This window comes from Castor canadensis, chromosome X, assembly GCF_047511655.1.
Source record: "Castor canadensis chromosome X, mCasCan1.hap1v2, whole genome shotgun sequence".
Classification (NCBI taxonomy): domain Eukaryota; kingdom Metazoa; phylum Chordata; class Mammalia; order Rodentia; family Castoridae; genus Castor; species Castor canadensis.
The window spans coordinates 122,176,265-122,686,719 of NC_133405.1; the positions used below are offsets into that span (position 1 = coordinate 122,176,265).

Below are 510,455 nucleotides of genomic sequence, written 5' to 3' on the forward strand. Positions count from 1 at the left end.
GGAAACCCAAAACTTGAAAGTGTTTGACATCCCCACTGCAGAGGAGCTAATACAGTAACTTTAAAGCGACAGAGGTCAATATGGGAAAGTGACCAGGAAGTAGTGAAGAGGTCAGGTAGGGATGAATCAACTTTGGTTGTAATACATTTGTGCATGGTAGCAATGCTGGGAATCTCTCTGTATAGTTATCCTTATCGCAACTAGCAAAAACGGTTTGTCTTTCTTATTATTGCTTATGTCTTCTCCTCAACAAAACTGGAGAAGAAGGCAGAACGGGTTCTGCCTGGAAGTGAGGGGGGTGGAGGGGAGGGGGGCGGAGGTGGGAGAAATGACCCAAGGAATGTATGTACATATGAATATATGAATAAAGAGAAAAAAATTTTTTGTCTTCCTTCTCATACTATATTCTTTGTAAGGGAGTCACTATACAGCCCAGACATAAGAAGAGGAGATTATGCTTTACTTCCTCAATGGCTAAAAATTGTATATATCATTTGATATCCCTCTGTATGATAGGTGTTTCTTTGCCTGCATTTATGTATCATGACAATATAGACCAGTGGATCTCATACTTTGGATTAAAATCCAATTCTACTCTACTTATTACTGATTTTGTTTCTCAAATTGTTTTGGATCTGGGAAGGGGACCTTTTCCAATTCACTTACTTGTTTCTTTAACATAACCCTATCATTGTGCATTTTTTGGCAATTCCTTCTTTTGACTCAATAGTATTTATGGAACACCATGAATCATTGTGTTGGTTGTATAGAGGATTAAAAATTAAATGACATAGTTCATAACCTCTAGAATTTGTGATATAAAAGTGGATTTAAATATAGAAATCCTCAAATTTCTTTGCAGTTTCTTTCTCTTAGATTTTAATTGGTGTACTAACTGAAACAAAGGAAATGATGTTATGGTAACATAGATTCAGAGATGACACATCATCGACTATTTAGTCTTAGCAGTATTAAGTGATCCACTGAATAAAAAATATCCTTAGTCCCACAGTGCTCAAACATTAAAAGTCATTTTATCTCATGTTCCTTTCCAATTTCTATCTATATTCATACGTATTGTAACAGATGGCAATCAGAGCATAGAGACAATTTTAAGTTCTGCTTTAAATAATTATCACTGTACTATGTACAAAGATTTTTAAAACAATCTTTATAATTATTGCGAACAACTTCATAGTATTGCAATGAGCCAATATGTCAGAAATTACAAAATATTTTTCATATTTTGGAACATTTAGATTGTTTAAACATTTTATCATTGTATATAATACTTAAATGAATAACTGCTGATCTTTGTTTTCTTATTAAAATACTTCCTTTTTATAGATTTTCAGAAGCAGGACTACTAGCCCCAAAGAGACTAAATATTTTTGTAGCTCTTCTTGTGTCTGATACTTATGTTTTTTACAGTACCTACAGCTGAGAGATCTGTTTAAATCTAAATGTTGGAGAAGGTGGAGAGGTGAAGAAAACATCAGGTGCTCCTTAAAAATGTTTATTCCAATAACACGGATTAATGATCATGTTGTCAGTCACCAAGAGTCTGGTCACAGCAAGACGATGCTCTGGATGTGGAAGCAAGAGTCCCAGTGCATGTGGTGGTGAGATGTATAGAGTGCTGCAAATAGCATGAGGCAGACAGATGGGAAAACTGTTGGCAGGTTTTGACTAAGGCTGCTCTTGGATGCTTACACCTGGACGACTTACTCAGGCCAGAGGAACTCTTAACAGCTGCTAACATGACTAGAGTTGGGGTGTGATTTCAACGTGTAACCACCTGCTCCACTGTTCCCAACTCACCTGTCATTGTGCTGGTCACTGATCAAAATGAGAAATTTTGGGTTCTCCTTGCCTACTGGGCCCCAGCTGGGGACTGTGGCCTGCTGTAGGAAATCTCTTGTGCCCCAATCTCTATGATTTTTACCCAACAATGCACAGGACAAATAATACCAGATGGTTCTATATACCTATTAGATTAATTCATAAATTATTTAAGCCATTATTAAATATCATAAGCATTTTTCTGAGGGTTTACCATGCACTAGTCACTACTTTAGATGCCAGAAATACAAAGATCAAAGGACTTGGTACCAGTCCTTGGGGGAGTGGTCTGTGATTTGGTACTATACTGTTAACTACCATATGAATCCAGAGCAAGAGGAATGGGAAGTCAAAACTCCAAAAAGTTTTGTAGTCTATACTCCCGCAAGGTCCAAAAATGATTTAAGGATCATACTTCAGGCCATGTCATAACTAGCACTTTTATACACAAGCTATCTCTCCCATTTGAAAGCATTTATTTAATAGCCTCACACTCCCCACCCCATCCTCACTCTAACTTGTATGATCTTTCTTCAAAACTTGACTCAAAATTAAGCTACCCTGAGATTTCTTAGTTACACCTTGTCTGACTGTGATTCTTACAAATTTCTATGTGTAGGATTCTTATTGCTATATATAGGATTCCTTGGTATTTATGGCAGGCTGTAAGTTTATAATGAATGTATTTTTAACATAAATTTTATTAAAATATGCATATGGAAGAGGTCAAATATTATAAGTATACCATTCAATTAATTTTCACAAAATGGACATAGCAATGTAACCAGTACTCAGATTAAGAAACAGACCATTTCCAGCACCACAGGAGCCCCGTTATGTTCCCTTCCAGTCATTACTCCCTTAAGGGTAATCACTAACCTGATCTCACATATCATAGATTAGTTTTGAACTTTATAAATGGAATCCTCTTTTATTTATGGATTATTCTTTTTCTCATCATTTCATGTTATTATTGTATTTTCAGTTTGTTCATTTTCATAATTGTGTACCTTTTCCTTAATTGAATATATCACAATAACCTTTTCAGTTTACTATAGACAGCCATTTGGGTTCTTTTCAGTTTTGAGTTAGTATGAATAGTACTGCTATTAACATTCTCATAAATATCTTTGGAGGAACATATGTATTTATACATTATTGTTGATACCTACATAGAATTGGAATTCCTGGACCATACATTATGATTAGCTCCAGTAAATACTTCCAGTGGTTTTCCAGAGTGGTTGTACCAATTTAGACTCCCACACAGCAGTATATGAGACTTGCTCCAAATCCTTACAAACATTTATTACTTTTTTTTTTTTTACTATTGTTGTGCTGGGGGTACATTGTGATGTTCACGAACGTTCTTACAATATATCATAGTTGAATTCACCCCCTCCATCACTCTCCTTTATTTCCTCTCCCCCAATTCCTGGAATAGTTTCAACAGGTCTCATATTTCCATTTACATATATGTGTACAAATATTTCCATCATATTTGCCCTCAACACCCTTTCCTTATATCCTCTCCCATCCCACTGGTACCAACCCCCTAGACAGAACCTGTTCTGCCTTTTTCATTAAGCATTTTGTGAAGATACACACATGTACACACAAACATATTTGTGAATACACATATATTTATATTTGAAAATCACATTATGAATAGGATGTCTGTATTTTCAGTCCATCTGTGAACTCTCTGAGGTCAGGGTCTGTTTTTTCTGGTTGTTTTGCACCTTCTGATTCTCTAGAACAATGTGCTAACAAATTGAATAATTAAGGCTATTATTGAGAACTGACTATATAAACCTGAAAGATAAAGAATTAAGTTATTGAAATAAATATGGATTATCCCCTGTGATTTTTATAGCTTTTAATTTCAGAAATGCTTAAGGTCCTATAAACTTAAGAAAATTTGACATATTTAAAGATAAACAATGAGGAAAGACTTATTTGTTCAAAGGGCAAGACAGAATATTTCTAACACGTTAAATGGGACTGTTTCTTGGTAAATTTGTGAAAGCAGATATGTTGGTTGATATTGTTTTCAGGTTCCCTCTAGGTTTTTTTTTTTTGTGGAACTGGGGTTTGAACTCAGGGCTTTGCCCTTGAAAAGTAGGTGCTCTACTGCTTGATCTATGCTCCACCCCAGGTTTCCCCTACTTTTGTTAACTACCTCCTTTTCTTCTCTCTCATGTTCTCGAATTCCCAGTGCAAGTCCTTTGATTTGCACTTCTGAACTTCAGGTCCTACTCCAATAAAAAGATCTGGTATACCTTAGTAATGTACTTCAAAGGTTAATAACTTTTACACTGTCATAGAATGTTAATATTGGCAGTATCTTGGAATTCATGTAACGTGGGAGTTGTTGACCTAAACTCCACAAATGCCCTTTAAGGGTGTACATAAATCATTTGAAATTGAATGCAAATTTCTTAAGACAACTCACTCAATTAATGGAAGAGCCTGGGCTAGAACCCAGAACCCATTTATAAATGATTGCTCTTTTTACAAAGTCTAGTTAGTATTTACTCTGGCCTGGACAAAAGCTAAACCTTTCTTATTTTCCTAGGTTAAATGCTTAGACTATGAAAAGCTTTCCAATTCCTTTCAGATGTTTGGCTGGAGGGACATTTCTGTCCATTGCTTTTCTGGGTAGGTACCATGGTACATTGAAGGCTGCCACCTTTCTAAGCTCCGATGAGCCAGGTTCCTAATCACGGAGACACTCATACCAAAAGACACCACTGATTAGAATGAGGTAAAAGTCCTAAATTTGATCACCAAAATGTGTCAAAGATGATAATCTACTTGCCACTTTGCAAAAATGAGCTTGATAGTAAACAAAATATGTAATAGAAATGTAAATTTCAAATATAACACATTCAACTGATAAGGTCTGAAAAGTAAAGCATGGGTTTCGGTGCAAGCTCTGCTTGACTTTGTTTTTTTATTAACATGTTAATTGTACAAAATAATGAGCTTTATTTTGATATTTTCATACATGTATACAATGTACTTTGATCATATCCACCATTTATCACCCTCTCTTGTTCCCCCTCTCCCCTCCCACTGGTCCACAACCCTCCCAAATAGCTCCTTTCTACTTTCATATTTTTTTAAAAAACAATCTAAATTCTGCGTATAAGAGAAAACATGCAACATTTGTCTTTCTAACTCTGGTTTATTTCTCTTAACCTGATGATCTCCAGTTCCATCCATTTTCCTACAAATGCCATAATTTTGTTCTTTATAGCTGAGTAGTACTCCATTATTTGTCTATCTATCTATCTGTATCACATTTTCTTTGTCCATTCATGTGTTGATGAGCACCTAGACTGATTCCATGATTTGGCTATTGTGAATAGTGTCACAGTAAACAATACTGCAGGTATTGTTATTGTATGCTGCCTTTGATTCCTTTAGGATATACCCTAGCATTTTTATGCTTGTTGTGATATAGCAGTTAGGAATGGGATTTATGAACGCATTTTATATGTCTGGTAATCGCTAGGGGAGGTTATCATTCAAGCAGATAAAAAAAACTGTGTTGATTTGAATCTTCAAAAAAAGAGCACTTTTAATTTTTAAGTTTAATTATAAGTTTGATTTAGTTTATGCCATCGCCTCTATTTCAATGTTGAAACTATTGTTTATTTATAGCTCTGAGTATACTTTTTCTAAAGGAGCAAAAAAGCTTTGTTTTGTAAGATTGTTTTCAAACTGGAAAAGCCTCACTATACTCTTTTTTTACTAATTATGGCAAGATTAAGAGATCTGTTGATTGTCTTACGGAGGCTCCCTATTTTCCTAGCATTTGGCAGGAAATGAAAACTATTAGTCACGTTGAACTTGGCTAGAATGTTAGAGGAGAATTTTAGAAAGAGTGACTTAATAGAGGGAGGGGAATATTAATGAGGGAGACACTCAGGACAGCCAACATTTTCCTTTGTCACCATTGGGACCAAGTGATCTGGCCTCCTTTTTTCTTTATCTTCCCACTCTTCTGCTGGTCTTTTTGGGATAATTTTGCCTTAACTCCTTTATGGGTGTCTATCCAGTATTTCTCTAATGTTCTCTTTGCTCACCTGAAGTTTTAATACTTGTATGGAAGGCATTGCATGACGTTGAAACTGAAGGGGAAAGAAATGTGAAAAATATCTAGAGTGGTCTATTATAGACCAATTCTGAAGTAACAGTTCCCTTGTCTCCTTTGCTGTGAGTAGTCAATTAAAAATAAGTCTGGTTACACACAGTTCTATGTACCTTTCAGATAACTTTCAATTTTAAATAAAAATTTGGCTACAGTGTATTTTTTAAAGCATCCTAGGAACATTATGGTTCTTTCTTTTGGGGGGCACTATTTGGGGTTGAAATCAGGTCCTTGAGCTTGTTAGGCAGACACTGTTATACTTGAGTCATGCCACCAGTCCTTTTGTTTTAGTTATTTTTCAAATAGGTTCTCATGTTTATGCCTGGACCATCCTGGACTATGATCCTCCTATTATGCCTCAAATCTAGCTGGGATGACAGGTGTACACCCCCACATCCAGCTTTTTTGCTGAGATGGTGGTCTTGCTAACTTTTTTTACTGTGCTGGACCTGAACTGGGATCCTCCTTATCTCCACCTCCCAACTAGCTAGGATTACAGACATGAGCCCACCACACCCAGCTCAGGAGCATTATAGTTTTGAAGCTAAATATAGCATCTAGTATAGTTCTTTTTCCTTGTCTCAATTGTTTATCAAAGTGTTCAGAGGTAAAGATAGAAATTGAGTCACAATCATGCAATGTATCAATTGGTGGCAGATACATTAGGCCTTTAAGACAAAAGTGGCCTGAGAACAATTAACTTAAAGCAATTAAATATGAGTTTTTCCTACTCATAAAAGTTAGAGATTTCCAAATGGCAAAATACTTTTTTTCTTAAAGACAATAATTTGAAATGTAATGCACTAAATTCAGGAGTACAGCTAAATTGTTTTGTATCATTAGTGACAATTCCTTTTTTGGTGCCAAAATTCAACTTTTATTTTTTTGGGAAAACATAACCTTCTCTTAGATTGTTTTCTAACCTCATTTTCGGCAGAATGGAGCTCAATCTCAAGATTCATATATATTGTACTTCACTTGCAGGCATAGCTGAGAGGGTGTCCTTCTGCTCTGTGTTAAATGTGAACTCATGATAGAAAGCATCATCAACAGCTGGACTATTCAGTGCTTCACACTGGCTTTGCATGTTACACTCAACTCAGAAAGCAATTACTGCTTTCTCTTGCAATTTATGGATCCTTTCAAAATCTTTATCCCTGGTGATAAAAACATCAAAAGGAAGACAAGTTCCTGAAAAGAAAGTGACAGGGGAACAATCATGTACATAGATTGTTCTGGGATTTTTGGAATGTTATTTGCTTATCTGAATGATATTTGCCACAGATTCCTTGGGCTCTCACTGACCAGGCAGCAGCTGCTGCTCTGTTAATATAGGGAACATCTGTGAGAGATTCTGAGTAGTGAGTGGAAAGATTTCACCAGTGACAATTCTGAAAAGGTTATTCACCCAATATTAATTTGTAAGACAAATAAATGCCTCACTATTTATTCTGGGATGATATGGACTTACAGTTAAGAGTGTAGGCACTGAACTCAAGTTTCCTAGATTTGAATGCACACTATGTAAATAAATGTTCTTTAACACAAGGAAGTTTTCAGGTTTACTAGAGTGGGCCACTACTATAAAGCTTTGTAGAATCTTAGGAATTGGATCACTGAATATATATCTCTATAAATCTCTTGTTGAATTCAAATAAAATATCAATTTCAGGGTGTTTTATTTGGGCCCTTCCATCTTTGGACTCTTAAGACTTTTGAGTGTTTATTGGGCATAGTTAAAACCATTGCTTGATTGTGTTTAATGGCATATATTTAACATAACACTAATGAGAAAATGCTCAGTATATGATGAAGGAGGCATTAGCTTCACAGAACCATATGAAACATGCTCTCCAACAGGTAGTTATTACTAGAAGAAGGTATAGGGAAAGCATGCTAGGAAGGCAACAATTTTAGCTATCACAGATCCCTGCAGATATATTCAGGTAGAAGAAGCTGGGGGAGACCTTTGAGAACTAAACAAATGGGTCAAAATCCTAGTAACACATAAGAATTGGTAGGGTAGCATTAAGAATAGTTCTTGCTTGAGATATACCCCAGAGAGTTTTTTCAAGGGTAGGGCAAAGGCTTTTCGGGAATTCCAAGACAGAGCCAGGATTGAAGACCACTGATATAAATCAACTATACCTTTTCTGAAATGCAGCAATGTTAAAACAGCTCATTATGGCTTTGTAGCTAATATGAAGTGGAGCTGCCTCCAGACTGTGTGCTTTGCCTATTATCCCATGCTTCCTGCTTCATCAACTTGGCAAATTTTCTTTCCACCTTCCCCACATGCAGTCCTACATTTTGGCAGTACAAAACATACAGTCTTCGGAGAGTGAAATGGTGTGATTTGGTCCAAGAGGTAAATTACTTCCTATGGACAAACATTTTTCCTCCAAGGGGAGTATATTTTATTTACCATACTTCACAGCACCATGGGGGTTCCACAGATAGATGTTAAGCAGCAGGAATACTTTGGGGTATAAAGAAGGCATTGTATTAAAAGGGCATGACAGCTCTTTGGAAATACAAAGGGAAAACAAGTTTAGGTGTCTTCTGTATCTCGTACATTTTAGTTTGGAAATGACATCTGAGGCCTCGGGGTTTTTCTAGAGCATGTCACTTATTTCTAAGATAAAGGTCTTTTTAAAAAGTCTACTTTGCAGGACATGTAGGCCTCTGGTGAGTTTTTAAGGAGCAGTATTACAGAAATATTTGTGAGCACTGGTAAGGTTCATATGAGGAAGGTATAAAATTTTCTTTCTAATAAATCTTTTTCCCCCTTTAAAATTAAACAATATTTCAAACAGAAAAATAGAGAGAAGCATGATAGATATGTATCTACCTCTAACTTTTACAAATCATAACCTTTTAAAAATTTATTATTCATTTATTCACATGTGCATACATTGTTTGGGTCATTTCTCCCCCCTGCTCCCCTCCCCCACACTCTCTCCCCCTCACTTCCAGGCAGAACCTGTTCTGCCCTTCTCTCTAATTTTGTTGAAGAGAAGACATAAGCAATAATAAGAAAGACAAAGCATTTTTGCTAGTTAAGGATAGTTATACAGAAATATTCCTAGCATAACCTTTTAATATACTGCTGTTTATTAAAACTTACTTAAGCCACACCCCCAGCCCTTTTCCTTTGAATTATTTTTCAGATAAGGTCTTGTGGTTTTGCCCAGGGCTGACCTTAGGTTGTGATCCTCTTGCCTCTGCCTCCCATGTAGCTGGGATTACAGGCTTGCTCTGCCACAACTGGCTTGTTCTTTGAGATAGGGTCTCAGTCTTCTACAGGTGGATATCCAGTTTTCCTAGCATCATTTGTTGAAAGGGCTATCTTTTCTCAAACACATGTTTTGGTCTCCTTGGTCAAAAATCAAATGACCATTCCTGTGTGGGTTGTGTCTGAGCCTTCTATTCTGTTCTATTGGTCTTCATGTCTATTTTTGTGCCGGTACCATGCTGTTTTTAATACTGTGGCCCTGTAGTATAGTTTGAAGTCTGGTATTGCGATACCTCCAGTGTTGCTCTTTATGCCTTGGATTGCTTTGTGCTTCCATATGAATTTTAAGATTGATTTTGCTTTGTTTGTGAAGAATGCCATTGGAATTTTGCATTGAACATAGATTACTTTCAGTAGGATAGCCTCTTTCACATTATTGATTCTGCTGATCATGAGCATGGGATGTCTTTCTGTCATCTAATGTCCAAATTCTTTTTTCTTCAGTGATTTGTAGTTTATGTTGTATAGGTCTTTCACTTCTTTCATTAAATTTATTCCTAGGAATTTAAATTTTTTGATGCAATTGTGAATGATATTATTTTCCTGATTTCTTTTTCAGACTGTTCATTGTTTGTGTATAGAAGGGCTACTGATTTTTGTATATTGATTTTGTATCCTGCTACTTTGCTGAATGTGTTTATGAGATGTAAGAGTTTTTAGGGTCTTTCAGGTATAAACTCATATCATCTGCAAACACAGATAATTTGACTTCTTCCTTTCCTGTTTGAATCCCTTTTATTTCTTTTTCCCATCTCATTGCTCTGGCTAGGAATTCCAGTACTATATTGAGTAAGACTGGGGAGAGTAGACACCCTTGTCTCATTACTGATTGTAGAGGAAATGGTTTCAGTTTCTCCCCATTTAGTATGATGTTGGCTATAGGTTTTCAAATATAGCCTTTATATTGTTGAGTAATGTTCCTTTTATTCCTAGTTCCTCAGAGCTTTTATCATGATAGGATATTGAATTTTGTTGAGGGCTTTTTCTGCATTTGTTGAGAAGATGTGGTTTTTGTTCTTGGTTCTGTTTATGTGTTATATTATGTTTATTGATTTGCATATGTTATACCATCTTTGCATCCCTGGGATGACCTACTTCATCATGATGTATGATCTTTTTAATGTGTTGTTAGACTCTGTTAGCAAGTATTTTATTGAGGATTTTTGCATCTATATTCATCAGGGATATTGGCCTATGACTTTCTCTTTTTTTGTTGTGTCTTATCTGGCTTTAGTATCCGGGCAATACTGGCTTCATAGAGTGAGGTAGTATTCCTTTTTTATGGGATACTTGGAGGAGCATTGGTGTTAGTTCTTCTTTAAAGGTCTGGTAGAATTTAGCAGTGAATCCATCTGGCCTTTTCTTTGCTATTTCTTTATAATTGTCTCAGTCTCATTTGTTATAGATCTGCTTAAGCTATTAATGTCCACTTGGTTCAATTTTTGTTGGGTCATATGTGTCAAGAATTTTATTCTTGATTTTCCAATTTGCTGAAGTATAGGTTTTCAAAATATTCCTGTATGATCTTCTTAATTACATTGGTGTCTGTTGTAATGTCTCCTTTTTCACCTCTGATTTTATTAATTTGAGCCTCTTCTTTCTTCCTTTTGTTAATTTGGCTTAAGGTTTGTTAATCGTGTTTTTTTCAATGAACCAACTTTTTGTTTTATTGATTCATTGTATCATTCTTTTGGTTTCTAATTCTTTGATTTATGCCCTAATTTTTATAATTTCTTTCTGTCTACTACTTTTGGGACTGGTTTATTCTTGTTTATCTAGAACTTTGAGGTACATCATCAGATTGTTTACTTGAAATTTCTCTAATTTTTTGATGTGGGCATTCATGGTTATGAACTTCCCTTGTAAGACTGCCTTTGCTGTGTCTCACAGGTTCTGGTAAGTTGTGTTATCATTTTCATTTGAATCTAGGAATTTCTTAATTTCTTTCCTAGTTTCTTCAATGGTCTATTGATTATTCAAAAGTGTATTATTTCATCTCCATGGTTTTGAATGGTTTTTGTAGTTTTCCTTGCCATTTATTTCTAATTTTATTCCATTATGGTGGTTTAGGATACAGGGGACTTTTTTTTTGTATATGTTGAGATTTACTTTATGACCTAGGATGTAATCTATTTTGGAGATAGTTCAATGAGCTAAAAAATATGTAATCTGTTGCTAAAGGACAGAATACTCTATAAATTTCTGTTAAGTATTGTTTAGTTCTAGGATATCTTTGTTAATGTTTTTTTCTGGATGTTCTATTGATGAGGGTGGGGTGTTGAGATCTCTCACTATTATTGTATCTGGACTTAACTGTTCCATTATGGTCAGAAGTGTTTGTTTTATGAACTTGGGGGGCACCAATGTTCAGTACAAATATATTTAGAATTGTTACATCTTCTTGCTGGACTGTTCCCTTTATTAGTATGTAGTAACCTTCTCTTCTGACTGATTTTTGCTTAAAATATGCCTTGTCTGATATGAGAATAGCTAATCCTGCTTGGTTTTGATATTTGCATGCCTGGTGTATCTTTTTCCAACCTTTTACATTTGGTTTGTGTGTCTTTGGTTGTGAGGTGTGTTTCTTGTAGACAACAGACTGTTGGAGCTTGCTTTGTGACCCAATCAGACAATCTGTTTTTTTTTTTTATTATGGGAGAGTTAAGTCCGTATACATTTAGATTTATAATTGAGGATTATTTCCTCATTCCCATGCTTCCTTTTTTTTTTCTTGTTGGGTTTAGTGTTGATGGCTCTTCGCTTTTGCCATTGTTCATCTTTGTGTTTTGCTGGTTTACTGAGTTGAACCTGCTTAATACTTTCCTAGCTCTCATGAGTTCTTCAATTCCCCTTTTTGAGTTTTAGTCTTTCCCAGCCTCTCATGTTTGTGATTGTTTTTCTTCCTCTTCAAGTGTGAATTATTCCCTTGAGTATCTTTTGTAATATTGGCTTGGTGGACATGAACTGCTTTAGCTTATTCTTATTGCAGGAGGTCCTTATTTCTCAATTTCATTGAGATTGAGGGACAGCTTTGCTGGATATAGTATTCTTAGTTGGCAGTTATTCTCTCTCAGAGCTTGAGTTATATTTCTCTATGCTTTCTTAACTTTTAGGGTTTGTGCTGAGAAGTCTGAGGTGATTTTTATTTATTAACTTTTGTACATAAGCTGGCATTTTTCTCTTGCAGCTTTCGGTATCCTTTCTTTGCTGTCTAGTTTTGGCATTTTAATTATGCTATGACCTTGGGTTTTTCTTTTATAATCATGTTCTATTTGGAATTTGAAATGCCTCCTGTACAAGAGTATCTACATAGTTATATAGACTTGGGAAATTTTCTGCTATGATTTCATTGAAGGTTTTCCATGCCTTTGTATTTTAGCTCCTTCTTCTACTCTGAGAATTCTTAGGTTTGGTCTTTTGATCATCCCAGTGTTCTTGTATGCTGCAATAATATGTTTTCATTTTTTTCTTTGTGATGGTCTGTGTACAAGATCTCTTTGATGTTGTCCTCCATCTCTAATATTCTTTTTTTCTGTTTGATCTTGTCTGCTGCTAATGCTATCCACCATGGCTTTTATTCTATTTATTGAGGTTTTCATTTTTTTTTTTCATTTTTCTTTTATTATTCATATGTGCATACAAGGCTTGGTTTATTTCTCCCCCCTGCCCCCACCCCCTCCCTTACCACCCACTCCACCCTCTCCCGCTCCCCCCCTCAATACCCAGCAGAAACTATTTTGCCCTTATCTCTAATTTTGTTGTAGAGAGAGTATAAGCAATAATAGGAAGGAACAAGGGGTTTTGCTGGTTGAGATAAGGATAGCTATACAGGGCATTGACTCACATTGATTTCCTGTGCATGGGTGTTACCTTCTAGGTTAATTCTTTTTAATCTAACCTTTTCTCTAGTTCCTGGTCCCCTTTTCCTATTGGCCTCAGTTGCTTTAAGGTATCTGCTTTAGTTTCTCTGCATTAAGGGCAACAAATGCTAGCTAGTTTTTTAGGTGTCTTACCTATCCTCACCCCTCCCTTGTGTGCTCTCGCTTTTATCATGTGCTCATAGTCCAATCCCCTTGTTGTGTTTGCCCTTGATCTAATGTCCACATATGAGGGAGAACATACGATTTTTGGTCTTTTGAGCCAGGCTAACCTCACTCAGAATGATGTTCTCCAATTCCATCCATTTACCAGCGAATGATAACATTTCGTTCTTCTTCATGGCTGCATAAAATTCCATTGTGTATAGATACCACATTTTCTTAATCCATTCGTCAGTGCTGGGGCATCTTGGCTGTTTCCATAACTTGGCTATTGTGAATAGTGCCGCAATAAACATGGATGTGCAGGTGCCTCTGGAGTAACAGTCTTTTGGGTATATCCCCAAGAGTGGTATTTCTGGATCAAATGGTAGATCGATGTCCAGCTTTTTAAGTAGCCTCCAAATTTTTTTCCAGAGTGGTTGTACTAGTCTACATTCCCACCAACAGTGTAAGAGGGTTCCTTTTTCCCCGCATCCTCGCCAACACCTGTTGTTGGTGGTGTTGCTGATGATGGCTATTCTAACAGGGGTGAGGTGGAATCTTAGTGTGGTTTTAATTTGCATTTCCTTTATTGCTAGAGATGGTGAGCATTTTTTCATGTGTTTTCTGGCCATTTGAATTTCTTCTTTTGAGAAAGTTCTGTTTAGTTCACATGCCCATTTCTTTATTGGTTCATTAGTTTTGGGAGAATTTAGTTTTTTAAGTTCCCTGTATATTCTGGTTATCAGTCCTTTGTCTGATGTATAATTGGCAAATATTTTCTCCCACTCTGTGGGTGTTCTCTTCAGTTTAGAGACCATTTCTTTTGATGAACAGAAGCTTTTTAGTTTTATGAGGTCCCATTTATCTATGCTATCTCTTAGTTGCTGTGCTGCTGGGGTTTCATTGAGAAAGTTCTTACCTATACCTACTAACTCCAGAGTATTTCCTACTCTTTCTTGTATCAACTTAAGAGTTTGGGGTCTGATATTAAGATCCTTGATCCATTTTGAGTTAATCTTGGTATAGGGTGATATACATGGATCTAGTTTCAGTTTTTTGCAGACTGCTAACCAGTTTTCCCAGCAGTTTTTGTTGAAGAGGCTGCTATTTCTCCATCGTATATTTTTAGCTCCTTTGTCAAAGATAAGTTGCTTATAGTTGTGTGGCTTCATATCTGGATCCTCTATTCTGTTCCACTGGTCTTCATGTCTGTTTTTGTGCCAGTACCATGCTGTTTTTATTATTATTGCTTTGTAATATAGTTTGAAGTCAGGTATTGTGATACCTCCTGCATTGTTCTTTTGACTGAGTATTGCCTTGGCTATTCGTGGCCTCTTGTGTTTCCATATAAATTTAACAGTAGATTTTTCAATCTCTTTGATGAATGTCATTGGAATTTTGATGGGAATTGCATTAAACATGTAGATTACTTTTGGGAGTATAGACATGAGGTTTTCATTTCTAACATTTTTACTTGGTTTCAATTTCTACACTGTGATTCATGCATCTGTTGGGCTAAGTTTCTCTTTTACTTTCATAAGTGGAGAACCTACTTCAGTAACAAGATTTACAATTCAGCAATAAATCAAGTATTTGAATGAGTAAGAAACAATTGGAACTCTTACCTGTCTCCCCACTAAGGTTATATGGGACTAAAACTCTGGTTTCTGGGAGCATCATCTGGGTGCTTAACACTGGTCAATAGGTAATAAGGTAGGAAATTACATAATATAGGGAATAGGTGTGGTGTGGGGAAGGGAGAGGAGTGGGAAGAAAGAACCACCATTCTCCAGATATCAGCCTCCTACATAGCTTGGGATGACAGATGTGTACCACTGTACCTAACTGTTGGTTGAGATGGGTTATCACTAACATTTTGCCCTGGTTGGCCTAGAACTGATATCCTCCTGATCTCAGTCACCCTGAGTCACTGGTACCCAGCTTGTTTAGGTTTTTAATATGTTTTGAATTATTTGTTTTTGTATGGTGTAAGATAAGAATAAAACTTCTTTTGCATGTGTATATCTACTTTTCCTAGCACCACTTATCGGAAAGACTCTCTTTTCCCCATTTGGTCTTCTTGGTGTCCTTGTCAAAAATTAGTTGATCATATATGCTTGACTTTATTTCTGTATTTTCTATCCTGTTCCATTTATCTATGTGTCTGTTTTTGTGTCAGTACCATATTGTTTTGATTATTATAGCTTTATAATATAACTTGAAATCAGAAAGTATGATTTGTTTTCCTTTCTTGAAATTATTTTGGCTATTTGATATCTTTTGTGGTTATGTACAAATTTTAGAATAGATTTTTTTGTATTTCTGTGAAAAATATCATTGGAATTTTTTGGCAGTACTGGAGTTTGAACTCAGGGCCATTAGAGCCATGCTTGTAGCCCTCATTGGAATTTTGGTAGAAATTATACTGCAGATCACTTTGAATGTATGGACTTTTTTAACAGTTAACTTTTCTAATCCATGAGCACAGGATAAGATCATGTCATCTGCAAACAGGGATAAATTTACTTCTTTCTTTCTGATTTGGATATCTTTTGTTTCTTTTTTGTTGTTTGATTGCCCTTGCTAGTACTTCCACTACTATGTTGAAATTGGCAGAGATTTCTTTAATGACAAAAGTTAAAAGCAAACAAACATGCAAAACCAAAGCAAAACAACCACATACACAAATGACAAAGATCTCTCTTAGCCTTTGCACATTGGCTCTATTTCAGGGATCTCCTACACTCAACCTTGCTTACAGTGTGCCTAGAGTTCAGCCCAAAGTAAAAACTTAGGGTCTTCTCAGATTTTTTTCTGGTTATGCATTTTGTCCTGGGCATGTGTGTTGCTTAATCTACTAATTTTCTAAAGAAGTTCTTCCCAATTTTCACCACACACCTTAGGCAGTCTGCTGTATGTTTCAATGTTAATGGGTTTCCAATGTTTTTGAGTAATGCCTCCTGCTTTTGCAGGCTTACTCTATGTTAGACAAAATAGAGATTAAGTGACTGCATCCTTAGCCTGTCCCAGACAGGTTGAATGAATATAAACAATTATTTCCAAATAGTGGTTGTTCCATGCTGTGATTATGGGCTAAGATTCTTGTGTCAGACAAGGGTTGAGATAAGGTCAGGTAAAATTGTCACAAAGATTTCCTACCGTTTGAAGTTGCTTTTTTTCTTGATTTCTGTAAATCTTTGGTTGTTTTCCAAAACTCTCAGACAGATGGTTTTGACAGTTTCTGCTTATTTTTATATTATTTTGGAGGAAATGAGAACTTAGAGCTGCCTTCTCTGCCATTTTTCTATAACTGTGTCCTGAAGTTCCATTTAGGAGAAACTTCCCATTCATTACATTCCCATTCATTAACAACCATTCCCCAGATTTTCTTTGGCTCCCAATGTTTTTCCTGATCCAGCCTGTTTATCTTCACATTGAACCCAATTCTCAGGGCTCTTTGTGTGATTTCTTATTTCTCACAACCAATGGATCTCAGAACCTGGCATCATCTTCAGAGGCCTCTATTAACTGCTCAGGTTTTTGGGAAATGTGAGTCACTTCACTTTCCTAACATACCTTATATTTCTCTTATAAGGCCTCCAACATTAATAATGAAAAAGAAAACATCAGGGAAAACGTCTCCACCAAAGCTAACTCATGGGAAAAATAGTTCAAGACACTAGATGTGACTGGGTTAATTTATCCTTACAATATAAGCAATTGACCTCTGTGGTTTTTGTTTGGCCACATAGTACATATTTTTAAATTATGTAAATTCTTCTCTTCTTTACATTAGAATGTCACAGTGGGAAGGCTGTGCATAAAAAGACAGTAGCTACATCTTAGGCTTTCTCCAAGAAGAGTTAAAACTGTTTCCTCAATGGAGAATTAGAAGCATATATGAAGGAAGACAACTACCTCCTAGTATAGTAGCAGAGACAGAAGCAAAACAGGCACTAAGTTACGCAATCATTCTATGTTTGTTTTTATGAGTAGAAGAGGGAAATGTGCTCAGAGCAGCTGTATGACTGACGGTGAGTCATTAAACTGACTTACAAAGCCTCTGGTATTGCTCTTATAAGAAGATTCTAAAATGGATGAGACACCAGAATCAGTCTGCCTGCTTACATGTTGAGTTAAAAAAGTAGAAATCTCTTAGGGCGATATCAGCACTTGATTGGTTCTGACAGAAGTTCTGCTGATTGAAAAATGGTAGGTGGCATGTTCTCATAGGGATAAATGCTTTTTTGAGTTTATTGGCAGGCACTTTAGGGGCCCACATTTGAATCAAGCTGAAGGGGCATAAGAAATATTTTTTGTCTTGCCTTATTATCAGAAATACAAATTTAGAGAAGTGACATAGAGTGGTATTTCTTAATCTTTTTCAACTCATTTCCTTTTTAACAAGTATAAAAATTTCATGATTTCCTTTAATGTTATTTGAAATTCTAATTTAAAGTGAGATTTAAAATAAATCAATAAAATACGGACAAAGAACTACTTTATTTTCAAAGTAAGCACTTATCTTTAAAATCATTAAACAATGTAATAAATTTATCAAGTTTCAGGTTGAAATTTAAAGTCAAAGTTATCAAGTTACTAGTTTTTGAATGATGTAAGCATATTCAGTAGCCTTCATATTTATTTCTTGAAATGTTTCTCTCTGTTTCATTTCTCTCTTTCTGTATGTAACAATATATAAATATATTTCTCATCAGTGTTGATTTAGACACTGTAACCAGTTACAAAAGAGCACAAAACATCTAAATTAGCAAACGTTATGATTTTGTGTTGACTCAGAAAGAAGAAACTGTAAATATCTGACAAAAGGTGTATATTAGTCAGTGTTTTCTAGAGAAAAGGAACTAATAGGATTTACTGATTTATTTAGAAGAATTGGCTTAATCTGATTATGAAGGCTGAGAAGTTTCAGGATCTGCCATCTGCAAGCTACAGATTCAGGAAAGCCAATGATGTAATTCATTCCTAGGCTGAAAGCCTGAGAACCAGAGGAGCCAAATGATAAAATCCACATGTGAGGGCAGAAGATGAGATAAAATATCCCAGCTTATTCGGTGAGGAAGAAGAGAGGGGTCAATTATTCCTTTCTCTGCCTTCTGTTCTCTCCATGCCCTCGATGAATTAAAAAATGCCCAAATGCTAATCTCTTGCAGAAACACCCAGGCCATCATGTCTGCCCTAAAAGTATTTTGTTTTTAATGCTATTAGATATGAGACTGTTTTTCTAATTTTCTTTTCTGATAATTTGTTACTGGTATATGGAAATACAACTGATTTTATATGTTGATCTTGTATCCTGAAACTTTACTCTTATTAGTTAGAACTAATCTACTCGAATAGATTTTTTTATGTTACATATTAATTTAAGACATATATAAAATGGACATGACAAATAATCGTACATGTAAAGGTATGTACCTCACAGAGGTTTAAAAATGTAAATAATTTTTGAAAACAGCTTATATTGACCAGAAGAGAAATAATCAGAATATGACAATATATTGATGCATCTGGAAGATATTTGAATAGATTTTTTTATGGTTACTAGAGTTTTCTATATAAAAGATGATGTTGTCTTCAAACAGGAGCAATTTTGATTTACAAAATATGTAAGGAATTTCTACAATTCAATAGAAAGACCAAACAAGCTGTAGATAACTAATAACTCAATTAAAAAATGGATGAAGGACTTGAATTAACATTTTTCCAAAGAAGACATGCAGAGGGCTAAAGGTATGTGAAAAGTTGCTCAAAGTCACCAATCATCAGGGAAGCGCAAGTCAAAATCACAATGATATATCACCTCACAGCTGTTAGAATGCTGTTATTGGAAAAAAAACCAAACAACTCATGCTAGTAAGGCTGTGAAGAAATTGGAACCCTTGTACACTGTTGGTGGGAATAAAAAATGGTGCAATCTCTATGAAAAATGGCATAGAAATTCTTCAAAATATTAGAAAATAAAATATACAATCTAGCCATCTCACTCTTGAATATTTAACCAACTGAATCAAAATTGGGATCTTAAAGTGATATTAGCACTTCTATCTCCTATGTTCATTGCAGTAGCATTTATAGTAGCCAAACATGGAAGCCACCTAAATGTCCATTGATGAATAATAGATTGGATAAAAAATGTGGTATATACATTCAGTGAGCTATTATTCAGCCTTGAAAAAAAATCCTGAATGTATGACAACAACAGGGATAAAGCTTAAGTACATTATGCTTGGTGAAATAAGCCATTCATGAAAAGATAATTAATGCATGATTCCAGTTGTATGAGGCATCTAAAATTGTCAAACTCATAAGAAGCAGAGAATAGATTGGTGGTTACCAGGGTTGAAGGGAAAGGGACAATGGGAAGTTGCTAATTGATAGGTGTAAATTTCATTTATGCAAGATGAATAAATTTTAGAGACTTGATACATAACATTATGCCTGTATTTTATATACTTAAAAATCTGTTGAGGGTAGATCTCGTGAGATGTGTTCTTGTTACAATACAATTTTAAAAAGAAGAGAGTAGATAGATATGGAGAGGAAAATGAGGTAGTGTATTATCTTGTAGGATACCATGTTTTTTTTCAGAGTTTGCCTTGATTCTGAAGAGCCTATGCTGAATGATTTCTAACCCCAAGATTAAGCCTCCAAAACTGTATTGTAAAACTCTCTTTTAAATGTCAATTAGTAGTGTTGAAATTTCACAAGAGGACACTTAATTGTTTCGGAAAGGCCAAAACACAGCCAGTAAGATGTTGAAAAGACTGTGAAGAGACTGGATGCAAACTTGATGCATGGTTAGTATTGCTTTAAAGAGGAAAAAATTCTCTAGGAAAAATAGTAACTCCTCTGTGACTGAACTTCATTAAGTAGTCTAGGTTGACCTTTAACAGCTATGTGGAATTCTTGTCCTACTATTACATTTGCAACCTATACTATGTTCCTCCTAAGATGGTTTGTAGTATCTTTGTCTCACTAAGATATTAGGTCCTTCATATGATGGATAATTTAAAAAATCTCAAATAGCTTTTTATACATAATCATTGTTTAATATGTCAAGAAAAACCAACAAGCTGTCTCAATTCAGTGGATAAAACTTGGTGAGAAGCAGACAGATTTAAGGACTATTTTAGATTGAGTCTTTAATCAAGAACTAAAATAGAACAAGAAAAGAAAGAACTATTACTAAGGCTAAATCCTGGCTCTCAGAACAAGCTTCTTTTAGTGTGCCTGTCAGTTACTCTGCCTTCTTCCTGCACTGCCTGGTTTTTATTTTCTTCACCTGTTCTGCCTTCAGAACAGAGACTGGAGTGTTTTGAAAGCTCACTATTTGCCCTGAGGCTCTTTTCTCTGAAAATAGCTCAGTTCTGACCACTTACTATTCCTCCTTTCTAGTGTTCTCTTGAGCTGAATCAAGTCTACAGGTCTGTTTGGGCTACATTTCAACCCATTACTCTGTAGGCATATTATTTAGCCTCTTTTCAATTTAGGGGGTTCTACACTTTCAGGAACAAAAGGCCCCTTCAGATGTTTCTTTTCTACTTTCAGTTGTCTTCAATTCAATTTTGGCTGCAGACCAAAGCATTCAAGCATCAGTGTTGGCCTTCTCCATTGCTCTCTTTCTTGTTTCAAGTCTAGTCTTGAGACCCCACAGAGTTACCTCTTTCCACGTCAATCCTTGTGTAGAGCATTCCAAGTGTCTTATCAGGGGCATTGAAAGAAAACCAAGGCTTCAAACTTGGAACACTAAAACCTTTTTATGGCTTCTCAATAGCAACAGGATAAACATATTCCTTGACATGGTGAGTGGGTCATTAGTATGTGATCCTGGTGTTCTTTTTACGATAGTGTGGTGGGAAACCGTCTATATAGTATACAGTTGTCCCTCAATATTCATGGGACATTGGTTCCAGGACTCCTTGCAGTACTAAAATCTTCAGATTCTGAAGTTTCATATATAAAAATGATGTAGAATTTGTGCATTACCTATGCATATCCTCTTCTATAAATAATCTCTAGGTTACTTGTAATACCTAATACAATGTAAATCCTATGTAAATAGTTGTTATACTACATTAGTTAGGGAATAACAACAAGAAAAATAAGTCTGAATGTATTCAGTACAGATGTAATTTTTTTCCTGAATATTTCCTGAATCCATGGATACAGAACCCATAGATATGGAAGGCCAACTGTATATATTTCTATACTACCAGCTCTTTGCTCATACCTAACCTCTGCTTTGAAACCATTTCCTCACTTAATCTTACTCAGCTTTCAACAACCAACTCAATATGTCACATCCTCTATTTCTCCAATATGTATAGCACCCCCAAATCAATTTTTTCTTAACAACTGTTTTAGTCAGGATATACCAGGTTATACTAAAGTAAAAAAAATGATTTCAAAATCTCAGCTACTTAAGTTTATTTCATTTAAACTATTTCATGATTTGGTTTGAAGTGTCCCCCCTAAAAGGCTCATGTGTGGGAGACTTAGTCTATATCTGGAGAGATGTCTCCATCATGAGGGCTGTGACTTAATTAGTGGATGAATCCCCTTATGAATTCATAATATGATGGCATTTTTGTGAGGTGGGGCCTGGTTGGAGGATGTAGGTCACTGGAGATTCCCTAGAAAGATATACCTTGTTCCCAGCTCATTCGTGTCTCTCTCTGCTTCCCAGTCACCATGAGGTGAGCATCTTTGCTTTACTGTGCCCACAATGCCATGCTGCTCTGCTTTACCACAGGCCTAGGAACACAGAGCCAAGCAACCATGGACTGAAACCTTTGAAACTGTAAGCCAAGTTAAATCTTTTCTCCCTTACCTTGTAGATGTCAGGTACTTTATCACAATGAAGAAAGTTTAACATAGAAAATTGGTACTGAGAAGTGGGGTGATTGCTGTGACAAAATATGACCATGTGGATCAGAAGCCTTTAGGACTGGTTTGTGGAAGGAGTTTGGAAAGGTTTCGAGAAGCCAACTAGAAAAAGCTTAGAATGCTATAAACAAAGCTTAGTAGGCAATTCTGGTGGGAGGGAGCATAGAAAACCAAAATGCCTATAGGAATGCAGACAGTAAAGGCTGTGCTCATGAGGTTTCAGTTGGGAATAAGGATTCTGTTGGAAATTGGACTAGAGGCCATGAATGTTCTATTTTGGCAAAGAACTTGTCTACATTTTGTCCACGCTCTGAGGCTTTATGGGAGGCTGAGCTAATTAATCTGGTAGAGGAAATCAAGGAAACCCAGCATTCAGGCTGTGGCATGAGTTTTGCAGGCTACTTTTTGCTAGAAGTGTGGTGATAATTGGGGCTAAGGAAAGTGTGATTGTTAAAGAGATTTAGCACCATCAAAAAAGAAGGCAAGTACTTTGCATTGGGACAATAGGAAAGATGCCTTGAGGACACCTCAGGAGTCAGCAAGCTCCATGCATTATAGGGTCAAGGGTATAAAAGTGTAAACTCATTTGAAAGACCTTCCCTTGAAAATAGAGCACTGCTGCTGCTAGGGCACCCTACTTGTACAGGGCCACTTGGGGAAGTATTTCTCCAGGTTCAGCTACCCAGGTACTCAGAGGTTGCTGCAGCCCTGGTTCACAGGGAACTGGATACTGCTTGAGCTGGAAGCAGGTCCTGCCATCATCCGTGTGTTGCTGATTTTGCAGGCATGCAAAATACCAGAGTTAAAGAGTCATGGAAGCTTCCACACAGACTTTAAAGGAAAACTTGCAAGGCCAGGCAATTTGGAGCAGAATCAGTCCTTGCAGACCCCGAGAAGGAGATACATAAGCCTAAGCTTCAATGAAGGAACCTAAGTTGCAACCTAAGGAAGTCAGAGATGCCAGGAATGTGGATTGTCTGCTGAGGAAAGCCACAGGCAGGGAGCAGAGCCAGCCCAAGAGAGAGGCCATGTGGCCTACAGCTGACAAGGCCCTAGGGGTGGGACTGATTAAGCCCTTTGGAAATCACATCATGCTACTGTGTGTTCCAGATGCTGGACACGGAGGTATAAGATTTAATGTTTGTTCTGGTGGGTTTTGGTCTTGCTTTGGTCCCATTCTATGGAATGTGTGTGTTTGCTTTGTACCATTGTATCTTGGATATATGTAAATTGTTTTTGATTCTACAGGGTTTCTTAGCTAAAAGTTTTTCTTGGGTCTCAGAGGAAAGTTTAGACTTGGAATTTTGAGCAATGCTGGAACTATTAAGAATTTAGGGACTCTTGGAGACTGTCTACATGCATTTTGTGTTTTGAGGTGGACATGAGCCTTTGGGGGGCAGGGGCAGAATGTTGTGGTTTGAATCTGAGATTTTCTGGAAGGCTCATGTGTTGGGGACTTGGTTGCCAGGTCATAGGCTTTTTAGAAATTATTGGATTCTGATGGATATGACCTAATTAATTGATTAATCCTGTGGTGGATTTATAATATCATGGTATTACTGGGAAGTTGTAGAAAGTAGGAGTTGGGGCCTAGTTGGAGGAAATAGATCACTGGGGCATGCCCTGGAAAGAAGTGTCTTGTTACCTACCTCTTCTTGCTCTTTGCTTCTTTGCTTTTTGCTTTCTGGTTACCATGAGGTGAACATCTTTCCTCTACCATTTCCTTCCTCCATGATGTTTCTGCTTTGCCATAAGCCTAAAAGCAATAGAGCCAGTTGATGATGGACTGAAACCTCTGAAACTATAAGCTCAAATAAATCTTTCCTACTTTAAATTGTTTCTTTCAGATATTTGTCATGGCAATGACACTAACACATATTAGGTGTCCATTTCAGGTTTGCTGTGTCTCTCCTGTGAATTAGCTTTACTCTGGGTCCCATGCTGGCAAAGCAGCCTTTATCTGGGCTGATCTTCACTCAGAAATGTTGTGTGTTAATTCTCATATTTCATTGTCCCTAAGAAATCAGATATTAGTCAATGGAATGAGGAAGTATGATACTTGCCCAGAGAAGACCAGCTGGCATTTTGAATGCTGTTAGTGTAAACTGCCCAACAGTTACCTATTACACTTTTGTCTATGTCACTATTGTATTTGCTATATTCTTCTTTTGATTATGTCTTGTCCCTCTGAGTTATGAATTCCTTTAGGTCAGGGAATGCATTTTACTTACCTGTTTATCTCTACAGTTTATATTACCCCATCAAGGCACACAGACTATTTAATAATTATTTGTTTACTAACTGATAGAAAAATGGATATATTTTTTGACTTCCATCTAGTTGTGACATTTGTAAAACAAAAATCCTAGCCTATTTAAAGTGGTTCAGTACCTTGGGAAAAAATGGTCTCTTTTGAACCTTACGTCTTGGATTATTTTCACAAAATAGAAACTCTTGAGAGACAGTTGACATTGGTCATTGGAAACTGCCCATTTGACAGCAGCAAAAGCACAAGCTTACCACATTTTTCAAAAGGAAAGTGGATCCAATGGAGGTATAATGGTTGGAATGTGCTGTCTTTTGCATAAATGAGCTCACTGGCACATAAATAAGGAGAAGTAGTGTGGTAGAATAGAAAGACCACAGTGTCTGAAGTCAAGTAAACTTGGGTTCAAATTCTAGATCAGCCATTTGTGGATAGATATATGATCGACTGAAATTTACTGAACCTTTCCTTATCTCAATTTTCTCAGCTGCATAAAAAGTGATAATGGTATTTATTGATTATTATGACAATGACAAATGCAAAGATTCTGGCATATAGAAGTCTCTTAGTAATTATGGATATTAGTATTAGCTGGGATTTTTGTAAAGAATGTTCTTATGTCATCTGAGGGCAGGATAATTAGGTTGGTTAACGTCTAAGCCCCTCTAAACACTAAGATTTGATTCTAAAATTATAGCTACTATTTAAATAGCAACTCAGAGATGTTACCAAAAAAGGTAGAGTAGGGAAATCCAAGGCTTTGTCTCTCCACAAAAACAATATATTAGATGGCATAAGTGGTCAAAATCAATGTTCACAGATCTCACAAATTAGAAATGAAAGCAACCAGAGAAATCTTTAGGAAGAAAAAGCTACTACACTGTAAGATTGCACTGTGACATTTTATTTCCCACTTACCATCTCCCACCCCTATATTACCTGTGACCATGAAGATGGCAGCCTGTAATCCTGGTACAGAGGGAGCTATATGGACCTTTTCTCAAAGAATTGTGACTGTGAGTTTTGAGCTATTTGGTGGGCTGGGGCAATGACTAGTCCTTTTTTGTCAGATACAGATAACTCCCAAGGCTGGGGTGGCTTAACATATGTCGTTTGTCAATAGCACTTAAAGGAAAAAGTACCAAATTAAGCTACCTAAGGTAAGGGATAACAGTTAAATTTTAAAAACTAGAAAACACAATATTCTGTCATATGCTGAGGAATAGCGAAGGCCATGCCTATGCTCACAGCTAGATGCATACTTAGAGAAGACCTAAAAATACCCTACACTTTCAACTATGCCTAACTTTTGAGCTCTGTGGAAGTGACTGGTTAAGTCTGACTAAGTGTTAAAGGAATGGATTAATTCTGAATTGATCCACAATGTCTTGAAGAATTTCTTTTCTTTTTTCCTCTCTTTTTTGTTTTGGCTGTAGACACTGGGGGACTCACTTCAAAAACAAAAGCTAAGCACTAAAATATAGAACACAGACTTCAATGGCTGCATACAACAAAGAATAGAGAATGTATTAAAAAAAGTTTAGAAAAGTCACTAATCAAACAAGTCACAATAGAAAAATAATGAATGTTATGGAGGGAGGAGAATCTGATTTCAAGAGAAGACATTAAAACTTTCAATCTAGAAATACATCCTAGAAAGGCAAAGAAATCCAAACAGGATAACTCATAGATACAATCTGAGACACATTACCATCAAACTGTTGAAAAATAGAATCTTGAGATTCCAAGATGGTGACTAGAGGGAGGAAGCTGAAAGCGTGCTTCCTAAAGTAAAATCTTGGAGAGATGCTGGAGATACACTTTGCAGGAAAAACCACCAAGCAGAGGCAAAACTCCAACTCCTCCATACCCCCACCCCACACATAGCATCCCCACTTTATGTTAAATGGAGAAACCAGGAGGGCTCCTGCACCGCCAGACACCAGCTCCCAGACTGCTTGGGAAGACGCAGACCACCAGGTGAGCTAAGTGGCACAGGGTATTCCCACAGACAACCCTGGGCCAGATCAGCATAGCCCCCTGGACAGACTGACCCCCACCCAGGGGGAAAAAAAAGAGAAAAAACGAAACTGAAATGGACAGTTTTCTAGATACATATGATCATCCAAAACTGAACCAAGAGGACATTAATCACCTGAATAGATCAATAACACAAAATGAAATTGAAGCAGCAATTAAGACTCTCCCAAAAAAGAAAAGTCCAGGACCTGATGGATTCTCTGCTGAGTTCTAGCAGACCTTTAAAGAAGAACTAATACTACCCCTCCTTAAACTGTTCCACAAAATAGAAAGGGAAGAAAAACTGCCTAACACATTTTATGAGGCCAGTATTGCACTTATACCAAAACCAGGCAAAGACACCTCCAAAAAGGAGAACTATAAGCCAATCTCCTTAATGAACATCGATGCAAAAATCCTCAATAAAATAATGGCAAAATGAATTCAACAACACATCAAAAAGATCATTCACCACGACCAAGTAGGCTTCATCCCAGGAATGCAGGGGTGGTTCAACATGCGAAAATCAATAAATGAAATAAACCACATTAACAGAAGCAAAGATAAAAACCACTTGATCATCTCAATAGATGCAGAAAAAGCCTTTGATAAGATCCAACACCATTTCATGATAAAAGCTCTAAGAAAACTAGGAATAGAAGGAAAGAACCTCAACATTATAAAAGCTATATATGACAAACGTACAGCCAGCATTATACTTAATGATGAAAAACTGAAACCATTCCCTCTAAAATCAGGAATGAGACAAGGATGCCCACTATCTCCACTCCTATTCAACATAGTACTGGAATTCCAAGCCAAAGCAATTAGGCAAGAAGAAGGAATAAAAGGAATACAAATAGGTAAAGAAACTGTCAAAATATCTCTATTTGCAGCTGATATGATCCTATACCTTAAAGACCCAAAAAACTCTACTCAAAAGCTCATAGACACCATCAACAGCTATAGCAAGGTAGCAGGATATAAAATCAACATAGAAAAATCATTAGCATTTCTATACTCTAATAATGAACAAACTGAGAAAGAATATATGAAAACAATACCATTTATAATAGCCTCAAAAAAAATCAAATACCTAGTAGTAAATTTAACAAAGGATGTGAATGACCTCTACAAGGAAAACTATAAACTTCTGAAGAAAGAGACTGAGGAAGACTACGGAAAGTGGAGAGATCGCCCATGCTCATGGATTGGTAGAATCAACATAGTAAAAATGTCTATACTCCCAAAAGCAATCTAAATGTTTAATGCAATTCCCATCAAAATCCCAGTGACATTCATCAAAGAGATTGAAAAATCTACCATTAAATTTATATGGAAACACGGCCACGAATAGCCAAGGCAATACTCAGTCAAAAGAACAATGCTGGAGGTATCATAATATCCAACTTCAAACTATATTAAAAAGCAATAGCTATAAAAACAGCATGGTACTGACACAAAAACAGACATGAAGACCAGTGGAACAGAATAGAGGACCCGGATATGAAGCCACACAACTATAACCAACTTATCTTTGACAAAGGTGCTAAAAATATACAATGGAGAAAAGACAGCCTCTTCAACAAAAACTGCTGGGAAAACTTGTTAGCAGTCTGCAAAAAACTGAAACTAGATCCGTGTTTATCACCCTATACCAATATTAACTCAAAATGGATGAAGGATCTTAATATCAGATCCCAAACTCTAAAGTTGTTATAGGAAAGAGTAGGAAATAATTTGGAACTAACAGGTATAGGGAAAGACTTTCTCAATGAAACCCCAGCAGCTCAGCAACTAAGAGATAGCATATATAAATGGGACTTCATAAAATTAAAAAGCTTCTGCTCAACAAAAGAAATAGTCTCTAAACTGAAGAAACTACCCACAGAGTGGGAGAAAATATTTGCCAGCTACACATCAGACAAAGGGCTGATAACCAGAATATATAGGGAACTCAAAAAACTGAATTCTCCCAAAATTAACAAACCAATAAAGAAATGGGCAAGAGAATTAAACAGAACTTTCTCAAAAGAAGAAATTCAAATGGCCAAAAGACACATGAAAAAATGCTCACCATCTCTAGCAATAAAGGAAATGCAAATTAAAACCACACTAAGATTCCACCTCACCCCTGTTAGAATATCCATCATTAGCACCACCACTAACAGGTGTTGGCGAGGATGTGGGGAAAAAGGAACCCTCTTACACTGTTGGTGGGAATGCAAACTAGTACAACCAGTCTGGAAAAAAATTTGGAGGCTTCTTAAAAATCTAAACATAGATCTACCATATGATCCAGCAATACCACTCTTGGGGATATGCCCAAAAGAATGTGACACAGGTTACTCCAGAGGCACCTGCACACCCATGTTTATTGCAGCACTATTCACAATAGCCAAGTTATGGAAACAGCCAAGATGCCCCACTACTGATGAATGGATTAAGAAAATGTGGTATTTATACACAATGGAATTTTATGCAGCCATGAAGAAGAACGAAATGTTATCATTCGCTGGTAAATGGATGGAATTGGAGAACATCATTCTGAGTGAGGCTAGCCTGGCTCAAAAGACCAAAAATCGTATTTTCTCCCTCATATGTGGACATTAGATCAAGGGCAAACACAACAAGGGGATTGGACTTTGATCACATGATAAAGCAAGAGCACACAAGGGAGGTATGAGGATAGGTAAGACACCCAAAAAACTAGATAGCATTTGTTGCCCTCAATGCAGAGAAACTAATGCAGATACTTTCAAGTGACAGAGGCCAATAGGAGAAGGGAACCATGAAATGGAGAAAAGGTTAGTTTGAAAAGAATTAATTTTGAAGGTAACACACATGTACAGGAAATCAAACGCATGTCAACTCCCTGTATAGCTATCCTTATCTCACCTAGCAAAAACCCTTGGTCCTTCCTATTGCTGCTTATACTCTCTCTTCAACAAAACTAGAGATAAGGGAAAATAGTTTCTGCCTGGTAGTGAGGGGATGGGGAGGAGAGGGAGGGGAAGGGGGGGAAGGGAAGGCATGGGGGGAAGGGGGGAGGAATGACCCAAACTTTGTATGCATATATGAATAAAAGAAAAAAAAATAGAATCTTGAAAGCAGCTAGAGCAAAGCAACTTTTCATGTACAAAAGATCCTCAATAACATTAAAAGCTAATTTCTCATCATACCAATGAAGGCCAAAGGCAATGGGATGATATATTAATGTGCTGAAAGAAAAAAATGTCAATGAAGGAGTTCTATCTGGCAATCATCCTTCTGTAATGAAAGACAAATTAAGTTATTTCCAGATAAACAAAATCTAACAGAGTTTGTCACTAGTAGACCTGCTCTACAATAAATGCTAATAAAATTAATTCAGGCTGAAATAAAAATACTAGATGGAACTCAAGACATTAGAAAGAACAATGATAAAAGTAGCTATTTATGTAAATTTATTTTTTTATTTTTATTTTTTCAAGATCATAAGGAAAAAAATGCTCATTATCACTAATCAAAACTGCATTGAGATATCTCCTCACCTGAGTAAAAGTAAGTACTAAAATTGCTAAAGATTAGAGGTAGTGATGAGGATGTGGAGAAAAGAGGACCCTTACACATAGTTGGAGAGACTGGAAATGAGTATAGCCATTTGTGTAAATCAGTTTGGAGGTTCCTCCATGTGAGAGCTACAATGTGAGCCAGAAATCCCAGAATTGGGTACATATCTAAAGGGAATGAAATAAATTTGTTGAAGAGATAATTATACTTCCACGTTCATTGCAGCACTATTTCAGAAATGTAAAGAACCTAAGTTAGTCTCATAGAATTTGAGGGTATGAGGGTGGTAACCAGAGTCTGGAGAAATTAAGAGGGAGTGTGAGAGGGGAGCACTAAATTATTGTTAGATAGGAGCTAGAAGTTCTGGTGTTTTATTCTATACTAGGGTATTATAGATGCTAACAATTTATATTGTACTTTCCAAAATCTATAAGATAGAGTCTTCAAATGATTATTATTAGTGGTATTTTTAGGATTCATTGATAGTACAATGGGGCTCCAGTAGTCTTCTTTTTTTCTTTTTGTGGTACAATGGTTTGAATTCAGGGCCTCATTCTTGGTAGGGAAGTGCTCTACCACTTGAGCCACATCCCCACCCCTTTTTAATTTCAGCAATTTTTCACATAGTATCTTGTACTTTTGCCCAGGGCTTATCTTGGACATTTATTCTCCTGCCCCTGCTTTACATGCATTCCCAGCTTATTCTTTGAGGTTGGGTCTTACTAACTTTTTGCCTGGGCTGGCCTTGAGCTGTGATCTTCCTATCTCTGCCTCTCAAGTTGCTGAGATTATAAATGTGAGCCATCATACCTAAAAGCCGGTAATCTTGATTTTAGTTTGTAACTCCTCTTTTTTTCTCCTGTATGGTTTAAAGTATTAGTGCCCAAAACTATAATTATAGGTTTATGTTAATGAACATACAATATATAAATATACAATTAGGGAGTGTTTTATAAGAACCAATTTTTGAATAGTCTTGAAATCAAGTTGGCATCAATTCAAACTTGAGTATTATAAAGTTACTAATTAAATCCCCCAGGGTAACCACTAAACACCTTTAGTGTTTAGCTGATGGAGTGGCTCAGTGGTAGAACATGTGCCTAACAAGTGTGAGACTCTGAGTTCAAATCCCAGTACTGCCAAAAAAGAGTATACAGGAAGAAAATGAATAGGGAATCAAAGAAAATGAAAAAAGAATCAAAATTCTATGGTAGGAAAATTAAACAAAAGAGATCAGTGATTTAGGGACTGAGGAACAAAATAATTGTAAGACATATTGGAAACAAATAGGTAAATAGCAGAAGTCATTCCTCTTCATTAGTTCCTTTCAATGTAGATAGATTAAAATCTCCAATTAAAAGGTAGAGATTGGCACAATGGACTAGAAGCATGATCTAATTATATGCTGTCCTCAAGATACTCATATCCAAAGACCAAAAAGAAATTGAAAGAGAAGGGATGGAAAAAGATATTGTGTGCAAATAGTAATCACAAGTCATCTGGGGTGACAATACGACTATCATATAGAATAAGCTTTAACATAAGAAGTGTTATAAGGGACAAAAGAGAATATTATATATTTTAAAAGGTGCCTGCCATCAAGAATGTTGTGTTATCTAGTTTTCCATTATTGTAACTAATACCTGAGACAATCAACTTATAAAATCAAAAGGTTTATTTTGGCTCACAGTTTTGAAGGTTCTAGTCCATGATCAGTTGGTCCCAATACTTTGGATCTGTAACAAGGCAATCATCTTGATGGGGAGCCTGTAGCAGAGCAAACCTATTTATCTCATGGAAAGAAATCAAAAAAGAGGGAAGAGTGGGTCCCGGTCCTATAGTCACTTTTGAGGACATACCCCTAGTGACCTAAAGACCTTGCATTAGGCTTCATTTCTTAAAGCTTCTACAACCTCCCAAATAATGCCATACTGGAGACCAAACTTTTAACATATGCACCTTTGGGGGATTTTCAAGATCCAAACTACAGCAGATACATAGCAGTTATAAATACATGTGCAGCAGACAGCAGAACTCCAAAACTATATAAAGCAAAAAACAACATAAATGAAGTAAAAAATAAACAACTCTACAATAGTTGGAAACATCAACACAGCACTTTCAATAGTGGATAGAACAGCTAAACAAAAGATCATTTAGGAAATAGAGGACTTGAACAATAACAACAAACTATCCAAAAGTAAAACTAAGAAAACAATCCTATTTACAATGCAATAGAAGTTTCTTAGGAATAAATTTAACCGAGAATGTACAAGACTAATGCACTGAAAATTACAAAACATTGCTGAGAGACATTAAAGGATGAAATAAATGTAAAGACATCCCATGTTCATAGAATGGAATAGTTAACTTTATTAAGATGAAAAAACTTACCAAAGCAACCTATAGATTCAGTGAAATCCTTATCAAAATCCCAAAGGACTGGTATTTTTTTTAGCAATGAAAAGGCTGAATTTCCTAAATCATATGGAATTAAAAGGGATCCGCAAATAACCAAAACAATCTTGAAAAGTTGGAGGACTCTTACTGATTTCAGAATTTACTACTAAACTACAGTAATAAAAACAGTGTAGAACTTGCATAAGGATTGACATACTGACCAATGGGATAGAAATGACCTCTTACATGCTAAGTTGAATTTTGACAAGGATGCCAAGACCAATAGGGAAAGAATGGTGCTTGGATAACTGGAAATCCATGTAAAAGAATGAAAATGGATGCCTTCTCTCATGTTATACATGAAAATTAACGCAAAGTAGAGCAAAGACCTAAATATAACAGCTAAAAATCTTCATGTCCGTAGAATTGGCTTTGATGTCTTAGATCTGAAACCAAAACCAAGCAACCAAAGAAAAAAATAAATTGGACTTCAAAAAAAGTGATAAATTTTAAGTGCACTTCAAGACACTATGAAGAAATTTAAGAAAAAACTTTCTACAGAGTGGGAGAAATTATTTGCATGTCATGTGTTTGATAAGGACCTTCTACCTAGAACATATCACAGCTCATCAACTAAAGGACAAAGAACCTAATTAATAAACAAGTTATTTTTTTCTCTTTTTAAAAAATCATTGTGCTTGGTGGGGGTACACTGTGGCATTTACAAAGGTTCTTAAAATGTATCATACTTGAATTCACCTTTCCATCATTCTCCTTTATTTTCCCCCTCCCACCATTCCTGGAATAGTTTCAACAGGTATCATGTTCCATTTGCATACAGGAGCACACAGTATTTACACTATGTATACCTCCCATGCCCTTTCCCTACTTCCTCCCCCCTTTCACTGGTACCACCTCCCCCCAGGCAGGGCCTGTACTGTCTTCCTGTTTGCAGATTTTGTAAATGAAAAAAATGACATTTTTGTTTAAGATAGCTACAGAGGGAATTTCCTTGTGACAGTTTTATATATATATATATATATATATATATATATATATATATATATATCCCAAATGGGTTAATTTCTTCTATTTTCCTTCTTTGTTTCTTCTTTCTACCTTAGTCCCCTTTTCATGGTAGCTTCAGCAGATTTAAAAATTCTATATTCATTCTTGTATAGAGAATATATTCATCTTCTTAATTCCCTTCTTTTATATTCCTCCTCTTGTATATGACTTCCCCCTAGAGTGACCAGGTTTTTAGAATACTGCTGTATTTGTATTAGGTTTATAATCCATATATGAGAGAAAACATGTGGCGTGTGGCCTTCTGAACCTGGCTAACTTCACTTAAGATGATGTTCTCCAGTTCCATCCATTTACCTGCAAATGACAAATTTCATTCTTTGTGGCCTTCTAGAATTCTGTTGTATATAAATACCACATTCTCTTAATCCATTCATCAGTAGTGGGGCATCTTGGCTGTTTCCATAGCTTAGCTATTGTGAATAATGCTGCAATAAACATGGGTGTGTAGGTGTCTTTGTTGTAACCTTACTCACATTCCTTCAGGTATATCCCTAGGAGTGCCATTGCTGTATCATATGGCAGTTCTATTTTTAGATTTTTGAGGAGCCTCCATACTGTTTTCCATAGTGGTTGTACTAATTTATATTCCCACCAGCAGTGTATGATGGTTCCTTTTCCCCCACATCCATGGCAACATTTGTTGTTGTTTGTGTTCTTGATGGGAGCCATTCTAACAGGAGTAAGGTGGAATCTTAAGGTAGCTTTGATTTGCATTTCCTTTATGGCCAGGGATGTATATGTGTTTTTCATCCATTTGGACTTCTTCCTTTGCAAAAGCTCTGTTCAGTTCATTTGCCCATTTCTTCATTGGGTCATTAATTTTTGGGGGAGTTTAGTTTTTTGAGCTCCCTGTATATTCTAGCTATTAATCCCTTGTCAGATGTATAGCTGGCAAAGATTTTCTCCCATTCTGTGGGCTGCCTTTTCAATTTAGAGACCATCTCTTTTGTTGTGTGGAAGATTTTTAATTTCATGTAATCCCATTTGTCAATCCTTTCTCTTAGTTGCTGAGCCATTTGAGTTCTATTTAGGAAGTCATTGCCTATGCTGATTGCTTGTAGTGTATTCCCTGCTCTTTCCTGCACCAGCTTCAAAGTTTCAGGTCTTGTATTAAGGTCCTTAATGTACTTTGGGTTGATACTTGTACAGGGTGAAAGACATGGATCTAATTTCAGTTTTCTGCATGCAGATAACCAGTTTTGCCGGCAACGTTTGTTGAAGAGGCTGTCTTTTCTCCATCATATGCTTTTGGTGCCTTTTCAAAAATCAGGTGGGCATAGCTGCATGGATTCATATCTGGGTCTTTTTTCTGTTCCACTGGTCTTCCTATCTGTTTTTGTGCCAGTGCCATGCTGTTTTTATTACTATGGCTCTGTAGTTTAGTTTTATGTCAGGTATTGTGATAACTCTGGCACTGTTCTTTTTGCTCAATATTGTCTTGGTTATTCATGGTTTTTGTGCTTCCAGATGGATGAACTTGAGGGTTGATTTTTCAATCTCTGTGATGAACGTCATTGGGGTTTTGATGGGAATTCCATTGAACATGTAGATTGCTTTCGGTAGTATAGCCATTTTCACACTATTGATTCTACCAATCCATGAGCATGGGAGATCTTTCCATCTTCTGTAGTCTTCTTCAATTTCTTTCTTCAGTGGTTTATAGTTTTCCTTGTAGAGGTTTTTCACATCCTTGGTTAAATTTATTCCTAGGTATTTTTTAGAGGCTATTGTAAATGGAATTATTTTCCTATATGTTTTCTTAGTCTATTCATTCAAAGTTCTTGAATAAGTATTTCTCCAAAGAAGATATATGAATGTCCATCAAGTACATAGAAAGGTGGTCAATATTATCAAATGAAAATCTAGGCAAACATGACACATTATGTTACATTAACTAGGATGTCAACCATCATCATCTTCATCTTGATAATAACAACAAAATAACAAGACTTGGTGAGAATTTTCAACCCTCATGCATTTCTGATCAGAACATAGAATTGTGAAACCACAACGAAAACCAATTTGGAGTTTCCTCAAAAAGTTAAATATAGAAATTACCATATGATTCAGCAATTCTACTTCTAGAATATCCACAATAGGCAAATCCAAACTTTCATTGGGAAGGTGATTAGTAGTTGCCAAGGATTAGAGGAGGGGGGATGGAGAATAACTGCTTATGGATATGGATATGGAGTTCCCTTTTGAAGTGACAAAGAGGTTTTGGAAGTAGAGAAAGGTGATGTTGTAAAAAAACTGTGAATATACTAAATATAACAAATTTATACACTTTAAAATGGGTAATTTTAATGTCACATGAGTTTTACCTCAACTAAAAAACAAAAACAAAAAGACTTGAGCACATTCCCTCAGAATGGTATATCTGTCAAACAAATGTTCACTAAGTGGCTATGAGTGTTTAGTCTGGTGCTAAATACTGCTATAGGAAATGTTTCTCTCAATGAGCTTTTAATCAAATAGAATTTATAATGAGACCACTTTTATTATGTGGATATAAATGTGGCAATTATAAAAGCTTTCAGGGGACAGAGCAGAGCCTGAGGGGACTGCTTTGTATGCTTCTCTGCAAATGAGAGTGACCACCAGGACTGTGTAGATCCGTGTCTTTTCTGATTGCCACTTTCACTACTTAAGTGTAGCTGACCTAAACTTGGAGAAGAGGTAGATGAGGTAGGGATAGGAGCAGGAAAGGAAACATTGTTTAATAACCCTTCAACATCTTGTTGAAATCAACAGATACAGCAGCTCCTATTTAGAAGTAAGTATATGTAGTAGATTAAAGATGGCTGTGAATTCTTTCACTCTTCCCTCATTAAAAGTTGGAATCTATGACCCCCTCCGTCTCTTGCATCTGGGGAGTTTCAGTGACTGACAATAGAATAAGGTGGAAGTGACACCACCAGTGTCAGTCTTAGGCCTTAGGAGCCCAGAAATTTCCACTTTCTGCCTCTTGGGACACTGGGAGCTCTGAGCTACTATATGTGAAACCTAACTACCCAGAGACCACCATGCAGGAAGGACTGCATGGAGGTACTCTGGGTGACAGTTTCATGTGAACTCATCCTTAAAGGCAGATGACAATGTGCCAGATATGGGAGTGAAGGCATCTTTGACCTTCTAGACCAGCCCATTTGCCGTCTGAATCCTACCAAGTGTACAAGGTGATGCTTTGATACATGTTACACAGTGTAGAATGATTAAATAAAGCTAACTTGCATATCTGTCACTTCGCATACTTATCACTTTGGTAATGAGAACATTTAAAATTGTTGCTCTTTGTACTTTCCAGTGTATTATATATTACTATTTATGGTAAAGAGTAGTTTTTAAAGTAAACTTTTAATTGGTGATTTCAAATTAAAAAAAACTTAATCTGTTAATTGAGAACAGACTTAATCCCCAAAGCTACTGCAATTTCACAATTACTTTCAAGTGAGTATTTTATTAACCAAATAACATCTACACACATCTGAAAAATAGTAGTACCTATATGTATAAGGCATATGAAATGGTAAGCTTTGTGAAGCCTCACATTTATTCCATAGAATTCCAAAGAATTGTGGTCTCAGAGACCAAACTAACTTTACTTGTGTTAGTACCTACAAAGAAAGTAGATATGATTGAGGTGCTAGTGGAACCAGCACACTGAAGCTTATTGATGATTTATCTTTGGAAGGTGGTTGACATGAGTTTATGAATTGATTGTGAGAATATTGATATTTAGGCACTGGGTAAAAAATTGCATATATTTAATCTCAACATATGCACATATTTCTTGGTGTTCAAAAATTAGTGCTGTGATTATTTTCATCTTTATGTATTTCTAGGAACTGTTTTCTGAATACAATAGTTGACCAATAAATAAATCATAGGTCATTAATACTCATATAATATTGACATTTGATATTTATTTTAGTAAAATCTTTTTTATTCTTTAGAACATTTTTCTTAGCATATATTAACTGTACAGGGGGTTTTCACTGTGACATTTCCATAGATGTTTACAATGTACCTTGCTTAGAGTCACCCCTTGGTCAAATCTTGCTTTACGATGTCCCATTGGAGAATGAAAAGCCTTCTCTGGACAGTTAAGTAAAGGAAAATTTTAGGGGTTTTTCCTTAAAGATAGAATGTCTGATTTTCAGCTAGTTGAACATTGTAGTTGCTTCCAATATCAATGTAATATCTTTTTCATTACTTTGTCTTTTGTGTCTGGTATAGTTTCAAAGTAGTCTGAAAAGCAATTGAGAAGACTATGTGAGTATTCTTTCTATTGAGCATTACCTGGTACAAATGGATTATATAATAAGACTATCTACCTCTGTGGAATATAGTGTGTAATGGATAAATCTACTAAATTTACTCCATAACTCCAAAAAGCTAGAAAAAAAAGCAATATCAAAAACTAAATATACTAATGCTGAACACTTACATACAAAATGTGTAAACACATGAAATTATCTGAAAGTAAAAGGAAGGTAGCTTACAAAATAGTGTTAGGGTACTTGGCTGTTCTTTTGGAAAGAAAAACACTCGTTTTTCCTTTATTAATTTAATTTCTGTCAGAAAAATGACTGTAAAATTATGAGTTTGAAACTAGTTACTAGTCAGTTTTTTACTTATGTAAGCAACATTCTTAAACGCAATTTTAAATAACATTTGGTTGTTAAAAATTACAGCTGTTCCATTAGAGGAGGGGAAGGCATACTTCATTTGGTTTGATTTCATCCCTGCCCCATCTTACAGGATTTTTCTCTTTCCTGGGGCATAACCCTCCCTGGTTGGCCCTTTCATAAATGAGATTAAGTCTTGAAAAAGAATAGCAAAGTTTGGTTTCTTCCTCATAGCATTAACAAAAATAATGTGAAAAATAGCATCAAGTAATCACTAGAGGAAAAACAGGAAGATAGTTTTGAATTTTTGGAGAAGGTGAGAGATCAATTTGACCATGAAGAAATAATAATAATAATGATATATTAATAAAATTGACATGATAGCACTGAAAACAAGGTTTTAAAAGCATATAACAAAGATGGCACAAGGTTAGGATCATATCCTATTATGTAAAGATACTTTCCCAGATTAAATAAGGCTCAGAAAGATAAAGGTAGCATGTTTTCTCTCAAATGTGGAAGATAGATCCAAAAGATAAACATAGACACTAAAAAACATGATAATACACAAGCTCATATGTAGAACATGTTTGTAATAGTGGAACTACTCTATGGAACTTGGGGAAGGAAGAAAAGGAAAAGAGAACTATAGAGCATCAACAATATTGTAAAACATAACATCTGTGAAGGTAGAGGATATAACGATATGTATTCAAAGCTGTTGAATAATGGGGAGTGGGAGGTAAAAAATAATGTAGAGTAATGGAAAGGTTGAACTGATCAATGTAAAGTATACTCACAGCACAGATACACTGAGGAACCCCTTTGAACATTGACTTAGATATTAATAACAAAAGACTTGACTGTAAAATAGGTTACAGTGTGTGTGTGGGTACTTGTGGGAGGGGGAAGGAATGAAGATTAAGGTGAAGGAACATGGTTGATGAACTGCATATACATAAATGAAATAGAAAAAGAAATCTCTTGCAATAGTTTTAAGTGGGGCAAGGAGGGGGTCGAGAGGGAGAGACAGTGGGGGCAATCTAACCAATGTACAATAAAAGCCTATATGGAATTGCCATAATGAATCCCCTTTGTAGAGCAAACTTATCCTAATAAAGAAAAATTAATGGAAAATTAAATAAAATTTTAAAAATGGAAAAAAATAAACACTGAAATTTTAACATAAGCAAAGGACTTAGGGAATTTTCAAAAGAAGAAATTCATGTAAAAGCTAATAAAGAGAAAATATTTAACTTTACAGTAATTACAGAAGCACACATTAAAGTGACAATATATTGGTATTCTTTTTCAACTGTCATACTTTCAAATATTAAAAAGATTGTTAATGAAGTTGTAAGGAAACAGAAACCTCCTACCCCATGGAGGCAGTCTACCTAAGCTGGTTAACTTTCTTGAAGCTTATATTAAAATGTGATCACTATTTTTGCCCCCAAGAATTTACTTCTAGGTAATTAGTCTAAGGAGAAAATCATATATATATCCAAGGGGTGCTTGTTTCAGTGTTGTATACAATGGTAAAACCTGCACAAACTCAAATGTCCATGCATACAACGAAAAATGGTTGTTTATTTCTAAGGAGAGGCTATATTTATAGGCATTAACATAGGAATATACTACAAAGTACTGAGTGATTCTTAAGAGGCTAAAGAAGAAGATGCATGGCATAATCACATGTAGTTTATATACTTATAAAGCTTTTTTTTGTGGTACTGGGGCTTGAGTTCAGGGCCTTCACATTGAGCAACTCCACCAGCCCTTTTTGTGATGGGTATTTTTGAGATAGGGTTTCTCTATTTGCCCCAGGCTGGCTTCTAACCACAATCTTCCTGATCTCTGCCTCCTGAGTAGCTAGGATTACTGTTGTGAGCCACAGGATCCTGGCTATTCTTATAAAACTTTTCAAGAGTAGCGCCAGATGGATAGCAGAGTGGTTTTTCTTGGGGATGGATGGAGTTGTGCTGTCTTTTTATTTTTTCACTTTTATGTTGTTCAACTTTTTTTTCAATGAATTCATATTACTTTGACCTGTGAAAAGACACTGAAGGTTTGCCATTTAATAAAATTGAAAGCTCAGGGTAATTGTTTTTCATGAAGTGCCAGAAATTTACAGTCATTCAAGGATCCCTTGAGCTTTGCTTTAATTACTGTAAATAGCTAGGGGAGATAAGAAATCCCTGCCCTGAAGAATTTCACAAAGAAAAAAATGGGGAGAATAAAAACCTGTCCTATTTTATCTCTTATGAAAGACATTCATAGCTTTGTCCAGATCAGATTGGAGTTTTATTATTATTATTATTATTATTATGCTGGGTGTGGGTACATTGTAGCATATACAAAAGTTCTTACAATGTATCAAATGTATTATACTTCAATTCCCCACCTCCACTGCTCTCCCCCATCCCCCCTCCCTGAATTCCTGGAACAGTTTCAATAGGTATCATTTTTTGCATTTACATACATGTGTATACATTGTTTGCACCATATTCATCCAACTACCCCTTTCCCCCCAACCTCCCTCCCACACTGGTGCCAACTGCCCCCTCCCCTCACCTGCAGAACCTGTTCTACCCTCCTGTTCTCTGATTTTGTAGAAGAAAAAACATAAAAGGTAAAATGAGAAACATGGTCTTTTTGCTAGTTTGAGATAAAGATAGCTACACAGGGAGTTTCCTTGTGTTGTTTCCATGCATACACCTCTTCCAGTCCTCTTCACTCCTCATTAGTCTACTTCCCATGGTGGCCCAGGTCAATTTAAGATTTCTATATTCATTCCTATACCATGAGGACATCAACCTCATTCAAGTTTTTAGTTTCCCTCCCTTGACCTATTGCTCCCTTGCAAGCCCTCTGCTTAGTGTGACCCATGTCCCATAATATTACTGCATTTGTAAGTCTACAATTTGCATATGAGGGAAAGTATGCAGCTTTAGGCCTTTTGAGCCTGGTTAACTTCATTTAAGATGAAGTTCTCCATTTCCATCCATTTGCCTACGAATGTAAAAATTTCATTCTTTGTTGCTGAGTAAAATCCCATTCTGTATAAATACCACATTTTGTTAATCCATTCATCAGTGGTGGGGCATCTTGGCTGTTTCCAAAGCTTAGCTATTGTGAATAGTGCAGCAATAAACAGGGGCGGGCAGGTACTTTTGTTGTAACCTGAGTAGCATTCCTTCAGGTATATCCCTAGGAGTGGTATTGCTGGATCATATGGTAGATCTATGTTTAGTTTTTTAAGAAGCCTCCATATTGTTTTCCAAAGTGGTTGTACTAGCTTACATTCCCACCAGCAGTATATGAGGGTTCCTTTTTCCCTGCATCCTTCCCAACATTTGTTGTTGTGTTCTTTTTAAAATTTTTTTATTTTATCATTTATACATTTACTCACATGGGTGTACATTGTTTGGTCCATCTCCCCCCGCCCCCTGTCCCCGCTTCTGGGTAGAACCTGTTCCACCCTCTTGTTCTCCAATTGTGTTGAAGAGAAAACATGAGAGATAATAAGAAAGACATAGCATTTTTGCTAGTTTGAGATGAAGATAGCTATACAGAGATTCCTAGTGTTGCTTCCATGCACATGTGTATTGCAACCCACATTGGTTCATCTCTACCAGACCTCTCCACTACTTCCTGGTCCCCTTCCCATAGTGGCCTCTGCCAGTTTAAGATTACTATATTAGCTCCTCTTCAGTGGGCACATCAACTACATTCAAGTTTTAGGTTTCCATCCCTTTCCCTGTTCATCAGGTGTGCAGTTCTCCTTAGTGTGTAACCCATGTCCAGCAATATTACTGCATTTGTTTTAGATCTGTAATCCACATATGAGGGAGAACATGTGATTTTTGGCCTTCTGGGCCCAGCTAAATTTCCTTAAGATTATGTTCTCCAGTTCCATCCATTTAATTGCAAATGACAAAATTTCATTCTTCTTTGTGGCTGAATAAAATTCCATTGTGTATAAATACCACATTTTCTTAATCCATTCATCAGTAGTGGGGCATCTTGGCTGTTTCCATAGCTTGGCTATTGTAAATAGTGCTGCAATAAACATGGGGATGCAGGTACCTTTCTAATAACCGAGTCGCATTCCTTCGGGTATATCCCTAGGAGTGGTATTGCTGGATCATGTGGCAGATCTATGATTAGTTTTTAAAGAAGCCTCCATATTGTTTTCCATAATGGTTGTACTAGCTTATATTCCCACCAGCAGTGTATGAGGGTTCCTTTTTCCCTGCATCCTCACCAACATTTGTTGTTGGTAGTATTGTTGATGATAGATAGCTATTCTAGCAGGAGTAAGATGGAATCTTGGTGTGGTTTTGATTTGCATATCCTTTATGGCCAGGGATGGTGAACATTTTTTCATGTGTTTTTGGCCATTTGGACTTCTTCCTTTGAAAAAGTTCTGTTTAGTTCAGTTGCCCACTTTTTTATTGGTTCATTGATTTGGGGTGAATTTAATTTTTTGAGCTCCCTGTATACTCTGATTATTAGTTCCGTGTCTGATGTATAGCTAGCAAATATTTTCTCCCATTCTGTGGGTGGCCTCTTCAATTTAGAAACCATTTCTTTTGTTGTACAGAAGCTATTTAATTTCATGTAGTCCATTTGTTGATCCTTTCTTTTAGTTGCTGAGCCACTTGTGTTCTATTGAGGAAGTCCTTGCCTATGCCTATTGCTTCCAGTGTATTCCCTGCTGTTTCCTTTACTGGCTTCAAGGTTTCTGGTCTGATATTAAGGTCCTTAATTCCTTTTGTGTTGATACTAGTACAGGATGACAGGCATGGATCTAGTTTCAGTTTTCTGCAGGCAGATAACCACTTTTCCCAGCAACATTTGTTGAAGAGGCTGTCTTTTCTCCATTGTGTGTTTTGGCACGTTTGTCAAAAATTTGGTGGGCAGAGCTGTGTGGATTCATATCCAGGTCCTCTATTCTGTTCCACTGGTCTTCATATGTTTTTGTGCCAGTACCATGCTGTTTTTATTGCTATGGCTCTGTAGTATAGTTTGAATGTTCTTCTTGCTCAGTTTTACCTTGGCTATTTGCAGTCTTTTGTGTTGCCAATGAACTTTAGGGTTGATTTTTCAATCTCTGTGATGAATATTATTGGGATTTTGATGGGAATTACATTGAACATGTAGATTGCTTTTAGTAGTAGCCATTTTTACTCTGTTGATTCTGCCAATCAATGAGCATGGCAGATCTTTCCATCTTCTGCAATTTTCTTTGGTTATTTCCTTCAGTGGTTTGCAGTTTTCCTTGTAGAGGTCATTTACATCCTTTGTTGAGGTTCTTCCTAGGTATTTGATTTTTTTTTTGAGGCTGTTGTAAGTGGAATTGTTTTCCTATATTCTTTTTCAATTTGTTCATTGTTGGTGTATAGAAAGGCTACTGATTTTTGTAAGTTGATTTTGTATCTTGCTACTTCACTGAAGGTGTTTATGGTATCTAGGAGTTTTTGAATCTTTTAGGTATAAGATTATGTCGTCTGCAAATAGGGATAGTTTGACTTCTTCTTTACCTATTTGTATTCCTTTCATTTCTTCTTCCTGCCTTATTGCTCTGGCTAGAAATTCCAGGACTATGTTGAATAGAAGTGGAGAGAATGGGCACCCTTGTCTTGTTTCTGACCTTAGGGGAAATGGTTTCAGTTTTTCCCCATTTAGTATGATACTGGCTATAGGTTTGTCAAATACCTTTATTATGTTGAGGTATTCCTAGTTTCATCAGAGCTTTTGTCATGAAATTGTGTTGAATTTTATCGAAGGCTTTTTCTCCATATACTGAGATGATCAGGTGGCTTTACCTTTGCTTCTGTTAATATGCTGTATTACATTTAATGCTTTGCATATGTTGAACCATCCCTGCATCTCTGGGGTGAAGCTAACTTGGTCATGGTGAATGATCTTTCTGATTTGTTGTTGTATTCGGTTTGTCATTATTTTATTGAGGATTTTTACATCAATATTCATTAAGGAGAATGTCCTGTAGTTCTCTTTTTTGGATGTGTCCTTGTCCTGTTTTGGGATGAATACAATACTGGCTTCATAGAATGGGTTAGGCAGTATTCCTTCCCTTTTTATTTCATGGAAAGCTTAAGGAGTGTTAGTTCTTCTTTAAAGGTCTGGTAGAACTCAGGAGAATCCATCAAGTCCTGGATTTTTCTTTTTGGGGAGACTCTATTGCTGCTTCAATTTCATTGTGTGTTATAGATCTGTGTAGGTGATTAACATCCTCTTGGTTCAGTTTTGGATGTATCTAGAAATTTGTACATTTCTTCTAGATTTTCCAATTTATTTGAATATAGGTTTGCAAAGTAGTCTCTGATGATTCCCTGAGTTTTCTTGGTGTTTATTGCTATCTCCCCTTTTTTGTTTCTGATTTTATTAATTTTCCAAGATCCAGCTTTTTGTTTTGTTGATTCTTTGTATTTTTTTGGTCTTTATTTTGGCCCTTATTTTTATTATTTCTCTCCTGCTTGTTTTGGGTTTAGCTTATTCCTGTTTTTCTAGGAGTTTGATATGTAGCATTAGGTTGTTTATTTGAGATTTTTCTGTGTTTTTAATATATGCAGTCATGGCTATAAACTTCCTCTTAGGACTACCTTTGCTGTGTCCCATATGTTCTGATAGGTTGTGCTTTCATTTTCAATAAATTTCAGGAACTGTTTGATTTCCTCCCTTATTTCTTCTATGACCCACTGATCGTTGAGCAACGTATTATTCAACCTCCAGTTGTTTGTGTATTTTCTGGTGCTGGTTTTGCTGTTGAGTTCTAGTTTTTTTTGTCTGGATGACATCTATTCTTGATAGACGGGTATTAAAGTCTCCTACTACCACTGTGTTTGGGTCTGTATGTGGTTTTAATTCCTTTAGTGTATGTTTAATGATGTTGGTACACTGACATTGGATGCATATAAGTTGATAATTGTTATTTCCTCTTGATATATTGCTCCTTTTGTTAGTATGAAGTGACCTTCTTTATCTCTTTTGACTAATTTAAGTTTGAAGTCCACGGTATCTGATAAAAGTATTGCTATGGCTGCCTATTTTCAGGGGCATTAGCTTGGTAAATCATCTTCCAGCCTTTTACCCTAATCCAGTGTTTGTTTCTGTAAAGAGGTGGGTCTCTGGGAAACAACAGATTGTCAGGTCTTCCTTTTTAATCCAGTTTGCCAAATCGTGTCTTTTGATGGAGTTAAGTCCATTACATTCAATGTTAGTATTGAGACATGTGGGGATTCCTGCAATTTAGTTGTTTTTTTGTTTAAGGATTTGAGTGTGTGCAGCTGAATCAATGCTATTCTCTGAGTACTTGTCCATTCTTCCTATGAGGTTTAATACTTCCCATCCTTTCATGTTATGTTTGTTTTTGTCTTTTGTGTGTAGGATTCCTTTTGGAATCTTCTGTAGTAGTGGCTTGGTGGTCACATATTGTTTTAGTTTCTGTTTATCATGGAAGACTTTTATTCCTCCATCTATTTTGAATAATAGTTTTGCTGGGTAGAGTATCATAGCACTGAAATTATTTTCTTTCAGTGCTTGAAATACCTCACTCCATGTCCTTCTTGCTTTTAAGGTTTCTGTTGAGAAGTCTGCTGTTATTTTCATAGGCTTACCTTTATATGTTGTTTGTTTTTTTCTCTCTTACAGCCTTCAATATTCTTTCTCTTTTCTCTGTGCTAGTTGTTTTAACAATAATTGCTGTGGAGAGGTTTTATTTTGGTCAAGTCTATTTGGTGTCCTGGAGGCTTCCTATACCTGAATGGCGAACTCTTTATTGAGATTTAGGAAATTTTCTACTTTTATTTTGTTGCATATATTATGTATCCCTTTGGCTTGCATCGCTTCTCCTTCTTTGATGCCCATGATTGGCATGTTTGGTTTTTTGATGGAATTGCTGAGTTTTTGCATATTCCTTTTGAAGCTTTTGAGTCTTTTGTCTAAGAGTTCTTCTGTTTTTTCTTTTTTCTTTTTTTTTTTATTCATATGTGCATATAAGGCTTGGGTCCTTTTTCCCCCCTACCCCCACCCCCTCCCTTACCACCCACTCTGCCCCCTCCCTCTCCCCCCACCCCCTCAATACCCAGCAGAAACTATTTTGCCCTTATTTCTAATTTTGTTGTAGAGAGAGTATAAGTAATAATAGGAAGGAACAAGGGTTTTTGCTGGTTGAGATAAGGATAGCTATACAGGGCATTGACTCACATTGATTTCCTGTGCGTGGGTGTTACCTTCTAGGTTAATTCTTTTTGATCTAACCTTTTCTCTAGTTCCTGGTCCCCTTTTCCTATTGGCCTCAGTTGCTTTTAAGGTATCTGCTTTAGTTTCTCTGCGTCAAGGACAACAAATGCTAGCTAATTTTTTAGGTGTCTTACCTATCCTCACCCCTCCCTTGTGTGCTCTCGCTTTTATCATGTGCTCAAAGTCCAATCCCATTGTTGTGTTTGCCCTTGATCTAATGTCCACATATGAGGGAGAAAATACGATTTTTGGTCTTTTGGGCCAGGCTAGCCTCACTCAGAATGATGTTCTCCAATTCCATCCATTTACCAGCGAATGATAACATTTCGTTCTTCTTCATGGCTGCATAGAATTCCATTGTGTATAGATACCACATTTTCTTAATCCATTCGTCAGTGGTGGGGCATCTTGGCTGTTTCCATAACTTGGCTATTGTGAATAGTGCTGCAATAAACATGGGTGTGCAGGTGCCTCTGGAGTAACCTGTGTCACAGTCTTTTGGGTATATCCCCAAGAGTGGTATTGCTGGATCAAATGGTAGATCAATGTCTAGCTTTTTGAGTAGCCTCCAAATTTTTTTCCAGAGTGGTTGTACTAGTTTACATTCCCACCAACAGTGTATGAGGGTTCCTTTTTCCCCGCATCCTCGCCAACACCTGTTGTTGGTGGTGTTGCTGATGATGGCTATTCTAACAGGGGTGAGGTGGAATCTTAGTGTGGTTTTAATTTGCACTTCCTTTATTGCTAGAGATGGTGAGCATTTTGTTTTTTCTTTAATATTTATTTTGTCTTCATTCCCTGAGATTCTGTCTTCTACTTGTTCTAGTCTGCTGCATTGGCTTTCCTTTGTGTTTTTTATTTATTTGATTTTAAGGAACTTAAAAGGGTTTCTGTTTGATTCTTTTTTCTGAGGTTTTCCTTATCTTTGTTAAATTCCTCTTTCATATCTTTTGTTGTCTTCTTTATTTCATATATCTCTTTTTTGTAGTCTCCTTTGTTTCACTTTGGAGTTTGTTGAAGTCCTCTCTGAGTTCATTTACTTGTTTTTGTGTCTTCTCAAGTTTTTTTATTTGTGGTGTCTTGATATTGTTTGAGTTCATCTTGTACTTTCTGTTTAACCATGTCTTGTAGCTTTTCCAAGACTATCTCAGTGATCTCATTCATAATTTCCTCTTTGAGAGATTTTTCATGGACATCATTTTGCTTATTGGTCATAATTAGCATTGTTCTGTTGGGGACTGGTATTCATTTTCTTCATTTCCTACTTAATTCTCTATTGAATTGTTGGTCTTTTGGCAGGTGGAATTTCCTGGGGTTCTTCTTCTCACCATGCTTCTATGATGTGGTATGTGCCTATGTTGTTGAGTGGCCATTTGGGGATTTTAATCACCTCTTATCTTCCCATTGGCTCAATTACTGTGCTAACTAGCTTAGTTGTTAACTAAGTTGATGTGCTATTTCTGTTTCCTGACTAGGCAGTAAAAATTAGCAATAATAAATTCACTTATTCAATGCTTGACCAGTTATATACAAAATATGTAGGGAGCCCCTTGGTGATATTATCTATAAGCCATGGAGATTGGGGGATAACAGTTTTTTTTGGATAGAGGTAGATACTTAGGTATTGAAAGAGCTGACATTAGAGGAATGGGAAGAAAGTGGAGATGGGGTGAGGGTCCCCCTCCCCACCATGTGAGGCATGGGGATTCTAGGGTACTAAATCCCTAAGTGTGTGTTGAGGTGTAGTTCAGTTGTTGTGGAAAAGGGTGCTATTGTCAGGGATTGCTGAGGGATAGGAAGGATGGGGTAATTCAGTGGGTGGAGCATATTGAGTAGGTCAAGGTATTAGGGGTAGAGGGAGGGGGAGGAGAGGAAGGTGAGGAAGAGAAAGGAAGAGGGAGAAGATGGAAAGAGAGAGGAAAGAAAAAATTGAGGGAAATAAAGGAAAGTGGGGCAATAGGGTGCTGGTGGGTTAGCAGGTTTACTTGGTTGAAAATGGTCAGCTACAGGGCAGTGCAGGTAGCAGCAGACAGAGGTTTTGTGTTCACTTTTGTTTGGCAGTCCTGGTCTTCCCAGATGCTTACAACTCTCTTTATGTGGTTCTCTGCATTGTGTTGTTGGAGAGGTTACAGACATACTAAGGCAGAGAGATATTTGCACAGGCAGGTAGCATTTGGAGTTTCTGTGACTGCATGTATTATGGCAGGTCTAGGTATTCCCAGATGCTTACCGTTCTGTGTTGCATTTTAGCTTTACTGACCCAGGCAGGAGGGAATAAATAGAGAGAAACAAAAGAGAAAAAAAGCAGGGGATCACTGGGGCTATGTAACCCTGCTCCCAGCTGTTCCCAGCTGGTTGGCAGCCAGGTGGGCTGGCAGCAGTTGCCTCACCCTGCGCTGGGCTGTTATGTGCTTTAAAAAGTTAGTTTAAGGATTGGTCAATGAATATTATGTGTCCCCTATGTGTTGGTAATATCTTGTTTGACAGAAAAAGCAGGATTTCCCAATCCTTGCTGCCATGAAAATCTTGAGTATTTGTTTGGAATCATGCAGGTCAAAGTCCTAGGGCCCGGAAGCTATCTGCCATCTTGATTTTCCCCCAGATTGGAGTGTTGTACATACACCTGTATTATGGCTTCTTTGGGGCAGCAGGAGGAGTAATTTAACTGTTATTTCCACACTGCTTCCTTACTTTTCCACTTCTGTCTTTGTACTCTGTTAGACAGAAACATTATAACAAGCACAGATACTTGAGATTTTCCTCCAAAGGATCTCCAAACAACGCCTTGTTTTGCAAATACAGGAGACCAAAATAAATAAATAATCCACAGCAACTTCAGTTTAAGGAACCTGGAATGATATCAAGTCACACCTGAAATATGGGTGGACAGAACCCTTAGCAGATAAGCTTCTGCTTCAGGGAAGTTTTGTGAATAGCTGCTGTTAGAGAAAGGAGGTCAATAGGAAGGGTGGCTTTGCTATATTGCATTTGGCATCCCTGCCTTTTTCTTAGAGGCATAAAGTCTATGCAGTGGTTTTCAGTCAGGAATATATATATATATATATATATATATATATATATATATATATATTCTGATATATATATATATATATCAGAAATTTAGGGAGTTTCTTTTTCTTAGAGGCAGCCTTTTTCTTAGAGGCATAAAGTCTATGCAGTGGTTTTCAGTCAGGAATATATATATATATATATATATATATATATATATATATATATTCTGATATATATATATATATCAGAAATTTAGGGAGTTTCCTTTTTTTTTGAAAGAAATAAAGGTGCATGGGACATATCTCTAAGAAATCTGACTCTTTCATCAGGATCTATCTCATTTAAAAAACTCCTTAGATGATTCTCCTGATCAGCAAGCACAGGCAAGCCATTGGAAGCCATAGTAGATAACTTGAAATATCTTTCAGGATTCATTGTCTGTATAATTCATCTTTAAAAATTATGTTTTAGGTCTTCCCTCCAATAATCAGTGGGGTATCCTTTCTCTGAATGCTTTCCTTACAATAATTCTTGTGAAAACTACCTTACTGACATCGTACTTCTTATAAAAGTATTCTCTGGTTCTGCATTCTGTCAAACATAGTATGTCCCCTAGGTGTTTTGTCCAACATGCCCATCTTATCTTTATTCCATGCATGTGTATTATATAATGTTTTCATTCTTTGTTCTGCCTTATTGAATTTTCTGCTCCAATCACTTGGTACTATGGTAGTCAAGTCTCCAGCTTCCTGAAGTTGGACATAATAGCTGAGAGGATTCAAGTATTGCAGGTGAAGAGAGAAAGTAATTGCCCAGTGAGGACTGGAATGAAATTAAAGATCATATTTCTGAGATGTAAGCTGGGAACAATGGAGAAGAATGACTTAGGGAAATTAGAAATCGTTGTTCCTTAACAGTTAAGGTCCAGGTCCCAAAGATAAGGTAGTGATGCCTGATTGTCTTTCTGATAAATTGCTTTGAGGTTTTGAACATTTAGTGTGAATTTGCTTCAGTTGAATAATAGCATATAGCATTATTCTTAACATAGGCAGACCAATCTAAGTTGCCCTTAAGGAAAAGAGTTTTAAAAGACAAGTTGAATAGTGCCTTTCCCAAAAAACTATTGTTTGCATTGAAAAGTTACTTTATAATATATGAACTGATTAGGCTACTTCTCATTGGAATGGTGGCAAATGTTTTGCTTTTTAGGACAGTTGGTAGTCTTAAAATATCTCCTCAGATGCTACAATAATGTACTCAAGTTCATTTCATATTTCTGATGAAGCTGAGGTTTTTCACAGTTTTGTCTTACTTCTTTAAATGATTCCTCACCTTCTTACTATTTCTCCAAATATAATGTACTCTGCTTTTGGGCCTTGCCCCATCCCATTGTGTCCTTCAATTCTCTTACAACGACAATGGTCAATGACCATGGCCTCTTCAAAAAGTCGTCCAAGATTAACCCTCTCTCTCTTCCTTCATTGCCAAACGCAGCGTCCTCTTATGCCTCAAAATTTTAGTTGATGGTATATTGTTGATAACTATGTCTTTGCTGTGTGACTTTGGGCAAATTACTTAAATTCTCAGCACCTCAGTTTTCTCATCTGTAAGATGAGAATAATATTAGTGCCTATCTTATAGGGCTGTGAGCAATAAAAAGCAATACTTGGGAAACATTCAGTAAGAGTCAGTTATTAATAGTAAGAAAAGCTGCAGAGGCAGGAGTAGTATGTGTAGAGGAAATAGCATCATTTTATTGAAGACCAGATCTGCAACTTTGTAGCATAGTGATATTAACTATCAATTATATTTATATATATTTTTTATTATTGTGCTGGGTAGGGGTATATTGTGTCTATTTATATTTGATTGTTGCAATTAGAGAAGTTCAGTGATTTAGTTTTTAGTTGCCATATATCTTTTTTTTTTGATGATACTGGGGTTTGAACTCAAGGCCTCACGCTTGCTAGGTGGGTGTTCTTACTGCTTGAGCCATTTTGCCAGCCCACATAGTGACCTTGGCATGTAACTGAAGCTTTCTGAGCCTTAGTTTCCTTATATGCAAATGAGAAAATAATATAACGACTTTTGGGCTGAATTGCTTATGGAATGAATAAATGGCTGGTACTTGGAGGTGCTAACAAACAGGTTTTGTCCCTTCCTCCCTGATTTGTCAATTAAACCAACTATTGCTTATTTTAATCAAGTTAATTTTTTTGACTCATCACCTCACCACCCCAACAAATCATTTAATTCAATAAAATTTTGGTAAAGGAAAAAAAAACCAGTTTGTACAGTCAGTATATTGGAGAGTGAATCCCTATTTACATTGCTTGCATTATTGTCTAGATTTATTTACTTCTTCCTAGGGACCATCTACATTCTCTGGAAATAGTCTTGTGTCCACAGAATTTTCCATCCTAAACTAAGGAAAAGATATTTGTGAATTGGAGGCAACAAAGTGAGTAGTCACAATCCATCAGAATCAAATGGTCAATTGCTCCCTGAGGCTGTGGCATTAACCTAAATTACTGATTCTGGAACCTGATTTTGGTTTTGTCATTGTTTCTACATCCTATGTGGATGTAGACATTGTCTCTAGATGCATCCCTATAGCTTTCATGACAATGATGAAAATGAGGTCAAATATTGAGATTGAGTTTTTAGCCTTTGTATTACCACATAATGTAGACCTCAGGTTTGTGAAGAATTTCTTATGATCTGTGGTCTGGAAGCATCAACTGGGAGCCTGTTTGGGATAAAAGTTTTGAGTTCCATCCCAGACCTACTTAATTAGAATCTCTGGAGATGAGGTCTCTCTGTGTTTTAACAAACCCTAAAGGTGATTCTTGTGCCAAAGCCTGAGAAGCCTAGCTTTCCAGAATGTTGCCAAATCCTGGGTGACCTGTAATAAAATGCTTTTAAAAAGAGGCAAACTCTATACTATTAGGCATATAAAGTTAAAGAATATCATGAATCACTTATTCTTCACTTCAGATTTTATTATAATCTTGGTATCTTTCGGCAATCTTAAAGGATGTTACAGAAGTCTAAAAAAATCCCTCAAAACAAAATTTTAATGTAGTTAAAAACTATATAAAACTATTAAAAACTCCCATTCTGGGGCAGAATATGGAGCTATCGGAAACTAAACAAACAAAAGAATGCTCTAACTTTGTAATTCTAAAATTCACTGACTTTGACATTGGCCAGATGAATTTTATTATCTTGTCACTGATTGTAAACATAGACATGACTTGTACTATTGTCTTCTCTTTAATTTTTTTTTTGGCGTTATTGGGGTTTGAACCTAGGGTATTGCCTTCCTAGACAAGTGCTTTATCATTTGAGCCAGGCCCCCAGACTGTTGTCTTCTCTTTAAACCCACATTCAATTGAAATCTGTGTAATTATAGTTCTTAATATAAAAATGTTTCCTCATATACCAGAAAGCAACAAATAAGTCTCAGAGGGACCATATAAATATGCAGCATACAGGATATCTATGGGCAGATTCTTCTTGAATTAGCTTTTACTCCTTTGCTGGACTATGTAATGCCATGGCAGCCTGTTATAATGCAGCAAAACAAAAACAAGCCATCATCTGCCAAGCATACCTCTGTTGCAGAAGTGAATCATTTTGGCAGATTTCAGCATTTAATGAAGCCTGTTGTTCCCTATAAATTAATTTAATGCTATTAAGTTTTGCTGATGGCAAATAATTATTCTGACCATGAGCCACCCATTTGTCCAACTTGAGAGGAAAGTGAGGATCTGAAGTGTGGTACAAAAAGCATATAGAAATAAATACCCTAAAGGAAGTAATCTTTTGTGGCCTTGCAACATTATGGCCTCCATGTAGAGAGATAACTCTTAAGTAGTCTTTCCAGTGCTAGGGCATAGAATTGCAGGCATAAACTGTGGCTTGGGCTTGCACATTCACTACTAGCTGACTTAACTCCTTTTAGTGGAAGGTATGTCAGAAGCAAATCCTTATATGTATATGGGCACTAGAGAGATGAGAGTAAGGGGCAAAACCCATAAGAGGGGGCTTACTTCACATTTCTTGCTAATAAGATATTCCTATAATTTGTTTTACAGACTTTTGCTCCTCAGTCCCTTCATGTCCAGATCAGATGAACCACCTGTATGTCCTTCAGTTTTTGCTTGAGAAGTAATTGCAAGAATGAAAATGTCTCAAGTGGTGCCATGCTTCATGAGAGAGGAGAGAGCAGTGAATCTCAACATATACATCTGCTGTGTTGATTTGGGCTCTTAACCTCCCTGCTGCTAGGAGATGAAGCCCAAGGAACAGAAAGAGGTAGAGATGGCAAAGGAGGTAGAGAACAGATGATGGCCACACATGGAAGTAGTGGTTTCCAGATAAGCAGTGCATTTGGGGAGTTATTTTTCAGGGGTGCTTTCCTCTATCTTTGGCTATGGTATAGAACAGTCAGTCCTGTGAAAGTCCCTGAGTACCTTCACAGCCATTCTACTGGGCAGTTCTCTTCTTATGTGTTCATATTCCCCAAATTGCCAGTGTGTAAAATTGTCTGGTATTCTGAGTATCTCAATCATAATCCTGTGTCCATAGTTCCAGCTAAGTGATACTGTCTAGCTTATGGCTCACTATTGGCTAAATTTATCTAGCTTTAAAAAGTGGCTCAGTTTTGAAAAGGAGAGAAATATTTCTGAGCTTATGACTTTATATGGCATGCCCTCACCTGTTCTCTTTCAAAACACAAAACTCCCTTGAAGCTTATGGTGGCAGGAGAGCAATGAGGAAGGATGGAGTATGGATAGCGACTTCCTCTTGTAGAGAAATGTTGCTCTTCTGTGTCTTCCTTCTTCAGCTCAGCCTAGTAACCAAAGGTATATTTCTGTATAGATTTTTCTACACCTTGAGAGTTTTGGTCCCATTCCCCATGTTTTTTGCGGGGGAGGGGAATAACGCCATCTATCCCTCTAAAATTGAGAGCTATCACTTAGGCATGAGCTTCTCTGGTCAATCCCATTTCTTGTACATGGATACTGGTTTAGAGATAGATTTATAACACAATATTAGAAACTCCTGGGAAAGAGACTTCCTGAGTCTTTAGAGGGATTGACTCTCTGTCCTTTGAAGAGTATGTAACTCTGGGAGTTTCTGGAACTATATTGGCAGCAGAAAGTCAAAACATTTTGAAGATAAAGTTATCACATAGAGAAAGAATCTGTGATTTCAATGTTGAACTGGTGAATCAAAACTACCCTAAAACTTGCATGGCCAAGCCTTATACTTTCAATTATGTAAGCCTTTCATTGTTTAAGTTGAGTTCTTTTGTTATTTGCAACAAAATTTATCCTAATAATTAGTGAATTGGAAGTGGGATTTGACAAATTTCCATGTTTCCAAGTTAGTAGATGAGATCTTTTAGAGGTGGTGGGATTCAGAGGTAGGTAGATGACATTGCAGGCATGAGGGAATCATTTGGTGCTATTAGTGATGTGCTTAACTTTTTTATTGTCTGTCTACAGGGTCCACAGTAAGCTGAGTTTCTGCTGTGGTCACCTAATATTGAGCAGGTACTTTGTCATATACGATTAAATGCAACCAATGTACATGTACATTGTACATGTACATTGTACACCTCTGTCATTTGCTTCTTGATTAATTTAGTAGTGTCATGACGAGGACATATTTCCACAGTCCATCATGTCTTGAATCATTGGGCTTTTTAGTGAAGAGTGAATCTTTGGGATTATGCGTGATGACCTTTTGTAGGACACTGGAAACAGATAGTGCTACAGAGCAGAGAAAGGGCAGGTGGCACAAACTAATACTTATTTTTGTTTCAGTTGCCTCTACAATGTTTTGATACTTTCTTGCCCTCTTTAGTGTCTTTCTAAGCTGCATTGAACTCTGTATCTTTCAGTGTCACTTGTGTTATATACTTATTATTCCAGAATGAGTGTATGTCAAGAACTTCCACCTTCTTTTAAACTGGTCAAGAACAAAGAGCACATTGTTCACTGCTGTAGGAAGTTGACAGCACATACTTGCTACCAGTAAGATTACTGGGATGTAATTTTCTTGAGGTAGGGATCCCATATTATCTTTTATGTGCTCTCGGCCCCACCATGGGTCCTGGTCATAATTCATGCCCACTACAATGTAAGGTAAACAGTTGATTTGAAATAAAAAATCTACTTAGTATCTGTTTCTAAAACAGACTCTACAGTAGGCCTCCCAGTTAATACCATGAATGTAATCTATTTTATGAACCATAAAATGATATTAAGCAGCAATTTTAAGATGTTTTTTTCAATATATAAGGTATCCATAAAAATCTCTGTGAGGTTTGAAGTTTTAATAAATTTACTTGTATATAAGATAAACCACTGCAAAATGCAACAAAGAAAATATGAACACAAGATTTAAATAAAATTCTTAATGATTTGTTAGTTTTAACTTATTTATTTTGATTTCTGATGTTATACTCAATAGTCATGTACAAATGTGCCCAAAATTCCAGATATGGTAGCTCATGCCTGAAATCTCAGCTGCTCAGGAAACAGAGATTGGAAGGATTGTGGTTTGAAGCCAGCTTAGGCAAAAAATTAGTGAGACCCCCATCTCAACAAATAAGCCAGGAGTGATGGCATGTGCTTATCATTCCAACTATATAAGGGGCCTTAGGTAGGAGGATTGCAGTCTGAGGCTAGCCCCAGACACAAATTGTGAGACCCTGCCTAAAAATAGCTAAAAGCAAAAAAAAAAGGGTTGGAGGTGTGGCTCGAGTGGTAAAACATCTGCTTAGTAAGTACAAGGCATGGAGTTCATACCCTAGTTCTGCCAAAAAAAAAAGTATACCCAAAATGATGACAGACATGAACTATAACATTACTCTAATTAAATGAGCTAAAACTGGAGTCATTTTCAAGTAGTGGTAAGAATTTACAAATATCCTTTCCATGAGACATAAAAATGTCTTTGACTTCAGAGAATTGTTTCCCATTTTTCATCACCCAAAGGAATTTCTTATCTTGGTAGTGAATTAGAAGCTACTACGGAAACAAAAAAAGCCACTATGGGCAGGAGAAATATTTAAATCCTATTCAATTTCCTACCATTTTCTTTACCTTTTTTGATAAATTCTGAGTTTATTCTGTTTTCTTTGATAGGTAACTTAAAGCAAAGTTAGGTGACTTTTGTATAAGAGGTTGGCTTATTTTCTAGGTGAATGGATGCAAGGAGTTGAAGAGGATTTGATAATGGATAATAATAGGACATTGTGATTTGTGTATAACAGTTAATAATCAAGTTCATTCCTTATAGAGGACTACTGTGCAAGAAATGCCATTTTTCACATGGATCAATTCAATATATAAATTTTGTATCAGGTCAACAAAGTGGGTTTTTTTTTACTTTCTGCCAGTTCAGGAAATAACCTTGCACATTGAACCTCTCTTTCTCACTGAAATCTGTTGTAATACCATTTAAATACTTTGAAATTGCAGTTTCTCTGGTACATTAAGGAATTTATTGGGTAATTGTTAGTTAAAAGCATAGTGGAAATTGATTGGAAATTTAAAAAAAATTTTTCTGGGATGATAATATAAATCAATAATCTTTCAACAGAAAAATCCATCTTTTTATAATATGAGTTTTAAAGAAAAAGGTATACTTCAGCATTGACAAATTCTTGAATAGCTAGAAATGGCAGCTTCAAGCTACTAAGCACCTTTTAACACCTTATAAGAAAAAAATATTGTGTTAAGAAAATGAAGTTTACTTACATATAGATTAGATACTCCACTCTTTTCCTTTCCATCCCTAACCTCTATATTATTTTATAGGTACCCAAATCCTATGATAATGATTGAATGGCAAGCTGCAACTTAGAATGAAGAGTGTATATCTGGGAAAAAGACATCAGGTAGCATTCCTAATTGTTCAGTGGCCAGTTTTCTTATCTGACCATTTCTGCAGCTAATGAGAAGCAGTATATGACAGAAATATAGGATGTGCTCTTAGAAAATGAAATATTGTATAGATCACAGTTTCACTAAAGGAAAATCTGTCAGGAAATAGTAAAGAAATGCTTTCATTTTAATATCTCTTGAACTACATTGAAAGGCTCTTGTTATTCATACTATTATTTTCTGCTGCCAGTCTCCAGATGAGAGCATAAAATTACATAAAGGAGTTTAAAATCATAGACTTGATCTGAGCCAAAGGGCAGCTGTTATGAAGAGAAACCCTAGAAAGACAGTGAATTGTAAGCCACTGGATAGTTTTTTATTTGAAGGCCTTCCTTGAGATGCCTTCTGAATACTAGAACTTCCAGGACAAATAATTGGAACCTTATATCCTTTTTACTTTAATTTTCCAATTGACATAATTAAGAAGTTCTTTGTAATAAGACATGGACACAAAAGAACTTAACTCAGATTTGCCACCTTACCAACAAAGAGGGCAGCAAAGTATGAGGAAAATTTACTGAGTTCACTTTAGTAAGAATTCTGAAGAGTACACGACACATGACTTAGTAAGTTTAAGTTTATGTAAGATCAAAGAAAGACAGGGAAAGAAGGATATTTACTTTGAAAATGGCTCTATCTTTCTTGGTATACATGGAGAAAAGAACTAAGAGATCAGAACACAAGCCATCATGAATCTGGAATAGAACTTAAGTGGTTATCAGGAAGGTTATAAACATGTAGCAATTAATAGTTAAAACAACACTGGTTTTAGGTGATATAAGTCACACGGGCAACAATAATAATTTTAAAATATGAAGGTAATGGTAAATGAATTCATGTTCTGTACTAGTTTAAGCCATTGCTTACTGAAACAGGGTGGCTTCTTATAACTATTGGTTGACAATGACCTCTGTTAGTATTTGATGGGGGAGATACAAGAATTTCTGAACTCTGGGTATGGAGGAAGTCAGAGGTGTGAACTGAATGTGCTTCTCTGCTGAATTACATGTACAATATTGGGACAGATTAATCTGCATTAAATACAATATCTGGAATTTAGTATAAAACTGTGGCACAACAAGTGTTTGTTAACTTAAGTATTCATGACAGTTCCAGGTTTTTTTGATCTTGGGTATGACAGTAGTTTAATTTTTCTTATAAATACATGGAGCAAATGTTATGGGATAGGCCACTAGACTAGACATGGAATGGGATAGACACATTATCAATGTCATTGTGGAGTTGAAGGTAAACAACTGCCAAAATCTGACCCAGAGGCACTTCTGCCAGAATTGTAATTCCAGAGTCAAGGCACTTAAAAGGCTTTGAGAAAGACAACAATGAATCAAAAGGTATAAAGAGGTCAGCCTCCCCTGAATTGAGTCTCAAGACTCAAATCAAATGTGTCATCCACCACACAGGAACTGAGGTAGTTGTAGGCATAACTGCTAGCATCAGGAACTAGATATACTTTAATGATTAGTCATTATCCCTCCAAACTGTACATAGCTCAAAGAATATCCTTATTTATAGTAGACATGCTGGTGATGTGGTCCATGCCCTTTGGCATGTACCATTTTAGTATGTGCCAACAGCACCTACTTCCATCACCTGAAGTTTTCTCCTCTATGGATCTTCTTCAGATCATGGATTGGAAAGTATGGAGGTGCACGTGAATTCATGAGGAGTTCAAAACAGCGAGTTAATAAGGAGTTTTCATTCAGTGTCTGATAGTGGTTGTAGTTAAATATCCTAGCTTCCTTATTCCTCTGGTGAAACAACTCTGAAACATAAGTCAAAACCATTTCCAAGAACTTGTCAGTGGGATTGGGCCTATAGAAGTACCTCTTCATTAACACATCCCTTATTGTCTTCCTTCCCTTCACTATATCACATTCTCTCTGCTCTGAAGGTACTTCTGATATCACTTTCTAAATAAAACACTTGCACACACATCTTGTCTCTGAGACTGATTCTGGGAAAGACTCATCCTAAAACACTTATTGCCTTCATTATTATGTCAATAACATACTGAAAGGCATCTATGAACCAAATTCTGAAAAATTCTTGAGAAGATTCAAGAAGATTCTTGGCTGACAGATCACACATTTGTAAATGTTCAACTTAGAATATGCTTTATTTTTAATCTATGATGGCCCAACATTTTGCCGTGCTGTGGTTTGTTGTATTTTCCCTTTATCATGATCAGAATAATGCAGAAAGGACACACATGTACTTGTTTTTAGTTGTGTGGTTTATTTTTAAATCTGTATAAGTAAATGCAAAATGACAGAAGTGTCTATTAACTAAACATTGCATTTGATTGTGTGGCATTACACAGTGTGTCATAATATTTTAGCTTGTTGCTGTGTCCTTTAGCTATTGGTACATAATTCTATAACTTTTAGGATAATATTCATCTGGAAGATGTATTTAATAGCTACCCATTAGTGGAACCCAGGAATTCTTTCAATTACAAAGGTTTGTGTGGGGAGCATTTGAGCCATATTGCTGAAATCTAGAGACTTTTTTGCATCCGAAAAAGTAAAAGAATAAGGGAAGGAAAGGGGCATTTCTAGAAATAGGAAAAAATATACAGCATTAATACAGTGATAAACTATTTTCACTTGTAAAGATTATCTGTTCCTTTGATAGTAGAAAAGAAATTCCCAGACCCTAAAAGGATCAAAAATAAAGATGTATTATGAATTTATATTTCATAATGTTGCTGAATTTCCAGATTTTCTTTTCACATTCATAAAAAATGCTGGAGTACAACTATCAGAGTACTATAACTATAGTTATTTCAAGTTTAAACACTGGATTTGGTATATATATATGTGTGTGTGTGTATATATATGTGTATGTATATATACATATATATACATACATGTATATGTACAGAAATTATTTGGCAGCACTGGATATCTCTGCAATTCACTTTTTAGTCACAGAACATCAGTTATCAACACCTGTTAACTGCATTCAGTACTACTTCCAGGTTTTGAGTTTTCTTAGGATCACTTTTCTGTAATTTTCCTATAATGTAAGGCCAAGTGCAAAATTAAATGGGCCCTTTGCTAACAACTCTGTATTTCTTAATTTGTAACAATTCAAACAAATATAACAGTCTGTGATCCTTTATTTGATTGCCTATATTTCATAGCAGTCAGCTATTCTTACAGATTCAACATTTGTATTCCTGACTAAGCTATAATGATAGGTGCTTATTGCAGTTCTTTTAGGGCTCCCCCCTCAATGAATGTTTTTGAAATTGGCTGTTTAAGTGCTATGACTAAAGGGACTTTTGTGTTTTATATTTTTGTGGGTCAGTGATGCTCACTGTAGAAATGAAGATTTTCCTGTAGATAAGGAGTCATCTTGGTCCCCTAGTGGCAGCAGGGATCAGGGAGTACCACTTCTGCCAAGTGGGTAGGGCCTGGCATCTTGGTCCATGCCTTAATATGAGAATTTTAGTTTTCTCACCCTTCACTCTTGATTATTTTTCTTAATTATTTCTTTAATCCTAAGAAATGACTCTTCCACTTTACCAAGTAAAATTATTGCCTCCTCATGTATGTGGCTTTAAATACAGAATTGTTCCTTTTTAATTTTTGAATTCTAAGTGATTTTTCCATTAAAATATAACTATTGGTCCCCTCTCCCAGTTTTGAATACATACTCTTAGCACCTCATCCATTTATAAAACTACCCATTTAAGTATGAAGCCCAAATGAAAATATCCTGTAGTGAGGCTTTAAAATGCTTGTTTAAACATTTTTAATGCTTTATGTTTAGGATGAAGCCCTGTTGTCTTATTGATTTTTTTTGCCAGCTGAAGCATACAACTCTTCATATTGGTTTGGGTTCTAGAAAAAGCTAAAGACTTCATGAGTTACAACAGTCACAAACTTTGCAGAGGGGTATAATACAAAGAAACTTATTCAAGACCAAAATCATCATCTATACTTCATTTTAAAGTGAAAAAGTCTTTAAAAAGAAAACCCATTTTATCTCTTCTCATGGAAAGAAAGGATAGGAATGGAAAATAAAATGTTACCCATTATCAATGTATAATAGGCATTTAGGTTGCCTGATAGTCTCATTGGATGTATATGAAAAGGAACAGTATTGATTTTCTTTCAATCTTATTTTAGTTTTTATCAGTGCCTTTTTTTTAGGCCATAACTTGAGTATTGGCCTGTTTTCAAGGGAGATATAGACTAAGATAGAATCAAATATTATAAAATATCTCAATAAATTTGGAATATGCACATATTATTTTGGGATTAGCATGGAAACTTAACCAAGTGTATGATGAAATTTCAAAATAAATTCATTCACTTTGTCTTTTCCCTTGTTCCTTATTTTCTGGCTATTAAGGGAAATATTGGTGTTTCAGAGTAAAGCAAATTAGGCAATAATCCAAAAGATTAAATTTAGTTTCTGTGGATATCTTCTCACCATAAAATATTTCCAAGATAACTCCATTAATTGAACATGCACTTAGAAAATGGATGGCTTCTGAAAAAGAAAGTCAGCTTGGATTTCCCTTTCATCCATTTGTTGGAGAGTTATCACTGAAGAGAGTGTCCATGCCAAAATTATCCTATGGATGCTTACACACACACACAGCTCCAAACTCTAGGTAGTTTTTCGTGTGTGTGTGTGTATATGTGTGTGTGTGTGTGTGTGTGTGTGTGTGTGTGTATAAGAAAGAGATAGAGATAGTGGGAGGGGGGAGGGAGAAAAGAAAGGGGAGAGGGAGGAAGGGAGAGAGAGAGAGATCTAATTTCAGTTTCCATGGAAATAGGCTAAATAAGGACTTTAACAGACAGGACTTTGAGTGCAACTTCTCCTTTGCAATTCCCAGCTGCTAAGTTGTAGTTCCGTACTATTGAGACAAAAATCTGAAATCATCCCGATCCTTTATATTATGAGATCAATGTTGTAATTTGGTACCTGCAACACATAATTTTGGATTTAAACTTTCTTGGTGATAGTGATAATCACTTATCCATTCAGTTAGCCCTGTGAAATGAACTAAAAAATAATACCCACCCACCAGCTCTCCACAATTGCTTTGACACCCCATGCATATCTATTGCTTTGTCACTTCTTTTCTAGGTTTTCCTCCTCCTTTCCCATATAGGTTTTGACCTATATACTAATACACCCAACATTTCCTCTTCTCATACCCTAAATTCTTATGAAAAACCAGAATTCTACAGAAAATAGAGGCCAAATTTTTTCATTTTCCTTCCTTCCTTCCTTTCTTCCTTCCTTCCTTCCTTCCTTCTTTCCTTCCTTCCTTCCTTCCTTCCTTCCCTCCCTCCCTCCCTCCCTCCCTCCCTGTCTTCAGGTGATTGAACACAGGATCTTGTGCTTTCTAGGCAGGCATTCTACCACTCGAGCCATGCCCTTAGTCTTTTTTTGCTTTTGTTTTTAGTTTGTTTTTCAAATAGAGTCTTGAGCTAATTTTTGCCTGGTTTGATCTTGAACCTTCATCCTAGTCCTCCTATTTTTGCCTCCTGAGCAGCTGAGATCATAGACATGTACCATCATGACTAGCTCATACTTTTTCTTAGGCCTCTATTGACTTTGTTTTAGGAAGCACATAGTGGGTTCCTGCTATAATTTTATTGCCCCATTTGTGATCACATATTAAACTAAGACCAGGAAATAGATTTTTCTTTCTCCAGAGACAGATAGGTTTGTGACCATTAAGCTAAAGAAGGGATAATATGTAAGGATTTTATAAAAAGACATGTGCTAAACAAAAAACCCAAACCTCAATCTGTAGGATGTTGAGTCATATACATTTTTGATTGCTCATATGGAAAGCACAAAAGAATGACAAAAACATTTACTAATTACTATTAAAGACTATTGAACTATCTGGACACAAAGAAAGAATGTAAAGAAAGAATTCAACTGGAGATATTCCCCTGGCTTATTGCCATTTCACTTTCTGGTGTGCATCTATAAGAAGATTTAAAACATATATGAAAGAGTGAATGCAAAAAACAGGATAAGTATGTGAGGTGATACATATGCAAATTACTTTGATTTAATCATTCCATTATGCATACATATATCAAAGCATCACATTGTATTCCACAAATATATACAATTTTAGTGTGTCAATTAAAATAAGTAGATATAATGAAAAGGTGAAACCAGAAAGTTTGAAATCTTTACACTTGAAATTTGACACCAAGATTGAAAACAGGATGGCTTACTGGAAGATGGGATTTAATAGGAAAAGATAGTCAGTGAACACTCACTGTATTTGGCATGAGCCATTTCCCAGGTTTAGTGGCTTGGAGGCTTCTAAAGTCTATAAACTCCATGTGCAAACATAAAATATTGCCCTCTGGTGAAAGCTAGTCAGATGGAGAGGAACTGTGAGATTGCCAATCATCAGTGGGATGGTTTTTCCTGCTGATTTTGTTTCTGTGTAGGTGTGGAATGATGTAAACACATATTTTTGGCATCAAAGAAACTCAAGTAGTACAAAATATGGTGCAATTTTTTTCTGAAAGAGTTGGCCATTTTTTATTACATTGATTTTTTTTCTCAAACACCTTTAAAGGGGAAAAATACTGTAGAAGTCGGCCTCAAATGTAACCAGGTTTTATCTTAATTGCTATTAAGAAGTGGGGTCTAGGGCAGCATACACAGCTTCTTCAGAGCAACTATTTCTGTTTAAATCTGTGAATCATTGACCTGTAGATACTGCAAATCAACAATATAAATATCTAGGCTTGTTAATGTTACAGAAGCTCCTTGCCATGATGAACTAGAGGGTACCAAAAATGGTATGTGTGTGTGTGTGTGTGTGTGTGTGTATCTTGACTGTAGGCAAAAATTATGATTTATGAATGCTCCTTGATAGAAAGTGTTTCAGCTTTTTGTGGGAAATTGTTTTGGGTAAGTTTCCATTAAATTCCACCTGAGCACGTTCTGCTTGCCATGTATAAAAGTGATGTGACTCATACTTTGTCAAGCTCAGGGTGTACTGCATTATTTTTTCCAGTAGGGTTTTATGCTTATCTGTCTCAAAACTGACCATGCTGAACAAATTATGTGCTCTAGCATTGGATACCTTTTCCTAGTTTAAAAATAATTTATTATTAACAGAATCACCTATTTGCCTAGTGTGAAGAAACCCAACTAAAATATTGGGAAAGATAGCATAACTATAGGGTATTTTTAGGAGAAATAGATAACTTTTCTGAATGCTGCAAGATGTGGTCTTATGATCTAATGCCATAGTTACAACTTAAAAGCTGTGATTTAGTTCAAGACATTACAAAATAATATGTAATTTCAGGAACTTCTTTCATAAGTAATGAAAATGTGAGAAGAGCCATATTTTAATATTTAAGTTTATGGCTATGTCTTTTCCGGCATTACTACAAATTTGGTATAAACTCTCTTCCTTTTTTTTGTTTCCTCACCTATTAAAATTGTACTACTAAAGGAACATTTAACTGTTATGCCTGTTTTGCTAACAATTATCGGCAGAGATTATCTTTGATGTTAAAAAACTAAATGCATTGGACACTTTTTATAGCTTTGAAACATTTGCACATTTAGATGAACAAGAGAAACTTAACCAAGGAATTGCTGATATTTTCCTTGTTTGGGCCTAGCATTCAATAATTCTGGTCATAGGTTTTAAGCTGGAGTATAAATCCACAACAAATTAGTGGGTAGTTAAATTATGGGATCATAAATAATAAGAAGAGAACTGAGTATGTCCTAACCACATTACTGAGGAGGAATTATGAGTCAATAAATAATTCAAAGAAAATATTGTATCCTTTTAGTTTATTCAAAAAAGCGCAGATTCAGGCTTTATATCTTTATCTATAGTGACTCTTGAAAAACTCCATTCTTAGCTCATCTATTAAGTCATTTCCTACAGATCTGACTGGTTTCAGCTTCCCAATAAACATTTTTCCTGTCATACTCTATGCTTAATATTTTTGGAAATTAGCCAGGCATGATGGTACATGTCTGTAATCTCAACACTTGGGAGATTAAGGCAGGAGAATTGTGAATTCCATGCCACCTTGGGCTACTTAGCCAGTCTCTGTGTCAACAAAACAAAAAAATGAAGTTGGGGGTGGGGGGCACTGCACTAGGCCTCCTCTTAATGTCCACTTCCACAACTTTGTGTGTATGTTGTGTATGTTAATTATAAATTTCTGGTCTTGAATAGTTCTGTCGTGTGTGCGACTTTTCTCCTAAAACGGATGTTTTATCACCAGACTTCCCTGGATGGCATCTCCTTTCCTTGAGGTGGATGAAATTCACTGATTCTTCACACCAAACTGATGCTAGGGATAAATGGAAAATGCACATTCATTTCTAAGACTGACAGTTGGCAAGATGGAATGATCATGTTGAGTGTCCTTCTTCCTTCTTTCCCTCCTACTCTTTTTCCCCTTTGCTGGGTCGCCAAATAAAGATTCTGGGTAGATTTCCACAGTTCTAGACCTTGGAAGAGATCTTCGTGATTTGGCATCTCTTCTATTAATCACTTATGAATTGGAAAATTCCATCAAATACAGTTTTTTCCACTATGAAACTATTAGTTTAGCAATTTATAAATTGCAAGCCCCAGTTACTTGTCCTTAAAGTGTATTGTTTGGCTGCTTTCAGATATATTCATGCACAGGAAATACATTGGGGGGGATAATATTTTTAGGGTTTCCGATGTACAACTGAAGCCCTTGACCTACCAACAGTTACAAAAATCATAGGGCTGCACCTGCCAAGACATTTTAATGTGCCTTACATGTGTCAGGTATACTGTAAAAGGTAGTATGCTTATGTGTGTGTACATACATACATGTACACATGTACATATATGCATGTGCTATAGGTGTGTTGCACACATGCATGTAATTGCGTGCATATCTTTGTGTATATGTGCTCATATATATGTATATATGTGTTGTGCATGTTTGTGTATATGTGTGTGTGAAGCAGAGCCAATAAGTCATTACCAATTTTGCCCTGTCATCCACAGTCCTAGTAGGCATCATGACAACTGATTTGGTGATTCTGGGACAATAGGCAAAAGCAATTTTGTCAGAATATTAATTAAAGAAAAAACATCTGAAAGTCTGAGCCAAACATGACCAGGGGTCATCCTGGAAAATCAAGTACATCGTTTGGCAGATAATTTTATGGGTTTTCCCTAAAATGAACCCAGAATGGGAAATGGAAATGGGCTGAGTTTGTGACATTTTGTAGGAGACAGGCAAAGAAAAATTTGTAGATCCTAAAGAATAAAGCCCAACCTCAAATCAGATGCTACAAAGTGGGACTAATATTCCTCCATCCCAGTGTCATGGCAAGGCAGAGGGTGATGTAAGTAGCATTGATAAGTTGTTGGTGACTCCTCTGTGCTTCATGGAATGCCATGCCTTAGGTAAATCCAGGTGGATTCCATTAGGCCTAAAGTTACACTAGAAGAAGAAGAGTCATTTACTCTTCAACTATCTCCATCAACCTATACCATATCTAGCTCTGACTAGTAGTCAACATAAGTAAACTTCTACTTGCATATCGGTTTCTAAGACACATCTTTGAATGTTATCCATATGTCTGTTGCCATGATTTCTTATTTTCCTACTACCAATATTATCAAGATAAATGGATGAATGAGACTATTTTCTCCATGTTTATTGGGGAGTGCAGATACGTCTGGTATAGACACTCTGGAGTAGAGCTCACTTGGGAGAATTCCAAGGACTTGGTACACTGCTGCCAAGAAGCATGTAACTATATAACCTGGAAATAGGCTGCTCTTTCTCTGATTCTTTGACAGGGCACACTTCTACATGGCAGCTTTGTTTTTTGCCCACTCTGTGTATGTGTGGGGGATAGTTATTGTAATCTTGAGGCTATGTATATTTGGCTGCAGCAGCGAGAAATATGGTAGCAGTCTGGTATTCCTCCTGGGAACAAGAGCATAGTGCAGAGGGGGTCTTTTCTTGACTCTGCCTTGGAGGGCATGTTTAGCTGGTGCTGGAATATAAATTGGCACTGAACATGTTTGCAGACTAAACAAATGAATGAGTGAAAGAATGAATGAAGGATAAATGAGCAGAACTATGTAGGCACTGGGATTGGCATGAGGAAGCCACTACTTGGAAGCATTGTGGATGGTTGAAAGGTTCCTGATTGCCCATTAGCCAAAATGACAACAGGATCACACTCCCAATGAGGTCTTTATTAATTTAGGGCAGTGGGTCACAGAGACCTCTTTAGGAATCTGATAACTAGGAACTCACTCTTTAGTAAAATGCACATATTGAACACAATTTTTGCATATAATTTAATTTTAGGGAGTTCAGAGTTCCTCCCTCCCCCAACTCATTCATGACCCTCAGGTTAAGACTACATAACTCAGATATGTAGAATTTGGCAGTAAAGTGGCAGAATGGAGAAAGAACTGAGGCTAGGAACTAGACTTCAATTATATCCCTGTATTTGCTTCTAACTAGCTCTATGAATATCTCACTTTTCCAGGTTTCAGTTTTCTCATGTGAAAAACAAGGGGATAGGGTTAATTCTATCCAAAGATTCATTTGGTGTTAACATTCTGGAGGGAGAAGAAGCCAGAACATTCCACAGGAACATCATAACTTCCACTAAGGTCCCTCTGTAGGTTGCTTCCTTTGTACACCTTGCTTTCTTTGTGCTTTGAAAAGAAGCCTTCTTTCCCCACCAGGTAGTCTCCTCTGAACCCTTGTGATGCTAATTTTAATCTAACTCAAAAATCTTCACAGGCCAGTCCCACCAAAAAATAAAAACCTGCACAGAGGCCACAGCTCTCTGGTCATTTCACTTCTTCCTTGTATGGCACCCTTATAAATATTAAAGGGCAGAAAGATGGTGAGGCAGATGAGAGGCGGCTGGGGAGGACATCCTGACACTGCCCATCAGGTGAACAGATTCTAGATCATTGCACTTTCCTCTTTGCTTTCTCCTGGACTGGCACAAAACAGAAACAGTTGTAACCACCACAGGGAAGAACTCTACAATGTGCTGGCTGTAGCCATTCTCAGCTCTTTGCCAGCTAATCTAGTATAGTACCAGTTTAATGTTTTCCTTTGTGCTATAACTTTGCTATGCTTTAAAAACTTTGGAACTTTTGTCTTCAAATACCTGGTGCTTTTTATTTAGCACAAACTTAAAAGCATATTATCCAAAGGGAATGTTCCTATGTCTTCAGATCAGCCAAGAATAGATAGTAGTCAGCACTGTTCCCTTCCCACCCCCACTAAGTGACCATATCCCATTTTTTAAGGTTCACAGTCCAACCCCAAAACCCAGCACTTACACCTCCTTTATAATTGTCTCACTAAATGGTGATCCAGCCTAATTTTGAATGTCTTAAAAATGACCAGGAATTAACTACCTTCTGTGGCAATGCATTGCATTTTTATATAGCCCTAATCTTGTTCCCAAATCTGTATAGCTTTATATCTTAAACTCTAGTGCTACTGTGTGAGATTGACAAATTAAAAATGTCTTGAGTCTCATCTCTGTGCTAGGCCTTGTCACAGTCACTTTCCAAGCATGATCCCGATCTCCACAGAATACTTGCAATATCACTCAAACACAGACTCTAAGAGGGTAGATTACTTTTTTTATCTGATGTGTTCACTCTTGTGCCTCTTGTCTCTAGAATAGTATATGATCATTATTAAGCACTCAATAAATATTTGCTGAATTTAAGGATATTTAGTGTTGTTATCCTCATTTTATAGATAAAAAAAGAGATTCACAGAGATCAAACATTGCTACAAGCTGCAGGGATACTTTAATAGGATCCAAAGGAATAAAGCCATTATGAAGAGGATGCCATTTGTGTCCAAGAGGCTTTGTTTCACATCACACCCCCAATGCAGCTCTCCATCTCACCTTTCTTGTGAGGGACACAGCCAAGCTCTGTTGCTGGGGCTGGAGAAAAGTAGTGTCATGGTCCCAGAATGCCATTTACAATTAGATGGTGGTCACCTAAAATAAAAGAATTCTCAAGGGCCTTGTTTAGAGCAGTATGTTGTGTAAATAACTGTGGCCATGGAGGATGTGATTATCTTCCATAATCAGAAGTGATTATCTCACTTCTAACTGAAAATGGAGGAGGGTGAAAGTGGTAAGAAGGCAGAAGCAAAACAAGCAAACACTAAAAATAAACACAAACAAAAAGCACGAACTAAACCAAAGCAAATAATTATCAAGGGAGAGGGGGTTGGGGGAAACCAAAGCCTAACAAAAAAAACCTTATGAACTAGAATAATGGAGAGGAATTTTCTCTCTTTTTAAAATTTCTGTTTTTTTTTTGAGACAGTGTCTCTTTATGTAGCCCAGGCTGGCCTTGAACTTTCAATCCTCTTGCCTTATCTTTCTCAGTGTTAGAATTATAGTCGTGTACCATCATGCCCAACTTGGAGAGGAATTTTCATGAGGGTTTGACTTCTGTTTTCTCTGGAACAAACTATACTTCTTTTAACCTGTGGAGTCTTTATGCTACTTGTTGGAACACTGCTATAGTACTAAACAATAGTGTCCTATTTCAAGTATGATTTCCTTTCTTGCAAATCCTAAGTTCCTTGAGAATTTACACATTCTGCTGAATTCCACTAAAAGAGAGAATATCATTACCCTTACCTTGGCCTTTTTATTTTCCCTATGAAGGCCAAGAAACCCATGTATCACAGTTTTTTACTTGACCAGGAGAAATATTTTTGATGAATGGAATATTTTCTTTGGTAAACAAACACCAAACACCAACTCAAAACCAACCAGATAAGTTTCTTTGGTAAAGTGGACATTAATGTCTTGGTTGGAATTAATTAAAAGAAAAAAATTCAAGTGTTTGCTGGGATCATAATTCTCTCTTTGTGGCAATTCAAAAAATAAAAATTCATGGATTAAAGACTTAAATTTTATGGAGGTGTGATTTTGAGATACTTCTAAAGTGTCTTCTCCACAGTGGGGTTAAATGAATGCTGTTAGAGCAATAATCAATAATTAATATTAACAAATAAATAACAATTATCTAACAATAAATAATAAATCTTGGCATGCATAGTACCCCAATAGAAAAATTCATTTCACAGTCAGAATTTCGTAAGCCTTGATTTCAAGTGCTGAAAAGAGAAGTTGATAAGTTTGACAATGCCCTTCATTTAAAAATACAATATCCCAGGATACACAGAAACTCAGTCAAGGTGGAAAACTACTATCTGTCATAAAACAAAGTTCCACAGTAAGTCATTCTGGTTGTCCAAATTGAACAATTAATTCTCAACAAAATCCATTTAATTGGGGTGTGTGTGTGTATGTGTGTGTGTGTGTGTTGTGTTGTGTCAGTTTTGTGGAGTCACATTAAGCCTAGGTGCTCCATGTGGCTGACATTAAATCAATGGCTGATTTAGGACACACTGTTCAGAAAATGATTTAGCAACATATGATTTAAGATTAAAAGCAATCCCCTCTGCAGCTGTGTTTTATAAATGATAGCTTATTTGCAGGCCCCTAGGAGAGAGAGAATTGATTGAAGATCTATTATGCAAACTTGCCCTTTGTGAGGACTATACCTGTCCTCAGATTAAAGCTCATTGTCTTCTTGAGTGAATAGCATGTTGGTATGATCGCTTAGTGTGCCTGCAGGGGAGACTGAACAAGTGTGTAATGCACTAGCTATGATTCCCTGTATATGTATTTAGATCTGTGTGGACAGCAGCACATGAAATAGAAAGCACAGGTGCATTTGTGTGGTTACATCAGAATCATTTGGGGTTTTTGGCTGCTGAGAAAGACAGTGACAAACTTTTAATCTCAGGCATTAAAAACATGTCTGCCCTGTGGCCAATAAAGTCCTATGTTCCTATCTTAAAAGTGTATTTCAGGGAGGGGGAGTAATGACGGTCTCATGAGAACATCTAAAATTGACCTGCCCTATCTTAGGCATGCTAAAATGATGGAACTCTTCTAGCTGTGTGACCTGGGTGAGTTAATTTATTCTTCTAGCTCCTAGTTTCCTCCTCTGTGGAGGATAGGGAAGTTGCACAGTATGTCTACTAAGGTTCAGAAAGGTAAGATGCCTTTGGGAAATGCTTACCACTATAGATGTCTAAAAAAGCTAACATCTCTAAAAAGGAAAAAATGCTGGAGATGTTTGCCTCAAATGTAACCAGGTTTTGGCTTCATTTTTATAGAGTTAAAGAAATATAGGGGTCTGGGGGCAGCATACATATTGTGTTCAGATCAAACCATTCCCATTTAGATCTATGAACCATTTCCCCTGTAGATACTGCAAGTCAACAATATAACTATCTGGGATTTTTAATGTACAGAAGGGCCTTGTAATGAAGTAGAGGTGTGCTGGGGACCAGGAAGGTGAGGTACAGCCAGTTTAGCAGGAAAGTTTGATTTCTGTCATTGATAGATTTGTATTGGTAATTGCTTTTTTTTTCAGTAATTTCCATCTATTTTCTTTTGGCCCTTTGTTTCCCAGCATTTCTACAGTTTCTCAGTGTTAGGACTTAGACTTACCAAAGATCTTTTTAAACTCCTAAGTCTATGAGAAGTCATGTCTCATAGAAAAGACTGGTACTACAAGTTGGAAGCAATAGCAAATAACTATTTTAGTGTTCATTTATTCTTCCTTCATTATGTGTGGGCAGATGTTGTTCCTAGGCATCCATGCAAAAATGTATGTAAGGTCAAACCACAAACAGCTGTACCAGTTGGCTATTTTCTGTTGTTGTTAAAATGGAGATGCTTTCTCTAGGTTCAAGTAGACACCTACTTTTCCCCATCATGCCAGGTATTTTGAGTTTGGCTTATGGTTTTACATCTTCAGAGCCTTCTGCCAAGAGCTGTAACTAATAGAGCAGACTCATTCAGTGACAAGTGATATGATATTCCAAAATAGAATTTCCCCAATTCTGTAATACTGGAGTTGTCATTGGTTTCCAGGTGTATTAACCAAACTATACAAATGCTAAAAGTATATCAGTGGGAGAATATGACCAATTTATTCTAAACAACAAAACTGCCTCACCCAGGTGATTTTAGGGGTGACTCAATTTCAGTCATGGGTGATATCCACTCTACCACATCTGCTTCTGAGGCTCTGGCTTGCTTTTACTGGTCAGAACTTTCAGAAGCATCTCCTTGGGTGTTGAGCTAGGTAAGACAGCCAAGACCTCAAACCTTAGCTAGAGTTACTGCTCTGCAGAAGTTTTGGAAGCCTTGTTGTTTGAACAATACTTAAATCTATTTTTGCTTGGCAGCTGACCTTTCAATCAGTTGCTTTTATAATAATACCAGCAACATCTGCAGTCTGGATAAAATAGGATCCTCCTTGTTAATAAGCTTTCTTCTATTTGATCTTAGCTTAAGAGACTGTAAGTCTCCTAGGGTACATGTGTGTATATAAATTCATTTTTATAACAACTCTTTTGTTTTAAAGATTGAAAAGGTGCCATGCCCACTACTTCCCCCTGTCCTTTACTATTTTTTGCAATGCCTGTTTCATATCCTTTAAAAAAAGGGAACAGCTTTGAACTTAATTGTCTCCATTAACATAATCTCATTGTTCTTGATAAGACCTAGGGTGAAAATATACCAAGCAGACACTATCACACTGTTGTAATTTGGTCAACCACTCGGGTACTATCGAGATCCACCATTTCTACACACTCAATTTCCTCCCGGTTTTCAGGATTTTTCTTCTCTTTCCTTTTTTTCTTAGAGGGTGGCAGGAAAGTCAGTATCACAGGTAAAATGGCAAAGCAGTGAAAGAAGGTGACAAATGCTATTAAAAACAAGCACCTGAACAGTGTACAGGTCAGATTTGAAGGCACAGCTGCAAGAGGAATCAGACCAACAATATAGCAGAGGTAACTCTGTAAAATAGCTACCCCATGCACTTCCAGGGCATTTTTAACCCATTTAGTTCTCGTAAAATCCTTGCCCAGAACAAATGTGGATAACAGTGGAGCACAATTGTCAATTGTGTAGTTAATTCCATAAATTAAGCATAGCACAGAAATGCAGTCCAGTTCTACTTTCCATAATGTCATGAAACCTATAACTCCAAACTCCACGGACACAACTGTTACAGTGATCCAGACATTAATTAGAGAATCTGCCACCAGGAATGCCGAGAAGAAGAGCAGGAACAAAGCACTGATGCAGGAATTGTGCAGGGGAGCTCCCAGAGAGGAGGCATATCGATCCATGTACACAAAAGACGGATTAAAGACGATGAACTTCACCTTGGAGGTGACTGAAAGTCTCCTCAGGGTCTCCAAGAGATCATAGAGTTCTTCTCTGTTTGTTTCCATGGTCTTGGCCACTAAAAACATTCTGGAGGCCACTACATCAACCTCATCATTGTACTTTTTAGAGAAGATGATGTCCTCTTGAAAATGTGAAAATTGGGGAGCTTTCAGGAAGGAATTTCTCAACATGTCTGTGAAATTTTTCTTAGGCAAGCCAGTGGATACATTGAGTTTCCGAAGGTAATTTAAATAGCTTTCAAACCAGGATATCCGCACAAACCCCTTGGTATATTCTAGAACATCTTCTTGGACACTAGTGTTCCAATATTCTATGGACTCATATATGTAAAACCCAATCACAGGACTGTAGTTACTAAAGTACTTTTGCTGGGCAGTAGTGTACTCAATGGTTTGTGTCGCCGTTGCTACGATGTTACTAAGGTCTGATCCTTCACTGACCTGCAGATAGCCCATTAAGGCAAAGGAAATATAAATAAGGTAAAAGAGAACTACAAAAGGCTTGACATAGGTGTTGGTTATCCAGTCACAGTAATAGCGTTTGAGGAAACATACCAATAGGTGACTCTCGTAAGTGTTTGCTTCCTCACCTTCAGCTGTGTCCTCACTGAATCTGGCTGTTAAGAGAAACCTGTACCATGCTGGCTTCTCCTGCAATACTTCAGGCTTTGGAACTTTTCTACAGAAGATACTATGCTGGTAATTGTTTTCTATGTAGCCAGTGAACACCAGGCTGGAACCATAAAACGAAAGTACATAGAGGTAGTTGAAGAAGATTGCAATACAGGAATTGCAGCAGAAAATCCTGGCTGCCTCAATGTTTGTGAAAGGGCTGGCCCCTATGCCAAAGGTGACCAGGTACATGGCAGTGGTGAGAGAAAAGGAGAGCATGGAGTCTGCATACACTGCTGCAGTTCGCTCTTTAACATGTTGGTCTTCTCTAGTTTTCCTCCAGGAGGACAACATTTCAAAAGTCCCATATAATCCATGACCTGAGGGGGCAGAAAAAGACCAGAGCAAAAGTTTAGAGAACTAATCTCTTTTATGATGGAAACCAACTTGATCATGGGGGACTACTGGGAAATACAACCAGTCCTAGTGTTGACAGGTTTGCAAATACCAGTGATCTCTCCTATGGGAAGATAGACCTGTGTTTTGATAAATCATGTTAAGCTAGGATAAGCTAGAGTAGTAAGATCTTCATGCTCCCTTCTGGCTTAAGAAAGCTGGATGAACTTTTGCCTATAGATAGCTGAGTAGACTTGTGCATATGTCTCTTGGGAATTGTATATATCAAGAGTTTAGGGTTGTTGGTGCACCCAGACACTCATCATTTTGTTTTCTAACCCCACAGGTCTGGTTGGGGGTCAACACAGAGGAAGGCAGTAGGCCTTCCTTTCCTTCAAAATTGTTCTCATCCCTTCTTTTAAAATTGGCCAAGTAGAGGGCTTTAGTGAGAAAGAAGCACTGAATTTAGTTTGAGTTGTGACAGGAAACTAAGTTACAGACTTTTTTTTTCTTCTCCAAATATCAGAGCAGGAAGCAATAAACCTGAGAGCTAAAGAAAAGCACAATAAGGAACAAATTTGACTTAAGAGGAAAGAGAGAAGAAAATACAGAAGGAACAAGATTTATATGAACTCTCTCTGCTATTGTTAAAAATGAGAATTGAGGTTGAAGATTTATGACTTGCATTTTGTCTTTAGAGATTTGGTTGACCAATTTTAGTTGTTTTTACATGATGCATCAAGCAGGTAGTGATGCTGCTGATTTCTCTGCACTATTTGCATTGGACTCTGGAAGACAGCCAGGTTGATAACCTCTTTTCTTAACTGCTTTGTGCCTTTGCCTCCCTGGTTAGTATTCCACCAATCCTGGAATAGCAAAAGTACAAGTAGTGCTCATATTCTGACCCCATTATGCTGCCTGGGAGATCTAGTATGACTTCTGCCATCTCTCCTGGTTGGACACACATTTTCCCGCTGTACCTCTCTGGGTTTCCAGGCCACTGCAACATTGGAAAACCTACCAAAGTGACCCATTGTGACTTTTGATAACCCCTGCCTTGGCACTGGGACCAACTGATTTAATTTTCTGCTTCTATGCTTTGGCATATTCAATCCCATTATTGAGTATAATAAAACCCTTACCCTGTGGTACAATAGTCTCATTTTTAAAAAGGAATTTAAAATCTCTAGTCAAGCATAATGTGAGTGAAGTGAGTCACTGTTATCTTGTGTGTGCAATAACAGAGTACATGTCTTCCCTTGTGCCCAGGCTGTTATTTATATCCTTATTGTGAAGTCCTGGCCTCAAACCTGAATGCTTATTTCATACTAATGATAAAGGCCTGTTTCCTCCGATGGATTTGGCATTTATCTTAATTTACTAGGCATCATTTTACAGCCACTTTTCGAGGTCAGGTCAAGACCATCAATTTGATTACTAGCATTGTGGCCCCTATTAAATGGAGGCACCTAAACTCCCTAGACATGAAGTAAAAAGTGACTGGGATTCTATTGTTAATTATGTTTTAGGTAGTTAACATTCAGTCTCAGAAGGGAAAACTATTTATTAAATGTTTCCACTGTGCTCTCAGGATGGGTCAACTGACCTTTGAATAAAAGTAAACCATCCCTTGACAATGAGTAAAGAAAAGATTTAATACCTCTGAGGCATCAGCACCCTGGAGAAATAATACATTGACCATTTTATCTGGGGCCATGTAGAACAAGTAAGCTTTAGAAGGCAAAAGAGACATCAGGAGATTGCTGAAAATGGCAAATAGATTTCTATGGTCTTTACTTCCTGGAAACAAAAAGTATTTTAAAACAAGTCTTTAGCATTGAGTCACTAAATATGGTAATAAAATAAGGATGCATATGGCAGAATTAGAATTAATCATAGTAGAATTTTAATTAAATCTGTTTTCAGTCATTTATAAAATTAGTGTGATGTTTTATGATATAATCTGACCCTGACTCTTGTTGGGAAATATAATAAGAGTCCATTTCTTTCCTTACTGCTGAATAATCTTAGAAGCTAATTGAGAAAAAGAATTTGAATTAACAGAGCCAGTAGGTGACAAGAGTGAGGCTCAAGGATCCAGAATACAAAAAACAAAACTCAAGACAAAAGTAGGCTGTTGTCTCTTGAGTTCTGTTTCTGCATTTTAAATGGCTGTCCTTCTATAGTTTGATCATTTTTTATTGAGTCCTGATTCTTTTTGCATATGTTTTTGGTTCTAGGGACAGTTCCAAAGAGAATTTCAATTTTATTCTTAGGGACATTTGAAAACAATGCCTTTCTTTCATTCCTCTTGCTAGGTGTGTGTGTGTTCAGACCCTACAGAGGCCAGAGGAAGCCCTGAGAAAGAATCTGTGTGATCACTCATCATTTGTTGCCAGTGACCATTGGGCTTGACACCACCATTTCCAACAGGCAGATTCTTCTTTGGCAGATGCCTACACCCTAAACCTTAATTGGAATTATGCAGTGTCTTAGAAGAACCCTTTGGATTTCTGGAGTAATTGATGATGCCATAACTGCCTCCTTCCTGTAGCTCAGTCAAGGGGAGGATGGGTGCTAACAGGCTGCGGGCATCTCTCAGGGATTAACAGCCTGGAGTGCCTAGCTGGCACTAGACCCAGTTCACAGCTGGGTATTTATGCCGAAGAGGTCGATCTATTACCCTAAAGGAAAACCTATTTCCTGGCCCAGAGTCAAGGAGAACTACATTCTAAGAGCCCTAGGATATGAGGAATGCCCTGTCTCTACCCCCAAACACCTGCTCTGTGAATTACAGCTGAGTTCTCTGGTTTGGGTCTTCAAAGATGGCCTTTCAAGTGCAAACTCCTCTGGGACTATAGTCTACTACTGTACAACCTCCCTTAGTTCTCGGAAAGGGAGGCAGAAAATGGGGTTGGGGAAGGAGTGAAGAGGAAATGTCAGGTAAGAGAATTTCACAAAGAATAACTTCTTCATAAATTTTTCTTCAGCCATCCTTGGCCTTATCTTTTATGGCCACACCAAAAACTGAGTCAAGCAAGGAAAGACAGAGAAAAGGGCTTTTGGTAGGTTCTTTTCCTTTCTACTTTCCTCTCTCTGAGAGTAGGCCTTCCTTTAGCATCGCTATTATCCATAGCCCTCTTAACTGTGGAGCTGGAGTCCAGTAGACAGGACTCTGAGGCTAAATCTTACAAATGTAGACAAGCATATTACATGAAGACTGAAGATAATTTTCAGAGGCTTGACTATTGTTTCCACTATTTTAAAAAAGGTTCTTTAAAAGCAAAATTATTGCTGTTTACCTTGTACTCTAGTTTTAAAAGTTCACAATAAAAATAGAAGCTCTATAAGCAAATCAGTTCACAGGAATTGCTGGTAGCAAAGCTCATAGGGGTGGGCATGGGGATGCCACCTAAACACGAAGCTTCAAATTTGACCTTGGTAACCAGGGGCCCAATGATGGTAATGGGAGTCATAGCTCATTATAAAAGAGGTGGGTTAAAGCCTTAGACCTGGAAGTAAAATATTTAATAGTGAGGATACCAGGAACCCATCAACATCTTATGGCTTTCCTTCTTTTAGTTACAGTGTAAGGCTAAAGAGTTGTCAAAGGAAACTGAAACATCTTATGGTTAGTCTATCAAATTTTGAAGACAGAGGCTTTTAAAGCATTTTCTTGTCTTTTAAAAGCACACTCATAGTGTGTGTTTCTGTTTTTGTTTTTTTCTTTATTATATTATATTATTGTACTGAGAGTACATTGTGACATTTACAAAAGTTCTTACAATATATCATAGTGTGTGTCAACACACACACACACATATACACACACACAGAGATCTGCGTTCTAATCATTCATGAGTGATTGCTTTGAGGTAACATGGATTTGTAGTCAGGCTCTTAGCTAAGAACATTAGAGGTCTTCACCAGTGTTCAGACACAATTTATACCAGAAGTGTGCTTTTAAAAAGCATTTTAAAATGCATTTTGCATTTATTAATTTTATTAGCAGTAGACTTTGGGACTATAATGATTTTTCTTCTTTTAGAAAGATTTTGTGTGTGTGTGTATGTGCAGTTAACTTTAAGGCATTGGAGCTAATAAAGAGAAAAAGCAGCACAGATGATAAATAACACTAATGGTGGAAGAAACTCAACTAGCTAATCTTCCAGTCACTTAGAGTGACTCTCAGGCACATTCACTGATTAAATATCACTCTCATCAGACTCTTTTCTGGGGTCTAGCCAAAGTCTTCAGAGTTGTTTATAATCCACTAAGGCAGGAATCCACTAACAAATAGCTTAGAGTTAACCTAACTTTACCCAGTAGATCTGCTTCTGGAAAGTTGTTCATAAAGTGAACCATATTTAAATTTATTTAGTAGTTTTTGCCATCAGAGGCAGTCTAGGTGATTTGTTTTTATTTATTTTGTTGATGAATAATCATAAGTAATGTGATCTACTTTGTATACCTGGATTTTATAAGTCTGATTTTTCTTCAGACCCAGATCTTTTTCCACCTTCCTCAGTCCACACAAATACAGCACAGAGGCGGACTGATGCCTTCTGATGCATCTCACATTTTAATCCCTTCTCCACTAGCAGGATTTCCTCAGCCTGAGTTTCTTAAAATCAGGTATGGCAGAGAAGATGAAGAGGTGTAATGAGATGGCTCTATGATAGATAATCTTTCAGTTTTAGTTTGAAAACATTTAATAACATTAGATAATGAAGCCATTTATAGCATGCCTAGGCAGTGCCAAATTTCATATATGGAAATAAAACGACCACATTCTTCTCAAATCCACAGAATATAATGCATGAGCAAACTCTGCTTAAAACATGTTTTATTCTTAGACAATCTTCACTAAGTAGCTCATGTTTATAAAATGCTTTTCTTTCAATGACATCCACATAAATTCATGGTTTTTGTTCTTTTTGAGAGGAAATTAAAGTATATATATGTTTGGATTGAGTAACATCTATTTTCAGGGAGAAGTTCATTAATTGGGTTACATTTACACTTTGCCAGTTATAAATATTTACTTTATAAGCTGAATTGTTTGGCTTATCCCAGCCTGTTTTGTCTCACAGTTAAGAGTAAGAGTAAAGGTGTACTCTTCTTAAGTAAAGACAGATGCTCACAAAGGGTGGAATAAATGCATCTTAGTCTTTCTACTAGACACTTGACACGTTTTGGTTATTCTAATCATAATATTGGGTTTGAATCTGAGAAATGATTTTCCTTTACTAGATAGCTGCAAATGAGAGTCCAAGAAATAAATTTGCTAATAGCTGTTCCTTGTTTAAAGATAAAGTATTTAGATATTGTGTATATACTATAAAACCAGTTTGTATAAATATAGACCATAATATACGCTATGACCATTGTTTAATACCTTTTCATATAGAAGATATATGTAATATCTGAATACATGTATGCATGGCACATCATATTCAAACATGTTTAAAAGGTTTACATATAAAATGTTTGAATGTATGCCACATAATATATAGGGAAATATGGTATTTGTAGTCAAACAATATATACTGCATAGTAATGTTATCAACACATTGTATAATTGTAAATAAATAACATAAGGTAATTACATATATTACATGATATCAAAAATAGCAAATATGATATATATTATTTATATAGTTACACAGACACACATGAGATAAACTGTAGGCAGATGTGAAATTTATTTTACTGATGAGGCAGAGAAATGTTAGTGCTGCTCTATCAATGCTGAGAAGGGGCCAGCATTCCTCTCTTGGATTCTATCTGTTTATATTTTAGTTCTTGGCTAGTAAAGTAGTAAAGCCTAGATGAAATGCTGGATTTCCCTGGCAATAACTATGAATCTTCTTGGGCTGTGAGCTCCTATATAGACCAATCTAGTCAAGACTGTCCAGCTTTGACTTTCTCAGACGCTCTCTAACCCAAATGTTGACAATAGGTGTTTTTCCTCAAGGTGTATTTTTACCAGCTCGGTGTCCTGACATTGCCTCCTGCTGGTCAACCTTCACAGCATTTGCCACTCACCCACTCCTTGGGCAAGACCAGTGTTCAGACACAATTTATACTAGACTACCAGATGATACCTAAGAGACCTGAGGCAAAGCCCCCCTTGTAATTCTTTGACTAATTGAATTCTGTGTTCTTGGACCTGTAACCCCAGTCCTGGTCTTATCTTAGTTTATGGTGAGGAACAGAACAATAAAACTTATTTTGTTCTATCCCCCAAAAGTATTTTTTCTCCCTTCCCTTCACCATAATATAATTGGTGGAGCATAAGAATAAAATGGTGAAAACTAATCACAAAACTAGATTATACAATCTCTTTGTAAATTAGTCCCATATAACCATGGGCCATTACAAAAAAAAGAAACAAACTGAAAGTATTATATGGAATCACTCATTTTAAAACAAAATATACACAAAATGTGAACAGAACCCTTACACACATTTTTTCTAGAAACTACTGAACCTGTTACTATTTTATGCATATGCCAACTATTTCCACAGCACTTTAATATACTCGACTCTGTCTTGTAGATTATCATGTTGTTGCAAATAATGGATTTCCACAATAATGTATTAAGTTGAGCCATATGAAACTACCATTTTCGTAGCTTGAAAATGCTTAAATATTGGTATTAATTTTCTAGGTAAAAATGGTTAGATATTGGCAATTTCATATGGTTTGAACTTTATTATTATCTGGCTGACTTTTACTTCATGTTTCTCATGACTTTGAGAATATATCAGAATACAAAAATCTTTCAGGTTTGCTTAACTTTAGAGTAAAAATAATTAAGAGTACCAATTTTTCAGTTGGAACTAAATTTCTTGCACAATTTAATATACCTCTTTTTGTGAGCTCCATATTACTGTATCATATTTCAAGTGGCGTCAGATGAGAATAAATTCTTGGAGAACTAAACCTGATTTTCTGATTTTCGCAAAAAAAATGCAGATAATCTTAGAATATGTAGCTGAAAGAAGCCAAACTTCTGTGCTGTTTTTCCCTGCCTAGCACTTAATCTACATCTTTTCTTCCTTTCACATCTTTGAATCTGAGTGACCTGCTTGGATAATTCAGAAGGAAGCAAGCACCCTGGATTTGGCATTTGACTTCCTCAAAATTTACAAATGTTTGAAACAGGCCTTGTAGAATATGTTTCATCTCATCCAATCTCCAGTATTCTTGTATCTTGATAAAGGTAAAGTGGACCTTACAAATTAGATTACCACATAGAAACTAATACTCATACTATCTTTTACCATGACTTCAATTTTCTTGCTTTAGCTGCAAATGATGTACATGAAGCAATAATTTCCCATATGCACAAGGAAGAAAACTTTTGTTCTGTTCTATCTATATTTTCCAATATTCCATTCCTTTATTGATTTATGTCTGATCAGCAAAACTGTGGAAATATTAAGCCCATAAGGAGAGTTTGCACATACAAAACCTATGTCAATATCTTAAATCATACCTAACTGGAGAACAGTGGTGTAAACCCTCATCCTTTACAGGAAATTCCAACAGATTAAAATGATGCTTACAAATGGCAATTCAAGTACCTCACTACCTGATATCAATACAGTTTGTTTTATGTATGATAAGAGGTATAGAATGAAACTATTCCCCAAATTAGAGTAACTAAATATGTCAATGAGCATTTATAATACTGTAGACCTTTTAGGATTTCGGCTCCAAATATACTGTTCTGACTCACTTGTACAGAGGTTTTGGCAGAAGTGGGATTGTCTAATATGCATGACACTGATTAAAAACATTCTAAATCATGATGTATCTATGCTTACATCATTTCCAAAATGATTCATCTGTGTAGGATATATTCTTATTGCCAGAGATGTCATGTATCATCTTGGCTAGAAACACACAATCACATCCCATTATGGTGAGCTCTCAGTTTGTTCAAATTCTTTTCTCTTCTGGAATTTTGTCAGGTTAATACTGCTTGACACATGTGGTCTTAAAATTTTCCATTCTAAATCTATTGCCATTTTGGCATTTGGCTGGATCTGGCCTTATGTAACTGGCATCACACTGAGAATGTTTAGCTTGTTGAATTTTAAATCTATAATGTTCATATTATAGACTTATTGACAGCCAAGGAAATGTCTATACTAAAGACATTTTCTAAGATACTTTTCCTTCAAAATGAGGCTATATATTTTCATTTGATTTTACATTATTTATTTTGATTTGATATTATGTTTATATAACATTAAATCAAGAAGTTTTACCTAAATCTGTGTAGGTTAATCATAACCATTTTGTAGAGATAGGCAAATTTAATTACAGTTAATTGACTTATAGTGAAAAACTCTTAGCACTGCATTTCTTCTTGGTGATTTCAAGTATTTATTGGCATTTTAGGACTGTTCATCAAAAAAAAAAAACCCATAACTAAACACTAGCCTTGAATACAGCTTTTACGAATCTATTCTTGCTTATATTTCATTTTACAATCATACTCTAAGAAAGATTTTATCTGAGAAATCCAGAAGGGCAAGCATCCTGAATCCAGGCACTGTTAGCTTTATGAGCATATTAACCATCCATTATATCGTGCAAAGTATTTATTGCAAATGGGCCTTAGCTTCTAAAATTCATAGCTTCCTTTCATGTTGTGGCTAAGTAATTTGAGAACACTTTGGGCTGAGAATGTACAGAAAGGTTGCACACTGATTGTCAGCAGGGAAAACTGCCATCAAATCAATGCACGTAACATTTCTCACAAATTGCAAACAAGGGAGTATTGGGCACCTGCAGTGCTTGTTCTCTTTCACTGCAAATGCCCGATTTTTCTGAATTGAACTCTGACGTAAAGTTCAGTGATACTGGTTTCTGTGGAGTTGTGGAACTACTTGCTATTTTTGGAATTGTTTTTTAAAGACACTTTCCTGCTAACAGCATCGTTCCATCTGATCATCTCTTACATCCTTCCCTGTGCCAATACTTTCTGCCATATTTTTTGTGTTGAGTTTTTCTTACAACATTTAAAACTTCTTTAAAAAGTACAAAGACAAATTTTAAGAAGTATTAAATATTGTATTTTTATTTAATAAAATTAATGTTAAGAAGTTTGAATATTTTATCTTCATTTTGTCTGGTGAACTTAAAGAGTTTTGAATATTGCTACTTTGTTATACTTAAAATTGATTCTATGAAGCTTTAAATATTATAATTTTATTTTACTTAGTACAATTAATTTTAAGAAGCTTTAAATATTGTAACATGCTTTGACCTCACTGGTGGCACTCTGCAGTGTCATAAAGCCAGCACTGATAGTCCTTTTTTCTAGCTCCTACATTCTTTTTCCCTCACCTTAAGAACCTTACTGCCTCACTTCAGTTTCCCACCCTCTTCATATTCTTGTTTTTCTTTCTCCTGCAAAAGCAACAACAAAAACACTATTTTTAAAGTGAAAAGCTAAAAAAAAAAAAAATCCCCCAAACACTCAAGCATGTGACTAATCATGAGCAAAACATCTTAATTTAAACCTTGACTCAAGTCTCTGTGGAAGCTACTAATACTCAGCCCTATTCACTCATCAAGGAACCACCCTGTATTCCACAATCAATCCACATGGTCGGGGTTATTTTAGAGAAGCAAGTTCTGCTGTCTTCTTAACAGACTGAATTCAGGAAGAAGTACACAGCAGCTTCCTTCACTTTTGTTTTAGGCAGAGACAAGTAAACCAATCTAGCAAATTCTCAGACTGCTTTGTCTCTCCACAGTGCCCCACTTTTCACAAAAGCTACTTGTATATGTTTATTGACTAGGTCTCAATTACCTCGGGCCACAGAGCACTTAGGGCAGAATGTAATTCTATGGTCTTGCAGCCCTACCAGCCCTGCTTATCATTTAATCATAGTGCATGCAGCTCAAATTTCCTGAGGAAATTCTCTTATTTTCTACTACTCTTAAACAGGATATAGGCATACTAATGAATATTTCTCATTCAACAAAACAATGCCACTTCATTTGTAATGTTAGTATCTGACTCCAAATGACATTTTAATTTTGCTAAAGGAATTGAAGAGAAGTTGCTACAAAAGGGGGAAAGTTAACTGCTTGAATCCATGGCTCATAGGAACCAAGTGTGCTGGGCATGTCATCTTTGTTGCTGGGTGGGCAGAGCACTCACTGTGGCTTTGTTTTGACCATTATCTCTGTTAGGGAATTCTGAGCCCCCTACCCCGAGTGAAAACATCATTACCACAACTTTAAAACAGTCTTCTGAGTTCATATCAAGAACAGGAAAAAAGATACTTTCCTATGATATCTCACATGTCACTTTCACAGTTCTTGTACATTTATCATGTTCTTTTGTGTGATGCTCATACTATCCATAAGGTGGGGAAACTGGGGGTAGCAGACACTATCAGTGTCTATCCCAACCGCCCTCCCATTCACCATTCTTGAGCTCATTAATGGCTTCTTACTACAAAGTCACTTGGGGGCTTTCTCTGGCTATGGGGCTGCGCTCAGTCTTCCCTGGAAAGTGATGAGGAATTAATTACCTCAAAAAGCAGCCCCCAGTGAATCACACACAGGGTTTCTGGGTAAATAACCTAGTTTGCTCACCCCTCAGGGAGGACCTCTCTGAAGTGTGTTCTACCAGTTCTTCCAAAAGACTCCAGGTGCCCACAGTAGTAACCCGATCCCAATCATCAATAGATTCTGAACTATCTGCCTTCCTGTTTCACTTCCTCACTCCCATACTGGGCTTTCTCTGTTCACCTCCCAAATAAACTACTTGAATCTGAATCCTTGTCTCAGAATCTGTTTCTGGGCAACCCAACCTAAGATATTGGGGCACAGAGAAGATTATTATCTGCTAAATACTACATAGCTACTTAATGAAAAAGTAGGGCTGGAACCCAAGTCTTTGGATTTCTGGCATATTTACCAGATTAGTTTGCTTCATGCTGATGACCAGCAGTTTACAGAACTGGTCTCAGGATTTTGGGACAAAATGAAGACATTATAAATGAAACAGTTGTTAAATGGCTATTCCTGGCCATTTAGGAACCCAATTACTACCATCAACTGGAAAAAAAATAGAAAAATGAAGGGCAGTAATTACCTAGCATGACGAAAGGGACTCCCAGGAAGGTGGAATTGTATTTGCCACCAGTGAGATTGATGATTCCAGCTGCAGTGAGAGTGGCTAGGCTTATGGTTACCAACCCGAGCAGGCCTAGCCAGGGTTTGCTGCGGACGCAGTCCTGCATAGAGCAGCAGAGGATGGCCATGGTGACCACCAGGATCAGGCTGGTGACCAGGTAACGCTCTGACACACGGCTGGTCTTCTGGAAATCTTCTCTTAGTGACGAAGACGTATAAGGGTACATTTTGACTTTGCTGTTGGATTCCTGGAACAGTCTGACAGTGTCACAGAAGCTGGACTCCCACCTCTCAGCCACCATGTCATTGAGACTGTTGATTGACTGCAGGTAGTAGGTGAGCTGAATGGCCTCTGCAGATTTCACCCGATCCTTGCTGTGTACAGTGACTCCCCCAAGTTGGTGTCCATTGTACACGGCCCTCCCATCCTTTAAGTGAGTGATCGGGTACGTGATAGCAAAATTGGTCCGATTGGTGGCCCGTGCATTCTTTAGTTCTTCCAGGACGTGCACTATGTCATCCACGATGCATGTCTTATCATTATTCAGGATACATATGTGGGCAAACGTGTAATTAAAACCAGGTCTTGGAACCTGGATCTTGGTCACAGCAGTATGCAACTATGGGGAAAAAATGACAATGTTTATTATCAAAAATTAAACATTAATAAGTAACATTATCTTGGGGGCTCAATTGTTTCTTTTTGGGGGGAGGGGAAAATCACTCATTCCATCACTAAGCCAAAGAGTTTAAATGAAACCTTAGGTCAGAAATAGGTAGTGGGGATGCAAAACATCATCTGACCAGTGGTTTTCACACTGTGTGGGCCCTGGACAAGCAGCAACAGCCCAAACTTGAGAGCCTATCAAAAAACGAAACTTCCTAGGCTCTACTCCAGACCTGGCAAATCAGTATTTCTGGGGTAGAGCCTCGGAATTTGGGTTTCCACAAGCTCCAGGCCATTCGAATGTGGCTAAAGTTTGATAAGTGCTGCATTAAAGCACCATCATTGTTTCTATATGATATTTGTTATCAAATTGGTCTATAATGTTTGAAAATATTATATAGTTGCCTTGTTTAGTCTTCATTTAGACAACATGAGGTAAAAAGTACACTAAGATGCAATTTTAAATGCAGAGTCCTTTGCAGGCCAGTTCCTTGCTGCCAATTAGCAGGGCTGCTATTCTCTGGCATTCCTTATCTGCATATATAGAAAGGTTGCTATAATTGTAAGAGCCTGGCTGGAATACATGGGAATCATGTTAAAGGAGTACAATGGGATTTATTCTACATACCTGTCCCGTGTTATATTTGCCATGCCCAGATACTGTATGCCTGCCATCTGAGAATACAAGCACTAATTTAAAAGCTGCTACTTATATGTCAAGCACAGTTCTAGGCCCTTTAGACAGATTAGCTTGCTTAATACTTACAAAAAAGTATTAAGCAAGTCCTCATGCTTCATAAGCTAGTCCTCATGCCTCATCTTACAGACGAGGAAATTGAGATACAGAGAAGCTGAGTTACTTGCCAAAGGTCACAGGCAGAATAAAATGCAGAGCTGAGCTACTAAGGCAGTCTAGCTCCAGAATCTATGTGCTTACCCCATGACTAAACACCTCTAGGTTGGCAACACCAGCAGCTGAATGAGGGTTCTTGCCAGCAACTAATTCTTGGATTTGTGCTTTTAGCACCCTGCCCCTAAAAACACAAGTACTCAAGTTTAGATTTGTAGGAGTATGTGTAATCTACTGTCTAAGATGAGAAAATAAGGCAGTGGGGTGGGGGAAAGTAAGGACTTATATGAACTACTATCATGTGTCAGGGTTTTACACCTTAAATCCTCTCAATAATTCGTTTTATAGCTCAGAAAACTGAGACTTATGGAGGCCATGCAGATATGGGTGGTAGGGCTAATTGCTATCTTTTTAAACGGTCTCATGTTATTATTGCAGATGTAGCTACATGGGTCCCTAATTTAACTATTTCAACTTGCTATCTAATTATCCTCATGATGTCTTTGCCTTATATGTGTAAAATGTGGCCAGTCTGCAAAATGAGGCCAGTTGTAGACACGTTGTTGAGTGTTAAGTAAATAAGTGCATGATTCTGATATATTTTCTCTCAAATCTATTCTAGATGGATTATTTGTTAAGACATTTTGCTATGCATGTGTCTGAGTGAGTGGGATATTATGCTTTTTTGAAAATGTCTGAGGGACACCAGCTGTCAAAGTCTTTTAGTTAGCCCAGAGATTGGGGTGATAATCCTGACTCTCAGTGTCCTTCTCCCACATCTCTTCATGAATGCCAGTCCTCAAGTTCAGAAAACACTTTATTGTATTATATTTGGCTGAAATATTTTGATTTCTTTCATAGATACACACAGTCTCGCAGAGATACTCAGCAGGATATTTTTACAACTGTAACCATATGCTAAATTTTGCTTTGGTGTTTTGGGATTAATGGTCAGCAAAGTGTTGGTCAATGGTTTTAAGCTGTGAAAGTATGTTTTCTTTCATTCTCTAATCATAGCCCAGTAAATGTGGGTTAAAATTATCCCTAACCACCAAAAATTTCAAAATGTTATTTTGGAAGAGAAAGGAATGGAGAGTAATTTAAACATGAGAGAGTTTTGATAAGAGTTAAAAGACAGACTTTGGAGAAAGATTCAGAATAGACTAGAAAAGGAGTGGTATTGAAAGCATGCATATGTGTAATATTTAGTGCATTGTTTGTTCCCATGAGCAGTGTAATAAATCTCCCTTAGAGTGATTACTAAATATGTCAAGCGAAAAAAGATTGCCAAATAAGATGGTGTTAAGCCACAGAGCTGAACCCAATTATAGCAAGGGGATATTTTCCATCCATTCTCTAAGGTGACCATGCCCTTCTGGGTGGGGAGTTATAATCTATTTAGTGATCTGCCAACTCTGCGGATCTACTGCTATAACCCCTGGGACCATACATCGAAGAAAGCAGACACCATGTTAACCCTATACTATCAGAAAATAGGAGGGACTCTTGGGGAAAGAGAGCCTTACTAAAGTTTGAGAGGAAAGTTTTTTTAACTCAGTATCAGAGCTGCTATGATGCAGCTGTCTTGAATTTTTGATGGAGTGGTGGGTAGAACATGTTGTCACTCTTACTTCTGAGTGACAGGGTGATATGGAGTGACAAAGCAGCCAGATGGGGGTAGGGGGTAATGGCTGAGGCTACCCACATGGCAAGGGGAGTCTGTGAGATTTTACCATGGGATAAGAGGTGAGGGGATAAGGCATGGAAAGTGAGAATTGAGATGTCTTTCTATGACTTCTGAAATAACTCAGTTCTGATCTTTGGTTCTCATGACTACATATCAAGTACAAACACAATTCACTTGTGGACATCCACATAGCTATGGTACAGACACTGTACCATAATACCTGGACTTCTATCTGTACATGGTTTAAGAATGCCCTGATTTACTTTCCTAACAGAGGAAGGAGGGAGAAAAAGATTTTCTAAATGGTAGTACCAGGTATATTCACAGGGGAAAAAGGAAGCCAGAGATCAAAGTTATACTTTAGCAAATTAACCAAATGTACAACAGCAGTCCACACAAGTTAATTATTAAATGAGGTAAGAGACTCAGAAAAAGAAAAGGAAGGGAACACAAAACAAAGTAATAGTCCTGAACCTTCACATAGTCTGAATCTATTATGTGAATCAACATATAATCTATATTTATATAATATGTATAGATTCTAGATTATTCACTCAACACACATTCAACAAGTACTCACCAATATCTACTGTACTGTCAATAATAGAATAATTTCCCTGAATTTAATGTGCTTGTACTCGTGCATGGAAAAATCACATGAGATACAATGTACAAAACAGTAGGAATATTCTAACAGTAGACAACATTAAGTTCTTTGTATTAATAAAATCCAATCCAGTGTCAGTCCTGATTATGATATTTTACTCTTATTGTATTTGTTGACAAAGAGACTAGAATTGAATGTTAAATTGAGATTCATTCTAAGGCTTTGAACATACTACTGAGGTTGTTAGCATCACTTTTCAAGTTAAGAATGATAATAGTAACAGCAACTAGTCTGCTAAGTACTTTTTTAACAGTTTAAAAACTTATTCAATATGAAGACTCTATGGAAAATGATTAAATTATTACCCCCACTTTATGGTTGGAGCAGTTGAGGCTTGAAAAATTTTAATAACTCATCTAGGATGACTCAGTAAGTAAAGGGCAGATGCAGGATTATAAATCAGGCCTAACTCTACAGCAGCCCTAGACCAACACAAATTCAGCAGTGAGAAATTTTGGAAGAAGGAAGGCTTGTCAGGTCACTTGGTTCAAATGACTGGCAGTGAAATGCTTAAGCTGTGGGATAGCCATACTTGGAGATCTGGGGTCCAATAAAAAAAACCAAAAATAACTCAAGCAGCCAAATCTCGTCTTCAAAGAGCAACATTACATGGTAATATTAACAGGTAATGAAGGGGATGCATTTTGAGTTTACTGACTTTTTTATTCTCCCTTAAGCCTCTGGAGTTGCCAAATAAAACTTTTCAAAGACAGGCTTACTTAAGAAAAAGGACCACGGGGCACAACGGAATGCAGTAGTAAGAAATTTTGGCTTCCAATATGGCTTCTGCTGCTTACCTTAAGCAGAAGACTATGAATGTCATTCTATTCCTTCAGGTCTGAGACTTCAGGTCTCAGATTTATCAGTAATAAAAAAGGTGCTGGTCTACTAATCTTTAAGGAAAGACCCTTCTAGTTCCAACACTACATCATTTTAAGATGAGTGTATTCACAAACTATATTATGAGACACCGGGTGAAAGAAAGTTAAATTAACTTTATAAATTTAGATTTGAGATTTATTACAGCTACTTCTGGTATGTTTTTCCAACACATTGTTCTTTTTAGGGCATTGACAGATCTGATAGTAGATGAAACCCAGAAAGAAAACAGGATAAATAAAATAGGCTTACTTAAAAAAAAAAAAAGATTCATTCTCTGAGTGATTTCCCATTCTGAGGAGGCATTGGCTTTTCTAATCCCCTTATGCCAAATCCTGGGACAAAGCCAATATGGGCTGCCGATCACTACAGGCCAAAGTCTAATTTCCTCTCTGCCTCTCCTTGGCACATGCAGATCTTCCTCAGAAGACAGCGGGACACCTTGTAGAGGAGAGTGCAGAAGGCATCTGGAAGGAAGTATCTGCTCCTGAGCAGTGATTAACATAGGAAAAACCTGTGGGTTAGATGATCTTATACAATATAGTCAGCTCTGTTTAGTTTCTTGTTTAAAAAGGGAAAAGAAGGGAGGAGGGCCACTCTGCTCAAGCAAGGTGATTCTAGGCTCTGGGAGCAGCTTCAAGCAGTCACCCAGTAATCTCAACTGTGATGGAAGACTGGGAGAAGGTGTGGGTTCTGTAGGTCCAATGCAGGATGGAGCTCCAGTCACCCCCTATTGGCATGATAGCACCATTTTTTATCAGCTACCTTCCTTCCCTTGCCTCATGTTCCCACCCCACCTTCTGCTACTACTCCCAATTAAGCTGTATATATTTAAAAATGTAAACAGGGAAATTGTTGGTATGCCTTCCTAACCTATATAATTTGTCCGCAAAGAGTACCTTCCAAGTGACACTAAATCAAAGTTGCTTTAAAATGCTTTCAAGGAATATCTCATTTTCACCCCATATCAAATGATTTCTTTACTGATTTCCTCCAGATTCCAGGTCTTGATTTGAGTCTATATTCTGCAACTGTAAATGGATAGGTACTAACTGGCAAGGAATCCTCACCCAAGATATCCACACAAGAAAACACCCCAGGTGTATGGATCTGGTCTCTGCAGTTCATAAATTACGCTAGCTCCCTTGGTGTTATGTTCTCTCTTTGCATGATCTCACTCTCACCCACTCTCTTTCCTCTTCTTTTAATAGAAATGCATTACATCAGAACACCAGAAGTCGCAAGTTGGGGATTGTTACCGTGATTCATTTGTAGTGCAGCCAAAAGCAAGTTAGTCATCCCTTAATAAGTGAACAGAAATAATCATTCTGCCTTTGAAATATTACATTTTCAGAGGACACCAAATTTAAGCTGTGGCTGAAGCCAAGCAAGTGACTATCTAGCCACATGCTTCTTTTGCACATGTGTACCTGGTGTCATGCATGCTAAACTGTTACCTCTGTCAATACTGTAGTGCCAGTACAGGTCTGGGAGAGTGGAGCATTTCTGTTTTGCTTCATACTTTACAGGGGGTAAACACTCATATTGTGGGTGTTGACACTGAAAAGTAGCCAAGACAGCCCCACTTTGTAATTCCCCAAACAAGCTGAGTTTGTCTATGCAGTCTTGGCTAGACAAACAAAACAGCTTTGGATTTGAAGAAAATAAACCTGAGATTATAGATACAGAAAATAGTAATGGTGAAGGAAAAAGTAATTAGAATATCTCATTGTAACTTTTGCCTGATTCTACATTGGTCTGGATGAGAAAGACAATACAGTGAACCATCGATCTCATAATCTTTTTATTTCTATAGTCTTGGAGAAAAATTCAACTGGCTAATTTTTAAAAATCTTGGTATCATTGGGTGGAAGGCAGAGACCAGCCTGGGCAAAAAGTTAGTGAGACTCCCCCCGCCCCAAACTCAACAAATAAGTTGGGCACCATGGTTCACACCTGTTATCCCAGCTATGAGGGAGGTGGAGGTGGGAGGATCACAGTCCAAAGCTGGCCTTTTGCAAAAAACTCAAGGTCCTATCCGAAAGTAACTACAGCAAAAAAAGGGCTGGGGGCATGGTAGAGTGCCTGTGTAGTGAGCACAAGGCCTTGAGTTCAAAAGCCAGTACTGACAAAAATCTACTAATGTGAAGGTTGCTAAAAAAATCTGCAAAGCTAAACTTTCTGATTGAAGAGATTATTTCTTAACTGCCTATGTCCTCAGTTGACTTTCATGGTCAACCTTAAACTCTCGTTGAGTTTTGTTGAATATTTCTAACAGGACCGGATACAGCTACGGGACAATGTTAAAGCTAACTGGCTAAGTGGCAGAGGATCAAGTACATAGGAAAATAGGCAACAGTTGTTTTAAAGATTTGGTCAGAAGACCACAGACAACCATGCAAGGAACAGGAAAATCAGGATGCCAAGGACATTCAGGTCTAGATAACATAACAACCAGGGAGGCATACTGTATCAGGAGTCCAAGGCTTAAATTTTAGGCCTGGTTCTAGGTTTTGCTGGCCACATGACTTAGGGATAAACAAAAACTTAATCTATGAAAACATGCTACTTCCCTGCTTTACATCCTCTAAGCAAAACTTCAACTGCTAACTGTGGGCAACCGATGGGACATTATTCTTAATGACATCTCTAGACTCCTATTTTGCCATGCTTCCTCTTGCTTTTGTTTTCCTGCTCCTCTTGCTTTTGATTCTATGTTGAATGTCCTTCCTCCAGTACCTACAAAACTTGTGTTCTTACTTCCTTTACTTTACTGCTTAAATGAATTATCTTCCCTGACACCCCCGCAACCCCATTTAATAAAACCAGCATCTCTCACCATCACCAATTTTCTGGTTTGAACTTTTTTCACAGCACCAATCATGATATGACATATGTCTCTCTGTTTCTTTATCCTGCTACCCCTATTGGAAGATGAGTTCTGCCACGCTGGAGCATGTGTGTGTTTGGCCCATGTCTATATCTTCATTACATAGAGGAGTGCCTGGAACATATACTCCACAGCTTTGGAGAAAACACATGGATATTAGTCTTGGGAGTGAATGAACTATAGTCTGTCTCATGAACATGATGGGGATCCAATGGGGTGATAGATGTGCATATATTCTGTAAACTTTTAGAGGGCTATACAAATGGTATCCCCTCTGGTTAAGTGGTCTTACAGACATAACCTGGAGTTGATTCCCGATTGTCTTTTCCAATTTGACAGCATCCTGTACTTTACGTGAAGGACATGGTTATGAGGTCAGAATGTCACAAATTCAAATCCTGATTCTGTTAGTACTAGCAGTGGAAATGTAGCAGACATAGCTGGGCTCTGCCACATCTATTACACCCTACTACTTCAGTGCATACCAGTCCTTCTTCCAGCCCAATGTGGAAATAATAGGGCATTAACATACTGTCTCAATCCCAAGCAGCCTGGACCTATGGCTAAAAGATAGTTTGAATATAAACAGCTCCATTCACATATCTCCCTAGGTGGGATAGCCCTGCAGGATGTGTTCTAGCATGTGTTTTCCAGAAGGATTGGGCTCTAGTTGCCCAAAGGGTCCTTATAACTAACTGTTTCCCTTCTCTGCCTCACATTGTGTCTCTCTTTCCAGTGCTTCCTGGGATTGTCTTCTAATCTACTTGCATGGAGTACTTTCTCCCAGAATCTTTAGAAAATGACTTTAGGCATTTAGTTCACTTTCATTATCTATAAAATGGAGACAATCCTTACCTCATAGGGCCATTATGATAACAAATAAAAGGTGTCTGGCCTGGCATTTAGTATTAGGTTAAACCATATGAAATTGCTCTTTGTATATGTTCAAAAGTGTTTAGTAGTGGCATTTTATGTGGTTCACCTAATTGAGCTTCAGCAAGTGTTTGTTCTTTCTCTTCCCCCTACCAAGCCTTGTCAGAACCAGAGCTTCCCTTTGGGGTGTATCAGAGCTTCCCTATGGGGTGTATCTTGGTTTTCAAGAGGCAGTTCGATAGTACCAGGGCAGGATTTTAGGAAAACAACAACAGTTCCAGGCTAGGAAAAATCTTACACGTTATATCCATCCACTTGTTTCCTTTTCCACAAGCAAAAGCAAGGTTGCACATGTTGTGGGCCTGAGCCCCCAAGTGTAATCAGAACTCATGCTTTCAGTAGTTTCTGCCTATGAAGAAGATCAAAACACTATATAACCCACAGCCTTGGTATATTTGAAACTGTAAATAATTAATGATGATATTAAACTTAAAAAATTATGAATAAGTGTTTCTATCAGATGAGCTCTTTAGCATGTTTTTCTCCTTGAAAGAATTTGCTAAGTTTTTCATGGGCAAAGAGCTTCAGAACAATGAAAATTATGGCTGATGAAAGAAATAAAAAGGGAAAAGTTCCACCTAATAACATGAGAATTGCTCTCCTGAATGATGGACCACCAGTCTTACAATAATGAGTCTGTGGTACAGCATTTTACCTGGTGGCATATTTTTCTGTAAATAATTTTTTCTCTGTTCTCAAGGTTCTCATTGTAAGTCTACTGTCCTTAAGCCACTGCTCTCCTTTTCCTGATCTGAAAACATGTCTGACAGAGAAAACGGTAAAGGGTAGTATCATCATGATTCGGTTTTCTAAGGCCTTGACCATTCCAGGAGGGGCTGATATTAATGGCATGGTTCGCCTTTGTGGAGACAGACTGCCTGGGCTCAAATCTCAGCTTTGGCATTAGTACATGTGTAGTTCCATTTCCTCATATGTAAAGTTGGGACAACAGTAGTACCTATCTCATCAGGACTACTGGAGGATAAATATGAAATCAAATGTAAACTTCTCAGTACAGTGTCCGATACACTAGTGCTACCCAGTAAATGTTTCAAAGCAAAACCAAAATGAACGATCAGAATACCCCATTTCTATCTTCTGTTTTGTCGCACTCCTTCCCAATCTTTTTCCTTTGAACAATGGAATTTTCTCAGTTGTTCTAGAAAAGTATATTCAATGAAATGTGAAGGTGAAAAATTTCTGCCAAGAGATTAAGGGGAAAGTGGAATTATTAGCATCCATCAGTATAAATATTTTAAGAGAATAGCTGGATATCACGTGTTTAAAAGTTGGACTCTCTAATTCTGGTATAAACTCTCATCCTGGAAATGATCCCATGTTCTTCAAATGAGCTCCCTAGTTAGACTGCTCTTCATGTTAACTAAAGGACTCCAGACTAGGTAGGCATAGATGGCTAGTGTAAAAGAAGAAATCTAAAAGGTATTAAGTGCCTACTAAATGTTTAACATTGTGCAAAGAATGCTACATCTATTGTCTCGTTTCATTCTCATACCAACTCAGGGAGGTAGATATTAATATCTCCATTTGCATGTGAGGAAATTGAGTTTCAAGGAGCTTAAATAACCTGCCCAAGGTCATGAATTTAGTCAGTTGATCAGCCCAGATTTAAATTTTAGGCTTAGAAGATTGTCCCTAGTGGGAATTCCTTTGGCAAAGTAAAGACTTTATTTCTTAGTCTCTCTACTTTGGACATTTGGATATTGATAAATTTGCTTTTTGATATTAGGCTTAAGTATGGTCACCCATAGCAGGAGTTGGTACTGATATAGTAGAGTCAAGGGGTCAAACATGAAAAAGCAGCCGAGGGTAAGCAGCAGTATTCTAAGTCAGACTGAATGCTGAAGGCCAGGGCATGATAGATATTTACAAGAGAAACCTTGGAGAAGCCACAACCCCATTACCAATGGCAAGCATGCTCAATCAGCTGGAACTAAAGAAAACAGAGATGAAATAAGACTTTCACCAGTCCAAACAGCATACTTTGTGTCATGTACGTAACACACACACACACAACACACACGCATGTGTGTGCAAAAAAAGAACAATTTTGCAGACGTATTGGTTTTTAAAAGGGGGCTGGCAGCTTGGGGACTTGTAAAACATCAGGTTGAAGTTGTAGGTGCTGTAGGACTTTGGTATCATCTTTCTGCAAAGGCAGTTTAACACTAGAATATTTGTGTCCTAGGAGGGCAGGGACTTTGTTTCATTTAGTACTGTATCTCATGCACCTAGAATAGTGTTTGGCACACAGAATAAGCTCAACAAAGATGTGCTGACTAAACCTTTAGTGTTTACCTTCTTGCTGATTTATATTTTCTCTTTTGACATTGAATGATACTTCAGTACCCAAAGGCTACTGTGCTACATGCATATCATTTACATCTTAAATACAGATGACATTGAATTTGGTGCTATTGCTTACATGCTTCAAATGGCTGCTCTCATTAGACAAATAGATATTGTTAGACTATAATCTAAAAAAGTGTAAGAGCAGAGAAAACAGTTTAGGTAGGTGATTCAGGACTGAAATAATTATGTGTAGAGAAAAGGTGAGATCAAAAAGAATTAACCTAGAAGGTAACACACACGCACAGGAAATTAATGTGAGTCAACTCCCTGTATAGCTATCCTTATCTCAACCAGGAAAAACCCTTGTTCCTTCCTATTATGGCTTATACTCTCTCTACAACAAAATTAGAAATAAGGACAAAATAGTTTCTGCTGGGTATTGAGGGGGTGGGGGGGGAGGGAGGGGGCAGAGTGGGTGGTAAGGGAGGGGGTGGGGGCAGGGGGGAGAAATGACCCAAGCCTTGTATGCACATATGAATAATAAAATAAAATTTAAAAAAATTATGTGCTATGCTTAATTATAGGGCAGTTTGAATTTTTCATGTGTATTGGATTTTTTAGAAGAAAAGTTTAAAAAATACAGAAATCTAGAAACTAGCACAAAAATTCCTGTGTAGCTACCATCCAAAGTCATTCTATTTGAAGATTCTGATCCTACTATTAATACTGATGATGGGTAGTACAACAAATAAAATTTATTAAACAAACCAGAACACTTTTGAGAGTACAAAAAAGCACTGTTAATTCCACAGGAACATAAAGCAATGATTGTGCAGTGATTGTGACTTCATCTGTTAATGCATCACAGTGGACCTTAGATGACAGTCCTTTGGTTTACAGCTCCATCACTGCCAACAGAATTTAGAATATTGCAAGAGGCACTATTTTGTCACCATGAAGGCCTCCAGGAAAAGAATTTGGAAAAACTCCTTCCATATCTGACCACTTCCAACCATACCTACCCCTTCACCACTACAAGGCTTTTCCATTACAAAACGCTGATGCTATTATGCAAGATTCAGCTTTCCTGCAGCCCAATTTTGCTCTCTACTGCAGAGGTGGAGTGCATCCATAGAGCTCTCAGGACATTTTGTCTACCTTCCCTAAGCATACCAGCCCTGTTGTAATTGACAAGTAGTTTCCAAAAGATTGCTTCAAAAATGTCACTCTAGGTGATTCTTTATTGTGGACTGATTTGGTTGATGATGTGAAGTCTGTGATGGGTTTCAGACACTGGACAGATGGGAGGGCACAGCCTGTTTGCTTTGTTGAAGATTAGAGGTCATGTAGAGAAAGTCTTCTGCACTTCCTCGCCAATTATAGCAATGATTCATGTTATTCATCATGTATTATGTGCCTATATCATGACTGGCATTATGCAAACCCTGGGGAGATAAAGAACATTAAGACATAATTTTACCCTCAAGAAACTTACAGTCTTGTGGAGAGACTTTCGGCAGATTATCTGAATTGGTTACCATAGGTGGACCACAAAGTGAAGTGTCATATTGCTATGACAGAAGTAGCTAAAGGGTACGGTGGAGTATAGAAAGTTGGTCTAGTATGTCGGTGTGTAGGGTGTGTGTGTGTGTATGTGTTGGTGAGGGTGAGATATAGGTGCATGTGCATAAGCATGTGTGCAGCAGTGGGGGAAGTACAACGTAATATGAAGTTGGAAAGGAAATGTGTCAGATGAGGTAGGATCTTCTCATTTATCCAGTCAACGAAATTTCCTAGTAACTATAAGTAAATCCTAACTCAAGCCATGTGAGCAAGACAGATATGGCTCCTCCCTCACATAACATTCAAATTATGGGAGCTAAAGACTAACAATGGGGCAATTACAAAATCTGTTTTCATTTCTAAGATGAGAGAAGTGCAAGGTATAAAGAGAAGACTTCTTGGAGGAAATGACTTCTAAACTAGGGCCTCAGAATGTGGAGGAGTTAATCACGGGGAGAGGCTTGGACAGGGGTATGGAAAGTGTATCCAGTGGAAGATACAGCATGGGCAAAATCTTGCAGGCACAAAAAGAATGTCAGGGGAAAGGGAAGTAATTCAGGCCAGTGGGAAATCTGAAAGTTAAAGAGGCAAGAAAGGTGAAAAACCATACAAGGCCTTGTATGCTAAACTTGGAAGGCAGATTTTGTCCTTTAGGGAACTGAGAACCAAGGAAAGGTTTTAGACAGGGGATGAGATAATCAGAACTGTGTCTTGGGAAGATCACGCTGCTTGCAATGTGGTAGCTGGAGGGGAAGGATGGAGAGTGGGGATGGGGAGATGGAATAAAACACTAATGGGATGCTTAGTTTGCTTGTAAAATGGTCTGAACCACAGTGGCCACACTGGCTTGAAGGAGACAGAGATATGTCTCTTTTTATAGATTTGAATAGTTTATTCCCCGAAGTAAAAACCAGGTAGTAAAATGGGATGGCAACTCCATGGTACTGATTAAACATTTGATTTGCATTTCCCACAATTGGATGTTAATGTGCTACTGATCAATTATAGATTAGAGATGGGCAGATTTAGCTGATGTTTGGACCTTTTTTTTTAATGTACACTTCCAAAGTGCACTCATAGATCATACACGCAAAGAAATTCTTGGTCAGTTGTTTCAAGTTATTCTGTACCAGATGTGGTTGGCACCTGTTCATATCCTTCTAGCCTTTATCTCTTGAGAGCACACCTGCCTGACTTCAAATGCCAGCACCTTCACTTCTTTGTCAGAGAGCCCATTTTGCCATCTGCTTGGTAGGCCAGAAGTGCTGGGGAATTAACACCCCTTGGGAGCAGCTCACAATAAATGACAGATGGGAGTTGGTGTTTGAAAACCCAGTTCCTTCCCCATGGGTGGGATCACTCTGGGGTGAGTGTGTTTTAAACAGATTCCCCGAGCTTCTCCAATAGGATTGTGCTCCAGTTGCCCACATCTGTGGCCTGCTTAATTCTACACCCTTTTAGACTTTTTCTCCTTTCTCTGTTACTTCCCTGTTCCTCCTTTTCTTGCCTCTAACCTCCCAAATAAACTGCCTTACTTGATTTCTTGTTTCAGGGTTAGCTTCTGGGGGAACCCAAACTAAGACAATGTCCATTAATGCCCAAAGCCCGTGAAATTAGCTCTAGTGTCCTTGAATCATTAAACCATTCTAAAATTAATTCCTGATGTCTTGAGTATTCAAGTGTGATTATGTGGAAATAAAACTCAACCATTAGGGAGTAAAGTTAGATTATGTGAGCTTCTCTTTATAGTCAATATTTTGATAGTGAACATATTTTCCTGATGATGCTCATAGTAGGTATGCAAAAAATATTTCTTCAAGTGGCCCTGTTTAGTTCATGAAAATGTATGGCTGGATGCTATCAACTGCACTCTCCCTCATTTAGGGCATAGTCCAATTTTTCATTAAGGATTAAAGCTGATCACCTGGTAGATCCAGGATATACTGATGATGAGAATGCACTCCTCAGGAAGGGCTTAGACCTGAATCCTGCCAGGAATGGAGAATTGTGATTTTACATGATCTCTTATTTTTCTTCTTGCCAAGGATAAAGGAAGCAGGCATTTCTTAGCTTTTATTTATTTGAAGAAAAAAGCTTAGTGATATAGTTAGAAGGCTTTTTGCATCCTTCTGGAACATCTCAGTAGGTAAGGTCTCAGACTTCAGTGTTCTGTTGACAGCAAATGCTGGCATACTGCCTAAGTTGGACGAGAGTCCCTATCTTTACATTTCTGGATTTCTGCTGTTATGGCAGTAGGTGTGTGGGAGAGACAGCTGATGTGTTCACTGGACTCCTTCCCAGGCAGCGATGTGCCTGTGGAGTATGTGCTGGTGGAGACAAATTCTCTATGTATTGGCACTGCTGCCAGTACAGGTGTTGAAAGTCTCCATCATGGCACTGTGTCGGATGTCAGTAAAACTGAGCTGATTTGAATGCCAAGATTCAGGCTGCCTTTCTTCTTGTTGGTACTCAACATTGTTGGATGCTTAGTACTGCTTAGATGGTAGTTCAACTCTTTCCCTTTACTGTCACTGAATAGTTGTGTGTGTGTGTGTGTGTGTGTGTGTGTGTGTGTTCTTCATTATTGAGGCATAGCATATAAAATATGCAAGTCTTAAGTGTGTAGTTTAATTTTTATATGTGTGCACCCATATAAACATTGCTCAAATCAAGAGATAGAATTAGGATATATGCAGCACCCAGAAGACCCACTCATGTTCTTTCCCAGCTAACCCCTCCTCTACTCCTAGAGGATAACTGTTCTGACTTCTGTCAACACTGATTAGTTTTGGTTGTTCTTGAGCTTCCTATACATAAAATTATGTAATGTTTACTCTTTTGTATCAGTTGTCTTTTACTCAAGCAATGGTCTATAAGATCTATGTTGTGTTTATCAGTAACTTGTTATTTTTATTTGTTTTCATTGTGCAATATTCCATTGTGAGAAGATACTGCAATTTATTTTTCCATTCTCCTGTTGGTGGATCTTTTGGGTTATTTTGAGCTTGCAGTTTTTATAAATGAAACGTCTATGGACATTCTTGGACATAGCCTTTGGAGGATACATGTACTCATTTCTCTCAGGTATATAAAGTGGCATGTTGGTAAATGTTTAACCATCAGTTCTCTAATAAAAACAGCTCTAGTTTGTGTTTGTAAATACCCCTACCATGGCCAATTTCAAGTTACCAAGGGGATGTGACCTAGGTAGACATGTGGCTATTTCAGTTTTAATTTGCATTTCCATGGTGACTGAAGCTAAACACCGTTCCGTTCCACATGCTCATTAGCCCCTTGTCTATCTTCTTTTCCAAATGCCTATTCACGCCTTTTGCCCCTTTGGTTATAGGGTTGATTTGTCTTTTCCTTATCAAGTTGTAGGAGTATATCTAAGCTTGAGACTGGTGAGATTCACTGGAAACACTGAATGAAGACAGGGCTTCAGAGGCAGCCTAGGGTGCTAGGCTGTATGACACTGTGGTCATACAGACTTGTTTTCATTTCCAACTAAATCACTTCCTGGTGAACTTGAACTAATTATCCTTTTGGATCCTTCATGTCCCCATCATCAAAATGGGATTACTATCTTGTAGTGTTGTTGATTCCTGAATGAGACAATATAGATAAAATGCCCATCAGAAAAGCCTACCATATATGCTCAGAACTCTTCTGTGTATAGTTAGCTTGCCTTATTCTTGGGTTTATTGCACATGGTTTTGACCAGACACCATCAAAAGATAAACTGAAGGAAATTTCAAAAACAAAAATTTAAAATTACTATGCACACATTATGCAGTTCAGATGCTACAGAGAAGTCAGTCTCGTGTTACTGTCTTGTTTAAACATTTGTGGGATCTATGTGATTCCTTGCCCTTAATTTTGTGAAAATCTGCCTCCCAAAAAGCAAATGGCACCCAAAAATCATGGTAAAATTTAATGTGTTTAAGTTACAGGATAAAGTGAACCTTATGGAAAGTGGCATGTCTTTAGTGGAAAGTTGAGTGGTATTATAAGAAAAACGAATCAAACATTCACAGTGCAGTATGGACTCTATGCATCCTGAGCATTTGAAATTTGTCCTCAAGCAGTCTCCATGGAACCAGAGATCTGTGGATACCAATGGTCTACTGTACTGAGAAACCTTTCCCTGTCTCAATCAGAAAATGGAGCTGGCATTGTCACCCAGGTGTTGCTATTCATGAGGTACATAAGGGTTTAATTGAATGTCTAGAAATCTCATTCTTCCTGGCTGTCTAGTGGTGTTAACTGTCATAGAGCAACTGCCTCTCTTATGATGAGAGGGTTATATTATTTGTAAGAAGTAGCACTTCTCTTTTCGTGGGAGGTAACTAGCAAAGTTTACTAAACATGATATTCTTCAGTGACTTATTTGATATGAGGCAGGAAGAGTCCATATGGCACTTTTAGAGCTCTGTCCTCTATTTTGGGAGATAAGCTGCTGCAAATCAGCACGAGTAAGAAACTGGGACTGTTTCTGAAAGAGCTGCATAGTGAACTACTAAGTCATAGTCCCCTGTCCTCCCTTCTAGTTTGGGGTAGTGAGGAATGATGGGCTCAGCTTAGACTTCACCTCCTCCAGGAAGCTTGCAGTGAAAATACATAAAGTCCTCCATGGTATCCTGTGTGTGGATACATCTATTTTATCACTTGACATATTACAAATGACATCTTCTTTTAGCTCTTTAGGGAAGGAGCTTAGTCTTATTCTTCATTATATCCCTGCACAGTGCATGTGAGAGATGGCATACATCCTGGACAAGCCAACATACTGTTGTACAGTCTCCTTGGCATCACCAGCATGCATTAAACAGCTTGCCCTTGCATGTCCTGAAACACAGTTAAATATTGAGAAGTGATTAAGTATCAGCTTGTTCTCAAAGCCTTGGGAAAAAAAGCAAAACAAAACAAAACAAAAAGCAAAGAAACAAGCAAGAGGAACCAGAATGTGTGGAAACAGATGACTGTTAAACTGAGTACATGTACTTGTGTGTCTATAAAAGTAAAGATACTCTGGTAACTTTAGGCTGGTAGAAAGGCTCAAGTGGTAAAGCACCTGCCTAGCAAGCATGAGGCCCAGAGTTCAAATACCAGTACTGCAAAAAAAAAAAAAAAAAAAAAAAAAAAGCAAAAGCAAAGAAAAAAGAAATGGATAATGGTTGGGTGTGGTGCACATGCCTATAATCTTAGCTTCTTAGGAGGGAGAGGCAGGAGGAAAGAGGATCATAACCCTGAGGCCAGGGAGGCCTCAGATTATTTTTATTAAGTGGAGACTCATGGCTTTGGCAGATCGCCCTGTAATAGACAGTCTATCAGTCATTGACTGCTGCTTCCCACTTACTGTGTGAGGGCAGGATGGGTGCTCTCAGAAAATCTGTGCAACCTCAGGGTTTCTTAGCAGTGACTGCTGAGGAGGCTTTGCAGGCTGGTTGGGGGCAGGAGCAGCCACAATGCACCTATTACAGTATTTGACTGGATTTCAAAAGAAAGCCACACAGGAGAAAAAACAAGCCCCAAAGGGAAGACTTTCATGGAGGACAATGGGAATAGTAACTGTGTGGACTTTTGGAGAAAAGTTGGGAGGGGCTTTCCAGAATATGCAGAGGTACAAACAGCGGTAAAAACAAAAAAATTCACCACTCACTGTGGTCCAGCCTCCTGGAGATTTCCTTGTATATATACTTCAGGCTTTGATGTTAACTATAAAAAAGGTGTTTTAGTAAGCTAGGGTTATAGTAGGTGGTTTTATTTTTCTTTTAGAAATGTATTTGTTTACATAGACCATAGGAAGACAGCTAGATTACAAGGATTATGGCTTTACACATTTTAACTCAAAGCTTTACAAGTTTTTTCAACATTAAACAAGTGGAAGAGGAAGGGCTGCCTCCTGAACTTTTCCTGGCTATGCCTTTGCTGCCTCCTCCTCCTCCTTTGATGGGTAGGCACTTTGAAACCTGCGAGGCTTAATTTGCACTTCCCACTTCCACTCCTGCAGCCTCTGTTTCAGCACCTCTTAACCCTCCTCATTTGAGACACCTGTGGAATTGCACGAACTCAAATACCTGGGCCCACCCTTACAGCATCAAATCAGAATATCTCAGCAAGGGTTCAAGCTTCTGTATTTTATAAAGCTTCCTAGCAGACTATAACACAGAGATGAGGTTGAGAGCCCTTGAATCCATTATCAAATATCAGTTATGCCTCCCAAATCTCTCAAACTCATCCTTTTCTCCATTTCCATTGCTCCTGATATGGTTCTAGCCCTTCTAATTGATCTAGATGACAGAAACAGCTTCCTGACTCTTTTTGCCTTAACTCTACCCTTTCTACCACCACCAGATTTATTTTTCTGCAACACAACCTATCTTCTCTTTGCCTTAAATCCTCCAATGGCTCCCCTCTCAATGAATGATGATGATGGAGAACTGCTGCATCTCATCCTAGGCAGGATCTCTCTTAGCTTAAAATTTTTTCTTTTTATTTTAAAACAGTTACAGACTTACAAGAAGTCACAAATATAAAGAGTTCCTATGTATTCTTCACCCAGCTTCTCCTAATAGCAACATCTTGCATAACCATAGTACATTACCAAAACAATGAAACTGACTTTGATACAGTACTATCACCTACAGGCCTTATTTGGATTTCACAAGTTTTCTTAGATGTACTTTGTTTGGGGGGGGTTGTAGAATGCTATGAAATTTCATTAGGAGGTGAGCTTAATGACATTTAAAAGTGATCTTTTCTCTCCAACAGTAGGTCTCACGGGTTGCATCTAAGAATCTCCCAGCCAAGCTTCAAAAAAGTGGCCATGTTTGGGTTCCACTCTAGACTGTGCTAGAAAAATGTCCAGCATTTTTCAGACTCTAATATATATAAATCAACTGCGGGTCTTACTAAAATACAGATTCTGATTCTGTAGGTCTGGGTGGAGCCTGAAAGTCTTAGTAAAAAGGTCCCAGGGGATGCACATGCTGCCAGTCTGTGGGATCACATTTAAAATAGGTCACCTTGGTTTTAGGCCAATGGAATGAGAATTAATGGTGTGAGGTCTGGCATGGTATATTTGAATTCCTCTGTTGATTCTAACATGTAGCCACAGTTGAGAACCACTGAGGCATATGATGTAATTTGAAGGTCACACCATTTCAACCTCTATTTAAGCCATTCTAGGTTATTTCAGTCTCTTCTGATGAGCTATTCAGCTACCCAAAACTCTTGGATTTAGGAAATCCTTCCCTCTATATCCTGTGTGAACACTCTCAGCTTGCTTCATGTCCATTTCAAATTCTTCTCTATGCTACTGCTTACCTTGAAACAACTGGGAAGGAGAGACTGTCTCCTGCTTTCATACTCAAATTGCATGAAAGAGTTGCTTCCGCATCACTACCTAGTCTCTTCTCCTTCTCTTGTCAATTGGTCCCCAAGCCCACAGATACTAGAATTTTCCCTTTAGCAATTGACAAGACTCATTTTAAGATGCTGACCTCGTTATCTATCTTGCAGAGAAAATTCAAGCCATCACATAGAAATTACCCTCAATTTGCTGCTACCATATCCATAAAAATACCTACATTTGCCCCCATCCTTCCCATCTATAAAAATCAAAGCCTCTAAGGTCAATTCTTTTCATCAGCTTCCAGATTTCTTTTCCTTCTTACTTAGTATAGCTTATCTTCTTTTCTCCCACATTCTCAAATCTTTCTACTAATCCCTTCCCATGAAGGGATATGCTCATGTCTCTCTCATATTTTAAAAAGGCCTCATTTACTGCATATCCCTTCTGACTTTCACCACATCTCCAATTATTTAAGGAGCCCTTTACATTTGTTGTCTCCAATTACATTTCAAAAAGTAACTCATGCCAGGTGTGGTGGTATGCTTCTGTAATCCCAGCAATAAGGAAGCTGACGCAAGAGGATGTTGAGTTTGAGGCCAGCCTGAACTACTAGTGAGACCTTTTCTCAAAAAATGAACCAAAAAAGTAATGCATGCTTGTTAATTTAAATTCCACACCTCCCACTCACTCATAAACCACTCCAGTCTAGACTCTATCTCAGCATTCAATCAAAACTCAATAATGACTTCTAGGAAGATAAATTCAGTACTTTTCAATCTCCATCTTCATAAACTCTCAGCAGATACACACAGTAAAATCAATAATAAAAGTCAAAAGACTTAATATCTGATATGATTAAGCATATTGAGATTCACATGAGATTCCAGGATGTTCCCTCGAGGCCTGGGCATGCTTTCTTTACTCCTGTACTCCCTACTATGTACCTGGCAAACAAAGGTTTCCGTGACTGAAACCCTCCTTTCTCTCCTATGGTGATTTCTATCATTTAACACTTTCCTCCTATCTCTCCACATAGACTTCTCACTTTCCTTTTAACTGAATGTTCAACATTTGCATATTTATATATTTGGTTCAAAACACTTTCTGGAAATTCTGATCATATAAATTTTCAATGGACAATGAATTCCACTTCAGTGGTTTGATTTCTAACCTTTATGCTGACCAATCTCCAGCTCACAACACCACCTCACCTCTACCAAACTCTAGATCCAAATTTCCATCTGCCTCCTGAAGATTTTCAAATACAAGTTATGGCACTATTTCAACTGGTATATATCCAACAGCTGAATCTTTTCCTCCAAATTTGTTCTTCCACCTGTTTCCTGTTATGGTTAACAGTATTACTCTCTTTCTACTCACCCAGGTGGGAAACTTCTAAGCCCAAAATCACACTTTTCCCTTAGTTTATTCCCAGATCCAGGGATCCTTGAGACTTATTGATCACATCTCTCCATTTTCAGGCTCATATTTTTAGGGTATGTTCTGAAATTCATTAGTTCCCAGAGATGTTTATAGGGTCACCAAAAAAGTAAAAAGTGTCCATATCAAATAATTTTTGATAAATGCTAAGTGGCACAGAGTTAAATAGGTTTCTTTACAGAGGAATTTTATAGAGCCTTCAGTATGATACAGCATATTCAATATGGGGACCCAATATGGGGATACCATGTGTATTGTTTGTGAAAGTTACTTGGCCATAGAGCCTGATTTTATTGTAGCACCAAAGGGAACTTTCTTAGAATATATTTTAGAAAATGGTACTCTAACCTTACTCCTACCATCTCCTTCTACAGCTGCCCTATTCCAAATTTTTTTGTTTACAGACTTACAGCAGCTTCCTGGATGGAGAAAAGGGGGGGGGGTGTCCTTATTGCCAGTGTCTTGATTGTCCAATTTAACCTCTACACTTCTAAAAGGGCTATCTTTATAAAACTCCTCTGATCATGACACTTCCCAGAGTAATAGATATCCTACCCTTACTCTGTCTAAGTCATCTATATCCCTATTTTCTGCCTGCTTATTCTACCAATTGCTGACAGAGGCATATTGAAATATCCAGTTATAATAATGAATGTATCTATTTCTCCTTTTCAGATCTATCAGTTCTTGCCTCATGTATTTTGATGCACTGTTGTTGGGTACATACATGCTTAGAATCTTTGTGTCTTCTTGTAAAATTGATCCCTTAATCATTATGTAATGCCCCCTCTTTATTCCTGATAATGTTCCTAGTTCTGAAGTTAGTTTTATCTGAAAATAATATAGCTAGTTGAACTTTCTTCTGAATAGTATTAACATGGCATATCTTTCTATATCCCTTTACCTTCAACCTGTGTAAGTCTTTACAGTGGGTTTCCTGTGACAACATAAGAGTTGTATTTTTGTTTTCATAATCCACTCTGACAGTCACTGTTTTTATGCCATTCACATTTAACCTGATTATTGATATAGTTATATTTAATATCTACTGTGATTGTTATTGTTCTGTAACATCTTTTCATTCTTTTTCTGCCTTCTCTGGTTTTAATTGAGCATTTTGTCTCCTCTCAGTATGTCAATTATACTTCTCTAAAAATGTTTAGTGGTTGCACTAGCCCTCACAATGCACATTTATACCTAATCTGAGTTTACCTTTAAATAATATACTATATGGCTTCACATGTAGTGCTGATAAAAGAGCCATTTCCTCCCTCACATGCTTTATGACATGACTGCCATTTCATTTCACTTATCCAAGTTATTACCATTCAACACATTATTATTGCTTTAAAGGAACAGTTATCTTTTAGATCCATTCAGAATAAGAAAAATAAAAATTTTAGTTAACCTTCATTTAATCCTTCTCCAATACTCTTCTTTATGTAGATCTAAGTTTCTAACCTATGTCATTTTCCTTCTGCCTGAACAACTTCTTTTAACATTTCTTGCAGGACAGGTCTGCTGGCAATGAATTCTCTGTTTTTGTCTAAGAAAGTCTCTATTATCTCCTTCACTTTGAAGCATGATTCTCAGGATATAGAATTTTAAGTTGTTTTTTTTTTCCTTTCAATCCTTTAAAGATTTTACTCCATTCTCTTCTTGCTCATATTTTTTTCTGATAAATAAGGCTGTCGTTCTTATTCTTGTTTCTCTGTATGTAAGGTGTTCTCCCAAGCTTCTTTCAAGATGTTCTCTTTGTTTTTGGTTTTCTGTAGTATGAATATGATAAGCATGAGTATGGTTTATGGGCACTTATACTTCTTGGTATTCTATGAGCTACCCCAATCAGTGGTTTTATGTATGCATTCATTTGGGAAGGTTTCAGCCATTGTTACTTCAAACATAACTATTGCTTCATTGTCTTCTCTTTTCTGGTATTCCAATTATGTGTATGTTGTACCTCTTGACATTGATATTCTGAGATATTCTGTTTGGGTTTTGTGTTAAAGTTTGTTAAGTCTCTATTGCCATATATTCAAGCTCACTGATTCCCTGGCTGGGTTATGTCTACCAGTTTTCATTTCTGTTATAGTGTTTTTTTATCTTTAGCATTTCCTGGTTTTCTTTCTGGTGGGACTGGGGTTTGAACTTGAGGCCTCATACTTGGAAAGCAGGCACTCTACCATTTGAACCATACCTCTAGCCGTATAGCATTTCCTTTTGATTCATCCTGAGTTTCCATTTCTCTACTTACATTACCCATCTATTCTTGATGTCTACTTTTTCCACTAAAGCCTTTAACATATCATAGTTATTTTATTTTTTTTGTTGTTGTTGATTAACAGTTTTATATAGGTAAAACAGGTGTAAATAATCTCCAGATTGTACATAATAGTATAATGCAGTAAAATAATAAGGGGATGGATCTTGGATATTTATTATCTTTGTTTTTAATATAATTTTAGTCCTTAATTTAATTTTTTTTCCTTTTATTTATTTATTTATTATTCATATGTGCATACAATGCTTGGGTCATTTCTCCTCCCTGCCCCCACCCCCTCCCTTACCACCCACAATCATAGTTATTTTAAACTCTTTGATAATTCTAACCTCCATGTCATAACTGAGTCTGGTTTAGATTATATGTATTTTTTTCCTTTTGGCACGTCTTATAAATTTTTTTCCACATTTGGACATGTATCAGTTAGAAGGAACTGAGATAAATTGGCCTTTGTATTGAGGATTTATGCTAATCTAGGTGTTAGGATGTATTTAATGTTTGTGGTAGCTATAGGTACTAGAAGCTTCAAATTCCTCTACTGTCCTTGATTTTGTCTTTCAACATGTAGTTCCTATTTCTGCCTGCTGTACCTTCTAGTTTGCTTTAAGGGAAGTTTCTGCAAGGGCAGGTGACCAGTGTGGGAAGTCTTTGGAAGAAAGGAAGCTTTGGCAACCATGTCTGTGGTTGGGGGTGTGTGTGGGTGGGGGTGAGGAGTGATTTCTCTTCCTCTAACTCAGAGTGTCCTTTCTTCTACTCAGTCCCTTGACTGAGTGCTAGCACCTTCAGACAGGTAGCAGCACAGCAGACCTCTTTGACATTCCTGCTTTACACTGCAAACTTTAAATATTCCAATTTATATAGCACCTTTTGCACAACAGCTATTACAGTATCATTCAGAATTAACTGCTCAACAAATAACTTTTGCACCCCATTTATATCTGTTGGCCAGCTTCTACAGGGAGAGACTGCCTTTTTGGAATTAATCTGGCAGCTAATTAGTAGGATACTTTATACCATGCTCTCAAAGTGTGGTCCATGGAGCAGCACGGACAAGCATTCCAGGGGCTATTCACTCAAGCTGGACAGGCACTGCTTTAGCTTATGGAGGCAATTAATAGCACTGAGTATGTAGTCAGGACATACAAAGCAAGGTTCCCTGGGTCCAATAATTCACTGGTCTACTTAAAGTTTGGTCCACAGGCCAGCAACATCAACATCGCTGGAGCTTATTAGAAGGGCAGAACTTTAGGCTGGTTGTCCTAAACCTGCTGAATTAGATTTTGCATGTTCATAGATATTCCCAAGGAATTTGAAAGCATATTCAAACTTGAGAAGCACTGCTAACCCTCACACTGAGGCTAGTTTTTTCATTACTAGGGATTGAACCCAGGGCCTTGTGCTTGCTAGGCAGGCACTAAACCACTTGAGCCATGTCCCCAGCCCTTTTGTGCTTTAGTTATTTTTTGGATACAGTCTTGTGTTTTTGCCTAGGGCCAGCCTTGGACCATGATCCCCCTATCACCACTTTTCCCATAGCTGGAATGTCAGGTGAGAACCACCATGCCCAGCATTTGTTGAGATAGGGTCTTGCTAACTTTTTGCCTGGGCTAGCCTCAAATCTAGATCCTCCTGAACTGTGCCTCTCTAGTAGCTGTGATTACAAGTGTGTACCACCACACCCAGCTTTAGTTTTTGACATAGGTCTTTCTAACTTTGCCCTGACTGGCCTCAAACTCTTTTTTCCCCTCAAAGCATTTTTATTAGCATTCATTAGTTGTAAAGGAGGGATTAATTGTGACAATTCTGGATACGCTTACATTGTACATTGGTCAGGTTCATCCTACCACCTCGTTCCCTCATCCCGTCCCCCTACTTAATTGCAAAAGGTTTCATTATTCTATTTCATAAGTTTATATAAAGTACATCAACCATATTCACTCTCCTTTATCCCCTTCATTCACCCTCCTTCCTCCACAAGTATCTACCCCCTCACAGAACCTATTTTACAGTCCGATCCCTCATTTTTAACTCCAAAGTCCGTGTTCAAAGGGGTTTCTCCATAAATTACAGCTGTAAATATACTGTACTTTGTTCAGTTTAACCCCTTTTATTATTCTCCTCCCTACCTCTTATTATAATTGCGCCTTGGATGAATCTCAGTGGCTATGATACTGCCACTGCACAAAGCTGGTCTCAAACTCTTAATCCTCCTGCCTCTACTCCTCAAAAAGCTGGGATTACAGGCATGTACCACCACACCCTGCTGAGGCTAGTTTTGTTTGAAGAAACAAGGTAGGCAGAAGAATCTTCTTTGGTGGATTTGATTTGGAGCCTAATTATTGATTTCTTTTAGAATCCTATAGAAAAGAAATTTTGAAAAGGGGTGAGTGGAGAAGTGCACTGACCTAAATGATCAAAATCCAGAGTCAGCAAAATTTTACAATATTTCAGTTTCAAAGAGCTTTACAATTGTCACTTTTCCTGTTTCAGATCTGTGGCAATTCTGACAACACACTTTCCTTTGAAGTGCTTGCAGATCTACTTATGTGGGCAAGGCTTCCCAGGGAAACCCTGTAGTTATATAAATTAAGTGAGAGGAGAATTATCAACCTTCTCACCTAAATTGCTGGAGAATCCCTTTCTTTGGCATACTGTGCAGAGTGGTGAAGAGAACCTTGAAACCATTGCCCACAGCATCCCAGAGCTTTTAATTCCAAAGGCACCTCACTAGGCAGGAACTGAAGGCTTCCTTTGTATGCAAAGCCCTGTCAAGCATGAACAGGAGGTTCTGAGCCCAGAGAAAACAATCTTGATAAGCTGGAATGCAAAGCAACCAGACCCATCATCAACAGCTCTGCTTTCCTAAGAACTTTCTGCTGGAGGAGCTGTGTGCTCAGCAGTAGGATGAATCCAATCATCCTGTAATGACTCAGATGGAGTCATTAAAGACCAACAAATAGCCAATCTGAGTATTGAGAATGTAGATCAAGCACCCATTATTGCCTGTTGGATCAAAGAAAAAAATGCCTACATGTGTATTTACTCAACAGTCAATAATCACTCTGAAAAAGCTGGCAAGTATGAGGAAATAGCAGTCATTTTCAAAGCAAATAGTAATGATAACACAACCTACAGAAGGCTATGATTATTCAGTACCTCACATACCTTATCTCCTTGTATTCTTACTAAGTGGGTGAAGGAGATGTAATTCCACCCAGTGCAAAGAGGAACCACCTGCTTTTCAAGGAGGTTAGGTGACTTATCCAAAGTCATAGACTTAGGAGAGCTGGGACTTGAACTTGGCTTGCTTGATTCCAAATCCAGCTAAATCTGAGCCTTGGTACTCAAAGGGTGGTCTGCTGATTAGTAGCATCGGTATTATCTGAGAGCTTCTTTGAAATGCAGACTGGTGGGTCCCATCCCAGACCCACTGAACTAGAATCTGTATTTTAGCAAGAAGCCCTGGTGATGTGTGTTCAGGTTAAAAAGTCCAAGTGCAATAAAATAAACTTTACTCAATGTGACTACTTGCCTAGATCCACAGCAAAAACAAAAACAAAAGCCAACACCTCAAACCCCATAAAATTAAGGTACTATATCACAAAGATACAATATCACAAAGATATTTTGATCACTTATATTGATAACTTTATATCAGTGATACATTTTTGTTCTTGAGACAACTGGAAGAAACTGACAAAACCATGGTATTAGTAGCAGCAGGAGAACTTCATGGAAAAGGTAAAAGAATATTCACCTTTGAAGATGAAAATCAATAGTTCTAGTGTTTTCATTAAATTCACAGAGATATGCTGATTTTGTACTGTTATCATTTTTTCAGGTTCACCTCTTAGAACAATACTTTTTGTTACCTTGGGCTTACTCCTAAGAAGAACAGGGCTAAGTATCATTGGGATGGTGATCTTTTGAACACTAATGCTATGGCTGGGAAATCCACCTGTATTTCTTTTTTAAAAGTGTATTTCATGCTTACATTTTAGTATGGGTGTGGCCAGTATTTTTAGATTTTACTTCAAGAAAATAAGGGTATGTGTAGCACAGAGAGTTGACTTCCAGAGTACTCATTGAGAGCTGCAGGGTGCTCCACCTTCTCACAAGCAAATGGACTGCTCAATGGGGACTAAGGTCAAGTCTATGTCTTCATTAACTGTACTTAGACTAGAGGAAGTGGTCAGATGCTTGGTTTTCTAAGACCTTCTCCTTATCTAAAGTAAATGCCAGCAGATCTGGAAGCAGAATGGATGCTTATCAACAACTTTGAAACCAAGATTTGTCAAGGATGAAAAATGAAGTTAGATCTAAAGAAATCACATAGTCATGCTACCAGGCAAAAATAAATTTAACCCAAATAAATCAATAGTGAGGGAGAGCATGTTTCCCATTCTCTAAGCAATCAACCAGCAACAATTTATTAAGCACCTGCTGCATGCTCCACACATTCTAGGAGACATTTTAGCAGTATCAGACATCATTACTGCCCTTGAAGAGAAACTATAACAAGGTCATACAGCAAATCATCTACTGGTCTACAGTTAAGCATTAAAGAATGTGTCTGCAAGTGAAAGCCAAGTAGATTTAAGAGAGAGAAGAAACCATGAATCTGAGAAAACCTCGTAAGTAGGAGGCATGTGAGTCAGACCTTAAAGGGAAGAGAAAGTACATTCTAGGGACAAAAACAACAGTAGATGTGTAAAGATAGGGGCTATGAGATGGAGGCCTATAGATATCTGAATTCATTAATGAGATAGTGGCAAGATATGTGCCACTCAAATGTGGAAGTTCAGCATTTAAAATCACATGTCCTGGTGGTATCTAGGCCCTGTTTGGAATCATCTTTACCAGAATCTAGTGGTTTCCGTCAAAGTCAAGAACAACTAAACAGCTAAGCTGGATCATGACCATAAACTTCATGGGGATGGGGTCACAGCTATCTAGTTGAACAAAGGGATGGATATCTTCTAGGAACTGGGCCCTAAATACCTAAATGTATAACTCTGGTTGGGTGTATAAGACTCTTAGGACAGACACTCTTAGATTCTCCCCCATACCCTCTCAGTGCACACTCACCTCCACATGCCAAGGTCAGTTCCTGCAAACAACTGTAGTGCTCTGAGGCTTAAAAAAATCTGATTATAGGGATAAAATTCAGCATATAGAAATGCCTGTGGTTTATTGTCCCCATCTGCAGACACATTGGCTGGAGTTGGGGAATAAATAACCAGCTTCTTTACACAGTTGAGATTTCTCAGGCACATGTTGTATAGTGTCTCCCAGAGTTCTCCAGTGAAAACGAGCCCTGGTTGCCCACAGTGGCCACTTCCTTGATAATGCTCCCCTAATTGGCGTCCTGCTACTCGCTATTTTAGTTCCCACTCCTCTACCAGCATTTTCTGATATCACCTCCCAGGATAACTGCTTTACACTCAACTAAATCCTCATCTTGACTGTACTCAGAGTCTAAGAGTTAAATCTAAAGTAGAAGATCTAACAAAGAGGATCTTTTAAAATACCAGAAACCATATTCTCAAGAGGATTTCTTAGACAGCAAGAAGATAAAAATAACTTCTCTATTCCCCCATTATCTCCTTTTGTTCAAAATATGAAATCTAAAGTTGAAGGCATGACATATTATGACATATTATTCAGGACTTCCCATATGAAATAACAACTGGTGTTGATTTCCTCTTTTTTTTTTTTTTTTGTCTTTTAAAGGTTAGAGATTACTCACCTCCCCTGCCGGTCATTAAATCAGTCTGGCAGGATTCCTCAGTAGTTCTGTGGCCTTCCGGGTATGTGGCAGAGACACAGGTAGTGCTGCAGACAGGCCTGCTTGCTGTGATGTACTACCAAGCAGGTGACTTCAAAAGTCTACTTTAAGCCTACCTTGAGTATCACTTGGGGCTCACACCGAGCCCCAAAGTTAGGTACCAGATGTCACATCCCACCAAGTCAAAGTTGATCAGCTTACCCACATCTCACATTTCCCTAGATCTTGTGCCAAGGGATGCTACAACCTCTCAGGAAGAAAACAATTTCTGTTAGCTTACTTCTCATAGGAGTTGTTAGTTAAATGCTCAAGGTTTGTAGGTCTGATGAGTCCTGAAGGTTCCATTTTTGTGTCCACTTGAAAAATAATCATCCTTTTCCTAATTCTTTTTTTTTTTTGCAGTACTGGGGCTTGAACTCAGGGCCTACACCTTGAACCACTCTACCAGCCCTTTTTTGTGAAGGGCTTTTTCGAGATAGGTTCTCACGATTTGCTCAGGTTAGGTTCGTACTGCGACCCTCCTAATCTCTGCCTCCTGAGTAGCTAGGATTAGCTTAGCTACTGGCCCCTGGCCTTAATTCTAATATCACATTTATCAAGATCCCATGAGCCATTGAAAATTGAGCTTTTTCTTATGACTTCATATTGAAATTTCAAGTTTAAATAAGCAGAATAACCAAAATTTGTCCAAAATGCTTATGCCTGCACGAGTAGAAGAGTGCTCCTCAAATCTAAATGAGATGAGTGGGGGGGTGGGGGCATATGAGATACAAGTCACACAAATGCGATGTACTTAAAAGTCAGATCGCATTAGGATGGGATTGTATTTAGATTATTTGGATGCCTCCTATGAAATGAAAGGAGAATGGGATGTGACCTAAATCTCATCTTAATTTTCCCCTAGTGCAAAAATAATGTGCAAAAGGCAATTGACTGGCCAGACAAAATGCACGAATGCTGCCCTTTCAAGCCTTGGCTCAATCTTTTCTAAAAGTATCTTTTACCTGGATAACTCACAGAAGGGACTGGACTGCCCAAGACATCACAGCACCTGCCACTAGACAAAGCACCCTGAGATGCCAAGAGCAGATTCTAGCATCAGCATCTGCGGAGATGACCTTCAAGGTGCCTTCAAAACCTAAGGTTCTTTGATTCTATGTTCCTTGGATGCAAGCTCTTCTTTTGTCATTTTATACTCAGAAAAGCAGAGCAGCTGGACTAGGCAACAATCTGCTGCCTCCTGCCTTCTCGATAGGTCACTACTCACAGTGGGGTCTTAAACACTGTCAGAAGCCTGGCCTAAGTGGGCAACCTCTTAGGTGTGCTGATAATGTTTACTTTACGACCTGACAAGTCTCAAAGGCTAGTGTCAGTTCAGCTACTTTGCTATTCAGGCAGTTAAACTGCATTCGGTTTCTTGGGTTCCTCTTTAGCAGGTGCGATTAGACCAAAAGGGACCGAGTTATAGGAGGGAACAAAATAACCACATTAGGGAAGATTACACTGGAAACTTTGGTGTCTGCCCAACTGCATCACCTCAGAGGTTGCAGTATTTGTCTCCAAAGTTCTGTAAGATTTTTGCATGTGAACTGCTGTTTTGGCATTTTTTTCATTTTATATAATTTGTGTAGCTGAAAAAATCCTAATAAAAACAAAAGAAAACACATAAGGGGGAAGGTTTCTCCACCTTGCCACTGTTGGGGCCAGAGGATCCTTTGTTCTGGGGATAATTACAGGATGTTTAACAGCATCTCTGGCCTCTTCTCACTAGAAGCCAGTAGTACAGCCTTGGACCATTATTGTGGCAACCAAAAATGTCTACAGGCATTGCCAAATGTCCCCTGAAGGGCACGATCAGTTTAGAATTATTATCTTACAGGTTATTTTTAGCACTATTAACATCCTAAAATGGTTCCAGTAATGGACTTTTGGAATATGACATAAGAACTTTATATGTAAAGAACCAGATAATAAATATTTTAGGTGCTATGAGCCCCATATAGTTTCTGCTGCGTACACTTTTTTTGTTATGATCTTTTAAAAATGTAAAAGCTCATTCAGGCTCAAAGTTAGGTTGGAATTTGCTAATCCATAGATTAGCAAATAGTGGTAATTTCCATAATGATTTAAAGTGTTGACAGTATTTGGAAAAACTGGGATCTAGCTACTGGGTCTTTGTGAGTGAGCCTAAGACAGCATTTAGGCTACCATTCTTGGAAAGCCTGATTTAAACAAGTCTAAGTTAAATTCTGTTAACCTTGTTGCAGTTTAATTCTGTTTAATGTATTTAAACATAAACAGCTTAAATAAAACAGAAATTCAGTATCTGAACAAAATGAGATTCCTTAGTAAATAGAAAAATGTCTCCTTGGTGAGGATGTATCCTGCCCTTGGTTTGGAATTAAACATCCTATGAGATTCCTCAAGAAGAGGACATTGTATGAAGGAAATGCTCCTACCCATTTTTAAAACCAAAGTATATTTCTATATGACTACAGAGGGTATTAAGGAAGAAAAAATGATGTTTTGGAAATAGAAAATCCCAGAAACTTCCTGTAAAATTATAAAAATTTAAAAAAATGTCATTTTGAAAATACATTTCAAAGTAGCTTCTATAGAATTTTCTTTATTCATCACATAATGTTTTAGTAAACTAGGGAAGGTCTATTCAACAAGTATTTATTAAGTAGCTACTATTTGCCAGGGACTGTATGATGTCCTAGGCTTGAATCCACCTGGACCCCTGCTGATGAACAGCACTTCAGTAGTAAAACAGCTATGTTCAATCATCCAGAGATTGTTTTCCAGTAAAATATTGTATATTGCCAATTACACATATCTAATGCTTTACTTTGTGTGCTTGGAGTTTCTATACGTACATTTTCATGAACACTAGACAAATCTGCCAAGAAAAATGTCCTCATCATCTAATTACCCTGGTTAGGACAGCAGTATTGGATGGGATAGGAGACTTTGGTCAAGTATACTTCACCTGGATAACAAAAAAGTACATTTTAAATCATTCAATTAGTTTATCAAATGAGAGGCAGTAGGTTATAGTAAAAAAAAAAAAAAAAGCACTGGGCTTGGAGTCTAAAACCCTACATGTCCCAGTCCTGGTTCTGTCCTTGTTTTTTTCTCCAGCTAATTTCTAAGGAGTACTTTTTTCTTCATTTGTAAAATAGGATAACAGCACTCTTCCTAGTACATTTAAACATCCTATGTGTTTATAACCTGTGAAGTAGTATAAAGGTGATAACATTATCATAAAGAATCAGCCACACTGATTTTTCATTTTACAGGGATGATTCTGGAATAAATCAAGTACTATCTTGGTCGATTATCAGTGGGAACTTCTTCAAATTCATTTTAGGTGATCATGAAGAAACTAGTCATAATACTTGTGAGGTCCTACTTTGAAATTTGCTAAGATGAACATCATGGATTTTCTGTTAAAAGACACAATGAGTTAAATTTAATTTTTTAGTGAAATAAAGACTTTTGAAGATCAACATTTATTTAAAGAATTTAAAGAAATTAAGGGCTGAACCCTTCCTGCACCATCAGGCTCCTAATTAAAGTTTTGCCTCATAGCCTTCAGAGGAAACCTTTGCTAGGGAGAGTCACACCTCATAATATGGGGTAATCCTACACTACAGGGTCACAGAAGTGTGGTAATAACATCACTTACTCATTTGCACAAATTTGAAAAGCACCTTTGAGTAAGGATCAGTGGCATTTTCAAACATAGATATTTTTCCTGTGATACTCTCAATTATGTTTTTTTTAAAAAGTCACCCTGCTTTTTGTGAGGTTTCTTTTCTTGTCATTACCCCCTCTTAGTCTGTTTTTGGTCAGCAAATAGCTATACTAATATTGGAAGGAGGATCTCCTTCATTGAATAGGTACAACCTCCAAGACATTATGCTTCAGATACCCTACACAGCCTTACAAGTTACCTCCTCCAGTTTGGTAGTCCTGAGAAAGCCTCAAACCTTGCTTATCCTCTGTTTGATTTTACTTCAATGTGATGCCATAAAACAGGCAAAGACTGGTGTTGTGTACAATGTTATCTGTAGGTGCTATCCTTGATACCAGCAATGAAGTATCAGAATAACACTAGTAACAGCAATAACCATGACTCTTTCACTCCTAACACCTTTTGTAAAGGACAAGTCATCTTGTCTTTAAATGGAAAAAAATAAATGTTCACTCCCACACTTTAAATTACCATGACGACTGAAGGTCCATTTTCCTACCCCCTGTACCACACCTACCAAAAATAGGGGTTGGATGTAGAAAGAAAAAATGGGTATATAATTTAAAACCAAAGGAAATTCACTGGGTTTCATAAATATGGGTTTTTATAAGCTTTATGAACTTATTTGAACAGAAAGCCATCAGCTAGAAATGAGTTATGGTCACTATTTAGTTTGGTTTTGATAATACCCTTATACCCAGAACATGAAAAAATATCTCATTTCTTTTAAGCGGTCGACTGACTTGACTACTGTCCTTTAAAACTGCCCTTTAGACATGTAGGCAAAGCCAGCTTCCCTCTCTTCAGTGCAATATTCCTATGTTTTTCTATCATGGACTGATCAAAATCAAATAGGGAAAAAGAATCCAGTTGTTTTTTTTTTTAAAAGATCTGATGTGCCTGTTGATGTCTCATTAACCTTGAGAGTGAATGTAACTGGTGACTGCCCGTCACAGTGGCATGATGATTTGTTGGGGGGGGGGAAGTCAATGGAAACACCTCCTCAGGGGAAAAAAAAAACAAAGAGAAACATCACTTACTAGAGTATCCATCAAAAATGAGACATTTCCAACTGTCAAAACTGGTTAAATTATAGTTTCCTTAAGCCTGTGATGAATCTACTACCTGTTTTCTTGGGGAAGCATTTGGAGCAGTATTTATCTGTGTCAAAATATGCTCAGTGAAGTGTTGAAAAAATACTTTGACGTTGGAAGTATAATCACAAGAAAAAGCATCTCAGGATTAATGTTAATAAGATTCTGCAATAATCGAGTGTGTGTGCTGATTTGTGTGCCATTAAAAATATCATGAGCTACTCAATGTGGGAAGGTCCTAATCCCATGAATCCCCAGCCAGATTTCCCTCTTTACTAATTGTTGATTGATAACATATCAACAAACAGAGCAAGGAGAGAAATAATAGAGGGAAATTAGCTTGTCTCTGAGGATAAAAGGTTATCTGGAGAGGAAAAGAGGACTAACAGGTCCCCCAAGTAGCTGGAGCCCCTTGGGATAAGTAGACCAGAAACCTAAAGGGCTTCTAGTCCCAGATCTGAATCAGAGACCCACACAAAACCAGCACCTTCCATTCCTCAGCACCAGTCTCAACTGGGACTGCTTCCTATCTACCTCCCCAGAAGAGAATCTGAAGTAAACAAACCCGTGGTCCTCACTGAGGATTCAGATGGAACATTCTCACCTATTTTTGCTTTTCTCCCTCATGATCGCCACTGTCCAATCTCTACCTCGCTCCTCTGCTTTTCTTAAGAACTTCTTGAAAGTTATCATCATTAACCTCACTTTTCACATCAAATTCCCACCTCGGGCTGATGGCACAACCAGTTTCTGTGAGTGTCACCCTCTAATCCACTGCTTGGTTTCCTGTGCTCTTCTCAGGGCCACACAGCCCTCTCTGCCTTCACCCTCCTGGTTCTGCCCCTCACCCCTATGCTCAAATGCACCCAAATAAAAGTAGATCGATTGGTTCCCTCTTTTCCCAAAGAAGTTTTTGCATTTCAAAGGACAGGAGCTACTGTGAAAGATCAAGTAACTACGAATTACAAACATCATTTCCTACCCCCAAATACAGATATGGCTACCTTGTTCTGGAACGAAAGGGCAGCAGGGCTGCCCCGTTCTCGCCAGGGACCACACTTTCTTTTCTGGGTGGGTGGGTGGGGGGGCATTTTCCTCCCCATTCCGTCTCACATTCTTCACATCTCTCTCTACCCTCCCAAGCAACCCTTCCCAAAACACTACCGGGAGGAGGTAAAGGAAGGGCGAAAAAATTGGGGACAACGGATCTCTGAATCTCCCCTCCTACACACACACACACACACACACACACACACACAGAGCATAGTATTTTGTTCTCAAGTAGCGGGACTTTCTTGAATGTCTTGTCTGTTCCGCTTGTTCTTGGCCCAGTTACCCCAAAGCCTCCCCGCCCCCAAGCCCACTGCACCCAAAACAAGAGCACCGACCACAGCACTGTGGCCGCCGCCGCCCCAACTGTTGCAGCAGCTGCGGGGTGGCAGCGGCGACAGTGCAGGCTGGGCCCGGCCGGGACCCGGACGCTCCCTGCCCGGGAGGCTGGAAGGCTCAGGGCGGCCGCCTAGGGGCGCGCAGTGCAGGGGAGTCCCTGCAGCAACCGCCCGGGATAGGAGGGGCGGCGCTCTCAGCCGGGACCCCGCGCAGAGCCAGCCCCGCCGCGGTAGCAGCGCCGGAGAAGGCTGCCCGTGCCCGCCCCGCTCTCACCTTTAAGATCAAGTCGGTGTGATGCTGGTCCAGCATATTGGCTTTCTGGAAGGAGGTGACGATGACCCGGCCGTAGCGGCCAGGGGTCTGCAGGTCTGAGTAGAGCCGGTGCTTGGAGCGGTTGACCGGGAAGAGGCTGTTGACGAGGTTGCGCTCGATCTTGGCCAGGCTGTGCTGGGGCGCCAGCAGGTGCTCCACGCTCTCTTCGACCTGGTAGCGGCTGAAGCTGGCGCCGAGCAGGATGGAGATGAGCACCGGCGCCGAGGCGAAGAAGACCGGGTGACTGGCAATGAAGTGGCCAAGCCGGGAGAAACACGTCCTCAAGCCCCTGTGCAGAACCTGCCGCAGCATCCTAGAGCAGAGCGGGCGCGGGAGGAGGGCGAGGCGCACGCTCGGCGCGGGCTCGGGCGGCGACGGCGGCGGCGGCGGCGGCGGCGGTGGCGCCCGCGGCGGCGGCGGCGACGGCGGCGGCGGAGGCAAGACCCTGAGCTCTCCCGGAGCCGCGGCACCACCATCGGGGAGTCCCGCGCCGCGCCTCGGGAGGGTCCCCTCGAGCTGGAGACACGCCCTCCTGCCCGCGGCCGCGCCCGCCCGGAGAGCCCCCCAGCCTGGCGGCCTCCGCGCCGCCCCCACCCCGCCCTACCGGGTGCCCCCTTCCCACCCCCTGATGCCTCCCCGCCCCGGGGGTACCGCGCGGCACCGTCGCGTCCCTTGTCAGCGCGGGCGGGGCCGGGGACAGCCCCCACGGCGCGTCATGACCCCACTCACCCGACCCCCGAGGCCAACGACAGGGTGGCGCGGGGAGCAGCGGCGGCGCTATCGCCAGGAGACTCTGCGCGCCAGCCCAGGAACACCAGGACGGAGAATTCCAGGCTACACCCAGTCCCCTCCCCTTCTTGCGCTCCCCTCCCCAGGCCCGGCCCGCCTTGCTCACCCTCCCCTCCCTTGCCCTCCTCTGGGGAGACCCAGAGATAAAGAAAGAAATGGCCCGGATTTTTCAAACAAAAAGTAAAGAGTTCTCCCCTGCGGGGGTGGGGGGGGGGATAGGGAGGTGGGGGGCGTCGGGCCGACCCGCCTGGAGCGGAGTCTCTCCACAGGCGGAAAGCAGCAAGCTGAAGACTGCTTGCGCCCTGGCTCTCGCCAGGCTCAGGTGGTGGCGCGCACTGGCTGGTGCCGAGAGGGGGTGGGGAGCGAAGACGCTCGAGCGTGGAAATCACGCCTCCTCCCAAGTAAGAGCCATTTAAGATAGCCCCAACACTGCAGCCTAGGTGGGACCATGGGGATACGGGTGTGCGTCTGGAGCACGTCCACCCAAAATGTGTCCGTGAAGAATCTTTTCTACCGCGCCCTAATTTAGGTCGCTCCAGAGTGCAGCGCTGGGCAGTTCTGCTGCAGGACCCCCAACCTCACTACCCAGTCCTCCAATAATAAAAGTGCTGATAATGACGGTCGGTGGAACCGTCTGTCACCAGGGCTCCAAGCTCTCTGCCCTGCCTTCTCCTCCTCCTCTCTCTGTCGTCACCGGCAGGTCTGGGGGACCTGGTACAGCGGAGCTGGCGCGGGCGCCCCTGCGGGTGTAGAGTATTTGAGAAAGCCTGGTCAGGGAGTCAGTAGCGTTAACCCCCTTCTCTCCCTCACTCTATCTTTTCCTCCTCCACACGCGAGTGTGTGAGACTGGGGAAACCTTATCTCAGACCTGGAAAGATACAAGTCTCCCAGCGAGTCGAGCCGCAGGGGGCGCGGGGGAGCCCGGGGGTGCCGACTGCTTGGCAAAGTTGGGCGTGTGCGCGCCAGCCATGCGCTAGCAGGCAGCCACTGTGGTTCCCCTCGCACTCCCCCTCGGGAGATTTCCCCGAGAAGGCGGGCGCCGGCTTCGGCGCGGGATAGACCTGCGGCGGCGGCGGGAACGGCCACGCACAGGTACAATTTAGCGCGTTTCTTTGCGCTCTCCAAGCCCCTGGGTCACTCCACTGCAACGCAAACCGAGCAAGATCTCGGAGTCTCGGTCACTGAGGAGTCCTGTCCAGCCAGGGTGGGGACGGGAACCAGGGGCACGAGGAGGGGTCCTCAGGCTTTGCGCTTCAAGTGCTGGGCCTCCCCATCACTCTTCTCCGGTGGTTCTTGCTCGGCCTCTCAGCGCCAACAATCAAGAGGGAGGCGGCGGCGGCCGGAGGCGCGGTCCCTGGAGTGTGGCCCGCACTACTGAGGATGGACATGCATATTAATCAAAATTGGAGGCAAAGGGAATAAGGAAAGGAGGAGGAGGAAGAGGATGAGAGGGAGAGCTAAGGAGGTTGGAGGGGGAGAGAGAAGAGAGGAGGGGAGACTGGGAGAGGGGAGGGGAAACAAGGGGAGGAGAGTCGAGAGAGGAGAGGGGACATCAGGGGAGGGGAGGGGAGAGGAGAGGAGAAGAAAAGAGGAGAGCAGAGGAGAGAGCTGAGTGGAAGGACGCGACTCAGAGTCATTTTCTTAATGTTCCCATCCCAGAGTCGCTAAAGCCCAGCGGCCCTCCACTTCTCAAACTGAACTTGGGAACTTGCACGTTGGAAGCAGGAAGTCGCGGACTGGGAAATCCTCCTTTTTGATTTTCCCCTCCCTTCCCCCATACCATACCTACTATTCCCTCAGCAACAGCTGCAACCGCTGTGCTGCCCACTCCAGGGGTACACTTGTCCTGCCGGGCCTGCGCTTCTTAGGTTCTTACACCGTTCTCTCTTTTTTTTTCTGCTCACCTTCGCTGTTACCCACCTCACTCTGTTTCCGATAGCTCCCCAGGACGCCTAAATCTAGCAGCTTCCAGCTAACAGCCCCCTCCTGCTCCAAATTGCCATCCCCAGGAAGGACACATCATTGAAAGGGGCTAGAAATTCCCATGCCACACTCCATTTGTGCCCTTCCCTCAGCATCTTAATTTCAATTCGTGGAGACGCCGCTGCTCTGCAGCGCTTTGCTGATTCACGATGATCGCGGAGGGAAAAGCCTCATTGACTTGTGCCCCTGCAAGCGGCAAGGCAAGCTCGAGTGGGTGCGAGGGCACGTGCTTTGGGAAACCACCCACGATTGAGCAGCTGAGGTGCTAAATGGCACGGCGGATACCCTGCATAGCGCTTAGTTTGGGCATACAAAAAGATGGGGGTGGGGTTGGGAGGCTGGGGAAATACTGAGCCCAGCTCTTTTCCACTGAGCCAGCGGCAGCCAGTGGGTGGGCATCTCTGGAGATGCCTTAAATGGGTCTCTGCGCAGAAAATGAACAGGGATGTTTCCTAGTGCCAGCTCAGAGATAAAAGTAAGAGAAGGGAAACCAGCCCATAGGACTACTTGGAAACCTTTAACGTTTTGACAAAGCTCTTTTCATTCTGAAATCTTTGTCCTTCTAAGTGTTTCCCGCCCAACGTTCCCCTAGTCCCTAGAATTTCTGGCCTTTTAATGCCAGTGCTTTCGCAGGCTGAAGAGCAGGAGTGTCCTCTCTCAGTGCCTGGGCTAAATCTTAGAGCAGGAGACACTCAGTATTGCTCAGCTAGCCGTGGTGAGAGTACTGTCCTCCCACAAGGAAAGGGCCTTACCTTTGAGACCAGGACATTAGCTTGTAATCCCCCCCAACTTTATTCCTAACTGTCCTTATTTTGGAGGAACTTCCACCCTGCTTGTTTTGATTCAGACAGAACTACCTGAGAGTGGATCTTTAGCTACTTTTCATTGAGGACATTGCAGTTGGTTAAAAGAAGGGAGGGAGGGAGAGAAGAAGAGAGGGGGGAGGGATGGAGGAAGGGAGGGAAAGAGAGAGAAAGAGACAGAGAGAGAGAGAGAGAGGGGCAGAGAGAGAGAGAGAGAGAGAGAGAGAGAGAGAGAGAGAGACCTCTTCTCCATTTTGTTATCTCCTTTGATCCAGACTTCCAGGGGAGCATTGCTACCACAGAAATCAGTTCCTGACATCCAGGAGCTGGCCTGGTATTATCAGCTGGGCCCTGGTGTTGCTAGTTGCTGGTTGGGCACTCATAGCTAAGCTTTGGTGTTCTTGAACATAGACTGTTTCCCAAAACACTAATGTCAGACAAGGGCATTCTGTAACTGTGATGGATTAAGACAAAATGAGGATCACTTCATAATCATGTCTGAGCACAGACAAAACATGAACCTGTTCAAACCACAAAAATGGCCAAGCAGATCCTCATCCTAGCTAATGTAAGTGCCTATTGTGGTTTTTAAACAAATTATACTTTTAGCCTTGTTCTAAACCTCTCTACCTCTAGATAAAGACTTCTTAAGACACCCAATCATAAAACTATCCCTGCTTGCTAAAAGCCTCCACTCTGGAGCAGGGACCAGTGACTTAAATTTCCAAGTCACTTAATGCAAACCATATCCTTTGTAACAGTCTCTTATTGAAATGCCCCTTAGGTCTTCATGATGTGTGTTCTCCTGCACTGCAGTGAAAAATAAACCCAGCTTGGTCAATTACTGGTGTGAGTGGAAAGTAAACTCAGCCTGGTCAACTCCTGGTATGGTCTTGGCTGGTCTTAGGCACTATTAATGTATATACAATGTTTACACACTTTCTTTTTCTAAAATTGAGGATGATTAAAAAAACATTGTTTGGTCACCACTTTTTCCCATTAAGAACATGAATATTTTCTCATGTCAGTTGATATTGCTATAAAATATTTTGATGGCTATATAGAATTCCATCATACGAACCTTAATTTATTTAACATATTGTTAGAAAAAATTTAAAATTTTCTTTTATATAAAACACTGATCTAAACATCCTGTACATAAATGTCTGACTGCATCTCTGTTTATTGTTTTTTTTTTTTTTTTTTTCCTTTTTTTTTTTTTTTTCCGGTGCTGGGGACCGAACTCAGGGCCTTACACTTGCCAGGCAAGCTCTCTTCCACTGAGCTAAATCTCCAACCCCTCTGTTTATTGTTTTAAGGATCAAATATTCACCACTACATTTTAAGTAGAGTTTTCTGAACAGATACCTTTCTAATTATTGTTAAATTGGAAGAGACAAGGACATTCCTTCACAAGGATTAAATTCTTTAATAAAAGATTGAGTTAATTCCACTTTGCAGATATTTCTCTTATCTGTTATGTTTGCAATCACTCTCTTGGCTCAATCTTGCTCAGAGATGCCAGAGAGATTGATCATAGTGTTGAATGGGGATTCAAAAGAAAAGGTTATTTGCTTTATTAAGGTTAGAAACAAGGCTCTACTCTTGTCTAGCAAATATATCAAGCATTAGCTTTCAATTATACCACCAATTTTTGATTGAGAAACAACAAAAATATTTAAATGCATGTATCTTAAGTGTAAACAGTTCTCCGTCAACCATGAAGTCACTTTGCATAGCAGGATCATGCAAAGGATGTTTGGGAGGCTGCAGTTGAAGGTGGTATTTCCTAGAGCATGTTTGCGTTACTTTATATGATACCAATCTCAATTACACTGATATTTCCAAGTAATATAATGCTATGACTGTCATCCTTAAATATCTAGGAAATTTATTGGAGAGTGAAAATACATGTGGGAAGTCCAAAGTGTCACAAGGATTATCCTTTAAAAGCAGGGAAGCTCCCCTGGCAAACATCACCATTACCTTGAGTGGGGGTTTCATCCTTGTTTTAACCAAAAAGCTGTTTTATGCAGAGCAGCACTGTAGTCCCCCAAATGTTACCCCAAGGAAAACTTCTAAAGATAGTTTAAACTTGCAGTTGAAGAGAGAAAGCATGTGCGGCAAGCCTTAATTGTCTGTTTAAGATGAAGAGACACACTGCTATGTATGATCCCTGCCCAAAGTTGTGCTAATTATACATCTAAGTCTTTTAGGATGTTCTGCCAGCCTAGCAGGCACTTGGTATTAACATGAATCTTTTAGAAGAATAATCCATTATGGCATAAGGAGAAACGTCATAAAAAGAGGGGGCTCTTTCGTGCACTGGTCCAGGGGAGAATATTTTGGCACACATTATATAGGTGTGCTCAGAATGCTATTGGTGGGCTGAGGTGACCAGGTCCAAACTTGGTTTGCTTTTATCTTCTTACAGAAAAGTATGGCCTTCCCTTCTCTTTTCAAAATCTTTCCATCCTTCAAGGTTTTCCCCAAATCCCAGCTCATATATCTAATGAGAATTCTTAGACTTCCACAGCCAGATTAACTTTATTGAGCAATTTTATTTGAATTATTTCAGTGAGCAAATCCCTACTATGGTCGACAATTAGAAGAATTGAGGGAGATTCTGTTCTCTCAACTAATTTGTAGTCAAATGGGGCTCAATAAACATAGGGAATTAAAATAGGAACCTGTAAAAGGTAAATGCTGGAGAAGAGGTCCCATCCCACCAATGTGTGTCAGTTCATAAAAGGCATAGATGGGACTGGGCGGGGGAAGCTCAGTGGTAGAGCACTTGACTAGCATGCGTGAAGCCCTGGGTTTTATTACCAGTACACACATGAGAATCATAGATGATATTTGGTTGGCCATTGGTCTTAGAATACCTTTAGCCTAAAGTTAGCATCTTGCTTGCTGTTCTGGGTTTCTTTCTGATCTAATGTTTCACATATATTATGTATACTCCTATTCTCTTAACAAAATTTTAATTTCCTCGTGGCTAAGAACCTTACCTTGAACTTTTGATTCCACTTTGAGACCCTCAGTGGCAGGAACTGGCACAGACAGGCTTGAGTAAATACATGTTGGTGGCTCATTACAGTGAAATACATAAAGTGCTCAAAGACGATGAGGATGTTGCCACATTCAGACAGTTTTTAAAGCCAATTTGTTGATAGGTGGTTTTTTAAAAAGGAAGCAGGTAACAATTCTGATTCTGGATATGCAAACATCTGTTAATGTACATGAGAAACTTGGACTGTAAATAAAATGGATGGGGGTGCTTATTTAAAAGAAACTATTTAAATTGGCTGAACACATTTTAATATGCAAATGAATGCTGCTAATTGTAAGTGAGCATCTTTTCCCTAAACTGGGCCGAATGAGACACTGGTTAGAAACATTTTACGATGAATAGTTTGAGGCACTGGGAACACTGAAAGCACTAAAGTGTGCATGCATTTAAAAACTGATCTATAATGCAAGTGATTGAGCAGGAAATTGTGTTTCTGTGCACATTAGCTTTTCATCGTCTTTTGGTCCCTGGGCTGAGCTGGTTGAGGTCCCCTTCCTCTCTCTTTTGTGAAGTGGTACTAAATTTTGAACTTGGCCAAAGAGGATGATTATTCCTTACTCTTGGTGTATTTGAGTCATATCACTTTCTTAATAGCAAACAAAGTGTAATTCCTGCTTGTCATTAAGCCAAACTAGTTTTCCCTTCACTTCAGGTAAATGAGGAGAGTTTAGGTACATTATTCACTTTTCAGCACCAGGGACAGATCTGATTAAACCTAACTACCCCTACCTTTTCCAGTCTCTATCACTTGCAAGTTGGTTTTAGAGAAGTTTTAGCACTAAGGAGGTTCTTTAAACTAATATAATCCAGAAGTTGATCATTTTTTTCTTAGCCAGGCCAATTAAAATGGAAATAAATTGAAATTGGTAGGTCACTAAACCAATATGACATTTCAGGTTATGCTCCATACTTTATGCCCATATGATGTGTTTGTCTGGGAGAGGGAAGCATTTAAAGAGAAATGTTAGAAATGACAAAATATAATTTCTTATGTTTTAGGAGTAATTGTGTGGAAAATTTACAGGAATGATAGAAAATGGGGAAGAGAACATTTTATGCATTTTATGTGCCATGTTGAGCCCTAGATACTTTCAAATGTCTTAGCCTATGTAATTTGCAAAATCACTTTGTAGGCTATTAATTATTTTCAAACCCATTTTGAAGAGTGGAAATTGAGGATTCAAGGAATTAATGATCATGTCCGGGGTTACTGTAATGGAAGTATAAATAGAAATTAGGATTATCTGATATCAAAATTCATGTTTTTCTGTTCAACCATTCTGTCTTTAAGCAGAAAATCACTTGACTCCTTTTCTAAAATGCCTTGACTTGATATCATAATGTGTCAAAAACATCTTAATCAGATAACATAATATGCTATGAATATTATAAACAATTTAATACTATTTCTGTATTTGCTAATCATTTTAATAGTAATGTCAAATGACAATATTGTGCCCTATCCATTAATCAGTTTTTCAGTGTTTGGATTCATTTCTGATGTTGACACTCCTTAGAGGAGTTCTGTGGACCAACAAAAATATTGTTATGGAACCCAAAATGTTTGCTGATCTAATTCAACCCACTCTTTTTGCAGATGGCAAAACTTCTGGAGTACTTGTCTGGATTCTACCAAGAAAAATTCCTCAAAATGTTAAAATAGAAAACTGTCAAGTAGTTCCAAAATACATAACTGAAAAAGCAACCAAATAAACTCTGACCTTATGCCTGCTGAAATACTTCCGTTTTTTACTGGTTCACCAGTAGTCACTATAGTGCTAAGGGAAAGCTTCTTTAATTCTCTTTCTTTACTTTACTATGTAAAGTGAACAGACAATTCTAATCACCAGCTCCATTGTCTTGTATTTGAACATAGGGACATAATAAACCAGGGGGTTTCTTGATACAACTCTTAGCTTCAGGGTAATCTTTCTTTGAGGTTTGTATATTTAATCCTTTTAAGAATCGTACTGCAGAGCATAACCTAAGAACAAAGCACTTCATCCCTCTGTTATTAGAATTATGTACTCCTTGCTTTGACTTTTAAAAATGACAAGGCTACAAGGTATTCTGTTCCCCATGGCTGATCATTTCTTTCTAGTCAATGACATTATGTTGGTGAATTAATTAATGGTAAAATCTTATTTACATATTCACAAATATTAGAATTGTAGAAAAGTTAAGTCAGGAGGTACTTCCTAGGAGAGCTAAGTTGAGGAATCAAAAAACCAAAGGTCCCTTTTTGAGACAAAGCACAGGACTTGGCATTTCTAGAGCTGCTGTGTTTCCATCTTTACGCATCTTCTAAATATTGGAACAGGGGTTATTTTGGCTTGCTAAGCAGGTGCTCTTACCATTTGAGTCACTCTACCAGCTTTTTTGTGTGATGGGTTTTCTTCGAGATAGGGTCTCACAAACTATTTGCCCAGGCTGGCTTTGAACAGCCATCCTCCTGATCTCTGCCTCCAGAGTAGCTAGGATTATAGACATGAGCCACCAGTGCCTGGCTTATATACACTTTTGATTGGTTTTTATTTCTCTCCCCTCCCCTCCAAAAAAAAAAAACCCCCTCCATTACATCCGTATCTTTGTTTCAAGATCTTTCTTTGGGGGAACCCAACCAAAACCAGGAGATGACATCCAAATGGAGTCTCGAAGGTTAGCAGTTAGTCAAACCTAGTGAATTTAATGGTATATAAATTATACCTCAGTGAATATTTTTTTAAAAGAATAAGCCATTGTTTGGGGGAAAAATGACAGATTAGAAGCATCTACCATTTTGACTCCATGAATGAGAAGAATTAGGTAGCACAAGTGAGATTATGTTCTGAAGAGAGAGAGGAAGGGTATTAGGAATCATGAAAGGAGTGGCAGGACAGCAGACAAACATGGAGAAACTGAGGCAATAGAGAAAAGCAGCAAATAATTCCAAGCCCTGCCCCTGGCTCCCTAGGAGGGGGAAGGGAAGCCAAAGACACATTCACAAGGTAAGCCAGACAGCCCTGGCAACAGACTGGCAACTGTAGCTGCAGGCTACACCTTCTGCATGCCTTAAACCCAGTGTGGGGATTTGGAGAGACAGTGACTGCTCTAGCATGGAAGGCTAGCTTTGGTAAAGAAAGACATTCAGTAACTTCCCTTATCTCAGAGGGTGATAGCAAGGTGCCATCTTGAAAGTGAGATATGCTGGAGGCTTGGAAACAAGAAATAGTTATGGCTCAGGGAAACTTGGGGCACCCAAACACAGTGTCTGGGTAGAAGACAGCCACTAGAGGTGATCAAGGAGAGAGAGAGGGATTGACATAGTCCCCCAGAAAAACTTAAGCAGCTGGGAGCTCTAGAAGTGATAGGTGTAGTGATCGGAGGCCCCATCCTCCCTGGTAAGGAGTAAGTCCCATTACCTAAGGGTCACAGCAGGGAAAAAAGCACCCAGTCTGTGGCTAGCATAGTATTTGGTCCGCAGGGCCTAACTTCTGGCTGCATGTGTTGGCTGCTAGGTGGGTCAAAGCTTTGTGTTCAGAATCTCTGAGTCATGTGATATCCACAGCTTTCTTATCCCCACCCCCAAAGGGAAGTAAACTGTCATGCAAGTCATGCAAGTATTAAAACTCACTCCCAGGAGCTGAATCCTGGCATGTGTGTGCTGTCAGGGGAATCTGAGCTTAGGCTTCTGAAGTCATATGATTTCTACAATCTCCTCCACCCAAAAGGGAAGTGAATCACTGAGTAGGGTCTGAAAGTACTGAGGCCCACCTCTGGGAATTGTATACTGGTGCACTTTTGCTACCAAGCAAGTCTAAGGGCCCCTCAGCCTTGACTTGCCAAAACATGCGATTTCCTTCAATAGGGAGATGAACTGCTGAGAAGGGTCTGAAAGCACTGAAGCCCACCACCGGGAATTCATCCTAGATGGTGTTAGCTGCTAGGCCAGTCTGAGGGCCCTGAGCCCAGACTCTGCAAATCATGTGACATCCACAGTCTCCTCCCCAACACAGGGATGTGAGCTACTGGGTGGGGCCTGAAAGCACTGAAACCTGCCTCTGGGAACTGCATCCCAGCATGTGCTTGCTGCCAGGCAGGACCGAGTTCCTAAGTGTACAACCTCTGAATCACCAGACTTCTACATTCTCCTCTTCCCCACAGAGAGGTAAACTGCTTGACAATGTCTGTAAACATTGATAGCAGCAGGTGGGGTGACGGGTCCTCAGTTCATCCTAGACAGTGCAGAAGTCAGTGCTCTATTTGCTGCTTCTCACTCTCTGGCACATTGGGTACTTGCTGTCCCTGAGAACACAAGCTATGGAGCTTGTGGAGCAAGTGGGAACCTGCCCAGCTAGGAATCAATAATATGAGAAACTACTCAAAGTTTCCAAATACATGGAGACTGAACAATTCACTCTTGAATGATCATTGGGTCATTGAAGAAATAAGGGGGGAATAAAAAAATTCATAGGCTCAAATGAAAATGAAAGCACAATGTGCTAGAACTTTTGGAACACCGCAGAAGCAGTGCTAAGGCAAAACTTCATAGCTATGAATGCTTACTCTAAAATATCAGAGAAATCCCAAAGAAATAATCTAATGATACACCTCAAGTTCTTAGAAAAACAAGAACAAGCAGAACCCAAAAGCACTAGATGGGAAGAAATAATAAAAAATATTATTTTATTATTAATGAAATGAAGAGTAAACGAACATACAAAGAATCAATGAAACAAAAAGCCGATTTTTTGAAAAAATAAAACAAGATTGGCTAACCCTTAGCCAAACTAGCTAAAAGTCAGAGGGAGAAGACCCAAATTAAAAAAATTAGAGATGAGAAAGGGTGTATCACAACAAACATCAATGAATTATAGGATCATTAGCGAATACCTCAAAAACTTCTATTCTTATAAACTGGAAAGTCTAAAAGAAATGAATACATTTCTAGATGTATATGGCTTACCAAAATTGAACCAGGAGGATATAAATCACCCAAACAGATCTATAACGAGTAATGAGATCGAAGCGGTAGTAGTCTCCCAGGCTGGGCACTTGTGGCTAATGCCTGCAATCCAACTACTTGGAAGGCCAAAATTGGGAAGATCATGGTTCTAGGCCAGACCCTTTTTCAGCCAAAAGAGTCTGAGACTCCATTTCAAACAATAGTTGGGCATGGTGGTGCATCCCTTCATAAAAGCCCTGAGCAAACTATGAATAGAAGGAACATATTACAACATAATAAAGGCTATCTATGATAAACTTACACTCAGTATTGTACTAAATGGGGTAAAACTGAAGACATTTCTTCTAAAGTTAGGAATGAGATGTGTGTGCACTCTCTCCACTCTTACACAATTCGTAGCCACAGCAATAAGTCAAGAGAAAGAAATAAAACGGATACAAATAGGAAAGGGAGAAGTCGAATTATCCCTACTTGCAGATGATATGCTCCTATACTTAAAAGACCCTGAAGACTCCACCAAAAAACTATGTATCTGATAAGCATTTTTGGCAAAGTAGCATGATACAAAATAAAAAATCAGTAGCCCTTCTATATACCAATAATGAATAGGCAGAGAAAGAAATCAGGGAAACAACTGCATTCACAGTAGCCTTAAAAATTAAATACCCAGGAATCAACCTAACAAAGGAGGTGAAAGATCTCTATGATGAAGAAAGAAATTGACATTAGAAGATGGAAAGACCTCCCATGTTCATGGATCAGCAGATTTAATATTGGGAAAATGGCTATACCACTGAAAGCGATCTACAGCGTCAATGCAATCCTCATAAAATTCTAATGTCATTTTTTACAGAAATAGAAAATTTAATCTTAAAAATTCATGTGGAAGCACAAAAGACCCTGAAGAGCCAAAGCAATTCTGAGCAAAAAGAGCAATACTGGAGGAATCACAATACCTGACTTCAAATTAGACTACAGAGCCATGGTAACAAACAGCATGGTACTGGCACAAAACAGAGACATAGACCAATGGAATAGAATAGAAGATCCAGAAATAAGCCCACACAGCTACAGCCATGTGACTTTAAACAAAGGTACCAAAAATATACATTGGAGAAAAGACAGCTTCTTTAACAAATGGTATTGGAAACACTGATATTCACACGTAGAAGACTGAAGCTAGACCTCTATTTCTCATCATGTGCAAAAACTAAATTAAAAATAGATCAAAGATCTAAATGTTAGGTCTAAAACGTTGAAATTACTAGAGGAAAACATAGGGAAGACCTTTGACGATATAGGCATAAGCAATACCTTTCTGAATAGTACTGGAATTGCTCAGGAAATAAGAGCAAGAATTGACAAGTTGGATTGTATCAAGTTAAAAGGCTTCTGCACAAAAAAGGAAACAATTACTAGCATTAAGAGACAATCTACATAATTGTAGAAAATGTTTGCCAGGTATTCATCAGATAAAGGATTAATATCCAGAATAGATGAAGAACTCCAAAAATTAAAAGAACAAACAACAAATAAATTCAAAGAACAAATCAAAAGAACAAACAATCTAATTAACTAATGGGAAAATGAATTGAAAAGACAGTTCTGAAAAGAAGATGTGCACATGGCTAATAAATGCATGAGAAATTGTTCAACATTCATAGCCATAAAGGAAATGCAAATCAAAACAACGCTGGGATTACATCTCACCCCAGTCAGAATGACAATCATCAAGCAAACAAATAACAACAAATATTGTCAAGGATACAGGGGAAAAAAGAACACTAATACACTGTCGGTGGGGATGCAAATTAGTGCAGCACTATGGAAAAAAGCATGGAGGTCCCTTAAAAACTGAAGATAGAACTGCTGTATGATCCTGCTATGCCACTCTTGGGTGTATATCTGAAGTTACATAAGTCTATATACTATAGAGGTACTGCACACCCATGTTTATAGCAACATCATTCACGATAGCCAAACTATCTATGGAATCAGCTCAGGTGCCGAGTGATAAATAGATAAAGAACATGGAGTATTAGTCAGCCACAAAGAAAAATGAAATTATGTCATTTGCAGGAAAATGGATGGAACTGGAAATCATGTTAAGTGAAATAAGCCAGAGCGAGAAAGACGAATTTGTAGGTTCTCTCTCCTATATGGAATCTAGACCTAAAAATAGAAAATGACATGAGTTTAAAACTGGGAGACTGTTCAGTGGTGGGAACCCTTGAGAGGTAGGAGGGTAAAATGAGAGGATGAAGGAGGTGGTGAGTATGATCAAACTACCTCATAGACCTGTATGAAAACAGAATAATGAAACCTGTTAAAACTGCTTTTAAAAGGGGACAATGAGAAAGAGTAATACAGGGAGTGCATTTGATCAAAGTACTTTATACACATGTATCAAAATGTCACAAAGAAGCTCCTTTGTACACTTAGTATATACTAATAAAAAGAGAAAAAGAAGGAAAAAAGTAATTATCCAACCCACTTTGGAGGGAAAGACTATTCTAGGCAGAGGGATTTACATCTGAAATTATAAGGTTGGGATCCAGAGTTTAGCTTGTTTGGAGAACTACCAATGGTTCAAGATGGATAGGCAGTAGTTTGGAAAAGGAGACAGGAATTGGGTTAAAAAGGAACTTACAAGCTGAGAAAATGAAATGGGTGTTTATTCTGATGGTGATGGCCAGGTTTATGTTTGCTATTTTTTACGAATCTGGTGGCCACAGAGAAGGTGGTTAAGGAAGGACAAGACCAGAGGCAAAGAGAGAGAATAGTTAATACAGTTTTGGGGAGATGGAATTTTTAGAACTTGGATGATTGCAAAATGGAGCTATGGTACTCTATCATAATTTCTGGGCATGGTATTATTTCAAACAGCTGTACCAAACCACATCCAACTCCAGAAGTATTGTTTTATTCTTATCAAATTCCACTGAGGAAAAGAGCTTTTTGTTAGGATGAGCAAGGAAGAAAGATAGACTAACCATTAAACTCTAAACTGTGACAGATGGGGACTAAATGGAGAGATTTGGGCATGAGAGCTGTACAGGGGGAGCAGTGACCAGAGGAACCCACAAGGTGGAGGTTACAATCCATTAGACCAAATCCATAATGTGGACATTCATATGGAGTAGTAAATGTCCTTGTTCAACAGGAATTAAATTAGATTTGAGGTCAAGTTGCTTAGATGGAGAAGGAAGAGAAATAAGTAAGGAGGAAGAGAAGAGTAAGAAGGGAGGGTGAGGAAATGTTTGGTTTTCATGGGTGAGATTTTCTGGAAAAAGCTTCTCTTTTTGGTTCATTTCATTTCTCTCTCTCTCTTTTTTTTGGTGATATTGGGATTTGAACTTAGGGCCTTGCACTAGCTAAGCAGGTGTCTACCACTTGACCCACACCCCTAGACCTTTTTTGCTTTAGTTATTTCTTGAATACAATCCCACGATTTTTCTTGGGATTGGCCTCAGACTGCAATCCTCCTATCTATGCTTCCTGTGTAGCTGGGATTCCAGGTGCATACCCTCATGCCCAGCTTATTTATTGAGATGGAGTCTTGCTAACTTTTTGCCTGGGCTGGCCTTGAACCTCAGTCCTCCTGATTTCCATCTCCTGAGTAGCTGAGATTATAAGCGCGAGCCACTGACCCTGGCCATTTTATCTCAGTTATCTTCATCTTGATAATGCTTATCTTGGGATTTTTCTTTTGATGGCATGATAGAACCCATTCCTGAAAGTGAACAAAGATCACACCTCATAGATATAAGGCATCCATTCCCTGATAGAAGTTTATCCTTCTGTAGGAAACACATAGAGGCACTCTTGTGCTTGTTTTTATTTACACAGGAATAACATTGAAGAAAATAAGACCAATATTTTAAAGTATTAGATACTTTTTCTTTCATTGACACTTGTGTGCAGATACTGTAAATACGAAGTCATTTTTTTTGGTGGTACTGAGTTGCACTTACAGTCACACTCTTGCTAGGCAGGAGCTCTTCCAAGATGAATCACTCTACCAGCCCTTTTTGCTTGACTGCTTTTGAGAAACGGTCTCACTTGATGCCCAGGCCTGCCTGGACTGAAGCTGTCCTATTTGTGCATCCTGCACACCTGGGATGACAGGAGTGTGCCACCATGCCCAGTAACTGATGGAGATGGGGGTCTTGTGAACTTTTTTTTGCCCAGACTGGCCTAGAATCACGATTCCTGATCTCTACCTTCCAAGTAGCTGGGATTACAGGCTTGAGCCACCATGCCTGGCTGAGGACATTTTATTCAAGTATCTTTATTCCTATTTTGAATACTATTGCTATGAACATTCTTGCACCAGATTTTGTGCTGATACAAGTTTTCATTTCAGTTGCTGGATCTTGTGGTAACTCCCTGCTTAACATTTTGAGGAACTATCAGTTTCCAAAAGTACTTGAAAAATATTACCACCAGCAATGTTTTTTGTTTATTTTAAATAAAAGTTTATTTTTTTTTTGAGACAGGGTCTTGCTATGTAGCCCAGGCTGGCCTGGAACTTGTGATCCTCCAGCCTCTGCCTTCTAAGTGCCGGGATTACAGGTATGCACCGCCAAACATAACTGTTATTAGTTTCCTAATCATTATATAGTCTAATTTTTTCTACTTATTACTAGATGTTAGTTTCACAAAACCTTTGCCATCCCATTCTTGATTTATCTGTCTTTTAAATTCTCTTTTCTGATGGAAGCCTTTAAAAAATATCTTAAAATGTAACTTGAAAATCCTACAATATAAGAAAAAGTGAGATTACCTAGAAAATTGATTGGATTGGAGCAAAGTATTACTTGAATAGATGTGGAAGGATCTTTGGGGTTCTGAATTTTAGGTTGTGATACCCACACCTTGCTGTGCCACCCCAAACCTTTCATAGAACCTCCAATTTGGAGGGATTCTTTCAGGCCATGAGAGAGCAAAGATGGAATATAGGGACTACTATGATAAAGAGAGGAGGAGGAAGCCAAAAGGAAGTGAAAGACTCAAGAGAGAATTGTGAGAAGGCCACAGAGACATAACGTGACAGTTACAGTTACTTACAGTTTTGATGGTAGCCAGAGAACCAGTGTCTAAGTAACAGTAGTATGAATACCAGTAGTCTGGACAGTAGTGGATTTGGATCCACTCGGAAGCTTGCCCAATGTAATAGCTTGGATGTTGAATGTTCTCCAAAGTTCTGTGTGTTTAAGGCTTGGTCCCAAGTGTAGTGCTGTTGGGAGATGGTGAAACCTTTAGAAGGTAGGGCCAAATGAGAAAGTCATTAGACCATTGGGGGATATGCTATTGGAGGAGGTTGTGGGACCCCAGCCTCTTCCTCACCCTCTTTTGCTTCCTGGCTTTGAGATGAGCAATTTGCTTCACTATATACTCCCTGCCACTGGTGTGTGGCACACCCACCAGAGACCCAAAACGATTTGATCTTGTACTGAAACCTCCACAACTGTGAAGCCAAATAAACATTTTTTCTTATAAGTTAATTGTCTTGGGTATTTCATTGTAGTGACAGCTGTCTAACATACCTGATTCACGCCTTTCTCTTTCTCAAGTTCAAACTACTCTCCCCAACTTCCTCCTTCTAGTTCCTCTCTACATCTCACTATCTACTCTCCATCACTGTGGCCAGTGGGTGGTAAGGAAAATTAGGGGTTAGGGAAAAGAGGAAAATGAGGACATATGTGTTCATTACCCTTTCCCCGCCCTTCTTGGCCTTCTTATTTATTATCAGCTTGGTAAGCCTATTGTTTAGTTTGCCTCACCTGGAGCAATGACACTCTGATCTCTTTAAAGCAGTTAGTATCACCTAAGCCATGATGACAAACTTCCCTATAGAACAATAAAGATGAAATAAGATGGCAACAAAATCCCACAGGAAGAACTATTAACTAATATTATTAAGTGATACTTTTTAAATGAAACATTTCCTCCACTGTAATATTTCATTATTAATAGGCCTTGAGGGTTTAAAGAAAAGAAAGACCTTTTTATTTCTCTGGCTTGGTCTCCTGATATTCATAAAGGAATCTAGGCTATGACTTATGATGCCAAAGTCCAGTGGTCAATCCAGTCAATCTGCTAATAGAACAACAATCAACCATATTATTTGGCATTATGTCAACAAAACAGCTAGTTGTTTAAAGTATTCACATGCAGATCAGTTATTTTGACATCATATGGGCACAATCCAAGTCAATATTTAAATAGTAATAGAAAAGTCATTAATTGGAACCATATTTGTTGATTATCTTATATATACAGGAATATTTCCCATTTAACAGATGGCTTTGTATCAATCTCATCTTAGAAATTCGTAAACACAGATTTTCCTAATTGTAGAACAGAGGTAAACATATAAGAAAGGGCCAAAGGCAGAAGGCAGCTTACAGAAGAAACTCTGAAAACCAAGGCAGTGGTAATTTGTTAGTGGTGGTTAGAAATTCTGTGGAAGAGAAATTCAAACATCAGAGGTCTTTCTTATCAATCTGGTTGTATTAATAACCTAGCACTACCATTACAAAATATCCCAAACCAGGCAGATTAAACAATGTAAGTTCATTGTATCACAGTTCTGGAGGTTAGAGGTCTGAGACCAAGGTATGGGCAAGGTTGATTGGTTCATTCTTAGGGTTGTGAGAGAGCATCTGTTCCATGCTTGTTGCTTAGCTTCTGGTGATTTTGGTAATCTTTGTTTTTCATTTGCTGATAGGTGTATCACTTTGATGTCTGCCTTAATGTTTATATGGTATTCTTCCTGTGTCTGTGTTAGTCCAAATTTCTCCTGTTTATAAAGACATGAGTCATATTGGATTAGGGCCTGCCCTACTCCAGTTTGACTTTATCTTAACTAATTACATCTGCAATGACCTTATTTCCAAATAAGGTCACATTCTGAAATACAGAGGGTTAGGACTTCAACATATGAGTTTTGGGGGCACACAATTCAACCTCCAAAATCTAGTAAGAGATCAATACTACCTTCATAGAGGTACATGAGCTGCAGCAAAAGTAACTTTTGATTGGCTGAAGATACGGGCAAAGTAGAAAGAATGATCCAATTTTGCTAAGAACATATAATCCTACTTTTTCACTTAATGTCCCTTAGATGTACTGTCTCCAAATTTGAGAGGGCTGAAACTAAAATTTGCTTTAAAATCTGGGGTCCAGGAGAAACTTGAATTTTGGTCTTTTTTTTTTTTTTTTGGAGACAGGATTGGGGCTCACTGTGTAGCCCAGGGTGGCCTGCAACTTGAGAGTTCTGGGATTTTGGCTGTGCACCACTAGCCCAGGTGAACTCACATTTTTTTAGGCTGTTTTAGGTTTTTTTCTAGGCTTGAAGAGTAAAATGTGAAAACCGTCCTACTTTGAGTGTTTCATATGTTTTCCCTTCCAGCCTGAAGTTTCATGGTAGAAGATCCATAGGTCTTTTCTTTGGTTGCTTTCTTCATCTTTTTTTTTTTTACTTTTTCTAAAATGACTCTCATAGGTGGTTTGAAACCCTTCAAGGATTTTTTTGGTGATGCTGGGATTTGAACTCAAGGCCTTATGCTTGCTAGGTAGGCACTGTAACACTTGAGCCACACCCCAGCCCTCTTTTGCTTTGGTTATTTTTTGGATAGTGTCTTATCTTGTGGTTTTTCCTGGGGCTGGCCTTGGACTATGATCCTCCTACATATGCCTCTTGAGTAGCTGGGATCACAAGCATGCACTACTGTACTTACCCCACCTCAGGGATTTTCAAATGCCTTTCCAGAATTTTCCCTTCTGTTTTATTTGAAGTATGCACCCTAGTTGCTCAGCTTACCTGCTGCATCCCCTTCCCCAGCCTACACTGTGGTCATGTCTCTCTGCCCCTCTCTCACCTTTACATGAGTTTTTATTAGATTTAGGAGAATCACGTGGTTATTACTTCCCACCCAGAAGAAAGGAAACTGAGGTAATCCTTTTTAGTATCCTCAACACCTAAGTTAGAACCATCATGCCTGAGTGGTTAGTGCTTACTATAAGTGATGGATTGTGCTTTGCAAGCCTATCTCTTTCTTGAGAACATCACTTGTGTCCTGCTGTGCTGTAGACTTTTTTTGAATAATGTCAGAGGATATTTGTATATTTGTTCAACTGGCCTTAGAAGGAATGTTGCCATTACTTGTGATAAGACCTTGCCATTTTGCTCTGCTCAATTTGACAGTTTCTTCATAAGTGTTTACTTTTAATTGTTGATGATTTTTCTTGAAAGTTTTTAGTAGGAAAATAATAGAGGCTATGTCTGCATTATGCAGGAACAGTTGAAAGATTGAGTCAAGCCACCAGGCAATTTGGTGAGAAAAAATTGTAGGCCAAGCTCTCATTTCACACCCTGTAGCATATTTATACTTGGCATATTTCATGATTAGGTATTTATATATGTGCATATACAAAATCGTGTTCTTTAGTTATTGAGTGGAATTTATCAAGGCAAAACATGGTTATTTCTGTATACAAATCATGAATCATATATTTATTATAAACCCACTGTGTGTATCACTTGGCTGTGCAGGGAGGCAAAAGAATCCTGTTCTCTGGGAGGGGGGAGGGGGAAGGAAAGGATATTGAGGGTGAAGAGGATCAAAGTATACTACATATATAAATGAAGACACAATAATGAAACCCACCAAACACTGTTTGAAAAAGGAGGGAGGGTAGAAGGAAGAATGGGATATAATGGAGTGAACTTGTTCAAAGTGCACTGTATACATGTATACATGTATGGAATTATCACAATGAAACCCCCTCAAACTATTAATGTATTCTAATTAAAACGAAATAAGACTTGAAAAAGGATCCTGTTTTTGAGGAGCTTGATATCTTGATGGGGAGACAAGGCTTTAGTCTTCATTCATTCAATAAATATTTATAAAGCAACTAGTATATGTCAGGCCCAGTTTGAGAACTGATCTGTGTGATAAGTAAGCCATCACCCCTGTATCAAGAAAGTTCATTGGAAGATGTTAGAAATTTGACAGCAGGCGGCAAAAGTATAGTGAGAACGGGAGGGGAAGACAGGGCATCGTAAGAGCTTGTATTAAGTATGTTGAACTCAGAAAGCCAGGGAGACTTTCTGGAGGTGGAAGATGACTAAGAGCAGCATATATAAATGCCATAAATGTTCAGCACTGAGTGGTGCAAGCATAAGTGGCATTTAAACCTGGAAGAAGAAGTCACTTCATGCTGGATAATGAGGGGAGAGTTCATGGAGGAGTGAGAGTTGATGTCATAAACTATACAGACCTGGCCACTTTGCACCCATACATCGTGGAAACTTTCTGTAGGAGTTGGAGTGGTAAGACAAGCCTGAAATCCAGCATGGTAAGCAAGAGGAGGCTTGCTTGCCAAATCTTAATCTAAATGCGTTGCCTGAGTTATCACTTTGTAGGTAGCTAATGAATTTCTAAGGAAGGGGTGGGCCTCACAGAAGATGGATGTGAGAAGAAAGTAGTGTGGTTATTTTGAATTGATGGAGAGACACTGAAAGAAGAGGCTATTCTGGTGTATGAGCTATGAATGCTTTTGTCTGCAAGTAATGAACCCCACCCGAGAGTGAACTTAACAAAAAAAACTATTGATTGTTTCTGCATAACCCAAATCTAGTGGTGGCTGCTGGGACATTGGTTCAGTGGCTCAACAATGTCAGAACTGTCATTTTTACCATTCTCCCGGCTTTCCTATCATGTTTGTGATGTTGGGGTCAAAATATAACCATCATTATTTTACAAACCAGGTTGATATTTAATACATGAAGAAGGGAGAACATTACATCTATTCCTTTAGTAAGAAAAGTAATATTTACTCCAGAATCACCCAAGCCAATCTCCTTTCATTTCTTAATGGCCAAACTTGTAGTACATGCCACTCCTAAAATTAAAAGAAGTTGGGAAAGAGATTATCTCTTTTAGCTTCCCAGAAAAAGATGAAGGAGGCTGGAAATGAGTGTTCGGAGAATCAAGATGGAATTAGGGTGTCTATCCATGTGTGTGTCTGGTTGTGTAGGAGTGCTGTGATTTCTTGTGACCTGGGCTGGACACTAGGGCTAGATGCAGTACCAGGAGTAGCCTCAAGGGGAAACCAAAGAGAAGACCACTCAGCTGGACCCTACACAATACTGATTTTATGGCTCTTCAGGCTAGCTTCTCTCACCATCATTTCTTCCTTATCCCTTTCAGTGGATCCATGTCTCTTCCCTGCCCCTCAGAAGTTGGCTTTAGATCGGATGCTGCCATTGGCCCCTTCTTATCTCACTCTGCTCACATCTGGAGAGAATTTAGGAAGTGACATTGGCAGGGCCAGACTCCTGCCAGGCCAGACTCCAGCTGTGCCAACTATGAGCTCCTTCTGGGTAGGGCTTGGAATTGTCAAGTGCCACATCCTAGTCAAAATAACAGGGACTTGAGTGGCCAATGATCAGTGCCAGACCAGCTGTTGTAAAGCCAGATAAACTCATCCTGGGATAAGAAATCTGTTTTCTCAGCCAAGATGCCCCAGCACTGACGAATGGATTAAGAAAATGTGGTATCTATACACAATGGAATTTTATGCAGCCATGAAGAAGAACGAAATGTTATCATTCGCTGGTAAATGGATGGAATTGGAGAACATCATTCTGAGTGAGGTTAGCCTGGCTCAAAAGACCAAAAATCGTATGTTCTCCCTCATATGTGGACATTAGATCAAGGGCAAACACAACAAGGGGATTGGACTATGAGCACATGATAAAAGTGAGAGCACACAAGGGAGGGGTGAGGATAGGTAAGACACCTAAAAAACTAGCTAGCATTTGTTGCCCTTAATGCAGAGAAACTAAAGCAGATACCTTAAAGCAACTGAGGCCAATAGGAAAAGGGGACCAGGAACTAGAGAAAAGGTTAGATTAAAAAGAATTAACCTAGAAGGTAACACCCACGCACAGGAAATCAATGTGAGTCAATGCCCTGTATAGCTATCCTTATCTCAACCAGCAAAACCCCTTGTTCCTTCCTATTATTGCTTATACTCTCTCTACAACAAAATTAGAGATAAGGGCAAAATAGTTTCTGCTGGGTATTGAGGGGGGGAGCGGGAGGGGGTGGAGTGGGTGGTAAGGGAGGGGGTGGGGGCAGGGGGGAGAAATAAACCAAGCCTTGTATGCACATATGAATAATAAAAGAAAAATGAAAAAAAAAAAAAGAAATCTGTTTTCTGAAGACAAGCTTGGTACTGGACTTCTGCACTTCTACGTGGTTTCTGCCTTTCCTTTTAGTGTCTTGGTAAACTTCTTTTCCAGAAACCTCATGGTTGTCATCTCAGAACTGAAAGAAAAAAGGAATTTGCTCACATGACAGCAATGAGACCTTTTTACTTACCTGCCAGACCACAAGTGGAAGAGGCCATTGTGACCAAGCTTGAGATTCTTATAGAAACAGGGTGGTTCATATTCCTGGTGGTAGTGGTAGGATATCAAAAATCGAGGGTAATTTCTACTGTCCTTTCACAGGGGGCATTCATTTAGAAGTGATTCTCAGCTATGGTTGCTGGTGAGATTGAGGAATCAGAATTTCTGGTGAAGTTGACAAATGAGACTTTAATACAAGGAAGTACCTTGCCCTAGAGAGTAGTTTTTATTCTCAATGTTAAATTTATTTCTCATTTCAGAGACCATTAAAGGTGGGTGTGAATGTTTATTAAAGGGTAGTATTGTTCACAAAGGCTGAGAAACATTGCTAGGGGCAGTGACACAGGACAGAGTGGGGCATTGTGTGGAAACAGGTAAGATAAACCTTACCTGCTTTGTAAAGTTGCCTAGGATGGCAACTTCTCAGCTGTACCAGTGAGAAGATTTGACTGCTTTAGGGTGTGGCCTAAGGCAGGAGTGAGGGCAGGTGTTCTGAAACTTTTGGTGTCATAGACATCTTTCAAGCCTGATAAAGCCCGTGAACTCCCTCTCAGAAAATGTTTTTAAATGCATAAAATAAAATATATAGGATAACAGTGGGAATCAATTATATTGAGATTCAGCTATCAATATATATTTATAAAAATCATGTTTGTGATAGAGTAATACAGGTACTTCTTTATTAACAAAACAAGTTCTAGTGACAGGTCTAATAAATGCTGTAATTTTGAAGTAGTGATGAATGTTAACAGAATTTGAGATATCTGCAGCAACTGAAATGTGATATAAAGATAACTGTGAATTTTATTGGTGGCACTGTTGGTACTGTTGCAGTTTGTTGCCCATGTTAAATTGAATGAAATGCCAAATTTTAGCAACCAGAGAAAACAAAGAGGTAAAATTTTATCATCCAAGTTTACAGCCCCTGATTCTACCCAGAAACCTTTACCAAAGAGGAGAAAATAGGGTATTATATTGTGATTAGGGAGAATGAGCAGAAGAGCAGACACTAACCATGGGGCAGCTCTGTCCTTGGCAATATCCATCCTTTCATGGAAGATCTGGAGTAGAAACTACACTTCATTTTCTGGGTCTATTTAATAGATCATGCCAAGCTCAGGAAGTGGTGGTGTTAATTTTTTATTGGCAGAGGACTTGGTTATCTTGCAAGAGATTAATGGGCTTAGAGTCTGGTTCAGCCCATGAAGGTTCTTAAGACAATTTGCTTCCAGTCTTCTTGCCCTGGAGGGTTCTGATGAGCGTTCACAAGGTGTCAGCCAGTGGAATGTTTATTTGTCCCCTCCTGGAATGTGCTAAATGCAAATGAAAAGCCAACATCAAATGCAAAGTAAAAGGTGCAAGGAAAGGATTTGGCTTTGAGTCCTCCCTCTTTCTGAATATGGCACTAGTAACACAATTACTAACCCATGTGGAGCCCTCAGTCAGAAGGTCACCTCAAGACTCATGTTAGTCATTATTCTCATTTTGCAAACAGAGAAATGAGAACTAGCAATGAGTTCAAGGCTGAAGAGCATGTCAAACAGTATGATGAATAGAATTTCCAGGTAAAGAAGCACAATCGTTTTGGCCATAGGTGCAATTAGTTATACTTTTTGAAAAGCATGCCCACCAGTGAACAAATAATTACTGAATCTCTGGCCCAGCAAGATGGAGATGAGGTACCTTTATTATGATGGTTAAGCAAGGCATCTCTAATGAGGTGAAGTTGGAGTTGAGAGATTAAACAAGAAGCAGGTTGCTATGCAAAGATCTGGGTGAAAGCACTCCAGATAGAAGGACTGGAGTGTAGGGACTGGGGGAAGTGAGAGCTTTTTGAAAGAGTCCCTCAATAGCTAATGTTTAATCCATATTTGGTATGTGTCACACAATGTTCTGAGTTCTCTCTGTCTCTGTCTCTCTCCTCTCTCTCTCTCTCTCAATCTCTCTCTCTCTTGTCCTTCTCTCACTCAAGCTTAGCCACATTGACCTTTCTGTTCCTTGACAATCCCCATGTTCCTTGTCTTCTATATGTCTTCTGTGCTCTACTGTATGCTCCACAAAAGCAGTTAGTCATTGAGTCCTCAGTGCTTAGCCAAGCCTGGTCTTGGGTGCTGAATCCAGTCAATTGGTCATTCTTTTGCCACCTCCTGGTCTCTTTGTGCTTTCCTGTTATCTGACATTGGTCAGGAGCACTCAGTGGTTTTAATAATGTTGAACCTCACACAGAAAAGGTTGGAATCTTCAACTACTATTTCTAAGAGGTTCCTCTGCTTCAGCTTAGATTTTTGGCTATGAATTGTTACTTGGGTTGGGGAGCTAGGAGCATTTGTCTAGGCAGTATTACCAATGTCTGTGTTGGGGATAGGAGTCACTCAATTCCACTGGCCCAGTCCCCAACCTACTCAAAGTGTTTCTATCAAAATACTTTACTGGTCTATGGATCAAAAGTGCGTTTTTATTAATAGTAATACAAGAGCAGATCTTGGTACCTGACTATACGTCTGTGGGGGAGTTGGTAGTGTATTTTGACAAAGCTCCAAGGTAATTTTTAGTTTTCTATACCCAAATATGAGAACTTTCATAGTTTAATTTTCTAGGTAGTAAAATCCATGCACATCATTGAAATCATTTGTTGAGTGGTTTGGGGATGGTCTGCCTCATAAGCCAATCTTGAGATAAGATATGGATAAAAGTTGTTTATTTGGGAGGTGATTCCAGGAAGCCCTGGGAAGGGAGGTGGGAAGTGAGATAAGGAAGGGAAGGAAGCTAATATAGGCACAGATTTTGGGGGCAGATTTAAGAAATGTTAAAGATGTCATGAAACCATTGTAAGAAAAATAATGCATCATTACATTTATAATGATAGGGTTATTTTATGGCTGACTGACTCAGTTCAGTTATGGACTTCTGGGATATTGTGTACAATTTTCCTCAGTGTTATCCCACCTAAGGAATATGGAAGCTGGGTGTGAGTCCATCCACTCCCATTCCTCATTGGTTGATAGCCACTCAGGGAGCAGTATCAACTTTGTCCTGGCCCTTCCAGCCTGCTCCACATGTGCATAGGGCATTCTGTGGCTTCCCTAGAAATCCATAGGTGTATAAGAGAATACAAGAGAATGTCAAGAGGATGTGGGCAGGATGCCAACAACATCTGCTATACCAAAGACGTGTGTGTGTGTGTGTGTGCCACAACACTCGGAGTGGTCCCAAAAGGCTAATACTTTGTTGGAGGCTTATAATTCAAATCATGATAATTCAAACAGGTCTACAGGACATATATAATATCCACAACAATGCATCTCTATAAGTACAAAACAAGTAGACAAATTAAGAAGGAGTGAACCCTGTATGCAAACTGGTAAGTTAAATCAGCCAACACTAGCCCCTTTCCTATCCTATATGAAAACTTGAGGATTTGGGGGTCAGATTTAAAAAAGTATTAATGATGTCACCAAGCAATTATGAGATAAATGATGCATCATTACATTTATATGCATTGCATACAATTCTCCCACAATCAGCAGGGCAAATACGAACAGATTTAAAGTAACAAATTTGGACTGGGGATGTAGCTCAGTGATAGAGCACTTGCCTAGAAGGCACAAGGCCCTAAGTTGGATCCCAGAACCACAAAAAGAGGCAAATTTACTGATTTTTCTCCCTCTTTGATATAATGAAGAGCAGTCACACTACATGCAGGTTCCTATCAATTAGGATCTATGATACTTGAAAGGCATATAGGGAAGAATAGTTGAGAAGAATAGTGTTAATGATGGAGCAAATGTGGAAGTAGAGAGCTTTAGATGTGAGAAGGAGATGTGTGCCATGTGTGGTGGAGGATAGGTAGGGTGGCAAGAATAGAATTTAAGATGAGCCAACTGCTAGCCTGAGGAATTGGTAAATAAAAGAGAGCCACTGTGAAACATTTGTCTTATGCTCCATTTCCTTTATATGTTTTCATGTGTTTTTCCCCACTAAAAGGTAAACTAAAGCAGGGGCCATTAGCTCAAAAAAATACTTATCACAGAAAGGCCTTATCCTGTCACACAAATGTCAACTGGAAGTATAAGAAAAAGTATTTACTTTGGCTGGGTTGTATTTCGCTTTAAGTTTGACTAAAAACCATTATTAGCATTTATTCCCAACTTCCCCTGCTGCTCTAAATCACTGAGCCAAAAACTGGCTTCATTTTCTTGAGGTCATATTAGCTCTGGGCAGGAGGGGCTCAGTGATGCCAGAAAGGGGAGCTAAATGCTGTAGTCAATATCTGCCTAAGCTTAGTTTTCAAATGCTCACCTTGATTCATTGCATTAACAATTTTTAGAAGTGATCCTTTTTTAAAACTAAAGTTATTTACTTAGGGAATCATCTTCCTACATTTCTTGAAATATTCGTTGGTTAATATTTAATCAAAATAAAGCACAACCAACACACTAGAGAAATAAAGATACCCCACAGATATAACAACATAATCATGGCATGCATGTGTGGAAGTGAATATGAAAGAGTTTCCAATTTTCTAACTGACTTTTTAACTAAAAAAGTAATTCTAACTGAATTAATTTCTGGTCTATGATCTATGCTGGGGTGGAAGATGTGTATTCCTGATTTCTAAAGTGCAGTTACCAGTGGGGTGGTTAAATATCAAGGGCTGGGAGCCTTTTCCTAAGCCGTGGGTTTAAGTGCTGCTTACTTGTTGACTGTGTTCTCTAGAGTACAGGCATGAGTACATGTGTGGTCTTAAATTTCTGTGAGGGTTAATACTTTGTGGGTTGCCTCCTTTGAGTGGCAGGCGGGGGCAGCCTTTCAAAAGAATGATGAGGGAGTATGGTCGTATTTGATTTAGCACTGTTACAAAATACCACTGTTGACACATGCACAATAGGTTCATTTACCTGTGGGGTTAATGGACAAAGGGACCCCTTGCAGACTCCCATATATCTCTTCCATTGAAGCCACCTTTAGATACACACAGTATGCCTTTGTAAGATGGCTTGGAGAAATTATAGTTGAAGGATAAGAAAGAAAATGGTGGGGAACTACAATATTATCAGAATCACCTCTATTACTTCTAAAAATAACATATTGATCCTTTCCCCAATTTCTCATCAGTAATGGAAAAATACACTCTTCCTTTATCGACAATCACTGCCTTGGTGAATATATCAGTCAGGATTTAATTAAGAAAAGAGAAACTACACTAGGATTTTAAATGGGAGGGATTTAATATAAGAATTAACTACACAGGTGTTGAAAAACTATAGAAGAATAGAGTAAGCTAAGAGAAGTCAGAGATGAAAAATAACTGCAGGAAACAGTTACCACTCCTGGGCTGGGAGAAGAGGGAAGCAGTGGTGTTTTAGGACCCAGGAGCTTGGTGAAGGGCCCTGCTAGGGCTGGTGCTGGGACCTCTGTGGAACAGGTGGAACTTGGATCAAAGAGCGGTTGATGCAGTGGGTGTTCTGACAGCCTAGATGGCATGGCCTAGTGAGTTAGGGAACACAGGTGGCTGGTCCTCCAGCTGTTCCTGGCACCTCTGGGGATGTTGTTAGATGCCAACAGAAACTGGACAAGAAGTAGGAAGTCCCTTGTCACCTCCAACCATGCTCTAATCTCCTCTAGGAGATCCTCCATGTTCAATCACCTGTTGGTAGAGCTAGACAGGAAGCCAACTGGAAAGAAAATCAGAGAAAACTAGTTTTCAGAGTACCAGTTCTAGGATCAGAGGCAGAGTGTGGAAGGGTGGACCTGGAGCTGAGTGCCAATAGGTAAAGGACCATCCCAGTGCCCCTCTATCGTCTTTGGAAGTATTTGTCTTTCACCCTGGTTTCTGTTTTACGTTCCTACTCAGCATGGCCCATCCCTTGCCTGTCCTCCTGGTGGGGAAGAGTATTGCACAAAGTGTGGACGAGAGGGCTTTGACTGTGTTTGCATAGGAAGGGATCAGAGAGGAAATAACTCAGGGTTAGAAGGTAGAATCATAAAATTCCTGATGCCTCTTACCTGGGTCAAAATTTGACATAATGGACCACCCCTGAATTAACTTATACCCAGCCTCTGCACAATAGCCAATCCATTTGGGGAAGGCCACAAAGGGAGGACTTAAGTTTGAGGCCAATCAGTAACCCCACCCTATTGGATAAAACCCCAGGCATGAACAGCTTCCAGGTGCAGTTGGCTCTTATCCAACTGCCCACCTCATGCTATTGAAATGTATTGTCTCCATTTGGGCAGTTGGCTCTCACTCAACTAACTTCCCAACTCACACCTCCAGGTGTACTTATGTGTTGCTAATAAATCACTCTTTACTATCTTTCTACTCTTTGTGAGTCTTATGCTACATCTGGAGCAGTGTCCTAATCTTAGAGGTTGTATCCAAGGACCGAGGACCATATGAAACTCTCAAAAACACAGGTAAAAGTTGTTGCTTAATGTCAGCAATATTTTCTCCACTCCTGCACTTCTGGAGGACCCACTGAAACCTTACATATTAAATCGAATGGAATAATATAATTTTGATTTGACTTTAAAATATGTCATTAATTTGAACAAGGTTTAAGAATATTGAGGTTTGTGAGAGACAAAGAATGAAAGTGAACTCAAGGAGTAGATGAATGTGTCTCCTTCCTAATCCCTTATAAAATACTTTGCTGTTTACAAGTCAAAAGATTCTTATTCTGATTAATTTGAGGGATTTAATAAGGTCTTAAAATCCTCCTGGTTCACTTTTAAATGAACCAGCAAGCTGTAAGATTCCCTTTGATCCACGTATGCAAATTGATCTTTGAGGTTGATGCGAATGACAATGGAATTTTCCAACTGCACAGCAATATATGCTTAATTATACATGATATTGTTAGAGACACCCATTTTTCATGGAATTAGGAGGATTTCATAACTTTGGCAAAGTCATTTAATGAAAGCAGCACTGAGATGGTGGCACTGATATTCTAAGTAACATTTCTAATCTCCAGCGATTGGGCTCATAGGAGTTTTAAATCTGTGATAAATAACTCTTATTATGTCTGAGGGTATGTGCTTTATTAAAAACATTTTATATTTGTCAGTGAAAGTTTTTGATAAGATAAGCTGATTCACTGGCTTATGTCATCATAAACAATTAGCATGCTGTAGGAAATACTTGGAGAAAGAAAGTAGAGGAAGAGAAAAGTTTGTAGGGAGAAGGACAATGGTTTAGGTTGGCTGGGTTTTTAAACAATCATTTGTAAGTGCTAGAGCTGATAAACAAACTCTTGTTTGTGACTAGAATTCATAGACATTGATTTCCTATCAAGGAAGTTAGAACCAATTCCCAGAGAGGGTCACTCCATGTTCCACTTACATTTTTTAGGTTTTATGCACTGGGTCCCCTCCATGTCTGGGCTTTTCAAATATTTTACTCCTCTTTTCTTATTCCCTCAGGCCAGTGTATTTCTTGAGTTTTCTTTTGAATTCTCAAAGACTGTCATTTATCTGCTGGGCTGGCAAGCATTGTGATTTTTTTTCCTTTTAATCATATTTTCTCAGAAAGTGGAAACAGTGATGGCATATGGTTTTGGAATCAGGGTATTCCTCCATCCGCTTCAAATTGTCTCAGCACCACAGATTTCCTTGTAGATAAATTAGGCACTTGTGAAAACAGGATGAGGTCTTTGAGACCTACAGCTATGTTTAATTATAATACCTTATATTTGCATAATGTTTTAAAGAACACTGTCTCCTATAAAGGCACTTACCTCATTATATTTAATTGTATTGTTTATAGGTCTGTCTCTCTTAATAGAATGTGAGTTTCTGGAGGGCCAGAAATATATATTTCTCATCTGGCAGGCATAGTGCTTTAATAACCATTTGTTGAATATGGGTTAAATCTTGTACCTAGTTTTGCTCACAAGATTATCATGAGGATTGGCTGAGTCATTAGATGGAAAATCCCTGATCATTGAGCCTGGTATATAGATGGCTCTCAGCAAATGTCTTTGATGTAATGCAGACAGGATTGTTATCAAGGTGTTTGTAAGGGGTTGCGTAATGCTGTTCAGATCTTTGCTTCTTAAGGTGAGGGTTTTTCTATCTGGTTTACTTATTCTCACACCGACACATAGCCAGAAGAGTGGAGAAGTGCTGTTCCATTCGTTCACTTGGATGACAACTCTATCATACGGTCTTATAAGATCATTTTGTTAATCCAGGACAATAGAAGGGGAGGAGTGTGAAGAGAGTTCGAATGGATAATCCCTCAAAACCCATATGCCTCTCAGAAATGCAAAATATGATGGGGGTAGCAGATTTACCTTCACTGTTAAATTTTGATTGCGATTGTAGCAGGTTGCAGTGGAATTTGTATGGGTGGATGTTTAATCATCAGTTTTTGACTGTAAGCTCTAGGAACTCAGCTTCTGTTAGGATTGGCACTGTTTCCCTAGTACCTGGCATAGAACCTGGAATGTGGTAGATGTTATAGGCTGCATTTGTAGGTCTGATTCTTCACTTTTTTCTTTATGCACATCCTTTGCCACCTGACATTGCAGTTTGTCCCATTAAAGAGGCAGGAATCTATGTTTCTGCCTCTTGTTTTTGACTTCTCTATGTGACTCGCTTTGGTCAATGGAATGTTAGCAGGCCAAAGGCTTAAAAGGAAAGCAGACTAAAAGTTTAGAAAGCACTTGAAAGGAGGAGGTTGTCTTCTGGGGTTTCTGCTGTTGCCATGAGAGGTACAAAACTGGGCTCCTGTTCTAGTTCCAGGAGGAAGATAAGAGAAATGTGGAGCAGAGCTGAACCACCCCTGTCAAACTGGGCCAGATCAGCCCATGTGCAGAGAGATTAGAAGGATTGTTCAGCTGAGCCTATCCTAAATCAGCTGACCCTCATTCAACACAGATGTGTGAAAATATAATGACTGTTTGTTAAAGATATGTGGGCTAGGGTGTTTTTTGCAGTATTTTGTGGCAATAGCTGATTCAGATGCTTACTGAATAGTTGTTGAATGAATCGAGCATAAAGGGTATTGGATAGGCAGTTGTTATGAGGTACCCCTTTCATTCCTAGTATGAGCACCCTCAAAAGAAGCTATCAGGAGTGAAACATGGAAGAAAATGCCTAAGAGTTGTGATTAGGAAATGCAGGTTTTAACAATGGCTCTGTCAACCTTAACAAGAAGCACTGAACAGCACATAAAGTGAGGATAGTTGTATCAACTATGCATCCTGGAAATTTCATAGGAAGTGTGAGAATGAAGAGATGATAAACTATGAAAAAGCCGAATGTCCACTACTACTATTATTGTCAGGCTTTTACAAAAATGACTCATGTATCTGACCTCACTGAGAACAAAATATTTCACACAAGAATGTTTTCCAGAAAATAGAAGTTTGTGTGTGCAAATGACATTACATTTACTTTTATTTTTGTAGCCTTCAGAAGTATAGTATTTGATATCATCATTACTTCTTTTTTTAAATTTTATTCATATGTGCATACAATGTTTGGGTCATTTCTCCCCCCCTTCTCCCTGCCCCTTGCCTTACCCCCCGCCCCCTCCCTTACCTCCCCAACCCCTCGCTACCAGGCAGAAACTATTTTGCCCTTATCTCTAATTTTGTTGATGAGAGAGTATAAGCAGTAATAGGAAGGACCAAGGGTTTTTGCTAGTTGAGATAAAGATAGCTATACAGGGAATTGACTTGCATTGCTTTCCTGTACATATGTGTTACATTCTAAGTTAATTTTTCTTGAACTAACCTCTTCTCTAGTTCCTGGTTCCCTTCTCCTATTGGCCTAAGTCGCTTTAAAGTATCTGCATTAGTTTCTCTGCGCTGAGGGCAACAAATGCCCTCAGCATTTGTTTTGGGTGTCTTACCTATCCTCATACCTCCCTTGTGTGCTCTCACTTTATCATATGATCAGAGTCCAATCCCCTTATTGTGTTTGCCCTTGATCTAATGTCCGCATATGAGGGAGAACATATGATTTTTGGTCTTTTGGGCCAGGCTAATGTCACTCAGAATGATGTTCTCCAATTCCATCCATTTACCAGCGAATGATAACATTTTGTTCTTTTTCATGGCTGCATAAAATTCCATTGTGTATAGATACCACATTTTCTTAATCCATTTGTCAGTAGTGGGGCATCTTGGCTGTTTCCATAACTTGGTTATTGTGAATAGTGCCGCAATAAACATGGGTGTTCAGGTGCCTCTGGAGTAACCTGTTGTCACAGTCTTTTGGGTATATCCCCAGGAGTGGTATTGCTGGATCATATGGTAGCTCTATGTTTAGATTTTTAAGAAGCCTCCAAATTTTTTTCCAGAGTGGTTCATCATTACTTCTTAATGAGTCAAGAATGTAATTCTGAGCAACGATATTTTTTCCTTTCATAAATTTAATTATATAATAAGGAGGGCATTAGGTGAACTTTAATGATTTCCACTATCCTTTCTTTTTCTAATATTTCTCCACTGTCCTGCCACACAGTGATGTCTTTAGGAGCTATTGAAACATGGAGGACTCAGATAGCCCTTTCACGAATCAACTCCTTGGCCAACTGTTCCACTTGAACAATTCTGCCTACTCTGTGGATCCCTTGTTCCTTACCCCTGATAAACTCCCTTCAGCTGTCAGTGTGTTATTGTTTCTACCCTGCTGCTGTTTTTCACAAACAGGGTGATTTAGAGACCAGTGGTCTCTTGTTATATTTCTAATATGATTAAGCTCATAGCTTTTTGGTGCATCTGTGCTGCTCAAAAGTCCTTTAAACTAATCTTGGATTACAACTGGCTCAGGCAGTTGCAAGTTGGACCTCTGGGTAGGTGGAGCTTTCCTGAATTGTTGGCCTTCCACTCAGCTGTGACTTAGTATATTTTCCAATCTGTGCCCAAATCGTTTCACTCCCTTCATTCTACAGTGCTTTGTAAGTGTAGGAGAAACAAATCCAACTTTTCAGATGCCTTGTCTTCATCCCTTTTGCCTATTTCCTATTCTGCCTTCAGATGGAGAGCATTGTTTTATATCACGCCTTATGAGAATAAAACTTGTGAACATGTTGATCATGATGGGGCCGCTTCTGATCTGTGGCCCAGCAAAGGTTTTTCCATATTAGTTGTGTCACATGGTGTGTTGGGAAGAATGCAAATATGGCGTCAGAGACATGGACTCACACATTGGCTTTGCTACCTGTTAGCTATTCTACCTTTCCAGCTGTGTAATGAAAAATCTCTAGGTTTTAGTTTTCTCACCTATAAAATGAGGGTAATCATAATTCCTTGTCTTGTTTTGAACTTTAAGCAAGACATATGTATGGAAATTTATCATAGTATTTGCCAGATATAAGAGCTTTTAATAAATGTTGTCATCATTTACCTTATTGTTTATATATGTGTTTAAATTGTAGACGTTTGTAAAACATAGAATGGTACAAAGAAAAATTTAAAAAACCCCAGAATTCCATTACTTAGGAACTGTTATATAAATATATATAAAATGGTGGAAAGAATAGGCATATATAAGTATATGTATATATACCTGCATGACGGTAGACATCATATATGTGTGTATAATGCCTATATATTATTAGGCATTTTGTATGTTTACTTTGGACCTCTTTTGGGGTTTTCTGGATCTTCTTCAGGAGCAAAATGTTAACACACCTTTAAAAAAATGTTTCTTGAGCTTGCAGAATGGCTCAAGTGGTAGGAGCACTTAGAAAGCACAAGGTCCTGGGTTCAGTCCCCAGTACCACCAAAAATGTTTCTTTCCAAGAGATTATGGGGAGGAGATTTCATAATTAAATTATGTATAGCAATTTAAACCTTTTTTGCTGATTATTTGGCTCAATTCCATGATATTTTCTAAGTATGTGCCTCGTGGATTATACATAGTGGCATCTGTGTATATCTTAGATTTAAAAAGTCAAGAGTGAAAGTGCTCTAAGTTCTGCTTTTTACAGGGCTGTGTATCCAGAGGTCAGAGATTTTCCTGGATAAAATGGCAGGAACTAACTGTACAGAATAGTTACATTTTTTGATAAGGTACTGTTATCATTCCTTTGAACATACCCCACTGATTAGGTAGTGAAATCAAGTTCAATGTTCCAAAATGTCAAAGCTTAAGTTGACAAAGAAATTATTTCAGAATCATGATGTGATGTGCAAAGCAGGCTTTTTCCTGGAATTTGACTAGAAGTCATATCTGAGAACAAAAGGCACTAAGTCCCCAGTGTTTTGAGTTAAGAGAGTTGTCAGTCCCTAGCAACAGCCTCAAGGGGTTGTCTGTAGAGAGGCACCATTTCAGCAGATCAGGTACCAACACCTCTCCCTTCATCAAGTTGAAGTATGGCTATGGGATATAAAGCCATTTTAGTGAAAATTAGAGATTGGTGAAGTGTCAGCATTCCTTCCTTATCCCCTCTCTGTGGAGCATTTAATTTGTCTGTGTCCTATAAGATTAAGGGTAGCAGAACTGCCACAATCCCCTGCCCACAATAAAGGAGTAAAATTACTTCCTGTTTGATAATCCAAGGGGAAAAGTGGCAGATGCAGTAAGCATTCTTACCCTTTGGCATGGCAAGGGTGCAGGAGTCTCTTGTGCCCAAGTAGGCACAACAGAAGGTGGCTAGAGCTGAAATGCTCTTGCTCACTCCCCTAACAGGGATGTCAACCTGGCAAGGGGGTCCTATCAGCAAGTCCTAAAGGGGAGGGTGCTGAGGAGGAGTGGGAATGAGGCTACCTGAAAGTGGATCTTCCATTCTAGGGCACTGTTCAGGGGAGACTTCCCATTGGGTTCTCTGATGAATAAGGTGTGTTTTCTCCCCCAAGAAAGCCAGCATTTTAATGCCTGCCCCATAGAAGGAACCCAAGGCAGGCAGAGTTAGAACGATGGTGACACCAATAGAAAAGGGATAAGTGACCTCACCACGATCACCAATACCATAAAGGGAACTGTAATTATGACCAACAAAGTGGAGGGAAGGCAAGAAAAAATTATTTCTCTTCTCCCTTCCCACTGGAGGAGTCTGGAAAGAGAAGTGGTCAGTGTGTGAGACAGCACCCCCTCATCTTGGTCTGACTCCCAGTCTAGGCCTCTGGAATCACTAGGCAGCCTGGCTTACAGGAAAACCTTGAATCAAATATTAAATTTGAATTTTATAATAGGGAACACTACGTTTTAGACTGTCTTACTATTTAATATTAATTAAATTATGTTAATTAAACATTAAATTATTAAGTAAACATTAACTTAAATATAAAATTACATAAAGTAATAATACAATATATAAACTATAAGCAATATAATGAAATATAACAATGATTCACTTCCTGACTTATAACATTCATCCAGCTTATTTTTTTTGGAAGGACTGAGGTTTGAACTCAGGGCCTCCTGCTTACCCTGAGCCATGCCCCTGTTCCTTTTTGCTTTGGTTATTTTTTGGACAGGGTAGGATCTCCCACTTTTTGCCTGGGGCCAGCTTAGGACTGCGACCTTCTTACCTAAGCCTCCTGAGTAACTGGGACTAAAGGCATGCACCATCATGCCTGCCCTGTTGAGATGGAGTCTCACTAACTTTTTGCCCCAGCTAGCCTGGATCAGTGATCCTCCTGTTCTCCACCTCACAAGCAACTGGGATTACAGGCTTGTGCCACCATGGCTAGCTTTCATACAGCATTTTTAAAAATCAAATCGAACATGTTTATTGTGCTAAGTATTGAGCAAAAATGTTAGGGACTTGAAAATGAATAAAACAGGTATTTGTAGACCACTTATAGCAGAGGTTTCTGACAGTTTACCAATTCTTTTTCCTACGGCACACAGCTTGATTATATTTCCCTTGATTATAACTCCCTTGCAATTGAGTCTGGTCGTATGACTATTTCTTACCAATAGAATGTGAGTGGAAGCTATGTGTCATTTCCTCCCCTAGGCAGTTCCATCATTTTTTCTTTTCTTGTCAGCTCAATGCAGACACCTATAAGGCTCTGAGTATGCCATAGCCACAGGGGAGAAGTTTGGATCCCTGAGTTACCATGTGGTGGAAGAGTCACCCACTGACCAGGAAATGTGCTTTGGATTGTTACACTAGCAACAAGCAAAATTCTACTGTGTTCGAGTCATTATGTTTTTGGGGGCCTATTTATTATGGCAGTTTATCCTACCCTTGTTAACATACCACTGTAATAGGAATTTTTCCCTTACTCATAAGAAGTTTGGTTCTTTTCTGATTTGCAAATAATATTTACTTGCTTTGACTCCCCTTTGTCTTCCAGTCTTTCTTTTTGTGTCTGGGAATAAAATGATTGTGAGATTCTGTAGAGATAGTATAATTGAAAAGGACTGTATTTAAATGAAATTATTAGAATCAGATTTTATTGATCAGTTTTTGCTAAACCAAGCTCTTTCTCAAGATAGTACTTGTGTAGAAGCTCTACGATTAAGAACAGAGAACATCGTAGAACCTGGCCCAACTTTGCATGACTGCCTAATAAGTCCGAGGCCAAAGGACCAGCATCCCTCTCTATTCTGTCCTTCTGTCATAAGAAATCCTCTGAGACCTCAGGAGAAGAAAACCTTGTGGAATAATGTAGGAGCAAAAGTAGAGAAATGTGCTTTACTTCAGAAGGTAGCCTCTAAGCAATGGTGAGATAACCCTAAGAAGTTTGAAGGGAGTTCATTTGTGTTTAAAGAATTTCATCCAGGCCTCCCCGATAATAAAACAAATGCAAACCAGGTGGATAAGAATTTTTACATTGGAGAATTGATAATTTTTTTTAAGCTAGGAACTTTAAAATTTACTCAGCAAATACTGTTGTGTGTATACGTATGTATGTAAAGTTTCTACATTTTGTTTATTATTGCTTGAACTATTATTTAAAAATTCACTCTAGATGCAGCATGAGTCCATATAATATTTTTCAAAACTCAAAAATACATGATAGGAAAATTTGCAGTAGGCTAAAATATATTTTATGAGAGAAGTTCTGAAGATACAATTGCCTGTTAGAGGGAGGGTACTGGTGGGAGGGGGAGGGGGAATGGAGAGGGTGAAGGAGGGTGAATATGGTTAATGTACTTTATATACATATATCAAGATAGAACAATTAAATCTGTCAAAATAATTTTAAGTAGAGGGAGGGGGAAGAGAGAGAATGGAGGTGGAGGGATCAATCTAACCAAGGTACATTGTAAGCATATATGGAAACGTCACAATGAAACCCTCTGTATAACTATTATATGCTAATAAAAATGTTTTAAAAAGAGGCAATTGCAAAAGAAATGAGAATAACAAATGTCTTTAAGGAAATGTCATAAATAGAGGCACTGCAAAATCTTCTCTTATTTGACTTCCTGGTTCTGATTGGCATTTTCCTTTTCTTTACTGCTCTGTCAGTGATTTATTTGAGGCTAAGGGCAGATGCCTGGATGATTTGTGAGGCCTACCTAATGCCACGGTGATAGGGATCAATGGTTTGCTCTAAGAAGTAGTAAAATGCATCATCTCTATTGAATAAACAATATTTCTAAAAATATTTTGCTAAGCATAGAAGTAAAACTTGAGATTTACTGTCAGGAAAGAAACATTAGAAAGTTAATCCATCTGCCTCATGAGATGATTGGCATTTCTCTCAATCAAACTTTATCTGTCAACTCCCTTGAGAAGAAACAGGTGCCTCAAAAAGATGTTCATTTCAAAACAGTCTTCTCTAGAGGAGGAGGACGAATTCTGCTTGACACAGTGCATTTTGCTGTACCACTCCTTCTCAAATGAAGTTGAAGATAAGAGACTATTAAGCCCAAATGAACCAAAACCAGTCCTTAGAAATAATTATATATCAAAAGCTAGGTGACTAAAAGAAGAACTTTACATTTAATTATTATTTTTTTACTTTTTCTACATATAAATTAATTATAGCATCAATGCAAAAATTTGGAAAAGCCAAATGGATATAAATCAGAAAACAAATGTACCAACCAAAGATAATCTTCTCATTTATATTCACTTGACATTTTTCTGTGGTTCTCCTTTATTTAAAATATTTTCAGGCTATGGATTTCATATCAGAGACTGATATGACTGGACAAGCAAATGGGCATATTCAAACTTAGAAATGAAACCAAGGATTTTTAAAAAGAAACTGCAGGACTGTGGTGAGTGTATTTAAAAATATTGCAAATTAATTTGTTAGAAATAACTAATAATTTTGTTTTGGTAAAATGCATCCATATTTTGTGAATAAAATACATTATACTGCATAGTAGCTACTGTACGTAATTAGTATGCAAGGCTATGGTAGTCCAGGAAATATTAGGAAGTTGGGACATTTATAAATGCTACACATGGAATACAGAAAGAAATGGATTACTTAGTGTAGTATCAAGTATTGTAAGTCTTTATAATAGATATGAAAACTTTTGGTTAATTCTAATGTACACTAGAGATATTAGTATTGCCATTAATTATTATTGCTAAATATGTGGAAAGGAAGTCAATGTAGGAAAAAGTGAAAAATGAAAATTGTACAGAAATTTCTCCTGCTTCTTTTGGAAGACATAATGGGCTGAATATAAAGTTTAGCAAGGAATATTTGAAGGGTGGTCATGCAGAAAAGTGATGCACTTTGTGTATATAAATCCCAAGGAGGCACTTTTTAAGGACAAAAAAGATCTTCCTAGGATAAAGACTTTGGGCAGTTTCCTTAATTAAAAATTCCTTTAGAGGCTGGAGGTATGGTCAAACACGCCTGCCTAGTAAAAGCATGAGGCCCTGAGTTCAACCCCCAGTACCACAAAAAAATCACTTTAGAAAAATAAATATTAAATAACTAAATCATATCATAACCTCATGAGAAGTTTTTCCTTAAATCTCAAAATAAATTTAAGTTTTATTTCACTTTGGATGTCCCTCAGTTAAAACCTGGGCAGGGCTTTGGAAGCATATTGAGTTGTTTCCCTTTTTGAAAAACATTTTAGTCTCTTCATGTTGAGCATTTTCCCCAAATCAGCCTGTTAAAATATTTCTTTCATGTTTTAGTTAGAAAGATTTCCAGTACTTGAAAAGCAAATACAGTATGTTTATGTCATCTAAGAAGCCACTAGTTTTTTGCTAGTTTTCTACTGATGTTAAAACTACAAAGTTTGTAACAATCCAAAATGGCTGAGATAGCAGGAAGATGAATTCTTTTCTTTGAAAAATTAACATTATTTTATTATCATGGAGTTTTTATTTTATTCCTCTGTATAGGTCAGGGTAGGGTAAGTGCCATGACAAACAATTCCAAAAATCTCAAAGGCTTAATACAGTGAGAGTATATTTACCATGCATGCCACATTTGAACTCAGGTGGGGGAATAGGTGACTCTACCCCACTGAGTCACTCAGGGATCCCTTCTGTCATGGGATCACTCCCACTCACATTTCATTGGCCAGATTTGATAACATGGCCCCTCCTAACTGTAATCCAGCTATATGCCTAGGAGGGAAAGAAAATTATGTTTTATAAGTTCATAGTAGTCTCTGTGTTATCTCCCATCCCTAAATTGGAATGATCTGCCATCAAAAGTCTGAAATCTTCTAAATTGTTTCTTCAAACTGTAGGACGCTATTAAAATCAGGGGAATGGCTGTGTTGTACACATTTTGGTGTTGAGGTGTCCCTGTGCATCTCAAACTGATGTTAGAAAGACTGAGGGTGGCTAGGCTTCTTGACTCATGAGCATATATTAACATGGTATAATATAGGACAGTGATTTACAACTTTGGGGGCCCTACTCCTGAAAATTCTTTTTTTTTTCTTTTATTATTTATATGTGCATACAAGGCTTGGGTAATTTCTCCCCCCTGCCCCCACCCCCTCCCTTACCACCCACTCCGCCCCCTCCCTCTCCTCTCCTGAAAATTCTTGAAGTTGATCCGTGATTCCACATGTAGAGATATATTTTCTATGTTAGCCACTGAGCCAGTGCAAGTTGACATTACATAATGCCTGAGAGCACCCTGCCATTCTTTGCTAAGGATGTACTTCTAAGAATTGAGTTGTTTCTTGGAGCCTGCTTAAGAGGTCTTCTACTAAACTGAGTGGTGTTCAGAGAAGAGTGATTAAGAGAGTGAGGGCGTTTCAAGCCATATCATTCATTCAACCATACTGAAGGGCTATCCTGTGCCATTCACTGTGGTGTTGGACAGATGGATATAACCATAACCAGGGAAGCAATGCTTCTGCCTACATAGAACTTTATATTGGTAATAATGAAAAAGGAAACAAATAGACTTAACTAATTATGAAGAAAATAGAGAGATGTGCTAGGGAGTATCTAGTAGCAGTGGGACTTCATTGGGTCTTTCTGAGGATGTGGGATATTTTAGTGGAGAAGAATCCTGAAGAAGGATTCAGTCATGTGGGGAAGAACGTTCCAAAGAGAATCCTTAAGGCAGCATTCTGCCTGTTCTGTGGTGAATGGACAAAATTGGAGCTGGGTGACACATTGCCCCAAATGATGGAGTGTGGTGATCCTGCTACTGGAGGTTCTAGCCCACAAAGTTTTAACTACATGGTCCCATAGGAAATATGGGCTCTCCAGTGGTAGTACTGATTTTGGGAGGCTGTGCTATTTGCTTCATTAAAATAGAGAGCTTCCCTTTTTACATGGGCAACACTTCTGCCTCCCACTCTTATTCCTTAGTTTAAAAAAAAAGCAAGCAAGCAAGCAAGCAAACTTACTTAGTCTTGTTATGAGAAGTCCCATTCTGCCTAAACTATACATGTCTTGCCTCTCTGCCAGCTAGGAGTGATCAATGAAATGTAGACAAAACGTGCTGGGTGGGACCTATGAGAAGACTCCATAGGAGGGAGAATTCTCTAAGAATGCAGGTATGATGGCTGGAGATAAAGCAACCATTTGGCCTATAGCAAACTTAAGGATGGAAACCATGAGTTCAGGGGGGTGGAGCAGGTCCGTGATGACATTATGGAGATATCCCACATCCCTGGATTGCTTATGCCACACTTCTTTCATGAAATGAAACAGAAACTTCTATCTTGTTTAAGCCAAATACAATTCCTTCCTCCTGATGAAGCTACTTTTTAAAACAGCATTTCATAACTTCAGTTAGCGATTCTATGGCAAATGGTTTCTTTGGTCAAATGAGTTGGTAAATGCTGCATGCTCCGTCCCCACTTGGGCCTTCTTTGATCATCCTACTTAAAAATGTATGATCAACACTAGCATCATCCAACCTGTACTCATTTTCCTCTCTTCCTGCTTCAGATTTCTCCATGTCACTTATCTTACATAACACAGGACTTATAGATGCTATTTTTGCCTGTCTCTCCACAATTTAAAAGTATGAGGATTTTTATTTGTTTTGTTTACTTCTGTAGCCTCTGATTTTCTGATGCCACCAAACTATTCAGTTTGTAGAGAAATTGTTAAGGAAATTAATCAAGACTTCTTGTGACAGTTACACTTCAACTCTCTCTCTTACATACATACACACACACACACACACACACACACACACACACAAAACACCCCTAGACGTTGGTTTCTACTGTCTTTGGCCTCACTGGATTAAGCCACACCTCAGAAATAAAGGTCAAGGACTAATTGGCAAGGAAGAGAGAGGACAAAGTTCCTGATATTACCCTGTCTCTTGTTAAGATAGAGCACTTTTTGTGATATAAACTTGTTGAGAGATTCCCCCATCTTTCTGCACCAGATACTAATGATGACTTTCTTGGATTGTCCTGGTAGAAGTCAAATGATGAATGGGGAAAAGGCTCCGTCCTGAGTTCTCTATCTGAAGAGAGCTCGCAGCAGGTACTACTGATATGTTGGGCTGAAGTGAACGAGAAAACTTGTAAGGATCTTGCCATTCATACTACCTGTCCCCAACCCCCTGCCTTAGCTGACCTGGATGCATTTTCGGTGCCCAGATTTACTCTCTCGTCTCTGGCACAAATTAAACAAGAATGAAGGTTTGATTGATAATATAAAGGACATTACAGAGATCACAAATGACTCCAGATAGGACACAGTATTTGTGACACCACGAAATGGAAGGCATTCTTCCCTTGTCTGGACAGGATATGTTTGAAGGGTTATAGAGCCCTAGGCAGTCTTGTCACTTCAGAAAAGTCCTTGTTTGTTTGTTAGGCAAATGGTCAGGAGGCAAAGTTCTGGATCTAGTCTGGGATGCAAAGGCTTTTGTTCCGATTTTGTGTTTCTTACTTGCTAGGACTCAATTTTTGCAGTTGTAAAAAGGAGATGAAAAGGCCTGACATCTAGCTGCTTCACAGCAGTTGGGGGAAATGAATGAAGCAAACAAAACAAAACAAAACCCAACCCCTACCCCAATCCCCCTCAAATTATCCCTTTTCAATGGTATATTGCTGCTTAACAAACTGTTCTGAGGCTTAGGGGCTTAAAATAAGGCAATTCGTTATTTCTCATGGTTTAATATCATGTCTGTATAGCTCTGAGTACAGTGCCGGGCACAGAGGTGGCACTCAATAATTGCCTTTACAATGAGGATGATGATCTTGCCCATGAGAATATCTTGAGCCATGTGCTATTATGAAATTGCATATTGGAGCAGCAAAGGAGAACTTTGGAATTACTGGGCAGTAGGGCTGCCCTATGGTGTGCAGAGCCCAGGACAAATATTTTGTGTGGGATCTCTATCTATGTACACAATTCAATTAAAAAGGTATCACAAAAATTCATAGACCAATGAGAGGCAGAGCATTTTATTGATGAAGATTTAGTCAAATGGATTGAGATGCTATATTTACATATTTGTTTATTGTCAAATCAATATGAATGAAGATTATTTGTCATGTTTAGCCTTTATCTCTTCTTGTTCAGGTCTAGGTACCATCTGTTAGTGTTCCTTATTGTCAAATGTGCCATTCATGGATAAAATCACATTGCTCTGGCTTTTCATGAGAAAGAGGTGGCAATGGTGGTAGTACTCATAATGTCATTTACTCTTTGGAAACTGTTTGTATTGAAATCGCGTAGATCTTCTTGTCCTGCAGTAGCTGACTACTTCCTTACTCATGGCACCATATCATCTATCATGTTGCCATGAATACTGACTTCCGATGACTCCATCAGAGGTTGAGTGTGATGCTGGGCAGTCTTATCCAAAGGATGCAGGAAAATATGAATGACAAGTAATTTTTCTGGTCATGTTAAACTTACCATTCAGAATTTCATAACATAAGTGTGCATAGACACATGGTCCACCTATATCATCACTTGAACTCTTGAGGCTGTAATCACTGCATCCCAAGAATACCATCCCTTTCAATACTGTAAGCATTTTGGGTACCAGTGGAGGGGAAATATGCCTACTTCTACTCCTGTGGATCACAGGCAGAATGTGGAGGGGTGACAGGACATAGGTACCCCCACATGTGGGTCATACTTCTTGCTGCCTTACCTATAATTTTCCTATTCTTCTTTAATAGAATTATGGCCAGACAAATGAAGAAGGTTGTGTACTAGTCATAGCAGAGCCCAGGATATTGCTATAGTATAGTGAGGCATTTGAGACTGCAGTTTAGGGAACTTTAGTGAAGAGGGGGTTCTTATTAGCATTTGTCTGTACTAGCTCTTTGAGGAGGATACTGGTTTGGCCAGGGTCTCTGGTGGTAGATTCTTAGGAATGTTTTCTATTTCTGAGCCTACAGGAATAAAATGTTAAAATTCCTATTCATATTTACTTTTGGCTAAAAAAGAAGAAAAATAAAGATGGAAAATTAAATATTAGTAGTGTTTAGAGTTGTCAGATAAAGTACAGGACACTCAGTAAAATTTGAATTTCAGATAAACAATTTTTACCACAAGAATCCCTTTAGGATATACTTATACTAAAATAATGTTCACTTATACAGACATCCATTTATCTTTTTTTTTTTTGCTGTACTAGGGCTTGAACTCAGGGCCTACACCTTGAGCCACTCCACCAGCCCTTTTTTTGTGATGGGTTTGTTCAAAATAGGGTCTTGCGAAGAACTATTTTGCCAGGGCTGTCTTTGAAATATGATCCTCCTGATCTCTGCCTCCTGAGTAGCTTGGATTACAGGCATGAGCCACTGGCGCCCAGCTTAGACATCCATATATCTTATATAACATATAAATATTATCTGTTATACAAATTATTATGTATGCTGGCATTTAGTTATACAGATATTATTAGACTTTTTACATCAGGTATTATTATCAAGTTTTAAAATCACTTCATTTCTTCCACCTGGATCTATATAACTTTGTCAATCTCTGTCTCTCACCCTCGCTCAGATGCCACAGCTTTAAAAACCAAGTATCAGATAAACTGAATTCTTCATAAGACCTTTAAACTAAACAAAGTTGAAAATAAATAAGCAAGTTTGATCATCATTCTCTCATTAAAAATGTCATGTTCTCCAATGAACACAAAAGGGACTTTTGTACCTTTAATAAATGAAGCAAACTTAAACCTAATTTTATTTTCAGTTTTAAGGCTTTTAAGATTTCAATTTTGGGAGCATATTTTATAACATAATAGTATATTAGTATAATAGAACATGCATATACTTTATAAGTAAAGGTAAATATATTTTGGGGGTATGCGAAAATGATTTGTATGGATGGGGTGCATGAACTAAAAATGTTTGGAGATCCCTGACTGAGTTAGAAATCTGAGTGTGTGTGTGTGTGTGTGTGTGTGTGTGTGTGTTCATCTTAATGGTAACAACTATTGGCCTTAAGAATAATATCTTGTTTCTAAGTTGCAATAAGTAACACTCACTTTTCTTTTCTTTTTTGTGGTACTGAGGATGGAACCCAAGGCCTCACATCTGCTAGGCAAGTGCTCCACTAATGAGCTACACACCCAGCCCCAGTAACACTCTTGTTGAACAGATTGCAAAGTTTCAGCAGATTTACACTTAGATGCCCAAAAAAGAAACATTTGGGAAGTCCTTCAATTTCCTATGTAAAACCTCAGTAAGAGTGACCACACTGCTTGGGAGAGTAGCTCAGAACCTTTTGTTACAGAGACTTGGAGGTTTACAAGAAGACCTCATTCCTTATTTCCTGGCTGTCTCCGATTCATAGGGCATTTGCCAAGTACATTGTGCCTCTGTACACCTAAAGATCAGGTGGTGAAGGACAAATGTCATTGGATTGTGAAAATACAGTCCTTTCCCAGAAAGTCTCTCATGGAGTGTTAGCATCCTGGGTGCATAGGTTCTACTTTGGAGTGGGTGGCTCTAGAGGGCATAGCTTAACCTGGCAGCCATGGAAAGAGGTGGTCCCAGCTGCTGGATTTGTTGCTCTACAGATCAGCAGTGGGCATCATGGGAGGGTAAAATGACTGACTCCAGGAACAAGGATGACAGGCAAACACTCATCTTAGCCAGATCTCCTACCACGCTTTGGGGTTGGAGTCATAACTGCAGTGAGACGAGCCTTGCAGCACGGATGGCAGGAGGCTTGACAGCCTCACAGGATGGAAGGCAAACACCTTTCACTTATGCAGTTTGGCAGTGCAATGGTGCATGAAGACAGTAACCTGGGCCTGCTTGGGAAATACTGGCCTCAGAAACAGGCTTCTTAAGGTTGGAATCTCGAGACTGAGACTTAAAACAGTATGGGAAGGGCCATGGCATTTCCAGAAAGCCTTCTCTTTTTCTGGCCAACAGATGGTGGCTCTAAATCTGCAGTGCAGTCAGGTTAGAAAAGAAGAAAGTATTTAGAGCACTAGTAGAACCATTATTTGAATAGTATGGAACATAATGGTTTCTTTGGTAACCAAGCCAGGGAGACACCCACACAAAGTTAGAATGCACTGGGCTCATTTCTGTTCCCCACCCCACTCCCCAATCTAACCTGATTAAAATAGTATGAGGAAAAAAAATGAGATGCAGCTGCATTTCATACAAGAGGGGATTCATTCCCTGTGAGAATATGTTAATGACCTGTCTCTTATGGACAACCAGATATGGCAGGGTTTTTTTAGTTATGAATCTTTGTTTTCATGGCCATTCAGATGGCTTTTCTCTGCCCAGACTTCAGCACGCGAGCGCGCGCGCGCGCGCGCGCGCGCGCACACACACACACACACACACACACACACACACACTATGATCGGACATTGAGGAATATGAGACAGAGAAAAATGAGAAATGTTTAACCCATTCTACACTATATATATTCTTAGTGCTAACTAGGCGCAATCAGCACACAAAAGGCAAACAAGTTTGAAAGGAAACCATTTGTCTTTTAAGAATAAAATAATTTCTCTTCAACTCTATGTGTAATTTTTCTTCTTGCTGATAAAATTCCAAATCCTATTCTGGGTGAGGGTTTAAAAGTGTCAAATAATATGATTCACATGCAAAGAGTGGAAAGAACAAAGATCCTCCTGGATTCATTGCTCCATCCAGATGAATTTTCTGCAATGATGTAAATGTTCTGTATCTCCACTCTCTAGTGAGGAAGCCCCACTCAGTTTTTTGGTTTAAATTAAATAGCCCATGTGGCTAGTGGCTATTGTGTTAGAGAGTGCAGTTAAAAGTTCTGAAAGGATGACTTTCCTTACTGTCAAATCACCAAGTAACAATTTTTGTTCTTAATATTTCACTTTGCTGAAAACCCTTGTTCCTTCCTATTATTGCTTATACTCTCTCTACAACAAAATTAGAGATAAGGGCAAAATAGTTTCTGCTGGGTATTGAGGGGGTGGGGGGGAGAGGGAGGGGGTGGAGTGGGTGGTAAGGGAGGGGGTGGGGGCAGGGGGGAGAAATGAACCAAGCCTTGTATGCACATATGAATAATAAAAGAAAAAAAAATATTTCACTTTGCTGTTTTTTTCTGGTGTCAGCCTCACTTATCTGGAAGTCCTTCCAAGGCTTACCAGGAGCTACATTTTACTTAACCATGCTAGTAACAGTGTTTCTATGGCCCCAAACACTTTACAAACATCATCTCATTAATTCCTCCAAACTCCCAATGAGACAGGTAGAAAGAACAAACAATAGTCTAAAATGTAAATTATTAGCAGCAAAGGGCCTTCTGGAATCCCGCTGTTGTCTTTGGTTTTTGTTGTCCTTTATAACAGGGACTTAGTCTTTTCTTATGTCAGGATAAAACATTTCTCAAACATGTTGACATTAAATGAAAGAACTACCACATCCAGTTATAGACAGAATATTGTTTGATTGACATTAGATTTAAATAGCTAAATATTTATTTCCTTCTAATTCCTACTGTAAGACTTTGGACTGTACTTTCCTCCTGGGAAACCAAGATAATTAGAAATGTGCTACTTGACTAGAGTAGCAAATTATCAGCAACTTTTATTTGCTTTCCTTTATGCCTCTTGCAGGGACATAAGATACTGTTTTTTAAAATATAAATATTTCTTTATCCATAATCCTTACATAAATGACCTGGAAGCATAGGCTAACCAAGGATTCAGGACTGAGGAGATCCTTAAACCCCTTTTGTGTACTATGGGTATTTGTGAAGCACTTACTAGGTGTCAACAAGTGTATCTGGTATTTTGGACACAAGGTCAGCCAAACTAGACAAGATTCCAATCCTTGTGTTTTAGAAGGTGACAATTACTAATCAAATAATCAATATAATACATTTAAAATTGCACAGGTGCCATGGAGGAGGTAATAACTGAGTTTGTGGTAGGGGAGGACTGACATAGTCAGGGAACCCAGAGATAGCATGCCTGAAGTAAGTACCAAGAGCTAAAGGGTGAGTGGGAATCAACCAGCTGAATAGCAGGATGAGAACAACATTTTAGGAAAAAGGAGCAGCATGTACAAAGGCTTTGAGGTAATATAGAACATGGTGAGTATGACAGATTGGGAGAGGGCTCTTTTGGGGGAAAGATGCAGAGAAAAAGTGAGTGAGGTACATGATAGGATTGGAGAGCTTGGCAGAAGGTAAGCCAAGCAACACCTGCAGGCTATTTTAAGAATCTGTATGTTTACCTTATGAATAATGGGTGCCATTAAGACCTTCTTGTTGGAGGGTGTGGCACAGGAAAGATTTACATTTTCAAAAGGCACATTGATTGCTCTTGGAAGGTGGGGAACAGTTTGGATGGTGGTTATACCAGGAGGTGGTAAGGAGCTGGCTTAGATTTGCAAAGACTGTTCATTCTGTTCACCCGAATTTGTTCTGAGCCTATCAGGCAGCCTCGTATTTGTACTTTACCACATTTTTCATGTATTACATGAAGTCTTTTGGCCTAATGTAGTATTCTTACTTTTCTGGTAGAGCTAATCTCAGCAATGGTGAATGGGAAGAGTGGAGCAGTTCTGGAGTGGAGTATTGTACGAATACATTCAGTAACTTGGTGATTTTAGCATCTTAGATCTTTTTTGTGTTTTTTTTTTTGTTGCTAGTTTTCTCCAGAAAAGGTAGACACCATTATTTCTGTTTTCACTTTGATGTCTTAAATCCTTCAACATATGCTGACTTGAAAGTATTGTTTCAAATTCCTGTCCTCCAGGGGTTTTGTCTTACTGTGTTTCAGGCTTTTGAGACTAACTATGAGTGTAATACAAGGGTTTCTGGGCTCATGCTTAAAGTATGATGATTTTAGGTGTTTTATATAATGAAAAAGATTCTGAGGTTCCACTGTGCTTTTTGTGTGTCTCTTACAACACTTATTCATTCTGACTTACATTACATTTATTTACACATGCACTTTCTACACACTCACCCACTTTTGCCCTTGCCTCCTCCTCATCCTTCGGGTATCACATACATCATCATCACCTCTTCAGGGAGGCAATCCTTGACCTAGACTAGGAAGCTTCCCCTCTTATATGCTTTCATGGCCTGTGATCACATGAGTAGCTTCCACTGACTCCTGTGTTGTTTGGCTGGTGTCTGCCTGCTGAATGGGAAGGTCTCTGGGACCTTGGACCTTGCCCTTAACTGCACTCACTGTTGGTTCCACTGCACCAGCACAGCGCCTACTCACTGCTTGCAAATGAATGAATCACAGGAATGTCCTTGAGGTCAGGGCCTTTTATTTTTTTCTCATGTCTGACTTGCTTATTTCTCCCAACAGGTAAAGAATTGATATAAAGCTTGTATTATTGATTTCAGTGATCCCACACGTAATTTTCAGCAGAGATGCCAGTATTCAAGTGGACATAGCTTACCACTTACTATAAATATATTTAACTCTGTTCATTTAAAATAGGGGTAATATCTTAAACAACATAAAATATTTAGGAATATGATGAAAATCATAGACTGTGAAGCCAAAGTGTTAGGATTCAAATCATACTGGGGTTTACTAGCTTCATGGTCAGGTGTAAGTTATTTAAGCTCTGTGCCTCAATTTCCTTACTTGCCAAATGAGGATAATAACACCTACTTGAAATAATTGATGTGAGGATTAAATGGGTTATTTGTGTAAATCACTTGCAACAATACCTGGAATATATGCTAGTTATGATTGTTTTGTAGTTATTATTTAAAAAGACAGGCAACGTCATACTCATAAGGCCTTACAGCAAAAATGCTCTTTAAGTTCCTCCTTGGTTCCTTTTTTCTAAATTGAAAATGAGTTTGTGGTATTCTCAGTTTATGGTACTGCATTGATTTGGTTTTTTTCACTTCCCACATTTTACTATCATGCAGATGGTAATAGAATTAGATGGTTTTCCCACCAAAGTCTACTGCAAACTCTGGAAGGCTAGTGAAAATTAGCTATATTGAGATGAGGTTGATAGCTGCTCGAATAGGCTCCTTGGGGGAGTGTGGCTAACACTGTAGATTACTTTTGCCCATTTTTGTTCTTTATTTATTTAGGATGATAGAGTATATACTCCTTTATACCTGGCTTTTATCTTCAATATTATGTGTGTGGAACGTGGAAGTCTGCTATGTCATTTGGTATAGTTGTATGGCATTCATTCACATGCTACATATTATTCTATTGTGTGAAAATGTATTCTCTATTTTATTCTCGATGATGGCTTGGTAGCTTCCAGTTTGGGGCTACTGGGTGCACTATGTGTGTATGTCTGTTGGGCATATGGCTGAGTGAAATTGCTGGGTTATAAGGCACATGAATGTTCAGCTTTAGTAGATTTTATGTGTACTTTTTAAGTCCTAGAGGTGATTCTGATTTCTAGCTAAGGCTGAGAACCACTGATCTATATTAGCTACCCCAAAGGAAGGTTTAAAGCCACACTATCAAAGCTTGGATGAACTCATTCAAGATGATGTAATATTTAAGAAGATGAGCTATGAGGATCAGCCACACTGCCTCACAGATGACGCCAATATCGGTTGCTTCAGTAGTTAGCTTGCCTTTCCCACAGGGGCTGAGGTGGGCGGGTTAATGCCAGATCCTTGCTCTCTTATTTTCTTTTCTCCCTTGGTTTGACCCTGATTTCTCTCAGGTTCAGCAAAGTGGAATGCAGTCCAAGAACTGGGACTGAGGGAAAGCATTGCCAAGTAGTGTTAATTATTAATGAAATGAATTTGCATCAAACCAGAGGGGATTAAAGTGGCTTAAAATGAATAGCAAGTTCTTGATAAGGCTTTTCTTATTCTCAGGTGACTGGAATGATGCACTGATGTTGGAGCACATTAATTTAATAGAATCATTGCTCCCCCCCACAACCCCAGTGCAGCTCAGAGCTGGATGTAAGCCCAGCCCAGGGACAGCAGGTTCCTAAGAAATTTCTGCTTATGTGGCCATCATGAAATAAGTGACGTGAGCACAACATGCCTGGCTGGAAAGTTCTTTAAATCTACTTCAAAGCAAATATCTTTTCATGACACCACAAGCAGTGGGCAGACTAAAGGACCTTGTTGTACAGTGTTAGACAGACCTCAGTTCAAACCCCAGCTCATCTTTACTGGGTATATACTTTGGACAAGTTACCTAATCTCCCAGGGTCTTTGATTTCTTCCTCTATGAAATGGAATAATCATACACACCTCAGGGGTTATATGTAAGGGCTCACAACAGCATCCAGCAAATAGCAATTATTATTGCATATGGTGCTGTGAGAGAGACTGCTGAGAATATACCCATGTGATAGAAAATAGCAATGGAGAAAAGGTGGTGCTCTAGAAGCTAGCCTTCTGACAGATGGCAGGCCCATATTGAAAATGGAAATGTTCCCTGCTGCGACAGATCCAAAGAAGATCTTTGAGTCTGTAAAATATAAAAAGATTGGCTACCAGAATTTTCTATTAGTTTGCTATACACACATGCACCCACAGGCACACAAATGTGCCAGAGAAGTACGGAAAACTAACTATGCTTGAAGACTGGCAAGGTCAAGGTAGCTGAGTGGGGCCTTATGGATACATGTGTGTCAAAACTAAGAATATCCCTTGAGGAATACTGTTTTCATTAAAAGGAAACATCTAGGTGGCCATGTTCTTCTGTTCCTTGTGATTCCAGTGTTCTTTTACTATAGCTGACTGGATAATGAATGCCTGAGCAAGCTGGGCCCTTTTAGTCCATCTTGCTCATTTCTTCCTTCCTTCCTTCCTTCCTGTTTTCTTTCTTTCTTTCTTTCTCTCCTTTCTTCAGTACTGGTTTTGAATTTAGGGCCTAGCAAGTGCTCTACCACTTCAGTCATTCCCCTAGGCTTTTTGCTTTAGCTATTTTTTCAGAAAGTGTCTTGTGCTTTTTTGCCTAGGCTGGCCTTAGTCCACCATGCCTGGCTTGTTTGTTGAGATGGTGTGTTTTGCTAACTTTTTGCCTGGGCTGGCCTCACACCATGATCCTCTTGATCTCCACCTCCTGAGTAGGTGGGATTATAGATATGCCCTACCATACTTGGCTGCTTGCTCATCTTTTAAGGTCTAGTTCAAGTGTTATCACTTATAGAATGCTTTTCCTAAATTTAAGCCATGAGGAAGAACTGATATTGATTAGGTTGTAATATGGTGGGAAGGAGTTCATAGATAGACTGGTTATTCTATCCATTTCCCAGATGCCAACTGGCATGGAATGAATGACAGCAACATTTATTGAGCATCTATTTTGTTAATGCATAGAGTCCAATACTTCTCATGAATGATCTTCCTTATAACTCATTAAGGAATATATGATTATTTCCCCCATATTAGAGATGAAGAAACTGAAACTAGTTCAGTCAGTGACTTTCCAAACTTGAACTAAGCACAGATCTCATTGTTTCTAAGCTCACGCCCTTAGCCACCCCTGCACCAGCCTCACCCCTGGTGGACAACAATGGCAGAATGGCATGCACTCTGGAAACTGCTCTGTTCAGTAGAAGCCATGTTCAGATTGAATGTGGGACCGCTTTTGTATATGTTCTTTGTATTTGGTGATTTAGACTGAATTATTTCAAGTTGAGAAAATACTACTCTTGTTCAACTGATAGCAAGTAATTTATTTTGTGATTAAAAGGTCATTTTTTTACATTTAAACAACATCTAATTCATTGAAAGAAATTCCTGTAGCAGAATTATTAGGCCCAGGACCACATAATAAGCATTTGAAAAGCACTTGGTATTTTTTTAAGGTAGCCAGGTCATTAATTGCTTAGTTCAAATACCCCTTATGTGGTGAGTGAGTAATAGAATAATGTATGTTTTAGGGAGAAGTTAAGGAAACCCTAGGAGGTTAATATGTACCCAGATTCTCCACTGAGAGAGAGAATGCAGGTTCAGAATTCAGCTTCACTAACTAGTCATCCAGCCAGTTCCTTGGTACCGAAGGGAATAACTCTGACTGCCTCTATTACACATCTGTTTCAATACTGGAAGTATATGTTCCTTAGAATTAGACTTATAGACAACTCAACACTACACTCAACACTTCTATAATTTTAATGCTGGTAAATGCCCATCAATTCATTCATCCAACAAATTTTTAATTTGAAATTATTCTGTGTAGACATTGGTTCCATTCTGAAAATAACTGCCTGGGCCACACAGAGCTTGCACTGGGAGATGTGGACAGGTAATTACCACTATGTAGGGCTGATAAAGCTGTAATGGACAGACACACTGAAGAGGTGGGATATAGCTGAGATGCACAAAGCTTGGATCTGCCTTCAGAACATTCTTGTTGTCTCAGCCTCTTGCCTGTCAGTTCACAGTTTTCAGGAGACCTCAAGAACTGAAGGAACATGAACTCGTAATTCCATAGACCAGTGGTTCTTAAACTTCGGTGAGTATAAGAATTACCCAGGAACTTGGTAAAATACCAAGGCTTAAGCCCTGCCCCACTTTAACAAGACTGGGCCACTGCATTCTTCAAGTCTCCAGGACCTTCTGACTCTTGCCTCAGTTGAGAACCACTGCTGTGAACCAACATTGCAGCATTCCACTGGATAAAACATGGCATGTGTAGCACTTACATTATCTGCTTTGTTTTCTTTCTGGAATGTGAAATAGGATCTGATACCGGCTCTCTGATTTCAGGAGACTTTGGCTCATTTGAAGTTGAGTACTCAAAGTAGGAGAATGTAACTTTTTATTTCTTTTCATCTTGGTTACTTTGCCCCTGACCTATGTTTTTGTTTTTTGGATTTTTTTTTTTTGTTCGTTCACTCATTTTCTTTGAAGTTGTTTTCTGAGCAGCAAATATTTTACTGAAAAGTGTTCTTATGAATTCAAGATGTGGGATTAAGTAGGAAATACCAGCACCAAAACAGAGACAACATAATTGTTGACTGAAGGCAACATTCCTTTGAGGGAGAATCCCCATTTCCTATTTCTTATCTTTCTTTTTCCATTTTCATTGAGTAGAGATAGGGTTCAAGTCTAAGCTTCCCTTCCCAGTGTGTGATTTTGGGGAAATTGCTTAATCTTTTTGTGCCTCAGTTTCCTCATCTGTGCACAGAGTTGTGATGGCTTTCCACATTAACACATGAAAGTACTTGTCTGATACCTACTGCACATAATATATGTTCCTGATATTTTTCCATTATATCTTTTACATGTTTCATTCCTTCTTGTACATCTGCTGCTTCCTTTCTGGATTATGTCTCTTTTTTTGGCAGTACTGGAGTTTGAATTCAGGGCTGCACACTTGCTAAGCAGGTTATCTACTGCTTGAGCCACTCTTCCAGCTCTCCTTTCTGGATTATGTTGAAGCTGAAGACCAGTGTGTTCTACAAAGATTCTAAAAAGCACTAGGGCCTCATAAGGGACCAAAATCAAATTAACCTCAGGTCACTACCAATACTTCGTATAGTCATATGTTTAGACACAGAAGATTAAAGCATAAGAGGAGGACCTGTTGTCAATCAAAGTCACTATGGAACTGAGCTTCTGAAATTGTGAACCAAAGACCACTTATATCAATCCCCTTGGGACATTTGTTTAAAAAAATACATTCCAGGGCCCCATCCCAGAGCTTCTACAGAGACTAGCATTTTTCTGCTGAGATGTGCCTTCCTACTTGTCCCAAACCCACATCTCTTCTCCTTCCTGGATGTGGAAGAGAGGCCACGGTCAGAACCATGTGGAGACTGTACGTGGCGTCAGGGTAAGGGACCTATTCTGAGGTGGAGCTTGATTTTTTTTTCTTTCCTTTTCTTTTCTCTTCTCTCTTTTCTCCCCTCCCCCTCCCCTCCTTCCCTTCCTTATCAATTTATCAATTATATTCCTCCAGGATTTACATTAGATACTGCAAAAATAATCCTTTAAATTATTCTAGCTTTCAGAATGAAACCTGCAGACCATAACCCCTGACAAACACAACCTACATAATCCAATTATAAAAACAATAGGAAGAATCCAGACAGAGGATCTCTAGATTTCTAGTTTCTGGGTTTATTTTACTTTTGTTTTATCTTTGTTATATCCATTGGTGATAATTTTCAGAGCATCAAAAGTGTCCCCAAATTGTCATGAATATAGCAATATTTCTAAAATAAAACGCCTGCCTTTGCTATTTACTCTGTTTACCTTTCAGCTTCGAAGTCTCCTGGCTTTGTCTTCTCTTTTGAACCCACATTTATCCCTTAGCCACGATAATAATGCTCAGTGCCTCTCATTTTCTCTACAGTGTCCCTGGGGACACAGTTCGCACTTCAGTGTTTCTGACCCCAAGATGCATTCACTTCAGCTGCAGAAATCCACCAAGCCTTCACACCTTCTTTGGGGACAGGGAGGCGAGGGTCAGATTCTTCAGAAGGTGTTCTGATGAACATTTCCTTTGCTTGATATTTGAGTTCTCTTCATTATTATATTTTCCCATCACAAAAGTTTAATTGAACCCCAGGTCTTCCTTCCCTTAGCTTCCCTTATTTCTCTTATCTCCTTATTTCTCCTTATTTCTCCACTGCAAAGCCCTCTACTCCTAACTTTGCTACCCACTTTCATTCCTTGTTCACTTTCAACTTTGTTTCCTTCCTTTGAATATATATATATATATATATATTCATCACTACTCACCCCCTTCTAGGAAGAGTGACACATATACATTTTTTTGTACACAGAAATAGAACCACAGCCATAAAGATCTGTGCATGGACAATTTGGGAAATGGGAAGAATTGGTGTGTTGTATATGTTTTTAAAATAATGTGATTTATTTAACTTTATTTGTGTTTAGCCATGTTTATAGAAGATACATTTTGTGTCAGTTTCCTATATTATCATCTTCATTCTTTACACTAACTTTTAAGAGTCTTTCGTATGCTGAGTACCAAATTTAGTATTGTGGAACCCTTACACAGTATTAATTTAACATTATTTTATGAGAAATTTTCCATTTGTTAAAGAAGCAAGACAAAATGTGTTCATAGTATTCATGTACCAATTTAGGCATGTTTTTAAAAAGATTTTTATCTTTGAATAATTCTAGAGTCACAGAAAGTTACAAAAGTAGTACAGTCTTGTGTATCCTTTCTCTAGCCTGTCCCAATGGTGAGCTACAGTGTAATATCAACCTAGGAAATTGATATTGCTCCAACACTTTCACTGGACTATAGATATTGTTTTCATAATTTTGACAGGCATACATTCTTATGTATATTTCTATGTACTTTAATTCCATGTGTAGATTCATATAACCACCAGCTCAATCAAGAACTGCTCCATCACCACAGAGTAACTCCGTCATGTTAACCACTTTTATTTGTATGCTCTGGCAACTGCCAATCTGCTCTCCATCTCTCCGATTTTATCATATTTTGAATATTATATAAATGAACTCATATAGTATGTATCCTTTTGATAGAAACTTTTCATATTGAGCACAAAGCTGTTTAGATCCATTTAGAGTAATGCATGTGTTGAGAGTTTGTAAATTTTTGTTGTTGAGTTCATTCATTGCACAGATGGAACAGAGTTCATTTAACCAATCATCCACTGAAGGACATTGAGTTGCTTCCTGATTTTGCTACTTTGAATAAAGCTGCTATGAAAATTCACATTCAGGTTTTTAGGTAAGCATAGGTTTTCATTTCTCTGGGATAAAAACCCAAAAGTGTGATTGCCAAGCCACGTTAATCACCTTTTTAATTTTATAAGAACCTGTCTAACTGTTTTCCAGAGTGACTGTACCATTTTACATTCCCACCCCATCTATATATTAGAGATACAATTGCTCCACCAGAATTTGGTCTTTTTTTCATATCCTGCTGAACAGGCTATTTTTTTAAAATAAATTTTTATTAGGATATATTCATGATATGGGGGGGGTTTCATAGTGACAATTCTGATTAGAATTATACTGTACGTTTTATTTACATTGCCCCCATCGTCTCTCCCCTCTCAGCCCCCTCTCCACCTCACTTAAAGCAATTGCAAGAGGTTTTCTAGTTCTGTTTCATACAGTATATGAAGTCCATCCACCATATACTGTCACCTCAATCTCCTTAGTTCATCCCTAGAATTTGGTCTTTCATGTAAAAAAAGTTGCCAGTCTTATAGGGATGTAGTGACAGCTCATTGTGTTAAAATTTACAAGTTCTGTTTTTCTAGTTGGATTGCTTAGCTTTCGAACTTTTAAATTTTAATAAAACATATACAACATAAATGTGCAGTTATAAAAAATTACACTTTTTGAAGTATATAATTCTGTGGCAGCAATAATATCTACGATGTTATACGACCATTATCACTATTTCCAAAATCTTTTCAGGACCCCAAAAGAAACTGTAATTATTAACTAACTACTCACTCCCCACGCTTCCTAACCCTTGTTAACTTTGTCTACTTTCTGCTTCTATAAATTTGCCTATTCTAAATAGCTCATAGAAGTGGAATCATAGAGTATTTGTCCTTTTCATCTGGCCAATTTCCCTTAGCATAATGTTTTCAGGGTTCATCTGTATTGCAGCATTTATCACAACTTCATTCCTTTATATGGCTGAGCAATATTTTATTGTATGGGTATAACACATTTTGTTTCTCTACTCATCTGTTCATGTACTTTTTTTTGTGGGACTGGGGTTTGAACTCAGGGTTTTGCATTTGCAAAGCAGGTGCCACAAAGCAGGCACTCTACCCCTTGAGCCACACCTCCAGTCCATTTGCTCTGGTTAATTTGGAGATGGGATATTGTGAACTATTTGCCCAGGCTGGCCTTGTACCATGATCCTTTCAATCTCAGCCTCCCAAGTAGCTAAGATTACAGGTTGGGCCACCAGTGCCCCCCTGTTCATGCACTCTTAACTGTTGGTTTTTGCCTTTTGCCTATCTTTTTTTCATAAATTTTTATTAGGATATAGTCATTATATGGGGGGGGGTTGTAGTGACAACTCCAATTAGTCTTATATTGTATGTTATTTACATTGCTCTCATCATCTCTCCCCCTCAGCCCCCTCCCCACCCCATTTAAAGCAATTGCAAGGCGTTTTTTAGTTCTGTTTCATATAGGTATATGGATTCCATCTACCATACACTTTTCTCAATAGCCTTTTGTCTTTCTTAAATAATACTGCTATGAACATTTTTGGATAAGTAACTGAGTGAGTTTCTGTTTTCAATTCTTTTGAGTACATATCTATTGGTGGTGGAATTTCTAGGCCATATTAATTCCACATTTAAATTTTAGAAGCATCATTTCTTAAATATAGCATTAAAAAGACAAGAAACCAAAGGGAAAATGGGTAAATTGGACTTGATTAAGATAAAAACCTGTGGGGATTCCAAGATGGCGGCTAGAGGGAGGAAGCAGAAAGCGTGCCTCCTACAGTGAAATCTTGGAGAAACGCTGGAGACACACCTGGCAGGCAAGGCCACCGAGAAGAGGCAAAACTTGACCTTTCCACACCTCCAGCTTGCACAGAGAATCTCCACTTCACATTAAATGGAGAAACCAGGAGGGCCCCCGGGCCACCAGATGCCTGCGCCCAGACAGCTTGGGAAGACATGGACAAGGTGAGCTAAGCGGTACATGATACTTCCACAGACAGCCCTGGGCCAGATCAGCATAGCCCCCTGGACAGACTGACCCCCACCCAGGGAAAAAAGAGAAACTGAGTGATAAGCAATAAGAACAATAAAGACATGTAGCAAAGAGGGAGGGGCACCCTGAGCACCAAAGAGGGGGGTCAACCAAACTGTACAGGAGACACTCGAGAAATTCCAAGATGACAAAAATAGAGAATTTGAAAAAGCAAAAGAAGAAATAAGGAAACCATAGATGCATTGTATAAACACCAACGTGAAACAGAGAACACGATTAATAAACAGATAAATGAACTCAGGACAAAAATAGACAATATTAAAGAGGAAATGACCCAGGATATGGAAAACCTCAGAAAAAAGAACGAAACAGAATTGCAAAACAAAACGGAAGGCCAATCCATCAGAACAGAACAAACAGAAGACAGAATCTCAGAACTCAAAGATGAAATGGTAATTAAAGGAAAAACTGAAGAACTATTAATTAAACAACTCAAGACCTGTGAAAAGAAAATACAAGAACTCACCGACTCCATCAAAAGACCAAACTTGAGAATCATGGGCATCGAAGAAGGAGAAGAGGTGCAAGCAAAGGGAATGTGTAATATATTCAACAAAATAATAACAGAAAATTTCCCAAATCTAGAGAAAGATATTCCCATACAGATGCAAGAGGCCTCCGGGACACTAAACAGCCCAGATCAAAATAGAACTATCCCACGACATATCATCATTAAAACAACAAGTTCAGAAACTAGGGAAAGAATATTGAAGGCTGTAAGAGAGAAAAAACAAATAACATACAAAGGTAAACCCATCAAAATCACAGCAGACTTCTCAACAGAAACATTAAAAGCAAGAAGAGCATGGGGTGAGATCTTCCGGGCACTGAGTGAAAATAACTTCAACCCCAGGAAACTCTACCCAGCAAAACTATCATTCAAAATAGATGGAGCAATAAAATTCTTCCATGATAAGCAGAAACTAAAACAATATGTGACCACAAAGCCACTACTACAAAAGATTCTTCAAGGGATTCTGCACACAGAAAGTGAAACCCAACATAACCATGAAAGGACAGACAGCACCAAACTACAGGAAAAGAAAAAACAAGAAAGTAGAGAGTAACCTCAACTTAGGTACACACAATCAAGCCTTCAAACAACTAAGACAACTAAATGACAGGAATCACCACATACCTATCAGTACTAACACTTAATGTTAATGGACTTAATTTACCCATCAAAAGGCACCACTTGATGAAATGGATTAAAAAGGAAGATCCAACAATTTGTTGCTTACAGGAGACCCATCTCACTGACAGAAATAAGCATAGGCTTAGGATGAAAGGCTGGAAGAAGATTTACAAAGCCAATGGTCCCCGAAAACAGGAGTAGCAATACTTATCTCTGACAAAGTAGACGTCAAACCTACATTGATCAAACAAGATAAAGAAGGACATTCCATACTAATAAAAGGGGAACTAGACCAAAAGGAAATAATAATCATCAACCTGTATGCACCCAATGTCAACACACCCAATTTCATCAAACATACCCTGACAGACCTAAAAGCATATATTAACTCCAACACAGTGGTTGTGGGAGACTTTAACACCCCATTATCATCAATAGATAGGTCATCCAAACAAAAAATCAATAAAGAAATCCTAGATCTAAAATATACAATAGATCAAATGGACCTACTTGATGTCTACAGAACATTTCATCCAACTTCTACACAATATACATTCTTCTCAGCAGCCCATGGAACCTTCCCCAAAATAGATCATATCCTAGGACACAAAGCAAGTCTCAGCAAATATAAGAAAATAGAAATTGTACCATGCATACTATCTGATCACAATGCAATAAAACTAGAACTCAACAATAAAAGTAAAGACAAAAAACATGAAAACAGCTGGAAACTAAATAACATTATTAATGAACAATGGGTCATTGATGAAATAAAAGAGGAAATTAAAAAGTTCCTGGAAGTCAATGAAAATGAAAACACAACCTACCAGGACCTATGGGACACAGCAAAGGCAGTCCTGATAGGAAAGTTTATAGTCATAAGTGCATATATTGAAAAGACTGGAAAATCCCAAATGAATGACCTAATGATACATCTCAAACTCCTAGAAAAACAAGAACAAGCAAATCCCAAAACAAATAGAAGGAGAGAAATGATAAAACCAAGAGATGAAATCAATGAAATAAAAACCAAAAAAACCATACAAAGAATTAATGAAACAAAAAGTTGGTTCTTTGAAAAAATAAACAAGATCGACAGACCCCTGGCAAACCTGACAAAAATGAGGAGAGAAAAAACCCAAATTAGTAGAATCAGGAATGCAAAAGGGGAGATAACAACAAACACCACGGAAGTCCAGGAAATCATCTGAGACTACTTCGAGAACCTATATTCAAATAAATTCGAAAATCTTAAAGAAATGGACAGATTTCTAGATACATATGATCATCCAAAACTGAACCAAGAGGAAATTAATCACCTGAATAGATCTATAGCACAAAATGAAATGAAGCAGCAATCAAGAGTCTCCCCAAAAAGAAAAGTCCAGGACCTGATGGATTCTCTGCTGAATTCTATCAGACCTTTAAAGAAGAACTGATACCAACCCTCCTTAAACTGTTCCATGAAATAGAAAGGGAAGGAAAACTGCCAAACACATTTTATGAAGCCAGTATTACACTTATCCCAAAACCAGGCAGAGACACCTCCAAAAAGGAGAACTATAGGCCCATCTCCTTAATGAACATTGATGCAAAAATCCTCAAGAAAATAATGGCAAACCGAATTCAACAACACATCAAAAAGATCATTCACCACGACCAAGTTGGCTTCATCCCAGGGATGCAGGGGTGGTTCAACATATGAAAATCAATAAACGTAATAAACCACATTAACAGAAGCAAAGACAAAAACCACTTGATCATCTCAATAGATGCAGAAAAAGCCTTTGATAAGATCCAACACCATTTCATGACAAAAGCTCTAAGAAAACTAGGAATAGAAGGAAAGTTCCTCAACATTATAAAAGCTATATATGACAAACCTACAGCCGGCATTATACTTAACGGAGAAAAACTGAAACCATTCACTCTAAAATCAGGAACTACACAAGGATGCCCACTATCTCCACTCCTATTCAACATAGTACTGGAATTCCTAGCCAGAGCAATTAGGCAAGAAGAAGGAATAAAAGGAATACAAATAGGTAAAGAAACTGTCAAAATATCCCTATTTGCAGATGACATGATCCTATACCTTAAAGAACCAAAAAACTCTACTCAGAAGCTCCTGGACACCATCAATAGCTACAGCAAGGTAGCAGGATATAAAATCAACCTAAAAAATCATTAGCATTTCTATACACTAATAATGAACCACCTGAAAAAGAATATATGAAAACAATTCCATTTACAATAGCCTCAAAAAACATCAAATACCTAGTAGTAAATTTAACAAAGGATGTGAATGACCTTTATAAGGAAGACTATAACCTTCTGAAGAAAGAGATTGAGGAAGACTATAGAAAGTGGAGAGATCTCCCATTCTCATGGATTGGTAGAATCAACATAGTAAAAATGTCTATACTTCCAAAAGTAATCTACATGTTTGATGCAATTCCCATCAAAATTCCAATGACATTCATTAAAGAGATTGAAAAATCTACCGTTAAATTTATATGGAAACACAAGAGGCCATGAATAGCCAAGGCAATACTCAGTCAAAAGAACAATGCTGGAGGTATCACGATACCTGACTTCAAACTATATTACAAAGCAATAACAATGAAAACAGCATGGTACTGGCACAAAAACAGACATGAAGACCAGTGGAACAGAATAGAGGACCCAGATAGGAAGCCACATAACTATAACCAACTTGTCTTTGACAAAGGCACTAAAAATATATGATGGAGAAATAGCAGCCTCTTCAACAAAAACTGCTGGGAAAACTGGTTAGCAGTCTGCAAAAAACTGAAACTAGATCCATGTATATCACCCTATACCAATATTAACTCAAAATGGATCAAGGACCTTAATATCAGACCCCAAACTCTAAAGTTGGTACAGGAAAGAGTAGGAAATACTCTGGAGTTAGTAGGTATAGGTAAGAACTTTCTCAATGGAACCCCAGCAGCTCAGCAACTAAGAGATAGCATAGATAAATGGAACTTCATAAAACTAAAAGCTTCTGCTCATCAAAAGAAATGGTCTCTAAACTGAAGAGACCACCCACAGAGTGGGAGAAAATATTTGCCAGCTACACATCAGACAAAGGACTGATAACCAGAATATATAGGGAACTTAAAAAACTAAATTCTCCTAAAACAAATGAACCAATAAAGAAATGGGCAAGTGAACTAAACAGAACTTTCTCAAAAGAAGAAATTCAAATGGCCAGAAAACACATGAAAAAATGCTCACCATCTCTAGCAATAAAGGAAATGCAAATTAAAACCACGCTAAGATTCCACCTCACCCCTGTTAGAATAGCCATCATTAGCAACACCACTAACAACAGGTGTTGGCGAGGATGCGGGGAAAAAGGAACTCTCTTACACTGCTGGTGGGAATGTAAACTAGTACAACCACTCTGGAATAAAATTTGGAGGCTACTTAAAAAGCTAAACATTGACCTACCATTTGATCCAGCAATACCACTCTTGGGGATATACCCAAAAGACTGTGACACAGGTTACTCCAGAGGCACCTGCACACCCATGTTTATTGCAGCACTATTCACAATAGCCAAGTTATGGAAACAGCCAAGATGCCCCACCACTGACGAATGGATTAAGAAAATGTGGTATCTATACACAATGGAATTTTATGCAGCCATGAAGAACGAAATGTTATCATTTGCTGGTAAATGGATGGAATTGGAGAACATCATTCTGAGTGAGGTTAGCCTGGCCCAAAGACCAAAAATCATATGTTCTCCCTCATATGCAGACACTAGGTCAAGGGCTAACACAACAAGGGGATTGGACTTTGAGCACATGATAAAAGCAGGAGCACACAAGGGAGGTGTGAAGATAGGTAAGACACCTAAAAAATTAGCTAGCATTTGTTGCTCTTAACGCAGAGAAACTAAAGCAGATACCTTAAAAGCAATTGAGGCCAACAGGAAAAGGGGACCAGGAACTAGAGAAAAGGTTAGATCAAGAAGAATTAACCTAGAAGGTAACACCCACGCACAGGAAATCAATGTGAGTCAATGCCCTGTATAGCTATCCTTATCTCAACCAGCAAAACCCCTTGTTCCTTCCTATTATTGCTTATACTCTCTCTTCAACAAAATTAGAGATAAGGGCAAAATAGTTTCTGCTGGGTATTGAGGGGGTGGGGGGAGAGGGAGGGGGCGGAGTGGGTGGTAAGGGAGGGGGTAGGGGCAGGGGAGGAAATGACTCAAGCATTGTATGCACATATGAATAATAAAACAATAAAAAAAAAGATAAAAACCTGTTCATTAAATGACACCATTAAGAGAATGAAAACATAACCTACAAAATGAGTAGAAAAATTTGCAAATCATTTACATTTATTTTATTTTTTGGTGAAACAGGGGCTTGAACTGAGGGCCTTGCATTTGCTAGGCAGGTGCTCTTGCATTTGAACCTTGCCCCAGATCTTTTTGCTTTAGTTATTTTTTGAATAGGATCTCATGTTTATTTCCTGGCCAGCCTGGACTGTGATCCTCCTGCTTATGCTTCTCATGTAGCTGGGATAACAGGTGTGTGTCACCATGTCCACCTTTTAGTGGTTGTGATGAGGTCTCATGAACTTTTTGCCGTGGCTGGCCTCAAACTGCTATCCTCCAAATCTCTGCCTCCTCTAGAGGTAGGATTGTAGGCATAAGGCACTGTGTCCAGATGCAAATAGAAATCTTATAAGAGTTTATTATCCATAATATATAAAGAACTCCTATAGCTCAACAGAAAAACAATCAATTTAAAAAATGGCCTAAGAAGACATGCAAATGGCCAAAAAACAAATGAAAATATGCTCAGTATTATTAATTAGAGAAAAAGAAATTAAAACTGTTATGATACCACTTCATACCTAGTAGAATGACTGTGAAAATGTAGGCAAGGATGTGAAAAAATTAAGGCCCTTTTATACTTGAGTTTTGAGAGTTCTTTATATATTCTCGATGTTAGATATGTTGCTTACAAATTATTTTCTCCCTGTGATATGGGTTTGAATTTTATAATTATAGAAATATCAGAAAATGCTAAGGAAGATAAAAGTCAGCTGATAACTATGCACACTGATTTTTAAATCAGAGACAATGACTCTTCTCTGATTCTGTAGTCTTTTCTTTTGGCTTTTACTTTCTTATTTTGAATTATTTCAGGCCCTCCCATGTTTTGAACACATCTTTGTTAATCTTTGAGGAGCTGATTGTCTACTATAGCTTCTGCACTTAAGGAAGCTAATATAATTCGGTGCACTGGAAGAAGATTCTAGCATACCAGGCTTACTTATGAAGATTTATATTCTAGTATAATTTCTCAGTTATGAATAGCCATCCTTTTAGCAGGTTTTACATATCATTGAGTCACAGAATGGACAATGTTTTCAATTTTGCCAGCTATTATAAAATATTTACCTTCTACCATAGGTTCATCACTTTACATCTGCTTTTTCCTTTTGTTCTCATGTATGTGTATCTCCTATATATGTGGGATGTTATAACATTTATAACATTGAGTTGTTTGTCTAAATTGTTAATAATACTTTAAATAATTTTAATTTATATCATTAACAATGGAAATTATATTCATTATAGAAGTTTCTGATCATTAAAGAGAATTTAAAAAATCACCTGAAATCCCAGCACTCAGGAAAAACTGCTATTTAATATTTTATTGTAAATCCCTCCATGTACTTTAGAATATTTAAACTCTTGAGTGTCTTCCACATTAAATGATCCTCTAGACCTTATTTTGGTGTTAGTAATCTCCGGGAGCAGAATCAGAGTATCTGAGTCCTGTGTTTGAGGGATTGAGATTTGACCAAGGGAATCAGACACATATGCTCACTCTGCTTTTATGGCCCAAGCCTCAGTGTTGAACAAATGCCCATCATCTTTCCTAATTAGTGAGCGGATTTAGACTTTGCAGGAACCTCAAAAAATGCCTTATATTCTCTCTCTCCTCCTACTTCTCCCTGAGACACAGGGTAGGACCCCAGCCAACATCCTTTTCTAAGAACCCCTCCCTGGCCCTGACTGGCTGCCAAATTGAGGGCAGTTACCCTCTTCCATGCAAAAAGCACCCATAAATTCCATGTGTCTATTCTAATTTCATCAAGGGGAAAGTCTAGCATCAGGAGAAAGAGGAAAGTTATTCCTCATGTAAGCCACTACCTCTGAGCATGGCCTACTAGGGGCTCAAGATGACCTTCCTCAATGTCTTCCAGCTCTTTCCCCCTTGAGGTTAGATTCGGGAAAAGAGAGTTGGTGGTGGCTTGCCTGTCTGCCTTTTCTTACCCTCAGCGATGCACTAAAGCACAGGAGGTAAGATGGCCTGCAGGTGATGTGAACTTGATTCCTACCCTGTGAGGTATATGACTCCTCCCACTTACACACCGAGAGTGCTAGGAGGCAAGAGACACATTTCCATCCTGCCACTGCTGTAGGAGCAAATGTCCATTTCAGAGATGTGCAGCAATTACTGTGGGCTCAACAAGCCCTCTCTCTCACTCCAGAAAGCAGATTGAAATGTAAGATGACACTATTACAGGAATACCCTTAAATCATCTTCAAGTCATGATAATGATGAAATTGATCACAAGCTTCTTGCTAATATTACTAATAAATTGCTAGGGCCCAACCCACAATTGATCCGGGTGCATCAGTGTGTCTCAATTTTGTCACATCACAGGCCTTGCTGTCGATTAGAACTGCATAATTTCTGCATTTCTGAGCTCCATTGTCTTAGCCAGTTATCACCATCTTTTCCTTACTGATCTCACCTGCTTTCTTTTGGTCATCCCTTCAATCCATTCACTATTTGAGTGAGACAGAGTGGTTTTGTAGGAAGGACACATTTGTTCCTGGTTGTCCCTGGCTCACTACTGCTACTAGGATGGCATCCAGGACCAACATGAGCTGGTCTCTGTCCACTAGTTCTAGCTTCATAGCCTCTCCAAGCCTCCAGCATCTCTCAGAGGTATTTCCTGCCTCTACTCCGGCATACACTATTCCCTCTGCTAGAATGTTCTTTCTGATTGTTGTGAGTCAAACTAAGCATTTCTGTCTTTTCAGAAGAGTTTTCGGGAGGATCTCTATGGTTCCACAGCTCCCTGGGTGAGCCTCTAGGACAGCTGTGCCATCTGTTCATTTATGGGCTTCTTCTGAACCCAACCCTGGCACTAGCAAATATGTTGAAAGATTATATCTTACTCTCATATCTTCTGTGTCTGAGTTCATATCTAACACATATTTGCTGAATCAGTAAATATAATTAAAACCCTACACATGATTTTGTCCTACCTTTGTGTTCATATTGAAAATAAAATTTTTTTCTCAATTCTCAATGTATTTGTCAAATGGGTCACATTAGACTATTATGTTTGTCCCCTCTGAGAGGATTATCTTCATAAGTATTGACACCAAGTAGCACTTCTTTAAGGTAAGTCTCTTAAAAGTACAGCATGAGAAGATTTTCAAACACATACTATGAGTTGATTTTCAAACACATACTATGAGTTGACCTCTCTTAAACGCTCGTGAGTTCTCTCATTGTCAAAATCAAAATATGAATGCTATACACATGGTTAGATGATTCTTCCACAGTGATGAAACTCTAACTTTGAATATCATTGCCCAACTTTATCCATCTCTGAGCATGCTTAGTTGCTTTCTCTCTTTTCTTTCTCCCTCCCTTTCCCTCTCTCTCTCCCTCCTTCTCTCCCTCCTTCCCTCCTTTCCTCCCTCCCTTCCTTCCTTCCTTGTACTAGGATTTAAATTCAGGGTCTTGTGCTTGCTTTCTATCACTTGAGCCACTCACTCTCCCACCAGCCCTTTTTGCTTAAATTTGTTTTTTAGATTAGAGTCTCAAACTTTTGCCCAGGGCAGCCTCAAATCTCTATCCTCCTACCTACGTTTCCCAAGTAGCTGAGATTACAGGGTGGCATGAGATTTGGTCTCACTAACTTTTTCCCAGGCTGGCCTCAAACCACCATCCTCCTATTTTTGCCTCCCAGATAGCAGCATTACAGGTTACAGGTTACAGGTGTGCGCCACTAGCATGTTTTCTTAATTATTCCTTCACATTAACTCTGAGTTTTCTTCCCATGTAAACTGGTTTGTCTCTACCAGCTCTTTTTAGTATTTTTATTATTAAAGCTGCTTCTAATGACTTTCCTTTGCCACATCTGTCCTTATCTCCATTTATCCCTTCAACAGATTCTACTGCAGTATTTCTCAAACTTGAGAATGGTGCATCAGAATCCCGTAGAGAGTTTCTGATTTTGATCACTTTTGGATGGAGCTGAGAATTCACATGTCTTAATAAGTTCCCAGGTGATGTCAATACTGCTGTCTTGAGACATACTTTAAGGCTCACTCTTCTACTAGCCTGCCTAGCACGGTTCGCCAATATTCACAGCTGCACCCACTTCAATCACACTTCTTGATTCTAACCCCACACAGACTCTGGGACCAGGCTGTAATGGAAAGGAATATAAGGCCTTAGGTTTGTTCAGGAATGTTTAAATTTGCTACTATTTGGTATGGGTCACAGACTTGGGCCTTTGCTTTGGGGCTTTAAGCTCTCTTACGTTTGCCCATCCTGGATGCCTTGCTGCACACCTTAGTTCCTCTAGAAGTAGGGTGTTTTTGTTTTTCTTGCTCAATTCCTTGTGGAAGCTGAAGACCAGCAGGTAAGTTTACTCCCCAAACCTGAGTATCTGCTTGGTTATCTAGCTCTCCATCTGTGATCCTGTGCTCACTCTGGTATTCTTTGTTTGCCTGGGTGACTTCTTCCTGCTCCTTGTTGTGTCAATACTTTAAGGTTTGCATGCCCTGTGCCAGTGAGTCTTTTTGGTCTTCCAGGTCTGGCTAAGCCTTATCTGGCGTTCTTTAGTGCTAGCTGAATTTGACTTTAGCAAGAATCTTAGGCTACCTTAGTCTCTGTTACTAAAACATTGACTTCTTAATCAACTTTGCTGTTCTATGACTGTTGTTTTTTCATTCCCCTTCTTGATTTTTGTATGTCTCCAGCCTCCTCAACTCCAGCCTCTATCTTCCTTATACCATGAAACTCAATGCTGGTTTGTTTCTTATGTGAATGATTGCTTTCCCCACAAGATTATGCAACTGAGCTGTAAGGTTCTAGTTGTCATCTACTTGCATACTTTGTCAAAATAAATAACAAATTATAGTCTGTCTTTTATAAAAATGCATGTTAGTGTCTACGACCTTGCTACTCAGAGTATAGTTTAAGGATCAGCAGCGTTCATCAGCATGTTAGGGGAGCTTTTAGAAATGCAGAGCCTCAGGGTCCACCTCATACTTATTGGATTAGAATCCACATTCATTTTAATAAGATGCCCAGGTGCCTTGTATGCACATCAGAAAGAACTAATCTATGGCCTGTCTCTTAAATGATAAACTGCTGCCACCTAAGACTAAGTGTGGCTCAAAATCTTAGCAAGTAACTTTTTCCAACTTCCTTATCTGTGATGTCATTGTTGCAAGCCTGTGATAGGTGAGTTCCCTCAATGTGATCTGTGATGAATAACCCATGGTTTCTGCAAGAATCCAGAAGTTCTATGTAGATTTGAGATTTATTTTCCTTAGGAAAACTGTTTGGCAATGTTTTTCCAATGGTGGCACTGTACTACAGGAATGTTTCTTCAGTTTTTTTCCTTGCAATAACCTCATGAGGGCTTGAGTGAGAAGCAGCCTGAAGGTCCAGGGTGGCTGAGCACACTCAACATTATATTCCAGTTGCTTGGTGTAATGCCAGTCCATGGTAGACCATCACTCAAACACTTTTTACTATCATTTATCATGGGGGAAATATTGGAACTTTTTTAGTCTGGGCCTCCATCTTCTCATCAGTAAATAGTTAAACTGAATTAAAAGTCCCTGCAGATTACCAGTAATTAAAGTTCTTCCTACTACAATATGGAATTCAGTGGGAGTTTGATGTATGTTGTTAGATTAATTAGTATAATATTTATGCTTTTGGTTTTTGTAATGTGGGATGAAAATTCAAGTGCAACCCACCCTGTAAGTGTAGATCTTTAGGCAGTCAGTGAGGTGGAGCCATGAAGAAGAAGGGGATGGGTTAAGGCAAAAATTCAGAGGTAAGTTTCATCCCTGAACTTAACCTGAAATTCTAGAATAGGTCCCTGAGATTTCAGTAGCAACTTGATTGAAAAGGAATGTTAATTTATTTTTGAATACAATCCCTACAGGTGAATAATCTGAAGGTAGATTGGGATTGGAAATACTGTGTATTTTATAATCAATTCTTAGAAGTATACCCTCTTTTTCATGAGCAGGCTCTTCTGTATGGGATCTACTTGCTAGTGAATTTCCGAGCATCCTATGTCAAATGGAGAAGACCAAACATCACCAGAGGATCAGGTGTTTTGATGTGGGTGCTATAGAGATGTGTTTAGTGCTTCTCATTCTTGAATTTGTATGTAAGAATCACCTGGAGGGCTTGTTGAACTAGATTCCTGAACTCCACCCTCAGAGTCTGTTAGCCTGGGATAGGTCTGAGAATTTGCATTTTTTAAATTGTGCTGGGGGGTACATTGTAGCATTTACAAAGGTTCTTACCATGTAACAAATATATCATACTTGAATTCACCCCCTCCACTGCTCTCTTTCATTCCCCTTCCCCTGAAAGAATTTGCATTTCTAGTAAGCTCACAGGCAATGAATGTCCTGGTAGTTCTTAGGCACTTTTTGTTTTTTGTTTTTGAGATAGGATTTCATTAGGCAGCTCAAGCTGCCCTGGAACTCCTCCTCCAGGCTTGCAAGTCCTGGAATTACAGGTATGCACTATGTTACCTGACTTCATAAACACAGTTTGAGTAGAGGAGCAGTAGGCTATTTCCAATGTAGCCTTGACTATAGTCAGGTTGTCTTCCTCCTTCTAGTAGAATTTATTTGCTAGTCAAAATCGGACTTCTTTCTTTCCTCACCTCTCTTCCTGAGGCAAGGATAGAAATGGCCAAGGTGACCCTTCTGTCAGCCTGGAAAGGATTTCTCTTCCTCTGAAGGTCCTGTGGCTTGCATAACTTTCTGGCCAGGCAATTTTGATCATGGAAAATAAAATGGTTACTTTATGCTAAAACTTCTGAGTCTCTCCTTTTTAATGTCCTGGAGGCTGGGTGAAAGCATCAATTGAAAACTGGTGAGCAGATGCTAGCTTGATTTGTTGCTTTCTTCTTGAATCTTTTTTTCTTAGAAAATAAAAACAAAAGTAACAAATGTCAAACTTCAGTTTTGCAGATTCTTTCTTCCAGCTGGCTTCTTCACTTTGCTGTCCAGCCGGTTCTACCCAAGTGAGAACTCACTAGCAGGGCAGGACTGAAGTCTACTGAGTACTCCATGGTGAAGCAAATACTGCCTATAAGTCTAAGCAATGAACCATCTGAGCAGTCGCCCTATAGAGATTCCTAATTTATTGTGAAAAACTACTGATTGCCTCTTGGACTTCTTGTGTAGATTCCCAAAGCAAAAAATCTGGGTCCTAGATCTAGCACAACTTTGACTTGTTATGTGATCTTGAAATGGTTTCTTCACTTTTCTGGTTCATTAGCTCTGCACATTCAGGGCCTGATCCTATGCCTAGGAGTTAGACTTCTTGTCCAAACAAGACAGGTAGGAGATGGGATTCAGGGTGCTCTGTTGACTGGCTGTGTTGTAAGTTTCAAGCTAAGGAGTTGTCTGACTTGATTGTCATGGTTGGAAATAAAGCAGAGCTGCTAAGGGCTAAAAGGAAAGGCAGCAAAGCTGAGACTCTGCCTAGGACAGATGCTAACTAATTCAGATACCTACAGTGGCCAGGTAAGTTGTATAAAATAAGGGAAGTGGGCCAGGGTGGTGATAAGGACGAGTAAGAACTGTGTGAATGGGGGAGCATGCGTCATGTCTAAAGAGGACAGCAGTTGAGGAGACCCAGCCAACCTAGTGTCAAGTAAAGTTTTAGCCTAGAGCTGAAAGATCTAGACTTCTGAGTTCAAGAGAATCTAGAGCTCAAGGAGATCCTGCTCCCGCAGTATGAGATAATAAATTCTTGAAAAAGTTGCCAGACATTTAAAATTTCTCTTAAGTTTGAATTTGGCCTGAAAGCCTGAATTTTAACTCTTAGACTATAACAAACTGAGCAAGGAACTAAAAATTAAGCTAACTGGTTATTGATAACCATTCATTGATATGGATTTGTCTTGTTCAGAGGCATTTGATCCAACTCCCTAGCTTGGGTTTCCTTATGTCTTAAGTAACAGATAATGATTGAACAGCAGATATTTTAATCACCAAAATAGAGCTTAGGGCCTCGTTCCAAGCTTGGTAGAGAAATGGATCCGGATGTGTGTATTCTGCATGAGATTCTGTCCTTCTTGCCTGATTTTTTTTCCCTCTAATAATGATCTTAAAACTAATGAATCAAACCCAAACATATAAATGGCATGCTGTTTCAATAGAAATCTATGAAATCTTTAATTTGAGGAAAATAGAGAGTGAACACCACTAGTGAAATGAGTAAATCTAATGAACTGCTGTGAGTCTAAATTTTAGACACTTATTTTTCTCCAGAGAAAATGTTGAATCATTCTTCCAAACACAGAAAAAGGGTAAGAATAAAGCAGAAGACAAACTTTAAACGGATGAAAGAAATATTAAAAAGCAAACAATGCCTTCTCTACCCCCATTCTGCTTTTAGCTGCTGTGGGACTCTGTGGCCTGAAGAGGAAAGAAGATAAACAAGCAGATACACATAAATGTATAAATAACTTAAATAATACAGAAATCTCCAGATTATACAGCAAAATTATATTATATCCAAAAAACTGTTTATAAACTATTACCCCAAGACTTGAAGTCTTCCTTATCTTTAAGAACTCTACCAAAATCAACAAATATCAGCATAAACAGACCAATATCTATTTTAACAACTCTAAATACCTAAAATTTCTAAGTGGAACCCATTCTTGTGACTTGGATTGTATTATTTTTGGAGGGGAGTTGACACACCCAACCTAAAAAATTTAGAAAAGTTTCTAAGCAATAAAAGTCCCACTAAAACATTGAACTGAATACTTCAGAACTCTAGGTTGAGAAGCACTTCAAGTTCTTGTCAGTCGGACAGAATCACCATCTTTCTGGGGCCACCTGGATCTGTATGTTCTGGCTCTGTCCTTATGCCATGTAAACTGGCTGTTAAGGGATTGACTCTATTGCTTAACGAACATTGAAAGACTTCTGGTAACTTTGAGGCTACATCACTAGAAAATACTACGTAACTACATGTGACAACTAAACCCCTCACATAGGCATCCTGAATCAAACCAGAAGGCCTTTAGCAACATTTACTGTCTTCCTTAGACTTCTGAGCATTCTCCAAGCTCAGACATTAAGTAACTGATGATATTTTCTCTAAGATGGTATACTTCTATCCTGTGCTAAGTTCCCATATACTTCTCAGGGCTCATGATTATTGTATTCAATTTATTTTGATTCTAGAGACTTTATTTAAAAAGTATCTTCCAACTAAAATCAGATGTCCCCTTTTATTCCTCAAGGTTTCATACCTTGTCCTTCAAACAAATCCACATCTCCTTGTAACTACATGATAAGATACAATGGTTCAATTAGAGAATAAGCCTACTACTTTTCTACTCAAATACCTGAAGCTTCTTTTATGACCAACTATGGATTTTTTTCATTAGCATTCACTGATGCCCTGCTCCATCAGTGTTTTTATGCCTTTACCTCTCTGAGATCTACAATGTTCATGTTTATCCATAGCCCATCCTCCAGTGGGCAGAACCCAATATAAATGGGCCACCTAGTGGTATATTCTTGAAACTCCAGTACCTAAGCACATAGCATGACCACCTAGCACTCCTTCCATTTTTTTTCTCGGTATCATGCTGGCTGTACTCTAATGCTGTTGATTAGGTGCGTGCTTCCATCTCCTGAAAGTGAGTCCAAAAGTAATTGTTGAAAAGCCATATTAGACATCCACAGAAGTCTATAGGCCATCAGAGGGTGACTAGATGTTTACCTTATCCATGGTCCTTTCCCTCTGCTATTCTGTGAAGATCAAAAACCATCCTGAGGACAGTGGTAAAGAGAAATCAGTTACTTTATACTCTCAAGATATATATTTTTTCCATTGGTTGGAAGAAGTCACTGGTTTGTGGATATGGGGCTTATAAAAGTAGGCTTCCTATCTATGCTCAGTATTAGTGGCAATATAAATTGGTATAATATATGTGGAAAGAAGTTTGACGATGTCCTATGTTATGGTATAACTAAAAGTACCTGTACAAAACTTGATTTTTATTAACGGCTATAATAGTAAGCAGTAGGAAACAACCAGATAGAATGATTTCTTTACAGAATTACCCGATGAAGTATTAGATACTCATTTGAAATCATATTTGGAAAATATTTGAGAAAATAATCAAGTTTTTATAAAGGTATATAAAGTATATTGTTTCTAAAAACATACATAATGTTTAACCATTTCCTCAATTGTTACTGGACTATAGAATTTCATGTTTCCCGTTTTCTGCTGTTCTTTTGTATTTCTTTGAGAGTATGAAGACAATATGAAAAAGCTATTTGAATGATATGCTTCCTTGCTTGAAGCTATTCATTTTTGGGCAGGTGAACATAGTCTAGTATTGTTGCTACTTAAGGACCTGGGAGAGCTGGTTCCATTATGGCTAAAGCCTGATGTTCATGGATTTGACCTAACCTGGTGTCATTATGAAGAATCCTCAGCATGGGACAGTGAGAATACAAATGAGAAATGGCATCAAAGAGTCCAGCAGGAAGGTTCTGGAACTGCTTACTATCTAGAACTGTTTACTATCTGAAGTAGTGATCACAGTTCATCCCTTGTGAAATGTGAAACCCAGGACTTACTTTAGAGTTATTAAATTCCAGTAATTTGCAGTAGGATTATAAGACTTTATCCATTTGAAGATCAAGTTGGTAAGAGCTGAGTGACTTGTTAGCATCCTATTTAAAGCTAGCTGTGGCTCAGGATGAGACTCCACACTCAGAGGATGATTGAACATCTACAGTGAGAGTTAAGGCAGAAGCATGATTACATAAGCAAATTCTTAGGGATCACTTGCTAATGTATCTAAATAGCCTATTCAATCTCACAATCCTTTATTTTAGTTTTATTAATATCCCCCATGTTGCTAAGGGGATATGTAAATTTGGTAGGGTTGCTAGATAAAATATAGGATAACTTCCATTTTAATTGTAGATAAACAACAAATATGCCCCAAATGTTGCATAAGCAACATATATATATATATATATATATATATATATATATATATATACACACACACACACACACACTGGCAAGTTATTCATTGTTTATCTGAAATTTAAACTTAAATGAATGTCCTGTATCTTTATTAGGAAAATTTACCCTAGACTGAGAAACTCTGCAGATGCGGGGCTTGAAGTTAATTTTGATGGAGTTAGAGGCTTGTTTTCTTAAACTTGAATACTGTTGCCCTCTTAATCCAGGCATGTGGATTTGGCCAGTGAGACAAAGGCCAAGGAAAGGCTAACACTGAGCAAGTGAGTGTCCAGCGCTCAGAACAATAATTATTTGGTTTATACAAGTGAGATTACCCTGAATCTAATGAGCTCCTCACTGCTGCATTCAGCATGGTCTATGGGCCTTAGAGGTTGTGTCTACTGCTTAGATTGATGGCTTGAATCTTATTTAGGTTTCTGTATTCTTATTTTGTTATCCATATCCCTAAACAACCTTCTTTTAATTTTATTGAGATACAGCTTACATACCATGAAACTTTACTATTTTAAGTGTACACTCAGTGCTTTTTTTAAAAGTTAAATTAGAGTTGTGCAACCATAACCACAGCCTCACAGGCTGGCAAAAATGTCTCAAATGAATTTCTTCGCATCATGGTTGTGAAAAACCAAGATGGATAAAGTCACATCATGGTTTTACCAGTCTTTGGAAAGCCAGTTTTATTATCCATTGGGTTAGGGGTTTAGGAGGATCAAAGTTGGCAGAAGATGCTGAAGCATTGGATCTGATCTTTTATAGGCCCACACAGCAATTTTAGGAAGTCAGTTTTGGAAAGAAGGACACAGAACATGGACAACATGCTATCAAACTGTAGTAAAAGTGGGTTCAGGAAAGGTAGAAGATCAATGTTTGCTGAAGAATGAATAAACAAAATGCAGTTATATTTATAGATTCACATACTGTTGTACAATAAAAAAGAACAAACTACCAACATATACTGCTCATGGATGAACCTCAAACATTGTTCTAAGTGAAAAAGAAGCCAGACACAAGAGGCTACATGGGATAGTATTCCATTTATTTGAAATGTCCAGAAAAAGTAAATCTATAGACACACAAGGTAACTAGTAGTTGCCTAGGGTTGGGGGTTGGGTGGGAATAAATCTAAATGGGCATGAAGGATCTTACTGAGGGGATGGGAGATACAACACTGGATTGAAGTGATGGTTGCTGATACCTTAGTTATTCCATAAGAGCAGAATATCTCTTAAAATCACAGAGCAAAAGCTTGGCTGCTTAAATACAGATTAGATCTGATTACAATAAAATGCATCTAGTTTTGTGTTAGCAAATTTTAAACTAAGGAGCCAATAGGCTCCTTATTCTGCACGTCTTGTTTGCTACAATCATTCTCATCAAATTGATTTTTTTAAGAGAGCTGGAGTGGAGCGGCAGTTAACATGTGGACCTGGGTAAGACAAGTGAGTCTTGGTTCAGGAACTGACTGGCTGTATTGCTGAACATACCATCTCTTAGACTCAGTTTCCTCCTCAGTAAAACAATACTCACATGCTTTTTGCAAGGAGTAAATCTTGCATATAAGAAAGCACACTGTAGAGAGGTAGACCAAAATGGTGGATAGCTGACAGACCCTGGAACCCTGAGCTCTCACAGTTCTGGAACAATACTTCAGATTCATGGTAGCAAGGATCGAGTAACCTGGCTTTTTTTGCCAATTAAGATACCACCAATACATAGGGTGCACATAATGTACAATGATTGACCCTTAAGTTAGCGTTTTATAGCATATAACAGCCCTGGAAGCCCAGGTGTTGTAGACCAGCAGCTGTCCGTCCCATGGAAAGTTGTTCCACCCCTTGACCTCCCCCACTTTTTTGCTGCTTTTCTCCTCTCTTGGAAGAGCAAAAATGCAACACAGAACTACAGAACAAGTTCTGCAAGCATCTGGAACAACCTGGACTTCCTGTCTGCTGCCTCCTGTGCCATCCTGGGGCTGACTTCCAATACCACCGAGTGAAACTACAACCCCTCCACGTAATTGTGCCACATCATCTGCTCTGGAGGGAACCACATAGTTAAGTTCAGCTGATGGGTAGATTGCATCCATCCTGCACAAAACTGGTGGCCAAATAAACAGAGGGAAAAGTTCACCTTTGCCTGGTGGTGGTGGGGCAGAGGGCTGAGGTGGTCCAGACACACTCTGGGGAAAATGGTACATTCAGTTGCCTTGGAAAAACTGGTGAGCTGAAACTGACAACCTTCCTGGAGAAAAGCAGTCAACCATAAAGCTCAATTATAATTCCTAGGCTTGCCCTGTAGGCAGAAGAGGCTGACCACTGCTTGCATAGGAGCTCCTCTTGGGAGCTTAACAAAACAAGCTGACCCAGATGGCTGATCCTCCCCAGAAGAGCATGGGATCAAACACCCTGAGCAGATCCTCCCCACAAGCTGTCCAATAGGGGGTGCACCACCCATTGCCACAGAGCCCAGCCTACCAACTTTAAAGGGCAGAGACATGGAGAAAGCCACTGTTAGATGGGTCAGCACCTGGATTAGAGATGGAAGGGCCCAGAACATTAATTGAACTGAGAGGAAACCCAGTTATTTCCAGTGTGTGTGTGTGTGTATGTATGTATGACAGTGAAGCTAGTCAGAGAATAGAAATTAAGTCAAGGGAAAGATAACAGGTGGTTAAAACTCCCAACTGATCAACAACACATGAGCAAAACCCAAAATAGAAACATGGAAAAAAAGAAGGCAAGGAAAGGTAACTCCTCAAAAGGCTAACAATAACACAATAGAGGATTTGGTAGAAAGTCAAGGGGGAGGAATCCCCAGTTTCTGACATCAGAATAAGAATGATCAATGAGCTTAAAGAAGAGCTTAAACAAGACATACAAAAACAACTCAATGTGCGGCGTTGGTGGTATAGTGGTGAGCATAGCTGCCTTCCAAAAACAACTCAATGAGTTCTAAGAGAACACAGAAAAAAAAAAACCTCTAGAAGACACAGATACAACTAATGAACTCAGGATTTCAAAAAACTCTGAAACAAAACCAAGGAGATTATAAAAATACAGATGAAATAAGATGGTGCAAGATATGAAAAAGGAGTTTAACAAACATGGAAATTCTCAATCAAACACAAATCCTGGAAATAAAAAGTTCCTTAAGTCAAATAAAAATGGTTGAAAGCTACTCCACCAGAATGGAACAAGTAGAAGACAGAATTTCAGCGCTCAAAGACAAAGTAGATAATTAAAGAAAAAACCCAGAAGAATCCTTAGGCAAAAGACTCAAGAGCTATGAATGGAACCCGCAAGAAGTCTGCAACAACATCAAAAGACCAAACCTGTGAATCATGGGCATCAAAGGAGAAGAGGTGCAAGCCAAAGGTATAATAGAAATTTTCAGCTTAATAGAAAATTTCCCATATCTTGATAAGAGATGCCCATTCAGGTACAGGAAGCCTCCAGGACGCCAAAAAGACATCACTAAAAGAATCTCTCCATAGCATATTGTACTTGAAACATTGGCACGGAGAACAAGGAAAGGTTATTGAAGGCTGTAACAGAAAAATCAAATGACATATAAAGATAAACCCATCAAAATAACATTTTAAACAGAAACCTTAAAAGCAAGAAGGGCATGGAGTGAGGTATTTGGAGCATTGAAAAAAAATAATTTTGGTCCTGGGATATTCTACTCAGCAAAGCTGTCCTTCAAAATTGAATGAGGAGCAACAGCCTTTCATGATGAACAAAAACTAAAACAATACATGGTCGCTAAACCACCATTCCAGAAGATTCTGAAAGGAATTCTACACACAGAAGATGAAAACATGGGAATTATTAAAACTCAAGAGAAGAGCAGACAGAGTAGCATAGAATTAGTTGCACAAACACAAACCCTTGCACAGCATAAACAACTAAGTGGCAGGAATCACCACATACCTCTCAATATTAAAACAATTTTATTGACCTCAACTTTCCATCAAAAGACATCGATTGTCCAGTCTTCCTTTTTAATCCAATTTGTCAATCGGCTGCTTACAAGCAATCCACCTCACAGACAGAAACAAACATTGCCTTAGGGTGAAGGGGTGGAAGATTTACCAAGCCAGTGCCCGCCACCCCAAACCAGGTAAGACTAGCAATACTTAGATAAAGTGGACTTCAAATCTAGTCAGAAGAGACAAAGAAGGTCACTTCATACTAATAGAAGGAGCAATACATCAAGAGGAAATAACAATTGTTAACTTATATGCACCCAGAATCAGTGCACCCAACTTCATTAAACATGCACTACTGAACTTAAAAACACAGACCCCAACACAGTGGTGGTGGGAGACTTCAATACTCTTCTATCACCAATAGAGAGGTTTTCCAGACAAAAAATCAATGAAGAAACTCTAGAATGACACCATAGGTCAGATGGACCAGACAGATGTCTACAGAGTATTCCCTCCTGCAACAGCACACTATATATTCTCAGCAGCCCATGGAATGTTCTCCAAAATAGACCATATTTTAGGTCACAAAGCAAGTCTTAACAGCTATAAGAACATTGAAATAACCCCCTGCATACTGTTTGACCACAACACAATAAAACTAGAACTCAACAACAAAAAACAGCAGAACATACTCAGTCACCTGGAGAATGAGCTACATGTTGCTCCATGATCAGTGGGTCATAGAAGAAATAAGGGAGGAAATCAAAAAGTTCCTGGAACTTAATGATGATGAAAGCACAACCTACCAGAACCCATGGGACACAGCAAAGGCAGTCCTAATGGGAAGGGTTATAGCCATGAATGCATATATTAAAAACACAGAAAGATCTCAAATGACCTAATGCTACATCTCAAACGCCAAGGAAAACCAAGAAGCTAAATCCAAAACTACCAGGAGAGAAATAATGAAAATAAGGGCTCAGGTCAATGAAATGGAGACCAAGAAAACCATATGAAGAATCAACAAAACAAAAAGCTGGTTCTTTGAAAACATAAATAATATTGACAAACCCCTGGCAAATCTGACTAAAATGAGGGGGGAAATGACCCAAGTTAATAAAATTAAAGATGAAAAAGAGGAGATCACAACAAACACCAAGAAAATCTAAGGAATCATTAGGGACTATTTTGACAAACTATATTTAAATAAATTGGAGAATCTAGAAGAAATGGGCAATTTCCTAGACACATATGACCATCCAAAAGTGAGCCAAGAGGATATTAACCACTTAAACAGATCTATAACAAGCAATGAAATTAAAGCACCAATAAAGAGTCTCTCAGAAAAGTCCAGGACCTGACAGATTCACTGCTGAATTTTACCAGATCTTTAAAGAAGAGCTAATACCAATACTTCTCAAACTTTTCCACCAGATAGAAAGGGAAGAAACACTGCCAAACTCACTCTATGAAGCCAGTATTGCACTCATCCATAAACCGGACAAGGACACAACAATAACAAAAAAATTTGCAGCCCAATCTCTTTAATGAGCTTAGATGCAAAAATCCTCAACAAAATATTGGCAGACCGAATTCAACAGCATATCAAAAAGATCATATACCATGATCTAGTTGGTTTCATCCCACGGATGCAGGAATGATTAAACACCTGCAAATCATTATGTGTAGTATAGTATATTAACAGAAGCAAAGACAAAAACTACATGGTCATCTCAATAGATGCAGAAAAATCCTTTAACGAAATTAAACATCCCGTGATGATAAGAGCTCTGATGAAACTAGGAATAGAAGGAATGTACCTCAACATAATAAGGGTTGTATATGACAAGCCTATTGCCAATATCATACTAAATGGGGGAAAGCAAACCATTTTCTCTAAAGTCAGGAATGAGACAAGGGTATTCACTCTCTCCACTCCTATTCAACTTAGTCTTGGAATTCCTATCCAGAACAATAAAATAGGAAGAGATAAAAGGAGTACAAACCAGAAAGGAAGAAGTTAAACTATTGCTATTTGCAGATAACATGATATTATACATAAAAGACTTGAAAAACTCCACCAAAAGAAAAAAACCCCTCCTATACAGCATAAACAGCTTCAGCAAAGTAGCAGGATACAAAATCAATTTACAAAAATCAGTAGCCTTTCTATACACCAACAATGAACAGATTGAGAATATAGGAAAATAATTCCATTTACAATAGCCTTAAAGAAATAAAATACCTAGGAATAAAGTTAACAAAGGATGTGAAAGACCTCTAAAAGGAAAACTATAAATCATTGAGGAAAGAAATTGAAGACTACAGAAGGTGGAAAGATCTCCCATGCTCATGGATTAGTAGAATCAATATTGTGAAAATGGCTGTATTACTCAAAGCAATCTACATATTCAACTCAATTCCCATCAAAATTCCAATGACATTCATCACAGACATTGAAAAATCAACTGTAAAGTTCATCTGGAAGCACAAAAGACCATGAATAGCCAAGGCAATACTGAGCAAAAAGAGCGACGCTGGAGGTATCACAATATCCAACTTCAAACTATACTACAGAGCCATAGTAATAAAAACAGCATGGTACTGGCACAAGAATAGATATAAAGACCAATGGAACAGAAGTCCCAGATATGAATTCACACAGCTATGCCCACTTGATTTTTGACAAAGGGGCCAAAAACATGATGGATAAGTCAGCCTCTTCAACAAATGTTGCTGGGAAAACTGGATATCTGCATGCAGAAAACAAACTATATCCATGCCTTTCACCCTGTACAAGTATAATCTCAAAGTGGATTAAGGACCTTAATACAAGACCTGAACCTTTGAAGCTAGAGCAGGAAAGAGCAGGGAACACACTGGAATCAATAGGCACAGACAATGACTTCCTAAATAGAACTCCAGTGGCTCAGCAACTAAGAGAAAGGATTGACAAATGGGACTACATGAAATTTAAAACCTTCTGCACAACAACAGAAATGGTCACCAAATTGAAGATGCTGTGCACAGAATGGGAGAAAATCTTTGCCAACTCTACATCTGACAAGGGATTAATAACCAGAATATACAGGGACCTCAAAAAAAACCTAAACTCCCCAAAAATCAACAACCCAGTGAAGAAATGGACAAATGAACTGAATAGAGGTTTTTCTAAGGAAGAAGTCCAAATGGCCAAGAACCACATGAAAAACTGCTCTCCATCCCTGGCCATAAAGGAAATGCAAATCAAAACCACCTCACTCCTGTCAGAATGACTAACATCAAGAACACAAACAACAAATAGTAAGGATGTAAGGAAAAAGGAATCTTCACAACTGCTGGTGGGAATGTAAATTAGTACAACCACTATGGAACACAGTATGGAGGCTTCTCAAAAAACTAAAAATAGAACTGCCATATGATCCAGCAATGGCACTCCTAGGGATATACCTGAAGGAATGTGAGTCAGGTTACAACAAAGGCAACTGCACACCTGTGTTTATTGCAACACTATTCACAATAGCTAAGCTATGAAAACAGCCAAGATGCCCCACTACTGATGAATGGATTAAGAAAATATGGTATTTATACACAATGGAATTTTACTCAGCCACAAAGATGAATGATTTTTTCATTTGCAGGTGAATGGATGGAACTGGAGAACATCATCTTAAATGAAATTAGCCAGGCTCAGAAGGCCAAAAGCCATGTGTTCTCTGTCATATGTGGAATATAGACCTAATATAGAATCAGCAATATTATGAAAAACTGGGCACCCTAAGGGGCAGTCACATACAAGAGGGGTAGGGTAAAAGAAAGAAACTAAGAAGATGAATGTAATTGAAGTACTCTCTGTACAAGAGTGAATATAGAATTCTTTTTTTTTTTTTCATTTATTCATATGTGCATACAAGGCTTGGTTCATTTCTCCCCCCTGCCCCCACCCCCTCCCTTACCACCCACTCCACCCCCTCCCGCTCCCCCCCCTCAATACCCAGCAGAAACTATTTTGCCCTTATCTCTAATTTTGTTGTAGAGAGAGTATAAGCAATAATAGGAAGGAACAAGGGGTTTTGCTGGTTGAGATAAGGATAGCTATACAGGGCATTGACTCACATTGATTTCCTGTGCGTGGGTGTTACCTTCTAGGTTAATTCTTTTTGATCTAACCTTTTCTCTAGTTCCTGGTCCCCTTTTCCTGTTGGCCTCAGTTGCTTTAAGGTATCTGCTTTAGTTTCTCTGCATTAAGGGCAACAAATGCTAGCTAGTTTTTTAGGTGTCTTACCTATCCTCACCCCTCCCTTGTGTGCTAAAGCTTTTATCATGTGCTCATAGTCCAATCCCCTTGTTGTGTTTGCCCTTGATCTAATGTCCACATATGAGGGAGAACATACGATTTTTGGTCTTTTGGGCCAGGCTAACCTCACTCAGAATGATGTTCTCCAATTCCATCCATTTACCAGCGAATGATAACATTTTGTTCTTCTTCATGGCTGCATAAAATTCCATTGTGTATAGATACCACATTTTCTTAATCCATTCGTCAGTGCTGGGGCATCTTGGCTGTTTCCATAACTTGGCTATTGTGAATAGTGCCGCAATAAACATGGATGTGCAGGTGCCTCTGGAGTAACAGTCTTTTGGGTATATCCCCAAGAGTGGTATTGCTGGATCAAATGGTAGATCGATGTTCCAGCTTTTTAAGTAGCCTCCAAATTTTTTTCCAGAGTGGTTGTACTAGTCTACATTCCCACCAACAGTGTAAGAGGGTTCCTTTTTCCCCGCATCCTCGCCAACACCTGTTGTTGGTGGTGTTGCTGATGATGGCTATTCTAACAGGGGTGAGGTGGAATCTTAGTGTGGTTTTAATTTGCATTTCCTTTATTGCTAGAGATGGTGAGCATTTTTTCATGTGTTTTCTGGCCATTTGAATTTCTTCTTTTGAGAAAGTTCTGTTTAGTTCACATGCCCATTTCTTTATTGGTTCATTAGTTTTGGGAGAATTTAGTTTTTTAAGTTCCCTGTATATTCTGGTTATCAGTCCTTTGTCTGATGTATAGTTGGCAAATATTTTCTCCCACTCTGTGGGTGTTCTCTTCAGTTTAGAGACCATTTCTTTTGATGAACAGAAGCTTTTTAGTTTTATGAGGTCCCATTTATCTATGCTATCTCTTAGTTGCTGTGCTGCTGGGGTTTCATTGAGAAAGTTCTTACCTATACCTACTAACTCCAGAGTATTTCCTACTCTTTCTTGTATCAACTTAAGAGTTTGGGGTCTGATATTAAGATCCTTGATCCATTTTGAGTTAATCTTGGTATAGGGTGATATACATGGATCTAGTTTCAGTTTTTTGCAGACTGCTAACCAGTTTTCCCAGCAGTTTTTGTTGAAGAGGCTGCTAGTTCTCCATCGTATATTTTTAGCTCCTTTGTCAAAGATAAGTTGCTCATAGTTGTGTGGCTTCATATCTGGATCCTCTATTCTGTTCCACTGGTCTTCATGTCTGTTTTTGTGCCAGTACCATGCTGTTTTTATTGTTATTGCTTTGTAATATAGTTTGAAGTCAGGTATTGTGATACCTCCTGCATTGTTCTTTTGACTGAGTATTGCCTTGGCTATTCGTGGCCTCTTGTGTTTCCATATAAATTTCACAGTAGATTTTTCAATCTCTTTAATGAATGTCATTGGAATTTTGATGGGAATTGCATTAAACATGTAGATTACTTTGGGGAGTATCGACATTTTTACTATGTTGATTCTACCAATCCATGAGCATGGGAGATCTCTCCACTTTCTATAGTCTTCCTCAATCTCTTTCTTCAGAAGTGTATAGTTTTCCTTGTAGAGGTCTTTCACATCTTTTGTTAGGTTTACACCTAGGTATTTGATTTTGTTTGAGGCTATTGTAAATGGAATTGTTTTCATACATTCTTTTTCCGTTTGCTCATTGTTAGTGTATAGAAATGCTAATGATTTTTCTATGTTGATTTTATATCCTGCTACCTTGCTATAGCTATTGATGATGTCTAGAAGCTTCTGAGTAGAGTTTTTTTGGTCTTTAAGGTATAGGATCAATAGAATTCTTAAACCAGCTCAATCCACCATAAGAAGAAAATTAGAGGAGCTGAACCAACTAGGGTTCTAATACATATATACATGGAAATATCACAAGGAAGGTTCATGCATAGCTACCTTTATCTCAACAAGCAAAAATGTCATTTTTTTCTTCTATAAAATAGAACAGGAGGGCAAAACAGGTTCTGTCTCAGGGGTTGGTACAGTGGGAGAGTGTGGAGAAAGGGTGTGGGAGGGTGAATACGGTGCAAATACTATGTAAACATGTATGCAAATGGAAAAATGAGACCTGTTGAAACTATTCCAGGAATGGGGGGGGTGGATAAAGGAGAATGACGGAGGGTGTAAATTTAAATATGATGTATTGTAAGAACGTTTAAATGCCACAATATGCCCCCAGCACAACAATAAAAATTAAAAAATAAACATTGTAAAACTTATTCAAGAGGGTAGTTATCTTAATATGGCCAAAATTCTATTAGAACCATCTGATTTATTAAGAAACCTAAATATGAAATTAAAATATGACTGTTTTCACAATGAGAACTGTTTTAAAGCAATTTATTCCCTCCAAGACTCCTTTTTGTTTTGCTCAGAAGTTAGTCATTGATTTATAGGATTTAACTATATTCAAATTACCATATTTGTGCTAAGTCTTGCTGTTCTTTTAAAGGAAGTATAAGACAAAAAATCACAACACACAATACAACTCTTAAAACTGTTTCCTGAGATGAGTGTTTTTAGGACATGATTTCTTTGACATGGGCCAAATCATAATTCTCATGTTTAAGGAAGTTGTCTTAAAGTTAAGGCTACGTATGATGACAGATTAGGACATACAAAGAAAAGCAGGGGGTGAGGATTTGCAAAATGCAGCTTTCATGGAGCTAATTTGTATTCAAGTAATGACTAATCTTTATATTTTGAGGCATTTACAGATTCATGTTCTTCTATGATTGACAGAGGCAGAGGTGGATTATGTAATGTAAGTTTTGATTTTGAATAATGGAGTATTCTATTCAACAACTGGTTGGGTACTTCCAGAGAACCTTTTAGACTCCCACATGTACGACTGTTTCCTAGTTTGTGCTAGTTGATTAAATCATAAGTGCTCACTTTTTTGAAAATGATTTAAACATGATTTTTCCAGTGTTGGAACTAATTTTATGTGTGGGCCACAAAATCTGAAATTGTGCCAAATGTAAACTCTTAAGTTACCCAAATAGAGGATATTATGGGAAGTTGCATCTTGTATAACTTGCTTAATTAAGGTTGGCAACTGGACAAAATACAGTATAGGTATAAAGATGTGGAGAATAAAGTAGATATATTCTAGGAGAAATTTTTAACTTATATGTAATAGGTTTTTGAAAGGAGAAAGTTGTATACAGAGCGATATTTGAAGAGAAAACTGAAGGACATGATTCTCAGGTAGAAAAACTCAGCAGGATTTAAAAACTATAATTAGCCTAGTGGGAGGGGGAAGGAATGAGATTAAGGTGATGGTATATGGTTGATGGACTTCATATACCTATATGAAACAGTAGTAAGAAACCTCTTGCAATTGGTTTAAGTGGGGTGGGGAGGGAGTTGAGAGGGAGAGACAATGGGGGCAATGTAAATAATGAATAATATAAGTCTAATCAGAATTGTCACTATGAATCCCCCCTGTATAATGAATATATCCTAATAAAAATTTATTAAAAAACTGTACCTCTATCTATTGCAATAAAACTTGAGAACATCACAGGTGATATTTATAGAAACTGGAATGGGGAAAGGCATTATCTGACAAAGAATTGATAATGAATAGCAATACACATTTGAATTCCACTGGAATTTGAAGAAAAAGTATGGTTAAAGTTTCTTGTCTGTGGTAGAGGAGGGAGTAGGTAATGCTTTATTTAATACTTGGTGTCAAAACATAATTCACTTGTGCATGTCAAATATTTAAAAGTAACCCCAAAAGTAAAGAAATAGACCATGGTTTTTAATTAGTAAGGGGAAAAACATAGGAAAAAATATTATCAATACAATTGAAAGTAGGAAAATAAAAAAGAAGGGCAAGTATGATAAATACAAAAGAAATAGGTGACAGATTGAGTTCAATTATTGTAATTGCAAAATGCAAGTGGACTATGATTCTCAGTTAAAAATTTTAGTCTGGAATGTAAAATACAGTTACATGCAGTTTACAAGAAGATGTCTAAAGTATCTCACACACACACACACACAGACACACACACAGGCCTTAGAAGAAGCAAGGTTAAGTAAAAAGTCAATAAAAATATCAAAATGGTGCTTTAAAATAGGTCCTTTCTTCCTCACTCAGAGAATTGTGAGTAAATTTTAGCCAAAACTTAAAGGAACAGACACCCACTTGTATAAAAATTGCCATAGAATATATATATATAGAAGAAAATTCATAAACTTGATTTTCTGTGGGTCTAACTAAAGTTATATCAGGCTAACCGAAAGTCACAGGCCAATATCACTGATGGACATTGCTGTAAAAACAAAAACAAAAAAAAGTTTGGAAAAACAGCATAGCTGTAAAATGAATTGGGAGTTTGTACTAGAAATGTAAAATATTCAAATGCTATAAAAGCTATCATTGGAGTTCATTGTATTCACACATTTAAAGAAAATAGGTACATTTGTCTCAATATATGGCCAAAGAGGAGATATATTACAAAACACATTAGTGGTAAAGTCCCAGCACACAAAGGTTTAGTAAATACAATTCATGCCGACAATTAAGTATTCCCATTGAGACTGGGTGTGAGACATGACCAAGATGCCTCTTCTCCTACTTAATAAGGTACCAAAGGGAAGGTTCTCACAATATCATACAACAGGGAAAAGAAATGCATGGATTTGAGGGGGAAAGAAGGCAAAATTTTATTATTTGCAGAATGTTTTAAAAATTTCCAAGAGGATTAAACTATACTATAAAGCTAAGAAAAGTTCAGTTAGGTCCCTTGTGATGATCTCAGTATAAAATACTAAGTGTGCCCATACAGCAGCAGCAACCAGTTAAATAGGTAAGCAAAAAAGATCCAACTCAGTATAGGGACAAAAGTGAAAACATAGTAAAACTATAAATCTAACCAAATATATGCATAATATTTAAGGAAAAAATTATCAGACTTTATTAGAGGATACAGAAGACATAAATGCAGATGCAAGCTACATAACTCATTTGAAACATTCAATGTTGTTAAAGTTGCCAATTCTCTTCAAATTAAAGTATGAATTCATTGTAATACCAAAATCCCACTGAGATTTTTATGGGACAGGGCAAACACATTTGGAAATCTGTATGAAATTGCAAAATATGCAGAAAACACATGTTTGTAAAAGAAATTTACCAAACATTAAGACCTATTGTGCAGCTCTGATAATTAGCATAGCATGTTGTTAGTGCTGGGAGAGGGAAATAGGTAAGGATCACAATGGAGAACATGGAAACAAGTGGGAAATGTTCATTGTGGGCGGTGACATTAAAAATTAATGAGCATATGATGGGTCATTCAATGAATCATGTTGGCAAAATGATTTTCATATAAAGTAGATTGCTTCCTCATTCTTTTCACAAAATTCCAGATAAAGTGTTTAAGTTTTTAAAAATCTTTAAAATATTCATAAAATTATAGTATATATTTATAACAATGGGAAAAAGGCTTTTAAAAATACAAATCACCAAAAGCACAATATATAAATGGAAAGTGCATTAATGTAGAAACTTTTGCAAGTCAAAGGACAAGTATTACATACAAAACTTAAGGAAAAGCCACAGATGTGGAGAAGATATTTTAAAACATGTGACATAGGATTAGTACACAAAATACATAAAGAACCCCTGTATATGAACAAAGGAGAGACATAAGAAAATGTTCAAGACTGGGTACCAGCAACTCAGAAGAAATACAAACATCTAATACATCATGTGAAAGGGAACTCATCCTTTCTAGTAATTAACAGGTCATGTTAAGGAGAAGGTACTAGTAGGAGGGGGAGGGCAAATGAAGAGGGTAAAGGGTGAATATGGTTGATGTACTCTTTACATTTGTACAAATATGGAACGTTGAAACCTGTTGAAGTCATTTAAAGAAGGTGGAGGAGGAAAGGGAGAACAATGAAGGGGATGAATTAAATTGGGGTATATTATATCCATATGCGGAAATGTCACAATGAACCCCCATTATTATATATTAACTTAAAATATAAGTGAGATCATGTGATACTTTTCTTTCTGTGAGCAGCTTATTTCACATCACACAATGTCCTCCAGTTCCATCCACATTGTTTCAAGTGATGGGATTTCAATCTATTTTATAGCTGAATAGTATTTCGTTGTGCATAAGTACCACATCTTTATCCACTATCTATCGATTGATAGATACTTAGGTTTTTTATTTCCTGGTGATTATGAATAGTACTGCAATGAACATGAAGTGTAGGTGCCTCTTCATACTAATTTTGTTTCCTTTGAATATATGCCCAGTAGTGAGATTACTGGATCATATGGAACTTCTATTATTTTAGGTTTTTGAGGAAACTTCATGCTGCTTTCCATAATGGCTTTAATAATTTATATCCCCATTAACAGAGTGCCAGAGTTCCTTTTTCTCTACATCCTTGCCAGCACCTATTTTCTTTAGTATTTGTGAAAATAGTCACTCTTACTGGGATAAGTTGATATCTCTTTGTGGCTTTGATTTGCATTTTCCTGATGATTAGTAATGTTGAGCATTTTTCATATACCTGTTGGTCATTTGTCTTTTTTTTTTTGAGAAATGTATATTTAGATGTAGTGCCTATTTTAAAAATTAGGTTATGGTTATTTATTTATATAATTTTTTTACTATTTGAGTTTTTGGAGTTCTTTATATATTCTGGATATCAATCTCTTGTCAAATGTATAGTTAGAAGATGTCTTCTCTCATTCTATAGGTTATCCCTTTACTCTGTTGATTTTTTCCCTTTGCTGTGCAGAAGCTTTTTAGTTTGATGTTATCCCATTTGTCTATTTTTGTTTTTTTTTTTCCTATGCTTTTGGTGGTCTTTTTCCAAAATAACCCTGTCCCTTCCAATGTCCTGACATGTTTCCCCTAATATCTTAATAGTTTTGAGTCTTGCATTTAGATTTTTAATCCATTTTGCCTCGATTTTTGTAAAGGGTAAGAGATTGTGGTCTAGTTTCATTCTTCTGCATGTGTATACCCAATTTTCTCAGCATAATTTATTGAAAAGATTGTCCTTTCTCCAATGGATATTCTTATCACCTTTATTGAAAATCAGTTGGCTATATATGTGTGGGTTTTCTTCTAGGCACTCTTCTGTTTCATTTGTTTTCATCTGTTTTTATGCCATTATTGTGCTGCTTTGATTATGATAGCTTTGTATTATGTTTTGAAGTCAGCTTTGTTTTTATTTCCTCAAGATGTTTTAGCTATTTGGGTCTTTTGTAGCTCCATTTAACCTTTAGAATTTGCTATATTTCTAGTTCTGTGAAGAATGTCATTGGTATTTTGATAGATTGCATTGAATCAGTAAATTGCTTTGGGTAGTGTGGGTATTCTAACAAGATTGAGTCTTCTAATCCATGAACATAGGATGTCTTTATATTTTTCGTGTCCTTTTCAATCTTTTTGTCAGTGTTATGTACTTTTCATTGCAGAGTTGTTTAATCTTTTCAATTAAATTTATTTCTATATAGTTTATTTTTTGTAGCTATTGTAAATGAGATTACTATTTCAGTTAATTTGTTATTGGCCTATAGCAACACTACTTATTTTTAATGTTGATTTTGTATCCTGTAACTTTGCTAAATTCATTTATTCTAGTAGTGAATTGGTGGGTATTTTTGGGTTTTCTATATATAAGATAACTTGGCTTCTATTCCATTTGCATACTCTTTCTTTTTTCTTTGCCAATTGCTCTTGTTAGGACTTCCAGAACTATGTTGAATAAAAATAGTGAGAGTGAAAATCTTTGTCTTGTTATAGATCTTATAGAAAAAGTTTTCAGATTTTCGCTATTCAGCATAATGTTATTATAAATGGCATTTATTATGTTGAGGTGTTTGCCTTCTGTTCCTAGTTAGTTCAGCATTTTTATCATGAAGGAATGTTGAATTTTTTGAATGCTTTTATCTAGTGAGATAATCACATGGTTTTTTCCTTCTTTTTGTTGATGTGGTGTATTATGTTTATTGATTTGCATGTATTGAGCCATCCTTGCATCCCAGACTTGTGATTGGTCTGTTCAGGTTTTCTGTTTTTTCATGACTCAGTCTTGGTAAGGTATATGTATCTAGGAATTTGTCCATTTCTTTTAGAGTATCAAATTTGTTTGAATATAGTTTATAGAAATGTCGTTTCCTCATCAGAATGGCAAACATTTAAATTCTGATAATACTGAGAATATGAGGGAACATGTCTTGTCATGTACACTGCTGGTAAGTATGTGAATTGGAGAGTCTTCGACATGTAGCTCGAGTCAAAAGTAGAAAGCACCTGTACCCTAATTATCTAGAAGTTGAACCATGAGGTCCATGTCCTATATGTTCATCAATATACAAGGAGGGAGAAAGATGATCCTCTTAGGCCTACTTATACTAATAAAATATTGGAAACCACTTAAATGCTAGTCAAGAAGAATAAATAAAATATGGCCTATTCACAAAATGAAATAACAAGCTACAGTTCAAGGAAAAAAGTAGATCTGTTTGTGCAATCAATATGGTCAGATGCACAAAAGATAAGCTTTGTGATAAGGCTTTTTACTCTGTGGAAGGGGAAATGATGCTGCATCTGATTGAGGGTATATGTCTAGTGGGATTTTTTTATATCTGAGTGGTTTTTTTTTGTGTGTGTGTGTGTTTTGAGACTCCATATTCCAGACTGGCCTAGAACTCACTATGTAGCCCAGGTTGGACTTGAACTTGCAATCCTCCTGCCTCAGCATCCCAAGTACTGGAATTACAGTTGTATGCCACCACACCAGCCCCTCGGTGTGTGCTTAAGAGGTTATATATGCGTATAATTTTGGCCTAGTGAAAATATTTATGCATAGAAAAAAAGAGAATACAAAATTAAAGCTAGATTGAATTTCCAAACTGGTTTCCCTTGCACTGTGTCATTTGAGCTCTATATTGCCTTAAGATGTAGGCATGAATTATTTCTACGTTCCAGATGAGAAAATGGAAACTAAAGGTGCCATGAGACATGGCTAGGAGGCAGTGGTTCAGAGAAGACTCGAGGGTTTCTTTTCTCTTCCCCCGGGACCCAATCTCCTAAAATTGAGTTGTCAACAGCAGCAGCATTGGGTTTCATCTGTACACGCACCTGGTTTCCATATGACAATTAGACATCTGGGTTAAGGTTGTACTTAGAGGTGGAAACTAAGTTGATTTGCAACATTCTTAAAATTCCTTCTCATACGTAATTTGTCTGCAGTACTATACACTTGAATACATGGAACATCTTTCCACTATTGATGGGGAAAAAGTATATATATACGCTTTCTACTGAGGGTTATCGAGTTCAAATTTAAGAAATACAGAACTTAAGACTTGCTTACGGTAAATGGCTATCCCTAGCTTCTCTTTTCCTAAGCTGCTTTTCCCATCTAGAAATATAACCCACAGCTTCTCCTTCTCTGTATTCTCATTTCTTTGTGAATTGGTTGTAAATTTTCTCTCAAGCGTTTTCTGCTATTAACATATCAAAACTTTTAGGCCCAGGAAAGTATTTTAGGAGAAAATACTGGTATGTGAGCTTCTTATTATAAGTGTCTTAATGAAAGATTTCTCATCCATAACATTTGGCAGGGGGAAGTGACCAGAAAATAAGTTTGAAATGATAGAATAATTTACCAGATGAGTTCAGTTAAGTATAATTTTATTTCAATTTAAATAACTACTTATGCCACATGAAAAAATGATATATAATCTGTAGTATGAGCCAAAGCTTGTCAATGAATAATACATGGCACCTTATAAATTTGAAAGAAGTGTATTTAATAAAAATATAAAATTTTATTTTAGAGTAGAGATAAGTACTATATTAGTATCTTACATAAAGTGATTAAAATTTGCTATCTCATGAATAAAGTAATGGAAAGTGAAAGAAAAATTGAAAGACACTACCTGGAACGATAATTTGTTTGACAATATCAGAAACATTCTGATTTTTCATTTAACTGTTCAAAAACAGGATATGCTGTGGTACATGATATGGATTAGCTGAGAGGGGAAGTTAATATTTGCTGAATAACTCATTTGTTAAGATGCTGTAATTCAATTAACTTTTTAAAACTTTGAGTATCAGCTCTGTTCCCACGAGGAACTCAAAACTAGCAAGAAAAAATTTTATGATACAAATGGTCTAATTCAATGTGATAAATGCAAACCCTATAAATTCCCTACTTAGAAAGCAAAATAAACAAGCAAAGCCTACTTCAAAGCATCCATTTTAATTAAAGCCCTACTTCCTTAGATTGACCTTCCAGGTCCATCTCATCCTTTTCAGAATTTGCCCGCCAGCACCCTACCTCCCCTGCAATGGCCACTCTCTGTTTCTATTCTCTCCTCTTCGACATGCACAGTCCATTTGTGTCACAGTAATTCTCTCATCATTCTCTGAATTTCACCTTTTTATATAGATGACATTTACGTGCCTGTTCTCCTCATTCCCGTCTTCAGTTCCAATGAAGGTTTACAGTTCTTTCAAAACTTTGATCAAATATCACCTCTTCTGTGAAGCCTTCCCTGATTTCTCATCTTTTTTATAGAAGTAGTCTCCTCAAACTGCAGTTTTTGTTTGCATGACTTTCTTTCCCACAGGCTGTGAATCCAGGAGGGCAGGAATTATATCTATTTTCTATCACTGCCTTATGCAGTGTTTAACATAATGCTTGCTGAATGAATAAATGAGTACAATAATGGACTGAGCAGCAGTTAGAATGAATTCAGATTGGCATTTTGCCCAATAGAATGCAGTGGGTATCTACACACCCTAAAGTTCTCTTAGCTGGAGACCAAGATAATGAATGGATTGGGATCCCTCTGTTGGACTAGGAGTCAAGAACTCTGAAGGTTTCTTCTTGCTTGCAATTTGGCAAAGCAGCCTGCTGTATTTTCATGGATACTGGCAGAAGATCTGAGCCTCCTGAGTCAGAAACAAAGGACTTCACTACTCACGGTACAGCTGTTAGTATGAGTTTACTCCAAGTCCCATGGTGGTGACACAGAAGTGGGCCTTAGTGGATGCTACACACACAGTGGATTTACATTCCAGCTTAGAAACCCTGAACACAGGAAATCCCAAACTCTTAAAGACTTTGCCCTGGAGGGGATATTGCCTGTATTATCTGAACAACAAACATATCTGCCCTTTGCTCTATTATTTGCCACATAAATCCAGGTCCAGGTTGAGGCAAATGTGAGGTGTCTGTGGCTCAGCATTTAAGGCGGCAGCCACTTGCGTTTGTATAACTCTTGGAATGTGTGCCTTTTTAAATGTGGACTCATAGGTGTCATGCCGGCCTTGCTCTTGTCTTGGCTCTGTATTATATAAACATCCTTGAAAAGAGTCTGGAACCCAAAGTTTCTATGCCTTTGCATGGAAGACACGAAGAATGTGAGATACAAAGAATTATTTCCCAAGCAGAAGCAGAATGTTTGTCACCACTGTACCTTACAGGACCTCGGATGCTCTGAGGGCCTTTGGGAATGACTGAGAAAGGTTTATCTTTAAAATCCTTTTTCAGTTTTTAAAGATTTTTCAGGTTCCCATATGATCCAGTCATGTTACTCCTGGATATTTACCGAAGAGAAATTAACACACAGATCCATGTAAAGACTTGTACATGAATGTGCATGGCAACTTTAAGTTTTTAATTGGCAAATGATGATTGTATGTGTTTGTGGAGTACAATGTGATGTTACTGGTACACATTTTGAGATGATCTAATCAGGCTAATTAACATATCCATCACTTCAAATATTCATCATCATTTCTTTGTGGTAAGGACATTCAAACTTCTTTTAGGTATTTTGACATATAAAAGATGTGATTTCTAACTATAATTATTATGCTGTGCAATAGATCATAAGAACGTATTCTTTCCATCTAACTGAAACTTTGTACTCTTTGCCACACTCTTTGGTAACCACCCTTCTACATTTTCCTTCTATGAGCTCAAATTTTGTACTTTGTACATACAAGTGAGAACATGTTGTATTTGTCTTTCTGTTCTTTGCCTGTTTCACTTAGCCTAATATTTATGTAGTTTCATATGTGTTGGTACAAATGGCAGGATTTCCTGATTTTTAAAGGCTGAATAATATTCCATTGTGTTTGTATACCACATTTTCATTATCCATTCACCTGTGTATGGGCATGTCTTTTCCATTTCTAGGCTATTGGAAATAATGCTACAATGAATGTGGGGGTACAAATATCTTTTCAACATCCTGAAGATAAACCCAGAAATAGTATGATTTCTAGATTGTGGTAGTTCTATATTTAGTTTTTTTTTTAGGAACTTCTCTGCTGTTTTCCAAAGTGGTTGTACTAAATTATAATATTACCAACAGAATACAACGGTTCCACTTCCACTACATCCTCACCAACACTTGTTAGCATTCATCTTTTTGGCAATAGATAATCTAATATCTGTGAGATTGTGTGTTCTGACAGTACTAGGGTTTAATTTGGATTTCTTTGATTAGAGATATTGAACATTTTTTCATGTACCTGTGGGCATTTATGTGTTGTCTATGTGTTGCCGTTTCAGAAGTGTCTATTTACATATTTTGCCTCTTATTTTTTTCTAGGCAGATGCTCTATCACTTGAGTCACTATGTCAGTCTTTTTTTGCATTAGTTACTTTTGGAATAAGGTCTTGCTTTAAGCCTGGGCTGGCCTGGACTGTGATCCTCCTATTTGTTCTTCCTTGCATAACTGGGATGACAAGTATGAACCATCACCCCAAGCCCTTGGTTGAGATGGGATCTCACAAACTTTTTGCCCAAGCTGGCCTCAAACTGTGATCCTCCCGATTTCTACTCCTGAGTCGGATTATAAACTTGAGCCATTGCACCTGGCCCTTTGCCTATTTTAATAAGGTTATTCTTAGTATTGAGTAGTTTGTGTTCCTTGTATATTTTGGATATTAGTCCCTTATCTGATGAGGGATTCACAAATGTTTTCTCCTAATCAGTCGGTTGTAATTTCACTCTGTTAATTGTTTCCTTTGTTGTGTAGAGCTTTTTAGCTTGATGCAACCCCATTTGTCAATTTTTGCTTTTGTTGCCTGTCCTTTTGGGGTCATAGCTGAAAAATCATTGCCCAGGCCAATGTCAAGAGGCTTGTTCCATATGTTTCTTCCTTAAACTTTGACTCTTTTGGGTATTATATTTAAGCCGTTAGTCCATTTTGAATTGGTTCTTTCTTTTGGTCTCAAAAAACCAAAATAAATGTATAAAGTTATATAAATATAGCCCAGGTTGGCCTTGAACTTGTAATTCTCCTGCTTCAGCCTCCTGAGTCTTGTGATTGTAGTTATGTGTCACCATATTTGGCTTGAGTTGGTTCTTGTATAAGAGATGTGGTAAGAGCCCATTTTTCCTAACATTTATTGATGAATCTGTCCTCCCATTGTGTAGCCTTGGAACTTTTACTAAAAACCTATTTTGGGGATTTCTACCATATTTCATTGGTGTGTTGGTTTTTATGATAGTACCATGCTGTTGTGATTATTATAGGTACTGTTGAATTGAAATATATTTTCTTTTCTTTTTTTTTGTGGTGCTGGGGTTTGAACTCAGGGCCTCAGGCTTGATAGGCAGGTGCTCTACCATTTGAGCCACTCCACCAGCCCAGTATATTTTCAAATCTGTTAGTATAATGTCTCCTGCTTTTCTTTTTCTTTTTTTTGGTCAAGATTGCTTTGGTGGGCTAGAGTATGGCACAGGTGGTATAGCACTTGTCTAGCAAGCATGAGGTTCGGAGTTCAAACTCAAGTACTGCCAAGATTGCTTTGGCTATTTTAGGGGTCTTTCAGGATTGTTTTTATACTTCTGTGAAGTACAACATGTGATTTTGATAGAGATTGCATTAAGTCTATAGACTGGTTTGGGTAGTATAGACATATTAACAATATTTTTCCAACCCGTGAAAAATGGAATCTTGTTCCACTTGTTTGTGTCATCTGTAACGTCCTTTCATCACACAGCAACTTTATTTGTAATAGTCCCAAACTGGTAAAAACCCAAACACCTATTCAGTAAGTGGAAGGGTAAGAGAAATTATAGCATATCTACATGATGGAATACTAGTCTTTTGATACATTCAGAAACATGGTAAATATTATGATGATTAAGAGAATCCAAAACTATATCTATATCCTTCCATCTCCCTACACAGTATGATTCCATTTATATAAAAAACTAGGAAGGCTGGGTGCCAGTGGCTCACGCCTGTAATCCTAGCGACTCAGGAGGCAGAGATCAGGAGGATCATGGTTCAAAGCCAGCTTAGGCAAATAGTTCTCAAGACCCTATCTCGAAAACACCCTTCACAAAAAGGGCTGATAGAGTGGCTCAAGGTGGTATAAGTCCTGAGTTCAAGCCCCAGTACTGCAAAAAAAAAAAAAAAAAAAAAAACAACAAAGCCCTGGAAATGCAAGCTAGACTATAGTGACAGAAAACAAATCAGTGGATCACAAAGAGACACAAGGAAACTTTTAGAGGTGATGGAAAAATTTATTCTCTGAATTGTGTTGTTGCTTTCATGAGTATATACAAATGTCAGGCTTTATCAAATTATACTTTTTGAATATGTGTAGGTTATTGTATGTTAACCATATCTCAACAAAGTTGTTTTAAAAAAGCTTCTTTGGGCTCAACAATGGAGGAAGAAAAGGTGTTTGACTTGCAACTGGGTTCAGAGGAAAGATAACTTACCTACTACCTAATAACTTCTTCCACATTGTGAGCTTTTTAAACTTGTGTTTGGAATGAAATTTTAGACTTGAAAGATTAGTTTACATGAACAAAAAAAAATCCAGGAGCATGTGACACCTTTAGGGGCTCTCAGTGATTCATAGCTGGTGTAAATTAGCATGATCAGATTACTTTTTCTTCAGATGTGTAATTGAGATCACTGTCTGGAAAACCAGGTTCTGTAGTTGTGTGTGTGTGTGTAAATCTCTTTGACAATATGGAATATCCAGGGCAGACAGGAAGTCAAAGCAGAAGTTAGAGTGGCAGATGAATGCTGGTGTCCTGGAAAGTAGTAGGGAAGGGAAATATGTTGACAATAGCTCATCAAACTAAATGCTCTTTGGCATATTTGTTAGATGAATGGAAGAGTGGATGAATATTGACCAAGGCTGGCCTAGGTCAATAAGGAGATGTCTTTTATTGTACATCTTAGGAAATCACATTTCTTGGATTTTCTATGGAAAATACTTCCTAACTTCAAGAAAACTGACTAACCAAAAGTTACCTCAATACCAGCCTATTTGTAAATTACAGACCATGTCTTATTATAATCAAAAACATTTGTTATATTGTGCTAAGACCTGCACTACTTAGAGCCATGAAGGGTCTGTCCATTAGAAATGCTCACAGTCTCTATCAAGGGACAGTAAGTTTTCAAAGCAGTTTTGAGAACATAAAAGCTAAATTGGGTTCATGCTAGAGTAGGGTTGAGAAAACGGAAGACTCTTATCATGGGTTGAACTTCATGGAGACAGTTGGATATGAGCTGGGTGTTTAAGGATGGATTATAATTGGATTAGCAAATGGGAAAAAATATGGTATTCCAGGAACAAAGACATGAAGAAAGCAGTCTTGTTCAAGTTGAGGATGCATGTTTGCAAAGGGTGGGTAGGCAGGTGGGGACTAAGTGAGTAAGAAAACAAAACACCAAGGAGGAAAGTTTAGGTTTCATTCCAGTACAAAATTGAAAGCCTGTGTAGGATACATTCATTTCAAATAATACAAAAGTGACTTTAGCAAACAAAGTTTTATGTTATGTACTTGTTAAGATGCCCAATGAATGTCACCAGGGATCTAGTCCTAAGAATGTTGGCTTTCTGTACTCATGTGTGTCACCTTACAGCCATAAAATGGCATCACTTGTACATTCATACTGTGACAGGGAAAATGGTAATGCCAGTCAGCATTTTTCTCATATTCCACCTTTCTAAAGGGAACAAAGGCTTAAAAGCCTTTGTTAGACTTCTGAATTAGTTTCATTGAACCAAACTGGGGCACATGCTTACTCTTCGGGCAAAGTAGGCGTAGAAAGGAAATTCTGGGTTTTCCTGCCTCTCAAATGGAGGTTTCAAGGGAAAAGAGGAAAAGGACTTTGGTAATGGCTGTTGAGTTATTTAATGAGCATATGCTATAGAGCTATTGTGCGATTCTGGAAACATGGCATGTTGTTGATATCGTATATCCTACCCAAAATTGCTCTTAGAAAAGTCTTAACAAGAGAAAAGGAGAGTTGAGATGACTTAAATTACTATTTAGCAAATATTTTCCCTCCTCCCTGCTACTGTGGGCATATATTCCTCCTCCTCACTAGTGTTAGGCTTGGACAAATGATTTTCTTTGACCAATGTAGGTAGAAATGACAGTGTACCAGGTCTGAACCTAGACCTAAGAAGCCTTCACATTTCTGTTTATCTTTTCTGTGTTTCTGCTGCTTCCTTGAAAACAACTTCTTCCCAGTAGCTCACTGGTCCCTGTAGGATAAGAGATACATGGAGCAGAGTCATCCTAGCTGACCTATAGCTTGGAGTAAAGCTACCCTCGCTGACCTATAGATCCACAAGAATAACAATAAATGGTTATTCTGTTCTACTGAGATTTTTATGGCTTCTTGTTACATAGCAGTAATGATTGATACTGTAGTCTTTACATCAAAGTGATCTCCCTATGGCATTCTGCTGTTGTTCAAAACTCAAGTAATACTGATGCAAGGCATTTGTACTGTGCTCACACAAAAATGACGATACAGTTTTTACTGGTAGGAACGTACAATACATACCATCATCTACATCTTATAGACTAAAGAAATAGAGTACCACAGAGGTAATATGATCAGCTTAAGCTCACTTGGGTAGTATTTGGGACATCACTGCTCTTTTTGGCTCAAAGTCCATTATTTTTCCACTATACCCAATACTCTTGTTAATATAGCCACAAAGGTGTCTGTTTTGGTTTTTAATTTGTTTACAGATCCTAGCATCATGCCTGGCTCATTGTAGGCATTTAATGAATATATTGAATGAATGAATAAGTACTCAAATCTACATGTAGTTAGAAGGTGAAAGCTTTTCTGAGCTTTTCAGCCATACATTGAGTAGATACTTTCCTTGGCCTATCCTTCCTAGTTTTGCTCTGTGTATCAAAAATCCATTTCACTAGGGATAAACCTCAGCAAGCTGGCTTCCATCCATACATTTATCACAGTTTCAGGGAAGGAAAAAGTTAGAGGTTAGTTTTATCACGACATTTAGGAGAAAACAGAGTCATCAGAGGGAAGGAAGGAGGAAGGAAGGGAGAGAGAGAGGGAGAGAGAGAGAGAGAGAGAGCAAGCGCGCCATCCAGCCACATGTACTTGCTATCCTATCCTTTATCATTCATATTGTGTGTGTTAATATAGCATCCAGGTAGACAGGAACAATGGAATGCTTGGTAGTTGTCTCTGGAAGTTTTCTGAATTATATACACAGGCCTGAACACAGCAAGAAATAGTGTGATGAGAAAGGATATGAAGACAGGCAAAGTTAGGTCAGAAAAAAAGAAAGTTAAAAAAAGGCAAAGTTAAATTCCTTTTCTCTGAAGTAGAACCTCAAGAAACAGGGCATATACCATATGAGACATCATTTTGCTCCTACCATCCATTTTAACATGACCCAACACATTTTGTTTGTGCATGTGACTGACTGCTATCTTCCCTGTGTGCTGAAAGCCCTATTAGGTACAGACAACAAGAATGAAATAAACATGGTTGGCACTTACTCCCTGGGGTAACATTGACTTGAGTCATAAGATGCAAATGGCATTGAAGTCACCAAATGCAAAATAAAAGGGACTTGAGTAATTCCCCATTATCTTGGGTCAAGGCGAAACTTTTCATCATGGTTCTCAAGTTCTTTTAGAACCCTATTTTTATACCTATTTTGTTTTATGAACACACACACATGATTCTTTGTGTAGGCTACGAGGCTGAGGACTTGTTTGAGTTCCAAATTGTTTTTCTAGCTTAAGCTGAAGCCATCATTTGCCATTTCTATTTGTTTCTTTCAAGTGGATTGAGAATTCAGACTTGCAAAGAATTCTGAGTAGTTCATCCTTCTAGTTTTAAATAATTGCCCCCTGCAATGTTTTATGTTCTTGCTCACACCCAATTTGACCTATTTATATTAATTATTTAAAGAGGTTTCATTTTCATATGTCCATACATGTATATACTTGCTTTGATTAAATTCACCCCCGCTATTACTTTCTTATTTGCCCTAACCCTTTTTATAATTTTAGCGGGTTTCATTCTAATTTCATACATGCATATAAAGTATTTTAATCATATTCACCCCTCCTCATGCTTTCCCTTCACACTCTCACTGGTTTTCCCCCAAGACAGTCTCTCTTTTATGTTCACATCATGTTTTTAAGGTCTAGATTCTGCATATGAAGGGCAACATGCAGTATTGGTCTTTTCAGACCCCTATTTCTTAATATCCTGATTTCTGAGTAATTTTTTTTACATTCCACACCAACATTCTGACAAACTTTGAAATACTTCATGTTTTTTGTTTGAGACAGGGTCTCTCTGTGTAGCCCAGGCTGTCCTCGAACTCGTAATCTTCCTGCCTCCACCCTACAAGTGCTGGGATTATAGTTGTTCACCACCACAGCCAGCTAATGTTATTTTTGAAACATGACTTTGGTTTAATGTAACTTTGACCTACGAAAACTTCTTATTTTATAGATGGAATTAATTTTTCTAACTCTTCACTCCCTCCTTGTAATACAATTATACATCCATGCACTTGCTGTGTGATTTTATTTCCTCACTCCATTGGTGTAAAGTTCAGCCATGTGTTTTGCTTTGGACAATGCAATATTTGTCAATAGATGAGCAGGTTTACATGTACTCACATGGTTTAGCTTGGTCTCTTCTAATTCTGCCCTCTGGGCCCAGAATGTTGAAGACATACAATATACACTTTAACTTGAAGCCTGGAGTTCAGCTGAGCTTATCCAAGCCTAGTCAAGATTAGTTGAACTGCAGCCTACCCATAAACTCATGGACAAGACAAAATAAAGCTGGATTTTGGACATTACTAAGATGGAAGTTTTCACCCAGCATTACTGTGGTAAGAGTCATTTGATATACCCTAGGTATTATCACTCTCATTTTGTTATGGTGCTATATAATTCTAAACATTAGGAATTTTGCCTAATAGTATAGATCCATGCTTGCCTAAATATAATGAAATTCATATGTAGGTCCTTTTAGAGTAAGAACTCTCAGCAGAAACATATCTACTACATATCCAGTATTGTATTAAATCTAATACCAAACAATGTAGAAGCAGAAGATGGGTTTTTGAGAGGAGTTTAAAATAGAATCTGAGATGCAAAGAAGTATTTTTTTCACTTGACTATTAACCCAAGATTCGTTATTCTTAACTGTGACTTTATACCTAGGCTGCAACAGAAGGTTTATCTTTTAAAAATCACCTTGAATGCTAATTTGATGCCAATGTTTTGGGGCATGAGCTGACCTTAGCTCATAGGTAATTTGTCTTACAAGTTTCATGGTTTTCATTTTTCTTATCTGTTTTGAAGTAGTTGTTCCCCTTTGGCTCAAAGTAGGAGGGAGAAGCAGTATGTTTTTTGTTGTAAGGAAAGACTTGAGATTGGAAAGCTTCTCACTGAATACTGTGTCAATCATGACTTATGTGCTTCAGCAACTTGCTTATGTACTTGGAACTCAGTGTCCCAATCTGTCAAGTGGGAACATTATTAAATGTTATTAAATTCCACCTCATAGAGTAGATGTGAAGATCAAATATTATAATGTATATGAAAGAATTCTGTGAAGTGGGGTCTTTTTGGTGGTAGTGTACTGGGGACTGACTGAACTCATGGCTTGATGCAAGTACCATTCCCCTAACCTTTTTTGCTTTTAATTTGTTTTTGAAGTAGGGTCTTATGCTTTTGTGCTGTCCAGGATTGGACTGCTATTTTCTTACCTCTGCCTCTCAAGTAGCTGGATTTACAGGAGTGAATCACCACACCTGGCATGTTTTTTAAGATAGGGTCTTGCCAATTTTTGCCCAGGCTGGTTTCTAACTGTCATCCTCTTACCTTCACCTCCTGAGTAGCTGGGATTATAGATGTGTACCACCATGTCTGGCCCTTTATAAATTACAATTCTGACCCAAACATTCTTTCCAGGAGAAAGAGGGAAAATTCATTTTGGTTTAATATTTTCTTTCCTTGCTCTGATAGTTGATTGAAAGGAAAGAATGAACTTGTTCTATTTTTTTTCTCTTTGGTATTATTTCCTTCTTTAAACAGTAGTGAATAATAAAATAACCTCCATTTGTGTTTTGTTAGCTTTATCAACCTCCAAGTTCAGCTATCTATGGACTAGTTGCATAAAACATAATGTAACAGAATGTACCACATCAACAGAATGTAGTGTTTTCATAGTCAAATCAAACAGAAAATGGCTTAATCGTAGGTAATGTGGTGAAAAAAGAGTGGTTTTTGAAGTCTTATCGTCCTATGGTCCAGTCTTAGCTATTTCACTTACATCCTTCACCTAAACCTTTCTGAGTCTCGATTTCCTCATTTATAAAATAGTGATAATTCCTATCATAGGGTGCTATTCAAAGGATTAAATGAGATCCATAAGTTGTACCTTCATTTTGAACTTCAAAGCAGAGAAATCCAGTAAACACTATAAATTACCATCTCTGGTCCATAAAACATGGCTTCTTATTTTTTCCTTGGCTTAAATTTGTTTATGCTCCAAAGTAAGTTTTGGAAATGTTTGAAAATGTTGCATTGGCTTCTTTTCAATCGTCAGCCTTGAATTTACTCTCTACAAAGTGAAGAAGCAGAAGTCAGGTGGTAATGACAAAATGTACTTCCCTGGCCCTCTAATGCAATCAATCCATAAATTCAAGGAACTCATTTGAGAAAATGCACTGTGTTTGTTTCCCTTCTCCTTAGCCAGTGGCAAGTTTCCTTGGCCTTTCTTCTCAAGGACAAAAAAAGGAAATAAAGTCTGTTCACATGGGAAAAGCAAAATATTTTGAGTTAAAAGTCTGCCCGATTAGATCTCTTGGTATAACATCCTTGAAGTGGCAATTTTAGTGAACAGAACATGTCTTGTTTTGTTTTCTTTACTAACATATATTTTTTTCAAATTAAAGCATGATCTTATTTTTAGAGAGCAAAACTAAAATCCAAAGTGAATTTCATTGTTTAAGTAGATCCAGAAAGGTTGCCAAATCTATCATTATAAATTTCAGAGATTTCACATAAATTGAAGGAAATATAACCAAGACTTTGGCCTGCTTTTAAACAAACAAGATATCTTGCTTAGCAGTTTCTGGAATTGAATAGATGTTCCACAACCATTCCAAGCCCATGTAATAATTGTAATTATTCATCTAAGCCATTTGGACTTTTGTCTTAATTCACCTGTATCCATAGTACTACACTAAACTAAACTAAACTTGGGATTTTAGATCCTATTAGTGGAGGTTCAAGGACAATATGAGTTTGTTGGTTAGACTGTTGAGATAAGGCCCACTTACTCTGTCCTTGTGATGTGTACTTTTCATCATCTTACTCAGTGTTTCTTATGGACTCTTTAAAAAGGGTCCCAACCTCTTCACCATAAAGCCTCTCCAACTCCTCTCTTCAGGTAGATTTAGTTGCTCCTTCCTCAACACCCCTGTAGCATTTCTACATTTTCCCCTGTGGCACCCCAGTGCTATATTTTAAGGACATATATGCATATCTTTTATGAGACAAACATCTTCTAGGGAGGGCAAAAAGGGACTTTGTTCAGCAGTGTTTCCAGAACACTTAATACATGGTAGGCACAACATTTGAGCTGACTTTTTTGATGGCTAGATGAATGGATGGATGAACACATCTCAAGAGGTTTGATGCTTCATTGTTGTTCATTGGATTCTTCTGACTTTCTCATCTTTGAACTTTCTTGCATCTGGGAACCACTAACTGGTGAAGAAGTAAAAGTTTCAAGGAAGTAGTGAGCTGTCGTCCCACTCCTTGCACAACAATCCTTGTAAACTCAATTATTATCTTCTCCTTACTCGACCAATCCACTCAAGGAAGGTATGAGGAAGCAGAGTTCCAGCTGCTGAGGACCATGGACAAGGATCAGAATACCAAACTAGAAGTCCTTCAGATTTCCCCCATGGCAGTTTTTCCTCCTTTCAAGTTATTGCCAATCAAAAATGTTTTCCAAGGTCATAATAAAACAATTCAAAGATTGTATATGCCACTATTCCCTGATTGCTGCAGTCAATCAAGAATCCATTTTGCTTTCAACACGATGTTACTTGGTTGACTCAGCTGCATAACTAACAGGGTCTTTGATTAAACACATTATTTTGGATTCAGAGAACATTGTCTCATTCACTTAGTACACAGACCTCCCATTGCAAATGACCCTCCAAGCACCTCCCCTGAAGCATTTCTCATTTGAAAGAAAATGTAACTCTGGCTTTATAGGAAAAGAAACATTTCTATCCTAATTGCTTATATTGTCCTCTTTCTAGTAATGTTTTTCTTTATACAGTACAATTTACAGAGGTGAAGGCAGTCCTCTTCCACATAGGTTTTCAAGGTGGTTTTTTTTTGTTGTTGTTTTCAAATGACAATTCATTTGTTATTTTTATGGTAAGCTAGGGAGTGTGGTGTTGATAGCAGCTGTTGCCCTCCATTCTTGCAGTTGGCAGCACAGATTCATCAGGGATCACCTATCCTGTTTACCCTCAAGCCCACAGTTGGAGAAAACTGCTTTTATTATTATAGCCATTCAACTGCAATTAAGAGGGCACCTGAGAATTTGAAAACTCTTTAGTTTGTTAGTTGGTGCAATGGTAGGAATATGGATAAAGGTTGCTTGTGTCCATTTAATTATGTAAATTCAATTTATCCTAAAACAAGGTAGGATGGCTTCTTTCCAAGTTTTCTTTGGTTGTAGAATTTCATCGACCTTAACTTAGAGAATGTCCTGGGTTTTATTTTGGTAGTTAACAGCACCTATTATTTAAAAAATGCATTTGCTATATTTATTTTAGAACTATCTTTTAGTTTTCCTATGGACTTTTGATGCCTATTTATAAGATTTTATAGTAGAAAGCATTAATATAATGGAGTAGAATGAATCTCCTTGATTAACAGAGTATGCATCTATATTGGTTATCTACCGGCACTGTAATGCTGCAAAATAAACCTCCTAAGTGGCTTATAACAGTGTACATTTATTTAGTGGATCCAGGGAGGACTTCCTCCTGTGTCTGCAGTCACCTGTCAGTTGACCAGGAAGCTTTATTGATACTGACTGGCTGGCCCTGGTAGCTTTGGGTATGCTGCCTAGCATCTGATCTAAGATGGTCTTCTTGTGAAGACAGGAGTGCTTCAACTCCATGTCTTTCCATTCTCCAGCAGGCTAACTCAGGAATGTTCTCTCGGCAGTGGTAAAAGGGCAAGAGGAGCAAACAAGTCTACTTGCACAAGCACTTGTCAAGCTTCTGCTCACATCATGTTTGCTAATGTGCTATTGACCAAACCATCACATGACAGTACAAAGTCCCGCGAGGTAGGCACTGCAAAGCAATAGGACAAAAGGCACGGAAGTAAGGAGGGGTAAAGAACTGAAGCCAGTCTTTTCAAGCAGCCAATTATAGAATCTTCTAAGCCTGTATGAAGTTGGGAGCATGGCTCAAGTGGTAAAGCACTTGCCTAACAAGTGCAAGGCCCTGAGTTCAAACCCCAGTAATGCCCAAACCAAAACAAAACACCCTAAGCTTGTATGAAACCTGTCTCTGCTTTCCATGGGTTGTGCACATTTTCCACCTTGCCTCCTTCCTCACAGATTTAAATAACTTGTTCTTTTTTTGATTCTAGGCTCATTTTCCTTACCATTTTCTGTTCTCTTTAGTCTTTTTTCTGCTTTTCTTTTCCTCTGTCCTTTCTTCTTCCTTCTTACAGAGAAACTAAAAACAGATCTAAAATTCTCGTGCACATTGATAATTGTTTGAAAGGAGTATTGTCTTTGCTGCTCTCATTACTGATTAACTCCTCAGAAAAGGAAATGTTGAAACCTCTGTTTCTCCAGAAACTTAACAGTGTGGGTGGTTCTGGTGTGGGCAGGAAGAGAGAGTCAGACTGAAGTTGTCCTGAAAGAAAGAAAGAAAAATCTCTATGAACCAAACACAGAAGCAAAACCTAAATAGATTTCCCAATGTTTTTTTAAGTTTTCTCCTAAATTTACCAACTGGAAATTTGAACTGGGCTTTTCTTTTTAATTAAGGGTTTAGAATAGATGTGGATGCAGGTGGTATTTTCGTTGGTAGTATGTGGTGATAATCATTGTTGCCATAGTTACCCCAAAAGTATTCAACACAATATCACTTCATGTTTGAACTTCAAATAAAGACTGTAAGATTTCTATGCTCCTCATACAGATTTAATTTAAAGGGAAAGGGGGCTTCTAAATTCAGTCTGGGATCTATTTCTTAATCTGTCCCTGAAAATGTGGGCTTAGTGTTCAAAACAGGTCAGTTCTGGGGTAAGTAAATATGTTTAACAGGTTTAAACTGAGTTTGTAATCTGTCCCTGAAAATGTGGGCTTAGTGTTCAAAACAGGTCAGTTCTGGGGTAAGTAAATATGTTTAACAGGTTTAAACTGAGTTTGGCAAGCTCTTTGCACAGACTTGCTTTTTATTACACTACTTGGATATTAACTTTGTGAAATGAGATATATTAAGGTGATTGATTATGGTAAACATTTAATGAGGTTTCGGTTTCTGACTGGTTTCAGAGAAAAGTTCCCTGCCATTATATAAAGCTCATGCAATATGCCAATTCTTGATTCAGAAAAAAATACATTTGTAAAAGCCTCACATATCATAACATGTACTTTAAAAAGGCTCAAAGGCATTTTCTCAACTTCTGCTTCCATTAATCTGCCTTGGGACAGCCTGGGCTGGGTTCCATGTGGTTAATTCAATGTGAAATGGCAATTCTGTTTCTCAAAGTATATTATGTATTGTGTTTAAGACAGTGGAGAGTTTGACATGATTCTCTAACCCTCTGACCCAAACCTCTTTCTCTGCAAATTAGACTTAGATTTCTTTTCTACCTATCTGTCCATTTCAATGGATCATTTTCCTATCAATTAGATCCTCTGAACCTAAATTTCTTCATCTGTAAAAGTGAGGCTATAATACCCACTTCCCAGTGTTGTGAAGATTGAAGGTCAGTATAAATGAAAGTGATTGATAAGATCTGAAGAGCCATACAAGGCTCTAGTCATAAACATAGATGTCATGCTAAGAATTGGGGAAACCCAGATTTCCTCTAGGCAACTTTGGTCTGTAGTATTAATTGTTGATAAGGGCATAATTATTGAACAAAAATTAAAGATAGTAAGATGTAGTAATGCTTTTCATTTCTGTGGTATGGATTTCTAGGGATGCTAAAATAAATGTAGTTTCTAATAAGACTTAATTTTTTACATTTTTAAAGCCAATTTAGGAAGATTTAATGATGCTTGACTAAGAATTTGAGGCTGTACCATCTGAGGGGCTTAAAAATGAGGGATTGAAAAGTGACTCCAAGGTCCTATTGAAATTATGACACCCTCTTAGTTTACTTAATTTGTCATACTACCTTCAAAAGGTGGCAACATGGCATGCATTTATGTACCCTGAAACTCTAGTGAGCTTAAAGTAATTTTGGTTTGAGGAGTTAGAATTTCTGAGATCCCTTGACAGCCCAAGTCATCACCAAACTATTAGTCGAGATAATTTATCTAGAGACTACAATAAGAATTGCTGCTGGGTTAGTGACCAATAGTGTATGGAGTGATTGGCCATGTCTACTAATGAATGACTGGGTCTTTGTGATGCTGCTTCCCAGTCCCTGTTCAAGTGGAGCAGGCAGAGCTGTTCCAACTGATACACATAGATGGTTATGTTATTCCATGGAGAGGTTTTTACCTCCTAGGTTACCAGTAGAAAAAATCTCTTCACTATTTGACCTGACTTTATTTACAATTATATCATTATTTGTATGTTAAAAACCACAAGTCCTTATACAGTTGTGACATCAGATTCATAAGAGAGTTAGGGAAATGGATGCATTTCTATTTTGTTGTTGAGGTGACCTGGCATAGCTGGAGAAATTTAAAAAGGCAACTTCACTATAGACACTTTAAATAATGTTCAAAGTCAATAATACAGAGCTCTATTATTCACTATTGTAGCCAGTAGACATATTTGGTTATTTAAATTTAAAATCACTTAGGACACGGCTGTATTTTAAGTACTTTAGCTATGTATGGCCAGTAGTTAATGAGTTGAAAAGTATAGAATCAAAACATTTCTGCCACCACAAAAAGTTTTGTTAGATAGTGCTTGTATGGAGAAAGATGGGAATATTTTCCTTCATAAACCAAGATGTGAATTGTCCTAGGAAAAATATCATGAGGCTTTACTATTTTGTCATTGGAGAAAAACATAAAATATTCAATTTACCTGCTTCAAAATTAAGAATGAGTCATAAAACTTAATTGAATAGCTACAACAAATTGTAAAATGTGAGTACAATTTCTTATTATAATAGTATGCAGAGGGAAACGACAGTAAGAGAGGCAGACTCAGTCATCCAAATGCCTACGCATATGCACACACAGAGACAGATGGGGAAGGAAAATGATGCATAAGTATTGAGGCCATGGGTCAGAAGGGGACAAAGAAAGGTGGAGGGCAACAAGAAGAAAACAGAAAAGAGGAATCAGAGGCAAATACAAGGAGGATTTCACCTGTTCCAGTGAATGCTCACCTGCTTCAGTGAGTGTTCACTGAAGGTCATAGATCAGAGCTCAGTGTTGGTGAAAGCCAGCATCTTTTATCTTCTTCCATATCACTTATTGATGGATCCATGCTCCCAGCATTTGAAATCCTCTGAAGTGAGCTCCTTGAAGCAAATGAAAAACCTGGCTCACAGGTTCCTGGATGGCTGTTCTCAAGGAGTGGTTACCAGATACAGCAGCATGAGCATCACTGAGAAATGCAAATCCTCAGGTCCCATCTCCCCAGACTAATGGAACTAGAAACTCTGGGGGAGCATCTGCTTTCAGATTCTCAAGTGTTACAGAGTTATAGGTGAAGATGGGAGGGCCTGTAAACTTGTTGAAATGTTATGCAATTTTCATATGTGTCTTTTTCTGTAGAGAGGATTCCTAGCTCTTATCAAGTTCTCAAAAATTATGTCACCCCAACAGTGCTTTCCCCCACTTACATACCCTCTTTTATGTTTTATACTATAATGAGTAAAGCCCTGTGCCAAAGTAACATGTATTCATCTGTGTTTTGCGCTTCAGCCACAGTGATCTGTCCAACGTTACCTGAGAGGCCAGGTAAAATCAAACTGAGAGCCAGCTCAAGTTAGAATATGACCTACTCTCTTGTTTTAGGAATTTGATTCACTTATAATCACTAAAAGATGACTTTAGAGCCCAGTGATTAAAAGGTTCTAGTACAGAATCAAGGTGTGTAGGTGCCCAACTTAGGAATTAGAATAGTGCAAACTTCAAAGAAGCCAAAAACTTCTTTTGCCTCCATACCCTACCTGGAGGAGACACAGAAGTATGTGAGAGATCTGAATCAGAAATTCACTCTTCCCTACCTGGCATATTGCATACCTGCCTTGGGTGGATGGGGATTTCTAGTTGTAATTAGTTACCATCTATTAAGCAGGGTCATTTATTAAGTACTGCACCCTGTGGGACCTTAATACACTGTAATTGATGATGACAGCAGAAGCAGCATCCTTTTCAGTTGGTGCAGTGTCTCTTGGTAAGCTGCTGATCTATTGACTCCATGGTGATATGAAGCTTATGGGAGTTTCTGTGCTTGGGGATATAATGCCAAATAGTGATTTCTCAGAGTTTCCAATTTGGAGAGCCAACTGAGTACACTTGGGTGGTTCAAGCAGCTGTTGTAATGGTGACTTACCCAGTTCCATATTAATCCCAGCCCTGTAGGATTCCAGATCTTTGAAGAAGTACTTAATCAGTATATAAAGTATGTAAGGTGTTAGTTCTGCCTAAATGTGAGGACTGGATTCTGCATGTAACAAAGCATAGAGAAGTGACATTGCTTTATTTTTTCTAATTCATCTAATGTTATAATAGCTAACACACATCTAGAACCTTTTTAGTAGATAATGATCATTCACTGTGTGGCAAGCTGTGTGTTCAGTACTGTACAAACATTTTCTTATTGAATATCATAGCAAAATGCCCACACTAAATACATGGCTCTCGGTTTGCTAATGGATATGACTAGTAACTTTAACCTGACATGCAGTGTGTTTGTTAGTATAGGTCAATAGCTATAACAACCCCAATATATCTGGGATTTAAATTTTTCTTTCTTGATCACATCCAATCACATGCAGGTTAGTGAGAACAGGGTGACGGAGTTCTGATTCATGCAGTTATCTAGGGTAGCTTCCTTTTCTCTTGTGGCTTCATCATCTTTTGGGTCCTCAGAGTCTCTTCTTCATAGGAAGCAGATTGGGAAAGACCATAGATAATTACACACGGAAGATTTGGACAGGCTGGGTCTGCAAATGACACACATTATTTCTTTTCCAGCACTCGGTCACAGAGCCACACAGAGCCACACAGAACCACACAGAATCAGGGTAGAGGCCGAGAAAGGTAGGCCAGCTGTAGTGTTCTGGGAAGAACAGGGGCTAATCAGACTGCTGAGCACCAGCAGTTTGAAGGAAAAGAGCTGGGGGACAAAGTCACATTTACCTAACTCTGAAGCCCTGCTCATTGTGGGAGGAAAACTTACATTTCACCCTGCCTCCCTTAGAATAAGTGTATACATCAGGCTTATTTTTTGCAGCTCAGAAGAAAAACCACTTTGTGCCTTTGATAAACCCAAAATAATATGAGCACTCTATCTAGCTCTCTAGTTCTGATCTCACAATGAATGACGTCTTCCATGTTTCCTGTATGCCTAGACTCATCTGGCTAAACAACTTTAGCCCTGACCTTACCAGTGTTAATGTCTGAAGAAATGGCACAACCTTTATGAATTTGATAATCACATGCAAAAGTTGCTAATTTCTATGATGAACAGGCTAACGGCAATGTTATATTTTTCCCCATTAAATACATACACATGTACACACATATATGCATTTTTCAAACTATTCCTTCTGAAGCCTCAATTCCCTTGTATTTCATTATAAGAATACTTGTTTTCTAAGTGCTTTCATCTTTGAATCTTTCAACATCATGTTAATTTTCATTCTCACTTTTTTCCCCTTGATAAATTTCCCAAGTACTTTACTTCATGTAATAGTTGTTTCTAAAAAGTCCAACACAAAACAGAGGGATTTCAAGTAGAATCCGTTTTCAATGCAGTAGAGGACTTGCTGGTTGAAGAAAAGCTCCTCTTTGTATTTTTCTCAGCTGAGTAAATGACACCAGCACATCAATCAAGTGTATAGTTCCCACATCATTTGTGAGTCATTATAAATAGCAGGAATTTCACATTCAAATGCCTTCATGGACCATTCAGGTACTGAATATGTGAAGTGTTGATCTATTGACTCCATGGTGATATGAAGCTTATGGGAGTTTCATATGTAAAAAACTGTTATAGGGAGCAGTAGGAATGATGGGTGCATGCCCAAATTAAAGGCATACAAAGCCCAAGTTATTAAAGTTACTGTTCTAGTGAGGAGAAAATATGCAGGTGAGCCAATTTGCACCAATATTTGTGTATGTAACTTCTAACCATTTCCAAACGGTGTAACTTCCAACCATTTTCAAATGCCAAATAACATATTTAATAAACATAATAACTAACCTAAACTATCCATAGAATAAAGAAATGATGAGAAATCTACTTATGATTTTAAGTAGTTTATGGCAACTATATTTCCTTTTTAAAAATTGCTCTTTCCAGCACTTTTTTGAAAGAAATATCTAAAGCATTTAAAATTTGGTGATGTGTGCCTGTAATCCCAGCTACTTGTGGGGGATGGAGACTAGGAAGATTGCAGTTTGAGGCCAGCCTGGACAAAAAGTTAGTGAGACCTACCCCCATCTCAACAAACCAACCAGGCATGGTATAATCCCAGCTACATAGGAGGCATAGTAGGAGGTTGGTTGGTAGGAGAACAGCCCAGCCAAAAAGCACAAGGTACTATCTATAAATAACTAAAGCAAAAAAGAAAGGACTGGGAACACGGCACAAGTGGTAGAGTGCCAGCCTACCAAATGCGAGGCCCTGAGTTCAAACCCCAGTATTGACCAAAAAAATTCCAAAAAACAACTTGGGACCAGGACCAAGACCCATCATCTTAAGCCATACTTTTTTTTCAGGAACTTGCTCATTGTAATACATATCTGCATGTTGGCCTCCTATGTTGTGAACATGGTTGAACCATGTGTAACTGACAATATTCACTTTTTTAAATGTACAAAACCAGCAATTTCATGTGGTTTATATAGTAAAGACTCAAATAGTAAGAGAAAACTTTGAAATGCATGTTCTTCTCTCTGCCTGGGAATTAACTGGCTTAAAATTCCTTAATCCAAATTGAAGAAAGATAAACTTGCTGGATTTTAGCAAATATATCTACAAGTTAGAAAGGATGGATTGCTCTTTGGCTCTGGAATTTTGTTAATTGCAGGAACAGGATCATAGTTGAGAACCAGCTCACTCAGACCATAAGGTTATTGGTTTGGCAAGTGCATTTTCTTCATCTCAATAACAAAGGATAGCTAGCCTCACTTTACCTTTAATTGGAAAAGTTTGCAATACACATTTATGGTATTACCAGACAGTTATGAAACTGTCTGGTAATGGCAGAGCATTCTGTAAGACTTGCTGGGCATAATACTAGTCTCCAACAGGTAAGTCCATCTTCACATCAATGAATTCCTAATTACTGGAGAGGTGGACATAATGGCATACACAATGCAGAGAATGGAAAATGAAATGAAAATATTTAATGGCTGACAAGCTATATTACATTCTTTGGAATTCAGTGGATAAGAAGAACACAAAATGTTGCCTATTGGAATAGAATTATGGCTTTAACCTATACCCACTTTAAAAGATGTGATTCTGGATCTTGAGAACACAAATACCTCACTTGGGGGTACTTCTGGCTGTTGTCATTGAGCTATGTTGGAAAGACATGAATGTGCATATGTAGTGGAACAGGTTACTAATCTAGAAAAGAGAATACACATAACCACACAGCATGACTTTGGAGTTCTATATGGCCAACAGTTGTGTACTTGAGCTTGTGACATACTGGGCAAGCACTCTACCATTGAGATACATCCCCAGCAATGGGTTTTGTGATGAAGCCATTAAGAAAATGATAACACCTTGATTTATAGTGGATTTGATGGACTGGGTGAAGCCTGTTAAACCCAGGGATGAATTACTTGGAGAAACTACTATTGGGGCAATGGCTATGGCAAAACCATGAATTGCTAACTAGCAAACTGAACTTAAAATACAGCAAGTTCCTGCACTCCAATATAAGGCCACTCCTTGGGCTCCCAGGAATGTTCCTGTGTTCTTCTTTACCTGAGGGTGCTGGATGATTGGATAGAGAGGGGTCATGACGAGGTTCTGAGTTCAGAATCACATGGTTCTAATATTGAAAAATGAATAGGTATATGATTAGAATGTGTCCTGCATGCCAACAGTTACAACTCAATGTAAAGCATCAGCATGATCTCTTGAGAGGGACAGAATTGGCAGATAAATCACACAGGGCCTATGTGGTTAGCAGTAGGATCTAACCACAGTAGTCATGATGCTTAGGTGAAAAGCTCTAGCTCATATAACTGAAAGCCATAAAGCCCTAGCTATCAACTATGTTCCCATTCTCTTTGCATTCCCCTTGCCCAGCAACATCAGTGCATATTTTTTATCCTGCTCTTTGCCTCAGGGAGGCCAATGTCTTTGAATTATACCTTCTAGCCTCCATTGAGAGCTGGATTCTACAAAAGAAGGCCCCATAGAAGATTGGGAGGGTGGAAAGAACATGAACCAGCCTAGCTTGCTTGCTTCTTTGAAATCTGTGTTGAGAGCACTTGCATTTCTAGTTTTATATTTAGTGAAATACTTCATCTGTTGACAGAGATGTAGGCAGTATTGCTCTGAATGCTTTTTCCTAATGACATCCATGGCATACTGTGATATTAACATAGTAACACTCTTAAGTGAAATGTATCCAGAAACCCTGTGGCTTTTCATATCTACAATGGCACACTACAGGCTGTCCCTCAGGGTTTTATATTTGCCTTGGTATAGTTAACAAGTCTTAGGACTGGTGGTACATGGCTTACAGTTGAGACAATTTTAACATTAATTCAACAAGCACTAGGTTACAGTGCTTAGGTTCAGGCCCTTAGATGGGCAAGACACTGCACTAGGTTACAGTGGGAGAAACTGATGGATAACACAAGTTCTACCCTTGCAAAAGTGATAATTCATTTAGGTAGAGGAGGGGATTTGAGCATGGGAAGAGGACACAGGCTAGATATAATAAGTTAGCACTTTTACATGCCCTGTGATTAGGATAAAGTGGTAAAATTCAGAAAGAAAATTTAAAGGATGATGGGACTTAAGAGGAGAGAGAAATAACCAAATAAAAAGGAGCTGGAAGGAAAGATAATTAGGAAGTTACAGTTTATGGGTACCTTGGAAGGCACATAGGAGTCTAAAAAGATGTATATTAGTATGAGGTAGAGAATGTTCAAGACCTCTGGAAATAGGTGAAGGGGTAGTTTGGAAAACAAAGTGCATTAAGGAAAGGGAAAGAGAGGCAGTATGTTTGTTATAACCAAAAAATTAACCTCATTCTCAACCATGTAAAAATTCCTGGGGAGAAAAATAAGTCAAAACATTGTTACTTTTCATGTGGGGGAATTTAGATTTTATATTCCTTTTATTTTTTGATCTGATTTGAACTTTAGTTTGATACAATTAAGTAGAATAGTGACAAGGAGGACTTTAAATTTAAATTCAACTTTAATAATTTGTGACTTTTACTTTTTTATTCCAAAATTAGAAATGTATTCTATTGACCTTGTTTTAAAGAAAGAAGAGTATTAGTCTAATTTGGCTGTCATGACAAAATACCACAGACTGGGTGTCATAAGCAACACACACACACACACACACACACACACACACACACACACACACATAACAGTTCTGGAGGCCAAAAACTCTGAGATCAGCAAGGGCAGGTTCTAGTGAGGGTTATCTTCTTGGCTTGCAGGTGGTCTTTCTATGTTCTTGTGTGGTGATAAGAGTGTGAGAGTATGGTCTCTGTTGCTCTTTTTATAAGGACACTAATCCCATGTTGGGGCTCCATCCTTGTGACCTCACGTAAACCTAATTACTACTTAAAACCACATCCTCAAATACATCACATTGGGTATTAAGGCTTCAACATGTAACTTTGGGGTGGGACACAATTCATAGCTTATCTAGGGTTATCATTGTACTAGTTCTATATTTAGTAACACATTGAGGTACTAGTCATGAGGTTCTAAAACACTGACTTCTAATGAATTTTGGAGGGTATTTTGGATACCTCTTATGACTCTCCCTTCTTGTCTTAGCTTACCTTTCCCCTAGCCATTACTGTAATAACCAGTTTTCAGCACATGTAACTTGAGAACTTGTGCCCTCAGCTGCCTAGAGCTTGCCACTTGGCATTTTGTGGCATTGATCAAATATGTACAGCTAGGAAATATGAGGGAATTAACCTCTGGGACAGCCCTTGACAAGTAGGGAATGCAAGCTAGTAGGTAAATGCTCTTCTTTTTCTTTTCCTGGGCAGACAATTCTGAAGTGTGTTCTATATAGCTTCTTATTGGGTCCCAGTGGGATTAAGCCTCCATTTTCCACTGTAGTGACCAGCTTGATAATATGCTCATGTATTGACTCTTTATCCTTCCTTATTTTTCTTTTGTCCCCCTTTCCAGCTGCCTGGGATCATGTCCCCAAATAAACTACCTGTCTTAGACTGGTCTCTTGAAGGCTTTTTGGAGGGACATCCAGGCTAAGAAATTTAGTGTACTGCCTTCCTCCCCTAGTATATTGAAACATGACTGAATTTACTTTGTAATCAAGACTTTGATTTTGAAACTTCCCTTTCACTGTAACATAAGGTTTTCACTAGGGATGTTAGGAAAGACCAAGGAAGTCAAAGTGAAAGCAAAGGATACGATTAGCACCTGAATGAATAATTTTAGTTTAGAGATTAGTGAGTCATAAACTTATTCTGTATCCTGGAATCATATGAGGAGCTTCCAAAACTACTGATGCCAGTATCTTCCAGAGATTGTTATTTAACTGGTCTGGGGTATGGCCTGAGCATTAAAAATTTAAAACACATTTTAGGTGATTTTATGTGCATAGAGATGTTTGGGAATCACTAGACTAGATGAGGGATTGACAAACTATGGCTCGTGAGCCAAATCTGGCCCATGTCCTGCCCACTTTTCTATAGCTCACAAGCTAAGAATGGATTTCACAATTCTAAACAGTTGAAGATGGCTGGCGGAGTGGCTCAAGTGGTAGAGCGCCTGCCTAGCAGGTGTGAGAACTTGAGTTCAAACCTCAGCGCCACCAAAAAAAAAAAAGATAAATGAACATATCTAAACAGTTGAAGAAAACATATCCAAAGAAGAATAGTATTTTGTGACAATTCTCCATAACCAGTGACCCTACAGACTGGAGGGACAATATAAAGTTGTATGGTCACTACATTTGATGGTATATGAAAATATCAGGTCAGCCATTCAGTCCTATTAAGATTACTAAAAAGAACTTACTCACATATGCCTCCTGTGCATCCATGTTTTCTCTTAGCAAAAACAAAAACATAAGCATAAATGAATATGAAGTGAAAAACAGCTTTTATTTATTTCTTTTGGGGTATTCTTTTTTTTTATTCATTTATTCATATGCGTTAGCTTTTATAAAGCTAAAGATGAAGGCAGAATTTTCCAGCATTTTTTAGATAGTTATATGGGTGGACATGTAGTTTAAATTTTGGCAGGGTCAGAATGCATAACTCACCATGACAAAAGACTTAATGTGGATTTTTCTAGTTTTCCCCAGTGTTGGTAGAGGTGGGAGGGAGAGTAGATGGGTAGTCTGTAGAAAGCTAAACTCATGGTGGTTTGTATTTATTGTTTCCTCTCATTGTGTGAATAAATTACAGGAACAGTATACAATGTGGTTGGCCTTGAATTGTATAGGGAATGAAATCACCAAGCTGGATGACAGAGGCCAACAGTGTTATCAATAATGAAATAAACTCAAGTCTACTCTGTCAGTAGTATGGACTAAGTGGATACTGTTATTGCTTAAAAGCACTAGAAATCATTGCATGATGGTAGATTGTTTCAGGATCTCTTCTTTACTCCATAGCACCCTTCTGTCTACTTATATCACTGCTTATAAGAAATCTGGAAATGAAGATGCAATCCAACTACAATCAATAATAATTATCTACTTTGTTTTAAATCCATACCTGTAGGGTTAATTGGATGTATGCTTGCACTGCAGTTCAGATTAAAAACATTGAAATGAAAGAGGCTTAAGGATTTGGTCAGAGAGGCAACCACAAAGAAAAGAGCCAAAATAGAAGTCTTCCTATTGTGCAAATAAGTACACAGCACTTCTTCTTTTAGATATTTCATTATTTTAACTCCAAAGTTTTCAGAGTCCTTACAACTAAATAAAGCACTTTGAATCCAAATTGAATGATCAGGGGCAATACAGTGAGCACGTGACAGGACATTTGACTTTAAATAAGTGACTGGCAATGGTTGATATGATAAAACTGGTAGGTTCAAACATAGTGCTTAAAAACCTAATTAAATGTGGTCTCTGAATTTCATGTACAGAGTGTTCCCTCAGGAAAGCCATGCTATCTCACTTTGATACTCCAGCCTGCTTGGAAAAGCTGCCTTAACTTTAGAGAAGAGTTTTTGGCTAAATATAATCAAACTTTAAATTTTAAATTTCTTTTTCTTTTCTGAAAAGGGTGAATGTTTCAAAGTGGTAAAAAAATTAAAAATACCCCATTCCTCTTGAGATGTGAAATGGTTGCCCTAGTTCACCCATACCATTGTGAAAGATGGGGAGGAGAGGTGCTACAAGAAAATGGCTCTGTCCTTGTTAAAACAAAATTTGGGATCCCAAAGTTTAGCTCTGGAAAATGAATCTTCCTGATGTGGGTATGTTGGAGGGGAAGAATTGGTTAACTATGTGGCCTGATTGCTTCACCTGAATTTCAACTTACTATTGGATTCATCGGCTTGACTTCCTGTTCACAAGATCACAGTGACACTAGGTGTACGTGTTACTTCCTTCTTAAGCCCTTGGACTTCATGCATACATTTTCTACTAGAGAATAGCAGGGACATACCACAAGATATAAGGATTGTGAAGAATTTGACTTATAGAGCTCTTATCTTGCCATAGGCAACATTTTCTCATGTGCTCTTAGACCCTATCCCATCCCATCCAGTTGTAGGACCTAGGAACCTAACCACTTAATCCTTGGTCCCTTGTCCTTTCACCTCTGCATCCCAAGACTTCTTACCAAGGTGGGTCCTAGAAAGTAATTGTAGTTGATGGTGTGGTGCTTATTTCAGATTCTTCCCTCAGGGTTGAAGCCATCATTGCCCAGCTGATGAGGCCATTGCTTGCTATCAATTCTCATCTTCTCCAGGCATTGTCCTTAGCTGAAAGGCATTGCCTTAAAGATTATATCCTTTCCCTAGTAAATAGCCTTTACCCATTGATTTAGAAGGTAGCTGTAGAGGTACAAAGGTTTGGTCCCTTAGATTGCTTCTGAATAATTCCAAAGGGCCATCTCTATGCTAATGTACCCCCATAACAATGGCTGAGGCTTCTGTTGCAACTTCAGTAGAGCTCACATCCCTCTCCCCAGGTGTGACCAGTGCTGCTGCTGAGAGCACTCTCCAGTAACAGTTCAGCACAAATTGATGCTTTAGTCTACTTCCAGGGAAACCTGACCAAAGACGTATACATATAGAACTCAACCTTCACTGAGGAACCAGTTCATAATTTCCTTATTTTATAAAAATCAGATCGCCAAGGTCATGGAACTAGTAATTAGCTGCACCAGGTGCCTTAAACAAAATCGTAAGTTCTTTCTACTATGACATATTGCTTGCATACTTTTATTAAAAACTTGTGATTTTTTTCAATCATATAGAAAATAATAGACACACATACACTCACCAGATTAGATTTGATGGATATTATTTCGTCATCCTTCTCTTGAACTTTTTTTTTTTGGCAGTGCTGGGGATCAAACCCAAGGCCTTGCACATGCTAAGCAAGTATTCTACCACTGAGGTACATCTCCAGCCTCCAATTCTTTTTCTGTAAAGAAATAAAACATTGAAGATACAGCTAAAATCTTCTCTCCCAAACATTTCACCTTCATACTTTCCTGATCTTTTTTAAAAAAGAACTATGAGTCAAATAACATATATATGAGTAAATTAAAATGATATTCTTTGGATGAAGACTTTAACGATGGCTAAAAATGTAGCCATCTTTTAAACTCCAATAAATGTATCTTCCTCAATAAATTTTGTACACTCAGCATGACTCAAGAATGTTTTTGCTAAATACTTCTTTACTCTCAAGTTTCACAACTACATTTAATTAGAAGGAAATTAGTTCCCATATGTTTCTAATTAATATACACTTTACTGCTCATCAGAATGTTGTTTGGTATAGGCAAATAACATCAGAAAAAGCTTTTTTCAGCTTTTATCCTTAGGTCAAAGAGGCAGAATTTGTCAGCAAGAAATAAAACTGAACTAAATACTTTATTTGAATTGCCAACTTAAATATTAGAGCTCCAGTTCATTTTGATTTTGGGAAAACACTGTTGAACTGCTTGCGCATGCATGTCTTCATTTTGTGTTTCTCATTTTTTTTTCCTTACCAATGTGCTATTAAGTATTTGAATGTGAGGTATAGGTTAGGATGCTAATGAATTTAGGCTAAGATAGCCACATGCTGCCTTTGACTTCAGTAATACAATTATCACTAGACATCAAGAATCGCAGGAAAAGCCCACTTATGCTAAGAAAAGCAGTTAAGGTTTGATGGCAGCAAGCATAAAATAGCATTTGCATCCTATGACCCACATGACTGTATCAGAAACTGACAGAGGATCAAGTGACTATACAAATTAGACTATGTGCTAGGATAGGACCAGGAGGAACAATATCTTTGAATAACATCTCCACCATCCTTGAAGTGCTGATGCTATCCATTTTCTCAGGGCCAGGACAAATGAGTCAAAGATAATAAGAGGATCCTACAGAGTCACGTGGATAAGTTTTCCACAAATGAGGCAGAAGAAGAAATGCTTTAGTGATGTATAGAAGTCGAGTTTGAAATTATTGCCTGCTGACACATTCCCAGCATTAGTAACACTACTCAGACCAGTAATTAAGGGTTTGAATTTTTATAATGTGTGATTTAACAGCATCCAGGACATGTGACTAAAGGGACAATATTTGAGGTGCTGGTGGGATTGGAGTTTAGTAGTGATGGTAGTGCTGGAAATAAACCTACATTCAGCCATTCATTTAACAAATACTTATGACACACTGTGAACCAGGCAAGTAGGAATCTCTGATTATATGGAGCTTAAAGTGCTGAAGCAATTACAAGATAAGGTGAAAGCAGGCTGTTTAGGGAACCCATAGGTCAGGCATTTAATTGAGCCTTAGCGTTTGGAGAAAGTTTTGTTCTACCTTGCAGGCAGAGTCTCAAAGGGTGAAGAGTGATCTAGAAGAAAGAGATAGGAAGAGAGAGAAAGGGTAGCCCAAGGAGATAGCAAGGCAAGGAGAAAGGCCTGGAAGTGAGAGAGAACATGGCCTATTGGGAAAATTTCAAGTATAGCAGTTTGCCGTTGTACTTGAGCAGATGAAATCAGTTTTAAAAAGGAGAATATAAATAGCATAGAGGAGCTAAGTTAAACACTAACTTTAGAGCAAAACATAATTTAGACTTATCAGTAATGTATAAAATCTACAAGCAAACCCCTGCATTCAGTTATTGTGTATCTAATTAAAGATTCCCATAACAATTATAGGCACAGCCCTTAGAAAGCCTCCTAGTTATTAGTTTCTGGCAGATCACATCTTGGTTTTTAATACTTAAATTTACAAAACACATGTATCTCTCAAGCCAATACTTTTTCAGTCAATATTTCCTGTGGTAAAATTTCTGTCTTATCCCCTAAACCCAACCTACCACCATTAACAAAAGGATATGCAAGAAAAATCTAGAGTTGCATTCCAAATTCATCTGGCATGGTGGTGCTCGGCCTTGGGTACATTTTGGAATCAATATGAATGCCTAGGATGCCACTTAGAGATTGAGTAAATTGATATGGCCTGGGCTCAGAAATTGAGTTCAACCACTTGATTCAGGGTGTGGCCAAAGTTGAGTTCCAAAAACATTGCTAGAATGTCAGAATCATGTGTAGAAGTTTGGATACATGCGATGTAGTGTCAAGAAAAGAGATGTTCTTACTATGTTGTCTGTGCTGGGAGGTTATCTGTGTTGGTCCTTTGCAAACAAAGCACCTCTGCTTTAACCACTGTGTGAATTGCTGATTATAAAGCAAGGATCTAAGCATTGTGCATCCTGTCATATATGTATGCATTTTACTGTGTTTTAAGTATGTGTTAAATTGGTTGGGGATTTTCAGTTGCATATTTTTCTATGGAAAATATGGACATATGAATCTTAACAGGGATCTGTTCCTAGAAAGGTGTCAGTAGGTGATTTCATTGTGTACAAACATCACAGAGTATACTTGTATAAACCTAGATGGTATCATATGCTATACCCCTAGGGTGTAGAGCATTTATGTATATGGTATAGCCTATTGCTTCTAGGGCCATGATGAATAAAGCACAAAATTCAATCAAACACAAGACAAAACAATATAATCAAGAGACATAGTAAATCTAAGATGTATCAGGTTGCTGCCAAAGTAACAGAGACTATTTTACAGTAAACCTCTTTTTAATAAATAGGAGTATACACTAAAAGAATCATAATAAGCACAGTAAATAGATGATCCAGTAACATGGCCTTTAAAATCATTATAAAGTATTATATACTATGTATAATTGTGTGTACTATACTTTTTTGGGGGGTGGGGGGTAGGTGAAGTCTTGCTAAGTAGCGCCAGCTAGCTTTATCTGCCTCAGCCTCCTTGCTGAGATGACAGGAGTGTACCACCACATCTAACTTGAGCTATACTTTTATATTACTGGCAGGTCAGTAGATTTGTTTAAACCAACATCTCCATAAACGTGTGCTTTGTGCTGCATTGTGACAACTAGATGTCACAAGGTAATACAAAAATTTTTAGCTCCATTATTATCTTATAGGATCAAAAATTTATATGTGGTTTGTCACTGGCCAAAATGTTGTTATGGAGCATGGGAAACTTTGGAATGGATGGCTGGTGATAGGCAGTAGATGTCTATATTCCTCTAAGGACAAAAATAGTCCATGTGCTCTCTGGGTCTGTTCTGTCTTGTTAATTGAGGCAGTTTGAAGTATGGAGGCTACTTTTCAACTCCAGAGAAGTGGTGGGACTTGAAGAGGGTGCTCCTGCCCAGTGAAGAGCAAAGTTGTGTATTTTTCTTGGCCTGTGCTGTAATGTGTTGCAGCAGGCCTAGCATACTTGGGAAAAGAAAGAAAATGACTTAAAGCAGACTAGTTTTCAAAGTGTGAGGACTTCTAGTGGCCATCTGGGTTGGCTCTGCTCCTTCCCTCCCTTCCTCTTGTTTGTAAAGTTATTCTGGCTCCCACAGTGAGGAAATAGAGAAGGGAGGAAATCAATAAAAAGTACATTAATGAGCAAGATACTGCTGTGGGAAGAATGGACTCAGTTCTTCTATGAAGATTCTGAAAAGCTAAGGACCACACATCAGAATTTTCTCACTGAGAGAGGAGGAAGCTGTGTGGTGTTTGCACTTTACTTCCCATCCTGGCTCACTGGTCACCCAGCATTCCCAGCCTACCCCAGGCATGCACTGAGCATGCTGCTGAGGCTGGCAAATACTACTGAGTGGAGAGAGAGATGCAGAAGGCCACTGCAGGTCAGAAAACTGTCTGAGGGACCTTTCGGGTAGCTGAGGGGATGTGGGTGGTAAACACTGGCATCTGCCGTGCTCTACCCCCCACTTTGACTATAGGGGCCTGCTTGATTTATTTTATACTTTGGTCTCCTATGAACATTTCTTTTTAAGCAAGTGTTCCAGGGCTTTAAAACTTTCTTTTGAAACAGGATCTAACTTGCTTTGTAGCACAAACTGGCTTTGAACTCATGATCCTTCTGCCTTGGCCTCCTGAGTGCTGGGATTACAGGAATGTATCACCATGCCTGGCTAAAACTTTTCGAAAAACCACTTTCCCCCAGGAATTACAAATTTAGTAAATTCTGGCCAGAAGTTGGCAAACTCTGACAGGTTAAATTTATTTTTATAAGTCATTATTAGTTGGAACATGCATATTTTTAAAGGAAACTAGTCAGCTTGATTTTAGTTAGTTTGAAAGTAGTAATAGTCATGGTCAATTTCCAAATATTAAATACTTAGTCTAATTGCCAGATTTTTTTTCTATCAGAATAAAATAGGTCAATAAATATAGTTACAGAGAATAATAGTTCAGGTGTTGATTCCTCTATCAAACTAAATGATTATGACATGACTGGTTATGGTCAAATTATTGAATCAATGAATTATAAAGTGGTACCTATAAATGATTAACTGAGATGCCCTCGGAGGTTTTGTTTGATCATGAAGTAGGAGGATCACCAGTTAGAAATCTAGTTCAGAGACTGTGCAAAGGATTTCTCCTTATAGATTAAATTGGAATGCTGCATGGTATTTAAATTGCCAAAATATTTTTCCCATTCATTTTACTCTCTTCCTTTTTTCCTTACCTCTTTAATAATGTGAACAAAGGTTTTGCAATTGATAGTAAATAATGGACTTCAGGCAGATCATGGCTGAAAGGAAAGGAGGAAACTTATGAGAGAAATGCAATGAATTTTTAATAGCTGGGCTTCTCAGCTTTTCCGCATATCTTCTAATTTACTTTCCTGTACTTTTGTCTGGAGCTGCCTTCTGGAATCTGGAACAGAGTGGTGAGGATTCTTGAAATGATCAGCTCTGGGAAGAAAACCTAGTGGAGTGTAGTAACAACCTCCACATGAATGCTCACTGCCACCTGGTTCAAAATCAAAAAGATCCCACAAATGTATAATGTGTTCATTGCATGCTCAAATTGCCGGATTGCTTTTTCTTAATATTCCGTTGTTCTCTAACATAAAGGCTGAAAGAAGAGACAAATTAGAAGATTGATTTTTTTGGTTTAAGGGAACAATATTACTATTAGCCATTTTTTCATGGTTTTCTTTTTAAACCTGATTCAGAAAGGTGTTGAGTCAAATATTTATAGACAGAGATGCCCTGAATAAGAAAAATTAGGGTTGTTTGTGTCATTTCTTAGTATAAATAGTTGACGAGATGGCTGCAAATTTTTTCCTTTGGCTAAGAAAACAGAAAACTAGATTAACAAATTCACTGCCCCATGATCAGGATCTTAGTTGCTTTTAAGGAGAAAATGCCTATACTATTATCCTGTAGCTAGAGCTATCTGCTGAATATACTTATTAATATTTAAGAACTTGACCAAGTGTTATTTAAAGCATTACTATCATGGTCAGTCTGAAATTTTTGGCTTCTCTTTATAGACTACTAAGTGAAGGTGATTCTTGCTGTGATCTTTTGATCTTTCTTTGTAGGTTAGTATTTATTTAGGGATGGAATCATTTTGGTCCTCAAATGCAAATGTGAAAACAATGTGAGGGAAAATATTTCTCAATAGGGTCTCTTTCATGGATCTCTTATATACTTTCTATTTGGCCAATTTAAATGTGAAAAGCAAAGTCTTTTAAAGCAAATCATTAAAAGAACACAGGGATAAAAGAATAACATGAAGAAACCAAATGCTAAGAACATTTGCAAGAGTACTACTCATATAGTAATAAAACTGTTTTGTTTTGAGACCAGGCATTTGGGGTACATGCCTGCAATGCCAGCTTGTGGGAGGCAGAGGTAGGAGGATTACAGCCTGAGGCCAACCCTGGGCAAAAGTATGAGACACTGTCTGAAAAAAAAAAAAAGAAATAAAACCTAAAAGCAAAAGGACTGGGGGAATGTCTCAAGTGGTTTAGCACTTGGGCCCTGAGTTCAGCCCCCCCAAAATTGTTTTGTTTTGAGTTATGATTGTTTTAAATGGCCAGCTAGAGCCTTAAGCAATTGTCAGGGCTGGATTCCAGGTGTGAGGTCTCAAGGCAAGAGGTGACACTTTGTTCTTAGTCTGGGAGCCATAGCAAAATCTTTAGGGGATTTGACTTGGCTCATGTAAAGGTAGGGCCACCTGAGTTCTGTGGCACATGGGTACTGCAAGCTCATTGAGTTCACCTTCTGACACCAGGCTTTAGCAGAGGGATTTTCCTTCCATTGCCAATTTGTGAATTTTTTTTTTGTACTCTTGGGAGCTATTTGGTATTTATCAGGAGTTTGATATGTTCATGGCTGGGTTAGTGGGGAAACAGAGCACTAGATCCAACCAGGATGTTTTCATGTGTCATGTCACCCTGCCTGCACCAATGCCTCCTGGATAGTAAATGACTAATACAGCAAAGATTGGGAAGATCTCAGATAGAGACTAGCCCAAGCAAAAAGTTAGTGAGCCTGCATCTCAACCAGTAGCTGGGTATGGTGGTATGTACCTATAGTCCCAACTATGTGGGAGGTTGTAAAGTATAGCTGTTTGCAGCTGACCCCGGGCAAAAAGTGAGACTAAAGCAAAAAGGACAGGTCTTATGGCTCAAGTGGCAGAGTGCCTACCTACCTAGCAAGTGTGAGGTGCTCAGTTCAAACCCCACTTCTGCCCTAAAATTAAATAGAGCAGTAAATGAATGTGGCATTTTTGTACTTTTGTGTCATGGAGAAAATGCTTACTCAAATTTTAATGCATAAAATAAAAATATTACCTACTTTATAGGCTAATTATAACAATTAAGTGGGATAATGTAGTTATATTATGCTAATGAATATATCTGTCACTTATTACTTATTAAGGGCTCAAATATATCTATTCATAATGATCATCATCATTATCACAATGAGGATGAAGGAAAGCTAATAAGAAATTTCAGAATATCCTTAGAGCTATTTGTAGAATAGCTACTTAAAAATACAGTAGCAGGCTTGAGCAGTTCCCTTCCATAGGTTAGGTATTGACTTTCCAGTTGGTCCCTACTGAGTTTTTCCCTGTGCCATCATAGATTAAAAAATCGACATACTTTACTGCAAGGAAAAATACAAATTTGGCTGTAGACAAATGTAAGTCCCTTCTGTATTTCCTTTTAAATATAGTGGTATCTGCCAAGGAATAAAAAAGAAAAAATCTGTATAATAAAAAATGTTATACAGATTTAATGTACAATGTTAAAAAAGCATTATTGTATTTTGTCCTGACACAAACAAAATCTTCCCTGTTGCCCTTGGGAGGAGAAATCAGGTAAATACAATTGAGAGTTGAGTTATCGCTAAAATAATCAACCTTAGGGAGTTTGCTTTATGAAGGTGCCACAAAGATTGGTCTGTAATATAATTTAAAATATATGGAGAGTGATAATCACAGATAAATGTCTATGTTTTAAGACAAAATAAACCATATAAATATTGATTTAAGAAAAGCTTCTTAATTTCCTACCTACTTCTTCATTCTCTCAGTTGCTGAAAATCTGGTAAACAAGGCAGTAATTGTGAAGTCCTAAAACCTTTTTATTTTAAAATAACTTTAGATTTAATGAAGAGTTGCAAAGATAGTAAGTAAGTTGGCATATACCACTTAACCAGTTACAGTTTTTACCAGTTACTCCTAGAATAACCCTGGGTGCCGATCACAACAAATTAGGTACATGTGTGCCAAAGAGATTTCTTTAGAAGGAAACTTTCAAGAATGTCGACAAATGTTTTTCCTGCAACACACGGGACTCAAACCTTTCCCTCTTGTTTTCTTTCCAACAAACTAAGGAAAGAACTAGAAGAAAAAGCAACAGTACCTACTATTGAACTTGACCTTCTTACCAATGATGAACAAGGAAAAATATTCCATGTGTTGACAATCTAGGATGGACCATTAAACATTGGAAATCTGAATTCTTTGCTTAATATACTTAAATTTAATAAGGAGTGACTTTAAATTAAACAAAGCAGACGGGTAACCATCTAACAACTTTGCAAAACTGACATTTGCTGAAATACCTCTTAGTTTTGTACCCCATTCTGAGAGTAAGCTTAGAGTTTGATCATAATTACCAAGCAATATTTCTCTAGTTCTGGTGCCTTCCCCCTACAAATGGGAATCTAGTTCTCAAATCCAGCCCAAATGATTCCAAAGAGTTAAAGATGTGTCTTTCATGAGTACCAAGTACAAATCCATTGACTTTTCTTCTCTATCACCTACCATTTTTTTCATCTTCTCTTGTTTATGGCAGCTGCTGAAAATGTCAGAAGTTATTGCTGACATTGGGCTCACCAAAGACTGTACACTTTTTGGTGCTCACAGAGTTTACCCCTTCTGGTCTGCCTCATTGGTGCCTATAATAATTGTGAGTACTCTGTCACCTATACCTAGAGCCTTAGCTTCTTTACTGTTGAATCTTCTGTCATCCAAACAGTTGAGGGCCTGTCCTGAAGCTCTTTTAGTATTCTCATCTTTTTATAAATAAACTTAACTCTAACATGGAATATGAGCATAGGGGTAAGGTCCATGGAGAATAATCTAAATTGAAAACTGTGCTCATGTCCCTCTACTGTTTTGGAATTCCTTCTGTTCGTCTTAAAACATATCTCTGGTTACATATCCCCAAAACTCCTGTGTGTCCCTCTTGTGTATTCAAGTCAAGTTGAACTTGGCTACCATTTCAAAGAAGTAATTTAGTTGTGTAATCATCCCTTGTAGTTTCTATAATTATCTCATAAATATGTACGTGATTTTTCCTACAAAGTAAGGATCTCAAACTCAAATGGCTATGGGGCCACTTTCCTAACTTAAAGGAATGAAATGGATCAGGTAGAGAGAGCAGCAAATTGGAGAGAATACCTTCTATCTAAAAGGGGGGTAGTAGTTGTTTTTTAGCTTTAGCTGATGATTGCTAAGCATGATTGCTAGAGCAGTATTGCCAGGTTTTCTGATTTTTCAAAAGGGAGTAGAAATCTAGATGTATATATTAAATCTTTTGATGTTCAAATGTCATCAACTAATTTAACATAATAATGAGCACTGTGAAAATCAAACAAAACTCATTTGCTGCACTGGGCCCATAGGCCTCCCGTTTGCTTGCCTTAGTTCCTAAATATTTCAAGTCAGCAAGTAAAGAGAGATCAGAGGATTAGATCATATTTAGATAAATACTTAGGTCATTAGCATCATTAATTCCTTAAGCTCATCTGATGGTGAAGGGAATTACAATGACAAAGCACAGTACTTGCTTTTACTGAGCTTATGATCTTTACTAGAAAATAGTGATAAAAATTTTAAAGAATGTTAAGTGTCAGAAATTTTAAATACAGAATTCTTAATTCTTCCAGTAATCCAGTCATATTTATATTATCCCATTTATGGAGAAGGAAACTGAAGCTCATAGAATTACTTAAATAACTCCCTCAAATACAAACCACACATCTAAGAAGTCACAGAGCTGGAATTAGTACCAGAGACACTTTCACCATGTCACATTACCCATAACACTAGAATTCAATCTAGTGCATGATAAGTAATGATTCCTGAAGTCTAATTAGTCTTCTAATATTAGAAATGAGACCTGTTGAAACTATTCCAGAAATGGGGGGTGGGGAAGAGAACTCTCCACCATGAGAATCTTTTACCTTGGAGAGTAATTGTTCATTCCCATAGATGCCTTTGTCTTCTCACACCCTTCCTCTCCATCCTCCTTAAGTCTTTTAGTTTTTGGTACTGAGAACCAATTCTATTAATCGTTTGATCAATGTGCAGGAAATCCTAGTCCTACTTATGGCAACATGTCACTATTCCATTCTTTTTGGGAGAATTTGCAGGAGACTTTTACATTTGGTCATAGTGGAATCTAATGGGATCAAAGGACTCTTGAGACACTTGAAGAAATTACTGTACATTTTATTTCATTATTAAGGGAGAAAGATTCTAAAGAAGAAAAGATACACTTTTTCCTTAAAACATATTAAGGAATCAATACAGGTGGCTCTTTTTAAAAAATTCTCACTGTAATTGAAATGTTATAGTTTGAGCTCTCAAAAGGGTTGAATAGCTTTAAACTTATTTATGGCAAAAATCTAGGTGTTGTGGATTTCGAAGGCACATTTCTAAGTGCTGCTTTCAAGTGCAAAAGACCTTTCATTTCCTTCGACAAAGGGGAAAGCATGAGTTACAGATATACCAAAAGAGCAAAGGAATAGGCAGGTTGACTTCCCACTAGCTTTCCAACTCTGTATTTCTCTAATATTCATTTCTTCTTTCAAAATCTTGCCTTCATGCTTTTTTCCCCTGGATTTCATCAATGTTGGGTTTCGTAAATCTTATTTACTTACTGTTTTCTAAAATACTCCTTTCAGAGCTTTATGTGAGCTTATTGTTAAACAAACCATAAAATACTTAGAACTTTCTGTAAAGATGATCTGGGAAGGATACAGATTTTTTTAATTGAAAACTGTAAGAAAGGGGTAAAGATGATGAAAAGTACAAGTGGGTAGCACATCACAAAATTAGATTTTTGTTTGTTCTTAAGCATGCCAGGGCATCCTGCACTTTTCATAGTATTCATTACTTCACGATTCAGTGCTCTGTTACTCAAGGTGGGGTCCATGGACTAGCAGCATTAGCATCTCACCTAGGAACTTGTTAGAAATGCAGTCTCAAGACCCACCTTAAACCTACTGAATCACAACCCATATTTTAACAAGATCCCCAGATGATTCATGTACACATTAAAGTTTGAGAAGCTTTGCTCTTTCTTTCTTTTCCAGATGTCTTTTTTCTTTCTTGCATTTCTGGCACTGAACATGGAGCCAGGTGGATAGCTGGAACTTTATGAATATTTATTGACTGTTGAGTTGGTTCTTAGTACTTGGAGATCTGGTTTAAAGCCCTCATTTAGAAATGTTAGGACGCACAGGAGATACAGTTAACTAATGTAGAACTTGATGTACTCAAGGAGTCCTCAGCCTGGAAACAAGACTTTTTAAAAATTAACAATACTTGGTTACCATCCGCCTATACAAATTTTAATTTAATTAATATAGTTTGTGACCTGGGTATTGGAATGTTAAAATCTTCCCAGGTGATTCTAATGTGTGGCCTAGGCTGAGAACTGTTGCAATAGAAATGGTTCTTAAAAATAGCTTTTTGAATAATCACACAACTAAGTCCCAGAATAAGCAAAATACTGAAACGAATAATGCATATTAACTTGAAGTCTCTATCATTAGTATCTAATGAACCCAAACATGGTGTTACAGGATACTGAATTTGTGTCCCCCAAATTTTGAAATATTTGGCATTTATATCAAATGGATATGTTCTATATGTTTTCCTAACTCAGTCATATAGGGGAACAGTAGAAAGATTCATGTTTAATCAAGACAGTGACACTGATTAGTCTTGGGAGAAACTATATAATTTTAAAAAACATAATTGAAAATCAAAAGTATTTTTATATTTCAATTGGTTGTTTTGTTTGGTCAGAAGAAGCATCCTTATGATTTATCAATTTAAAGATGTTACCCCTAAATAAAACAATTCTAACCTGAACCCTTCCTTTACAAATGCCACTGTACATGCTGGGTATATTTTATGTCTTTTCTTATTGGCTTTTGCAGCTCTTCTGTTGTGGGCAACCAAAAGTCATTTTGTCTGGTCAGGAAACAATTCTGTGTGTGACTGTATTTCTCCTTGGCTGATCCATCTTCATAAGGATAGCCTTTCACTCAGATGCAGGCTTTCAGTGGGAAAAATTACCTCATTTCCGGTGATGTCAATGTAGCATGTGGCTAATTTGGTCAAACTGACATTATGAGCACATTAGAGTTATATTTGATCAAGTCAAAGCACATTTTCATATTGTCCTGTTATTCTTCTTGGGGGATTTTAAGTAAGCTTGAGATATATACTCAGTGGCAAGAATTCCTGCAAATGGTTTTATGCTTCTGATAGCATCTCAGATGTCACTGGAGATGTCATTGAAGAATGAACTCATGATGATAGCTGGGATCTGGGTCTCATAACTGAAGTCATCATCATTGTGCAGATGTGGAATTTGCTTAGTGGTTCATGCTGTATCGATGTCATGTCCTGCCATGCTACTTAGTAGATAATGGTTTCTTCTGCCTTCCTTTGACTATTGTACTAGAGTAGAAGAAAAGTGGCTATAACAAAGACAACAAAATACGTTGTAAAGATGTTCCTTTTGTACTTTGTCATACAGGGACCCTTCATGAGACTGATCTTTGATGCATCTTGTCTACATGGTTAAATCTAGGTTTCTGGAACATCCATGTTCCAGAAAATTGTTGTTAAACTTATTTCTTTGAAGTAAGTGAAGTGAAAGTCTTATAATATCACTTATGCTTATAGTTCATTGGTGAGAATTTGTTATATAGCCACACATTTATAAGGGAAGCTGGGAAATGTGGACTTTATTGTGGCAGTCATGTTTGTGTGTGTGTGTGTGTGTGTGTGTGTGTGTGTGTGTATCAGTGTGGAGTATGCTTCTATATTATGGCATCTAATAGGAAAGAGAGCAGGGGTTTTTATACCCCAATTTCTGAGATATTCTTGGTGGGGTACTAATTCCTTGGCACATCTAATCTGATATCAACATGGAAAGAGTGGACTTTGGTGATCAGAGAAAACCCTCAGGCAAAGATACATAGATGTTAACAATTGAAAGTAGCCTTTAAGAACTGATGAGGATGGAGGGATATAGGTGGGACACTGACAAAATCAGTTACAGCATTTATTACTGACTTCACAACTTTTATCTCTATCAACTCCCAGCCATTCATGTACAAATCTTAAGTATTAAACACTGAAGAAGCACATATATTCTGCCTTTAAACAACCTAGAGCCATAACAATTCTTGGTTCTAAAATGAGAGTGATCATTTGTATAGCTATGATTACAATTTGAAAAACATTGGCTCTGGGTTTATGTGCTTTATATAACTTAAATGGGTACGTGATAATCGAGGGTGAGTGACTGAGTGCTGACAGATTTTATTGTGAGTTATTTGGAAGGAATTTTCAAAGGGTTTGGTGGCAAGAACTATCTTACATTTAGCTTTAACATTTGTCTTGTTACTTCTTCAAAACATCTAATTGCTCACTCAACTTTAGCTCATAAAAATGTTGTTTGGCAAAGCTAAGCTGCTTTAAGCTTACAAATATATGTAAACAATTTTTAGTATTACCAATTGATCCTTAAATTCTTTCTAAGAATGACGGGCACAAGTAATACTTAATTACATATGGGTTTATTTAAGAACTAAAGTTGCCATCATATACAACTTCAAAAGAATGTTGTTCTTAACTACTCCAGTGTGCATGTAGCCTTCAATAGTCGTTGCATGGAGGCAGAAATAAAGGTCAGAGTACAAGGTATTCTTGTTTGAATTCACATGCTGCAGTAAGCAAAACATAAAACAATTGTTAAATGATGAAGCCAACAAAAGAATATTTTTCTTTTGAAGAATTGAAGGAAATTAACATTCCTCCCATGATTCCTTATCCATAACTAAGTAATGGAAGATAGAAATTTTATTTTTCCCACTATAGTTCAAATTAAGAATTTTGCCAAACTAATTGAAGAGTGAATTTAATTCTAGTTTCAAATAGAGTGACATGAAAACCTACCTTATTCATAGATTTCTGAAATGTGTTCAACAGAACCTTTAAATAGCGCTCTTGTAAAATGAAGGAACTTCATTAGGGTGATGCAAAATGTATTTTAGACTAAGGTGATATTAATGCCCACCCAATTACAGCATGATTCTGTCAAATTTTGTAGGATCCTTATAGAAGGAAATGCTGGAACTTATCTTGGAACCCTTGCCCAGTCTCCCAACAGACTTCCTGATACTAATATTTTTATACTCACAATTTTGCTCCATCATTTTTCCTTTTTTTGTATCAGATTTCCAGGGAAAAATCGGTTCTTGTGACAAGGTTTGGGATCGTCTCTAATTCCCAAACCTTAAAGATAACTAATACTAAGACCTTGTACTTGTGTCAGGGTGAAATTTCAGGATTCTGAACTTTTCCTCAGTCAGCCTAATTTTTAGGCAAAGAATCTTGCACCACAGGAAATTTGGATTGGCCTATTGCTTTTTTAAAAGTTTGCTAAAATACGCATAACATAAAAATGATCATTTTGGCTATTTTGAAGTATGCAATTCAATGGGCTTTAGTAGATTTAAAATGTCATAAAACAGTCACATCTGTGCAGTTCCAAAAAGAAACCTTGGAATTATTAAGCAGTCATTCCTCATTTTCCCTGCCCCCATCCCGTAGCATCCCATTAATCTGCTTTCGGTCTCTATGGACTTACCTGTTCTATTTCATACAAATGGGATCATGTGATATGTGGCCCTTTGTGTCTGGCCTCATTCACTTAGCACAATATTTTTTTTTTATTATTGTTGTACTGGGGTACATTGTGACATTTACAAAAGTTCTTACAATGCATCATACCTGAATTCACCCCCTCCATATTTTTGAGGCTTATCCACATTGAAGCATGCGTCAATATTTCATCCCTTTTTATGGCTAAATAATATACCATTTTACATATATATCACATTTTGTTCATCCATTGATGGTCATCTGGGTTGTTTTCAAGTTTTGGCTACTGTGAATAGTGCTATTATGAACATTCACACACAATTATTTATTTGAATACTTGTTTTCAGTTCTTTGGGGCATATACTCAGGAGTGGAATTGCTGGATCATGTGGTAACTGTATGTTTAATTTTTTTTTAAACTGGGTCTATTACTTTAACTCTGAGAGCAATGATACAATAACTGTGTTAACAATGCCTTGCCTGGCAGCACCTTTGAAGTGTTCATAATTATTGAACTTTCCTGGTAGTGGAAATATTAAATTTAGTATGAGTTGCACAATGCAAACATTTTCTTTAATATTCATTCTAGTTCTTACACATATGACAACAGTAATAAAGTAACCACGATTTTGAGAATTGTTCCAGTGTGTACCACAAATTACATTTGACTGTTAACAATATGGGCTTGAAATAACAGAAGCTTTTACTCTTGAACCAATCCTTAACCTCAATTTCTGGCATTTCGGGTGGAATGTTTCTTTGTTGTAGAAGGCTGTCTAGTGTATTATAGAATGTTTAGTCTCATCCTTGACTCTTATCCTCTAAATGCCAGTAGACCCCTCCTCCAAGTTGTGGCAAGGAAAAATGTGTCCAGATATTGCCAAATGTCCCTTGGGGGACAATATAAAAGAAACTGAGGGCTGTTCTGAGACCTCTACAAGATCACTAATGTCCAAATGTTATGTTTTTTTATGGGGAGGAGGACTGGGGCATGAACTTAGGGCCTCAAACGTGCTCAGCACATATTGTGCCATTGAGACACACTCCCAGCCTTCCTTCTATCTTAAACTCTATCATCCTTAATGTATAGGTGTTACCCCCAAAGACTCTTCATGATAGGAAGATGGCTGCAGAAGCTCCAGCCATATGTTCCAGGTAAGAAGATGAAGGAGCTGATTCTGGTCTGTATAAAAGAGATTTTCCAAAAGCCCTGCTGATAAACTTGTGCCTATGTTTCATTGACCACCTTTATCTGCAGTGGAAACTTGGACAAACATTTTATTTTTGGGCTCATTGAAACACCCAACAAAGTAATTGTTCTATTACCAAGGAAAAGGAGGATATATATTGCATAGTTAACTAACAATCTGAATCCCCACATAGCAGATTCATGTTTGATTGTTGATATGGGAGATTGCATACCGATGAGAGTTAGTAGCTTCTTCCCTGAAGAGAAAAGATGTTTACAGTGTTTGTTCCCTTGGAAAGAGGTTTATCTTATTACAGGAAAGGTGGCAGACTGTTGTCCTGGAATAGTGAGGGCCTTAAATTGGCTTAGACTCTAAAGCATAAAGAGGGCTGGTGTTATAAATCCAGCTCCCTTGTAGTTTGGGAGACAGACCTATGCTGGTCAGTCCCTTACCTTCATTTGTTACTGAAGGCAAAGGTAGCTGTAGCAGCTACATCCCTGTAATGATTTAGCCAGGCAGAAATTTTGGTGCCTTCAGCCTCAAGTATGTATGTCTGATTGCCATTTTTGTCAGCACTATCCCCAACCTGTGTCTAGAATAGGAATTAGCAGTCTCCAGCATACATAGCTGTGAGAGAGTGGTGTTCTCACAAACACAAATATCATCAGTACTCAGGGTAGCCATATGGTAATAGGATGGGAAGGCCTGAGCAGAAGTAAAGGGAGGACTCTTTCTGAGTTTTCTGGGAAAATGGTTGCTGGGACTCTTAAGGCAAACTCACAAGAAGTAGGTCTGTGATGAGCAGGGTTATGACACTTCAAGTATGCAAACAGACAGTAACTTTATTGTTACTGTTTGGTAAGCTAGTGGTGTAGGTTGGACTGTGCCCTCCCAAATACATGTTGAAGTCTTAAACCATGATACCTGTGAATATGACCTTATGTAGAAATATAGTCTTTGCAGATTTAATCAATTTAAAATAAGGTCATACTCTTAGAATGGGTTCTAATCTAGTATGACTTGTGCTTTATAAGAAAACAGAAACACACAAAAACATAGGGGAGAATGTCACATGAAGACAGACACAAAGATTGGAATGACTAATCTATACACCAAGGAAAGCTAAGGATTGTTGGCATCCATCAGAAGCTATGAGTGGGACATGGACTACACTCTTCTTCAGAGTCTCCAGAGGGGGCGGAGTGGGTGGTAAGGGAGAGGGTGGGGGCAGGGGGGAGAAATGAACCAAGCCTTGTATGCACATATGAATAATAAAAGAAAAATGAAAAAAAAAGTCTCCAGAAGGAACCAACTTTTGCAATACCTTGTTTTTGGAATTCTGGCTTCCAGAAATGTAAAAGAATACATTTTTGTGTTGTCTTGTGCCACCCAATTTGTGGTGTTTTGTTACAGCAGCCCTAAGAAACTAATGTAGCTAGGACATATATGTGACCCATTTGCATTTACTCAGAATCTGGGCAGTTAGTATTTGTCTTTTTTATGTTACTAAATAAAATTTTTTGATGGGCAGTACAAATCCCATCTCATTAACTTGCCCCTAAATTATCCTAAACTATTTCAGTTGAGGGAGCTTCTAACAAATGTTGTTTGATAACATTCAATGAATAAGCTCCTACCCCAAGGATTTTCCATGTGATGATGTACGTGAAAGGACTTTATCAATGATAAAATGTGATACAATTGTTAGTTACAATTGTGCTGTCAGTATAGTTTATAATTGTGCACCTGAAAAATAAGTAGTCAGAGGAATGTCAACAAATGTAATTAGATTTTTAGCCTGTGTGATTCCAAGAGCAAAGCAAATAATGGTGAGAAATGAACATTTAAGAAACAGCCTTCACAACTGTATCTTGTTACGAAATTCATCAGTAAAATAAATGGTCAGAAAAGCATCTAGAATAGGAAAATGCCAAACAAGGTACATGGAGCTTCACTGTTCTGTGATGTTGAAATTGTCAAAGCTTGGCGTGTTGCAGGCTTGACAGATCACTTCAAAGCCACCTCAAGCTTCCAGCAGCACATGACCTGCCCTTTTCTGTAATGGACAAGCACCAAGAAGATGCTTCTACCCCTCCCACCAATAGCTTGGTAAGCAAACATGTGTTAAGGCAATACAAGCTTTGAGAGAATGATCCCCTTAACAATGCTGTTAAATAAAATCGAGTAAAAACAATAAAATAGAATAAAACAAAGAATAAACTCTAAGTTCCCAAAGTTAGGCTCAGATATATTTATGCCCTGAGCTATAAGGGCTGTAGTGGCAACAGCTCTAATAATATGGTCTAATGAGTTGGAAAAATGATGGCTTGGTGGTTGTATTGCTGAACCCTACGGCTGACAGCTCAGGCAGAGCCAGTGGAGTGTTCCAGAAAGATGTATAAAATAGAAAGAACAGAGTCATGATGGAAGAGCCTCTTGAGTGACAAAAAATATTGAGTGATGTTTTATTTTCCATGGTTCAGTTACTTCCTGAGCGCCGCCTAAATCTATCTTAACCTTTCTAGAGTCCTTTAGAAAGACAAAAGGGGCTCCTGCAAATTCATTAGCAAATTCAAGAGGTAGGCCATAAATGTTTCTGTTTTACTGATGAGAAAAATCAAGGCACAAATATTAAGAGTAAAACCATCTTCTTCACAATATCTGTCTTCTGCTTCATTATTTGTAGGGAGCTCACCAACTCAGTTGGAAGTATTTGTAGACAGTTATGTTAGAAAAGTCTTCCTTACATTGTACAGAAATGAGCTATCCTATAACCAATGGCTTCCTATTTTCCCCTTCATATCTAGTCTTTCAAGTGTTTGAAGACTTCTTTTATGAATATATTAAAATATTCTTTTTGTATTAACTGTCCTTGGATGCTTCAGCTATTAATCATGTAAAATGGTTTTTGACTTCTCATTTTAGCTCACTCTCCTTTAAATGAACACTAACTGACCAGATCCCCCTTTAAAGTATTCTATTAATATTTTAATATTTATTGTATAAATATCCCCCCTTACAATATTGTATAAGTCTGATGATATTCTCACATGTTCTGGATGTTAGATATATCAGTTTAGATTAATTTTTTTCAACTGATTTTCATTAGGATATATTAATTGTACATTGTGATATTTCCATACATGCATATAAGATACTTTGATTATATTCACCCCCTCTGTTGCCCTTTCTTATATCCCTCCCATTTGCTCATTTTTATCTATTCTGTAATTAAAATTTTTATTATAACCTTTGCATATATGCATAAAATATACTTCGACAATACATTTCCCCCTCACCCGCTTTTCCCCTTCCCACCTCCTATAGGTTCACCAACACACATGCATAGTCCCAATTAATATTTATGTCCACTTGTTTTTCTTTAGATATAGATTCCACATAGGAGAGAAAATGTGATATTTGTCTTTCTGAGACTGGCTAATTTTGCTTAACAAGATGGTCTCTAGTTCATCCATTTTCCTGCAAATAATATGATTTCATTCTCCTATATGGTTGAATAATAACTCCATTGTATATATACCACATCTTCTTTATTCATCTGTTGATGGGCACATAAGCCAGTTCCTTAATTTGGCTATTGTGAATAGTGCTGCTACATACTAGATATGCAGTTATCTCTATTGCGTGCTAACTTGCATTCCTTTGGGTATATGCCTAAGAGTGGTAGTGCAGTGGTCATATGGTAGTTCTAATTTAAATTTTTTGAGGATCCTCTATACTGTCTTCCATAGTGGCCACACTAATTTACATTATCACCAACAGTGTATAACATCTTCTCTTTCTCTGCATCCTCATCAGCATTTATTTATTTTTTTTGTTTTCTTGATGATAGTCATTCTGACTGGAGTGAAGTAGAATCGCAATGTCATTTTGATTATTTCTATGGCTAGGGATGTTGAATATTTCTTTGTGTATTATTGGCTGTTTGTACTTCATTTGCCCATTTACTCATTTACTTTTTGGTTCTACTGGGGTTTGAACTCAGAGTCTTGTACTTGCTAAGCAGGAGCTCTACCACTTGAGCCACACTGCCAGCCTCATTTTTACACTTATTGATTAGATTATTCTCTTGGTGTTTAATTTTTGGAGGTCTTTATTTATTCTGGATTGCAATCCTCTGTCAGATGAATAACTGGTAAAGATTGTCTCCCATTGTGTAGGTTGTATCTTCATTGGGGTGGTTGTTTTCTTTGTGCAGAATTTAAAAAAATTTAATACAATCCAATTTGTCAATTTTTTATCTTTATTTCCTGAGTTATTTCTGAGTCTTATTGAGAAAGTCATAGCCTATGCCTATATCTTCAAGTGTTTTCCATATATTTCCTGCAGTAGTTTCAGTTTTGACCTTATATTATGGTCTTTGGTCCATTTGAATAGTTTTTTTAGACAGAGTGTAAGATAGGAATATAGTTTCAGTCTTCTACATGTGGATATCCAGTTTTTCCAACCCCATTTCTCAAAGAGGCTGTGTTTCTTCCAAACTATGTTTTTGGCTCATTTGTGGAGAATCATGTGATGGTAGCTGTGTGCTATTATTTCTGGCCCTTCTATTCTACTGGTCTTCTTGTCTGTTTTTGTGTCAGTACAATGCTGTTTTTGATACTATGCTCTGTTCCAGTTTATTGAAATAGGAATTTCTGAAATATTCCCTAATGATCCCCTGAATTTCAGTGGTATTTGTTGTGATAGCTCCTTTTTCATATTTTATTAATTTGGGTTTTCTTTTTCTTTTGGTTAGTATGGCTAAGGATTTATCAGTCATGTTTATCTTCTCAAAGAACCAACTTTTTGTTTCATTGATCCTTTGTATTTTTTTTCCTATGGTACTGGGGTTTAAACTCAGGGCTTTGTGCTTGCTAGACACTCATTCTCAGCACTTGAGCCACTCCACCAGCCCATTCCTTTGTACTGTTTTGGTTTCCATTTCATTAATTTTTGCCATGATCTTTATTATTTCTTCTAATGATTTTGGGTTTGGCTTGTTCTTGTTTTTCTAAGATCTTCAGGTGAGTCATTAGTTTTTTTTAAATTGAGAGCTCTGATTTTTAAAATGTAGGCACTAGGCTATAAACTTTCTTTTTAGCACTGCTTTTTCTCTGTCCCAAATGTTCTGGTAAGTTGTGTTTTCATTTTCATTTGATTCTAGGATTTTTCTGATTTTCTCTTATTTCTTCAATGACCCACTCATTGATCATTGAGAAGTGTATTGTTCAGTCTCCATGTGTTTGTATGTTTCTGTAGTTTTTCTTGCTGTTGATTTCTACTTTTATTTCATTGTGATATGATAAAATACAAGAGGTTATTTCAATTTTTTTGTATTGGTTAAGGCTTGCTTTATGTCCTAAAATATGGTCTATTTTAAAGAAAGTTCCATGGGCTGCTGAGAAGAATGTGTATTCTTTGACTGTTGAGTGGAATATTCTTTAGACATTTAAGTCCATTTGACCTGCCGTTTATTTCTGAAATTTCTTTGTTGATTTTTCATCTAGACGAAGTGAGGTATTAAAGTCACTTGTGATCTGTGATATCCAGTACCATTAGTTTTATGAAATTGGGTGCACTAGTGTTTGGTGTATATATGTTTGACTGTTGTCTCCTCCTAATTGATTATTCCCATTATCAATATGAAGTGACTTTCTCTGTCTCATGTCTAATTTGGTCTGAAGTCGACTTTGTCAGATATGAGTATAGCTACTCTTGCTTTCTTTCAGGCTCCATTTGCTTGGAAAATGTTTGTTTATCCTTTCATTTTATGCCTGTGTTTGACTGTCTTTGTTAATGAAGTGTGTTTCCTGAAGGCATCAAATTGTTGGGTCTTGTTCTTTAATCAAACCTACCAGCCTGTCCTTTGATTGGATAATTGGGACTATTAATGTTCAGAATTATTGAAAGTATGTAGTATTTCCTGTCATTTTGTTTGTTTTGTAGTCTTTGGTTCTTTCCTAATCCCCATTTGCATCTCATCTGGTGAGACTTATTCCTTCCTGTATTTTCATGATTGAATTTTATCTTTCTCTTTCATGTGTAGGATTCTTTTAAGTATCTTCTGCAATGGTTGCTTAGTGGTCAGAATTTTTTTTTCTTAGTTTTTATCATAGAAGTTTTTATTTCTCTGTCAATTATGAAAGACAGCTTTGCTGGATAATCTAGGTTGGCATTTGTCTTCTTTCAGAGCTTGAAATACATCATTCTATGTTTTCCCTGTCTTTAAGGTCTCTGTTGTAAAATATGTTATTCTGATGCATTTGTTTTTATATGTGACCTGGCACTTCTGTCTTTTAGTTGTAAACTTTCTTTGCTCAATGTTCTTTCCTTCTTTGATGTTTTAACTATAATATGCAGAGGGGTTCTTTTCTTGTCTGTTTGGTGTTCTAAAATGCTCAAGTATCTGGATGTCCATCTCTTTCCCAAGATTTCAGAAATTTTCTGTGATTATTTTGTTGAATATGTTTTCTGTGCCTTTAACCTGCACCTCTTCTTCTAGACCCATGATTCATAGATTTGGTCTTTTAATAGTTTACTAGAGGTCTTGCATATTCCATTTGTACTTTCTTATTTTTTCCTTATAATTGTTTTAATTTTCTAATGCACTTACCTTGTTTTCAAGCCCTGATATTCTGTATTCAGCTTGATCCAGTCTAATTATGAGACTTTCAACCGAGTTTCTAACTTGACTTAGTGGTATTTTCATTTCCGGAATGTCAATTTGATATTTTTTTCAGGATTTCAATATCTTTATTTAATTCTTTCTTCATGTCCTACATTGTTAACCTTATTTCATTCAGCTGTTTATTTGTATTATCTTGGGATTCATTTTGGCATTTTTTTCATGTCCTCTTTAATTTTCTTGATCATTCTTATTATTTGAATTCCTGGAGATTTCATCCACTTCACTATCATTGTAGTCTATTATTGTAGAATTATTGACTTTTAGAGGAGTCATGTTGCCTTTTTTCATATTTCTTTTGATCTTTGCATTTGAATTTGCACATCTGAGACCAATCATTTATTGAATGTTTAAACCACCTGTAGTTTTTCTGTGGAAATATTCTCAATATTCAGGCAGGATTGGGTAATAGCAGGGCTGGTGTACAATTTATTATCACTAGACTGGGAAATATAACTTAGTAGCCAAACATTTGCCTATGTGCTCAGGGTGCTTGTCCTGATCCCTAGTACCACTCAGAGGGAAGAAAACTAACTGTAGTCTCCTGTAGTTTCTTATGTACAAACTGGTGCTACATGTGGGCTGAGGGCAGAGCCAGTTTGTCTAGGTTCTGTTATCTACTTCAGGGCTCCTTTCACTTTAGAATCATCCCTTTGTGTACTGGGAGCAGCTGCTGGTCATAAGGAGTTTTGTAGCTTGTTGTCTGGGCAGATTCCTGCTTGTTCCACAAGCCCCTCAGTTTGTGTCCCCAGGGGCAGCACACATGCAAGCTGAGTCAGAGAGTTGAAGGAGTAAATAAGAGTCCTAGATTGGAGGGGGAGAAATAAAGGAATCAGGCACTCTGTCTGCCAGTCTCAGGTCTTTCAGACCCTGTCCAGCAGTTAACCCACTTGTGGTAGGGATGAGGTTAGGAAAATTGTATGATCCACAGAACTCGGGCTCAGAGCTCATAGTCCTGTCTAGTAACAACCTCCACACAGATGGGAGGTACAGGCTGAGCACTCTGTCAGCCAGAGGCTTGGAGATCTGTGTTCACAGTGATTTCAGAGGATGGGGCTCTCTCCTTGCCCAGAGAGGGCAGGGCCACCAACCACTGTGCCTTTCACTATACAAGCTTTCTGTGCTTAAACTTCTTAGAAGATCCACATAAGACCTTCCTCTCTCCGTGAACCCTCTCAAAGTCATCTCTCATCCAGTTACAGTGTCAAAGTGTCTCCAGGTCCCCCAAGCCATGATTGTTCTTTGTTTTTGGATCCCCAAAGTTGCTCAGTCTTAGACAATAGGCCACGCACCAAGATGGAAACTGGCTATAGCACTTGAGATGTAAGGCGTGACAAAACATATTTTTTTCTCCAGTGCTAGCCTGCTATGTAGGACTAGTCCAATTTGCTATTGCACCAAGTCCCTGCATTGGGCTTGCAAGAAGTGTAGGCTTATCCCACAGTGATGTCTGCCAGTATCAACAGGGCTGCCTGGTATACTTTTGTAGTTATATCCTCAGCTTTTCCTACCCCCTCCCCATGGGGAGCTGGAATTGGAGCTGCAGATTGGTTCCTATTTTTCTCTGCTGCCTTTCTGTTTTTTAAGCTATTCAGCTGTCCTTTCCCTTTCATGAGTACCAATGCTTTTCATTTCTTTCTCTCTTCAGAATACAGTCTCTTTTGTTACCCTGATTCTTCTCATTCATAGAGTCAAAAAGACAAAGCTTCTAATCTGCCATCTTGACTTACCTCCAATCTAGATTAATTTTGACTATTATTTCTTTTGGAAATTTGATCACCCTTTTGAGGAATATGTAGTCTGAATTAAAGTCAAGTAAGATCCTGTGGGATTTGTATATGGACTTGTATGTTAGGTCTACTGAACTAGTATGACTTATTTTTTAAGTTTTCTTCCATAATGTCAATTTCAGCTCTGGTAGACTGCTTAACTGATATCTCTAGATTTCTTTGATTACAAAATGTTCTCCCTCTCAGACGTATGTTATCCTAAGCATGTTTTTCTATATACCAAGTACTGATGAGAATTAAACAGAATGGAGCAAAGTAGGGAGTAATGTGGTCCAGATCTAGGAAATACCTGCAAAGTAACAACTTGTTAATCTAGAATTTTACTATAAAACAGAAATTGAGTTCCATTTGACTATCTTATTATAGTTTGAATGAATTTTATTCCAATCCTGAAAGTGTTTATTGACTGCATCAGGGTTGGCAAACTACTGCTAAATTCAGCCAGCTTCCTATTTTCAGAAATAAAGTGACATTGGAACACAGCTATGTTCATTTATTTATATATTGGCTATGATTGCTTTACCAGGTTATAACAACAAAGTTGATTAGTATAGCCCACAAAGCCTAAAATATTTACTGTTGGCCCTTTATAGAAAGAGTTTGACCTCTGAAATAGAAGGACTCCATTCCTGAAACTGCCATTTTTCTTCTGGTATGATCATTTTTTTTCTATCATTACAATAGTGTAATATGCCATAATGTCATCCATCTAAAAATATAAAAACATGTCTATCTAGATCCTTCCCCTTCCAGATATAATCCTCCCTACTTTCCTATTCCTCTTTACAAAAAACTTGCTTTACCTACTTTCTCTCTTTTCTCTCCTCATTCTCACTTGAACACACTCCAATGTGGCATTCATCCCTCACTACTCCTCTGAAATGAGTTTGTTCAAGTTTCCTAAATGACTTTCATATTGCCAGCCTGAGACTGAAACATTTTCAGTTCTCATCTTACTTGACCTATCATCTCTCTTCAGATGCAATGGTGTTTCTTTCTTAAATCACTTTCTCCCCTTGGCCTTCAGGACATGGCTCTCTCTCACTTTGCTCTGTTTTCTTTTCATCTTCCTACTTTTAAACATTGGAGTGCCATAGAGCTCCATCCTCAGATCTCTTTTCTCTATCATTACTCACTCCTTAGGTGCTTTCATCACATTTCACAGTTTTAAAGACTGTCTCTATTGGTGATGACTTTCATATTGTTAGCTTGTTCCTCTACATTGAGCTCCAGTGCCATCCAGACATCTCTACTTGGATGGCTAACAAACATCTTAAATTTAGCAGGTAATAAAACAGTCTTGATTTACCTAACACAAAGCAACTCCTCTGTAGTCATCCCCATTTTAGAAAATATAAATCCTAAATATTCATTGTTCTTATCAAGTGTATAGGCCTCATTTTTTTTTGTTTTTGCAGTACTGGGGTTTGAACTCAGGGCCTACACCTTGAATCACTCAGCCAGCCCTTTATTGTGATGGTATTTTTCAAGGTAGGATCATGTGAACTATTTTCCCCAGCTGGCTTTGAATGGGTATCCTCCTGATCTCTGTGTCCTAAGTAACTAGGATAATAGGCATGACCTCCTGGCTCTTGGCCTAGGCCTTATTCTTGATTCCTCTCTCCATACTCCATATAAATCCATTCCCAATTCTAGTCAGTTCTATTTCATACCCCAAATTATACTATTTTATACCTACTCTACTGTAGCTATGCTAATCTAAGGTACCATTATGTCACATTAGAATTATTTCAAAAGTCCCCAAACTAGTTTGTTTGGTTCTACTCTTGACCCATGCCCCACCTTGGCTCCAAAATCATTTGTAAACATAGCAGTTACTTTAATACTGCAAAAAATAAGTCAGGTCATGTTTTTTCTGCTCAGAACCACTCAATACTTTTCTGTCTTATTCAGAATAAATTCTAAAATTCTTTTGTAGTCTATGAATCTCTATATGATCTAACGCCCTTTCTTTCTGATTTCATCCTTAATACTCTTTTCCTTTCTCATTCTTCTTCAGCCTCTTTGCTGTTTTGCAAATACACTGTGTTATATAGCACTTACTTATGCTGTTTTGTCTAAAATCCTTTCTTTCCAGATATTCACCTGGCTTCACTTCATTTAGATTTCTGCTCAAAACTTACCTTAGAGTCAGGATGGTAGTCCATGCTTATAATCCTACCACATAGGAGGCTGAGGCAGGAGGACGTTAAGTTTCAGGCCAGACAGAACCACATAGCAAGTTCTAGGCCAGCCTGGAAGTCATAGTGAGACCTTGTCTGAAGAAAAAAACTAAAAAACCAAGGGCTGGGGATATAGCTTAGTGGTAGAGCACTTGCCTGGCATGCATAAAGCCCTGGAATCCATACCGAATACTGTTAAAAACAATAATAATAATAAAAGAAACAACTCCCCACCACCACCTTACCTTAGCAGGAAGCCTTCCCAGAGCACCTTTCTATAACTCTTTAACCTTATCCCTTGTCATATCATAAGACAAATATAAACCAAAATAATTCTTCAGTACACAAATTAGTATCAGAAACATTTGAAACAAAGATGTACGAGAGTAAACAAGTCTATTATATGAAGATAAAACATTTATTTCACTAGGAAGATACAACAAGCCATAATTTATACACATGCTATATGTTAATTGCATATACACTCTAGCAAAAGTAGATAGAAATGAAGATTTGACAAATTGGTAAATAGAACTTTTAATAGTAAATCAAGTGGACAAAAACTGATAACCTGGGAAATTTTGACATTATTATAAGCATTATTGTCAATAGAACAAACATATCTGAAATTCTATATTCAACAACTTATAGGTTTTTGGAATAAAGTTTAAACAAAAATCTTAACCACCTACTAATCCATAAAGCAAGCATGGTCATGATACTACTAAGATTTAATAAAAATGATAGTTTAAAAACTTATAGCTTAGTTTTTAAATCACCTTCTAAATAGGGAAGAATTCTTTTAAAGGGAAGAATTACAAACAAAATTAAGGATCACTTAGTTAACCATAATAAAATTGAATGCATCGAATTCTATGGGATTCAGCTGAATAGATACTTAGAACAAAATTTATATCTTTCAGTGCTTGTGGCAGAGAAAGATGAGAATCAATGAGTCTAGCATCTATCTCCTGATAATAGAAAATTAAAACAAGACAATATAATAATTTTAGAAAAAGTAGAATGAAGGAAATAATGCATAGATAACTGAATAATTTATTTTGATTACTTTTATTTAAGTTAAAAATTACATTTATGATACACAACAGGATGGTCACTAAACTGAGCTAATTAACATATACCTTACCTCAAATACTTTTTCTGGTGAGAACACTTAAAATCTGTTCTTGGAGCACTTTTCAAAAATAGACTGTCCCAGACTTATAAGGATTTAACTTACAATTTCAACTTTACAGTGGTACAATAACAATAAGGATTCAGTAGAAACTGTATTTCAAATTTAAAATTTTGATCTTCTCCCTGGCTAGTGACCTGTGGTATGTTCCTCTTTTTCCAATGCTGGGCAGTGACAGAGCTGCAGCCCTCAGTCAGTCAGACAATCAGTAGGGTCAACAAATAATACTGTGGAGTATACTTTTGCTAAATTGGAATTTTTAAAAGGTTAGGTGTATTAAATGCATTTTCTTTTCCATTTTAAAGTTTATTTCAACTGACACATAAAACAAAAATTATACATATTAATGGGTTACCATTATTATGCTTCAATGCATGTATAATTGTGTAATGTTTAAATCAGATTAAGCATGTTTATGTCCACATTTATAATTTCTGTGTGAAGACTTTCAAAATCTTTCTTCTAGCTTTTTATAATGTAAAGCACCTGATTATCCATAGTCACCCCACTGTGCATACCAAAACTCACTCCTACCTGACTGTAAGTCAATACCCATTGATCAGCATTTCCCTGTCCCCTCTCCACCTCTACTCTCCCCTGCCTCTGGAGTTCCTTATATATTCTGTATGTCAATCCCTTGTCAGATGTCTAGTTTGCAAATATCTTCTCCCAGTTTTTAGGTTGTCTCTGTATGCTTTTGCTTTCTTTCCTGGGCAGAAACTTTTTAGTTTGATGTATTCCCATGTTTTTTACTTTTGTTTCCTGTGCTTTTGTGGTCTTGCCCCGCCCCAAAATCTTTCTCCATCCCAATGCCCTGAAGCATTTCCCCTATGTTTTGTTCTAAAAGTTTTATGTCTTATATTTAAGTCTTTATTCCATTTGGGGCTGATATTTTCATAACTGATATCTGCAAATAAATATCCAGCACTATTTATTGAAGTCTGTCCTTTTTCCAGTGCATATTCTTAGCAACTAGAAAATTGGTTGGCTATAGAGACCTGGATTTGCTTCTACGCTCTTTATTATCTTCCATTGTGTCTGTTTTTGTGCCAATTGTGCCAATACCATCTTATTTAGATTGCTGCAGCTTTGTAGTATGTTTTGAATTCAGGTAATGTAATGCGCCCCCCCCCCCCCCCCCCCCCCGCTTTTTCCTTTTTGGTCAAGACAGCTTTGGTTATCTGGGGTTTTTGGTGGTTCTATATAAATTTAGAATTGTCTTTCCTAGTTCTGTAAAGAATGTCATTGGTGTTTTGATAGGTGTTGTATTGAATTTGCAAATCATTTTAGGTAGCATGGACATTTTAATCTATGATTTCAGCATATATTGGAGGTTTATCAAGAGGAAATACTATCATAACTCATGGAGTATCTGTGTACAATTTATTATTAACTGTAGTCAGCATGATGTACAATAGATCATTTGAACTGATTTTTTTCCCATCTAACTAGAATTTTTGTGTCCTATAACCAAAAACTTCCCCAATGCCCCACCTCCAGCCTCATTACTACCATTTTCTTCCATATTTGTATGAGTTATATTTTTTAAGATTCTATATGCGAGTGAAATCATGTTGTGCTTTTCCTTCTGAGCCTGATTTATTTCACTTAACATAATGTCCTTCAGTTCCATCCATATTATTGCAAATGGCAGGATTTCATTCTCTTGTGGCAAGAGAATGAATACATTGTGTGTATATACCACATTTTCTTTATCCATTCATGAGCTGATGGGCACTTAGGTTGCTTCCATTTCTTGGCTATTGTGAGTAGTGCTTCAATGAACATGGGGTGCAGATGTCTCTTTGGCATACTGATGTCAGTTCCTTTGGATATATACCTAGTAGTAAAACTATTAGAGCATATTGTTATTCTATTTTTAATTTTTTGAGGAATCTTCATATTTTTCATAATGGCTGTGCTAATTTACATTCCTACCAACAGTGTGCAAAGGTTTCTCTTTCTCCTCATCCTCATCAGTACTTGTTATCTTTGATCTTCATAATGGTCATTTTAACAGGAGCAAGGTAATATTTTCTTGTTCACTAATACATTTTCCAGAAGAACTATGTGTATATACATAAACATTGTGTATGTAAAACACTCATACCTTTTTAATATGATAAATTTAGTTTCTTTCCATTGTCTTAATTTTATATCCTGTTTTCTAGCTGGGGAAAACAGTTTTACTACTGGAAACCGAAGTCCTGACAATTGGAAAGGAAATTCTGTTGTTTGAAGCATGTTCTCATTTATACAGATAAAGGGAACAAATTAGAATAATTGGAGGTATATGTGTGGTCCTAATCTAGATATCTTCTAGAAAAATTGAATACAAAAGAGTTAGGGTTGTTTTCCAATTTTAATAACCCCTAACACCTGGAATCAAATAATCTTGAAAATCTAAGGGATAAATTCCATTTTATTATACATTTAAAAATTTCAGCTCAATATTCCCAGTCCACCTCTTCTCTTTGTGGGATTCTGTTGGTGAGGAGGTATCCAACTGCTGATCTTTATAGGACAATGTAGTTTGCATATGGATCTTAATGGTTACTTTTACTTCTACCTTGAATCTGGGTTTGCCTGTGAAGAGCTCTGATTCTTTAGGGCAGTTTTAGAGGCTGGGAAGAAACACAGGTCTGCTATCTACACTATAACCAGCAAGACAGTGACAATGGTGAACTCATTCCTTTACCCACAGAACAGAATGATCTGTCATAAAAAAAAAATTAGGAAAAAGAAGCTGTTTTCCACTTGTGAGCAATTTGGTAAAAGCAAAGAGCAGGCCAATCTTTAACCTTCTTAATTCCAGTGCTACACAATGTGGCACAATAAATGTTAGACTTTCATCAATCAGGCTAGCTAGGCTTGTTCTCTTGGGAAGGAATGAGTAAGAGGTAAAAAGAGGACTGAATGTTTCCTCCATTGGGGATTTCTAGAAGTGTGAAACTCTTGACAGTATATTTTCTAGACAGGAATGTGGGATTCTTCCTATTCCTGTCTTCTCCCTATTCATTAATTAGTTTTTGTTGTGTAATAAACCACCTCAAAACTTAGGGTCTTAAAGCAACAACAATTGACTGAGCTCATGATTTAGCAATTTGGATTGGTCTCAACTGAGTGTGCTCATGTGTCTCTGGTTATCTGTTGGGTCAGCTAAATGCTGGCTGATATTGGATGACCTTGCATCTGATCCATGAAGTATATCAGACCCTGTCAGGCTAGTCTGGGCTTGCTCAAATGATGGCTGGTTTTAAGAGAGCAAGGCTAAAGCTCAGTACTGACCGACTATTACATCTTCCACATTTTCTTTGCTAAATCAAGTCACAGGACAGTTCAGATTCAAAGGATAGGGAAATAGACAATATCTCTGGATGAGAATTTTCCAAATCCTATTCCAAAGGGTTTGTTATTCTATTCACAAATAGTGTGAAGGGGCAGAGAATTTGGTCATTTTCTATAAGCGATCTGCCACACCTAAACAGCTCCATTCATACCCAGTGGAGTATGCGACTACTCTGAAACTTCCCACTATTTTATGGGAGTCAAATAAGTGTTTATTGAGTACTGTACATTTTGGACTACATTAGAAACTACATTTTCCCCAAAAGGCATATAGAAAATGGTTTTTGCCATTGCAGATGAAAATTTTTACCCATGGTGTAAAATGAAATTTATTTCTCAAAGAGTTGACTGTAAACAAATCAGAACATAGGTGTCAATCTTCTGGAGCTATCAGAAGTGTATAATTTCAATCAACTTTTCTATCCTTCACCATGGGTCTCATCCTGGCAGATAAAGAACAGGAGGTTCTAAATAAACCTTATCCTATGATATGAGGGAAATACATCGCTTAACCTGTAGAAAGGCGTAGGGGATATAGCTTAGTGATAGAGTGCATTCTTGACATAAGAAGGTCCTAGATTCAATTCTCAGCACCAAAAGAAAATCTTACAAAATTCAATGGCCTTTGGAGATTCCTATATGTGTGACTTAGCACACAGAGAACAAAAGAAAACAGAAAAGAATCTACTTTGTGGTGGGCATTGTTTTTCCAGCATATGCAATATTTGTTCACTACAAATAATAGAAGAGATAAGAAAATTCAGTTATTTCAAGTGTTTTTAATTAAGTCTGCCTTTGAAATAGGGCAGCTCTTGTGTAATTCAAACCACTTTGTTTTCACCCCTTGTTTTTAATGACAACAGTAAAATATTGTGTGAGACCATAAATCTTTCTTGAGTGTGTTATAGACTAACCTCAACCTTTCATAAAGGGCACAATCTTGTTCTATTTGGGGTAAGTAAATACAATTTAATAGAAAAAGCAGACAAGGGACCCACCCACGAACTCTACCAAAACTAAGAATATGTAACATTTTAAAAGGGCATTATAAAACCAAATATTTTGTGGTGGCAGAAAGTTTGTGATGTTTTATTTAAAGAATTTGGAGTTAGGAGACCCTATTTCATTACTTAAGCTTACTTTGTGAGCTTTAGGCAAACCAAATTACCTCTTTAGGTAGAATTTGAACCCATATCTACAATTGAGATTATAATCCCAGACTTTTATTTTCTCACTTGAGAGCAGTGAAACACAAACGATCATGGAAACAGTTTGAATTATACCATGAACATATATACCTAATTTTCTTCCCAATATTAACTTAAATGGAGCTAAAAATAAAAGTTTTATTAAGAGCAAGTCAAGATAGACTTTTAATTAATATGAATTTAAGAAAATCATCTTTGTAAATTTTGTGATGAATATTGCATTGCAAAATTGTGATTCTTTAAAGATGATTTTTGAGAGGGAAAACAATTCCTTTTATATTTATTTTAGTTTTAAGTTTATATTTAATTTTTATTGATATAGTACAATTTATGGAGTAAGTATGGTAATTCAATACATGTATATAATGTGTACTGATCATATCAGGGTAACATGCACTTCTATTTCATTATTTTATTCCACCTGATGGACTTTTAGGCCATCCCCTTCTTGGGACTCATTTATGTTGACTAAGGGTGATTGGTAATTAGGTCATGATTATTCTTCCTCTTCTAGCAACATGCCTCTCTGAAAAGGAGAGGAGAAAAGAGCTGTTCTTTTTCTTCTGCATTTTCTATATCACATTCTAAATTTTTTGCATGACATTTCCACATTATTACCAGTTCCAAAAACTCATGATCTTCTCCCTGAAAGTGAACTCTTTTTCTAAGTTTCTTTATGAAAATGGAAACAATCTTTTAACAGCCAAAGCTTAAAGTCTTAGGTTCATCTTTGGCAGTACTGGGTGTTGATCTCAGGGCCTTGAACTTGCTAGACAGTTGCTCTACTACTTGAGCCATGCCCTCATCCCTTAGGCTCATCTTTAATTCCTTCTTTCCCATTTGCTTCACCAAGTCCTATTGTGCCATCTTGCCAAGTTCTCTTCCTTGTCTTACCAACATTAAATCAGATTTATCTTTCAAAAGCACTATGAAATGTACCTATTTCTGCACATCTCAAAACATCTTTGATTCTAGGAGAGTGAGCACAGAGCAGTGCCCCCTTATTAGTCAGAGATTGCTAACTGATGATGAAGCTATTTCTTACTGAGTATATCTTGAGAATCTTAATGTGGTAGATATGTAGCCCTCCCTACCAAGCAGCATTGACATGAGAAATATGTATTTGTCATACTGATTCTGTATGAGAGAGAAAGTTTACTACCTTTGGGCTGATAATGAGGATTCCCTGCAATTAGGTTGTAAACTTTACTTTCACTATTAACTCTATTTCTTAGTAAAATGATTCTACTTCAATGAAATTCATCTATTTAATATTTACTTTCTCAATTCCACACTTTACTCACACATTCCATGCTTGTTTGTGTTATCAAAACATAACCAGCTACATCGTATCGTTAAGCTGTTTCTGGAATTCTTAATTGATTTCTATAGTTCTTACTGTCAGGAACATTGTACATATATGCTGTTTTAATCACTTAATTTTTTCATATGCATATTGCATTTTCCTACATAGCACATAAGCTCATTGCAAAGGGACTGGGAGCTTGTCTTAGTCACTGTGGAATAACTGCCATAACAATTCCAAAATCTGTGAGGCTAAATTCAATAAAGGTTAGTTCTTGTTCATCTCACACTCCAACTCTGGAAGAAAGGAAGCTATAGAGAGGTGGTTCTTATCAAGTAGCTTTATTACACATTTAGTGATTTTGAGGTTATCTTTTGATTATACTATTGGTTAACCTTAAGGAATTGTTTTTGTTAAATTTACATTATAATACAAAATGTGTATTCTTATCACAAACACATTCTTTACATTATATAAATAAAATAAAACTAGTTTGGTAAAGAAAACTCTTTTCCATCCATAGTCCTAATCCTCAAATGTAAACTGTCATTAGCAGTTTAATTTGTATGCCTTTAGTATTTTTCAATATTTATGGACATAGGTAGAAGATGTGTATCCAAAGGGAAAGTTTGTTTTAAATAGGGTTGTAGCATGCATACTTTTCTTCAACAGATCAATATAGACATTGTTGGAATTATTACATATAGAGTAATTTCATTCTTTTGGAAAAAACTTCATAGTCACATTATAGCAATGTTTATATGTGTATATATAAATGTGTGTGTATATGATCATACACATTTCTGTATCTTTTAGGTTTATCTTCCACATATGAAGGAAAACTGTGACCATTGTCCATGAGACTGTTTGAGGGAACTAGGAGGAGGCAGAGAGTGAATAATATTGAAATACATTGCATCTGTGCATGAAGATAGCATAACAAAATGCACTGAATGCTGTTGAGTAATAGGGCAGGGCTATAGAGAAGGAGAGTAATAGAGGGGGTTAATCTGATTAAAGTACACTATGTGCATTTGTTAAATACTATGATGAAACCCCTTTGAATAATTAATATACACTTAAAAGATGAAGGACAGAGCTGTAAAACTGTTCCTGTTTGAGGATGAGTATCAGTGGGAGGGGGAAGGTGAACACAGAGGGTGAAGGAGAGTGAATATGGTCAATGTACTTTGCATACTAGTATGAAAACATAATGTCAAAATCTATTGAAATTGTTTTAAGAAAGAGGGAGAGGAGATGAGGTTAAATGATAGAAGGGATGAATCTAATCAAGGAACATTGTAAGCACATATAGAAATGTCACAACTAACCCCCCTTTATAACTAATATATACTAATAAAAATGTAAAAAAAAAAGCTGCATAGTACTAAATTATATGGATGTGTTTTCAACAATGTAATCTACATCTATTGAAAATAGTTTAGATCAAAGGTTGACTTTTTAAGTTAATTTTGATAGGACAATTGTCTACCAATCTGAAAAAATACAAAGTTAAATCCTTATGCCACATCATGATATATTTCACATAGATTGAAGATTTAAATATTAATTTAAAACTTAGAGAGATTCCAAGGTGGTGGCTAGAGGGAGGAAGCAGAAAGCGTGCCTGCTAAAGTAAAATCTTAGAGAGACACTGGAGATACACCTTACAGGAAAAACCACCAAGAAGAGGCAAAACTTTGACTCCTCCACACCCCCAGCCCGCACATAACATTCCCACTCCATGTTAAATGGAGAAACCAGGAGGGCTTCCGTGGTGCCGCCAGACGCCAGCATCCAGACTGCTTGGGAAGAAGCTAAGCGGCACATGGTACTCCCACAGACAACCCTGGGACAGATCAGCACAGCCCCCTGGACAGGGGAAAAAAGAGAAACGGAGTAATAAACAATAACAACAAAAAAGACACATAGCAAAGAGAGTGGGGTGCCCTGAGCACTGAAGGGGGGGAGGGGAAATCCCTCATGGAATTGTAAATAAACAAACTGGCTGGAGAAGGCAGGAGTGGCGGCACACGCCCAGCAACCAGGAGTGGGAAAGCTTGTAAAAGTGGCAGTGGGAGGAAAACTCCACAGGAGAGGGGGGAAGACTCACTTCCCACGTGAACTGTAAATAAACTCGCAGGCCTGAGAAAGCGGGTGCAGTGTCACCTCCCCCAGTGTGCTTGGAAAGGGGAAAGCTTGTAGCAGTGGCGGTTGTACCCAGGAGAACTCTAAGTAGACAAAGCCTGCAGGGTCAGGTGAGTGTTAAGCTCACTCTTGAGATCTGCATAAATAAAGCCTCCAGCAACAGCAGGCTGACAGCAATGGGCAGGTGAGCCACAGCCTCAGATAGCCATTCACAGAACTGTCTCCAGACACTTTTTTTTTCTCCTAACATTTGATGAGACAACAACTGAACTACACCTGCATGCTGAAAAACTTACTGAAACTGTATTGCATTTGAACTTGGGACACTTTGTGGTGTTTTTTGTTTTGTTTTGTTGGTGTTTTTTTCCCCTTTGATGAGACAACGACAGAACTGCTTCTGAGACACCATCTCCAGGATTGGAGGCTGAGGGACTAACACCAAAATTATTAAGACTGAAACTTTATTGCACTTGAACCTGGAGATTTATTTATTTATTTATTTATTTATTTCTATTTTTATTTTAGCTTTTTTCTCAATCCTCTCTCTGTCTAATGCCTGTTCAGTTTACTGTTGATTAGTACACTACCTCTCCCTGTTTATATCTTTGAAACTATTTTTGTTTGTTTTGTTTTTTTTGTTTGTTTTTCCCTCTTTCTTTAACTTCTTTGCTTTCCCTCTCCTCTCACCCTTCTATTCTAAATATCACCATTGGTATTACAAGCTAGAAAATACATAATTGCACATAGTACAGGGACAATAACAACACCAAAGACAATGATGGGAAGACAGAAAAAACAAGGAAACCAGTTTCCCCACAGCAAAAAATTAGTACAGGAACCAGAGGGAAATGAAGAAAACAGATACTCAGATCCAGACTCCAACAAAATGAAGATAAACTATGCCAAAGAACTCAATGAAGCCCACAAGAATAATCTAAAATAAGAAATACTACAGGTAATCAATGAGAATTTCATAGGGGTGATACTGGATATGGTCAACCAAAATGTACAGGAGACACTCAAGAAATTCCAAGACAACAAAAATACAGAATTTGAAAAAGCAAAAGAAGAAATAAAAGAAACCGTAGAAGCACTGTATAAACACCAAAGTGAAACAAAGAACACAATTAATAACGAGATAAATGAACTCAGGATGAAAATAGACAACATTAAAGAGGAAACAACTCAGGATATGGAAAACCTAAGAAAAAAGAATGAGACAGAATTGCAAAACAAAATGGAAGGCCAATCCAGCAGAATAGAACAAACAGAAGACAGACTCTCAGAACTTGATGATGAAATGTTAATTAAAGGAAAAACCAAAGAACTATTAGTTAAGCAACTTAAGACCTGTGTAAAGAAAATTCAAGAACTCACTGACTTCATCAAAAGACCAAACCTGAGAATCATGGGCATTGAAGAAGAAGACGTGCAAGCAAAGGGAATGTGTACTATATTCAACAAAATAATAACAGAAAATTTCCCAAATCAAGAGAAATCTATTCCCATACAGATGCAAGAGGCCTCTAGCACACCAAACAGACCAGACCAAAATAGAACTACCCCACAACATATCATTAAAACAACAAATACAGAGATTTGAGAAAGAATTTTGAAGGCTGTAAGAGAGAAAAAACAAATAACATACAAAGGTAAACCCATCAAAATCACAAAAGACCTCTCAACAGAAACATTAAAAGCAAGAAGAGCTTGGGGTGAGATCTTCCGGGCACTGAATGAAAATAACTTCAATCCTAGGATACTCTACCCAGCAAAACTATCATTCAAAATAGATGGAGCAATAAAAGTCTTCCATGATAAGCAGAAACTAAAACAGTATGTGACCACAAAGCCACCACTACAAAAGATTCTTCAAGGGATTCTGCACACAGAAAGTGAAACCCAACATAACCATGAAAGGGCAGGCAGCACCAAACTACAGGAAAAGAAAAAGCAAGAAAGTAGAGAGTAACCTCAACTTAGGTACACACAATCAAGCCTTCAAACAACTAAGACAACTAAATGACAGGAATCACCACATACCTATCAGTACTAACACTTAATGTTAATGGACTTAATTCCCCCATCAAAAGGCACTGCTTGATGAACTGGATTAAAAAGGAAGATCCAATCCTATACCTTAAAGACCCAAAAAACTCTACTCAAAAGCTCCTAGACACCATCAATAGCTATAGCAAGGTAGCAGGATATAAAATCAACATAGAAAAATCATTAGTATTTCTACACACTAATAATGAACAAACTGAGAAAGAATATTTGAAAACAATTCCATTTACAATAGCCTCAAAAAAAATCAAATACCTAGGTGTAAACCTAACAAAGGATGTGAATGACCTCTACAAGGAAAACTGTAAACTCCTGAAGAAAGAGATTGAGGAAGACTATAGAAAGTGGAGAGATCTCCCATGCTCATGGATTGGTAGAATCAACATAGTAAAAATGTCTATCCTCCCAAAAGTAATCTACATGTTTAATGCAATTCTCATCAAAATTCCAATGACATTCATTAAAGAGATTGAAAAATCTACCATTAAATTTATATGGAAACACAAGAGGCCACAAATAGCCAAGGCAATACTCAGTCAAAAGAACAATGCAGGAGGTATCACGATACCCGACTTCAAACTATGTTACAAAGCAATAACAATAAAAACAGCATGGTACTGGCACAAAAACAGACAAGAAGACCTGTGGAACAGAATAGAGGACCCAGATATGAAGCCACACAATTATAATCAACTTATCTTTGACAAAGATGCTAAAAATATATGATGGAGAAGTAGCAGCCTCTTCAACAAAAACTGCTGGGAAAACTGATTAGCAGTCTCCAAAAAACCTGAAACTAGATCCATGTATATCACCCTGTACCAATATCAACTCAAAATGGATCAAGGATCTTAATAGCAGACCACAAACTCTAAAGTTGGTACAGGAAAGAGTAGGAAATACTCTGGAATTAATAGGTATAGGCAAGAACTTTCTCAATGGAACCCCAGCAGCACAGCAACTAAGAGATAGCATAGATAAATGGGACCTCATAAAACTAAAAAGCTTCTGCTCAACCAAAGAAATGGTCTCTAAACTGGAGAGAACACCCACAGAGTGGGAAAAAATATTTGCCAGCTACACATCAGACAAAGAACTATTAACCAGAATGTATAGGGAACTTAAAAAACTGAATTCTCCCAAAATTAATGAACCAATAAAGAAATGCGCAAGTGAACTAAAAAGAACTTTCTCAAAAGAAGAAATTCAAATTGCCAATAAACACATGAAAAAATGCTCACATCTTTAGCAAGAAAGGAAATGCAAATTAAAACCACACTAAGATTCCACCTCACCCCTGTTAGAATAGCCATCTTTGGCAACATCACTAAAAACAGGTGTTGGCGAGGATGCAGGGAAAAGGGAACCCTTTTACATTGCTGGTGGGAATGTAAACTAGTACAACCAGTCTGGAAAAAAATTTGGAGGCTACTTAAAAAGCTAAACATTGATCTACTATATGATCCAGCAGTACTACTCTAGGGATATACCCAAAAGAATGTGACTCAGGTTACTCCGGAGGCACCTGCACACCCATGTTTATTGCAGCACTATTTACAATAGCCAAGTCATGGAAACAATCAAGATGCCCCACTATTGACGAATGGATTAAGAAAATGTGGTATTTATGCACAATGGAATTTTATGCAGCTACAAAGAAGAACGAAATGTTGTCATTCGCTGATAAATGGATGGAATTGGAGAACATCATTCTGAGTGAGGTTAGCCTGGCCCAAAAGACCAAAAATCATATGTTCTCCCTCATATGTGGACATTAGATCAAGGACAAACACAACAAGGTGATTGGACTTTGATCATATGATAAAGTGAGAGCACAGAAGGGAGGTATGAGGATAGGTAAGACACCTAAAAAACTAGGTAGCATTTGTTGCCTTCAATGCAGAGAAACTAAAGCAGATACTTTAATGCAACTGAGGCCAATAGGAGAAGGGGACCAGGAACTAGACAAAAGGTTAGTTTGAGAAGAATTAACTTAGACGTTAACACACATGCACAGAAAATCAATGAGAGTCAACTCCCTGTGTAGCTATCCTTATCTCAACTAGCAAAAACCCTTGGTCCTTCCTATTATTGCTTATACTCTCTCGTCAACAAAATTAGAGATAAGGGCAAGATAGTTTCTGATGGGTAGCGAGGGGATAGGGTGTGAGAGGGAAGGGGCGGAGGCATAAGGGAGGGGGTGGGGGAAGGGGGAAGAAATGACCCAAACATTGTATGCACATATAAATAAAATAAAAATTAAAAAAAACCTTAAAACCTACTTATAGAGAACATTTCCATTCATTTATGGACTCGAGAATATTCAAGAATATTAATTTATGAGGATGAGATTTGAAAGAGTCATTTAAAACACCAGCATTTAAAGAAAAAGAATAAACTGATTTAATTTTCTAAAAATTAAAGTGTTCTGAATTGTAGAAGCACCATAAATTATATGAGATGATATATAATCTGGGAGTGGATTTAGGATTTTGCTTGGTAGACAGTTTATGAAACAAAGGAAACACACTTAAGTGCTATATATATGTTTTATAGATATACATATGTATGCCATATATGTGTATGTATATCTATATCTATATCTATCTGTATCTATATCTAATATGCTCTTGAATGCTTGCAACAATTCATGTTGATGACTCACATACCCAGGGTTAGCCTGTTACTTTGTGACCAATTCTAGATACCAGCTATTTGCTCTTGTAGCTTACATGCTCATAGTTTGTGGGGTCCCAAAAGACCAATATACTATGTCTCAAACACTCTCTTCATTGTCGAGCATAACAGTTTAAAATGCAACTAAAGTATTGAATAAAACAAACTCTCATTAAGTTGTTCCCAGTTGTTAATAGTTGGGTTTAGCTTGGTTATTGAGAGTGGCTACTAAAGTCCTTGATTCTAAGAGAATGGGACATGGAAGGAGTAAGTTTTGGAGAGAGACTGTGGAAAGTAAATGATCAGAGTTCCAGTCTAGAGAAAGTTGCCTTGAATGGAGCATTAGGTTAAATGAACCAAACTGGGCTATGATACATATACACATGAAAGTGCCACAAGGAAATTCCCTATGCAGTTATCTTAAACAAAAGTGTCATTTCTTTTTCCTTTCTTTTGCAAAATCGGAGAACCAGAAGCTGGAACAGGCTCTGCTGGGGGAGGGGGTTGATACCACTTGGAAGGCGGAGGAAGTGGGGAAGGGGTATGGGAGGGTGAATATGGTGCAAATACTGTGTACACGTGTATGTAAATGGAAAAATTATACCTGTTGAAACTATTCCAGGAATGGGAGGAGGGACGATAAAGGAGAATGATGGAGGGGGTGAATTCAAGTATGATACATTTGATACCTTGTAAGAACCTTTGTAAATGCCACAATGTACCCCTACCCAGCACAACAATAAAATTCTTTAAAGTATCTGAAAAAAAAACCCAAAACCAAAAACAAACAGAAAAATAAACCAAAGAATCCTTGGGTGCTTTACAGTACGTTTTTCCTGAAAGTGAGCTAACATGTTAAAATAAGAACTAGATCCCTACAAAAATTTCCCTTGTTTCACAGTTATTCCTAGGGTGGATATTGTATTTCAAGAAATAGTTGAAATAAATTCTAATGATTTCGTATATAAAATTAAATATCTTATTTGAGTAAAATTTGAGAAATTGCAAAGTAATGGTGTGATAGTACTACATTTTATAAATTATGTGATGGAATGTCAATTCTACCCATTGAAAATGCTACCCATCTTAAAAGCCTGCATGCTTACAAGCCCAGTGCCAAATTAATCCCTTTCAGTCACTTGGTAATATATATGATAAAGAATATTTTCAATATTTGTTCCAAGGATTTATCCCAAGCATGATTAATGTCTTGGAATTATCTGTAACTAATTATGCTACTTAGCCATTTGAATGTCCCATTGGTGTGAAATCATTGGAACTGTAATAGCATGGCACACATCAGAATGCCCTGATTTATTATCTGTCATTGATAAGTTTAGATTCACAACATCTGTGATGATTAGCGCTTATTTACTGTCCCAGGAGGAAGCTGGTGAGAATGTCCTTTGTGTGGAAATAGATTACACTGGAGATTCACAGGGCTGGCTCCCTGACTACCCCTATGGATACAAGTATATTTCCCTCACAGCTTGACAGAGCTTTATTTATAAAGGTGCAAGCAAACATTCTTATGTCTGCCTTACAGAGGAATCTTTTTTGGTCTCAAAGCGACTTACATGCTTCCTTTTCGACTTGACAGAACAGTGATTTACAACTCTTCTCTTACTTCTTTCTCCCCTGGCTAATTTCATGCCAGGGTTGAAGCAGGTGAAAAGGACTTTCACTTTAGTTTTAAGAGAATGGGCATTTAATATATATTCCAAAGTTTTAACATGTTTTGGAGCCATTAGATTGCATTCAAAATAAAATACCTGCACAGTTAAGTATTTGGGGATTCACTATATCATGAAATGGCAGGTGTCCAACAGTTGTCTTTAAAGCATGTGTTTTATGGTTCTATTTTAAATGGAAATAAGTGTCCCTTTTATAATCTCTGGCATCTTTATAAGGTATTTCCTTCTAAACCTTATTTATCCAAAGAACATAATTTGGCTTGCTTTATGACTCTGAAAACACTGGACTTGGGGTTTCTGTATTAATGCTACTGGTTTGTGTTAAGTTTGAGGTTTTACTACAAATCTAAATGTTATATATTCAGCAAAGTATACAAATCTCTTTGACCACCCTCTCCTCACTGTTCAAAGGGCAGGTGCCATTTTCTTAATTCCTATAATTTTATTTTCTGTGCTAAAGTGTTTCACCTTATAACAAACAGCATTCTCTTTTTAAAGTTTGTTTCTGTAGTGTCTCAAGATCCTTTTTCAGTCTTATCTATCATTTCTTGTATTAGTAATTGACCCAGGTATTAAAGGATGGGTAATTTTATAGCTTTATCTTCAAAGCTATTCCTTTGAAATACCTTCAGCTTTTAAAATCTAAGTCAGCAGATCTTCTTTTACATCCTACTCCCAATTCCTCTTATTTTAAATTAATTAGATTCTTTTATACCTAAAATTTTCATCAAGGTCATTTTGATAGTGGTAGATAGGGGACAAGAAACCGTTTGCACGCTAGCAATTAATGTTGTATATCTCTGCAGGATAAACCTTTATCAGTATGCTAAAAGGTAAATTTTAAGTAACTTTGATGTTTTCTTCCTGGAATATTTTGCTTAAATTGAAATCATGAGAATTGGAGGCTTTATCTGTAGACATGCATGACTTCTAAAACAAGAACAAACGCATTAAATCCCATTTTCTCTTGCAGTTTTATCGGTCAAATTCATGCACTAATGAACTCACCCCCATGATTGAGTCAGTGTGTCTATCTTAGTATTACTGAAGAGTATTACAAACAGTGCATGGGGGTGGGGGGAAGGGAGGAGTAATGACCCAAACATTGTATCCACATATGAATAAAAGAAATAAAAAAAAAACCCCAAAACAAAAACAAACAAACACTGCATGAAAACTGAAAGCAAACCTCAGAAGACTTAACAACTGAGGAGTTGTTAATTCTCCCTTCTTTTTACTGTGAAATGTTGCTTCAGACCAATATGGTCTTATTATTGGCCTAAAGGTGGCACTTATAACTGGCATATGCATACCCTATTTGTTGTTGAGGCCCTGCATTTTGCTGATATAGGAGGACCTGGTTGGGAATGTCCTTATGAATTCATACTTGTCTGTTGACCTTTGTAAACAGCAGCATCTGTCTTTTAAGCTGGGGGAAGATAATGTCCCTACCTACAGCTGGCAAGCAAATATAACTGGTAGTAACAGGTTAAAAGCAATCCTTATCGGATCAGGTCACAGTTTGGGTCACCAAAACCTTAATAATAAGCTCACATGGGAATATTAGACAAATAGTTTACTGCAGGATGGGAACTATGTTATCAGGGGGAATTTCCTCCAGAAGGCTTCAAATGAAGGGATTCCATCTAGAGGTATTGGGAATATGTTGTAATATTTTAATAGCAAGCATTTTGTTAAGTTTTAAAACCTAGTTTTTTAATGAAACAGATATATATTGGTTCTTTCCCAGATAGTACACACTTATTGAAGTGTGCCATGTATTCACAATCCTGTCTTATAATCAGTTAAATGGCTTAAAGGGGGGAGAGGTGGCCCAATGTATACACATATGAATAAATGTGAAACAATTAAAACAAGAAGAAAATAAACATTCCAGGAAAATAAATATGCAAGTTATTAAATAGAAAAAAGTCCATTGGATGTGGGCCAAGACAGATCTTGCATATTTATTATGCTAGTAATTTATTTACTGAAAATGTTATTCAGTAAAATCATTAAAATATTATTTTGCTATAAAAAATAAAGCTGCACACATGTAATAGTAAAAAGGCATAGGGCAGAGATTGTGATGTGTAATGTGTTAAGGTTGTCCCTATTAACAGTCTGTTTCTTTAGGGAGGGATTAATGGATAGCTTCATGGGCAAAACCAACTTTAAATAATTCTTCTTTCTTATGACATTAGCACTATTAGTTAGGTAAATATAGATAGCAGATAGGAATATTATACTCAGTTTTTCATTGCAATTTGTAGCAACTTTCAAATTTACATCTGTTTTATTAAGATCTTGAAGACATAAGAGCCAAGTTGGGCAAGTAGGCTGTCAGGCCTGATTGGAGAGACACCTTTATAAGAATTCATGCTAAAAAGCATTAATTATGATCCCAGCCAATTCACATTATGGATTCTAAGAATGAAAGCACTTTATACACTCAATAATTAATTTTCTAAGATGGATTATTTTTCTTGGATGGATAATTATGTATTCAAATTATTACAAAATGAAAGTGACATTTTATAGAACATTTCTGTGGTTTATAGATGTTCTTAATGGTGGAAAAATTCTATTCAGGGTAAGGAAACTGTCAAGATAGGAAAGACAGGAATATTTCAACTTATATTTTGTCAGTTGTATGGCAGTGCCTTGGTCATGTGTCTTTTGTCTGTCTAGCTTTTGCTTATACCAAGAAACAAATGGTGTAGATGCCTGTGATTTTTTTTAAGTCTTCTCAGAGCACGGTGGTTGTGGGATCCACACAATATACCATTTGTCTTCGGCTCCATATTGTTTGACTGAATGGGCAAGTCACATAAAATCTGATTCCACCTGGCCTATGCAGTGACTATGCAGTGAAAAAATCTACTGGGTCACACATAGAGACCTCCAGCAGTGAGGTGAGCTTCAGTGACACTTCATCCATTGGTTTTTGGCTTTGTTTCCCTGTGATTCTCTTTGCTATGCTTTCTTTTGAGTATTGATTTCCTCTGGCTGAATGTCACATTATTGCATGGCAGCATCCAAAAAGAAGAGAAGGAAGAGTTCCTTTGAAAGTTCTCCTGGAATAATGAAGAATGATTATCCTGAGGCCTCCTCCTCCTCAAATACCTCTCATTGTAAATCTCATTGGACCTTAATGAATTATGTACCCATTTCTGAACCAATCACTTGCAAGAAGGAGTGCTGAATTACCCTTAGTCCAGTTAGAGAAATCTCACATCTTGAGGATGGGAGGAGTCAGCTTCCTCTGAGGCATGCAGGTTATATGAGGAGAAAGGACTGAGTGAGGGATTGTTTGGAATGTAGAATATGGATGTTGAGTAGAAAAAAAGGCACTATATAAGATTTACTGCCCTTTTACTGCTTTGTCACTATAGTACCCACTCTTACAAATATTCTTCATTACAGACTTAATTCACTAGTCTCCCAAATTTCAAACATACCTATTTGTGTTCTATCTTCACAGGATATTACTTTTAGTTAAGGGGTGAGAAAATTATATGATTTAAGGCAAAGTATGGTAAAAGATAATATCCTCATGGAACATTTGCTTTTTATGTAGGTGGTAGTGAGAAGCTTAATGTTTACCCTACAGTATAAGATTTGTGTTGGCCATAAGAAGGATGAAATCATATGATAGTATGAAACACTGGGGCTATTAAATCTATACTGCTCAGACAGATGGACCATCCAAGTCGGATAATATTAACACTGTAAGGACTGATTGCCAGATGTGGGTCCTAAGGACTGTTGAAACATAATAATTACTGGGGAGAAATGAGATGGAGTTAATAAACTTGATTGGTTTATGCTTTAGAAGGTAGATATATGTATGATACATATGCATAATATCTACATGGATCTATCTAAATTAATTATAAATGTGGTAGGTGCCTTGTTTTTGATTAGAAAAATGTCAAAGAATGTTTGGAACACTTTGAAGTCATACTAATTCCTGAGCTTCTAGATAATTCTCAGTTATAAACATGGATTTTTATAGCACATTTATTCTGTTAGATGAGTTGCTTATTCTTGCAATGCTAAGAGTAAATTGCAAAATTTATGAGGCTGCTTCTGGAATAACAACATTGGTAGAGGAAGTAACTTGATTTTGGAAGATATAAAAGCCTCTAAAAACAACAAGCTGAAAATATTAAGAATAATGATCACCCTTTTCCTGAAATGAAGTTTCATCTCATTTTATCTTTATTCCCACACTATAAATAAAGATTTCCATTCTTCAGATGAGGAAATGGAGGCTCAGAGTCATTTGATCTTGTTTATTCTAGATCACATAGCTTATGTGTGGTAGGAAACTTTTCTTTTCTTCTTTGTCCTTTATCACAGCTAGCATCCCAAATTGTTGAGAATGCTGTGTAGGATCACTGTCATGAATAAGTAGAATAAATGATCCTGCGATGGTATATTTTGAAGGGCCCTGCTAATGTTTTCCCCTCTGTTTTTAGTAGTTCTAGACATTCTACCAGTAGTCCATTTTGTTTTTTAGAGTTCTTTCCTAGAATTCGTAATATAAAAGAAAACTTTGGAGCATAGTCTATAGTTTTTTAACACTTCAGTATGAATGAATTTTCTTCTCTCGGAAGAGTCACACTAAAAACAACAAAGAAGAGTCACACTAAAATCATAGAAAATCTGGATAGGAAGACAGCTGAGAGGACAGTCAAAACTGTGCCTCAAATATAAATAATTGGAAGCTAACTTATTTATTAGCTTTAACATGTGGGAGGCAGCAAGACCTACAAGTGGTTTAGAGTTTGAGTCTTTGAATTTGAGGTGGCATTCTAACACTTTCTAGCTGAGTAGCAGTTAAATTCTTTTTCTCTTAAGTGTAAAATGTAAATGACAATGCTTGCCTTGTCTCCTCAAACAATTCATGCAACAGTCATTTGGAATAAAATAAACACATATGTTTTGGACACAGTAAAGTGTTCTAGAAATTTAATCATTAGTATTATTATGAAATAGAATTTCTGTGGGTGCTAATCTTGGATTTTAATGCTTCTCCAAAATGAAATAGGGGGAGTGATATACTAGTTTTATTGACTTACCACATTTACTGATGTGTGCATTTTATCTCTTTAAGTATATGTAGACTATGAAGATTATAATTTTGGGCTCCTATTTCTATTGATTTCTTCTTCTTACAAAGAGCCTAGAGTTCTTATAGCAAGTGCTGTCACCTCTACATCCATCAGTTGGAATGATTTCTTACTATTGAGACTTTGGTATTCCCTGACATTCTTGATAGCTAAAGCTAATAAAATCTAGGTCTCTGATTATAAACAGTCACCTACATGTCATCCATATTGGTAGTAGAGGTAGAAATCCTCTACTACATCTATCCACATTAGCTCTCTGAGACACATTGTATGTAAGAATTGGTATGACACTTCACTCAGTAATGTTATTAGTCTCTGAATTAGGCTAATTCATCATTGGCCTCCAGTCTGAACATTTTCCACAAATGCTGAACTGACACTTATTTGGCCTTAGACTTTGTAGGATCACTCTCACTTTTTAATTAAAACAAAGTTTAGAAGGTAGTGGAATGACACATTGCTTCCCTTGGCAATAATAAATTGCTGCCTATTATATCAAAAGGTATTGCTCCTGAAGGCCCATTAGTTTGGCATGCCATTGCTTATTTTTATACAGTGTAATGGCATTTTAAAATTATAGAAAATAGAGAATAGTCATCCATAATTCCCCCAACACTGTAACTTATATTTTATTTGTAGATGCATTTTCAGTTTTTATCTGAATACGTGCTTTTAAGTAATTGTAATCATAATGTATGTTCAGTAATTGTTGTAGTTTCTTTTATTTAGCATGATATCATAAGCTTTTTCCTGTGTTACGTATATACTTTAAAATATTATCATTTTAACTTTTGACATAAAATTGACCACCTTATGTATGAATGGATCACTTTTTAATTTATTTCTGTTTTCTCTTTTGTGGCTGATACTAGATTAAAGAGTTACTTCTAAACATGTCTTTAGTCCATCAGGGGTGGTTTGAATTTAAACTGTCCATTCCTATCCAGTTTCATTTTTTTATGATCAACAATTTGTAATTTAGAGATGGCTGATTCAATGCAAGGTTTCATTTTGAAGCAATGAAATTCACCCTCATTTCAAGAGATTAATTCCATTATATTGGCCATAATAGTATCTGTTTTAACTGATCAGCTTTAGCTTCATATATATATATATATAAAGTTTTATTGACCTTACAAAACAGATGAAAGGAAACCAACTTTAAGTTTCATGAAAAGTTTTGGAATCTGGTTGTATACAAATCCCTTTACATCCTCACTTACATAGGAAGGGGCAAATTTTGATTTTCAAAATTCATTTTCCCCTTTGGCAAATTACCTATGTTGTCTACAGTTTTTCTGCCACTGCCATTTCTTCTCAAGGTGGTCATATATCTGGACTGGAATGAAGAGCTCCTATAAATAAGCAAGTTATGAGACTTCAACTAAGGATGCCATAAATTATTTTGTTATAGTGGTAGTAGACCATAGGATGCCTTTGACCTCTAGGTTCTTGGATAGATTCCAACTGTGTCCATGTCAGGATGGGAGGTTCTGTATCTAGGCCTTATAGTATGACATGTGAATAGGAGTTCCATAGGAGGAGCATCACATATGTTCAGTGGTTGACTTTGACTGCGTGTAGCATCACAATTTTCTACCATTTTATTCTAAATTTAGCTTAATTTTGAATTTTCCAGTTTAAATTACAGTACTGTAATGTCCTTTTTTTTCTTTCTATTTCTTCCTTTGCTTTTCCAGATGAAAGGATTTAAAGCTCTATTAATTTTGGATGCATGATAAGACTGCCACACTCTCCTCTTACATTGCATAGTCAAAAGAAAACAGGAGAGCCCTACCACTGATGGCATTAAGTATTAGGATGAAATACCACCGAGGTTAATTAAAAATGTATCCAAAATAACCATATGAACCTTGTCTACTCTTTGACCCTAGCACCTTTCTTCCTTCTCAGCCAGCTCAGATTCCACGGCATACCATATCTGTAACTCTGTGTTCCATTACTATGTGGAGTTTCCCCGTCACCTTTCTTTCTGTTATACCTTCCTGGGATGGAAAAATCCATCTTCAGATGAACTTGGTTCCTCTACTTGTTTCTCTCTAAATCAATAATAGCTTTACTTAAATGGGTCCTCTGCATTGTGTGGCCAGTTTTTTTCTTTTTTATTTCTGTGCTAGGGATTGAACTCAGGGTCTTGCACTTGCTAGGCAGGTAATCTAACCACTTGAGCCACACCACCAGGCCTTTGTGCTTTTAGTTGTTTTCATATTGGGTCTCGCTTTTTCCAGGGTGCTATCCTGGGACTGTTGATCCTACCTACTTATACCTACCATGTAGCTGGAATTTTAGGGATATACCACCAACATCCAACTTATTTATTGAGTCAGAGGTCTTGCTAACATTTTTCCTGGGCTAGCATCAAACTGTGATCCTCCTGATCTCCATTTCCTGAGCTTTTGGGATTATAGGCATGAGCCACTGCACCTGGCTGATGTAATTGTTTTCTAGTACTGGAGGCTTGAACCTCAGGCCTTGCGCATGCTAGACAAGTTCTCTACCTCGGCCCATGTGTGGCAGTTCTACTCACTTTCTCTGAACAACTGATTCCTGCACTCTATCCAAAAAATTCTAATAGTTTACCACTCTCCACAAACTTTTGCATACCACATATCCCCCCACAACCCATTTTCAATCCATAGCTTGCCTTCTCCTTTAGAGGGAAAAGCCATCAGATTAGAACTTCCTTACTTTTGAAGTTTGAAATACAGTCACTAGCTTTGCTTCTACCTACTTCTCTTCCCTTCTGGACTCATGGCGAAGCTGTTGTTATTTAAAATTAAACCTTTTCCTTGTTCTTAGGATCTCACCTAAGATTCCAGCTTTTCAGATCTTTACATTATTTAACATTTATCCCTTTCCTATATATTTTTTCTTCCTGTCAGTTGGATGCATTGCCTGGACTTTTAAACTAATTCAGCTCTATCATAGATAATAAAACTTAAAGCCTTACCTTACTATTCAGCTACCTCTAACTACTATTTCATCCCTCTCTCCAACTAAGAGGTATTTCTACCATCTTTCTCCATTTGTTCACCAACATTTTACCCAGTCTACTTTTGTCTGGCTTCAGGCTTGTCAGTAAACTGAAATATGTATCCATGAGGTCAATGATGTCTCTAAGTTTGGATACTTCTTCTCATCTGAGTTTACCTCTTAATAGTCATTTGACAAAATTGATCATTTTCTCCTTGTGTGAAATACTCATGCATTGGTTTTCAGGTTTGTTTTATCCCTACATCTTTGGCAGCTTTCTCTCAGTTGACATCTTATCTTTTCCTAACTGGCCAGTGAATATTGAACATTTTTTTATGTTTCAGTCTTAACTTTTCTACTTTTGTATGCTCACTGTATAGTAGTTCTCTACCATGGATGATTATTAAAATCACAGAGAGGTATTCAAAATGTAGTGATTAGATCCCAACCAATTAAATGAAATCTCCGGGTGCAGGTATCAGCATTTATAGAAACAACTCCCTAGGTAATTTTAATATCCAGATCTAGGTGATCTCACACAGCCTGTGGTTTTTTACTACTATCTATAGGCAGATGACATGCAAATGTCTCTTTAGATGAGACAGCTTGTCAGTGTTACCCCCTCATATGTTCAGCTGCCTATTTGATTTCCCTTCCAGAATGTCTCAAACTTCCAACTCACATATCTGATTCTCTTCCTGTGTCTTCTGTTGGAGTTAATAGACTCATCTTGCACATCTGGGATAAGTGAGAAACATAGGAACCATCCTTTACATGTGTCTCTTTCACTTTCTATGTCTACTCCACCATTAAGTCTTGTGTTTTACTTCTTAGAGCTCTTAAATATATTACATGCTCCTGTCTTTGTAACTGATACTCTAGTCTACAACATCATCTACTATCCAGTAGACATTGTAGTATCTTCTAACCAGATTTCTTATTTCTACTCTCCTCCCACTATTTTTACACCGTGGCAAGTAAGAAACTCTTTTGAAATGCACTTCTAATTCCTTCCCTTACCTCAATATATTTAAAACCTTTCTATGGATTTACATTGCTATTAGTATAAAAAAATCACCATAGCTGTTTGTATCAGTTTAGGATTCTTTGGTTATAAGCAACAGAAATTGTTAACTCAAGATAATGAAATTCACTAGATGACTATGGAATGATCTCAGAATCCATGGAAAGATAAATTGGAAGCAGAAAGGAAAGAAAGCTACTCTATGTTGTATTAGGGGTTAAAGGGGACTAGAGGCTGTGGAATCATATCACCAGATGGGTTTTTATATTAGGAGCAGTCTGTTCCCGATACAGATTCTTAATTAGTGCAGCAATGAATGTATTGTACAATCCAGGACACCACTGAAAATGATAGGGAATGCTAATTATGATTATGCTAGGAAAAGGGGCATTACCAGGATTGTCTCAGACAAACTAGGATCTCAGTTAAAACAAATGACTTCAGCCCTGTCTGACATCAGGACCACAGCCTCATGGGAGACCCCAGGTCAGAACCATTTAGCTAAGCCATTCCTGAATTATTGACCCAGAGACACTGTGAGACAGTAAATGTTTCCTTTTAAATTAGTAGGTTTTTAGGTAATTTGTCATATAGCAATATATACCTAATAAAATAGTTTTTATTCATGTGGCCGATGAAAATAATTTTCCTTACTGGGCCGCTGTTTCCCCAGGGGCACAGAGAGTGTTTTTTTGTCCCCCTCACTATTGTATCTCCCAAATTTTTATGGCTGAATCACTGTAGTTTGATTTGATTTCATCTTGAGAGCCACTATGCTGGAATTACTGATTCTTTTAGACTTGCATAGATCCTTCCAAAAATTTCATGAGCCTGTTGGTGTTTGGAAAACAAATTTGATAATTGTGAAAAGAAAATTCCCAAATTTTCGCCTGCTTAAATAAGACTTAAAGAGGGGTATTATATTTTTAATGAGTGAATAAGTGAGCAAATCATACAGAAGCTGTCATTTTTAAAGTATAAAGGTTTTGGAAAGGAAAACACTGTTACAAACAGGTGGTGTGCTGTGAATAATGCAGTTCAAAATAATCTGAAGCAAAGAGCCAAGCCCAGTTAAACTAGATAGTAATCTTCCACTTTCAAAGCCGTTTTCTATGAATGACTTTTGCAGCTTTAGATCCTTGATCTTCATGCAAAATTAACTTAACTGTCATCAAAATTTCATGGTCTATAAACTAAGCCACTTCAGCTTTGTGTCACCCATAAGACCCATCGAAGTGTGACCAGAGATGAGAGAATAAACCATGACAGAAATGAGAAAATGGTGGTGGTGGAACTATGACATAAGTGATAAACATTGTGGGTAAAGATACAAATAAGGCATTTGCAAATTGACATTCTGTTGCAAAGACTGTTTTTTCCTACTGTGAAAAACTGGTGAGCGCGAGAAGGGGGAAAAAATAAGAGACTATGGGGTTACTTATTCAAGACAGGTAAGCATATTAATGAATAGAATCACTATCAGTTAGATAGCAGGTATATTGCTTAGGAAAATGTAGCATCAAAGTAATTTTATCATAACAAAGGAAGGAAAGCTCTGAATTAGACAGGACCACTGAATACATTAAGGAGATTTGCCTGGCTTATTTCCATTTGTTTTTCATAGCAAAGCAAACCAAATTTCAAAATGCAATGAACCCTTGGATGGCATGTTAGAATTTAGTGAAACATGACTAAAATAAAAGGATTGAGTTCATATAGCACTACACCTTATGGATTGCCATCTTATATGATGCTGACTTTGACACAGTTCCTTACCTGTATCATTTTTAAGTCACAGAAAAATTCAATGTTCAGCCTCTCAAAAGACCTTTTTAAACATTATGCCTTATGCTATTAGTGTTGCAGAAACTTTGTTTACAACCAGACATTACTTAATAGCCAGTGTCCTACTAACATCCCCAGCAAATTTGCTTGTCTCTGTTTAAAAATAAAATGGCATGGAGCACCAGAATAAATTCACAATTTGAAAACCTTGATGGTTTATTCTCTTCATGCTTATGTCTGCAAACTAAAGCCACATGTTTTATTGGCTATAAAATAAATTGCTTATTCTAAGATTATTGCATTTTAGAAAAAGCTGATATTTAAAATGTTATATACCTGCACCCCAATGTTTATTGCAGCATTATTCACAATAGCTAATCTGTAGAAACAGCCAAGATGCCCCACTACTGGTGAATGGATTAACAAAGTGTTGTATTTATATATAATGGAATTTTATTCAGCCACAAAAAGGAATGAAATTTTGGTGTTTGCAGCTAAATGGATGAAACTGGAGAACATCAGCATAAGTGAAGTTAGCCAGGTTCAGAAGGCCAAAGGCTGCATGTTTTCTCACATATGTAGAATATAGACCTAGTACAAATACAGCAGTACTATGAAAAACAGGTCACACTACGGGGAGGGAGTGGGAGGGTAACAGAAGGAAGTTAAGATAGTGAATATGGTTGATGTACTCGCTATACAAGAATGAGTATATAATTTTTAAACTTGTTGAAACCACCAGAAGAAGGGGACTAAGGTAGAAAGAAGAAAAACAGGGAAGATGAACCAATTTTGGTTATAATACATAATATACATGGAAATGTCACAAAGAAATTCCCTGTGTAGCTTAAACAAAAATGTCATTTTTTTCTTTTACAAAATCAGAGAATGGGGGCAGGGGGTGAGGGCAGAACAGGTCCTGCCTGGGAGGTTGGTACCTGTGAGAGGAGGGACGAGGTGGGGAAAGGGTGTGGGAGGGTGAATATAGTGCAAATACTATGTACGTACACCTGTGTATAAATGGAAAAATGGTACCTATTGAAACTATTCCAGGAATTGGGGGGCAGGGTGATAAAGAAGAATGGTGGAGGGGTGAAGTCAAGTAAGAATTTTTGTAAATACCACAATGTACCCCCCACCCAGCAAAATAAAGAATGTCATATAGTCTACATATGAAACTATAATCTCTGATGTTTCATACTTTGTTTTCATTGAAAATGCAACTATGAGCAATTTTAGTTTTTTAAAGAAAAAAATTAAAACAATAGTTCTCCATTAAAAAGGCTGTCAACTACCTGCCTTACTTGAATATTCATCATGGAGTTCTTATTCTATAATAAATTCTGACTACTATAGTCATTCTTTCCACCAGTGTCCAACAATCTGGTACAGGTTGTAGAAATATGTCTGTATGAGATATTTCATGCTCTGCGTTATTGCCATATTAAATGTTGAAACTAATTAGAGCCAGTGACAGAAGTGATTTTCCTCTACATTCCCTTGCATCCAGGATAGTTTATTAGTGTTCTGTAACACCGTATTTTACCTTGTTATATCTTACTGATTTTTGTTCTTCAGGTAACTTAAACTCTGAATTTGAACCTCATTTATTTATCCCTTTTAAAATTTTTATTAGTATATATTTATTGTACAATTTGAGGGATTTCATTGTGATAGTTCCATACATATATTTTGATTATATACACCCCCTCAATTATATAAGAAATTATCCCCTTCCTCACCCCTCCTTTTAAACTTTCCTGCAAATTTCTTAAATTATGTCCTTTTCCTATATGTGTATGATGTACTTTGATCACATTCTCCCCTGGCACCCTCTGTTTTTACTTTATTTTTTTTTTATCTCTGAGGAGAGCATTATGGATAATTTCTGTATAAAAGGATGAAGAGATTAAGATGAGAGTGGGAGGATAAAGAAGACTGTTGACTTAAACACACACACAGCCAAATTCTCACTTCAAATGCTATTGGGGCACAGAGGAAGAGCACTTGGCTCTGACAGGAAAGAACAGGAGTCTCCAGAGAAAGCTTCACAAAGTAAGATTGGTCAGGGGGACAAGGGAAGAAAGGTCAGGACACTGTTAATTGAGCTTAGGTCAAGTCAAATGAATTTGTTGAGTGAAAAATGTTCTTGGTTTCCAGAGTATTTTTTTTACTAGTCCTTCTTTATTTTTATTTATTTATTTTATTAGTGTATATTACTTACATAAAGGGGTCTCATTGTGATGTGTTCATCATCAAATTAACTTCCAAAATACTTTATATGCAGGTATGAAAATAGAATAATGAAACCCATTGAAAATTGTTTTCCAGGATATTTTAAATTTTAAAATTGTTGACCTGTCATATCTTTATAGATATCTATAGTTTTTCTATAGATTAAAAAAACTAAACACAGAATTTGGAGTAACTTTCAGGAGATGACCTCTCATAGCTTCTCCGAAAAGTGATACATATTTCAATCAGTGATATGAATGACGAAGAGAAATTAAGAAATGTTGACTTGTCAAAGCCTACCATAGGGCTGGGTTTGTAGCTCAGTTGTGGAGTGCTTGCCTAACATGTGCAAGGCCCTGGGGTTCTCCCCAGCACTGAAAAAAAGGACATCCTATGAAAAACAACCTATGAAAAACTGAAGCCAATTGCTTCAGTCCCTCTTCTCATTTTTTTTTTTTGGAGTACTATTGAATTGTGATTAAGTGTACAGGTTCTGGAACTAGACTGCCTAAGTTTGAATCCCAGTTCTATCAAGTACAAACTCTGTTGTGTTGAGCAAATTACTTCATCTCTGAGCTCATAAGGCTCTGTAGAGTAGAGATAATGTTGGCACCAACCTCATACAGTTTTTGTAAGGATCAAATGGGTTAATATATTAAAAATGCTTAAAAGAGCACATAGTTAAGTACTTATTAAAGTTATAATGTACTTAGTATATTATTGGAATTATTTATGATATAACTGGAATTTAGAGGGAGCATTCCATTAATTATAGTTACCAACCAGGAGAACATGTTGCTGAATTTCTTTTTGCTTATTTGCCAGCGCTTTTTTCTTGAGACCCTAATGTATACATTACAATTTTAAATTCAAGTAAAGACTAAAGTATAAGGATGTGATTATTCATATTGGAAAAATAAATTTGTGGATGTTGGGTTTTTTATTTGAAAAGCTTTCTAAAATTTTCATTTTCCTTTGTACGCTTGACCAATCCAAATGATCTTGCTAATTTGGGGGCTGAGGATATAGTTCAGTGGGACAACACTGAAAGAAAAAAAAACATGCCAAATTATCTTGCTGTTTGGGGGAAAACATTAAATGCTAGTATCTGAGGAAAGGAGAGAACCAAAAGTATGAGGCCATTCACAACACATTAGTTTTTGTTGAGACTAGGTGACTCTGGCTTGCTCTCTACTTATGTTCAATTAGGAACTTCACAAATGTTCAGATGCCAATGGATTGCAATGGCATTATATTAGAAGTGCATTAATATCATTAACTCAGATCTGTTTTTAAAAATCTCTTTCCTTTCATAGTCCTTGAAAGTGAATAACCTGTAAACATACTTACTGCCAGTGACCTTGACAAGGAGATCAAATAAAAATTGCTGAATTTTTCTCAGGTTCTGAATGGAAAAGAGTGAGGGATGTAGGGTGGTTGGTTATTCTTTCAGTCTCATTAGGATGTTATTGGTGGGATCTAACTCCAAGTATCTGTTTTGTTAATTTTTAAAAGAATCCTGGAGTGGAGGCCTAGAGCCATACTTGACTTTTTAATATTTTTCAACCCAAATGGACAATCTACTCATAATGTTTTAGTTCAGCTTCAGCCCTCTGTCTCTTGTGACAGTATCTCAAGTCTTACAGCAGTGAGTATGTTATTAAATGGGAAAGCAAGCAAAGGAAGGCATACACCAGTCAACCAACACTGAACTCAGTTGTCAAAGTTCTATCAAAGAAATGAAACAGTCTTTGGCTATTTCCCAGCATTCTGTCATTGGACCTGTGGTTGTTTCATTATTGCATTGAATTGGATTAAGTCCCTGAGATCTAATTCAATCCCTCAGTCTAATCACAGAGATTAAATTTTTTAACAAATGGGAATAATCAGGTGATCAAAATATTTCTGTTAGACATGCAGTTATTTTTTACAAAGTATTTATATTGCCTCATTTAAAATCTAGGCGTACATTTGAAAAGTTAATCTACTTTTTTCTTAAATCAAGATAGTCCACTTGTTTTTGTGTGTGTGGTATTGGGGTTTGAATTTAGGGATTCACAGTTGCTAAGGCAGGTGCAGTACCACTTGAGTCACTCCCCCATCCCAACCTAGACCACTTTAATCATCTCATAGGCAATGATTTTAATGTTTTTATTGTAAAATGTCAGTGATGTTTTACAAGTATCCATTTTAATTTACTTTAAAGATTATGCTTAAAAATCTCATTTCTTTTTTTCCCTAAGTACCACATATCTAGGAACGTTCAGGATGTGAAAGTACATTTTTTCCAAATGACCATGTTTTAATCATAGTTAGTGGCACCTGTGTGATCTGTAAACTGAAGAGTTCCTAGACTTTCTGCCTAAGAATTTATTTCTCATAAATCCCAAATTATTGACTATATTTAAAAATGTTTTAAAAAGATTAATAAACTGAGTTATAGAATATATGTAACTTGGCCAAGATTTCACTTTTAGGTCTTGAGGTAGAATACTGCCTATCACAATTACTCTTGCTATGACATTAGAGATTATTATTATATCAGATGCAAAGGGTAGAGCCAATTATACTCCTCAGTTTAAGACCCATCATGTATATGTCTGTTTGTTTGATTTTTCACTTTAGTTTCATTCTCCATTCCTTACTCAAATCTTCTCCTTTGCCTATAGGCAAACATTTTCACAGGTTGAACTCTACTTTTTTCTGTGTGCTCTTGAAAATATATATTTTTGTGCACATGAATTTTTAACCAGAAGAAACATTAATCGTATTGTACTATGAATCTCATTCTGTTTATTTCCCCACACCATAATTTTAATATTCTATTCATGCTACTGTGTGTGCATCTACCCTATTGCTTCAAACTTCTGCATAGTAATGCATCACACGCATCTGTCACATTTTACTTATTCCTGCTACCTCAAAAAATGTTGTGATAAGCATTCATTTTAGTCCCTTTTATAGGCACTAAAAAAATTCAGGGTTATATGTTTAGGGATGGAAGCTTGGGGTCAGATGATATAGATACACTTTATTTAGGCACTTAGATTATTTTCCAGAATATCTGTGCCAGTCTATACTCCATTTTAATCACATGCCTCCAATATTTGTAATTATCTAATTGTGCCAGATTGCATTTTCAAAAGATGGCTGTAGTGTCCCATACTATATTATCTTCTACAAACATGCCATTCACCATCAAGAAGTGTAGATCAATTCTTCTTCCCTTGAATGTAAGCAAACTTTTTTAGTACTGACCTGGCCAAAGGAACGTGTCAAACATAATACTGTGTGACTTTTGAGACAAGCTCATAAAAGGTAATTTAGCTTCCACCTTGCTTGCTAGAACACTTATCCAGGAGCCCTGGGCTACCATGTAAGAGACCTGACTTTGCTGAGATCGCCATGCTGTGAGGAGTCCCAAATTAGCCCATGTACTGGATCACCAGGGTAAAAATACACAAGAGAGATGCCTGATCAATCCTGGTTCCTCTGGACTGGGACTTCCCAGGCAAGTCTGCTAGAATCTCTCTTCCACAGACTCCACGAGAAGTAATAATGTCCTCATTGCTGTTTTAAGCAGCTATGTTTGTGGTAGTTTGTTATGTAGCAATTGTAACAGGGATACTAGTTTTCTAATTATGGCTAATCAGATACATTAAAAGCTTCATACACTAAAGTGATACATTCTCTAATTGCTAGTGAGTCTGAGCATCTCTTAATATGATATGGTTTCTTCTTGAGTTAATTGCCTGTTCATTTCCTTTAGACTTTTTTTTTGCTATGGAATCCTTGTTATGTAAGTATTTGTTTTATATTCCATTTGTTCCCTGTCAATTTTAGACATTACAAATTACTTCTCCTGCTCTGTCACCTGCTTGCTGATTACCATGCAACAAAATAGTTCATTTTGATATATTAATACTTATTTTTGTTTTACTGTACATATTGTGCTTTTTGGATTTTGTTTAAATCCTTGTACATTCCAAGGTTATATTATGTTTTATTATTTTCTGGTTTTACTTTTTATGTTTAGGTCTTTGATTCACTTACAGCACAACTTTCATAAGATGTGATACAGCAATTCAGTTTTTTAAGAGGGTTTTCCAACAGTTCATCTTTGGTCCTTTGATTTGTGTATGGTGCCACCTTTATTGTGTATTAGAGACATAGGTCTATTATGATTCGCTCTTCTGCTCTGCTGGTCTATTTGTTCATCCTTGCACCAAGACCATTCTTTCTTTTTTATTATGACATTTAGTATGTCTTAATATCTAGTAGAGCAATTACTTACTCTTTGTTCTTCTTTTTCAAAGTTGACTTAGCTATTTCTAGAACTTTAGACTTCTAGGTACATTTGAACAAAGATTTATCCCAAATCTAGCTGGAAACTTTATTGAAATTACTTTGAATTTATAGACTAATTTAGGGAAAATCAACATCCATAATAAGTTATCACATTAAAATATGGAATGCTCTCCATTTATTTGTTCAGATTTTTATGTTCTTTCATAGAATTTAATTTTTTTCCTATAGCAGTCTTGTGTGGTTTGATGAAGTCAATTTCTAGAAACTTTATAAAATTTGGTGCTTATTAATGATATCTTTAAAAATGTTTTCATTGGTATATGTGAAATAATACATAGTAATGGGTTTTATTGTGACATTTCTATACATGCATATAATTTGATCATATTCACACCCTCTATTACTCATCATTGTCCCTCTTCCTCCCTCCCCCTTTTCCCTTCCCCTTCTCTAGAATTCCCAATTTTACTTTCATGATCTTGACTTTTTAATTTTTATTTCCCCCTATCTTCCACAAATGACAGTAAGCATGAACTATGTTTCTTTGTGGGACTGGCTTATTTCACATAACTTGATATCCTATTCCATCCATTTTCCAGCAAATGACATAATTTCAACTTCTTAATGGCTGAGTATGTGTTCATTGTGTACATATACCACATTTTCTTTAGCTAGTCATCTGTCAGTGGGCACCTAGACTATTTCCATAATTTGGCTATTGTGAATAGTGCCATGATAAACATTGGTATATAGGTATCTCTATTTAATAAGCCAAGCAGGCACTGCCATCTGATTCTTGACAAAAGCACAAAAAACTTACAGTGGATAAAAGTCAGCCTCTTTAACAAATGGTGCTGGGCAGGCTGGATGCCCACAGGTAGATGACTGAAACTAGGTCCCTATCTCTCACCCTGAATAAAATTCAATTCAAAGTGGATCAAAGACCTGAAACTTGGAAAGGACTACAGGAAAACAGGAGAAACCCTTCAAGGACTTTCTGCATAGGACTCCAATAGCTTAGGAAATAAGAGCCATAATTGACAAATGAAATTGTATCAAATTAAAAAGCTTCTGCACAGCAAAAGAAACAATCAACAGAGTGAAGATAATGGGAGAAAATCTGCCAGATATTTGTCTGGCAGGGGATTAATATCCACAATATATAAAGAACTAAAAAACTGTGCATACACAAAAATGTTCAACATTCTTCATCTTCAGGGAAATGCAAATCAAAACGACACTGAGATTCTATCTCACCCCATAAGAATGGCCATCAAAAACACAAAAGACACAAGATGGTAAAGATAGGAGGAGGGAGGAACTCTTATTTAGTACTGGTGGGAATGTAAATTAGTCCAGCCACTATGGAACTCAATTTAGCAGTTTCTCAAAAAATTAAAAATAGGACTCCCATATGATGCAGCCATACCACTTCTGGGTATGTAGCCAAAATGGATCATTAATGATTTCTTATGTCTGGTTATATTTTCTAGTTTGTTGTTCTTAATATATAGAAGTGCTATTGGTTTATAAAGTTGATATATCCAATATTGTTGGCTCTCTTATTAGTTCTGAGTTTGTGGTTTGTGCAGATTATTGTAGGGTTGGTCATATCAACTGCAAATGATGACAGTTTTAACTATTCCCTTAATAAGAAGATGAGGTGAATTTAATTAATTTCCTTTGTAATAACCTGAGTCACGTTCCTTCATGTATATCCCTAGGAGTGGTACTGCTGGATCATATGGCAGATCTATGTTTAGCTTTTTAAGAAGACTTCATATTGATTTCCATAGTGGTTGTACTAGCTTACATGGTTATTACAAAGGCACCTGCACACCCATGTTTATTGTGGCACTATTCACAATAGCCAAGTTATGGAAACAGCCAAGATGCCCCAGCACTGACAAATGGATTAAGAAAATGTGGTATCTATACACAATGGAATTTTATGCAGCCATGAAGAAGAACGAAATGTTATCATTCGCTGGTAAATGGATGGAATTGGAGAACATCATTCTGAGTGAGGTTAGCCTGGCCCAAAAGACCAAAAATCATATGTTCTCCCTCATATGTGGACATTAGATCAAGGGCAAACACAACAAGGGGATTGGACTTTGAGCACATGATAAAAGCGAGAGCACACAAGGGAGGGGTGAGGATAGGTAAGACACCTAAAAAATTAGTTAGCATTTGTTGCCCTTAACACAGAGAAACTAAAGCAGATACCTTAAAAGCAACTGAGGCCAATAGGAAAAGGGGACCAGGAGCTAGAGAAAAGGTTAGATCAAAAAGAATTAACCTAGAAGGTAACACACACGCACAGGAAATCAATGTGAGTCAATGCCCTGTATATATCCTTATCTCAACCAGCAAAAACCCTTGTTCCTTCCTATTATCGCTTATACTCTCTCTACAACAAAATTAGAAATAAGGGCAAAATAGTTTCTGCTGGGTATTGAGGGGGTAGGGTGTGAGAGGGAGGGGGCGGAGTGAGTGGTAAGGGAGGGGGTGGGGGCAGGGGGGAGAAATGACCCAAGCCTTGTATGCACATATGAATAATAAAAGAAAAAAAAAGAAAATGTGGCATTTATACACAGTGGAATTTACTTGGCCACAAAGAAGAATGAAATTTTGTCATTCACAAGTAAATGGATACAACTAGAGAACATCATCTTAAGTGAAGTCAGCCAGGCTCAGAAGGCCAAAAATCACATGTTCTCCCTCATATGCGGATTTAGACCTAAAACAAATGTAGTAATATTATTGGACATTGATCACACACTAATGGGAGACTGTGCACAACAGGGATAGGGAAAGGAAAGGAAACCTAAAACTTGAATGTGGTTGATGTGCTCATTGTATAGAAGAGAATAATGTAATCTTAAACTGGCTGAGGCCACTATGAGAAGGGGACTAGTAAGTAGTGAAGAAGTCTGGAAGAGATGAACCAATGTGGGTTGTAATACGCATGTACATGGAAGCAACACTAGGAATCTCTCTGTATAGCTATCTTTATCTCAAACTAGCAAAAACACTGTGTTTTTCTTATTATCTCTTATGTATTCTCTTCAACAAAATCGGAGAACAAGAAAGCGGAACAGGTTCTGCCCAGAAGAGGGTGTGTGTGTGTGGGGGGGGGGGTGAGGAGGTGGCCCAAACAATGTATACACATATAAGTAAATGTAAAAATGATAGAATAAATTTTTTAAAAATTCAATTCATTTCCATACTTTAAATATCATTTGTTTGCAATACATTTCAAAAAAATGTTTAGGGCTTCAGGGCTTAATGATAGGCAGACAAGAGTTTTTCTGAATTAAAACTACTACATCCAGAAAGAAATATTTCCCACCTATTTTTCAGTAACACAAAACAAAGTTCAATATTCTGAGATTTTCTGCAGATGTGGTCCATGAAAATTTAAAATAGCCTTGAGAACTTACACAAAATTTTATTTAGTTTCATCAAATTCTAATTGAACACTACTGTGTTTAGAGAACACAAAAAAGAAAAAAAGATAAAAATTCCCTAAAATTGTTTCAAGAGTGGGATGAGGGGTTGAAAAATATACAGCTGATTACCATTATGAAAAGTGTTGTAGAATATCATTTGAGCAAAGAGGAATGAGTGCTGAACTTTCTGGTTTGAGGATGGATTTGAGGGCATATTTACAAGGTGCTAAGGTTTTGGTAATTCTTATTCTTTATCACATTTTCCTTGGTTTGACCATGAAGGTGATAGGGAATCAGGTAATAAATCTTCCTAATTACTTTTTTGTTAATTTTGTAGATGACATTTATTAAAATTCTAAACAGCTCTTTCATGATGACTACAAACATACTATTGATTAATAACCTCTCATTAGGGACACAGAAAACTTGGCTAAAGTTCATCTGAAGTTTAGAAGATACTGCCAAATGGTTCAGATAAAGTTTGCTGATTCTTCACTTCCAGAATGGAGCAGGCATAGAAGTTTAAGTAGCAAAAATAGATGTTCAAATGTTTGTGCTTGAATTAAGTATGAGTGAAAGAGATTCACTTTATTTAGGTTTCCTGCATTCTTATACCAAGCCGCTGTGATGGAGGGTTATTACTTTCAAGACCATGTACATAAAGAAGGTGAACTAGATTGGCTGAATTGCTCATTTACATCTAACAATACAAGCTGAAATCCTATACAAATGGATAGTAGTGTTGGAAAGGAAACTTCTGGGATGCAAAACACAGACAAAATAGCTCTCAAGAGAAGTTTTTTATTTTTTTTTTTCTTGGCAGTACTAGTGTTTAAATTCAGGGCCTTGGACTTGCAGTGGGCATTTGACCACTTGAGTCATGCCCCCAGCCCTTTTTACTTTGGGTATTTTTTTTGAATAGTATCTCACATTTGTACCTGGACTGGCCCAGACTGCAATCTGTCCACTTATGCTGCCTGAATAGCTGGAATGACAAGCATGTGCCACCATGCCTAGCTTTTTAATTGGCTGAGATGGAAGTTTCACAATTTTTTTCTCCTGGATTGGCCTCCAACTTTGATCCTCCTGATTTTAACCTCTTAAGTAGCTAAGATTACAGGTGTCAGCCACTGTGTTTGGCTCAGAGCAGTTATTTTCAAAGTGAACATCAAAGGGTGCACCAGATGATTCCTTGGGTCCATTCAACCCTGTTCTGAAGGTGGTGGGGAATACTAAACAAGGATTGACTGAAACTCTCACTTGTTCTGATGGCTGAATGGTCATGTGCTTAAATTATTCAAGTGAGTTTCCTTTCTTTGAGGGGGAGTATGAGCAGTCCACTGCATGGAGACCATGGTGGTAGCCTCCCCACTGTTTTTTCTTTCCCTGGTGTATTGTTAGGTAGTATATTTATGTGCCTTAATTTTTAGTAATGATAGTTTATTGCTTAAAACCATGTAAGTATGTCATATATATTTAAAAACTTGTCAGCATACTTCATTAACTTGAAAACATCTTTAAAAGTGTTTCAAATAATTTTTATTCATTTATTCAGGAAGTAAATAAATGTTTATTTACTTCACAATATTTACCTTCCCGTTAGTTGGCAGTAACAACTCATTTATACTGAGGAAGATGTAAACGTATAAGCCAAAATTTTAATGAAACTTTTTTGCAGAATTTGAGAATGAGATTAAAAATGGTAATACTGGTTTAATTAGCACAGTCAATAATGAAATTCTTCCATTTGGAGCCATACATTTTTGTGAAATAAATTTTCTATTGTGACAGCCATCTTAAGCAAATGTTTAATACAACTAGTTTAGAATTGGATCATAAAATGTTAAGCCATGATTTAAAACATTGATGCTTATTTAAAGTGATACAACATTATCGTCACATTGCTTTCATTGATATATAGTAGTAGTATGACTTTAGTGAAAAGTAAATAATAAAAGCAACAGAAAATATTTTCTGTTTATTATTTTAAAATAGCCTCATTGATTATAACTAATTGCTTTAATTTATATTGGGTAAATTTTAGGATGTACATGAGGATGTTTATATACTACTACTATGTAAATATAGAAATAAACACATGCCCATTTTCATTTAGTTTATTAGAACTCCACGAAGGGATTTTTGCCTGTTTTGTTCATTGATGTTTCTCAAGGGTCAAGCTGAAGGTGGGCAGACTAATGCGCATGGATACAATCTAGCCCGCTTCTTTTTTTCTCTCTCCTTTTGTTTTGTCATTTTTACATTTACTCACGTGTATACGTTGTTTGCATCACCTACTCCCCCCAACCCCTGCTTCCATGCAGAACCTGTTCTGCCCTCTTCTCCGATTTTGTTAAAGAGAAAACATAAGAGATAATAAGAAAGACATAGCGTTTTTGCTAGTTGAGATAAGGATAGCTATACAGAGAGATTCCTAGCATCGCTTCCATGCACATGTGTATTGCAACCCACATCAGTTCATCTCTACCAGACCTCTTCACTACTTCCTACTCCCCTTCCCATAGTGGCCTCTGCCAGTTTAAGATTATTATATTCGCTATTTGCTCCTCTACAGTGAGCACATCAAACACATTCAAGTTTTAGGTTTCCTTCCCTTTCCCTATTCCTCCTGTACACATTCTCCCCTTGGCATGTGACCCATGTCCAATAATATTACTGCATTTGTTTTAGGTCTATAATCTGCATATGAGGGAGAACATGCGATTTTTGGCCTTCTGAGCCTGGCTAACTTCGCTTAAGATGATGTTGTCCACTTCCATCCATTTACTTGTTAATGACAAAATTTCATTCTTCTTTGTGGCCGAGTAAAATTCCATTGTGTATAAATACCACATTTTCTTAATCCATTCGTCAGTGGTGGGGCATCTTGGCTGTTTCCATAACTTGGCTATTGTGAATAGTGCTGCAGTAAACATGGGTGTGCAGGTGCCTCTGGAGTAACCTGAGTCACATTCTTTTGGGTATATCCCCAAGAGTGGTATTGCTGGATCAAATGGTAGATCAATGTTTAGTTTTTAAAGGAGTCTCCATATTGTTTTCCAAAGTGGTTGTACTATCTAGCCTGCTTCTTGTTTTAGTAAATAACCTTTGAAGGAAGGAAACCACAATGGGTCAATTGTTCGTTTACGTATTACCCATGGTGGCTGTTTTTACATAAGAATGTTGTAATTGAGTAGGTATGGAAGGGAACATAATGGCCTAAAAAGGTGAAAATATTATCTGGCTCGTGGTAAAAAAAAGTTTGCTGACACCTGGTCCAGAAGCATGCTTAATATATAATAATTAGTAAGCAAATGAATAAATGGTGTTCATGATGATGGAAGGTTGGAGATCACTGCTTAAGAGCATGGATCCAGTGGCTTCTACATTTTGGGATCAGTTTGCAAGATGATGTTTTTTCTTTCCCAACTTCATTGAGGTATAGTTGACAATTAAAAAGTGATTATATATTTAAGGCATACAACTTGATGATTTATGTATACATCGTGAGATATTTACTACCATTAATGTAATTAACCTATCTATCCCCTCACATTGTTACCTTTTTTTCTGTTGAGAACACTAAAAGTCTGCCCTCTTCAGCAAATTTCAATGCATTGTTAACTGTACTCACCCACACTAGAGTGTGAACTCAGGGCCTATAACTTGAGCCACTCCATTGGCCCTATTTTGTGATTTTGTTTTTTTGAGACAGGGTCTTGTGAACTGTTGCCCAGGCTGCCTTTGAACCACGAAGCTCCTTATCTTTGCCTCCTGAGTAGCTAGGATTACAGGTGTGAGCCACTGGTGCTTGACTGTTCCTTCTTTATCTTTCTTTCTTTTTTTTTCCCCATTTTTTAAACTTATTTTTTCTTTTATTCATATTGTTCCTTCTTTTTAAGGCTGAATAATATTCCATTTCTGTGCATTTCTCACATTTTCTTTATCCATACATCCATAAATAGACATTTAAATTGTTTCCATGTTTTGACTACTGTGAATATTGATGAAATGAATATGAGAATGCAAATATTTCTTTGAAATATGATTTCATTTCCTTTGAATATATACTCAGAGTTAGGATTGCTAGCTTATAATATAATATTTTATTATAATATAATATTATAATATATTTTTAATTTTTAGAGGAACTTTCATACTGTTTTGCATAATGACTATATCAGTTTGTATTTCAATCAGTGTGCAAGGGTTCTCTTTTATCCACATCCTCACCAACACTTGTTTACATTTTTTAAACATTATTTGTATATGACAAGTATACAGGGAGTTTTGCTGTGACATTTTGATTTATACATATTTGGTTCAACCCCTCCATTATTCTCCCTTCTACCCTAATCCCTTCTTAAAATGACTTCAGCAGGTTTCAATGTTTCATATTCATACATGTATAGAAAGTATTTCAACCATATTCACCCTCTTTACTTTCTTCATATACCCTCCCCCTCACAATAGTGCCCTCCCCTTAACAGGACCTGTATACATTCCTGTCCTTCACTGTTTTAGTGTCTGTTCATTGTTCAGTGGGATACTTTGCCTTGGTATTTTACCTGAAAATATATTGTGCTTCAATCAGTCTAACCCCTCACTATTCTTCCTTACCCTTTCTCCTCTACCCTGTTTGTTCAACAGTTTTCAGTGCCTTGTTCCTACACAAATGTGATGTATTTCATTGTTATTTATTCTCTATCATTTTCTTCTTTTACTGATGATAGATCTTAAGAAGGGTGAGCTAACAATTCATTTTGGTTTTGATTTGCATTTTCTGAGTAGTGATGTTCACATATTTTCATATACCTGTTGGCCATTTGTATGTCTTCTTTTGAGAAATGTCTATTGAGGTTTTTGCCTGTTTTTTTAGTTGGGCTATTATGTGAATTTTTTGTGTTAGCGAGTTGCAGAAGCTCCTTATACATATTTTCTCCCATACTGTAGGTTGCTTTTTTCACTCTGTTGATTATTTCCTTTGCTGTGTGAAGCTCTTCAGCTTTTTGCAATCTCATTTGTTTTTACTCTTGTTGCCCATGCTTTTGGTATCATAACAAAATTCATTTCTCAGATCAATGTCAAAAACATTTCTCCCTACATTTTCTTCTAATAGTTTCATGGTTTGCGGCCTTAAACTTAAATTTTTAATCCATCTTTAGTTGAATTTTTTATATGGCGTGAGATAAGGGTCCATGTTTATTCTTCTGCATATATCTAGACTCTTCATGAGACTATCCTTTTCCTCATTGTGTGTTCCTGGCACCCTTGTTGAAGATCAATTGACCATAGATTTATGAATTTATTTTGGGGCCTGCTATTGGGTTCCATTGGTTTCTATGTCTATTTTTTATGACACTACAATACTGTTTTGATTACTATAGTTTGCAATATATTTCAAAATCAAAGAGTGTGTTGCCTCTTCCTTTTTCTCTTCTAACTGCTCTATGGGTTTGGGGATGTAGCTTAATGGTAGAGTGCTTGCCTAGCTTGACTGAGGTCCTGAATTTGATCCCCTAGATATTGGGAGTCTTTCCATTTGCATTTTAAGATTTCTTTTTCTATTTCTGTAAAAAATGTGAAACAGTATCTTTCTATTTGTCCATGTCCTTTAAAATTTTCTTCAGCGGTATTTTATTTTCATTGTAAATACACCTACTGCTTCTTTCTTTGCTCTTTCAAGATTTCCATAATGTTTGTGTTGGTTGTTTAATGGTGTCCTACAAGTCACATATGCTTTCTTCATTCTGTTTTTGTTTATTTGTTTCTCTGACTAGATAATTTAAAGTGAATTATCTTCAAATTTGCCAATTCTCCACTCTGTTTGATCATATATGCTATTTGTTGAAATTTTCATTTCAGTCATTGTATTATTTTAACTCCAGAATTTGTTCTGTTTTTAATGATTTCTATTTGTCAAGCATTTAATTTTGTTAATGCAGTGTTTTCATGATTTCTTTTAGCTGTCTGTATTTTCTCATAGCTCTGAGTTTTTTAAGACAATTATTTTGAATTTTTCTTCAGGAAATTCATATATCTCTATTTTGTTGAGGTCAGTTACTAGAAAATTACTGTGTTCCTTTGGTTGTGTCATGTTTCTTTGACTTTCTCTGGGTGCTGTTCTTGTAGACTTATTTTGATGTCTGCTCCATTGAGTGAGCGGTAACTTCTTCCAGACCTTCAAGGACCGGTTTTGATAGGGGAAAGACTTTCACTATGGGTAATCATGAGACTTCAAGCTGTCTGCAGTGCAACAGTTCTGGCTGTGGGGCAGGTGCAGCAGCATTGTCTCTATGTAGCATTATCAGCTGAGGTTAACCTCAGCAAAGACTGTGGTTTCCATAGGGCCTGAAGCGTCAGGTATCTGCAGTGGTAGCAAGAGCTGCTGGGGATTTTTTGTTATCTTTTTCTCCCATGGGAAAAACACATGACCAGGGGGATCCCTTCTGGCACTGGGTCTGGCATGTGAGCATGTTTATTGTTGCAGCGATGTTGCTGATTGATGTTGTGGGTACGTAGCTTGGGAGATTTTTATTATCATTGGTTGATTTTTGACATAACTGTGAAGGATCAATGTCTAAATATAATTCTTCTCCCTTTTTGTTAGTAACATTACAGAATATTTCAGAAGTTCTATTTTGACTTTCTAAAAACTTCACAAAGTGTTTGCATTGTACTTTGCTGGAGTATTAGCTTTTTTTGAAGAAGAGAGGAATAGTGGGATAGCAACTCTAATTCAAACTTCTAGAGGCAGAGGTTATGATTACACTAACAACTGTAAAGCTGAGGTACTGACTAATATGAATAGAAATCTACTAAATTACTCTATAACTTTACTATCCACACTGTTATATACCATGAATTCTACCACTTTGTAGAGGTATTGTGTAACATGTTAGAGAAGCTGAGGAACTAAATTAAATATTGTAGAACTTTGGATTTGAGGTAGCAAGAGGTTTCATTCAGTGGATATAAATAAAAGTCTTTTATTTTTGTGGCAGCATCTAGACCACAAAATCTATTGGAGATGGTTGTATAGGTTTTTTAATGTTTCTTTTATGACAGAGAAGTTATGAATTTATGACAAATTCCAGTTTACCAAAGAGTAGTTCTGGTTGTTAAGATTTTCTCTCTTGGAATCAAATCTACTTAAATGTAGAAATAAACAACAGAATTGTCAAAGTATCCTTGCCACTACATGTTCAAAGTTTAAACCTAATCAGACAGATGTCTCTCATCTTATTAAAACTTTGTAGGTAACTACTATTATTTTATTTTCTCTAATTTCTACATCATTAGAAATGCTTACTCAATCAGACTTTTATTTATAGATTTTAAGGTAAGTTTTATAAAAATGAATTAAACCTTTCTGGATGCTTGCATAGAATTATGTGTGTCACATTAGCCCCGTGTAGTGTGGGGAAGATGCTAGTGGCTATTAATTATGATCTGTGATTAATAATTGGCATGATTAGATCGATGACTTCTACAGAGGGTCAGATCACCAATCATTAGATCCAAAGGGGTATCATGAATGCTTTCTTGAGCTGAGCTAGTGCTGACATTTGAGGGGTTAAAGAGGAAACACAGCATGGAAGTAACTGCCGTCTTCAGGAGAGCATCTGAGTTGTGCATCATGAACATCTATTCATCTTGAAGAAGATCATGGATTTTCTTCAAATGTGGATCATATGTGAAATGGCACCAGCTATGCATAAGAAGATTTTAGGTAGACAGGATATGAATAACATTGCATTATGTTGTGAGACAGTCACTCTGTTTTGTGTAGGTTCAGCTAACTACCTCAAGGAGAAAGTCTGTTTGATGCTAGTGAGTCCTTATATCCTGCTTTGCACTTGCTAACTTCCATATTTAGCCAAGATAAATCAGACTTTGAAACAGAAGCTTTCAATAGGCAAAAAAAATCCAGATAAGATTTCATCTCATTTTTTTCACTGTGACCATTTTTTAAGGTTAGCTTTTCTACATGGTTAAATGCCACTGAATTTCCATCTATTTATTACTTTTTATTAAGATATAACAAATGACAAGTGGGCATTTTCTCAAAATGAACATACCTTTTAAACCAGCAGCCAAATATAGAAATAGAACATTACTTGTATTCCAGACATTCCCTTCTGCTCATTACTCCCTTCTATCCCAAGGTTACCAATATCTTGACTTTTAACAGTGTACTACATTTTGCCTATTTAAAAAATTTACATAAAATAGTCATGTGGTGCAGTAGATGCTCCTTTGTGTCTGGCTTATTCTGCTTAATATTATGTGTGTGAAATTCATCCTGTCTGCTTTATGGATATTCTGAGTGTTCCCTTTGGTTTTATTTACCCAAAGGATGTAAAGTGTCCCGTCCTTCCTTTAGCTCCATAGAGGGAAAAACCAGACTGAACCAATCAACTGATAACTACAACATTTATAATAGTTGAAAAAAACTTTTCACAAGCAGTTGGGTATGGGAAGAAGGAAATAAAACAGGAGAAACACCCTTTTAGATAGGTTGTATGTGAAATGATGGCTGAATAAGTGGGAAAAGTAGGGACTGTCTTGTGTTATCATCTCTAGTATGTGTGATTATATAAGATTTTGTTTCTGATGATAGACTACGCCTCACTCCCATTATTTATTACAAACATTATGGGCATAGGTAAAGGGAATTACATATATTTCACATTCACTGATATGAGAGAAAAGGGAAGGAAGGAAAGTGTGATAAACAGAGGAGGAGGCTGGAGTATAGCTCAGTGGTAGAGTATTTGTCAAGCATTGCTAGGGCCCTGAGTTCAGTCCCCAACACCAAGAGACAAAGAGAATGGGGAAAAGCAAAGAGGGATTCTTTTTCCCAAGAATTACTTCCCAGTGTCTTAGGTGAGAGCTGCTTCTATCCCTTACACATTGAGCTTATTTCTCTGATTTTCCAAAGATATTGCTGAATGTTCCAGTGTGAGTTCCATGCAAGATCCATACTTGGGCTTTTATCCTCTCTACTTCCCCTGGAGGCAGGTTCTCAGGGTTTGACAAATTATTAATCTTGAAGAAAGTTGGTATTATTTTCTTCCAGAATAATTCCTACAATAGTATTATTTTTTTCCTGCTGTCTTATTGTATCTGCCCATTGTGCTTCTCCTTCTATGTTTTCTTAGGACAAGCAAAAACCCAACTATATTCTGAAAGAATCATACCTCAAATTATTGTGAATTGCATTATAATTAAATAAAAAGAATGAACACAGGTCTAACTAGTTTCTTCTCTGTCCTCCCACCCTTTCTCCATTATTCAGTGGAAAAAAGTGTCTAGTATCTGTTACTTATGTTATGATAGAAATGAATTATCCTAACAAAGCAGCTCTTGGGGGTCCCATGTTAAATTTGAACTCACAGTTCTCATTATGTTGTTTATGGTTTAGCCTTTGTCTCCTGTTTAAAAAATTCTAAGTCTTAAAGACACGAAGGATATTTGGAGGGGTAAAAATTATTTCACTTTACCTATTCTACATTTACAATATATTGAGTACCATAGTATGCATCAGGGTCTGTGCTATGTGATAGAAAATGTATTATTCCTGAAATTATATTATAATTAAGACTAATGATAAACCTTAAAGTAGAGGGAAATAGGTTAAGAGTTTTAGTTTGCAGAGCAAAACAGGGAGGGGAAAAGAGAGAAACAGAAAATATAAGAAAGGAAGAGAGAAGGCAATAAAGGAGGAGGGAGAGGAGGGGAGTCAAATGTAAGGAAAAGCAAAGATATTCAGAATAGGCATGGACATGATACCCAAAGACAGTAGAATGGAGTAGGCAGCTATGAGTAAGCTGCAAGGCACCTAATAATGGCATGCTACTTCCTCAGAATAGTTTTTTCTGCTTCTGTTCAAGGAGGGAGAGGTAAGAAAAAAAAGAGCCAGGGTAAACAGGGAACATTTACAGGCTTCAGAGAAGATTAAAACTGCCAAACAGTTTGAACTCAGGGCTTGAAACTTGCTAGGCAGGTGCTGCACTGCTTCAGCCACACCTCCAGCTCTATTGCTACTGTGCCTCTTATAACAGCTTTCATATTGACCAGGTGCCCGGAATATACTTGTCATGAAGCTGGTTTCCCCCTAATATGGCAGCATATCTGTGTATGATTGTGCTGTAAAGGCTGAATTAAGAACCTGAAACTTTTTAAAATTGACAAATATTATTTGTATATGTTTATGGCATATAGTGTGATTTTCTAATATGTATACATTGTACAATAAGTGAATAAAGCTAATTAACACATTTATCCATCCATAGAAAAGAGTTTTAGTTATTTGGTTCTCTCCTTTATCTAATGCTCTTGCTACAACCAGATACAGTTTAAGTCACATCTTCAGCTGTAGTGGCTGGTTTCCAAATGATCAGAGGGCTCCAGGTAGGACTAGAAATAATAAGCTGTTTGCAGCAAGAATTTTCTAGTTGGGATGGATGTAGGGGGGAGGTTCTGGCACTGAGTAGGAAATGGAATTAGAAAACTCAAAGGTCCTTCTGAGTTGAGGATGTAGATATATACTGAATGCCAGCTCTCCAAGGGGGCAATCAGCTAATTTATTGTATGCTACAGTAGGGTTGTATAGCATTTTATCTCTTTTACATAACTCCTGCCAAAATTGAAGTCTCATAGTAACTCTAGGAGAGGCAGACACGATGCTGACTCTCATTTACAAATGAGAAAATGCAAACCTACCACGTGCTCATTAACCGTAGGTCATAACCATTGCTAATAAGCTTCCAACTCTGATTCGATTTCCTTTTACTCTGCCACAGTGTCCCAGATAAGAAATTCAAAAGTGCGAAGTCTATTAACAGTACTATATCTTAAAATTCGAGTGGAAGCCTAAAAAGCAGGACTAACAATACAAACAGCTTTCTATTTCTTTTGGATACAAATAATACCTCTTCTATGGAAGAATTCTTTGAACCTTGGAAATCTTAGGTACAGTTGTGTAATTGTATGCAACTGAAAGAAATGTTAGAATTTTCGACTCCATTTTACAAAACACTCTGAACAATACCTATGACCCAATAGAGAGCTAGTTTCTAGGTGACAAGGAATTTATTTTGTGGATCTTAAGACTTCTAGGAGGTTTAGTACTCAATAAATAAATAAATCTTGAAAATAGTCATATACATAGAAGTACTGCTTTTATCACAGATAAGTGGATCAGACTGCACTTAGTGAAATCTCTCAAACTCTAACTAGATTTGGTTGAAATCCATTAACATTTTCAAGAGATATGTCTTATTGATCATTGTTTTAAAATGGAAGAGTGGGCCAGAAACCAATCTTAAGGTATATTTCATTAAACAAATATGTTAGAGTTAAGGAAAATGCCAGCTGGAACTTAAATTAATCATGGATGAAGTAGATAAATGGCAAAAGTTGAGTGATGGAATCAAAACAGATCTTATTTCAATAAAGAAATTTTATCAAAAGTAATTAAGTTAGATTAGATATATCCACTAAAAAAATAACTACAACAGCATATTTTACAAAGAAAATTACAGTGACAGTTTGAAGGGTTTGATAGAGTTGGTGTTTTGTACCTTTGAAACTGATGTTCTTATAGTCAAACTCTTGGAAGTGGCAATAGTCCTATGTTTTTAATGATACAGAGAACTTTAGGGAAGTAAATATTTATTCTTTTCATGTGCTAATTCTTTCAGCAGTCTTTACTTGAATGTGCTACAGTGGATTTAAAGTGGTGGGTAATAATTTCTGGGCATAATGATAATGGAATTGCCTTCTAATTTGATTTTAGTAGTGACAATTATGATTATATTTTGGGCCAGATACTGAATTTTCACTTCACAGATTAATATTTGGCATCTAATCTTCTTAAGACAAACCTATTGGGTGAAAATTCCTTAAGAAAATATAGTATATTTCTAGGTTCATACCCTTTTGTTTACAACATTAATTCCAAACTCTGCATTGGACAGAAATCTAGATGAATCGCTATTCACTTTATTTTTTTCATCTGTAATTTGTTGAAAATGTGCCTAGTTTTTACTGCTCAGCTGAGAATACTCAGATGAAAAGCAAAACATTAAAGCCTATAATTAGCTATTTATATTTTTCTTCTCCTTTGCAGTAATGTCCTTTAAGTTTTCTTCTGGTTTCAAACTGGCAAAAAGTATCCAGAATCATGGGTTAGACTTGGAATGTCAGAGTTAAGACCAATAAAAATAATTGAGACATAATCATTCAGGACTGTTTTGTATTCAGATTTAGAATCTATTGCATAACAAGAATTGTGAGGAACACAACACCCTCTTGCTTCCTCTCTCATGGACATGGGAGCCTCTGTATTTAAGAGAGTAAATAGTTACTTGACTGAGCAGGTAGAGGTACTCCTCTGTGGACACAGTATGGGCTTTGGGTAGTCGATTGGGTTCACATTTCACTTAGTTAGATGACCTTGGATACTGTCTTAATTTGGGGTTCTTCCCAAAGCATACCTTGAGAAGAATTTGCTCTAGTTACTCCTTGGTGAGTAACATACCACTCTAAATGTTAGTGTATTAAAATAATGACAGCACATATTTTTCTCTCAAATCTGAAATTTAGGCATGGTTCAATGCTCTACTTGGCTTCTAGCTGGGGGCTAGGATCATTTGAAGACTCACTCACATGTCACCCGTTGGTGCTAGATACAGGCTGGGACCTTAGCTGGAGATAGAGCACCTACATCTGGCCTTTTTATGTAGCTACTTGGTTTCCTCATAGCACAGCAGCCAACTTCCAAGAGTGAGCCTCTTAAAAAGGCCAGGTAGAAGCCATACTATCTCTTAGGACATAGTTTTAGCAGTAGCATTGAATCTCCTCTGTCATAATCACAGGCTAGTTCAGATTAAGAGGGAAGGTACAAATAGAGGGGATGAACCAATTTTGGTTATGATAGATATATACATGGAAATGTCACAATAAAACTCTCCATATAGCTATCTTAAACAAACAAAAATGCCTTTTTTCAAAAAAAAGGACAGGAAGGTAAAAAACTCCTATCTGAGGGTTGGTACCAGTGTGTGGGAAGATATAAGGAAAGGGTGTGGAAGGTGAATATAGTGGAAATATTATGTATTCATGTGAAAATGGAAAAATGAGGCATGTTGAAACTAGTCCAGGAATGGCCTGGGGGCAGATAAAGGAGAATGATGGAGGGTGTGAATTCAACTATGATATAAGAACTGTTATAAATGTCACAATGAACCCCCAGTACAACAATAATATAATAAAAATAAAACAATGTAAATAAAAATAAAAAAGAGGGAAGGTATATATTCTTCACCTCTTTATGGAAGATGGTCAATGTCACATTGTTAGAAAGGTATGTTGGATTGGAAATATTAGTGCAGCTATCTTTGGAAAATATGTTATACAGGGTGTAGGTTTATTTGGGAGTTCATCCCAAGAAGAGTTGCTGGGAAGTAAGAGAGGAAAAAGAGCCATTAAAGGGTATGCTAGTGAGAAAGTGACCACTGTAAGTAATCCATCAAGGAACTTTTATAGTTTGTGTGGAACTCTCACTGGAATTATGTCACTGAAAATGAGGAAGATGAAGATATTTTTTCACCATCTCCTATCCTACATGGAATAGCACATGAAGGTGCTTAACTCCTTGGCCTTTCTGGCTTGCTTTGTAGAGTGCTGAGCAAGCTTCTGTGGCCAGAAAAATTCTTTGACTGAGTAACACAGTTGCTTGCTGTAGGAAGCTTTTGGTGTATACTGACTGGAACTATCCACAAGACTGTGACTTTTGATGTGGACCCCACAGCTGATGGATGATACATTTAAAAGGCCCTTATTAAACACCGTCTTGTTACATGATTTATTTTGTGACATGTATCATAAAATTTATAGACAAACAGTTATCTTTTCTAAAGGTGTTTTTCTATACTTTTTCTTTTTTTTTCTGTACTTTTCAAAAAGTAACCCTATAGTTATCAGAGGACCTGGTTCTTTTCTGTACTGTGGCTTCTTTACAAAACATCAAATTATATAAAATTGTTAAAAACTGTTTTTTCCTTTCCTGTGAATAATTTGAATCTTTTGCAAAAATGAGGAGCAAATCTCTAGACAGAACTGGGCTGGAATTTGGGAATCTTAAAAAGACTGTGGTTTGAATGTATCCTCCCAAATTCATATGTTGAAACTCAGTCATCATCGTGATAGTATTAAGAGGCCAGGGCTTTTGGAGTTGAGTCATGATGCTAGAGCCCTCATGAATGAGTTTAGTACCCTTATATAAGAGCTGTGAAGGTGCTTTTCCCTATCCCTTTTGTTCTTTTGCCTTCCTTCAAGGGAGTACAAAACACTCATCTCCAAGATACCATCTTGGAAACAGAGATTAAGCCCTTAGCAGGCACCAAACCTATTAGCACCTTGATCTTGGACTTCTATCTAGTCTCCTGAACTGTGAGAAATACTTCTATTCTTTATAAATTACCTAATTTCAGATATTTTGTTATAACACCACAAATGGACTAGAACAATCAGAGAGCTATGATCTTGCTGACTGATTTGTGATAGCTGTGTAGTCTTATCTGTCATTTACTTTCTTGGAGCTTCTATTTCTTCATCTGGTTTGAATTAGTTGGTCCCTAATTTTTAGTAGTCCATTAGGGCTACCATGAGAAGTATATCAGAATAAGATTTTCCACATGAAAATATGTACTCATTCAGTATCAGATAGATAAGTGACTGGCTAATATATGCATTAAGTAGCATTTATAAGATATTTGTGGTTTGTTGTGTTCCTGTTCAATTTGAAAGCTGATGTGTTTTGTTTTTATATTTAAATGGGCCAGATGTATATGATATCTCTTTATATGATATCTCTTATGTATGTGATATCTAAGGACTAAAAGTTTTAAGTTAAGGGGTCAAGTTTTGACCATAAACCCAAAACACACAATGTTGAAATCCAAAAAGATGAAAATTCCTGAAACCTAAAATCCTGAAAATTGTAATCTTGAAGAAATAAAGGCTCAAATGTTGAAATCTTGAATCTGAAATAATTCTCATTTTTTAAAAAAGGACTACATAAAAGGAGTAGAAAGTTGAATTCTAAGGAAAGGATTAGTGTGTTTTCAGTGCTATGCAGGACAGCTGTGTTATGTTAGGTAGAATGAATACCTAGAAACTTGGTAAACTTTTATTTGGGTATGTAGGTTAGGGAATTTCCACTGGAGACTAGTGTGTGAGATTTGCCATGTAGAAAATGAATGTGAATATATTTTCCAAGGGGAAGCATGCTCTAAAAAAAGCAGCTAATTATCACCATGCAAGATTTCAAAATACAGTGATCCTGAGAGTCAGCCACCTCCTATGGACTACCTCCATACCACTAATCTAACCCTGTGATATACTTTTTGATATGAGTGTTTATGTTTGCAAAAATATGTATGTTCATCAGCTTCTAGACAATATATATCTCTTTACCAGAGAAATATAGATGTATTTTTTTAATCTTTAGAAGTTAAGCAAAGTGTGGAAGTGGCTGATATTAACATAGCTGTATCAATTTCAATGTACTTTGTTATAATTTAAACCACCAACAGAGTTTTCCTTTGAAACCCCAAACATGTGACTCTCAAAAGTTTCACCCACACTCATTGCTTGTGCTTTGGACTCTTGCAAACTTACCTATGAAATAGCCTTCTGGAACTTGTGGGCTTTTATCCTTTAAGAACACTCATATACTTTATTAAGAAATTTCACTTCTATTTTTGTTATTTAAAAAACACAAAATTAAAATATGTCATTTTTAAAAGACAGCCTCTCTATTGTCTCTCTTTTCCTTGAGACACAGTATTTTCTACTATTCTAGGAATTCCTTTTTCATGATCCATGTGCATTGTGATGAATGGGAGGCAGTGTCTTTTTTTTTTTTTTTCATCCTTTCTGGAATCCAGTCCCAAGGCTCAGCTGGTTGAGTGTTCTCCATGAGTTTTGGCTGAGATCACTCTGTGACACTCAACTGGTAGCTAATCTGATTGGTTCATCACAAGTACAGTCATGAGTAGCACCTAGGCAGGTATGACTGCAAAGCAGAGCTCAGCTGAATCACTTTCCCTTCTCATTCTCAGTCCATCTTCACATGTTCTCTCCATCACAATAGTCAGACTTCTTCCATGGGTATCTCATGGTACCAAAAGACCAAGGTGGAAGTTCTCAGACTTCTTAAATGCTAGACCCAATGCTGGGGCAATGTCACTTCCATTATTTTAGTTATTTGTGAAAATAGGCAGAGGCTTGCCCAGATTCAAGGAATAGGTGAAATAAACCCCATCATGTCTAAATGGGAGGAATATAAAATAATTTTCATCCATTTTTAATTCATGAAAGTTAGAAAGATCAAAACTTAGATATTTTGTCTTTCTAAATCTTAAGGGTATAGTGGGAATTTCAGAAACCTACAGAAAGATCTGAAATTATAGAAATGAACCATATCATACCTTATAACACATGGTCTGAGGCCACTATGCTAGGACTTAAGTCCTTGTTTTGTTGCATTCTAGCTGTGGGCCTTTCAGCAAGTTGCATAATTTTTTCTTGCCTGAATTTTTTTCATTCGGAAAATGGAATGGTACTATCTACCTGATAGATTTGAAAGCCTTCTCATTACATGTGGGAAGTGACACACACAATGAATCTAGGAATCATGCCTGAAACATGAGTATTCTGGGAAGGCAGTAGTTCAGTGCTGCTATATAATTGACTGGAGAAAACACTCCTGGGAAAGCAGGAAGGAGAGTGACCTGCTCTGATTTCCTTATAAAAATACTAGTTAATGATCTCCTGGTATATAGACTAATGGTATTTACAAGGAGAAGTCATGTGTATGGACTGCTTTTGGTAGGTTGTCTCTAGTTTAGGATTGCTTATAGTAAAAACATGTAGGTTTCATGGATTTATGGACCACAGCTCCCTGGAAAATGTCATTTAAGTTCTGTATCCATTTGGTTGTAACTGGAGATGTTTTGTAGTCTACAGTACTTCCTGATGTATGAGGTGACTGCACACCTGACTTAAAGAGCTCATCTTTGACCATAGGCCAGAAAGTGTATCTATAAGGTAGGAAGGGGTTGAGTATCCTAGTCTCAATGTCCCGAGCCTCTCCAGGTTTCTTCTATGTCTCCTGAGTTTTTGCATCCTTGAAATCATCAGTGAAGCATGTTTTTGGATAGCATCTGACTCACGTGTATCTAATTTGGTAATCTGATCTTTTGCATTAACTCATACTCAATAAATGCTAATTAAAACAGTTATTAAGATATATCTTTGGTTTTTCCCCATGGCAAAATGAGGGAGGAGGAGCAATCTTAAACATTTTTGTGGCTTTCCTAATTTTATTTTAATTAAATTACTGGAGGCCCCATAGACTTGTATTTATGTGAGGGCAGGGTATGTTATTCTTTTGTGGTTAACCATAGTGTCTTGGGCCATACATTTATTATATTGCTGGTGTACTTTTGTTTGCTCTTGAGCAAGTTAACATATTTCAAGTGTTTCAGAAAGACCAGCTGTAATATTAAGGGAATAATTTCTATGGTTTTTTCAGTCATATAATTGTCTGTTTAGCCAAAATTTTGATGACAGGCTTTGATTTAGAATATGGGCAAATACAGTTCCTATGTTTTCTATGTTGTTGATAATTCCAAGTGATTTCTAATCCAAATACAGGTTCTTTTTGGTTTGGGAATTTGCATTCACATTTGCATGCGGGTATGCAAGAGGTCTAAAACTCTCCACTCTTCAAACAAAGATATGCTGATTAAATCCAGCCTGGGGAAGAAATCTCCAGCTGCTCCAGATAAGCAGTTTACAGAGTGCTTTTACATCTATTTACAAAAACATCATGCAAAGAAGGTAGGGAGCCCACCCGAAATCACCTGCCCTATTTCTCTTCCTTTGCTGATGACCTTGAATTACTGAATACTAAGGGTCACGGTGTATGAGATGACTCTTTCTCTGTGAGCTTACTTTACATCTGAAAGAAGTAATTACATAAGAAGGAAGCCTAAACTAATTTTTTCTGCTAGAAAGTACCACTGGACAAGTGACCAAAATTTAGCGTGGGTGGAATAGACCCAGTCATAATGCTGTAAGGTACTACTTATTTGGAGGATATTATTTCACAAACAAAACAAAGATTCACTGGGGATATATAAAGGAAAAAGCTAACATTGTCAGAAAATAACTTGAAATGAAAAATATTTTGGATATACTGCACTGCAGAAACACACATAATAAAGAAGAATATCTTACAAAAAGTATATTAGAAATTTACCTCATTTGATCCACCCTGACACCAAGAGATGGGGTAGACAATAAATGTTACTGTGTTTTTTATTAATGAGAAACCAAGGCTTAGAGAAACCAGTAAGTCCTAGTTCATATAGTAGTGAGTGGGACAACTGAGGTTCTTTGGACCCTTAAACCTATGCCTGTCTATTAACTAAAAGTCAAAGTCACCATATAGATATGCTGAATAATCAACTGAATTCAATGGAACCAACTTTTACTGAAGCATGGGGCTAAGTGCTTTTGGGGAAAAGAAAGATGATAAGGATGCTGTTTCTGTTTTTAAAGATATTGTAAATTTGGAGAGGAAAAAGAAGCGTTCACTCATATAAACCTCAATCAAAGGCAGTATAGTGAAGTATCATACAAGTGACTCGATTTATCCAACTTTCAAATAATATAAATTAGAAATACTATGTATCTTAAGAATATCCCTTTGAGCTGTGCATGGTGGTACACACTTGCAATCCCAGCTACTTGGGATTTAGAGATTGGGAGGATCATGGTTTGAGGCCAGTCTGGGCAAAAAAGTTAGCAAGACCCTACCTCAACAAAAAGTTGGGCACATCTGTAATGCCAGCTATGCTGGAGGCATAAGTAGAAGGATCGTGGTCTAGGCCGGTTTGGGCAAGAAACAGAGACACTATCAAAAACTTAACTAAAGTAAAAAAGGGTTGGGAGTGTGGTTCAAGTGGTAGAGTCCCTGCCTAGCAAGCATGAAACCCTGACTTCAAATCCAAGCACTGCTTTAAAAAAACAGTCCCTTTTGAGTAGAAAAATGAAATAATCTGTATAGATGCCAACTCATCACAGTAAGAATGATGTTTCATGTTGAAAAATGAGTGGGACTATGGTTTAGTTCCCCGGTGCATTTAAACTACTTCCAGTCTGATATGATTAGTAGCTTCCTATTGGAATCTGGCATAAATATTTAGAGAAGAAGTTGGATTTGGATTTGCTGCTACTGTGTTTTCTGTCTCATTTTTGTTCCCTTAACAATCCTGCAGCTAGCAGGACAGATGATACCATCCTAGCTTTATAGCTGGGGAATGGAGTCTCAGAGAGTTTTAGTGACTTGCCCAAGGTCACCCAAGTAGTAAGCAGTAGACCTAGAATTTGAAATGAATTACTCATTTCTAAGACTGCCTTACTTTTCTTTGTACCAAGTTACTTTTCATTTTTAAAAGCTTCCAAATAGCTTGTTCCAATTACTTTTCTTATACCTCCTTATTAATAATTATTAATTGAAGAGATCTCTTTGCTTTCTTGAAATCTACATTTTTCCCCTTATATTTTCTCATATCCTTTTGTGACCAAACTGATGATTGTGGCCAGCTCTGGATTTTTGGGATAGACTTGGAGAGCTAATTGTTCCCTCAAGAACTTTGATCTCTTAGGTAGTTATGTGTTTTTAGAAGTTAATAAGGATAGGACTAATTTTGCACAAAGCATGTCTGAAATTTATACTTGTGGAAAATGCCTAAAGAAATTAGACTTGGCCAGGGAAATTGTTGGATAAACTGATGACCTGTGTCTTTCTTTTGGCCTGTTCTATAGAATGCCATGTTTCAGAGTCTTTCACTAGGCTAGTGGATTATGTTTGCTTGTCCAAAAGAAAATAAAATTATTGTATTAGTATCCTACCAAAGGGTAAAAATAAAATTAATCTTCTCAGGCCTACAGAAACTATCTTTCAGCTCCCTGACTTGTGTTTAGAATACCAGCTTTAAATATCACTTCACAAATCAGGAGAAAACACATAGATTGAACAGTTTTGCATCTGTGCTAATGTTTCTGGCATTGACAATTAGAAGTTGACTCTCACAAGAGGACAGGAAACACAGATTATGAAACACTACTACTAGTTAGGGAAACAAGGAACCAATAAAAATCATGTTCCTCAAATTCACCTTTAATATGAATATGGCATACTTTGCATCATTTGCTAGAAGTTTCAGGAACATACTTGTATGTTTTCCTGGAATATGAAATGCTGTTTTGGAAGCACAGATTCCTTCCAGGAATCAAAGTTGGTTGTCTATTTTTAATGAAATTGCTATAGGTGCAGTGCCTTTAATAACACTAGAGATAAGCAAGGCACACCATTGAGTCACATATTTCTTTTCATGCTACCCTGCATGATATGGTAGCTATTGGGTAGGAGGGATAAGAATTGAGAAGTTTCAGATAGGACATTCCATTTAAATAGTAGCAAGTAATGGAGGTAATAATTGATAGAATGAAGATAATACCATTTGATGCATTTCAGGCATGTGGATGCAGATAATCAAACAGGCATTCTGCTAGATCATACTTTCACATTGTAATCCAAATTACCTCTGTAAAGTTAAGTAACTTTCAGGATGGCAGAAATGCTTGAATCCAAAGGTGGCCCTTCACATCATAGACTATGTAAATGTTGTACCCTAGATATGCATAGTGTATAAATTATAAAACTCCAAGTAGTGACCTGCTGTACTTGTATTCTACAAGGCTTGCAAAATGAAAAATAACTTTGGGGATTAGAGCTTCCTAAGTTGCTGTAATTCCAATTATTAGCCATGTTTTCTCACAAGAAATGTTGTAACAGGAATATATTATAATATTATATATTATATACATATTATATATATTATATTATATATATTATTAGATATTATAATGACTAGTTCTTTTGTCCCTTGAATTTTTATGTACAGAATACCCAGAATACATAAAATCCAAGGGTCTATAGTGATTTAAAGTCTTTATTTTTCCACTAATTTTTTCAGTTTTCTATTGTTTTTGCAGATAAGAATTACAAATGCAAATCACCTAAATATTAGCTGCAGGTGAGGTGCAATGAAAAGTAGGGAACACCACATTTACACTATTTGAATGGATGCATATTGAGGAATTGATACATGGGGGCAAAAGTAGTTGCTAACAACTGTACGTATATGATGGTTTTTCTATAATGTGTTTATATATTGTTCATCACTACTGAAATTGTTTAGTGATTTCATTCAAGATTAAACATTCATTTTTGTAAGTTCCCAATATCTAGCATAATGCCTTCCCAGAATAAACAATTAAATTGTTTTTATTTTTATTTAAGCAACAAGGGAACCGTATATACAAATCCACATATCAGAATTCTGCTGGCTGTATCATATTGCCCCAAATTCAACAAATGGAAGAGTATATTATTCCTCCCTCTCATATTATTTTACTCTAGCATTTTAATGTTACTAATATTAGCTTGATTTTGTGAATTCTTGAATATTTATAAATCCGCTTAGAAATTTTATTTGCAATAACAGTCTTTCAATTGTCCAACTATCACTTTCATGGAATAAATAATAAAAATCTGAATCAAGATTTTAATACATAATACTTGTTATATTTCTAATTGATCTAGAAATGAGGGCTTTATTGAGTGTTTTTCTTAAGTCACTAAGGGTCCATTTATTCATTAGATTACATGCCCTTGAATCAGAAATTGTATTTCTTTGTTCTATAAGTACAAAGAGGATAAAATATGCATTGATAAGAAGGCATTTCTGTGGTTTGAAGATCCAGAAAAGAAGGGAAAAGTTGAGGAGAACAAACATGCTGCTCATGATTTGATGTGTTTCAGGAACTCCGCAAGTTATGGAGGGGTTTCCTCTCATTTCCTCCTAAGCTTTTTCACTGTTTTGCTCAGGGTGGTATAATTGCTCATTACTACTTGTCATACACACTATGGATGCCTGCTGAGATCACCACAGATGGAGCAAGATAGCCTCTACCAATGCTAGTCAGAGAAATTCCCATGAGGGAGGCCAAGGTGTCATTTTCTGGGACTAAAAGGTCAGTGCTCTCCTAATTTATTCTTCCCCAGCAGGCTGCTCTGCAGGTCACCTGACAAATGTACTTTTCTGCCTTAGATCAAGTCTCAGTGTACTCATAAATGACACTCTAAAAATGGCATGCTACACATAATTGCCTGTGTCAGTTGCCAATCGATTTTTGTGGGTGACTAGTCAACTTCTTTGATTAGGGTGCAGAGTAAGTACTACCGAGGTTACAGGTTGAGTTCTCCTTTGTGGTTACATATTGGATCACCAGCAGGCCTGAGTTGTCAGACCCAAGGACAAATGAAAATAGAAGGTGGAATATAGTATAGTGGCAAAACATATCTAAGGGGTTCTGACAAATGGACAGAACGTTGTGATAGAGAATGTAGAAAGAGAAAGTCAAGTAGGGTACATGTTTCCAGCCACTTTGTTGAGTTTTGGGTCATGCATTACCAAAACTGGTGGAATGGGAGCTAGTAGGACAGCCTCCTGGAGGTCCTGGGATACTAGTATGATTATAAAAATAGAATAAAGTGTTCAGTGATCAGAAATGGGATAGTATTATGGGAACTGAGACAAGGTACATCAAAAAGATTGAAGTCTGGTTCCAGTATCACAGCTGAACCTGTGCTGCTTTAAGACTTCTTGTATCTACAACTTGGTGAAGGATTTGGCTTTCATGTTGGACTCAGTGGCCTTTAGCTGAAGAAAAATGATGCATGAAACTATTGGGAATTAGGTTGGACTGGGCTAATGGAGCTGCAGATAGGTGTTCTTAAGTCTTAGGGAAATGAATAAGCATGTGTGTAGTTCAGAGATTCTCAAATGTGAGCCTACGACAGATCACCTGGAGGTCTTGTTAAACACAGAATGGTGGGCCTTATACCCAGAGTTTCTGATTTAGTTATCCTGGTGCTAGAAAATTTGCATTTCAAACACATTTCCCGATGTTGCTGAATTCTGTTTTCCAGTACCCACACATCGATAGTCACTGGGATAGATCAATGCTATTTGTGCATTATTGGAGCAACAGAAGAGTCCCTCCTGGCTTTTGACTCAAAGAGCAGACCACACCTATGTATTTTTCTCTCCTATCTGAGAGGACCATAGTATGATAGTAAAAAGATAAGCTCCAAATAAGAGAATCTCTAAAATATGTGTCTACCATCAAGAAAGAGGATGTATGCCAGTTGATAGACAAAATAAATTAAGAAAATAGGCTAGGAAATTCAGCTGGGGAAAGAGTTGATTTTCCAGTTCCATCCATTTACTTGTGAATGACAAAATTTCATTCTTCTTTGTGGCTGAGTAAAATTCCATGTGTATAAATACCACATTTTCTTAATCCATTCATCAGTAGTGGGGCATCTTGGCTATTTCTATAAGTTGGCTATTGTGAATAGTGCTGCAATAATCATGGGTGTGCAGGTGCCTTTGCAATAACCTGAGTTGCATTCCTTTGGGTATATACCTAGGAGTGGTATTGCTGGATCATATGGCAGATCTATGTTTAGTTTTTTAAGAGGACTCCATATTGTTTTCAAAGTGATTGTACTAGCTTACGTTCCCACCAGCAGTGTATGAGGATTCCTTTTTCTCTGCATCCTTGCCAACATTTGTTGTTGGTGGTATTTTTGATGATAGATATTCTAACAGGAGTGAGATGGAATCTTAGTGTGGGTTTAGAAGGCCAAAAATCACATGTTCTCCCTCATATGCAGATTATAGACCTAAAACAAATGCAGAAATATTATTGGACATGGGTCACATGCTAAGGGGAGAACGTGTACAGGAGGAATAGGGAAAGGGAAGGAAACTTAAAACTTGAAAGTGTTTGATGTGCCCACTGTAGAGGAGTGAATAAAATAATCTTAAACTGACAGAGACCACTATGGGAAGGTGACCGGGAAGTAGTGAAGAGATCTGATAGAGATGAACCAATTCGGGTTGTAATATCATGTGCATGGAAGCAATGCTAGGAATCTCTCTGTATAGCTATCTTTATCTCAAACTAGCAAAAATGCTATGCCTTTCTTATTATCTCTATGTCTTCTCTTCAACAATATTGGAGAAGAGGGCAGAACAGTTTCTGCCTGGAAGCAAGGAGGGTGGGAGGCACAGGGAGAGGGTAGGGATGAGGGGCACAGGGGAGAGATGGCCCAAACATTGTATGCACATATGAATAAATGAATAAACAATAAATAAAAAAGAGTTGATTTTCCCAGATGATCCTTGAAGAGTTCTAAGCTCAAAGTTAGCAGGAACAATGGAAGTTGGAAGAACACTTGAAATGGGGGTGTGTGTGCAGCACATGATTATATGAAATATTACCTACAGAATGTACCAATTGACTTTCCATAATTTAACACCAAGCCCTTGCAATGCTTCATCAGGCAGGATAAAATCTATGTGTAGACTGGCAATTAATTTTAATTATGAAAGCATAACAAAGACCACCAGATATTGACACACACACAAAAAGATACAAGAAGTAACAGAGACGTGAAACCAATTTACCATAGAAAAAACAGTCTGGAAATAGAACAACACAAAGAAATCTGTAGTTTCTGTCCACAGAGTGATGAGAAGATATTGGTTATAATACAAAGGCAGAAAAGTATGATAAATAAAATTACAGAACAAGGAAGTGTTCTTTGGGATTAAACATTTGATTGTCTAAATGTGATTTTGAATAGAAATTCTAGAATATAAACTCAGGGAGAACTCTCAGAAACTTTGTTAAAAATATGAGAAAAAATGAACAGCACAAGTGATCCATCTGGTTAATAGTTCTAGAAATACAATAGAAAATAAAGGGGAAGAAATAAACAAAGGTATATTGGAAGTTCATTTTTAAAGCTGAAAAAGAAATGTTCTCTATTGAAGGAATCTAATGAATATGGAGTGTACAAATGGGAAAAGACAAAGCTAGGCACATAAAATTTCAGGACACAGCAGATAAAAAAGATTCCAATGGTTTTGGGGCAGGAACAGAGGTTTACCTTAAAAAATTATGGAATCAGATTTATCTTTGGTCATCTGGAAGATAAGAGACAAAAGAGAGGTATATAAAAGAGTAGACCATTTTGAATACAGAAGGTTATACATTACCAGAAAGACTAAAATTAACACTACCCCAAATTGGAAGATGATAGAATGATATAAATTTTATATAGAGTTGGCAAAGATAACCTCCAGAAAAAATGTAAGCTAAATCTCCTAAAAAATATAGCTTGTTTTTTGGAGAGTGCGACTGATGAATGCATGTGTGTAGGAGAAATTTTTTAAAATTATGAATCCCTCAAATTATTTTTTACCAAGTATGTGCATTACTTGTTGAAAAATTAAAAAGGAATAAACAAAATCCAAGAGTCCTTTGCCACTGAAAGGGGGCTGCAGTTTAAGATAACATGCATGATGAACACAAAATTTTTATTATGAATTCTTCCACTAAGGAAACATTGGCCGAAATAGCTGCCTGTTCTAGAAAAATATCTTAAGAATTACAGTGCAGAACTAGTTGTTTATATCAGCAACAACAGTCCTTTACCCAGATATGTTAAGCCCAGATGCTTAGCAGTATAGGAAATCAGGAGTCAGAGGTACTTTCTTTTCATTCCATAAAAAAGTAGGCTCAATCCTTTGTATAATTTTAAGAATTCAGAAACTAGAAATACAAATGTGAAAATATTCCAATACTGAGTACCAGTAAAGTACAAATCAATATATCCACTTTTAAAATATGGCAAATAAGGGAATGCCTCACCATCAGATCAAATTGCATATACTCTAAGAGTATATTGCTCAGTAACTAGTGTGGTTTCAGAACAAGCAAGCATTCTTAAATCTAATTTTCTTCTGTGGTAGTGACAGATTTGGAGAATGAAAGAGAGGTAATAATAATCTCAATTTACTGAAGGAAATCTCCTAGCTATGGAGGATAACACCACATGCTAGATGGTTATGAGCTGGTACCCATTTTCCTGAAGACTCTTAACTCAGATAGAGACTTATTAATGTGCCACTGTCCTCAATGCTAGACAAATTAGGTGGGATCCTCTAATAGTAAATTTGGTGATAAATTGTTTGATACCCTTATGAGTAATGGAGTAGAGCATGTTCCTTACATGAACACTCACTCTCTTCACAGCTCATTTTCAGTTGTTCATTAGCCAGTTTGACGCAATCAGGTTATTAACATATTAAATGAATGACTATATGAGTCAACACATGTAGGTTCAAATATCAGAATTTAATGGAGGAATAGATGGCCAAGGAAGGAATAGAATAGGCCCAGATAGATAGAGCATAGGACATTTGTCTACATGTATGGAAGAGAAATAATATCTGGATTCTAATAAGTAACAAACTGACTATAATATTGGGAGGTAGCCTTAGCATTTATCATGTGCTTAACTGAGTTTTGTGCAGCTCCTTACTTATAAAACATGAAGGGTAGAAATAAAGTTAAGAGCTATGAGGAAAAGATGAAGAAAGTGAATTTCTTTAGAATAAATGAAACACCTAAAAATTTAAAAATTATTTACAGGAATAGGATGAAATGTTTCATGGAACATGGGCCTTCTTTCTTACTGAGGACAAAACAGAAGAAAATAGTTAAGATTGAGGCTCTTTTGGTATATGAACCATTCAGTAGACAACACTCCCAACACTGGTTGGTTCATAATTTCCTGGGAATAATTTTAGTAATTTTCAGCTTATGATTGTATTAATTAGGATTCCCTGGAGAAAGAGTAAAAATGTATGCATGTATATATAAGTAAAAAATACAGTGAATTTTATAAGAAATTAAGTCCTGCAATTATGGAGGCTGATAAGTCCCAATCTCTGTAGTCAGCAGATTAGAGACCCAGAAAGAATCAATGTATCAGTTTGAGTATGAAGGTAGGAAAGAATCTATATCTCAGCTCAAGGCAGTTGTGCAGCAGGAGTTCCCTCTTAGCAATTTTGTTCAAGTTTTCAGTTGATTTAATGAGGCCTACCCCCATTCGTAATAGTCTCTTGTTACTCAGATGCAAGACTAACACAGGGTAAGTATTCAATACTTACAGGGTAAGTATTGAAAATAGCAATTGATAATTCTACTGGGACTATTGGAAATAATTGAATTAACATCCACAAAATAATGCTTCATAAAAATAGTTTATGAAACATAAAGCTTTAGACATTCTAGTGGCAAATGATGCTAGAAAAGTAGATCAAATTATCTCTGGCTCAGTATAAGGATTTTGAAGTCATCTACAGAAACGGATTAGTACAAAGAGCAAGTTGATAACAACATCAAAAATGAAGAGTGATAGAGAATGATATAAGAATCAATTATAGCATTAAATGATAAGAAAGGTAAACAGCTATATTAAATATAAAATCAAAAGAACACATCAAAGACTAATGTGCATTTACACACAAATAATTGGATAATCTAAGGTCTATTTGCTAATGCAAAATATTAGGCTAAGAGTTATTTTGATATTAGTGGAAGTAAATTTTATAAATAAATTTACTATAACAGTAAAAGATAAGTTTAGTATCAAAAACCAAAATATTGAATTCATGTGTAACAACTATGGTACCACAAATACCAAAAAAAGTTCTGATTGTCATCAGAGTTTGACTCCACTTTACATTTCACTTTCTTCTTTGACTCATTTTTTTAGCTGCTTTTTGTCATTTGACAGTATACCCACAAATCCTCCTCAGCATAGCATGACTCCTTCAGTCTAGTCATGGTTCCCAAGAGACCTGTCCATAAGTAGTCAAAGTTTACTCTCAGAACAGAACAAATTAAGATAACAGACTCAAACTAGAAAGTACATTATTCAATAATGGAAAAAAGAGAAGAACAGCTTATGTTAGGGAGTAGAATAATATATTTTTAAGTCTATGTAACTTTTTAATAGAAAATATTCATATATATAGGCACTAAGATAATCTACATTTTAAGATTAGTAAATATTTTAAAAGTTGTAAAAATAGTGCACCCAAATGGCAACAGAATACTCTCCACATAATTCCTGGATTAGGAAGGAAATTCAGCATAATAATAAAAATGAAAATCTAACATCAAAACTAAAGTTTCAGCCAAAATAGGAAGTAAAGTTTCTTTCTCTCCAAATAAGTACAGCTATATAAAAATAAAAGATACAAAAAATTAGGATGTGCCAATGAAATAAAAACAATGGACAAGGGGAAAAATTGAGGAGAAGGTGATGATGAATTCAGTTTTTAACATAGTGAGCTTGAAAAGCATGTTGGACATTCTGTTTGCAGATGTCTAGTGGGAAATTAGCTATTCACTCATTTATACATGAACTATTTTTTGAAATCTTTTTGTGTCAGGCACGGAATACAAAATGGTCTGTATTCTCAAATATGTTATAAACAAGGAAGGCAAATGATGGATAGGTACAAACAGTGGAATGCTAAAAATGCCATTATGTTATGTAGGTCTATTTGGTGAATAGTGAAAGGAACTTTTAGAGTAGTATTGGGGCTATAGGTCTTTATCTGGTGCTCCAAATGGTCTTGACATCTGTTAATCATTAGTTTAATGTGTAGTGGCTACAGAAACTGTGGTAAATGAGTCTATTAGAAAAACCCAAATTAGCCAATCTGTTGAGAACAAGGGGGGGTTTTACAATTAGTCTGTTTGTCCCAATGTTAGCAGATCTCCAGCTATAGGCTAAGGGGTCTGGAATGGGGGGAGGTGGCTGTCACCATTAAGAAAATTTCAAATATTCCTTTTGTGTTAGTTTGGTCTCTCAAATCAGACACTGACAATTCTGTTCATAGAAGTGGTTTTATTTGTTGAATGGTTTCTTTAACATGGAAATTATATATTCCTTAAAAACTTGGTAGAAATTATATTATGCACCCAGTCTGGATCTGGTGGCTATTTTGTGGGTAGATCTTTGACAAATTCTTCAATCTTTTTCTATGGATATTGGTTATAATGAATTACACTAGATAACATGATTTGCATGTTTCTTATTCATGATTTTATTGATTTATATTTAATTAATTGAGCCAATGATATATAATTTTTTTCAATGTTGGTCATGAATTATCTACTAGTTATCAATCCTGTTGGTGATTTCTTTGGTTAATAACTTCAGACGGTCTAAGAAGATGATGGACTCCCTTTAAAGAAAGTTTTTCTCTTCTTTGCAAGAGGCTCTTATCAGCATTTCTAATGTTATAATGAATGTGGGTTGTTTCAAATGACAATTTCAAAGGTCTCTTTTTAAAGTAACACCTCTATAGTCAATGTCATTTTTTAGCTTTAAATACAATCTGTGGATATTTATGGTTTCTTTTTTTTTTTGGTAGGGGTTGCACTCTGGACATTGACCTTGTTAGGCAGGTGTTTTACCACTCGAGCCATGGCCCTGGCCCTTTTTACTTTAGGTGATTTTTGAATAGGGTCTTGCATTTATGTTCAGTCTGGCCTGGATCATGATCTTCCTATTTATGCTTTCTGCATAGTTGGGATAATAGGTGTGTGCCACAATGCCCAGCTTTTATTGGTTGTTTTGGGGTCTCATGAAGTTTTTGCCTGGTCTTGCCTTACACTTTGATCCTCTTGATTTCTGCCTTCCAAGTAGCTAGGATCATGGGCATAAACTATCATGCCTAGCTGATTTTTTAGTTTAAAATAATAATAGATATTTTCTTCTATAACTTTTTGGCATCTGCTGAGACAATTATGTGATACTTTACATATTAGTGTGTGACAAACTATAAAAATAAAACAGAATAACTGTGTTCATTAATGTATTCATTCAACAAAAGTTTGCTGAGATCTGTTGGCAGCACTGGTAGAGATACACCGATTAATAAATCAGATGAAGTCCTTGCTCTCATCAAGCTTAATTTTCACTGAGATGATAGTTGAAATGGAAAATCATTCTAATGCAATAATATATTCTGTGGGCTAAAATTGTATTTAAGAATTCTGGATTCATGGCAGAGAAAACAAAGGTTAATGGTGGGTCTGTAAGTTAGTTCCTTTTACCTTGCTGGATATTTGAATTGTTTTTGATTTCTAGCAGACCTTTTTATACTTATCTAATAAGTTTTTCTCTTAGGGTATACTGAATCCATTTGGCTTATTTATTGTAAATAACTTCAGTTTATGGATTAATGAGCTAACTGGAGAATGGGTTAGTCACCTAGAATTTCTGGCTAGATGGTTAGCAAGATATAAAAATAAGAGACTTTACACTAGTGGATTTCTTGAGTTAACTTTTACCACTGACAGTCCTAATTATTTCCACCTCAATGTATCCTGCAATGGAAATGGGATTAGGAAGCTAGAGCTCATGGATTTGTTGTAACCTAGTTGGCAATGTGGTGTTGGTTGGCTCCTTTTGGGTATCCTTTACTAATCATTGTAAAATTATTAAGAAGGAGAAATATGGTCTAGAAAAGTTCCAGGATATAATGCAAAGTCAGAAATATTGATTTCACACTGTTATATTAATAAAAGACATCCTGAAGATATAATGAATGAAGAATGCATTCAAAATAACTTTAAAATGATTGTGATATATAACTCAATGCATATGGAATACATTGTAAGATGTAATAAAAACACTGTGAGAGAAAGAAGAAAAACATGTGCCAATAAGGTGATGATGACATATGACATATCACAACCAATACAGATGGCAAATTTTTTTTGGTGGGGGGGGTCATACTAAGGTTTGAACTCAGGGCCTCACACTTATTAGGCAGATGCTTTGCCCCTTGAACTATACTCCCACAGCCCACTTTTGCTTTATTTTTCTAGTAGAGTCTCAACTTTTTGCTCAGGGTCAGGCTCAGACCGTGATCCTCCTACCTAAGCCTCACATGTAGCTGGGATTGCAGTTGTATACTGCCATTCCTATCTTGTTTGTTCAGGAAGAGCCTCACCTGCTAAGTAGCTGAGATTATAGGCACAAGCCACTGTGCTTGGTGATATGGCAATTTCATAAGATATTTAATATGTAATATCTAATAACATCAGAGGATAACACATAAATTTTGAAATGATTTTTTCTTGAAAGAATGCATGGCTAATAATCCTAAACATTTAAAAATAATAATGTAATGATGATGATGGATGGTCCCATCAGATTTAATGTATTCAAACTTCAAAATGTATTTTAAGTAGACAGTTATAAGAACCGAACTAGCATTGAAACAGATATAAAAATCATTGACTGGCCGAGTAGAGCTTCCTGAAAAATGTTCAGATTACTATGCTTATTGGGGCGGGAGAGATCCTGAACTTGAACAAGAATTATGGTTCTTGTCATGACTCTCATACATTGATATAACTTTGGGTGTTTTATTTCATTGTTCTGAATCCTGGAAGTTTCTTCATTTGTAAAATGGAGTATTTCTACCATATTTATCACAGAACTATTAATATTTTGTGAAATTGTGTGACATGTTTAAACAATATGTATACCATATTTATATACATCCACAACTTGTAAAAATTATATATGTGAAAAAGTAGAAGCAACTGAATTATGGGAGAAAGAATGCAAATTAAACATATCTGGTTGGAAAACAGGAAGTCATTATGGAGACTCATTAATGTAAACTCAAGTCAAATCTCAAACTAATATGCTGCAATAAATTTCACTTGCAATGAAGTGTTAACATAAGAGAATGTAAAATGGTTGAAAATGCCATATTGTATTTTCATTAGTAATTTTTTTTGGTAGTACTGAGGTTTGAACGCAGGGCCTCAGGCTTGGTAAGCAGGTGCTCTACCATTTGAGCCACTCCACCAGCATATATTGTATTTTCATGGTATTCTGAGGGAAATGCATTTTTGGTTATTAAAGAAATACAGATTTTGATTACATATCAACTTAAGTGTGTAAAATAGCTTTTACCATTCAAAATATAATACAGCAAACACAAAGGGCAGAACAGAGTAGGGGAAGCCCAACATACTTGCTCAATTCTCTTACTACTCTACTACATATAAACTTCCATAGACTTCTCCTCCTGCCAGTAAATGGTCATGAATAACTAATTTACATATGAAGAAATCACCCCATGAAAAGAATGCTCAGCTTTATTAGTTGTTACAATGCAAATTGAAACAGTTCAGGAATATCATATACACATTAGACTTATACTAGCAAAAGAAAATGCTGATATAACTAATGCTAGTGCAACATTCAAAAAAGCCCTGCATTTAAATGACAATAAAATGCACATTTTTAGTTTCTTTGGTATCAGAATACTTCTTATGATAGATGGTATCTTAACATTAAGTCACTACTGAAGTGGTAGCCTTTTTAACTTTATAAGTGGTAGAGAAAACAATGGTATGCCTTATTACTAATAGCATCTTAGATTTCAGCAGGCATTATTTCCTGTACTTTACATTTATTTTACTTAGTGGGAGCAGCCTGGTGATACATTTCAGAAGTCATGACACTTGGACCTTGTATACATACTACTAGGGACATATTCAAAGGAAACTAGTCAAACTAAAGAAAACAAAACTAAATTATATACAAGTTGGATAAAAACATTGGCTAGTTTGAGAAGGAAGAAATAATCTATGGTACATCAACACAGAGAATGCACAACTATTAAAATGACAACCATGTAGATAATGTTGATCCATGTAAATAAGCTTATTAATCATTCAAACTAAAATGAATATCAAAATTATATGAACATTGGTTGAAATGAGCAAAAGTGGTTTATATGTATAAGATGAGAAGCTTTGAAGTTATAGAAATAAAATGCAATGTTCATAAGAGTTTTTTCTATTAAGTCAATTGAGTTCATAAAAATACCTTTTGACCAGATAGCTCTAGGGAAACAAGGCTATTTCTTCAAAATATCCATGAAGATATATTATATTTTATTCTGGAAAAACCATTACTTAAATCTTTCTGTGTTTCTCTGGAGAGCAACTAGTCAATTTAGAACTACAATAGAAACAAATCTCAAAATATTGAAAAATGCTGTGTTCTAATATAACATAAATCTGTATTTTCCTTTCCTTCAGATTTGTAAGAAACCTGAAATAGTTCTTTGATTAAATAATTAAAATCAAGCCTTTTTTTTCTTCCCAAAGTAACTAGGACTAAGACCCCTGCATCTCTAAATTTTATTTTATTTTTGGATCTGAGGCAAATGGCAGAACTTACCATTTTTTGGACAGTTTCAGTACCATGATTTAGAGCCATAATGGATTCTCCAGAATCATCCCTGGTAATCATTTCTGTGTCTGCAATACTATGTGTCAAAGATAATTTGGCTGGAGTATCTCTGATAAATTCTGATAACAAATGTGCTGATTACTAAAACACTGTTTCTTTAGAAGGCTATATTGAACTGGGCCTATTATCTACAGATAATAAGATGAATTATTTGCTGACATTAGGTGAGTATGTCTCAGAAATAAGTTTTTTAAAGATAGTACTGTAATTAGAGCAAGAGGATCTTAATAGATGACATTTTGTGAGGCTTATTTATTTCTAAGACATGCACACACAAGTATATATAAATGGAGGGGGGAGGGCAGGAGGGAGAAAACTCAGAGGGAGAACCTGGGAATAATTAATACATGTTTAAAGTCATATAAGGTTAGGACCACTTTGAAGGGTATTTTTGAGTTGGTATTTTGTACTGCTGTGATTGGGGTGGGGGGAATGAATATGACTGGCTGCACATACTTCTCTTGCATCCATCCGTCCTTTCAAATGGCATTTACTAGGTTTCTGCTCTTACTAGGCACTGAGATAAATGCTGGAGATCAATAAAAACATAAACAAGACATGGTCCCTGCCACTGAGGAGCTCACAAATAAAATGGACAAACAGATAATGTCAATGTAGTTCAACAACAAATGTTGATAGAGTCAAGAACTAAGTGTATTGCATATACAAAGGAGGGAGCAAATATGAGCCAACAGGATCCACTTGTATAAACACAAGGACTGTGCCATATTTAAATCTCCTGATTCTTCCACTGATTTGGCCTCATGAAACTTCATTGTCCTCTTAAAACTTTGCCCTGATTTTGTTCTATTTATTTAAAAAAATTTGCTTTAACATACAAGAAAACTTTGTTTAAATTTTTTATTATTATTCATTTATTCACATGTGCATACATTGTTTGGGTCATTTCTCCCTCCTGCCCCCACCCCCATCCTCTTGCCCCCTCTTCCAGGCAGAACCTGTTCTGCGCTTTTCTCCAGTTCCATTGAAGAATAGAAATAAGCAATAATAAGAAAGGCATAGCACTCTTGCTAGTTGAGATAAGGACAGCTATACAGAGAGATTCCTAGCATTGCTTTCATGTACAAATGTGTTACAACCCAGGTTGATTCGTCTCTAACTGATCTTTACACTGGTTCCTGATCCCCTTCTCATGTTGACCTCTGTCGCTTTAAGGTTTCTGTATTAGTTCCTCTGGAGTGGGGACATCAAATGCTTTCATGTTTTGGGTTTTCTATCTAACCCCGTACCTCCCGTATATGTTCTCCCCTTGTCGTGTAGCCCAAGTCCTACAACATTGCTGTATTTGCCCTAGACCTAAGACTGCATATGAGGGAGAACACATGATTTTTGGTCTTCTGGCTAACCTTGCTCAGAATGATGTTCTCCAGTTCCATCCATTTACTTGCAAATGATAAGATTTCATTTTTCTTCATGGCTGCATAAAATTCCATTGTGTATAGATACCACATTTTCTTGATCCATTCGTCAGTAGTGGGGCATCTTGGTTGTTTCCATAACTTGGCTATTGTGAATAGCGCTGCAATAAACATGGGTGTGCCCATGCCTTTGGAGTAACTTGTGTCACATTCCTTTGGGTATATCCCCAGGAGTGGGATTGCTGGATCATATGGCAGATCTATGTTTAGATTTTTAAGAAGCCCCCAAATTTTTTTCCAGAGTGGTTGCACCAGCTTGCATTCCCACCAGCAGTGTAAGAGGGTTCATTTTTCCCCACATCCTCACCAACACATGTTGTTGGTGGTGTTTTTGATGATAGCTTTTCTAACAGGGGTGAGGTGGAATCTTAGTGTGGTTTTGGTTTGCATTTCCTTTAAGGCTAGAGATGATGAGCATTTTTTCATGTGTTTTTTGGCCATTTGAATTTCTTCTTTTGAGAAAGTTCTATTTAGTTCAGTTGCCATTTCTTAATTGGTTCATTGATTTTGGGAGAGTTTAGTTTCTTAAGTTCCCTATATATTCTGGTTATCAGTCCTTTGTCTGATGTATAGCTGGCAAATATTTTCTCCCACTCTGTGGGTGGTCTCTTTAGTTTAGAGACCATTTCTTTTGTTGTGCAGAAGCTTTTTAGTTTTATAAAGTCCCATTTGTCCATTCTTTCTCTTAGTTGCTGGGCTGCTGGGGTTGAGGAAGTACTTGCCTATACCTGTTAGTTCCAGAGTGTTTTCTGCTCCTTCCTGTACTAACTTCAGAGTTTCAGGTCTATTTAGAGACCTATAGTTCCTGATTACATGTCTAATTGAAGTTACTTGTGTGAGCAATCTTGCCTGAAGCTTGTGACATTTTTTTCCCCATTAGACAGTAAATTCTTTGAGGGTGAGAACTCTTAGATCTTTATCTGTTTCCTATAGTTCACCTGACCATAATGCTTAATGCTCACCTGACTATGCTAGTATTTACTGATGGTTCAAATCATTTTGGGCCCAAATTTCCATTATGCCAGGAATAATATTAGGTATTTGTGTATGAATTGTGAATACAACCACTAAATTTTCACATTCAAAAACATAGAGGTATTATTTGACACTCTCTACCACTGAATCAGAATACCAAAAATTCAATTTGCTTTATAAAATATAGTTTTGCCTAGGGTTCACTCCCTAGAATGTTGCAGTGCTCATCTTTTCTCAGTAAATTGATTCAATAGCTGAAGGCAATGGTTTACATGTCACTTCTGATGAAATAGTTCCAAGTTCCTAATTGCCAATGAATATTTTGTGAAATGAGTAAATGAAAGTTTTATACCATGTAAAGATTTTATACCATGAAAAGATTGTAAAGAATGTATACGTTATATATAGAGAGAATATATAGCATACAGAATATATATTTTCCTGTGAATCTGTTATCTTAATTGTATACATTCACATACTATAGATTCATTTTGATATATTAGTGTGGCATTTATTCTCTTGGGTATGTGGATGTGCTTGGATGTCTGATGTGGAGGGAAAAATGACCCACAGAATCCTATTTACTTCTTTGATGACAGTGCAAGAAACCCTTTCTCTTGTTCTTGCATTGTCTAACAATGTTAGTCTCAGGCAGTTTTAATCTTAGGAAGATTGTGACTGTGACAACTCTGTAATGGGAGATGTCTCTGCTTTTGGGACTCTGCAAATAATGGTGCCAACAGTAGCATATTAGTTAAGGGGTTGCCTGCTGCTAGAAGAAAAACTTCCAAATCTCAGATCTTTAACACAATAAAAAAATGTATGTCTTATTCACAGTGCTCCTTATTAGCAGGCACTTTTACTCTTTGTGATGACTTGGATGCCTGGACTCTTTCTGTTGTTTGACTGAATCTTCTGTGCTTTGTTTTCAAGCCTATACAGAAAAGAGGATGGGACATGGAGTATCATATGTAGGGTGGCTTTTTTGTGCTAAGTTTTGAGGATGCATGTATCTCTTCTGCTTATATTTTATTAAATAAAAATTAGTTCATGGCCAAGCCTACCTGTGAGTACAGCTGGGAAATACAGTCTAGCTGGATGTCTAGGAAGGAGGAGAAACAGGTGGTAGTCAACTAGCAGGGTTATTTTTAGGACATAGCAGCACATCTTTCCAGTTCAAGCCCAGGGTGAATCATAAATTCTTTAACCTTTGCAAAGAGAACCTAAAATTGGATCTAGAATTCTGGCTTAGCCAGATTACTCTCCCTATTCAAAAAAAAGTGATTGTATGGCAAAGGTTAAAAATTGCCATCTGCCAGAAAGTAGGATGAGAGACAATCAGAACTATTTAGAGTTCTTCCTGTAAGTGGCCTGAGGTGATCTACGAAATGTTTCACTCTTCGGTTGGCCCAGAAATGCACAGAAAGTCTTGCAAGTGAAGAGGTTCAAATCTTCATGATTACCATAAGGACACCCATGAAACTTCCCATGACGTCAAGAATCTGTTTATCTGAAAAATCACCAAATACCTGAAAGATGTCATTTGAAAGCAGCAGGGTGTGCCATTCTTGAATTACATTGGTGGAGTTGGTAGATGTGCCCAGGCCAAACAGTCAGGTGGACACAGTCTATGGCCCAAAAACGTGTGTAATTTTTGTTGCACATGCTTAAATGCTGAGTAGTGCTGAACTTAAGGGGTTAGATGTGGAATCTCTGGTCATTGAACATATCCAGGTAAACAAAACATCATACTTGTACAGAACTCATGGTCACATCAGTCTATGCATGAGCACCCCCTGCCATATTGAGATCATCTTTACTGAAAAGGAACAAATTTTTCCCAAACTAGAAGAGGAGTTTGCATGGAATAAAAAGATATCCCAGAAGAAACTGAAGAAACAAAAATTTATTGCATGGAAATAATTTTAGCATAAGATAAATACAAATAAAAGAAAAAACCACCTATTTGGAAAGTTGGGCTTCTAGGAAATAGAAATTGGTTGAACATGTTTGAAATGCCAAGACAAAACCCCCTTGGACTATCAACATACACTTTAAAAAGAAATGAAGGACTGGAGGGTAAGACAAATTTTTTATTGGAGTGGGTACCAGAAAGAAGGGGAGGAGTATAAGGAAGGTGAATGAAGGTGAACAACGTGGATGTATTTTGTATTCGTATATGGAAATAGAGAACGAAACCCACTGAAAGTTGAGGGGAGAGGAGGGAGAAGGATGGAGGGGATAAATGTAACCAAGATGTACTGTAAGAGCATATGTAAATATCACAATGTATGCCCATGTACAAGTATATGCTAAAAAAAGGTACAACAGGATTTCTGCCTCTCATAACATAGTATTTGAGCAACAAATTCTGCCTAACTTGGATCAAAATTCATTGATACTGAGTTAGGGCCTCTTTTTTTTTATTGTGATGGGTGGGGGTATACTGTGGCATTTACAAATGTTCTCACAAAGTATCAAATATGTCACTCTTAAATTCCAGGCCTCCACTTCTCTCCCCTATTTCCTCTCCCCCAATTCCTGGGACAATTTCAACAGGTATCATTTTTGCATTTACATATATGTGTATGCATTGTTTGCACCTTATTTATCCTTCTACCCCTTTCCCCTCCATCTCCCTCCTCCCACTGGTGTCAACCCCCTCCTCTGCCCCACCTGGGCAGAACCTGTTCCACCCTCATGTTCTCTGATTCTGTAAAAGAAAAAACATAAACAATCAAAGGAGAAGCATGCCATTTTGCTAGTTTGAGATAAAGATAGCTACACAGGGAGTTTCCTTGTATTGTTCCCATGTATCTGTGTATTACAGCTCCAGTTTATTCACCTCTTCCATTCCTTTTCACTCCTCCCTAGTCTACTTCCCATGGTGGCCCGGGCCAGTTTAAAATTTCGATATTCATTTCTGTACAGTGAACATATCAACCTCATTCAAGTTTTTGGTTTCCTTCCCTTGCCCTATTTGTCCCTTGCACAAGCCTCCCCTTAGTGTGACCTGTGTCCCGTAATATAGCTGCATTTGTTTTAGGTCTACAATGTGCATATGAAGGAAAATGAACGTGGCTTTTGGCCTTCTCAGCCTGATTAACTTCACTTAAGATGATATTCTCCAATTCCATCCATTTACCTGTGAATGACAAAATTTCAGTCTTCTATGTGGCTGAGTAAAATTCCATTGTGTATAAATACCACATTTTCTTAATCCATTCCTTGGTAGTAGGGCAACTTGCCTGTTTTCATAGCTTAGCCATTGTGAACAGTGTTGCAATAAACATGGGTGTGCAGTTGCCTTTGTTGTAACCTGACTGACATTCCTTCAGGTATATCCCCAGGCGTGGTATTGCTGAATTGTATGGAAAATCTATTTCTAGTTTTTTAAGGAGCCCTCATACTTTTTTCCATAGTGGTTGTACTAGCTTACATTCTTACCAGCATGTATGTATGAGGGTTCCTTTTTCCCTGCATCCTCACCAACATTTGTTGTTGGTGGTGTTCCTTGATGGTAGCTATTCTAACAGGAGTGAGATGGAATCTTAGTGTGGTTTTGATCTGCATTTCCTTTATGGCCAGGGATGGTGAGCATTTTTTCATGTGTATTTTGGCCATTTGGACTTCTTCCTTTGAAAAAGTTCTGTTCAGTTCAGTTGCCCACTTTTTTTTATTGGTTCATTGATTTTGGGGGAGTTTAGTTTTTAAGCTCCCTGTATACTCTGGTTATCAGTCCTTTGTCTAATGTATAGGGAGCGAATATTTTCTCCCAGTCTGGGTGGTGTCTTCAATTTAGAGACCATTTCTTTTGTTGTTCAGAAGCTATTTAATTTTAAGTAGTCCTATTTGTCAGTCTTTTCTCTTAGATGCTGAGCTGCTTGAGTTCTACTGAGGAAGTCCTTGCCAATGTCCCATTGCTTCCAGCATATTCCCTGGTTTTACCTGTATTAGCTTTAAGGCTTCAGGTCTGATATTAAGGTCTTTAATACACTTTGAGTTGATACTAGTACAGGGTGACAGGCATGGATCTAGCTTCAGTTTTCTGCAGGCAGATAAACCACTTTTACCAGAAACATTTGTTTAAGAGGCTGTCTATTCTCCATTGTATGTTTTTGGCACCTTTGTCAAAAATAAGGTGGCATAGCTGTGTGGATTCATATCCAGGTCCTCTATTCTGTTCCACTGGACTTCATGTCTGTTTTTGTGCCAGTAACATGCTGTTTTTATTGCTATGGCTCTGTAGTATAGTTTGAAGTTAGATATTTTGATACCTCCAGCATTGCTCTTTTTGCTCAGTATTGCCTTGGCTATTTGCAATCTTTTATGTTTCTGAGTGAACATTTTAGGGTTGATTTTTCAATCTCTGTGATGAATGTCAATTGGGATTTTGATGGGAATTGAATTGAACATGAAGATTGCTTTTGGTAGTATAGCCATTTTTACTATGTTGATTCTGCCAATCCATGAGCATGTGAGATCTTTCCATCTTCTGTAATCTTTGATTTCTTTCTTCAGTGGTCTATAGTTTTCCTTGTAGAGATCATTTACATCTTTTGCTAAGGTTATTCCAGGTATTTGATGTTTTTTAGGGTATTGTTAATGGAATGGTTTTCCTATATCCTTTTTCAATTTGTTCATTGTTGTTATATAGAAAGGCTACTGATTTTTGTAAGTTGGTTTTGTATCCTGCTACATTGCTAAAGCTGCTTATGGTGTCTAGGAGTTTTTTGGTGGAGTTCTTTTGATCTTTTAGGTATAAGGTCATATCATCTGTGAATAGGGATAGTTTGACTTCTTCTTTATCAATTTATATTCCATTTATTTTTTTCTTCCTGCCTTATTGCTCTGGCTAGGAATTCCAAGACTAAGTTGAATGGGAATGGAGAGAGGGCACCCTTGTCTCATTCCTGACTTTGGGGAAATGGCTTCAGTTTTTCCCTGTTAAGTGTGATGTTGGCTGTAAGTTTGTCATATATAGCCTTTATAATGTTGATGTACATTTCATTCCATTCCTAGTTTTCTTAGAGCTTTTATCATGAAGTGGTGTTAAATCTTATCAAAGGTTTTTTTCTGCATCTATTGAGATGATCAAGTGTTTTTTGTCTTTGCTTTTATTAATGTGCTATATTACACTTATTGATTTGTGTATGTTGAACTATCCCTGCATCCCTGGGATGAAGCTGACGTGGTCATGGTGAATGATCTTTCTACTATGTTGTTGGATTCAGTTTGCCATTATTTTATTGAGGATTTTTGCATCAGTATTCATTAAAGAGATTGACCTATAGTTCTCTTTTTAGGATGTGTCCTTACCTGGTTTGGGGATGAGTGTAATACTGGCTTAATAAAATGAGTTAGGCAGTGTTACATCCCTTTCTATTTCATGGAAAAGTTAAAGAAGTGTTGGTATTAGTTCCTCCTGAAAGGTCTGGTAGAATTCAGTGGAGAATCTATCAGGTCCTGAACTTTTTTATTTGGGGAGATTTTTTTATTGCCACTTCAATTTCATTGCATGTTATAGATCTGTTTAGGTGATTAACATCCCCTTGGTTCAGTTTTGGATGGTCGTATATATCTAGAAATTTGTCCATTTTTTCTAGATTTTCCAATTTATTTGAATATAGATTCTCAAAGTAGTCATTGATGATACCCTGGATTTCCTTGATGTTTGTTGCTATCTCCACTTTTTCATTTCTAATTTTATTAATTTGAGTCTTTTCCCTCCTCATTTTAGTCAGATTTGCCAGAGGCTTGTCAATCTTGTTTATTTTTTCAAAGAACTAGTTTTTTGATTCATTGATTCTTTGTATGTTTTTTTTTGGTCTGTATGTTGTTAATTTTAGCCCTTTTTAAAATTATTTCTCTCCTTTTGCTTGTTTTTGGTTTAGTTCTTTTTTCAAAGGGGTTTGGGATGTAGCATTAGGTTGGTTGAGATCTTTCTCTGTTTTTAGTATATGCACTCATGGCTATAAACTTTCCTCTTAGGGATGCATTTGCTGTGTCCTATAGGTTCTGATAGGTTGTGTTTTCTTTTCTTTTTCTTTTATTATTCATATGTGCATACAAGGCTTGGGTCATTTCTCCCCCCTGCCCCCACCCCCTCCCTTACCACCCACTCCGCCCCCTCCCTCTCCCCCCCACCCCCTCAATACCCAGCAGAAACTATTTTGCCCTTATTTCTAATTTTGTTGTAGAGAGAGTATAAGCAATAATAGGAAGGAACAAGGGCTTTTGCTGGTTGAGATAAGGATAGCTATACAGGGCATTGACTCACATTGATTTCCTGTGCGTGGGTGTTACCTTCTAGGTTAATTCTTTTTGATCTAACCTTTTCTCTAGTTCCTGGTCCCCTTTTCCTATTGGCTTCAGTTGCTTTTAAGGTATCTGCTTTAGTTTCTCTGTGTTAAGGGCAACAAATGCTAGCTAATTTTTTAGGTGTCTTACCTATCCTCACCCCTTCCTTGTGTGCTCTCGCTTTTATCATGTGCTCATAGTCCAATCCCATTGTTGTGTTTGCCCTTGATCTAATGTCCACATATGAGGGAGAACATATGATTTTTTGTCTTTTGTGTTTTCATTTTCATTAAATTCTAGGAACTTTTTGATTTCCTCTCTTATGTCTTCTGTGACCCACTGATCATTGAGCAATGTGTTGTTCAACCAACAATTGCCTATGAGTATTTTCTGGTGCTGCTTTTGTTGTTGAGTTCTAGTTTTATTGCATTGTGATTAGATACTGTACAGGAGGTAATTTCAGTTTTCTTGTATTTGTTGAGACTTGCTTTGTACCCTAAGATATGATCTATTTTTGAGAAACTTCATGGGCTGCTGAGAAGAATATATATTGTGCTGTTGCAGGATGGAATACTCTGTAGACAACTGTCAGTTCTATTAGATCTATGGTGTCATTTATTTCTCAGATTTCTTTGTCTGGATGACCTATATATAGTTGATAGAGGATATTAAAGACTCCCACTACCACTGTGTTGGGGTCTATATGTGGTTTTATGTGCTTTCATGTATATTTAATGAAGTTGGGTATACTGACATTGGGTGCATATAAGTTGATAATTGCTATTTCCTCTCTATTTATTGCTCCTTTTATTAGTATGAAGTGACCTTCTTTATCTCTTTTGAGTAATTTAAGTTTGAAGTCCTCTTTATCTAATATAAGTATTGTTACTCCTGCCTGTTTTCAGGGGTCATTAGCTTGGTAAATTATCCTCCAGCCTTTTACCCTAAGCCAGTGTTTGTTTCTGTCAATAAGCTGGATCTCTTGTAAATAACAGATTATTGGGTCTTTCTTTTTAATCCAGTTTGCCAAATGGTGTCTTTTGATGGGGCAGTTGAATCCATTAACATTCAGTGTTAGTATTGAGAGGTATGTGGTGATTCCTGTAGAGCCTCTTTTATAAGGTGGTTGCTTTTAGCTTACTGCTTCCCTGTCTTTGAATTATCTCATTGCTCTCTGAGACCCTTTTAAATTTTCATATTATGGTTAAGTTTTTAAAATTGACTATTAGACTATTATTAGTTTGTTTCTTTTTATTGTCTTGTAAACATGGTTGCTTATATAGAAAAATAACAGTATACCTTAGGGATCAGAAGGTGTTTTTGAAGTGCATTTAAGTGTTGGATGATATTAAATGAGGGGGAAATTGCTTTATAGGCCATTGGCTAGGGATTTCCAATTTGATTAATATCTTACATTATAATTATGAAATAATAATTACCTATAGGCCCAATTTAATGGGATTTCACTTTCTAGAAGAATGACCATGTAATTTCCATGTTCAACACAAAGCTTTATGAAACCTAGATCATTGTGTAATGTAGGAGACTTTTGTGCATTTTTGTTTACAGTGCTTGGAACTTCTTTTGCTTTTTCAGCACACACAGCAAAATGATTATAACATAAAGTCAAGTCAAAGTAGAAGCTATATAGGAATTGCAATGTTTCCAGAAAACATAGAGATCAAATTCTTAAATTAACTAATTTCAAGGACCTCATTTGTGTTCCTGAATTCTGAGGGAAACATGAATAGTAAAACGTGATAGAGGAGATGGGAGGGAAGGATGGAGGGAGAGAGAAGAGAAGAGAAGAGGAGAAGACACATTAGTGCAAGGCATCATTTCTTCTTCCATAGTTCTAATAAGAAATTGCCATTTCTTCAAAAATGATAGAAAAAAGAATGGAGGAATGTTGTGACCATAACCATTTTTTCTTACTGAGAATATTTATTCAGAATAAGCAAGTTTCACAAAAACTCCTGTTCAAAAATATTCTAAGAAGTCCTTTGACTGGAAAAATCTATGAGAATTGAGGAGGCTGATTAATCAAGTCATACTTTCTCTGACTCAAGTGTATCTCTGGACTTAGAGTTCCTAAATCATGTGATCTGTAGGAATTCTGATGACGTGTTGGCTCAGTATTTTTTAAAATTTGTAATGGACATATCTGTGTGGAAATTCCAAGCCAGGAGGGAGGAAAACACAGGTGAGGATAAAGACAAAAATGCAAAGCACAGAGTATCTGGAAAAAATTTAACTAACTGTCCTTAAAATTTCCCTCCGCACTTAGGTGAGAAAGCCACGGGGGAGCTTCTGTGTTTTGCTTAATTTCAACTGATGGCCTAGACATGGTTGTTGGCATGGAGAATTTGAGAGAACAGAACTGATCATGGTATCAGAAAATTCACTGGTGTGGTTAGACCAGGAAAGATGATTTCCAAAAATCAAAGAAAAAACTTTATAACTCATATCATAACTTGAACAGAGAATATGGATAGAAGGGGATGGGAGACTTTAGAAATGAATTTCTGATTTCACAGTTGTGAAAAATTCTTTCTGGGAGGAAAAGTGGGAGGGGACATTTTAAGAAGCTAATAAGGATGCTCATAAATTAGGTTTGAGTGGAACTTTAAAGACTGTTTTCATGAGAGTATTTTAAAAGCATCTTAAAATTTCTGAAAATTTGAAGTTTCACAACAAAGAATTTATTTCTGGATTCCTTTAGAATAAATTGTGAACACAACGCCCAATCATCCACAAGGACATTCTTCTTCACATCCACTATAAACAATCAAAATAATGAAGTTAACACATTAGAATTATTTGATCCTTAGACTCCATTCAAATTTTGCCAACTGATCTGCATCAGTGATCTGTACAGCAAAAGGATCCTGTTCAAGTGGGAAAAGGATATAAGGGAGAAACCAAAAAAATTGAAGTATGGACTTTAATATTTATGTGTTAATATTATTTCATTAGTTGGTACAAATGTAGCATGCTAATGTATGATGTTGACAATGGGTGACACTGGCCTGGGGTATATGGGATCTCTCTGTACTATGTGTGCAACTGTTTTTTAATTTAAAACTATTTTTAAAAGTTTAACTAAAATGAAATTGGTGATTAATGTAAAACCCCTGCCCTCAGGTTAAAAGTGACCATCCTCTCTCACTGGGTCTATTAAAGAAGTCTTCTATTCAGTGTTACTGTTCCCACTCCTGTGTACTCTCTGCAGTGTAGTGAGAGAAACTGTCTGTCATGCACTTGGATTTCATTACTATAAATGCAGTACCTTAAGTAAAGAGGAGAAAGAATAGGCCCATTTTGACTTTGTCTTATCCACCTATGTCTGGAACTATTTGGTCAGTCCTGACAACCACATTTTCATATGGTCATATACAAACTGTTTTTTATTCTTCCAAAGGAGTGTAATCTATTGTGTTTAGAAAGCATTGCTTAAATGTGATTAAAGAAACTGGGCATAAAAATTGTTCTAAAGAAGACCTGAGGAGGTCTTAACATATGTGTGTTTATAAATAGTTTATACATTCAAATTCTTTAGTAACTTTGGCCTATTAAGTGCCAGACACTGTGCTTGGTCCTGCAGATGAACGAGTTAACATATGTGAACATACGAAGGAGAGAAAAATTACATAGATTTAGACCTGTTGCTTCCCAGAAGTGTTACTGGATCCAACGTGTGACTTTCAGTTGTGCAGATTTTGATTCAACATGAGAAAACACAATTAAAGAAGTAAATACATTGTTATTAGAATATTTAAAGGGCATAATTCTTGGGCATAATTCTTAAACACTGACCGGCCATCTTTTCTGGATCTTAGAGGAAAGATTCTTTCTTAGAATAAATAAATACTGGTCCAAAGTTGCCTCTCTATATCTAAGTCTAAACTTCTAAGATTCTAGGGAATTGCAGGTTTCATGCAGCTGATAACATAAGCTATTAAGTAGAAGAATCCTAAGATGCTACTTAGAAAATGTCACATTTTCCTACTGCTGGCAGTCGAATTCTTAACCAGTAATTTCTGTGTGGCATTCTGACAGCTTCAGGTGCATGCAGTATTTCAGCAGAGAAGAGATTAGATTAACTATTGTTAGAATTCTTTACAAGGAAGTGGAGGAGGTCCAAGGCTTGATTTACAATCTGGTATTCTTAGCATAAAATAATGAATGACATAGAATCAAAGAAATGTCTTAAAAATACTCTATTCATCCTCTAATTAGAGCTACAATCTTCTCTTCAAATGGGAAAGATAACTGCGAAAGATAATGACTACAAGACTCCTGAATGCATCCAGTTCCTTCAGCCTCCACTGTCATACATGGTGCCCCTAGCTATAGTAGAAAATGCTAAGTATGTGGTTATTTTAAAGGAATTTGTGGTGATAGGTGATGGATGTGGACATTGTGCTTGAAAACCTCTACAGTTAGTGTATAAAAATGGAAAGTGTGTTTTGGTGCTTTTTCCCTGTATTTGATTAGGAGTGTATCAAGAAAAGAGTGGCATACTCCAAGGTGCTATTAGAGATGTTTTCTTTTTAAATGAAGACAATTATTTACAAAGGGATAGGCAAGGTTAAGGGAACCAACAAGGGATATTAAAGTACTCAGTGATGGTAAGAGCGGGAAGCCATTCTATCGCTAGTCCTGAAAGGGGAAGGGGAAGAAGTTATTACTAGAACCAAGTGAGAACTCTCACTATGCAAGACAGACTACCTGATAGCCTCCCAGACAGGGTCTGTGGTCCTAGAGGATGAATTTGGCCACTACTGAACTGCAAGACAAGCAGAGAGGAAGCATGAGAATAAACACCCCAAATTGTCTCTTTTTTCTGTGATCATTATGCTGGTGCTTCTAACTAGCCAAATTTATCTAAAAGCAGAGGGCAAAGAAAGTTGGTTGATCCATAAAGGATCAATTCATAAAGGTCAATATCTTGGGGAAAGTATCTTTGAGCCTAACTCTCTTGCCCAAAACTCCACAATGGTTTCCCATTTCACTCAGAGCAACAAGGAAAAGTATGGTAAATACATAGAAATATGGCATAAATATATACCATTAAAATATGGTATAAAACTCTAATGTCTGTGGAGTTAAAATTCAAGTAACATCATAATATTAGATAACGTTAGCAATACTTTGAGGTGTATGGTTGGAGTTGGAGCATTTTATTTATTTATTATAAATTCTTTATTAGGAAATATTCATTATACTGGAGGAGTATTTGTAGTGACAATTCTGATTAGACATATATTGTACATTATTTACATTGTCCCATCATCTCTTCCCCTCAGCCCCCTCCCCACCCCACTTAAAGCAATTGCAAGAGGTTTCTTAGTTCTGTTTCATATAGGTATATGAAGTCCATCTACCATATTTTGTCACCTTAACCTCTTTCCTTTACCCTCCCCCCTCCCACTAGTACCCCCCAACCCTACACACACTGTACCTATTTTACAGTCTTGATTTTCATTATTAATATTTAAATGGACATTCAGAGGGGTGACTCAATGTTTACCCACTGTGGGTGTGTTTTACTTTGGTCTGTTCAGTCCCTTCGATTACTCTCCCTTACCCCTTTATCTCCTACCCCTTACCCCCCATTTTTCAACAATTTTCAATACACATCCTTATATCTTCTACCTTCACATCTTATGGTATGTGATATTGCTGATGCTTTATCATTCTCTTTTCATTTCTCTCTTTCCCCGAGTTCCATGGAGTAGTTCCACTGTTACAAACATATTCTACATTGGGGTTTGTACATGATCATGATTGTTTTTGTGTATATGTTTATCTTTGGATCTATCTTCCATGTATTAGAGAAAACATGTGTCTTTTGTGTTTCTGAGCCTGGCTTACTTCTCTTAACATGATGTCCTCCTATTGCATCCATTTACCTTGAAACCCCATGTCATTATTCCTTGTGGCTGAGTAATACTCCATTGTGTATATGTACCACAATATCATGATCCATTCATCAGTTGTAGAGCATCTGGGATGTTTCCAGAGCTTGGCTATTGTGAATAGTGCTGTAGTGAACACCAGTGTACAGGTGTTTCTACTGTATCCTGTCTTACGTTCTTTGGGGTTGATGCCCAGGAGCAGTATCACCAGATCATATGGTATTTCTAATTCTAGTTTTTTGAGGAATCTCCATACTGCTTTCCATAGTGGTTGTACTAATTTGCATTCTCACCAACAATGTATAAGGGTTCCTCTTTCCCCACATCCTCAACAGCATTTGTTGTTATTGCCCTTGATTATGGCCATTCTAACTGGAGTGAAATGAAATCTAAGTGTTGTTTTGATTTGCATCTCTTTGATAATTGGGGAAGTTGAACACTTCTTCTTGTACTTATGGGCATTTGTACCTCTTCCTTTGAGAATTCACTGTTTAATTCACGTGCCCATTTCTTCATTGGGGTATTGATTCTTTGGGGGCTGAGATTTTTGTGTTCCCTGTAGATTCTGGGTATTAGTCCCTTATCAGATGAATAGCTGTCAAAGATTTTCTCCCATTCTGTGGGCTGTCTCTTGAGTCTAGTGATTGTTTCCTTTGCTGTGCAGAAGCTCTTTAGTTTGATGCAGTTCCATTTCTTCATTGTTTCTCTTGGATGCTGAGCCTTTTGAGTTCTGTTTAGGAAGTAGTTCCCTATACCTATCTGTTTCAGTGTATTTCCTACTGCTTCTTGGAGTTGTTTCAGGGTCTTGGGCCTTATATCAAGGTCTTTGATCCACTTTGAGTTGATTTTGGTACAGGGTGAGAGACAGGGATCTAGTTTTAGTCTGCTACATGCAGATATCCAGTTTTCCCAGCAGCATTTGTTGAAGAGGCTGTCTTTTCTCCGTCGTGTGTTTTGGGCTCCTTTGCCAAAGATCAGTAGGCTATAGATATGTGGGTTTATGTCTGGATCTTCTATTCTGATCCATTGGTCTTCCTGTCTGTTTTTGTGCCAATGCCATGCTGTTTTCATTGTTATAACTCTGTAGTATATTTTGAAGTTGGGAATTGTGATGCCTCCAGCTTTGAACTTTTTGCTCAGAATTGCTTTGCTATTTGAGGTCTTTTGTGTTTTCATATGTATTTTCACAATTGCTTTTTCTATTTTTGTGTACAACTTCATTGGAATTTTGATAGGGATTGCATTAAACATGTAGATTTTGCTTTTGATAGTATGGCCATTTTTACAATGTTACTTCTACTGATCCATGAGCTTGGAAGGTCTTGCTATCTTCTGATATATTCTTTGATTTCTCTCTTCAGTAGTTTAGTTTTCATTGAAAAGGTCTTTGGTTTCTTTTGTTAAATTTATTCCAAGGTACTTTATTGTTTTTGAGGCAATTATAAATGGGACTGTTTCCCTGATTTCTCTCAGTCTGTGCGTTATTGCTATATAGAAAAGCTACTGACTAATGTATGTTAATTTTGTATTCTGCTACTTTGCCTAGTTTATGATTTTTAGTAGTTTTTTGATAGAGTTTTTGGGGTTTCTTAGTTATAGGATCATGTCATCTGCAAATAGGGATAGTTTGACTTCTTCCCTCCCTGGTTGAATCCCTTTTATTTCTTGCTCTGGCTAGGAATTCCAAAACTATATTGGATCAGAGTGGAGAAAGTGGACAGCCATATCTCATTCCTTACTTAAAGGAGAATAGCCTCAGTTTTTCTCCATTTAGTATGATGTTGGCTCTAGGTTTGTCATATATAGACTTTCTTATGTGGAGGAACATTCCTTCTATTCCTAGTTTCTTCAGAGCTTTTATAATGAAAGGTTATTGGATTTTGTCAAAGGCTTTTTCTGTGTCTGTTGAGTGGATCATGTGGTTTTTGTCCTTGCTTCTGTTTATATGTTGTATTATGTTTATGGATTTACATATGTTGAACCATCCTTGCATCCCTGGAATGAAACTGACTTAGTCATGGTGTATGATCTTTTTGATGCATTGTTGAATTCTGTTTGCCAATATTTTGTTGAGAATCTTTGCATCTATATTCACTAAAGATACTGGTCTATAACTTAATTTTCTGGTTGCATCTTTATTGGATTTCAGAATGAGTGTAATGCTGGCTTCATAGAATGAGTTTGGTAGTGTTTCTTCCCTTTCTATTTCCTGGAAATGTTTGAGGAGTATTGGTGTTAGTTATTCTTTAAAGGTTTGGTAAAATTTGGCTGTGAATCCATCAGGTCCTGGGCTCTTCTTTGTAGGAAGACTCTTCATTACTGTTTCCATTTCATTGCATGTAATAGGACTATTTATGTGGTTAATATCTTCTTGGTTCAATTTTGACTGGTTATATGTATCTAGGAATTTATTCATTTCATCTAGGCTTTCCAGTTTACTTGAATATAAGTTTTCAAACTATTCTCTAATGATTGTCTGTATTTCATTGGTATTTGTGGTTATGTCCCCCTTTTTATCTCCAATTTTATTAGCATGAGTCTTCTCCCTCCTCCATTTTGTCGTGTTGGCTAAGGGTTTGTTGATCTTGTTAATCTTTTCAAAGAACCAACTTTTTGTTTCATTGTTCTTTGTATAGTTTGATTAGTTTTGATCTCATTAATCTCAGCTCTGATCTTTATTATTTCTCTCTGTTTGCTGGTTTTGGGTTTGGTTTGTTCTTGTTTTTCTAGGAGCTTAAGGTGCATTATTAGATTGTTTATTTGAGAGGTCTCTGTTTGTTACTTTAAATGTAGGCATTTATAGCTATAAACTTCCCCTTAGCACAGCCCTTGCTGTGTCCCACAGATTCTGGTAGGTTATTTTCATTTTCATTGGATTCTAGGAACTTTTTGATTTCTTCCCTTATTACTTTGGTCACCCATTATTTTTTCAGCAGTATGTTGTTCAATCCATATGTTTGAATATTTTATGAGGTTTCTTTTGTTGTTGAGGTCTAATTTTATTTGGTTGTGATCTGATATGATGCAGGGGATTATTTTGATTTTCTTGAGTTTGTTGAAGCTTGCTTTGTGTCCTAAAATATAATCTGTCTTTGAAAAAGTTCCATAAGATGCAGAAAAGAATGTATATTGCCTAGTTGTTGTGTGAAATACTCTGTAGCTATCAACCATGTCTATTTGGTCTAATGTGTGGAGTAATCTGAAATTTCTTTCTTGATCTTTTGCTTGGTTGACCTATCTATTGGTGACAGTGGAGTATTCAGGTCTCCCAATATCACTGTGTTGGCATCTATCTGTGCTCTCACATCCATTAGAGTTTTTTTTTTTCAATGTAGATGGGTGCCCCTGTGTTTGGTGCATATATGTTAAGGATTGATATTTCCTCTTGATGAACTGTTCCTTTCAGTAGTATAATGTGACTTTCATTGTCTCTTCTGATTGATTTTAGTCTAAAGTCTACTTTGTCAGATATGAGTATAGCTACTCCTGCCTGTTTATGTGGTCTACTTGCTTGGAAAACTTTCTTCCACCCTTTGACTCTAAGCCAGTGTTTATTATTTTTTTTCAGTGAGATGACTCTCTTGTAGGCAACATAAGGTTGGGTCTTGTTTTTTAACCCAATTTGCTATTCTATGTCTTTTGATTGGGGTATTGAGGCCATTTACATTCAGTATTAATATTGAGAGGTGCCTGTTGTTTTCAGTCATTCTTGTTCCCCTGTTGTTTAGTTTTACCTATTCCTTATTTACTGATCTGCTTGCTCAAAAGGGTTTATTCTTTCTTGAGTCTTCCTGTTTCACTCTAGTTTCTTCTTCTATATGTAGAAGTCCTTTAAGTATGTTCTGTAGTGCTGGTTTAGTAATCACAAATTCCTTTGGTTTGTCCTTGTAGTAAAAGGTTTTAATTTCTTCTTCAATTAGGAAGGATAATTTTGCTGGGTAGATTAGTCTAGGTTGACAGTTGCTTTCTTTCAGGACCTGAATTATATCTTTCCATGACCTTCTTGTGTTAGAGTTTCAGTTGAGAAATCTGCTGTTATTCTAATGGGTTTTTCTTTATATGTGACTTTTCTCTTTTTCACCTTTCAGAATTCTTTCTTTGTTCTGTGCACTGAGTATTTTGATTATGATGTGTCTGGGGGTGTTTCTTTTTTGGTCCTGATGGTTTGGTGTTCTGTAAGCTTTCTGCATCCAGGTGACTTTCTCTTTCTCGAGGTCAGGGAAGTTTTCTGATATTATTCTACTGAATAGGTTGTCAGTGCCTTTAGTTTGTATCTCCTCTCCTTCTTCTATACCCGTGATTCATAGGTTTGGTATTTTCATGGTGTGCCAGATATCTTGTGTGTTCCATTTGTATTTTCATAGCATTCTTTCATGATCTTTTACTGTTTGGTCTTATTTCTCTACTTTGTATTCTCATCCTGATACTCTATTTTCAACTTGTTCCACTCTGTTCACCAAGCTTTCAATTGCTTTATTTGGGATATTGAGTTGTTAATTCCAGATTGATTATTTTTCAGAGTTTCCATATCTTTATTGATTTCCTCTTTCATATCCTGGTTAGTCTTCTTAATTTCAGTCATCTGTTTGTATTCTCTTTGAGCTCATTTAATTGTTTATTCATGTTCTCTTTGAGGTCAAATACCAACTTTTCTGTTTCTTCTTTGAGGTTGTTAATCATTTTTAATATTGACTTTGGGAATTCATTGTTTGATAGCCCTTCCTCTACACAGGTGTTTGGATCCTTAGCAGTGGAATTGACTTTTGATGGAGAGCGGTTGTCTTGCTGTTTCATTCTGCATTGTGATTATGCATCTGGAGATGTCTTTGGTTAGGGTTTTAATCCCTTATGCCCCTGTAGTTGGGGTTATGAGTTTTCTTTCTCCTGGAGCTCCAGCAGTGTTCCTCAGAGAGGGGTATGCTGGAGCTTGCAGGGTACTTCTTGTGTTGCCTATTACCTCTTTTCTCCCCTCAGTGAGGGGGCTGGAGTTCCCACTCTTTGATAGGGGCACAGGGGCTCTCTTGCAGTCATAGTGGGGAGTGCTGTGTGTCTGTGCATTGTGGGGGGACAGACCTTCTAGCACCAGAAGAGTAGTGGATTACTACTCAGTAGAGGGGCTGGAATCCTAGCTCTTGGACAGGAGAGACATGACTGTCTTGCAGGGAGGTGCAGTGTAAAGTGCTGGGCTTCTGTGTATTTTGGGGGAATAGGGCTTCTGGTGCTGCCTACAGAGTCCTCCCCTCAGTGGGAAATCTGACATCCTGGTTCTCTGACAGGGGAGCGAGGGCTCTCTTGCTGTCAGGGACAGTGGGGAGTGCTAGGCCTCAGTGCTCTGTGGGGAAGGAAGCCTCCTGGCACCAGCAGAACAGCAAAGCTTGGAGCCTGGGGTTCACTTAGATATGTGGTGATAGGTTCCTGGCCCTGAGTAGCAAGTTGAGGGGACTTGTGGGGCAACAAAGCCAGCAAGCTTGAATCATCTGGTGTCCACAAGGCCACAGTGTCCCTGGGGTCTACTTGCACTGGAGCATGGGCTTCCAGGAGCCACAGCAGCTGCTGCAAGCAAGGGGGCCCAAGTCTTCAGGCAACGAGAACCCTTAGGCTTGCTTGCTGGTGTTGGGCTACCCAGAGAGCCACCACCATCTGCTGCAGGCATGGGGAACCAAGCCTTCGGTAGCAAGAGTCATGGCACCTGATTTCCCACATGAGTTTCAGGGAGTGCAGGTCCATGGTGTTGCTCCCAGCTCAGCATGAGAGAACAATGCTTGTGAGTAGTGTGAGTTTTGGGGCCTGATTTCCTGCATGGGCTTCAGAGAGCGTGATTCTGTGGCACTGTTGCTGGCTCAGCTTGGAAGAATGGAGCCTGCAGGTAGTGGGAGTTCTGGGGCCTGATTTCCTGCATAGGCTTCAGGGAGTGCAGTTCAGTGGCACTGCTTCTAGGTGAACCAAGCCTGCTGGCTTGTGCCTTCTGCTACCTGTCGAGCAGCAGGAGCTGTGGGTCCTGCTCACACAGGTGTACCAGTTTCCCTGGTGTTTCAGGGTGAAGGTAGCAGGTTGTGTAGTAGGAGGGAGTGTAGAGCTCTGAGTTCCTGTGTGTGCCAGGAAGCAGGACTTACCACCAAGTGAGTACTGAATAACAGACCATTGAGCTACATGGCAAATTCAGGGGCAGGGGATCAGGAGTGTTGAAATTTGAACATATGTATGTGTGTATCATAGTATATGTAAGCAGGTTAATTTTTCTGATTGAAAGACTCATAAAGTATGACTGAATTTAAAGACTACATCCTGCTAAGCAATATTAAGTCATAAATAAGTCAAAAAATATAGAATGTTGAAAATATATATATATATCATGCAAATACCTACCACCAGGAAAGTGATATAGTTCTATACATATATTCAAAAATAGGTTTTAAGGTAAAGTACTAGCAGAGGTTAATAGATGTACTACACATTAATAAAAGGCTGAAATCAGTAGGACACTAAAACGTTCTTTTTTTTTAAATTCATATGTGCATACAATGCTTGGGTCATTTCTCCCCCCTTCCCCCACCCCCTCCCTTTCAACCCACCCCACCCCCTCCCACCCTTTACCCCCCACCCCCTTGATACCCAGAAGAAACTATTTTGCCCTTATCTCTAATTTTGTTGAAGAGAGAGTATAAGCAATAATAGGAAGGAACAAGGATTTTGCTAGTTGAGATAAGGATAGCTATACAGGGAGTTGACTCACATTAATTTCCTGTGCATGTGTGTTACCTTCTAGGTTAATTCTTCTTGATCTAACCTCTTCTCTAGTTCCTGGTCCCCTTCTCCTATTGGCCTCAGTTGCTTTAAAGTATCTGCATTAGTTTCTCTGCGTTGAGGGCAACAAATGCTAACTAATATTTTAGGTGTCTTACCTATACTCATGCCTCCCTTGTGTGCACTCACTTTTATCTTGTGATCAAAGTTCAATCCCCTTGTTGTGTTTGCCCTTGATCTAATGTCTGCATATGAGGGAAAACATATAATTTTTGCTCTTTTGGGCCAGGCTAACCTCATTCAGAATGATGTTCTCCAATTCCATCCATTTACCAGCGAATGATAACATTTCGTTCTTCTTCATGGCTGCATAAAATTCCATTGTGTATAGATACCACATTTTCTTGATCCATTCGTCAGTAGTGGGGCATCTTGGCTGTTTCCATAACTTGGCTATTGTGAACAGTGCTGCAATAAACATGAGTGTGCAGGTGCCTCTGGAGTAACCTGTGTCACATTCTTTTGGGTATATCCCCAAGAGTGGTATTGCTGGATCAAATGGAGGATCAATGTTTAGCTTTTTAAGTAGCCTCCAAATTTTTTTCCAGAGTGGTTGTATTAGTTTACATTCCCACCAACAGTGTAAGAGGGTTCCTTCTTCCCCCACATCCTTGCCAACACCTGTTGTTGGTGGTGTTGCTAATGATGGCTATTCTAACAGGGGTGAGGTGGAATCTTAGTGTGGTTTTAATTTGAATTTCCTTAATTGCTAGAGATGGTGAGCATTTTTTCATGTGTTTTTTGGCCATTTGAATTTCTTCTTTTGAGAAAGTTCTGTTTAGTTCACTTGCCCATTTCTTTATTGGTTCATTAGTTTTGGGAGAATTTAGTTTTATAAGTTCCCTATATATTCTGATTATCAGTTCTTTGTCTGATGAGTAGCTGGCAAATATTTGCTCCCACTCTGTGGATGGTCTCTTCAGTTTAGAGACCATTTCTTTTGTTGAGCAGAAGCTTTTTAGTTTTATGAAGTCCCATTTATCTATGCTATCTCTTAGTTGCTGTTCTGCTGGGGTTCCATTGAGAAAGTTCTTGCCTATACCTACTAACTCCAGAGTATTTCCTACTCTTTCCTGTATCAACTTTAGAGTTTGTGGTCTGATATTAAGATCCTCAATCCATTTTGAGTTAATATTGGTATAGGGTGATATACATGGATCTAGTTTCAGTTTTTTGCAGACTGCTATCCAGTTTTCCCAACAGTTTTTGTTGAAGAGGCTGCTTTTTCTCCAACGTATATTTTTAGCTCCTTTGTCAAAGACAAGTTGGTTATAGTTGTGTGGCTTCATATCTGGGTCCTCTATTCTGTTCCATTGGTCTTCATGTCTGTTTTTGTGCCAATATATACCATGCTGTTTTTATTGTTATTGCTTTGTAATATAGCTTGAAGTCGGGTATCATGATACCTCCTGCATTGTTCTTTTGACTGAGTATTGCCTTGGCTATTCGTGGCCTCTTGTGTTTCCATATAAATTTAACAGTAGATTTTTCAATCTCTTCAATGAATGTCATTGGAATTTTGATGGGAATTGCATTAAACATGAAGATGACTTTTGGGAGTATCGACATTTTTACTATGTTGATTCTACCAGTCCATGAGCATGGGAGATCTCTCCACTTTCTATAGTCTTCCTCAATCTCTTTCTTCAGAAGTGTATAGTTTTCTTTGTAGAGGTCTTTCACATCTTTTGTTAGGTTTACACCTAGGTATTTGATTTTTTTTGAGGCTATTGTAAATGCAATTGTTTTCATACATTCTTTTTCCGTTTGCTCATCGTTAGTGTATAGAAATGCTAATGATTTTTCTATGTTGATTTTATATCCTGCTACCTTGCTATAGCTATTGATGATGTCTAGAAGCTTCTGAGTAGAGTTTTTTGTGTCTTTAAGGTATAGGATCATGTCGTCTGCAAATAGGGATATTTTGACAGTTTCTTTACCTATTTGTATTCTTTTATTCCTTCTTCTTGTCTAATTGCTCTGGCTAGGAATTCCAGTACTATGTTGAATAGGAGTGGAGATAGTGGGCATCCTTGTCTGTTTCCTGATTTTAGAGGGAATGGTTTCAGTTTTCCTCTGTTAAGTATAATGCTAGCTGTAGGTTTGTCATATATAGCTTTTATAATGTTGAGGTACTTTCCTTCTATTCCTAGTTTTCTTAGAGCTTTTATCATGAAAATGTGTTAGATCTTATCAAAGGCTTTTCTGCATCTATTGAGATGATCAAGTGGTTTTTGTCTTTGCTTCTGTTAATGTGGTTTATTTCGTTTATTGATTTTCGTATGTTGAACCACCCCTGCATCCCTGGGATGAAGCCTACTTGGTCGTGGTGAATAATCTTTTTGATGAATTCGGTTTGCCATTATTTTGTTGAGGATTTTTGCATCAATGTTCATTAAGGAGATTGGCCTATAATTCTCCTTTTTGGAGGTATCTTTGCCTGGTTTTGGGATAAGTGTAATACTGGCTTTATAAAATGTGTTCGGCAGTTTTCCTTCTCTTTCTATTTTGTGGAACAGTTTAAGGAGGGTTGGTATCAGTTCTTCTTTAAAGGTCTGATAGAATTCATCAGAGAATCCATCAGGTCCTGGACTTTTCTTTTTGGGGAGACTCTTGATTGCTGCTTCAATTTCATTTTGTGTTATAGATCTATTCAGGTGATTAATTTCCTCTTGGTTCAGTTTTGGATGATCATATGTATCTAGAAATCTGTCCATTTCTTTAAGATTTTCAAATTTATTTGAATATAGGTTCTCAAAGTAGTCTCTGATGATTTCCTGGACTTCCATGGTGTTTGTTGTTATCTCCCCTTTTGCATTCCTGATTCTACTAATTTGGGTTTTTTCTCTCCTCATTTTAGTCAGGTTTGCCAGGGATCTGTTGATCTTGTTTATTTTTTCAAAGAACCAACTTTTTGTTTCATTAATTCTTTGTATGGTTTTTTTTTGGTTTCTATTTCTATTTCATTGATTTCAGCTCTTATTTTTATTATTTCTCTCCTATTTGTTTTGGGATTTGCTTATTCTTGTTTTTCTAGGAGTTTGAGATGTATCATTAGGTCATTGATTTGGGATCTTTCAGTCTTTTTAATATATGCACTCATGGCTATAAACTTTCCTCTCAGGACTGCCTTTGCTGTATCCCATAGGTTCTGGTAGGTTGTGTTTTCATTTTCATTGACTTCCAGGACCTTTTTAATTTCCTCTTTTATTTCATCAGTGACGCATTGTTCATTAAGTAATGAGTTATTCAGTTTCCAGCTGTTTGCATGTTTTTTGTGTTTGCTTTTGTTGTTGAATTCTAGTTTTATTGCATTGTGATCAGATAGAATGCACGGTATAATTTCTATTTTCTTATATTTGCTTAGGCTTGCTCTATGCCCTAGGATATGATCTATTTTGGAGAAGGTTCCATGGGCTGCTGAGAAGAATATATATTGTGTAGAAGTTGGATGAAATGTTCTGTAGACATCAACTAGGTCCATTTGATCTATTGCATATTTTACATCTTGAATTTCTTTATTGATTTTTTGTTTGGATGACCTATCTATTGATGATAATGGGGTGTTAAAGTCTCCCATAACCACTGTGTTGGAGTTAATATATGCTTTTAGGTCTTTCACGGTATGTTTGATGAAATTGGGTGCGTTGACATTGGGTGCATATAGGTTGATAATTATTATTTCTTCTTGGTCTATTTCCCCTTTTATTAGTATGGAATGTCCTTCTTTATCTCATTTGATCAATGTAGGTTTGAAGTCTACTTTATCAATAAGTATTGCTACTCCTTCCTGTTTTGGGGGGCCATTGGCTTGGTAAATCTTCTTCCAGCCTTTCATCCTAAGTCTATGCTTGTTTCTGTCAGTGAGATGGATCTCCTGTAAGCAACAAATTGTTGGATCTTCCTTTTTAATCCATTACATCAAAGGTGCCTTTTTATGGGTGAATTAAGTCCGTTAACATTAAGTGTTAGTACTGATGGGTATGTGGTGATTCCTGTCATTTAGTTGTCTTAGTTGTTGGAAGGTTTGATTGTGTGTACCTAAGTTGAGGTTACTCTCTACTTTCTTGCTTTTTCTTTTCATGTAGTTTGGTGCTTCCTGTCTGTTCATGGCTATGTTGGGTTTTACTTTCTGTGTGCAGAATCCCTTAAAGAATCTTTTGTAGTGGTGGCTTTGTGGTCACATATTGTTTTAGTTTCTGCTTATCATGGAAGACTTTTATTGCTCCATCTATTTTGAATGATAGTTTTTCTGGGTAGAGTATCCTGGGGTTGAAGTTATTCTCATTCAGTGCCCGGAAGATCTCACCCCATGCTCTTGCTTTTAATGTTTCTGTTGAGAAGTCTGCTGTGATTTTGATGGATTTACCTTTGTATGTACTTGTTTTTTCTCTCTTACAGCCTTCAGTATTCTTTCCCTAGTTTCTGAACTTGTTGTTTTAATGATGATATGTCGTGGGGTAGTTCTATTTTGATCTGGTCTGTTTGGTATCCTGGAGGCCTCTTACATCTGTATGGGAATATCTTTTATTTAGATTTGGGAAATTTTCTGTTATTATTTTGTTGAATATATTACGCATTCCCTTTGCTTGCACCACTTCTCCTTCTTTGATGCCCATGATTCTCAAGTTTGGTCTTTTGATGGAGTCGGTGAGTTCTTGCATTTTCTTTTCACAGTTCTTGAGTTGTTTAATTAATAGTTCTTCAGTTTTTCCTTTAATTACCATTTCATCTTTGAGTTCTGAGATTCTGTCTTCTGTTTGTTCTATTCTGCTGGATTGACCTTCTGTTTTGTTTTGCAATTCTGTTTCATTCTTTTTTCTGAGGTTTTCCATATCCTGGGTTGTTTCCTCTTTAATGTTGTCTATTTTTGTCCTGAGTTCATTTATCTCTTTATTAATTGTGTTCTTTGTTTCACTTTGGTATTTATACAGTGCTTTTGTGGTTTCCTTTATTTTTTCTTTTGCTTTTTCAAATTCTTTATTTTTGTTGTCTTGGAATTTCTTGAGTGTCTCCTGTACATTTTGGGTGACCATATCCAGTATCATCTCTATAAAATTCTCATTGAGTACCTGTAGTATTTCTTTTTTTAGATTATTCTTGTGGACTTCATTGGGTTCTTTGGCTTAGTTTATCTTCATTTTGTTGGAGTCTGGATTTGAGTATCTGTTTTCTTCATTTCCCTCTGGTTCCTGTACTAACTTTTTGCTGTGGGGAAACTGGTTTCCCTGTTTTTTCTGTCTTCCCGTCATTGTCCGTTGTGTTGTTATTGTCCCTGTACTGTGTGTAATTAAGTATTTTCTGGCTTGTAATAATAGCACCAGTGATATTTAGAATGCAAGGGTGAGAGGAGATGGAAAGCAAGGAAGGTATAGGAAAAGGGAAAAACAAATAAACAAGTTGAAAAAAAAATAAAGAAACAAACAAAAAAGTTTCAAAGATATAAACAGGGGGAGACAGTGTACTAATCAACCATTAGCTGAAAAGGCATTAGAGAGAGAGAGGATTGAAAATAAAAAATAAAAAAATAAAAATAAATAAAAAAAAATAAATAAATGAAAGAAAAATAAATAAATAAATAAATAAGTAAAAAATAAAAGTAAAAAAAACTCCAAGTTCAAATGCAATGACGTTTCAGTCTTAATAAGTTTGGTGTTGATCTCCCAGCCTCCAGTCCTGTAGATGGTGCTTCAGATGTTGTTCTGTAGTTGTCTCAGCAAAGGGGAAAAATAAAATAAAACAGAACCACACAGAACAAAAAAAAAACCCACAAAGTGTCCCAAGTTCAATTGCAGTACAGTTTCAGTAAGTTTTTCAGCATGCCAGCGTAGTTCGGTTGTTGTCTCATCAAATGTAGGGGGAGAGAAAAGAAAAAAAAATAGAGCCTGGAGACAGTTCTGTGAATGGTATCTGTGGCTGTGGCTCACCTGCCCACTGCTGTCAGCCTGCTGTTGCTGGCGGCTTTATTCATGTAGATCTCAGGGGTGAGGTTAGTACTCACCTGGCCCCGCAGGCTTTGTTTACTCAGAGTTCTCCTGTGTGTGAGCTGCTGCTACAAGCTTTCCCCTTTCCAAGCACACTGGGGGAGGTGACACTGCATCCACTTTCTCAGGCCTGCATGTTTATTTACATCTCATGTGGGAAGTGGGTCTTCCCCCCTCTCCTGTGGCGTTTTCCTCCCATCACGGCTTTTACAAGCTTTCCTGCTCTTGATTGCTGGGCGTTTGTTGCTGCTCCTGCTGGCAGGTGTATTTGTTTACAGCTTATGTGGGAAGTGGGTCTTCCCCCTTCTGTGGAGTTTTCCTCTCTCTGCCATTTTTACAAGCTTTCCCGCTCCTGGTTGCTGGGCATGTGCCGCTGCTCCTGCTTTCTCTGGCCCAGTTTGTTTATTTACAGTTCTGTGAGGGATTCCCCTCCCCCCAATTCGGCGCTCAGGAAGCCCCACCCTCTTTGCTATGTGTCTTTTTTGTTGTTATTGGTTATTACTCAGTTTCTCTTTTTTTCCCTGGATGGGGGTCAGTCTGTCCAGGGGGCTATGCTGATCTGGCCTAGGGTTGTCTGTGGGAGTACCGTGTACCGCTTAGCTCACCTTGTGGTCCGCGTCTTCCCAAGCCATCTGGGCACCGATGTCTGGCGGCGCCCAGGGACCCTCCTGGTTTCTCTGTTTAATGTTAAGTGGAGATGCTCTGCACAGCCTGGAGGTGTGGAGGGGTCAAATTTTTGCCTTGTCTCGGTGGTTTTGCCTGTAAGGTGAATCTTCAGAGTTTCTACAAGATTTTACTTTAGGAGGCACACTTGCTGCTTCCTCCCTCTAGCTGCCATCTTGGAATCCCTCTATAACATTCTTAAATGCAATTAATAACATAGCTTCAAATATATAAGGGACTATTTCAACAAATAGCATTCTTTTAGCATTTTATCAATTAAGCAAGAAATATATTCCAGATGAAGGAATGTATATTCCTTTTTAGGAAACATCTGAATTGGCCCCATCCTGGATTACTAAAAATTTGTCACCAAATTTCACTGAATTGATATAGCATAGATATCACAATGAAATTATGTTGCAAACAATTATTTTTAGTTTTTAAAAATATACAACTCATGCATCAAAGAAGAAATCATAGTATAAATAAGAAAATAAAACTATCATTAATTATGATGCCTTATATCAAATTTTATGTCATGTGTCTACAACAATAGACATATACTAATGAACCCTAAGAGTGGAAAGTAGAAGAGATTTTAAAAAGCTGTAATAAATGAGTTAGCCTGTAACTTAAGATGTTAGTAAGAGACTAAGCCCAAAATAATGAAGAAAATAAATGCTAAAGCAGAATTAATTATTGGGAAGTCTATACAGCAGCCAAAAGCCACATGTTGTATTTTTGAAAAGAATAAGAATTTATAAATTCTGATCAGATTGCTGAAGAAAGAGTACAAATAATAAAAAATACGTACAGATTCCAGCAAGTTTGAAGTTGAAATTTGCTAGAAAAAATATTACCAGAACAGAATCAAACACATCAGTGGTCTTATAACCATTGAAAATGCTGAATGATTAAATGTAAAAACTCTTCCTTCAAGGAATATGCAATTTCTGCAAAGAATGCACAAGATCCAAATGCTTTATCAAATACTGCAGTAACTGATAATGCTAATCTTTATCAACCCTGACCCCTGCAAGTTCCCCTATTGGTTTTATGTGGAAAGTGTAACCTGATTACCCATACTAAATAAGGACAATATAACAAAGGAAATTTACAGGGTACCTTTACTAATGAATATTGATTCAAAAACTATAAACATGTTATTAGCAAATGAAACCAACAATGCCTAATATTCTTATTATTATCACTAAGGTGGATTATTTTAGGATTGCAAAGTGCTTCAACATTAGAAACATCTAATACAATTCACATTCATATAAAAAGATGAACAAAATAGATTTAATAAAATTCAACAATTCATGATAAAAAAACTGAACAAAATGGAGGTCAAAGGGAATTTCCTAAACTGATAAAGAATATTTCAAAATAGCAAGGGTTTACTTAGTCCTGAAATGTTTTCAAGACTGGAATGCCCTCTTGCATACTTCTTTTCCCTTTTACAGTGGATCTAGCTATCCCCTTTGAGACAGTTAAAACAAAAGAAGCTATAAAGATTATAATTGGAGAAGCAAAAATACCATTCTCAGATGTGACTTTTGTGTTTAGAAGGAACACAAAAGAACATACAGACATGTTACCGAAGTAAACAAGAATGCTTAACAGGGTGACATCTGTATCTAAATAAACTGTAACAAACAGTAAGAAAATATACTATGAAAGAAAACAAATTCTAAAATTTCAAAATTGGTGAAAGAGCCCAGGTGGCTACCTCCTTGCCCAAAATCAGTCCTACATAAATCACAGAAAAGGAAGCAAGCATGGATTATATGGCTAACGTAAAATCTGTGTGAAATCCCTGGAGTGATCAGAGGCTGTCAGTTGAGCAGTGGTAAACTGAAGTTGAGCAGTGGTGGGATTATATATTTTGGAGAAAGCTTTTAAATTCATTTTTGTCTGCCTCCCACATTGCCCTCAGACAAAAATCATCCATAGCTGGTCAGGCTTGGCCTTCATAAGGAAGCATTGTGGCTGCACTGTAGTACTGCTCAGATGTGAGTAGCTACTGAAAATAATTGCAACTCTTAGAATCTCTGAGGAAACTTCTTTATGGCTCCTGTGCCTACAAAACTGATGTATTATTATTATTATTAACTATTTTATTTATGGGGAACATTGTGATAATTTGATACATCTACACAATGTACAAATATCAAATCACCATAGTTAATATTTTCATCATAAACACTTAGATTTTTATGAACACATGATTGTGCATATTTATGAGGTACACTGTGAAATTTCAGCACATGTGATTATAGGAATGGTTTTAGGAGAGCCCGGTGCAGAATTGTAATGGTACTAAGTAGAAAAAGGGGAACAGTAGTGTATTAGCTCACCTCTCTCTTTTTCTTTCCTTATAGAATTGCTGCTGGATACATGTTAAATGTTATGGTAATATTATGTGCATCTTTTAACTGCTCATATTTTCTATTTCTTCATGTCTTCATATTACTTTGTGCCTTATTTTTTAGATCTACCATCAAGTTCACTGTTTTCTTTACTCATTTTCATAAAAAATGCTATTTATCCTTCCTTTGACTAATTTCAATAACTGTTTTTTATTTCTGGAAGTTATAATTAGTTATTTTAATGTGCTTTTTATTATATATTTTGTTATGGTTTCAATTTTTCTTTTATGACTTCTTCATTATAAATATGTTAATTTTTTTCTTTTTGATTGCTCTTCTATTATCACATTATTGGGTTCTAACTTTTTTCTTTTGTAGGACTGCAAATTCTCACCTACAGCAAACTGCTTCCTGTGTTTTGTAACTTTGGACTGTAAACTTTGTCTTATATTATTACCCATTGTGAGCATTACTCCAAAGTAGTTTTGCCTTTGCCAGGAGCCCTGGGTTAACATCATCCTTGGGCCAATGTCTACTGTTAGTTTCTCAGTTTGAGGGGTTCTTGATTGTACAGGTTGTAAAAATGTGAATTACACCTAAATGAGATACAGGTCAGCAGAACTCAGGCAGAAAGATTCCTTCTTGACCTCTGCTTTTTCCTGAAGACTCTTTCACTGATTGTGCAATCCTTCAAGTTCCTAGAATTTTCAGTCTCAGTTTCATCTTACTCTAAAAACAGGCTAAAGTTTTAACTTCCTTTTTTTTCTATATAGATGTTAAAATCTGGCTCCATAAATTACTGGGGCTAACAGTCACAATTGGTCTCCATTTTAGATACAGAGTTAAAAATTATCAGAGAATAAGTATATTATGTTTGATACAGGGCAGCATATAAGGTAAATGAAGATATTTTGAGAATGATATATTTCTGAATCTCTCAGTCACATGTTAAATGTTAGTTTTTTTACTCAGTAAACATAGATTTGTCCCTGTGGTATGTTTCTTTTGGAGTGGGATGTGTTGGGACAATACCTTTAAATTGTATGCACATCCAGAGTTTGAGTACCACACAGGCATGCTAAATATAATACCCAGTATGAGTTCAAATAATAGAAAAATAGTTTATTATTTTAAATTAATTCAGAGATTCTGAAGCTTTTATCTAAAGGATAAAAGTGGGTGAGTGATGAGAAAATTACATAGTTGTATTGTTCCAAAATAATTCAATTACTACCAAAAGCAACAAAGAATGACATGTGATATATGTGTGTGTGTGTGCATGTGTATGTTGGTAATGTAGCCAAACTTAATAAGCATCTTAGAATTTTATATGCCCAACTGATAAACTTATGTCTATAAAATTTCAGAAATATAAAAGTTTTACTTAGAACAATTTTTTTCAAATATAGTCAATATATTTAACAGTACTACTGCTACTACTAAAAATAATCTATATCCTATTGCATTTTATTCTCATTAAATATTACAGATATGTCATATTAAATATTTCCCTAGTCCAACATCATTTTTTTCTCCTAATCAATAAACTATGTTTTTAGAGTAAAAATTACTCTAAAAATTCAACAATTTAGAAAAAATTCTAAAAATTCACAACAAAATTTACAGCAAGTACATATTTTCCATGTGAAAGCTAGTTCCCATATGTGTACAATCGCCCTCACTCTTGTCATCCCCTACCAGAGGGGTGCTTTTGTCAGTTGATGCACATATTTCTATAAATCTTTATCACCCCAAGTCCATAGTTTACATTAGGGTTCACTCTTGGTATACATTCTATGGGTTTTGACAAATGTATAATCCCATGTATTCATCACTGTAGTATCATAGAGAATATTTTACTGCCCTAAAAATCCTCTGATCTCTGCCTGTTCATTTCTCTCTTACCCCCAATCACTGGCAAACACTGATTTTTTTAAATAGTCTCCATAGTTTTGATTTTTTCAAAATGTCATATAGTTGGAATCATGTACTGTATAGCCTTTTCAAGTTGGTTTCTTTCTTTTTCTGAAATACATAAATATTATAACATCTCTGCATAATGGTATCTTTTTTTCTTTTCTTTTTCTTTTTAAATTGTTTTTTAGTTGACAAATAGGGTACAATGTGATGTTTTGATATGCATATTCATTGTAGAGAAACTAAATCAAATTTAGATTTATAATATATATAATGAAGCAACTTAGTAATTTTGTAGGAAGAATGTTTAAAAATACATTCTAAAATAATATACTTTAGCAATTTAGATTGCTAAAAATAATTTTGACATATAAGATACATTATTATTTTGATGGTCACCACAGAGCATAATAGATCACTGAAACTGGGCACTTTTTTTAAAAAAATTTTTATTTTATTCATATGTGCATACAATGTTTGGGTCATTTCTTCCTCATTCCCCCCTCCCCACTCCCTCCTTTACCCCCCCCTTACCCCTCACTACCCGGCAGAAATTATTTTGCCCTTATCTCTAATTTTGTTGAAGAGAGAGTATAAGCAATAATAGGAAGGACCAAGGGTTTTTGCCAGTTGAGATAAGGATAGCTATACAGGGAGTTGATTTGCATTGATTTCCTGTGCATGTGTGTTACCTTCTAAGTTAATTCTTCTTGAACTACCCTTTTCTCTAGTTCCTGGTCCCCCTCTCCTATTGGCCTCAGTTGCCCCAAAGTATCTGCTTTAGTTTCTCTGCGTTGAGGGCAACAAATGCCATCTAGTTTCTTAGGTGTCTTACCTATCCTCATATCTCCCTGTGTGCTCTCACCTCACCATGTGATCAAAGTCCAATCCCCTTGTTGTGTTTGCCCTTGATCTAATGTCTGCATATGAGGGAGAACATACGATTTTTGGTCTTTTGAGCCAGGCTAACCTCACTCAAAATGATGTTCTCCAATTCCATCCATTTAGCAGCAAATGATAATATTTCATTCTTCTTCGTGGGTGCATAAAATTCCATTGTGTATAAATACCACATTTTCTTGATCCATTCATCAGTAGTGGGGCATCTTGGCTATTTCCATAACTTGGCTATTGTGAATAGTGCTGCAATAAACATGGGTGTGCAGGTGCCTCTGGAGTAACCTGAGTTACATTCTTTTGGATATATCCCCAAGAGTGGTATTGCTGGATCAAATGGTAGATCAATGTTTAGCTTTTTAAGTAGCCTCCAATTTTTTTTCCAGAGTGGTTATACTAGAAACTGGGCACTTTGATCAACAGTTTCCTCTTTTCATTGTCTCTTTCCCTTCCCCAAGATATTCATAACTAAACTATCTGTTACGTTTTAATGATGGAAAGTATGAAAGTACACCTCATCTAAGAAGTTCTTTTCTTTACCTATGAGACTGCACTTTAGACTAGTATTTTATTTATACATATTAGTTTGAAGTTTCCTAAAGCTATAACATGGAACAGTAAGCATTGTATTGCACTTATACCAAGTTTAGGATATCACACAGAAAAAATTTAGTTTATGACCAAAATGATCACATTATTTGTTCTATTTTATATGTATTAAATCATTTTCTGTGTTTAAATTTGACTCAGTTGTAAACACTGATAAAACACATGCATATTTATAGTCCTCATTATTTATAGGTTATTTATATATGTCTCTGGGAAAACAACTCTGTTAAATAATGCAGCTTGAGCCTAAGGTGAATTATAGATTAAGGCCTAGATCACTGCAGATGCATAAATTTATCAAATTTATATCCTCCTTTCTACTTATTTCTTGAGCTCATGTATTAGGTCAATAAGCAGGGTTTGGATGGCTACAGCAGTGTTTCTGAATCATGAATAAAGTCCTAAGTTTATAGCAATTAGGAAATAATTCTTTAATAAGAATATCACGGTGTAACTTGCATTGTCATACATATCTGTTTCATTATGTAAAATAGTCTGGTTTTTTGCTTATGTTTGTGTGATGGTGCTAGAGTAGTGGTATCTTATTAGCTGAGAATCACTTATTTGGTGGGTAAATGGGATGATAGTTTTAAGGCTATGTGTATTTGCAATGTCTGTGTCAGAATGACATTGTAAAGTTATTTTAGCAATTGCTATTTTTAATTGGCTTTACTTTAATTTCTGAGATAAGTGAGAGGAGATTTCTAAATTATGACACCAGTTCTAATGGCAGCTATTTACTTTGATCCTGAATTGGAACTTATTGGGGAGATGGGTTCCACTGAGAATTTTTAGCAAATCAATGTAGACTTGATTTTGTCTTCCATATTAGGCTAGTACATTTTAGTCTGTCATTTTAATAGTCATAAAAATTTCTGCCTTCATAATGGCTAGGGTTTGCTCTCTCTCTCTCTCTCTATGAATCAATAGTTTTATGTTAGTTGTTCATTGGATGGGAGAGCATTGTGGCCAATTAACAATTCTTTATTGGGACCCTGGCCCTATTTCTTCTCCTCCTCCTCCTCCTTTTACTACTACTACTTTAAACTGTTGGTGCTCATGAGTAAAGAATAATGCCTTTGAAGTACTTAAGTCTTGCATTTCAGGGAAGGAGAAAAGAATTAATGAGTATTTTTATATTGATGGCTATTAAACCATTTATTTAACCCAATTCAGGTCTTTGATGTATGACAGTTTGAATATTTCATATGTTAATACTACAGTTTGGATCTTGAATGTTTCCCAAAAGTCCATTGCTAAAGCCTTGGTCCTTAGCTTGGTGGTATTGGAAGGTAGTGGAACCTTTAAGAGGAAAGGCCTATGAGAGGTCTTAGATTACTGGGATGTGCCCTCAAAGCAGATTGTGGGATGCTAGTCCCTCCTCTTTCTTTGCTTCCTAGATGCCATGAGGTGGGCCCAAAGCATTAGAGCCAACCAACCATTTACTGAAACCTCCACAATTGTGAGCCAAAATAAACCTTTCCTGTTTTAAGATGGGTCATCTCATGTTTTGGTTATACTTACAGAGAACTGACTAATATAGTTAGTGTTTGTAACTTTCATAGGTTGTCTCTCATCTCATGTTTTCTTTCATCTTTCAAAGCATATTTGGAATTCCTAGTAAGAATTAACTAGAAGAGTGAGAAATTATATGCAGCTAAAAAATCAAACAGGTCTCATTTTTCCATTTACATACACCTGCACACAGTATTTGCACCATATTCACCCTCCTTCACCCTTTCCCCCATCCTCCCCACTCCCACTGATACCAAACCCAGACAGGACCTGTTCTGCTCTCCAATTCTCCATTTTTGTGGGAAAAAAATGACATTTTTGTTTAAGATAACTATACATTGGTTTCCTTGTGGCTTTTCAGGTATATATGTATTATAACCTGAATTGGTTCATCTCCTCTATTTTTCTTCTTTCTACCTCAGTCCCCTTCTTATGGTGGTTTCAACAGGTTCAAAAATTCTATATTCATTCTTGTGTACAGAGTAAATCAACCATATTCACCTTCTTAATTTCCTTCCTTTACCCTCCCTCTCATATGTGACCTCCCCTTAGTATGATCCATTTTTCATAATATTGCTGCATTTGTATTACATGTGTATTCCACATATGAGAGAAAACATGTGGCCTTTGGCCTTCTGAATCAGGCTAACTTCACTTAAGATGAGGCGGGGAGGGAGATAAAGGAGAATAATGGTGGGGGTGAATTCAACTATGATATACTTGATATATTGTAAGAACTTTTGTAAATGCCACAATATACCCCCAGCACAACAATGAAAAAACAAAAAATGCTTAAAGAATAAATTAAAAAATAAAACAATTTAGGCAATTGTATAGAGTAAGAACAAGAGATCACTATGAACCTTGTATCTAATAGGCTGTCTTAAAGATGAAGCAGTTTTTGTAAAGTTTCACACAAAGTGGACTTTTCTCCTCTATTAAAGTGCTCTATACTTGAAAAGAAACCTTAAATGCAAGTATTGTATAATTTTTTAAAAATTGGAGCATATGGAATTATCACAATGAAACCTCTTGGAATAATTAATATACACAAATAATTTTTTAAGCTAGATAACTTTTTCTTTTGAAACTTAAAATCTTTTAACTTAGAAAACAAGCAGCTTACAAGAAATTTTGTCTTTGTTGTAGCTACTTCAGGACTTTGTCAGGTAGGTAAGAAACAAATTTTAACTGCAATTTTAAAAAAAAATAGCATTTAATAGACTTTTCAGCCTTAACCATAGCAGCCTCTTTCATATATGACATTCTGTTTTATTAACATAAGTTAAAATAGGGGTGTTCTGAGTTATAATGAACACATATTAAAGTTCCTACTTAATGTACATGTAAGACATGTAAGTAAATACATATTTACCTATATAAGAGCAATGAATAACAGTTTCTATGGTGCTCTTTCACCCAGAAAAAAAAGGGTTGCAGTTCTTACAAGCATACATATATCCTTGCAATATCATTCACTGGGCTGGTGCCATGACTTCCCCCTGAGTCTGCAGAGTGGGGCTCTTTATTAAGCTCTGCAACATTGGTTGATGTTGTCTCAGGAAAAAGCAGCAGCCTACCTTTTCACCAATCACCTGCTTCAGATCCCAGGCAAGTGTTTTCAAAGACGAATACCTTCTCACTGAAATTATTCCTTACTTTGCAAAAAAACCCCAGCATTTTAAGAGTGAAATTTTCATTCAAATTGAGAACATCCTGTAACTTTTTTTTCACCTGGACTAAGATTAAATTAAATATGTAACATTCCCAGGAGCAATTTTTGAGAACAGCATTGTTTTATCTTACCTATTGAATCATTAAAACACATGTGGAAATATTCCACATTCCTTTGATCTGATCCTTTGGCAGTAAGTGGCTACCTCCTTCCAACTTACATTGAAATCCATTCCTCAAAAATAATTTATCCCCAACTGGTTAGCCTTTAGCATTTTCCTGTGCTCAAAGACATTGATACATGTTCCTGAATTTATAGAAGATATAAATTGTTCTCTCTTTTCAGTCTACTGTGGTCAATTTCTTATTCCTTTATGTACATAATATCTAAGTGCTAATATTTGAAAACTTGATACATTTAAAGAGGGGAATATAAGCTGATTGCCCTTTAATTATTGAGTTTTCAAATATCCCTCTTTTGTCAGTTTCATAAATGAGCAGAGAATTAAAATAGCGTAGTTTTCAGCAGTCATGTCTTAGAGGAAAACTAATTGCTGATATTCTTTTCTTTCTAGACGCCTTCCTTATTACTTAAACACTAGTGGTAAAATCCCATATTCAATAAGTGTATCTTTTTTTATTCTGTAGGACTTTTTTGTCATTTAAGCATTTTAAAATAGATATTTTGGCAGCCCTGGGGTTTGAACTCTGGACCTCATGCTTGCTAGACAGGTGCTCTACTACTTGCACCATTCCACCAGTCCTTAATAAGTATTTCTAAACAAATACTCCTGAAAAATGAACAAAATATCCATAGAAAACTAGACTATTGGAATAATGAAATGCTCTAACTGTAGATTTCAACCTATCTCTGATGAACACTGATGATATCTGTGTTGTAAGATGGTGAAATATGTCCTGTTATCACTGATAGAAAAATACATTAGACCTCTTGGTGTATTTAACAATCTCCTATTCTCTGTCTAGGTTATTGTTAGTTTGATCTTCTAATAAGCCATTGTATTGCTCTGAACTCCCCCTTGTTCTGGGGATTAGAACTTCAGCCTGGTCCATGCTAGCAAGTGCTCTTCCCCCCGAACCATGCCCGCAATCCTTTTATTTTGTATTTTGTTTTTGAGATAGGATCTAGCAACCTTTTCCTAGGTTGGCCTCAAAGTGTCATCTCTGCCTCCCAAGTAGCTGGGATTACAGGAATGTATCACTATGATAGGCTTTTTTGATAGACTCTTACAGTCCTATTTAAAGTGCTTTCTTATTAAAATCTCTAGCAGATACAACTGGAATCAGAAAAAGAACTATTTATTTTGTTATGCCACTTACAATTTTAGTATTTTGTAATTTGGTATAAGATGTGAGATGAGGGATTGGCGTATTTTTAAAACAGGTATTCAGTTTACATAATTCATTTATTATATAATTCATTCTTATGGTTTGGAATGTCACTTTGCTCATATATTAATTATTATACATTTGGTGTTTTGGAGCCTTTCCTTATTTCATTGATCCATGCATGTAATCCAGAAATGATTGGATTTAGTTAATGTGGTTTTATATTTTAGTATTTCAGAGGACAAGTTTGACTTTATTATTCTTTCTTATCCAGAGATTCTTGGCTTTTAGTGTGCATTTAAAGTCATTTTATCAATTTACAAATATTCTATTGGGATTTTTTGTTGTAAGTATATTAACCTTACAGACTCATTTGAAATTTAAAATATTCCTATAAAGGAACATGCTATATTTTTTCTCATATGTGGAATCTCTATTTGAAAAAAGACATGAATACAAAAGGGGGACTTTGTGAGGAAAAGTCATGGGAGGACAGAGGGGGAAAAGAGAGTGATGGGAGGATGAAGATGATTGAAGTACATTTTAGGTATGTATGAAAATGTCATAATGAAACCCATTTAAAAACTGTAAAAAATAAACATGCTATAACTTTCTATTTACTCAGTATTCATTTGTGTCCTTAAGTGTTATAATTCCTTTCATACATTTTCTACAATATATATATTTTTGTTACAACTCTTAAGTGTTATATATATTTTATTGCTGTATAGCAGTTAATTCTCTTTCCACAATATTTTTAAACATTATTTCTGGGTATATGGGAAAGAGATAAGTTTTTTTTAATAACTTGTAACTTGCCACCCTATTGAATCTCTTATTAGTTTTAATTGTTTTTAGATGACTCTCTTATAATGTCTAGAAAGATGATACTATTTGCAACTAATTACAGTTTTGTCTCTGCAAGATTTAAGTCTCTTGGTGGTTTTATTTGTTCGATGGCATTTTCTAGAACTTCTGAGACAATGTTGAATGAAAGATAATTATTAACTCTGTATTCTTCATGAATCCTCTCATTCAATATTCAAAAGATTATTAAGTGCCTACTATATTCTAGTCTATAAGGTTAATGCAATTCTAATAAAAATTTGAATGATATTTTTATATTGACAAAATGACTTTAAAGGTCATTTCAAAGAATAAATGGGAGAATGGAAACTTTTGAGATGAAATGTGTAAGAGGAAAAAGCAATTGTACAGATCAGGTGAAGGGACCATTGCTAGAAGAAGAGCAGTGCGTGCAAGGACTCTCAGATAGGGCAAGCATGCCATGTGCAAGAGACAAGAAGGTGAGGGTGGCTGGAGTGTGATTGTTGTGTATGGAAAAGGTATACTTTGAGGCCAAAGAGGCAGAGTGCAGGTGTTCTTCTAAATGCAAAGGGAAGTCACTGGAAAAATTTTATCAAGGGAAAGATAAATAATTTGACCTTTCAAAATATCTGTCTGCTGGGTAGAATGGACAATGGAGGTCGGAGAGTGAAAACAGGGAGGCCAATTTGAAGTTTTTATAATTATCCAAGTGAGAGGAGTTGGTGGCTTAAGCCAGATGGTAAGCACCCAAACAGTGCTAGTATGAAAAATGGTCAGACTAACCATAGATGTTGGCATTAATGCCAATGGGATTTGCTGATCCATGTCTTGTTACATTTAGTTGATAATAAATGAGGCACGTATGTGGAAGGTGCTTAACTCTCTGGCCTAAGTAACTGGCTGGACAGTGCCACCAATTAGTAAGAATGGAGGGGATTTAGGGAGGGGCAGATTTTACAAATGTTTTGCCAATGTTAAGTAACAGACTAGAAAGGGTGAGAAGATTGAGTCATCAGCATACATAAGATCTTTATAGCTATGGGACTGGGTGAGATTGCCAGGAAGTAAGTGTAAAGAGCACAAAAAAAGATTCAAAGACAACATTTAGCAGTTAGAAAGATGAAGGGAAATGAGCAAAAGAGAGTAAAAGGAGAAGCTAGTGAGACAAGGAAAAAACCCAGCTCTATCAAGCACTTTAATAGGCACAAAGAATACAGTGGTGAGCAAAACCCAACTTGGCTCCTGCTGTCCTAAGTTCTAGTTTAGTCTAAATGTGTTCCTTTTTTTTCTTTATTTTTTAATTGACATATAATGTACAAATTTATGAGGTACGATGTAATGTTTCTATACATGTATATAATGTATAATGTATAATTGCACAGTGATCAAATCAGGATAATTAGCATTTGTGTTTCCAGTGATAATGGTAATGCCTTTTAATCTTAAGTAGATTGATATGGGTGGCTGTTGTATTTTGTTATGTTTTTTAATTTTAAAAGTTGGACGGCATTTATTTCCAATGTTTCCATTTATTGTGAACAAATAGGTTTAGTTTTCATTGAGGTATAAATGAATTTTTCATCTATTCATAGAGATAGGAAATGTCCATGTGCTTTCAAGAAGAAATTTACTATATGGCCTGAAATGGTACTAACTGATTTTAATAGTTTTTTACTGCTGTGCTGGGTGGGGGTACCTTGTGACATTTACAAATGTTCTTACAATATGTCAAATATATCATACTTGAATTCACCCCCTTCCATCATTCCTGGAATAGTTTCAACAGGTATCATTTTTCCATTTACATACACATGCATACAGTATTTGCACTATGTTCACCCTCCCGTGCCCTTTCCCCACCTCTTCCCCCCCTCCCACTGGTACCAATCCATCCCCCAGGCAGGACCTGGGGAAATCATTCTCTTCTCCAATACATAGTATATATAATATAATATATATGTATATATAATATATAATGTAATATATTATATATGTGTATATATAATATAACATGAATTGGTTCATCTCCATTATTTTTCTTCTTTCTACATTAGTCCCCTTTTATGGTGGCTTCAACAGGTTTAAAAATTCTATATTCATTCTTATATACAAAGTACATCAACCACATTCACCTTCTTAACTTCCTTCTTTTACCCTCCCTCTCTCATATGTGACCTCCCCTTAACATGACCTGTTTTTCATAATACTGCTGTATTTATAGTAGGTCTACATTCTACATATGAGAGAGAACTTGTGGCTTTGGGCCCTCTGAACCTAGCTAATTTCACTTAAGATGATGTTCTTCAGTTTCATCCATTTACCTGCAAAGAACTAAATTTCATTCTTTGTGGCTGAATAAAATTCTATTGTATATAAATGCCACATTTTCTTAATCCATTCATCAGTAGGGGGGCATCTTGGTTGTTTCCATAGCTTAGCTATTGTGAATAATGCTGCAATAAACATGGTCCTGCAGGTGCCTTTACTGTAACCTGACTTATACTCCTTCAGGTATATCCCTAGGAGTGGTATTACAGGATCATATGGCAGTTCTATTTTTAGTTTTTTGAGGAGCCTCCATACTGTTTTCCATAGTGGTTTTACTAATTTACATTCCCACTAGCAGTGTATGAGGGTTCCTTTTTCCTGCATCCTTGTCAACATTTGTTATTGTTTGTGTGGTTTTTTTTTGTGTGTGTGTGTGTGTGGTACTGGGGCTTGAACTCAAGGCCTACACCTCAAGCCACTCCACCAGCTGGGTTTTTTCAAGATAGGGTCTCAAAAACTATTTGCCCAGGATGGCTTTGAACCATGATTCTCCTGATCTCTTCCTCCTGAGTAGCTAAGATTACAGGTGTGAGCCACTAGCACCTACCTGTTTGTGTTCTTGATGATAGACTTTCTAACAGGAGTGAGGTGAAATCTTAATGTGTTTTTGATTTGCATTTCCTTTATGGTCAGGGATGTTGAGCATTTCTTCATGAGTTTTTTTGGCCATTTGGATTTCTTCCTTTGATAAAGCTCTGTTAAGTTCATTTACCCATTCCTTCATTGGGCCACTGATTTTTAGTGAGATTAGTATTTTCAGCTCCCTGTACATTCTAGTTATCCCTTGTCAGATATATAGCTGGCAAAGATTGTCTCCCATTATATGGGTGGTCTTTTCAATTTAAGAGACCATTTCTTTTGTTATGCAGAAGTTTTTTAATTTCATGTAGTCCCATTTGCCAATCCTTTCCTTAGTTACTGAGCCATTTGAGTTCTATTTAGGAAGTCATTGCCTCTGCCTATTGCTTCTAGTATATTCACTGCTCTTTCGTGCACTAGCTTCAAAGTTTCAGGTGTCATATTAAGGTCCTTAATCTACTTTGAGTTGATACTTGTATGGGGTGAAAGACCTAGATCTAGACTCAGTTTTCTGCTTACAGATACCCAGTTTTCCCAGCAACATTTGTCTTTTCTCCATTGTATGTTTTTGGCACCTTTATCAAATATCAGTTGGGCATGGCTGCTTGAATTCATATCTGGATCTTCTATTCTATTCCACTGGTCTTCATATCTGTTTTTGTGCCAGTACCATGCTGTTTTTATTGCTATGGCTCTGTAGTATAATTTGAAATCAGGTATTGTGATACCTCCTGTGTTGCTCTTTTTGCTCAATATTGCCATGGCTATTCACAGTCTTTTGTGCTTCCAAATGAACTTTAGGGTAGATTTTTAAATCTCTGTGATGAATGCCATTGGAATTTTGATGAGAATTTCATTGAACATGTAGATTACTTTTGGTAATATAGCCATTTTCACAATATTGATTCTACCAATCCGTGAACATGGGAGATTTTTCCATCTTCTGTGGTCTTCGATTTCTTTCTTCAATGGTTTATAATTTTCCTTATAGAGGGTTTTCACTTTCTTTATTACATTTATTCCTAAGTATTTATTTCTTTTGAGGCTATTGTAAATGGAATTGTTTTCCTATATTCTTTCTGTTCATTATTCTGTTCATTATGTCTGTTCATTGTTGGTGTATAGAAAGACTACTGATTTTTGTAAGTTGATTTTGTATGCTGCTAGTTTTCTGAAGCTGTTTATGGTGTCTAAGAGTGTTTTGGTGGAATTTTTTGGGTCTTTATGGCATAAGATCATGACATCTGTAAAAAGGGATAGTTTGACTACTTCCTTTCCAATTTGTATTCCTTTTATTTCTTCTTCCTGTCTTATTGCTTTGGCTAGGAATTCCAAGACTATGTTGAATAAGAGAGGAAAGAGTGGACACTTCTGTCTCATTCCTCACTTTAGAGTAAATGGTTTCAGTTTTCCCCTTTTAGTATGGTATTGGCTCTAGGCTTGTCATATATAGCCTTTATTATTTGAGGTACATTCCTTTTATTCCTAGTTTCATCAGAGCTTTTGTCGTGAAGGGATGTTGAATTATGTTGAAGGCTTTTTCTACATCTATTGAGATGATCATGTGGTTTTTGTCTTTGCTTCTGTTAATATGGTGTATTATGTTTAATGATTTGAGTATGTTGTTGAACCATCCCTGCATCCCTGGGATGAAACTGACTTGATCATGGTATATGATCTTTTTGATATGCTGTTCAATTCAGTTTGCCAATATTTTATTGAGGATTTTGGCATCTATGTTAATTAAAGAGATTGGCCCTTAATTCTCTTTTTTTTTTTGTGCCCATGTCCAGTTTTAGGATGAGTGTAATACTGGCTTCCTAGAATGAGTTTGGCAGTATTCCTTCCCTTTCTTTTTCATGGAAAAATATGAGGAATGTTGGTATTATTTCTTTAAAGGTCTGGTACAATGCAGCAGTGAATTTGAAGGTCCTGAACTTATTGCTGCTTCAATTTCTTGCTTATTATAGATCTGTTTAAGTGATTAGTATCCTCTTGGTTCAAGTGTGTCTAGAAATTTGTCCATTTCTTCTAGATTTTCCAATTTATTTGAATATAGGTTTTTCAAAGTAGCCCCTGATGATTCCCTGGATTTCCTTGGTGTTTGTTGTGATCTCCCCTTTTTCATTTCTAGTTTTATTAATTTGGGTCTTTTTCCTCCTCACTTTAGTAAGATTTGCCAGGGGTTTTTCAATCATATTTATCTTTTCAAAGAATCATCTTTTTGTTTCTTTGCACTTTTTTTTGGTCTTTATTTCATTTTTTCAGCCCTTATTTTTATTACTTCTCTCTTTCTGCTAGTTTTGGGTTTAGCTTCCTATTTTTCTAGGAGTTTGAAATGTAGCATTGGCCCATTTATTTGAGATCTATGCTTTTAATATATGCATTCATGACTGTAAACTTTTCCCTTAGGGCTGCCTTTAATGTGTCCCATTGGTTCTGATAGATTGTGCTTTCATTCTCATTAAATTCTAGGAACTTTTTTTATTTTCTCCCTTATTTCTTCAAATGACCCACTGATCATGGAGCAATGTGTTGTTCTGTCTCCAGGTGTTTGAGTATTTTCTGCCTTTTGTTGTTGTGTTCTAGTTTTATCATGTTATGGTCAGACATTATGCAGGGGGTTATTTCAGTTTTCTTACATTTGTTAAGACTTGTTTTGTGACCTAAAATATGGTCTATTTTGGAGAAAGGTCCATGGGCTGCTGAGAAAAATGTATATTGTCCTGTTGCAGGATGGAATACTCTGTAGACATCTGTCAGGTCCATTTGATCTATGATGTCATTCAATTCTAGAGTTTCTTTGTTGATTTTTTTTGTCTGGATGACCTATCTGTTGGTAATAGAGGAGTACTGATGTCTCCTATCACCACTGTGTTGGGGTCTATCTGTGTTTTTAAGTCCAGTAGTGTATGTTTAATGAAGTTGGGTGCACTAACATTGGGTGCATATAAATTGATAATTGTTATTTCCTTTTGATATGTTGGTCCTTTTATTAATATGAAGTGTCCTCCTTTGTCTCTTCTGACTAATTTATGTTTGAAGTCTACTTCTTCTGATATAAGTATTCCTACTCCTGTCTGTTTTGGTGGGGGGGCATTAGCTTGGTAAATCTTCTTCCAGTCTTTCACCCTAAGGCAATGCTTATTTCTGTCTTTAAGGTGGATTTCTTATAAACAACAGATTTTCAGATCTTCCTTTTTAATATAGATTGCCAATCTGTGTCTGTTGAATATATTGCCTATACCTTTGGCTTGCTCCTCTTGTCCTTTTTTGATGCCCATGATTCGTAGGGTTAGTCTTTTGATGGAGTTGCACAGTTACTGCATGTTCCTTTCACAGTTCTTGAATCTTTTGTCTAAGGATTCTTCTGTTTTTTTTTTCTTTAATATCTATTTTGTCTTTGACCTCTGAAATTCTGTCTTGTACTTGTTTCAGTCTGCTGAAGTGGCCTTGAAATGTGTTTTTTATTTGTCTTAAAGAAGTTTTTATTTCCAGGATTTCTGTTTGATTGTTTCTTCTGAGACTTTCCATATTTTTTTAAACTCCTCTTTCATATCTTGTACTATCTTCTTTATTTCATTTATCTCTTGCTGTCTTTTTAAAAAATCTCCTTAGTTTCATTTGGGAGTTTGTTGAAATCCTCCTTGAGTTCATTTAGTTGTTTCTGTGTCTTCTGGAGTTTTTTTTTTTTTTAATCTGTGTTTTCCTGTGATTCATCAAATGTTTTTGTATGTCCTCTTTAAGCTCATTGAACATTCTTATTTTCATTCTTCTGATGTAAGCAACTGGGGATTCCTCCCTTTCACTTTCTACCAAATCCTCTATTATGTTATTGTTAATCTTTTGAGGAGTCATGTTCACCTGCCTTCCTTTTCTCCCATGTTTCTATTCTGTGCTTTGCTTGTGCTTTGTTGATTAGTTAGTTGGGGGCTTTAATCACCTGTTATCTTTCCTTTGATTTAATTTCTATGTTCTGACTAGCTTTGTTGTTAGCTAGGTTGTTGTAATATTTCTGTTCCCTGACCTGGAGGTATAACTTTGCAATAACAAATTCACAGAGTCAATGCCAAAGTGCTTATTTGCATAATATAAAAAAAAACTTGGTGATATTATCTATAAACAGTGTGTATTGGGGAGATAACAGCTATTTGCATAGAGATAGATTCTTAAGAAATTAAAAAGATGGTGTTAGAAGAGTGGAGAGGGAGGGGGTTGGGGTGAGGGGGAGAAGAGGTATGAGGTATGGGGCTACAAGGTAATAAGGCCCTAATGTGTTTTGTAAGGGTGTAGTTCAGTCATTGTTGGGGAGGGTACTATTTTCAGGGATTGAAGAGGGATAGGAAGGATGGAGGTAATGTATAAAGTTGGTATAATAGACTACTCATTTGGTGTTGAGTTTGGAGGAGGTAGGCACAGTGAGGGGGAAGGGAGGGTGAGGAGAGGAAGATAAAGAGAAGAAAGGAAGAGAAGAACGCAGAAAAGAGAAGAAAAATGGAGGAAGAGAGAAGAAAGTGTAATATAGGGCTAAGCAAATTGATAGTTGGACAGAATGGAAGTGGGAGATAGGTAACAACAAATTAAGTAAATTAATTTTTAAATTTTTAAAAATAAAAAATATTAAAAATTAAAAAAATATATAAAATATATGCATATATATACACACACATATATATGTATATATTCAAATTTCTTCCTTGTGATCGAGAGGAGTGAGTTTCTTTTCAGTTCAATGGGTGTCTGGGCTCCTTTCCTCTGATTTCTAATCCAGGTGCTGATACTTTTGACAGGGGCTTTCTCTGTGTCTCTGTTCTGACAGACACATGCTGGGCTGTGTGCCAATGAATGTTGCTCCACCCTCAGGCAGCTTTGGGGGAAATGGCTCAGAGTGTTTGAGCCCAGGCTTTCCTTGATGGGATGGACCATGTGGTATAAGCAGGTTCTCCGAAGTGGTCCTGTGAGGAGCTGGTATGTTAGCAGTTTCTAGCCCCTTCTGCCCACAGGCAAGCCTGTGAGCAAAAATTGAGCTTTTTGGTCCAGTGCTTTTCTCTTTGAAGTCTGTCATTTTCAGCTCACTACCAGTTTCTCCAAGGTAGTGGCATGTTGGGCTGCTCCACTCCCATACAGGCTGGATCAGTTCAACTTTTCGCCCCACCCCTGCTAGGCAGAGGTGAAATTTTCCCTCACTCTATTTGGCCACCAGTTTTGTCAGGGGTTGAGGGTGGTGAGGATGGTGGGGGTGCAATCTGCCCACCAGCTGCTCGGGACTATGTGGTTCCCTCCCGAGATGTGTGGAGCTTGCCTGGTGGGGTTTCAGTTATACTTGGTGGAATCAGGTTAGCTTCAGGAAAGCTCAGGCAGGCAGCAGTTCAAGGTTCTATGTCTGCAAATTATGGTGGGTCCACAACATCCTAGATGCTTGCAGGACTCCTTCTGCAGTTCTCTGTGTTGTGTTTTTGTAAGAGAGGAAAAATGGCTTTTCCAGCCAGCATGCAAGCTGCTGCAGTGCCCGGGTTCTGGGGGTATTAAGTGCTATGAAAAGCTAATTTGAGGGTCTTGTACTTTATTTGCATCCTATGTATTGACAGTATCTTAGTTGGCAAAAAAAGCTAAGTTGCCGGACCCTTGCTACCATGAATCTAAAGTATTCTCCTGAAATCATGGAGCTATGGGTCCCTGGAGTCCTTCACCTATCCACCATCTTGAAAAACTTATGTTTTTTTAATGTTAAGCAAGTACACTTCTGTTTCTAATTTACACGATTTTGTTATTTTAAAATCATGAATGTGTATTGAAATTTATCAGATATCTGGTTAGCATCTATCATGCTGATCATACAGTACTAGATATCCAAAAGTTAAACCAGTTTTATATTTCTGAAACAAATTGCTTTTGGTCATGATGATGACTTTAAAATCCCCTGATAGATTGACATTGCTAGTATTAATTTATTTAAGATTTTTGCTTCCATGCTTGTATGTGATTTGGCCTGAATTTTTGTAATATTGTCCTTTTTAGGATTTGGTACTATGATTTTACTAGCTTCATAAAATAAATAGGATGATTCATGGTTTTGTCTTAGAGAAGGTTAAATTACACAGAATCATTTTGCCTTTTGATATTGGCTAAATCATCTCCCCATTCTTTCACAAAATATGTAGATCTCAAACTTTTTTCTTCCATGAATATTGTTTAATTTAAAAATTCACTTGGTTATTTTTGTCAATTTATACTTCCCTTCAAAAATCATCTATTTCATTTAAGACTTGCAAATTTATTAGAATAATATATTTATATTTAAAATCTCTTTTATAGTTATTTTGTAAGGGGACAATGAGAGGGGAAATAAAATGGCAGAAATGTCCCTAGGAACAAACGATAGAAAGAACCCTGCTGATGTAAAAGGATGGATGGCAGAAGTAACTTTGTTTTAGATAAAGGAGATAGGAAGGCATACTTAAAAGCAAAACATTTAGGAAGACTGAGAAACCAGCTTAGCACTCGGTTGCTGAGGCACAGTAGTCTCTTCCTAGATAAGGAAAACAAGATAAAACCTTCATAAAGGCAGACATCTAAAGGGATGAGATATAAACCCCTAAAAGAAGAGTAACATAGCAAACTTTCCCAAGATAAACAAAGAAAGGAGTCCCAGAATAATGGGCAGTAGTCATGAAATGTAAGTGATAAGCCTCAAGGACAGGATGGACTGAGATCCTCTTGGAATGTCCATACTCATAAAAATGGGGGGCAGCCAGATGGTTGGGTTCAGCAAGAAGTTAATCAAAGCAGAATGGGGGGGTTGCCTAAATCAATCCCCTATTTAATTTCATGAACTTCCGCCATCCTTTGGCTTAGCTCTTTTATTAAGTCCCACTGATCAGAGTGCTTTGCTGTCCTTTCAATAAACTTTGTGCTTGCTTTACTCTTAACTTCTGGTCTGTGGCATGAATTTGCTTTAACTCTTAACTGCTGGTCCAGTGCCTTCAATCATCGACTACAACAGGACACAAACTCAGGGAACAATTCAGTTTGGTATCAATATCTCTTTGACTTCTCATATTGTATTTTTTTCAGTTTCTCTTTCAGAAGATTTCCCAGAGGTTAATAATTTTATTTGTCCTTTTAAAGTATTAGCTTTTGGTAATATTTCTCAATTCTACTTCTCTTTTACTTTATTTTGCTTTTTTTTTTAAGTAAGCATTATATTTATATAGTGATTATTTTTTGGTAGCACTAGGGATTGAACCCAGATGCTACGTAAGCACTCTACCCCTTTCCTACATCCCCAGTTTGCTTTGTAATTTAAAAGATTTCCTTTCTCTTTATATCTATTTATTTTTGCTGTGATTTTCCTAAATTCTTGAGTTGATTACTTCGTAGCTTTTTTACATTTTTACATAGAAATGGAAGACTTTAAGGCTATAACTAGTTAACTGAGCAAGCATTGACTACATTCCCTATATTTAATATATAGGTTTCTTAATATCATTAATTTGTAAACAGTTGGCCTATTCCATATTGAATTTTTACCAAGTGACTACAATACCTATTCATTTTTATTAATATTTAGTTTTATAGGAGTTCTACAGTAGATTTACTAAGGTTCTTTTTGATCTATTGTTATTAATATTCCATATATTTTGAAGGAAAAAAGAGTAATCATTCCTTTTGTAGGAATTTTTGACACTGGTACTTTAAGGTAATTTCGTTATTTATAGTACTTATTTTTTCCTCAGGTACTCTGAAAGTTTCTGAGAGAGTGTATTAAATTCTCCCATCATTGTGTTTCACTTTAAATTTTTCTTGTTATTTATATAAATTTTGCTTTATTTTGAAATGTTCAACCTTTTTCCACAGTTAACTACAAATGAAAAATTGTGTTCAGTTCTGGTTGTCACTTCTGAGAAAAACAATGATTAATTGGATTGGGTTAAACAAGAATTATCCGAGTATTCAAGGGACTCAAAGCCATGTCACTCAATGACTAGTAAGAGAAATTGGGGACATTTGGTTTGGATATTGAATTGGCATAGCTATTTTCCATATGTTATTTTGTAAAAGGCAAAAGATTTATATGATCTGAAGAGAAACCAGAGTATCCCATATGTTATTTTGTAGAGAGATTAAGATTGTTCTAAATAACATCAAAGAACAGGCCTGAAAAATGTTTGGAGAAGTAAGCAAGCTGATTTGGTTCAGTATAAGGACAATATTCAGTTGAGATAGCTCCAACATGGGGTTCAAACCTGTGCGGGTGGTAAAATTTCTATCACTAAGCTGGTCCAGTATTACCTAAAGGACCACTTGCAGAATTCAAACATTGGTTCAAAGATAGGACTAGAAGATGGTTATTATTCTGAGTGTCTCTCAGGAGACTTGTAGTTTGTCATTATGTTTCTTATTTATACTTTCTCAATATGTAAATATTAGACATTTTAAAAGGCTCAAAATAGGTAGTGTTGCTGTTCAAAGATCTGTTGCCTCATGTCTGCAGCCCTCTGTGAAAACAAACAAGGGCAAAACATATACAGAGCCCTTCTATTGATCTGCACATTTGGCAGAATATGAAAATGGCATTTTTTTTTTGTAGAATCAAAAAATGTCGGCACTAAATGGGATTTTAAAGGCCACCTAAATTCACCTCCCAGTCAGACAGCTCACAGGCCGCAAAGATACAGTTGGAAAAGTCATATTCAGTTAATTTTCAAATCTGCCTTTTCTTTTTTCATGGAATGTTCTTTTGTTGTAGTGTCTGATGTGTATTTTAATCCTGTAAAACATTTCATTAGCTCAGGTTTTTGTGGTTTATTTGTGCCGTCTGTGTATCACATGAAATTATTCCATATACTTTCTTATTTAAAAAAATGTTGCCATCTGAGGGCTGGTGAAATTAATGTGCCTGGGCTATTGAAAAAAATATGAGTAGTGTTTTTTTTGTTGTTTCTGTTAGTCAACAATCAGGAAGCTCAAGGGTAATTTTTAGGTTATTATCTCATCTTGGAAAATACATTATTATTATTTAGGGCACATTTGGATTTAAAATCCATGGGTAAGAGCATCTTGAGACACCACCTTCTTATGAGATGTTTTTTTCAATTTAGAGAAAAGGCTGAGGGTAATTTTTTTTGTCATTTTCCTGGGATGGTGGAGAGAGTCTTTTTACTAGAGACATACCCATTTTCAAGGGTTCTGCTTTTATGGAGAATGTCTCAATATTAAATTCTTGCCTTGTACCCATCCAAGTCATCTTTTTTATGTATTACAACCAAAGTTTCATATCAAGTATATAGAATGAAATCTAGAAATCAGTAATAAAAGCTAAGTAGCCCAATGTAAAGAGCAGGCAAAACATTTGAACAGTTTCTAAAAAGGAAATATAGGAGCCTGGCACAGTGACTCATGCTTGTTTTCCTAGCTACTTGGGAGGCAAAGATCAGGCTGGTTTCAAGCCAGCCTGGGCAAACAGTGAGACCCCACTGCAACAGAAAAAAAGTTGGGCATATCATCCCAGCTATACAAGAGGCCTTAAGGTAGGAGGATAGCAGTCGGAGCCCAGCCTCAGACAAAAATGCAAGACCCTTCCAGAAAAATAACTAAAAAGCAAAAAGGGCTAGAGGAGTGGCTCAGGTGGTGGAGCATCTGCCTAGCAGTGTAAGTCCTTGAGTTCAAACTTCAGTACTGCCAAATTTATATATAATCTACATGCATACACACATATTCATCAGGGAAATGCAAAGTAAAACCACACTTACTCAAAAGGCTAACAATACCAAATGTTGGTAAAGATGTGGAATGACTAGAAGTCTCACCCATTGCTGGTACAGTGTGAAATGATCAGCTATTTTGTACAACAGTCTAGAAGCTTCTTAAAAATATAAACATATATTTAACATACAAGCCATCATCAATCTCATTCCTTGGTATTATTTCAGAAGAAATGAAAACATACATCACCACAAAGACTATGAGTGTTCACAGCATCTTTATACATAACAGATAAAAAGTGGAAGTAACCCAGAAGTCTATCAGTATGTGACTAGATAAAAAGGTTTTGTGCATTCTTACAGTTGACTACTATTCAGTAATGAAAAGGAATGGACTACCAGTGTATTCTTTTGGTGAACCCAAGGCCTCGCGCATGCTAAGTACACACTCTACTACTGAGCTACACCCCCAACCCTGCTGATGTATTATTGATTAACGAATCTAAAAAACATGCTGTGTGACTTCATTTATGTAATTCTAGAAAAGGCAAAGCTAGGTTGTAGTGAAATGAGGCAGATCAGTGGCTATCTGAGCTGCGGATATGAAGATGAATTGATTGGGTAGGAGTACATGTTTACCTTTAGGGAAGTGGAAATGTTCTGTGTCTTAAGTGTGATGATGCATGCATGGTGTGTATGCTTACAAAAATGCATTGGATTATACACAAAATATATGTATTTTTATTATACAAAAGTATATTTCATTTGAGCCAGTCTACCAGCCCTTTGTGCATTGATTTATTATCATTATTATTATTTTTGGTAGCATTGGGGTTTGAACTCAGGGTCTCATGCTTGCTAGGTAGACACTCTACCGCTTGAGTGGAGACCCATTGAAACTATTCCAGGTAAGGGAGGAGAGTGGGAATAAAGGAGAATGATGGTGTGTGGGAGGGAATTCAACTATGGTATATTCTAAGAACTTTTGTAAATGTCACAATGTACCCCAAGTACAACAGTAGTACGATAATAAAAACTTACATTTGAATACACTTGATTAAAAGCACAGAAAGCAAAGATAATATCTACTTTTACATTAACTATTAATGCCAAGGGTGGCTGCCATATTAGCTAGCGAGAATTTTGCTTTGATAATTTGTGAGGTTTCTAATTTGCTTGGAACACTTTGACTTTTGAACCCATGTTTTGGACATAAGCAGTTCTTTTCTCTTTGGAACTGAGTAGTTTTAAATGATTCATTTTTTTTCTTGTGGTCTTGGGGATTGATTGAACCCAGGGCCTTGCACATGCTAGATGAGCATTCTACCACTGAGCTACATCCCCAGCCTCTAAATAATTCATTTTTTGAGCATTGTTAGATATTATTGCAAGAACAATTTCACATTAGCTGCACTGCTAGTTCTAGAATTCGCTGAATTCTGTGCTTTTGTTTTTGTTTTACTAAAGGGTGAATTTATCATGGGAATTAACTTCTACCCTTGAACAAAATCCTAGCTGCTGTATATTTGATGTTTGAGAAACACACAGAGGATGCTAATATACAATGCTATTGTATATTGAGCATTGTAGTATATCTTTCACATCTGTTGACTAATTCAATTCTCATATCAACATGTAGAATGAGAATTTTTATCGACATTACATATATGAGGAAACCGACATTAATAGACTACCTTGCTTTGGTTCCTGCTGGCAACAAATTGCATTCTGAAATACAAACCAAGCCTTCTGACACCAAGTCCAGTTGGTTTTGTGTAATGCTACAAAATTATCATGTCCTTAACCTTTGTCTATGGTTTATAAAATAAGAACATAAACATCATATAGTCCTTCTCTAGAACTTATTATTATCTTGCATAAATGAAACTTTATACCCATTTTAGCAACAACTCCTAATTTTTCCCTCCCTGTTGCTCTGGCAGCCCCCATTCTATTCTTTGCTAGTGTAAATTTGATTCTTTTTTGATAGCTCATATAAGTGGGATCATGTAATTTTTGTCGTTCTGGGTCAGTCTTAATTTATTTACCATAATCTTCTCCAGGTTCATCTATTATGATAGAATTATTATGATATTTATGATAGAATTTCCTTCTTTTTAAAGGTGAGTAATATTCCATTGTGTGTATATACCATATTTTCTTTATTCATCTGTTGACATTTAGGTTATTTCCATATCTTCGTTATTGTGAATTATGCTGCAACAAACACAAAAGTGCACGTAGTTCTTTGAAATCTTGATTTTAATTCTTTTGGATATATGCCTAGAAGTTGAATTTCTGGATCATATGTTCTATTTTGTGAGTTTTAAGAGACAGTCGTACTATTTTCCTTAGTATCTGTACCATTTTACAGTCCCACAGTGAACATAGGTTCCTATCTCTCCACAGTCTTCCCAGCACACCTATCTTTTGTTGATCTGATAATAGTCATCCTGGTGGGTGTAAGATGATATCTCATTGTAGTTTTGCTTTGCATTTTCCTGACGATTAGTGACTTTTGGCACATTTTCATGTATCTGGTAGCTATTTATATGTTTTCTTTGGATAAATAGCTTTTCTGGTCTTTGCCCACTTTTTATTGAGTTATTTATTTTCTATTGGGATTTCAGGAGTTTCTGAAATATGTATTTTGCACATTAACCTTCTATCAGCTAAAATGTATGTGAATATTTTCTCTCATTCCATAGGTTGTGTTTTATTTTGTTGATTATTTCCTTTGTGCAGAAGATTTTTAGTTTGTTACAGTTCTACTTGTCTATTTTGTTTTGTTTTGTTGCCTTGCATAATTAACAATAGCACATTGTGCACTAAAATTTTCTTACCACACACATGCATGTGCTTACACACATGCACACACAAAAAAATCCCCACAAATGGACTTGAGGAAATTTTTGGAGGTGATTAATATTTATTACCTTGATTGTGATGATAGTATCATGGTATATGCATCTGTCCAAATTCATCAATTTATATACATTAAAATGTACAGTTTTTGCATATCACTTATACTGCAATAAAGCTGTTTTTTAGAAAGAAAATATAGAAGCATATCTTTATTGTTGGAAAATACTCTTAAAGACATTATTCATGATGTTGCATGATTTTATATATATATTTTTTCTAGGTAATTAAGTCATTCAAAATTGAATGCTAGAAATGTTTTCATTATACAATGATACCTGCATGGTTTCCCCCTCATATCTGGTGCTGTGGTATGAATGTATCCCTGAAAATTTGTGTGTTGGAAACTTAATGTATAGTCATCAGTGTTAGGAGATGGCGCCTAATTGAAGGTTTTTAGGTTATAAGGGCTCTGCCCCCAAGAATGAATTAATGCCACTATTAAAAGTTCTTTTTGGAATAGGCTCTCTCCTTTCTGCTCTTCTGCAATGCAAAGACAGAATTTACCCCTATTGTCTTTCTATCTTAAAAGCACCAAACTTTTAAAGATACAAATTATATAGTCAATGCATCCTTTTTGACTTGACTGCCAGGAAGTTCAAAAGTAAATTTAGTGCTCAATTATTGTAACTGTATTAGGCCAGTATATTTGCAAGGAGGTAAATAGGCACCAACCAAGTCATGGGTGAGTTCATGATACTTAAACTAAGTAGTTAGGAATTTGTCCTGAAGTTGATGTGTATATTATTTAAGTGAGGGAATGGTATATTAATTTGTATTTTAAGAAATGCTCTGTGTCATTTGGAGCATAAGTTGGAGCACAAAGACCTGGAAATCAATGATATCAATTAAAAAGTTATTCTAATAACATTTTGGAAAAGATACTGATCTGTATTGTGGGATTAGCAGACAGTCATAGAGATAGTCATTGGGGATAATAGAGAAGAGTCTAAATTTTAGCTTAAAGAGTTTAGTAGATCTAGGGGCTATTTAAAAAAATTAGGGAAACTGCAGGCAAGGAATATGGGCACTCACCCAAATATAAACTAGGAATGCATTTAAAAGTCTTCATTATGGTGATACGAGTTCTAAAGAAGAGAGAAAAATGTTTCTCAAATGTTAATGTGCATGTATAATTCCTGGGTATCTTGATTTTGTGAATTCAGTAGATTTGCATTTCTAATACTCTCAAGTGATGCTGATGCTACTGGTCCTCAGAACTCACTTTGAGTAGCAATGCTCTTGCCATTTGGGGCATTCTGAATGCTTATTCTTTACTATGACTTCTGTGGTTCTTTTATATTTGTTTCCTTATCTTGAACTTCATTTCTTTTCTGTGTCCTTTTAATCAACAGCTCATTTTAGATGACATCTTAAGTTCCACAATTAGCTTGATTGTTCTATATTGTCCTTATGCTGAGGTTAAAGATTGCAGAGTCATTATAATATGTTGTAACCAGTCTGTAGGTATCCTGCTCATGTGTATTGTAGAATTCCAACTATATTTTTATAATGAAAGATTTATTTTCCTAGTGTCTAAAACCTACTCTACTTATGTACCCAACAGGCTAAAAGAGCCAGACCAGTAGCCCTTGACCAATGTCTAACAGAAACTCTTGTATTAATACCTACATTCCCTTACCTCTCAAGTTTGATGATTCTGAAGCATTTCTTCTGCATAGTTTCCCAGAGTCCTCCAGTGAACTTTACTAGAGCTCTACTTACTCCCATTGGTAACTTGTTTGAAATTCACCCTTATTAGCTACTTTCCATTCCTTATCTCACTTTTCTACTCCTCTAATGTTATTTCCCAGAATCACCTCCCAAATTCATTGCTTTTGTGATGAACCAAAAGACATTGCTGGTAGTTAAAATTGAGTGCATACATAAAACCACCAGGAAAGCGTATGTGGAGTGAAACCATGAAGAATGTGCTGTATTCTATGTGTCAAATAAAAAAAGTTCAGAGAAGCAGTGACCAGAGGGGAAGAATGAAACTAGATCATTCCTATCTTACATTTCAGTTCATGATCCTGAGCTCCAGACCTAGAAATCCAATTGTCTTCTGGGCAGCCCACATTGAACATGAAGATTTCTATGAAAAAAGTTGAGGGTCATTGTTTACTTTTTCCTATTTGTTAACAGTTATAGCCAATAGACCATTAAGCATCACTATAAATTATTGGCTCTACATCCTGAATAGTATTTAATCCACTATCTACTTTATTTTTCTCACATCTGCAAAGAGCTCCAAACTTTTCCTTCCAATTTTGACCTCTCTAATAAGTTCTCCATAAGGCAGGGATACTGGTGGTCATATGACCCTCTGCTAGAGGCTTCAAAGCTCTTCACGTCTCTCCAACTAAATTCCAAACCCTAGCATGACATATATACACAGACCCCCATGCTTTTCTCTCACAGCTTTGCTCCCCATTCTGTAACCTCTAGCCAGCCTGAGCTACTGGAAGTTACCCAAATTCTCTGTTCTTTCTTGATTTTAGGCGCATTCCTATGAAGTTCCCAGTCCCTTGGATGACTCAACTAATTCTTCCAGACTCAATTTGCATGCCATCTCCTATGGGAGTCTTTCCTAACCTCTGGTGTCTGGGGCTGAAGCCCCACATTGTTGTAATGCTGTCATACTGTTTTGTGACATTATTACTCTGCATTAAAATTATCTGGTAAGCACTCTGTTTAGCCACTAAAACGTAAACTCCCTTGAGCTGAAAGACTATGTTTTATTATTAATTATTGTATTCCTTCTGCCTGTCATGAAGTAAGTGCACAATAGTTGTTTTTAAATAACTCAACAGCTTCAAATACTAGGAAGAGAGTAAACAAGACAGAAAATAACTGAAGATGGTGTTTGCACCTGGGAGGTGCTGAAGACAGCTCTACTTCAGGATGTGGTATTGCATGTGTGAGGCTTTGTAGTCAGCTTTGAATTGTGATTTAAGAAAACACAGAATTTCAGGGAAAAAAAACTTTAGAGATGGGGTAGATATTTAAGAAATACTTCAAATATTCTGTTTCAATTAATGTTCAATTTAAGGTAGATGGTAATGTACCTTTCCACATTATAAAACAAATTTCTTATTTTGAAAATCCAGATAATTATGTTTTAAAGAATGAACCCAAACTAGGTTTAACTTAAGCCAGGCAATTCTACTTTTATGGCCACTGGTAGTAATGTAACTGGGGGATATATGGCCATACTTTTAGAAGTGTCACAACATCACCAATGGACAAAAAGGTTTTGCTTGAGAGGCCATTAGTTGACTTGACCTTTTGAAAATGTCACATATGGGGAAAAAGCAGCCCTAGCTCACTCCTTTTAGAAACATGGTTCATAAGCCTAGGGAATTTACCCACCCTGCCTGTGGAGGTTTTTTAGCTTGCCAATATACAAGATGAAAAAAGGCCCCTGGAGTATGAATTATTATAAGTGCGAAGTGTCAAAAATCTGCTCTATTTCAAGTATGCCTCAGGTGTCCTTCTTACAAATTTTACAAACACTGGTACATTTTATTCACGAAGTGCCTCTCACCAAAATGCTTGGAGCATAGCATATGACTGATACAAATATTGGGGATATAATGAAAAGGTTGTGAATTATATACAGGAAGGGATGTCTTTTGAAGAATTCTTAATCTCCATGCTTTTCTCTTTAAAAAAAGATTTAGGGTGAAATACAAACAAAAATACTGTACAATTATATATCTCATTTAGATAATCCTGTTAATAAGTTTTGAAAAGAACAACTACTGCTCTAGACCAAGTTTGAGTAGAATTGTATTTCTTAGGGACATGATTGCATCAAAGTAAGACAAAATTACAAATATACTTGAAAAATACTTTTTAAGCCCAGCTATATACCTTTGACTAGAAATCCAATGCAGTTCATAGGAATTTAGTTATATGACATTTATAGTGCATCTATTTTATATATACATATAAGGCACATATAAAATAGATGCATTATATGTAATATTTATATATTATATATATTATGTGTAATATGAATATTTAATGTAATGCTTTGATGCTTAGAGTCTCTGTCTCCTCAGTATCTATGGTGGTTCTTTAAAAGTGAAAAAATTATAAATTGATCTGTTCACTCAACAAATATTAATTGACTATCTCTACTATGTCCTAGGCACCATTCTAGTTACAAAATTTTTAATGGAAAAGATGACACAAAAAGATAAAAAGAAATGGGAACAATATATAAGGTTAAGTGGTGATAAGAATTTCGGAGAAAAATGAAACCTAGTAAGAAAATATTGTGTGGATAAGATGACCAAGGAATTACTTTATTATCCAATAAATTCTGTATGTCTTCAACATCCAGAATTCCAAGTGATGAGTCAAACAAACAAAGTATATTTGGAGGAAACAAGAAATGACTCTTTTGGTAGGATTTTGGACTTGGCAGCGTTTTTAGATTTAGTGGTTTTTTTTTTTTCTGTTTTCCTTTAAAAAATAAAACTACATTGGTACTGGACCACAGAAATTGGAGAAAATGCACAATAGCATTGAAGTTGAATATGAATTTGGGGAAAGAAATTGATCCTGTATTCCCAACACAAAAATAGAATCTTTTTCTGAATACTATCATTAGCTAAAAGTAAATATGAAATGTTTCTGAATACTAACTAAGAGGATAGATTCTGCTCAAAGATATTTGGCTTTGCTGTCTAGATCTACAACATTCTAGAAGGCCAAAATTCTATATCTTACTTTCATTATAGGTTAAATTTAATATAAACTTTTCATTAAAGTTTTATATGCAGAAATATATTTCCACATATTCTGTCCAAATTATTCCTGAAAAATGCAATAATGTCTCAGTTACATATTTAGATATTTATCTCCATTTCCCTTTAATAGCACTTTATTTTTCCATATTGGAATTTTTTTGGTGGTACTGGGATTTGAACTCAAGGCCTCATGCTTGCTAGTCAGACACTATACCACTTGTGCCCTGCCTTCAGCCCTTTTTGCTTTCATTATTTTTTAAAAATAGAGTCTCACTTTTATGGACGAGTTTGCCTGGGCGGCAAACCTCCTATTTATAGCTCCCATATATGGCTGGAATGACAGGCACCTGCCCAGCTGGAGTATTGTGAACTTTTTGCATGGGCTGGTCTTGAACTGAGATCCTCCTGATTTAAACCTTCCAAGTAGCTAGATTACAGGAATGAGACCCCACACCCAACCCTAATATTCTTTAACTTCTTTATCCATACACAGATTTTCTGTCACTCTATCTTCCCAATGTAGTTAGAACATAATGTAAGTTAGTATAGTCTTGAGTGTGTATATTAGTATAACTTTGTGAATACTGTCTGTAACTTAGCTATATAGTTTTGGATTTTTTTCTTGCAAATTATTTTTCTCTGAAACTAATAATTGCTTGTGTTGTGGCTACTTAGTTTTCTATGTACTTCACTAACTCAGCTTCTTTTCCAAATTATCTAAATCTCTCCCTAATGCACTCAAACATCTCAGGTATTTTGTTAAGTTTTCTTTGAACACATATTTCCAAGTTGGACTGGTTATTCTCCATGCCTAGTACATGTGGGTAATCCTGGGATACCTTTGTCTGAGTGTTTCCTCCTCCTATTCTGGTTTACATCCTCCATGTTGGTATAGCACACCTATTTCAGTAGCTAAATGAGAAAGAGATGCTAAAGAATAAAATTTTGAGTTTTTGGATTCCTGAAAAAGTCTTTATTTAATTGTAGTCTAGCTGAATAGAGAATTGTTGATTGGATATTACATTCCTTCAAAAGTTTGGAGGCATTGCTTCTTTGCCTTCTGTCTCCTCGTGTTGCTGTTTAAAAGTTAGAAATTGTCTCATTTTTTGATCCTTTGTATATGACCTACTTTTTTCCCTCTCTGGAAGCTACTCCCTTCTCCCAGTGTTCTTAAATGTCATGGAAATAGGCCTTTGGTGAGGGTCTGATTTAATCATGCTGCCTAGTGGTGATTCAGATTGGAAATCCACCTGGAAAGTTTCCTCAATTTGCTGTTTTTGATAATTTCTTCTACTCCACTTTCTCTCACATGTCTCTGTAACTACTATTACTACTCATGTTGAATGCTAGAACCTTCGGCTTGATATTCTACTTTTCTTCTCATTTATCATTTTTCTCTTTTAGCTTTACATTTGAGGATTTTCCCACTAATTTTATGTAGTAAATTTTTAAACTAGTTTTTCATTTCTTTTTTAAACTCAGGGATGAACCATCCAGTTTATTGCCCGGAGTATCAAAACCTGGCTGCAGACAGTTTGGAGCTGAATATGGAGAGAGGATTGATCATCTCAACATTCGGTAAGCAAATATTCCCTATTTCTCCTATTTCCTAAGTGCTATTTATAAGTGCACTATGCCAGGTGGTTTTCTTTGGCCTCACAATTTCCATCTTCATGCTTCTCTACCTTTCTCTGTGCTTTAGGAGTCTGACTTTTGTGGACATCATCAATCAGAATTGGGACTGGCCAATGGGAAGGAAGTGGCTGTGCTCCTGTATTAGAGGGCACAGAGTATTCCTTTACTACAACCACATATTTTTCTGGGTTCTAGGTAATAGATCTCTCCCCTTGCACTTTCAGCTCTGACACTGGTAGCCACCTCTTGCTCTGGCTAGCCCAGAGTACTTCCCCATCCCATGGATGTTAGTTTTCCTTTCTTGAATTAAACACAACAGAGATACTTAGAGTGTGCATAAAGTGAAAATACAGATATATTCTGTTTTAAAATAACAAGAACTTGAAAAATATGTTAGCAGATATGTGAAGGGAAAACTTTCAAGCTTAGTGTGAGGACTTAGATTTTGAATACTGTTATGGAAGAATTTATGTTGTCTAAAGACTGTAGTTCTTTTAACTAGTTTAGCAAATACTCTCTTGAATCCTTAGCCAAAATTAGAGAGATTAGTAGTGTGAAGAACGGATGGATGAGGATGCAGTTGTATAACTCTAGGGCACAGCTAAAATTGAATATGGCAAGCACTGGAAAACACAGCTGCTTTTACTTTTAAGGCTCTTCAATTTGTCATTACTGATTAAGGACTGTCTGGATTGGCTCTCCTGGTCATTTAAATTGCCCCAGAGCTCTCTCATTACTGGGAAATACTCAAAACAGTCGAGAATCCCTTTTACTCCTGTGAGTGATGGACATTTCAGCTTTGATTTAGGGTGGGGCTACAGAATTCTATGCCTTATTTCACTCACAGAGGACACTTTCAATAACATCTCTCAGAAGTCAAAGAAAAGGGATTTTTTAAAAGGAAAAATGTAGTAAACGTAATTTACCTTGTTTGGCAAAGACATTATCATTTCTTAATCATTATATGAGCTACATTTCAGAAAGTGATTAAATTCAGGGTAACTGAATGTTTCAGTGTTTCAAGGCTGTTTATTAAAGCCATTATTCTCTTAAGTAAAAGGTGTTAATAGGGAAACTGTCTATAAATACTGGCACAGGGGAAATAAAGTGGTACTTTACCTTAGAAATTTCCTGGATGGTGAATTTTCTTATTCACAATGTCTTCTAGAACCTTGTTACTCAATGTGTGGTCTGCCCATTAGCACCTGGGGCTGCAGCTGGGAAACAGAAAGGCAGACTCTCAAGACCCTCCCCAGGCTCACCACATAAGAATCTGCATTTCCACAAGACTCTGAGGGGTGCATGTCTACATTTGAGAAACATAAAAGCAAAGTATACTCTGGTAGTCATTGAAACTCTAACCTCTCTGTTTACACAGGAGGCTCATGTTTTGTAACGGTTTCAGTGCTTTCAACAAATGCATCCCACAAAGCACCAATGTTTTTGCATTTAATTAAAGGGTTGCATAGGCTACTTTTATCAACTAAAATACCAAGAAAGATGTACCATGAAGAAATTCTATGATATTATGGTAGGTGATGTCATAATTTGAAAATATATAATTGAAATGCATATAGAAACACCTTTTGATATTTCCCCTCTCTGATCTTCTCCTTAGGTCAACATGTCTATGTTCTACATATAATGCTGAATTTCTTCTCTAAATAAATCCCAAGATATTTTTTTCAGAAGATACAGAACATCTCATTCAGGTGCTGGTAGGTTCAAATAAACAGCTCTTATTTTCACTAATGTGAAGTGTTTGAAATATTTAATTTATATCACACATAAAAAAACCCCATAATATTCTTTACACATGCTATAGAAATGTTAGCTAGATATTTTTGGAAAGAATGGTTTTTCTTTATTTTGTTTCTTTGTTATTTTATATAAAATATGCTAGACCAGTGGAACTCTCTGAGGGGTGATTTCCCTTACAGACTGGGCTTCCTTGCATTCCCTCCTTCCTGTCAATAAACATGTATTAGTTATCTACCATGTGTACTGTAAATGAGAATACATGACTATATCTATATCCTAGGATTGCTCACAAGAGATTATGAGCAAGACTTGGTCAAAGACACCATTACATTACCATATTATAAATTCTGTAATAGTGTTGGCAACACATGATGGAAAATAGAAGAAGGGGCTAATTCAGTCTCAGAAATCAGAGACTGATTCATAAGAGAGATGCCTGCTTTTGGCATCTTGTTAGTGTATGATTTATGATACAAGTATGCACAAATGTTGGCTTGTGCTTTCAGGGAAGGTAGTTGAATGAGTCTTTAAATAGAGCCAAGGGTAAAATTGGCAGGTTTGATTAGACTGAATTCTATCCAAAATGAAAGTTGATGGACAGAATTACAACGAAATGACCTCTGCTAACATGATAAAACAGAAGTAAATGATCTCCTGAATGAATTTGAATGATTAACATTAAAATATTCAACCTGTACCCTGTATAGTTATAATATTTGCTGTAGTGGCGATAGGGGGCATTAGTGGGATAACTGTAATGACAACTGCTGACATGTGTGGTTTAGAGTACTTACTCATTATCTCATTTAATTTTCACAACCCCAGGAGGTAGGCATTATTTGCATTTCCTAGTTGAAAAATTATGGAAGTAGGCAGCAGAGTCCGGATAAGAAACCATGTCTTTAAAATTCCAAAATTAATGTCCTTTTTACTTAAACTAGAACTTTTAAACATCCATAGAGAAGTATCCTTTCATTCTAGAGATTAATTACAAAGAACCTTCTTCCCTAGCCCAGAGGTACTATATTGGCAAAGGTTTCTGAAAGTCTGGGGTAAAAAGTGGGCTTTTTTTCTAAAATAGAAACTGTTATTTCCCCTGCCAAGTCCATTTCTCCTTCTATATTCTTTGTCTCATGGTAACCAGCACAATATGGTGCTCAAAAGTGGGAGATGAAGGGAGAATATAATTGAAAATTTCCCCAAGGTTTGAACATGAGTAGATGGAGGGGCTATTAAAACAGACAAAGAATGCACATAGGGATGTATTTTGGAACTAGGCTAGTTTTAAGAATAATCCTAGGGCTGAAAAGCTAGAATGATGAGCAAACAAAACTTCAGTGTTGTGGCTTAAGGAACTTGCATCAACTTAGGCAAGTGTCTATCATCAATTAAAGGCTCAGTATACCAGAAAGTGGCTCTCCTGGAGTTGAGATTTTTTAATTATGTTTGGGCATTGTGTATATCAGTTAGAGAAAGACTTGACCAGTACCTAGAACATAATAAGCACAATAAGAGGGATTGGTAAGGCTCAGGGAAGATGGCAGCTTTGCAACTAAAACTCTAGTCAGTGTAAGGGGAAATCAATGTAAAAGGCAAATCAAATTCCAAGGTGCGGTTGGAATGTAGCTCAGTGATAGAGCAAGCATGTTGAGGCCCTGGGTTCAAGACTCTGGGTTTAAGCCCCAGCATTGCAAGTCCTCTCCTTCTCCCCAAGAAAAAACAAAGTAGAAGTGTAGTTAAGTGATCTGGGTAAACATGGCAAGGCCAGGGAAAAAAACATTATTCCAGTAACATGTATGAATCCTGTATTTTAGGCAGAACCCAGTGTACAGTATTGGTTCAAAATGGAGGTATGTTAGGCTTATAGTAAAATAGTTTTAAATGTGAGGGAAGAGATTGTGAACCACTACTGTCATTATTTAGGACTGGCTCAAGAATGATCAAGTCTGACTCAATAGATTTGTACAAGGCTGGGAAAAATTAAGTTCTACCTAATATGAATGGAATATCATGCATGTTAAAAATAAATATAATTTTTATCATTTATTTTACTCAATAAATTATAGTTCATTGGCAAAGATCAAGTTCATGAGAGTTAATGTAAAATTCTTTGGTATTTGTTGTGGTAGACACAATAATAGCCCCCAGGAATTACATGTCTTCATCTCCAGCATTTGTAAATGTCACCTTACATGGCAAAGGCGACTTTGCGGATGTGACAAAGATTATGAACCTCAAGATAGGGAGATTTCCCTGGATTACCTAGGTGGACCCAATCTAATCATGAGTCCTTAAAATCAGAAAATCTTTCTTGGCTGTAGTCAGAGAGAGAGATGGCAGTGGGAGAATGATTCAGTGTCACATTGCTGGTTCTGAGGCACAGGGAGGTTCTATGTTTTGGGGACTTAAATCTGCCAAGAATCTTAATGAATAAAGAAATAAATCTTCCAATAAATCCTTCAGAAAGACTTCCCTGTTGCATTTAAGCCTCATGAGACTAATGTTAGACTTCTGATCTACAGAACAATAAAATAATATGTTTTTGTTGTTCTTAAGCCACTGTGTTTGTGATAAGTTGTTATGGGAACAATATAAAACTAGTAGAGGCTTGCTGTATGATTTTGAGATTTAAAAATTATAAGCCCCTCATAGACGGTGGTTTCTGTTTGTTCACTGATATATACCAAGTAAATATAATAATGTGTAAGAAATAGTATGTGCTCAGTAAGTATTAGTTGAATTTATTTTTTGGTCATTCCATCATCAAATACTCATTAAGTACATATGCATACATAGGTCTATGCTTGATGTTACATGGGGATATAAACATAAAAGACATTTTTTTCTTAAAATCCAAGTCAAGAAATGTGGATCAGTCTTGGGTAAAAAAAGGGCAGGGGGATGGGTGGGAAACCTCCCAGTCAAATCTGGTCCACTCCTTTTTTTTGTAAATGAAATTTTATTGAAGCATAGCTATCCTCATTAGTTTACATATTGTCTTTAGCCACTTTTGTTTTATAATGGCAGAATTGAGTTGCTGTATAGTTGTGACTGAGACCATATGTTCCACAAAGCCAAAAATGTTCACTATCTGGTTCCTTACAGGAAAGAAAAAAACTTAAGCCCTGAGTTAGAGCCCTGATTTTCTGGGTTGCTGGCTGTGTACTTCAGGCAAAGCATATTCAATCTTCAAGCTTTATTTTTCTCTTCTATAAAATCAAGATGATAGTATTTGTCTCATACGGTGGTTTAGAATTATATGTTGAAAGAACTAATGACTTTCAGTGTTAGGGTTTACAATAATAATATTTTTATTTTTGTAAGAAAACACTAAATTCTCTTGCAGTTGACTGGATCATTTTGTATTCCCACTAGCAATGGAAGAGAGTTCCTGTGTTCAATACCCTTGCCAGCATTTGGTGCTGTCACTATTTTCAGGTTTGGTGATTCTACTAGATGTTTCTCATTGTTCTTTTCATTTGCATTTCCCTGATGACATATGATGCAGAACATCTTTTCATATATTCATTGGTCATCTGTACATCTTCCTACAACAGTATCTGTTAAGTTTTTTGACCCATTTTTAAAAGCAGGTCATTTGTCATCCTTACTGTTGTGTTTCAAGAGGTCTTTGCATATTTTGGGTGATAGTTCTTTATCAGATGTATTTGACAAATACTTTCTCCCAGGCTGTGGTTGGTCTTTTTATTCACTTTATCCTGTATTTTGCAGAGCATTAAATTTAATTTTAATGAATTTCAGCTTACCAATTCTTCCTTTCATAGATCATGTCTTTGGTAATACATCTAAAACTCAGCACCAAACCTAAGGTTATCTTGATTTTTCTCCTATGCCATCTGCTAGAATTTTGAAAGTTTTGTGTTTTGCATTTAGATTTGTGATCCATTAATTAATTTTTTGAAGGGTGTAAGGTCTGTGTCTAGATTCAATTTTTTTGTATGTGGATGTCCATTTGTTCTAGCACAAAGTTGAAAAGACTGTCATTTCTTCACTGTATTTTTTCTCTTTTGTCAAAAATCAGTTGGCAATATTAATATAAGTTCTTTTCTAGGTTCTCTGTTTGGTTCCATTGTTCTATGTGCCTACTTTTCCACCAACACCCCATTGTTTTGATTACTGTAGCTTTATGGTAAGTCTTGAACTCAGGTAGTATCAGTTCTCCTCCACTTTATTTTGGCAGTACTGGGGTTTTGAACTCAGAGCTTCAGGCTTGCTTAGAAAAGTGCTCTACCACTTGAGCCATACCTCTGGCTCTTTTTGCTTTTAGTTATTTTTCAGATAGGTTGTCGTGCTTCTGCCCAGAGCTGGCCTCATACCATGATCCTTCTACTTGTGCCTCCTACATAGCTGGGATTGCAGATATGTACCATCATGCCCAGATTATTTACTAAGATGGCCTCTTACTAACTTTTTCTGGACTGGTCTCAAACCACAATCCATCTAATCTCTGCCTACTAAGTAGCTCAGATTGTACCTGAGATTATAACCATCCTAGTCCTCCATTTCTTAAATACTGTGTTGGCTATCCTTAGGTTATCCTTAAGTTTTCAGATGGTTATTCTGGGTCTTTTAGTTCTCCATATAAATTTTAGACTCAATTTATCAGTATTTACAAAATACTTTTCTGATTTTTTTTATTGTATTGCACTGAATCTATAGATCAAGTTGGGAAGAATTGACATCTTGACAATATTCAGTCTTCTTATTTCTGCACATGTATTATCTCCCCATTCATTTATTTCTTCTTTGATTTCTCAGAGTTTTGTAGTTTTCCTCATGTAGACTTATATATATATAGTTAGATTTGTATCTGTTCAATTTGGAGGGGTATAAAAGTAAATGATACTGCATTTTAAAATTTTGATTCTCCTTATTTACTGGTTTTATATAAGAAAGGTATTTTTTGAGGCTTAAAAGGATTGGTCAGAGAGGACATTCTTGCTTTGTTCCTGATCTTACTAAGAAGACCTCTAGTTTCTCAAAATTAAGTATGATGTTAGCTGTGGCTTTTTTGGGTTTTTTTGCAAATATTGAACATACTCAAGTTGAGGATGTTCCCCTCTCTTTCTAGTTTACTGAGACTTTATCATGAATGGATGTTGGATTTTGTCAAATGCTTTTTCTTCATCTTTTGATTCGGCCATGTAATTTTTTTTCTTTAGCATATTTATGTAGTGGGTTGTATTAACTGATTTTTGATTATTGAATCAGCTTTACATACCTGGGATAAATCCCATGTTGTTGGTGTATAATCATTTCTATATATTCTTGGATTTGATTTGTTAACATTTTGTTAAGTATTTTTGCATGCATACTCGTGAGAGGTATTAAAATTTATCCCTTATAATTTTCCTCACTTTGCAGTTTATTTTATCTAAAATTAATATAGCTATACTCTCTTTTAGATTTGCATTAGCATGGAATATCTTTCTCCATCTGTTGACTTTTAATCTGTATGTATCTTTATATTGAAAGTAATTTTGCTTATAGACAACATATAGTTTGTTTTTTGCCTACTCTGATATTCTCTGTGTTTTAATTGGTGAATTTAGACCATTGACATTCAAAGTGATTATTGATATTGTTGGACTAATATCTACTATATTAGTTAATATTTTATATTTGTTGCTCTTGTTCCTAATTCCTCTTTCTCTTGTCCACTGCTTCTTCTGCTTTTTTATGGTTGTAATTGAGCATTTTATATGACTCTGTTTTCTCTCTTCTCAGCATGTCAGTTATACTTTTTTAGTGGTTGTCTCAGAATATGAATTATACATTGCAGCCTATACAACTCCATTTTCAGATAACACTACACCATTTCATGGGTAGTGTGTATACATTATAAACAACCCTAGTTTCTTCTTCCTTATATCATTGCTGTCATTCATTTCACTTATATAAGCATGCATATACACAACACACAAGATATATACAGTTAAGATATATGCATAAGTATATGTAATGGAATACATTGTTGCTATTTTGAATAAACCATTAGGCATTAGATCAACTAAGAAAAATAAAAACTTTTAGTTTATTTTCTCTTATTCTTTGGCGACCTTCCTTTCTTTATGTGGGTATGAATGTCTGACTGATACAACTTTCCTTTTCTCTAAAAAACTTGTTTTAACATTTCTTATAAGGTAATAGATACTATAATGTTAGGATGCTTGCTATACAGCAATAGATAATGGAAATACTAAGTTAATATGAAAAGGTGTTTTCTTCTTTAGGATTTCTAAGTGCCCAGGGGACTCTTTGACCATAGGGTTTTGTAATGTCAGATAAGGCCTGGCAATACAGATATTAAACCACCATATAGAATCATCTTTGAAAGTTTCAAGATTTCTCTGAAGAGAAATAAAGACTGAAAAAGGGTGAAGGGCAATAAGCAGGTTTCTAACCAGAGATTATATACTGGAGGGAACATTATTTAGAAAATATTCTGAATTAAAGTAAAACTTCCTTATCTTGATGTTGTCTTCATAATTTAGCAGTATATTACTTCCTTAACTTGGCATCCTTACTGCCCATCTTTTTGCTCTTTTATTACTATTCCTTCACTGTGTGTTTCCTTCTGTTTGAAAGTCTTATCTCCTCTTGAGTTACATGATGAATACCTACTTATTTTATGAATGCCAGCTCAAATACCACTTTTCTCAGAAAGACATTTCTGATTCAGCCAAAAATGCTGTATATGCCTGAATGTAAGATATCCAAATTAATGTGTGGACAGAATAAAAATATTGACCTACTTGAATATAATCATCTGTAGGGATATAGATTGGTCAGATTTCTATATATAATATCAAATGTATTTATAATTACACATACAGATCTAAAATTCCATTTATAAAGCATCAGTTATTTTAAATATTGCTTTGTTCTCTTTGGGGGAACCAAACTCTTCACCTGTAACTTCAGCATCATTGTCATCACTAGCACTGTCCTTTTGTTCTTCCTACATGGTGTCCTAGAGGAGAACATCTTTGCTTCCATCTGTGTTGTTCAAGATATACCATTTCTTATAATGCTGGTACTAGAAGCTGTAATCCAAGCTGCAAAATTCCATTCCTGTGTGATTAGAACAGTATTTTATTTTATTTTTCATTCTTTCCTTAGGCATATATTAATGATTCCCACAAATTAACCGTGTATCATCACTTGCAAATGTAAGACTACATGCCCCAGGATTAATTTCTGAATTTAGGTCAAATGTATTTTCTTTTTTTAAAAAAAACAGATTATTTTAGCTGAAATTTTTTTGATATTTATCTAAACCTAGTATTTTTAACTCTGGCTATAGCCTTGAATTAGCTGAAGAACATTAGAAACTACAAGCAGGGGACCCTGGGGGCCCGCTCCCCAATATTCTAATTTAATTGATCCAGGGGGATGGAGCATCAGAATTTTAATTTTTGAAATCTCCTCAAATGATTCTAATGTGTGAATGTTGAGAACCACTTATCTAAAAGTAGTATTGGCAGAGCATTGGTTCTCAAGATGCAGTGCTCAGACCTGGATATTTGTTAGAAATGTGAATTCTTAGGCCTCACCCTAGGCCGAATAAATTCCAAACTCTTGAGTGTAGGGTTCAGTAATCTGGGTTTTAACAAAACCACTAAAGTTGAAACCCACTGGTTTAAACTGATTTGTCTTTCTTAAAGTTGAGATCCACTGGTTTAGACCAATATGTCTTTCTTAAATAGTAGTTTTGTTGTTCAAAGTATGTTTACTGATAGAATAGTCTGAAAAGATTTATAGGTAATGCCATATCAGGGAGATGTAATATGGGGGAAAACAGCTTGCCCTATATTCACACTTATATAGTAACATCTCTTTTGAATTCCTTCAGTACCTTAACTGTGCATGTTTTAGATATTGACCATATTCTACATTGCAGTGGTTTTACTTTCTCAATTTTTTTTCTCTAAAGATAGGCTAAGTATTCTGAGAAGGAGCTAGAATATAAAGAATGGGAATTATGAGTAGAGGGTGACAGATTAAGTGGTATTGATCAGAGGTCACCTCAAAATGGTTGTTTACTCAGCCTTCCTCTATCCTAAAGTTTAACTTTCCTTTTTATGCTTCTTCTGACTTCCTTCTTTTCTCTCATTTCCATAATCATAATGGAGGAAAAGAAGATAGTCTTTTTTAAAAATCATTTTATGGTTGGTTCCAAGCAATGGGAAGTAGGTTCACCAAATCACAAGATGTGACCAATTCTGTGCATCTTCAAGGGGCAACCAGGTGTTCTGTACCTGTAGGTACCCACTAATTGTGGGATCATATGGATAGATGCACCTAGAATGCAATTGTTTTGCCCTATCTTCTATACAATATTATACATATAGTTAACAATAAGATATTGTATACTTAAAATTTAAGAGAGTAAACATCATGTTATATTCTTACCACATACTCATATGCACAAAACCACAAAAGGATACATACAAGAAAACTTTTGGAGGTGGTGAGTATGCTTATTACCTGAATTTGGGGAGAGGGTAATATGAATGCATACACTTATACAAACACCAAATTTAATATATTAATTATGTACAGTTTTTAGTATAATTATACTTGGAAAAATTATACCTGAATAATCATATCTGGAAAAAATTATAGGAGGATGCCATTCACCAAGATATCTTAGGGCCCAAGTAGAGACAAGTGAGACCCCTAAAGAACAAATCTGCTTTTTTAGTAGCAATTTTAGAATTCAGACACACAAACTTCTTTAGTTGTTCAAATAAAAATGTAATGTTTTAATGTTACCTCAAGGCTTTAATTTTGGAATTGTAAACTCCTTGGTTTTCACAATGGAAAAGGAATCAGTAATAACTTTAACATACCCTTGAGTTTCTCTCTGCTCATTTATCTCCCAGATCTATACTTCATGTTTTCTTTCACTGATATCCTTTTCCTTCTAATAATTGACTTCTGAGATTAATACATTCTTGAAAGCATAGGAAAGACTGAAAATGTGTCTCCTTGAGAACGGGAGCAAATTTTTTTTTAAGCGAGAGAAATGAAAAGATGCAGCTATTGTTTTTGAAGCCAGCAGCAGATTGTGCTGGCAATAAAGAAGAGTTCATGAGATGCTTTATAGAATTGAAAGTTCTGCCTTTGCTTTCTCTGTCACACTTACAGAGCCTATTCATCTGTCCTTTCAACACTACCACTATTTTTCATAAAAAGGAAAAACACAACCAAAAAACCCTCAATCCCTTAATTGCTGTTGAAACAGGCTGTAGGAAAAATACAAGACTGATGATATATACACTGAGAATTCATTACTCTGTAGCAATATTAAAAGAGAGCAAACACCTGAGATGACACCAATTTTGAACATCTTTCCCTAGAGAATGCACTTAGCAGCAATCCCATGAGTTCACAGGAGATCTGAATTGAATTTCTTTAAAAAGGGTAAATGGAATCTAAAAAGTAGTTCCCTGCTATGTATTGCACAACAGACTTTTTCAGTACCACCTAAACCTACTTCTGGTTGTCATTCCGTACCCCAAAGATGGGAGTAAAGGCTCCATTACCCTGACACCCTTGTAGCTGGTGCTCTTCATATGACCTAGCCTCTACCAGGCCGAAATAGGGACACTGGAAATTAGGAAGACAGAAGCAAGCACCATATGACATGGCCCAGCATATCTTTTGATAGGCAAGGTGGTAGAAGTGGTGGTTCTTCAGAGGCATGTATGGAGAAGTTTCAATTTCCAGTTTTAAATTCATGTGTATCCAGTAGAGGGCAGTGGCAAAAATAGAATCTGGGTGTTTCATCCTGTACTCTGATTAGAATTTCTCATGGCTTTATGGCTGCTGGCTGTGTCTGTGTTTTACTCAAACTCATCCTCTTGACCTTTCCCAAGCCCCTCAACACCTGTGCTGAGGTGTTGAGGTTAGAAGGAAAATTTAGAACCCAGGACAACTTTGAGATACTAAGAAAATAACAGGCATTGTGGATTTGAGTATAAGTATTTTAAAGAGAATAAAGTACCATTCTCTATATGCTTCTCTACATCACCCTGAACTCTTAGCCTCCCCCTTCCCCCTCCCATTTACAGTTTCTAGTGCATATATCTTGAGTCTACATGATTTTTGGAGTCCCATAAGCTGAGATGGCATCTAGGCTCTACTTTTTACTACCTGTAAAATCTTGGGCTAATCACCAACTCCTTAAGGTCACACTGTAAAATTATACCTCTACATTCATATCTATATACAATTGTGTTATTTCTAGTAAATGAACTAGTTAAATGGGTGTCTTAATTTATTTGCCCTACTTTTCCATCAAACAAAGCTAACTCCACCATTTCACACATGGTCATGTACATAGAAACACATAAAAAATGCCTTGGTATGGCTTGGTTTCCTTCATTCTTTGGTGAGGCTGGCATAAACCATGATTGGAATCTGCACCTTTTTTTTAATTCATATGTGCATACAATGTTTGGGTCATTTTTCCCCCCCTCCCCCCGCCCCCTCCGTCTCCCCCCCACCCCCTTGATACCCGGCAGAAACTATTTTGCCCTTATCTCTAATTTTGTTGTAGAGAGAGTATAAGCAATAATAGGAAGGACCAAGGGTTTTTGCTAGTTGAGATAAGGATAGCTATACAGGGAGTTGACTCACATTGATTTCCTGTGCATGTGTGTTACCTTCTAAGTTAATTCTTCTTGATCTAACCTTTTCTCTAGTTCCTGGTCCCCTTCTCCTATTGGGCTCAGTCGCTTTAAAGTATCTGCTGTAGTTTCTCTGCGTTGAGGGCAACAAATGCTATCTAGATTTTTAGGTGTCTGCACCTTATAAGCACTTGCAAGTAAGATTGACTCCATTCCCCTTGTGATCTCCACCACTGGGTTTCAGGAGAGGTCAGTGTCACCTAGAGCATTGACATTTACCACATAGCCTATTATGTGAAGGAAAGGCACATGAAAAAGACACATGGAGAACCAAGAAAGCTGATAGGGCCCATGTGTGTGCTTAGGAAATGGTTGAGTCTTTTTTTTTTTTCCATTCGAGGAAGTCATGGGCTGGCAAAAGAATTTACCAAAAAGGACAGTAGGAGAAAACAGATTTATTCAAATGCCATTAAGATAAAAGAGCATTGTACTGAGTCTGTTTTGTTTTGATGGCAAATCAGAGCAGCTCAAATAAATTAAGATCCCCACTTGTTTTAACTGATTCATCGTATGACTTGTACATGAATATAAATAGAGAAGGTGTAGTGTTAGTGTCAAAATAGAAGAACAATTTTTAAAATAAAAAATCATTATTCTACAAGTACTTGCAAAAAGGAAAAGACAAGTTTATTTCACTGCCAGTGATTTTGAATTCGTTAATTAGCTAGATTTAACAGTTCACAATGTATTTGTACTTTATAATATGTTGCATAAGACAGGAGCATACAATTGAACTGTCACTTAATAAATAATTAAAAACTGAGGTGAAATATAACTGATAAAGGACAGGGATCTATAACATACTACTAGAAAGGTAGCCATTTGTAAAATGTGTGGTGGTGACAAAGGAAGATTTCTTATCCATCAAGTTCTTTATAGGGACTTTAAAAAAATGATGTGTTATAGAAGAAACAATATCCAGAATTACCCATTTCCTGTATTAGGTTTATCTTTCATTTTGAAGATGAAAGCCTTGTGTAGTAGAATAGAAATGATTAAGAAGAAAGTAAATCATGAGATATGTAAGGAATAAGGCATGCCTACCTGCTTTAAATGAATATCTTCAGAACTATCTTGAATTACCTACAAGGTTACAGGAGGTGTTTGCAGATGGTAAATATATATAAAATTTTGAGAATTTTGGAAAATACATCTTTTTTCTTGGTACTGGGGCTTGAACTCTGTACCAAGCCTTTATCCCGAGCCACTCTGCCAGCACTTTTTGTGATAGGTATTTTTGAGATAGGGTTACTCAAACTATTTGCTCTGAGTGGCTTCAAACTGCAATCCTCCAGATCTCTGCCTCCTGAATAGCTAGGATTACAGGCGTGAACCACCAGCGCCCAGCTAGAAAATACATCTTAACAGTCTTCAACCTCAGAATACACATGCTACTAATGACTCTAAAACAAATTCTTGTTTGCTAAAATTACAAAACAGGTTTTTAGTAGATGGTAATTGAATACTAAGAAAAGAATGTTTACTAGGATACAACTTAGATACACTAATAATAAATCATGCCAGACTAATCTCATTTTACTTCTGGTTTGAATTTTAGATGGAAAGAGCCTTCCATAGGCCTGATGTGTTTTGATTTAATTCATATATTTCCAAAAGATATTATATGGAATCTGTGTAGGGAAAAATGGAGAAATGTGTTCTGGATGATGTTCTGTTAAATGGATTTATGGTTTGTCAAACAATTTCAGCTCCTTTCTCTTCAAAACAAACAAAATGCAGAACATCTCTGCCCTTGGCCTTGTCCTCCTCAACATTTTAATGATATATGTAATGACATAGAAGGCATACTTATCAAATTTGCAGATGACATAAAGCTTGAAGCAATAGCTAATACACTGAGTAACTGAATCTTAATTCAAAACAATCTTGACAGGTTGGAACTCTGGCCAAAGCTAACAAGATGAAATTTAATAGTTATAAATGTTAAATCTTGTTATTTAGGCTCAAAAGAATCAACTGTACAAGTGCAGGATGAGAGAAAATTTGGCTTAGAAGCCATTTCCATGAAAAAAATGCCAGTATTTTTCTCACTACAAACCCAGTATGAGCTTCCAACTTCCACTGGTAGAAGGCCATTTGTTGAGAAAGTATTTGTTATATCCCTACTATGTGCCAACTATATTCATCATCTTATTTAACTCTTATGACAACTCTCCAGCACAGTAATATTTATTTCTATATATAGAAAGCCAGTGAAATTGTCTACTTGTATGCTGCTATTAAATGATAGAGCTTCAATTCAGATTTAACTCTTGTTTTCATTTTCAGTATTCCAGTATAGCTTTGCTATTCAAAATATATGCCATATATCAGTTTTTTAGAAATGTAGACTCTTAGGCCTCTCCCTGGACCTACTGAATCAGAATTTGCAGAATCTAATTTTATTTTATTGCCAGTGATTTTAAATCAGAGTTGAAATATAACTGAGAAGTGAGAGATTCTAAGGAAATGTATCTGCATAGTGATATTTGAAAAACACTGTATTGTATCACACCTGCCTCAGGTTACCATAAGACTCAAGATAGCAATATTGTTTGGGGAGGCTAGCTACTTAATCAGTGGCTTGAACAGACCTTACAGGATGGAATTATTTTGGATATGTCTGTCAGTAACCATATCTGTACTGATTAGATCACACTGGAAAACACTTACTCAGTTCTGTATGCCAGATTTTAAAATGGAGTGTTAAACTGGCAGGTCTGACAGATATAATGAAGTGTTGAGAGATATTGAAATCAGGTCCTAAAAATTGAAAAAAGTCATGAATGTCCTCAGTACTGCAAAAGTGGAGGAAGGGTACTGAGGTCATGACTTAAGTGGTAGGGTGCTTACCTAGAAACCCATCAATGTATAGTTTCAAGAGAAGTCACTTTAAGGTAGGATAATTTTCTTCAAGAATTGATAGGGATACCACTAGGAAAAAGGGTTGTTAAGTTTTAATTGATTCACCTTTTCCATTCCTTTTTTCTTATTTATCGAGCACATCTGTGTACCTATTATTGAAATATACATAACTTTTTTGACAGTTGTAGAGTTTGAACTCAGGGCTTTCTACTTGTTAGGCAGGTGTTCTGCTGCTTGAGCCACACCTCCAGCCCTTTTTGTTCCAGTCATTTTGGAGATGAGGTCTTGTATTTTGCCCAGACTGGCTTGGACCAAGATTCTCCTATTTTAGGCTTCCTGCTGTAGGTGGGATAAAAGTCATGTGCTACTACACCTAGCTTTTTTTCCCCATTGAGATGGGGTCTCGCAAATCATGCCCATGCTGATCTGGAATTCAGATCTTCCCAATCTCAACATCTCAAGTAGCTAGGATTACAGGTGTGAGTCACCAATGCAGGCTGAAATATATATCTCTTTATTTACTAGGATAAGATCAAGGGCAGATATATTCTACTTTTTGTCTTTTGGGGAAAGTCTATACATGGTATAAGCATTAAGATTACTGTTGAGAATAGGAAAGACAAAGTGCTGTTCTCAAGACAATAGCCCAGTGGTTTTATGGTACACAACACACTGTATGTATAGCTAATATGCGTATAAGTAAATAGGTGCTCTCCAGGTGATAGACCTGTAAGAAGCTAATTTACTTCCTAATTTATGTCAGGTGGTTAGAGATGTCTTCTCCAAGGATATGACATTTGAGTTCAGTCTTGAGTGATAAGGTAGGGCTAGCCATGTGAGGAGCAGAGAAAGAGCATCTCAGATAGAAGGAAGAATAGATGCAAAGTCTCCAAGGAAGGAGTGAGCATGCTATCTATCCTCTATCCTCTAGGATCGTCCCAAATGGGTCAGTGTAAGGAAGAAAACTCCATAGGTCCAGAGGCAGATTTTTATTCAAGGACTTAGAGGAGCTTCCTGCCAATGAAAACATCCAGCAAGGAAATGAGTACTAAGTCCCCTGTCACATGATGTGTTCCAGTGTAGGCTAGATGACTCATCCAAGAATATTCAGGGAGGAATTCACAAGCAAGAGACAAGAGAGGATGTTCTCCAAGTCTTGCCCATCTTCTGGAAGAGAAAGGCTAAAAGCCAAGACCAGGGTTATTGTTTTATAGGTTTCTAAGAAAACATTTTTGTTCGTTATTATTAATAACTCTTCCTATAAAAGAAAATTGCTCTTCAAAAATTTCTACATTATAGGTGTCTCTTTCTGTCTTTTTCCTGTTTCATTCTCTCCCTTTACCTTCTTTCATAAATGCTTGAATAAATCAATTTACAGGGAAATATGTGGTTATAATTAGAACAATATATTAGCTTAATTATAAACAAATAACCTCTCTATATAGTTATCTGTAAATTGACTGTGCCACTCTCAGCTATGGCAGCAGTTTGAAACAGTAACTGATCAGTTACCATGGTTTCCAATGGAGGCAATGTAGCATATAATTATTGCATACAGCTATCATTACTAAATTCTGAATGGCATTTGATGTAATTCAATAAATAATTTGAGTCATAATTCTAGAAGGAGGGTACTACTGCTTACAGAATAACATTTTAAGGAAAATTACTTAATATTTTTATATAGCTTGTCTAAAAGGCACTGATGAAGAAAATTTGGTAGTTGGTTCTAATTGCTTTTCTCATATCACAAGAAACATTGGTAAAAGGAGGTTTCAGGTCTGCCTTGATAGGTAAAGTAGTGTTGATTCAGGTACTAAATGAAGCAAAACCCTTCATTTGGTTTTTAGCATGGTATTTAGTGAATCTTATTTCTTTGGATTTGTGCATCTTTAACAATGAAATAAAAACACATGCTTTGTGAAACATATAATAGAGAGGGGAGAGAGACTTTTAAACTAATCTACCATCTCCTCCCTCCCTACAGATTCCAGAGCAAGTTTCCCCAATTTGTCACTGAGTACTAACTAATTAAGGAGTTGTTATTTTCCTGGCCTTTTCTCAGTGCTGCATACACTACAGGATATAAATGTGGGTGTGAGGATAATCCATTAGATATTCAAGGGAACTGCCAAGAGTTTCCATTTGTATTGTTATCATTTGAAGATAAATAATTTCAATTTATTTTAATAAAAGGCAACCAGACATGTATCTGTGTTAAGCTTCTTCATGCTGTTGATAAGCCCCCACTCTTAATCGATTTTCCCAGGCACTTGCTTTCTGTATTACTGTGTGAGAAAACCAAGGTCTTAACTAAGTCACAAATTGGAACCAGCATATGGAAACAAAGACTAATGAAAAATTGTTCTTAATCTTTTTTATGAACTACATCCTTCTGGAAAATTTTAAGATTTTGGGGAATAATCATCTGGAATATTTATAGGAACCTACATATTAATATCCATACTTCAGATCTTTTTTCCTCATATGCATGAAATTTTATGCTGTTTGTTATTTAAATGATGTGGGGTAGATACAGAGAAGTGTGAGAACATAGTACATTTTCTTAAGAAGTGTATGGTCAACCTGAGGGAAACAAGCAGCACACACAATCTAGGCAGCAGTAGGAAGAGCATACACACTGTAGAGCATGTGAGCTGGACTTACCTCCTTCTCACATTTTGTTTGGTGCCTATTCACCTCTCTGTTCTCTTATCTGTCCGTGGACATATTCAAAGATTGAAAACAGGGTACTTGCAAATATTCAGTCTGATGAAATATATAAAGTTTATAAATATTGTACTTGAGTGCTTAATGGAAACATGACCAAAATAATGTTGAATATCAAATATTTTACAGAGACACTGAGCATTATACATTTGGGTAGGAAATGTGATTGGATTGTTTTGGGAAGACTTCTTGGATGATGAGCAGCCTTAAACTTAGGCTTTAAGGCCAGGAATGCTTTAGGTGTAGGAAGCAAGAGAAGTGTTTTGGGCGAAAGAAACAGCTAAAGCAAATGTGTGGGTACTTTTATAATCGATTTTTCTGTCAACTTGATCTTCTTTAACACTTGATGTTAATATTGGACTGTATTTTATTTTTCACACTATGACTTCATTGCTCCAAGGCCATATGCAATCAACATTTTGTTTGTTTTCTTGCTTCCTGTTTGTTAGAGGAATTAGTGAACGTTCTCTATTTTCCACTAAGTATTGAGTGAAAATATCCTATGGCATTCATCCCAGAACATCCAACACACAACAGATGAAGGGTGACATTTGGAAAGTAGAAGTCTTCTACAGCAGTCTTTCTTTGGCCCACTCTGCTTCTATGCCCACCTTTCCCCACCCCATCCCATGATTCCTTTTATCTAATAGCTTCGTATTGTGCTTTGACTATGTTCTCCCATTCAAATAAAATAATTTGATAAACGAAGATCACTGAGCCTAAATAATATTGGAATATTGGCATTTTAAGACTCCAGCCAGAAAGGAAAAGCAAACCCCTTATAGTAGGCCCTATTTTAGGTGATAATACATAACTCCTTAAAGTGTAGTACATTGATGAGATTCAACCCCAGCATTGAATCAAACGAGTAAGATACACATTTGTACTTAAAGGGCCAGTGATTAGGCAAAATAAGAATAAGCACCTAATGCTGTGTGCTTTTAAGAAAACAATTGTGCAGTCTATTCCCTAGTAATAGACCTTTGTGGAGTTCATGTGTTGGTCTAAGTGGCAGATGTATTCAGAGTCATGTAAGTGTGTCTTTCTCCTGTTCTCTTCCCTATTGTGTGTTTCTAAGAGATATGAATAGAAGTGTGTTACAAAAGTGAAGAGTATTGAGTTATACCATATTCAAGAGTTCTACTTGGAAGAGTTGCAATAGACACTAGAATACACTGTCTAGAGCTCCCTCCACTAAAGGATTTGTTGTGTCAGCTGCTAGGAGGGCTGCCAGAAAATAGCCTTCAGTTTTCAGCCTCTTCAGGCATTGCTGCAGTTGTTGAGGGTAGTGTTAAGCCCTTCTTAAGAGCTCACATCAACTGAGTGCTGTAGGAGTACGAAGGCATGGTACTCTTGTTCCATTTCAGGCCCACTCTGTGGTGTCAGTCTAGTTCTGTTGCTCAATCTGGGGTTGGCAGAGCTGTTAAGCCTTTATTGTAGCTCAACATCTCCTTCTGCCAAGTACTGCTTCCTTCCCTTTCTTCCTCATGTGTTAGTCTCAAGCACATTTCTTAATATATGTAGTGATTCCCAGGGAACCCAACTTGCAACAAAATCTTTTCTTTTAGGCTGTGAGTTTTCCAAGCAGTATAGTGTGTGATACTGGTATGCAATAAGTGAGATTAAGTGATGTTGAGATACTCATTCTCTGAGCATTCAGAATAGCTGGGCCTGGCCTAGGGTGAAGGGAAACTCCCCTGGTCCTCTGGAGTTGCCAGACTCCTTGATCAATTATCCCAGGTGCTACTGCAAGCAGTTTTATTTTCTGTATGAGACATACCATTTAAAGGTCAGGTGAAGGTACTGTGTTTTGGGGAATCCTCCCAAGACACACTGCTATTCCTAGGGTATAGTCAGTTTTACTAATAGTCATTATCTATTCAAGGCTGACACATTTTTCAGTTAGCAGTTAGAAACTTGAAAAGGAGAGACTAGAATCACAAAGCACTGGTACATAAGATAGTTAAGTTTGGGTTGTGAAATAAAAGATGGAAATTTATATTAAATTTACAGAAGCATCTAGTTGAGCGGATTTTACAGATTCTTTACAAATAAATCAGAATAGTTAGGGTTCTTTTTTAGACTATTCTCTGCTATTGCTTTCTTTTTTCTTTATCACCCACGCAGATTTCTTCTAAAAAGAGCTACACATAGCACTTTTTCATAATATGTTATATTAATTTCATAGCAACACCCTAAATAGTGGCACAGCTGCAGTTGTCATTGAGCAGTGTATGAAATAACCTTGCAGTAGTAACTGTTATTTATCCTTACAGTGCTTTGGGTCTAATTATATGTGGGCTTTGCATTAACTTATAAAATATATTTGTATAGTCCTCATTAGTAACTGTAATTCCAGAAGTTAAAAGTTACAGTAAGAGTTTACATTTTGATAATGTTGTTCATGTTTGTACCTGAAGTACTTTGTAAAAAAGGAATTCTAAAGGGTAAATCTGCTGTTATTTGGGTTTTAAATATTTGCAGGCTTTGGATAGAAGGAATTATTCCAAAGTTACTTAGGGACAGAAAAGGATCCAAAAGTAATTAAATAGGAAGCAAACAAGGAAAAGGATATGTTTATGCCATAAATTTGAAAAGTGGCAGGAAACAATTACAAAAAAATCCAGGGGTTCTGGTAAATAACTCAGCAGACAAAGGAATTCAACAAAATCCTGAGAATTTCCCTAAACACTACTCAGTTTTGGAGAAAACTTACTAAGAGGACAAATAAGCACCATTAGGAAAATCAATAAAAAATGTTTGGGACAATATTGCTCTTATATTTAGGGTCAAGAGAACTTCAAGACTCCTTATTTTCTGACGAAGATTATAGAGGTCATTGAATAAACTGGGTGGATTTGGGTTCTGCCAAAGCATAGCTCAAATTTCCCAATAACTATTTCACACAGTTCAAGTCAAATCTTGACTCTCCTATAAACTCACACAAGGATTCAAAGAACTCAAACTGAAGCTCAAGGAGAAAGTAAAAGAATCTGAAATAACATGTGAATAGTGTTAAGGGGAAATCACTCAAAATATATCTTAACATGTGGCAGATGAAAAGAACTAAAATTAAAAACTATGATAATATAGTGGAACAAAAACCAAAACAAAAATGAATAAAAGAGGGAAATAATGAGTGAAAATTGTCATGAAAGGCTAAACCCAACAGTCCAGTCTTGAAAACAAACTCAGACTAATATATAGAAGAATGTACTCCAAAATTACAAATGCCGTTGAAATTATGAAGATTATTAATCAAGCAAAAACAGAACTACAAGGAGAAGATACAGAATAAAATAAAAAAGGAGACTGAACAATAAGTAAACTAATTGAGAATTAAGATAGCACATGTTATTAGCTAATATGTAAGTGAGAAAGATACAATTTTGTACTTAAATTTTAAATAAAAATTTAGAGACATAATAGACAAAATAAATAAAAATCAGAATAAAAATCCTGAATCTTAAGAGAATATAGCTCATAGCAGGAAAATTTATTTAGAATAATGACACTGAGATACTCTGGTTAACTCATTATGCTTAATAGTGAAGGAACAATTTCAAAAAAGCTGGGTATGCTGTGCACATCTGTTGTTCCAGTTATTTTAGAAGCTAATGTGAGGGGAGAGACTTGAGCCCAAAAGTTAGAGATCAGCTTGAGCAACATAGGAAAACCACATCTAAAAAAGAAAAAACAAAGGAATAATTCTTAAAGAATCATGGTTTTTGGATATCCAGGCAGAAAAATTAATTCACAAAGAGAAAAAAAGTCAGGCAGGAATATTTAGGAAGTGGTGAATTTCCTCACCTAAATAAAAAGATTGGTATAGTCATGATAAAAAATGGTCTAGGGAAAGTAAATGGTATTTTTGGGATCACATAGGTAACAGGAGAATTTATACTACAGCCTAGATATTCTGATTTGGATCAAGCATTCAAGCCATCAAGTATATAGCTTCTTTTATACTTGCAAAGTGACATAAAAATTTTCTTTACTCTGTGCCTTAATTTGCTATTGATCACCTTTGCTCTCATCTTTCAGGAAAGTCATTAGAAGTGTTCAGTCAGCTACCACAATGAAATCTCCTGTTTTCCTGGAAAGATAGTACTTCTCTGGATATTGTAAATTTGTAACCATTTCTGGGTAAGAGTAGTTTAGATGGGAGGCCAGAGAAAGGCAAGTGTAGTTCAGCGTCAGAGGGCATGAGCAGTAGAATTTGACCTAGCAGAAAACCCACAATCCTATCTTCTAAGGTACTCAAAAGAATGAGGCTATGGAAATAATAGTGTTTAAATTCAGTAGAGAAAAGATGTCATAAGAAAAAAGGAAGCATTTATTTTCTATTAATCTCCCTAGGCTTTGTTCATATAATAATCCAATCATATAAGAGCGTAATACTATGGAACACCCTGAAACTACAGTTATCAGTGGCCCTGTCCTGCCATCCCCCCATCCCAATGACGTCAGATTACTTGCTATTGAAGTTACTGTTATACTTCCTGTTGTAAAATTTCTGATTTGAAATTAAGAAAAAAATGAATTACTAACCTTTACTAACTCACCATGAGCTATGTTTTGTGCATTGCCTTTTGGGACAAAGTATATATTTTCTATTCATTCCCTGTTTTTTCCCTCAGTGCAAATGAGAAAAAAAACTTCATAAAAGAAAGATAACATCCTTAAGGAATTACTATCATGACCTTCTGTGTGAATTATTTGCTTTGTAATAGCCTACAGCTCTATTGGGTTTCCTTGCTGATAGCAACAGCATTTAAAAGAAATATTCAATTGCCCTCCTCTGTCCTTGCTACAACTCAAGACAAAAGATGCTAAAGTCATCATGCAAAATGGCTGTTAACGCACCTAGTAAGATTCCCAATCTAACTTCTAACTAATAACAAATTCTAACTAATTGGAATGTCTCTTTCACTTGGATTCCTGCCAAGATCTGTCTCTAAGTTCGGGATGATGGGAGCATGTTCCTGTATACAAGAAAGAAAAGTGTTTGTCACTAAGGGGACAGATGAGGTTTTTTAAAATCTCTTTGAATAGCTGTTGTAAAGCCAACTGGGATTATATTTTTCTGTCTAGCTGAAGTGGTGATGGCTATTATGCTTTTGAATGCAAATTATTTTATGGTTAATTTGTTGCTTTCTTCAGTAGGAATTGTGGTAGATGAAATTACAGCTCACTGTAGTTGAATATTTTCATAAGAAATGTAAAATAATTTTAATGTGTAGATACAACTACAGATCTGAATTAAATATGTCTTAATAAGTTCTTACATCTGTATCCTTAAGGAAAAGTGAAAAAATACTAATATTTGAAAATAAATCAATAGCTTTAGTATTTGAAAAATTAATAACCCAATGTTGTTAGTTTATTCATACTCATTCATTTAATCATTCATCAAAAATTTTATTATCAACCATGTGCTAGACTAGAGTTATAGCAGCAAAAATGACAAACTCCATGATCTCACAGACTCATGAAAAGCAAATCCTAAACAAAAAGGCAGAGACTATAAAACGTCCCAGGCATTCTAGTGCTGGGTAAGTGTGAGTAAGTGACTTGACTCTGTGTGTCTCACTGAATATAGCTATAAAACTCAAAAAGAATGTATGGAGCAGTTATTTGAGGCCTCTGAAATATAAACAGTAGCAGGCAAGAGGGGAAAGAAGACAAGAATTAAAAGTAGCTTTGAACTGGCAGTGAGTTTATCCTTGTTTTCCTTCAGTACTCCTAGCATGAAGATAATGTAACCTGAAACACAGAAAGAGGCTTAGGGTAAAGAGAAGGAGATTCAGGAGAAGCCTTTATTTCTGGCACTAGAAGCAGGAAAGCAGTCTCCTAAAGCTTAGAGTGGGAAATCTCCCAGTTTTTTCTGTTATATCCTGCCCCAGGTAATCCCATGCAGTGACAAAGTAGATGTGATAGTGATATGAGCCCACAGTAGCCTAAAGGGGAAACTTTATGATGCAAGGGACTGAAATCAAAAGACAGCGGGTCAAGCTCCTATTGAAATCTTTCTGTCAGTTGGTCCTAAGCACAGCACTGGTGGCAAGAAATGTGTGGCAAGTCTCAACTTTTTGGCTAAAGGACCACAACAAAAAGCTCCATGGAACCACAATGTCCTGGACAGGTCATGTAGAGGGAAGTGTTGGGACAGCAGACTATTTGAGTTCTTTATGAACTCCAAAACCCTTCTATGCCTAAGTGTGCAGGGTTCTGACCTATATAGAACATCATAGACACAGAGACCTGAAAAATAGGACAGACCACTGCCTAGGACCCAGGATAGCCAGTGGGTATTGCACATGACGGTCGGATTCAAATGGCCCTGAAAAGGTTTTGAAATTGGAACTGACGTCAAATCCCAAACCTACAGAAGAAGGCTGGCTAGAACATGTGGCATGAACCAAACTAGGTTGATGATCTGCTAAGCACAAAATGTCAATACTCTTCATATGATTTCAACAAGAACCAGAGTCTCATCACATAGAATTAAATTTGTCTACAATGTATTGCAACAGTATTTAGTACTCCAGGAACATCGCATTTGCTTGTGAAAACACAATCAACCGACACCAGCCTGGAGATTACACAATTACTAGAATTCCCTGACAAAGACTTTAAACCTGTTATTGTAAAAATGCTTCAAATAAGTATGAGCACTCTTGACAAACTGGAAAGATAATATCAAGCAAAGAAATAGAAAAGATAAAGAGGAGCTACATGGAGATTTTAGATTTTTTTACAAACTGACGTTAAAGAGAAAACTCACTGAGTATAAGCACAGAATGAAGGAGGGAAAGAATCAGTGAAATTGAAAATAGATTAGAGGGCACATCATTAGAATGTCCAATTTGAACATGTGTCTAAATAATGAGCAGAGCTTCAGGGACTTGTGAGGTAATAACAAAATGCCTATTATTTATATAATTGGAATTCAAGAAACAGAAAAGAGTACCACAGAAAAATATTTGAGGAAATAATAGCCAGATACTTACAGATTTGGTGAAATACATGAACTGACTATAGAAACCCACATTCAGACATATCTTAACAAAACTCCTGGTAACTAAAATAAAAAATCTTGAAAGCAACCAGAGGACAAAAATGTCACTCTAGTTATCATGGAAAAATGATTCAAGTGAGAGCTGATTTCTCATCAGAAACCATGGCTAGCAGAAGGAATTAGAATGGCACTTTCAAAATGATACACTAGAAGAAATGTAAGTCCAGAATTCTATATCAAGTAAAAATAGTCCTTCATAAATAAAGATCTCAGATGAAGAAAAACTAAAATAATTTGTTGCTAGTAGACCTTGCTAAAAGAATAGCTAAGAGGAAATTTGCAGAGATAATGGTAACTGGAAAGAAACTTGGATCATTAGGAATGAATAGAAAGAGAAATTATAAATAACTGAGTAAATATATTAGACAATTTTGTCTTATTGACTTAAGTATAATTGAAAGCAAAAATTATGCTAATAGACTTTCAGTGTTGGTTAGTGTTATACATAAGTCATAAAGGAGGATGAGTGAAGGGATTTATGCATTGGAAAGGTTTCTCCATACCACTTAAAGTGATAAACTACTGATTCTAAATATATAATAAAATGTTCAATGTATATATTGTAATTCCTAGAGCAATCAGTTAAAAAACATAAAAGGAGACGTAAAACTCCTTTTTCAAAATTTTGAAAAACCCATTTTCAAAATTTGAAATGCAATATTAAGAAATGTCCAAATAACCTAAAAGAAAATAAAAAAGAGGGGCAGAATAAAAAAATGCAAAAAACTAAAAGCAAACTACAGTTACAGTTGAAGGCCTCAATACTGTTCTCCAGGTAATTGATGGAACTCATAAAAAGAAAATCAACAAAAGTGTACAAGACTGTACAAAATCATAAATTAAGTATATATAATAATAGAACACTCCACCACTCAACAGCAGAATGCACTTTCTTTTCAATTACACGTGTAAGACATTATCATGGGGTATAAAACAAAACTTGGCAAATGTAAAAACAATGAAATCATTAAAAGTATGTAGCATATTCTCTGACCATAAAGGAATTGAAATAGAAAAAACAACAGAAATCTCCAGTCACTTAGAATTTAAACAACATACTACTAAATACTCCATGAGTCAAAAAGGAAGTTTCAAGAGAAGTTAGAAAATATTTTAAACTAAATAAAAATTAAAACACAACTTATATTACTTGTAGTTAGAAAGAAATGTATAGCATTTAATGCTTATATTAGAAAAGAAAGAAGATATAAAATTAGTAACCTATGCTTCCATCTTATGAAACTAGAAAAGTAATAGAAAAATAAATCCAAAGCAACTAGAAAGAAGGAAAAACAAGGCTAACAGGGAAGATTCAATCAAATTGAGAGTTAGATTGTGGACCTACTGAGAAGCTTGTGCAGTGAAGGGTGTGGTGACGAGTGGCCTTATCCTCTATGGTGAGAGCAAGTCCTATTGCCTGAGAGTCACTGCAGAAACAGCATCAAGCCTGTGGCTGACGGAGTACTCAGCATCCAGGAGCTATCTTCTGGCTGTGGGTGCTTGGGGCCAGGTGGGATTGAGAGTTCTCAGTATAGGACCCAGGGATCATACTATATCTCCTAGCTTCTCCCTTCCACAGGGTGACGAACTTCTGGTCAGGGTCTGAAAGAGCTGAGACCTCTCTACAGAGCACCTGAGTTCTTCAGTGCAGAACTCGGTGCTCTGTTGGCTCTCCCCCATAAGATGCATTTGAAGGACATCCCAAGGGTTGCACATGTGTTGCCCCTGGGGACACAAATTGTGGGCCTGGGCAGCAAGTGGGAACTTGCCTAGCCCATGGAGTAAAATGCTCTGCAGTTAGCAGTGGCTTTGAGTACACAGAGGGGAAGTTTATGAGGTGGAAGTAGCACAGAAGTGAACAGTTGATCCCCTACTAGCCCCACCCTCAACCTACATGCAACATTAACCCATATACAACAAAATATAAGAGACTCCTTTAGTGGTTTCTATAAATATGTATATAATCTTATACTTATAGTTCTGCTTCTAGGTAGTTATTCTAGTTAAATGAAGATGTAACAGTCAAAACTACTCAGGAATATTCATAGAAACTTTGTAGTAGCAAAAGAAAAACAGAAATAATCCAAATTTCCTCACTAGATGAATGGCTAAAAAATCCTTGCTACCTTTGTACAGTGGAATACTATTTATTTATTTATTTTCATTCATTTTTTATTCATTTATTCACATGCGCATACATTGTTTAAGTCATTTCTCCCCCCTGCCCCCCCCACCTCCACCTTCTACCCCTACCCCCCTCGTTTCCAGGCAGAACCTGTTCTGCCCTTATCTCTAATTTTGTTGAAGAGAAAACATAAGCATAATAAGGAAGACAAAGCATTTTTGCTAGTTGAGTTAAGGATAGGTGTATGGAGAGATTCCTCGCATTGCTTTCATGTACACATGTGTTACAACCCAAGGTGATTTATCTCTAACTGATTTTTACATTGGTTCCTGATCCACTTCTCATGTTGACCTCTGTCGCTTTAAGGTTTCTGTATTAGTTCTTCTGGAGTGGGGACATCAAAAGCTTTCATGTTTTGGGTTTACTACCTATCCCCATACCTCCAGTGTGTGTTCTCCCCTTGTCATGTGATCCAAGTCCAACCACATTGCTGTATTTGCCCTAGATCTAAAGTCCACATATGAGGGAGAACATACGATTTTTGGTCTTCTGAGCCTGGCTAATCTCGCTCAGGATGATGTTCTCCAGTTCCATCCATTTACTTGCAAATGATAAGATTTCATTCTTCTTCATGGCTGAGTAAAATTCCATTGTGTATAAATACCACATTTTCTTGATCCACTCATCAGTAGTGTAGTGGGGCATCTTGGTTGTTTCCATAACTTGGCTATTGTGAATAGCGCTGCAATAAACATGGGTGTGCAGGTGCCTCTGGAGTAACCTGTTTTACATTCCTTTGAATATGTCCCCAGGAGTGGTATTGCTGGATCATATGGCAGATCTATGTTTAGATTTTTAAGAAGCCTCCAAATTTTTTTCCAGAGTGGTTGCACTAGCTTGCATTCTCACCAGCAGAGTGGAATACTATTTATATGTTAGGTGGTGATCACGTGCTATGACAGCTAAATAATCAAGAGAAAGTAATGGAAGCTGTTGAAAGGTAGCATGGCCAGGGAAGGTTTCACTGAGATGGTAGTTTTAGAGAAAGGCTCATGGGAGGACAGAGAATGACTCAAAGTCATCTTCCTACAGGAAGAGATTTTCAAGCAGAAGGAACAGCAAGTGTGAGGCTCTGAAGTAGAAATATGTCTGGAGATTTAGGGCAGAGCAAGACGAGGAACAGAGTTAAGTAATAAGGAGAGAGGGAGGAGGTGAGGAGAGAACTGTGACAGGGGCAGATTTGCTGGATGAATGTGCCAGTGAATCTTTAGAAAAACTCATCATTCTTCTACAGTATATGTTAAGGTTTTACCACCTTTCTGGGGGAGGAAAAATACCCTTTATGTCTAATCTGATCCATTTATTTGCAGTTTAATGCTGTTATTTTAGTTGGTATACATTTCAAATGGAGTCACTATTTCGTTTGCTCATTGTCATTTTTAGCAATTGAAGTTGTTTATTAAATTGTTCCTCCATTTCAATTCTGTTTATCAGCAAAGATCTCATTTTACAAGCCTGTTTCTATCTTTGGCCTTTTTTCTGAACTATTTGATGAATTTCCAATCCCTCTTATGTTATGCAGTCCTAGACAGTATTTAAAATTTCATTAGGAATCTGACCTGAATTGTACTTAATGGCCAACAAATATTCTACAAAATTAAATCCCGTGCATTTTTAGTTATAAACAAAGCCTGAACTTTTCTGAGAAGAGGCATAGTCTATCAGTTTTAGGAACATTTAATTTTTTTAATGGAGAGTCAGCTCTTGAAGCTTCTACTTGATATGGAAACCATGCATTATTTCCTTAATTTGAACTTCCAAGGGACAGAATGAAGGACTTTTTCCCCTTCTCTCCTTATAGGCTTAATGCTGAACATTTATGAAATTTTTTACATGTGGAATTCCCTCAATATAAAGAAAAATCAAAATGGTAAGGGATGATCCAAAGTACAAATCCCTTTTCAGATGTTTCAGGAAAAAAAATTCAGCATATGAATAATGATGTGCAATATAGAAACCATTTATTTCACTAAGAACTAAAACAACATGTGTCAGGAAGATAAAAATCCAGTTCCCCATCTTTTATAGCTAGAGTGGTCTTGAATGAACTGATGGTAATTTCTTTTAGTGCCAAGGAAAAAGGGAGACCGTTTTCTTGGCAGCAGTGGGTACAAAACCAAGAAATTAAGTATCAGGACACTAAGGAGAGGGGATGTCCTTACAGATCCATTTTGTGCATTTATCTCCCTCTCTTCAGACTGGCCCATGCTGATTATATGCCAGACAGATAAAGTCTATTTTATTTTTAAAGGCTAATTTCTTCTTCTGGGAAGAAATTCTTGATGGGAGGGGTTTTGCCCATGAATCAGTAAATAAGCATAATGGTGACTGCTTTAGAGGGCATGTTTTCCCTTAAGTGATAACGTCAGGTGAATTTTGCAGATTGCTTTTCATTAAGTCCCATATACATATAATTTGTTGCTGACATCATCTTTGTGTGTGTATGTATAAACACACATATGTGTGTATATGCATATACCAATACTAAATGCAGCCCACAGCTTGGGCCTTCTTCTAGAAGCGGCACTTAGTATTCTGGAGTGTGATTTTAGGGATTTCAGGAAGGATTTACTGACCTTGAAATGCCTTCACAACTCCAGAGTCAAATGTACAAATTCCTACGTAAGAACTTTGTTTAGGGTAAAGGGTTTTTTTCTTATTTGAATGTTATCTCCTCTATTATCACTGGAAATCTATATTTTGTGCAGTTAAATGTGAAAGACCCATTTTACACAAATATCATTCTTTTGTTTTTAGCTTTAGATTCCGCATACAAGAGAGAACATGTGATATTTGTCTTTCTCAGTCTGGTTTATCTCACTTAACGTGGTGATTTCCACTCCCATCCATTTCCTACAAACAACATAATTTCATTCTTCTTTTAAAAAAAATTTTTTATTATTCATTTATTCACATGTGTTTACATTGTTTGGGTCATTTCTCCCCCTTGGCCCCCCCTTCCAGACAGAACTTGTTCTGCCCTTATCTCTAATTTTGTTGAAGAGAAGACATAAGCATAATAAGGAAGACAAAGCGTTTTTGCTAGTTGAGTTAAGGATAGCTATACAGAGAGATTCCTAGCATTGCTTTCATGTACAAATGTGTTACAACCCAAGTTGATTCATCTCTAACTGATCTTCAAAGCCAAAAAATACACCATTATGTATGTGTGTGTGTATGTATATATATAAAATTATATGTTATTATATGTATATTAATTATATATATATAAATTATATACATACAGATACATAATTTTCTTTATCCATTCATGATGGATACCTACCTAGGGTGATTGCTTTTTTGGCTATTGCAGGAGCGTTAAGGGTGAAAGTGAAAGGAAAGGGCAAAGAGAGAGTGAATATAATCAAGATACTTCATATGCATGCATGAAAATACAATAGTGAAACACATCAAGTTATTTTAAAAATGGAGGAGAGTAATAAAGGGGAAAATTTGCTTAAAGTACATTCTATGCATTTATGGAGGTACCATAATGAAATCCCTTTGTATAATTAATATACGCTAATAAAATAGAAAAAATGTAAAAGTCCCTGAAGTGGGTATTTTCAATGAAAATCAAGGCATTGTCTAGCACACGTTCTCAGTTTCCTCCCTCTATAGGGGCTCTGTGTTTTTTGTTTTTTAATTATTTTATAAGTCTCTGTTTATAAGTCAGGTTCTGTTGAACCTGCTGTTAATATCTTATTGGTTTCCCCAGTAATTAATGAATTAATTAAAAAAATTGACCCTGAACATTTTATATCTGTATGAGAGATAGGAGTTTACCTTTTAAAAATGATCCTTGAGCAGTTTTGTGTCAGGATTCTCTAGAGAAAGAGAGAGAGATGGATTTTTTAAGGAGTTAGCTCATAGTTGTGGCCACTTGATAAATCCAAAATCTGATAGGGCAGGGAGGCAAGGTGGAGACTCAGGGAAGAGTCACAGTTTTGATACACAGGGTGTGTGCTCACTGAATTCTTTTTTACTCCAAGGAAGTCAGTCTTAGTTCTCTTGAGACCTTCAATTGATGAAATGAGGCTCACCCATATTATGGAGAGTAATCTGCTTTACTCAAAGTCCACAGTTTTAAATGTTAATCTCATCGAAAAAACATCTTCACAGAAACATCAAGAATAATGTTTGACCAAATAGCTGGACACCATGGTCAAGCCAAGTTGACAGAAAAAGATGATGGCTTTCACCACAAAGAAATGAAGTTTCAGGAAACAGATATGTTTATCCTGTTTGGACATTATACAATATGTACATGTATCAAAATACTGTGTAGTACCCTTTAAGCATATATGGTTTTAATGTGTTGATTAAAAGTATAAAAATACATGTAAAAATAATATAAAACTAGTCATCATAAATTTATTAATATTTTGTTCAAATTCCTTAGTATATTTTATGTTCTTATAAAAGCTTAGATTAATTTATTCTTTTCATTAACTAATAAGTCAATTCTCAGAAGGTAAATTTTAATAGTAGATATATAGAAGATAAACATGCTTAAGGTTTACAAAAGTTAGGCCCAATATAATTTTCGTAAAACATTCAGATTAAAAAGCAGTGCAGAGGTATTGGTCATTTATGAAGTGCAGTTGATGTTGAAATGTTCCAGATTTGAATCCCAAATGCTAACATGAAACTATTTCTAGCTATTTCCAAGATCACTGCCAGCACTAAATGTGATGATGTAAACTCAGGAGAACACTCCCATTTATACATTTATTAGGTTTTACCGGTTGTAAGGGGTTCCTTTCTCCCTCCCTCCCTCCTTTTCTTCCATCCCTTTCTTCTATCCTTCCTTCCTTCCTTTTCTTTTTGGTGAGTCCCAGGACTAAACATGGACCTACTGATATTTTTCCATAGGAGGCTTAAGAAAACCAGCCTGGAGTTGTTCTCTAGTTAGATTCTTATCTGGTGATATTTCATCGTGAAAGTAGCCCCAAATTGGGCCTAGGCATGGTTAGTGAACCTCCAGAGGGTAAAGTTTGCCAGTAATAGCTGCATATAAATAGTCAATTATATAGAAGAGATGGATCAAATGGATTCTTCCCAAGAGGAATAAACTTTGAGATGAGAAAAGAACAATGCATAGATATTCTTTGTATAAGAAATTGAGAAGTGACCCTCAAAGCAATATCAAGCTGGCCTCCTGAGAGCTTGCTATAAATTGCCTAAAATTTTAAATGTTAATATCTGTGTCACATTTTGGGATTCCTTCTTCATGCAATGAATAACTAATAGTTGAATTAGTAAAGAAGGAAGAAATATTATAATTTGTCAGGAAGATTATATCTATCTTCCCTCCTTATGCCAGGTTTGTTTTTATTAATTTATTAATATGTGCAAAGCATTAAGCAAATGGAGTTTATAGGGGTTGTAGGGCTTTTGTAAAATCCGTCCTATGCAGTGCATTTAAGAAAAATCATATGGATGTGTTTCATGTAGAAATGGAAATAAAGGAACTTGTCCTATAAAACTGGCTCTCCAGATTCAGAATTACTTGGAAGGCTTGTTCAAACACTGGGCCCTGTGAACAGCATTTGTGATTTAGTACGCCTGGGGTGGGCTGAAATTTCGAGTTTTAACAAGTTCCTAGGTATTCTGAAGCTTTCTGAGAGTGCAGTTTGAGAATCATGGCTGAAGACTGTGTAAGAACCATTCTCATTGTGAGATTTTGGCCTTGAGATTCTTCCAAAAACAAATAAAAAATTTCCCCTTTCCTAAAAAGAGCTCATATGAGGGGAAATTACTATTCAGGTTTTCAATTCATGGAAGTGAATAATTGTACACCCATAGTTTATTTAGTTTATCTAAATAAACTTTCAACTCAAAATATTTAGATAAATTTTCAACTAAAAAATCTTTAGATTCTATCCCTCTCTCTAACTAAATAAGGATGCTCAAAGAAAAATCATGGATGCAGGCTTAGTGGCATGCACCTGTAATCCCAGCATTTGGGAGGATGAGGCAAGAGAATCTTGAGTTAGAGGCTAGCGCAACATAGCAAGATCTCATCTCAAAATAATAATAATAAATTTTTAAAATCCTGCTTCTAATTTTTACACAAGCAATGTGACACTTATTTATTCATAATTATTAACTATTTAAAATATATTCCAAATATGTGTATCAATTTATATAATTTATATGTTAATAAATGTATTTTCATATATACATGTATATTTATATAAAATTGTGATGGTTATTTTTGTGTGTTGACTAACAGTTGTCTGGAGGATTTGATGAAACATTTCTGGGTATGTCTGTGAGTATATTTCTGAAAGAGGTCAGCATTTGAATCAGTAGACGGAGTAAAGCAAATTATTCTCCTCAAGATATGTGGGCCTCATTCAATCAGTTGAGTGAAAATAGGACAAAATAGAACCAAAAGGCAGAGAAAGAGAGATTTCTTGCTTCTCCTACATTAGAACTAGGACTTATTCCCCTGGTTCTCAGGCCTTAAGAATTGAACTCGAACTACACCACTGACTTTCTTGGCTTTCCAGCTTAAAGAAGATAGATTATGGGACTTCTCAGCCAACTTCTTTTAATAAATCCCTATGTGTAATATATTTACTTATACAAATATAAAGCCTCCTGTTGATTCTGTTTCTCTGGTAAAACATGACCAATATCAACATACTTCATATCTGAAAATTTATGCATGTATTTTAAAAATGTTTAAAGCTATAATTGCCTTTAGCCTAGGACCTTGATACTCAAGTGTTATCCTCAGATACCAAACATCAGCATCACCTGGGAAATGTACAGTGCTTGGCCCCACCCCCAGATGTGCTAAATCTAAATCTGCATTTTAGCATGATCTTCAGCTGATTCATTTTCACATCAAAATTCGGGAAAATCTGCATTAGCAATAACTTATTAAGAGATACAACCAGTGACTTCAGTGCAGAGGGAGAAACTTTCTGAACCCAATATGAAGTGCTTGTACACTAGCAGGCAGGCCAGGGAATCAGACTTAGTAAGGTATTGCAGCTGAGAGACAGGGAAGAGCTGAGTTGTTGACTAGTCTGACTTTGGTCATGCTGAGTTTTTCTATTTGTGTAAAAGAAACCCATTAATTAAATAGACTTAGATTCTAAACAATAGAGAGAAAAATCAATTAGAACATCTTGGAAATTGAGAGAGAATTGGGAAAAATTCATTATCAGACAACCAGAATTTCTTGAGAAGGAAGTTCAGTTATGATCTCTCTCTGTCATTAAGTAATGATGCTCAAAAAATATGGGGACACATCTGCTTTTACCCAAACCATTTGAAACTTAAAAAATTACATGTAGTAAATATCCTAAATAAGCCTTGACTTCTTTAAACCAAAGAAAAATGCACAAACTGGTTAGAACAAATGAGAAATAAACAAGGTCAGCACTGTTGTTTTGTCACTTGTTTTTGCCACTATTTCTTATGTTTATGGATTGTCCAGAAAGAGTAAATAGAAATAACACCATTTGCTGCATTTGAGATTTCAGTTCACTTTGAAAGTAATGTATTGTTATAACTCATGGGGAAATTACTAGAAATGGCTTTATAAAGTTTCAAAGTAACAAAGGCAATCTTTTTTTAAAATTTTTTATTACAATGCTTGGGTCATTTCTCCCCCCTGCCCCCACCCCCTCCCTTTCCCCCCACCCCACCCCCTCCCTCTGCCCCACACTCCCTCGATACCTGGCGGAAACTATTTTGCCCTTATCTCTAATTTTGTTATAGAGAGAGTATAAGCAATAATAGGAAGGAACAAGGGGTTTTGCTGGTTGAGATAAGGATAGCTATACAGGGCATTGACTCACATTGATTTCCTATGCGTGTGTGTTACCTTCTAGGTTAATTCTTTTTGATCTCACCTTTTCTCTAGTTCCTGTTCCCCTTTTCCTATTGGCCTCAGTTTCTTTTAAGGTATCTGCTTTAGTTTCTCTGCGTTAAGGGCAATAAATGCTAGCTAATTTTTTAGGTGTCTTACCTAGCCTCACCCCTCCCTTGTGTGCTCTTGCTTTTATCATGTGCTCAAAGTCCCATCCCATTGTTGTGTTTGCCCTTGATCTAATGTCTGCATATGAGGGAGAACATACGATTTTTGGTCTTTTGGGCCAGGCTAAGCTCACTCAGAATGATGTTCTCCAATTCCATCCATTTACCAGTGAATGATAACATTTCGTTCTTCTTCATGGCTGCATAAAATTCCATTGTGTATAGATACCACATTTCCTTGATGCATTCGTCAGTAGTGGGGCATCTTGGATGTTTCCATAACTTGGCTATTGTGAATAGTGCTGCAATAAACATGGGTGTGCAGGTGCCACTGGAGTAACCTGAGTCACAGTCTTTTGGGTATATCCCCAAGAGTGGTATTGCTGGATCATATGGTAGATCAATGTTTAGCTTTTTAAGTAGCCTCCAAATTTTTTTCCAGAGTGGTTGTATTAGTTTACATTCCCACTAGCAGTGTAAGAGGGTTCCTTTTTCCCCGCATCCTCGCCAACACCTGTTGTTGGTGGTGTTGCTGATGATGGCTATTCTAACAGGGGTGAGGTGGAATCTTAGTGTGGTTTTAATTTGTATTTCCTTTATTGCTAGAGATGGTGAGCATCCTTTCATGTTTTTTGGCCATTTGAATTTCTTCTTTTGAGAAAGTTCTGTTTAGTTCACTTGCCCATTTCTTTATTGGTTCATTAGTTTTGGGAGAATTTAGTTTTTTAAGTTCTCTATATATTCTGGTTATCAGTCCTTTGTCTGATGAGTAGCTGGCAAATATTTTCTCCCACTCTGTGGTTGGTCTCTTCAATTTAGAGACCATTTCTTTTGTTGAGCAGAAACTTTTTAGTTTTATGAAGTCCCATTTATCTATGCTATCTCTTAGTTGCTGTGCTGCTGGGGTTCCATTGAGAAAGTTCTTACCTATACCTACTAACTCCAGAGTATTTCCTACTCTTTCTTGTATCAACTTTAGAGTTTGTGGTCAGATATTAAGATCCTCGATCCATTTTGAGTTAATCTTGGTATAGGGTGATACACATAAATCTAGTTTCAATTTTTTGCAGACTGCTAACCAGTTTTCCCAGCAGTTTTTGTTGAAGAGGCTGCTTTTTCTCCATCATATATTCTTAGCTTTTTGTCAAAGACAAGTTGGTTATAGTTGTGTGGCTTCATATATGGGTCCTCTATTCTGTTCCACTGGTCTTCTTGTCTGCTTTTGTTCCAGTACCATGCTGTTTTTACTGTTATTGCTTTGTAATATAGTTTGAAGTCAGGTATTGTGATACCTCCAGAATTGTTCTTTTGACTGAGTATTGCCTTGGCTATTCGTGGCCTCTTGTGTTTCCATATAAATTTAACGGTAGATTTTTCAATCTCTTTAATGAATGTCATTGGAATTTTGATGGGAATTGCATTAAACATGTAGATTACTTTGGGAGTATAGACATTTTTACTATGTTGATTCTACCAATCCATGAGCATGGAAGATCTCTCCACTTTCTATAGTCTTCCTCAATCTCTTTCTTCACATGTTTATTGTTTTCCTTGTAGAGGTCTTTCACATCTTTTGTTAGGTTTACACCTAGGTATTTGATTTTTTTTGAGGCTATTGTAAATGGAATTGTTTTCATACATTCTTTTTCCGTTTGCTCATTGTTAGTGTATAGAAATGCTAATGATTTTTCTATGTTGATTTTATTTCCTGCTCCCTTGCTATAGCTATTGATGGTGTCCAGGAGCTTCTGAGTAGAGTTTTTGGGGTCTTTAAGGTATAGGATCATGTCGTCTGGGATATTTTGACAGTTTCTTTACCTATTTGTATTCCTTTTATTCCTTCTTCTTGTCTAATTGCTCTGGCTAGGAATTCCAGTACTATGTTGAATAGGAGTGGAGATAGTGGGCATCCTTGTGTAGTTCCTGATTTTAGAGGGAATGGTTTCAGTTTTTCTCCATTAAGTATAATACTGGCTGTAGGTTTGTCATACAGAGCTTTTATAATGTTGAGGAACTTTCTTTCTATTCCTAGTTTTCTTAGAGCTTTTATCATGAAATGGTATTGGACCTTATCAAAGGCTTTTTCTGCATCTATTGAGATGATCAAGTGGTTTTTGTCTTTGCTTCTGTTAATGTGGTTTATTATGTTTATTGATTTTCGTATGTTGAACCACCCCTGCATTCCTGGGATGAAGCCTACTTGGTCATGGTGAAAACTCTTTTTGATGTGTTGTTGAATTCGGTTTGCCATTATTTTGTTGAGGATTTTTGCATCAGTGTTCATTAAAGAGATTGGCCTATAGTTCTCCTTTTGGAGGTGTCTTTGCCTGGTTTTGGGATAAGTGTAATACTGGCTTTATAAAATGTGTTCGTCAATTTTCCTTCTCTTTCTAGTTCGTGGAACAGTTTAAGGAGGCTTGGTATCAGTTCTTGTTTAAAGGTCTGATAGAATTCAGCAGAGAATCCATCAGGTCCTGGACTTTTCTTTTTAGGGAGACTCTTGATTGCTGCTTCAATTTCATTTTGTGTTATAGATCTATTCAGGTGATTAATTTCCTCTTGGTTCAGTTTTGGATGATCTTATGTATCTAGCAATCTGTCCATTTCTTTAAGATTTTCAAATTTATTTGAATATAGGTTCTTAAAGTAGTCTCTGATGATTTCATGGACTTCCATGGTGTTTGTTGTTATCTTCCCTTTTGCATTCCTGATTCTACTAATTTAGGTTTTTTCTCTCCTCATTTTTGTCAGCTTTGCCAGGGATCTGTCGATCTTGTTTATTTTTTCAAAGAACCAACTTTTTGTTTCATTAATTCTTTGTATGGTTTTTTGGTTTCTTTTTCGTTGATTTCAGCTCTTATTTTTATTATTTCTCTCCTATTTGTTTTGTGATTTGCTTGTTCTTGTTTTTCTAGGAGTTTGAGATATATCATTAGGTCATTGATTTGGGATCTTTCAGTCTTTTTAATATAGGCATTCATGGCTATAAACTTTCCTCTCAGGACTGCCTTTGCTGTGTCCCATAGGTTCTGGTAGGTTGTGTTTTCATTTTCATTGACTTCCAGGACCTTTTTAATTTCCTCTTTTATTTCATCAATGACCCATTGTTCATCAAGCAATGAGTTATTCAGTTTCCAGCTGTTTGCATGTTTTTTTGTCTTTACTTTTGTTTTTGAGTTCTAGTTTTATTGCATTGTGATCAGATAGAATGCATGATATAATTTCTATTTTCTTATATTTGCTGAGACTTGCTTTGTGCCCTAGGATATGATCTATTTTGGAGAAGGTTCCATGGGCTGCTGAGAAGAATGTATATTGTGTAGAAGTTGGATGAAATATTCTATAGACATCAAGTAGGTCCATTTGATCTATTGTATATTTTAGATCTTGAATTTATTTATTGATTTTTTGTTGGATGACCTATTGATGATAATGGGGTGTTAACGTCTCCCACAACCACTCTGTTGGAGTTAATATATGCTTTTAGGTTTTTCAGGGTATGTTTGATGAAATTGGGTGTGTTGATATTGGGTGCATATAGGTTGATAATTATTATTTGCTTTTGGTCTATTTCCCCTTTTATTAGTATGGAATGTCCTTCTTTATCTCGTTTGATCAATGTAGGTTTGAAGTATACTTTGTCAGAGATAAGTATTGCTACTCCTGCCTGTTTTGGGGGGCCATTGGCTTGGTAAATCTTCTTCCAGCCTTTCATCCTAAGCCTATGCTTATTTCTGTCGGTGAGATGGGTCAACCTTGTTGTGCCTTCCAAGGTGATTATCTGGCCCATAGATCCCCCTCTTACTATTTTTCTTGCTTTTTTCCTTTCCTCACACTGTCCTTGTTCTTTTTGACTGACAAGTATGTTGGGTCTTAGGGCCTTTGTGCATACTGCTTTCACACAGTTCCAACCTTCAGTATCTCTGGGTTTCTGTTCTAGTCACCTCCATGATGGGGATTTTCTGACCACCCAATCTGAAGTTGTACCTTTCTATCATTTTTAATCCCCCTAAATGCTGTTTTCTTCATTCTGACATAGTAAATAATAATTTGTTTCCTTGTCTGTCTTTCCTCCACTAGATAATCATTAGTCTGTTTCACTTTCAACTCTATTTTTATGCCTGGCACATAGGAAAGTGTAAATAAATATTTGCATGAATTTATATAATCCAGTCAATTCATGCTTCAGTTCAAGCTCCAAATGCTTTCATTTTTGACTCCTCTTAACTTGGTGAAAATTTTTGCAAGGTAGTGACTCTTGTTTCCCCTTTTGTCTGAGGGTAGTACCATAGGCAGAAAATTATTTATTTATTGCATATTTCCCTGTCCAGTTCATCTATGATCCCATTATTTTTATTCACAATAATCTTGTGAAGAAGGCTTTATTGTCCTCAGTTTATAAATGACTACATAAAGATGTTGAGAGATTAAAGGGTATATCCAAATTCATAGTGTAAAAAAATGGTGGCATTCTATAGAATAAGAGGCACCACAAAGAAAATGAAATAATCCACAGACATAAAAAAGATGGTAGCAAGCCATACAGTTGACAAGGAATTAATGTGCAGAATAAATACAGGGCATTTAAAAATAAACTAGGAAAAGAGACTGCCCTATAGAAAATGGAGTAAAGGCTTGGAACAGACAATGTACAAAGAAAGAGCTCTGAATGGTGAACAGGTTTGCCTAACTAGTAATCAGAAAACTGCAAATTAATATCGTAAGATAACCATTTCATACTCATTAGACCAGGGAAAGTTAGAAAGAATAACAGTATGTTTTTTGGGAAAAATAGGAATGTGCATATTAAACTACTAGTAGAAGTGAAAATTAACTTAACCTCTTTAAAGAGCTATGGGAAATATGTAGTAAAGATGAAGCCATGCATTCTTTATAACCAAGCAATTGCAGTTCCATGTTTGTACTCTGGGGGCAATACTCAAAATATTTAAATCTACCATGGGGTAGCAATTAATCAAAAGAAATATAAGCTGTTTCCTACATGACTGGCAAAGTCATTTTGGCCTATTTCATTTGAGTATTTGTCTTGTATGTGCCTTAAACCCCTGTATACATGCATGAAGGGATCTGTGCAAGAATGTTCAATATAGCATTGTTTGTAATAACAAAACCCACAAACTTACAATTATATTATAGATAGATATAGATATATGGATATGTATCTCCATAGAGTAATAGACAAATAAATTGCCACATAGCCATATTATGGCATGCTATCCAGCAATTTAAATGGATGTACTAGGTGTATATAAATGAGTTTTGAAAATTTCATTAAGAATTCTTTCAAAAGAATTAATATGGCATGACATCACTTGAGTAAAACTTAGAACACAAACAATAATACTATGTATTATTTATAGGCACAGGAATACATAGAAGAAGTAGAAAGTATACCTGAGAAAGACACATGCCAACTTCAGGACAGTAGTTTCCCTCAGAGTATATGAAGGTAAATAAGATAAGGTAGGAAAATTTTAGCTTGTGTTTAATCTTTAAATTCTTAAAAAAATGAGCTTCAAATCAAATATGACAAAATATTGACTTTTGCAAAATTTAGGTATAGACATGGTATTTTAAAAATTGTATGTATGTTTCATAATTTTTTAAGCTAATGAGAGAGCTTGTTCTGGACCTAGATCATTCTTTCAACACCAGAAAGCTTTTCTCTACCTAATCTCCTTAAGAGAGACCTTAGCCATACCTCATAGTATTTTTATTATCAGTTGTATTGGTAGTGTAATTAGACACAGTGTCCTAATGGTTAGTTGTTTAGTGGTTATATCCCATGGGGCCCATGATCTATCTCAGTCATATGATCCAAAGTGTACAGGGTAGTCAAGTGGTAGGATTTTTGGTAAAATCATGAATATGCTTTCAGTATACTCCTGAGTCACATGAATCAGAGCACAGGTACTAGATTGAGAGAGGCATATTTGCCAGAAATCTCATACCTCAGTTTTGTCATCACTGTCCACAGGGGTTTTGTGCATGTGTATTTCCTCAGTTTTCCCCTGCTAGGTAAGGCAATGAAGAGGTTTTGTCCATGTGAAGTTCAGCTGGTTGCTGTGTTCTTGCTTCTAGGATTTGCACAGGAAGACACATTTTTCACTTAGGTCTATCTAAAGGCTTAAGAAACTATGGTTTGCCATGAACACCTACAGAGTTAGGTTTCTGAGTAAACAATAGGCCGTGACTCTATTAATGGAGGTCATTGGCCCTGGCCTCTTAAGCATGGAAAACTTGTGGTCTGGGCCATTTCTTCTTTTTCTTCACAAAATTAGGAGTCTCTGAGGTTGGACTGGGATTAGCACAGGTATATAAACCCTTCAACTACTAGCCCTAGCATGGCACCAGTTATAGTTAAATATCTCAAAATATAGAAGCCCTGTACATGACAGCAAAAATCTATTTGGTAAAAAATTCCATTCAGCATTTCCTCTGAACCAACCAATTTACTCTTTGAAACATCATTCTCCAGTGGTGTAGAACATGTTTAGCCATAGATTTTTCTTTTCTTCAAAGATTTTAGACCATCAAGTAATACTTTATATGATCTTAAGATTTATTTTTTTCTGGCATATCCAATATTCTACTCTGAGATATTTTGTGAAGCAGCCAATGTGATTAATATTTATTTAGTTTTCTACATGTGCTACTAAAATCTCATCATATAAAACTGATATATTGAGATACCACATCAATGATAAATGAATGAGATATGATAATTAATTAGATATGTGATAAATCAGAAAAAATCTTATTATTGAAGGAGTTATCCTAAATCAATTTCTTTATGGCTTAGGCTGATATGAAAAATAGTGCCCAAAAATAACTTTGCCTTATCTAAATCATAAGTGTAAAGTTCAACATGTATTTTTTTAGTGCTAACACATAAATATCTAAATATGATAGCAATGGTAAACTAAGTTTCAAGTAAAACTGTTTTAGGGCAGATAAATTTAAATGATATGAGTTGTCTTATTTTAGACATGAAAGTTTATTAATTGAACACCTTCAGATTTTGTACAGAATAGGTTGGGAAATGATATAAATATTGTAAGTACTGTCCTTCATGGAAAATGGTTATTAAAATTCATTAGAGGTAGATATTGCTTATCAGATGGTCTTATAAAAGTTTTCAGAAAGGATGGGGCTGATATAATATGTGATGAAATTAATAATGGATATACCAATGAATTGATTCCTTGGATAGTATGAAAATGTTCATATTTCAAAGAAATGATAAAAAGAACTATAGTCTCTGCATGACAACTATCCCCTGGCAATCACTGACAATAGTATTCTCTTCCACAATGACTGAACTATACCTCAACACACACTAGGGACTTAGTACCCTAGAAACTCTATGCCTCAAACCCCTTCCTCTCCCCCATCTACCCTTTCTGCCCCTTCCAGCATCAGCTCTTTCAATACCTAAGTATCCACCTCTATACAAACAACCATTATCCTCCCCACTATCTCCAGAGCTTGTAGGTAATATTACCAAGGGGCCTCCTATATATTTTGTAAATAACTGGTCTGGCAACGAATTAGTGAATTTGTTATTGCTAATTTATACTGCCTAGTCAGAGAACAGAAATAGCACATCAACCTAGTTAACAACTAAGCCAGTCGTAGTACAGTAATTGAGTCAAGGGAAAGAAAACAGGTGATTAAAATCCCCAAATAGCCACTCAATAACATAGGCACACAGCATATCATAGAAGCACTGGGAGAAGGAGGAGGCCAGGAAATTCTACTGACCAAAAGGCCAACTATTCAATAGAGGATTTAGTGGGAAATGAAGAAAATGAATACTCAGTTCCTGACCCAACAGAATGATGCTAATTATGAAAAATAAGGCAAATGATGTCCACAATAAATCTCTCAAAGAGGAAATTATGAATGAGATCACTGAAATAGTCATGGGGAATCTAAAAGACACGGTAAAACAAAAAGTACAAGATGAACTCAAACAATATCAAGACAGCACAAATAAAAAACTTGAGAAGAAACGGAAACAACTAAATGAACTCATAGAGAGGACTTCAACAAACTCTGAAGTGAAACAAACGATACTATAAAAGATATATGAAATAAGACAACACAAGGTATGAAAGAGGAATTTAACAAAGATATGGAAAACCTCAGAAAAAAGAATCATACAGAAACCCTGGAAATAAAACATTCCTTAAAGCAAATAAAAAATATAGGAGAAAGCCACTGCAGCAGACTAGAACAAGTGGAAGACAGAATCTCAGGGCCTGAAGACAAAATAGATATTAAAGAAAAAAACAGAAGAACTCTTAGACCAAAGACTCAAAAGCTGCAAAAGGAATATGCAAAAACTCAGTGACTCCATCAAAAGAGTAAACCTGACAATCATGGGCATCAAAGAAGGAGAAGAGGTGCAAGCCAAAGGGATACATAATATATTCAACAAAGTGATGGCAGAAAATTTCACAAATCTCAGGAAAGAGTTGTCCATTCAGTTACAGGATGCCTCTAGGGCACGAAACAGCCTTGACCAAAATATAACCTCTCCACAGCATACTATCATTATATACAGAGAAAAGAGAAAGAATATTGAAGTCTCAACAGAAACCTTAAAAGCAAAGAGCATGGTGTGAGGTATTTCAAGCACTGAAAGTAAACAATTTCAGTCCTAGGATACACTACCCAGCAAAACTTTCATCCAAATTAATGAGGAATAAAAATCTCCCACAATAAACAGAAACTAAAACAATATATGACCACCAAGCCACACTACAGAAGATTCTGAAAGGAATCCCACACAGAGAAGATGCAAACAAACATAACCACAAAAGGACGTAAGTATTAAATCTCATGAGAACGGACAAGTACTCAGAGAGTAGCATTGAATTGGCTGCACATACTCAAATGCTTAAACAACAAAAGCAACTAAATGGCAGGAATAACCACATACCTCCCAATATTAACACTGAATGTTAATGGACACAACTCCCCGATCAAAAGACAGCATTTGGCAAACTGGATTAAAAAGGAAGACCTGATAATCTGTTGTTTACAAGAGACCCACCTTATTGATAGAAACAAACACTGGCTTAGGGTGAAAGGCTGGAAGATGATCTACCAAGCCAATGGCCCTGAAAACAGGCAGGAGTATCAATACTTATATCAGATAAAGTGGACTTCAAACTTAAATTAGTCAAGAGAGATAAAGAGGAAATAACAATTATCATATGCACCCAATGTCAGTATACCCAGCTTCATTAAACATACACTAAAGGACTTAAAACAACATATAGACCCAAACACAGTGGTAGTGGGAGACTTTAATACCCCTCTATCAACAATAGATAGGTCATCCAGACAAAAAAACACCAAAGAAATCTGAAAACTAAATGATACCACAGACCTAATGGAAATGACAGATGCCTACAGAGTATTCCATTCTTGCAGTAGTACAATATACATTCTTCTCAGTAACTCATGGAACTTTCTCCAAAGTAGACCATATCTTAGGGCACAATGCAAGTCTCAACAAATATTAGAAAATTGAAATAACCCCCTGCATACTATCTGATCACAGTGCAATAAAACTAGGACTCAATAACAAATCCAGCAGCAGAAATTATGCAAATAATTGGAGGCTGAACAACACATTGCTTAACAATCAGTGGGTCATAGAAGAAGTAAGGGAGGAAATAAAACAGTTCCTGGAATTTAATAAATCAAAACACAACTTATCAGCACCTCTGGGATACAGCAAAGGCAGTCCTAAGAGGAAAGTTTATAGTCATGAGTGCATGTACTAAAAACACAGAAAGATCTCAAATAAACAACCTAATGCTACATCTCAAACTCCTAGAAAAACAAGAATGAGCTAAATAGAAAGGGAAGGAACACTGCCAAACTCATTCTATGAAGCCAGTATTATACTCATCCCAAAACTGGACAAGTACACATCCAAAAAGGAGAACTAGAGTTCAGTCTCCTTAATGAATATTGATGCAAAAATCCTCAATAAAATGATGGCAAATTGAATCCAACAACAACATATCAGAAAGCTCATTCACCATGACCAAGTTGGCTTCATCCCAGGGATGCAGGGATGGTTCAACATACACAAATAATTAAATGTAACATGTCATATTAACAGAAGCAAAGACAAAAACCACCTAATCATCTCAATAGATGTAGAAAAAGCCTTCAATAAAATTCAACACCATTTCATGATAAAATCTCTGATGAAACTAGGAATAGAAGGAATGTACCTCAACATAACAAAGGGTATATATGATAAACCCATAGCCAACATCATATGTAACAGGGAAGAGCTGAAACCATTTTGCCTAAAGTGAGGAATGAGACAAGGGTGCCCACTCTCCCAACTCCTATTCAACATAGTCCTAGAATTCCTAGCCAGAGCAATTAGGCAAGAAGTAGAAATAAAAGGAATACAAATAGGTAAAGAAGAAGTCAAACTATCCCTATTCAAAGATGGCATGATGTTATACCTAAAAGATCTGAAAAACTCTACCAAAAAACTCCTAGACACCCATAAACAGCTTCAGCAAAGTAGCAGGATACAAAATCGACTTACAAAAATCATTAGCTTTTCTATACACCAACAATGAACAGATTGAGAAAGAATATAGGAAGACAATTCCATTTATAATAGCCTCAAAAAAAAATCAAGTACCTAGGAATAAACTTAACAAAGGATGTGAATGACCTCTACAAGGAAAACTACAAACAGTTGAAGATAGAAATCGAAGAAGACTACAGAAGGTTGAAAGCTCTCCTGTGCTCATGGATTGGTAGAATCAACATAGTAAAAATGGCTATACTACCAAAAGCAATCTACATGTTCAATGTAATTCCCATTAAAATCCCAATGACATTAATCACAGAAATTGAAAAATTAACTCTAAAATTTGTTTGGAAACACAAAGACGGCAAATAGCCAAGGCAATACTGAGCAAAAAGAACAACACTGTAGGTATCACAACACCTCACTTCAAACTATACTACAGAGCCATAGCAATAAAAACAGCATGGTACTGGCACAAAAACAGACATGAAAACCAGTTTTACAGATTAGAAACCTTGAGATGAATCATCACAGCTATGCCCACCTAATTTTTGATAAAGTTGCCAAAAACATACAATGGCGAAAAGACAGCCTCTTCAACAATTTTGCTGGGAAAACTGGATATTTGCCTGCAGAAAACTGAAACTAGATCCATGCTTTCACCCTGTACAAGTATCAACTCAAAGTGGATTAAGGACCTTATTTTCAGACCTGAAACCTAGAAGTGTACAAGAAAGAGCAGGGAATACACTGGAAGCAATAGGCATAGGCAAGGACTTCCTCAGAACACAAGCAGCTCAGCAACTAAGAGGAAGGATGAACCAGTGGAACTACATGAAATTAAATAGCTTATTCACAGCAAAAGAAATGGTCTCTAAATTGAAGAGGCCACCCACAGAATGGGAGAAAATCTTTGCTAACTATATATCAGACAAGGGACTGATAACCAGAATATACAGAGAGCTCAAAAAACTAAACTCTCAAAAAATCGACGACCCAATAAAGAAATGGGCAACTGAACTGTACAGAACTTTATCAAATGAAGAAGTCCAGATGGCTAAAAAACACATGAAAAAATTCTCACCATTCCTGGCCATAAAGGAAATCCAAAACAAAACCACACTAAGATTCCATCTCACTCCCATTAGAATAACTACCAACACAAACAACAACAAATGTTGGCAAGATGTCAGCAGAAAAAAGAAACCTCATACACTGCTGGTGGGAATGTAAGCTAGTACAACCACTATGGAAAACAGTATGATGGCTCCTTAAAAAAACTAGAAATAGATTTACCATACAGTCCAGCAATACCATGCCTAGCGATGTACCCAAAGGAATTTGAGTCAGGTTACAAATAAGGCACCTGCACACCCATATTTATTGCAGCACTATTCACAATAGTTAAGCTATGGAAATAGCCAAGATGCCCCACTACCAATGAATGGATTAAGAAAATATGGTCTTTATACACCCTGGAATTTTACTTAGCCACATAGAAGAATAAATTTTTTATCATTTGTAGGTTAATGGAATGGAATTCGGAAACATCATCTTAAGTGAAGTTAGCCTGGCTCAGAAGGCCAAAATCAGCATGTTCTCCCTCTGCTTTGCAGATTGTAGACCTGAAACAAATGCAGCAATATTATGGGACATGGGTCACACTAAGGGGAGGCTGTGCAAGGTAGGAATAGGGCAAGGGAAGAAAACAAATAACTTGAATGTGGTTGATGTGTTTAATGTACAAGAATTATTATAGAAATTTTAAACTGGTTGGGGCCACCATGGGAAGAGGACTAGGGAGGAGTGAAGAGGACTGCAAGAGATGAACCAATTTGGGTTGTAATACACATGCATGGAAACAACACAAGGGAACTCCCTGTGTAGCTATCTTTATCTCAAACTAGCAAAAACATCACATTTCTCGTTTTATCTTTTATATTTTTTCTTCTACAAAATTGGAGAACAAGAAGGCGGAACAGGTTCTGGGGCAGTCGGGTGGGGGAGGTAAGGGGGAAAGGATTTAGTTGGATGAACATGGTGCAAACAATGTATGCACATATGTGTAAATGCAAAAATGATACCAGTTGAAACTATTCCAGGAATCAGGGGAGGGGAGATAGGGTAGAGCAGTGTGTGGAGGGGGGCGGTATTCAAGTATGATGTATTTGATACATTGTAAGAACCTTTGCAAATACTACAGTGTACCCCCACCCAGCACAAGAATAAAAAAAAAACAGTAAGAAGCCCAAAATACCAAAAATCGTCTGTTCTCCCTCACATGCAGACATTAGATCAAGGGCAAACACAACAAGGGGATTGGACTTTGAGCACATGATAAAAGCGAGAGCACACAAGGGAGGGGTGAGGATAGGTAAGACACCTAAAAAACTAATAGCATTTGTTGCCCTCAATGCAGAGAAACTAAAGCAGATAATTTATTATTGTTTTTTCTTTTATTATTCATATGTGCATACAAGGCTTGGGTCATTTCTCCCCCCTGCCACCACCCCCTCCCTTACCACCCACTCCGCCCCCTCCCTCTCCCCCTCAATACCCAGCAGAAACTATTTTGCCCTTATTTCTAATTTTGTTGTAGAGAGAGTATAAGCAATAATAGGAAGGAACAAGGGTTTTTGCTGGTTGAGATAAGGATAGCTATACAGGGCATTGACTCACATTGATTTCCTATGCGTGTGTGTTACCTTCTAGGTTAATTCTTTTTGATCTCACCTTTTCTCTAGTTCCTGGTCCCGTTTTCCTATTGGCCTCAGTTGCTTTTAAGGTATCTGCTTTAGTTTCTCTGCGTTAAGGGCAATAAATGCTAGCTAATTTTTTAGGTGTCTTACCTAGCCTCACCCCTCCCTTGTGTGCTCTTGCTTTTATCATGTGCTCAAAGTCCCATCCCATTGTTGTGTTTGCCCTTGATCTAATGTCCACATATGAGGGAGAACATATGATTTTTGGTCTTTTGGGCCAGGCTAACCTCACTCAGAATGATGTTCTCCAATTCCATCCATTTACCAGCGAATGATAACATTTCGTTCTTCTTCATGGCTGCATAAAATTCCATTGTGTATAGATACCACATTTTCTTAATCCATTCATCAGTGGTGAGGCATCTTGGCTGTTTCCATAACTTGGCTATTGTGAATAGTGCTGCAATAAACATGGGTGTACAGGTGTCTCTGGAGTAACCTGTGTCACAGTCTTTTGGGTATATCCCCAAGAGTGGTATTGCTGGATCAAATGGTAGATCAATGTTTAGCTTTTTAAGTAGCCTCCAAATTTTTTTCCAGAGTGGTTGGACTAGTTTACATTCCCACCAACAGTGTAAGAGGGTTCCTTTTTCCCTGCATCCTCGCCAACACCTGTTGGTGGTGGTGTTGCTGATGATGGCTATTCTAACAGGGGTGAGGTGGAATCTTAGCGTGGTTTTAATTTGCATTTCCTTTATTGCTAGAGATGGTGAGCATTTTTTCATGTGTTTTTTGGCCATTTGAATTTCTTCTTTTGAGAAAGTTCTGTTTAGTTCACTTGCCCATTTCTTTATTGGTTCATTAGTTTTGGGAGAATTTAGTTTTTAAAGTTCCCTATATATTCTGGTTATCAGTCCTTTGTCTGATGTATAGCTGGCAAATATTTTCTCCCACTCTGTGGGTGTTCTCTTCAGTTTAGAGACCATTTCTTTTGATGAACAGAAGCTTTTTAGCTTTATGAGGTCCCATTTATCTATGCTATCTCTTAGTTGCTGTGCTGCTGGGGTTTCGTTGAGAAAGTTCTTACCTATACCTACTAATTCCAGAGTATTTCCTACTCTTTCCTGTATCAACTTTAGAGTTTGTGGTCTGATATTAAGATCCTTGATCCATTTTGAGTTAATCTTGGTATAGGGTGATATACATGGATCTAGTTTCAGTTTTTTGCAGACTGCTAACCAGTTTTCCCAGCAGTTTTTGTTGAAGAGGCTGCTATTTCTCCATCATATATTTTTAGTGCCTTTGTCAAAGACAAGTTGGTTATACTTGTGTGGCTTCATATATGGGTCCTCTATTCTGTTCCACTGGTCTTCTTGTCTGTTTTTGTGCCAGTACCATGCTGTTTTTATTGTTACTGCTTTGTAATATAGTTTGAAGTCAGGTATTGTGATACCTCCTGCATTGTTCTTTTGACTGAGTATTGCCTTGGCTATTCGTGTAAAGCAGATACTTTAAAGCAACTGAGGCCAATAGGAGAAGGGGACCAGAAACTAGACAAAAGGTTAGTTTGAGAAGAATTAACTTAGAAGTTAACACACATGCACAGGAAATCAATGCGAGTCAACTCCCTGTATAGCTACCTTGTCTCAACTAGTAAAAATCCTTGGTCCTTCCTATTATTGCTTATACTCTCTCTTCAACAAAATTAGAGATAAGGGCAAAATAGTTTCTGCTGGTAGTGAGGGGGTGGGGGAGAGAGGGAAGGGGTGGGGGAAGGGGGGAGAAATGACCAAAACATTGCACATATGAATAATTAAAAAAACTGTACAATATGAGAAAAAAAGAACGAAGATGTTGGGGACTACCTGGAGGAAGTAGGTCACTGAAGGGAAGAACTTTGGGAGTGTATTATCCCTGGCCCCTTCCTCTCTCACTCTCTGCTCCCTGTTTGCCAAGAAGTGAAGAACAGCTTCTACTACACCACTCCTGCCTCTGTGATGATTTGCCCAAGTGCACAGCAGTCAAGTAACTATGGATGAAACCATGAGCCAGAGTAAATCCTTCCTCCATTAAGTTGTTTCTGTCAGGTATTGGGTCACAGTGACAAGTAAAATAACTAACACAGAAGCAGTATATGAAAGAAGAACGGGGCAGACATGCAAAACAAAGCAAAGGTCTAGAACATACATGTTCTGCTGATACAGAAACTGCACAAGTGTCTTCTTCATGGAAACACGTCTCCAAACAAAACCACCATGTTTTTGAAATTATTTTATAATACATTAATATTTAAAATTTATAGGAGTGACAGATTGAATTGGCTGGATTGTTATATTTTACTATCTTCTCTTTTTAAAAAACAACTAAAGAATATGTTATTAATGTTTTTATCCTAGGTGCTTTATACATAGATCATTTAATCTTCATTCATGTTTTATGGCTGAGTAAAACAAGGTTAGGGCCTTTATATGACTTGCCCAAAGTTATGTAACTAATTGCAAGTGACAATTAGTTAGAAAGACACATGCAGGTCTTTCTAACTCCTGAAACTATGTCCTTAATCATTATCTTGTTCTTGAACCTGGGGGCAGCAACTGATATCATCCAAAAATGAAAGGAGATCATTGTCCTTCATGAAATGAACAATAAGTTCAGCTTATTCTGTATACTGCATGATATTCTGAACTCTGTATGACAGAATGTGATCTGGAGGAGGTAATAAGCAGGCAGGCTATGTGTTCTCAGCAAAACCGGATGTGTATATGTGTGTTACAGAGGGTGAATAAAGAAAAGACTCTTCTTGAAATGGAAAACACTCTTTCCCTTTAGTTATCATCATTTTATACTCTTTTATACATGAGAGTGAAAAGTTTGAATGGAATGTAATATGGTGCTTTATGGGAAGGCACTATGAAAGTGTGTGTGTTGTAGGAGGGCCTATGAATGTAGCAAAAGCAGAAATGCCTGGGAAAAGATAGGAAAAGCTACATTTATTAATTCCAGAGAAAATTAAAACATTTATGTAAAACAGCATATAGGTTCTCTCAGGAAATTAGTATAAAAGCAATTAGTTTGGGATTCAAAGGAATTTTGCTAAATATGAGAAATGGATTTCAATTGAAATTTTAATTAGAAGCCCGAAACACATTGGTATACTTATTGCTGAAAGTTGATCACACATTGCAAGCCTAGGAAAATTAGATGGACTTTATTTAAGCAAAGTAAACATCACTGCAGACATTTTATCCTGTTGGAAGAGATAGAAGAAAACAGAAGTCTAAAGTAGGAGAGGGGAGCTGAAGGTAACATTTACCGTGATGGGAAAGCAGTGGCAGCCCTTAGATATTCTATCTGTCCTGGGTGGGAATGAGACATCAAAGATCACATTTGTTTTGTGAACTTGAAACATTCACAGTAATTGGGAAGTGAAAAGGAGGAGTCAGCATAAAGAGAGAAGACCAACCCTCCCTCCATCTAGATTTTTATCCAATCAATATTCCAAGAATTCCTGAATTACCATTGTTTTTATTTTTATTAAGGGAAGGGCACTTGGATTACAAGAAGGGAGGGGAAGAGAGAAATGTTTTATTGACTTTCACAATAATCTTGTAAAAATATATTCTTTGCTTTTTTAAAAGTGTGTTTTCAAGCTCAGGTAGGAAAACTAAGAAGGCCATCAATAGATGGGGACTCACTCCTTACTTACTCCTCTGCATGAAAAGAGCTTTTTCCTTATTTTCCTTTGTTCAAGAAAAGATTCTCATTGCTTTTGACTATGTAGCTCCATTAGGTAGAATTGTTTACCCTGAGCTTCTCTTGGTTGTTGATTGAAAGAAATTCTCTGGCTGTATTTCAAATCTGTCAGAGCCAATGATGTACTGTAGGTACAGCCAAGTATGAATGCTCTTAAAGCTATTGGTTCAGATGACCTTGATATTGGGTCTCTTCATGACTCTGACCTAAATTTTCTACTCTGCTGGTTTCTCACTTCTTCCTCTAATTGCTGCTGACAATTTAAAAATTAGCCTTGTTTGATATGCTTCCAATTTCTGTAAAGTTACAGCAATTCCCTATAGAATCCTGCATTTCAGTGTCCCCATGAAACAAATGTCCAGGGGAGAGTTTAATTTGCTGATTATAGTCAACTTTCATCCAAGCTAAACACACTCATTGGTGCCTCTTCTAATGATGGAAAATTCACTGCCTTAACAGAAGATACTTATTGACTGTTTTTCCAATTTTTCATTTAAGATGCTTTGGGCTTCTAGTAATACAATAGCCAACTCATAGTGTCTTAAACAGTTTATTATTTCATATAAGGCAAAGTTCAGAGGTAAAGAATTCCTGGGCGTATTGGTTGGGCTCAATATTATTACAGGTCACACCTATAAAAGACAAGTGGAAAAGGGAAATCCTGATTGTAGTTCAGTTCCGATACTTATGAAAGAAGATGGGAAAGGAAGAGTCTATGACTGCAGAGAGGCTCTGAGAAATTACAGGCAGACTAACGAGGACTCTGCCACAAATATTGCCTGTACAAGACACTCTTGTTGGGCATAAATGACTGGACCCTAGTGTCTGCTGTGTTCACTTACTGGCTAGGACTTCCTAGAAGAGTTAAGCCTTGAGTCAGATGCTGTCATGGATTATTTGCAGCTTGGAGCTATCAGCAAACTGTTTCTCTGGGGAAGTTCTGAGTGGCACATCTGAATAGTTGCCACATAGAGTTTAATTCAATGGCACAGGTATGCCATCCAGGATCCAGGTACTTTCCAAATTTCCATTTGGTCATACTTAGCATATTGGTATCCTTTAGAATTATTTCGTCATTGTTCAAAAATGACCATCACAGCCTTGTGACTTCACACTGTGGTGTACAAAAGCAGAATGGAGAGCTTATTTCTATATTTCTCTGTTTATAAGTGAAAGAGGCTCTTTCTCTAAAGCTGTTAGTACCATAGGCCAGCATTGCATCACATTCTCATGCTTTACCCATAGTGACAGCCAGGAAAGTGACTTCTGGTCATTTCTAAAATGGAAGTGGGTTATGCCAGCAAATAGAAAGGATGTGGTGGGGATGACTGTCGGGCAAAAAAATCGCCATTATCTGCCAGCCTAAATATTGCTAAGGTGGCACTTCATAATTTTAATTTCAGAAATCAGAGATTATACATTGATTATTCAAATTATGACTTTGAATACTAGCAGGTTCTTTTGCTGTACCCAAATATTCTCATCCTTTTCCTCCATCCAGGAACCTGAAAGCTTTACCGATTGCTTTCTTCAAATTATTTCTTACTTTTAAATGTTTTCATGGATCTTAGGTTACTAAGTACCTAAGTGAACAGATATCTGATATCCAATCAAAGCATTTAGACTAATCTTTTAGAAGGAATTATGAAAAGTCTGATTTTAAAATTTCAACTTCTCATGCAGTTTTCTCTAGTGTTAGAAAGTTACAGAAACAGCTAAGGCCCAGGGAGACGATAAGGGAAAATGTTGTGAAAATAGTGTGAAAAATACCTGTATAGAATACTTATTTTGGCACATGCGGAAGTATCTGGATGCTTTCCCTAATAATGTCTTTCTCATCTTTTCTTTGTTCTGTACACACTATCTTGCACCTTTGTTGAATTTATTCTTTTTTCAGAGCTAGTAAGCTCTGTTTCATAACCACTTTTTGAACTTGGAAAAGCTATGTGGCCTCTTTCAGTATTAATTTTTTAAGTATTAATTTTTTAATCTGTAAAATGAGATAAACTGTTACTTCATGTAAGTGGAATGTGTAAAAGGCACAAAATCAAACATTCTTCTTATTCTTACTATTAAACAGAAGGTAAGGTGTAGACTAACAAATGTCACCAGGAAAAATAAGAACAGAAATAGAAAAGTTTACTTTGCTCAATGAATGTAAAACTAATGCACCTATTTTCATTCATTCAGATATTTACTATTTCTACTATGATACAGCCATTGTTTTTAAACTTAATATGCAGTGGTAGAAAAGAGGAAAGTTTCCTATTAAGGATATTTACATTTTTGTATGGGAAACACAAAAGATGCTTGTATTTTGAATACCTTCAAATACAATGTCTAATGAATTTCTTCAATTATTCAGTAAGTTACTTTTGAAACAACTAGTAAAAGTATGTTTGACATTACTTTTATTAATTTTTATTTTTAGGAAATAAGATGAAAATTAAAATCACCCATAATTCCAAAACGTAGAAGACCATGACTATCATCAGGATATGTTTATCCATTTCATTTGTTTTTGTCTACATAGATAGGTTGACCAATGTAATATTCTAAAAGCAATCAAGATCATTTAATGAAAACTTCCCTCATACTCTCAAATATTCATTAAGAACATGGTTTCTATTATTCCAAATCAGGAATGGATATGCTGTAATTTCTTTATATATATATAAAGAAATATAATATAATTATAAGCTAATAATAATATAATAATAATAATAATAATATTATAATAATAATATAATATATTAATATAATTATAATAATAATATATATTATTATATTAAATATAATATAATTTCTTTATTTATATATATATATATATATATATATATATATATATAAGTTTTTTCTGGTGTTTCCTTTGCCTTTCATAGTGTTTTTCATATTGAGAAGATTTTCATTTTCATATTGTTAAACTTATTAATTTGAAAATTAAAGGTAACTATAATTTTCTGTGGTTGCTTTTATGTTTAAAATCATTTTCTGCTTTGATCTCAGAAATTATATTCCCATGTAAGTCTCAACTTTTAGTTTTTATAAAAAGCAAGAATCTGTTGGAGATATTTTTAGTTTTTTAAATTAAATTTATTTTTAAATATGAGTTCCTTGGTCAATTTTCCTGGTATATATTATGTGATTTTCATTTTTTGTTTTAGAATATACTTTGCTATTTTTGCTTCAAAATTCTACATTTATTGCATACTAGATTTCTATGTATATGCAGCTCTGGATAGTTCTCTCTCATTGTCAATCACATGAGATAAAAACTGTCTTAACTTATTTAAAATAATATATTTAAATATTTCATATTGAGATTTCTTTTAATTCATTTCAATTTTTCAAAGTTATATCATTAGAATGCAAACTAGGTATAATACAAATGTCAGCATTATTGTTAGGGAATGAGAATTGGGAAAGTTTTGAAATAAAGGAGAGCAGATAGGAACTTGGTGAGGATGTGGAACTCTAGACTAGAGTGAAAAATACCATCTGGCTTGGTAGAGAGGAAGAAGAAAGGGATTAGTATCCAGAATACTGAATAAGTAATGCATAATGGGTGATTGGAGAGGCAGGGCAGAAGAGATCTTGTATTTGTTGCATGCCTACTAAGTGTGAGTCACTGTGCTAAGGATCTCATAGGAATAACTGAATTTGGCTGATTTTGACTCCACTGTCAGTGCATGTTCAGTGCTTTGCTTTCAATCTGTTCCAATTTGTATGCAAAACTAAATATTTGAGTTCGTGAAAACAATTCACTCACACAAGTACTTTATTGGTCAGTGTGAACTACAGTTTCTTGACCTCAATGCCACATATTTTAGGCTGAAAAATCCTATCTCATAAGGGGCTATCCCATGCATTAAAGGGCTATTTATCCCTAACCTCTACCCTCTATATGCCAGTAGCAATTCTGAATCCTGGTAGACAATTGAAGCTGTTTCTAGACATTGCTAAAATTTCCTTTAAAGGGAAAATAAATTTCAGTTGATAGATATTGATTATACCAAAGACAAGAATAATGTGTCTTTTTGCTTTCCTCTCTACAGTTCCTTCTAGGTTTTGTTTTGTTTTCTTGTCACTTGTTTAATTCATTTCAGGGTTTCTCAACTTTGGTTCTATTGGCACTTGGGCCACATGATTCTTTGTTATATGTGAGAGGGGGCTCTCCTCTGCATTGTAGAATATTTAGTCCCATAAGGGGACTAAACTACTAAGGAGATAACAGTATCACTAACTAGTACCCCCATTCGTGACAGCCAAATCTGTCTCCAGAAGTTGACAAAACTGGCCTTGGTAGAGTACTACTGACTCAGACTGTACTAAAGGTAGGAAGTGTATAGGGTTTTATTCTATATAACCCATAAAATATAACTTGGAAACTTTCAATTTTTTTCCTTTAGAGATATTTCTTAGTTACTGTGTAATTGGTTTTGATTGTATTGTTTTACAAAAGCTCTCTCAGAGAGTCTTCAACTCAGCACTACTGTTTTAGGCTAGATAATTCTTTGTTGTTTGGGGCTGTCCTGTAGATTGTAGGGCATTTAGTGCACTCTGTTATATGCCTGTAGCACCTTACCACCCACCCAAAGTTTTAATAAACAGACTGTCTCTAAATATTGCCATGGTCTCTTGGGGATCAAAATCATCCCTGGTTGAGAACTATTGCTATAGCTCTACTTACTTTTCTCTATACACTGGCTCTTCTTTTCATCCTTTTCTTCTTAGAAGAAATGCACACTCCTTTCTTTACTCAGAGACACTAAGAGATTTTTGTTATTGTTAGTGAAACATGATTAAAGAATTTCACTGTATTACATGATTTAATTGTATTTTTCCTAATAATGCAGCATTGCCCTTAAAAGGAATTCTTTCAGGTAACATATAGTTTAACTTCCTAGTCATTCATAATTTTTCCTCTGTGTGATCATGAACAGGACATTTGAGCTTTACAGGTTCTACTATAGATTTGTTTTGCATTAGAATAATTTTGTACAAAATTCTATTTCACTGAATTCATGGGGAACCTTCAGACAAGCACATTGTCTTCTACATACTATTAAAATAAAAAGAGTGCAACTATTATGATCAGTTACTTCTGGATTAAAATAATACTACTTCCCTTTAACTAGATTTAGTGATCTTAGACAAGTTAACTCCTCTTACTTTGTTTCAGCCTAAGTGAAATAGGGGTAAGATTACCTTTTGAGGGGGTTTGTTGTAAGTATTACATATTATTAGATCAGTACTTAATATATATTACTCAAAAATGTTAATCATTGTTATTAGTTTTATCAGGAAATGTAAAGAAGTCTTTAAAGGTAGACTTAATACCTCAAATACTTAGGGCTAAAGTGTTACCTCTTTTTCTCTCTAATTTCTGACTTGTGGTCACAGCTTAGGCATGTTGGGGAGAAAAGATTGTTGCACTGTTTTTTAAAATGTTGTAAAGGTGTTAAAGCTAACCTCTGAATTCTAAAGTTTACTTATTATCATCATTGTGGGAATCTCATTTTGAAATTGTTAGATATATATTGCTTCTAATGAAGACATAAGAAAATTATAAATGAAATTAACAAGAGTCTTACTATATTTGGTTCCTATGGCAAAAAAATCAGTTGATTGAGTTTGTGATTTTCCCCAGTAGAAAAGATATTTTTCCTTCATATTTAGTTTTCCTAGATGTGTGTATATAATATAGTTTTGGTCTTTTTGAAGATAAATTTAATTAAAAATAAAATATGAAAAGAAAAAGCAAAGAGGGAGAGAGTATACCTTAAGCAGTAGAGCTCTTGCCTAGGAAGTGTGAGGCCCTAGATACAATCCCCAGTAACACCAAGAAAAAAAAAGCAAAGAATAAAAAAATAAAACTGGCCAGACACATGACAAAAATCAATAAAATTGCAAAATCTACTATTTTGGTAATTAAGGGTTTCTTTGTTCAATTTGTTATACAAGGATACAGTTTTCTCATGACAATAAAATGCCAATATGAAGCTGGGGCACACAATTTTAGTTATAATATGTAATTTTAGTGATGAAGGAAATCCCAACATTATTTAATGTACCATCCCATTTTATTAGTGAAGATATTGAGGCCTAGAAAAGGCAAATAACTGCTCCAGAAATTTTAACCAATTGTTAGTGTCAAAATTCGTATAAGGATCTGATTTCCAGTGAGTCAGGAACCTTGCTCTGTTGATTACATCTATCTAATAAAATAGAATTGTGGAATCTTCTAGAATGTTGAGCACTTATGAACTGAAAATTTAGAGAATGATAATGGAGATATTTTTAATGATTGGTGTGGCACTAACCACTAGGAAGAAAAAGAATATTTTAACTTTGATAAGCTTGATGGAAGTTCTTTCAATTCAGTACAAGTGTTTTAAAGAAAGAAAAAGAACAATGTCCATAGTATGTCAACTCTTTTACAGAAGACAGAGATGATAGGTTTAAAAAAAAACTTAGCCTTTAACCATTATGTAACATTTAAACTTCTCCCCATATTCACTTGCTCTCATTTAAAAATATCTTTTTTTTTAAATTAAGGAACATGTACAACATTGAAAGCTTAGCAGTGTTATTTAAGAGTTGGTTGTGTTTCCAAACTGCCAGTGTGTTTCCAGTACTTCCTATGGGTCTTGAACACTGCCTATCTTTAATGTGCATGAGTCTTCCAGTAGCCTGATAGAACTTTTCAGCATGAGCATGAATAAAACACCTTGGATTTTCCCTTATATTTTCTTTTTTGATCTCTCTGTAGCACTTTTTTCATGAAATTCATGGTTTTTTGCCATGGCTATAAAATCTTCTGGGATAGTCTCATTTGCTCTTTTCAGAATTTTGATCAACTCATTGGCAGTCTACAAATCATTTCTAGTAATAAGGGTTATTTCTCTTCATTCTTCCAGCATGCCCTCTTCTGTGTACATACTTTCAATATTCTGTGGAAAATTGTAATTGTATACATGAGTGATATAATCAACATCACAACTTCAGGATGTTAAATCACTTACAATTGGAATCATTAATTTTCTAGTTTTAAAGTCCTCTAATTCTTTCTGTCAATCACTGTGCTTTCTGTCACCATGCAGTAATTGTACAAGGATATATTGGATGCTTAAATCACTTGATAAGTCATCAACAATAAGTTTTTGGCTGACAAACATGATGATTGTCTGTGTGTGGCATGTTCTGTATGGATTCTTGGATAAGAGCTCTTCTGTGGTAATGATTATACTTATATAAAGTATATTTACAGCAACTAGATCCAGAGTACCAACATAAACAATCAGAGGTTCTATCAAATAACACTTGTTGATGAATGGTATCTGGACAAGTTGCACTTGTCACAACTGTCTGCCAGTTTGGGCACACATCTAATCAAATCCTCATTTTCTGGTGTTTGAACCCCAAATCCAATATTTTGTCTGCCTCTTCCAAGACCCAGTAGGTTACGCTTCTTAGGTTGACAAAGTTATTCACTGTAGATAATTCAGTCTTCAGGAGTCACAATAATGATCTCTACACCTTTGGTAATGTTTTATATGTGTTCTTTTCTATTTCCACCACCATATATACAACCACCTTTAAGACCTTATGGACATATTTAGAGCATTCAGTTTTCACCTGAAGGACTAGTTCTCTAGTTGTAAGAACTAGTATGGTCCATTCCTGGGATAAACCCAGGAAATAAATAAGACAGTGTTTTGCCTATTCCAGTTTGAGTGACTCCTGTAAGATCAATTTCTTGTAGAATAATTGGCCGTGCCTACTACTGACTTGATGTTTGCTTTCAGATCCAGCTTTTGTTATGTTTTTATTAGTTCAGGATATTGCCAGAATGCATCTTTAATATTACAACTTGAATTAGGGATGCGATGCTTCTCAGCATTTTTCAAGTCATCACACATGTTGAAGTTTTCCTTTCTCCAATGGTCTACCTGAACTTCAGACATGTATCTTTGGATTCTATGTAAATGTTTTTGTAATTGCTGGTTAATCTTCCCATTTTCTTTTTTTCCCACTCTACAACCTCTGCCCTGGGTTGATTCTAATCTAACATTGGCTAAGCTCCTTTAAAGGTGTTGCCTGTGCTTAAGCTGCTTCTAGCAGGTACATGGGATACAGTATTATCAACAGAAGATTGGAAGGGTCATTATCAACATTGGATTCTGAAATGTAGCCTTCTTCATTTTTAACAAGAGTTTCTATAGCTGCTTTGACCTTTGCTTTGATGTCATTGCTGCCAATTTTTAAACTACTGCTTCAGAATTCCCCATTATGATCGGTATCTTAGTGTTTCTCAAACATTGTGGATCTTTTATTTTTCATCCACCATTACCAGTTACCTTACCAACCATATTGTTCTTCTAGCAAAAGCAGAATGGTGGTTCCTGGGAGCTTGAGGCCCATGCCCTGGATGATTAGAGGGGCCATATAAGCCACTGTTGCTGCCTCTGCCTCTGCCATGACACCCCAGCTGGTTCCAGGTTCTCTTTGATTAGATTCTGCCCCCTTCCAATCTGGGACCTAAGATAGTGTGGAGTAGTAGTAATGTTGGGACTATCTTCATGTCTAATACAGTTGGAAGAATAACAGATCTGCGGTCTCTTTCCCCTCAGGCTATGAACCAAAAGACAATACTGTAAGCCCACCTTATTTGTGGATTTATTACACATAGTTATGACTAAGCACAATAAAAAAGTAAACAATTCAGAAGAAATTTTATTTTTATTTATTTTTTTTTAAGCAGTAGAACTAAGATTTATTTTTTTTTTCATTTTTCTTTTATTATTCATATGTGCACACAAGGCTTGGGTCATTTCTCCCCCCTGCCCCCACCCCCTCCCTTACCACCCACTCCGCCCCCTCCCTCTCCCCCCCTCAATACCCAGCAGAAACTATTTTGCCCTTATCTCTAATTTTGTTGTAGAGAGAGTATAAGCAATAATAGGAAGGAACAAGGGTTTTTGCTGGTTGAGATAAGGATAGCTATACAGGGCATTGACTCACATTGATTTCCTGTGTGTGGGTGTTACCTTCTAGGTTAATTCTTTTTGATCTAACCTTTTCTCTAGTACTTGTTCCCCTTTTCCTATTGGCCTCAGTTGCTTTAAGGTATCTGCTTTAGTTTCTCTGCGTTAAGGGCAACAAATGCTAGCTAGTTTTTTAGGTGTCTTACCTATCCTCACCCCTTCCTTGTGTGCTCTCGCTTTTATCATGTGCTCATAGTCCAATCCCCTTGTTGTGTTTGCCCTTGATCTAATGTCCACATATGAGGGAGAACATACGATTTTTGGTCTTTTGGGCCAGGCTAACCTCACTCAGAATGATGTTCTCCAATTCCATCCATTTACCAGCGAATGATAACATTTCGTGCTTCTTCATGGCTGCATAAAATTCCATTGTGTATAGATACCACATTTTCTTAATCCATTCGTCAGTGCTGGGGCATCTTGGCTGTTTCCATAACTTGGCTATTGTGAATAGTGCCGCAATAAACATGGATATGCAGGTGCCTCTGGAGTAACAGTCTTTTGGGTATATCCCCAAGAGTGGTATTGCTGGGTCAAATGGTAGATCAATGTCCAGCTTTTTAAGTAGCCTCCAAATTTTTTTCCAGAGAGGTTGTACTAGTCTACATTCCCACCAACAGTGTAAGAGGGTTCCTTTTTCCCCGCATCCTCGCCAACACCTGTTGTTGGTGGTGTTGCTGATGATGGCTATTCTAACAGGGGTGAGGTGGAATCTTAGCGTGGTTTTAATTTGCATTTCCTTTATTGCTAGACATGGTGAGCATTTTTTCATGTGTTTTCTGGCCATTTGAATTTCTTCTTTTGAGAAAGTTCTGTTTAGTTCACTTGCCCATTTCTTTATTGGTTCATTAGTTTTGGGAGAATTTAGTTTTTTAAGTTCCCTGTATATTCTGGTTATCAGTCCTTTGAGGTATAGTTGGCAAATATTTTCTCCGACTCTGTGGGTGTTCTCTTCAGTTTAGAGACCATTTCTTTTGATGAACAGAAGCTTTTTAGTTTTATGAGGTCCCATTTATCTATGCTATCTCTCAGCTGCTGTGCTGCTGGGGTTTCGTTGAGAAAGTTCTTACCTATACCTACTAACTCCAGAGTATTTCCTACTCTTTCTTGTATCAACTTAAGAGTTTGGGGTCTGATATTAAGATCCTTGAACCATTTTGAGTTAATCTTGGTATAGGGTGATATACATGGATCTAGTTTCAGTTTTTTGCAGACTGCTAACCAGTTTTCCCAGCAGTTTTTGTTGAAGAGGCTGCTATTTCTCCATCATATATTTTTAGCTCCTTTGTCAAAGATAAGTTGCTCATAGTTGTGTGGCTTCATTATCTGGGTCCTCTATTCTGTTCCACTGGTCTTCATGTCTGTTTTTGTGCCAGTACCATGCTGTTTTTATTGTTATTGCTTTGTAATATAGTTTGAAGTCAGGTATTGTGATACCTCCTGCATTGTTCTTTTGACTGAGTATTGCCGTGGCTATTCGTGGCCTCTTGTGTTTCCATATAAATTTAACAGTAGATTTTTCAATCTCTTTAATGAATATCATTGGAATTTTGATGGGAATTGCATTAAACATGTAGATTACTTTGGGGAGTATCGACATTTTTACTATGTTGATTCTACCAATCCATGAGCATGGGAGATCTCTCCACTTTCTATAGTCTTCCTCAATCTCTTTCTTCAGAAGTGTATAGTTTTCCTTGTAGAGGTCTTTCACATCTTTTGTTAGGTTTACACCTAGGTATTTGATTTTGTTTGAGGCTATTGTAAATGGAATTGTTTTCATACATTCTTTTTCCGTTTGCTCATTGTTAGTGTATAGAAATGCTAATGATTTTTCTATGTTGATTTTATATTCTGCTACCTTGCTATAGCTATTGATGATATCTAGAAGCTTCTGAGTAGAGTTTTTTGCGTCTTTAAGGTACAGGATCATGTCGTCTGCAAATAGGGATATTTTGACAGTTTCTTTACCTATTTGTATTCCTTTTATTCCTTCTTCTTGCCTAATTGCTCTGGCTAGGAATTCCAGTACTATGTTGAATAGGAGTGGAGATAGTGGGCATCCTTGTCTGGTTCCTGATTTTAGAGGGAATGGTTTTAGTTTTTCTCCGTTAAGTATAATGCTGGCTGTAGGTTTGTCATACAGAGCTTTTATAATGTTGAGGAACTTTCCTTCTATTCCTAGTTTTCTTAGAGCTTTTATCATGAAATGATGTTGGATCTTATCAAAGGCTTTTTCTGCATCTATTGAGATGATCAAGTGGTTTTTGTCTTTGGCTCTGTTAATGTGGTTTATTACGTTTATTGATTTTCGTATGTTGAACCACCCCTGCATCCCTGGGATGAAGCCTACTTGGTCGTGGTGAATAATCTTTTTGATGTGTTGTTGAATTCGGTTTGCCATTATTTTGTTGAGGATTTTTGCATCAATGTTCATTAAGGAGATTGGCCTATAGTTCTCCTTTTTGGAGGTGTCTTTGCCTGGTTTTGGGATAAGTGTAATACTGGCTTCATAAAATGTGTTTGGCAGTTTTCTTTCCCTTTCTATTTCATGGAACAGTTTAAGGAGGGTTGGTATCAGTTCTTGTTTAAAGGTCTGATAGAATGCAGCAGAGAATCCATCAGGTCCTGGACTTTTCTTTTTGGGGAGACTCTTGATTGCTGCTTCAATTTCATTTTGTGTTATAGGTCTATTCAGGTGATTAATTTCCTCTTGGTTCAGTTTTGGATGATCATATGTATCTAGAAATCTGTCCATTTCTTTTAGATTTTCAAATTTATTTGAATATAGGTTCTCAAAGTAGTCTCTGATGATTTCCTGGACTTCCATGGTGTTTGTTGTTATCTCCCCTTTTGCATTCCTGATTCTACTAATTTGGGTTTTTTCTCTTCTCATTTTAGTCAGGTTTTGCCAGGGTCTATCGATCTTGTTTATTTTTTCAAAGAACCAACTTTTTGTTTCATTAATTCTTTGTATGGTTTTTTTGGTTTCTATTTCGTTGATTTCAGCTCTCATTTTTATTATTTCTCTCCTTCTATTTGTTTTGGGATTTGCTTGTTCTTGTTTTTCTAGGAATTTGAGATGTATCATTAGGTCATTGATTTGGGATCTTTCAATCTTTTTAATATATGCACTCATGGCTATAATCTTTCCTCTCAAGACTGCCCTAGCTGTGTCCCATAGGTTCCGGTAGGTTGTGTTTTCATTTTCATTGACTTCCAGGAACTTTTAAATTTCCTCTTTTATTGCATCGATGATCCATTCTTCATTAAGTAATGAGTTATTTAGTTTCCAGCTGTTTGCATGTTTTTTGTCTTTACTTTTGTTGTTGAGTTCTACTTTTACTGCATTGTGGTCAGATAGTATGCACGGTATTATTTCTATTTTCTTATATTTGCTGAGGCTTGCTTTGTGCCCTAGGATATGATCTATTTTGGAGAAGGTTCCATGGGCTGCTGAGAAGAATGTATATTGTGTAGAGGTTGGATGAAATGTTCTGTAGACATCAAGTAGGTCCATTTGATCTATTGCATATTTTAGATCTTGGATTTCTTTATTGAGTTTTTGTTTGGATGACCTATCTATTGATGATAATGGAGTGTTAAAGTCTCCCACAACCACTGTGTTGGCGTTTATATATGCTTTTAGGTCTTTCAGGGTATGTTTGATGAAATTGGGTGCGTTGACATTGGGTGCGTACAGATTGATGATTATTATTTCCTTTTGGTCTATTTCCCCTTTTTTTAGTATGGAATGTCCTTCTTTATCTCGTTTGATCAATGTAGGTTTGAAGTCTACTTTGTCAGAGATAAGTATTGCTACTCCTGCCTGTTTTCGGGGGCCATTGGCTTGGTAAATCTTCTTCCAGCCTTTCATCCTAAGCATATGCTTATTTCTGTCGGTGAGAGGAGTCTCCTGTAAGCAACAAATTGTTGGATCTTCTTTTTTAATCCATTTTGTCAAATGGTGTCTTTTGATGGGTGAATTAAGTCCATCAACATTAAGTGTTAGTACTGATAGGTATGTGGTGATTCCTGCCATTTAGTTGTCTTAGTTGTTTGAAGGTTTGATTGTGTGTACCTAACTTGATGTTACTCTCTTCTGTCTTGCTTTTTCTTATCCTGTTGTTTGGTGCTGCCTGCCTTTTCATGCTTAAGTTGGGTGTCACTTTCTGTGTGCAGGATCCCTTGCAGAATCTTTTGTAATGGTGGCTTTGTGGTCACATATTGTTTTTGTTTCTGCTTATCATGGAAGACTTTTATTGCTCCATCTATTTTGAATGATAGCTTTGCTGGGTAGAGTATCCTAGGGTTGAAGTTATTTTCATTCAGTGCCCGGAAGATCTCACCCCACGCTCTTCTTGCTTTTAATGTTTCTGTTGAGAAGTCTGCTGTGATTTTGATGGGTTTACCTTTGTATGTTACTTGTTTTTTCTCTCTTACAGCCTTCAATATTCTTTCCTTAGTTTCTGAACTTGTTGTTTTAATGATGATATGTCGTGGAGTAGTTCTATTTTGATCTGGTCTGTTTGGTGTCCTGGAGGCCTCTTGCATCTGTATGGGAATATCTTTCTCTAGATTTGGGAAATTTTCCGTTATTATTTTGTTGAATATATTACGCATTCCCTTCGCTTGCACCTCTTCTCCTTCTTCGATGCCCATGATTCTCAAGTTTCGTCTTTTGATGGAGTCAGTGAGTTCTTGCATTTTCTTTTCACAGGTCTTGAGTTGTTTAATTAATAGTTCTTCAGTTTTTCCTTTAATTACCGTTTCATCTTCAAGTTCTGAGATTCTGTCTTCTGTTTGTTCTATTCTGCTGGATTGGCCTTCCGTTTTGTTTTGCAGTTCTGTTTTGTTCTTTTTTCTGAGGTTTTCCATATCCTGGCAGTTTTCTTCTTTAATGTTGTCTATTTTTGTCCTGAGTTCATTTATCCGTTTATTCATTGTGTTCTCTCTTTCACTTTGGTGTTTATACAGTGCTTCTATGGTTTCCTTTATTTCTTCTTTTGCTTTTTCAAATTCTCTATTTTTATTGTCTTGGAATTTCTTGAGTGTCTCCTGTACATTTTGGTTGACCCTATCCAGTATCATCTCTATAAAATTCTCATTGAGTACTTGTAGTATGTCTTCTTTTAAATTATTCTTGTGGGCTTCATTCGGTCCTTTGGCATAGTTTATCTTCATTTTGTTGGAGTCTGAGTTTCTGTTCTCTTCATTCCCCTCTGGTTCCTGTACTAATTTTTTGCTGTGGGGAAACGGGTTTCCCTGTTTTTTCTGTCTTCCCGTCATTGTCGTTGGTGTTGTTACTGTCTCTGTACTGTGTGTAATTAAGTATTTTCTAGCTTGTAATAATAACAGTGGTAATATTTAGAATGGAAGGGTGAGCTGAGATGGAAAGCAAGAAGTTAAAGAAAAGGGGAAAACAAATATACAGACAAGAGGGAGAAAGCAGAACAAGGTATCAGACAAGAGAGTTTCAAAGGTATAAACAGGGAGTGTTAGTGTACTAATCGACAGTAAGCTGAACAGACATTAGAGAGACAGAGAGAGGATTGAAAATCAAAGATAAAAAAAATAAAAAATAAGTAAATGAAAGAAATATCTATATATAAAAATGAATTAAAATAAAATGGAAAATAGAAAATTAAAAAGAAAAAAAAAAACCAAAAAACTTCCCAGTTTGTATGCAATGCAGTTTCAGTCTTAATAATTTGGGTGTCTGTCTCAATCTCCAGTCCTGGAGTTGGTGCCTCAGATGTTGTTCTGTAGTTGTCTCATCAAAGGGGATGCATAAAGTAGAACAAAATTACACACTCTCTCTCACACACACACACACACACACACACACACAAGAAAAAAAAAAAAGCCCCACCAAGTGTCCCAAGTTCAAATGCAATACAGTTTCAGTAAGTTTTTCGGCTTGCAGGTGTAATTCGGTTGTTCTCTCATCAAAGGTAGGGAGAAAAAGAAAAAAAAGTGTCTGGAGACAGTTTTGAGAGTGGTATCTGCAACTGTGGCTTGCCTGCCTGCTGCTCTCAGCCTGTAGCTGGCGGCGTTATTTATGCAGATCTCTGGGGTGAGCTAGCACTCACCTGGTCCCACAGGTTTTGTTTGCTCAGAGTTCTCCTGTGCGGGAGCCTCTGCTACAGGCTTTCCCCTTTCCAAGCACTGGGAAAGGTGACACTGCCCCGCGTTGTCAGGCCTGCGTGTTTATTTACAGTTCATGTGGGAGGTGGGTCTTCCTCCCTCTCCTGTGAAGTTTTCCTCCCACTGCCACTTTCACACGCTTTCCTGCTCCTGCTTACTGTGCGGTGCTGCTGCTCCTGCCGGCCGCCTTGTTTATTTACAGTTCACGTGGGAAGTGGGTCTTCCCTCCTCTCCTGTGGAATTTTCCTCCCTTAGCCGCTCTCACAAGCTTTCCTGCTCCTGGTTGCTGGGTGCGCACCCCGCTCCCGCCAGAGCCTCTCCTGCCCGCCTGGCTTGTTTATTTACAGTCCCGGGAAGGATTCCCTTCCCCTAATCTTCAGCGCTCGGGGCGCCCCACCCTCTTTCCAGCGTGTCTTAACTGTTCTTATTGCTTATTACTCAGTTTCTCTTCTTTTCCCGGGTGGAGGTCAGTCTGTCCAGGGGGCTATGCTGCTCTGGCCCAGGCTTGTCTGTGGGGCTACCGCGGTACCGCGAAGCTCACCTGGTCCGCGTCTTCCCAAGCCGTATGGGCGCCGGCCACTGGCGGCCCCAGGGGCCTCCTCGGTTCTCCGTTTAACGTGAAGTGGAGATTCTCTGCACCGGCTGGAGATGTGGAGGGGTCAAAGTCATGCCTTTTCTCAGTGATTATGCCTGCAAAGTGTGTCTCCAGCGTCTCTCCAAGATTTCACTATAGGAGGGTCGCTTTCTGCTTCCTCCCTCTAGCCGCCATCTTGGAATCCATCAGAAGAAATTTTATAAACAAAACTTTTAAGTTTCTGCATTTGAATTACCCAACTCAGTTGATGCACAGATGTTCTCAGTCAGTCAGGAGTTATTGTTAGTTGAACTTAAATCATTGTTTGATCTGCTGAGTGTTTTACTGCCCTTAATGTTGTGAATATATGCCTCCCCAAAAGCAAATAGTGCTCAAAAAGTAAGGTAAAAGTTATGGCCGTCCTCCCCAGTCAAAAAGGGCTTAATTTAAGTGGAAAAATGAAAATTTTAGATTTGTTGAAAGGTGACATTTCTTCATCAGAAGTTGGATTGTATTATGGGAAAAATGAATTAAGCATATGCCTTATTCAAGATAAAGAGCATGAAATAATAGCTAGCTCTTCGTGAGTAGTATTAACATGTTCAACAGTAATTTTTGTGACAGTAATGTAGCCTACTCCACATGGTTTTGAGCCATGGGTATGCAGACCTATTATACTTACAGTATAGGTAAATTTGAGTAATTCAGAGCACTGAACTCTGTGCATCCAGAGCATTTGAGGTTTTTCCTTAACAACAGTCATGTAGAACCCATGGATACCAAGGATCTACTGTAGTATCAGTTTTGCATACCTATCTGTTACCTAAGGAACCAGTGGAGGACTTGGATGGCTTGACCAATCACAGGACCAAGACTAGAATGAGAGGTTAAGTGGGAGGTTGTGATGTAAAAATTAAAAAGTACACACTCTCAGGTAGTACCTGTACTCACACAAACTTGAGGGCACATGCTTCATTATGTAAAAATCTTTTAATTTTATTTTTTGGCAGTACTCAGGGTTTGAACTCAGGGTCTAATGCTTTCTAGGCATATACTCTACCTCTTGAGCCACACTGCCAACTCCTTCCTCCTCTATTTTTTTCTTTTGCTTTGATTAATTTTTTTTGAGTGTTCTGCCTCTTTTATTTATTTATTTTTTTGTTGTTGGAAATGCTTTTTTTAAAATTTTTTTTATTATTCATATGTGCATACAAGGCTTGGGTCATTTCTCCCCCTTGCCCCCACCCCCTCCCTTACCACCCACTCTGCCCCCTCCCTCTCCCCCCCACCCCCTCAATACCCAGCAGAAACTATTTTGCCCTTATTTCTAATTTTGTTGTAGAGAGAGTATAAGCAATAATAGGAAGGAACAAAGGATTTTGCTGGTTGAGATAAGGATAGCTATACAGGGCATTGACTCACATTGATTTCCTGTGCATGTGTGTTACCTTCTAGGTTAATTCTTTTTGATCTCACCTTTTCTTTAGTTCCTGATCCCCTTTTCCTATTGGCCTCAGTTGCTTTTAAGGTATCTGCTTTAGTTTCTCTGCGTTAAGGGCAACAAATGCTAACTAATTTTTTAGGTGTCTTACCTATCCTCACCCCTCCCTTGTGTGCTTTCGCTTTTATCATCTGTTCATAGTCCAATCCCCTTGCTGTGTTTGCCCTTGATCTAATGTCCACATATGAGGGAGAACATATGATTTTTGGTCTTCTGGGCCAGGCTAACCTCACTCAGAATGATGTTCTCCAATTCCATCCATTTACCAGCAAATGATAACATTTTGTTCTTCTTCATGGCTGCATAAAATTCCATTGTGTATAGATACCATATTTTCTTGATGCATTTGTCAGTAGTGGGGCATCTTGGCTGTTTCCATAACTTGGCTATTGTGAATAGTGCTGCAATAAACATGGGTGTGCAGGTGCCTCTGGAGTAACCTGTGTCACAGTCTTTTGGGTATATCCCCAAGAGTGGTATTGCTGGATCATATGGTAGATCAATGTTTAGATTTTTAAGTAGCCTCCAAATTTTTTTCCAGAGTGGTTGTATTAGTTTACATTCCCATCAGCAGTGTAAGAGGGTTCCTTTTTCCCTGCATCCTTGCCAACACCTGTTGTTCATGGTGTTGCTAATGATGGCTATTGTAACAGGGGTGAGGTGGAATCTTACTGTGGCTTTAATTTGCATTTCCTTTACTGCTAGAGATAGTGAGCATTTTTTCATGTTTTTTGGCCATTTGAATTTCTTCTTTTGAGAAAGTTCTGTTTAGTTCACTTGCCCATTTCTTTATTGGTTCATTAATTTTGGGAGAATTTAGTTTTTAAAGTTCCCTATATATTCTGGTTATCAGTCATTTGTCTGATGTGTAACTGGCAAATATTTTCTCCCACTCTGTGAGTAGTCTCTTCAGTTTAGAGACCATTTCTTTTGTTGAGTAGAAGCTTTTTAGTTTTATGAGGTCCCATTTATCTATGCTATCTCTTAGTTGCTATGCTGCTGGGGTTCCATTGAGTGAGTTCTTACCTATACCTATTAATTCCAGAGTATTTCCTACTCTTTCCTGTATCAACTTTAGAGTTTGGGCTCTGATATTAAGATCCTTGATCCATTTTGAGTTAATATTGGTATAGGGTGATATACATGGATCTAAACCTAACAAAGGATGTGAATGACCTCTACAAGGAAAACTATAAACTTCTGAAAAAAGAGATTGAGGAAGACTATAGAAAGTGGAGAGATCTCCCATGCTCATGGATTGGTAGAATCAACATTGTAAAAATCTCTACTCCCAAAAGTAATCTACATGTTTAATGCAATTCCCTTCAAAATTCCAATGACATTCATTAAAGAGATTGAAAAATCTACCATTAAATTTATATGGAAACACAAGAGGCAATGAATAGCCAAGGCAATACTCAGTCAAAAGAACAATGCTGGAGGTATCATGATACCCGACTTCAAACTATATTACAAAGCAATAACAATAAAAACAGCATGGTACTGGCACAAAAACAGACATGAAGACCAGTGGAACAGAATAGAGGACCCAGATATGAAGCCACAAAACTATAACCAACTTGTCTTTGACAAAGGCACTAAAAATATGTGATGGAGAAATAGCAGCCTCTTCAACAAAAACTTCTGGGAAAACTGGTTAGCAGTCTGCAAAAAACTGAAGCTTAGTGTGGTTTTGATTTGTATTTCCTTTATGGCTAGAGATGGTGAACTGTTTTTCATGTGTTTTTTGGCCATTTGAATTTCTTCTTTTGAGAAAATTCTGTTTAGTTCAGTTGCCCATTTCTTTATTGGTTCATTGATTTTGGGAGAGTTTAGTTTTTGGGGTTCCCTGTATATTCTGGTTATTAGTCCTTTGTCTGATGTATAGCTTGCAAATATTTTCTCCCACTCTGCTGGTGGTCTCTTCAGTTTAGAGAACATTTCTTTTGTGGTGCAGAATCTTTTTAGTTTTATGAAAAACTAAAAATGGACTCCCATTTGTCCATTTTTTCTCTTAGTTGCTGAGCTACTGGGGTTCTATTGAGGAAGTCCTTGCCTAAAACTATTACTTCCAGGGTGTTTTCTGCTCTTTCCTGTACCAACTTCAGAGTTTCTGATCTGATATTAAGGTCATTGATTCATTTTGAGTTGATACTAGTACAGGGTGATAAACATGGATCTCAGTTCAGTTTTTTGCAGGTGGATAACCAGTTTTCCCAACAACATTTGTTGAAGAGGCTGTCTTTTCTCCATCGTATATTTTTGGCACCTTTGTCAAAACTAAGGTGGGTATAGTTGTGTGGCTTCATATCTGGGTCCTCTATTCTGTTCCACTGGTCTTCATGTCTGTTTTTGTGCTAGTACCATGCTCTTTTTATTGCTATTGCTTTGTAATATAGTTTGTGTTGGGTATTGTGATACCTCCAGTATTGCTCTTTTTGCTGAGTATTGCCTTGGCTATTCATGGTTTCTTGTGTTTCCAAATGAATTTTAGGGTAGATTTTTAAGTCCCTGTGATGAATATCATTAGGATTTTGATGGGAATTACATTGAACATGTAGATCACTTTGGGAGTATAGCCATTTTTACTATGTTGATTCTACCAATCCGTGAGCATGGGATATCTCTCCACCTTCTGTAGTCTTCCTTGATCTCTTTCTTCAGGGGTTTGTAGTTCTCCTTGTAGAGGTCATTCACGTCCTTTGTTAAGTTTACTCCTAGGTATTTGATTTTTTTTTGAGGCTTTTGTAAATGGAATTGTTTCTATATATTCTTTCTCGGTTTGTTCATTGTTGGTGTATAGAAAAGCTAATGATTTTTGTAAATTGATTTTGTATCCTGCCACCTTGTTGTAGCTGTTTATGGTGTCTAGAGTTTTGGGGTAGAGTTTTTTGGGTCTTTAAGGTATAGGATCATATTGTCTGCAGATAGGGATATTTTGACCATTTCTTTGCCTATTTGTATTCCTTTTATTTCTTCTTCTTGCCTAATTGCTCTGGCTAGGAATTCCAGTACTATGTTGAATAGGAGTGGGGATAGTGGGCACCCTTGTCTCATTCCTGATTTTAGGGGAAATGGTTTCAATTTTTCACCATTAAGTATGATGTTGGCTGTAGGTTTGTCATATATAGCCTTTACAATGTTTAGGTACATTCCTTCTATTCCTAGTTTTCTTAGAGCTTTTATCATGAAGTGGTGTTGGATCTTGTCAAAGGCTTTTTCTGCATCTGTTGAGATGATCAAGTGGTTTTTGTCTTTGCTTCTATTGATGTGCTGTATTACATTTATAGATTTGGGTATGTTGAACCACCCCTGCATCCCTGGGATGAAGCTGACTTGGTCGTGGTGAATGATCTTTCTGATGTGTTGTTGGATTCAGTTTGCCATTATTTTATTGAGGATTTTTGCATTGATGTTCATTAGGGAAATTGGTCTGTAGCTCTCCTTTTTGGAGGAGTCTTTGTCTGGTTTTCAGATGTGAGTAATATTGGCTTGATAAATGAGTTAGGCGGTGTTACTTCCCATTCTATTTCGTGGAACAGTTTAAGGAGGGTTGGCATTAGTTCTTCTTTAAATGTCTGATAGAATTCAGCAGTGAATCCATCAGGTCCTGGACTTTTATTTTTTGGGAGGCTCTTGATGGCAGCTTCAATTTCATTTTGTGTTATAGATTTATTCAGGTGATTAATATCCTCTTGGTTCAGTTTTGGGTGGTTGTAAGTTTTTAGAAATCTGTCCATTTCTTCGAGATTTTCAAATTTCTTAGAGTATAGGTTCTCAAAGTAGTCTCTGATGATTTCCTGGATTTCCGTGGTGTTTGTTGTTATCTCTCCTTTTGAATTTCTGATTTTACTGATTTGGGTTTTTTCTCTCATCATTTTAGTCAGGTTTGCCATGGGTCTGTCAATCTTATTTATTTTTTCAAAGAACCAGCTTTTTGTTTCATTGTTTCTTTGTATGATTTTTTTGTTTCTATTTCATTGACTTCAGCCCTTATCTTAATAATTTCTTTCCTTCTGCTTGTTTTGGGGTTTTTTTGTTCTTGTTTTTCTAGAAGTTTCAGCTGTAGTGTTAGGTCGTTGATTTGAGATCTTTCTGACCTTTTGATATATGCACTCATGGCTATAAACTTTCCTTTTTGGACCGCCTTTGCTGTGTCCCATAGGTTCTGGTAGGTCGTGTTTTCATTTTCATTAACTTCCAAGAACCTTTTAATTTCCTCTTTTAGTTCCTTAGTGACCCATTCATCGTTGAATAACGTGTTGTTCAGCTTCCAATTTTTTGTGTGTTTTTTACTGCTGTTTTTGTTGTTGATTTCTAGTTTTAATGCATTGTGGTCCGACAGAATGCATGGGATTATTTCTATTTTCTTATATTTGCTGAGGCTTGCTTTGTGCCCTAATATATGATCAATTTTGGAAAAGGTTCCATGGGCTGCTGAGAAGAGTGTGTATTGTGCAGAAGTTGGATGAAATATTCTGTAGACATCAGCTAGGTCCATTTGATCTATGGTGTGATTTAGTTCTAGAATTTTTTTATTGATTTTTTGTTTGGATGACTTATCTATTGGTGATAGGGGGTATTAAAGTCTCCCACTACCACTGTGTTGGAGTTTATATAAGTTTTTAGGTCCTTCAGAGTATGTTTGATGAAATTGGGTGCATTGATGTGTGGTGCATAAGGTTGATAATTGTTATTTCCTTTTGTTGTAGTTCCCCTTTTATTAGTATGGAGTGTCCTTCTTTATCGTGTTCAATCAGTGTAGGTTTAAAGTCTACTTTGTCTGATATAAGTATTGCTACCCCTGCCTGTTTTCGGGGGCCATTGGCTTGGTAAATCTTCTTCCACCTTTTCACTCTCAGCCAGTGCTTATTTCTGTCAATGAGATGGGTCTCCTGTAGATAGCAGATTGTTGGATCTTCCTTTTTAATCCAGTTTGCCAATTGGTGTCTTTTGATGGGGGAATTAATCCATTAACATTCAGTGTTAATATTGATAAGTACGTGGTGATCCCTCTCATGTACTTGTCTTTATTGAGTAAGGGTTTGAATGTGTGTGGCTGAACCAGTGTTACTCTTTACTTTCTTCCCTTTCCTTCTCCTGTGGTTTGGTATTGGCTTCCCTTTCATGGTTTTGTTTGCTTTCATTTTCTGTGTGCAGAATTCCTTAGAGAATCTTTTGTCGTGGTGGCTTGGTGGTCATATATTGTTTTAGTTTTTGCTTATCATGGAAGACTTTTATTGTTTCGTCTATTTTGAATGATAGTTTTGCTGGGTAGAGTATCCTAGGTTTGGTTATTTTCATTCAGTGCTCAGAAGACCTCACTCAATGCTCTTCTTGCTTTTAATGATTCTGTTGAGAAGTCTGTGTGATTTTGATGGGTTTTCCTTTGTATGTTATTTGTTTTTTCTCTCTTACAGTCTTCAATATTCTTTCTCTAGTCTCTGTACTTGTTGTTTTAATGATAATATATCGTGGGGTAGTTCTATTTTGGTCTGGAGGCTTCCTGTACCTGAATGTGCAGAGTTTTCTTTAGATTTGGGAAGTTTTCTGTTATTATTTTGTTGAATATATTAGGCATTCCTTTTGCTTGCACATCTTCTCTTTCTTCAATGCCCATGATTCTCAGGTTTGGTCTTTTGATGGAGTCAGTGAGTTCTTGCATTTTGTTTTCACAGGTCTTGAGTTGTTTAACTACTAGTTCTTCAGTTTTTCCTTTAATTACTGTTTCATCTTCAAGTTCTGAGATTATGCCTTCTGTTTGTTCTATTCTGCTGGAATGGCCTTCCATTTTGTTTTTTTGGTCCTGTTTCATTCTTTTTTCTGAAGTTTTCCATATCATGGTTTACTTCCCCTTTAATATTGTCAGTTTTTGACCTTAATTCATTTATCTCTTTGTTTGTGGTGGTCTAATTTCAGTTTGGCATTTATTTAGGGCTTCTATAATCTCATTTATTTGTTTTTGTGTTTTTTCATATTCTTTATTTTTGTCTGCTTGGAATTTCTTGAGTGCCTCCTGTACATTTTGGTTGACCATGTCTAATAACATGTCTATGAAATTCTCATTAATTACTTGTAGTATTTCTTCTTTCAGATTGTTCTTGTGGGCTTCATTGGGTTCCTTGGTATAGTTTATCTTTGTTTTGTTGGAGTCTGGGTCTGGGTATCCGTTTTCTTCATTTTGCTCTAAATCCTGCAGTACTTTAATTTTGGGGGGGAATAGTTTCCTTCCCTTTTTCTTCTTCCCATATTTCCACTTGGTAACGTTTCTATCCCTGAACTATGTGTAATTTAGTATTAGCTGGGTAGCAATATTAATACTAACAAAACCGAGAGAGAAGGATAAAAAAGAGAGAGAGATGGAAAGATAAAAGGAATAGAGTAGAGAGTAAAAGAGAAAAAAATGGTAGAGATGGTGGATGATCATACAGTAAACCAGGCAGCAAATCCCTTAAAGAAGGGAAAAAAAAAATTAAAAAAAAATATCACCAGTTCTAGAGCAGTAGAATTGCAGTCTTAGTTGTTCTGAGGTTAGTTCTTTAGCATCCAGACCTGTCTGTGTGTGTCTGTTAGGTAGGTTTGAAGCCTTCCTGTGGCAAGTGGACAGTGGGTGTGGTCCCACGGGCCTTCGGGTGGAGGCCTTTAGCTGAGGTGAAATAGCGGGTCTTTGGAGTGTGGGCTTGGCTGCCTGAAGGGCGCAGGCCAGCAGAGTGGAGTGGAGATCCTGCAAGTGTCTATGGATCTCTGGCTTCACAGGCTTGGGGAGTGTGGTTGAGCAGAATGTAGATAGTGTGTGTGTGGGTGCCCGGCTTGGCAGGCCTTAGGGGCACAGCCTTGCAGAGTGAATATTGTGCAGTGCTGTGCAGGCTTTGGGGGTGTGGCAGGCAGAGCAGAGATTGTGCATGCTGGGGAGCACAGCCCAGGGAAGCAGAGCTCCTGCAGGGCTGTGCTGGTCTTGGGAGCATGGCAGGCAGAGCAGAGATTGTGCATGCTGGGGAGCACAGCCCAGGGAAGCAGAGCTCCTGCAGGGCTGTGCCTGTCTTGGGAGCGTGGAGGGCAGAGCAGAGATCATGCAGGGATGGGAGTGGGGCCCAGAGAGATGGAGCTCCTGCTGGGCTGTGCCGGCCTTGGGAGCCTGGCAGGCAAAGCAGAGATCATGCAGGGCTGGGGAGTGCAGCCGAGAGATGGAGCTCCTGCTGGGCTGTGCCGGCGTTGGGAGCATGGCGGGCAGAGCAGAGATCGTGCAAGGCTGGGGAGTGCAGCCCAGTAAGACGGAGCACCTGCAGGGCTTTGCAGGCCTTGGGAGCCTTGCCAGCAAAGTTGAGATCGTGCAGGGCTGGGGACCACAGCCCAGTGTGATGGAGTTCCTGCAGGGCTGTGCAGGCCTTGGGGGGGGCGTGGCCTGGCAGAGAGCATAGGTGTCTGTGGATCCCTGGCCTTAAGAGCTCGTCCACAGAGATCCTGCAGGTCTGATGGGTGGGAGTTTGGGGTAGCACAGCCCTGGTGGGGCAAAGGAGCAGGGCCAGAGGATTGGCGATCTCACGGGGTATGGAGCAGAGTCTCCGCAGGCCTATGGGAAGGGGCTTGGCATGCAGCGCCTGCTATTCTTTTAGTGTATGGTGGTGTGGAGAGGCCTCCCGCAAGCTAAGGGTTCGGAGTGCTGATGTTTCAGCTCTCCCTGGTGTTTTACCTCATTCAAGCAAGTCTCCAGCTTCCTATCAAAGTCCCTGGATCATGGAGGTCAGAAGGTCTGTGGCCGTGTTCTGGTCACCATCTTGGATCCTCCCCTGCACTTGTGTATTGCAGCCCACATTGGTTCATCTCTACCATAACTCTTCACTGCTTCCTGATCTCCTTCCCATAGTGGCCTCTGCTAGATTAAGATTGCTTCATTTGCTCCTCTACAGTGAGCATATTAACCACATTCAAGTTTTAGGTTTCCTTCTTTTTCCCTACTCCTCCTATGCACATTCTCCCCTTACTGTGTGACCCATGTCCAAAAATATTACTGCAAATGTTTGGGGTCTATAATAAGCATATGAGGGAGAACATGAAAATTTTGGCCTTCTGAGCCTGACTAACTTTGCTTAAGATGATGTTCTCCAGTTCCATCCATTTACTTGCAAATGACAAAATTTCATTCTTCTTCATGGTTGAGTAAAATTCCATCGTGTATAAATACCACATTTTATTGATCCATTCATCAGTAGTGGGGCATCTTGGTTGTTTCCATAACTTGGCTATTGTGAATAGTGCTGCAATAAACATGGGTGTGCAGGTGCCTCTGGAGTAACCTGAGTCACATTATTTTGGGTATATCCCTAGGAGTGGGATTGTTGGATCGTATGGCAGATCTAGGTTTAGTTTTTAAGAAGCCTCCATATTGTTTTCCATACTAGTTGTACTAGCTTACATTCCCACTAGCAGTGCAGGAGTGTTCCTCTTTCCCCAGTTCCTTGCCAACATCTGATGTAGGTGGTGTTCTTCATGGTAGCAATTCTAACAGGCAGAAGGTGGAATCTTAGTGTGGTTTTAATTTACATTTCCTTTATGGACAGAGAGGGTGAGCATTTTTCATGTGTTTTTTGGTCATTTGGAATTCTTCTTTTGAAAAAGTTCTGTTTAGTTCAATTGTCCACTTCTTTATTGGTTCATTGATTTTGGGGACATTTACTTTTTTGATCTCCCTGCACATTCTGTTTATCAGTACCTGTGTAACATATAGCTAGCAAATATTTTCTCCCATTCTGTGGGTGGTGTTTTCAATTTAGAGACCATTTCTTTTGTCATGCAGAAGCTTTTTTAATTCATGTAGTCCTATTTGTCCATCCTTTCTCTTAGTTGCTGGGCCACTTGAGTTCTACTGAGGAAATCCTTGCCTCTACCTATTGTTGCCAGAGTATTCCCTGCTCTTTCCTGTACTAAATTCAGAGTTTAAGGTCTGATATTAAGGTTTTTAATCAACTTTGAGTTGATACTAGTATAGGGTGATAGTCATGGATCTAGTTTCAGTATTTTGCAGGCAGATAACCTCTTTTCCCAGCAACATTCATTGAAGAGGCTGTCTTTTCTCCATCGTGTGTTTTTTGGTGACTTTGTCAAAAATTAGTTGGGCATAAGCTATGTGGATTCATATCCAGGTCCTCTATTCTGTTCTGCTGGACTTCATATCTGTTTTGTGCCAGTAACATGCTGTTTTTATTGCTTTGGCTCTGTAATATAGTTTGAAGTCAGGTATTGTGATACCTCCAGCATTGCTCTTTTTGTTCAGTATTGCCTTGGCAATTCACAGTCTTTCTGTTTCCAATGAAGTTTAGGGTAGATTTTTCAATCTCTGTGATGAATGTCATTGGGATTTTGATGGAAATTACATTGAACACGTAGATTGCTTTTGGTAGTATAGCCATTTTTACTATGTTGATTCTACCAATCCATGAGCATGGGAGCTCTATCTACCTACTGTAGTTTTCTTTCAATCTGTTTCATCAGTGGTTTGTAGTTCTCCTTGTAGAAGTCATTCACATCCTTTGTTAAGTTTATTCCTAGGTATTTGATTTTTTGAGGCCATTGTAAATGGAATTGTTTTCCTATGTTCTTTCTCAATCTATTCATTGTTGGTATATAGAAAGGCTACTGAGTTTTGTAAATTGATTTTGTATCCTTCTACATTACTGGAGCTGTTTATGGTGTCTAGGAGTTTTTGGGTGGAGATTTTGGGTCTTGGAAATATAGGATCATGTAGTCTGCAAATAGGGATACTTTGACTATTTCTTTACCTATTTGTATTCCTTTTATTTCTTTTCTTGCCTTGATGTTCTGGCTAGGAATTCCAGAACTATGTTGAATAGGAGTGGGAAGAGTGGGCAACCTTGTCTCAATCCTGAGTTTATAGGGAATGGTTTCAATTTTTCCCTATTTAGTATGATGGTGGCTATAGGTTTGTCATCGGTAGCCTTTATTATGTTAAGTTACATTCCTTCTAATCCTTGTTTCATCAGAGATTTTATCATGAAGTGATGTTGAATCTTATCAAAGGCTTTTTTGCATCTATTGAGATGATTATGTATTTTTTGTCTTTGCTGCTATTTAATGTGTGTATTACATTTATAGATTTGTGTATGTTGAACCACCCCTGCATCCCTGGGATGAAGCCACCTTAGTCGTGGTGAATGATCCTGAAAGATAATTTTTGAGGGGAAAAAAGTTTGTTGATCAAACATATTTGGAAAATACAGCAACCTAGATCCTCTATGTTAAGTTCAATGCTTACTAGCTATCCCAGAATTTCAGATAATTACAACCATTGATGAAGCCAGTTGTTTTATCCAAAGCCTTTCTCAAAGGAATTTCCCAGTGGACCTCCTCATCAATTTTTAAGTCAACTTTTTATTTGGAATAATTTTAAAGAAAAGTTACATAGACAGTGCGCAGGAGGTTCCCATTTGCCCCACAGTTTCCTCTAATCTCACCTCACATTACCATGATACATTTGTCAAATATTGGAAATCACTGTTGATGTGTTACTATTAACTAATCACTGGACTTTATACCAGTAGTTTTTCATTAATGCATGCTTTACTGTTTCAGGATACAGTCCAGCACCCCAGACTGCATTTAGCTGTCATGTATGGTTTGTAAGAGTTTCTCAGTCTTTATTTTTTAATAACTTTGCCAGTTTGGAAGAATAATTATCAGGCATTTTGTAGAATGTCCTTCAAATTGGGTATGCCTGATGTAATTTCTCATGATTAGACTGGGGTTATAGGATTTTGGAAAAAACGTCATGGAGGTGAAGTGCCCTTCTCATCACATCCTATTAGAGAGATGGGTACTTGATACCAACATGACCCATGATTAGTAATGTTAACCTCGGTCACTTGGTTAAGTGGTGTTATCCAGGCTTTCTCCAGTGTAAAATTATTTTTCCCTTTTCAAATCTGATTCTTTCAGAAGTGAGTTACTAAGTCCAGACAACTGTCAAGGGCCCATTCTCCATGTAAATGCAATTCTTATTAACATTTTGTACAAGTAGTGTTCTTTGTAATAACATTTGAAAAACACTGCTCTGGATAAATATAGATTATCTAAGCCGAGTTTTTTCACTTGGTTGTTAAATTGGATGTATTCTGACCATAACACATCACAAGTCCTCCATACTTTTCCAGAAATGATACTATGAGTGTTGAAGCATTCCCACTATCTTCTAGTTCATTAACTATTTAAAAATGAAATTTTAGTCAAATCTAGCTTTTATTTAGTGAAGAATGTGCTGCGTTCTGTTTTTGTGCCTTAATCAATGCCTTGAATAAAATATAATATTACAAATTACAGAGGGGTTGGACAAATCAGAGATAATGTTTTTTATTATAGAAAAAATGAAATTGATGCCCTAAATTTTTTCTGGACTTTACCAAGGGCATTCTAGAAAACCAATGAGTATAAATCCAAAACTATTTATTGGAGAAGAGCTCTTACTCTTCTACTATGAAATGATTTGCTTCTCATCTTGTTGATTTATGTGAATGATATGGAAGAAGAAGCCATGAAAGTGAAATGAAGGAAGGTCATATTTTTGGGAGAGGGTTAGTTTTAAATTTGAGTACAGAGCACTTTAAGGTAAAACTTACTGTGTTGAATTGCTAGGATGGTCCAGAACTGATGAAAGCCTTTTTCTGAATGTTGCAGGTACTGAGAGAGTTTGTCCATTTGTGGTCATTTGTTACCATCTATGATTAGTCTTTTGGTTTAGAAAAATTTATTGCCACCTAAATTAAGGACCACCGGTATGACATTATTTGCTCCAAATATCTCCACAATGAGCTTATTCTTTGTGTCTGAAATATTTCCACTAAGTAGACCCCTGTGGCTTATGGTTTGTTACCTTATTGACATTCTTTTGAAAAAATAGAGTATAAATATGTAAATTTGTTTGTGATATGTTTTCTCATAAAGTAACTGGCTAAAAGGCTCTTATAGTACAGCAGGAGGCAAAGAAATAGGGATTGAGTTTGTAGTAAAGGGCGGATAAAGTTTGTCTCAAGGTAAGAAGAAAGGTAATGAAAAGAAAGACAAGAATATGTTTAAGACAGTCTTTACTGTTCGTCTTAGAGTGGTACCTAAGACCTTATAGATAATAACAAGACAGCAAAGTGTTGTAGGTAATGAATTGGGCTAGTTTTTCATCATTCTAATTTCCACAAAACTGTCCTATAGATAAGTTAATGCTGATGGCCTAAAATATCCTTATACATGAAACTGCCTTCAAAATCATCTGGATGGTATTTTATTTTTTAAAAACCCTTTGATGTTCTAAGGCAAATGACTTATGGAACTCCAGTTCCTATTGATTATTATAATAATTATACCACTTGAAAATTTATAAATACTCTTCATAGAAATAGTCTCCTTGGGATGATATATATCTGGTTGCTGTTCTGTTCAGCAGCTATGATATATTATGGAAAAGCCATCACCATTTCACATATTGATGAATTTATTTTGTGCACAGAAACATACTATATCTGAGACTCAAAAGAAGTAGTAGCAGTGTGATGTAGCTGTAAAGAATGCTGGAGCCAAACTAACCAAATTCAAATATCAGTTCTACCGCTTATTAACTATAAGTCTTTGGACAAGTTACAAATTTCTTGTGCCTTGATTGTGCTATGTGTAGAATGATTTACTAATACCCATTACATGCACACATGTGCAGAGACATAATTATCCTGCTTTCCATGTACCAGTTATCCATGTTACATAAACAAAAGTTATAGAGAAAGATTATGGAGTTTCCCAAATGCCTGTCCAAGGATTTCCCTGACAATTTCCTTTGTTGTGGAACAAAATGAAAAAATAAGGATAATGAAAGTTCTTTTCTACCAATCTAAGTTTATTCAATTTGTACCTTTTTATTCTAACATTATATTCTTCTATTTTTTTGTATAATAGTTCTTTAAATGAGGATCACAAATTATTTTTTAAAGTTCTTTCTTAGGGAAATAGAGAATGTAAAACTAATGCCAGTAGTTAGATAAGCTTTGAAGTGTTACTGGTATGTGAAACCCTATGTGATTTGTAAACAGTGTTCTAGAACATTAGTATGTTCTGAATGTTCCAGTCCTCCCAAAATTTACATTTTTAAATCTTTATCCCCAAGATTATGGTGTTAGAAGACGAAGCCTTTGAGAGGTGATTAGGCCATGAAGGAAGCACCTTCATGAATGGCATTAGTTTGCTCCTATAAAAGAAGACCCAGATAGACTCCTTCCCTTTTTTGCCATCTGAGTATAGTGAAAAGACTATAAAGTAGGAGGTGGGCTGTATTGCAGAGTATATCGAGTATTCCTGTGATTTTATCTTTACTTACCAAGCCTCCAAAGTTGTGAGAAAAATTTCTGTTATTTATATGCCACCCAGGCTATGGTATTTTCCAAATAAACACAAGTCAGAATGCTATTAGGTGTTAATCTTGGCTGCAGGTAGAAAGGGTAGGAAGGAGACTTGAGAAGTTGGAGAGTTAAGGCAAAGACCTATAAGGCAGGTAGGCCCGATCTGTCACTAGAAGAGGTAATTAGAGAAGGATTTTAAAATTTTGGGGAAGAAACCAAGTTGTCCTTGGGTAAGAATAATGGCAGCCTGAAAAACTAGGACAGAAGATTCAGGTTAAGGGGAAAGAAACTTTCAGAAGCCTAAACAACAGTCAAGGAAGTTTTAAATTAATATGGTAGAAAAGTAGCAAACTTATGATGAAGGAATAATGTCTATATGAAGAAAGGAGAATTCAGGGAAATGGGGTAAAGAATGAGGGCTCTGTTTGTGGTATTTCAAGTATATTGGATTGAAGGACTTGAAAAGAATGTGGCAGTGAGAATTTCATTAAAAAGGAATGAATAGAAAGAGAATGGGTCCAAGCAGCAAGTGGCATTTTTGAGTCCTAAACTATATGCCAAAAATTTACTTGTATTACCTTATTTAATCATTATATTGATTACACAGTATTTCCTTTCTTTTCATGTGAAAACACTGATGCTCAGAGAACTTACATAATATATCCAAGTTCAGGCAATGGTAAATGATATAGCTAAATTTAAGCAGAGGTCTGATTAGCTTCAAGACCTTTCCCCCTGAACCACACTCCACTCTATAGGACAAAACATGCTTGATTTTGTAGCCTGATTATAGAAATGGGATGAAAATGATGTTTAATCAAAGATGACTCAATCCTCTGGACTGGAAACTCACCGAAGCATAGAATCTTGCAGAGGTTTGACAGGGAGGTTGAAAGGGAAGCAATTTATAGGGTGAGAAGAGGAGTTTGGTTTGTTGTATCAGTTTGTGCTATTGTGGGGATGTACATGTAGAAATGCTAAATGAGCCTGGAGATTGGGACTGTAGTTCACATGAGGAAAGAAACAGAGAAAAGTGAATGGCAGGTTTCAGAATATGTTAAGGAACCAAAGAGTTCATATGATTAGATAATGGGAGGACAGAAAGGGAGATGATGAAAACAAGAAAGACTGAAGTGACTCAGAAGAAAATGGTGATTTAATAGGAGGTCAGGCAAGAGAACTTGTGTAGGAGTCTTGGCAAGTAATGTAAAGTGCTTCAAAAGGATAGGAGGTAAATGAAGTCTTGACATTGGAAAAGGAAATAATGCTTTTTGAAGGCCCTTTGGAGTACTGGATAGGCACATATTGCAAGGGAAGAAATTGGGATGAGAGACAACTAGACAACTTAGGATTGGAGGACTTTGCAGTGGAGTGAGAGCTTTACATCTTGGACCTAAAACAGGAAGGCACTGCCTCAATTTCTAAACAAGTCTTCTAAGAAACCAACATTTCATGGATAAATTCTTGAAATTGTTCTGTAAAAATCCGGTGGGTTTCAGCAAAGTTATTTATCATGAATATTGGAGGAAATGAACTTTAATAGTCTTTCAAAATACGTGGGAGGTGTAGGATGGGGGAGAGTATTACAAGGATTCAGGAACCATTCATTAGCAGTTTCAGAAAAGGAAAGTCTGTCTAAAAGGGAGGGGAGTGCTGAGAGTTCTTTCAAGGAGATTACAGTGTTATTTTTAGTTGTGTATTAAAACTTTCTCTAACAAATTAAGTTTATTCTCCATGGAGTGGGGTGTATGCATTATTTAGGTATATAAAGAAGTGAAGCTACTGAGGTAACTAATTCTCCTTTCAGCATAAAAAGTAAAAAATAGTGTAAGCTGATTAGCACCTGCAATAAGCTCCTTTGGGGGAAATTTTTGCTTGCCAACCACTTCCTATGGAAATGTTAACATGTTGACATTTATTTTTAAACTATTAGTAACCTTCAGTTATCCCTTGCTTCTATTTTGAGGCATTTGATAGGCTCTCCAGAATAATGATACTGCCAATAACTGTGGTGTTGGGAACTAAAATGAACAACAGTATTATTTCAAATCATTTGCATTGTTTTAAGAAACCAAACAATGTCCTTAGAATCATGGGATTTTAGACACGTAAAGGATTGATTTGGAGAGCATTTCTTCCAACTTGCTCATTTGCAAGTTAGAAAGTTAAGATCTATACATGGCTCTGTCCAGTAGAAATATGACAGGGTCATAGATGAAATTAAAAATTTTCTAGTAGCCTAATTTTTAAAGAAGTTATTTTTTGACAAGGTATCATGGATACATGTCTCCCTACTTTCCTGCTAAATATTGACACACTATATATATCATGTAAATATACATACATATATAATGCATGTAAATATACATAATAAATATATACATATAAACAAACATGCCAGGTGCCTTGACTCATACTTCTAATCCTAGCTACTTGTGAGGCTGAGGTCAGGAGGATTGTGGTTTGAAGCCAGCCTAGACAAATAGTTCTCAAGACCTCCATCTGATCCAGGTACTGGACAGTGTGGTGTGTGCCTGTCATCTCAGTTACAGTGGAAAGTATAAATAAGAGAATGGCAGTTCAGGCAGACTTGGGCAAAAAGTGAAGACCTATCTCAAAAATAACCAGAGCAAAAAGGCATGGCTCAAGTGGTAGAGTACCTGCCTAGCAAGAACAAAGCCCTAAGATCAAATCCCAGTACTGCACCCCAAAATGCATATTTATAGAATAAATATTTACATAAACACATTAGTATATGTAAACTTAACACACACACACACACACACACATACACATATATCACAGGACTCTGAAATCTGGACAGCAGAAAGCAGAACAGCTAATGACTGAGGAATGACACAGTAGTGAATTCCTGTATTGCCTTTTTGCCTTCCATACATCCTAGGCTGGGTGCTAGAGAAACATGCAATCTAGAAACACCCACATGGACAGTGAAATAAACTAAAATGTCTGAAGAAAAACTTTTTTCTTTTAAGCCAAGTATCCAGGAAAGGAATAGTCTAGCAAGAAAGAAAATCTTTTGATATTAACATCCCTACTTACACATCCACAAATGAACAACACTGCAGTAACACACACACACACACACACACACACACACGCACATTCTCACACAAACACACACACATTCTCATTAGCAAAGGCCAAGTAAGAAGCCTAGATTTCTACCCTTATCCATCAGTAACAGTAATGAGATGATCCTCTTTCCACTGGTTAGTGTCCGTGAAGATAAGGGAAAAACTAGATTTTCAGCACTCCCTAGAGGTAATGAGATGCTTCTCTTCACCACCCCCTGATGTCAGTAAAATCACACAGGAACTTGGATTTATACTCTCATTCTGCAGTAATAAGGCACACCCCTTTTCTCCACAATTTAGGTGAAGGCTAAATGTGGAGCCTGGACTTCCATATCTGCCTGACTATAATGAGGCTGTACCCCACTTCCTTATCAATGTAGTATCAGTGGAGGCCTGCTAAACTAGAAGATTAAAATAAAATCCAAAGCCTTATAATATAATGTTTGAGAATTAAAAATCACTCAGCACACCAAGAACCAGAAAAATATCAATTTGAATGAGAAAATCCCATTAATGGATGCCAACATTTAGAAGAAGTAGACATTGAAATTATTTGAAAAAGATTTAAAAGCAACCATCATAAAAATTTCTTCAGTGAGCAATTATGAATCTGCTTGAAACTAAAGAGATAAAGAAAGTCTTGGTAATAAGTAGACAATATAAAGAAAAATGAGACAGACATTTTAGAACTTTAAACATCTAAAATGGACTCAATAAAAGAATAGAGATGAGAGAGGAGTGAGGTGATGAACTTGAAGATAGAAGGTTACAAATTACCTGACTTTAACAACCAAGAAAATATAGACCAATGAAAATTAACAGATTCAGAGATCTCATATTTATATCATCAGATTTCTAGAAGAGAAAGAATATGAATATAAGCAAATATTCAAAGGAATTATAACTGAAAATTTATAGTTAAGAATATGAGAAAGTCCCAAACACAATAAACCCAAAGAAATCTGTGCTAAGACACATCATAATCAAATTTCTATTAGTATAATGATATTTAAATATTACTGTATGAAGCTAGAAAGAAATGACATATTTTCTATAGGGATACAACAAATCAAATCATAGCAGATTTTCTCTTCAAAAACCATGGAAATCAGAAGGAAGTAACATAATAGTTTTCAAGTGCTGAGAGGAAAAAACTATCAGTTCTGAATTCCATATCCAGAGAAAATACCTCAGACATGGAAATGAGATTAAGATATTCTCAAATGAGGGAAAAGGGAGAATTTGTCCCAATAGATCAACCTAAAAATAGTGGCTAAGTGACATTCTTTAAATATAAAAAGAATGATAAAAGAAAGAACTTTAGACTATTAGGAAGGCAAAAATATGAATAAATACCATAGTCTTCTCTTCTTGAGTTTTCCAATTTTTATTTAAAAATTGATACACAAATTATAACCATTTCTGATATAATTTTAAATATATGTAGAGGCAATATTTAAGATAATTACATTATAAATAGGGAGGGCAAGGGATGTAAAAGGTGATAAGGTTTCTGTACTTCATCAAACCATAAAATGATTACACCAGTAGACTAGTAAGTTATGTATATATAATGCAATGCTTATATTGACCCCTGTATAAAGCCATACAAATGCACTTAAAAATATTATAGATAAATTGGAATGGAATTCAAAATATTACAGCTAACCTACAGAAAGTCAGGAAAAGAAAGTTGAGAAGTATCTGAGATGAAAGAGAAGAAAAAAATAAATTGCCAGATTTAAGTTGTGGCATAATAGTAATTACATTAAAATTGAATGTAATTTAAATGTAACCAATTAAATTTACCAAATGTACCAGTTACAATAGAAATTGGCAGAGTAGATAAAAATACCCAACTGTACACTATCTACAAGAAACCTTATTCAAATATAAGTTTATGTAGATTGAAAGTAAAAGGATTGAAAATATTTAATTAAAAGAAAGCAGAGGTGTAGCTACATTAATTATTCTATATTAGTATTAGTATACTCCAGAAATAAAAATATTATCAGAAACCCAGAAATATACAATGATACATTGTTAATTTACCACAAAGACAGAAATCCTTAATGACTTTGCATCTAACAATGGGACTCCATAATACATGAAACCAAAATTGATGGAATTGAAAGGATGAATTGATAAATCCATCATTATAATGAGAAACATCCACATCCCTCTCTCAGCAACTGAAAGGATTAAACAGGAAGTGAGCCAGGAAATAGACCTTAAAAACACCATCAATCAACAGAATCTAAGTGACATTTTTAAAAATCTTCATCCTGTAATAGCAAAATATGTATTCTTTTCAAAGCCCACAGATCTTTCACCATGTCATAGATAACAAAACAAACCTCAACATATTTAAAAGTATTGAAATCATATACATGGTTACCTTACCACAGTGATATTAAACTAGAAATCAATAATGGAAACAAGAAAGGAAATACCCAAGTATTTGGAAATATCCAAACATTAAAGAAAACACTTCTCAATAATCTATGGCTCAAAAAAGGAAATTTCAAATGATTTTTAGATACATAGAATGAAATGAAGATGATAATAGAACATATCAAATTTATGGGTTATTGCTAATGTAGTGAAGGGAAATTTATAGAATTAAGTGGTTATAGGAAAGATCTAAATTCAACTATTTAATTTTGTACCTCAAGGACCTCAAAAAGAATAGAAAAATAAACTCAGAGCAGGTTAGAAAGGAAGAAAACTGCTTCTATTTGAAGATGACATAATTTACATATAAAATCCCAAAGATACAAGATCAACATACAAAGTTCAATTGTATTACTATAAATTAGCAGTGAACATGTTGGAACCATAATTTAAAACACATACCATTTATAATAGCTCAATAATGACATATTTAATTGTGAATCTAACAAAACATATAAAGGACTTATATATTGAGAATTTTATTGATGGAAGAAATAAAAACCTTAATAGATTTTCATACTCAAGGAGAAGACCCAATATATGAAACATTTCATTTATCTCCCAGTTTAATACAATTCCCATCAAACTCCCAGCAAGATTATTTGTGGATATGTGCAAGCTTATTCTAAAATTTGTATGAAAAGGCAAAGGAACTAGAATAGCAAACCAAATTTGATAGAGGAGAGTCATGTAGGAGAAAATAGTCTATGTGATGTAAAGACATTATATCTCTAGTAATCAAGAGTGTCTGGTATGAGTGATACAACAGGTACTATAAATCCATAGAACAGAATATAGAGTCCCAAACTAGGTCTGTAGAGCTATGCCTCTTTTAACAAACATGCAAAGGCAATGTTGGTGGAGCACTTGGACACCCACAGACAAAAATTAAATGTTGACCTAAAACTCTCACCTTTAAAATTTTAACTTAAAATGGATTTCAGACTTAAATGTAAAATGTGAAACTAAAACCACTTTTAGAAGAAAAAATATGTGGGATTTAGGGATTTTAAAAAATTGATAGGTTGGACTTCATTGAAATTAAAAACTTGCTCTGCAAAAGACCATGCTAAGAAAATGGAAAGATTTTTGCAGACTGCTAACCAGTTTTCCCAGCAGTTTTTGTTGAAGAGGCTGCTATTTCTCCATCGTATATTTTTAGCTCCTTTGTCAAAGACAAGTTGGTTATAGTTGTGTGGCTTCATATCTGGGTCCTCTATTCTGTTCCACTGGTCTTCATGTCTGTTTTTGTGCCAGTACCATGCTGTTTTTATTGTTATTGCTTTGTAATATAGTTTGAAGTCAGGTATTGTGATACCTCCTGCATTGTTCTTTTTCTCAGTATTGCCTTGGCTATTCGTGACCTCTTGTGTTTCCATATAAATTTAACAGTAGATTTTTCAATCTCTTTAATGAATGTCATTGGAATTTTGATGGGAATTGCATTAAACATGTAGATTACTTTTGGGAGTATCGACATTTTTGCTATGTTGATTCTACCAATCCATGAGCATGGGAGATCTCTCCACTTTCTATAGTCTTCCTCAATCTCTTTCTTCAGAAGTGTATAGTTGGAAAAAAAATTGGAGGCTACTTAAAAAGCTAGACATCAATCTACCATTTGATCCAGCAGTACCACTCTTGGGGATATACCCAAAAGACTGTGACACAGGTTACTCCAGAGGCACCTGCACACCCATGTTTATTGCGGCACTATTCACAATAGCCAAGTTATGGAAACAGCCAAGATGCCCCACCACTGACGAATGGATTAAGAAAATGTGGTACCTATACACAATGGAATTTTATGCAGCCATGAAGAAGAACGAAATGTTATCATTCGCTAGTAAATGGATGGAATTGGAGAACATCATTCTGAGTGAGGTTAAACTGGCCCAAAAGACCAAAAATTGTATGTTCTCCCTCATATGTGGACATTAGATCAAGGGCAAACACAACAAGGGGATTGGACTATGAGCACATGATAAAAGCGAGAGCACACAAGGAAGGGGTGAGGATAGGTAAGACACCTAAAAAATTAGCTAGCATTTGTTGCTCTTAATGCAGAGAAACTAAAGCAGATACCTTAAAAGCAACTGAGGCCAATAGGAAAAGGGGACCAGGAACTAGAGAAAAGGTGAGATCAAAAAGAATTAACCTAGAAGGTAACACACACGCACAGGAAATCAATGTGAGTCAATGCCCTGTATAGCTATCCTTATCTCAACCAGCAAAAACCCTTCTTCCATCCTATTATTGCTTATACTCTCTCTACAACAAAATTAGAAATAAGGGCAAAATAGTTTCTGCTGGGTATTGAGGAGGTGGGGGGGAGAGGGAGGGGGCAGAGTGGGTGGTAAGGGAGGGGGTGGGGGCAAGGGGGAGAAATGACCCAAGCCTTGTATGCACATATGAATAATAAAAGAAAAAAAGAAAGAAAATGGAAAGATAACCTACAAGCTGGGAGAAAATGTTTGTAAACCACATAACTGACAAAGGACTTGTATCTAGAATTTACAAAGAAATCTCAAAATAAAAAACATAATTAGAAAATAAGCAAGTGACAGCATTTTACAAAAGAGGATATATGGATGGCAAATAAACACACAAGAATATACTGAACATCATCAGCTATTAGAGAAATACAGATTAAAACTGCAATATCTTAAACACCTAGAATTTTTAGTATTTCTAAAAACAAAAACATACATTTCACATGTGACCAAGTAGTCACACTGGCATTCATTTTATAGAAATGGAAACTTATGTTCGCACAAATCCTATAGATGATAGCAGTTTTGTTTGTAAAGGTAAAAAATCTGAAAACTATCCAAATCTCTTTCAATGCATGGTTAAGCAAACTGTGATAATCCTTCCTTTGAATAAACTAATGAACAATGAAAATAAAACTATTGCTATATGCAAAAACTAGGATGACTGTCAAGGACATCATGCTTAGTGCCAAAAATTCTCAAAGCATATATAATATGTGGTTCCTTTTATATAACCTTCTATAAATGACAAAATTTTAGCAATAAAGGACAAACTAGTCACTGCTAGAGTATAGAGATGGGGTGTGGTGTAAAGGTGGGTTTGGCTATGAAGGAGTAGTAGAAAGGAGATCTTTGTGGTGATGGAATGGTTTTGTGTCTTGATTTTGGTGTTGATTATATGTAGTATTACAAGGGATAAAATTGAATGGAACTCAAACCAAATGTATGTATGTAAAGCTGGTGAACTCTGTATAAGATTGTAAATGTCAGGTTCCTGATTTTGATATTGAACTGTAGTTATGTAGAATATTACCACTACAGAAAACTTGGTAGAGGGCACTTGGAACCTCTCTGTAATATTTTTGAGACTTCTTGGGACTCTATATTTTATAGTGAAAATTTAAAAATTATAAAAAGATCTAGGCCAAATAATTGAAATAGTATATTTTATTTAACCCAATATACCTAAAATGGTATCATTTTAATATGTAACCAATGTGAAAATTATTAATGAATTATTTTATATTTTTGGTATTAAATCTTCAGTATCCCATGTATATTTCACCTGTATGGCTACATTTCAAGTGTTTCTTGGCCACATAGATCTAGTGGCTACTGTATTTGACCACTTGTGTCTAGAGAAATTAAAAGTGATTTGATCAGAGTCACACAGCTAATTCAACATTCATTTATTTCATGCATGCATCCCCTTAATCATGAAAAAAAATACAAAAAGTTACTGTGTGCCAGAAACTCTTCTTTATATGAGGGATGATGAGTAAATAGTAAGACATTTATCAGACAGAGCAAAGAGAGACATATCAAATAATTAAGATTCAGTGAAAAAAAGTACAAACATTGAGATGTTTGAAAGATAAGTGACTAAACAAAATTTAAAGTTATCATCTCTAGGAAAATTGATCAACAAAGACTCAGGGATAAACTAGATTATTTATAAGTTCATTCACTTATCTACTTTGATATGCTGGCCATTAGAAATTTAAAACCATAGTTTTCAAAAAATCTCTAAATTTGTGGACTTAGAGAAGTCATTTTGAGAATAATCAACTCTAAAATAGAATTTTCTGCAAACATTGCTGAAGAAAAAGCCTACTCTGTATGTGCATATGGTACTTCTATCCCAAGCCCAGACAACGTCTTTCAGACTATTCTCCAAAGCAAATGGTTTTTTAGGGATGAATATTTGTGACTCACAAAGAAACAATTTGTACTTATTCTTATGGTACATTTTGAAGTTTAATGTAGCTGTATGTCAGAAGTATCTGCTTCAAAAGGTAAATATTGCAGGTATTTTTGAATGCTTTTTTTTTCTGGAAATTCTTCAACTTTTAATCCAGTTTGCTAATTACAAGAAATAAGAATTGAAAATAGCGGAAGACTATCAGATATCTTACTTTTTATGAGGGGAAAAAGTTGGGTTTTGCGCTCAAATTTAGCAAACAATTTCTTTGTTTAGATGAACAAAGAAAACAATGCATTTAGGAAACAAATATTGTTAATTATTTAACAGTATACATTCTGAGATATAGCAAGAAAAGAATGAGTTACTCCATTATATGCCAACTGAGGAGATCATGGCCTTCACTGCATTTCATTGCATTCAGTCAATAAAGATGTATTTAGTCCTGCACTGGTCAGGATAGACTAGCTTATGATGTGATAAAAGTGGCTCAACATACATGTTGGTTGTTCAAACCACAGGTATGCATTGTTTGACATGGTTCTCTGCTGATTATGGTTGCTCAAGAGCTTAGTTTCACCTTTTTACAGGTGTTTGTGATCACTAAAATGGGAAGACAGAACTTAGCAAATTCTGTAGTGGCTTTTAAAGTATCTATATTGAAGTTATATATGTCACTTCTGTTCATATTCCATTCACTAAAATGCACAAACTTCCATGTATAAACTCAAAAGGGTTAGGCAGTAACAAGCCAGCTCTTCTCCTTGAAGAAAAGGGAAACTTGAAGATCACCAGTAATTTCTGTAAGCTGATACTATGTGAACAAGAAAGGTATAGCCAAGGACTGGACATTGGAGATGAGAGATTTACTAAGTAAAAGACAATAACATAGGAATAGATCCTTGAGAAAGCCAAGAATATCCGAGTTACGTGGAAAGACCCTTGAAGCAGAAGCATAAGGTTCATTGGGAATGGGAAGGCAGGGGATAATGGTAAAGAGGGTTTGACAAGATTGCAAATGAACTTGAATGCCAGGGTGAAGAGTTCAGGTATTTTCCTAAGGGCAGGAAGGAAACAGTAGAATGGCAGTCAGTAACTATTTACCAACATATCTGTGGCAGGCTCAGACTGTCTGAATTGCTATGAAGTCAGAGTGAGGTATTAGGACCCCACTCCAAAGACAGGTTTTAAAGACTCATGGATATATGTCATTCCTCAGTGATTCCATTGAATACATTTTATAAGATTTTTCTTTAAGATGTTTAGAAAGAATGATGCTAGTTTATATACAAATGGTATCTTGTTATTGTACCTTGATAAAATACTATCCATATTAGTAATGAAAATAAAAATAGCTAACAACTTTTAGCACTTACTATGTGTCATGCACTAAGTACTTTACTCTTAATCATACAAAAAACCTTCTCAAATACGTACTATTAATATTCCCATTTTACAGATAAGATAATTGGTTTGCCGAAAATTGAGTGACTTGTTAAAGGTCACTCACCTTCTGGTGAATCTGGGCTTCAATATACTACATGCCCAGAATGGAACTAGTGGAATGGCAATATGAAGACCTCTGCAGACTTTTTTCTCAGTGAAGCTAATATTTAAATGATGAAAATAATAAAACAAGCAACCATTTAAACTTTCTCAAAATTCTAAGAGCATACATCAAATGGAGAAACACTTATTTGAGAAAATCTGTTAAATCTTAGAACATTGAGAGTTTGTGGCATATGAGTTAGTACAGTACTTCGCCCATTCTTGTCTTTTTGCTCCTAATACAGTGTGACAAAAACTACTGTGGGCATGTGAAGCTAGAAGATAGTGCTCCCTCTACTCTGAGTTTTCAGTTCTTGGCTACAGTTTCAACAGGGCAAGGGTGGGACACTGGAATCCTTCATCTATCCAAGCTCTATGTTGTAGAATCATTGTTTCAGGTAAGTGCAGATAATAAGATCAGGGTGAAATTCCCTGCCCTGCTTCCACTAGTATAATGGAAACTACCCCAGGTGTAACAGGGTTAGAATACTAGGCAGTAATTTCCTCTACCCCAAATATGAGGTAGAGGTTCCCCACTAGGAAAGGAAAACCAATAAAACCAAGGCTACTATCCCTACCCAGTGCTCTGTTTGTAGAAGTATCATCCTGGCAACTGTCCCCACCCCCAGCTTTGGTACAGTAAATGAGAGGGTCTGTCTAGAAGAGTTAGGTTATGAGAACAGAAAGCTCAGCAACTCTCTGAGAGTACTGAGTTTATTTAGAACCAGTACAAATATATATATACACACACACACAAAAGAAAGATACCAAGCCAACATTCTAAACTTCCATTTTAAGAAAGCAGAAAAGAGAAAAAAAATTAAACTTAAGTAGAAGGAATAAAATAATACAGATTAGTATATAATAACCATGACCAAAAGAGATATCTTTCAGGAAATCCAAGGTTAGCTTAATACTGAAAATTACTTATTTTTATTAATTGCAGAAACCAATGGGTTTCATGGTAACATTTTCATAGTTGCATATTATGGACTTCAATCATATTCTCTCTCTCACCACCCCTTCTTGCCCCATGTTTCTAATGACACTGTCCCCTTCCCCCCAAAGAGTCCCTCTCTTCTTTCATGCCCTTTTAAATGTAATACATCACATCAACAGAATATAAATAAAAACACATTATAACCTCCATAGCTGCAGAAAAAGTATTCAATAAAATCCAATCTTTTCATGGTAAAAACATGTAGCAAATTAGGAATAGAAGAGTCCTTTATCAACTTCGTAAGGACACCTACCAAATACTCACAACTAACATCACATTTAATGGTGAAAGACTAATCCTTTTCTCCTTAAACTCAAGAACAAAATAAGAATGTTGTTTTCATCTGTGACCATACCACCCTGAATAGGCTGGATCTTGGAATCAAGGCAGGGTTGGGCCTGGTTCGTACTTGAATGAGAGAATGTTGTTTTCATCACTTCTATTCAACATTTCACTGGAAGTTTTCGCCAGAGAAATTAGATAACAAGAAAAAAGGCCCTCACACTGACTAATGGAAGAAGAAAAACTGCCAAATAAAGTAGGTGATATAGTCTTTTGTATAGACTACAAAGCTACTATAAATAATGGACCAGTTCAGTAATTTTGCAGGCTACAAAACCAATATAAAATTACTGTATTTATACATGCTAATTATGGGCAAATCAAAAATAAAATATAAAAATGCATTTATGATACCAGAAAGAACTAAACACTTAGGAGTAAATTTGAGAAACAAACCGTAAGATTTGTGCACTGAAAACTTAAGTGTTGTAGAAAGAACTTAAAAAACATAAATAAATGGAATGACAACTCCTGTTTATGAATTATAAGATATTAACATTTCGATGTACTCTAAATCAGTCTATAGATTTAGTACAACCACTTTCAAAATCCTAGCTGCTATTTGTAAAGAAATTGATCCACAAATTAATATGGAAATTCAAGGACTTGGAATGATGAAAGTATATTGAAAAGAACAAAGTTAGACTTACACCACACCTTCAAAATATACTGTAATGGTAAAATAAAAGAAAAGAGCTAGGTGGCATTAGCATAAGAACAGACCTATATGATAATGGGATAGAATTAAGAGTCCAGTACTCATACTTATAGTCAATTGATTGGTGTGAATAATTCTGTCAACAAATGGTGGTGGGACAGCTGGATGTACACTTGCAAAATTTAAGTTACACCTCTACCTGACACTATACACAAAAACTAATTCAAATGGATTATAGACCTAAGTGCATGAGGTAAAACTATAAAACTCATAGAAGACAACATAGAACTAATTTTTTGTCACCAGGTGTAGGCAATGATTTCTGAGATATGTTACCCAAACCAAAAGTAATAAAAGAAAAAACCAAGATAAATTGGACTTCATCAAAATTAAAGCTATTTATGGTTCAAAAGAAATGGTTAAGAATGTCAGAAGATATCCCACAGAATGGGAGAAAATATTTGTAGTTCATTCATCTGATAATGTACTTGTATCCAGAGGATATAAAGAATATTTACAACTCATTAATAAAAAGACAACCTGGTTAATAAATAAGCAAAGAATCTGAGTACCATTTCTCCCAAGATACACAAATACCTGATGAACACATGAAAAGATGCTCAAAATTGTTTGTCATAGCTAGGTGTGGTGGTGAAGGCCTATAATCATGGCATTCAGGAAGCTAAGGCAGGAGGATTGCGAAGCCAGTCTGAGTTACATAATGGGACACTGTCTCCAAAAATGTTATTAAGGTAATGGAAATCAAAGGTACAGTGACATACTACTTGTTACCAACTAGAATGGTTATAATCAAATAGAAAATAAAAAGTGTTGGGAAGGATGTGAAGGAGAAATTTAAATTCTCCTTCATTGTTGGTAGAAATGTAAAATAGTGTTGCCACTAGAGAACATTCTGGCACATTTTCAAAATATTGAAAATGTTACCATATGACCCAGCAATGGCACTCTTAGGTTTCTATACAAGAGAAGTCAAAACATGTTCATAAAAAGATGTATAAATAGATTTAAGTAATAGTATTGTTCATACCACCCCAAAATGAAAACAGCCCAAATGTCAGTGGGTGTATGGATAAACAAGATGTATTATACCCATAAAATAGAGTAATAGTAATAAAATGAAATGAAATATTAATAAATGCTATGTTGTATGTGACTTTTGAAAATATTAAGTTAAATGAAAGAATCCAGTAGCAAAAGGCCAAATATTTTATTATTCCATTTATATTTCCAAAATAGGCAAATCTACATGCACTGTACATTAATGATTTCCTAGGTGAAGTGGGCTTGGAAGCCAGGTGAGACAGGTAATACATAGTGACTGATACTGAGTTTTTTATGGGTGATTAAATTTTCTAAAATTAGATTGTGATGATCCTTCAAAAACTCTAAAAATATACCAAAACCCATTGAATAGTGCCATTTATTTATTTATTGATTTATTTCTGGCAGTACTGGGGTTTGAACTCAGGGTCTCACACTTGCTAGGCAGGCGCTCTACCAGTTGAGCCACATCCACAGCCTATTTTGCTTCAGTTATTTTTCAGTAGGGTCCACATGCTTTTTGCCTGGGCTGGCTTTGGATCAGGATTCTCTTATCTGTGCCTCTGCATGGCTGGGATTACAGGTATATTCATCTATGCCCAGCTTGTTCTTTGAGAAAGAATTTCACCAACTTTTTGCCTAGGTTGGCCTTGAAATATGATCTTTTTATTTCTGCCTCCCAAATAGCTGGGATTACAGGCATGAGACAGCACTCCCAGTGAATAGTACCCTTTAATTAGGTAAATTGCATGGTAGGTAAATTATATCTTAATAAAAGTTTAAAGCATGAATTTTAGGTTTCCAAGCATTTTCTCCCTTCTTAAATGTTATTGAATTTTATCATTCACATTTTCTCTCTAAAAGTAATAGTTTACAAATGAGAAAACTGAGGTGCAAATAGTTTGTTATTTTTCCAAGGTCACACAGATAACTCCTGAGTGCCAAGAATCAAACTCAATCAGATTTTTCTGACTCCCCACAGGACAATTAACAATAGGCTAGGGAAACATGGGAAAGGTAAGACTAGAAAATCATTTCCAATAAACATTCAGTTGTGATAATCTGGGATTTAAAAAAAAAGCAAGCCAATGTTACAGAAGTTTTTATTGCCTTCCTCAGGGGCTTTGGAACTGCTTGTGGTTGATAAAAACTATTTAAGCTGAAGATTTGGGGCAAGGCTTATGCTCAATTCTTTGCAGTGTGCATTACTACAGAGGAAGATAGCAGGTGACTTAAATCTTTAGTATGAATTGTTGTCAGAAAGAGAAGCAATGACAATGTTAACAACTGCCAGAGCTTCTCTCTGAGAGTTTAAGGATATTCCTAGATGGTAGAAGTAGAAAATTAATGGAAGAAAAGGCAGCACCCTTTAAGAGAGGATTAATTTGGCATCTTGTTTTTCTGCCATTCTCATTATAGCTCTTGGTAGGAAAATAGATGTGTTTGGTAGCATTTACTCTTTTCAACATAGCCATCGCTTCAGAAATATTATCACTTTTGATTTTTCACTTTTTGCTGAAATAGTGTTTCATATAGTTTTGTTCTCATTGTGGAGTCTGTCTCAATTTGCTTGAAAAAATATTGGAATCTCAGTGAGGTATGGCAGAAAATTAATTCGTGTAGCTATTTAAAGATCATTCAGAAAGACATCAATGCTATTTTCTAGACTGTGTGACTTTGATCTGAACATTCTTTTTGTAGAATGACACATATTTCATGGACGACAGATATGGCTTACATATGGAAGGTTTTATTAGTAGGACTATGGTCAGAAATTTAAAAATGAGATCTACCTTCTTAATGAATTATGTTTATAGTGCATTGTCATTGACTATAGCCACAATGTTGTACAACACATCTCTAGAGCTCATTCATCTTAGTTGACTGAAACTTCATGCCTGTTGATTATTAACATGTTTTCTCCTTCCTCCATGCCCTAGAAACTACCACTTCACTCTTTGATTGAATGAATTTGACTATTTTAGCTACCTCATATAAATGGAATCAGACAATATTTGTCTTTCTCTGACTGGTTTATTTAACTTAGTAGAATGTTCTCAAGGATCATCCATGTTGCTGCATATTGTGGAATTTCCTTCTTTTTAAAGTCTAAATAGTATTCCATTTTATGTGCATACCACATTTTCTTTATCCATTCATCTGACAATGGTCATTTAGGCTGTTTTCACATCTTAGCTATTGTATATAGGGCTGCAGTGAGCATAAGAGAACTAATATCTCTTTGGAATCCAGATTTCAATTTTTTTACATAAATGCATGATTGATGAATCATGGTTGCTGTGTTTTCAACTTTTTAGGAACTCTTCTACTATTTTCCATGTTGGCGGCATCATTTTACATTCTAACCAATACTTTGCAAGGGTTCCAGTGTTCTAATTTCTTCTCATTAACAGGGGTTGTCTTTTTTTAGTGGCAGTTCCTGACAGATATGAAGTGATGTTGATTTGCATTTCTTCTAGGCATTTTATAGTTTAGGGTCTTATGTTTATGTCTTTAATCCATTTTGAGTTGATATTTTGTGTATGAGATAAGGATTCAATTTCATTCTTTTGTATGTGAGTATCCAGTTTTGCCAGCACTATTTGTTGACATCAAGTATTCTTGGAACATTTATGAAAGAAATTAAACAAGATACAAACAAATGGAAGACATCTTGTGTTCATGGGTTTGGAACTTAATACTGCTAAAATGTCCATATTTCTCAAAGGAATCTACAGATTCAATTCAATTCTTATTAAAATCCCAGTGGAGTCTTTTTACAAATCTACTAAAACATCTCTAAAATTCATGTGGAACCACAAAAGATGACTAGCTAAATTGACCTTGAGAAAGAGGGACAAAGCTAGAGATATCCCATGTCCTTGTTCCAAAATCTATCACAAAGTTACAATAATAATAATAGTATGTACTGGCATAAAGACCGACATACAATGGAATATAGAGAAATTGCCAGTAGCCATTATGAGTATTCAACTCTCAGGAACAAATAATGAAGTGTTGAAACTATTGTTTGGGGTGGAATTTTGTTGTCAATGTTGAGGACAAGGGAATAGAATGGAAGCTTGTTTTATAAACTATTTCAGCACAGAATGGGGCTTATGTAAGGTGCAATCCATGTGGCACACTTGATACTATGTATATGAGAGCAAGACTGATTCAAGCCATTGGAGGCTGGGCCTAGGTTGATGATAAAATTTATACCATGATCTGGCCTGGTAGAGAAGGTATGTTTTTGTGAGTCCAGGTAAGAATGGGAAAAATAAAGGCTGATCCAATTCACAGATGGAGCCAGCATTTATCTTTAACCACATTTAAGCAATAAGATGTAGTAAAGTGATACCATATCAGATAGAGTGAAGTTTGATTTTTCACTCCCTCTACTTACATTTGTGTGACATTTGATAAGTTACTGAACTGTTATGTGCCTGTTTCCTCTTTTGTAAAATGGGATTACAATGATATTTATCTCCTAGGATGGTTGTGAATATAAAATGAAACAATTCGTATCACGTGCACATAATAAAATGCCAATGTTAGCTATTCTTAATGCCATTAGTACTTCCAACCCTGGTCACTGATTTTGCCTCTTAAGATTTTAGCTAGCTAGAAAGGTGGAACATTTTCCAGTTAAATCAGTTCAACAAGGTACAGTATGTTACTCAGTATGGTCTGCAACCAACAGCATCACTTGGGAACTTATTAAAAATGAAGGCACTCTGGCTTCATCCCAAACCTCATGAATCAGAATCTGCATTTTAACAAGATCCACAGATAATTCATTTGCACATTAAGGTCTGAGAAGGCCTGTGTAATGGATTATCTTAAGATTTGTATACTGCTTTCACTAATTATTACCTATATCATCTTGCTAAATTACTTCTCTAAGTATATTTCCTCATCTATAAAGATAGAAAAATAAAGTATATCATGATTGTTAAGATTGTGAAATGGCACAGGTTAAGAATATAATATAGGGCAAGCAGAGCAAACTGAGAGGATATGATGACAAGTTATTTTCAAGGCTTCAAATGTGATCAGCTATAGCTAGGCCATTGGTTCATATGTCATATATCACGATCCTAAAGTAAATAGCATTAGAGACTTAGTGAACTAAGTGAAGTCATTCCTATTTTTAGAAAGTAGAATGTATATATATATATATGATTATAAAGGTTGGCAATTTTTTCTGTAAAAGGACAAATAGTGATTATTTTGTATTTTTGCGGGCCATGCACTGTCAAAACTACTCAATTCTGCTCTTTAAGTGGGACTCTAGCTATAAATAATATGTAAATTTATTTGTAGGCCTGGCTGTATTCAAATAAATAAATAAATAAGAGGTGATGTGACAGATCAATTATAAGAAAACAAAAGGAAAATGTGAGGTAGATCTTAGAGTTCATTCTAAGCCCTTTCCTCTACATCCTTGAGAACCTGGAAAGGAAAACAGAGATGAATGTAGTTATTGGTTCTCTTTTGTATTGAGAAATGTGGGGTGAAAAGAACGTATATTTTAGATAAGTTCAATATCACTTCTTAATTGCCAGCAATGTTGTGCTTGGAAATAGATCCACTCCTGGGGAAGTCTCTTTTCATTCAATGTTTGAGTCTTTTTATCCCCAGCACAGTCTTAAAACTTGCTAGACAGCCACATCATATTCCCAAAATACAGCCTTCAAACAACATGGATCACACATGGATGATTTTTCTATAACTTCACACTGCAGATCCCAGTGGCTCCAAATATGAGTCTTGTGCTCAAAGAGGACTTGAGCATGGGAGTGTATTGTTATAAACTGTATATTCTTAGATGGCAGACTTTCTGGGCATCTGTCTTTGAGCAAACAAGGACAAGGATATAAACACAGACCTGAGGACCCTAGAAGAATCGATAGAGCTATAGATTCCATGTTTTAGGCTTTAGTAAATTTATGTTAAGAATTTGGCTGCAATTAAGATGAAGGAAATTTTGTCATTTGCTGGAAAATGGCTGAAACTGGAGAGCATCATGTTAAGTGAAATAAGCCAGTCCTACAAAAACAAGTATCCCATGTTTTCTCCCATTTGTAGAAGCAGGTGGGAACAAAAGAAGAGAAAAAAAACAAAGGTTATGAAAGTAAAAGGAGGGCTGCTATGGAGGTGAATGGGGAAGGAAAAAGGAGGGAGGTAGTATAAGAAAGAGTAATAGAGGATAAATATGATCAACGTACATTATATGTAGGTATGGAAATGCCATGATGAAATCCCTCTCTATGTACTATTTAACATATAGCAATAATAATTATTTTTTCTTTAGAAAGAGTTTGGATGCCATTGTCATCCAAAAGATTCAGGTACTGGGTGGAGTTTTAGCAGCAGAAATCACTGGGTTACAAATTTTTTCTAGGGGAGTTGTTCTGGGTTTAGGCAAAGCCTGAGCAGGTAGAAGTACTATAGTGCAACTTTCCAGAAAAGAAGCTAGCAAGGGATCTTGGGTCCCAAATCATCAGATAGAGCAAAGTAAGCTGTGGAACCAAAATATAGGAATAGGAAATGGACATGTTTGTTAGAGCCGGGGGATAGCTACAGCTATCAGTCATGTTCTTATTAAAAATAGGTGGTAAGGCTTCCAAGTCTACTGTGGGGCATTGGAGCATTAACTAGGGACTAGGTGGTATGAATTCCAAGATTTGTATACATAAATTTGAGTTTTTGTACATCAGTGGATATGTTAATTCTCATGATTTTGTGTACTCACTCAAAGATTACTGAGGAAATTGTATTTGTCCAGAAAGGGGGAAATTTACCTGTGTGAATACTCAGTGGGCTTTTGTAACATTCTCATTGTTCAGAGAGTTTCCAAAACCCTGTTGCATTGTAAAAGCTGGATATATTTGGGATTTTGTATCAGCCAAGGTCCAGTGAGATGTAGAAATCTCTTTAGTTACCTTAACAGGAAAAATTTGTACTGAAGTATAAAGAATTATTAACAAGGTATTAAGAAAACACTAAGAAATCAGGGAAGGAGAAACTACAAGAAGCTCCATCTGTCCCTGGGGTGAGGAAAACAAACAGAAGAGCTTTGAATTCTTAGTACTTGTTCCTCAAACTTAGTTGCTCAGAGGAGAGTCTCCATGGAGTTGAAATCCAGAGGGTGGCTAGTTCCGGTGTTTATGAAGGGACTGTGATGAAGCTAGTCCTACAAAGATTGGAAAAACTGCATACTGCATTCAGCTGCTGTCACAAGATGGTACTGCCACTGCAGAGTAAGGAATTTTTGGAGCAGAAAGCCTCACAGGAAGCAGACAGGAAGGAGCAAGTCCCTTCTCCTTGCTCCAGCCCTACACTCCCTTCTAGGGCCCAAGAGGGCTTTGGCCAGTAAAGCAAAAATGTGGATTGCAGAGTCCCAGACTCCATATTATAAACCAGACTATGGAAGTATGGGTTTGGAACTGAGGGAGAATGAATAAATAACCTAGTGTTTATGTTTTTTTATGAGACAAGCTTTGTGGGTTTGTTTGTCCATTAAAAGGAAAAATTACTCAGGAAAACCTTCCCCATTTCTCCATCATTACTGTTTCCCAGAAACTACTACAGTGATCCACAGAGAATCCATAGTGGGTGCTCAGAAGGTATTGTGGATTGAGAGACTGACAAAGATGAATGGAGAAGTCTAGAGCTTGCTGACCCTAAAGATGGGAAGGAATGCCACGAGACTGTTTTCAACATTAATCTTGTGGAAAAATAAAATTCATGCTACTATAACCCACACAGGATCCAGAGTAAAGTGACTACAAGGCACACTTCAGTGGAGCCAAAGAAAACAATTGCATGACAAGAAAATCAGGCACAATAACTTATAGTGGGGGTGATTTTTTTAATAATACACATGCTAGAACATTGTTCTAACCCTTTCAAAAATTCAGAGCAATAAGAATGAGAACTCCATCTCCTACATTGCTACTTAAAGGAACTACTCTTAAGATAACTGGGGGTTATTTGCAGCCCATATTTTCAAGGTACATCAGAAGGGAGAGAACCTGCTTATATTCAACACAGCACAGAGCTGAGTTGGAGCTAATTGGAAATGGCAGGAGCTACATAATATTACACCCTAGATGATAAGCTGAAATTTTTGTATAGTTGCTTAATTATCCCTGGCACAAAGCTGAGAGTACTCAAAATTGACATGAAAATAAGGAAAAGACAATAAAGAGGAACAGTAAATTATAGACCTGAGCACTAAGAGAAGTCTAAGATAATACTGGTTAACCTTTCCTTTTGGAGGAATAAATAGAGTTGATGCCACATTTACCATGTTCATTATTATTTATTTATTATTAGTGTAGCTATGCTTGGTAATATCAATTATTTTATAAATAAGACATTATTAATTGCATAGTCCATTATTCTTGAGCTAATTAATTTGCATGCCAACACAGTTTATCCATTGAATAATGAGTCTGCAATTCATAAGAATAACTTTCAAGTATAGTGTCTCTGTGTGTAGTCCAAACCCACGTTTTTCTCCCACTACCTTGTACTTGCAACTTTTCTTTATTTTAATTCATTTATTCACATGTGTGTACATTGTTTGGGTCATTTCTCCCCCTTGCCCCCCATGCTCTCTCCCCCTCCCCCCCTCAGTTCCAGGCAGGTCCTGTTCTGCTCTTATCACTAATTTTTTTTGAAGAAAAGACACAAGCATAATGAGGGAGACAAAGCGTATTTGCTAGTTGAGTTAAGGACAGCTATACAGAAAGATTCCTAACATTGCTTTCATGTACCCATGTGTTACAACCCATGTTGATTCAACTCTAACTGATCATTACACTGGTTCCTGATCCCCTTTTCCTGTTAACCTGTGTCACTTTAAGGTTTCTGTATTAGTTCCTCTGGAGTGGGGACATTAAACACTTTCATGTTTTGGGTTTTCTACCTATTCCTATATCTTCCGTATGTGCTCTCCCCTTGTCATGTGATCCAAGTCCAACCACATTGCTGCATTTGCCCTAGATCAAAAGTCTGCATATGAGGGAGAACATGCAATTTTTGGTCTTCTGAGCCTGGCTGAGCTCACTCAGAATGATGCTCTCCAGTTCCATCCATTCATCTGCAAATGATAAGATTTCATTCTCCTTCATGGTTGAGTAAAACTCCGTTGTGTACAAGTACCACATTTTCTTGATCCATTCATCAGTAGTGGGGCATCTTGGTTGTTTCCATAACTTGGCTATTGTGAATAGTGCTGCAATAAGCATGGGTGTGCAGGTGACATTGGAGTAACCTGTGTCGCACTTCTTTGGTTATATCCCCAGGAGTGGTATTGCTGGATCATATGGCAGGTCTATGTTTAGATTTTTAAGAAGCCTCCAAATTTTTTTCCAGAGTGAGTGCACCAGCTTGCATTCCCACCAGCAGTAAACTAGGGTTCCTTTTTCCCCACATCCTCACCAACACCTGTTATTGGTGGTGTTTTTGATGATGGCTATTCTAACAGGGCTGATGAGGAATCTTAGTGAGGTTTTGATTTGCATTTCCTTTATGGCTAGAGATGGTGAGCATTTTTCATGTGTTTTTTGGCCATTTGAATTTCTTCTTCTGAGAAAGTTCTATTTAGTTCAGTTGCCCATTTCTTTATTGGTTCATTGATTTTAGGAGAGTTTAGTTTCTTAAGTTCCCTGTATTTTCTGGCTATCAGTCCTTTGTCTGATGTATAGCTGGAAAATATTTTCTCCCACTCTGTGGGTGGTCTCTTCAGTTTAGAGAACATTTCTTTTGTTGTGCAGAAGCTTTTTAAATTTATGAAGTCCCATTTATTCATCCTTTCTCTTAGTTGCTGGGCTTCTGGAGTTCTATTGAGGATGTCTTTGCATATACCTATTAGTTCCAGAGTGTTTCCTGCTCCTTCCTGTAGTAACTTCAGAGTTTCAGGTCTGATATTTAGGTACAGGATCCTTTTTGAGTTGATACTAGTATAGGGTGGTAGACATCGATCTAGTTTCAGTTTCTTGCAGACAAATGTCCACTTTTCCCAGCAACATTTGTTGAAGAGGCTGTCTTTTCTCCATCATACATTTTTGGCACCTTTGTCAAAAATGAGGTGGATATAGTTGTGTGGATTCATATCTGGGTCCTCTATTCTGTTCCACTGGTTTTCATGTCTGTTTTTGTGCCAGTACCATGCTGTTTTTATTGCTATTGCTTTGTAATATAGTTTGAAGTCAGGTAATGTGATACCTCTAGCATTGTTCTTTTCACTGAGTACTGCCTGGCTATTCGCGGTCTCTTGTGTTTCCAAATGAACTTTAGGGTAGATTTTTCAATCTCTGTGGTGAAAGTCATTGGGATTTTGATGGGAATTGCATTAAGCATGTAGATTGCTTTTGGTAGTATAGCTATTTTTATTATGTTGATTCTACTGATCCATGAGCATGGGAGATTGCTCCATCTTCCGTAGTCTTCCTCGATCTCTTTCTTCAGAGTTTGTAATTCTCCTTGTAAAGGTCATTCACATCCTTTGTTAATTTTACTCCTAGGTATTTGATATTTTTGAAGCTATTGTAAATGGAATTGTTTCCATATATTCCTTCCCAGTTTGTTCATTGTTGGTGTATAGAAAAGCTAATGATTTTTGTAAGTTGATTTTGTATCCTGCCACCTTACTGTAGCTGTTTATGGTGTCTAAGAGTTTTTGGGTAGAGTTTTTTGGGTCTTTAAGGATCATATTGTCTGCAAATAAGGACATTTTGACAGTTTCTTTACCTATTTGTATTCCTTTTATTTCTTCTTCTTGCCTAATTGCTCTGACTAGAAATTCCAGTACTATGTTGAATAGGAGTGGGGATAGTGGGCATCCTTGTCTCATTCCTGATTTTAGGGGAAATGGTTTCAGTTTTTCACCATTAAGTATGATGTTAGCTGTAGGTTTGTCATATACAGCCTTTACAATGTTGAGGTACATTCCTTCTATTCCTAGTTTTCTTAGAGCTTTTATCATGAAGTGGTGTTGGATCTTGTCAAAGGCTTTTTCTGCATCTATTGAGATGATCAAGTGGTGTTTGTCTTTGCTTCTATTATTGTACTGTATTACATTTATAGATTTGCATATGTTGAACCACCCGTGCATCCCTGGGATGAAGCTGACTTGGTCACAGTGTATGTGTTTTCTAATGTGTTGTTGGATTCAGTTTGCCATTATTTTATTAAGGATTTTTGTGTCGATATTCATTAAGGAAATTGGCCTATAGTTCTCCTTTTTAGAGGTGTCTTTGTCTGGTTTTGGGATGAGAGTAATACTGGCTTCATAAAATGAGTTAGGCAGGGTTCCTTCCCTTTCTATTTCATGGAACAGTTTGAGGAGAGTTGGTATTAGTTCTTCTTTAAATGTCTGATAGAATTCAGCAGTGAATCCATCAGGTCCTCTACTTTTCTTTTTTAGGAGGCTCTTGATGGCAGCTTCAATTTCATTTTGTGTTATACATCTATTCAGGTGATTAATATCCTCTTGGTTCAGTTTTGGGTGGTTGTAAGTTTCTAGAAATCTGTCCATTTCTTCAAGATTTTCAAATTTCTTAGAGTAGAGGCTCTCAAAGTAGTCTCTGATGATTTCCTGGGTTTCTGTGGTGTTTGTTGTTATCTCCCCTTTTGCATTTCTGATTTTACTGATTTGGGTTTTTTCTCTCCTCATTTTAGTCTGGTTTGCCAGGGGTCTGTCAATCTTATTTTTTTTTTTCAAAGAACCAGCTTTTTGTTTTGTTTATTCTTTGTATGGTTTTTTTTGTTTCTATTTCATTAATTTCAGCTCTTATTTTAATTATTTCTTTCTTTCTGCTTGTTTTGGGATTTGCTTGTTCTTGTTTTTCTAGGAGTTTGAGCTGTAGTATTAGGTCATTGATTTGAGATCTTTTTGTCCTTTTAATATATGCACTCATGGTTATAAACTTTCCTCTTAGGACTGCCTTTGCTGTGTCCCATAGATTCTGGCACCTTGTGTTTTCAATTTCATTTACTTCCAGGAACCTTTTAATTTTCTCTTTCATTTCATCAATGACTCATTCATAATTGAGCAATGTATTGTCCAGCTTCCAATTTTTTGCATGTTTTTTACTGCTGTTTTTGTTGTTGATATCTAGTTTTAATGCATTGTGGTCAGATAGAATGCATGGGATTATTTCTATCTTCTTATATTTGCTGAGGCTTGCTTTGTGCCCTAAGATATGATCAGTTTTGGAGAAGGTTCCATGGGCTGCTGAGAAAAATGTATATTGTGCAGAAGTTGGATGAAATATTCTGTAGATGTCAGGCAGGTCCATTTGATCTATAGTATGATTGGGATTTCTTTATTGATTTTTTGTTTGGATGACCTATCTATTGGTGATAGCAGGGTATTAAGGTCTTCCACTACCACAGTGTTGGATCTTATATATGTTTTTAGGTCCTTCAGAGTATGATTGATGAAATTGGGTACATTGACATTGGGTGCATATAGGTTGGTAATTGTTATTTCCTTTTGGTGTATTTCCCCTTTTATTCGTGTGTAGTGTCTTTATTTATCTCATTTGATCAATGTACGTTTGAAGTCTACTTTGTCCGAGATAAGTATTGAAACCCTTCCTGTTTTCGGGGACCATTGGCTTGGTAAATCTTCTTCCAGCCTTTCACTCTCAGCCAGTGCTTATTTCTGTCGATGAGATGGGTCTCCTGTAGGCAGCAGATTGTTGGATCTTCCTTTTTAATCCAGTTTGCCAATCAGTGTCTTTTGATGGGGGAATTTAGTACATTAACATTCAGTGTTAATATTGATAAGTACATGGTGATCCCTGTCATGTAGTTGTCTTTGTTGATTAAGGGTTTGATTGTGTGCAGCTTAATCAGTGTTACTCTTTACTTTCTTGCCTTTTCTTCTCCTTTGGTTTGGTATTGCCTGCCCTTTCATGGTTATGTTTGCTTTCATTTTCTGTGTGCAGAATTCCTTGGAGAATCTTTTGTAGTGGTGGCTTGGTGGTCATATATTGTTTTAGTTTCTGCTTATCATGGA

The 510,455-nt window shown here is 36.9% G+C and overlaps 1 protein-coding gene and 1 long non-coding RNA gene across 2 annotated transcripts; one reads left to right on the top strand and one right to left on the bottom strand.

Annotated features, from left to right (window-relative positions):
* Positions 1 to 62,800: 62,800 nt before the first annotated feature.
* Positions 62,801 to 122,182, bottom strand: Ptchd1 (patched domain containing 1). The gene is made up of 3 exons (XM_074062488.1): positions 121,782 to 122,182; positions 85,913 to 86,573; positions 62,801 to 74,764 (listed from the first exon to the last, which is right to left on the bottom strand). Exons 1-3 carry the CDS (start codon positions 122,130 to 122,132, stop codon positions 73,110 to 73,112), a joined length of 2,667 nt encoding a protein of 888 aa, XP_073918589.1. The 5' UTR covers positions 122,133 to 122,182; the 3' UTR covers positions 62,801 to 73,109.
* Positions 122,183 to 122,887: 705 nt separating this feature from the next.
* Positions 122,888 to 402,800, top strand: LOC141419694 (uncharacterized). Its single transcript, XR_012444313.1, has 3 exons — positions 122,888 to 123,701; positions 400,857 to 400,952; positions 402,628 to 402,800. It is a non-coding gene; the product is annotated as an uncharacterized lncRNA (long non-coding RNA).
* Positions 402,801 to 510,455: the final 107,655 nt, after the last annotated feature.

Coding starts and splice junctions, on each gene's coding strand:
- Ptchd1 (XM_074062488.1), bottom strand. CDS start 122,132: ATGCTGCGGCAGGTTCTGCACAGGGGCTTGAGGACGTGTTTCTCCCGG. Junction 86,574..121,781: donor ACACCGACTTGATCTTAAAG/GTGAGAGCGGGG, acceptor TTTTCCCCATAG/TTGCATACTGCTGTGACCAA. Junction 74,765..85,912: donor AGTCCCTTTCGTCATGCTAG/GTAATTACTGCC, acceptor CTGCCCCCTCAG/GTCATGGATTATATGGGACT.